Source organism: Macaca fascicularis, chromosome 6 (assembly GCF_037993035.2).
Source record: "Macaca fascicularis isolate 582-1 chromosome 6, T2T-MFA8v1.1".
Lineage (NCBI taxonomy): Eukaryota > Metazoa > Chordata > Mammalia > Primates > Cercopithecidae > Macaca > Macaca fascicularis.
In genome coordinates this window covers 185,017,802-185,593,165 of record NC_088380.1, presented here as the reverse complement: position 1 = coordinate 185,593,165, position 575,364 = coordinate 185,017,802, and the positions used below count along the sequence as shown (strand labels likewise).

The 575,364-nt window shown below is 48.4% G+C and overlaps 4 protein-coding genes, 1 long non-coding RNA gene and 1 pseudogene across 25 annotated transcripts; 4 read left to right on the top strand and 2 right to left on the bottom strand.

Moving 5' to 3' along the window:
• Positions 1-9,233: 9,233 nt before the first annotated feature.
• LOC141407111 (uncharacterized) lies at positions 9,234-14,335 on the bottom strand. Its single transcript, XR_012414465.1, has 2 exons — positions 14,207-14,335; positions 9,234-9,809 (listed from the first exon to the last, which is right to left on the bottom strand). It is a non-coding gene; the product is annotated as an uncharacterized lncRNA (long non-coding RNA).
• A 39,201-nt stretch (positions 14,336-53,536) lies between these two features.
• ZNF354A (zinc finger protein 354A) lies at positions 53,537-73,915 on the top strand. 5 transcript variants are annotated; one of them, XM_005595159.5, is made up of 5 exons: positions 53,537-53,655; positions 55,000-55,082; positions 56,926-57,052; positions 58,591-58,686; positions 71,883-73,915. In XM_005595159.5, the coding sequence occupies exons 2-5, from the start codon at positions 55,050-55,052 to the stop codon at positions 73,442-73,444; spliced, it is 1,818 nt and encodes a 605-aa protein (XP_005595216.3). In that variant the 5' UTR covers positions 53,537-53,655; positions 55,000-55,049; the 3' UTR covers positions 73,445-73,915. The 5 variants fall into 5 exon arrangements, with proteins under 5 accessions (XP_005595216.3, XP_045250565.2, XP_015299865.3 ...); XM_045394630.3 differs by having other exon boundaries at positions 53,537-54,128; XM_015444379.4 differs by having other exon boundaries at positions 53,537-54,156.
• Positions 73,916-86,255: 12,340 nt separating this feature from the next.
• Positions 86,256-91,993, top strand: MSANTD5 (Myb/SANT DNA binding domain containing 5). The gene is made up of 5 exons (XM_045395096.2): positions 86,256-86,492; positions 88,613-88,726; positions 90,377-90,461; positions 90,961-91,272; positions 91,616-91,993. Exons 1-5 carry the CDS (start codon positions 86,256-86,258, stop codon positions 91,852-91,854), a joined length of 987 nt encoding a protein of 328 aa, XP_045251031.2. The 3' UTR covers positions 91,855-91,993.
• Positions 91,994-169,192: 77,199 nt separating this feature from the next.
• On the top strand, positions 169,193-191,013 carry CLK4 (CDC like kinase 4). 13 transcript variants are annotated; one of them, XM_073994915.1, is made up of 15 exons: positions 169,193-169,277; positions 172,797-172,957; positions 173,770-173,836; positions 176,343-176,401; positions 177,462-177,684; positions 178,788-178,878; positions 179,274-179,340; positions 182,347-182,463; positions 182,551-182,717; positions 183,311-183,405; positions 183,661-183,790; positions 185,831-185,913; positions 188,911-188,990; positions 190,347-190,437; positions 190,528-191,013. In XM_073994915.1, the coding sequence occupies exons 4-15, from the start codon at positions 176,349-176,351 to the stop codon at positions 190,666-190,668; spliced, it is 1,338 nt and encodes a 445-aa protein (XP_073851016.1). In that variant the 5' UTR covers positions 169,193-169,277; positions 172,797-172,957; positions 173,770-173,836; positions 176,343-176,348; the 3' UTR covers positions 190,669-191,013. The 13 variants fall into 13 exon arrangements, with proteins under 13 accessions (XP_073851016.1, XP_073851018.1, XP_073851015.1 ...); XM_073994917.1 differs by having other exon boundaries at positions 175,567-176,401; XM_073994914.1 differs by lacking the exon at positions 173,770-173,836.
• A 13,080-nt stretch (positions 191,014-204,093) lies between these two features.
• On the top strand, positions 204,094-572,702 carry COL23A1 (collagen type XXIII alpha 1 chain). 5 transcript variants are annotated; one of them, XM_045394628.2, is made up of 29 exons: positions 204,094-204,591; positions 234,894-234,960; positions 498,034-498,078; positions 519,143-519,150; positions 521,210-521,236; positions 539,496-539,522; positions 541,479-541,505; positions 542,882-542,908; positions 546,875-546,991; positions 547,951-547,986; positions 548,452-548,478; positions 550,488-550,514; positions 552,684-552,746; positions 553,188-553,250; positions 553,697-553,741; positions 555,064-555,141; positions 557,771-557,824; positions 560,520-560,564; positions 561,456-561,545; positions 562,364-562,426; positions 562,724-562,807; positions 563,030-563,056; positions 564,122-564,184; positions 564,268-564,321; positions 564,607-564,633; positions 568,348-568,401; positions 568,614-568,700; positions 571,133-571,171; positions 571,638-572,702. In XM_045394628.2, exons 1-29 carry the CDS (start codon positions 204,292-204,294, stop codon positions 571,638-571,640), a joined length of 1,674 nt encoding a protein of 557 aa, XP_045250563.2. In that variant the 5' UTR covers positions 204,094-204,291; the 3' UTR covers positions 571,641-572,702. The 5 variants fall into 5 exon arrangements, with proteins under 5 accessions (XP_045250563.2, XP_073851013.1, XP_073851014.1 ...); XM_073994910.1 differs by lacking the exons at positions 204,094-204,591; positions 234,894-234,960; positions 498,034-498,078; ... (7 more) ...; positions 548,452-548,478; positions 550,488-550,514 and adding an exon at positions 570,185-570,262 and having other exon boundaries at positions 552,327-552,746; XM_073994912.1 differs by lacking the exons at positions 204,094-204,591; positions 234,894-234,960; positions 498,034-498,078; ... (8 more) ...; positions 550,488-550,514; positions 555,064-555,141 and adding an exon at positions 570,185-570,262 and having other exon boundaries at positions 552,314-552,746.
• LOC135971168 (large ribosomal subunit protein mL50 pseudogene) lies at positions 455,009-455,498 on the bottom strand (annotated as a pseudogene).
• Positions 572,703-575,364: the final 2,662 nt, after the last annotated feature.

Sequence of the window (575,364 nt, the reverse complement as noted above, 5' to 3'; positions counted from 1 at the left end):
ATACCTGTAATCCTAGCTACTCAGGAAGCTGAGGCAGGAGAATTGCTTGAACCCAGGAGGTGGAGGTTGCAGTGAGCCAAGATCCCGCCATTGTACGCCAGCCTGGGCAACAAGAGTGAAACTCCGCCTTGAGAAAAAAAAAAAAGACAAAACATAGTTCTCACAAGGCTACAATATTCTTGATAGGAGAAAGAAGCCAATGTAGACATAAAACTACTATACTCATTGAGAAAGATGAAGAAAAATAAGGCAATCACAACAGTAACTTTCACAAAGTTAGTTTTACAGCTCCGTATTATCATAAATCATTCTTCAAAAACAAGTTGCTCCAATTTCTTACAGATTTCGCAGTGTCCTAATGCATGGTCTCAGGAGTTCTAAATTATTTATTAAACACTTCAAAACATACGTCTGGAAATAGCTATTAGTGAAACAGTGTAAGGGCAACAGTTTCCTCAGCTCCCAGAATTCCCTTTATCACACGGGCACACTCTAGACACATGTATTTCATGTGTGATTATTGTATTTAGTTTTCAAAAGTCCATTGGTATAATTTTCCCTATTACATTTGTTTCTGACAAGTAAAAATGTGAGCTCTCAGGAGGCAGATTCTCAGAATGAAATAAGACTTAGCCAGCGATGTCCCCCACTGTGAGAGTGTCAGCCCATTCTAACGCAATGCTAGAATCACAAATACAAATGCACACAGCGTGCAGAACATTGCAGTACTGGCTCTGCTGAAATCCAAGGCTCCTGAGGATTACACACATTTAGCAAAGACAATGATTTGCCTAAGATCCAGGTGTTCAAAATAATTTCTCCAATCCGCTTTAGTCTATTATTATGTATGTATTCTGTTTTAAATGAGAAACAAGAGTCATTTTCTCCAGAATAATAGAACCATAGTGACACTTGAAGTAAGTCCAGTGATCCTGATATGATTATAATAAGAGTAATTATTATTATTTTGAGACGAGGTCTCCATCTGTTGTCCAGGCTAGAGTGCAGTGGCACAATCAGTGCTCACTGCAGCCTTGACCTCCTGAGCTGAAGTGATCCTCCTGCCTCAGCCTCCCAAGCAACTGGGACTACAGGCATGCACCACCATGCCCAGCTAATTTTTTTTGTATTTTCGGTAGAAACGGGATTTCATCATGTTGTCTTGAACTCCTGGGCTCAAGTGATCCTCCTACCCTGGCCTCCTAAAGTGCTGGGATTACAGGTGTGAGCCACTGTACCTGGCTTATCATTATAACTATTATTAATGATTATAAGACTAAGTTTTCCCTCCAGTTTCCACTTTTTTTTAGTTTTTAAAGAAAACTAATTTAATAGGGTACCTTTTCTATTATCATATTTGAAGTCATCAAGCTAGTTTTCAAATCTTCTACATCACTTCTCATTATTTATTCACAACTCCTCAGTGTCATTTGTGAGTTTCTTGGGCTGAGAATACAGGTGTAAAGGACTGATGGTATCAGTTATTCAGGAGTGTGGAAACTTACCATTCTCGACTTGGTTACCCGCTCCACACTCTAATTTCTTTTTTTTTTCTTTTTTGAGATGGAGTCTCACCCTGTCGCCCAGGCTGGAGTGCAGTGGCATGATCTTGGCTCACTGCAAGCTCCGCCTCCCGGGTTCATGCCATTCTCCTACCTCAGCCTCCCGGGTAGCTGGGACTACAGGCGCCCGCCACCACGTCCGGCTAATCTTTTGTATTTTTAGTACAGACGGGGTTTCACCGTGTTAGCCAGGATGGTCTCGATCTCCTGACCTCATGATCTACCCACCTCGGCCTCCCAAAGTGCTAGAGTTACAGGCGTGAGCCACCGCGCCCGGCCTCTCATTTCTATATGGATAGTAGTAGCACTATTTGAAGTTAACGTAGAGGAAAATGAATTCGGTGAGTAGGATTCCTTCAGAATTTTGTGACAAGCTTTTAAAAAAATCGCATTTACAAAAACATAGTTAACCATTACTTTGCTAATTTATGTGTTAATACCTTCCTGTAACGGTCTGAATTCACATGCTTTGCAAAATGACCAATTTACCAACACTATTATGATTTTCCTGCATTCATATGAAATAGTTTACACTTATTTTAACACACTTATCAGCAACAAGCCAAAAATCCATTAAAATACTTTCAAGGCCGCACTTAAATCCGATTCAATGTTCTTGAGCTAAATAATACAAACCTACTATGGTTTAACAGTCCATCGGGTGTGATTGTCTTTGAGGTTTGGCATGTAATATGATGGATTGAATTTGAACTTTGGTCATGCTGGGGATATGGAAAGTCTGTGAGACGTTTTGTAGACAAGACAGGGAGATTTATCATGAGTGATTTGGCACAGGCTATTATGAGTATATTATGTTTGCAACATGCAGGGAAGTTAAAGGGCCAGCCTTCCTGATTAATATGCGACATTATCTGGAACAATGGAGTCAGTATCAGAGTTCCCTTTAGTCAAGAACATGTAATTGATTTGTGGGCAATTCAGGATAAAAAACAAATAGATTTGATTCATTTAATCCCAAGAAAAAGCTACTATTGTTAGCAATCAAAAATACCCCCAAAAGAGAAGGGAAAAAACTACTTCCAAATATTGGGAGCTTTTAGCCCCAGCTGGAACAAAACTTTTGGTGGTTATAGGAGAGCCAAGCTGTCGTCTATGCTTTATGAGTTTCTTGATACAAAATGTACTCCCTAATGTTGACAAGCAACAATTTCACACTAGTCCACTTTTTATTTCTTATCCCATTTGTTTTTGATTTGATGTGGACAAGTAAGTATGTCCAAGGTCCATGTGCAGTAGTTTTGCCCTTGAAAGGGGGAATTTATGTGATTTCTGGTTTTTTATTGTGTGCCTTTGGCACTGACGTTTCTGCTTTCTCAGGACAAAAAGAAAAATTAATTTAACGTTAAATTGACTGAACACATTCTTATGTCCTGAGATTACTACTAATGCACAAAATACTTAATATTAAGAAATAGAAGCCATGGAATATAAAATTTATAAAATCTATCAACCTTTATAGGACCCCATCAGCCATGGAATAATTATACAGTGTTAATATCAATTGCTATGTTGACTACAACAAGTAAATAATTTAAAAAGTGGGCAAGATAATTCACATAGCTTGATTAAAGATGTCTTGATTATTTTACCCTGGGTCATAACAGAGTCAATTTTCCAAGGTGCTGTATCACCTAAAATAAAACTGAGCTATGTAACAATGACATTTCATTATTTTTCAGAAAGAAATTTTAGTATATGTAATAAGATATATGCATATTCATATACTTTTTTATTTTTATTTTTTTGAGACAGAGTCTGCCTCTTGTCAGCCAGGCTGGAGTGTAGTGGTGCGATCTTAATTCACTGCAACCTCCGCCTTCTGGGTTCAAGAGATTCTCCTGCCTCAGCCTCCCAAGTACCTGGGATTACAGGCATGAGTCACACCACCCAGCTAATTTTTGTATTTTCAGTAGAGATGGATTTTCACCATGTTGGCCCAACTGTTCTCAAACTCCTGACCTCAAGTGATCCACGCGCCTCGGCCTTTGAAAGTGCTGGGATTACAGGCATGAGCCACTGTGCCTAACCACATATGCATATACTTTTAATTTTATCTTCTAAATGGATAAAAAGTATGCTCTGAGTCAACTGGTAGAAGTTTAGGACATTTATATATACGTATGTATATGTGTATGTGTGTATATGTATATGTGTGTACTCCCTAATGTTGACACTCTCTCTCTCTCTCTCTCTCTCTCTCTCTCTCTCTCTCTATATATATATATATATATATATATATTTTTTTTTTTTTTTTTTTTTTTTTTTTTCCAGATTCAGTCTTGCTGTGTCGGCTAGGCAGGGTGTAGTGCGATGATGCAATCTCAGCTCACTATGACCTCCACCTCCTGGGTTCAAGCGATTCTCCTGTCTCAGCCCCCTGAGTAGCTGGGATTATAGGTGCACATCACCACGCCCAGCTAATATCTGTATTTTTAGTAGAGGCAGGATTTCACCATATTGGCCAGACTGGTCTTGAACTCCTGACTTCAAATGATCCACCCACCTTAGTCTCTGAAAGTGCTGGGATTACAGACGTGAGACACCGAGCCTGGCCCATTTTTATGTAATTTTGTAAAAGTAAAAAAACACAAATAGAATAAAGGCTCTGTTTTAGGTTTAGCTCCATTATTGAAATAAAATTATAAAATTAGCTGTAAAACAGAGACCAAATGGTGTAATTGAAAAAATATTTAATTTGTAGACAAATGTTGTTTAAATCTGTGCTCTGCCACTTAAGGATACAACTAACCTGCTTCTTTGAAGTCATCTGTAAAAATTAGAAGATACCTGCCTTGCCAGCTGGTAGTGTTAATAAGAATAACATAAAACTTGGTGCATAGGTATTAAACATGTTTTTTTCTCTCTCTCATTTTCACTCCTCATAGTGAAAATGAGATCTTAGAGTAATGGCTGTTTCTGTCCTGTGTATTGCAGTATCAAGAACATCTTTTGTATTTTTTGATATGGTCCTTTTTTAACAGCTTTATTGAGACATAATTCACATGCTATACAATTCACCCACTTAAAGGGTATGATGCAGTGACCCCAGCAGATTCACAGGCTTGTGCATCCATCACTACAATCAATTGTAGGATATTTTCATTACCCCAAAGAAACCTCCCTCTTATACACCGTCACCTTCCAGTCCTCTATGCTGCCGAGACTCGGACAATCACCTATTTTCGTCTCTAGAGGCTTCCTATTCTGTACATATAATATGTGGTCTTTTGTGACTCACTTCTTCCACTTAACACAAGGGTTTCCAGGTTCATCCACATTGTAGCATGGGTCAGTGCTTCATTCCTCCTTACTGCTGAAGAATACTGCATTGCATGGACACACCACATTTTATTACCCATCCCTCAGTTCGTGGACCTTTGAGTGGTTTCCACTTTTTGGCTGCTAGGAAGAATGCTGTTGTGAAAATTCATGGAGATGTGTTTTTGTGTGTGTGGACATGTTTTCATTTCTTTTAGGTATATACCTATGGGTAGAATTGCTGCCTCACATAATAATTCTTTGTTACTTCTGAACTGTTTTCCTTCTACAATATTTACATTCCTACCAGCAACATATGGGGGTTTTGATTTCTCCAGGTGCTCATCACCTCTTGTTACCATCTGTATTTTTGACTGGAGCCCGGCTAGTGTGTGTGTGAAGGGCTGTCTCGTTGTGGTTTTGATTTGTCTTTCCCAGATGGAAGGTGAGCATCTTTTCATATGCCTATTGGCCTTTTGTATATCATCTCTGGAGGAATGTCTTTTCGGATCCTTTGGCAATTTTTCATTGGGTTATTTGTTTTTTATTTATATATTTTTGAGATGGAGTCTTGCTCTAGTTGCCAGGCTGGAGTGCAGTGCAGTGGTGTGATCTCGGCTCACTGCAACTTCTGCCTCCCAGTTTCAAGCAGTTGTCTGCCTCAGCCTCCCAAGTAGCTGGAATTATAGGTGGGTGCCACCACATCCAGCTAATTTTTGTATTTTTAGTAGAGACAGGGTTTCACCATGTTGGCCAGGATGGTCTCAATCTCTCGATCTCGTGATCCACCTGCCTTGGCGTCCCAAAGTGCTGGGATTACAGGCGTGAGCCACCGTACCCTGCCATGTTTTTATTGAATTATAATAGTTATATATTCTAGATACTAGTTCCTTAACAGATACATCATTCTCTTTTTCCACACCATTTTCCTACTTTTTCTTCCTCTTCAACATTTCCCATCCAACTTAGCACAACACTCTTCACGGCTTCCATTTTCACCAGGACTTTTGGAAATTTGGACAAAAGTTTTTCCCATTCTATATAGTTCATACTTGGCTGGGCGTAGTGGCTCACACCTGTAACCCCAGCACTTTGGGAGGCCGAAGCAAGCAGATCACTTGAGGTCAGGAGTTCGAGATCAGCCTGACCAACATGGTGAAACCCTGTCTCTACTAAAAATACAAAAATTAGCCAGGGATGGTGGCTTATGCCTATAGTTCCAGCTACTGAGGTGGCTGGGGCAGGAGAATGGCTTGAACCCAGGAGGCGGAGCTTGCAGTGAGTCAAGATCACACTACTGCACTCCAGCCTCAGTGATAGAGAGAGACTCCGTCTGAAAAAAAGGTTCATATTCAACTAAATGAGAGGCGTCTCTGAATGAGTTTCTAAGTGAAGTTTTTTTGTTGTTGGATTCCCTTTTTCATGCTGCATAAATACTGTACAGATTTTTGTAAAAATTTTGGCTAAAAGTCTGCTGACTATGTGAGTACTGAAAAACCCCAATTATTTATTCCAATTGCATTTATTTATATTTATTTTTAATTTTTTGAGACAGAGTCTCACTTTGCTGCCCAGGCTGGAGTGCAGTGGCACGATCTCGGCTCACTGAAGCCTCCACCTTCCAGGTTCAAATGATTCTCCTGCCTCAGCCTCCCAAGTGGCTGGGATTACAGACACACGTAACCATGCCCGGCTAATTTTTGTATTTTTAGTAGAGATGGGGTTTCACCATGTTGGCCAGGCTGATCTTAAACTCCTGACCTCAGGTGATCCGTCTGCCTCGGCCTCCCAGAGTGCTGACATTACAGGCGTGAGCCACCTCACTTGGTCCCAGTTGCATTTACATATACACAAATTATTTCTAGAAATATTTCCTTAGACACTGGAGCCATACATTTTTTTACTTTTCACTTTCGTGGGTACATAATAGGGGTACATATTTGTGGGGCACATGAGGTGTTTTGATGCAGGCATGCAATGTGAAATAACCACACCGTGGAGGGTGGGGTACCCATCCCCTCCAGCATTTGTCCTTTGTGTTACAAATAATCCAATTTCACTCATTTAGTTATTTTTAAATGTACAATTAGGTTATTGTTGACTATAGTCACCCCGTTGCGTTGTGCGATCAAATAGTATGTCTTATTCATTCTTTCTTTTTTTTTTTTTTTTTTTTTTTTTTTTTTTTTTGTGAAAGGAGTCTGGCTCTGTCGCCCGGGCTGGAGTGCAGTGGCCGGATCTCAGCTCACTGCAAGCTCCGCCCCCCGGGTTTACGCCATTCTCCTGCCTCAGCCTCCCGAGTAGCTGGGACTACAGGCGCCCGCCGCCTCGCCCGGCTAGTTTTTTGTATTTTTTAGTAGAGACGGGGTTTCACCGTGTTCGCCAGGATGGTCTCGATCTCCTGACCTCGTGATCCGCCCGTCTCGGCCTCCCAAAGTGCTGGGATTACAGGCTTGAGCCACCGTGCCCGGCCTCTATTCTTTCTAACTTTATATTTTTGTCTACCCATCAAGCATCTTCACATCCCCCCACTCCACCCCCCAACTTCCCTTCCCTGACTCTGGTAACCATCCTGCTGCTCTCTGTGTTCATGAGTTCAATTGTTTTGATGTTTAGATCTCACAGATAAGTGAGAACATGTGATGTTTGTCCTTCTGTGCCTGGCTTTTTTCACTTAACACAGTGATCTCCAGTTTCATCGATGTTACTGGGAATGACAGGGTCTTGTCCTTTTTATGTCTGAATAGTACTCCATTGTGCGTATGTCTTACATTTTCTTTTTCATTCATCTGCTGATGGACACTTAGGTTGCTTCCAAATGTTGGCTGTCGTGAACAGCTCTGCAATAAACATGGGAGTGCAGATATCTCTCAGGTATACTGATTTCCTTTCTTTTGAGTATGTACCCAGCAGTGGGATTGCTGGACCATATGGGAGCTCTCTTTTTAATTTTTTCAGCAGCCTCCAAACTGTATGGGAGCCATTTTTGACACAAATTTCCCACTTTTTTTTGTAGCTTCTGTTATTTCTTTGCCTCCTGAAAATACATCATGTCATTTTTGTTTGTGAAAATTTAGCCTTCCCCATAAAACATCTGGAGTGGAAGGCAAAGGCAGATAACACATTTCTTCCTGGTGATGGTAGGTGCATTTCAATTCGGGTACATGAATCTTTGGCACAACACACACAGGCACTCAAGATATTTTTTGATGACATTAATGAATTCTCTTTTCCAGATCACATTTTATAATCCAAGTTTGAAATACTAAGATGTTTCCATTGTAACCATGTCAGGCAATATAATGCATTCCATATTCAAGGTGATAGAAGATATACAAAATCATTTCATATATATGACCTCATTAATAGGACCTAGGGATCTGCAGGTGGTGACAGAGAAAGGATGAAAGGAATTTACAGCATGCTGTAGTGCAGTGTTTCTCAAAGTGTGGCTTAAAGACCAGAAGTCACAGCACCCTCCTGACACCCTGGTGAAAAGATCAACTGCAGGACTCAAGTGCAGCTGAAAAAAGTCAGGATTCAGGAGGTGTGCCTCATGAATCTGCATGTGAAAATAACTGTTCCAGATGACCTCATGCCACTCTAAAATTTGACAACCACTGATACAGTTAAACAAACAAGCAAAATGGCATAACATGCCTCAGAGTGAAATGCACTATGAGCAGATTACTTCACCTCTTTGATCTGGTTTCCTCTTCTCAGGTATATCTCAGGATTATTTAAAAATGAGTAATGAGTAAGTGGTGGCTTACTCCTGTAATCCCAGCACTGTGGGAGGCCAAGGTTAGCGGATCACTTGAGGCCAGGAGTTCGACACCAGCCTGGCCAACATGGTGAAACCCCATCTCTGATTAAAAAAAAAAAAAAAATTACAAAGACTACAAATAATTTAAACATACAAAAAAATTAACCGGATTTGGTGGCACATCCCTGTAGTCCCAGCTACTCGGGAGGCTGAGGCACAAGAATCACTTGAGCCCAGGAGCGGAGGTTGCAGTGAGCTGAGACTGCACTGCTGCACTCCAGCTTGGGTGACAGAGCAAGTCTCTGTCTCAAAAAAAGAATATGAATCATTACCCAGTGCATTCCATTGCCAAGTGTAAACACTCAATAAATGGTAGTTACTATAATCAGTGTTTTTAACCATCTCTCTGGGGCATTCTTTTCAGGATAATGGGTGGAGAGGACCCGTAAGTAGAGGAAACAGTGTAAGCAAAGCAGCGAGGACAGTCATGTTACACAAGTCATTCACGACAGCTGTGCCGTGTAAGCAAAGCATGAGTGACAGCATTCACAGGTAAACCTGGAAAAGTAGGATTGAATTGGATAAGAAGATCCCACAAGGTACGGAGGCTGGATTTTTCACAGTGAGCCATGGAGTCATAGAAAGACTTTATTTTTATTATAGGAAGTTTCAAGCATCCTCAAAAGTACAAAAACAGTATAATGAAGCCCTCTATACCCACCACCCAGATTCAATAATTATCAATGGTTTGTCACATTTATTCATCCATCCTTTTTTGTTTTACTTTTTTCTTCGCCAGAATATCTTAACGCAGTCTCCAGCTTTCCTGTGAGGTCACCCTGCATGCCTCAGTATGCCTCTGTGGAATATATTGCACTTTCTTACATAAACAAAATGCCTTTATCATACCTAAAAAATTAGCGATATTTTCTCGGCATCATCTGTCAACCTGTCCGTAATCGCACCTCAATTTTCTGTGAAAAATCTTTTGACGGTTGGTTTTCTGAATTAGACTTCAAACAGTTCACATGTCATAGTTGGCCGTTAGGTTTCTCAAGTCTCTTGGATCTAAAAAAGTGTTCTCCCTCATCCTTGTTTTTATGTCATTGGCTTATGGCAGAAACCAGGTGCTTTGTTCATACAGAATACTCCATACTCCGGATTTGTCTATGGTCTTCCTTAGGGGCAGCATGATCATTTATCTGTTAGTAAAATTACCAGAATTACAGTTTTGAAACAAATACATTTTATATGGCAAGTCAAATAGTAATTATGTTAGTGTTGTTAGAAACCAAGATTTTTAGCATCAAAGAAAAGAAGTACAAATAGTTAAGTGAAAAATCTATAATCTTAAATCTGAATTGAAAATAACAGTATAAACCCAGGATGTAATTTTATTTTTGAAATAAAACAAAACCATTTCCCAGCTCTGAGCAATGAAAAGGCCTAGAAGTTACGGCCAACGCTGTAGTCAAGACACCTCTGCCTGGGCGGTTTCCTAGAAGCATAGGCCTGTGTGGCTGTTGCTTGGGTGTGTGTGGCTGACAGTGGAAGGAAGATGAAAGGAAAGAAGCTCTGTTTGTCCAGAGGGCAGAATCAGAGCTTTAGGTTTCTGGAAAGGGAGAAACAGCTGAGAGATGGAGAACTGTGTCCAGGGAAGAAGAAAAAGACAAACCCAGTTTCAATGAGAGCAGATTTTGAGTGGCAGAATCTGAACGAGTCCTAGGAAGCTTGTAGAGAAACTAGAAGCAAATCATAGCGTGGAGGACGAGGCAATCATGTCTGTGGGATGGACAGAAAGGTTTGAAAAATGCATGATTAAGTCAAAGACAGGAAGTTAACTACCAAAAATGTTATGAGTTATTCTCCAGAAAACAAGCTTTACTTGATACCGAAAGGGTAAAGGTTAGCTCCAAAGTAGAAGATCTCGTCAACAAAGACTGACATTATACGTCAACAAGGGAGGCTGTGAAATTCACAGCCATTGAAGATAGCCCCAGTGTGGCCCTGCATGAAGTTGAGAAAACAAGAAATAACCCCTTTTAAAGCCTTTCAGCCCTAGGATTCTTTGATTTATGGAAAAATTTAACATCTTTACTTTTTCTCCTACACCTGTCATCCGATGTGCATGCAGCGAAGGTCTGAGTGTGGAGTTTACTGAATAGCCCAGAAACCTGCCAGAGCACACACACAGCGAGGTGACTGTCACCCACGGAGCCACCAAAATGACACCAGTAAATCATAAAATATGCCCAAGAGGGTGTTATAAATCCTTTGGAGTTCTATTAATATTTTAGACATGTTCATTTTTAGCAGTGTGTGAAGTTTTGGTGTTTGCATTCCATTTTAATTTAGCACTTGATAATTGAAAAATGAGGCTGTTAAAAAATGATCTTAGATCTTTTTTTTCTAATTATTTAAGGATTAAATAGAAAAAGGAGACTGGTCACTGCTAGATTATTTCCTCTAAAATTGCTGCCTGGCACTTTGGGTACTTATTCTCTTGCAGCAGGGGAGGGTGATAACCATTGGTCTTCCTTGGTAAGGAAGAAGCATTGTGATCTCCCTTCCAGGCTGGGAAGCTCCTACTTTATGTGGCACTGTAGTGACTGGTGGGGTAAACAGTTTTTCACAGTTTGCCCAGAGCTTTCCTGGTTTAAGCACTCCTAAGAGACGCCTCAGTTCAAGGCCAACTGAAATGGTTGGTTACCCTGGGTAGGCCCAAAGTCCAGAGTACTGGCTCCTGGAAAAATGGTAGATTTGATGACAGTAGTCTTCAACACCCTCTTTCTTTCTTTCTGTGACCTGCCTCTTGTATCTACTTTGGGAAAATCCCATAATTTAGTCTATGGGACTGATTTAAGTCATGTGTTTGTCTCTCAACAATCACCGTGGCCAAGAAAGCGGACTACACTGGTTGTCCAAGCGTGAGAAACATATCCAGACTTAGATGTGGCCATGGAATAAAGTCAGTCTTACCCGAATTATCTGCAAATGGGAGGGAGGGGCCTCATCAAAGGAACATTGAGAGGTCTATTACCAAAAGAAGTAAAGGAATGAATTCCATGCAGGAAAAGGCTAGAAATGAACACTTGAAGTAGCTATTTAAATTGAGTTGGTGCAGGCCGGTCGCAGTGGCTCACACCTGTAATCCCAGCACTTTGGGAGGCCGAGGCAGGCGGATCACGAGGTCAGGAGATCAAGACTATCCTGGCTAACATGGTGAAACCCCGTCTCTACTAAAAATACAAAAAAATTAGCGGGCGTGGTGGCGGGTGCCTATAGTCCCAGCTACTCGGGAGGCTGAGGCAGGAGAATGATGTGAACCCGGGAGGCAGAGCTTGCAGTGAGCTGAGATCAATTTGCACTGCACTCCAGCCTGGGTGACAGAGTGAGACTCCATCTCAAAAAAAAAAAAAAAAAAAAAAAAAAAAAAAAAAAAAAAAAGTTGGTTTGAGGATGAAATAAAATATAAAAGCATTTTATACACTAAAATGTACTGTGCAATTTTTTAAAAGGGTCTCTTTTATTAATTGATGTACTACTCTGCTTGCAGTTTAGAAATGAAAGGTTTTGAAAGCCTGCACTCTGATTTGATTAGTGGAACATTCACTATAAACCCAGGCAAATTAAACCAGCATAGCCTTACTGGGGAAGTATATCTGTGGCATATTATTCTTATTTTCTTTTTTTGTTTTTCTTGTTGACCTTATGGAGGAGAGAATCATGGAGGAAATCATGAGAAGCTGGATAGCATTGCATATCAAGAAAAATCTATGGTCAATTAAACATGCTTTTCCCATTTCAAACATAATGCTTTATTTTAAAAAGTAAATGTTGACTTTCTTAATACGAATGATAATTTAACCTGGGTATAATGATTATATAAGCACTAATTTAAAGCTATTGCTACTTAACCTAATTCCATTTTTTTCCTTTTTATTTCTTGGAGATAATATTTCTTTTTCCTTCAATATTTCTGCTGTTCAGAAACCTATATACAGTAACTGATGTCAGCAAGATTGTGGAATAGGAAGCCCTGGACCATTCTTCCCCTACAAACACATCAATTCAGCAACAACTCATCGTTACCTGTGTGATGGGAATCCTCAGCTTTTGTTTGTCTGGTGAAGACAGTTTTTCCAGGGGTAAACAAGAGCTGAGGAAGTTTATCACCACTAGACATGCCTTACAAGAAATGCTAAAAGGAGTTCTTAAAGTTGAAATGAAAGGATGCCAAATAGCAGTATGATAGCATAAGTATGAAACTCGGCCGGTTGCAGTGACTCACAACTGTAATCCCAGCACTTTGGGAGGCCGAGGCGGGCGGATCATGAGGTCAGGAGATTGAGACCAGCCTGACCAACATGGTGAGACCCTGTCAAATAATTAGCCGGGCATGGGGCAGGTGCCTGTAGTCCCAGCTACTCGGGGCTGAGGCAGGAGAATGGCATGAACCCAGGAGGCGGAGCTTGCAGTGAGGCAAGATCGTGCCACTGCACTCCAGCCTGGGCGACAGAGCAAGACTCCATCTCAAAAAAAAAAAAAAAAAAAAAAGTATGAAACTCATTGGTAGAGGTAAATACATGGATAAATACAAAATACTGCATTACTCTAATGGTGATGGGAAAATCACTTTTCTAGCATAAAAGTTGAAGGCAAAAGTATAAAAAATAAAACTAAAAACATATTAAAATACACAATATGAATAGATATAAAATGGGACAACAATAACATAAAATGAGTGTATAGGGGGAGGAGAAATTAAAGTATGGAGTTTTGGTACATTATTAAATTTAAGTTGTTATTGGCTTAAAACAGACTGTTATATTGTATGTAAAAGATATTTTATGTAAGTCCCAAATTAATCATACACAAAAAATAGAAGTTACCCAAAAGAAGAAAAAAGAAAGGAATCAAAGCCTATCAATACCAAAAAAAAATTTTAAAACACAAAGGAAAGCAGCAAGAAAGGAAAAGACAGGTAGAATAATTACAAGGCTAGCAGAAAACAATTAACAAAATTGTGATAGTAAATCTTCTTTATTAATAATAATGAGTTAAACTCTCTAATCAAAGGACATAAAATAGCCTAATGGATTAAAATTGAGATCAATAATATGCTGTCTACAAGAAACTCATTTTAGATTTAAAGACACACATAGGCTGAAAGTAAGGAGATGGAAAAAGATATTCCATGCAAATGGTAACCAGAAGAGAGTGGGGTTGACAATACTTACATCAGTCAGAATAAACTGTAAGTCAAAACTATCACAAGAGACAAAGAAGGACATTATACAATGATAAAATGTTCAATCCACCAGGAATAAATACATTTGCATCCAGCATCAGAACACCTAAATATATGTGGCAAACATTGTCAGAACTGAAGGGAGAAGTAGACAACAATACAATAATTGTAGAAGACTTCACTACCCAATTTTCAATAATAGAACATCCAGGCAGACTATCAATAAGGAAATGGAGGACATGAACAACATTATAGGCCAAATGGATCTGATAGACAGATATAGAACATTCCACCCAACAACAGCACCTATTCTTCTCAAGAGTACACAGAACATTCTCCAGGTCTTACCTGTCAGGTCATGAAACAGTTTTGGCAAATTTAAGAAGACTGAAATCATTTTCTGACCTTGATGGAATGAAACTTGAAATCAACAGCACAAGTAAAATGGGAAAATTCACAGGAATATGAAAATGAAACAACACGCTCTTGAACAATCACTGGGTCAAAGGAGAAATGGAAAAAAGGAAGTTAGAAATACCGTGAGACAAATGAAAATGAAAGCACAACATACCAAAACTTACAACAAAAGCAATACTACGAGGGAAATTTAAGCAATAAAAACCTGCATTAAAAAAGAAGAAAGTTCTCAAACAACCTACCTTTATACCTCAAGTGACAAAAAAAAAAAACAAAAAAACACACAAAATTAGCAGAAGGAAGGAAATAACAAAGATTAGAGCAGAAATAAATGAAATAGAAAAGTATCAGCAAATGAGTTGGAATTTTGAAAAGATAAACAAAATAGACCACTTTTAGCTAGGCTAAGAACAAAAGAGAGTAGATTCAAATAAAATCAGAAATGAAAACAAGATATTACAACTGATGCCACAGAAATAAGACGAATTATAAGACACTACTATGACCAATTATACACCAAAAAAGCTGAATAACCTAGAAGAAATGGATAAATTCATAGAAACATACAACCTGCCAAGACTAAATCATGACAGAAGTCTGAACAATCTTACAGCTACTATAGAGATTGAATCAGTAATCAAAAACCTCCCAACAAATAAAAGCTCAGGACCAGATGATTTCATTGTTGAATTCTACCAAACATTTAAAGAATTAATGTCAATTCTTCTCAAACTCTTCCAAAAAATTGAAGAGGAAGGAATACTTCCAAACTCATTTCATCAGGCCAGCATTACCCTGATACCAAAGCCAGACAAAAACACTACAAGAAAAGAAAACTACAGGCCAATATTCCTGAAGAATATAGATTAAGAAAACCCCTCGGCCGGGCGCGGTGGCTCAAGCCTGTAATCCCAGCACTTTGGGAGGCCAAGGTGGGCGGATCACAAGGTCAGGAGATCAAGACCACAGTGAAACCCCGTCTCTACTAAAAATACAAAAAATTAGCCGGGCGCGGTGGCGGGTGCCTGTAGTCCCAGCTACTCAGGAGGCTGAGGCAGGAGAATGGTGGGAACCCGGGAGGCGGAGCTTGCAGTGAGCCGAGATCGCGCCACTGCACTCCAGCCTGGGCAACAGCGTGAGACTCCGTCTCAAAAAAAAAAAAAAAAGAAAACCCCTCAACAAAATACCAGCAAACCAAATCCAACAGCACACTAAAAAAATCATACATAATGACCAAGTGTAATTTATCCCTAGTATGCAAGGATGGTTCAACATACAAAAATCAATACACTACATTAACAGAAAAAAGGATAAAAATCACATGATCCTTACAATAGATACAGAAAAAGCATTTGACAAAATTTACTACCCTTTCATGACAAAAAACCTCCAACAAACTAGGAATAGAAAGCACCTCAATATAATGAAGGCTGTATATGAAAAGCCCACAGCTAACATGATACTCAGTGGTCAGAAACCTGAAAGCATTTCCTGTAAGACCAAGAGCACAGCAACATATATATACAATATAGTACTGGAAGTCCTAGTCAGAGCAATTAAGAAAGAAAAAGAGACAAGGCATCCAAATCAGAAAGGAAAAAACAAACAGCTCTGTTTATAGACAACATGAACTTATATACTTACAAAATTTTAAAGATTCAAGGAAAAAAATCTCCAGAACTATTAAACAAATTCAGTAAAATTGCAGGATACAAAGTCAATATATAAAAATCAGTTGTGTTTCTGTATACTATCGACAAACTCTCTGAAAAGGAAATTAGGAAAGCATTTCCGTCTATAATAGCACCAAAAAGAATAAAATACTTAGGAATAAACTGAAGAAGTGAAAGACTTGTATACAGAAAACCACAAAACACTGATGAAAGAAATTTCAAAAAAAGTAAACAAATGGAAAGACAATCTGCATTCGTAGAATGGAAGACTTAATGTTGTTAAGATATCCATACTCAGTGATTTACAGGTTCAATGCAACCCTTATTAAAATCTCAGTGGCATTTTGTATAGAAATAGAAAAAAAATTCTGCAATTCATATGAAACCACAAAAGCCCAAGAATAGCCAAATTGATCCTGAGAAAGCACAAAGCTGCAGGCATCATAATTCCTCATTTCACAATACTTTAGAAAACCACAGTGATGAAAACAGTATGGTACTGACATAAAGACAGATGTACAGATCAGTGGAAGAAAATAAAGAGCCCAGAAATAAATGCATATACCTATCACCAGGTATATGTATACCATATACATATACCCAGAAATAAATTCATATGTACAGTCAACTGATCTTTGACAAGGGTGCCAGAAATACACAATGGGGAAGGAATAGTCTCTTCAATAAATGGTGTTGGGAAAACTGGATGTCCACATGCAGAATAATGAATTAGACCCGACAAAAAATCAACTCAAAATGGCTTAAAGACTTAAAGACAAGACCTGAAACTGAAGAACCCATTGTGGAAAACATAGAGGAAAAGCTTCCTGACATTGGTCTTGATATTGATTTCGTGAATATTTAACACCAAAAGTACGGGCAACAAAACCAAAAATGAGCAAGTGACACTATATCAAATTAAAAGCTTCTGCACAGCAAAGGAAATAATCAACAGAGCGAAGAAATGATCTATAGAATGGGAGAAAATATTTGCAAACCGTGTATCTGATAAGGGGTTAATCTGTAAAATATATAAAGAATGTCTACAGCTCAATAGTGGTAGAACCTAATTTAAAAATGGGCTAAGGCCATGAACAGCTGTTTCTTCAAAGAAGATATACACATGGCCAACAGGTATAGGAAAAAATCCTCAGTGTCACTAATCATCAGGGAAATGCAAATCAAAACCACAGTGAGCTATTACCTCACACCTGTCAGGATAACTATTATCAAAAAACCAAAAGGCAACAAGTATTTTCATGGATATGGAGAGATTGGAACTCTTGCACACTGTTTATGGGAATGCAAAATGATGCAGCCACTATGGAAAACAGTATGGAAGTTCTTTAAAAAATTAAAAATAGAACTGCCTTTGATCCAGCAATCCCACTTCTAGGTATTTACTTTAAAAATATTGAAAAGATATTTTCATTCTCATATTCATTGCTGCAACAGCCAAGATAATGTAAACCTAAACGTGTATGCATAAAGAAAAGGTGGTATATACAAACAGTGAAATATGATTCGGCCTTAAAAAAGAAAGGAAATCCTGCCATATGTGAACAACACGAAAGAACTTTGAGCATATTTCATTATACTAAATGAAATAATCCCATCATGGAAACACAAATGATTCCATTTATATGAGGTATCAAAAATAATAAAATTCATAGAATTGAAGAGTGGAATGATATTTGCTGTGGGGAGAGGGAAATGGTGAGATTACCTCAATGATCCCCTATTGATTATGTCTAATGTTTATTGATTATGTATAATCGATAGGCATAAAGTCTCAGTTAAGCAAGATCAATAAGCTCTAGAGATCTGCTGTAAAACACCGTACCTATAGTCAACAACAGTGTATTGTACGCTTAAAAACTTGAGACTAGATCTCATGTTGTGTTCTTACTACAATAAAGTAAAAACAAAACAAACAAACAAAAAAACAGAAAAGGACCCACACAGCCACTCCTATAACTCAGGAAGCTTCTATTTAAATGTCAAAGCCCAGGAAGGAAATGTCTCAAATTTTGTTACCTTCACGGAACTCCTCAGGAAGAAGGTAAGGTGTGCCCATGTACCCTAAGCATTCCCAGGGCCCTTTTCATTCTACCTGCTCTGAATCTCGTTTGTCCCAGAGAAGAAAGAAATTTTCCTTAGGTCACATGATTCAGTTCTCAAGAAAGAAAGGATCTGTGCCATTCATCCTTCTCCCTTTCAAATCCCAATTATTCATTCTACTTCACATGAAATGCTCTTCTCCATTGCGGATATGCTTTAATTAAACCTAGAAACATACAGAAAAGTACATGAATATATACATATAATTATACATTTTAAGGGTATTTTCTTATAGAAATGTATGTTCATTAAAAATTGAAGCAAAAGAAGTAGATAAAATGAAGATTAAAAAATCACCCATATTCTATTCCTCAGCTATTAGTATTGTAAACATTGTGGAACCTATTCTTCCAGTCTTTTTTTTTTTTTTTTTTTTTTTGAGACAGAGTCTTGCTCTGTCGCCAGGCTGGAGTACAGTGGCGTGATCTCAGCTGACTGCAACCTCTACCTCCCAGGTTCAAGCCATTCTCTTGCCTCAGCTTCCCAAGTAGCTGGGACTACAGGTGCCCACCACCACACCCAGCTAATTTTTGTATTTTTAGTAGAGACAAGAGTTTCACCATGTTAGCCAGGATGGTCTCGATCTCTTGACCTCAGTTGATCCGCCCGCCTCATCCTCCCAAAGTGCTGGGATTACAGGCGTGAGCCACCACACCCGGCCATTCTTCCAGTGTCTTTAAGAGGAAGGAGGGCAGTGTGGTATTTGAGCTTTTTTTTCATTTACAAAAATGGGATTGCTATAAATTCGTTTATAATCTGCCTTTCTCACATAACAGTATATGATTAATACTGTTTTCTAGAACAACCTATTTCTTAAAGGATTTATGTCTTTTTTTCTTTCTTCTTAAACATCTACTTTAAAATATCTTTGAACAGAGTAGCAATTGCTGAATACAAATGTGTAGAGATTTGTCTTCCTGCATTAATGTATTGCTGCCCCTGCCAAAAGAGATATTTGTATTTTAGTATTGCTCTTCTGTAGACAATGGCTTAGTGCAAGGAAATACAGCTAATACTGGGTCCCACAGGGGACGTTTTAAAACAGAGTTCCCTCATTGTTTACATTATGACACACAGACCATTCATCCATTTGCCCATAAGAGTGACCCCATTCTAAAGAGAATCTTCCCCCTAGCTCTCCTATGAGTGTTGATAGAGGGAAGGAGTGGGGGGAACCAGACTCAATATTCATTTTAAAGGCATCGATTAAAGATCTTCCTGCAAATGCTTGGCATATCGCATCAATGTCAACTGCACCGTTGAACACAATGCATGACTGGTACACTATTTAGCCACGGTCACATTTTAAAGTGTGTGGCTTCTCTATTTAACTGTCTGTGGCATGCAGTAATGTTAGGTTTTGGAGAGGGGACAAAGGGACATGCCACTATTATACTTTCGTTACTTCTGTTTGTTTGAATATGCCCTGATGAACAAACGTATATTTGTCCTGTGCCAATATCTTTGCAGGGTGGAAAATGGCATTTCACCAGCTGGACAGTATCATCCTACTTTAGAATTGAGGAAATACAATGTTTAACTTGGGTGAAGTAATGCCAGGGAAGGTGTTTGGAGGAAGGAAATTTGCTGACTGGTGAAACTAGCAATGCCTGGTATTGTCAGATTGAAAGTGGAACCAGAGGACTGACTGTGAAGAACCAGGGAATGTGCCTGGATCACTGATCAGAACAGGGAAGTGGTGTAGTGAAAATCTAAATAAATAAGTCTAACTCTCATGTTGAAACGTAATCCCTAGTGTGGAAGGTGGGGCCTGGTGGGAGGTGACTGGGTCATGGGGGCAGATCCCTTGTGGCTTGGTGCTGTCCTCATGATAGTGAGTTCTCTCAAGATCTGGTTGTTTAAAAGTGTGTGGCACCTCCTACCCTCTCTCTTGCCCCTGCTCTGGCCATGCAACGTGCCTGTTCCCTCTTCACCTTCTGCCATAAGTAAAAGCTCACTGAGGCTCTCAAGAAGCTGAACAGATGCCAGTACCATGCTTGTAGAGCCTGTAGAACCATGACCCAATTAAACTTCTTTTCTTATAAATTACCCAGCTCAGGTATTTCTTTACATCAATGCGGAGAATGGCCTAACACAAGTAGGAACTAGAGTGCCTTCAGGAAACAATTTTTATTTAAGTATTCTTTTTGAATGCCAGGCAATTTGCTTATGGCATCTCATGGGTTAGAGCAACCACAGCAAAGCAGCGTCAGAGGTCCAGGCAAGGTATCAGGAGGTAGATGGCAGGCACAGGTCAGCTCCCACCTCATACAAAAAGCTACAAGTGTGTTTATTGTAGGTGTCTGAGTCTTCCTGGGATCAGCAGGTGGAAACTGCGAGGGGAGCAAGCAGTTAAATATGGCTTCCCTGGAGGGTTCAGGTACAGAACTCAAGGTCAAGCTTAGTATCATTCCTAGCACATCCAGCAAGTTCCAAGAAGGAGTCAAGATAAATGACGCCAAGAGTATGGCAGCACGAGGAAGGCGGCAGCATTTTAGCTGTTGGTTCAGCGCGGGCAGCATGATGAGTGCTTGGTGGGAAGTGGTAGGAGGTGAGGCTAAAAGATGGGCGGCACCAAATGGAGGATTTTTACCTACTGAGGAATTTGGAGGTGTTCTGTGGGTGGTGGGAGAACTGTTGGGTTAAAGTGGGAGTGTGACAAGATCCGTCTCTCTGTGTAAATAGACCCCTCTGGCAGGAATGTGGAAAATTAGAAAGCTGGAGAGGATTAATTTGGAAGACAAGGAGGCCCACTGAAAGGCTATGGTAGGCCAGGCACAGTGGCTCACGCCTGTAATCCCAGCACTTTGGGAGACCGAGGTGAACGGGTCATGAGGTTAGGAGATCAAGACCATCCTGGCTAACACGATGAAACCCCGTCTCTACTAAAAATACAAAAAGTTAGCCGGGCATGGTGGCGGGCGCCCATTGTCCCAGCTACTCGGGAGGCTGAGGCAGGAGAATGGCATGAACCTGGGAGGCAGAGCTTGCAGTGAGCCGAGATCACGCCACTGCACTCCAGCCTGGGTGACGAGCGAGACTCTGTTTCAAAAAAAAAAAAAAAAAAGGCTATGGCAATAAAGACAAAAGGACAATATACACAGTGCAGTGTTACTTGCAGGCCAAAACACTGAAACAAGCTAAATAGCAACCAATAGAAATGAAGCCATGACGTCATGAAAAAGAATCAAGTAAGCTCTATGTACTACTGTTACTAAGTGTTCTCCAGGATATGCTAAGTGAAAACAGTCAGGTGCAGAACAGAGTGTATACGATTTCAAATGTTGAATGGAATAATGAAAAAATAAAAATACACGTTTGCATATGCATACAAACTAGCATGAGGGTTAGCTACGGCCAGGGGGCAGGAACCTGGAATAGGAAAGGGGCTTATACTGTAGCCTTTTGTATTATTTGAATTTTTTTTCCATGTGCAAGAATTACAATTTTTTAAAAAAGTACTTAAAAGTCTTAACAAAGAGCTTATGAGAGAGCAGTTTTGGAGCTCAGTAATTTCAAGATATGGTTTCTCTGAAGTCGAATCTCTTAATTGCAGCTACGAACGTTCCCCATTTAGTGTGCAGCAGCTTGAACCATCGTCTTGTTGGTTGTAGCACTGTGCTCTGTCCCCCAGATATTTTCTGGCAGAGGTGGGTGATGATTCTGAAACAGGAAATTAGAGGAGCAAATTGGGGCAATGGAGCATTCTTGGAAGCCTTCCCTCCTTCGCTGAGAATCTCTCCCATGACATAGAATTATACCATTTCTCTCCCTTAGCCACGCAAGCCAGTTGTATGGAGATGAGACTAGTATTGTAATAATTTTTACGTGGCACCGTGTTCTGGATGCCAATATCTGATGAATAATACACATTTTATTTAAAAACAGTTGCTATGACAGCTGCAGTGAACATTAGGGTCTCATGCTGACATAGGAAAAAGAGTGTTCTCTCACCACCTCCCAGCAGACCCCTTCAAGCCATGATTAGTTCTTTGGTGCTTTTCAGATGTTTAACTTCTGGATACGATGTGTAAATATAAAACCAAGCTGAGATCTCCCTCTCAGTGGGTTGTTCATGAGACTGCTTTTCTCCAAGATACTTCCGTTTTCTCATGTTGCTTTAAGGCTTTGAAAAAAAATCCTAGAACTCTGTGTATGGACTTTCTGGTCTCCCTGAAGCACCCAGAGTTGTTTTTCTCTTTCTCCTTCTGAATCCAGGGAAACAACCCTTTTTTTCTTAATATGGTTTTAGTCACACATCTTTAAGCTGATTTACTATATTATGGACCACTGTAGTCTTAGCAATCATGACTTTCTCTCATCCAGAGAATGAAACAAGTGTTCAGAGCCTACTGTAATGGGATTTTGCCCAATTCTGAAAGTACATACTACTGGGGTTTTGCTAAAATCCCTGATTTTATTAAAGTTCACAAGGGGAGGGTATGGATGGATGGAAATTAAGTAAATTATAAATGCAACAAATGAAATGCTAAACTGTAAAGTAGGAGTGTGTGGCCCTTAGGGCTTGATTGGTGTCTTAGTCTGTTTTTTGTTGCTTCCAACAGAATACCTGAAATTGGGTGATTTTTAAAGATAGTTATGCAGATTTAATCCAAGCTCCAGGGCTGCATCTGATAAGGGCCTTCTTGCTGGTAGAGTCTCAGGATGGTGTCAAGGTGGCACAGGGAATCACATGGTGAGAGGGTTGAATGTGCTGGCTCGGGTCTTTCTTCCTCTTCTTGTAAAGCTACCAGTATCACTCCCATTATAACCTATTATTAATACATCAAGCCATGAATGAATTGATACAATCCATTCACCTCTTAAAGACCCCACCTTTCAATACTTGACACATTGGAGATTCAGTTTCAACATGAATTTTGGAGGGACATTTAAACCATAGCAATTGGCTAATGTAAAACATTTCTGAGGAGCAGTGTTTTTACCTGGGTTTCATCTTGCCTTACTTGACTTTGGAAAATGAATATCGTTGGATTGTTTTGTTCTGTGCTTTGGAACTCCCTGATTCCACATTTGCTCTCTTAAAACACACGCGCACGCACACACACACACGCACACACGATATTTGTTTCTCTCTGTAAATGCTGGACTTTAAATATTCTATGATTCTCTCTGACACAACAAAGAGAAAAAGATCAAAACTGATTCTCCACAATCGTTTGGCACTCAGAGGCAGGATGACGCACAGTGACGAGCCAGGAACACGTGGCAGTTTGGAGATTAGTAAATGAGGCCGTTATTGCCCAGGGTGAACAACCACCTGGAAGTTGAGACAGTGGCTTGTCCTAATCAGAAAAACAAATGACCAGCTGCAAGGTTAAAAGCTCATCATTCAAGCAGTGTCCTTCATATATTTGAAAACCGGCATTGACATTAACTACAAACTCATTTGCCAGACTTGGCACTGTCTCTCCACTTGACACCTCCCTAATCACTCATCCTGTGGGCCCAGAGCGTGCAGGCTATGCTCGTAAAAAGACAAAGGGAAAACTGAAAACCAGCAGGATTTTACTGAATGGATGCTTGCCCAGTGGCTGGAGACGCACACTGGAGGGACTAGAACTTTTAGATAGTCTTTAGGTGCCTTTTTCTTGCTTTTTCAGACCAAGCTATTCTGACTATCCTTGGGCTGGCTTCCTTTGATTTTTTTCTTTGTTAATGAACCAGGTAAGAGGAGTTTTTAAACATTCAAAATGAAAATGCAACATGAATACTTCTGTGAATCAACCCCAAGTTTACTTTAAAAGACTTTGTTAGAAATGGCAATATGTGCGATATGCAATATTTTCCAGAGATACCTGCTTCTGAAATGTCCCTTATGAGGGTGACTTAACCACAAATTAGAAACATATTGGAGAAAACCTTCATTTGTACTGAATAAAAATACCCTGCTGATAAAGATAGGGAACATTCTTCCCTAATGAGGGGAGCGTGTTCAAACAATGGTGTTAACAGTGGGCCTTAAGACTCTCCCCTGTTTAGGTTTCAATGTCCAAACTAGAAGGTGGGAACTTTACAAGTACCATTCTCCTTAGCATTGAGGACAGCGTTTTGCACCAAGCATTGTTCAGCAATTCCAAAAGACAATCAGCTGTAATGATCACCTGTGTTTCAGATTTCTTTGAGACGTGCATTATATGTCATTTCCAAACCCATGAACTCACGTTGGGGTTGTATTTTAGCAAATGTCAAATGGAATTGGTAAATGATATGGACAGTTTATGTGTGAAAAATTGTAAGAGAGAACTCACTAGGAGAAATTACTCCATCAAAAGCCTCCATAGATCACAGAATGAAGCATTCAGCACATGGTAAGGACCCAGTGACTTGAAAGTAAAGGATAACACTCAGCGACTTGGAATATTATCATCACTCTCAGACTGAATAAATTGAATGTGTGGCCAATGAATGCCCACTTGATACTTTAGAATCAGTTTTTTTCTAGCAGAACAATATTGACTCCTTCCAAAATGGTCAAAATAGCCCCATGGTAGCCTGTTTCTGATCATAATGTACATCAGATGAGAATTGCTAAGAGCTGAAGAAAAACCAATTTGCATTTAGGTAAGAACTAGGGAGCCTGGGATAAATATTGTAATTACTTCATAACTTACCAATTGAAATATATCAAAGAAAGGATGAAGCTCAAAGATGGAGAGCTGAGATACCCTTAGAATCTGGAAACCCCTTTAAAATACTTCCTTTTGATCTAATATTACTCTCTTTTTTTGGATTCAGAAATGTACCTACTTTGATTTGGATATCTCCTGGAAAAATGATAAGATTGTTCAAGTTCATAGAAAAGCCAACAGTCTGAGAAGAAAGGATAGATGGATAGTCAGAAAGAAATAGATGTCCATGGGCTGGGTGCAGTGGCTCATGCCTGTAATCCCAGCACTTTGGGAGGCTGAGGTGGGCGGATCATGAGGTCAGGAGATTGAGACCATCCTGGCTAACATGGTGAAACCCCATCTCTACTAAAAAGACAAAAAATTAGCTGGGCGAGGTGGCAGGCGCCTGTAGTCCCAGCTACTTGGGAGGCTGAGGCAGGAGAATGGCCTGAACCCGTGAGGCAGAGCTTGCAGTGAGCCGAGATTGTACCACTGCACTCCAGTCTGGGCGACAGAGCAAGACTCCATCTCAAAAAAAAAAAAGTTAGAGAAGGCACAAGCAAATGGAAAAAACATCCCATGCTCATGGATAGGAAGAATCAATATCATTAAAATGGCCATACTGCCCAAAGCAATTTACAGATTAAATGCTATTCCTATCAAACTACCAAAATATTCATCACAGAACTAGAAAAAAATTATTTTAAAATTTATATGGAACCAAAACAGAGCCCAAATAGCCAAAACAATCCTAAGCAAAAAGAACAAGGCGGAAGCACCACATTGCCCAACTTCAAACTATACTACAAGGCTACAGTAACAAAAACAGCATGGTACTGGTACAAAAACAGGCACATAGACCATTGGAACAGAATAGAGAGCCCAGAAATAAGGCCACATATCTACAACCATCTGATCTTTGACAAAGCTGACAAAAACAAACAATGGGAAACGATTCCCTATTTTGTAAATGGTGCAGGGATAACTGTCTCTCCATATGCAAAAGATTGAAACTGGACCTCTTCCTTACACCATATACAAAAATCAACTCAAGAAGGATTAAAGACTTAAATGTAGAACCCAAAACTATAAAAACCCAGAAGACAACCTAGGCAATACCATTCTGGACCTAGAAACAGGCAAAGATTTCATGACAAAGACACTGAAAGCAATCATGACAAAAGCAAAAATTGACAAATGGGACCTACTTAAACTAAATAGCTTCTGCACAGCAAAAGAAACTATTATCAGAGAGCATAGACAACCTACAGAATGGGAGAAAATATTTGCAAACTATGCATCTGACAAAGGTCTAATATCATATTTAAGGAACTTAAACAAATGTACAAGAGAAAAACAACCTCATTGAAAACTGGGCAAAGGACATGAAGAGACACTTCTCAAAAGACAACATACATGTAGCCAACAAGCATCTTAAAAAAGACTTCAATATCACTGATCATTAGAGAAATGCAAATCAAAACCGTAATGAGATGCCATCTCACACTAGTCAGAATGGCTATTAATAAAAAGTAAACAAAACAAAAACAACAGGTGCTGGCAATAGCAAGGTTGTGGAGAAAGGGGAACCCTTATACACTGTTAGTGGGAGTGTAAATTAGTTCAGCCATTGTGGAAAGCAGTATGGTGATTCCTCAAAAAGCTAAAAGCGGAACTACCATTTGACCCAGCAAATCCTCCAGGTATATATTGCTGATAGTAAAATGGAAGAAAAATAGAGTGAAAGCTTTGTGATTTATGGGCTTCCTTCCCTTCGGAGGTTTTCCGGTTGCATCTTTGTGCTATGCTTGACATTTATGATATAAAGTATTAATATCTGCAAAGAAGAGCTGCTGGTGCTAATTATTCAGACCTGCGCTGACAGTGAGCTGGTGAGCAGCACTCATATGTCAGATCCCGTCTACGCATTAAGCCTTCCACTTAAAATAGATGGGAATTACGAGGCACTATGGGCCTTCGCTGTATAGATTGTGCACAAAGTCTGTAGGATATATTAGTAAATCAACTATGAAAGGGTTGCTGAAAAGCAAGCCAATACCTGTCTGATAAATAGAATCCCCAGGAAAGTCTTTGATTTAGGAAATGTACCAGAGACATAAGATGACATGAGGGAGGGAAAATGCAAATGATGAAACTAACTTTTCCTACTTCAGAAAGGAAAATGTTTGCCTCTCCTGCCAGTCCCTCAGGTTGTCAGATGTGCCTTGTTTCTAGCAGCTATTTGTAATATTAATCGTTTTAACAGTACCAAACAGACTGGGTTTTTACACTTGATAAATTTTTGATGTTGAACCTTTGAAAAATGCGTAATGTGATTTTTTCTTCCTCAGGAGTTTCTCCCCAGAAGCCCATGTTAATTTGCAGATGCCAACACATGACTAATGGTTTTATCTCAAAAGATTAATCCACATTAAATTAACGTAGGACCAAGGCCTCAGGATTGGATAGCCTTTCGTCGTGAGAGATTCCGGGCTTTGTGTTTCTGACAGACAGACTGGCAGTTGTCTCCTCATAAGGGATGGTAGCTGGTTAGTTAATCGGTCAGTCAGTCAACCTGGTATACCCTGTTACTGCCTACCTGACAGTCAGTGCCCGCTTCTTCTTTGTCAAGAACACCAGTTTTGTTCAGGGAGCAACGTGCTCAGTTCCAGGTGATGAGATATATGGATCTGCTTCAGTTCAGGTCAACTAAATTCCCTGTGATTGCTTCAGAGGTGAGGAAGTGACCTAATTCTGGCCAAAGAAATGCAAGAGAAGGATGACAAGGAGCTGAATGAGTTGGAGGAAGAAGGGATGGTGGCTTCTGGAGAAGAAAATAAAAGGTGGTCATCATGTGGAAGTCAGTTCTCTTTGTTTCTGTAATTTCCTTCCTGATATTGGATGTGGCTGTGAGAAACCCAGTTCCTGGAGCCGGCAGCTATGTTGGGCTCTTGAGTGGAGACCATAGCTAGAACTTTGGGTGGCAGAGCAGACGGACGGGAAGAAACGGAGCCCGTGCTGATGTCCTCAAGCCACCAAACCAACTGTGGTCAGTTCCTTCTGCCCACTCTAGATTGCTTTTTAAACAAGTAATAAATGTCATGATGCAAGCCACTGTTAGTAAATGTTTCTGTATATTGCTGCTGGAAGTATTGCTAATGATACAGTCAATTTTGCAAGCCTGGAAATTGTTCTTTCTCTCTTAAAGAAATGCATGTCATACAGGCATATGGTAAAGCAAAGTGTTGACAAATATATCATGGTGTTAAACAGCAAGTGCAAGTATTGTTCCCAGCTCCCTGTACCCTCCTCAAAGGCAACTCCTTTTCATTGCTTCTGTTTCGGTCCTCTGGTGGTTAGACTGTAATTTAAGGTAATTTGCCTATTCTTCTATTCTGAACACATTATTTAGACAGTCTCTATTCCGTCCCTACTCTGAAAGAATTTATCTTCTACCATTCCCCGCATGTATTACGTTTCCTCTACAGCTACATTTATAGCTTTAAATCAGTAAGTGCCAATTTTCACCTTCTTACTACATTATATACAATTAAATGCAGAATTCAGTGGTTTAATCCCCAGAAAACGGAATGTAATCCTATGTCACTAAACTAGTCATAGAAGCGTGTTCTAGGCATTGAGATCAAATGGGTTCTCTTTCTTCACACTCAATTTCTTAAAAATCATGCCACACTTTAGTTGTTCATATTTACACACTGGTTCTTGAAACTGTTTTTTAATCCAGAATTGCTAATTGTCTTCCATTTTTCTTGTTGAGAACAGAAACACACGTGTTCTTCATTATATCACGAAGACATCAGCTTCTTAGTTACACTACTGTTGAATGAAAAACACTTTCTTAGAAGATACTATTTTCCTAGGTGTCTGATTTCCTATCCTAATTTGGTCAATAACATATTCCTACAGAACTGTGAAAAAGGCATTGCTCCATTTTCTTCTGGTGGTATTTCAAATGAGAAGTTTGATGCCAATTTTATTCTAATGTTTCTGTAACTTTTTTCTTGACACTAGCATTTTTCCCTGTCCTTCTTTAGTGTTTGATTCCATAAGAATGCATTTGAGAGTGAGTATCTATATATTTACTCTGCTTCATATGCAACCTTCAGTCTTTTTATTTTGAGTTCCTGGAGATTTTCTTCTACTATTTTTTTTTAGTTAAAAATAAATAATTCACACACCATAAAATTCACCCTTTTAAAGCATATAAGGAAATGGTTTTTGTATATTTACAAAGCTGTGCAACCATCACCACAATCTAGCTTCAGAATATTTTCATCACCCGCAAAAGAAATCCCAGCCCATTAGCAATCACTCACTCATTCCCCCTCTCCCCCAGCCCCAGGCAACCACTAATTTACTTTCTGTCTCTGTGGCTTTGCCTATTCTGGATGTTTCGTATAAATGGAATCATACAATATGTGGTCTTTGTGCCTTTGTGTCTGGTTTCTTTCACTCAGCATAGTGTTGTCAAGGTTCCTCCATGTTGTAGCATGTAGCTCCTTTCCTTTTTGTGACTGGATAGTATTTCCTTGTATGTATGTACCACATTTTGTTTATCCATTCTTCACCTATGATTCATTCAACGATTTTCTCCTGCACATTTTTTTCAGTTTTCTTCTGACAGTTCTGTTAGGTGGGTGTAGGACTTCTGTTGATTCTCTGATTTTAACTTTTCTTTCGTATTTTTGATTTCTTTCTTTTTACTCACCATTTTGGTAGATTTCCTTGATTTCATTTTTCAGTTTGTGTTACAGGTAAAACTTTTTAGCAGCCATATTTTTATGAGACTGAAGCACAACTGACTGAGCTAACGAGGCACCTTAGCCATATTTTTAATTTCCGGTAACCCTTCCTTGTTTTCTGGTTGTTCCTTTTTTATAAGAAGCCTCTTTGGGGCTGGATGCAGTGGCTCATGCCTGTAATCCTAGCACTTCAGGAGGCTGGGGCAGGAGCATGGTTTGAGGCCTGGAGTATAAGACTCGCCTGGGCAACAAAGAAAGGTACCCATCTCTACCAGTATTTAAAAAAAAAAATTAGCCGAGCATGGTGGCACATGCCTGTAGTCTCAGCTACTCCGTAGTGGGCTGAGGTAGGAGGATCCCTTGAGCCCAGGAATTTGAGGCTGCAGTGAGCTATGGTCACACCACTGCACTCCAGCCTGGGCAACAGAATGAGACCTTGTCAAAAAAAGAAAAGAAAAGAAAAGCCTATTGTGTTTATTTTCGTTTTGCATGACATTTAGTTTACATTTATTGAGCGCCTATTTAGGTATCCTAGGCTGATGTAAGACACTCCCGAATGTCCTACCTACAGAGACGAGCGGCATCTCCCTAGGCAGACGTATCCACTGTGTTGTGAATTAAATAAAAGACGGACCTTCAGAATGCCTGGTACCTGGCGTGCATTTGGTTTACATTGGAACTTCCTTCCTGCTGCTTCTGAGTTAGTCAGGTTAGCTTAATGCCTTCGTTAAGATGGAGCTGGGCTTTCTGTTTGTCACTCCTCTGTGCTGTTAGAAAAGCAGACAAACTCCCTAGCACTGCTGCAAACCGAGTCAGATGGCAACAACTTTAGCTTTCTGTCCTTTCGTGGTTTGTGCTGCTTTTTCGAAGTTCAGGTTTATTGAGGCATAATTTATAGAGAGTAAAATTCTCCTGTTTAAGGTGTTCAGTTTGATGAGTTTTGATAAATGTATACAGTCATGTTATTACAGCCACACTCAAGATAGAGAATAGTTTCATCAACCCACCAAGTTCTCTTGGGCCCCTTCTCAAATCTGTCACCTCGGGGGTGGATTTCTTCAGGTGATTAGTGCTCAATCCTATAGATCAGTGTCGTGGGTTTTCCCTGTTGTTGTGTTCTCTTACAAGCTTCTCTACCGATCCTTGAGTCCCACTGTGAACCCCACGAGGGGACGTGCTTTCCTTTAGGGCACATGGGTGTGGAGCAGGAAGCAACCAGGTCTGCAGCATAAATTCTCTGTTCTCTAATTGCTTTGATGCAAGGGGATAGGAGTGAGATGGGAGGGGCTACCTACACCAGGTATTTCATAAACAGTCCTTTTATTAATTACACTGATTACTGCTCTGCTTCCTGCTTCTGCTTTGGTTTCTTGCTATCTACAAACTTAGGGTCTCCTAGGACTCTGACGTAAAGAATGGCTACCGCCTGTGCTGTAGCCGTCTTCCAAACGTGTTCTGGACCTCAGCTTCCTTTGCTGTGGTTTATCCAGTACTATGTTCCTGTCCTCTTTCTTCTTGCCAAGAACGTCACAAAAGCATATTTCTCTCAGATGGTCTTCCTTCTGGTCACAGCAGTGTCATGACTTTATTTCTGCCTTATTTCTTTACCATAAATGTCATGTGGCTTTGCAAGGGGGAAGTGAACTTGTGTGCCCAGCCTGCCATCCTGAAGCGTAAGTCTTCAAGGATCCAATTCATAAGAATCTATGGTATATCTAAGAGGTCAGCAAATAGTCAAATTATCTGGATGTCTTCTTAAGTGAAATAATTCTTCAGAAAAAAGAACAAGTTCCATGACTCACACTCACGTCAGCAGGTACCTTGGCTCTCTTCATTCAAGTTATTTTTTTTTTTTTTCAGTAAAATGAAGTCCTAATTAAAAGAAAAAATGAACAGATTCTCACAGGTAGTTTCAGGAAGTATCCCAAAGACACTTAAGTACTGACATCTTCGATAAGTTTAGCTTAGTTTTTTAGCCATTCTGTAAATATGGCCTGATAGTAGGTTACCTCCCCAGCTTACATATTTGTGACATGGATGGAAGCTACAATTTAATTTTTACCAGTGTGGAACCTGAGAGAGGGCAGCTTGACCTGGGTCATAAAGAAATTCAAAATTCAAAAGGGACTCAAGACATTAAGTTAAAACCTACTAAAGTGGATATAAAAATATAAAACACCTGCCTCACCTCAGCTCCCACTAATTTTTTGAAAGAGATTCTTTAGAAAAGGAAAATTCATTTAAAAACAAAACTAACACCCATCTATCTTTCCAAGGCATAGATGACCACCATCTTTCACTTGGGCCTTTCTTTTCTCTCTTAAAAATCAAGGGGAGTTGGAGGTGCTATAAAAGTCCGTCTTTGGGTTGCAAAGAAAGGGAAGCTTTCTGTAGGCAAAAATCTCCGGCGGGTGGGCTGCAGTCTCCTCTCCATGAGATCTTACAGGTATAATATTCTGGCAAAAATGGCTTTTCATTCCATGAGAGGGAAGGAAGACTGTGAGGACATCACAGCTTTCAAACCTCTTGTGAGAGGCCAGTGTCCACCGTCCTGGAGTGGGAAGGTGGTGAAGCTCTCACATTCGCTTGCCTTTCGTGTCTTCTGGCTCTTCGCTCATCCTCTTCTACTGATCTTGCTAGGGTCCCTCTCTTCCTCCTGCTCCCTGCTGTTGCCATACAGGCTCCTTTCTGTGCCTTGGACATATTGGGGTTGTGATGCTGGAAATACTCTTGGAAACTGGTTAACACCTTCCCATCCATCAGGTATCTGCCTTAATGGCAGAAAAGCCTTCCCTGACAGCTGCACTCCAAGTGACCCTGTACAATTACTCTATCGTATCAACCCCGTTATTTTCTTCATAGCATTTATCACCAGCTATAATCTTCTGTATAATCTGTATACTTTATCCACTAGAATGTAAGCTGGGGATTTTACTACCTTGTTCATGACTCCTTTCCTAGGCTTAGACCAAGTCCTGATATATAGAAAATACTCAAAAATGTTTGTTGATTGAATAAATGACCAAATGAGCTTAGGCTTCTTGATGCCAGGCCAGTGCCCCTTCCTTCACTGGCCCCCTACGATACAGGCATGTGACGTATTTGGAAGATGGAAAACAGAAAGGTTACCTCCAGAGGTTAGTAGAGTCAGGAGAATGGAGAATTTGGAAGCAGAGAGAGAGCCTAAACAGACTAAGAAGCATGGGAAGGGAGAGCAGGGATTAAGTCTGGATTGTGGCCTGTGACAAGATCTCCAGCGAATATTTCTTGATTTATCCACACACACTGTGATGGGGTCTTATTACACATAACAGCAAATTCCAAAGCAGCAGTGGCCACAGAAAACAACGAAGGCAAAGGAAGTAAGCCCGGGAAGAGAAAGAGGTTTTTGGACAACAGTTCCTTCATCTCAGCACTTTTCATGGATTTCAAATAAGCGGTAACAATATTTTTACTTGCACATTTTCTTTGAAAATAAAAGTGATCTTATTTTGATTTTCAAAAAGGAAATGATCAAAGCACACGTTTCCATTTTTCTTGCTATTTTATCTTATTTACAGGTGTAATGGTTACCATTCAGGTGAGTTGGCATATTCTAAAGCACCCAGCAGCTTTCTCTCCAACAAAATTATCTTCCTCATTTTGTTTAAATTTTATATAAGTAGCTGAATGGAGTTTTAAAATGCCGACAGTCAAGGCTGAGAAGTTACTACATACAATCCCATGATCCTTGAGCATGATGCATAGACTTTGAGAACTTTGAGGTTGGGCTCTGTGCTCTGTTCAGTTTAGTGTTCTTTTCTTTTTTCTTTTTTTTTTGTAAGGTCAAGGACATATGGTGTTGTACTAGATACTTGGGAAACAGTCACTATCTTCAGGGTGCATAGTAGATGTTAAATAAATGTTTAAGATATGCGGGGGGAGCAGATAGGAAATTGTAACAAAAAGTAGTACAGGGTAAATGTCCCAAGAGAAGTGCAAAACTTGGAGACCTAAAGCAGAAAATTATGGCTTTTCAGAGGGGTCAGGGAGAACCTTATGAAAGGCAAGTATTTGAAGATAGAAAAGATGGGCTTTTTTTGTTTGTTTGTTTGAGACAGAGTCTTGCTCTGTCGCCCAGGCTGGAGTGCAGTGGCACGATCTCGGCTCACTGCAAGCTCTGCCTCCCGGGTTCACACCATTCTCCTGCCTCAGCCTCCCGAGTATTTGGGACTACAGGTACCCGCCACCACGGCCGGCTAATTTTTTTGTATTTTTAGTAGTCGGGGGTTTCACCATGTTAGCCAGGATGGTCTTGATCTCCTGACCTCGTGATCCACCCGCCTTGGCCTCCCAAATACTGGGATTACAGGCGAGCCACCATGCCCCGTCGGGCACTTACTATTAAATGAATGAATGCATGTATTAAGTTAGCAAAGGACAGAAAATTCCAAGCAAACACAGAGGCAGGAAAGCATCGCAAGTGTAGGATTCAAGCAGGGGAAGAAAAGCCAAATGTCTGGAGCAGCAGGTTGAGGAGACTGTGCTGTTGAGGTCTGGGACCCCAGTAGACGCCAGTAGAGTGTGCTGGATGTTTCTGTGAGCCTTCATCCCACCTTGCTGGAGGTAAATTCAATCTGGCATTTGGGTGTTCTCTCTTCTTCAGCATCTCAGAGACTTTGTGGTTCCTTCACACAAAGGAGAATTGCCCCTAATTTTTGGCTCATTACCGTGGCCCTTTTGTCAGAGTTGTCACGGACCCTTGAATGGCAGTGAGTCTGATTCTCTTGTTGACCTGCAGGCATCTTTCTTCACAGTGGAAGCCCTGTTGCCAAGGGTACAGCCTCGCTAGCTTCACCACACAGTCGGGCCCTGCAGAGGCCGCCTCTTCTTCCCCAGGTTCTGCCAGAAGTAGGACACAGGCCCCTTGATGATCGTAGAAACCACCACACCTTCCTGGTATAGGGCAGTCTCCTCCTCCTCCTTTGTTACTTCTGCTTCTACCTGTGTTCCTCCAGCATAATCCACTTCAGGAACCCAAGCTCTTGAAGACCAGACACAAGCAGGGGTAGCAGGGCATTTGCTTTCAAGCTTCTGCCACAGACTTCCCTGAAGTAAGGCAGCAATTCGCCTGGCTACTTGCTTGGAATAGGCGAGGAAAACACTGGCAATACAAAGCACAGATTAATAGTTCAATAAATTATCCTTCATAAGCTTAACTGGGTGGACAATGAGAAAGCACTGAAGGTGAATGAATAATAGCATTCATACTTTATTATTCACTTTATTCTTCCATTAGATTAAGAATAGAAGGGAAGATGAAAGGTGGAGGATGCTAGAAATTGCAGATTTGGAGGACAAAAGTCTTACCAGGAACTCATTTGTCATGGCCAGCTAAACTCTGGGCTGCCCACTTCCTTTTTCCTTCACTTTGTTTAATCAAGGCTGAAGCAGGTGGCCCTGGTAATAGGGTTGCGAGGTTTCCTGTTGCATCTACCAGGGAAATCAACTCTTCATTTGTTCCTGGACATTACATTCACTTTGAAAGCTATCTATGGGGAGTTTTTAGCTGAGACTATTTTCAAATAGGCCTTCCGTGAAGAGAGACATTCACCAGGCCTCGAGTAACAGAAACCCAGAAAAAAGTGACTTTAAAAAGTAGGGGTCCGGTTATTCTTATTTACATCTGGAAGCAGAGTCAGATTTGAGGATGTGCAAAGCCCCCCGGATCCTCCTGTATTTCAGCTCAGTAATCCTTACCATGCTTTTGGGGCCTGGTGGTCACAGTGCTGTGGCTCCACCTCCAACACGATGTATCTAGGAAGGAAGCAGGTACGCGCAAAGCATCCAGTCACTTGCGTCTATCTGCCTTGTAAAGAGCTTTTGCAGAAGTTTCATCCTTTGACTTTCGCTTGTATTTCGTTGGCCAGAACTGTTACATGGCCATTCATAGGTGTAAAGGGGGCGGGGAAATGAAGTTTTCAGCTAGGCACGTTGCCACTGAGAAAAATTCAGGTTGGTTTGTGAAGAAGAAACGGATGCTGAATAGACAGCTAACAGTGACTGCCACATTCTATACCATTTTGTCTTTTGATCCAAATTAATGTGCCTTCTGGGAGAGCAAGCCAAATTTTAGCAAACGTAAGTAAATCTTCTATCAATGCTTCTCTCCTCTGTGTGTCCACCAAAATGAATATAAGAAGTAATTTTTGTATTGATATCTCATGCATATTATAATTTCCCTCCATTTGCATCTCTGTTTGCATAGATTGTACTGAATTGATTCTATTTAGGGATGCATAAATGTAGTTCCAGTTCCCTGTCATGACCAGTTCTTTGTTAAGTATCTTTTAGTGCTTTCTTCTTCTCTCACTTTTTACTTTTCTGCGTGGGCTAGCATCTCACCTGTATTGGTAGTTCAATAACAACTTATATCCAACTTCCATCTCTTTATTTTTTTTTTTTTTTTGAGACGGAGTCTTGCTCTGTCACCCAGGCTGGAGTGCAATGGCACGATCTCGGCTCACTGCAGCGTCCACCTCCCTGGGTCAAGCAATTCTCCTGCCTCAGCCTCTTGAGTAGCTGGGATTACAGGCACACACCACCACGCCCGGCTAATTTTTTCGTATTTTTAGTAGAGACGGGGTTTTACCATGTTGGCCAGACTGGTCGCGAACTCCTGACCTCACACAATCCACCTGCCTCGGCCTCCCAAAGTGCTGGGATTGCAGGCGTGAGCCACCGCGCCCGGCCTCCAATTCCATATCTTTATGAGCCAGTTATCGCTTATAACTGCATTGTCCTATACAGCCAACTGTATTCAGAATAAGAGCTAGTCTCACAGATGCCTTAAATTCAACATACCTAAGGGAACTTAGCGTCTTTCTCTCCTCGACTTTTACCTGCTCTGTGTTTATTCACCTCGGTGAGCACACATGCCCACGCCAGAAACCTGTGAGTCATTCCTGAATCTTCCCGTATGTTTCTTCCTCCCCACGACCATTTGATGTTTAAAGTTTTGTCCAGACAGAGTACTGAATATTCTTAAATGTGTGCTCTTCTCTCTCATCCATTACTACCCGTTGGGTTCACCTAGTTCGGACTAGTTGTTTTTAGCTATTTGTTGCCATATGAATAGCTGTCTGTTAGATTTCTTCAGTCACTGCATATCATCCAGAAGCTGCAGCTCTCTGTAGTAATTTTTAAATTACCGTGTTTTCATTTGGATGATATTTTAAAACATGAACAATTGTGGATCACCTGAATGGCTGCCTTAGAGCTGAGTACTGACAACTGATGTTGGTGTCTGCACATGCATTTTGTTTTCATTGTACCAATGGGCATTACTGTAATTATTAATAGCTTATGCAAAAAAGACGGGGAATTTGTACCTCAAAATGAGGCATTTGGGATAAAGTTCCATGAAGTCACTGTCTTTTGTTATATTAACAAAAGTTTTACCCTAGTTCAAAGAAGTAAAGCCATCCTGTGGTCTGCGTGGTATAAGCTGCCAAATTCAAAAGTACCTGTGCTGTGACAGTCCAGTGTTCGCGGTGGAAATCTGTCTCCATACAAGTGATGTCACATTGAATCAATACATTAATTTGAATTGTATTGTTTTTGTTTGTTTATACAAATTTTTATAGTTGCAGAAGAGCTATAAGCATAAGATGCTTGCACTTAATTTTAAGTTTGGATATATCTAAATAACAATATACTAACAATATTTAAATAGAGTTTTGGCTCTAGGATAATTTATCCTTTTAAAGAGGGTGCATATATTACTGAAGTGGGTTGGGTCAGGGTCAGCAAACTTTTCTTTTTTTCTCTTTTTTTTTTTTTTTTGAGACGGAATCTCGCTTTGCCTCCAGGCTGGAGTACAGTGGCACAATCTTGGCTCACTGCAACCTCCGCCTCCAGGGTTCAAGCAATTCTCCTGCCTCAGCCTCCTGAGTAGCTGGGACTACAGGCACTCGCCACCATATCCAGCTAATTTTCGTAGTTTTAGTAGAGATGGGGTTTCACCATGTTGGCCAGGATTGTCTCCATCTCTTGACCTCATGATCCACCCGCCTCAGCCTCCCAAAGTCCTGGGATTACAGGCGTAAGCCACCAGGCCCAGCCAGCAAACTTTTAAGGTAAAGAGCTGGATAGTAAATATCCCAAGCTTTGGTGGCCATATAGCCTCTGCCATAACTAGTCAACTCTGAGGTTGAAGCATGAAGGCAGCTGAAGACAGTATGTAGACAAATGAGCATGACTGTATTCGGTACAACTTTGTTTACAAAACCAGGCTAGATTCGGATTCCATGTACAGTTTGCCAAGCCCTGGTCTAGAGAATACAATCCAAATCCTTTGGCTTGATGTACAGTGTATTCATCTCTCTAGAGTCGTCTCCTACCCAGTAAGTATTCTAGCTGGACAGAACTACTTGTATTTCCCAAGCACGTCACCCCCTCCCACTATTCCATGCCCTAGCAAATTCCCCCTGAGGTATCCCTGTCTTAAACTTACTATCTCTGTCTCACTCTTTAAGATAAAACTTAAAAATTGCCTCCTCTTGGAAGCTTCTCTGGCCCCTTGAGCTGAGTTTATGCTTCTTTATACTTGCTCTGTACTCCCAAAACATTTTTGGTAAACTTACCTGTATTACAATTGGGCATTTACTTGATGAGTTGACAGTCTACTGTTCTAGACAGTCTCCTTGAGAGAACTGAGAGGATCTCTTCTTTTCTGCAGCTCAAGCTGCTCTACCTACTGCCCCCAGACTTAGGGAGTGATGGAAAGAACAGAAGGAAATAAGAGAAAGCATGAACTTCATTTTGACTTCCTATTTACCCAAAGAAACTGTGAAACAAATCCCAGAAATGTCTGAGTTTTCCTTGAATTGGCAGCAAGGTATTTTTCATTTGTGGAAGTGAGTCTTGTGATCTAAGTCAGTTTGAAAAAAAATAAAGGGGGTTTAATGTTTGCACATCTGGGTTTTGGGACTGTGAAATTCATGCTTGTTACAGAAGTTATTTAACTTCGGCCAGGCGCAGTGGCTCACGATTGTAATCCCAGCACTTTGGGAGGCCAAGGCAGGTGGATCATGAGGTCAGGAGTCCGAGACCAGCCTGGCCAACACAGTGAAACCCCGTCTCTACTAAAACCTACAAAAATTAGCTGGGTGGTGGTGGGTGCCTGTAATCCCAGCTACTCCGGAGGCTGAGACAGGAGAATCGCTTGAACCCGGGAGGCGGAGGTTGCAGGGAGCCGAGATTGCACCACTGCACTCCAGCCTGGGCGACAGAGGGAGACCCCATCTCAAAAAAATAACAGTTATTTAACTTAAATAAATGATGGGACATCATTGAAAAATAAGAGACGAAGAAGAAAAAGAAAACATGCTGTGTGTGTTTGGGGTATGGGTAGGTAGGCTGAGGTGGGGGAGACAATAATGAAAGCCTGGATTTTTAAATCCTACAGCAGAAAGAAGCCCAGAGGGGGCTGTTTAGGGAAGCAAGCCTGTGAGTGGTGGAAAGGGCAGTAACTCTAAGTCCTGGGGAGGGTGAGATTTGAAGACTCAGGGCCAGGAATGTTGGACTTTCCCTCTTCCTCCACCTCTTTGCCCTTCTCTTGCTTCTCCCTGCTCCTTTCCTCTATTTCTGTCATCTAGATGTTTCTACCCTATGGTATCTTCTACTGAATTTTTGGGAAATGTTAATGCTAGTCATCTAATTGTTAAAATCAAACGCTTTTGCCCTATGTAGTTCTCATTAAATGATGTTGATGATTTTATACAAATGTGTTGACATTTTACCGTATTATGTTTTTAACAGGGTACAAACTTCAGACTCTCTCTCTCTCTCTCTCTCTCTCTCTCTCTCTATATATATATATATATATATATATTATTTTTTTTTTGAGAAGATAAGAGTCTTGCTCTGTCACCCAGGCTGGAGTGCAGTGGCGTGATCTTGGCTCACTGCAACCTCCACCTCCCAGGTTCAAGCAAATTCTCCTGCCTCAGCCTCCCAAGCAGCTGGAACTACAGGCATGCACCACCACGTCTGGCTAATTTCTGTGTTTTTAGTAGAGACGGGGTTTCGCCGCGTTGTCCAGGCTGGTCTCAAACTCCTGACCTCAGGTGGTCTGCCCGCCTCGGCCTCCCAAATTTCTGGGATTACAGGCATGAGCCACCACGCCCAGCCTCAGACAATATTTTTGTATAAATATATATAAAAAAAAATTTAAGGTCTTCCCCAGTGGAACAGAACAGAAGCCTCAGAAATAACGCCACACATCTACAACCATCTGATCTCTGATAAACCTGACAAAAACAAGCAATGGGGAAAGGATTCCCTATGTAATAAATGGTGCTGGGAAAACTGGCTAGCCATACGTAGAAAGCTGAAACTGGGTCCCTTCCTTACACCTTATACAAAAATTAATTCAAGATGGATTAAAAACTTAAATGTTAGACCTAATACCATAAAAACCCTAGAACAAAACCTAGGCAATACCATTCAGGACATAGGCATGGGCAAGGACTTCATGTCTAAAATACCAAAAGCAATTGCAACAAAAACAAAACTTGACAAATGGGATCTCATTAAACTAAAGAGCTTCTGCACAGCAAAAGAAACTACCATCAGAGTAAACAGGCAGCCTACAGAATGGGAGAAAAGCTTTGCAATCTACCCTTCTGACAAAGGGCTAATATCCAGAACCTACAAAGAACTCAAACAAATTTACAGGAAAAAAACAACCTCATCAAAAAAATGGGCAAAGGATATGAGCAGACACTTCTCAAAAGAAGACATCTATGCAGCCAACAGAGATTTGGAAAAATGCTCATCATCACTGGTCATTAGAGAAATGCAAATCAAAACCACAATGAGATACCATCTCATGCTAGTTAGAATGGTGATCATTAAAAAGTCAGGAAACAGATGCTGGAGAGGATGTGGAGAAATAGGAATGCTTCTACACTGTCGGTGGGACTGTAAACTAGTTCAACCATTGTGGAACACAGTGTGGCGATCCCTCAATGATCTAGAAATACCATTTGACCCAGCAATCCCATTACTGGGTATACACCCAAAAGATTATAAATTATGTTACTATTAAGACACATGCACTGGCTGGGCGCAGTGGCTCACGCCTGTAATCTCACCACTTTGGGAGGTGGAGGCGGGCAGATCACTAGGTCAGGAGATGGGGACCATCCTGGCTAACACGGTGAAACCCCGTCTCTACTAAAAATACAAAAAATTAGCCAGGTGTGGTGGTGGGCGCCTGTAGTCCCAGCTACTCAGGAGGCTGAGGCAGGAGAATGGCGTAAACCTGGGAGGCAGAGCTTGCAGTGAGCTAAGATTGCACCACTGCACTCCAGCCTAGGTGACAGAGCGAGACTCCATCTCAAAAAAAAAAAAAGAAATATGCACACGTATGTTTATTGCGGCACTATTCACAATAGCAAAGACTTGGAACCAACCCAAATGTCCATCAGTGATAGGCTAGATTAAGAAAATGTGGCACATATACACCATGGAATACTATGCAGCCAAAAAAAGGATGAGTTCATGCCCTTTGCAGGGACATGGATGAAGCTGGAAACCATCATTCTCAGCAAACTATCACAAGAAAACCAAATACTGCATGTTCTCACTCATAGGTGGGAATTGAACAATGAGGACCCTTGGACACAGGGCGGGGAACATCACACACTGGGGCCTGTCAGGGGATGAGGGGCTGGGGGAGGGATAGCATTAGGAGAAATACCTAATGTAAATTAATTTTACATTATTAATTAATGTTAATTTCATTAATGTAAATGACGAGTCGATGGGTGCCACAAACCAGCATGGCAAATGTATATCTATGTATCAAAACTGCACATTGTGCACATGTGCCCTAGAACTTAAAGTATAAAACACCAAAAAACAAAAAAAAACCTTAGGGTCTTCCTTTAGTCAGCCATGGAAGTTAGTGGTCCTTCTCTAGAAACATTACCATCATCATCATCATCATCCCGTTGACAGCTTGTGGTATGCCAGGCACTGCACATGTAGCATCTCAGTGCTCACACCAACCATATAGGAAGAGTTCTATGATGACTCGTATTACAGATGTGGACACAGAAAGGTTAAGTAACTTGCCCAAAGTCACACAGGTGGGAAGGGGCAGGGCAGTCTGGCTCCTGAGGTGAGGTGCTTCCCCTCCAGACTTTTACTTCCTCTCCGGATTCTAATTCCCAAGCTTGCTGATTTTTTCCAATTTTTAGGATCTTCATACCCCATCCATGTCTATTTATGATCTATATCCATCTTTTGCAAATAATTTGTATAAATGATCCGTGTAAATGTCTCTTGGCGTTAAGATGGCTCATGAGGAAATAGAAATTATATTTTGCAGTCCTTGTCTGGTTTCCTCAGTAATGGATATGTCTATAGGATATGAACTCAATAGGTTAGAAATAGATCAGTAATGGTACGACTGACATCATGTGGTTCCTGAGGTGATACGTTGAGAAGGACAAACATCACCTATGCGATAGTACCGCCAAAATGTTTCACCTCAATCTATTCATGAGTAAACAATCAGACAAACGCACTTTAAAGGACATCCTGCAAAGCCGCCGGCCAGGACCCTTCACCAGCCTCAATATCACAAAAGACACAAACGCTGAGGAACTCTTGAGACTGATGGACTGTGGGATCTGGCCAGCAGCCCACAATGCAATGGGGCTCTCTCTTTGCTCCCAGGCGGATCGGCAGGTCGAGAAATAATAGACACACACAAGATGGTGACAGCTGGGTCCAGGGGGGTCACTGCCTTCTGGTCCCGCAGTGCCAACAATGCACTGGATATGCCAGCATTTATTATTAAGTTTAGTGAGGGCAGGGGTAGGTAAGTGAGGGATTTAAGATCATTTGATTATGAGGTGAGATGGTCACATGGGGATGAAGCAATTCTTTAACATAACATCTGTACGCAGAAGTACAGTATACAGAGATAAGAATTTACAATGTAGTGTGTGCATCTAATTTCTAACAGAGCCTTAAAACGGATGCATGAGGGGCACCTGTCCATATGGATAAGATAGGGCTACAAACGCCCTCATCTTGCCGCAGCTCTTCTAGGCCTCTTTAGGGTTAAGGCATACTCCCTTCTGAGAATTTGTGGTCTAACCAGTTGTCTAACTTCACGTCCTGTTTCTATGAATTTTTTGTAACCAGCTTTTGCTGCAACTGTTACTGCTGATTAATATCTTGCTAATCACAGGTTATGGAAAGACGGTGTTCCTGTTTTAAGGCTCTGTTAGAAATTAAATTTCATGTCCTGTTTCTATGAATTGTTTGTAAGCAGCTTTCTACTGCTGTGTATATACACAGATATATGTATATATACACACAGTATATATATGTGTGTTGCCGTTATGTAACTTATATGTATGTAACTGTTTATGTATATACTGTGTATATATATACATATGTCTGTGTCTGTATATACACATACACACAGTATTACATATATATACTTTCTATATATAAAGACAAAATGTTAACAAAATGTTAACAATGGATCTAGATGAATGTTAAATGGATGATGATTGTGGTACTCTCACAATTTTTCTGAAGGTTTGAAATGTTCATAATTTAAAAATATATCTGAGAGTAGAGAAAGACTGGGAATATAGATCAGGCAAGATTAGTCCAGCATTGATTGTTGTCGATGCTTAAGGTTGAGCATAGAGGGGTTCATTAAATTATTCTATCTACTCTTTTAGATGTTCAAGATTTTTGCCCAATAAAGAGTTGTTAAAAAAGAGAACGATTTAGTCAGAGTTCCTGCTGCTGACTCTCACTGAACGTTTGATGAGGATAAGCTGCCATGACAGATGGCTCCTCTCCCTGTGTCTTACCCTCACCCCTACTTCTGCTCAGCCCCAGCTGTTTCCCTTGCCTGGACCCTGACCCCATCCCCCATTTATCATTCAGCCTGAAGCCAAGGTGATGGTTTTTTAAATGCAAAACTGATGATACGAGCCCTGCCTGAAACCATTCAAAGTCTACCCAGTATTTTAGGAGGAAACTTTCTACCTCTGCTCAGCCCGGACCCTACCTACTCACCGGCTGCTTTCCTTGGGTTCTGGCCTCAGGGCAGTTTTAAGTCTCTGATTCCTGCCCCAGTCTTCCCTACACCTATGTAGAGGCTTGTCCCTCAGACCGGAATGCTGTTTTCCCTCTTTATCAAGTCAGGGCTTATTCATTATTTAAATATCAGTTCAATATCACTTCTTCTTGAAATCCTTCTCTAGTCTCTCTGCTTAGCATGAAGCCCCAGCATAGGCCTGGCCCGTTTCTCTGGTAACATCCCAGTTGGAATGATAATTCTCTGTGATTGGCTAATGCCTTCCTCTAGGTTGAAAACTCTCTGATGTCCCTGTTTTGCTCATCATTGTATCTATAGAAGGTGCTTGATATAGATACATAATTTCACCCATTTTTAACTGATTTTTTTTTCACTAACATTTAGAATGCTTATCTTCATAGAGTTCCTTTGTACTTTAAAAGGACAGGTGATTGTCTCCTGAAGCTTAATTTCAGTTCTTAAATTGATGTGATCCTCTCTGACAATACGGAAACATTACTGTCATAATGCTCCTTGAAAAACTGCTTAAATCACTTGGCTTCTGTTGCCTTTCACAATCAATATGACTTCATGCAAAATGATGCAGCAGTTCACATCTTTCTCTCAGCCCCATCAAGGAAACATTGTTTTCTAAAATTAAAATTGTGAATCCACTCACAGGAGGATGTTGTCAAACAAACAAAGAATCATCACCTATATTACACTGCCAAATTTTCGATAAGCTTAATTCCTCTAAATGCATTTAACTTAATGAAGAGTAATACAATTTAATAACAACATAAAATGGAATAGTTTATCTTTCCAGACCTAGACATTGGGCAGCTGTCTTCTGCTTGATAAATTGTGTCAAAATGCGAAAGTTTTTCCTCCTCCTTCAGATTTATTTCTCCTTATTTTTATATATGTGGCTTTGGGAATGATCTATACGTACATATTTAATTAAATCATCAGGCTATAGTGTTTATGGTTACACATCTCTGGGATTTGTTATTTCAAGTTCCCGAGGCACTGATATTTATATAACCCAATAAAATTTGATTTTTTTTTTTTTTTTGAGACGGAGTCTCGCTCTGTCGCCCAGGCTGGAGTGCAGTGGCGCAATCTCGGCTCACTGCAAGCTCCGCCTCCCAGGTTCACGCCATTCTCCTGCCTCAGCCTCCCCAGTAGCTGGGACTACAGGCGCCCGCCACCTCGCCCGGCTAATTTTTTTGTATTTTTAGTGGAGACGGGGTTTCACCGTGTTAGCCAGGATGGTCTTGATCTCCTGACCTTGTGATCCGCCTGCCTCGGCCTCCCAGAGTGCTGGGGTTACAGGCATGAGCCACAGCCCCCTGCCAAAATTTAATAATTATTAGTGTATTAGTGAAGATTATTTCAGTTGCAAGTGGCATACAACCAAACTCCAGCAACAAAGGGATTTTATTGCCACATGTAACTGTGGAAAACAAAGTTGGAGGTTGGTTTCGGGGGCTCAGATGAGGTTGATGGGGGCGTCTCTTCATCTCCCGGCTTGCTTTGCCCCGTGCTACCGTCGTTCTCAGGTAAACTCTCTTCTTACAGGTAACAAAGGAAGGTTCATGAAGCAACACAGTGAGTTACCAATTGATATAGGGTGAATTTTGGATATTTACAGATGGGGCAAAAGGCCCCAGCTGAGCCTAAACTGGGGTTCTGATTGTGCCCGGGTGTCTACTTACGTGGCAAGATTTTCTGCGGGGAGGCGGGTGCTTAAGGAGAGGATTTGTTACGGGACTGCTGAGAGGGGCCAAATGGGGAGGCATTACGTGGTGCTGTTTGTTTCACCATGGCCCAGGGACTTTAAGCTTGGTACAAAAGTAACTGCGGTGTTAGCCATTAAAAGTAATGGCAAGGCCGGGCGCGGTGGCTCAAGCCTGTAATCCCAGCACTTTGGGAGGTCCAGGCGGGAGGATCACAAGGTCAGGAGATCGACACCATCCTGGCTAACGCGGTGAAACCCCGTCTCTACTAAAAATACAAAAAATGAGCCGGGCGCGGTGGCGGCGCCTGTAATCCCAGCTACTCGGGAGGCTGAGGCAGGAGAATGGCGGGAACCCGGGAGGCGGAGCTTGCAGTGAGCCGAGATCCGGCCACTGCACTCCAGCCTGGGCCACAGAGCGAGACTCCGTCTCAAAAAAAAAAAAAGTGATGGCAAATTACTTTTTTGAGCTGCTGTGGATTGTAGAGAGCTATAACAGAGGGTGAAATAATCACTTTTTATGAAGAATTTCATAAATTCTGAGGGGAATGTGCAGTTTTGGTACATTAGGGTGTGATGCCCTGCAGAGTTTTACAGCCCTGGCCAGGCACCTTTTTTTTCTTTTTCTTTTCTTTTTTTTTTTTTGAGATGGAGTTTTGCTTTGTTGCCCAGGCAGGAGTGCAATGGTAAGATCTTGGCTCACTGCAACCTCCACCTCCAAGGTTCAAGCAGTTCTTCTGTCTTAACCTCCCAAGTAGCTAGGATTACAGGCGCGCACCACCACGCCCAGCAGATTTTTGTATTTTTTAGTAGAGACGAGATTTCACCATGTTGGCCAGGCTGATCTCGAACTCCTGACCTCAGGTGATCCACCCGCCTCGGCCTCCCAAAGTGTTGTGATTACGGGCGTGAAGCCACCAAGCCCGGCGCCAGGCACCGTTTTTAGGGTCCTCTGGGGAGTGGGAGAAGGGCTGTTTGAAGGCGGTAATGGAGAGACCTCTCTTATGCAAGGAGAGTGTAAAAGGAAACTGTGGCCCAGAAATTCACTCCCTTAAAACTATCAATAACTATGTACCCCTGGGGAAGTCTTCATGTATTCCCAGGCATCTGCGAGGAACGCATAAAGAGGTACCAGCATGCACAGAATGTTCGCAGCAACGCGGTTATTTTTTCCTTTTTGTTTTCCCCCAACCCGTTTTCTCCATCCCCGACTTCTTTTCCCACTCCCTCTTCCAAACGTCTTCTCCCACCCCCCTCTCTGTCCACCCTCTTCCCCCCATCTTCTCTCTCCACAGTCCGCTCTCTGTTGCCCTCTCCACCCTCTTCTCCCCATTCCCACGCCCTGAGGTCTCCTTTGATCCCCTTCCCCTCTCCCCAATCCCCCGCCCCCTTTTCCTCACTCGTCTTTTTTTTTTTTTTTTTTTTTTTTTTTGAGACGGAGTCTCGCTCTGTCGCCCAGGCTAGAGTGCTGGCTCGAACTCGGCTCACTGCAAGCTCCGCCTCCTGCGTTCACACCATTCTCCTGCCTCAGCCTCTGGAGTAGCTGGGACTACAGGCGCCCGCCACCTCGCCCAGGTAATTTTTCTATCTTCAGTAGGGACGAGGTTTCACCATGTTGGCCAGGATGGTCTTGATCTCCTGACCTGGTGATCTGTCCGCCTCCGCCTCCCAAAGTGCTGGGATTACAGGCGTGAGCCCTGGCGTCCGGCCTTCCCCCACCCCTCTTCTAAATGTTTTCTCCCCACACCCTCATCCTCTCTCCCCACCCTCTTCTCCCTAGGGTCAGCTTTCCATTCCTTCTCTCCAAGGTCTTTCCCCGTTCCCCTCACCCTCCTTCTCCGCGGCCTTCCACCATCTTCCCATTTCCTGTCCCAGAGGTCTCCTCCCACTGTCTTCTCCCCATTCCCTCTCCCCGAGGTCCCCTCCCCACCATCTACTCTCTAGTGCCTCTACCCACCCTCTTCTCCCCACCATCTTCTTTCCACCCCATTCCCCCCCTTTTCCCTCCCCACCCCCTCTTCTTACCCCCTTTTCCCTCCCCCACTCCTATTCCCAATCCCCTCTTCCAAATCACACCCCCTTTTCTCCACCCCCTCTTCTAATTATCTTCTCCACACCCCTTCCACTATCTTCTCTCCATTCCCTCTCCCCAAAGTCTTCTTTGTCCCACCCCCTCTCCCCACCATCTTCTTCCCATTCTCTCCCGGAGGTCCCCTCCCCACCGTCTGCTCTCCATTGCCTCTCCCTGCCCTCTTCTCTCCACCCTGTTCTCCTCCCCATCTCCTTTTCATTCCCTCTCCCCAAAGTCTTCTTTCCATCCGCTCCCCACCCCCTCTCCCCAGCCTGTCTCCCCACCTCTTCTCCCAGCCCCCTCTCCCCCAACAACATGTTTTTAAAGCTATGGTTGCTCTTAGCTGTAAAAAATTCTTAAACAGTCAAGGCAGGAGGATCACTTGAGCCCGGAAGTTTGAGGCTACAGTAAGCTATGATCACATCACTGCACTCCAGCCTCTGTGACAGAGCAAGGCTGTCTCAAAAAGAAAAAGAAAAAGAAAAAGAAAAAAGGATGTTCAGATAGGGCCGCTCTCTGGCCTATTATAAGCCATTTGATTAACGACAGAGAAAGGATTTTTTGTTTTGTTTTGTTTGTTTCCTCTGTTTCTCATTTTTTCATCTCTTTTCTTGCCTTTCTGTGGGCTACTTGAACAGTTTTTAAAATTTCGTCTGGATGTATTTATAGTATTTTGGGTTTTATACTTTGTATGGCTTTTTAAGTGGTCATCCTAGGAATAACAATATATGTACATGACTTACCACAGTCGGCAAAGTGCAGAAACCTTACTTCCATATAGTTACTCCTGCCTCCCCGCTTTTTAAATAAAATTATCTCAAGTATTTCCTCTATATACATTGAGTCCGCATGAAATGGTATTATACTTTTCGCTTCCCACATAACTATGATTTCAGAAGCTCATAAGCAGGATAGTATATTCTATTTATCCCTGTTTTTACTTACTGCAGTGTTCCTTTCCCTTCCTTGAGTTCCATGCCTCTTTCTGTTATCATGTACTTTAGAGTGCCTCCTTTAGTTAGATGTTAAGGGTAGGTTTGCTAGCAACAAATACTCCTACTTATCTTTTGTCTGAGAATATTTTTGTTTCCCTTTCATTACTGAGTGATACTTTTTGCCAGATACAGAATTCATGGTTCATAATTCTTTTTTTCTTTGTACTTGAGAAAAATGCACCACTTCCTTCTGGTTTTCAGGGGCTCAGATAAGTGGGAAGTATGGTTTTTCTCTTGGTTTCTGGTTGGAGCAGGGTGAATACTACCAAAAAGCTTCTGTGTGTTAGGCCACCCTTATGCTGGTCCTTTGGCTGCAAGGAACAGACTTTTCTTAGAGCTCTTTTTGACTGCGCCAGTCTTAGTCATTGAGGCTCTCATAGACTGGGTGGCTTAAACACCTATTGCTTCCAGCTCTGGAGGGTGGAAAGTCCAGTACCGATGTGCCTAAAGATCCAGTGTCAGGTGAGGGTCCCAGTCCTGGTTTTCGGGTGGCCGTCGTCTCATTGGATCCTCACAGGGTGGAAAGCAGAGAGAGAAAGCAAGTCCTCATGTCTCTTCCTACAAGGACACTAATCCAGTTTATGAGGATGCCACCCTCATAGCCTAATCACCTCCCAAAGGACCCACCTCCTAATAACACCTTGTTGGGGAATAGGATTTTAACACAGAAATTTGGCAGAGGGGGCTGGGCACAGTGGCTCACACCTGTAATCCCAGCACTTTGGGAGGCTGAGGCGGGCGGATCATGACGTCAGGAGATTGAGACCATCCTGGCTAACACGGTGAAACCCCGTCTCTACTAAAAATACAAAAAATTAGCCGGGCGTGGTGGCGGCGCCTGTAGTCCCAGCTACTTGGGAGGCTGAGGCAGGAGAATTGTTTGAACCTGGGAGGCAGAGGTTGCAGTGAGCTGAGATTGCACCACTGCACTCCAGCCTGGGCAACAGAGTAAGACTCCATCTCAAAAAAAAAAAAAAAAAATCTGGCAGAGGGACAGAAATATTCAGTCAATAACTGCCTGTTGCTGGTTCTAGACTGGAAGCTTCTGGAACGAGTTAGCTGGGAGATCTGGGAGGCAATAAGGAAAATGAAGAAATTTACTACCATGTTGTGCCTCAGCCCCAAAATCCCCAGTTTTCCTTCTTCTTTCCACATTTCAGAGACTTCCTATGCTTGTTTTTGTGTTTTGTCCAAGTTTTCCTTGTTGTAAGATGGAAGACTTGGGAGGCATAGGGTTCCTCCATTTTGGCCCAGATGTAGAATTTTTCCAGCATTTTATGTATTTCTTTATTTTTGAGTCTGAGTCTCGCTCTGTCACCAAGGCTGGAGTGCAGTGGTGCAGTCTCGGCTCACTGCAACCTCTGCCTCCCGGGATCAAGCGATTCTGTCTCAGCCTCCTGAGTAGCTGGGATTACAGGTGTGCACCATCACTCCTGGCTAATTTTTGTATTTTTAGTAGAGACAGGGTTTCACCGTGTTGGCCAGGCTGGTCTTGAATTTCCTGAACTCAAGCGATCCTCCCGCCTCAGCCTCCCAAAGTGCTGGGATTACAGGCATGAGCCACAGCACCCAGCCGGATTTTTCCAACATTTTATTATGAAAATTTTCAAACACAAAGCAACATTGAAAAAATTTGACAGTGAACACCCATATACCACCACCTAGATTCCACCACAAACATGTTACTATATTGTTTTAACATGGTTCTTGATACCTAAAACCTGGAAACAACACAAATGACCATCTATAGACTTATGTTTCCAAAATGGCAGCCTAGGCACAATTGGCTTCATTCTCTCCCCCGCCAGCAAACAAATATAGAGCACCAAGATTATCACCAACGATATCTCTGAATTCAAATATGAGGAGGAGACAGTTATCAGGGCCACAGACAAGTGAGAAAGCTCCAAGCAGACAGTCTGCAAATTGAACTCCGTATCTGTAACAGCTCTCCCTCCATCTGCCTGACCAACTGTGTGGAGAATTTCCCCCAACTCATGACTTCGACACTGGAAAAAGTGAGACCGACGTGTACAACCAGCCTCCTCACTCATCCTGGGTTCCTTGACAGGAGATCTGTCCTGCCTCACACAGGAAGCACCAAAAATCCTTGAAGGAAGACGTATCCCTGAGGACAGCCAGAGACAAAGCGGGAGGCAGGACTACCATTCCCAGCTTTGGAAACCCTGCTTGGTAACTTGGCCAAAGGAGATGCCAAATCCAAGTGGCTGTTCATCAACGTTATGCTGTAAGAGGTTCATGCCACAGGTTCCCTGGTCATGAAGCTGTGGCCAGCCTTCCCGCACTACCAGCACATCCCTTTTGGAACCTCCCCCATTTAAGGCAAGCAGCACTGTTGACCAGAACCAAGGCCAACCTGGCCCTGCAGCACCATCTAATGCTAAAAAGAAGGCAGAGACCGAGTTGTGGGGGGACAGAAACTACCAACAGGCTGCTAGGCGCGGTGGCTCACGCCTGTAACCCGAGCAGGCCGGGCGAGGCGGCTCACACCTGTAATCCCAGCACTTTGGGAGGCCAAGGCAGGCAGATCACTTGAGTTCAGGAAATTCAAGACCAGCCTGGCCACCATGGTGAAACCCTTTCTCTACTAAAAATACAAAAATAAATAAATAAATAAATAAAAATTAGCTGGATGTGGTGGCAGGCGCCTGTAGTCCCAGCTACTCAGGAGGCTAAGGCAGAAGAGTCACTTGAACTCGGGAGGTGGAGGTTGCAGCGAGCCGATATCGCACCACTGCACTCCAGCCTGGTGACAGAGTGAGACTCCGTCTCAAAACAAAAACAAAACCAAAAGAAAACTATCAAAACTATCAACAGGTAAATTACAAAGAATCTCTAAGTAAACATATCCAATAAAAATCAAAACAAGCCAGACGGAGAAGACTGGAATAAATAATCCTCCAATGTAACCACATAGCTGTACGTTCACAAGAAACAACAGCAAAGAAAACTACAGCCAATAGCTCTGCTGAACACATGTAAAAACCCTCAACAAAACACAAGCAAGCTGAATTCACCAACATATTACAAATGTCATTCACCATGATCAAGTGAGATCAAGCCCAGGCACAAGGATGGTTCAACATACCCAAATCAATAAAAATGTTACACCGCATTAACAGAACTAAAACCAAAAGGCGTATCCTCATTTCAATAGATGCTGAAAAGCATTCAGTAAGATTCAGCATCCCTTTATGATAAAAACCCTCAACAAACATGGTATGGAAGGAATATACCTCAAAATAATAGAGGCCACATATGATACACTCACAGCTTTACACTGTTAGGTATCATAAGTAATCTAAAGATGATTTGAAGTATGTAGGAGGATACCTATAGGTTATATGCAAATAGCATGCCTTTTTTTTAATAAGGACTTGAGCGTCATCAGGTTTTGGTATCCACGGGTATCCTGGAACCAATCCCCTGTGGATACCTAGGGACAACTGTACTGGCCGTTAGTAAGGGCCTACTTCTCAACTTGGGTGGATGGTTGCAGGGGTATTATCTTTGTAATCATGTGTTCTATGCTTATAACCTATATGTTCTAATTGGGTTTTTGTATGTATATTTCACATTTTAAATAGCATAAGTGCTGGAGTGGTTAAATCAGAAGTTCATTGATTCTGTTCCTTTCTCATTACTTCCTAAGCTGATTTCCAGCTGGCTATTGAGGTCTACTTGTGATATGGTTTGACTCTGTGTCCTCACCCAAATCTTCATCTTGAACGGTAATCCCTACAGGTTGAGGGAGGGGTCTGGGGGACGGCCACCCCCATGCTGTTTTCATCATAGTGAGTGAGTTCTCCTGAGATGTGGTTGTTTGGAATGTGTATGGCCCCTCCCACTTTGCTCTCTCTCGTCAATTTAAAGCGGTTTAAGAAAATAATCTTCAAAGATATACCTGCAAGGATATTAAAGGTGTTAAAAAATTTGAAATATAAACAACTGTATAACTAAAATATAAATTATATAAATAACTAGGAGTTTAAATATATTGAAATAAGCTTAATTTAATGAAACTTTGTTTTGTTTTTTTGAGATGGAGTCTTGCTCTGTCACCCAGGCTGGAGTGCAATGGCGCAATCTCGGCTCACTGCAAGCTCCGCCTCCCGGTTCAAGCAATTCTCTGTCTCAGCCTCCCGAGTAGCTGGGACTACAGGCGCCCCTACCACGCCCGGCTAATTTTTGTATTTTTAGTAGACACGGGGGTTTCACCATCTTGGCCAGGCTGGTCTTGGATTGACCTCGTGATCAACCCGCCTCTGCCTCCCAAAGTGCTGGGATTACAGACATGAGCCACCGCCCCCAGCCAATTAAACATTTTTTAAAAAAATAATAATTAAATGCAATGGAATCCAATGAAGCTATCAAAAATGCCACTGAGGGAGAATATTGACAAATTCAAATGTTCAAGGCATGTTCTTCAGTAGGGAAGCGCCAAACTTTCTAAATAGAGCCGGTGTTCTTTTTGTAACGGAGAAGATTTAGTTGAATATATATATATACACATCCGTTGGCTTCAGAGTAGCTGGAACCTCCGTCCCCTGTGCTTCAGGCACGTCCTGGGAGACCTCGTCCATTCTCACCTCAGCGACGAAACCCTCCACATACCCTTTTTCTCCCCACATTTGTCCCCCAAGATGTTATATAATTACGTGTATGGTTTATTGTCTGCTCCCTACCCCCCCAAAAAATGTTCTCCGCGGCAATGACGTTTGTTTCATTCATTGATGCATTTGAAACCACTTGCAACCGTGCTTGGCACACACCGGGTGCTCAGCGCTCCTCTGGTGAATAACTGAGGGGAAACAGGTCTGTTCTGGGCCGTTGTTTTCCTGCCGCCCACGCCCGTCCTTCCGAAATTCACACCGACCCAGAGTTGCAAGTTACCGCCGTCCGCGAACCTCCCTCCCCTTCTCTTCCCTATAACCAGGAACCTGGGGCCCTCCAGCTCACAGGGGCCCTCTTGTGGCGTGTGGGCGCCTAACAGCTCAGCCTGGACCCCGCCGCAAACGCATGGAACTACACTTCCCCGAAAGCCGGCGTCCTCCCGTGGACTCCATTTCCCAGCGGCCTCCGCGGCTGCCCCGCCCCTCCTGGTCCCCGGCGCGCCGCGGGGTGAGCGGCGCGGGGCCTGAGGTCGCCCAGACGCCGCCGGGGCGGAGCCCGGTCCCGAGGCTGCAGTCCGGCCCGGCGGTTCCGGAGCCTCCCGCCTGCGGAGTGCGGCCGGGGAGGCGCGGCCCGGGAACGCCCGAGCTTAGGGAGGTGAGCGGCGGAGGCGGGCCAGGCCGGGAGTAGGCGGCGCCCGGCGCGGGGACGGCCTGCAGCCGCCGGGGCTCGGAAAGCCTTTGTAGGCGCTGGCGGGCACCCCCGCGTCTGTCACCTGCCTCCGCGCCGGGACCTGGACTCTCGCACCCCCGCGGGGCGCTCCCTCGCCGCTGCCGGTGCACCTGCGTCCGACTCGCCGCAGCCCGCCGTGGACGCGGGGCCTGGCGTTTCCTCCTGGGCCCGCCCTGCCCACTCCGTGTGGGCCTCGTGGAGTCGGGGCACCGGGACCCCGAGGGCAGGGCGGACGCAGCCGGGCCCCGGTTTCCGAGCCCGTCCCCAGGACGGCCACCCCTTCCCTCCCGCCTCGGGACACCCAGTGCTTTCCTCTTCAAAGCCGTTTTCTGGCCGGGCGCGGTGGCTCACGCCTGTAATCCCAGCACTTTGGGAGGCCAAGGCGGGCGGATCACGAGGTCAGGAGATCGAAACCATCCTAACACGGTGAAACCCCGTCTCTACTAAAAATACAAAAATTAGGCGGGTGTGGTGGCGGCACCTGTAGTCCCAGCTACTCGGGAGGCTGAGGCAGGAGAATGGCGTGAACCAGGGAGGCGGAGCTTGCAGTGAGCCGAGATCGCGCCACTGCACTCCAGCCTGGGCAACAGCGCGAGACTCCGTCTCAAAAAAAAAAAAAATGAAGCATTGTGTTAGAAATGGGATACGTGCGGTCGGGCGCGGTGGCTCACACCTGTAATCCTAGCATTTTGGGATGCCAAGGCGGGTAGATCACCCGAGATCAGGAGTTCGAGACCAGCCTGGGCAATACGGTGAAACACCGTCTCTACTAAAAATAGAAAAAACTAGCCGGGCGGGGTGGCGGGCGCCTGTAGTCCCAGCTACTCGGGAGGCTGAGGCAGGAGAATGGCGTGATGAGGCGGAGGGAAGTCGTCCCCGGGGCCGTGGCTGTGGGAGTCCCGGCCGGCCTCGCAGGGCCGTGAACGGAGCAGGTGCCCCGGCGCTGCCTCAGTTTCTCGAGCGGTGCGGCGGGTGCTGGTAGTGCCAGCTGGCGCCGAGGGACTCAGCGGCGCGGGGCAGCCTTGGCCCTGGCGGGCTCGGCGGGTCGTGCTGCCGCTGCGGGTCCGGCGTCCCCTCCGTGAGCCCCAAGCCCGTGAGACCTGGGCCTGGACGGCGGCCGGCGCTGCTCCGGTCCGCGGGCTCCCGGCTCCTCCGACTCCCTGTGCGGGCGCCCGGGGTCTTTCTCGGCGGGAGTCGGGGTGTCAGAGCTGCGGGTTCCGGGGCTGGAAAGCATAAGGGGCTTCTTCCCGGCTCCCTTTTCCTTCTCAGATCTGCCTGCTGGAGACTGCACCGTCCTCAGGGGAGAGCCCGGAGAGGACATGGCTGCGGGGCGGCGGGAAGCGAGGCCCCAGGTGAGCTCATTGTCCTTCCAGATCCTCGTGGGTGGATTTTCCCCGCTGACTGAAGTTCTTCACCGGGACCATCTTCAGCCAGGATGGAGCCCAGGTCCTTTTCCCTTGGAGGCGCTGGTCCGCCCTCATGAGTGGTGGATTCTGTAGGGAGGACCTGCCGCCCTCCCCGTCCATGTCTAGTGGTTCTTTTTTTTTTTTTTTTTTGAGTCTCGCTTTATCGCCCAGGCAGTGGCGGGATCTTGGCTCACTGCAACCTCTGCCTCCTGGGTTCAAGCAATTTTCCTGCCTCAGCCTCTCAAGTAGCTGGGATTACAGGCGCCCGCCATCACGCCCGGCTAAGTTTTTTGTGTGTGTGTTTTTATTAGAGACGGGGTTTCACCACGTTGGCCAGGCTGGTCTCAAACTCCTGACCTCAGGTGATCCACCCGCCTCAGCCTCCCAAAGTGCTGGGATTACAGACGTGCACCACTGCACCCAGCCCGAATAAATCATTTTCTATACACATTTGTGTGTGTGTGTGTCTATGTATGTATGCTACCATGTATGTTACCATTTTAACCTTTTTTTATTATGGCAAAATATATATAACAAAATTTACCGTTTTAACTTAAGTGTGTAATTCAGTGGCATTTTAAGTACTTTCACATTGTTGTGCAACCATCATCACTATCCGTCTTCATTGTGTGGATTACCACATTTATTTCTTAACCCTAAGGGGCAGGCATTAAAAGGCAGTTTTCCAGAGTAGTTAAGAATGGAGGCTCAGTCAAGCATCTGACTGGATTTGAATTACACAAGAAAAAACAAAGTCGCAGGATAAGAAATGTATACAAGTCAGCTGGCCCCAGTGGCTCACACCTGTAATCCCAGCACTTTGGGAGGCTGAGGCAGGCAGATCACCTGAGGTCAGGAGTTCGAGACCAGCCTGGCTAACATGGTGGCCAGGCTGAAAATACAAAATTTAGCTGGGCATGGTGTCCAACGCCTGTAATCCCAGCTACTCAGGAGGCTGAGGCAAGAGAATTTTTTGAAGCTGGGAGGTGGAGGTTACGGTGAGCCAAGATCATGCCGTTGCACTCCAACCTAGGCAGCAAGAGCCAAACTCCATCTCTAGGGAAAAAAAAAATGTGTACAAGTCACACAGCTTGTCAGTGACTGTGTGACCTGGACAAGTATCTTGTCTGTGACTTTGTTTTCTCTTGTGTAAAGTGGTAACAAAAATAGTATCGTCTTCGTAGGATTGTTGTGAATGTTAAATAAAGATTATACACTGCAAATTGACAAAGCTCTGAGAGCAATACTTGGCCCATAGAAAGCCTTCAATAAATTATAGCTATTTTACTTTTCATCATTACTATCCTTAAGCTTGAGTAAACACACAGCGAGTACCTTCAGTTATTTAACCTAACCTCCATCATTAAGTATGTAGATTGTTCCTGGTTTTTTGCTCTTACAAACACCATGAATATGTTCTTGTGTGTACTTTTGTGCACTGTTCATTACAGTACAAATAGAGTAATTGGTACTTTAAGGAGTATACTCTAAGGGTTCTAATATGTATTATCAAATTGCCATCAGAAAGAGTTTTCTAATGAACACTCCCACTAATGGCCGTAATCCCTCTACCCATCTCTTACAGTGGCTGCACAAGGCCTGAATCTCACTGTGTGCTGCTCAGTATATATTTGTTACTGGCCAATTGTTCATTAAAGGAATGATCTGGAACCTTCAGAAGCTTGAATAGTATCAGAACTGTTATCACGGGTAGCCTGTCTTCCCCACTGCCATCCTGTCCACTCTGTGAGGGGGGTCCTGGGTGAGCTGGAACGACTTGTCCTTACAGGTGTCACTGACGTTCGAGGACGTGGCCGTGCTCTTTACCCGGGATGAGTGGAGAAAGCTGGTTCCTTCTCAGAGAAACTTGTACCGGGATGTGATGCTGGAGAACTACAGGAACCTGGTCGCACTGGGTAAGGAAGTTTCCCCTGTAGAAACAGAATTCGAAAATTGGGATAGCTCAGCACCTCCTTCCCTGAATAAAAGCGGTTGATCGCTGAAAAACTTGAGCTGAGTTTGAGGATTATACAAATCAAATCTCTATAAATAAACATTAAAAACATATTCCCCTTATCGGCGTGGAATTGCCCTGCGTCTGGGAATGAAAAAGGTGGTATTGATAATCGTTCTTCTCCCTCCATGTAATTGCACATTCGAAGCTTGTCCATGATTCAGGCATCATTTCCCAACAATTCTGTAGTTTGCTCATCTCCCAGCAGGGGGCTTCGTTCAGCCTCTAGGCCTGCCACTTGCCTTTCCCACTTGTCTTTTCCGGGGATCAGCAAACTTTTACCATAAAAAGCCACGTAGGCCGGGCGCGGTGGCTCACGCCTGTAATCACAGCACTTTGGGAGGCCAGGGCGGACGGATCATGAGGTCAGGAGACAGAGACCATTCTGGCTAACGCAGTGAAACTCAGTCCTCTACTAAAAAATACAAAAAAATCAGCTGGGTGTGATGCCGGGCACCTGTAGTCCCAGCTGCACTGGAGGCTGAGGCAGGAGAATGGTGTGAACCCGGGAGGCGGAGCTTGCAGTGAGCCGAGTTCCCACCACTGCACTCCAGCCTGGGCGACAGCGAGACTCGGTCTCAAAAATAAATAAATAAATAAAGGCACATAGTAAAGATTTTAGGCTTTGTGGGTTGCATAATGGTCTCTGTAACATATTTCTCTTTTTTTTTCCACCATTCTTGGCACAGGGCCATACATAAACAGGCAGTGGTCTGGATTTGGCCCATGACCCATAGTTTGCTGATCACTGCCATCCTTCAAAGGCAGTCAGATAGGCCGGGCGCGGTGGCTCACACCCGTAATCCCAGCACTTTGGGAGACCGAGGCACGTGGATCACAAGGTCAGGAGATCAAGACCATCCTGGCCAACATGGTGAAACGCCATCTCTACTGAAAATACAAAATCTTAGGCGTGGTGGCATGCTCCTGCCGTCCCAGCTACTTGGGAGACTGAGGCAGGAGAATCACTTGAACCCGGGAGGCAGAGGTTGCAGTGAGCCAAGATTGCATCACTGCACTGCAACCTGGCAATAGAGCGAGACTCCTCCTCAAAAAAAAAAGGGGGGGAGTCAGATAGTGTTCTCTCATTTTAGACAAGCTACCTGGTACATCATCCTTTTCATAGATAACCTACTTATAAATTTTAACCAGTCTCTCTGTCTTAACATTTCCTCTTTTATAGAAAGCTTATGGCATCCTATTACCAATACTGCATGTCGGTCATATTTTCCTAACATAGAATTAATTGTACCAAAGTCATGTCCTACAAGTCACTTGTCTTTTCCTTACACTACCCACTTACCTCCTAGGGGCACAACTTAAGCACTACACAGAAGCTCTTTGTATCATCCTGTGAGTTCTGTGTTTAAATTTGGGATAACTGTATCAAAGCAAAACCAAGTCTGATTTGTTTTGTTTTGGTTTTTTGTCTACGTGCAGGACTCCCATTTACCAAACCGAAAGTGATCTCCCTGTTGCAGCAAGGAGAAGATCCCTGGAAGGTGGAGAAAGACAGTTCTGGCGACTCCTCTCTGGGTAAGTGGGTGGCCCAAGGTGCTCGGGAATCGCCGCAGACAGCGGTCTGGTTAATGAGAGGAGGTAGGAGTGTTGGTCGGGAAACTCCTTTGAGGATTCTCAGACCTCAAGAAGGGGTGGGGAAGGGGAAGCCCACTACGATTACTCCCTTGTAATCACTTCCCCATGAATCTCTCAGAATCTCTTTTCTTATTCTTTCCTGTTGTTTTAGAATGGGGCTGTATTTTCATGTATTCATTCAGCAAACATAGTATGTTTCAGGAATTTCAAATAATCACTCTGGCTGAAGCTCAGTGTGTATTTGGGAAAGGAGGAGGTGAAGAAGGAAATAGAAAGCTGGGAAAGGGCCGCATGGTAAGAGCTTTGGCGCAGTTCTAAGAGGTGGAAACTGTCCCATGGAGCACTGGAAATAATTGAAGGATTTGGGCAGGGAATCGTATGGTCCTTGGTATCTTTGAAAAGTTGGTTTGAATCAGAAACAATTGAGTCTCCATCAGTGTAAGAACAGCTAAGGGACCTGCGGCGTGTCCTTACTCTGGCGAGCATCACCACCCTGAAAACAAGAGTCCAGGGACGTGGACAGAGCTCCCAGCAAGTTACAGAGCATTGTTAGGACGCCACCATCTATGTTCAGTGAAAATTATGTGTATGTGTCATGTGCACGTAAGCCCGGAGAGAAAGGTTAGGAGGACACACCTTAATTAACTGGTGACATTAGTTATACTTGGAATAGGATTGAGAATGGGTCCTGTGGAAGGGGACGTTATTTACACGTAGTTTTAATTTTTCACAAAGAGAATATATTCGTGACGTTCTTATGTGATTTGAATTTACGAGAATGGTCATGTTAGAAGTATCGTGATTGAAAGTGAGGCAAAACGCTGGGCATGGTGACTCACACCTGTAATCCCAGCACTTTGGGAGGCCGAGGCAAGCAGATCACCTGAGGTCAGGAGTTTGAGACCAGCCTGGCCAACATGGCAAAACTCTGTCTCTACTTAAAATACAAAAATTAGCCAGGCGTGGCGGTGCATGCCTGTAATCCCGGCTACTCAGGAGGCTGAGGCAGGAGAATTGCTTGAACCTTCGAGGCGGAGGTTACAGTGAGCCGAGATTGTGCCACTTCACTCCAGCCTGGGCGACAGAGCGAGACTCTGTCTCAAAAGAAAAAAACGCAGGAAGCCTTGCAGAGCGATTGCAGTCATGGAGGGAGGCAGGAGGTGGGAGGGCCTGGATGAAGGCACTTGCCGTGAATTTGTGAGGGGGGAGGAGGAGGTGCCCGCGTGATCAGGGCACAGGAGCAGGTGGGTGTGTGGTAGATCTCACGTGAGATGTGAGTGAAGTAGTCGGGTGGAGATCGCTGGTGGGCAGGTGTGTAAGTGACAGGGCCGAGACTCAAGGGAGGTCAGGGAGCCATCAGCATGACAGGGGCATTGGAAGCCTAGAGCTGGCCAAGTGAGGGGGCCGGGTGGAGGCCCGAATCCCAAGAAACCAGCATTTGTGAGGTGCTTAAGCAGGAGGAATCTGTGACAGAGCCTGAGAAGTAATCAGAGGAAACGGGGAGTGGCCATCGTGGCAGTGGGGGACTGAGAGCAGTTGGGGGACTGAGAGCGGTTGAGCTGGGGGGACTCTGGCTCTGGGGGATTGAGCTTGAACCCTCGCCCACAGCTTTGTTGTCCCTTGTATAGCACTGGGCAGAAAGGGATGTAGGTCTCATGCTTCTGGAGTGCACGATCTAGCGGGGGGACAAGGTGAACACACATTGCACACAAGGCACAGAAGGACACGTTCCAGTGAGGACCACGTGGGAAAGACACTCGGTGCAGAGAGAGTGCAGAGCAGGCAGGTGGCATCAGCAAAGGCTTCCCTGAGGAAGGGCCCAGGATCCAAGAATATGGAGAATTGCTCCAGGCCTAAGAAATGGTGTTTGTAGGCCGGGCGCGGTGGCTCACACCTGTAATCCCAGCACGTTGGGAGACCGAGGTAGGCGGATCACGAGGTCAGGAGATCGAGACCACAGTGAAACCCCATCTCTACTAAAAATACAGAAAAGTAGCCGGGCGTGTTGGCGGGCGCCTGTGGTCCCAGCTACTCAGGAGGCTGAGGCAGGAGAATGGCGTGAACCCGGGAGGCGGAGCTTGCAGTGAGCAGAGATCGCACCACTGCACTTCAGCCTGGGCGACAGAGCGCGAGACTCCGTCTCAAAAACAAAAGAAATGGTGTTCTTGAAGATCCGGAGAAGCAAAGGCAGCGAGGAGAAGGCGGAACAGGTGCCCGAGAGAGCTGTGGGCCCTGTCACAGGGTTTGGTTGGTGCTTGAGAGCCAAGCACAGGCTCTGAGGAACCATAAGTAGCACAGGGCAGGCCCAGGCTGCGTTCTGCAGCCACCAGCCCATGTGGAGAACCTGATGGCCACAGTGCAGGGCTTGTCAGGTCCAGAGGGCTCAGTGACGGCCCCTTGTGCCATGGGTCCAGCAAGGAGCTGCAGGGCAGGCATCCTCGGTCCCCACATCCCCTGTGCTGGGGAGAGCTTTCTCCTCCCTGAAGAAAGTTGAGATTTTTTTGATATGGGAACCACACTTGTCTATCTTTTTAACTGTCCTTTGGGAGAAATACACTACATGGTCTGGCCCTGGCTACCTCTTCACCCTCAACTCCTTCTACTCTGCCCTTCATTCAAGGCCTCTGATCACCGTCGGCCGCCCTGCAGTTTGTTAGGGGGCCAAGCAGGCCCCACTCAGGGCCTCTCCCTTGCTTTTTTCTGTCTGGGACTGTTCTTTGTGGTGGTCATGGGCCTGTGTGGCTCACTCACTTCCTTGTGCTGCACAGGCTTCGGCTCACACAGGCACAGCTCATCTGACACATGGCCCTCCAGCCCCCACATTATCTCCTCAGCCTGCTATTTATTTTCCCTCCCTGTGCTTAGTGCTGTGTAATAGTACCTGTTTCTTCGCGATCTGTCTCTGCCTCTGCATTGTAAGCTGCTGTAGCAGGGGCTGCCTGTTTCATTCACTCCTGTTTTCCAAGAACCTAAAACAGCCCCTGGCAAGGGTAGGCGTCCAGTTACATAATGAATGCATGAGTGACTTGGACTAGGTTAGTGGTGTTGGAAACAGAAAGAAGTGAACCAGTCCCAGAGATATCCAGGAGATACACCTGGCAGGACTGTTAGACATGGGAGATAGAGGAGATGGGGTAACAAAGAAAATGAAAACAAACAAAAGGGAGATGGGGTTGTCAGGGATGCTTGCTTGGTTTCTGGTTTGTTCTGTGATGGTCGGTGATATCATTCAGTGACATAGGAACACTAGAAGGAGATCAGATTTGGAGGTGATATAAATTCGGTTTTAGATTAATTAAATTGAGTTGTTTTTGGTTGACCTAGTTATCCCAATGGCGATGCCAAGTAGTGTTGATTTTGGAGTACAGTACCTCAAAATACAGACTGAGCATGAAATGTAAATTTGGAAGAACCTCATCAATATAGGGTAATTGAAATAATGGGGGAGGGTGAGTTGGCCTAGGGATAGCGTTCATATTACAGTAAGTGAGAAAGAGCCTAGGACTGAATCTTGAGGAACTCCAGCATTTCAGGAAGCCAGGCAGAGAGAAATGAACCCGTAGGGAAGACAGGTGACAGCGTACTCTAAGGAAAATCAGGAGAGGCACATGACATTGGAGGCAAGGCTCGTGATGGGACGATGGCAGTAGATGGGGAAAGGTAGACGAATGTGAGGCAGGTTTGGATGGCAGAATAAACAAGTCTTGGTAATTGATTAGATGAGGGGGCTGAGGAAGGGAGAAGTATTAAGGATAACTCTTAAGGTTTTGATTCAGAACTGGCGCCATTTACAGAGACACGGGGTTGACCAGGTTGGAGGGAACAATCGTGGGTTTGGTTTTAGGTGTGTTGACTTTGAGGCATCTAAGCTGCTATCTTGCTTAGAGGATGAGTCTACAATTGAAGTTGCCTGTGGAAAGATGCGGAGTGAGAAGAATTGGGGGCATAGAACTAAAGCTAAGGCACTCCGAGGATGATAAACTGTGGTACATCCACACAGCCGTAAAGTGGAATGAGGAAGACCTCTGCAAATTCTGCTATGGGGTGATCTCCAGAATGTGAGAATAATCACAGAACAGAGCAGTTAGTATTGTTATCTGAGAAAGGTGGGTGGGGGATGCCAAGAACAGTGTGTGTATTTGCCTATACTGTCATGGACCACATAATGTTTCAGTCAGTGATGGCCTACATATGTGATGATGGTCCCTTACATGGTAATACTGCATTTTTCCTGTCCCTTTTCCATGTTTAAATATGTTTAGATGCACAAATACTTACAATTGTGTTATAGTAGCCTACAGTGTTCAGTTAAGTAACATGCTGTATAGGGGTGTAGCCCAGGAGCAACAGGCTATACCGTATAGCCTAGGTGTGTAGTAGCCTGTACCATCTGGATTTGTGTAAGTACACTCTGTGATGACTGCACAATGACAACATTGCTGACAACGCATATCTCAGAACATATCCCAGTCATTAAGCAGTGCAATTATTTTTTTTAGAAAGATAAAAGAAAAAGAATAAAAAGAGATCAATAAAGATGGCTATCTATGAGGTGAAGGAATACAAAGGATGGAACGGGGTAGAATCTAGAACTTTTTGAGGTCTCATAATTTTGACTTCAGAACTATAAAAAAGGTTTATAAAAATTATAAAAGAAAATTAAACAAAAATGAACAAGTACCCCCTCCATATTGAGAGCAGAATGAAACAACCCTAATTGTGGTTCAGATCGGTGGCTTAGCCACAGAAAGAATTACTCGAATTGCCTTTACATTGCAGCAGTTTGACTTATTAGTGGTATGTATTCTAAGGGCAAAAGTAACTGCAAGCAATAGTGTCCATTTTGATGGATGTGATAAGAGCAGTTTCGATGTTTTTGCAGATGAAACAATTGCTGTCTGGGATTTGCTTTAGCATAATCTAGTGGAAGAGATGTAAGGGTTTGTATTAGTTTACTAGGGCTCCATACGGAAGTACCATACACTTCGTGGCTTAAAACAACAGAGACCTACTGTCTCAGTTCTGAAGGTCAAAATCAATATATTCGCAGGGCCCCACTCCCTCTGAGACTCTGCGTAGAATCTTCCTGGCCTCTCGCTAGCTTGTAGTGATGGCCAACTTGGAGATCTCCATGGCCTCAGCTGCGTCAGTCCTATCTGTGCCTCTGTCTTCACACTGTGTTCACCCTGTGTCTTCACATCATCTTTCCTTCTGGATGCCTGTGTCCAGATTTCCCCAGTTTACAGGGACAGCAGTCACGTTGGACTAGGGCTCACCCAATGACTTCATCTTAATTTGATTGAACCTGCAAAGACCATATTTTAAAATAAGGTCACCTTCTGAGGTCCTGGAAGTTAGGACTTCTACATGTCTTCTTTGAGTGATACAATTCAGCCCATAACAAGGTTATAGATAGAATAGTGTTGGTGGTTACTGAAGCTGGCTTGGAGATTCATTGTACAATTCACACTAGTTTTACATATGCTGAAAATTTCTACGTTAAAAGCTTTAAAAATAAGAGTTACCACAACAAAATTTCCAGAACAGCTTTTCTCTTTTCCACCAGCACAAAGATTATGAGGATGTTTACAAATATGCAATACTACCCCCATCACAGTTTATGTATAGTTCCCAGCAGATTGCTCCCTGAGTTCTCTGACTCCAGAAAACCCTGTGTGAGTGCAAATGCAAGTGACATTTCCATAGGTGGAGCTGTTACTCTGACTAGCTGTAGGACAAGGTGATTTCCATAGGTGGAGCTGTTACCCTGACTAGCTGTAGGACAAGGCGATTTCCGTAGGTGGAGCTGTTACTCTGACTAGCTGTAGGACAAGGCGATTTCCGTAGGTGGAGCTGTTACTGACTAGCTGTAGGACAAGGTCATTTCCGTAGGTGGAGCTGTTACTCTGACTAGCTGTAGGACAAGAGGATTTCCGTAGGTGGAGCTGTTACTGACTAGCTGTAGGACAAGGTGATTTCCATAGGTGGAGCTGTTACTCTGACTAGCTGTAGGACAAGGCGATTTCCGTAGGTGGAGCTGTTACTGACTAGCTGTAGGACAAGGTCATTTCCGTAGGTGGAGCTGTTACTCTGACTAGCTGTAGGACAAGAGGATTTCCGTAGGTGGAGCTGTTACTGACTAGCTGTAGGACAAGGTGATTTCCATAGGTGGAGCTGTTACTCTGACTAGCTGTAGGACAAGGTGATTTCCGTAGGTGGAGCTGTTACTCTGACTAGCTGTAGGACAAGGTGATTTCCGTAGGTGGAGCTGTTACTCTGACTAGCTGTAGGACAAGGTGATTTCCGTAGGTGGAGCTGTTACTCTGACTAGCTGTAGGACAAGGCGATTTCCGTAGGTGGAGCTGTTACTGACTAGCTGTAGGACAAGGTGATTTCCGTAGGTGGAGCTGTTACTCTGACTAGCTGTAGGACAAGGCAATTTCCGTAGGTGGAGCTGTTACTGACTAGCTGTAGGACAAGGCGATTTCCGTAGGTGGAGCTGTTACTGACTAGCTGTAGGACAAGGTGATTTCCGTAGGTGGAGCTGTTACTCTGACTAGCTGTAGGACAAGGCGATTTCCATAGGTGGAGCTGTTACTCTGACTAGCTGTAGGACAAGGCAATTTCCGTAGGTGGAGCTGTTACTGACTAGCTGTAGGACAAGGTGATTTCCGTAGGTGGAGCTGTTACTGACTAGCTGTAGGACAAGGTGATTTCCGTAGGTGGAGCTGTTACTGACTAGCTGTAGGACAAGGTGATTTCCGTAGGTGGAGCTGTTACTCTGACTAGCTGTAGGACAAGGTGATTTCCGTAGGTGGAGCTGTTACTCTGACTAGCTGTAGGACAAGGTGATTTCCGTAGGTGGAGCTGTTACTCTGACTAGCTGTAGGACAAGGCGATTTCCGTAGGTGGAACTGTTACTCTGACTAGCTGTAGGACAAGGCGATTTCCGTAGGTGGAGCTGTTACTCTGACTAGCTGTAGGACAAGGTGATTTCCGTAGGTGGAGCTGTTACTGACTAGCTGTAGGACAAGGTGATTTCCGTAGGTGGAGCTGTTACTCTGACTAGCTGTAGGACAAGGTGATTTCCGTAGGTGGAGCTGTTACTGACTAGCTGTAGGACAAGGTGATTTCCGTAGGTGGAGCTGTTACTCTGACTAGCTGTAGGACAAGGTGATTTCCGTAGGTGGAGCTGTTACTGATTAGCTGTAGGACAAGGCGATTTCCGTAGGTGGAGCTGTTACTGACTAGCTGTAGGACAAGGTGATTTCCATAGGTGGAGCTGTTACTCTGACTCCTGTAGGACAAGGTGGGGATGAATACTCCAGCAAATAAGTCTGTAAAACTGACTTGCATTCAAAGACTTGGGTGCTGCCTTCGGCCCTCGTGCTGACCCTTCATCTATCCTGTAACCATTCACATCCCATCTTATATGTCAGTTCTTACAAAACACTCCAGCAACCTCCTGCTGCACCCCTTTTCTATCTGCACCCTCACTGTCTAAGGACAGTTGGATATGATTCTAAGCACATGGTCACGTCCATTTCTAGCTTACGTTTCTATTGTAGAAATTGTCACATTGTATTGTGATTACCTGTTGATGTCTTCATTTCTAATGTCTAACCATAAACTCCTTGAAGAAATCAACTGTTCCTTTTAATTACTGGATCCGTAGGGAACTGTGGATCACCGATGCCTAGGACAGAGCCTAATACGTAGTAGGTGCTTTTTAAATATTTGATAAATTAATAAAGTGAGAAATGACCACTGCTTTTTGAAATAACATGAGCAATTCTGTGTATTAAGAGGGGTAAATCCAGTGGGAAATAATACTGGAAAGGCGAGAAACAGGTCAAGGGAGTAACTTAAGGATCAGGAGCAAGTCACTCTACAGTAAGGAGATCCTGAACTTAGACATATTCACAACGGCTTGTTAGAGACATTTTAGTGATGAGATTTAAGAGAATGTGCAGCCTGGGCAACAAAATGAAACCCTGTCTCTACAAAAGATAAAAATATTAGCCAAGCTTGGCAGTGTGCACCTGTCGTTCCTGCTGCTCAGGAGGCTGAGGTGGGAGAATCGCTTGAGCCCGGGAGTTTGAGGCTGCAATGAGCTATGATGGCACCAGTGTACTTTGGCCTGGGTAACAGAGCAAGACCCTGTCTCTCAAAAAACAAAAAAGAAAAGATTTTGATGAGTGCCTAGGGAAGAGAAAATTCTAAGATAAAGCTAAGAATTTATGGTAAAGTAATTGAAGAGATCATGATGTCATTTTGAACTGGAAAACATATAAAAAAGGTTTGAAAAGGAACGCTCTGGGTTCAGATTTGGGCAGGCTGAATTTAAAAAGAAAGATCCTCAAGTGGAAATTGTAGCCGGCAGTTGGAAAGACCTCAGTAAAGTATTTTTCAGGATAGTCATACACGTAGGAGGTGTGGGAGTGAATGAAATCATCCAGGGAGAGCAGGTTGAAGAAACACTGTCTGGGTGTAGTAGGAGTCCAGGTGGAAGAGTCTAGACCTAGTAACAGGAACTGGTCAGGGCAGTGGCCATCAGCAAGGTCGTTCTGTTTCTCAGCTTCTAACCTAGGCCTTTACCTTGTTCTTCAGGTTGCTGAGGCCTGGGCTTGATTCTGGGAGGGAGCAAAGGTTGAACTGAACCTCAGGAGACCTATTTGTAGGCCTCTGGAAAGTTCTAAACAGATCATAAGAAAGAGTTAGGATAGCCACAATCCAAAACCCATGTCTGCTTCAGTGAAAAACATGATTTCAGGACTAAAATATTGGCACTTTAGAGTTGGGGTGAGTTTTCCAGAATTGATAATGGACTTTTGAGTTGTAATCACATCCATTAAAAAATAAAAGCTCCCCTATGTCCCATTTTCTTACTCTCCTTTGGAAACTGTTGAAAAGGGTTTCTGCTCTTGATGTTTCTATTTTCTCCTCTCCCATTGTTTCCTCCATGCACTCCAGTCAGGCTTGCTTCCCTATGATTCCACTGATAGCTCTGTTATTAAATCCCAAACAACCTCTGTCTTGGCACAATCAGGATTAAGTTTTTAGTCCTCAAATTATTTGCCACAGTTATCATTCACTCCTCCCTGAAGTACTTCTTCCTTTGGCTTCTGAAACACTGTACTCTCCTGATATTATTCTTCTTAACCTCCAGATATTTCAGTGTCCAAGTGATTCCTCTCAGTTCTTCAGCTTTAAATAAAACCCACATGCTGCTGACCCCCAAATGCCTGTCTGTAGCTCTGACCTTCCCCAGATCTCCAGAATCATCAATATAACTAGTATTTCGGTGTCTTCCTGCGACTCTGTTAAGGCATCTCAGCCACCACAAACATACCTGAAGCAGAATGCCCCCCAGACCTGCCCCTTTCCTGGTCTTCCCCTTCTTGGTAATTGGTGGCAGCACTCAGAATTCTGGCTGGAAACCTAGGCATGATCACTAACTTTCCTGTTTCCCTCTCAGCTTCCTGGGACTCCTGAGTCTTGTTATTCTCGGTCCCGCTAGCTCTTCCTTCTCAGTACAGCCTGGTGTAGTCATCTGTGCCTCCAGCCCTTTCTCACCTGAAGAGCTGCAGTAGCTTCTTCAGTAGTCTCTCTCTTCCCTGCTTCCACTGGTGCCCTGGCATAGTCGGTCCACGCAGCAGCCAACTCAGATGAACACATAATTCCCAGCTTCCCATAAGGCTTAAATTCCAGAGTCCTTACCATGACCTGGGCCTTAGAGGATTTGTCCCCCGCCTCCTGCTCCACTCTTTGTTTTCTGTTTTTTGTGTTTTTTTTTTTGAGACGGAGTCTCACTCTGTTGCCCAGGTTGGAGTGCAGTGGTGTAATCTCGGCTCACTGCAGCCTCTGCCTCCCGGGTTCAAGTGATTCTCTGCCTCAGCCTCCCGAGTAGCTGGGATTATGGGTGTGTGCCACCACACCTGGCTGATTTTTGTATTTTTAGTAGAGAATGGGTTTCACCATGTTGGCCAGGCTGGCCTTGAACTCCTGACCTCAGGTGATCCACCTGCCTTGGCCTCCCAAAGTGCGGGGATTCCAGCCCTGAGCTGCCGTGCCCAGCCTGTTCCACTCTTATTTTATCATTTCACCATTTTCCCTCTTCCTGCTTTACTCCAGCCAGTCTCTCTGCTGTTTCTGAGTCAGCCACACTTTTGTGTTTGCTGGTTCGTTTGCCTGGGGAGCTCTTGAGCACTTTACTCAGATAGCCACATGACTTTTATTTATGTACTTGTTATCTGTCCCTTCATCCCCCTCTTTCCCCAGCAGGCATGCATGCACACGCTCCAAAGTATAAGCTCCTTGAAGGCTGGAATCCCTTCTTATTGGATACATTATCTGCATTCCCCAGAACATTACCTGGCCCATAGTAGGCACTTAATGAGTATTTGTGAATGGAAAGGATGCTGCCAGCATATGTAAAGATAAACAAGGAAAAGTCATGGAGTGTCCCTGAAGCTGCATGTAGTTCGGCCTACATGGCAAGAAGCCAGGGGAGAGGGGTGAGGACAGGTGGCTAAAGGTCAGGTCAGATAGTACTGTATTCACCATGTTAAGAGACTTCAGATGTGAATCATTGAAAATCTGTTGGAGGATCTTAAGGGAGTTTGCAACATAGTAAAATAATGAACTTAGAAAGATTGGCTGGGCGCGGTGGCTCACACCTGTAATCCCAGCACTTTGGGGACGCCAAGGCAGGCGGATCATGAGGTCAGGAGTTAGAGACCAGCCTAACCAACATGGTGAAACCCCGTCTCTACTAAAAATACAAAAATTAGCCAGGCCTGGTGGCACACACCTGTAATCCCAGCTACCCAGGAGGCTGAGGCAGGAGAATCACTTGAACCCGGAAGGGGGAGGTTGCAGTGAGCCGAGATCGCGCCATTGCATTCCAGCCTGGGTGACGGGAGACTCCATTTCCAAAAAAAAAAAAAACATTATTCTGGCTGCACTGTGGAGGCTGAATTGACAGAGGGCAAGACTAGTTAGGAGATTATGGTAGAGATAGTAATGCATGGCAAACAAAATACCACTTAAGTACCTGATCCCATTGCTCAGGGCTCTAGGAAAGGTGAGCGGCCTTTCTTAACACTAGGCCTAAGGCAGGTTCTGTATCGTTGCCTTACAAGCTAGAATTCAAGTTGCAGAATCTTGCTGCCTTCTTCCCAGCACATATATTAAGCCTAGAAACAATGATCGATAAACACAAAGAAAAGCACTTCATTTTTGCCACTGCCCCTTCCATATATTTGGCCCAAATAATGTATTAAAATTTGATCACTTAATTTAGCAAGACTGAAATGGAGAAGGAACTAGGAAGGTGTTAAGCATAAAGTTAAGAAACTCTGCTTTCCCTTACAGTAGATAGAGGGCATGTGAAGTTAGTCAGGGAGGGCGTGTGGAGTGAAAAAAACCCTAAACCCTAGGCAGTACCACTGTCAAAGAAGGAATGAAGAAGAGTTATCCATGAAGGGAACTAGTGAGTGAACACTAATAAGGGAAAAGCAAAAGGTATTGTGTTTATTAAGCAGAAGTAATGTGTAGATGTGTGAAAGTAACTGTCAATCCAAATACAGTGAGATACAAATAATCCCTTTAAACACTTACCTCTACCCCAGGAGAAAATGCTAAGATATGTGTATAACCATCCCTGACAGAATTTAGTATTGAATTGTATTCTTATCCAATTTTAATATTTCTTCAATGCTGTTCTTGACTTTTCCATGTTAACCATGCTTTATCTTATATATCCATGCCTGTCTTACTGTTGATCTTTGACTCTTTTCAGCCCTCCCACGTAGCGTCTCTTGCTTGATGCATGAATAGGCTAACTTCCTCTCTTGCAGCTCTTGGCTCTAGGCCTGTCTTGTGGCACCTCTTGTCGATTAATTCAATAACAGGGCCCTCCTGTTTGAACTGGCCCTGAAACCTCTGTAATCACCCATGTGTTGGCCTAGGAGACAACTTCTACAAGGGTCTGAAATGTGTATGTATGTATAATACATATGCATATTTGTATATATGTGAACTACATAAGAATATTTGACATTGTTCAAGTTAGAAATGTATACGTAATTAAGGCAGATTAACAAAACATACAACTTTTGTATATAATTGGAATGCTATCCAGAGGATCTGTAGGAAAATAGGGCACGCTGATCTGCTTGTGAAGAATGGTTATGTTAGAAAAGGAGAGTGAGATATATACAGACATAGATATATAACTATAATATATTGTATATGTGTGTAAATATTATAAAGGTCGGTAATACATATGTTTAATACTCTGGTAAGTGCTATAGTAAGGAGAATGGACTGTGGCTGCTCAGAGTCAGAGGATTGAAAGAGTCCAGTTTTGAACTGAATCTGAAGGAGATGAGGGAATTTGACATAGGGTGGAGGGACTTTCCAGATTAAGAATAATTACACAGAGGCCAGGCCCAGTGGCTCACATCTGTAATCCAAACACTTTGGGAGGCCGAGGTAGGTGAATCACTTGAGGTCAGGTGTTCAAGACCAGCCTGGCCAACATGGTGAAATCCTGTCTCTACTAAAATTACAAAAATTAGCTAGGCATGATGGTGGGTGCCTATAATCCCAGCTACTCAGGAGGCTGAGGCACAAGAGTCGCTTGAAGCTGGGAGACAGAGGTTGCAGTGAGCCGAGATCGCGCCAATGCACTCTATCTAGCCTGGGCAACAGAGTGAAACTGTCTCAAAAAGAAAAAAAAATTACACAAAGAAGATAAATGTCACAAAAAAATAAATTGTAGGATTCCATCATGGGTTTTGGGTCCTGACCCCAGACTTCCTTTTTCAACTCATGCTCCCCTTACAACACTTCTCTCTGTTCTTCATTAGCAAATTCTCCTGGTCACTCTCACCCTCTTTAAATGGTGGGTTTGCTTTATTTTTTTCTTCACCCTAGTACTTAAATTGCTGTCAATTATATTTTATTATACTGTCTAACTGTCCTATTTTTTCTTCTTGCAATTGTTTTCATACAGATATCGGGGCCTTATTTAAATATCACCAATATTTATTCCTTCTACACATTTAGTCTCAGTAGTCAAATGCTATGATATCTCATGAAACATCTTCAATTTCTTTTTTTCCCTCCAGGATCGAAGAGCAGTCATAAAACCACAAAGTCAACGCAAACACAAGACTCTTCATTTCAGGGACTGATACTGAAAAGATCCAACAGGAATGTACCTTGGGATTTGAAATTAGAAAAGCCTTACATATATGAAGGCAGATTAGAGAAAAAGCAGGATAAAAAGGGAAGTTTTCAGATAGTTTCAGCCACCCACAAAAAAATCCCCAGTATAGAAAGAAGCCATAAAAATACTGAATTAAGCCAAAACTTCAGCCCAAAGTCAGTGCTTATTAGGCAACAGATACTTCCCAGAGACAAAACACCACCAAAATGTGAAATACAAGGAAACAGCTTCAAACAGAATTCACATTTACTTAATCAACCAAAAATTACAGCAGATAAACGCTATAAATGTAGTATGTGTGAAAAAACCTTCATTAACACTTCATCCCTTCGTAAACATGAGAAAAACCATAGTGGAGAGAAATTATTTAAGTGTAAAGAATGTTCAAAAGCCTTTAGCCAAAGTTCAGCTCTTATTCAGCATCAAATAACGCATACTGGAGAGAAACCCTACATATGTAAAGAATGTGGGAAAGCCTTTACTCTCAGTACATCCCTTTATAAACATCTAAGAACCCATACTGTGGAGAAATCCTATAGATGTAAAGAATGTGGTAAATCCTTCAGCCGAAGGTCAGGCCTTTTTATACATCAAAAAATCCATGCTGAAGAAAACCCTTGTAAATATAATCCAGGTAGGAAGGCATCTAGTTGCAGCACATCCCTTTCTGGATGTCAAAGAATTCATTCTAGAAAGAAGTCCTACTTATGTAATGAATGTGGCAACACCTTTAAGTCTAGCTCATCCCTTCGTTATCATCAGAGAATTCACACAGGAGAGAAACCTTTCAAATGTAGTGAATGTGGGAGAGCCTTCAGCCAGAGTGCATCTCTTATTCAACATGAAAGAATTCACACTGGAGAAAAGCCCTATCGATGCAATGAATGTGGGAAAGGCTTTACTTCTATTTCACGACTTAATAGACACCGAATAATTCATACTGGAGAGAAGTTTTATAATTGTAATGAATGTGGTAAAGCCTTAAGTTCCCACTCAACACTTATTATTCATGAGCGAATTCATACTGGAGAGAAACCCTGTAAATGTAAAGTATGTGGAAAAGCCTTCAGACAGAGTTCAGCTCTCATTCAACATCAGAGAATGCATACTGGAGAAAGACCCTATAAATGTAATGAGTGTGGGAAAACTTTCAGGTGTAACTCATCGCTTAGTAATCACCAGAGAATTCATACTGGAGAGAAACCATATCGATGTGAGGAATGTGGGATATCTTTTGGCCAAAGTTCAGCTCTTATTCAACATCGAAGGATTCATACAGGAGAAAAACCTTTTAAATGTAATACATGTGGAAAAACTTTTAGACAAAGCTCATCACGTATTGCACATCAGAGAATTCATACTGGAGAGAAACCCTATGAATGTAATACATGCGGGAAACTTTTCAACCATAGGTCATCCCTCACGAATCATTATAAAATTCACATTGAAGAGGACTCCTAGAAAGTAGATTTGTGTGTGTGAAAGCCTTAAACCAAAGCTCATCAAAGAATGCATCCTTGAGAGAGATGTAATAAATGTAATGGATGTGAAACTATGATAATTTAGCCCTCATTAGGTATTTAATTCCATGGATAAACCTCAACTATATAATAGATATGAGGAAAGTGTTTGTGCTTGTCAGACACTTAAAAAAATAACCTGAGATGAAGAATTTACCACTGGAGACACTGACTTCAGCCATTTGTGAAATGGGTTTGCTTTTTCCCTTTTCCTACAGACATACATGCTAGATGTCATGTGATCATCAGAAACAGATCCAAGTGGGTGGGGAGGCGTGCTTTAGATTTCTCATTAGAAGACCACCAAACTGGTAATATTTTTATAGCATTTTAATAGCATACAAATGAATTGATCAAATTGTACCTTTTTAGAGAAAAGGACCAAAATAAAAGAAAAATGAATTATGAACTACCTCTCAGTCTCTGGGGTTCGTCCTTTTCCTACCCTCATGTCAAACTTGTGCATGGATTTCATTAAAAAAGAAAAAGAAAAATCTGGTCTTTTATTCTAGTAGTTGGGAATTTTCTACTCAACTGTGTCTTAACTTTGTTTTGGTTTTTATTTCTCTGAAGTCATTTATTAGGAAGGTGTACCAGTTATTTGCCATAAACTGTATTAGATAGAAAAACAGGCAAATTATTTCAGGTTTAAAGCTACTAAATATGTTTTTGTTTTTTGTTTTTTGAGACAGAGTCTCACTCTGTCGCCCAGGCTGGAGTGCAGTGGTGCGATCTCAGCTCACCACAACCTCTACCTCCCAGGAGCGAGAATCAAGTGATTCTCCTGCCTCAACCTCGTGAGTAGCTGGGATTACAGGCACCTGCCACCATGCCCAGCTAATTTTGTATTTTTAGTAGAGATGGGGTTTCTCCATGTTGGCTAGGCTGGTCTCAAACACCTGACCTTGGTTGATCAGCCCGCCTCAGCATCTCAAAGTGCTGGAATTACAGGCATGAGCCACCATGCCCAGCTGCCCTAAATATGTATTTTTTAAATGTATAATGAACACATCAGAAGAACTTCACAAATCTAACACCTGTGGCAAACTCTTGTAAAGGACATTGCTATGGTCTGAATGTTTATGTCTTCCCCCGAAATCCATATGTCCAAATGCTAACCTCCAAGGTGATCGTATTATGAAGTGGGATGTATGGAGAGGTGATTAGGTCATAAGGGCGGAGCCCTCAGTGCCCTTATCAGAGAGCCCCAAGGGAGCTTGTTCTGCCCTTCAGCCATGTGAGGGCACAGTGATAAGATACCTTCTTTGAATCAAGATGGCCATAACCAGACACCAACCATGCTAGCACCTTAAATGGATTTCCCAGCCTCCAGAACTGTGAGAAATGTTTTATTAGTTACCTAGTATGATGAGGTATTTTGTTACAGCAGCCCAAACAAGACATGTGAATTGTTTCATAAACTCAGTGTAGTGTGACAGATCCTCTACCGGCTTACCTAAGGGTTTATATCCACTGCTTGAGCCCTGAAGGCTGGGAAAGGCCATGGTGCTGAACCAAGGAGCAAGTGTCCCTGTGAACCCAAAAATCCCGGAGTGTCTGGGAACACACTAAGCAAACGGTCCAATCACACACATGAGGCAAAGAGCCAGAAAACTGGCTTAAAAGCAGCTTAGAGGTGCAAGGTGGTACAGATCTCCAGAGCAGTCCTGCTGCCGCCCAGGAGTGCCCTGTATGGAAATCATCATAAAATCTGCTCATCAAGCTGGACTTGTCTGAGTCATTCTTTGGTCTCAGCTCCTTCCCAGTTTGAGGGGGGATATTACAGTCCCAAGTTTTTCTCATAACAGTAAATATTTTTTAACTTTGGAGCAGGCACTATATATGTTTACAAGTATACAAGTCTTAAAACTGTACAAGTTTTAAGACAGACACAGGCTTTTCTTCAAGAAGCCATGAATTGAGGGGAAGGGGATGGAATTGAACTAGCAAATGAGCAAGCAGATTATGTTGCAGTTTTTGTTGTTTCAATAGACAAATAAGTTACGACAATATGTTCCACTATGAGAATATTGTAAAGATTTGCACAGGATGAAGAAAGAGATTCATCAAGAGAGCCTGGAGACATCAAAGCTTTCCAGGGCCAATGATGCCTGAGCTCTATTTGGGGAGAACAATAGGAACTCCGAGGGAGAGAGACGCATTCCGATTAAGAGGAAACTGTATGCGCCAAAGCACAGGTGGGTAATAGGGCACATTTGGGAAACGTAATTTAGAACTAGCGAGCAAGAAAATGACAAACGTTAAAGCTTGAGTAGACTGCAGAAGCCAAATCACAAAAGGCCTTATTTGCCAAGCTAAGGAGTTTGGATTTTATGGTAAAATTGGTGGAGTCAAAGACGGTAGGCAAGGGAAATTGCATAGAAGATAAGTGTATGGGGTTGAAGAGAGCTGATGCCTGATGACTGATGCCCCCCAGGAAATCTGGGCTGTTTAAATTCAAGTAGTAGGTAAATGAGGTCCCAACTCAAACAGGGACAGCACTGACGAAGAACAGAAGACAGATAATTATGTATTAGAATAAATAAGGCACGGTTTTCACAGGCAAGTAGGTGAGAGTGGCGAGTGAGAAGAAACCTGACTCAGGTAGGGTTGCCAAACGCCCTGTATTTAAAGATTTTGTCCTGAATCCTGTATTAACTTGGTTAGGATGCCTTAAATGTATTCAGGGTTTCTCCCCTCATTAATGAAAAATCAGCACTTAAAGCTACGGTTCTGCTTCAGTAATTGGCTCTTAAATTAAGCGCTTAAGTGGCAATACAAGCTGGAAATCATACCTCCACAAATAAAGAGATGAACAATCTCTTTTATGTTCTCTCCTATGTGTTTGAGGGAAGACAAAAGAGGGAAGTGAGAATAAAAGTACTTGTTTTCCATATTAAAGAAAGGAAAAGATTGTTCTTTTGGCCAAATTCCTAAATTGTAAAATAATCTCCAATAATTCGACCTTTGGATCAGTACACATGGTCTGAAAAAATCAGTGATGGCCTCACTGCCAGCAGCCACGCTTCTGAGATCAACTTAATGACAGCCTCCGAATGCCACTTAGTGCTGCTTCTAGACCACGATGGGTCAGCAAGTCCCTCCCTCCAGTGACCGTGCTTCTGGAAGTTAGCCGGTCGACAACCATCTAATTCCAGTGACCACACTAACACACTTAAAAGTGTAACAATCCATAAACAACCCTGCCTCTGAAAATTCGCCAATCCCAGACACAGCTGCTCAAAATTTTGGATAAGGTCAGCTCTGGCTTTCTTCAGGGATACTGTTCCTGCAAACACAGTTCTCCCTTGCAGGCATGCGTAAAGTTTGACTTTTCTGTGTCACATATCAAGTTCAAGTTTATTGTTAGTTTGTAAGTTTCCAACCTTTCAATAGTTCGGCCTCAATTTATTGGTAATTATGCTTCACTCTTGTGAGATGATCAAACTTAGTATTTTCAATTATTGTGATTACTATAATTTATTTTTTATTTTATATTTTGTGTTAAGGATACTTAATATGAAATCTACCCTATTGCCTATTTTCATTTATGTATATTTGAATCAAAATGCAAGTATAAATTTCATGATTAATTTTCAAGGCCGGGTGCCGTGGCTCACACCAATCCCAGCACTTTGGGAGGCCGAGGTGGGTGGATCACAAGGTCAGGAGATCGAGACCATCCTGGCTAACACGGTGAAACCCTGTCTCTACTAAAAATACAAAACATTAGCCTGTAGTCCCAGCTACTCGGGAGACTGAGGCAGGAGAATGGCATGAACCAGGAAGGCGGAGGTTGCAGTGAGCCAAGATTGTGCCACTGCACTCCAGCCAGGGCGACAGAACGAGACTCTCTCAAAAAAAAAAAAAAAAATTGGCCGGGCGCGGTGGCTCACGCCTGTAATCCCAGCACTTTGGGAGGCCGAGGTGGGCGGATCACGAGGTCAGGAGATCGAGACCATCCTGGCAAACACGGTGAAACCCCTTCTCTACTAAAAACGCAAAAAAATTAGCCGGGCATGGTGGCGGGCGCCTGTAGTCCCAGCTTCTCGGGAGGCTGAGGCAGGAGAATGGCGTGAGCCCAGGAGGCAGCAGAGCTTTCAGTGAGCGGAGATCGCGCCACTGCACTCCAGCCTGGGCGACAGAGCGAGACTCCGTCTCAAAAAAAAAAAAAAAATTTTTTTTCCAAAACATTTGGTATCTATTAAATTAGAGAAAAGATGTTCTGAAGCTCTTTCTACAGTACACAATTGTTCATTCAGTATTGAACATATTGGAAAATCAGATATAAGCCAGGATATACTAACAGCTAAGCCTAAGAGATACATGATTTCCTCAAATAGTGCTAAAGAAACGGATAAAGTAACAAATTTTCTGATGAAAGGAAATTCAGATAAAAATAAAACAACCATAGCCGAAATTATAATGACCTTCCACACTGTATATCACCATCATCAATCTTTTCAGCTCAAATGGCCAATTGGACACACCAAAAGTATTCCTGGTTCTAAAATCGCAAACGAATTTTCAAGGGCCAGGATAAAAGCCACAGGAATAAAAATGTAATCTTTCTGTTTACTACTAGAGACTGGAAAAGATCTAAAATGTCTCTTTTTACAGTATAACCCCAGATGCAAATAATAACAATGAGAATTTTTTTTTTCCTGTGCGATGTTTATCTTTTGAAAAACTGTGCTTATAAAGTTATCTTATCCCTTCTAGATGAGACCTGGGAAATTGAAGTTTTTTGCAGAAACTCAATTAAGTCAAATTGTATTCCTTTGGTTGATATAATACAAATACAAATTTATGTAGATGTGTAGAAGTGCAAACAACTTTTTTTTTTTTTTTTGAGACGAAGTCTCGCACTGTTACCCGGACTGGAGTGTAATGGCGCGATCTCGGCTAACTGCAACCTCCACCTCCTGGGTTCAAGCAATTCTTCTGCCTCAGCCTCCCAAGTAGCTGGGATTACAGGCACCTGCCACCATGCCCAGCTAATTTGTGTGTGTGTGTGTGTTTTTCGTAGAGATGGGGTTTCACCATGTTGGCCAGACTGGTCTCGAACTCCTGACCTCATGATCCACTCACCTCGGCCTCCCAAAGTGCTGGGATTACAGGCGTGAGCCACCGCGCCCAGCCAGAAGTGCAAACTTTGCTATTCAAAATTAAAGCAAAGCTTGGAGTACGCTGTAGAAGGTGTCCTGTCCATATTCTGCATTTCTGCATGATGCTACACAGACAACCTCTGATAGCCATTCTATTGACACTGAAGTCATCATGAAATTGTTTCCTGCCTCGGCATTTAAACTGTTTAAACTGAGCAGTTAAAGGATTTTTGTGATTCTGTTGTCATTCGATATTCTTCTATTCTTCAATTCTCTCTTTAATTCTCTTGCAGTCAGAAACTTGTTGGAACTCCCGGTTTCAACTACAACATGCAAACAGCTTGGAAGTCATCACCCCTATCCTTATAAGAAAAAAGCTAGTCAAGCTGAAAATCAGTGACTTTTATTTTTCCGAGAACTGAAGTCACGACCGTGAAATTTGGAGAGACGGGTGTATCCAGAGACAGAGGTCTGTTTACTTGGAGCCTACTGGAGCCATAAACTGGTCGGAAAACCAACAGGTAATTTTGATGAATTGCTGGAGGTTGAATATGGACTAAACTGAGAATGTGGAACTTCTCGGTCCATAGTCATAACGGGTCCCGCATACCGCCACTGCCATTAGCTCCAGGAGTCCCAGCAGATTCACCAGGTGATGATCTGAGAAATATCGCCTGAGGGCTGTGGCAGAAGAAGGGGAATCATTGTGAAATACACCCAGAGTCTTCTCCATAAAAGCCTACACTCCAGGGAAAAGAGTTTGCCAGAGTCTTATGCTAGCTGGAGGAAGGACGTTCCCCCACTCTCTCTGTCCTTCCTGTCTCACCTAAGGGAGAGGAAACTGTCAACATGGCTCAAGACTTTGAGGATTCCAGTAGATTGGAATCCTGCAACCAGGGGAGGGGAGGGAGGACAGGGCAAGCAGGCGAAGTTTTACCACTGGAGAACATTTGAGTAGGTCCAGCCCTTGGATACAGGAGTACTGACAGATTTTACTGGAAGATTATAGCATGCGCCCCGTCTGCCACCATCCCAACAGAGCCACAGTGCAACAGCGCTGGGTTATAGCAGACAGAGCCACAGACTGTCCCTGAGGGGGACCATTTGGGGAAACTCCGTCACAAGTGGAGACCAAAGCAAGGATACTAGAGGAATTTGAAGCCCCTGGCACCTATGAGTAGGTAATTTCTAGCCAAATTCATATAAATAAAGCAGCTAATGAAAATGATTACACATCATGAACTTCTGGGACTTATCCCAGAAGTCCAACGTTTGTTCAACATGTGAAAATCAACCACACCACATTTAATAGAATGGGTAGGGGGGACGTGTTTATCTTGATGCAGAAAAAGCATATCACAAAATGCAGCTAACTCTACACTTACACCAAGGTTGGGATTTCAGCACTTTCTGTTTCACTGGAAGCTCGGTGAAGTCGAAAACAATTCAGAAATCATGGATATTCATTGGTGCAAAATAAGACAACCTCTTTTTTTTTTTTTTTTTTTTTGAGACGGAGTCTCGCTCTGTTGCCCAGGCTGGAGTGCAGTGGCGTGATCTTGGCTCACTGCAAGCTCCGCCTCCCAGGTTCACGCCATTCTCCTGCTTCAGCCTCCCAAGTAGCGGGGACTACAGGCGCCCGCCACCATGCCCGGCTAATTTTTTGTATTTTTAGTGAAGACGGGGTTTCACCATGTTGGCCAGGATGGTCTGGATCTCCTGACCTCGTGATCCACCCGCCTCGGCCTCCCAAAGTGCTGGGTTTACAGGCGTGAGCCACCGCACCTCAGCCAAGACAACCTCCTATTTTGCAGTTGGGGACACAGGGCCCAGAATCCTTCCAAATCCTTGTGCAAGTTGAAGGCAGTCACAACCCCACCCAGGTATCCAATCAAACCCTGGATTAGGTACCACCCTGAAGGGATTTGGCTGATGCCATCAAAGTCCCAAATCCTTAAGCTAATCAACAGGGAGTACATCTGGGGTGGACCTGATTCAATCAGGAGGGTGAGATATAAGTTCTCCTTTTTTGCAGGGGAAGACACCGGCACCCAGTGAGAGCAGAGGATGTGCTGGAGCTCACAGAGCAAGTGAAAGTGCTGAGACTCAGTCTCAGACTGTTTCATTGAAAAGCAAGGTTTTAGGCTGGATGTGGTGGCTCATGCCTGTAATCCCAGCACTCTGGGAGGCCAAGGCGGGCAGATCATGAGGTCAGGAGATCGAGACCATCCTGGCCAACATGGCAAAAGCCCATCTCTACTAAAAATACAGAAAGTAGCCAGTATTGCTGGCGCATGCCTGTAATCCAGCTACTGGGGATGCTGAGAAAGGAGAATTGCTTGAACTCGGGAGGCAGAGGCTGCAGTGAGCCGAGATTGTACCACTGCACTCCAGCCTGGGCGACAGAGAGAGACTCCATCTCAAAAAAAAAAAAAAAAAAGAAAAAGAAAACCAAGGTCTTGATACCCAGCACCCACTGCAAGTCATGGCCTGTTCCCTGACTGGGGCTGGCTTCTGCCCTTTGGGCCTTGTGCTCTGCTCCTACGCAGCGATATCCACTGCCTGGAAACATGCCTGTGGCCCCTCTGTCTCCACTCTCCAGTCTCATCCCCTGTGCCTGCCCCTCCTTCCACAGCCGGGTTAAGAGTGCGTAAATTCTCTCTCTGCTCTCAACTTCTGTCTCATGACACTTTGTTGTTATCCCTAAAATATTATATTCTTTTGTCACTAAAACAATGACTCCTTATCTGCAAAGGCAACTCTTCTGGTTCTCATCCATAGCTCAGCAGACACTTCTGAGATTTCTGTAGACATCCACGATTTCTGACTTGCTTCCCAAATCTCTTCTGTTGACAATGATTTCTGCCCAGGAACCCTGATATCACTACGTACCCATTTGTTTTAGTCCATTTGGGCTACTACAATGTAATTCCACAAACTGGCTATGCTATAAAAACAAAAAGGTATTTCTCGCATTGTGGAGGTTGGGAAGTCCAAGAGGAGGCTGTGGTAGACTCGGTGTCTGATGAGGGCCCACTTTCTGGCTCACAGAAGGCGCCTTCTAGCTCCTTCTTTGGGTGGTGAAGGGGTTGCAAGCTCTCTTTGGACTCCTGTAAGGATCCTAATCCTATGCACGAGGGCTCCCCCTCATGACTCAGCTAGTCTTAATCACCTCCCGAGGGCCTCATGCCCTCACACCATCACATTAGGCTGTGGGGTTTCAACACATGAATGTTGGGGCACACAAGCATTCAGATGTGACACACTTAATTCCCAATTACTTTTCTCCAATGACTTCATTCCTTCCAGATCCCCTTGAATTCCAAAACTGTGGCTGTGTGAATTATTTGGGATTGGTATTGAAACAATTGGTGATTTTCTTTTAAATTTTTTTTGGGGGATATATGTGATAATTTACTACATTCATATAATTGGTAAAAATTAGATCAGTATAGTTGGGATATCATCAATCACCTTAAATATTTGTCTTTTCTTTTTTTTTTTGAGACAGAGTTTTGCTCTGTCACCCAGGTTGGAGTGCAGTGGCGCGACCTCAGCTCACAGCAACCTCCGCCTCCCAGGTTCAAGTGATTCTCCTGCCTCAGCCTCCCGAGTAGCTGGGACTACAGGTACACACCACCACGCCCAACTAATTTTTGTATTTTTAGTAGAGATGGGGTTTCACCATGTTGGCCAGGATGGTCTCCATCTCTTGACCTCATGATCCACCTGCCTTGGCCTCCCAAAGTGCTGGAATTACAGGCATGAGCCACTGTGCCCAGCCAAATATTTTTCTTTTCTTTATGGTCGAGACTGTCAAATTACTCTCTCCTAGCTATTTTGAAATATACAATAGATTATTGTAAACTATGGTCACCCTACTGATGTATCAAACACTAGGTCTTATTTCTTTATCGAACTGTATATTGGGACCCATTAATCAATCTCTCGTCTCTCATAATGTTGAAAATAGAAGCAGCTCTAAACCATGGTGAAATCCACTCCCTTTATAAGGTATATACTGGACCATTAGACTTGAACATTGCAGGCTTTGCCCTAGAGAGGGGCCCTAGAAAGAATCCTGGGCTAGAATGGAGGACCAAGTCTCCTCAGGGTTTTCTCTCCTGTGTTCCAGCTCACGCTTGTGAAGGGAGTGACTTCTGTAAGCCCAGTGCATCACACTGTGGGGCAGGTGAAGCACCCTGACACGGGACCTTGCCTGTGGACGCCCTCTGCACACCTGCCCACAGGGCTTGCCACGCGAGCGTGCCCAGGCCTCACTCCTGCTACTCCTCAGCAACGGGTGGACAAAGCAGCAGCCCTGAGGACCTGTCCTGGCCTCTCCTGTTCTGAGTGGACACGGCCTCTCCCTCAAGGCTGAGATCCAGAGAGGAAGATGATGTCCTCATGGAATCTGTTCTCTCAGGTGCTCTCTCCTGCGTCTTTGGCATGGGGAGGGCTGGGCTCTGTCTGCACAGTGGAATCACCCTGTGTGTTTGTCTCCATGACTTCTCTCTTCTCTGACCTCTCAGCTACTACTTCAGACCCTCTTGATACCATTTAGGTGGAAATTTACATGGGCCGGGCACAGTGGCTCATGTCTGTAATCCCAGCACTTTGGGAGGCTGAGGCGGGCAGATCACGAAGTCAGGAGGTCAAGACCAGCCTGGCCAACATGGTGAAACCCCATCTCTACTAAAAAATACAAAAATTAGCTGGGTATGGTCGCAGGCGCCTGTTATCCCAGCTACTCGGGAGGCCGAGGCAGAAGAATTGCTTGAACCCGGGAGGCGGAGGTTGCAGTGAACCGAGATGGCGCCACTGCACTCCAGTCTGAGCAACAGAGAGAGACTCCGTCTTGAAAACAAAGAAAAATTTCCTGGGTGTGGTGGCTCACACCTGTATTCCCAGCCCTTTGGGAGGCTGAGGCAGGCGGATCATGAGGTCAGGAGTTCAAGACCAGCCTGGCCAATATGGTGAAAGCCCATCTCTACTAAAACTACAAAAATTAGCCGGATGTGGTGGCGTGTGCCTGTAGTCCCAGTTACTTGGGAAGCTGAGGTCGAAAAATCACCTGAATCCAGGAGGCGGAGGTTGCAGTGAGCTGAGATCATTCCACTGCACTCCAGCCTGGGCGACAGAGCGAGACTCCATGTCAAAAAAAAAAAAAAAGAAAGAAAGAAAAGAAAAAGAAAGAAAGAGAGAGAGAGAGAGAGAGAGAGAGAAAGAAAGAAAGAAAGAAAGAAAGAAAGAGAAAGAAAGAAGAAAGAAAGAAAGAAAGAAAGAAAGAAAGAAAGAAAGAAAGAAAGAAAGAAAGAAAGAAAGAAAGAAAGAAAGAAAGAAAGAAAGAAAGAAAGAAAGAGGGAGGGAGGGAGGGAGGGAGGGAGGGAGGGAGGAAGGAGTGCCATGTATTCTCTCCCAACATTTCTTTCAAACTCCCTTGTTGCATGACACTTAATCTCTCTTAGATCAATTTCCCTTTGTCATTAGGGAACCTGAAAAGACTCCATTTTGATTTGCAAATAAAAAACTTCCTTGGTACATCAGAAACTACTACTGGCTCACCCTGTCCTGTTTCTTTTCTTTCTTTCTTTCTTTCTTTTTTTTATTATTATTAATCCAAGGAGGTTCTTTGCAATTTTTATTAGTTTAAAAAATATTTGGCCAGGTGCAGTGGCTCACGCCTGTAATCTCAGGACTTTGGGAGGCTGAGGTGGGCGGATCACCTGAGGTTGGGAGTTCGAGACCAGCCTGACCAACATGGAGAAACCCCGTCTCTACTAAAAATACAAAATTAGTTGGGCATGGTGGTGCATGCCTGTAATCCCAGCGACTCTGGAGGCTGAGGTTGAACCCAGGAGGTGGAGGTTCCGGTGAGCCAAGAACGCACCATCGCACTCCAGCATAGACAACAAGAGCGGAAACTCGGTCTCAAAAAAATATATTTTAATAATAAATATATGTCTATAAATATGTAATACATAAATAGGTATATATATAAATAGATGTATTTATGTATTTAAATAAATAGATATATTTATGTATTTAAATATATATATATTTTTTTGAGATGGAGTTTCAGTCTGTCACCCAGGCTGGAGTACAGTGGCGTGATCTTGTCTCATTGCAACCTCCACCTCCCAGGTTCAAGAGATTCTCCTACCTCAGACTCCCAAGTAGCTGGGATTACCTGCATGTACCACCACACTAATTAAAAATATATATATTTTTTAAAATTACTCCAGGGAAGCCTGTCCAGTGTCTGACCCGTGCAGATCTTCCTTCATGCAGACACACCCCATTACCTTACACTTCCGTTACTTTCAGTCACTCCCCCAGTATTCTACCCTGTTGCTCTTCTAGTTTCCAAAAATCCAGCCAAAATTCATCATATATTAATTTTTTACACTGAAACATTGAAACAGTATCCCCTAAATTAGATGATTTTCCCAAATGTTTAAAACTGAACACCTGGCCGGGCATGGTGGCTCACGCCTGTAATCCCAGCACTTTGGGAGGCCGAGGCAGGTGGATCATGAGGTCAGGAGATCGAGACCATCTGGCTATGAAACCCCATCTCTACTAAAAAAAAATACAAAAAAATTAGCCAGGCGTGATGGTGGGCACCTGCAGTCCCAGTTACTTGGGAGGCTGAGGTAGGAGAATGGTGTGAACCTGGAAGGCAGAGCTTGCAGTGATCACGCCACTGCACTCCAGCCTGGGCGACAGAGCGAGATTCTGTCTCAAAAAAAAAAAAAGCAAAAAACAGAAAACAAAAAAACTGAACACCCATGTTTCCTCACCCTTGAAAAGACAAGCAGCCCTGAAAATGTGTGAAAACCGTTTCTTTTAAATTCACGCCCTCCTGTCTAATACATCTCAAAGCCCAAGAAGGCTTTCCTAAGTCAGGCCCCAATCTCCTGCCCTGGGCCCCAGAACCGCCGTGGCACTTCCATCTGTCGTCGGAAATAAAACGGTCCCTGGCCTTCCAAGTCTCTTCAAGCTCAGCCTCTCAGCCCGGATTGTGCATCAGACCCACCTGGGACTCTCCGAGCTCCTGGTGCTCAGGATCAACCTGGATGGCCACACTGGAATCTCTGAGAAGGGACTCTCAGGGTGGTCACACCCTCTCTTTGGAGTGCTAGCCTGAAGCCTGGGCAGTTCTAATCTAATCTCCCACCTCCCAGGGGCCCAGTGAGGTGGGGCAGGACCAAGGTGGCCCCTGGACTCAGTGTAGTTCATGGCAAAGCCCATGGCACTCCTTTAAGGCAAAGAGCTCATGCTTGACTAGTGTTAGAACCACCAGAGGACTTTTCACCACACAGTGACCAGCCCAGGATAACTGAATTTGTACGACTGGAATTGGCCTTTGAGAAAGTCTTCCAGCGGATTCCATCGTAGAGTCAGGGCTGGGAAGCTGTCCTTTCACGGGATTCACCTGTAGACACGATCCACAATTTCACTGAATGCATAGGCCAGTGGGAGAGCTAGACTTGACCAGGGAGTTGTGTTGAAATGTACTGTGTCCAAGTTGAGGACAGCATGGTGAGGCAGCGCCTGTGAGGAGTGCCAGGGTTGGAGAAGGCCTCCATGCCCAGGGCGACGGGGGCCTGCAGGAGGAGAGGGCCTGCTGGGTGACTGGTGATGGGAGCAGAGCAACAAGCAGAAGCAGCAAAGGCCCAAGGCCACACAGTGCCCAGCGTGTTCAGGAAATGGGAGAAGCCTGGAGCCCGGACAAACAGAGAAAATCAGCTTGATCTGAAGCTGCCCCACGGCCATGGAATGAAGAATGTCTGCCCCGAAAAGTCACAGAAACAGGCTTGGGTGCAGACCGAGGACAAGATAAGCAGGGTCCCCATTAGAATGCAACAGCTGTGGCCCGTGGAAGGAACCTTGACGCCTGCACTATTTTAATTTCAGCATGAATAAAAAGTCAGTTAATGGTACTTATTTAGAAAATAGGGTATCAGGCTGGTTGCGATGGCTCATGCCTGTAATTCCAGCATTTTGGGAGGCCAAGGTGGGTGGATCACCTGAGGCCAGGAGTTCAAGACCAGCCTGACCAACACGGTGAAACCCGTCTCTACTAGAAATACAAGATAAGCCCGGTGTGGAGGCACACGCCTGTAATCCCAGCTACTTGGGCGGCTGAGGCAGGAGAATTGCTTGACACCAGGAGGCAGAGGTTGCAGTGAGCTGAGATTGCACCACTGTACTCCAGCTTGGGTGAGAGAGTGAGACTCTATCAGAAAAAAAAAAAAAAAAGAAGGAATGAAAATCGGCTACCAATCATTTCTGATTGAGAAGAAGCTGTCATTGGGAATAAAGAATTCAGGAATTATTTCTGCACTTCTGTTTTTGAAACAGCCTGGATGCAGTTGCTATTTATACCAAGGCAGAAACCCTGAAGATGAGTTGAATGGGAGGTGATGCTGGGGGTGAATACGCTGAGTGGAGGCTCCTGCTAGATGTAGAGCTGAGATGCCTAAAGTTCCTATTTGCCTCCAACAAGACAGAAGGCTCAAGCCTGGGGAAAAAGATGATGTTCATTAACATTTGGGGGAGAGGAAGGAATAACTTGGTCAGATTTTTGTCTCAGATGGTCCCTGAGGCAGAGTGGGGGTGTATTGGACAGGCCCAAAGTGGGAAGCATAGGGAACAGTTTCCGGGCCATATGGGCATCCGGAAACAGAGGCCTGAAATGTCTGTGGAAATGAAGAAAATGTGATATTTTTAGACAACATGGAAAAGCAGAGATTAGTCTTAAGCCAATACACGTGGAGTTTGTTCTGACTTAACAGGGTACCACTAGGTTGAGCATGGTGGCTCACACCTGCAATCTCAGCACTTTGGGAGGCCGAGGCAGGAGGATTGCTTGAAATGAAGAGTTCACAACCAGCCTGAGCAACGTAGTGAGACCCTGTCTCTTCAAAAAAAAAAAAAAAAAAAAAAAGCCAAGCGTGGTGGCACAAGCACCTGTAGTAATCCTAGCTACTTGAGAGACTGAGGCAGTAGGATCACTTGCCCAGGAGTTTGAGGCTGCAGTGAGCTGTGATCATGCCACTGCACCTCAGACTGGGCAGCAGAGCAAGACCCTGCCCCTAAAAATAAAACATGGGTAGAAATAAAGTACCAATCACTGTAAAGCCCCCTTTCCTGTCTTCTCAGACGCTATCATGAGCTAAAAGCCATGAATCAGGATTGTGTCGAGTAGAGTGGAATCAATCCCAAGAGTTAAGATTTATTCTGAGGGGCATCCCTAATCCTGGACTGCATCTGAGATTCTGAAGCCAAAAAACAACCTAGGAGTTGTTTCCCTCCCATGCTGGGTACTCAGCACCCTCCCTCTTGGTCCCCACCATCACTTACTTTCCCAAACTATTAACCACCCTCCAGTATCCCTCTCTGCTTCCTCACTTCTGTATATGCACATCTCAAGTCTGTCCTCTTGTCAGGAGAAAGCTCTGTTTGCCTCTCTCCTCCCTACCCTAAACTCCTTTTCAATCTAAGCTTCTCAGAGAGGGTCCCACATCCATAACTGCCATCCATGACCATCCATTCACCCTCACCCAGCTGAAGCCCAGTCTCTTCCCCGAATCCTCACATCACAGTTAATCCTCAGAGGCCAAACCCTAAGGACGTCGCTGACCATCAGCGCCAGCTCAGGGGGAAGGGGTGATCTGTGGGAATGTAACAACCCGTCCCTTTGCCTTTGGAGATGCTGGGCTCAGAGACCCTTAGAACCCCTGCCGAGCTGATCTCCAATCTCCCTGTCGCAGTTATTCAATCATATTCTAGTCTGGATGAAGGGATTTTGCAGATGTGATTAAAGTACTAAATTAGTTTATCTTTAGTTAATCCAAAGTCTCAAGGTTGGGTGGGTCTAACCCAATCACATTTAAGATATTTAAACATGGTCGATCTGCACTGGCTTCAGAGACCTCCAGAAGCAGAGAGAAGCACACACGTTTCCACACTCCGGCTCCCCCTGACTCTCCTAGGTTCGGTCAGCGGAGACTAAGTACCAGTGTTCCGCCAACCCAGGAACAGAGCAGGCCCTGCAGGCGCAGCGAGAAGACAGATTCCCCGGAGAGCACTCAGGAGGAAAAATGGAGGTAACTTTAAGGCAGCCCGATGCCTGTTTCGTGGGAGGGTGGCTGGGGTTGTCTTTCATTTCATCTCACAAGAATTTTTGCAGCCATTGAAATGTACGCTGTTCCTTTTTATTTTATTTATTTATTTTTTGAGACGGAGTCTCGCTCTGTCGCCCAGGCTGGAGTGCAGTGGTGCGATCTCAGCTCACTGCAAACTCCCAACTCCCGGGTTCACGCCATTCTCCTGACTCAGCCTCCCGAGCAGCTGGGACTACAGGCGCCGCCACCACGCCCGGCTCATTTTTTTTTGTATTTTCAGTAGAGACAGGGTTTCAAAGTGTGTTAGCCAGGATGGTCTGGATCTCCTAACATGATCCACCCGCCTTGGCCTCCCAAAGTGCTGGGATTACAGGCATGAGCCATCTTACCCTCGCAGGTGCCCGCTTCCTCTGTATGCTCAGCCACAGGCGTTCTCTAGTAGCTGTTTTGAAGTCTAGCTCCACTGATTCCACCATCTGTGTCATTTCTTGGTCTCTTGATGGATTTTCTACCAGTGGTGAATTGTGTTTCTCTGTTTTGTTGTATGCCGGGCCATTGAAGGTAGGAGGCCAGCCCTGTGCATTTTACGTGATTAGGTGCCAAATACTTCGTGTTCTTTTAACTAATGTTGGGCTTTTCTTTGTCATGCAGTTAAATTATTTGGAATTAGACTGATGCTTTGGGGGATCGTTTTGAATCTTTGTTAGTTGGTATGAGAAGAAACTTCAGTCTGTGGGTAATTTGACCCCACTGCTGAGGCCCTGCTCTCCTAGCACTCTCTTCAAAGGCCCTTGGACTAGGCAGACTTTTCACTCCAGCTGTGGAGACTCAGATTCTCCATCGCCCAGAGTGACCCCAGGAATTTTTCAGCCTGGTCCTTTCTCGCGGTGCTTTCCCAGCCCAGGCAGTTTTGTCTCATTCATGCTCTGATCTCTGCTTGGACGGGGGACTTCCCAGTAGATCCACAGAGCTCGCTCTCTTCCCTCTCTCCACCCTCTCCCCAGTACTGCTTCTGTGTCCTACACTTGCCACTGTGAGGTCCAGCAGACTCTCCTGAAGTTCTCAGCTCAGGAGAACACATACGCTCTGCTTGATTTCCCTCTCCCTGCTCTCCAGCCTGGAAACTGGATGCAGGTTTGAGCTGGGTACTTGTAGGAGCCCCAAGTCTTGTTTCCTGCCTTCACTCCATTGCCCCATGCGCCCTTGTCCAGTGTCTAAAACCCCTGGGTTCATGTTGTTCGTCTGGCAGTTTACTTTTTAAATACAAGGGGAGCCAGTCGCAGTGGCTCACGCCTGTAATCCCAGCACTTTGGGAGACCAAGACAGGCCGAGACAGGCGGATCACTTGAGGTCAGGGGTTCGAGACCAGCCTGACTAACATGGTGAAACCCCGTCTCTACTAAAGAAACACAAAACATTAGCCAGGTGTGGTGGTGCGTGCCTGCAATCCCAGCTACTTGGGAGGCTGAAGCAGGAGAAGCACTTGAACCCAGGAGGCAGAAGTTGCAGTGAGCTGAGATTACACCACTGCCCTCCAGCCTGGTGACAGAGCAAGACTCTGTCTCAAAAAAAAAAAAAAAAAAGATATTCTAATATGTAAATATTTATCTTTTTTATTATTATTATTATTAGAAAGTAACACTTCCCACCGAAACTACCAGAAACATCCAGAAAATGAAGCAGAAAAATGCAGCCCAGGAATCAGAAAAGGCCTCAGGTATGGGGTCCTCAGAGTCTTATATGTAGTAGAGAAAATTTTCCAGCCCACCTCCGTCTTCTCGAGTCTGATATGCTCATCCCAGCCCCAAGAGGGGGCATCTCAGGGGATTCCAGGGCTGCCCTCAGCATCCCCCAAGCTCCCTGCCCACAGCTCGGGTGACAGTGAGAGGCCCCGCAGGGGTGGGATGTGAGTCCCACATCAGAGGGGCGCTCCCAGGCAGCAAATACGCCGTCACACCCTGTCAGTATCCTCTGAGACATTTTAAGGAAGTTGAGCAAGACCCAGGCTCTCAGGTGCCTCCTTGCCTGTCCCAGTGACCGGATGTGTCAGGCATCAGGACTTAGGCAGATACCGAATCTCTCACTTCTCCTTTGAGGTCCTATCATCTCCCGTAACTGAATAAAGTCAAGTTCGGACCTGTCCGTGTAGAGGCAGCATCTTGCACGTGTGCAGGTGAGTTATGCCAAAGTACATCCATATTCCTCTTTCCTTCCAGTCCGGTCAATGAAACCTTGGAGTGACCAGGAAATCCAGAGTTTCCTGCAGGAATGGGAATTTCTTGAACGGGAAGTGTACAGGGTGAAGAAGAAGTACCACGTAGTATCAAAAACAATTGCCCAGCGTCTCAAGCAGAGAGGTATGAAGAAGAGCTGGCAGGAATGTCTCCAGATGCTAATAAGCTTGCAGGACTTGTACTTCACTATTCAGGAGGCCAACCAGAGGCCAAGGTGCCTACCCTTGCCATGTCCTTATGGCGAGGCCCTGCACAGGATTCTGGGATACAGATGGAAAATCGGTGTCTTCTCAGGTTTGTGTGTTTTGTATTCATCTTCATAGTCCTTTAGTGACTGCCATTGGCTTCCCCTACCCCACCCCTACCATCCTTGTGCCCTGAGTAGAGCAGAGAATGACGAGACAGGCCCCTGCCCAGAGCCCCTGGCACACAGCACAGGGGACTTGCTGCTCTGATGGGCTGCCTGCCTCTATTTTTCCTTTTTGTTCTTCCCCAAAGTAATAATGCTGAGGACTTTGTTCAGGGACTTGTTCAGAATGGACATGGCCCTGGGGCTGGGTGAGGTCACAGGCAAGGATTCAGGTACAGGGTGGGTGATGCCCTCACGAGCCCTCCATGTGTCTTCTGTCTCTCTCAGGTCCTCCCTGTGCAGATGCGGTTGACCTCGCACCTCCTGAGCACCAGCCCCAGGCCTGTGGCATTCCCATAGCCGTTCAGGAGCTGACGTGGGCCCCGACACCTGTGATCTATGTGGGAAATCCTCCGGTACCCGAATGGGAGCCCTGGAACACGAATAGTCATGCTCCATATATGAATCCTGCTTTTCCCCCAGCAGCCCCAGGCCCCCTACCACAGTGGGCCATCTCTACTGACTGATCCAGATCTTGAAGACAATTAGAATCTGGATCCCGATTCTTCAGAAAGACTGAAAAGTAGCACAATCTGTGTGTGTTAGTGCATGACTCCTTCCCCTCCTCACCTGGTGCAATGAGAATAAATGTGAAATAAATGATCGACCGTGACCTCATCCCTTTCTGGCTCGTGCTTGTGGCTTGGGTTGAACCTCCAATTGTAGAGACCATGGGACAGGGAGGGGGCTCAGCCCCCCGGTGACCTGGGACCCATCCTTTCATTCCTGCATCATGCTTCCTGCATGGAAGCCCCTTTGTAGTAAGGGACAACTTTTACACCAGAGGTAACTGCTCAATCCTGCCTTCATTTCCTGGCTGTGTGAACCGTAGAAACCTTTTTTTTTTTTTTTTTTGAGATGGAGTCTCACTTTGTTGCCCAGGCTGGAGTGCAGTGGTGTAATCTCTGCTCACTGCAACCTCCACCTCCTGGATTCAAGCAATTCGCTGCCTCAGCCTCCCACGTAGCCGGGATTACAGGCGCCCGCTACCATGCCCAGCTAATTTTTGTATTTTTAGTAGAAACGGAGTTTCACCATCTTGGCCAGGCTGCTCTTGAACTCCTGACCTCAGGTGATCCACTCCCCTTGGCCTCACAAAATGCTGGGATTACAGGCGTGAGCCACTGCGCCCAGCCAGAACTTTTATTTCATGTTTCTGAGCCCCCAGATCCTCATATTAAAATTGAAGCTGATATCTTACTTCAGGAGAGAGTTTTTGGGAAAAAACACATACCTGGCATAATCACTCTGTGTTACGTTCATTTTCCCACATTTCTCAGTGGTCTCATTGAGAAGTGAAGCCAGCTGGCTTCTGGGTGGGGTGGGGACTTGTAGAACTTTTCTGTCTAGTGAGAGGAGTGTAAATGCACCAATCAGTGCTCTGTGTCTAGCTAGAGGATTGTAAATGCACCAATCAGCATTCTGTAAAAATGGACTAATCAGCACTCTGTAAAATGGACCAATCAGCAGGACATGGGCGGGGCCAAATAAGGAAATAAAAGCTGGCCGCCCCAGCCAGCAGTGGCAACCTGATCACATCCTCTTCGATGTTGTGGGAGCTTTGTTCTTTCTTTGTTCTCCACATTGGGGTCTGCACCGCCTTTAAGAGCTGTAACACTCGCCGTGAAGGTCCGTGGCTTCATTCTTGAAGTCTGTGAGACCAAGAACCTACCGGAAGGAGAAACTCTGGACATGTCTGAAGGAACAAACTCCGGCCACACCATCTTTAAGAGCTGTGACACTCACCACAAAGGTATGCGGCTTCATTCTTGAAGTCAGCCAGACCAAGAACCCACCAGAAGGAATACATTCCGGACACATTGTTATTATATTTTTTTGAGACGGAGTCTAGCTCTTGTCCCAGGCTGGAGTAGGGTGGCACAATCTCGGCTCACCGCAATCTCTGCCACCTGGGTTCAAGCGATTCTCCTGCCACAGCCTCTCAAGTAGCTGGAATCATGCACCACCACATCTGGCTAACTTTTTGTATTTGTTAATACATGGAGACGGGGTTTCTCCATGTTGGTCAGGCTGGTCTGGAACTCCCGACATCAGGTGATCTGCCGGCCTCCGCCTCCCAAAGGGCTGGGATTACAGACGTGAGCTACGCACCCAGCCCGTGGTCTTATTTTTTTAGGAAACATGATTTTGAGATAATTACAGTTTTACATGCAGTTGTAACAACTAGTAGAGAGGGATTAGAGAGACCCCTTAGGCCCTGTGTCCAGGTTCCCCCAGCGGTAACAGCCAGAAAGCACAATATCATAACCAGGATATTGACATCCATACAGTCAAGAGGGTCAGCAGAAGAAACCGTCTCACTGCCCTTTATGAGGGACATGCACGTCCCTCCTGCCCTCAGCCCCTGCCTAACTCCTGGCAACCCCTGAAATACTCTTCCTTTTAATAAGTTTGTTATTTCAACAGTGTTATATAAATGGGATTGTACGGTATGTAGCTTTTTGGGAATAGTTTTTTTCAGTTACTCATTAGAGATTCCTCCAGGTTGTTGCATGGATCAATGTTCATTCCTTTTTCTTGCCGTGTAGTGTTCCACTGTGTGGATGTACCAGATTAAACCATTTGCCCATTGAATGACATCCAGGCTGTTTCCAGTTTGGACTATTGTGAATAAAGCTGCTATAAACCTCCAGATACAGGTTTTGTGTAAACTGAAGACTTCCTTTGGGATAAACACCCAGGGGTACAATTTCCGGGTGTATAATATTGCATGTGTAATTTTTTTTTTTTTTGAGACGGAGTCTCACTCTGTCACCCAGGCTAGAGTGCAGTGGTGCAATCTCAGCTCACTGCAACCTCTGCCTCTGGGGTTCAAGCGACTCTCCTGCCTCAGCCTTGACAGTAGCTGGGATTATAGGCGCCTGCCACCATACCTAGCTAACTTTTGTATTTTTAGTAGAGACAGGGTTTCTGCATATTGGCCAGGCTGGTCTCGAACTCTTGACCTCAGGTGATCCACACACCTTGGCCTCCCAAAGTGCTGGGATTGCATGCATGAGCCACCGTGCCTGGCCTAATTTGTTTGTTTGTTTGTTTACCGGATGGCTGTGTCATTCTACACCCCCACCAGCAATGTATGAGTGAAACAGTTTCTCCACATCCTCACCAGCATTTTGTTTTGTCACTGTTCATGAAAAGGCGAATAGAATGGCCTTCAGAGTGTCCAGCACAGAGGGCCTGAGCAGAGCTCGGAATGATGGGACTGACCTCTGCCCAGGGCCCCTCTGTAGAGCATCACAAACAGTGATACCTAATTACGGCTTCCATTTTCAGTTCCCTAGCGGCTGGTGATACGGAACATGTTGTATGCTTATTTGCCATCTGTGTATCCTCTGCAGTGACATGGCTCTTCATGGTTTTGACCATTTTCTAATTGGATTTTTGTTTTTATTGTTATTATTTGAGTTTTTTATATATTCTAGTTTTAAGGGATATGGGTTTCACAGATGTTTTCTCCCTGTTTGTAGCTTGTCTTTTCATGCTCTTCTTACGGGCTTTCACAAAGAAAAGACTTTATGAGGTACAATTTATCAAAATTTTAATGGGTAGTGCTTTGGGTGGCAAATCTAAGAACTCTTTCATTAGTCCTAGATCCTGAAGACTTTTTCCTATATTTTTCTAAAAGTGTTACAGTTTTACATTTTGCATTTAAGTCCCTGGTATGTTTGAGTTAAATCGTGATTAAAGTTTGTGAAGTTTAGGTTAAGGTTCATTTTGTGTGTATGTGCCTGTGAATGTCCAGTTGCTCCAGTACTATTTTCTGAAGAGGCTGTCTTTTCTGCATTGAATTGGTTTTGCATTTATGTAACAAACTGGGTGGGCATATTTGTGTGGTTGTTGTCATGGGTTCTGTACCTTGTTCCATTGGTCTACACTCTGCTAATACCACACACCCTTGCTTACTATAGCTGTATAAGTTGTTAAATCCTATAAATTCATTCTTCCTACTTTGTTCTTTGATTGATTTTTCAAACATTGAACCAGTCTGGAGTACTTCAATTGTTCATCATATAATTTTTTCATCTATTATTGACTTATTTTTAGTAATGTTTTATTAATGATTTCTGCATCAGTATTCAAGAAAGATGCTGTTTTACAGTTTTGTTATACTGTCTTTTTCTGGTTTTGGTATCAGGATAACACTAGCTTCATAAAGTAAATTTGCAAGTGAAATAAGCTAGCCACAGGAAGATAAATACTGCATGATCTCACTTTTATGTGGAATCTAAAATAGTCAAACTTATAGAAGACTGGTGGTTGCCAGGGCTGGAGGGAGGGAGAAATGGGGAAATGGGGAGATGCTGGTCATGAGTGTAAAGTTTCCATTACTCAAGATGAATAAGATCTGGAGATGGAATGTACAGCATGGTGACTATAGTTAACACTATTGTATTTTATACCTGAAATGTGTTTAGAGAGTAGATCGTAAGTGTTCTCGTCTTACACACACACACAGAGGTTAACTATGTGAGGCAATAAATATGTTAACTGACTTGACTGTGGTGCCCATTGCACAATATATACATATATTAAAAAATCAAGTTTTAAAATCGATACTTTGTTTGAGACGGAGTCTCGCTCTGTCACCCAGGCTGAAGTGCAGTGGTGTGATCTCAGCTCACTACAACCTCTGCCTCCCGGGTTCAAGCGATTCTCCTGCCTCAGCCTCCCAGGTAGCTGGGACTACAGACACATATCACCATGCCTGGCTAATGTTTTGTATTTTTAGTAGAGATGGGGTTTCACTGTGTTAGCCAAGATGGTCTTGATCTCCTGACCTCGTGATCCACCTGCCTCAGTCTCCCAAAGTGCTGTGGTTACAGGTGTGAGCCACTGTGCCCAGACAATTCATACCATTTTTATCTGTCAATTATACTTGAATAAAGCTGAATAAAAAGACTACAGTCATCATTATGGATGCTGGTAAAAACAAAACAAAATTCTTTTGGTTAAGCTATTTTTTTGCTATGCTCAAAGATAAAATTGGACACAGAAAACCAAGCTAACTAAACTAAATATCTAAAGCTATAGAAAGGCCACTGCACTCCAGCCTGGGTGACAGAGCAAGACTCCATCTAAAGAAAAAAAAAAAAAAAGTGCTTCTGTAAATAGAGAAGAGAGAATAAAGCCTTAGAGATTTAACTATATGCAGAAATCCAAAGACAAAAATCAAACATTGCAGAAGGATACTTCTGCTTGGATTATTTCCTTCAAACTTGGAAACACAGATTCAGAAGACATCCTTCTGTTGATAAAATAGTGCCAATCAACACAGACACTGACAAGGCTGACCTCAATGATCAGGATAAAGAAGATGATGAAATGTTAATTCAACTTGAAGAAACCTGGGGAATTTAAGTATCCAGAAATAAGCCTATTTGTACCTGAAGCTATTGATATCACATACATGTCTAAAAATTGTTCCGCAATTAAAATGAAAAGTTTAAAATATTCGTGTCAAAGTCATACATATTTCTATACTCAAGATCATCTTACAATTTATACCTTCTTGAACAGGCCAACAACCATTTTTGTCCTGAAATAAGCCTTCAGAATTAAATGTTAATTTTAATTTATGGACTTTTTCAGCAAGTACTCATTTATATATATGAAAAATAATATATACCAATACATATATGAAAATGGGAATGAGAATTCTGGAAAACACTTTTTATTCTCTTTACATGAAGAAAATACATTTCCAGTCTAGTGCAATAAGTTACACTGATTTAAAAATAGTCCATGTACAAGTTTGTAGAATTTTGCCTGGAGTTGGAATCTGTAGCATTCAGCAAATGTTCAGAGGGATCCATGACTCCAAAAAGGTTACAAACTGCTGATCTAGAAAAATGGTTACATTAGTTATCCCTAAAGCAGGCAATGAATATTGTTTCTGCTTAAAAAAAAAAAAAAAAAAAAAGTCATTGCCAAATGCCAGGATATCTAGACTTTCTTCTATGTCATCCACTAGGCGTTTTATAGTTTTATATTTTGTATTTAGTTCTGGGATCCATTTTGAGTTAATTTTTGTGAAAGGTATAAGGTGTAAAGTCTCTGTGTAAATTTTTTCTTTCTTTTTTTTTTTTTTTTTTGCATTTGGATGTCCAGGCCAGTTTTCCAGCACCATTTGTTGAAGACTGCCTTTCCTCCTCTGTATTATTGTATTACCTTTGTTCCTTTGTCAAAGAACATTTGACTCTATTTGTATGGATCTGGTTCTGAGCTCTCAACTCTATTCCATTGATATATTTGTCTCTTTTTTGGCCAGTATGATACTGTCTTGATTACTGTAGTTTTATAATGAGTCTTAAAGCCAGGTAGTGTCGGTCATTTTTTTCTTCTTTTCAATGTTGTGTTGCTATTCTGGGTCTTTTGCCTTTCCTTATAAATTTTAGAATCATTTTGAAATCATTTTGAAAGTTATTCACAAAATAACTTGCTGGGATTTCAATTGAGATTACATTGAATCTATAGACTAAGTTGAGAAGAACTGACAGCTTGATAATATTGAGTCTTCCCATCCATGAACATGGAATTTCTCTCCATTTATTTCGTTCTTTGGTTTCTTTCATTAGAGTTTGTTGCTTTACTTATATAGATCTTGTACATGGTTTGTTAGATTTATAACTAAGAATTTTATTTTGGGGGATGCTGGTGTAAATTGTATTGTATTTTTAATTTCACATTCCACTTGTTCATTGCTGATACTAAGAAAAATGATTAACTTTTATATATCCTGAAGTTTGTTGTAATTGCTTATTAATTCTGGGAGATTTTTTATTTACTCTTTTGTGTTTCTACCTTTTCTACGTAGATGATCATGTCATTGGTGAAGAAAGACAGCTTCATTTCTTCCTCCACAGGTGTGTACCTTTTATTTCCTTTTCTTCATATTGCATTAGCTAGGACTTCCATTGTGATATTGAGAAGCAGTGATGTGAGAGGACAGCCTTGCTTTGTTCCTGTTCTTGGTGAGATATAACTGACTTTCTCACTATTAAATATGATGTAAGCAGTAGAGTTTTAGTAGATATTATTTACCAAGTTGAGGAAGTTCCCCTCTATTCCTAGTTTAATGAGAGAGTTTTGTTTTGTTTTTTTTTTTAAATCATGAATGCATGCTGGATTTTGTAAAATGCTTTTTCTTTCTTTCTTTTTTTTTTTTTTTGAGATGGAGTTTTACTCTGTTGCCCAGGCTGGAGTGCAGTGGCCTGATCTCGGCTCACTGCAACCTCCGCCTCCCAGGTTCACCCCATTCTCCTGCCTCTGCCTCCCAAGTAGCTGGAACCCACCACGACGCCCGGCTAATTTTTTTTTCTTTTTTTTTTTTTGTATTTTTAGTAGAGATGGGGTTTCACTGTGTTAGCCAGGATGGTCTCGATCTCCTGACCTTGTCATCTGCCCGCCTCAGTCTCCCAAAGTGCTGGGATTACAGGCGTGAGTCACCACACCCGGCCATAAAATGCTTTTTCTGCTTCTATGAGTTCAACTTTAAAAATTCCACATACAAGTGATATACTTAGTCAGGTTTCCCCAGAGATACAAAATCAATAAGTGAGAGAGAGAGAGACATATAAGAGGGCATTTATTAGGGGGATTGGCTCGTGCAGTGAAAACTAAGTCCCATGGCAAGCCTTCTGCAAGCTGGAGATTGTGAGGTGCTGGTCATGTGATTCAGTCCAAGTCCGAAGGCCTCAGAACCAGGGAAACTGATGATGGAACTCTTAGGTCAGAGGCCAAAGACTTGAGAAACTTGAGGGCTGCTTGTATGAGTCCTGGAGTCCAAAGGCCAGGGAGCCTGGAGTTATCCTGGGATAAGAGAGGATGAGAGTGTCTCAGCTGTAGCTGATAGGTAAACATATTTGCCTTTTCTCTGTTTCTGTTCTCTCCAAACCCCCAGCATTGGACGATGCCAACCCACATTGAGGCTGGATATTTCCCACCTAGTCCACTTAGACTCACATGCTAATCTCCTCTGTAAACACCCCCATAAACACACCCAAAAATAATGCTGTACCAGGTTACTAGGGATTCCTTAATCCAGTAAACTTGATGCCTAAAGTTGGTGTCAAGCTAAAATTAAGTGTCATTGCAAGCCTCTCCCTTGTCACCTTGGCAACAATACACTTTTCCTGAAACCATACCTAATCTCCGAATAAGACAATAACAGGGAAAATCGTTCTGCCTATCATGATGCAAATACCCTGCATACAACCAAAAATGCGTTAATCCCTTCTCCAGAAGAAAAGATAAAGTTTATTCCTCTCCTGATATCCCATGACTTAATACTGTCATGTAAAATTAACAATACTTCAATGGTTATATAAATTCAATAAGTCTAATGTTACATGATAAAGTAATAAGAGAGGAATGGAAACAAAGAGATTTGCTTACTATATGTATCTATACACACAGACCTAGTCTTGACAAAATAAGGAGGAAATACTTATAACAATTACAGTCCTTGTTTCTGTAACGGGTCACGTGGTCATGGCTGGTACTGATAACTACCTTCTACTACCCGTTCTGTGTTCCCTTTGCCTTCAGCAGGCACCTCAGCGGGTTGTTGTTCTTTACCTGGAAGGGTGACCCAAACCTTTATTCCTGGAGAGTCTGGACCATTCATAGTCTTGCCTGGATTGAGTTGTTCTAATTTTCCATTGACTTCATCATGGGGCATGCAAGTACTAAGAGACTCCCTAAGGGATCGTCTCTATTGCAGACATGCACTTTCTTACCTCCACTGTGGAGCAGTAATCCAACCATCCCAGCCAACACTGTAACTTCCTTCTTAGTCTCTTGGCTTAAGAAGTAATAGGCCAGCAGGCGTCTCTCAAAAGAAGAGTGGTTCCGTGCAGGTGGTGGTAGGGGCTTGCTCCAGAATTCCAAGGGCCTCTGCTGTGATTCACTCATAGGAGCCCATCAAAGACTTCACACAACATCCCTGTCTGCCACTGACACATCAAGCACCATTGGATCTCCTGGGTCATAGGGTCCAAGTGGCACAGCAGCCTGCACAGCAGTCTGGACCTGTTGCAGAGCCTTCCCCTGTTCTGGGCACCACTCAAAACTGGCAGCTTTTCAGGCCCCTTGGGAAATGGACTGGAGTAACTCACCCAAATAAGGAATATGCCGCCTGCAAAATTCAAATAGACCCACTAGTCACTGTGCCTTTTCCTTGGTTGCAGGAGGGGCCAGATGCAACAACTTATCCTTCATTTAGAAGAGGTATCTCCACGGGCCCCACACTACTGGGCCCCTAGAAATTTCGCTGAGGTAGAAGGCCCTGAATTTTAGATTTTAGTTGGATTTATTTCCCATCCCCTGACACACACGTTTCACCGATGAGCCCAGAGGAGTCGCTGCTTCACACTCACTAGGTCCCGTCAGCATAATGTCATCAATGTAAAGGATCAGTGTATCGTTTCTTTCTTTCTTTTTGAGATGAAGTCTTATTCTGTCGCCCAGGCTGGAGCGCAATGGCTCTATCCCGGCTCACTGCAGCCTCCACCTCCCGGGTTCAAGCGATTCTCCTGCCTCAGCCTCCCAAGTAGCTGGGACTACAGGCACGCACCACCAAGCCCGGCTAATTTTTTTGCGTTTTTAGTAGAGACGGAGTTTCACTGTGTTAGCCAGGATGGTCTCGATCTCCTGACCTCGTGATCCGCCCACCTCAGCCTCCCAAAGTGCTGGGATTACAGGTGTGAGCCACTGTGCCCGGCCCAGGATCAGTATATCTTATGGCAGAAAGAGGCCATGAAGATCCCTGCAAACTAAACTGTGACGTGGGGCTGGAGAGTTGATCTAACCTGAGGGAGGACAGTGAGGCTGTGTTGCTAGCCTGGCCAGCTGAAGGCAAACTGCTTCCGGTGGGCGTCCTGGACAGGGAGGGAGAAAAAGCTGTGTGCCGGATCCATAGTTACACACCAGGTCCCAGGAGACACGTTAATTTGCTCAAGCCATGAAACCACATCTGGTGCAGCAGCTGCAATGAGAGTCACCACTTGGTTAAGCTTCTGGGAATCCACCGTCATTCTCCAGGATTCATCTGTCTTCTGCGCAGGCCAGGAGAGTTGGACAAGGATGTGGTGGGAAGCACCAGCCCTGCATCCTTCAAGTCTTTGATGACGGCACTCGTCTCTGTAATTCCTCCAGAAAGGCAGTCTTGGTGTGTTTTTTGTTTGTTTTAGTATTTTTCTAGGTAGAGGTGGCTGTAACGCCTTCCATTTGTCCTTTCCCATCACAACTGCCCTCACTTTACAGGCCAGGGAACCAGTGTGGGGTCTCTGCTAGCGGCTGAGCATGTCTATTCCAACTACACATCTGGACCTGGGAAATGACCAGAGAGGGGGTTCTGGCACCCGCTGGGTCCACTGTGAATTGGACCTGAGCTAAAGTTCCTGATACTAAGATATGGAAAAACCTCTTTGTCTTATTTCACTGGAAAACAGTATGGAATTTATTCAAAAAAATTAAAAGTAGAACTACCACATAATTCAACAATCCCACTTCTGGGTGTATATTCAGGATCTTGAAAGATCTGCATCTCATGTTCATTGCAGCACTATTCAGAGTAGCAAAGATATGGAAACAATCTAAGTGTCCATTGACAGGTGAATGGATAAAGAAAACGTGACCACATACACACAATGGAATATTATTCAGCCACTTTAAAAAAGGAAGCCCTGCCTACCAACAACATAGATGAACCTAGAGGACGCTATACTCAGTGAAGTGTGACAGACAGAGAAAGACAAATGCTGTATGGCATCACTTACGTGTGGAATCTAAAAAGAAGAAATGTTTCCAACTCATAGAAGCAGAGAGTAGAGCAACCTGGTGGTTGCCAGGAATGGGGGTAGGGGAGGAAATGGAAAGATCTTGATCAAAGTGTACAAACTTTCAGTTATAAGATGAAGAGAATTCTAAAGATCTAATGTACAGCGTGGTGAACATAATTAATAATACTATATTGTATACTTGAAACTTGCTAAGAGAGTAGATCTGAAGTGTTCTCACCAGAAAAGGGAGGAGGTATCTATGGGAAGTGATGGATAAGTGCTATGGTTTAGATGTTGGCCCCTCCAAATCTCATGTTGAAATGCAATCCCTAGTGTTGAAGGTAAGGGTAGTAGGAGGTGTTTGGGTCATGGGGGTGGATCCCTCATTAATGGCTCGGTGCTGTCCTTGAGGTAATGAGTGAGTTCTTACTCTATTAGTTACCAAGAGATCTGATTGTTTAAAAGAGCCTGGCATCTCCCTTTCTTGCCATGTGACATGCCTGCTCCCGCTTTGCCTTCCACCAAAAGTAAAGCCTTCCTGAGGCCTCCCGACGCCCAGCGGTTGCTGATGCCATGTTTGTGCAGGCTGCAGAACTGTGAGCCAAATAACCTCTTTTCTGTATAAATTACTCACCTTAGGTATTCTTTTACAGCAACGCAAAACAGACTAATGCAGCATGCTAATTACTTTATTGTGGTATAATTTTATTTTATTATTTATTTATTTAGAGACAGAGTCTGGTTTTGTCACGCACACTGGAGTGCAATGGCACGATCTCGGCTAACTGCAACCTCTGCCTCCCAGGTTCAAGCAATTCTCCACCTCGGCCTCCTGAGTAGTAGCTGGGATTAAAGGCACGTGCCACCACACCTGGCTAATTTTTTTTTTTTTTTTTTTTTTTTTTTTTGAGAGCTGGAGTTTCGCCATGTTGCTCAGGCTGATCTCAAACCCCTGGCCTCAAGTAATCCACCTGCCGTGGCCTCCCAAAGTCCCAGGATTACAGGTGTGAGCCACCAGGGCTGGCCAAGGTAATCATTTTAAAGTGTTAACATATGTCAAATCATCAATTGTACATCTTAAATATATACAATTTTCTGTCAATTATGCCTCAATAAATTGAAGAAAATAAATTTTTTTCTAGGTGTAGTTTCTGAAAACTGAAGTGATTTAAGTTACATAAACAGGAAATAGTATCAAACTGAAAATAGACCCAAAATTTTTTTACTAGAAGTGATACTCTTTAGCTTTTCATTTTGTTTTTATATAATCATATATTTCTTTTCTTTCTTTTTTTTTTTTTTTTTTTTTTTGAGATGGAGTCTCGCTCTGTCACCCAGGCTGGAGTGCAGTGGCCGGATCTCAGCTCACTGCAAGCTTCGCCTCCCGGGTTCACACCATTCTCCTGCCTCAGCCTCCCGAGTAGCTGGGACTACAGGCGCCCACCACCACGCCCGGCTAATTTTTTATATTTTCAGTAGAGATGGGGTTTCACCGTGTTAGCCAGGATGGTCTCGATCTCCTGACCTCGTGATCTGCCTGCCTCGGCCTCCCAAAGTGCTGGGATTAGGGGCGTGTGCCACTGCGCCTGGCTAGAAAAAGAAAAAATATAAAAATTATCCTAGAAATTGTCAAATAGCTGATTTCAGACCAATTAGCTTGCTAAAGAAACGTAGAAAAGTCAGTCAAAACAGAAAACGTATTTATTTTTGAAAGAATGAAGGAGCTACTAAGGCAGCCAAGGCGTGAGGGCCTTTATCACAGACAGGAGGGAAGCCCTGAGAAGCGCCCCGGCCTCTGGAGCGGCTTCTCCCCTGTGAATATTTGCCACTTGGAAAGCAGGAGCTGAGAGGCAGGAAATCTGTGCACAGGGGAGACAAAAATTGGAGTTCAGGGAGCAGATGAACACCTCGGGTATGTGGCGGAGAATCTTGTAGGTTTACAACCTAGAAACAGGACTGAACTTGAAATACAATTAAGACCAATTTGGATTCAGCTCAATGAGTGATTGGATTAAGGTGGGCTACCTCTCTCCTATTTAGATAATTAACTAAATGTAAATGGACTGAATATTCTTGGAAAGAGAAACTTACAACTACATGCATATAGTAAAAAATATATATATGTGGTCTCTGTCCCAGTTTCCTGACGCACAACTTCTAAAGCCCTCGGAATCTCTGAAGCAATTTTGTATGCTAATGACATGACTGGTGGCTTGGGGCTCCTGGACAGCCTCAGGACGGGGCCTGATTGCCAAGGGAACCAACCTTGTGATTAGAGATTTGGAACTTTTTGACCCATTCCTCCAATCTCCAGGGAGCAGAGTTAATTACCAGCAATCAATGATTTAATCAATCTTGCCAATATAATGAAGCCTTCATAAAAATCCTAATAGGGCGAGGAGAGCTTCTGCTGTCTCCCCTCCATCACTGACTTGCAGACTCCCAAGGAGGGAGAAGTATGCATCCCTGACCCATTGGCATTGGGTTTGGCCACGAGACTTGGTTTACCCAATCACTAGTAAGCAGATGTTATAGTCACTACTTCCGAAGAGAAGCTTTGAGAGCCATCGCCGTTGCTGCTTGCTCTCTGCCAGAGAATGACAGTTTGCTCATTCAGCCTAGGTACTGGAATACCTCAGATTGGGGTAAAGAAGACATATGTGTTACACAGGAACAGAGCGGCAGCTCACAAGTAGCAGGTAAGAGAAATAAAACCTGTCTAACGTAAGCTGCTTAGACTCGGGGCCCTTTGTGATTGCAGCAAAGCAACTGATAGCACTTGCACGCAGTGGTATGTAAATATGCGGCATTGCCTTTGCGTCCAGACAGCAGGTGGCTGAGAAACTTATTGGATGATATCAAGTTGACAACCCATGTCATGTAGTGGGAAAACTTTTTGTAAAACTGTATCCTGCAATATTATAGAAGGCATGTACCTAAAAAGTTAGCTTTAAGTCAAGAGGCTGAGAAATATATGATTACTGGCGTGGTTGGTTTGTTTGTTTATTTATTTATGAGACGTAGTCTGGCTCAGTTGCCCAGGCTGGAATGCAGTGGCACCATCTAGGGTCACTGCAACCTCCACCTCCCGGGTTCAAGTTCAAGTGATTCTCCTGCCTCAGCCTCCCAATTAGGTGGGGCTACATGTGTGTGTCACCACGCCCGGCTAATTTTTTGTATTTTTAGTAGACACGGGGTTTCACCATGTTGGCCAGGCTGGTCTCAATCTCAACCTGACCTCAGGTTATCCGCCCGCCTCAGCCTCCCAAAGTGCTGTTATGGAATGAGACCACCACTTCTCCCGTTGTCCTTCCCAGCTTCTCCCCCACCTCCCCTTTTCCCTAGTTTATAAAACAGGAGAAAAGGGTGAAAGCAAAAAGTTGGAAAGAAACAGAAGATAAATAGTTAGACGACCTTGGCGCCACCACCTGGCCCTGGTGGTTAAAATAATAATAATAATAATAGTAACCCCTGACCAAAACTACTGGTGTTGTCTGTAAATTCCAGACATTGTAGGAGAAAGCACTGTAAAACGTTTTGTTCTGTTAGCTGATGGATGTAGCCCCCAGTCACGTTCCCCACGCTTGCTCAATCTATCATGACCTTTTCACGTGGACCCCTTAGAGTTGTAAGCCCTTAAAAGGGCTAGGAATTTCTTTTTCGGGGAGCTCGGCTCTTAAGACGCGAGTCTGCTGACGCTCCCGTCCGAATAAAAGACCTCTTCCTTCTTTAATCCGGTGTCTGAGGAGTTTTGTCTGCGGCTCATCCTGCTACACTGGGATTATAGGCGTGAACCACCAAGCCTGGCCTTGTGTGGTTTATTTATTCGTTAGTTCTGCATTTGACAAGGAACTCTGAAGGAAAGATGAATCCAAAAAAATTTAGCAATCAGGATTAAAAAGAAATGAGAAGACCCAAATGATCTAGGACTTGCAAGTGTGAAAGATTCAAATGCTTCTCCTTGTACAATATGTTTCTCAACTATATAAGATAAAACTGAAAATCTTTGCGCAAAAACGGCTAAACCACAATTCTTCAGATGGACAAAATGATTCATTGGAAAGAAGCTAGGTCTGTAATCCCTCAGAAGTCTCGTAACCTCGAAATATAACTAGCTGACATGGAAAATGAGCAATGAATCTTAGCTTTGAGATTTGGGGGGTCTGATAAGCATAGCCTAATAAAGACAGCAAAATGGATGAAATCTTTCAACCATTTACTAATCCAAGAGACGATCTCGATGACTTCTCTCTCTTCAATCCCTCCACACTCCTTTCCTGGATCTCAACTCACTTGGTAACAGTGTTTTCTACTTCAGTGAAAAAGGGAAGAAATGAAAAGAGAACAAAACAGAATTTCTACAGCTCCTGTTACCACATGGACACCAGTACCCACATCCTCATCCTTCCTGTTACCACAGATCTGTGCTCTTCTGGATGGCAACAACTAGCTACAAATTTAAATTAGTTACATTTCATACAATTTAAAATGCATGTATTAAGTTGCACTGGCCACATTTCAACTGCTTCATCGCCACAGCTGGCTAGTGGCTGCCATATCAGGCAGCACATACACAAAATACTTTTATCACCACAGAAAATGTGATGGGACGGAGCTGTCATTCACTCTCTTATCTAAGGCCACATGTGCAATAGTTCCCATCCCTCTACCCTACTCAGATACTCTGACCTAGTGAATTTTACCTCTCTCTTCTACCTTGTCCAACTTTTTCCTATTGATTCATTCCCATTATAAAGGTGTTCTAATTTTTCCAACTTAAAAAATTTCCCCAGACTTTACCCTCCAACTAACACTTCATTTACTCTATCTTGAAAAAAAGAAAAAAAGTCTTTAAAGAATTTTCAGATTATCTTTCTTATATTTATGTGTTCTTACCTTCCCTTAGATGAAATCCAACCTGGTGTTACTCCCCCACTCCCTTACCCTTAACTGAATCACAATGTCAAGGGTAAATTTATTATTTATCCTTTTTCACAATGTCAAGGGTAAATTTAAAAAACTTATTGACATATAAAACAGAAAAACATGACCTATTCTAAAGAAAAAAAATCAAAAATTTTAAAAAATTATCCAAATGATGGAGTAGCAGATAAGAATTTTTAAGTAGGTATGATAACTAGGATTAAGAAAGTAAATAAAAACATGCTTATAAACAAATGAAAAAGTAGAATATCTCAACAGAGAAAAAGAAACCAGTTTAAAAATGAAAAACAATGTTTGACTTTAAAAATATACTATCTGGCCGGGCTTGGTAGCTCATGCCTGTAATCCCAGCACGTTGGGAGGCCAAGGTGGGTGGATCACCTGAGGTAAGGAGTTCGAGACCAGCCTGGCTAACATGGTGAACTCCCTCTCTACTAAAAATGCAAAAATTAGCTGGGCATGGTGGCACTTGCCTGTAATCCTAGCTACTTGGGAGGCTGAGGCAGGAGAATTGCTTGATCCCGGGAGACGGAGCTTGCAGTGAGCCGAGACTGATTGAGCCACTGCACTCCAGCCTGGGCGACAGAGTGAGACTCCATCTCAAAAAAAAAAAAAAAAAAAAAAAAAAAGCACTATCTAAAAGAACAACTTCACTGGATGGGCTTCACTACAGATTGGAGATGACAGAAGAAAGAGTCAGTCAATTTGAAGACAGATCCAAGGACATGCTTGTCTGAAGAATAGTGGGAAAGAAAGGGCTCTGTGGAACAAGTTTAAAAATCTGTGTAACTGGTGGGTTAGGAGGAGAGAAGAAAAAAACAATGAAACAGAAAAAAATACTTTAAGAAATAATGCACTCTTTTTTTTGAGAGAGAGAGAGAGAGAGAATCTCGCCCTGTCACCCAGGCTGTAGTGCAGTGGTGTGATCTTGGCTCACTGCAACCTCCACTTCCCGAGTTCAAGCAATTCTCAGCCTCAGCCACCTGAGTAGTTGGAATTACACGCACCCACCACCATGCCCAGCTAATTTTTGCATTTTTAGTACAGACCGGGTTTCACCATCTAGGCCAGGCTGGTCTTGAACTCCTGACCTCGTGATCCACCCATCTCAGCCTCCCAATGTGCTGGGATTACACGTGTGAGTCGCAGCACCCAGCTGCACTTGTCTTTTTAGAGGCTGAATACTATTCCATTTTATGTAAACACCACATTTTCTTTATCTGTGGATCTGGGATGCCTAGGTTGTTCCATATCTTGGCTGTCATGAGTAATGCTGCAATAAACCTGAGAGTGCAGATATCTCTTCATGATTCTGATTTCGATTCTTTTGCATATACCCAGAAGTAGAATTGTTGGATCATATGGTAGTTCTATTTTTAATTTTCTTGGTAAACTCATACCGTTTTCTAGTGAAATAAGACAGTCAAAGAGTACAACTACTGTGTGATTTATCTAAAATAGTTAAACTCAGCCAGGTGTGGTGGCTCACGCCTGTAATCCCAGCACTTTGGAAGACTGAGGCAGGCAGATCACGAGGTCAGGTGTTTGGGACCAGCCTGGCCAACACAGTGAAACCTCATCTCTTCTAAAAATACAAAAATTAGACTGGGCACAATGGCTAGTGCCTGTAATTGCAGCACTCTGGTAGACCGAGGCAAGTGGATCATTTGAGGTCAGGAGTTCAAGAACAACCTGACCAACATGGTAAAACCCCGTCTCTACTAAAAATACAAAAATTGGCTGGGCGTAATGGCAGGTGCATGTAGTCCCAGCTACTCAGGAGGCTGAGGCAGGAGAATTGCTTGAACCCAGGAGATAGAGGTTGCAGTGGACTGAGATCACGCCACTGCACTACAGCCTGGGTGACAGAGCAGGACTCCGTCTTGGGGAAAAAAAAAAAGTTAAACTCGTAGAAACCGAGGGTAGAATGGCGGTTGTCAGGGGCTGGGGGGCGGAGTAAACGGAGGTGTTACTGCTCAGCAGGTATTCAGTTTCAGTTATGCCAGATGAGGATGCTCTAGACAGCCGCGGCACAACATCGTGCCTGTATTAACGATACTGTATTGTGCGCAGAAACATTGTCAAGAACATGTTAAATGTTCTTACTACTTTTTTTTCTTTTTCTTTCTTTTTTTTTTTTTTTTGAGGAGACAGAGTTTTGCTCTTGTTGCCCAGGCTGAGGTGCAAATGGTGTGATCTCGGCTCACCGAAACCTCCACCTCCCGCCTCCTGGGTTCAAGCGATTCTCCTGCCTCAGCCTCCCACGTAGATGGGATTACAGGCGTCTGCCACCACGCCCGGCTAAATTTTGTATTTTTAGTAGAAACGGGGTTTTGCCATGTTGGCCAGGCTGTTCTCAAATTCCTGACCTCAGGTGATCCACCTGCCTTGGCCTCCCAAAGTGCTAGGCTTACAGGCATGGGCCATGGCACCTGGCCTTTTTATTTTATTTTATTTTATTTTTGAGACGGAGCCTTGTTCTGTCCCGGGCTCAGGTGATCCTCCCACCTCAGCCCTTCGGAGTAGCTGGGACCAAAGGTGCGTGCCACCGGGTCTGGCTAATTTTTTCTTTCTTCTTTTTCTTTTCCTTTTTTTGGGGGGTGGGGTATTTTTGATAGAGACAGAGTTTCGCCATATCGCTCAGGCTGGTCTTGAACTTCTGAGCTCAGGCGATCCACCCGCCTCAGCCTCCCAAAGTGCTGGCATTACAGGCATAAGCCCCGCGCCTGGCCTTCTTGCTACAATTTTTTAGAAAAGAAATGAAACAAAGTCCCTAGATTTTCCAATGAATGAAAGCCATAAATTTGGAGAATCACGTTACAGGATTAAAGGAAACCTCACATAGGCACATAATGGTCAACCTACTACAAACCAAATATAAAGACAAAATGTTGAAATCAGCCAGAGGGAAATGGCACATGTCATACGAGGAAACAATAAATGAAAATTACCACTGACAGTTCTTGATCGGAGAGCAGAAGAGTTGGGTAGACCTCTTTAAGAGAGCAAAACTGTCAATCAGCATTTTATATCTAGTACAGTTATTCTTCCAAACTGAAGAGAAAATAAAAATACTTTCAGGTAACAGAAAACAAAGAGAATTTCTTGCCAGTAGAGCTGCATTGTAATAAATGCTAAAGGAGGCCGGGCACAGTAGCTCACGCCTGTAATCCCAGCACTTTTTGAGGCTGAGGCGGATGGATCACGAGGTCAGGAGATTGAGACCATCCTGGCTAACATGGTGAAACCCCATCTCTACTAAAACTACAAAAAATTAGCCAGGCGTGTTGGCGGCGCCTGTGGTCCCAGCTACTCAGGAGACTGAGGCAAGAGAATGGCGTGAACCTAGGAGGTGGAGCTTCCAGTGAGCTGAGATCCGGCCACTGCACTCCAGCCTGGGCGACAGAGCAAGACTCCGTCTCAATAAAAAAAAAAAAAAAAAAAAAAATGCTAAAGGAAATATTTTAAGGAGAAGGAAAATGAAACTAGATGCAACAAAGTACAACAAAATGGTAAATCTATGAGTAGATATTTTTAAACTATTTATTCTCTTAGTTTATCCAAAATTTATGTAAATAAAAAAGTATGACATTGTACTGTGGGTTATACATGTAACTGTGGTACTTTTTTTTTTAATACTTTAAGTTCTACAGTACATGTGCACAACATGCAGATTTGTTACATATGTATACATGTGATATGTTGGTGCGCTGCACCCATTAACTCGTCATTTACATCAGGTATATCTCCTAATGCTATCCCTCCCACCTCCCCCCACCCCACAACAGGCCCTGGTGTGTGATGTTCCCCTTTCTGTGTCCAAGTGTTCTCATTGTTCAGTTCCCACCTATGAGTGAGAACATGTGGTGTTTGGTTTTCTGTTCTTGTGACCATTTGCTGAGAATGATGGTTTCCAGCTGCATCCAAGTCCCTACAAAGGACATGAACTCATCCTTTTTTATGGCTGCAGAGTATTCCATGGTGTATATGTGCCACATTTTCTTAATCCAGTCTGTCACTGATGGACATTTGGGTTGGTTCCAAGTCTTTACTATTGTGAATAGTACTGCAATAAACATACGTGTGCTTCATAGCAGCATGATTTATAATCCTTTGGGTATATACCCAGTAATGGGATGGCTGGGTCAAATGGTATTTCTAGTTCTAGATCCTTGAGGAATTGCCACACTGTCTTCCACAATGGTTGAACTAGTTTACAGTCCCACCAACAGTGTAAAAGTGTTCCTATTTCTCCACATCCTCTCCAGCACCTGTTGTTTCCTGATTTTTTTAATGATTGCCATTCTAACTGGTGTGAGATGGTATCTCATTGTGGTTTTGATTTGCATTTCTCTGATGATGAGTGATGATGAGCATTTTTTCATGTGTCTGTTGGCTGCATAAATGTCTTCTTTTGAGAAGTGTCTGTTCATATCCTTTGCCCACTTTTTGATGGGGTTGATTGTTTTTTTTCTTGTAAATTTGTTTGAGTTCTTTGTAAGTTCTGGATATTAGCCCTTTGTCAGATGAGTAGATTGCAAAAAATCTTCTCCCAATATGTAGGTTGCCTGTTCACTCTGATGGTAGTTTCTTTTGCTGTGCAGAAGCTCTTTAGTTTAATTAGATCCCATTTGTCAATTTTGGCTTTTGTTGCCATTGCTTTTGGTATTTTAGACATGAAGTCCTTGACCATGCCTATGTCCTGAATGGTATTGCCTAGGTTTTCTTCTAGGGTTTTTATGGTTTTAGGTCTAACATTTAAGTCTCTAATCCATCTTGAATTAATTTTCATATAAGGTGTAAGGAAGGGATCCAGTTTCACCTTTCCACATATGGCTATCCAGTTTTTCCAGCACCATTTATTAAATAGGGAATCCTTGCCCCATTTCTTGTTTTTGTCAGGTTTGTCAAAGATCAGATGGTTGTAGATGTGTGGTATTATTTCTGAGGGCTCTGTTCTGTTCCATTGTTCTATATCGCTGTTTTGGTACAAGTACCATGCTGTTTTGGTTACTGTAGCCTTGTAGTATAGTTTGAAGTCAGGCGGCATGATACCTCCAGCTTTGTTCTTTTGGCTGAGGATTGTCTTGGCAATGCAGACTCTTTTTTGGTTCCATATGGACTTTAAAGTAGTTTTTTTCAGTTCTGTGAAGAAAGTCATTGGTAGCTTGATGAGGATGATATTGAATCTATAAATTACCTTGGGCAGTATGGCCATTTTCATGATATTGATTCTTCCTATCCATGAGCAGGAAATGTTCTTCCATTTGTTTGTGCCTCTTTTATTTCATTGAGCAGTGGTTTGTAGTTCTTCTTGAAGAGGGCCTTCACATCCCTTGTAAGTTGGATTCCTAGGTATTTTATTCTATTCAAAGAAATTGGGAATGGGAGCTCACTCATGATTTGGCTCTCTGTTTGTTATTGGTGTATAAGGATGCTTGTGATTTTTGCACATTGATTTTGTATCCTGAGACTTTGCTGAAGTTGCTTATCAGCTTAAGGAGATAATTTGGGTTGAGACGATGGGGTTTTCTAAATATAAAATCATGTCATCTGCAAACAGGGACAATTTGACTTCCTCTTTTCCTAATTGAATACCCTTTATTTCCTTCTCCTGCCTGATTGCCCTGGCCAGAACTTCCAACACCATGTTGAATAGGAGTGGTAAGAGAGGGCATCCCTGTCTTGTGCCAGTTTTCGAAGGGAATGCTTTCAGTTTTGGCCCATTCAGTATGATATTGGCTGTGGGTTTGTCATAAATAGCTCTTATTATTTTGAGATACGTTCCATCAATACCGAATTTGTTGAGAGTTTTTAGCATTAAGGACTGCTGAATTTTGTCAAAGGCCTTTTCTGCATCTATTGAGATAATCATGTGGTTTTTGTCTTTGGTTCTGTTTATATGCTGGATTACGTTTATTGATTTGCATATGTTGAACCAGCCTTGCAGCCCAGGGATGAAGCCCACTTGATCATGGTGGATAAGCTTTTTGATGTGCTGCTGGATTCGGTTTGCCAGTATTTTATTGAGGATTTTTGCGTTGATGTTCATCAGGGATATTGGTCTAAAAATCTCTTTTTTTGTTGTGTTTCTGCCAGGCTTTGGTATCAGGATGATGTTGGCCTCATAAAATGAGTTAGAGAGGATTCCCTCTTAGGTTTCTATTGATTGGAATAGTTTCAGAACGAATGGTACCAGCTCCTCCTTGTACCTCTGGTAGAATTCGGCTGCGAATCCATCTGGTCCTGGACTTTTTTTGGTTGGTATGCTATTAATTATTGCCTCAATTTCATAGCCTGTTATTGGTCTATTCAGGGATTCAACTTCTTCCTGGTTTAGTCTTGGGAGGGTGTGTGTGTCCAGGAATTTACCCATTTCTTCTAGATTTTCTAGTTTATTTGCATAGAAGTGTTTATAGTATTCTCTGATAGTAGGTTGTATTTCTGTGGGGTCGGTGGTGATATCCTGTTTATCATTTTTTATTGTGTCTGTTTGATTCTTCTCTCTTTTCTTCTTTATTAGTCTGGCTAGCAGTCTGTCAATTTTGTTGATCTTTTCAAAAAACGAACTCCTGAATTCACTGATTTTTTGAAGGGTTTTTTGTGTCTCTATCTCCTTCAGTTCTGCTCTGATCTTAGTTATTTCTTGCCTTCTGCTAGCTTTTGAATGTGTTTGTTCTTGCTTCTCTGGTTATTTTAATTGTGATGTTAGGGTGTCCATTTTAGATCTTTCCTGCTTTCTCTTGTGGGCATTTAGTGCTATAAATTTCCCTCTACACACTGCTTTAAATGTGTCCCAGAGATTCTGGTATGTTGTATCTTTGTTTTCATTGGTTTCAAAGAACATCTTTTTTTCTGCCTTCATTTCGTTGTGTAGCCAGTAGTCATTCAGGAGCAGGTTGTTCAGTTTCCATGTAGTTGAGTGGTTTTGAATGAGTTTCTTAATCCTGAGTTCTAGTTTGATTGCACTGTGATCTGAGAGACAATTTGTTATAATTTCTGTTCTTTTACATTTGCTGAGGAGTGCTTTACTTCCAACTATGTGGTCAATTTTGGAATAAGTGTGATGTGGTGCTGAGAAGAATGTATATTCTGTTGATTTGGGTTGGAGAGTTCTGTAGATGTCTATTAGATCCGCTTGGTGCAGAGCTGAGTTCAATTCCTGGATATCCTTGTTAATTTTCTGTCTCATTGATCTGTCTGATGTTGACAATGGGGTGTTAAAGTCTCCCATTATTATTGTGTGGGAGTCTAAGTCTCTTTGTAAGTCTCTAAGGACTTGCTTTATGAATCTGGGTGCTCCTGTATTAGGTGCATGTATATTTAGGATAGTTAGCTCTTCTTGTTGAATTGATCCCTTTACCATTATGTAATGACCTTCTTTGTCTCTTTTGATCTTTGTTGATTTAAAGTCTGTTTTATCAGAGACTAGGATTGCAACCCCTGCCTTTTTTTGTTTTCCATTTGCTTGGTAGATCTTCCTCCATCCCTTTATTTTGAGCCTATGTGTGTCACTGCACGTGAGATGGGTCTCCTGAATACAGCACACTAATGGGTCTTGACTCTTTATCCAATTTGCCAGTCTGTGTCTTTTAACTGGAGCATTTAGCCCATTTACATTTAAGGTTAATATTGTTATGTGTGAATTTGATCCTGTCATTATGATGTTAGCTGGTTATTTTGCTTGTTAGTTGATGCAGTTTCTTCCTAGCATCAATGATCTTTACATTTTGGCATGTTTTTGCAGTGGCTGGTACTGGTTGTTCTTTTCCATGTTTAGTGCTTCCTTCAGGAGCTCTTGTAGGGCAGGCCTGGTGGTGACAAAATCTCTCAGCATTTGCTTGTCTGTAAAGGATTTTATTTCTCCTTCACTTATGAAACTTAGTTTGGCTGGATATGAAATTCTGGGTTGAAAATTCTTTTCTTTAAGAATGTTGAATATTGGCCCCTACTCTCTTCTGGCTTGTGGAGTTTCTGCTGAGAGATCCGCTGTTAGTCTGATGGGCTTCTCTTTGTGGGTAACCCGACCTTTCTCTCTGGCTGCCCTTAATATTTTTTCCTTCATTTCAACTTTGGTGAATCTGACAATTATGTGTCTTGGAGTTGCTCTTCTTGAGGAGTATCTTTGTGGCATTCTCTGTATTTCCTGAATTTGAATGTTGGCCTCCCTTTCCAGGTTGGGGAAGTTCTGGATGTTATCCTGTAGAGTGTTTTCCAACTTGGTTCCATTCTCCCGTCACTTTCAAGTACACCAATCAGACATAGATTTGGTCTTTTCACATAGTCCCATATTTCTTGGAGGCTTTCTTCATTTCTTTTCACTCTTTTTTCTCTAAACTTCTCTTCTCACTTCATTTCATTCATTTGATCTTCAACACTGATACCCTTTCTTCCAGTTGATTGAGTTGGTTACTGAAGCTTGTGCATTTGTCACGTAGTTCTCATGTCATTGTTTTCATCTCTATCAGGTCATTTAAGGACTTCTCTACATTGGCTATTCTAGTTAGCCATTTGTCTAATCTTTTTTCAAGGTTTTTAGCTTCTTTTTTTTTTTTTTTTTTTTTTTGAGACGGAGTCTCGCTCTGTCACCCAGGCTGGAGTACAGTGGCCGGATCTCAGCTCACTGCAAGCTCCGTCTCCCAGGTTTATGCCATTCTCCTGCCTCAGCCTCCCGAGTAGCTGGGACTACAGGCGCCCACCACCTCGCCCGGCTAGTTTTTTTGTATTTTTAGTAGAGACGGGGTTTCACCGTGTTAGCCAGGATGGTCTCGATCTCCCGACCTCGTGATCCGCCCGTCTCGGCCTCCCAAAGTGCTGGGATTACAGGCTTGAGCCACCGCGCCCGGCCGGTTTTTAGCTTCTTTGCTATGGGTTTGAACTTCCTTCTTTAGCTCGGAGAAGTTTGATCATCTGAAGCCTTCTTCTCTCAACTCGTCAAAGTCATTCTTCATCCAGCTTTGTTCCGTTGCTGGCAAGGGGCTGCGTTCCTTTGGAGGAGGAGAGGCACTCTGATTTTTAGAATTTTCAGCTTTTCTGCTCTGTTTTTTCCCTATCTTTGTGGTTTTATCTACCTTTGGTCTTTGATGATGGTGATGTATAGATGGAGTTTTGATGTGGATGTGCTTTCTGTTTGTTAGTTTTCCTTCTAACAGTCAGGACCCTCAGCTACAGGTCTGTTGGAGTTTGCTCGAGGTCCACTCTGGACCCTGTTTGCCTGGGTATCAGCAGCAGAGGCTGCAGAAGAGTGAATATTGCTGAACAGCAAATGTTGCTGCCTGATTGTTCCTCTGGAAGCTTCATCTCAGAGGGGTGCCTGGTCATGTGAGGTGTCAGTCTGCCCCTACTGGGAGGTGCCTCCTGGTTAGGCTACTCGGAGGTCAGGGATCCAGTTGAGGAGGCAGTCTGTCCGTTCTCAGATCTCAAACTCCATGCTGGGAGAACCACTACTCTCTTCAAAGCTGTCAGACAGGGACACTTAAATCTGCAGAGGTTTCTGCCGCCTTTTGTTGCTATTCCCTGTCCCCAGAGGTGGAGTCTACAGAGGTAGGCAGGCCCCCTTGAGCTGCGGTTTGTTTCACCCAGTTCGAGCTTCCTGGCCGCTTTGTTTACCTACTTAAGCCTCAGCAATGGTGGGCGCCCCTCTCCCAGCCTCTCTGCCACCTTGCAGTTAGATCTCAGACTGCTGTGCTAGCAATGAGGGAGGCCCCGTGGGCATGGGACCCTCCGAGTCAGGCACAGGATACAATCTCCTGGTGTGCCGTTCGCTAAGACCCTTGGAAAAGCTCAGTATTAGGGTGAGAGTGACCCGATTTTCCAGGTGCTGTATGTCATGGTTTCCCTTGGCTAAGAAAGGGAATTCCCTTCCCCCTTGTGCTTCCCCAGTGAGGCAATGCCTCGCCCTGCTTTGGCTCACACTCAGTGGGCTGCACCCACTGTCCTGTACCCACTGTCTGACACACCCCAGTGAGATGAACCCTGTACCTCAGTTGGAAATGCAGAAATCACCTGTCTTCTGTGTCGCTCACACTGGGAGCTGTAGCCTAGAGCTGTTCCTATTCAGCCATCTTGAACCTTTTTTTTTTTTTGAGATGGAGTCTTGCTATGTTGCCCAGGCTGGAGTACAGTGGTGTGATCTCGGCTCACTGCAACCTCTGCCTCCCCAATTCAAGCAATTCTCCTGACTCAGCCTTCTGTTTAGCTGGGACCACAGGTATGCACCACCATGCCCGGCCAATTTTTTGTATTTTTAGTAGAGACGGGGTTTCACCATGTTGGCCAGGCTGGTGGTCTCGAACTCTTGACCTCAGGTGACCCACCCACCTCAGTCTCCCAAAGTGCTGGGATGACAAGCATGAGCCACCACACCCAGCTGACTGTACTACTTATAATAACTATGTTATAAAGGATGGTGGTAAATGGATCTATACCACTGTAGGGTCTCTATGATGGGAAGGTGGCATAATGTCAACAATTATACTAAACATTCTAATCAATAGGCACAGATTGCAGTAATGAGTGAAAAAGGAAAGACTCAACCATTGGCTGGCTGTAAGAAATCTACTTTCAACATAAGTGTAGATATTTGAAAGTAAATGGAAGGAAATCTATAAACCATATAAACATAGCATATAGGCAGGTGTGGTGACTCAGCCTATAGCCTCAGCACTTTAGGAAGTTGAAATGGGAGGACTGCTTGAGCCCAAGAGTTTAAGACCCACCTGGGCAACAAAGTAAGACCCCATCTCTTCAAAAAATTTTAAAACATTGGCTGGGCATGGTGGTGCATGCCTGTGGTCCTAGCTACTCAGGATGCTGAGGTGGGGAGATTGCTTGAGCCGAGGAGTTTGAGGTTGTAGTGTGCAGTAACCACACCTGTAAATAGTCATGGCACTTCAGCCTGGGCAAGGTGGTGAAACCCTGTCTCTACAAAAAAATACCAAAATTAGCTGGGCATGGTGGTGGTGCCTATAATCCCAGCTACTCGGGAGGCTGAAGTGGGAGGATCACTTGAGCATGGGAGGTTGAAGCTGCAGTGAGCTGAGATGGTGCCACTGCACTCCAAATGACAGAGTAAGATCCTGTTTCAAAAAACAAAACATAAACATAATATACCTAATACTAATATCAAATAAAAGTGACATTAAGGGCTGGGCACAGTGGCTCATGCCTGTCATCCCAACACTTTGGGAGGCTGAGGTAGGTGGATCACCTGAGGTCAGGAGTTCGAGACCAGCCTGGCCAATATGGCAAAACACCATCTCTACTAAAAAAACAAAAATTAGCTGGGCGTGCTGACGCCTGCCTATAATCACAGCTATTCAGGAAGCTGAGGCAGGAGAATTGCTTGAACCCGGGAGGCGGAGGTTGCAGTGAGCAGAGATCACAGCACTGCACTCCAGCCTGGGTAAGACAGAGCAAGACCGTGTCAGAAAAAAAGCAACTTTAAAACAAAATTTATTGTTAAAGATGAATATTTTATAATTATAAAAGGATCAATTGACTAGGAAGACGTATCAGTCATAAATATGTATCCATCTAATAACAGAGCCTCAAAACACATGATGAAAATGGAGAAGATCAAGAGGAACTTGTGAAATGGCTGAGTGAGGAGCTCTGCCAATTGTCTCCACAAAAAGCAACAATATAACTAGATAAAATTGACAAAAACAGCTATTTAAATGCTGAAAACGTACCAAAGGCAAACAACAAATTGAGAATCATTTACTCAAAAAAATCCACTGAAGCTTGGTCAGAAGATAGAGCATCTCAGAGTTCTCCAATCGCTACTCCCCTTCCCCTGTGCTATGGACGTTGTCTCCAGCCGAGCAGGCCAGGTCTTCAGGAACAGGAGCCTCCTGTCTGTCCAGATAGGCCTGTGTGTAGCAGAGCATGGAAAATTCAATGCCCAAGGATGTTGTAAAAAACAATAGGGATCTTAATGGCAGACAGTCACATAAAACCAATGTTCCAGCTATCCTGAGGTCAAGATATTGGTTGGGACAAGCATCAAAATGGCAGGCCAACCAGGAATTCAACAGGGATAGCCAGTGGACGAGACAGCCAAGGAGGGACGTTTCAGATCCAACTTACCCCTGGGGGTCTGGAAAGATGGGTACACACAAAGTCATGCTAGTTCAGGGCAAGTGAGGGAAGGCCCCAGGGATGGGTAAGTATGGGGTGTTAAAAGAAAAGCTTCAGCCAAATTCATTTAAAGAAGTTTGATTGAGCAATGAACGATTTGTGAATCAGGCAGCCCCCAGAATCACAGCAGATTCAGAGAGACTCCAGGGGTGCCTCGTGGTCAGAACAAATTTACAGACAAAAAAAAAAAGAGAAGTGACGTACAGAAATCGGCAGTGAGGTACAGAAACAACAGGATTGGTTACAGGTTGACGTTTGCCTTATTTGAACACTTAGCAATCTATGAGTATTTGAAGTATGACCTCTGGGATTGACCAAGACCCTTGATCAAGACCCAGCTACTGTTACAGGAGCATACTCCCAAGTGAGGTTTGCAATCTTGGCTGCCTGTTAAGCTAGGCTACAGCTTGTCCACCAGGACTCAAATATAGAAGTATGGAGTCTCGCTCAGGCTGTATTTAGTTTGCTGTAACAGGGGACTTTCAAAGAAGCAAAAGAATTAAAAAATTAAGTACAGATAGAGAATAAGCACATTAAAATATGTTGAATATCATTGGGCATTTGGGAAATGCAAATGAAAACCACAATGAGATATTACTACACACCTATCACAATACACTAAAATTCAAAAATAAAACACAAAATGCTGGCGAGGATGTGGAAAAGTTGGATCTCTCATACATACCCTGTGGGAACGTAAAATGGTGCCGCCAGGCTGGGCGCGGTGGCTCACGCCTGTAACCCCAGCACTTTGGGAGGCCAAGGCAGGTGGATCGTGAAGTCAGAAGATCGAGACCAGCCTGGCTAACATGGTGAACCCTGTCTCTACTAGAAATACAAAAATTAGCTGGGTGTGGTGGTGCGTGCCTGTAGTCCCAGATACTCGGGAGGCTGATGCAGGAGAATGGCGTGAACCCAGGAGGTGGAGCTTGCAGTGAGCTGAGATCACACCACTGCACTCCAGCCTGGGCAACAGAGCGAGATTCTGTCTCAAAAAAATAAATAAATAAATAAATAAAATTAAAAAAAGAAGAGAACTTCTTTAACTTAAAAGGGGACATATACCCAAAAACCGACAGCTAATATCATACTGAATGATGAAAGACAATTCTTTCCTCTTAAGGAAAAGTATCTGTTCTTACCACTTTTATGCAACATTGTACTAAAGCTTCTAGCCAGTGGAATCAAGTGAGAAAAAAAGATAAAAAGATTTACAAAGAAAAGGAAGAAGTAAAACTACCTTTATTTACAGACAACATGATCATGTATACAGAAATCCTAAGGAACCCACCCAAAAGCAGAACTTTAAATGAGTTTAGCAAGTGTTATGAGTTGAAGTGTGTCCCTACCCGCACCCCCGCCTCCGACTGCCCTGCCACCCCAGTACCTCAGAATGTGAACTTATTTGGAAATCGTGTCATTAAATTAAGACAGGATCATACTGGAGTAGGGCGGGCTCTTAATTCAATATGACTCCTTATAAGAGGAGAAGACATCTCGGCTCACCACAACCTCCGACTCCCGGGTTCAAGCGATTCTCCTGCCTCAGCCTCCGAAGTAGCTGGGATTACAGGCACCCACCATCACGCCTGGCTAATTTTTTGTATTTTTTTTTTTTTTTTTGAGACGGAGTCTCGCTCTGTCACCCAGGCTGCAGTGCAGTGGCTGGATCTCAGCTCACTGCAAGCTCCGCCTCCCGGGTTCACGCCATTCTCCTGCCTCAGCCTCCCGAGTAGCTGGGACTACAGGCGCCTGCCACCTCGCCCGGCTAAGTTTTTGTATTTTTAGTAGAGACGGGGTTTCACTGTGTTAGCCAGGATGGTCTCGATCTCCTGACCTCGTGATCTGCCCGTCTTGGCCTCCCAAAGTGCTGGGATTACAGGCTTGAGCCACCGCGCCTGGCCTGTATTGTTATTACAGACAGAGTTTTACCATGTTGGCCAGGCTGGTCTCGAACTCCTGGCCTCAGGCAATCTGCCCGATTTGGCATCCCAAAGTGCTGGGATTACAGGTGTGAGCCAAGGTGCCCAGCCTTGACAGATTTCAAAAGATTGAAATCCTACAGAATATGCCTCTGACTAGACAGTATTCAATTAAAATAAAAACAAGGTGGTATCTAGGAAAACCCCAAATATTTGAAAATTAAAGAATATTCTTCAAAATATTACATGAGTCAAAGAAAAAAATCACACAGAAAATTAGAAGCATTTTGTAGAATGAAGCTAAGACAGAGCTTGGAGGGGAATTTATAGCCATAAATGCTTTGGTTAGAAAAGAATCTTTAAAATTCCTTTCTCTCTTCCCCTTCTTGTATGTCCATTATTTACATGTTTTCTTGTTGTCCCACAGTTCTTAGATAGGCGCTCTCTTTTCCATTCCTTCTTCCTCTTCACATTTCTCCAAGCGCACTGATTCTTTTCTCAGTCATGTCTAATCTTTTGATAAGCCCATCAAAGGCATTCTCCATTTCAATTATAGTGAGTTTTTAAAATTTCTAGCATTTCCTTTTGATTCTTTCTTGAAGTTTCCATCTCTCTGCTTATATTACATGTGTGTTGGGAAAAAGCTGAGTGTTGGGAGAAGCTCAGGCAGGGCTTGCATGTCTGACATAATGTAAGAGTCTTGGAACATGTCCAGGGTCCAGGGTCTAAAACCCCTCAAGGCCTTTGGAACACCAAGCTCTGTGCTAAAGGGTGGAAGGCTGCCCTGCCGCACCATACTCTAAGCCCAGGGCATAAAATCCCTCATGGCTTGGATAGAGTCCAGGGCTCGTGGCTCTGGAATGAGTCTAGACTTGCTGGCTCCTTGCTCCTTGCTCTCCCAGGATGGATTGTATCTTGAATTAAAAGAGCCTGCTCTCCATTATCTCAAGTAGCAGAGCAAATGCTCAACCATCCCAGCTGTAAATCATGTGCTTAATGCAACATGCCCTTTCGACCTCCACATTCTCACCACCTGTTTCCTTGTTGAATTACCAATAAATAGCGTGGGCTCCCAGAGCTCAGGGCCTTTGCAGCCTCCATACACTCGCGATGGCCCCCTGGTCCCACTTCTCTCTCTCAAACTGTCTTTTTCTCAATCCTTTGACTCTGCTAGACTTCGTCGCCCCCACGACCTGGTATTGAGTCTGATCACCCCAACACATATGCGTTCTTGCATCTTGTCTGCTTTTTCCACTAGAGCTGTTGGCATATTATAGGTTTGTTTTTAGTTTTTTTGTTTTTTTGAGATGGAGTCTGCCTCTGTGGCCCAGGCTGGAGTGCGGTGGTGCAATCTCGGCTCACTGCAAGCTCTGCTTCCTGGGTTCAAGCGATTCTCCTGCCTCAGCCTCCTGAGTCACTGGGATTACAGGCGTCCACCACCACGCCTGGCTAACTCTTTGTATTTTTTAGTAGAGACAGGGTTTCGCCATGTTGGCCAGGCTGATCTTGAACTCCTGACCTCAGGTGATCAACCCGCGTCGGCCTCCCAAAATGCTGGGATTATAGGTGTGAGCCACCGCGCCTGGCCAATTATAGTTTTAAACTGACAATCTAATGACTCCAACATCTCTGCCATATCTGAGTCTGGTCTGATGCTTGCTCTGTCTCTTAAAACTGTGCTTTCGTCTTTTAGTATGCTCTGTAGTTTTTTGTTAACAGCCAGACATTATGTCCTGGGTTAAAGGAACCGAGGTACGTGGGCCTTTGGTGTGAGGTTTTGTGTTTGTCTGGCTAGGGCCTAGGTTGCATTTACTGTCAGGCATCAAAGGCTAACGTTCCTTCTGATGTCCTTGTTTTGCCTCCCCTGTTGTCTTTGGGATTTTCTAGAGACCTCTTCCTACATAATGTCTGAGACACACAGTGTTTTTAGTTGTCCCCTGCTGAGCCCTACTGATGTGATGGTAAACTCTTGGGGTAGGGAAGCCTTCCACAGTCTTATGATTGGGCCTCAGCCTTCTAATGGGCCTGTGGCCCATGGGTTGTGACCTTCACCACACTTCTCTGTTTTGTTTCATTTTTCCCTTTCGGTGAGACAGGAAGGCTAGAGTGGGTGAGCACTGGGTATTTCCCTTCCTATTACTCTAGTTACTGCTACCACCTTTCCCCCATCCTCCTTGTTTTCTGGAGTTCTGATAACATTTATATGGAACCTTTCGATTGTGTCCCACATTTATCTTACACTCTCCTCTTCATTTTAATTTTTTTCTTTTCGTGCATCAGTTTGGACACTTTCTATCATTTTATTTTCTTGTTTGTTGTCCCATATTCTTCTGTTTTCAATCTCCGCCATACCCTGTTCTATTTCCATTAAGTTCTTAGTTATACAAATTGTGTTTTTAGCTTTAAAAATGTCCGTTTGCAGGCGGGGTGCGGTGGCTCAAGCCTGTAATCCCAGCACTTTGGGAGGCTGAGACGGGTGGATCACGAGGTCAGGAGATCGAGACCATCCTGGCTAACACAGTGAAACCCTGTCTCTACTAAAAAATACAAAAAACTAGCTGGGTGAGGTGGCAGGCGCCTGTAGTCCCAGCTACTCGGGAGGCTGAGGCAGGAGAATGGCGTAAACCTGGGAGGCGGAGCTTGCAGTGAACTGAGATCCGGCCACTGCACTCCAGCTGGGTCGACAGAGCGAGACTCCGTCTCAAAAAAAAAAAATGTCCATTTGCCTCATATATGTATATATGAGTCATATATATAAATTCTAATTCTCTGTTGAAATTTACTGCCTTTCCATCTATTTTGTCATTCTTTTCTTCTATTCTTCTAAACCTATGATTATTTTAAAGTCTCTCTATGACCTGTGTGTCTGCTCCTAAGTCTGCTTTTATTCTTCTAGTCTTTATTCACGGGTTCTGTCTCTTTGCATTCCCATAATATTCACTAGTGCACTGGGCATTGTGCATGAAAAACTGTACTAACCCCAGATGTCTTCATCTTCCACCAGAGAGAGTCTGTCTGTCTTCCAGAAGGTAGACTGGGTGAGATCCGATCATCTGAGTTAAACAACAGACTGGGCTGAGTGAAACCTTTGTTGCAGTTCCGACAAGATTCAGTCAGTATCTGCTTCATCCTGTTCTTTAGATTTGGCCCTCCTGAGCCCAGTGTATTTTTGTCTTCTGGGGCTCAGGGAATATGTGAATTTTTGCTTGGCCTCAGAGAGAATTGTGGTTTAGCTCTTTGTCTTTCCACTCATGCAGCTTCGGAATTCTGCAGATCTCCCTACAGGGGGATCACGTTGCAACATCCAAAGCTGGGCCGGGTGTCTGTCTCCTTACAGTGGCCTTCTTCCCAGGCCAGGCTTAGATTCTCAGCCTGTAGCTGACGCTAGATAACAAATGCTTCCAGGGAAAAGGTATTTTTGTGATCAACAGCGTCAATTCCCCGTTCCTTCTAGGGCGCTCCACTCTCTCATTTTGTTCTCGGAGACCCTGCCCTTCACAGGCCTTTCTTACCTAAGCACCAAGAGACAGTGAGAAATTTCCGTCTGCTTTTCTGAGAAGAATGAATTTCTGCTTAGCTCTGAGAATGACACATTTCCTTTCTCCTATGAAAGCACTAATTTTTCTTTTGCCATAGCAACAAGTTACTATATGAACCAGTGGAAAACCCATTCTAATTTATCAGTAACAGGGTTTTTACTTTTTTGTCATTTACCAGTCCACACACTTCTGAAATGCAGCCAATCCACGATGGAAGGGCAGGCACCAGCCACAACCACAGTCTAGGCATCATGCTAAAATTCCAACAGCTCCTAAACACACCTGCCTCTGAAGGTCCACAAATCCCTGAACTCCAAACGAGACAGAAACCATTGTTCATGACAACAGCTTCATCTTCACTGCCCAGAGATCACTTGAGCCAGACTCCTCTCCACATGCCCTGTGGGAGAAAATGTGGGAAGAAGCTGTGTAGTGATTGCGAATATTTTTATCTAAGACAGACTGAACTCCAACTCAGTGGGTGTCCCAGAAGGTAGACGGGGCTATGCTTTAGCCCGGCCTGGGTTCCCAGCTCTGTGGCATGCAGCGGTAGAGATGCTTAACCTGAAGTCTAAGGAATACAGGTGGGTTGAAATTCATAACCCCCTTGAATCTGTCTGCAAATTGTGTGTATATATGTGTAGTTTTCTGGCAAAAGATTTCACAGCTTTTATCACATTTTTAAGAAGTTAGTGCTGCCAATGGCTAAGAATGTCTGCAAACGAATAAATGAATAAACATGTCCTGCTTCTTCTAGGGTGTCACGAACATGGTTACTGAGTGTGGAATGCATTCACCCCTTCCCTTATCCATTCAATGACACCGAGTGGCTCCCGCTGTGAGTTCACAAGGAGAGGAACTTTGGGGTCTGGGTGTGAGTCAGATGCGTGCCCTGCCTCCAGGGAGCATCAGGGAATCTGAGACGGAGGCTGAGCAAGGGAGTGGCTGGAGCAGTCAGAGGAGAGAGGAGAGAGGTGGACGATGCCCACATGAAGAGGAGGCAGCATTTGAAATGGGCTTCGTCAGAAGGAAGTCAGGATGCGAGGCAGATATTCCTGGCAGAGTGGGAAGATACAGCATCTGTTCAGGGAAAGGGGGGCTGTTCTGTTGGATCAAAGAACATCTTACGTGTCAGAAAAAAGCAGGAGATGGATATGGAATCGGAAGAACTGGACTCTAGCCCCAAGTCTGCCCTAGCTTTTTGGGTGAGCTAGAGCCAGCTCTCCCCTCCCTGTGCCTCAGAGTGCTCCTGTGTACACTGGAGATGGTGGAACGTGTCATCATGAGAGCTCTGTGGTCTGTCCACTCAAGACAGCAGACTGGGGCTATTGTTATTGCTATTATTACTGTCATTGTTCTTGTTCTTACTGCTGACCATTATGTTAAGTCTCCGTCAACTCAGCTCAGAAATTCTTGCTGTGACCTCCACTATGGCGTTGAAAAAAAAGAAATTCCTGTGACTCCTCTACTTTGACGTCTAGACGTCTGTCTCAGTCCAGTCCAGAGCAGAACCGAGGGTCTTCCCCTGCAGACCTACTTTTCTTGGCCACAGCCTTTCCTGTCCCAGCTGAAGGCAAATCTGCCTTTTCAGTTGCTCAGGCTGCGAACACTCGTGCCCTCTGATATTCCCACAAGCATCCAGTCTGTGAAACAATGACGGCAGGACCTTCCAGATACTTCTCTTCTCACCACATCCACTGCTCCGCATCTGGTTTAACCCACGTCATTTCTCCCTGGCACTCTGTAACAGCCTCCTTGTAGGTTTTCCTGTGTCTACCTTTGTCCCTTAGTCTACTCCGTGACATGCTCAGAGCTCTGCAGTCTGTCCTCTAAATCAAGCAGAAACCAAAGCCCTAACGTGAATTTGCTCCCAGTTGCCTTTGAATTGCTCCTTGACCACTCTCCCCTTTGTCCACTTTAACCCCGCGGGCTGCAGCTCCAACACACCAGGGAAAGTTCCTCACCAAAGCCTTCGCTCTAACAATTCCTTCAACCTGGAATGTGTGTCCTCCGGACCGTGTCATGGCTGGCTCTGTGGCTCGCTCCATGTCTTCAATTATTGCTCAGCTCTTGTCTTTCCACAGACCTTCTCTGACCACCCATTTTCCTGCTGTCACTGAGCCTGCCCGTCATATTCATAGACCCCGTTTGTCACTCCTCCTCTTCTCTATTTAAGCCCTTATCACCTTTTGGCATCACGCATTTTGTTCACGATTTATTTGCACTGTCTGTGTTGGGTCTCTCTTGCCAGGATATAAGCTAGAAGAAGAAGAGACATTTGTGTCAATCACCAGTGAGTCCCAGGCACCTGCAGGCTGCGTGGAATAAAGTAGATAGTCAGCAAATATTTGTTGGAGGAGTGAATCAGTGAATGAAAAAGAGGAAACTGTTTAACAAGTGAATGAACTGGTGGAATTAGAATTTGACAAATCCCTACCCTTTGTGAAGCTCCCCAGGAACAGCCCAGTTGAGAGCAGAAGTGAGAGGGAAGAAGCGTTTTCATGTTGGGATGATGCTCGACACATTTCTTCCGTTGCTGTGGACTCCGTGAGACAAGGGCACACCTGTTGCTGCAGGAGTGACATTCCCAAAGGCCGGAAGACGGCAGTGCTTGGTGCATTGGGGGATGAGCAAGGAGGTAAGTGTGGCTGTCCTGCAGTGGCGGGGAGAACACTAAGAAACGAGGCCACGGGCTGTCAGGGTTCACATTTTGCGGAGCCACGGTGTTATGTGTTGAACTGTATCTTCCCAAAATCCGTATGTCAGAGTCCTAACCCTCAATACCTCAGAATGGGATCTTATTTGGAGATACGATCTTTACAGGGGTAATAAGATGAAAAGAAGACTATTACAAAACAAACAAACAAAAATGAGGTCATGAGGGTTGGCCCCTCATCCACTATGACTCGTGTCCTCAGAAAAAGGGGACATTTGGAGACAGGGAGAATACCACGTGAAGATGAGGGTGGACATCAGGGTGATGCCTCTAGAAGCTGAGGAATGCCAACGCTTGTCAGCAAACCACCAGAAGCCAGGCGGGAGGTGTGGAGCAGATCCCCTCTCTCAGCCTCAGAAGGAACCGGCCCTGCCATCCCCTTGATCTTGGACTTCCAGCCTCCAGAACCATGAGACAATACATAGCTGTTGTTTAAGCCACACGGTTTGTGGAACTTGGTGACAGCAGCTCTTGGAAACAAACACATATGGCAAGAAGTTTTAGATTTCCTAGGCATGAGAAGGAGCCTCTGGAGGGATTAGGTGTGTGATATTTTATTATGATTACTATTCGTTTGTATTGCGGTAAAAAATGCAGAATACAAGCTTTATCATCTTCACCATTTCTCAGTGTACAGGCAGTGCAGCCGTAAATATATTCACACTGTTGCACAACCATCAGCACCATCCATCTCCAGAACATTTTCTTCTTGCAAAACTGCAACTCCGTACTTATTAAACAACTCCCTGCTACCCCTACCCCCAGCCCCTGGCAACTACCATTCTACTTTCTATAGAATGTTCTAAGTTAGAATGCTCTAGGCATCTCATGTAAGTGGAATCACACAGTATTTGTCCTTTTGTGACTGGTTTACTTCACTTGGCATCATGTCCTCAAGGTTCCTCCATGTTGTAGCATGCATCAGAATTTCCTTCCTTTTGAAGGCTGATTTTTTGAAAGATCGCTCTGACTGCAGTGGGAGAACTGGTGGGAGACAGGCAGAGTGGTTGGGCAGCCTGTCAGAGCAATTGTCACTGTCTCTCCCTCTTCCCAAAGCAGGTTGAATGTGGCAGTGCAGCTCATCACTGTCCCTGCAGCTCCTTCCACCAGCTTCCTCTCTGGCAATGGGGGACATTCACCCAGGGTGAATTCTAACTCCCTCCTCAAACCAGCACCTGCAAGTCCATCTGGAGTTTCCTAACCTGTGCCTGAGCTGCTGCAAGTCTCTGCATTGCTGGCATGTGCCAGCTTTCTTTCTGGGGCTTGAATTGCTCACTGCCTTTAGCCTCTTGTGATGTATGTGGCCACATCCCCACGTGGCAGGTCCTCGTGGCCACATCCCCACATGGCAGGTCCTCGTGGCATGAGTGTCACTGTGTCTGCAGCTCCTTGGTCCCAGTGGGACCTGGAACATGGCACTTTGTCCCCTGAGGCCCAGCTTTCCTCATTCAGGCAGTGGGCCTGTGTCAGCACTGATTCCATGTTAAAGAAGAATTTTTCCTGCTTGAGTGTAATTACGGCTTTGCTGAAACTGGTAGACTTATTAACTAAAAACAGCCTCAAGAAAACAGGACCTTGGGCATAGATGAGAGAGAAATGCGCTAACAATCCTGGGAGCAGGCTGCCTGGCAGTTTTCGACCACCAGATAAGAAGAGTCTGGCTGCACCTGCAAAAGGTCACGATACGCTCACTTAGACAGCAGTGATGAACTGCCTGCCTGGGGCTGCGCATGTAGCTGCTGTTGCAAAGAATGCTTTGATCATCATTTGTGCTTCCCCTAACTTCCCTTAAAAACCACTGATCTAGAGACACAACTCCAAGAGGGGGTCTTTGAACACATGTCACTGCCTCCTCCTGGATCGCCCACTTACCAATTGTGCTAACTTTCTCTGATGGGAGCTTTTGTCTCTTGAGTTTTGGCTTTCAAGTGATATGTAGCCCAGATGTGAGTTCAGCCATGGGTCCCTCCTCCTAGCTGGTGTCTTGTGAAGTTTTTTTTTTTTTTTTTTAAATGGAGTCTTGCTGTGTCACCAAGTTGGAGTGCAGTGGCACGATTTCGGCTCACTGCAACCTCCGCCTCCTGAGTTCAAGTGATTCCCCTGCCTCAGCCTCCCAAGTAGCTGGGGTTACAGGCACACGCCCATCATGTCTGGCTAATTTTTGTATTTTAGTAGAGACAGGAGTTCACCATGTTGGCCAGGATGGTCTTGATCTCCTGACCTCATGATCCGTCTGCTTCAGCCTCCCAAATTGCTGGGATTACAGGCGTGAGCCACCGCTCCCGGCCTTGGAAAGTTTTTATCTAGTGTCTGGCATATTCCAGTCCCTCAATAAAAGCAAACAGTGACTATCGCTGTTAATATTGTTCTCTGTATATTGTGCCTGGATATCAGAAGGTGAGGCCATTATGTGTGTTCCTACAGTGGAGTCACATGGATGGTGAGTAGAGATGACAGTCAAGAGGGATGCCCAGTGAGGGCTTCTCTCTCTCATTCTATGGGGTCAGGAGTCATCGTGGAAGGAGCCCTGGAGGTGCTTGAACTTCCTCATGTTAGTGATCATGGCTGTCACTCAGCTGCTGTCTAAAATGATCAGTAGGATCAGCCTGAAACCTGCAAGGGCTGAGAAGTCATCTTTGAATTTAGAAACGAAGAAGGGTTAGCGATGGTGGAGGACCTCGAAGTCAGGACTGGGGAGAGTGCATGGGGGTAGACGCTGGGGAGGATGAGTGGACTGCCCAGTGACTGCAACAGGAAAAGAGAACATGGGGACCCGGTCGGGGCCAAGAAGAGGACCTTGAATGGAGCAGCGGACTTGAGTGGCAGCTGCGGGAGGCTTCTAGGTGCCAGGGCCTTTCTGGCTCCTGTGCTCAGCTTTCTGCTCAAGTACAGTCAGGACTGCCTGGGGCGCCTGGGCCACTCCCAGCAAAGCTGAACTCCTCGGCCTCTCAGCCCCTCAGCTTAACCCCTGTGGCATCTGAGTGACCCACGTATCTCCAGCCTCCTCCAGTCCTATCCAGGCCCCTCTTTCCCTGTTGACCGGCCACCATCAGCTGAGGGTGACTCCCACACGAGCAGGCACAGGCTAACGCGGTCAGACGTCACAGTAAAGAATAAAGCATTTCACAAATGCGAGGAATGAGGCCGGGTGCGGTGGCTCATGTCTGTAATCCCAGCACTTTGGGAAGTGAGGTGGGTAGATCCCTTGAGCCCAGAAGTTTGAGGCCAGTCTGGGCAACATGGGGAGACTCAGTCTCTACAAAAATATACAAAAATTAGCCAGGTGCAGTGGTGTGTGCCTGTAGTCCCAGCTACTACAGAGGCTGTGGTGGGAAGATCGCTTGAACCCAGGAGGTCAAGGCTGTGGTCAGCCAAGATTGTACCACTGCACTGCTGCCTTGGTGACAGAATGAGACTGTCTCAAGAAAAAAAAATGGGAGAAATGGTTATTGGGATAATATATTTTCAATTCTGTCTACTATCAGTCTGCATCCTAAGACTTCAACCTCATCATGCCCATTTAGATGACACCAGGCAAAGATCATCAACGCTCATCAAATATCAAGGGACTTATTTTGACACGCATGAGCCCATTTCATCTTCGGAACAGTGCTACATGTTGACTATTGTTACCTCCATTTGGCAAATGAGACAAAACGAGGTTCCGAAGTGTTTTGTGAAATGTCCAAGGGCATGGACTAAAGTAAATCAAAGAACGTGTATGTTGGCACCACCATCTGCCCAGCTTCAAAGCGTGGCCTGAATCCACATCACTGTCAGGGTGACCAGCCATCCTGGTTTGCCTGGGAGAGTTCCATCTTCAGCACTGAAAGATCTGTGTCCTGGGAAACCCCTCAGTCCCATGCAGGCTGGGATGGTTGGTCACCCTAACAGTGTGCTGTTTCCAGGCTGATGACGGGAGGTGAAGGGGTGCAGAAGAGTCTATGAAGTTCAATGCACAGTGAAAAGTACTGAGGCTCAGCAGGGTGCGGGGGCTCACCCCTGTAATCCCAGCACTTTGGGAGGCTGAGGCAGGCAGATTATGAGGTCAGGAGTTTGAGACTAGCCTGGCCAACATGATGAAACCTCATCTCTACTAAAAATACAAAAATTAGCTGGGCCTGGTGGTGTGCGCCTGTAATCCCAGCTACTTGAAAGGTTGAGGCAGGATAATTGCTTGAACTCAGGAGGCGGAGGTCGCAGTGAGCCGAGATTGCACCGCTGCACTCCAGCCTGGGCAACAGAGCAAGACTGTCTCAAAAAAAAAAAAAGAAAGAAAAGAAAGAAAAAAAAAAAAGAAAAGTATTGAAGCGCTAAAGGAATACATGGCTCAGGTATTAACAGTGTATTTTCTAGTGGGCTCTAGAGACAACAAGCAGAAGGAATTAGAGAAATGTGTTTCCGGACTCCAGGCAACCAGACTGCTGTCTAAAGATACGGAGGGAAATAAGCAGCTCCCACAAAAGAACGAGGCAAAGAAATGATAAGGCTGTCCATGGCCTGATACTTGGCACACCAACAAGTCTCAAATGTTTTTGTTCTGAGGTGAGTCGCATGAGCGCTGGGGTGCCCTGGATGGTTATGACAGGAGAATTCTCTCATCCTGAGAGAATATAGATACCTCTTAAATAGAAACAGGATGTACAAGTATAGCAATGCTCCTTTTTTCTCCAAGATGCTCACGATTTGTGCATAGTCAAAGCTCCCGAAAATATGCTGTTCCTCAGACCTTCCTTATCTATAACCAAATTTTGGTCTGGTCTCAGCAGGGTTATGTAGCATTTGAGATCAAATACGCATCCCAGCAACCCCAGGCTGGAGGCCAATGTGGAGACCTCCCTGGCCCCCATGGCCTTGCCTCTGGTGCACAGGTTGGTGAGCAGAAAGGATGCCTGGACACTGTGGGACCACGGGCATGCAGAACATGAGGAATCTGGCCTCATAGAAGGTATCAGAGAGGTTTCCAGCTGCAAAAGTGACAGAAAAGCTGACCACAACTGGGAAGCAGCCCGGGACACAGTGGGAGGCAGTGACTGGCCACTCGCTGCACTCCAGGCTGATGTGTCCAGGCTCAGATAAGGACCTCCATCTGGGAAGAGAGGAGAATTCACTAGCCACCCCCATAGAGCATCACATGGACCAGGGAGCAGGTGAAAATGCAGGAGTTAGAAGCTCTAGGTGCTATGAGCTGTCTGATGCTCCTCCCTGGCCTTACGGTTTTACAGGCCATAACCACCGTGATCATCTTCTGGCATAGTGGAAACGGCTCCCGGGAATACGATTCCAAGGGTGGATGGTCTGGAGAGGCAGGTCGCTGTGATAGGACTGTCAGAGGTGTCTGAGCCAGAGCAACTACATATTGAATAGGGGCTGGGTAAAATAAGGCTGAGGCCTACTGGGCTGCATTCCCAGACGGTTAGGTGTTCTAAGCCACAGGATGAGATAGGAGGTCGGCACAAGATACAGGTCAGAAAGACCTTGTTGATAAAACAGGCTGCAGTAAAGAAACCACTAAAACCCACCAAAACCAAGATGGCGATACGAGTGGCCTCTGGGCGTCCTCGCTGCTACACTCCCACCAGCGTCATAATGCCATGGCAACATCAGGAAGTTACCCTATACCCTAGATTGTCTAAAAAGGGGAGGCACGAATAATGCACCCCGTGTTTAGCATATAATCCAGAAATAACCATAAAAATAGGCAACCAACAGCCCTTGGGGCTGCTCTGCCTGTTAGAGTAGCCATTCTTTTAATTCCTTTACTTTCTTTTTTTTTTGAGACAGAGTCTCGCTCTGCCGCCCAGGCTGGAGTGCAGTGGCGCTATCTCGGCTCACTGCAAGCTCCCCCTCCCGAGTTCACGCCATTCTCCTGCCTCAGCCTCCTGAGTAGCTGGGACTACAGGCGCCGCCACCACGCCCGGCTAATTTTTTGTATTTTTAGTAGAGACGAGGTTTCACCGTGTTAGCCAGGATGGTCTCGATCTCCTGACCTCGTGATCCACCCACCTCGGCCTCCCAAAGTGCTGGGATTCCAGGCATGAGCCACCGCTCCTGGCCTAATTCCTTTACTTTCTTAATAACCTTGCTTTCACTTTACTGTGTGGATTCACTTCAAATTCTTTCTTGTGTGAGATCTAAGAACCCTCTCTTCGGGTCTGGATTGGGACCCGTTTCAGGTAACAGGACCGTCAGTGAAGAGCAGGGAGCAGAAGACACAAAGGGAATGAGGTGAGGAGAATGTATTTAGGTTGGTGCAAGTCGTTGCAGTCTTGCCATTAAAAGCAATGGCACCGATCTAATAGCTGAGAGACCAGCTGTGGGCTTTGACAATGGGAGTGTCTCAATGCTTCACGAAGACCCTCTGAACCAGGGCTATGAGGAGAGAGAAGGACAGAGCTGCACAGGCTAGATCTTCCCAAGGGTTCTAAGTCCAGGAAGGCGGTGGCCGTGGGGAGGTGGCAATCCCTTGGCCTGCGGTGCCGGACACTTCTCATATCTCCCCAAACCTGGAAAGGACAACAGGGACGAGTTCAGAAATAGTATCTGGAGTCTGGGCACAGGGGCTCACACCTGTAATCCCAGCACTGTGGGGGGCCGAGGCAGGCAGATCACCTGAGGTCAGAAGTTTGAGACCAGCCTGGCCAACTTGGGGAAACTCCGTCTCTATTAATAATACAAAAATTACCTGGGTGTAGTGGCGGATGCCTGTAATCCCAGCTACTTGGGAGGCTGAGGCAGGAAACTCACTTAATTCTCCACCCACCCAGGAGGCGGAGGTTGCAGTGAGCCAAGATTGTGCCACTGCACTCCAGCCTGAGCAACAGAGTGAGACTCTGTCTCAAAAAAAAAAAAAAGGAAAAAGAAATAGTGTTTGGACCGTAGGTAAAGCAGCCCAACTTACACCGAGTGTCTGCTCAGCTCTTCCTAATGCCTGCTGTTCCCTGTTTCCTCCTCTGGGCCTACAACCCACTTCTGTGGGCTCGTGCCCTTGAATCCTAGTCTGCCTGTAACTCGTCCCTTCAGACCAAAGACATCTATTTCTTTTTATCTTTATTTACAGAAATATGATTTGATTATTTTGGATTTCTCTTCTTTAAACGTCTCGGCCTCTATGTAAAGTTACAGAAATCAATCTGATACAGCCAGTGTGCTGAGCTTTTAGGTTAAGTCTCTTACCAAATACTCGTGGGAAGCCTGTGAAGGAGGCCTCAGGTGTCCCAATTCACAGATAAGAAGGCTGGGGCTCTAAAAAATGAAGGACCTCGCCAGTCCAGCCAATGGCTACCCTTTGCTGTTAGAAGAAAGGTCCCGGTCCCTAAGATGCCCAGAGGATCCAAAATGAACCGGCCTGTCCATCCTCACCCTATGCTTTTTCTCTTCTCCCTCTCTGTCCCAGCCTCGGGGTCTTCTTCCAGTTGCTCAGACAGCAGCGTGTCCTTCCCTCTGCCTGGAATGCTCCACCCCAACCCATCCTTCATCCCATAACCCACGCTCTCCCCATTTTCAATGTGGCTTCTTCCCAGAAGCCTCCTAAAGGGCCTGATCAGGTGCCCTGGGCCAAATCCTCAACACCCACCATCCTACTCTCTTTCTCACCCTTAGCACCAGGTTTTGACTAGATAGGTATTTTATTCATGTTTGCCTCCATGCCCCCGGGAGAAAAAAGTCCACGCAAGCAGGAATTATGCCTTTTTTCCCTCACTGTATTTTCCCTAGCACTGAGCACAACGCCTGGCCTGCTAGTACGTAATAATTATGATGTAAGTAATGAAGGGGTGAATGGATGAATTCTGTAGTCGGAAATGGCTTTTATTTCCAATTTTGACATTTAATGTACAAGTGAACTCACACAAGGGACATTTTGGTTCTAAAGTTCAGTTTTATTATCTGAAATGGGGATCATAATACTGACCGTATAACATCAGCACGAGTAGTGTATGTGACGGTGCATGTGGAAGACCCAGCAGAAGCTTTGGCAGGTATTAAACACGAGCAGCTGGCGGCCACCATCGTTGTACACCCATCATCATCTCCACCGTGACCGTCGTCACAAAGGCTGCCTGCAGATGGGTGCGGTGGCTCCCGCCTGTAATCCTGGCACTTTGGGAGGCCAAGGCAGGTGGATCATGAGGTCAGGAGTTCAAGATCATCCTGACCAACATGGTGAAACCCCATCTCTACTAAAAATACAAAAATTAGCCGGGCGTGGTGTGCATGCCTGTAATCCCAGCTACTCAGGAGGCTGAGGCGGGAGAATTGCTTGAACCCGGGAGGTGGAGGTTGCAGTAAGCCAAGATCGTGCCACTGCACTCCAGCCTGGGTGACAGAGCGAGACTCTGTCTCAAAAACAAACAAACAAACAACAAACAAACAAAATCAAAGGCTTCCCTGTGATTCACCAATCAGGTCCAGCTCTCTCCCTGTCCTGGCTGAATTCCGGATCCAGCGCCTTCCCGAGTCTTCTGCCGAGCAGATCCTTTTCCACCTGAAATTCATCAGTCTCAGTTTGTGTTAATCTGACAACCTCAAATCACCTGTCCTGAAGATCACATTAATTAGGCACCAGCCACATTTTCCCTCTGTGCACACAGAACCAGGAGGATGACACGGACTCCCTAGAGCTTCCCTCCCTTGCCAGGCTGCCCACTGGAGGAGCCGAGAGTCAGGCATAGGCTTGGCCTCATAAAAATGAAACAATAGGGGGAGTTGGTCTTTGATATGCCAGGCTCTGGGGTTGGGTGCGGGGCATTTTCTCAGCATTGCTAGTCATGATCCCACCTTCGGTTCCCAGGTGAATAGTACCCCAAATTCTCTTCCTGTTCCCACATCCAAACCTGCTCTCGAGTCTCCTGTTTCACTTGAAGTCCTCCTGATTCTGTGACAACCTACAGGGACACTTTCACAAGAGTTTTATAAACTCTGTAGTGAACAGATGGACGTTCAGACAGACAGATGCTTGGACCCACTGACATTCATGAAGACAGGCAGGGGGACATTAGGACAGAAGAACATACATTCAGATAGACAAATGTTTGGAGAGATGAACAGACATTTTCATAAACTGATATTCCAACAGATGGGTGTGCCAGCATGAAGATGTTCAGACTTAAGGATGGTCAGACACGTGGATGGGTACTCGTACAAACACATTCAGACAGATGGATGCTATGACAGATGGGAATTCCAACACACAGAAATTCCAACACATGCACATTCAGACACATGGATGCCCAGACGGACAGACAGATGTTCAGACAGACAGGTGTTTAGGTGGATGGACAGAGTTGCAGACAGATAGACATACAGAGAGACAGACACTGGAACATACAGAAAGTCGACTTGTCAGACAGACATTCCCACGTACGAGCATCTGACACGCAGGATATCTTCTGTAGACACGCCTATCTGCTGGAATGGCCTATCTGCCCAAATGTCCATTTTCCTCACTGTCCTGTCACCATGTCCGTCTGTCAGAATGCATATCATCTGTCTGAACCTCAGTCTACAGGAGCAAGCATTTGAACGTTCGTCTGTCAGAACTGCTGTACACTGGCACACCCTTCCCCCAAAACACCTGTTAGTCTGAATATCTGTCCACCTGCGGACCTTCAGATGGATCCAGTCTGTCTATCAGATACTCAGCCTCTCTGCCTGAACAACCATCTTTGTGAATGTCTGTCCCTATGTCCACAAGTCCTTCAGTCTGAATGTCTGTCTGTTCATTTGTCTGAATGTTGTTCCGTCTGAACAGCCATCTGTCTGTCCGGGCATCGGGACATCTGTCCAAATATCTGTCTCTCTGTGCATCTGGCCATGTATCTGAATGTCCAGCCCTCTGACACTCTGTCTGTCTGATGCCCATCATTCTGAACACCCCTCCATCCTCCAATAACGTCTGAATTTCTGTTTGTCAGAACATCCACCTGTGAGAACATGTGTGTGTCTGAACATCTTTGTGACTGAGCAAACATCTGTTTGAGCATCCACCTCTCTGAATGTTTCCTCCTGTCCATCCATCCACCATCTGTTCATTTGAATGTCTTCCCAGAATGCCTGTCTGCCAAAACACCCACCTGCCAGAATGTCTGTTCACGTGTCTGAATGTCCATCAGTCGGTATGCCCATCTGCCACAACGTCTGTGTGTGTGAATCCACCTGTCCAAAGGTCTGTCTGTCCAAATGTCCATCTGTCTGAATGTCTGTCCATCTGTCTGAATGTCTGCCCATCTGTCTGAAAGCGATCTGTCTAAATGTCTGTTGGCCTGCCCAAACGACCTCCTGTCTGAATGTCCATCTGTCCAAATATCTATCTGTTTAAGCATCTATTGGCCAATGTGTCCATCAGTATGAAGATCTAGCCAATCATCTGTGTGTCTGAATTTCTGTGTGTGAAAACACCCATCTGTAGGAACATCTGTCCGTCTGAAAGTCTCTTCTTTGGCAACACCCATTTGCATCTTTCCGAACATGAATCTGTTGGAATATCCGTAAGTTGGAAAGTTCATCTCTGACCAGCTGTGTGTCACAACGCCTGTCTGTCAGAATGCTCATTTGACAGTTTGAATGTCTGTCCATCTGTTTTAATGTCCATCTGTTGGAATGTCCATCTGTATGAACCTCTGTCCATCTGTCTAAATGTCAGTCCATCCAAACATCTGTATGAACATCTTCTGTTAGAACTTCTTGTGTGTCACAATGCCAATCTGCTGGAACGTCTGTCTGTCTAAACTTCTGTCCATCAGTTAGAACATCTGTCTCTGAATGGAACATCTGTCCATGTGTCTAATCATCTGAGTGTCTGAATATGCATATTTCTGATTCATGTGTCTGAACGCCTGTCTGTCAGAATGCCTGTCCATCTGTTGGAACGCACTTGTCTGTTTATTTTTTATTTTTTTGAGACGGAGTCTCACTCTGTCGCCCAGGCTGGAGTGCAATGGCACGATCTCAGGATGCACTTGTGTGAATATCTGTGTGTCTCTCTGAATGTCTATGTGTCTGAACATCCATCTGTCAGTACGCCCATCTGCAGGAAAGTCTGCTGAGGGAGGCATGTCTCAGTGGGGCCGTGTTTGAGGAGCACAGCACTCCTCAGTGCTCCGTGGCCCTGCAGCTCGTTTGTTTACTATTCTGGGACGGAGGGCTATCTCCCTTCTCTCACACCTCTGGCTGCTGCAGGATTTCCATTTTTGCCATAGTGTAGGGGTATATGGCCACAAGGTGGTAATACGTACTTTTTAGATTTAAGACCTGTTTTAATTTTTGTATGAATCGTCAGGATTCTGTTTTACTGGTTTCCTTATATCACTTAAACAAGCTGACCACTGGCCAACAGTTCTGGCTGCCAGATCAGTTTGGAGCGTGTCGTTATTGGAACACAAAGCCATACCTCACACTGGTCTAAAGTAGGCGAAAGCACCCTGAGTTAGTGCAGGAGGGAGCAGGCCTTCCTCAGAATGGAGGGTGCACACACCACGCCCACATGCTGCTCTTATCGAATGTTTCCCGGCAGACACACAAGTGATTAGGCACCAAAAGAGCCAACAAAAATTGCCTCTGTTGGAAGGGCATGGTTTACAGTTCCCAGATTCCTTTTTTTTTCAGAGACAAAGTCTCACTCTGTTGCCCAGGCTGGAGTGCAGGGGTGCTATCTCAGCTCACTGCAACCTCCGCCTCCTGGGTTCAAGCAAGTCTCCTGCCTCAGCCTACCAAGTAGCTGGGACTGCAGGTGCGCACCACCATACTCAGCTAATTTTTGTATTTTCAGTAGAGATAGGGTTTCACCATGTTGGCCAGGCTGGTATTGAGCTCCTGACCTCAGATGATCCACCCACCTCAGCCTCCCAAAGTGCTGGGATTACAGGTGTAAGCCACTGCGCCTGACCAACAGTTCCCAGATTGTTAAACCAACAAGAGTGTGACAGGCTTGTAGCTGTCGTCCGTTTCTTCCTGCTCACCTTTCTCATGGAAGGACTTTCAAAAGAAACTGCGAGGTGTTTGTGTGTGTTTATCTTTTGGAAGAACAGAAGTACAGGAAATATATAAATTGAAATGGTTTCTAAACTAGTTTTTTTTAAAGCTATATTTTAGCATAAGACACAGTATTAGATTGAAGAGATCCTCTACATAACACTTTGTTTAGTATAAACAGAAATTAATCTGTTCATGGTCCTAAATTGGGCTCAGAATTTCTGTTAGTGAGAAACCTATCAGTTTATACTTTCCCATATGCCATTTTTGAAGGATTCTACCCTAGTAAACTAAAATTTTACAGTTCATGAATAATACTTTTAAGCCTCCTTTCAGTGAAGAAAGCTATTACTTTAGCTGTAGTAATCAAAACAGTATGGTACTAGCCTAAAAACAGACACCTAGACCAATGGAGCCAAGTAGAGAAGCCAGGAATAACCCAATTCCCCATACACACGGTCAACTTACCTTCAACAAGGTACCAAGAAAACAAAACAGGGGAAGGATGGTCTCTTCAATAAATGATGTGGAAAATCGGATATCCACAGGCAAAAGAACGAGACTGAACTCCTTTCTTACATCACACACAAAAATCAACTAAACATATATGAAGGATTTAAACCTAAGACCTAAAACTGTGAAACTTCTAGAAGAAAACATAGAGGAAAAGCTCCTTGACATTGGTCTTGGCGATGATTGTTTGGACATAACAACAAAAGCACAGACAACAAAAATAAAAATAAACAAGTGGGATTATATTAAACTAAAAAGTCTGCAGAGCAAAGGAAACCATTGAAAAGACAACCTACAGAATGGGAGAAACTACCTGCAACCCACATTCCTGATGGAAGGTTCACATCCGCAACGTACAAGGAACTCAAACAGCTCAATAGCAAGAAGCCGCCAAAGAACCCAAGTTAAAAAGGGGTACTGGCTGGGTGTGGTGTCTCACATCTGTAATCCAGCACTTTGAGAGGTCGAGGCAGGCAGATCATTTGAGGTCAGGAGTTCAAGACCAGCCTGACCAACATGGTGAAAGCCCATCTCTACTAAAAACACAAAAATAAGCCAGGCGTGGTGGCGCATGCCTGTAACCCCAGCTACTGGGGAGGCTGAGGCAGGAGAATCGCTGGAACCCGGGACGTGGAGGTTGCCGTGAGCTGAGATTGGGTCATTGCACTCCAGCCTGGGTGACAAGAGCAAGACTCCGTCTCAAAAATAATAATAATAATAATAATAATAATAATAATAATGAGAGATCACCTCATTGTGAGGATGGCTATTATATTAAAAACAAAACAGCCAGGCTCGGTGGCTCACCGGCACTTTGGGAGGCTGAGGCGGATGATCACCTGAGGTCAGGAGTTCGAGACCAGCCTGACCAACAATGGAGAAACCCCATCTCTACTGAAAATACAAAATTAGCTGGGTGTGGTAGTGCACGCCTGTAATCCCAGCTACTCGGGAGGCTGAGGCAGGATAATCGCTTGAATCCAGGAGGTGGAGGTTGCGGTGAGCCGAGATCGCACCACTGCACTCCAGCCTGGGCAACAAGAGCAAATCTCTGTCTCAAAAAAAAAAAAGACTGGGTGCAGTGGCTCACGCATGTAATCCTGGCACTTTGGGAGGCCGAGGCGGGTGGATCAGGAGGTCAGGAGATCGAGACGATCCTGGCTAACACGGTGAAACCCCGTTTCTACTAAAAAAAAAAAAAAAATTAGCTGGGCGTGGTGGCGGGCCCCTGTAGTCCCAGCTACTCAGAAGACTGAGGCAGGAGAATGGTGTGAACCCGGGAGGCAGAGCTTGCAGTGAGCCGAGATTGCGCCACTGCACTCCAGCCTGGGCGACAGAGCGAGACTCCGTCTCAAAAAAAAAAAAGATAAGTGTTGGCGAATATGTGGGAAAACAGAAACACTAATACACTATTGCTGTGAATATTGGTGTGACGTAAATTGGTACAGCTATTATGGAAAACGGTGTGGTGGTTACTCAAACAATTAAAAATAGAACTATCATATGATCCAGCAATCCTACTTTTGGGTATTTATCCAAAGGAACGGAAATCAGGATCTCGAAGAGACATCTGCCCTCCTGCGCTCACTGCAGCGTTGTTCACAATAGCCAGGATATGGAAACAACCGACGTGTCCATCGATGGAGGAATGGATGAAGAAACGTGGTATGTACATGCAATGGAATGGGGTTCAGTCATAAAACACAGAAGGACATTCTGCCACTTGTGACAATTTGGCTAAGCCTGGCGGACATCATGCTAACTGAAATAGGCCACATACGGAAAGATGAATACTGCCTGGTTTCAGTGTGATGAGGAATCTAAAATGGTTGAACTCATGGAAGTGGAGAGCAGGATGGTGGTTGCCAAGGGCTGGAGGAGGGGAAATGTAAAGTGATGGTCAAAGGTACAAAATTTTAGTTACGCAAGATAAATAAATTCTAGAGATCTCCTACAGCATAGTGCCTATAGCTAACAATACTGTCTTGGATACTTAAAATTTGCTAAGAGGGCAGATCTTCTGTTAAGTGCTCTTACCACAAAATAATAGTAATAATAATAAAGGGGGTAGGAGGAAGCTTGGAAAAGTGATGGGCATGTATATGGCCTTGGTGGTGGTGATGGTTTCACAGGGGTATACGTATTCCTAAATTCATCCAGCTGGATACATTAAATATGCACGGTTCTTTATATGTCAATCATACCTCAATGAAGTGGTCTTAAAGGAACAAATACTTTTTGTACTGTCTGTACAATAATAAAAGGGAAAGTCTTATTCTTTTCATAATTATGTGGCTCTTGGGAAAGACACAGTAAGCAAGTGTACCCTGCATGGCTGAGAAGCTGAGTGAAGTGTGATTTACTTTTATTTATTTATTTTTTCTAAGATGGAGTCTTACTCTGTTGCCCAGGCTGGAGTGCAGTGGCACAATCTTGGCTCACTGCAACCTCCGCCTTCCGGGTTCAAGCTATTCTTTTGCCTCAGCCTCCTGAGTAGCTAGGATTACAGATGCATGACACCACGCCCAGCTAATTTTTTGTGTTTGTAGTAGAGACGGAGTTTCACCTTGTTGGCCAGGCTGGTCTCGAACTCCTGACCTCAAGTGATCCACCCACCTCAGCCTCCCAAAGTGGTGGGATTACAGGTGTGAGCCACCCACCTCAGCCTCCCAAAGTGCTAGGATTACAGGTGTGAACCACTGCTGGTTAGAAGTGTGATTTATGTGTGTGATTTAGTTCCATTGTTCTGTAACCCATTCATTCACTCATGTCTTGCACCCACTTTCATAAAATGAGTTTAATAATTTGTAACAAGTGTCCTAAGGCTGAGTATCGGCTTCTATAGAACTCATTTCCTTTAAGTACCTTGCAAAAGAATAGATGGAATTTGTAAGGCTTTTATGACTCTAAATTAGAGATGTTCAAGGACTTATTGTATTCCCTAATGGCACATTTTTGAAAAAAAGTTTGTTTTGTTTGCTTGCAAACATTACTCTTATAGTAGCCTCAAATTAATGTGCATTGCTTTGTATATGAAAAACTTCCCATGAAAACACTAAAATGCCATCATGACAATACAGAGGCCCTTACAATTACCTCTTACTTCAATGGTATTCATGCTGATGATTCATTAACATCAGCATTAATGCTATTCTCTCTGTAAAGCTCTTATTTTCATATACTCTGTTCCCAGAGATTCATCACTGTTAGCAAACAACTTTGCCAACAATAATAATAAATAAGACTAGTGGGGCTGCCGAAAAGGGCAGAAGATTTATGAGACTGGGACGCCATGGGACGTATAGCATGATGTCAACAGACACAGAAGATGAACTTTATTTATGACGTACAAATCAAAAGGGATGGTTGTAGAAAGCAGGAATTACGACTGACGTCCCCAGAAGTTTCCCATGTGTACAAAGGGCTTGGATGAAGCCCAGCAAGTGGAGTGAGGACTCTGCCAGGCACCGGACGCTCCCTTTGACTCTTGTTGGAGTTTTGATTTATTTCCTCCCCCACTATCTCCCCTCCATCCACCCCCATGACTGTTCTCAAGGATGACTCTGTGTTCATCCACTCACCGAACGCAACTAAATGGCACAGTCAAAACACCGATTAACAAGATGTTTGAACATATCTCATCTTCAAGCTGACCGATACCAATCAGGGTACCTGGGGAAGAGTAGATGGTCACAAATCTGTTCATCCACTCACCGAACGCAACTAAATGGCACAGTCAAGACACCGATTAACAAGATGTTTGAACATATCTCATCTTTAAGCTGACCGATACCAATAAGGGTACCTGGGGAAGAGTAGATGGTCACAAATCTGTTCATCCACTCACCGAACGCAACTAAATGGCACACAGTCAAAACACCGATTAACAAGATGTTTGAACATATCTCATCTTTAAGCTGACCGATACCAATAAGGGTACCTGGGGAAGAGTAGATGGTCACAAATCTGTTCATCCACTCACCGAATGCAACTAAATGGCACATGTGTGTGGTGGACACATGTACATGAGTATACATATGTGCAAGTCTGTTACATCTGCATGTGTGTATTACTCCAGTGAGATATACTTTTGTCAAAAATGTCATTACCAGGGGCACAGGGATGCCCTCTAGGACCTTGCTACTAAAATTGTGACCCTTGAACCCGGAGCAGCAGCAGCACCACCACCTAGGAGCTTTCCATTTTTTAATTTTTTTGCTTTTTAAAAGTTTTTTGTAGAAACAGAGTCTCAGTATGTTGCTGAGGCCAGTCTCAGACTCCTGGGCCCAAAGTGCTCAGATGATGAGTGTGAGCCACTGCACCCTCTGCCTTTGGAGCTTTTTAGAATGCAGACTCTCAGGCCCCAACCCATACCTACTGAGCCAGAACCTGTATTAACAGGATCCCTTATGATTCATGTGCAGATTAAGTATTGATCTAGAACAATGTCTTTCAAAGAGCTTATTAGTGACTCATGAAAGCATTTAGCCTGTTGTGATCAGCACTTAAAAGAAAGACAGAGAGAAGGAAATGAAAGAGGAGATAGAGAGGAGAATCAAAGCAAATCAAGAGGTGAGTACACGTTGCACACAGAAAGGATCCATAATGCTTCACGGACGTGTGGTTTCCAAGGTCACCATAGCAGAAGAGGAGAAAAGGAGGCCACACACTAGCTCTTTATCGCCCCAACCTGAAAGTGATGCACCCACAGGCCATTGGCCAGAACTAGTCATGTGGTTTCAGCCTCACTGCAAGGAGAGCTGGGAAATAGAGGCACTCATGGACATTTGGTGAATGCTAACGTCTCTTCCACAGCCTGCGTGCTGTTTCACCCCCTTGAACTAGAACGGAAGTTCCATGAAAGTCTGGGCTTTGTCTGTGAGGCCTGCTGTGGGATCATTAGCCAGGAAAGTAGTGCCTGGCACAGTCTGCCCTCATTATATGTTTAGTGAATGAATAAGTGTATATTTCCCATTAATTGAGCTAGATGTGGAGATTACAAAATCAAATCTGATGTGGTTCCTGTTTTCAATGAGCTCTCAGGATTCTTCTCTCTTTCCCTCATGTTTTAGGGGAAAACTGGTCTCTCTCCTCTTCAAAAGCTCCACTTGCCACCTGTGCCTCCCCTGAGAATGTTCTCTGGCCCTGTCTCCATCAACTGTCACTGTCTCCCTGACGACCCCTCTTCCTCTCCACTGACAGGTTACCTCCTCTTGCTCGCCAAGCAGCCTCACATCTTCTCAAACCTGAAATAACCTCTCAGCATTGCTTCCCCTTCATCACTTTGCAACTCCCAATCACCCTCAACATACCATACCCGGGCTCCTGGCCTCATCACTCTGTACTTGATTAAAAATGCTTCCTCAAAGCTACCGGTGACTTCCTAATTTTTTAAACAGCTTCACTGAGCCTTATGTTTCATATACCATACACTTCACTAATGTGAAGTTCACAATTTGATGGTCTCTAGCATGTTTCTATCACCACAAAAAGGAACCCCACACCCTTTAGCTTTCGCTCCCCATACTCCCATCCTCTTCCCCTGGCCCTAAACAACCGCTAATCCACTTCCTTGGATTTGAATGGAATCATACCCTGTATGGCCTTTTGTGACTGCCTTCATTCACTTAGCATAATGTTTTCAGAGTCCGTCCATGCTGTGGCATGTGTCAGCACTTCATTCCTTTTCATGGCTGAATAATATTCCACTGTGTGGAAAGACCACAGTTTGTTTATCCATTCTTCCACTGATGGACATTTGGATTGTTACACTTTTGGACTGTAATGAATAGTGCTGTTATGAACATTCATGTATACGTTTTTTGTGAACACATGTTTTCGATTCTCTTGGGTACATACCCAGGAGTGGAATTGCTGGGTCATATGGTAACAGTTTAATCATTTGAGCAACTGCCAGACTTTTCTAAAGTGGCTGCACCACTTTACATTCTTCTCATCCATGTGTGGAGGGTCTGATTTCGCTCCTTTCCTTTTTTGAGACGGAGTCTCGCTCTGTGGCCCAGGCTGGAGTGCGGTGGCACGATCTTGGCTCACTGCAAGCTCTGCCTCCCAGGTTCACGCCATTCTGCTGTCTCAGCCTCCCGAGTAGCTGGGACTACAGGCGCCGCCACCTCGCCCGGCTAATTTTTTTGTGTATTTTTAGTAGAGACGGGGTTTCACTGTGTTAGCCAGGATAGTCTCCATCTCCCGACCTCGTGATCCGCTCGCCTCGGCCTCCCAAAGTGGTGGGATTACAGGCGTGAGCCACCGCGCCCCGCCTAATTTCACTACATTTTGCCAGTGCTTGATATTATCTAATTTTCATTCTAACTGTTCTAGTAGGGGAGGGAAAATTGTAGCTCATTGTGGTTTAAATTTGCATTTCCCTGATAACTAGGGACTTTCTAAATTTTTTTTTTTTTAAGTAGAGATGGCATCTCACTCTGTCACCCAGACTGGAGTGCAGTGGCACAGTAACAGCTCACTGCAGCCTCGACCTCCTGAGCTCAAGTGATCCTTCCATTTCAGCCTTCTGAGTAGCTGGGACTACAGGCATGCACACCCATACTGAGCTAATGGACTTCCTAATTTTTTAAATCACTCTCTTCTTATTTCCTAGCCAACATGTTCTTTCTTTAGCTTTTCACACCACTCTTGCTGCAATTCAGTTCCCTCCCTTATACAGCTCCTGAGGTCTGCTCCTCTCCAGCATTCCCTTCCTGACTTTCTGGCCTCCTTCACGGGCTCTTATTCCCACCCCACAAGTTCTGTTGCTCCCAGGGCTTCGTCCTCAGCCCTGTTCTTGCTCTACTGTGCCCCTGCTAACCCTGTTCAACCCTGTGCCTCTCACCAGCACCCACATGGAAGACTCTTGAATGTATATACTTCCCAGGTCTCAGTCCCCGTTCCCCTTCACATGATCCTTAATAGAAACCCAATGAAAGGTTCAATCCCATATCAATAAAGTGTCTATGACTAAGATGCCCAGAAAATATTGTATACTATAATTAGTGATAATGATTCCTTCTTTCAAGTATCAGTTAAAAATAGGCCGGGCGCGGTGGCTCACGCCTGTAATCCCAGCACTTTGGGAGGCCGAGGCGGGCGGATCACAAGGTCAGGAGATCGAGACCACGGTGAAACCCCGTCTCTACTAAAAATACAAAACATTAGCCGGGCGCGGTGGCGGGCGCCTGTAGTCCCAGCTACTCAGGAGGCTGAGGCAGGAGAATGGCGTAAACCCAGGAGGCGGAGCTTGCAGTGAGCCGAGATCGCGCCACTGCACTCCAGCCTGGGCGACAGAGCGAGACTCCGTCTCAAAAAACAAAAACAAAAACAAACAAACAAAAAAAATAAGTAGATGGGCCAGGCACGGTGGCTCATGCCTGAAATCCCAGCACTTTGGGAGGCCAAGGCAGGAGGATCACTTGAGGTCAGCAGTTCGAGACCAGCCTGACCAACATGGTGAAACGTCATCTCTACTAAAAATACAAAAATTAGCTGGGCATGGTGGCAGGTGCCTGTAATCCCAGTTACTGGGGAGGCTGAGGCAGAAGAATTGCTTGAACCCAGGAGGCAGAGGGTGCAGTGAGCTGAGACCATTGCACTCCAGCTGGGTGACAAGAGCAAAAACTCCATCTCAATAAATAAATAAATAAATAAATTAAATAAGAAATAAGTAGATGGCTTGAGCCTAGAATCCCAGGTACCTGGTAGACTGGAGCGAGAGGGTTGCTTGAGGACAGAAGTTCAAGATCAGCTTGGTCAACATAGTGAGACCCTGTCTCTACGAAAACTTTTTTTAAAAAAATTAGCCCAGCATGGTGGCACATACCTGTAGTCTCAGCTACACAGGAGGCTGAGGCAGGAGGATTGCTTGAGCCCAGGAATTTGAGACTGTAATGAGCTGTGATCACGCCAATACACTCCACCCTGGGAGACAGAGTGAGATCCCATCTCTGAAAAACATTAAAAGGTGGATGGACACTAGTAAATATTGAAAGAAATTCCCAGGGAAAAAGCATTGTATTACAGCATATTGTTTTCTCAGGTTCTTTATGGTATAAGGAGGCAATTCATATTCTAGGCCAGGAGCGAGTAAATTCATGCTTAAAGAGCCAGAGACTAAATATTTTAGGCTTTGCTGGCCACAAAGTCTCTATCATAACTAATCAATTCCACTTTTGTAATACAAAAGCAACAGACCATGTACAAATGAATATGCATGACTATATATTTTTATCTTTTTTACTTTGTACAAATTTTCAATATAGGTAGGGTTGCCCAGGCTGGTCTCAAACTCCTGGGCCCAAGTAATCCTTCCACTTTGGCCTCCCAAAGTGCTGGGATTACAGATGTGAGCCACTGTGCCCAGCCATCATGACTATATTCTAATAAAACTTTAAAAACATCTTGCCAGCCACTAGGCAGCACGTTATGGATCCCTGATGTAGCCATCACACCTGTGCTATACCCATGGGAGGAGGGCAAAGAACAGAAATGTACACCCTCTCCATTTAGGAACATTTCTACTTACTTGTTATTCCCTGGAACTAATTACAAGGCCTTACCAATCTGCAAGAGTCAGAAACATACAATCTTTAGGCTAAGTGACTAGCAGCAGCTAACTATTGGGTAGGAGAACTACTGCTAAGGAAGAAGGGGAGATTAGACATTAGGACGTTAGAAGTCTCCATACCAGTTAGCTAATTTTACAAGAGTGTGTATAACACCCCCAAACTCAGTTGCCCACAGCAAGCCTTTACTTCTCACTCACGCATCTGCAGTCGGGCTGCGTTTGGCTGATCTCGGAGAGGCCCAGCTTGGTTTGAGTCCAAGCTGGGGTTTGGGTCTACGCTGCCTTCATGAGTCTCTCCTCCTCCCTGGACCAGTATGTATCCAAGGCATATTCTGGTTGAAGTGAAAGGCAGGAGTGTAAGAGGGGCAAGGGAAACACGCAGAACACATTAAGGCTTAGGCAGCGGCCCATCGTCACTCCTACCTACATTTAACTGGCCAAGTGACATGGCTGAGGCCTATACCAACAGAGCAGGGCATTATCCTCTTCCCACAGATGTTGTCAGAGAAGGAGTGAATATTTGGTGAACAATAATGTCATCCACCATACTCTTCCTCAACTAACAAAGGTGATTAAACATACTTACATCCACAGGATAACACTGGTGTTTTCCTGAACCCCTACGGTGTGCATGCACACAACATAAGCGCACATGCACACACACACACACACACAAACAATAACAGAAAGCAGAAGATGACATATTCTAAAATTTAAGAATATTAGATTACCATCACAACACTCCTCTGTAGCTCCTGAATAACTAGTAATACTTTTCCTAGATTCATTTCACATTGAAATAAAGTGAGAATAGGTACCTTTATTAAATAATCAAAGCTGCTTATGTTGATTTAGTTTCTTTTTTTTTCTTTTTTTTTTTTTGAGATGGAGTTTCACTCTTGTTGCCCAAGCTGGAGTGCAGTGGCATAATCTCAGCTCACTGCAACCTCTGCCTCCAGGGTTCAAGTGATTCTCCTGCCTCAGCCTCCTGAGTAGCTGGGATTACAGGCATACGCTACCACACCTGACTAATTCTGTATTTTCAATAGAGATGGGGTTTCTCCATTTTGGTCACACTGGTCTCGAACTCCCGACGTTAGGCGATGCGCCCACCTCGGCCTCCCAAAGCGCTGGGATTACAGGCATGAGCCATCACGCCCAGCCCGATTTAGTTTCTTTTCTTAAGTCTCTCCAGTCACTTTTCCCTAGGCTTGAGGATTGGCATAGCAGGACAGAAGTTACGAGAACAACGCAGGCCCTGAAGAGAGAGCTCCTCGCCTTCAAGCCGTGGGGCATGTAAGGACATGGAGACGAGGACCAGAGGCAACAGAATTCTTGGCTGAATTTCTTAAGTAAAAAGCACTTCTTATTTAGGGAAAACAAGACGAAGGCGCACAATGCCACTTCATATCAAGGGTGGTGATGGAGCAGGGCCCACCCTGCACTAGATCCAGCCACATGTTCTAATTGGAAGCCTGTGCCCCACAGTAGCAGACGTTTCCCAGCTCTTCCAACCACATTCCCCACAAACTACTCTCTACCCTACAGGAAGGAGAACAGAAAGGACGGGAAGTGAGCTATTGGCTATCAGACCACTACGGCAGCTGCAACCTGGTTGAGGAGATCAGAAAGACCTACGTGATCACCATCCAGCTAGAAAATGCTTGGTAGAGCAGGAGCCGCCAAGCTCCCTTTCACTGAGCTTCCTCCACTCTCCCCCTGAAATATCCTCTTCCTACCTCTCAGATTGCCACCCTTTCCCCATATGTGTCTGACAGCCTAAGTTTCCTGTGACTCAGCTCACAACATGACACTACCCCCGCCCTCCTTCTCAGCTACTTAAAAAGGCAAAGATTTTAACAAAGAGGCAGGTGGGAAAATATGCATCAATCCCAGCTGTAAGGATGAAGAAGCAAGCCAATGCTCCCATCACCCTTGCAATATCATGCATTACCACGATCCCTTCCCCTTCACTCACCATCACACACACACACACACACACACACTCTGGGGAGGGGCTGCAGCCACTACCCCCTTGTCGCTCCCCAAAGGACCCACCAACCACCCCTGTCTTAGGCTCTGGCACACTGTCACTCCTACCCACATTTCCGATTTTAGGTACATCATCACAGCTGCTCTCAGTGAACAAGTTCATGTACACACACGTCTCCATCTCCTCCTGTCTGGGAGTAAAGCTCTCTAGGGATCCTTCTGCTCATCTGTGTGCCTTATAACTGACCCCCAGGGTCGCTGTTCCAAATGTACTATGCCCCCAAATAGTAAACATGTTCTCTTCCCTGCTCTCACCTTTTCTCCCAGCAAGTCACCTCTGGTAACCTTCCTGATGTTAAGAGATGTTGTCCCTATTCCATCGTCATGTCTCCAGTGCAGAAAAGGGCTTTCCAGGTCACCTTTGATGACCCCCAGACAGCCACCTGGTGGGCCTCCTTGAACCGAGGAATTCGCCTGCCGCAGCATGAAGGGGAATAAAAGAGTGAGGTGTGATTGGTGGGCTGCAGGTTTCCCAAGTGTGACTCAACTAATCCCCAAACCTAAATTATAGGCTGGTGTGCAGAGCCTTCACCACAAAGGCCCTTGGCAAATATTTAGACTGGTTTTAAATAATCAAAGAACTGTTTATAGGAAGGCATAATAATTATATATATGTTCTCAGGATGAGTGGATAGCTGCTAGATTTTCTTTCTTTTTTTAGATTAAGATATATAATACATATACAAAAGAGAAAATTAAAATATATGGTAGAACGCAGGGCTCAACAAACTTCTTCTGTAACTAGCTAGATAATAAATATTCTCATCTTTGGCGGGCCATACAATGCCATAACTGTTCCATTCTGCCACTGTAGTGGGAAAGCAGCTATAGATGATAGGTAAGTGAATGGGTATGGCTGTTCTCCAGTAAGACTTCATTTACAAAAACAGTCAGCAGGCCAGATTTGGCCTGTGTGGCCATAGCTTTCCCATAGTGTCTTAGTCCATTTGTGATGCTATAAGAAAATACCACAGACTTGGTAATTTACAAACAATAGAAATTTATTTCTCACCATTCTGGAGGTTGGAAAGTCCAAGATCAAAGTACTGGCAGGTTGGGTCTGTATGGTGTGGGCCTGGTCTCTGCTTTCAAGATGGCGGCATGGACACTGTTTTCTCTGGAAGTGAGAAAAGCTGCATCTTCACATGACACAACAGGTAGAAGGGGTGAACTCATCCCCTGAAGCCCTTTTATAAGGCACTAATCTATTCATGAGAGCACAGCCCTCATGGCCTTATCACCTCCTAAAGGTTCCACCTCTTCATACTGTTGTACTGGGGATTAAGTTTCAACACAAACTTTGAAGGAAACAAAAACTTTCAAACCATAGCACATAGAGTTGAAAACTCATAAAGCAAATACGAAATCAATCACTAAGTCAAGAAAGAGAATATGGCAAGTACTCACAGGACTTAGACATAAGAATAGTAGAATTCCAGAGAAGGTTGGATGCTCAACTCCAGTAGGTTTGCTATGCCAAAGTCAGGATCCTAATTGGGAACGAATAGGAGCCTGATACTTGAAATAGGGATATCCGTGTTGATGCGCTAAAAAATTTTGCATTCTCAGATTGCTCTGAACCTCCTGGGTCTGCAGAAGTGGCCCATTCTTCCCTGTTAAAAGTCAGTGCTGCTTCCATGCTTGAAGATGTAAAGAAGATCCGGAGGCTTCTCCTTTAAAGAAAGCATGCACCCTTCTCAAGATCAATCCCTTCTTCCCCAATCCCAAGACCAGTAACTAGGGTCAAGGTACAATGTAATCTGGCCAGGCAAGTGCTGGGCGTCTTAAGGGAAGGAAAGAACCATAGGCAAAGGAACTGCAGGACCTTGGCAACAAATACTTGCCGGACAGTTCTGCAGATGGCCTTGGACCAACCCAGTTCTCTCCTCTTTCTTACTTGCAGTTCTCAAGAAAAACCATAGAATGTGCTGGGAACACAACAACGTGAGATAAGGAGAAACTGGCTGGAAAGGCCTGGGCTCTGTTCCAGTTCCCCCTGCCCCAGAAACAGGATGTCCTTCGTGTCTTATTCCAGTGAGTCACGTTGCCCTGGGGCATAAATCCCAGGATGTACTTTCTTTCATGGCCATTTGGCTGCAGTCCAAGTGGAGCATACACACAGCCAGACTCCAATCCAACCTCAGGCGGCTTTCCTGAGCCCTGGGGATTAGCTTCCAACAAATTCCAGGCTTCCATTGTCCCTTGCTGCCTATGAGTAAGAAATAAACCTTCTTCATGTAATTTATATGTGGGTGTTCTGTCTCACCAGATTCAGAGAGTGCGGTAACTAGAGCACAGTCAACAGTGAACCTGCTTCATAGCACTGGCAGGAGCTGAAAGAGGAAACATGGGCTGGATCGCAAAGGTGCTCATCAAGGGCTGTGCAACAGAAGCCTGGGGAGGGCAAGTTTATTGATACAGGAGCACTCTGCTGTGACACAGGACTAACACCTGGGCAAGGCCCTTGGGAGACAAAGCTAATGTGCTGCTAGAGATGAAGCCTGGGGAAAGTGCCACTTACCCTGCATGAAGTGCAAATGCTGGAAGTGCTGTGGGAAATGGCAGACGAGGGGAACATAAGAACCAGAAGGAGATACACTAGAGGGGATGTGCTCTACAAGGCCAGAAAACTCATCAGCTGACTCTGCCTTGTGAGAGGGCCTAGAGGAGGCTCCATCCTCCAAGGAGATAAGGAAAGTGCTGACGAGAGGGTCACCAGCATCACCGAGAAGCTCAGTGGGGCCCATCCTCTAAGGCCAGCCATGACCATAGGAAAAGCCACTCAGGATTGAGACCCAGAGCAGGAAATGGCAAGAGAGCAGATTTCAGCTTTGGCGTACACAGCCTTGTCACTTGGGCTACAAAGTCTGGAAGACACTGCAGTATTAGAGAGATCTGTGATGGGGCAAAAACACCATGACGAGAATCTGTGCTTTGTTTCCCCACAATTCCACACTCTGTGGGTGGAGAGGTCTTAGGTCTCAGAGGGACAATGCAGAAAGACACAGAAAAAGTCCCACTAAACTTTAAGCTACAGCTGACCTGTTGCCCTTATTTGGGTGCCTTGTGCCAAGAGATTAGAAGGCAAGAAAAAGAGTCAGAATCCTGCTGGAGGTGACCAACCCTGATGATTAGGAGGAGGCGGGACTGCTGTTACATCATGGGGACACCGAAGATAAGCGAGACACTGAGCGACCAATTCAGGTGATCTTGGTACCCTCTTTCCCAGTCTTTTTTTTTTTTTTTTTTTTTGAGACAGAGTCTCGACCTGTCGCCCAGGCTGGAGTGCAGTGGGGCGATTTCAACTCACTGCAACCTCCACCTCCTAAATTCAAGCGATTCTTCTGCCTCAGCCTCCCGAGTAGCTGGGATTACAGGTGCATGCCACAACACCCAGCTAATTTTTTGTATCTTTAGTAAAGACAGGATTTCACCATGTTGGCCAGGCTCGTCTTGAACTCCTGAGCTCATGATCTGCCTGCCCTGGCCTCCCAAAGTGCTGGGATTACAGCCGTGAGCCTCAGTGCCCAGCCTCTTTCCCAGTCTTAACAGTAAATGGACAAGTAAGTAAGCCGTGGCCTGAGAAGGACAGGGTGACTCGGGGCTTAGACCACACAGGGTTGAGGGCCTGGGTTACCTTCCAGCAAAGGAGCTAGCCACAGGTGCAGAGAATCTAAGCTGGAAAGTAGAGGGAGACGGTGGGTACCAGCTGTGGCCTGGAAACCAGCTGTAGCAGAAGGTGCCAAACCTCATCCCATTAACCTATCTCCTCTTCAGGAAAAGAGACCAGCCAGAAACCTGGAAGAGTAGCTCCAGACGGCATGGGCTTACTGCAGTGGAAGGGTGGCCTGCAGTGGACATGGTGCTGTGCCACCCATATGCCACTTCAGGACCAGCACACCCACTGCTCCGGCTGCCGGCTTACAGATGAGTCACTGTCTACAAACTGCCCTCAACCTAGGAAAGCTTCTTTCTCAGAGCTACGTGCCTTCCCTGGGGTCAGCCTATCTCTAATGACTGGTCACCGTTGGAATATAAAGATCGGGACCTCCTAACTCAACTGGGACAACTGTGAAGGGGTGACTTCAGACCCAGATTTCCTGAGAGGACCAGCTGAAGCAACGGGTCACTTCAGACAGAGATTTCCTAACAGGACCAGTTGAAGCAGCACATCTGCTCCTCACCTCAAGGTCCTCTTACTGAGAATGCTCCTCACCTCAAGGTCCTCTTACTGAGAATGCTCCTCACCTCAAGGTCCTCTTACCGAGAATGCTCCTCACCTCAAGGTCCTCTTACTGAGAATGCTCCTTATGAAACTTCTTGCCACAAATATCAGAGTCCGGAATCTTTTTCCAGAGGCACCCAATGTACGGAGATCCGTTCCTGGGTTCTCTATTCTGTTCTGTTGGTTTACTTATCTATCCTTGTACCGACATCATGCTGTCTTAGTCACTACAGATTTACTGTCATATCTGTTAGAGCATGTGCCCCTGCCTTATTCTTCTTCAAGTCACTTGGTGAGTCTTGGCTCTTTGTAGTTTTATTATATTTTTTTTAGAATCAGCTTCTCAGTTTCTACAAAAAGCCCCATTGGGATTTTGTGATTGATCTAATGGATCAGTTTGGAAAGAATGGGCCGTATTTTTAATACTGAGTCTTTTACCCAGTGAATTTGGTATCTTCATGTAGGTCTTCCTCAAGATATCTTAGCAAAGTTTTATCATTTTTACCATAAGGTAAAATGGTAGGAATGATAAATCTTTGCTAAGATATACTGTTGACAGAAACATACTTGATTTTTTTACACTGATTTTATATCCATCAACTTTGCTAATGATTTACAGGTTATGTTGTGCATTTTCTCTTTCTTTCCTTTTTTTTTTTTTTTCTTTCTTTTTTTTTTTTTTGAGATAGGGTCTGGCTCTGTTGCCCAGGCTGAAGTGCAGTGGCACAATCTTGGCTCACTGCAACCTCTGCCTCCTGGGCTCAAGCAATTCTCGCACCTCAGCCTCCTCAGTAGCTGGGACTACAGGCCTGCACCACAAAGCCTGGCTAATTTTTTTGTATTTTTTGTAGTGATGTTGTTTCACCATGTTGTTCAGGCTGATCTCAAATTCCTGAGCTTAAGTGATCTGCCCTCCTCAGCCTCCCAAAGTGCTGGGACTACAGGAGTAAGCCACCATGCTAGGCCTTATTTGGCATTTTCTTTTCTTTTCTTTTTTTTTTTTGAGATGGAGCCTCACTCTGTCGCCCAAGCTGGAATGCAGTGGTGAGATCTCAGCTTACTGTAACCTCCGCCTCCCTGGTTCAAGCAATTCTCCTGTCTCCGCCTCCCGAATAGCTGGAATTACAGGCATGCGCCAACACGCCCAACTAATTTTTGTATTTTTAGTAGAGATGGGGTTTCACGACGTTGGCCAGGCTGGTCTTGAACTCCTGACCTCAGGTGATCCACCCACCTTGGCCTCCCAGAGTGCTGGGATTACAGACGTATTTTCCATTTTCTACACATACAATGATAGCATCCAGAAATAATGACGGGTTTGTTTGTTTGTTTCCTGCAATTCATTTATTTATCTTTCTTGTCTTAATGAACTAGATAAGCTATCCAGTAAAACATTGAGTAGCACTGAAAAAGGCTGAAGGTAAATGGAGAATAGCATAAGATATACTAGATTTTGTAAGGCCTTGTTGGCCAGAATAATAGTTTTAAATTTGTTTTAAATAAACTTAGAAATTTTTGATAGCTTTCTATAGAGAAGTAATGAGTTCAGTATTTCTAAGACTTTTCCAGCTTCTGGGTGAATAATGAATTACAGGAGAATAAAGAGTGGGGGCCAATCTCATTCATGGACATAGACACAAAAAGCCTTTAAAAAATTGCGACAATGACCCAGAAAAGTATAATATATAAAAGGTTTTTCCCCCAATGAAAAAAGTAGCTTAAAGTTAAAGAAACTCTAAATGTAATTTTATATTACTATAGAAACCATGTAATCATCTCAAAAGAAGAATAAAAAGCAAATAAAATGCCTACCAAGAATGTGTGTGTATGAATTTGATATGGAAAGGCACCATCTCAATCTAATGAAAAGTTGCTATCAACACCTGTTACGGACAGCATTCTTAACAGCAAAATGTTAACCGTATTTCTTGTAAGATCTGACAAGACAATGTTGCCCACTATCACTGCTTCCATTTGTAGCTGTACTGGTCACCTTAGGGTAGCACACAGGAACAGAAGAAAAATAAATAAGACGTGTAAAGACCAAGAGGTGAAACAAGCCCATTATTATTTGCAGATGATACAATCTTTTACCTAGAAAGCCCCAAATAATTTAAAGACAGGAAATTAGACATGACAAGAGAATTTAGCAAGGTGACAACACATAAGATTAATATCTGAAAACCAGCAGCATTTCTTTACTCTAGCAACAATTAAAACTGTGTGTCCAATCTTGTAGCCACTAGCCAACGTGGCTATTAGGCACTGAAAATGTAACTAGTTCAAATTGAGATGAGCTGTAAGTGTAAAATATATATCAGTTATAAAATCTTGGTACAAAAAAAAAAAGAAAACAAAATAGTTCATTAATAATACTGCTATAGGCCAGGCACAGTGACTCAAGCCTGTAATCCCAGCACTTTGGGAGGTAGAGGCAGATGGATCACCTGAGCCCAGGAGTTCAAGACCAGCCTGGGCAAAATTGCAAAGCCCCATCTCTACAAAATGATAATAATAACAATACTGATATAAATTACATGTTTAAATGATATTTTTGATATATTAGATTAAATTAAAATAGAAAATTTTGAATTATACCCATGGGGAACTTCCAGAAGAACAGAGAGAGGACCTTGACACATTCTCTCCCAAAAGAAGCAACTAAAAAATAAATAGCAAATTACTAAAAAGAATTACTTCAGAACTCTGGAAACCAACCAAAGGCGTACAACAAGCTGAAAAGCATTTATTCAAGAGAAACTAGTGAACCTTGGTAAGATCAACCAAGTGTGTGACACATCGTCTTAGAACTGCTCCGGTTCTCACTCCCCCTGCCCCCGCCCCAGCTCCATGGTGCAGTATTGGTGGGACTGGCTGCCTTACTGGTACCCAAAGGCGCTGATATGATTTGGAGTTTCAAGGAAAAGCTCTATTCCCTTGGTTTTGTTGAAAACAATAATATTTGGTAGCAATCCGAGGCCAGCAGAGCATGGAATCTCCTAAGGCTGTGATAACACTTAGGGCAGGCAAGCAATCAGCAAGACATTTGAAAGGGAGATCTAGGGAACAAGACAGGCCCCAGTTTATACTTGCATCTGACCGACCTTGAGACCCTATACAAGCAGGAAGTGAAAGCTGAGGCAGATTTGCTAACTCACTGAACTTTGAACACATTCCTCAACCCACACACAGCTTCCCTCGGCAATGGGTGGAAGCCTAGTCAGCTCAAATCGTTTAATCTTGTGTTAAAGAGAGCTGATGAAAAGGTCATCCCTTTAAGTGTCAAGCAATTCTTAAAAGGGACGACCTTGCTTGTGAAAATAAAAAGAAATTCTGGCCCAGGAGCGGTAGCTCATGTCTGTCATCCCAGTAATTTGGGAGGCTGACGTGGGCAAATCACCTGAGGTCAGGGGTTTGAGACCAGCCTGGCCAACATGGCAAAATCCCGTCTCTACTAAAAACGCAAAAATTAGCCAGGTGTAGTGGCGCGTGTCTGTAATCCCAGCTACTCGGGAGGCTAAGGCAGGAGAATTGCTTGAACCCAGGAGGTGAACGTTGCAATGAGCCGAAACCACGCTATTGCACTCCAGCCTGGGCGACAGAGTGAGACTCCATCTCAAAAAAAAAAAAAAAAAAAAAGAAAAAAGAAAAAAGGAAAGAAAATAAAAAGAAATTCTGAATTGTAACGGATAATTTTTATGACACTTGCCACTGCTGTCTTTTGAAGTGGGTTTTGAATAATTTTATTCTTTTATATAGATTTTGATCAAGAGATGTAAAATAATACTGAAGAATGGAAAGTTATTCCTTGAAAGATGGTATTATGTGCTTCAATGGATCAAACTGGAAGATCAGTTTTCAGTTATTAATTTTATGATAATGCATGTTCAATATACATGCAGTATGTATATATAGTTATATATGTGCATATACATATATAGCTCATAATATTAATGTTGAGAGTATTTTCTCATTAATGAGTTAATAGAAGGAGAATGGAATAAGTTGATATGACCACTGTAGAAACTATGTAACAATGTAAATGGAACGTAGATTGTAACTGCAAGGAATTTTATAAGCAAATTCTACAAAACTAGGAACTGTCAAGGAGAGCCAAATCGTCAGGGAAATACAATTAGAGGGAGAGCACATAGATACTTACAATTTATTTCAGATAGAACATGAACTGTTTTCAGTACAAGGATTTTCCCATGCAACTTTTTTTTAATCTTAATGTATGCAGTTGATCTCATTACATGGCATCAGTTAGGCTCGACAGAGTGCCTGTGAAGCCCGAGTCTGTGAATACGGAACCACTACCTCCAGGGTGATACAGGGGGTACAGTTCCTGTGAGCCTCTGCTCGTGACACTTTCATCAACTGTTCAGTATGTGACCTTTTTTGTCTGTGTTTCTGCTTAAAGACATCTTATTTAATATACATGGTTGATTCATTAGTATTCACGTCCTGGCCAAGTGCACTATAACTCATGCTTGAATGACGCTTATGGAACATGTATTTCTTCCGTAAGGCACATCACAGCCTTCTTGCACTTGGGAACACTAGTCAGCCCTTCAGCACGGTGCTTGGGACCACTTTAAACAGTCATCAACAGTGAACACAGATGTGGGGAAAATGTGGCACTGAGTAAACCGTGGAAAGGGCGCTGGTTTTGCATATGACAGCTGAAACAGGATGGCAGAGGTTGCCTTATTTGAACTCGGCTGGGAATCTTTGCATTGAGCAACATTTTTTTTTTTTTTTTGCTGCTCTGCTCATGTCTGTGAATGACCATGTAAGTGACTCAAGTATTGAATTGGGGTTGCAAATAAATTTTAGTGAGTAGGCAACTTTGCAAATACAAATTCCCTAATAATAAGGATTGACTGCCGGGCACGGTGGCTCACGCCTGTAATCCCAGCACTTTGGGAGGCTGAGGTGGGCGGATCATGAGGTCAGGAAATCGAGACCATCCTGGCAAACACAGTGAAACCCTGTCTCTACTAAATAAAAATACAAAAAATTAGCCGGGCATGGTGGCGGGTACCTGCAGTCCCAGCTACCCGGGAGACTGAGGCAGGAGAATGACGTAGCTTGCAGTGAGCTGAGATCGCACCACTGCACTCCAGCCTGGGCGACAGAGCGAGACTCCCTCGCAGAAAATAATAATAATAATAATTATTATTATAATAAGGATTGACTGTGTATAAATATTTATTGGGATGAACATATTTCCACAACATATTGAGAAGAACAGTTGTAACATTAAACTTAACTAACATCTGAAAGTGTTGACCAAAACTAAGGCTGATTTGATAAAGTTGTATTGGAAGCCAAATGTGAGGCTCGACCTGGGAAGACACACCAAAAAGGCTGGCACATTCTAGAGTGTGCTACAAGGTGGAAGGTTGTTATAAGAAAGTTTAGAAGACAGGGGCCTCCTTCCCAGAGGAGTCGTACCCTCTGCACTGGAGGGTACAGTACAGAGGTTATAGTCATTGGCTACAGATGACAACATGCGGGCTACAATATTCTATATGCAGAACAATCAGTAGAACTTCAGGATTCAGAAACAAATCAGTGTCTTGTTCAACGTCAGTGGGTTATGCATTAATCAGTATGTCAACAGTCTGAGGAGCTCACAAGAAGATTCTTTGCTGAGGACAGAAGGTCGTCAGGAACCACAAGACCTCCCCAGGCAGGTTAATTTGGAAGCCTGCCAAACGTGACCTGTAGGTATTAGAAGCATTCCCTTCGCAAATAGTGATAAGGCAAGGATGACCATCATCATTACTTCTAAGGGAGACAAGGTGGTAAAATAGGAAAAAGAAGGTAGTCCTTGGATCTAGAAAAACCCCACTGGTGGGGAACTGGAATGACTTCCAGGTGGAGGTAAAACACTGGCTGATGCAGTAGCTGGAGGCACTTGAATAGCACGGGGGCAATGGCAATTATAAGCATTGTGTAAGAGTTGTCTGCCTTTGATTATGTTTAAAACTTTGAGGCCAGGCTCACGCCTGTAATCCCAACGCTTTGAGAAGCCATGGTGGGCGGATCATTTGAAGTCAGGAGTTCGAGACCAGCCTGACCAATATGGTGAAACTGTCTCTACTAAAAATGCAAAATAATTAACTGGGCATGGTGGTGCATACCTGTAGTCCCAGATACTCAGGAGGCTGAGGCAAGAGAATCGCTTGAACCCAGGAGGCGGAGGTTACAGTGAGCCGAGATCATGCCACTTCACTCCAGCACGGGTGACAGTGTGAAACTCCATCTCAAACAACAACAACAACAACAAACAAACAAACAAACAACTTTGAAGAAGGAAAATGACAAGCTCAGGTCAGTCAATTGTAAGTTAAAGCACACTGTAGAGGCAGAAGGCCTGCTGCAGCCATAGGGAACATCGTGCTGAAAATCAGACCAAGGATTTAATTGTCAGGTGGCAAAGCTGCAGAGGAAACGGAATGCCAAACCTCAGTGGTCTCCTATGCCAAGTTCAGACCTCTGAGAAGCACATCTCCAGTGTGTTTCATATATTGTCCTTCCAATCTTTCCTCAAGTCACTTATTCAGATGTACACGTGGCCTTGAAAATATGTAGGGTAGTTGTGGGTTTTTAAATATCTGCATAAATGGTTTTGTAAATCGTCGAGTTTTTTTCTCCCCTCAACATTAAGTTTTTTAGGTATGTTCATACTGCTGTACATAAATCTAGTTCATAGCTTTTAACTGATATGTAGTATTCATATATATTTTCTACTTATTCATTCCCCTAATGATGGATCTCTACATCGTTTCCAAGTTTTTCTTTCTATGACAAACAAAACTTCCCCGAGCATCCTCACAATTTCCTCATGGAGTTCAATGAGACTTGCAGGAGGTTTTATCCCCTCCTTCACATGTCTGGCTTCCCCTTTTCCTTTAGCTTCAATTAAAACGTTACAGCTGCCAAGAGCCCTTTTCTGACCAGCCCACCTAAAGCAAGCCCTCCTTCAGTCCCTGGCTTGTTTCTTTCATAGCACATGGAAAATGTTGAAGTATTTTATTTATTTCCATTTTTTTCTCTCTTCCACTGCAACCTAACCTCCATGGGGATAGGCACTTTGTCTTATATACTTTTGTATCTTTAGCATCAAGAACAGTATGTGGCATACATAAGTGCCCAATAAATACAGAAGGAAAGAAGGAAGGAAGGAGGGAGTCTGTCGGTCAGCTGGAGTGCAGTGGTGCCATCTCGGTTCACTGCAACCTCTGCCTCCTGGGTTCAAGCAATTCTTGTGCCTCAGCCTCCTGATGTAGCTGGGATTACAGGTGTGCACCACCGTGTCTGGCTAATTTTTCTAATTTTAGTAAAGACGGGGTTTTTCTATGTTGGCCAGGCTGGTCTCGAACTCCTGGCCTCAAGCAATCTGCCTGTCTCGGCCTCCCAAAGTGCTGGAATTACAGGTGTGAGCCACCACGCCCACCCAAAAGGAGAGAGTTCTTGAAAGAAAAGTTGAGAATGATTCAAAGGAACTTGGTTGGTTGGGACCTCAGGAGACAACGGCCAGTAAGAAATGACCCTACTTAATGGGGAATGATTTGGCACCTTCAGAATTGTTAATTCTGATGCTAAATTTTAAGCTGTTTTCACTTCTGTGCTGTACCCACCCTCCAGTATCTCAGTCTCCTCTTATCCTCAGTGATACGTTCCAAGACCCCCAGTGGGTGCCTGAAACCACAGACAGTACTGAACTCAATTGGCATCGATTGGAATACGTTTCTGTTCATGTCTCCCACCCACAAACGTAATCCCTTTTCCATCTTCACTAAGCACTCACTGGGCACTGTGGCTGTAACTTACGCAGTTTGAGGTATGACAGCAAAACTAGCATGAATTTATTTTTTCTTCACAATTTTACAAATAGAAGACTTGCTCTCGTTGTAGATCTTAGCAATCTCAGGATATGATTTTACTTTCTTTCCTTAAGTCGAGAACTTTCACCTTTCCACTTTAAGGAAGCGCTTTGCAACTTCTTTTTGGCATACCCAAATGGCCAGCATCACTGCTGTCATGCATTGGGGCAAGAATTATTATCAATAAGGGTTACTTGAACACAAGCACTGTGATATTGTCCCAGTGGATCTGACAACCCAGATGGCTACTACGTGACTGTCAGGTAGGGGATACAGCGTGGATACACTGGACAAAAGGAGGATTCACCACATGGGGAGGAGGGAGCCAGGCCATGCAAGAGTTCATGAAACTACTCCCGACAGTGTGCAATTTAAAACATATGAGGTTTTATTTCTGGAATTGTCCATTTAATATTTTCTGACTGCAGTTGACTGCGGGTAACTAAAACCATGTGAAGTGAAACCGAGGATAAATGGGATGACATGGTCGGCTCTGTGTCCTCACCCAAATCTCATCTTAAATTGTAATCCCCTAATCCCCACGTGTTGAGAGAGGGACCTGGTGGGAGGTGATTAGATCAGGGAGGTGGTTTCCCCCATGCTGTTCTCCTGATAGCCAGTGAGTTCTCATGAGATCTGATGCTTTTATAAGTATTTGACAATTCCTCTTTCACACACACTTCTCTCCCCTGTTGCCTTGTGAGGAAGGTGCCTGCTTCCCCTTGTGCCATGATTATAAGCTTCCTGCAGCCTTCCCAGCCATGTGGAACTGTGAGTCAATTAAACCTCTCTCCTTTATAAATTACCCAGTTGCCACGAAGTTCTTTATAGCAGTGTGAAAACAGACTAATGCAGGGGGACTCCTGCAGCCTCAACATTTTTTTTTTTTTTTTTTTTGAGACAGAGTCTCACTCTGTCGCCCAGGCTGGAGTGCAGTGGCGTGATCTTGGCTCACTGCAAGCTCCGCCTCCCGGGTTCATGCCATTCTCCCGCCTCAGCCTCCCGAGTAGCTGAGACTACAGGCGCCCGCCCCCAAGCCCCGCTTATTTTTTTGTGTTTTTTAGTAGAGGCGGGGTTTCACCATGTTAGCCAGGATGGTCTCGATCTCCTGACCTCGTGATCTGCCCGCCTCGGCCTCCCAGAGTGCTGGGATTATAGGCATGAGCCACTGCGCCCGGTCCTGCATCCTTAAAGTTTTAAGCCTATTCCTCATTAAAGCTATGTATGAATAGGCTTTGGGAAATAAAGGACAAAGGATCTGTGTCCACAGTTGGCACAAAACTTTATGAAGTAAGGACAGCAATTGCAGATGAGATAATATAGGGGAACTGAGAGACGAAGCCAGGACAGAAATCAGAGTAAGACGTGACAGGGGCTACCAGAAAAGTTAACCTCCTCTCCAGAAGTCATCAGAATACTCTGAAGGATGCTGTACTTCCTATAATTACATGAAATGGGACATTGATATTTATAGATTAAAATAAAGGGTAACCCTAGAAGATTTAGAGACAAATACATGTTACATATTTTCATACTTTTATGTAGGATTCTACAATGTTCCTTAAATATTTAGGATTTAGGTAAATATACTTTCTTTTTAATGTTTCATTGGATGGTTGATAGTTGAGGATATTGGTAGTGAGGGCTGAGAAGCCCTAATTTACTAACCTGGATGAGAAATGGCCTCTACAGAGGGCATTTAGCTCTTGTGAATGCCTCTGTATGCGCAGGCTTTTCCAACACAGACCTGTAGATTGTCCAAGACAACCACAGTCTTAGTCTGATGTCTGATCTACAATGATAACATAGTCAACCAGGATACTTTTATAATCAGGTTTAAATGCTGGGGGAAAATCACTACATAGATTCATTAGAGAAAACACATCTTGGAAATTTTTTTTAATGTGATTTGAATCAGATCAGTGTTGGGGTACAATGGCCTATAGGGTAATGAGTGATAGACATTAGGAAATCAATAAGACATTGTAGGGACTGCTCTGAAACCCAGGGACTCCCTATCAAGCCAATAATTGAAATTGACCAAAAAAAAAATCTCAGTTCAATTCCTGATTTTCTGTATCAATGGAGAGGGATGACATGGCTAATCCACTGCAGGTAAGAATCCATTACTGAGTCTGCTTAAATTATTACTTCCTCTTTCGAGGGCGTTTGGACATGAAATGGCAGGACATATGGTAAATTGTTGATATGCTACAGTTTCCAGAACCAATAGCATGAGAAGTCCTGAAGGTTACTGCAGTCCATATGGCAGGTATATCCAAAGGCACATTCAGCTGTGACTCAGCTCTGAAACCCCTTCATTGGTGGTAGCAGAAACTGACAAGGAGGCTGGAAAGTCCAGCCTATCATATTCCCCTACAGAACCTCTGAGCTAAATCCCTCCCTGGACCCTTCCACTGCCCACCTCACATGTACACTGCAAAGTGTGTTGTGAATCAACGAATGCTTCTAGCACCGCTTGTTGCCACTGAATCTTGCTTTATAGTATCAGGAAACACTGGAGACACCTGGGATGTTTCTCATTTGGGACAGTGTGGGATGCCTGGGAGACCCTTTGTGACTCAGTGTTAAATAGCAAATAAGGCACTGAGACCTTTAGTGACCTTGATGTGCTGAAGATAAACTGACCCATTGTGTCATCGTGAAAAGCCTTCGATGATATATTACCTTGGAAAGTGGTTTTTTAAGACAAACCTTTGATCTTGCTGAAAGATGGACTCAGATGTTTGCTCTAATGACTAAGTGAAGTAAGTTGCTATGTACTTTGCTGTGTAAGTTGAAGCAGTCAGTAGAACGGATTAAACACAAGAGCTTTGGAGCAAGCAAGGTCTGGGTTTGAATCCTGATTCTGGGACTTGATAACTGATCTAGGGCAAATAGCCAATGATCACTTTATAGGATTCAGATGATTAAATGAGATCATGTATATAAAGTGGTTAGCACAGAATGAGTATTTGATAGCTAAAAGCAAGTCTAATTAGTAAATATCAATAACGAGCAGCTAATAACAGAGGTTATAATGGCAAAGGTTTATACCTTTGTAAAGGTTACTCTATAAGATAATAAGCTTTTAATTTACACAATAATTTAGATTTTTACTCTAGAACTTGGCTTTCATATGAGTGTTTTCTGAAGGTAAGTATGTAGTATACATATCCTGGAATGTGTGATGAGAATATTCCTCTGGTTGCTCTTTGAAGCTAAAAATTTCTTTTTTTTTTTTTTTTTTGAGACGGAGTCTCGCTCTGTCATCCAGACTGGAGTGCAGTGGTGCTCTCTTGGCTCACTGCTGCCCCACCTCCTGGGTTCAAGTGATTCTTCTGCCTCAGCCTCCCGAGTAGCTGGGAGCACAGATGCTCACCACCACGCCCAGCTAATTTTTGTATTTTTAGTAGAGATGGGGTTTCACCATATTGGCCAGACTGGTCTTGAACTCCTGACCTCGTGATCCTCCCGCCTTGGCCTCCCGAAGTGTTGGGATTACAGGTGTGAGCCACAGCGCCCGGCCACAAAATGTCTTAAACTAGTTGTTTTTGTTTTTGCTTTTGAGACAGGGTCTGGCTCTGTCACCCAGGCTGGAGTGCAGTTGCACAATCTTGGGTCACTGCAACCTCTGCCTCCTGGGCTCAAACCATCCTCCCACCTCAGCCTCCCAAGTAGCTGGGACTACACGCATGCACCACCATGTCCAGCCAATTTTTTTTCTGTATTTTTTGTAGAGATGGGGTTTCACCATGTTGGCCAGGCTAGTCTTAAACTCCTGGGCTCAAGTGATCCACCCACCTCTGCCTCCAAGCTGAGATTACAGGCGTGAGCCACCATGCCCAGCCTTTGACTAGTTGCTTTTGACACGAGTTAACCTAAGGTTTTTTTGGACATACTTGTTCTTGTGTAGAGATGAAACCACCAGATTAGGCAGTGTTTCTGGTATTGGTAGTAGATTCTCAGAAATTTAGATAAATCTTTTCATTAAGACTTGCAGGTAACTGACTTAATAGGAAGGGTTGAGGCTGCCATGTAAGGGTGGTAAGCTAACTGGTGCAGTGATCCTGGGATGAAATCTCTACCTTTAACTTACTCACTTTGACCTTAAACCAACTGAGCAAAATAGCCCAAAGCAGCTTATGTAAATGACCTGGAAAGATTTACTGGGTTCTAGGTCTGAGATGCCAAAGACAATATAAATCAGGTCCTTGTCTCCAAACTAAGCACAAAGCCACAGAGAGTGACTAGGGGCACCATAGTGCTGCATCACACAGCATAGAAGCGCTAGTCATTCTCAGCTTCCTTCTGATCACTACACACTTTTAAACACTAGACCTTCTGGTGGCATACAAATGAAAACACTAAAGCGAGATAAATGTAATTACAAAGCAGACTCTACTATTGGGTAACAGTGTGTGTGACATCTATAATATAAAGGCCTCTGTAGGTGGCATTTCAAGGTGGCTGCTTTTTAACATAGTGTTGCTTTTTTGAGCAGAATTGTGGGCTGTCCTGACCACACAGTCTTATAACCTCATGAGGCAGGATCTCTCATACTCCATGAAACAGGAGAACATTCTTTAGTGCCAGCTTGAATTTACATTCCCATATGCTGCAATTTGAGCCCCACTCTACCTTGTACTATCGCCCAGACCGGTCGGCTCAACATTCTAATAGATTCCCTGGAGATAGGATGTGTAATCAATTGTAGAACCAATACATTTCACTCTTTGGGCAAAATCTGTTAGCATACCAGGTGGCTCCAGATCCTCCACTATTTGAGGACTTCACATCTCACTGGAGTAGTCAGGGGCAGGGAAATGGGTGGGAACTGATGTCAAAGACAGCACCTTAAAGAAATGGCCCTTCAAGGATGAGTAAGATTTAAATTTGTAGATGCAAAAATGGTGGCTATTCTAGACGAAAATAATATTTGTTTCATTCTGTAGCACAGTTTACCCTTCCAATTTTTCAAGTTTCTTTTTCAACTTCACTTCTTGGAGTGCAATCTCCATGAAAATTCAACTCGTCATGTCAACTTACTTTCTGAAATGCTGTACAATCTCCGAGATTTATCTAAATTTACCCTACTTACCCAAACCAGATGGCATAAGTTTCTATAATGTTAGATCACTAAAGGCATTTCTGTTCCCTCCTTTTACCTAACAGGATAACACGTCTCCCACATGCTATTGGGCTAATACCCACAAGAGTTCAACCCTACCCTCCGAATTTTGATTTCTGACTTTCCCTTTTATCCAGCGAATCCCTGTCAGAATACAGAACCACCGCCCCACCCCCCCACCCTGCCCGCCGTCCCCTCGAAGATCTGCAGTCTAACCTTACCTAGACCCTTTCCCTCACTTAAGCCCTCCCTTGCTTTGACACCCTATTCTTGGTTCTCTTCCTCTCCTGCTCATTCCTTCTCAGGCCCCTTTTCCTCTGGCCATTAAGTGTTTCCCATAGGGCTCCGACTTTGACCCTAAGATTTCTCATGCTCCATACTTACACGGGGGAACTGCCTGGGGGCTCTCAGAACTGCAGAATACCTTATTTGAGGTAAGCAAGCCCCCTTAACGGACCCTCACTAGCTCAGAGACATTTTTCTGCCTTGATTGAATAAAATCAGCCCGCAGGGACAAAAACTAATAAAGGGGAAAACTTCGTTAGGGAAACTTCCAGCTCCCTGCTCTGCTCAGGAGGTAGGGATCCTAACAGGAAAACCTTGTCAGGAGTCTCCATTGAAACCTCCTGGGTTTTGTTTTGTTCTGAATAGGAGCACGTGCCTTGAAAAGATAAGCACCCCGTGAGCTTGTTTTCTGGGACAGCCTCTTTATCCGAATCCACCTTAGACTGGAAGCGCCAAGTGCGCAGGACTACAAGCACCCAGTCCATGGAACAGCCCAGGCACCAGCCAGGCCCCGCCTTGGGCGGTTTGGGGGCCGTGGTCGCGTGCCGGGGACTTCCGGAGTCCAGGTCCCGGGGGAGGGGCAGGCAAAGCGCGATGGCGCGGCCCCCTCGGCTGGGAGAGCAGGAAACCGGGCACCAGCCGGCTCTGCGGAGAGGTGCCGCACTCAGCATAACTCCACCTCAAAGGGCAGACACGCGTTACACACTTAGGGCGGGACACGGGCGTTCCTTCCCGGTTCCACCCAAGCCCGTCGAGACCTTAAACACCTTCTCCGCCCAGAGGCCTCGGGACTGAGTCGGGGCGGGGTCGGTAGGGAGTCGGGGCGGGGTCGGGACGGAGTCGGGGCGGGGTCGGGACGGAGTCGGGGCGGGGTCGGGACGGAGTCGGGGCGGGGCCGGGGGAAGAAATGCTTGGGCCGCGCAGCCGCAGTGCAGAGGCTCGGGTCCTGCTCTTACGTCACGTGGAGCCCCGCCCTTACGTGGAGCGGCGGGAGCGCGCAAGGCTGTGTCACGCAGGCGCGTTCGCGCGGCGTAGGTGGCGCTAGAGGCGACCCGGGGGATTGTAGGGCGACGGCGCTGCCGCCATTTTGTGGGGTGTTTGTCGCAGCGGCCGAGGAAGGAAGACGGCAGTTTGGCGACATTTCTCGCCCGAAGGGCCATTTGCTTTTGCGGAGGTAGGGTTGCCGGTGGTGTGTGCGGGGCCAGGCGGCTGTCGGTCTTTAGGTCCCCGAGCTAGGTGTCGGAGAAACGACCGCGTTAGGGGCCTGGGCTTGTGGAGCTGAGGAGTTCTGCGGGGCACTGCTCGGCTGGTGCGCGCCGGAAGCACCGAAAGTTGCCTGGGCGTCGCGGTTCTGCCGCTGACCCTTCTCTGAGGGCCCTGGCCGCTCGCGTCGCGGCTCCGGAGGCCCTGGGCTGGCCGTGCCCTGCTGGCTGGCGAGCGCGGCTTGTGGTTAAGCCTGTCGGGACCTCTTCCAGCCGGCGGGCGCGAGGACCTGTCGGGAGACTTTTCGAGAGCCGTCTCCGGCGTTCGTGTTGTCGGAGATCAGGTCTTTCCCTGGATTCCTGGCCTGGGCCGTTTGTAGCGTTTGGGGGGTTTTCCCGAGTCAAGCATTTGCCCCTGTGTTGAGTGCGCCAGAGGCACTGGCCGGGTTCCCGGGAGCCGGGAGGTGGGTACCGGGCGTCCGCGCAAATCCAGGTGGTTGAGGGCAGTAGGTGCTTGTGAGAGGTGGAAATTTGCGGAGGCTACTCCTCTGTGCTATACTGAACACAGCATTGTTGCAGCGAACCTGCATTTCTGGTAGTTTTGCATCTTATTATCCCTGGTTGCCTAAATAGCCCAGATGTGCTTATACGAGCCTTAGGAAACCGCCCCGCAAACTGAGCTTGCCAGCCACTTTGTCTTGCTTCATAGCTGTCCTGTGCGATTGTGCTTTTTACACACCCCTACTGGCTTGTAACCCATTAAATGCAGTCCTCTTGGAGCCCTCCAATCCTAAACTTATAACCTATTTCGATGTTTTTAAGCCACGTACATAGCGTTAAGTTGTCAAGAACTACAGGATCTTAAGGGCGGTGGCGCTGGATCTACATATGAGATGCATTGTGTCATTAGTTTTTGAAAGATACCTGGTTATTCTAGCACGCAGGGTCCTTTATTAATTAGAGGCAGTGTCATGATTCTAGATAACTTCTTTTTTGTGTATGCGAAGGAACCTTACCACATAGAACCTGGGTGGGGTGATCTTTATGCCTCCAGATAAAATATTTTTGAACATTGCAGGGTGAGTGGGGGAGGTCAGAGGCTGGGACTAACAGCTGAATTAAATTTGAAGTAGCGAACTTGAGAAAAATGTTGTACTCTCACAAGGGAGCTCGTTCTTATTTTAATGTTTGCATATTAACTCATAATTTGAGAATTCTGTTTTGCTGGAGGTTAGCTGGTTGTGGCAGACTTACAGTAGAAGAAGAAAAAACAAAACTGAGGTAGACACAGAAGTCTTGAAAAAACTTCATAATAATGGAGGTTGATAATAATAACCCTCGGTCATCAGATGTGATTTTGCTTGCTATGATTTAAAAATATTTAACCAAGCTGAGTTCCTGATGTGGTTAAAATACAACTTTGGTATTTGACGGAACGGTTCAGAAGAATTGCACTTGAAATTTATTTATTTATTAATTTTTTTTTTTTTTTTTTTGAGAAAGGGTCTCACTGTCGTCCATACTGGAATGCAATGGCGTGATCATGGCTCACTGAAGCCTTGACTTCCTTGGGCTTCAGTGATTCTCCTCAGTAGCTGGGACTACAGGCTCAAGTCACCATGTGCGATTCATTTTTTGTATTTTTTGTAAAGGCAGGCTTTCACCTTGTTGCCCAGGCTAGTCTCGAATTCCTGGGCTCAAGGGATGAGGCGCCATTGCGCCCAACCGTAAATTTTTCTTGATAGCTCTAATGAAGAAAGTTTGTGTTCTGGCCTTTTGCCTCAAGTAAATTTGTGCTGTTACTCACGTCACGTTCCAATATGGAAGTGACTCCATTTGTATCAAACCGGAATGCTCACTTCCATTGAGACGCTAACAAGAGTTTTAGAATTTCTGTTTGACCTGATCAGTGCCTTCTCTTCCTCTGTAAAGTAAGCTAAGAGCCACATTAGAAGGATGCCTGATGGGTATAGAATTAGAATCAGCAAGAGAATGAATGAAAATATCTGACTGACTGGTGGCAATCAGACTCTGATGGTGTGACACATACTTTCTTGTGGAATACCTCCCAGAAGAATTGAAGCTGCCTCATTTCAAAGCCTTTAATCCATTTAAAATCATTTAAATTTCTACTTGCATTTGTTTGCTTATTAGTCATTTGGGCAAGCTGAATGAGGTTAACTAAGTGGATTTTACTCCATTTTAGCTTTTTTCAGCTCCTTACTGAATTGTGAAATTCTTCTCTTTTTACCATTTAAACTACCCTGTTCAGCAGAGTTTGGACCTGATTGTGCTTTGGAAAATAATTAAGATGGGGAGAGACAGATAGGGGTTATATTGTTTGAGCACAGATGCTGAGCCTGGAAGGAACCAGGTTATGCATTGGAGTTTGTAAATAGAGTCAGATGTCACTGTTATCGTTTGATTTCACTGTGACCATGCTTCAGTGTGCATCCTTGTAGGCTGATTTCTTTTTCAGAGTTACTTCAGATTTACTACAAATAGATTTTAAGTTTAAGAATAACTGCTGGATAAGAAAATGAACTTGTTGGATAGAGAAAATGAGTTCATAAAATCACATAAACATTAAGAAAATTTTTTTTGTAGAGACGGGGTTTCATTATATGTAGCCCAGGCTGGTCTGAAACTCCTGGACTTGGCCTCCCAAAGTTCTGGGATTACAGGCATGAGCCACTGCACCCGGCCTAAAATCACCTTTTTATATGTCTTCAGTTTCTCTGTTGAATATTGTGTTCTATCCACACAGAACTAATATTCCCAAAGCTTAGAGTCATTCTGAGATTTAGAGAAAAGAACTTTGGAGAATTTGAGAAAAAAAAGCTTCATCATTGAATAGCTCTTTACAGTTAAAACAAAGTCACCTCCCATATTTAGTATCCCTAAGTATTTTTGTCTCGCACTAAAGTTATTTGTATTACAGTAATTTGCCAAAGCTCCATGACACTGTGATATTATTTCTCCTTAAATCAGCTCACATTTTAATGTTAACATTTTTAAAAGAAAATATGTCAGTGACTTAATTGGAAAATCACTAATAAGTAGAAAGTAACAAAACAAGATAAAACAAAAAAGTTACTAATTTTTAGCTAAATACTCTTGTCCGCTGGAAACGGTACCCCTGAACCTTTTCATTTGGCCCTTTTTTTTTTTTTTTTTTTTTTAATTTTTAAAAAGTCAGTTTGCAAGTGTTAGTTGAAGACAAGCACCAAGCTGAGAATTTGTCCTGGATGTAATCAGAATTCAAAAAAAATGTCTTAAGGTATCAGTATTACCCACAGTTTAATACTAGATCTCTATGCTTCTTAGCAGTCATCTGACATACCAGTGCCTTGGGAAACATTACCACCTAAAAAGAATTTGGAGCCTCTAAGACCCTGTGTGTTGGGTTTTGATAAATAATATTAATATATAATATTTTACCTATCACACATCTATAACCTCCGCAATTCCCTTTTCATTTCTATCAACAGATGCGGCATTCCAAACGAACTCACTGCCCTGATTGGGATAACAGAGAAAGCTGGGGACATGAAAGCTACCGTGGAAGTCACAAGCGGAAGAGGAGATCTCATAGTAGCACACAAGAGAACAGGCATTGTAAACCATGTCACCAGTTTAAAGAATCTGATTGGTAAATCAACTCTTGAACTAGTAGCATTGTAGCTCTAATAGTTTTAAATGATTTGTCATTTGCTTGTATAGCTTTCATCTGTCAAATTGTTTTATAATTCAGTCAACAAATACTCATTTAGAAAATATTTGAGTACTTATTTTAGACTAGACTATAGGTGCTGAGGCTGCAGCTGTGAATAAAACAAAGTTCTTATCCTTATGTATGTCTGTCTCCCTGGGAGTGGTAGGAGACAGTTGATCAGTAAGTGAATGTAAAATGTATTAAATAACATGGTGCGTCCCAGCTGCCAGTAACGTGACTAGGGAGATGACACACAAAAAGTTAAGTAATAGTGATCGAATGCCCAATGCGTACCTTTAATTTGTATATAAGAGGGAGACGTGTATGTTGTAGCGCTCATTAAGTGTTTCAGAAATCAGATAGGGTTTTATAGGGGAGGAGTTACTCCAACAGAGAAAAGCAACATGTATTATTAGTCACTTAAACACTGTATTGTATTTGTAGATGAGGCCAAGGGATATGTTTGTTTGGGATTTTTAGAAGCTGGCTTTATTTAAGAACTGTTGTTTTCATAGGTCGTAGCTAGTAATTTTGGGAAATGGCCTCAATAAAAAACTTGCAACAGCGTGTGTCCTGTTGTATTGTATTCTTACCAGTGTAAAATTTGGAGGTAATACATTTATATAGAATTAAAGGAATCTTAAAGTTCTAAATGATTAAAGAAAGGCTAGGTAGGTTTCTTTCACTGTTTCATTAATTTCCCTTTTTCGTTTGTTTTGTTGGTTCTGTTTTCTTCTTGTTTTGTGCAGATGTTCCATTGGGACTGTTTACCAGATTGCTTTCTAAATTAGCCAGCTGGGGTTACTTTAAAAAACAGTATGTAATTTCTTTCCTTCTCCACGTTAACAGACTTGTTCTGCCAAACTGAGCTTATTTGTAGTCAGTGCAGACAAATCATGCTTCATACACATTGTTATATAAGGGGAAGTGGGAAGGTTTATGGCAGGATTTCAAAGACCAGAAATAATTAATAATTAATGTACAGTATACTAAAGAAAACTATCTGTACCCCACTATTAATAAATACAAAAAACCCTAAGGCTTAACGTCATAGTACTAGTTACTCATTGGATAATAGGATAATTATACATTATATATGTAGAAAGGAAGTGATACGAGTGATGAATAATTCATTCATGCTCATAGTTAATTACATAAACATGATACTGAGTCCAGTTAACCACCAGGCCAATACCTTCTTTGACATTGGTACCAGATGTGTTTGGTGGTCAACATTCACCATAATCCAGAATGTTCTAATTTTGAAGATCAAAAACTTTGAGTGTTTTTATAAAATAACAAAAAACTGAAAAATGCAGAAAAGTATAAAAATGGTAATCTCTATAGGATATTAGTCCCAATTATTTAGCTGTAAAATTATAATTTAAAAAAAATCTTTGTTTCTAAATCTTTGCTGCTGATTATTTCCTGAAAATACACTCCAAGAAGAAGCATTTTTAAGGTAAAGGATATGAACTCTTAAAGGTTTCTTGCTACAGGTTCATATTTCTTTTTCTAGAAAGTTTGCCAAATTATACAACGTGCCCCTTCATGCTCTCACCAATCTTGGCTGTTTTGAAAGGCCAAGAATAATGTTTTGATTAAACTGAATTTTTAAATTTCTAACAAATTTGTCCACTGTCACATAAGTATTGATCATTTGAACATCTTTTTATTCTTAGCCTGTTTATTAAAGTATATTTTATTGATTTAGAAGAGCTTTTTATGACATATTATTTTAACCATTTGTCATATATATGTTGCATAGTGTCTTGTCTTTATGATTTGTCTTTTGGAGGTAGCCTGTGAATTGGTCTCCCTTTCTACAGGCTTAGTTAATCCATTCTGCATTAGAAAGACTGATGTGGCTGTAAACCCTATCTTTATATTGTGCATAGAAGCCTGTAACATAAAGTATCAAGTCTTAAAGCAGTGATTCTCCAACTTTAGTGTGAATAAGAATCACCTTGGAGGTATGTTGACCAGATTTAGAGTCAGTGAGTATGACTTGAGGCCCAGGGTTACCATTTTTAATAAGAACTCCATATTTGATATTGCTGATAAATAGACCGTCTTTTGAGAAATACTCTTTAGCCTAGCATGCAGGGCTTTTAATGATGCTATTCTCAGCTTACTTATTTGTCTACATTCCCCTGTGTGAAAATTGCTCTTGCCGGGATTGCCTTTTTCCTGAGTAATGCATAGACAAATCCATCTCTAAGCCATTGTGGCTAAAAGTGTCATATGAATTTAAGATGGTAACATGCCATTCTTCTCCACCAGAATTTCTTCTGTATTCTATTTTGTCCAAATCCTGGCTTCCCTTTAAGATGCAACTCTATTTCCATCTTTTTTGTAATTATTCTCTGACCATTTTAAACAGATTTTTTTCCCCATCTCTGACTCTAAGCACTCATGTGTTGTAACTTTTTAGAATTTCCTACATTGTTGGATTTTGTTTCATTTTTATGTGAGTAATCTCAAGTTGTTCATTATTTGTTGGCAGGGACTTTGCCTTATATAATTTTTTTTTTTATCTCCCACAGGACCTGTGGATATATAAAAACGAATGCCCTTACCCTCATCCGTCTTGGCTATTTTAAAGGCTATAGTGAAATATTCACTGGGCATTCAGTGGATATTTTAAAAAATTAAATCAGTCTGTTCATCCTGTCTACCCTTTCCATAGCCTGTGTAATTCTGTAGACTTTGTTTATATAATCTCTCAGCCTTGGTCATTGGCCATTGTCTATTGAAGAGACTCTCATCCTTTTAGTTTGTCCTCATGGTGTTCACTCCATGTTTTGTTACTCTATATTATTGTTTATGGCTTAGCAGCTCTAACTTCATGCAGTATTCCAGCTAAAGATTGTTACTGTTAGTTTTTTCTAGTAGAAGGATTTTGGACTTTTATGGGAAGGATGCCCTTAAGAGTATGGTCACTTCTAGCTTATTGTGTTGGTGGTCTCCCTGACAGTTCCAAGCCAACTGATCAGATCTCTAACCTAGACTGCCCACAGTCTTACCCAAATATCCGGAGTTGTTTCTCCAATAAATACCACTTAAAGCTGACGCTAGGGAGAGAGAACCAGGTTTCTGTATCTCCCCAGCCTGGATTTGATACTAGCCCTATTGGGTAGTAGTTGTAAAGATGCTTCTATTTCTGCCAAAACGAGCCCCCTGGGAAAAAGAATGACATCGTACTCTGGGGAAAGGAAAGGGGTTGGTGAGGGCAATCTAGTCAACATCCGTCACTCCATTGCTTGTTAGGATTATTTTAGCCGATTTGTCTGACTGGGCAGGTGTCCCCTCTCTCCCTCAGTGCTCCATGTGCATCCCTCTTGAAGCTTCGCACTCTGTTGAAGAGGACACTCATCCCAGGTAGAGAGGGGGACGGGAAACTGGGCCAAATGAATCTATGTCCTTTTCTTTCCATCAGATCAAGGCTACTTAACTGGGATCCATTGACATCCTGAGGTCCATGACCTATGAAAATCCTTGCCAAGTTTTGTTTATGTGTTTCTTGGGGAAGAGAGTCCATGGCTTCCAGCAGATTTTCAAAGGGATCTGTAGATTAAAGCACTATGGCACTAGAGGATGGTGGCTTCTGTTGTTTCTTACATACTTCTCAAACAGGAATGACAGGAAATTAGAAATGCAAAGGGAAGTACGGTGGTAGAACTACTGTAATTCTAAACTGCAGGATCCCTTTCGTTCTTTAGGGGGCTATATTTTAGATGCCTTTGGCACATGAGGCAGTCCTCAAAAGCTACGTTGTCTATATCTCAAACAGGAATAACAAGGCTAGAAATGCAAAGAGTAGAGGAGACATGATAGATGATGTGTGTAATAAAATTGGCTTGTATAATAGCGGTTAGAAAATATTTTAGTTTTTGTCACTAATGTGCTATACAACCTTGGCAAATCATTTTTCTTCTAGGGTTCCTAATTTAGTCGTCGGTAAAATGAAAGGGCTGGAATACATTTAAGGCTCCTTATAGCTCTAATGTACCTTTCATGAAAGAATTCTCTGTGTGCCAGGGATATCTAAAATGCTCTTACATTAAAAGACAAAGGAATCCTTTTTGCCTGCCTCTGATTGTACCTCTGTGAGAGATTAAGACAGCTTAGATACAGGTGCAGAAGGTAAAGGAACACTTAAGTAAACACTGGACCTAAATTAATGATGTGACTCAAGCTTTATTCCTCGATGTGAAATGCTTGTCAGCAATCTCTATAATGGGCCCATTTGCTTGTTTGTTGAAGTAAAATTATTTCTTAAGCTTTGTGAGATAAATATAAATGCTAATTCATCTGTTTGAATTTTTTTCTTATATTGAGTTAGCTGTTTAAACCAAGAATTTTTGAGAAAAATGTTTTGTTTGAACCACATTATCGCAGAATGAAGAGAATAATTTGAAATCTTTTAATGTGTTTGCAGTCATTATTTAGAAGCAAGGTCCTTGAATGAGCGAGATTATCGGGACCGGAGATACGTTGACGAATACAGGAATGACTACTGTGAAGGATATGTTCCTAGACATTATCACAGAGACATTGAAAGCGGTTATCGAATCCACTGCAGTAAATCTTCAGTCCGCAGCAGGAGAAGCAGTCCTAAAAGGAAGCGCAATAGACACTGTTCAAGTCATCAGTCACGTTCGGTATGATTGATTTTGTTTTTATTTTGAGTGGAGTTTTATTTGTGTGTACTCTTAATGAGCTGATAAGTTTCTAATTGTTTATATATATATAAAATACTATTTGGATATATTATAATTGTATTTATGTTACTCAAATCCTTAAAGGAAACCTCCAGATTCTTGTAGCTGATCTATATATTTATTAGCCCTCATTTGCCCACATTTCCTCATATTCTGCAGACCAGATCATGAGTTTATTGATTTTAATAATAAAAATATTTTTGTATTTGTAACATATTCTTACAAAAAAATCATGCACCCATCTTTCATCTTAAGCATTTTTTTTCCCCTTAGAAACCCTTTATCTGGTACTTGAAAACAAATGTGAAACATTGCACTGGTGGATACCTAAATGTTACTAACCTACATAGAGCATAGTTCCATAGCACAGTGCGTCATTGTCTGCAGTGAATTCTTTTGAAGTTGTGAAAATGGGTGCTGAATGGGAAACATCCAAATAGTCTGCCCACCCCTTTTTTTTTGTACTCAGACATCTTCACCTGCTTGAACAGTGAACTTTGAATTAGCTTCTCCCCAAGTTTTCTTCAGTAAAACTAGTTTTTATTAGATTGAACATTGAAATTAACTAGCCTTTATTTCCCCTTTTATTTTAATCATGTATATTTTAAAATATTGCTAAATTAGAATAATTTCAAATAGTCTTGACATTTTAAAACATTTTTCTGACAAACTAGACATCTCAATTCACAGCATATGCTATTTATAGCAAGAGATAAGTAAATCATGACATTGCATTCTTTAAATTTCAGACTTCAATTAAATCAGTATTTTAAAGAGACAATTGTGTTGTTTTTTTCTATTGCCACTTTAAGTATCTTATCTGAAAATCTGTTCCTTGCCATGTTTTTCTTCTGTAACATAAACTGTGCCCTGTGAATTTCTGGGGACTGAATTTGAAATTGCTCCTGCCAACTGTTCGTGGCCTGGTGCTTATCTGAATGCCTGAATATCTCCCCGCTGAATGAATTGCGTATTCTGCCCTGAATTCACTCTGATATATTGATTGGCTGGACGATCTTGGTGCTGCCCACTTGCCGTTCCAGAAGAGCCACCGAAGGAAAAGATCCAGGAGTATAGAGGATGATGAGGAGGGTCACCTGATCTGTCAAAGTGGAGACGTTCTAAGAGCAAGATGTATAGAATATTTTTCAACACTTTTTAAACTTTGCAGAAAGAATAATCTTTTTAAGAATAGTTTGTCAGCGGGGGGCTAAAGAACTCTTCATTGCTTTTTTATTTTGTTTTTTGTGGGTTTGTTTGTTCTTTTGTATTTCTTCTTTTCTGTAGAATTTAAATATTTCTATTCTAAAGTTCCAAAATAATCAGTGGAATTTGAGATTAGAGCAAGAAAGATAGCTCTATCTAATTGTTTTTGTAGCAGCTGAAACTAAAATAATTTGAGTGCTGAAACCTTAGTTATGCTTTGATAGAGATCATTTGAAAATATTCCACACTTAAGCATTCATTGTTTGAATAACTAGACAATTTGTACTCAGGTACTTACACCTCTTTTTCCCTCCTCACTTTAGATGAAATCGTGGACACTTTGGGTGAAGGAGCCTTTGGCAAAGTTGTAGAGTGCATTGATCATGGCATGTAAGTTTGTTTTTTCCTTTTTGAACATTCTGATATTTTTGGTGGGGAAAGATTCATAATTTAGATGAAATTTTATTTAATTAATTAATTTATTTATTTATTTGAGATAGGGCCTTTGTTGCCCAGGCTTGGGTTCAGTGGCGCCATCTTGGCTCACTGCAACTTCTGTCTCCTGGCTTCAAGTGATTCTCCTGCTTCAGCCTCTGGAGCAGCTGGGATTACAGGAGTCTGCCACCACACCTAGCTAGTTTTTGTATTTTCAGTAAAGATGGGGTTTCACCATGTTGGCCTGGCTGGTCTCAAACTCCTGACCTCAAGTGATCCACCCGCCTCAGTTTCTCAAAACGTTGGGATTATAAGCCTGAGCCACTGTATCCAGCCAAGATGGAATATATTTTAAATGGTAGCCACGTGTTTTAGGGGTAAATTACTTACCAAAATTTCTTGAACTGTGTATGATTAATTTACCATGAATGTGGATCTTAAGAATGCTGACTGCCAGACACAGTGGCTCACGCCTGTAATCCCAGCACTTCGGGAGGCCAAGGCAGGAAGATCACCTGAGGTTGGGAGTTCGAGACTAGCCCGACCAACATGGAGAAACTTTGTCTCTACTAAAAATACAGAATTATCCAGGTGTGGTGGCACGTGCCTGTAATCCCAGCTACTTGGGAGACTGAGGCAAGAGAATCACTTGAACCCGGGAGGGGAGGGAGGCGGAGGTTCGCCATTGCACTCCAGCCTGGACGACAAGAGTGAAAATCCGTCTCAAAAAAAAAAATGACCAATTTCAGCGGGGAAATCATTGAAATTAAAGTGGATGTTCAAGTGAAGGAATTTCCCAGAACTCTAGAACTGAGGGCCTTGACCCTGTATACAAGATTTGGCAATTTCAGATTACAGAGGCAATAAAGCATGTCTAATCTTAAATGTTAAGAGTTAGCTTCCTAAACTATAAAGAAATTTTATCATCTAGAGCCTAGAGAATAAAGTTTGTGATTTGACCCTTTCTGCCTCATTTTACTGTTTTCCTCTAGGACCTCTATTTTGTGGCTTGCAAACTTTTTTGTAAGTGAAGCTCTTAGAACTTTAGTGAAACTACACATTTCTAAAATGACTTAAAATTTTTTATCATAAATTATTTGGGAAGGGTGTAATTTCCAACTGGATGTAAATATTAATATTAAGAAATAAAGCTTACCTCTCTTTAAATGCATTTGAGGGAATCTAAATACCATAGCAGCGTGGCACCTACCATCATCCATAAACTCTTCTTGAATACTTAGAAATGTTTTATTATTGAATTTATTTTCATTTCACTTTCCATAAATATTTTCCTAAATTATCCCCACATTTTGCTTTTCTGTAACAAATATGTGAAGGTAAATTGAACTTTAAAGTATTTTGAAATATTTTCAGACTTACAGAAAAGTTAATAAAATAGTTCAAAGAATTCCCATGTATTCTTCACCCAGATTTTCCAAATGTTAACATTTTATAAGATTTACTTTATCATTATACATATATATGTTTTCAAATTTCGCCAACTAATCTGCAGACTATATTCAGATTTCACTAGTCATCCCATTAATGTCCTTTTAGAATTTATTGAAAGTCTAAGTCTTGGTGTATTTAATGAAATGTATCTTTAAAAAAATTTTTTTTAATGCGATGGGGTCTCACTATGTTGCTCAGGCTGGTGTGGAACCCCTGGCCTCAAGTGATCCTCCTGCCTCAGCCTCCCATAGTGCTGGGATTACAGGTGTGAGCCTGTAGTCACGTGTGGCACACCCCTGCACCATATCTGGCCTGGAATGTTTCCTTTCTTGGGGTGGTTGAGGCCTCTAAAAAAATGAGGACATGTAGCCATAGATAAATATCTGACTGTTTAGCATTGTTTGTTTTCTTTTTTCGTTTTTATGGATACAAGCACTGAGAAAACTTTTTGGTCATATAATTAAATAGATAGGAGTAGAAGCTTTGTCACAGTAATCTTACTAGAGTTCTTTTAAGTCTTGAGGTGTATGCCAAACATCAAAAAATTTGTTTAGTGACTTATCAGTTCACATTCATTGGGGCCTTGTTGAAAGCAATGAATAGGAAACCACTGGATGCGGAAAAAGATTTCCTATCCAGCCATTAGAATACGTGTTTGTTTGCCCCAAATGTTTTTTATAGCCTAGGGCATACATCTTGTTATACTAGTAAGAGATGGGTATGGTTTTGTAAAGTGGAAGGGCCATAGTGAAAAAGAAGGCTTGAATGCTGGCTCATCTGTAGGTAGATTAGGTTTAAAAAGGAAGACAAAGAGAAGTAGAAGATTTGAAACATTCATGGCTCTATGCTTTTTAGGAAGCATTCTTACAGATGCCCCAGTCTTAAAGCCCAGTGCCCTCCCCTGCAGCTGTTTCTGTATACTTGCATCAGTGCATCTGCTAAGGTTTTTCTGGGCTTCATTACTTAGAGTTGGTGTCTCTTTTACCTGGATGTTTCCCTCCCAGTCTGACAAACTCCCAGCTATCTTTCAGGACTCAGTTCTGTGCTGCCTCTTCTGTGAAGAAGTCTAAGTTGTTTATGTGTCTGTCTTTTCCATTAGACTTCAAAGTACGTAGGGACACACCATGTCTTTTAATCACTAATACCTATGCATTGCCTGGCACAGAGTAGGCCTAGCCTGGTAAATGAATGAATACTTTCAACAGTAGCATATTCTATTTTTGGTTTACAATTGTATATATATTTTAAAACTGTTGTTGTATAAAATGTAATTAAATTTAAAATTCTGGGAGCAAATGTTAAAACTCATAAGTATTAAGGGAATTATCACTTCATGTATTTTATCAAAATGTTTTGAGAAGATGTTATATGGAATCTGCTATAATGTGTTCTGAAAGATTATTTTAAAAGGCATAGAGGAACTGGTAATTAAGATTATGCTTTAGAGCATAACATGGCTTCAACTCACTCCTGTACATTTATCATTTTTATCTTAATTTTATTTTTAAGGGATGGCATGCATGTAGCAGTGAAAATCGTAAAAAACGTAGGCCGTTACCGTGAAGCAGCTCGTTCAGAAATCCAAGTATTAGAGCACTTAAATAGTACTGATCCCAATAGTGTCTTGTAAGTATAAATTTAACCTAGAAGCCATCTTATTACATGAAATATTCAGATTTGCGTAAACTGAATTATTATTTTGCTCTCTTTTAGCCGATGTGTCCAGATGCTGGAATGGTTTGATCATCATGGTCATGTTTGTATTGTGTTTGAACTGCTGGGGCTTAGTACTTACGATTTCATTAAAGAAAACAGCTTTCTGCCATTTCAAATTGACCACATCAGGCAGATGGCATATCAGATCTGCCAGTCAATAAATTGTAAGTACACTTCATAAATCTTTATTTTTATGTATGTATGTATGTATGTATGTATGTATTTATTTTGAGATGGAGTCTTGCTCTGTCGCCCAGGCTGGAGTGCAGTGGCACTATCTTGGCTCACTGCAAGCTCCACCTCCTGGGTTCACGCCATTCTCCTGCCTCAGCCTCCTGAGTAGCTAGGACTACAGGCGACCGCCACCATGCCCGGCTAATTTTTTGTATTTTTAGTAGAGTCAGGATTTCACAGTGTTAGCCAGGATGGTCTAGGTCTCCTGACCTGGTGATCTGCTCCCCTCGGCCTCCTAAAGTGCTGGGATTACAGGCATGAGCCACCATGGCCGGTGATAAATCTCTATTTTTAAATATTTTTTGTATTTTTACCTCCTTAACAATTAAGATAAATCTTTAAGCACCAGGAAACTTGTTTTTATTATAAAAGCTATATATCCAAATGTCACTAAAAAAATAGACATTTTACAAGTAAAGGTGAAACGTCTCTTAACCACCGTATCCTTTGCCAGTCCTCCTTTCCTGGTAGTACAAATTAAGTTTGTAAGTGAAACTAATAATGTGTTTTTGTTCTCTTGTAGTTTTACATCATAATAAATTAACCCATACAGATCTGAAGCCTGAAAATATTTTATTTGTGAAGTCTGACTATGTAGTCAAATATAATTCTAAAATGGTAAGTTAAAGACTTGTTTTACTTTTGGTGGTTGTCTTTAAAATTAATTTAACTTGATGATCTTTGGATGAGGAATTTCACTCCTGAGCTTCATTATATCCTGATGTTTAACTGAAAAGAAGTAATCCTTCTTTGCCTTTCTCATGAGCTTATTTTGACAATCAAGAAGATAATTCATGTGCTGGCCTTTTGAGTAGTGCTATAAAATATTTCATATCTGTTGAATTTCATATTTACTCAACTGTATCTCTCTAGAAACGTGATGAACGCACACTGAAAAACACAGATATCAAAGTTGTTGACTTTGGAAGTGCAACGTATGATGATGAACATCACAGTACTTTGGTGTCTACCCGGCACTACAGAGCTCCCGAGGTCATTTTGGGTCAGTAGACAAGACACCAGTCTTTCTGATATTATAATTGAATAAGAGATTTTTGTTCTTTACAGCTTTACTGGTGGTGTGGGGAAGTATGATCTTAGCAGGATTCAGAAAACGTTTTCTGTTTTCATAAAAAATGTGTGGACATTGCTATACTTTTCCTGAGTGGTAAACATGTGATACTGCCTGTGAAAGATATTTCAGGTGGTGGTTATTTTTGAACAAGTAAATCTTAAATGATCATAAGAAAACAGGCTCTGTTAGCTAAATGCATCAAAGAAATGTGATTTTGTGGCGCGATCTCGGCTCACTGCAACTTCTGCCTTCTGGGTTCAGGTGATTCTCCTGCCTCAGCCTTCCAAGTTGCTGGGCTTATAGGCCCCCTTCACCACGCCCAGCTAATTTTTTGTATTTTTAGTAGAGATGGGGTTTCACCGTGTTGGCCAGGTTGGTCTCCAACTCCTGATCTCGTGATTTGCCTGCTTTGGCCTCCCAAAATGCTGGGATTACAGGTGTGAGCCACGGTGCCTGATCTAAAAAGAAAACTTTTATGAGGTCCAAGCTCTATCATTTACAGACTTTATATGTGTTAATAGGTAGAAACCATGCTCCATTATTTATTTATTTTTTTGAGACAGAGTCTCACTCTGTCACCTAGGCTGGAGTGCAGTAGTGCAGTCTCACCTCACTGCAACCTCTGTCCCCGGGTTCAAGCGATTCTCCTGCCTCGGCCTCCTAAGTAGCTGGGATTGTAGGTGCATACCACCACGCCCAGCTCATTTATATATTTTATTTATTTATTTTTTTGAGATGGAGTTTTGCTTTTATTGCCTAGGCTGGAGTGCAGTGGAGCAATCTCGGCTTACTGCAACCTCTGCCTTCCGGTTTCAAGCTATTCTCCTGCCTCAGCCTCCTAAGGCGCTGGGATTACAGGCACCTGCCACCATGCCCAGCTAATTTTTTTGTATTTATAGTAGAGATGGGGTTTCACCATGTTGGTCAGGCTGGTATCGAACTGCCGACCTCGTGATCCACCCTCCTTGGCCTCCCAAAGTGCTGGGATTATAGGCATGAGCCACCGCACCTGGCCCATGCTCCATTATTATCCATTTGTTCAAATGATAGACACTGGGGTGGGGGAGTTAACAAAAATGACTTAAGTCACAGTCAATATATATTGACTTGAATATATTTCTTCCTTTATCTTTAACCTCAGTGATACTGAAAGTAATTGAAATGTCTTTGAATGTAGGTTTTATTTGTACATTTGTTTTTTTTACTAAATATTTGATCTTTGAAAGATTAAAATATCAATGTGGTTGGTTCTTTCTCCTTCCCAGTTAAGTATAGATTTAAGGCGACTAGATGTTTTATTCTGATCTGAATAATACTGTCATTGAGAATTCTGAAGGAGAAAGTATATAAAATCATGTATAGACAGCCCTGATGTTTATATATAGATCCCTCTCTGAGCTCCAGTGGGTCTGTAATTTCTGCTTATAGGTGACACTGCTTATAATTCCCATTACATTTTTTATATAATTTGTGCAAAACAGTAGTATTTCTCTTAATGGAAGAAGTAACTCATGCATCAAGCTAATAATTGATAAGGGATTAGTAATTTCATTCTGAGGATAATTATAAACCTACATTTGTGCTAATAAAACATAAAAATTCTTGGACTAACCATGAACTGAGCATAATAATGGTTTCAACAGCAATGCACTCCCATCATATAAACAGTTCAGAGACTATGGAATATTTGCACAAATTGGTTGTATACTTGGAAAATGGTAGTCCCCCTTTTATTTTACATAACATGCACCCCTCCCTAGTTAGAATACTGTGTCTTGATGTGAGCATATGGACCATGAGAGTGTGTTGAATAGCATTTGCTGTAAAACTAAAAATATAAACCCTGAATTTGGTGTCATATTCTCCCAAATGGGTTCTGTAAAGGGAGTACCCATATAGGGAAGGATTTAATGTACTGTCAATTAAAAGTTGTTTCATAGTAAAATGTTTCTATTTGTTTTAAAATAGCTTTAGGTTGGTCTCAGCCTTGTGATGTTTGGAGCATAGGTTGCATTCTTATTGAATATTACCTTGGTTTCACAGTCTTTCAGGTACGTGGCTAGTAAATTCCATTTAATAATTCATAACAAATTGTAAATGTTAAAGGCATGCTAAAGTTTTGACTTCCATATTGGAAAATTGCCATACATCATTATTCTTAAGACTAAAACTTACATTTGCAAAATGGTCATTCTTTAAAACCACAGTTGAATGAAATATTACTATGAGTGAGTGATCATGGTTAATTTTGCATGTGATTGGTGTTTGTAACACATGGTTCATGTATGGTTCATACTGTCTCCTTTTTTACGTTGTGGAGCTCCTTCATAAGTTTGCAGCAGTGTTAATGTGGTCAGTTTTCAGTTCTGGTTATGTTGACTGTCGATGGGCCATTACGGGTCACTTACTCCTTTTTATAAAAGAATTCAGGAACAACAAGGGATTGTATTTTACTCTAAAGTATTAAGCATCTATAATGTCCTAGGCATTTCTAAGTATAAGTACATAAGGGTGAAGAGACAACATCTTCCTCAAGTCATGCAAAAGACATTGGAAAACTATTGCAGTATAGTGTAGCATTTGCTGTGATGGAACAATGTAGAAAGTGTAGATAGGGAGGGCCGGGCATGGTGGCTCACGCCTGTAATCCCAGCACTTTGGGAGGCCGAGGCAGGTGGATCACGAGGTCAGGAGATCGAGACCATCCTGGGCAACATGGTGAAACCCCATCTCTACTAAAAATACAAAAAATTAGCCAGACGTCATGGCGGATGCCTGTAGTCCCAACTACTCGGGAGGCTGAGGCAGGAGAATGGCATGAACCCAGGAGGCGGAGCTTGCATGAGCGGAGATCGCGCCACTGCATTCCAGCCTGGGTGACAGGGTGAGACTCTGTCTCAAAAAAAATTAAAAAATAAAAAAAAGTGTAGGTGGGGAGAACCCAGGAAAGGTTAATAATTACTTTCTTTAGAGAAGGCATCACTGAGAACATAGGAAGAAGAGGAGGAGTTGGAAAACTGGAGTGCAGTGGGCATATAAGGAAGAGGAAATAGTATCTGTAAATGCACAGAGGAGTGAATGAACATATTCTACTCGGGGTAGAATAGCGTTGTCAGTGTCCTGTATAAATGGGAAAATTAGAACAATAGGCAAGGATCAATTCATAAAGGACTTCAAAGACTTTGCAGGGTATTGGTTTGATCCTAGAAGTCAGTGGTTTCCAAAAGTAGACTGGTCCAAAATGAAAATGGTTGTCTAGGATTGCCATTCTGACCATTATTTAGAGATTAGATTATCCCTCCTGCTTTTTTTTTTTTTTAATGTCTCTTTTATGTAATTATAGTCATAGTTGTTGGTAGTTTGCTTTTAAAATAAAAAGTCCTCAATTGGTAAAACAAAAAGTAGGAAACTACTTTCTTTTCCATTCTGTCCTTAAGTTGTACCTACATCTGAAATCTAATTTTTTTTTTTCTCCCTGAGATAGAGTCTCACTCTGTCGCCCAGGCTGGAGTGCAGTGGCGCAACGTTGGCTCACTGCAACCTCTGCCTCCCAGGTTCAAGTAATTATCATGTCTCAGCCTCCCAAATAACTGGGACTACAGGCACGAACCACCACACCACAATACTTTTTTGTATTTTTAGTAGAGACAGGGTTTTGTTGTGTTGACCAGGCTGGTCTCGAACTCCTGACCTCAAGTGATCTGCCCTCCTCGGCCTCCCAAGGTGCTGGGAATCACAGGTGTGAGCCCCCGCACCCAGCCTGAAATGTAAATTCTTGAAAGCTTTAGGTGATGCAACCATTGAAGAACTTTAAGTAGGGTTGTGGTATGATGAAGGTGTTGTGTTGTCTTGTTTGGGGAAGAGGGGCTGGAGGTCCCAGCTCAGCACTGTTGAGGCTGGTTTGAAGTTAGAGCGGGGCGGGGGTGTGCGGCTGTGATGAGCTGAGAGTCACTTGGCAGCAGTGCACAGCGATGGATTCACTGTGGGGCACCTCACCAGGTTTCTGTTTCTGTCTCATCCGTAGAGATCCTGTTGAACAGTGCTCCGAGTTTATAGATAAGTTTGATGTCTTAGAATCACGGTTATCAGTCAGTTCTGGGAGGTGTTGTCTGGTTTTGCAGTGGTGAGCTGTAGGGTCAAGAAAAAGTTAAGCAAAGTGAATGCTTCCATCTGACTTATATAAAATGGATGCTTCAGGTGATTTTGTGATTATAAATCACTTTGAGTTTTAAATGAAGTACACATTATTGGAGAGGTGAGTTATATTTTAACTCCACCCTGCAAAATACTCTTAAACTAAGGAATTTCTTTAAAATGTGAAGCTTGTATTATTTCTTCCTGTCATGTATCACGATTTGGAAGCAATATGCAAGGTGCACTAGTTGATAGACTCCTTCTAAAAGTATTGCATAAAGCCTCTGCTCTCCAGAACAAGGGTTAGCACACTTTGGCCCATGGTGAAATCCTGCCTGGTGCCTGTTCTTACAAAAAGAAGAAGAATGTGCAATAGGGACCATTCATGACCAGCCAAGCCTGAAATATTTACTGTCCGGCCGTTTATAGAAGTTTGCCACCCTCTGCTCTAGAAGCATACCATTCCAGCTATAAGTCTTTGACAGTCTTCTGTATTACACTTTACCCAGGGCTCTGTTACTGTCTAATTTAAGGATATGTGCTTTGACATGGGTTGATAGCTTAACTTTCCTCATATATGAGCTATATGACTTTGAGGTAGTATCTTAACGTCTTTGAAATTCATGTTCCCACATACCTCACTCAGAATTGTTTAGAGAATTATTGGGACTGTGTGTCTGTTGCCTGGGAGTAGTAAGTGTTAACAAGTGAACTATTCATTGAGTACTGGTTGTTAATTTTCATTAAGCAGCTGATTAAATGAGGAGACAGTTTTTCTGGTAATCTTGCCCAGTTATTCTTTAAACAGTATAAGAAATGCAAATAAAGAAGGAAACTGAAATTTTAGATTGAACAAGTTAATGTGTTTGTAGGGAAATGCAGAGTGCTAAATTTCTTTTTCTTGTATTTTTTAGACTCATGATAGTAAAGAGCACCTGGCAATGATGGAACGAATATTAGGACCCATACCACAACACATGATTCAGAAAACAAGGTATGTTTTTAAAATTAAAGCCTTTTGTTGGATACGTGCAGTAGCATATATTCAGAGTACAGAAAACCCAACGTTGTTGTAATGCTCATTCCAAGGACTATAGATTTTGACTTTTTTTTTTTCCCCCCTGTACTGGAGGTAAATTGTAACTGCATCTTACTCCTTTTTTTTTTTTTTTTTTATGGAGACAGAGTCTCACTGTTTCACCCAGGCTGGAGTACAGTGGTGCAATCTCAGCTCACTGCAACCTCCGCCTCCTGTGTTCAAGTGATTCTCCTGCCTCAGCCTCCCGAGTCGCTGGGATTACAGGCACCCACCACTATGCCTGGCTAATTTTTGTATTTTTAGTAGAGATGGGGTTTCACCACGTTAGTCATGCTGGTCTTGAACTCCTGACCTCAGGTGATCCGCCTGCGTCGGCCTCCCGAAGTGCTGGAATTACAGGCGTGAGTCACCACACTCGGCCGTGTTTTTAAAACCTAATATAATAAAAAATATTTACCTTGTGATCTAGTGCAGGGGTCCCCAAACCCTAGGAACCAGGCTGTACAACAGGAGATGAGTGGCAGGTGAGTGAGCATTATTACTGCCTGAGCTGCACCTCCTGTCAGATCAGCAGTGGCATTAGATTCTCATAGGAATGTGAACCCTATTGTGAACTGTGCATCCAAGGGATCTAGGTTGCATGCAGGTTCCTTATGAGAATCTAATGCCTGATGATCTGAGGTGGAAGTTTCATCCCAAACCATCATCCCTCCTCCCCAGATCTGCTTCCATGAAACCGGTTCCTGGTTCCAAAAAGGTTGAGGACCACTGATCTAGTAAACAAAATGGCTTTTGGGGTAAACTCAAGTTTACGTTTGCATAAATGTTTTCTTAAGGTGATGTAAAAGTAATACATAGAATATGAAAAAGCTTGTGTTTTGGAATCATATCACTCTAAGTGTGAAATGTATTCTGTCCTTAACCAGCTGTATATTCTTAGACAAGGTAGTATTTCCAAACACAGCTTCACCACAGAAGCCACCTAGCGAGTTTAAAGATTTCTAGCCCCATTCTAGATCTAGTGAAAACAGAATTTACAGGACTGAATCCAGGGGGCCCCTAGTTTTAAGCTGACATTGTTCCATGTATGATAGTTAGGAACAACTTAGTTGAGACACTAAAACCTCACAGAGTGGAGGATATAAGGTATCTGATATATAATTGTTGCTGAGGTTTTTAAAAATTGTATGCATATATATAATATAAGTCTATACACCTAGAGAGAGCTGCTTACCATGTCTCCCCTCATGGGTGCAGAGTAAAGATGTGACTCTTGTTATTTTACTAATCCAGATTTTTTGTTTTCTGTAGAAAACGCAAGTATTTTCACCATAACCAGCTAGATTGGGATGAACACAGTTCTGCTGGTAGATATGTTAGGAGACGCTGCAGACCATTAAAGGTAAAAGAAAAAAGATTAAAGATTAAAAAAATAAACCACATGTTTGCACTATTACTAATTTTTTTTAAAACAAAAACATTTCTCCCCCAGGAATTTATGCTTTGTCATGATGATGAACATGAGAAACTGTTTGACCTGGTTCGAAGAATGTTAGAATATGATCCAACTCAAAGAATTACCTTGGATGAAGCATTGCAGCATCCTTTCTTTGACTTATTAAAAAAGAAATGAAATGGGAATCAGTGGTCTTACTATGTACTTCTCTAGAAGAGATTACTTAAGACTGTGTCAGTCAACTAAACATTCTAATATTTTTGTAAACATTAAATTATTTTGTACAGTTGTGTAAATACTGTATGTTTTGTATCAATAGCATAATTAACTTGTTAAGCAACTGTGGTCTTGATAATGCAATAGAAAAATTAAAATTAATTTTTCTTTTTGAGATTACCATTTTTAAATACCTTTGAAATATCCTTTGTGTCCAGTGATAAATGTGATTGATCTTGCCTTTTGTACATGGAGGTCACCTCTGAAGTGATTTTTTTTGAGTAAAAGGAAATCTTGACTACCTTATATTCTTAAAGGAATATTCTTTATATACTTCAAATTTAGAACTTTAGTTTTTTTTCTGTAATTGTTGAACGGGTGATTATTATTAACTCTAGATAAGCAGGTACTAGAAACCAAAACTCAGAAAATGTTTACTGGTAGAATTCTATTAAAGTGTAAGTGTTGTATTCTTTTTCATTGGGTGATATTAGGGTGGTAAGTAGACATTCATGGAAAGGCATCCAGTTTGTCCATTGTGACAGTTTGTTTAAGAAAACCACATACACACTTTATTTAAGATTAAAATCTAACTGGAAAGTCAGCTTGGAAAATGGACATTTCCAAGTATGTTTGGTGAGTCACAGATATAAAAATAGAAATTCTGATGAGAGGTTTCAGTTTTTAATACCAAGTCCTTAGGAGTCTTAACATTGGCCAGCATCTGTTTATCAGATGACATAAATATGTAAACTTGTAAGAATTAAGGTTATTAATTAGGCAATTTATGATAATTCTTACTGGAGAAGGAGGATTTGATTGGAAAGTATTTTGGGAAGAACGTGCTGCTGAAATTTCCAGAATTTAATTGATTGGTTAACATAAACTTTGTGACTTTAGGGTTTGTTGTTGTTCTTTTACTGTCCTTGTTTTCACATAAAAACTCTATGGAGCCGGGCGCGGTGGCTCACGCTGTAATCCCAGCACTTTGGGAGGCCGAGGCAGGTGGATCACCTGAGGCCAGGAGTTTGAGACCAGCCTGGCCAACATGGTGAAACCTTGTCTCTACTAAAGATACAAAGAATTTGCTGGGTGTGGTGGCACGCGCCTGTAATCCCAGCTACTCGGGAGGCTGAAGCATGAGAATTGCTTGAATCCAGGAAGCGGAGGTTGCAGTGAGCCGAGATTGTGCCACTGCACTCCAGCCTGGGCGACAGAGCCAGACTCCATCTCAAAAAAAGAAAAAACGAAACAAAAGAAAAACCCACTATGTGGTAAATGTTACTTAATTGGGTAAAAGAAAAAAAAGTCTGTTGCTATGGTTCAGTCAGCCAGGTAGGAATATTTTTTGTCGTAGAATTCCTAAGTGCTTATTTCCAGATATAGGTTATTTTTTGTTAAAAGTATCCCTGTTTCGTAAGTGCATTACACAAATATTGGAGTTTTATCTGTTTATGTTTTGGTTTATTTTAGACTGAGTCTTGCTCTTTTGCCCAAGTTGGAGTACAGTGGCATGATCTCAGCTCACTGCAACCTTCTGCCTCCTGGGTTCAAGCAATTCTCTTGCCTCAGCTTCCCGAGTGGCTGGGATTATAGACATGCGCCACCAGGCCCTGCTAATTTTTGTATTTTTAGCAGAGGCAGGGTTTCACTGTGTTGACCAGGCTGGTCTCAAACTCCTGACCTCAAGTGATCCTCCTGCCTTGGCCTCTCAGTGTGCTGGGATTACAGGCATGACCCACTGTGCCTGGCTAATCTGTTTATATATTTTAAACATAAAATGCATGGGATTTTCTTGTAGGACAAATAATGAAACCAAGTTTGGTTTCCCATGTTACTTAGGGGCAACATTTGTCAATACAGTAAGACTGTGTTCCTAAAGTAGATTAGGAGTTTAAGAAAGCTGAAACAAAAAGTTTATTGTAGAATGACTGGCATACATTATGTTTAGGCCTCTGATGTAGTCCAAATACAGTGACTGTATTCCAGAATAGTTGAACTATATGTGATAATTTTTTTAAAGAAGCATTTGCTGTTTAAAAAAAGTTTTTCCTGAGTCTACCAGTGTAGCTCTATAGATTAAGGTGTTTGCTATCCTTTATTTTCCCTTTCATTCCTTTTCATTTTCCAGTGCCATTGTACTATCTAAGCCGCCTATCCTTTTCCCCCAGTAAGTGCTTCAAGTTCCCAAATTAGTGTTTACTTTCCATCAGAAACTCATTCTCAGAGTAGCTGATCTCAGGATATAGGAGGAAAGAAAAATATTCCCATTATTTCTTACTAAGAAGTTATTGATTGCTAACCCTGTCTCTTCTGAAAATTTACATTCTTCCCAAAGGGTATTTGCTAATTTCTAGGCCTAATTCGTGGAATTTCAGGCATTAAAACGAAACTTAAAAAAATTAGGATAGATGAAATGTTTAGAGGTTAGGGCTGTACCTCTGGGATCATTGAGTGTCTTTTGCCAACCTTCCTTCCCCTCTTCTTTGAGCTTTAAAGTTCCTAGTCTTAATTGCCTTTTTTCCTTGTATTTCTTAACTCATTTTCTGCAAGTTCCAAGAATTTTTTTTTTTGGACCGTGCCTTGAGCTTCAACACTAAAAGGGAAAAAGATTTAGAATGGCCAATGTACATGAATCCTTTGTAATTTAGGTATTTTTCTTAATAATTTGATACCTCATAGTTTACTGTTTCTAGAAATTCCATTGAAGTCAAGCTTGGTTTTCTTATGAGGCATTTATAAAGTGCAGCTAAATAGATTATTTACAGTTTGCTGCTGCTACTCATTTTCTTGAGGTTTTTTATTCATCCATGCATTCATGAAAATTTTCAGAGTAGTTGAATTAAATTGACTCCTGCTGACAGCAAGGGGACAAACTACTAACAGTTTTATCATAGAAGTGAAAACTCCTCCTCTGAGCAGTCTAGAAGGACTACATACTAGAGAAACTGGAAGTGACTTGGCCAAATCTCCCGGTAATTATGACTTACATTCAGGTTTGCCAGATTCTAGCATTGTGCTTTCCTGTAATAATACATTGTGTCAGAACAATCAGTTTGATTCTTATTCACAGCTCTACTCTGAAGTGACTTGGAATGAAATGGAATAATAAAACCCAGGATTTTGCTGGGCGCAGTGGCTCACGCCTGTAATCCCAGCACTTTGGGAGGCCCAGGTGGGCAGAACATGAGGTCAGGAGATTGAGACCATCCTGGCTAACGTGGTGAAACCCTGTCTCTACTAAAAATATAAAAAATTAGCTCAGTGTGGTGATATGCGCCTGTAGTCCCAACTACTCGGGAGGCTGAGGCAGGAGAATCTCTTGAACCCCAGGAGACCAAGGTTGCAGTGAGCCGAGACCGTGCCACTGCACTGCAGCCTAGGCGACAGAGTGAGACTCCGTCTCAACAACAACAACAACAAAAAACCCCAGGTTTTTATTACTTGTATTTCATTTATTCAAAATTTTCTTTACTAAGTGAGTTAAACATTGCATGGTCATTTGAAACCTTCTGTTTTAAATGGTAGGCAGAGACCAATATTTAAGTCTGTCTTTTGACATCCTGGAATGAAGAAACACTTTGGGAGTAGGTGACCTGGGTTTTTAACTCTCTCTTCCAGTTTCAAAATTCTGATTCCCACAAAATTTGGTGCAAATGAAATACTTTACGCATCTAGTACTTGATTAACAAAAGCTACATTTTCAAATATTGTAGTCAGAAGAATTCATTGTCAATAATAGCCGACAATCGTAGTCTTGGTAGAGCTCATATTTGCAAACAATTCTAATTCTTAAAGGTTTTTTTTTTAATCATTTGATCACTGTTTTTAAGAATTTGATCTCTCCACTCAAATCCCTAAAAGGTCTTAATATAATTTTTTGAATGTGGTTGGTTGATTGGTTTTGTTGGAGTTCATTTTGTCTGTTTTTAGAGATGGGGATCTTGCTTTGTCACCCAGGCTGGAGTGCATTGGTGCGATCACAGCTCACTGCAGCTTCAGACTCCTGGGCCCAAGCAATCCTTTCACCTTTGCCTCCCGAAGTTGCTGGGATTACAGGTGTGAGCCACTGTGCAGGGCTCACAAGTAAAGGGAATGTAACATTCAAAAGTCAGGTTAGTTTTATAACTGGCAATCCAGCCTTTTGGGATATAGTTAAAAGAGTAAATTCCCCTAATATGAATATACTCTGTTTAAGTCATTTGAGAGAGTTGACCAGTTCTATTTTAGGGATTAATTTTTAAAAAATAGAATGCAAAAGTCAATAATGACTTTCTATATACATATAGCCCAGCTTCAAAAATTAAAAACATTTTGCAAATTTTGTTCCTTTCCCCCTACTTAATTTCCCTGTTGTATTTAAATACAAATGCTGGATACCATATTATGTCACTCATGAGTTTTAATTATTTTTATTAAAATAGTTTGATAAATTATTTTTATTTTAATTATGAAATAGTGACATAATATGGTATTAATTTAATTCCTAAAATATTTTTAACAAGTTTTTTCTCATGTCACTATCATATCTAACAAAATAATTATCTGATATTCAGTTCATATTTAAAGTTTCATGAATGTCTGAAGAAAATGCCATTTATAGTTGATTGGTTTGAATCAGGATCCAGTCAAAATAGGGGACTAGAGGAATGAATGTCACTATGGTGAAATATTGAATATGGGAAATGCTTTAAGACAAATGACCCAGTTTTATTACCAAAAAAGTAGAATGAGGTTGGAGGTGGAGACTATATATACAATGATTAAGAGCCCTGAGACATACTAGCATGTGTGGACTGTGGTTCTGATTCAGACAAATTGACTATGAAATGATATTTTTAAGCAGAATTTATTCTAATAAATACAGTAGAGAAATATACAATATTGCAACTTTTAATCAAATAGTGGATCCAGGCACCTAATCATCATCAGATGCTGAATCATTGGGTAAAAACTGGAGGACATATTAGTCCGTTTTTACACTGCTATAAAGATACTACTTGAGACCTCGTAATTTATAAAGGAAGGAGGTTTAATTGACTCACAGTTTTGCATGACTGGAGAGGCCTCAGGAACCTTACAATCATGGCAGAAGAGAAAGCAGGCACATCTTACATGGCGGCAGGAGAAACAAAAGTGAAGGGGAAGGAGACCCTTGTAAAACCATCACATCTTGTGAAACTCACTATCATGAGAGGAGCATGGGGGAAACTACCCCCATGATCCAGTCACCTCCCTCCCTTGACACATGGGGAGTATATTTCGAGATGAGATTTGGGTGGGGACGGGGAGCCAAACCATATCAGGGGACTTTATCAGGAGGATTGGGCTGGCAATACCTGAACTCCGTTATCAGTCACGACCTAAGATTGATAACCCGATGGTGTGCTTTCTGAGGTGATGAAATGAGAAGTACGCAGCACCTGTGACATACCATTTTCTTAAAAAGTTGAACCTAGGATGAAGCCTCTAGGTTGAAGCTATAATATAAAGGTTTTAGCTCTTTTTGCCTTTCATTTCTTACCTATCATCTAATTCCTTGAGGTAGTAGTTTAGCGTATTGAAAGGACTTGGAGTTTTTGCACCATGGTTAGAACCTTAGCCCCAGATCCTCTCTGACAACACTCAACCAAGTAATTTTACTTTGTTACTTGGGGTTACTTAGAAGTAATATCCATGTTACAGTGTGATTAAAATCATCTAGCAGATTACCTGGCATTTGGTAGTTCCACTAGGAAGTAGCAGTTACTTTTTCTATAAATGTTTTAAACCCAGACTTTTTTTTTTTTAATTGTTTGTTTTATCTTCAGAGTTTTGCTCTTGTTGCCCAGGCTGGAGTGCAATGGTGCAATCTCGGCTCACTGCAACCTCCGCTTCCTGGGTTCAAGCGATTCTCTTGCCTCAGCCTCCCGAGTAGCTGGGATTACAGGTGTGTGCCACCACCTCCAGCTAATTTCTGTATTTTTAGTAGAGACAGGGTTTCAACATGTTGGCCAGTCTGGTCTCGAACTCCGGACCTCAGGCAATCTTACCTGCTTTGGTCTACCAAAGTGCTGGGATTACAGGCGTGAGCCACTGCACATTGTTCTTGATGGCACCAGAAATTACTGTCAAGAATTCTGTTTTTGATCCATTAACAACCTAGTTTTTATTACAGCATTTGACTGAAATTGGAAGAAGCAGAACTTTCAGAGAAATTTGTATTTAATAAGTATGTTCACTATTCAGATTTTTTTTTTTTAACATTCCTTCCTTTTTTGGTTTTAATGGTTACAATTCTGGAGAGAAATCATATATAATTAAAAGACTGAGGAGGCTAGGCATGGTGGCTCACGCCTGTAATCCCTGCACTTTGGGAGGCCAAGGTGGGTGCATCACTTGAGGTCAAGATTTTGAGACCAGCTTAGCCAACATGGCAAAACTCCATCTCTACTAAAACTACAAAAATTAGCCGGGTATGGTGGCGGTTGCTTGTAATCCCAGCTACTTGGGAGACTGAGGCAGGAGAATCGTTTGAACCTGGGAGGTGGAGGTTGCAATGAGCTGAGATTGCACCCGTTGCACCCAGACTGGGTGACAAGAGCAAAACTCCATCTCAAAAAAAAAAAAAAAGGCATAGATTTCATAGGGAACACCTGAATTAAATACCCTTTGAGGCTGGAATGCCATAGGCCAGCAGTCAGTGTAACAAAATGAAGTAAAGATTAATAGATTTTTGGAAGATCCCCCTGCCCTGGCCACCCAGGTGACTTAAAATTTTTTCCTTTATAAATAGAGTTTTTAAAACAAAAAAAATAATTTTCAAAAGCTTCTTGGTTTACTTCTAGCTAAAGACAACATGAGCAAGCACGGTCTTGAGAATGACAAAAGTAAGGCTTTATGATGTTTAGAGTATCTCATTGATAGGGGAGTTTACTTTTAAAAGATCTCGCTATTTACACTTTTCAGATTACTCTAGAAACATTTAAATATTTAGAGTGTCCTCACAACAACCGCATAACATGAGAACAATGTGGTTTGCTTGTCAGCAGAGTTTGTTGGATTCAGACTCTGTTGTCACCTGTATTATGTAGACAAGTTACATAATCTCTAGTCTCCTCATCTTTGAACTGACACCTAACTTCCTGAGGGTTGTGAAGATTAATTGAAATTTACATAAAGTGCTAGTGAATAGTAACTATTATTTTCACCATTTCTTGATCTATTCCCCGTAGGTTTATACACTATTCTATAGCCTACAAATTATTTTCCTGTTATTTTGCTTTTTACCCTACAGGAATTATATAAATGGGTGAGTGCAAATATTAGCACAATAACTTTTTCTATGTGTGTACTTTTAATTTTTTGTGTCTTTAAAATGTTTCTTATAGGCAGTATACAGTTGGATTTGCTTTTTTATCATATTTAACAATCTGCCTTTTAGTTATGTTTGGACCACTTACATTTAGTGTAATTATTGATGTGGTTTGGTTTAGATCTGCCATCTTGATATTTTCTGTTCCATTTGTTCTTTATTAGTATTTTCCTCTTTCTCTGCCTTATTTTGGACTATTTTTCTCCAAAATAACTCCATTTATCTCCTTTGCTGGCTTATTAGCTATAACTATTGTGTGTTTAGCAGTTGCTTTAGAGTTTATAGTGTACATCCTTGTTAAAAACCATCCATGTTAAAAACCCTCTATCTATCTATCTATCTATCTATCTATCTATCTATCTATCTATCTATCTATCTGTCTATCTATCTATTGCTTTAAACCGTTGATTATCTTTAAAAGACATTTAAATAATAAGAAAAGAAGCCTATATTTACCCACAGAGTTAGTATTTTCTATGCTGTTCAGTCCTTGTATAAGTTCATATTTCCATCTGGCATGGTTTTCCTTCTGCCTGAATTACTTCCATTAATATTTTTTAAATTATGGGTCTGATGGTGAATGAATTTTTTCAGCTTTTGTATGTCTAGGAGTCTCTCTTTAGCCTTTGTTTTTTGAAAGGTAATTTTGCTGGGTATAAAATTCTAGGTTGACAAAAGATGTTGCTTACCTATTTTCTGGGTTGCATTATTTCCAACAAAGAAATCTGCTGTTATCCTTGTTACTGTATTTATGTCTCTTTTTCTGGTTACATTGTTTTCTTTCACTCATTTCAAGCATTTTTATTATAATGTGGCTTGTGTGGTTGTCTTCATGTTTCTTGTGTATGGGTTTCTTGAAATTATTGGATATGTGTGTGGGTTTATAGTTCTTACCAAATTTGGAAAATTCTTTCAGCCATTATTCAAACATTTTTTCCTACCCTCTTCCCTAGGGACTCCAGTTATACATACATTAGGCCACTTGAAGTGACTGCACAGATCACTGACACTCTTCATTTTTTTCAGTCTTTTTCTCACTGTCTCATTTTGCTTATATTGATATATTTTTAAGTTCTTTGATGTTTTGCCCCAAAGTGTCCAATTTGCCTTTAATGTCATCCAATGTATTTTTCATCTCAAACATTACCATTTTATCTCTAGAATTTTAAGTCTTTTTAAAAGATATCTTTCTTTTTTTTTTTTTTTTTTGAGATGGAGTCTTGCTCTGTCACCCAGGCTGGAGTGCAGTGGCCGGATCTCAGCTCACTGCAAGCTCCGCCTCCCAGGTTTACGCCATTCTCCTGCCTCAGCCTCCCGAGTAGCTGGGACTGCAGGCGCCTGCCACCTTGCCCGGCTAGTTTATATTTTTTAGTAGAGACGGGGTTTCACGGGGTTAGCCAGGATGGTCTCCATCTCCTGACCTCATGATCCGCCCGTCTCGGCCTCCCAAAGTGCTGGGATTACAGGCTTGAGCCACCGCACCCGGCCTAAAAAATATCTTTCATGTCTCTGCTTAACATGTTAAATCTTCCCTCTAGTTCCTTGAACATATGGAATACAGTTACAGCTTTTAATAGCTTTGCTTACTGCTAATTCTGTTGTCTCTGTCATTTCTGGGTTGGTTTTGATTGCATTTTCTTCTATTATGGGTCACATTTTCTTGCTGCTTTGCATGACTGGTAATTTTACCTTTTGTTTTACCTTATTGGGTAAAATTCTGTATGCTTCATTGTGGGACATGATTAAGTATCTGAATCAGTTTGATCTCTTCAGGTTTGGGTTTTAAGCTTTGTTAGACAGGACCAGGGCAGCAATTAGTCTAGGGCTAGTTTTTTCCCCACTACCGAGGCAAAAACCTTTTGAGTACTCTACCCAATGTTCTCTGAGTTAGATTTTCCACATTGGTTGGTAGGAAGAACTATGCCTGGCGTTGTGTGAGCTGTGGGGTTTGTGTTTGCCAATTATTAGAGTCTAATCCTTTTGGGTTATTCCATCCTGGCCTCTGGTAGTTTCCTCACGTGGATGCTGATGAGTCCTCAGGTGAAAGCTTCAGGGGGACCAGTTGCAGATCTCTAATTCTCTGTGCAGCTGTCCAATTCTCTGTGCAGCTCTCCCTCTCCTGTCCTCTCTGCAAATTCTAACTGCTTTGGCCTCCCTGGACTCAGCTTTCTCTCTTCACCGTCGGCTGGCTCTACCTGCACTATGTCCTGGAAAACCTCTCCAGAGTAGGAACCCAGGGCAATCCTTGGGTTCACTTTGTTTCCCATCTCCCAAGGATCACTGGCCTTTGATGCCTGATGTCTGGTGTCTCGAAAACTGCTTTTTTTTACAGGTTTTTTTGTTTTTGTTTTTGTTTTTTTTTGGCTTTTTAGTTGTTTTAAATAGTAAGATAGTAAATCTGGTCCATGTCAATATCTCTGTTTTAAAAACAAAAAGGTGGCCAGGCATGGTGGCTCACACCTGTAATCCCAGCATTTGGGAGGCCGAGGCAGAAGGATTGCTCGACCCCAGGAGTTCAAGAGCAGCCTGGGCAATATAGTGAGACCCCCACCTCTAAAAAAAGAAAAGAAAAGAAATTAAAATAAATAAAAAGTGAGGGTCTGTAGCTTGTTTCAGTTTATACGGTGAGGTATTAGTGGAGCCAGAACTAGAATCTAGGCATCGAATCAAAACCTGGTGCCTTTTTTGACATTGCCTTCTTAAAAAAAATTTTTTTAAATAACATTGCCAAAACAAACAAACAAAAACCACTTTGCTATCCCTTTAAACCTTGTGGTTTAATTTTAAACAATTTTCTGCTGAAAATTTTTGTAAACTGGATTACATATCCATGCCTTCTTGAACAGTAGTTTGAACATATTTGAACCTTTTCATTATTAACATTACTTCTTCAGGGGTTGTCAACCCTATCTGACCCAAATAATCCCAATTTTATAAAATAGTTTGATATGCTCCTTTTATCTCCAAGAGTCTGAGCGTTTGTGGATGATCAGGTCAGAGTTGCTACACATTTTTGTTCAGTTGCAATGGGGTAAAGGTGTATCATGAGGTGCCCGCCCTATTCTTTCCTGCCCCCATTGTATAAAAGCAGCCCTACCTCTTCCTCCTCATTAGGGTCAACTGCCTCTGCCAAATGGTGCCTTCTTGATTTCAGGTCCCTATATACAGAGTTCACAATGCCCTGGGTGGCAGCCATAGCTTATAGTTTAATGGAACTCCTACTGTGTGCCCTGGCAAGAATGTAACCCCTTTGAGAACTAGGACCTCCAACCCTCTAACAGCAAGCACAACATCCCCCATGGGGTCATGGGGAGGGAGGGCTAGTGCTTCTACCCCTGGGTTCGTGGACCCATGTATTCTTACTGGGAGCACAGCATCATACAGAGGTTCCTGATTTAACGTGTGCACTACATCCTGAGAGATGACACTAAATCCTTCAGGGAGTGGCCTCTGCGCTGGTGCTTCATCTGTGCTTTCAGAAGGCACTTCCAGTATTCTGTGAGGCTGGTTGCTCCTGACCAGTGTAGGATGCAATACAACCAGTGGATTCCTTGGTCCATGGGTTCACCCCCAGACCTTAACTGTAAAGTTGGTGCCCTGGTTGGGTGTGGTGGTGTGTGAGATCCCGTACCTGTGGGTTGGGCATTCTGTAAGGATAGCAATGCTGGCTGAGGCTCTGCAGGCAGGAAAGACAAGCCCACACCTGGTGCTATCCCTGTGAGGAGCAAACCACCGGCCCTTCCAGGAAGGAGGGAATCCGAAGTAGTTGGTTTGCCACCAGGTGGCCAGTTAGTCTCCCTGAGGAGTACCTTGTTTAGTCTTGCTGACAGGTTAGCCATTCATAGGCATTCGGTAGTGGGATTGATGTAAGTGCTATCCACCTGTTAGGTGATGCTTCACACGATAGGTTAGCGGAAATTCTTTTATTCCCCCTCAAGATCTGCCCTTCACCCTTCTGCCTCTGCTCTCTGCCCTTTAGGAGGCTGGCCCTGGGCCCTGGAGGTTTGGTCATTGGAAGGCCCCAGTAGATCAGAGAGCAGGAGAGAGCAGTTCAGTATTTATTCCATGAGCTCCCTCCCTTCCAAGCCATGGCTTTGCAGAGGCTGCGCCCTTAACCAAGGGCCACAGGTGCTGTGGAGCAGCCCTCTTCTATAGCTCCCAGTTCCCCAGGATTCCCAGTTAGGGATGCTAATGGCCTCCCACTGTCAATACCCATAGAGTGCTGCTTCGGCCTCCCCTGCTGGCCCCTCTGATCTCCACTTTGTGAAGTGGCTTTACATCCAGGCTGTCTTGAGTCACCCTCTCTGAGGATGCCATCTATTCTTCCAGGACCTCAATAGACACAAGTAAGTCATTTTCTTTTTTGCCTTTTAGAATGAGTTGTAGACAGCATTTCCATCTTAATTCAGCTGCCCCAATTCCCTGATTAATCCTGTGGGCCACCTTAAATTGGGCAGTCTGGGAAAGTCTTTTAGAAGCAGTGAGGTTGAGGACCTTAACCTGGAGGATGAGGAGGGGCTTGCTGTTCAACGATCTGAGAACAGAAATGCAGGTAGTGAGGTGGTAGGCAAGGGCAGAGGCCCAAGGGGCCAGTGAGCTTGGCTTTTTCAATACCCAGAAGCTTCTGGAACATGGCAAACAATACACGCAGTAATATTAACATAGGTGGTGTGCAGTTTACCTATATGTCTGTAAGAAATGTAGTGCTGACTTGCAAGAGGGTGTTGACCTCTTTTCAGAATAGAGTGTCAAGTTTGCTTAGCACAAGTACTTTTAATTCTATTGAGTATACACTAGACTTTAGCACAGAGCCAAGACTATCGCTGTATAACCATAACCCCCGGCCATCTCAGGGGTTCCCCTCTGAATTAAGGGAAGGAGAAGGAACATGTTAGCCAGAGACTCTCAACAGTTCTAAACGGTGAGTATCCACAGAAATTAGACAACCGGAAGATATCCACAGAGTGACAGGGAAGATGGATATAACGTATTTTTCCAAAAAAAAAAAAAAAAAAAAAAAATGGTTGTGGAGTTATCAAATCACAAAGATCTGAGCTACTGGTTTGTTGTTTTTATTTAGATATTACAGGAGTTAGCGGAAGAGTTACCTGGGACCCATTTAGGACATGAATATGCCTGGTAGGAATCTGAACCCAGCCTGACTTCCAGCAGTTCTTCCCTTTCCTGCCAAGACTTGTTAGTGCCTCTCATTCTGTTCTCTGGACCCAGGCTGTGCGCCAGAGCCTTCTTGCCTCAGCCCTGTGATTTAAATTTTCAGCAGAATCGCAGTGCAGGTTAAGGGTGGCGCATACTAGATCATAATTTTTGGCCAAGTTGTGCGTCTAATACAGAATTAAGTCATCAGTTCAACAAGACTTGGAGTTCATTTTCTCAATCTTTCCCATTCGTTATAGTCTCAGTTTTCTCAAAAGCCCTCTGTAGGCCAGAAACAGTCTTACCATTTTTGTTTCCCGCACCTAAGTCCGGCAGGTAAGAACCCGTGAGAAGATTCTAAGAGGCGTAATTCTTCCATTTGGCGCAATCTCGACCCTGCCTCTCCGAATGTGAGTGCGCAGAGGTCGCTTTCCGCCACCAAGCGGCGCTAATCCACCGCCTAGGACAGACCCACTAAGTTTTCCCACAGGATTTGAAGTTTTGAACTTTTACAAGTGTCAGAAAGGTTAATTCACAAGTTTAGAGTAATGCGCTAAGGCACGAGTGGTGGGTGCTCCAGCCTCGGGTGGGCTGCAGAAGGCGCGCGGTGTCGCTGAGCGCCCCTCCGACCTCTGGGGGCCACAGTGCGGACTTGCGCTGGGGAAGCTTCAGAGGTGCGCGCGGGGGCGGGTGCCGGCGCCCCGGGCAGGTGAGGGCAGAGGGGCGCGCTGCGCGTGGGATCAGCCTGGCGCAGACCGGTGGCTCGGAGGAGCTAGCGCCTTCCTCGCCCCCTCCCCCTCGCCGCGCGGGGCCAGCCCGGCCGCTCCTCCCCTGGGTGGGTCCCCGCTCCTTTTCTGGCAGGGTCTATTTGCATAGAGGAAACTGCCCAAAGTGGCCGCTGCGGAGGAGCTGGCGGCGGCGAAGGGGGCGTGCGCGGCGATCCGCTGCTACCAGGCGGCTAAGCCCCGCGCCCGCGGACCTCGTGCCTTGGGCTGTCCCGCCTGCTTCTCTTGCACTCAGCCTCTACCCCAGCTCAGCACCGCCCCCTCGGAGAGTCCACGCGCGACAAACGCGCCATGGGCCCAGGCGAGCGCGCCGGTGGCGGCGGCGACGCGGGGAAGGGCAATGCTTCGGGCGGCGGCGGCGGCGGCGGAGGGCGCTCGGCAACGCCGGCCGGGTCCCGGGCGGTGAGCGCGCTGTGCCTGCTGCTCTCCGTGGGCTCGGCGGCTGCCTGCCTGCTGCTGGGTGTCCAGGCAGCCGCGCTGCAGGGCCGGGTGGCGGCGCTCGAGGAGGAGCGGGAGCTGCTGCGGCGCGCGGGGCCGCCCGGCGCCCTGGACGCCTGGGCCGAGCCGCACCTGGAGCGCCTGCTGCGGGAGGTGAGCGTCGGGGCGCGAGGCCGGGGCGGACCCGGGTCTGTCGGGCTGAGGGTGGAGGAACGCTGGGGGCCGGGGCAGCGTGCGGGTCGCTGGGAGGAGGGTTGCCCGCCGGCTGCGTGTGCTCGGGGCCATCCCAGAGACGGGCGCGTCTGCGCCAAGGCGGAGGCGGGGGGTGCCGGCCCCAGGGGGTTTTGCGGTCTCCGCTCCGGCCTCAGGGTCCCGTGCCAGGCAGGCGGCCGCGGGAAAACGGAAGGAGAGACCAGGGACTTTGGAATAACAGACCTAGGGTCAGTTTCCACGGGGTGTGCGCTCGGACACGCCGCTTCCCGCCGGCGTCCGGCGTCGGGGATAAAGATGAGGCTCGTGGGAAGTGTCTGGTGACTGTGACCAGTAGCACCTACTATTCCTAACCAACGCGGATACACCTGGGGGGGGCGGTGGTCACAGCAGAGGAAAGCCTCAGACAGGCTCAAGGGCTGGGCCCCGCCGTGCTCCGGTGTGTCTCCAGCAGCTCAGGCCCCAAGGCTGAGCCATCACCGGCGCTCTGAGGCCTCGGGGATGGGGGTGGGGACACCACATGAGCTAGTAGGATGAGAGGAAGGAGAAACAGTCGGGGGTAGAGGACCTGCATCAGGCGGTGCCATCTGGGGTATGGGCTCTCAGGACATCCCGAGTTTCCCGTCCCTTACCTGGAATCGCGACTTCCACAGCTTACTTGAAGGCTCATATGAAGCTCTGTGACACTTCTAAGGGTTAAGATTGCTGCTGTGTGTCTTCAAAGAAAGGGCCACATTGGGTCCTCAAAGCCCTCACCCAACGTGTTGGTCAAAGCCTCCATTTTTTGTGCGGCAGTTCCCCTCCCCACAAAACTGGACAGGCCCTGGTGGGCTGGCCAGAGCCTCCCCTGCCAAGCCTTCCTCCTCCTCCTGGGATAGATGGCTGCCCCAGACCCCAAAGTCACTGCCCAAGGGGGCGTCCTCAATTGCTGTGTGAAAGCAGGCAGGGTTTCAAGGTGGGAGAGGGAGGACAGGCCTGTTCACCCCCAATTCCCTAGACTCTGCCCAGCTGGGATCTTTATTAGTATGTCCAGCTGTGTTTCCAATGTTGCGTTCCTTTGGACTCTGAAGGAGAGTGGAAGAAGGTGTGCCACACCTCCTTGTTCACCCCACCTGTTTCCTAGTCACTTTAATTTCAGCTAGGATCACATCTCTTCTAGGTGGGTTCTGGGTAAAATTGCTGCTTCATGAAATGATTTCCTCTTTTCCGCTTGCAAGGGCCTGCAGGCTTCAGAACTCTCTCTCAGCCCTGCTGGCAGCTCCTGGCGATGGTTTCATAACTGCCGCCCATTAGCTTTTGGCAAATCCCTGGAGACCAGGGTGTTGAACTGATTTATGGAGGGCCAGTCAAGTTTCTACCTGTTAGCGCTATAAGTGCGGCTGCTTCTTCTCATAGGAGGCCTCTCTTATTTGCTAAAAATAAACCGCAAGCCCTGATTGAGTAAATCAGAAGTCCTGATACAACCATTTTACAAGGAACTACAAATTGTGTCTATTTTAGGAGGGAGGGGCATCCTGGGCCAGCAGCCGCTGCTGGGAAATGTTGATTCTGAAGTCCTGAACTTCAGCTGGCAGAGGCTGTGCAGTTGCTCTCCCAGGCTGCCCCCAGCAGCACTGAATTTTACCTGGGTGAACTATACTGCGTGAACAACGAGTTATTGGATCGGGTGTGTTTCTCTCTCTCTCTCTCTGTCTCGCTCGCTCTCTCTGTCTCTCTCTCTCTCTCTTTTCTTGATTAGAAAGGCAAAAGAAAAATTTAGAATCTAGGGAACCCTGGATTCTGGAGAACTTGCTGTGCCATTCACACATGGTCCTACTCCCTAATCCCAGCTGGGTAGCTGAGGCACATGCTATGCTAGGAGTGTAAACTGGTTGGGTTTTCCCGCCAGTGGAGAGTCAGACATGGTGCAGTATGAATGCAGTTGGGGTCGAACTTCTGGTTGTTTGGGTGCCCCCTGTGAGACAGCTTCTCTCTCGTAGGGGTACCAGTCTGTTTCTGCTAGGAGCTATTCTTCTTGTAAATGTTACTGGATGGGAAATGTCCACAGCCTGGCCGGTGACAATGAGTTCCTTGGCTCGGAGGAGACCACCGTGGGAGGCACATACGGGGAGTGAGTAATTGACTCTAATTAGATGTATAGATACTTTTTCAAGCCGTTAGATATGAAGGCCAAATGTTGAACTGAAAATCTCAGAAGAAAAGAACATTTGTACTTGAAGCGGTTTTTCAGTTCTGATTTGTTCTCAGTGAAGCCCCTTTTAAGCCTGCGCTGAAGTAGTTGTGTATGTGAGTGTGCGAGCAGCTTGTCCTCTACTAACAAACTTGTTTCCAGAGAACCAGAGGCAGAAACCATTTCCAAATTAAAAGAAAAGACATCCTTGCCAACCATACATGGCTTTAATGTCAGGGGGAAAAAAGCCAACAAAAGCCACTGTTAATGTGGGACCCACCGTCGTCGTTCCCTTGGGAACAGAACTGTGAAATAACTTTTTCTGGGCCTGGCTGATGTGCCTGATAATGAAGATACAGAAGCTACAAGAAATGAATATTCATGTCAACTCATAATCATTAAAGACCCTTCCTATGGCACACAAAGGAAGAGATAAACAAGATTTCTGAGTAAGAGCCATGAACGATCGTATCTTCAGTATGATGTGAAAATATTCATGCAAAAAAAAATCTAATATTTTCCTCTTAAAGTGCTTTAAATAGGTTGCCTAAGTAATCAGTCCTCCCATCTCATACCTATAGTTACAATGTTATAAAAGCTTAAAACTTTAGAATACATGGCTTTCATAATACAGTAAAAAATGTAATGCAAGGATTAAAGAAATATTTAGTTGTATTCAGAGGAGACCATGCCAGCTTACAATGGATTTATTGTTGGCTGTTGGCCTTCCATTGTCCAGACCAATCAGTTTGAAAACAAGAAAAGCCCGGAGACTGGGAGTAAAGTTTACACACTTTCCTTCTCTCTTATCAACTCTATGTATTGGTTAAATACTGTCAACCCAGAGTCAAATGGAGATTTTTCAGCCTCTTTGGTGGTTTGTCTACTTGTCAGAGCTGCTCTCTGCTGTCAGTTTTAATTAAGATGCCTATTTTTGAATCCCATGGCACAACTGGAGATGCAGTGTAAATCATAGCTACATTTGTTTCCTTGACATTTCCTGGCTCCCAAAACAACAAAAAAAACTTTCCTTTCAATGACTTCCTGGCATGCTCACTTTCTCTCTCTTTTCTTGTTTTTTTTTTTTTTTCTTGCAACAGTTTGGGAGAGCTTTATAATAATAGCAGCATATTTAGAATGAGCCAAGGATTGGGGCATTCCTTTCACAGATCTATTTTGTCATTTTGGATTGGACTTTTCCACATTGGCTTTGAAGGTTTGAGGCCTGGCCCTGAGATGGGGAATCTGTAGGCTGAAGGAATTTTTCCTCGGGGGCAGAGCAGAGCAGACGGTACCTGAGGCTTCCTATCAGCAGAAGAGAGTTTGAGGCCTGGTCCCACCATTTACCAGCTCTGTCATCCAACCTCTTCCACTGCCTCTCCTCTGATGGTGTGCTCACAACTCCTCTGTATGCAAATATGATAACATATAGGAAAAGTACAGGATGGTAAATATGCTTTTGATGGCGAGTAACAGAATACCCGAGTGTCCTTACTTACCATACACTACAAGAGAAGCCTGGAAGATGGTCGGCACATCCTGGGTTTGTCAGCAACTTGGCCACAACTGGGTACCACTCAGTGTCTGCCATTCTCTTGTCCTTTCCTCGTGGTCACAAGATGGCTGCTGCAGTTGCGAACCTGTGTCTTCACCCAGGAGTAGCCTGGGTAGAAGGGAAGGGGCAGGGAAAAGAGCGATCTTCTTGAGAGGTTGTCTCTTTAGTTTCAATTCAGGGGAGAACTTTCCCAGCTTTCGGCAGTCTTATAGCCACGAGCCAGAGCTGGGTCACAGGGTCACCATCCCCCTGTCGCTGGCAAGGGTAATGCGATTGCCATAGGAGGCTTTGGCTAATCTTGACTCATCCCCTGAGGCTGGGCATATTGCCACTGGAACAGAATTGAGGCTTTGGTAGGAAGACTGGGCATGGCTACTGGGTAGCAACCAACAGAGTCAGCCAGTGCTGTAGAGCATTACCCCAGCGTCAACCAGGGACGTGGAATGTGACTCCAGTGTCATCCAGGGCTGTGGGGTGTTACCCCCACATAATCAGGCCACGGAGTGTTACCCTAGAGTCAGCCGGGGCCACGAGTGTTACCCCAGGGTCAGTCGTGGAGTGTTACCCCAGTGTCTGCTGAGGCCATGGAATGTTTCTGCTGTCACCCCGGAGGAGGATGGGGCAGAGTGGGGGTTCAGTCATCCACTGGCCCGCCTCAGTTTTCATAACTGGACCTTCCTTCCACTTTGGTGTTTCCCAAGCCCCACACTTTGGGAACATTCTTCAACCACAAAATTTCTGTCTCCTTTGGGGCTCTGCTGTCCAGCTGTGCTCCCAGCCACTGCTGAAGGAAGGGAAGGTTGATGGGTTTGGGATTCTCTCTGGCACAGTCCCATTCTTTGCAGTCTTTGGCCTTTAACCCTTGAGCGGATGCTGTTCCGCCCCCGAAGTGAGTGACTGAGAGTGGCACTCTAGGACGTTGCTTGCCAGCTTTCCCAGATCACAGCACAAGCAAAGAATAGTAGCACTTCCCCTCACTGCAAGAAGGGAAGAGGACACTAGGCTGGAGGTGACCAGCCACTCCCCAGCCCCCAAGCACCAAGGCAGTCAGTCTACCCAGAGACCACATACGGTGCACCTGCACCCACTCGGTGTGTCTGGGAAGCTCTGTTACCCACTCCTGTCCTGCCTTTCCCCCAGCTCCTTGGCTTTCTTAGCAGCCATATCTGACTGTGGCCTCCAAATCCCCTTCCAGAGCGGGTGCAGTTAGAGTTAGAGTCATGGTTGCCAGAGCAGGCTGTCCCTCCTTCCCTCACCAAGGAGCATCCCATTAACTTCAACCTTTCTTGATGCCTTTGGATGCTTTTACCCTCAAATAGCAATGTGACACAACTCCAAGATGGTGCAGCTTCAATTTAAAAGAATTCAGGCTGGGGCGCGGTGGCTCACACCTGTAATCTCAGTGCTTTGGGGGACCAGGGTGGGTGGGTAACTTGAGCCCAGGAGTTCAAGATCAGCTTGGATGATATAGCAAGACCTCGTCTCTATTAAAAAAAAAAAACAACACCCATATATATATATATATATATATATATTTGTATGTATTTATTTGTAGGTGTGTGTGTGGCCAAACGCAGTGGCTCACACCTGTAATCCCAGCACTTTGGGAGGCCAAGGTGGGTGGATCATTTGAGGTCAGGAGTTTGAGACCAGCCTGGACAACATGGTGAAACCCTGTCTCTACTAAAAATACAAAATTTAGCCGGGCATGGTGACACGTGTCTGTAATCCCCGCTACTTGGGAGGCTGAGGCATGAGAATCGCTTGAATCCAGCAGGCGGAGGTTGTAGTGAGCCAAGATCATGGCACTGTATTCTAACCTGGGTGAGTACATCTCAAATAATAACAATAATTAGCTGTGCGTGGTAGTGCAAGCCTGTAGTTCCAGCTATTCAAGACACTGAGGGGTGAGGATTGCTCGAGCCCAGGTGTTTGAGGTTGCAGTGAGCCATGATTGTGCCACTGCACTCCAGCCTGGGTGACAGACTGAGGCTGTTTCAACAACAAATAAAAATAGGGTGAAAAAGCGGGGACGGGGGGGGGGATTAATTAGCTTGAGTAACAGAGAAGTCCAGGCTAGTATCTGTGTAGGCACGGCTCCAGGTGCCTGGATTTTGTTTCTTCCTCTTGGCTCCGTATTTCTCAAGGATGCCCCCGCTTTCCCCGTAAAGTGCCAGGGATGCTTCCGGCAGCTCCAGATTCACATCCTTAGTGTTAGTTTCTGTTTTCCAACAGTCCCAGCAGAAATTCCCTAATTCCGTCTGATGGACCCATGTGGATTGCCTGCATGTATCAATACAGACGGCTGCGTCTAACGATGCGGATTACCTGTCCTGGTCACTGAGACCTGCAGGGTAGCCTCTCCGATGGGCCAGGCTCTGTTGTGTCTCTGTGTGTGTGTTCGTGTGTGTGCACGATCAACCCCACTGGAGCTCTAGGGACCAAGAAGCGAAAGCTGATCCCAAAGGACAGTTTGGAGTGTTGTTACTAGAAGAAGGGGGAGAGGACATGGGGCCGGTGAAACCAGTAGGTGGCCATCCAAGGAATAGGGTGAGAAGCTTGGGCTGTAAGCTGGAGCTGTGTTCTAGAGAAATTCCACCTCCATGGCATGAAACTCAATGAAAGGATTTTTGATTCAGTGGGTGGCCAGTGGGTGCTTGTTCTGTAGAGGTTTATGTATATTGATAAATTTGGGTTTATCTGTGCCAGTATTGAAATCTGTGTTTCTCTGTATATACTGTGCTTACAAAATGTGAGCTTTACAAGTTACTTCAGATCCTAAAAATTGTCCACAACAGCCTCATGAGATGTACAGACAGAGGTTACTGCCGTTGTTTTACAGGGGGAGAAATGTCACAGAGGTGGAAGAGCACGCAGGGCCAGGCCTGGGCTCCCTTAGGTTTGCAGGCTGGCTTGGAAGAAGGGAGTGAAGAGGACTAATGTCCGCGAACCCTGTGTGCGGGTTTGGCACTCAGTCTGGGACGGTGTGGGTGTGCCCAGGTCAGGCCACCTGCTCCCAGGTCCCTGTTCCTCTGCCCACTTTCATCAGCTTCCTGGGGAATGTTCTCATGGGGAGTGTTCTCAGAGGATGTCTCTGGCCTGGTTGGGGAGTCTGGGGAGTGCCCCAAGTCCTCAGGACCTGGAGTGGTGAGGTGCGTGTAGCTTGGGGGTTGTCACGCCTTGCTTGGTGCTTTTGGAGGGCTGAGTCTAGAAGAGGAAAATGCTGAGGGCTGGAGGGGAAGGCTCTAGACAAGGAGCCTGGGGGCCTCTCCGAGCCTCAGTTCTCTGGCTGTAAGGTGGGGCTGGCGCAGCCAGGGGTGCACTGTGAGCCCTGTGCCCCGCCGTCCTGTGCTTTCAGGGCCTCGCGAAGTGTGGATGTGATCCTGCGTCTTCAGAGGAGCCCTCTCTGCCCCACAGATTTCTAGGTTGCTCCCCTCTCTGGAAATAATTCTGAGCCCCTCCCTGGGGCAGTGGAGGGTGTTGGGAGGTGGAGATCTTCCCCAGAGCCCTCCTCCAGGCAGCTGCACATTGTGTTCTTGCCCCTTGACATGCCCATCAGTGCTCCGGCTCCTGCTGCCGCGGAGCTGTGGCTGCCTCCTTTACCTAGACTCTCAGGTCGGGAAATGGCATGATGGCTTGCCCATCCTTCCATCCTTCCATCCTTCTCTCTCCTCCCTGTTTTTTTTTTTTTTTGAGACAGAGTCTCATCCTGTCTCCCAGGCTGGAGTGCAGTGCTGTAATCATAGCTCACGGCAGTCTTGGACTCCTGGCCACAAACAATCTTCCTGCCTCAGCCTCCCAAAATGCTGGGATTATAGATCTGAGCTACTGCACTTGTTCCCCCGCCCCCGCTTTTAAAAAAAATAACCAAGCTATATCTTGATTTAGCATGAAGAATGTTACTGAATAATCTTACCATCCTAAACCAAGGGCTATTTAACTTCCGGCATAATCCTTTCTCATGCATCCTGTGGACAGATATTTGCTCACCGAATTTTAACCACAGTAAACTGTACATCATCTTTAGGGTCATGTTTGATGACTGTATCGTATAGCCCATCAAGAAAATCTTGTCTATCCCATCAACAAAATCTGCATCCTACTATCAACATGGCATACAGCCTCCCCCTATTTTTGTTAGTGCAGATAATGGTACAATCGGTGGTTTTGAGGGGAAAGTTTCTTTCTTCTGTTATTCTTTGGGATGTGGAGTAACTGGATACAGAAGGATGTCTTTCAGGCTTTTTCGTTTTTTTTTTTTTTTTTTTTGAGATGGAATCTCACTCTGTCACCCAGGCTGGAGTGCAGTGGCATGATCGTGGCTCACTGCAACCTCTGTCTCCTGGGTTCCAGCGATTCTCCTGCCTCAGCCTCCCAAGTAGCTGGAATTACAGGCGCCTACAACCATGCCCAGCTGATTTTTGTATTTTTAGTAGAGTTGGGGTTTCACCATGTTGGCCAGGCTTGTCTCGAACTCCTGACCTCAGGTGATTTGCCTGCCTTGGCCTCCCAAAGTGCTGGGATTACAGGCATGAGCCACCTCGCCCGGCCTTGTTTTAATTTTAGAACAACTGAGTTTGAGACAGACAGGTTTCTCCTGTGGTATTCAGAACCTGTGGGACCATTATGAAATTGTGCTTCAAGTTTTACAATGAGCAACATGGATTCAATATATCTTTTAGTTGAATTTTTAATTTCAGTTGGATTTATCATTGTTGTCGAAAGCATAAAGCAATTGATAACAAAGAAAGCCTTAAAATAAGTTATGGAAAAAGTTTGAAGGTTCATTTCAGAGTTAGGCCCCTGTATCGGTTTGGTGCGGAAACTTTCTTTCTTTCTTTTTGAGATAGAGTCTCGCTCTGTCACAGGCAGGTGTGCAGTGGTGTGATGATGGCTCACTGCAGCCTCGGCTGCTCCTGGACTCAGGTGATCCTTCCACCTCAGCCTCCCGAGTAGCTGGGACTACAGGTGAGCACCACCACAGCTGGCTAATTTGTAAAGTTTTTGTCTTACTATGCTGACCAGGCTGGTCTTTAACTGCTGGCCTCAAGCAGCCCTCCCACCTTGGCCTTCCAAAGTGTTGAGATTACAGGCATGAGCCACCACACCCAGCCAGAAACCTTTCTTGAGCAGCATTTAGTGGTGCCAGGCACTGCGCTTGGTCCTCACTGTGACTTCTCATTATGTGAACGAATGTAATTCAGTTTGGGAAAATTCTCCAAAGACCACACACCACCTCCAGCTTTCTCCCTCATGCAGTTTTCATCATGAGTTGAATCAGGATTAATCTTTAAGTGTTGACATAGGCATTCAGAGAACATCCCTTCATCATGTCCAGAAACATATTTCAGGACTAAGCACAAACCTTTGGGAGAAAAAAATAAGTTTGCAGATGGCCTCTGAAAGTCACGGGTCGGCATACTCCTAGAGGCTATAGGACAAACAGCTGTGTGCGTCCCATGTGCGTCCCATGTGCGCCCTGGGCAGAGGATTCACATGTCCTCTAGTTAGTTTTTTTGTTTGTTTGTTTGTTTTTTGAGATGGAGTCTCAGTCTGTCACCCAGGCTGGAGTACAATGGCACGATCTCGGCTCACTGTAGCCTCCGCCTCCCAAGTTCAAGTGATTCTACTGCCTCAGCCTCTGGAGCACCTGGGATTACAGGCATGCACCATCACACACGGCTAATTTTTGTATTTTTAGTAGAGATGGAGTTTCACCATGTTGGCCAGACTGTTCTCTAACTCCTGATCTCAAATGATCCACCCGCCTTGGCCTCCCAAAGTGCTGGGATTACAGGCGTGAGCCACCATGCCCGGCCTCATGTCCTTTAAGTTTCTTAACAGCCTCCTCTCTCTACAGCTGCTCTGCCGTGGGTAAGATGGGATCCAGCCTTCCAGAGAGGGGCAGCGATTGGCCCCTGGTGGCAGTGGGCACCTGAACCTAGGTGACCCAGTAACCTCACTCCTAATCCCCAGCCCTTTCCACAGCCTCATGGCAGATCTGGTGGAAACAATGATTTCGCTTTGAGCAGCAGCTTTTTCTGCGAGTGTGGACATCCTGGCAGACATCTGTAAGTGATGGATGTGTGGAGTGGCAGGGAACACTTCAGTCTTGGCCAGGCGCGGTGGCTCACACCTGTAATCCCAGCACTTTGGGAGGCTGAGGCCGGTGATCACAAGGTCAAGAGTTTCAGACCAGCCTGGCAAACATGGTGTCTCTCCTAAAAGTACAAAAATTAGCCGTGCGCGGTAGTGGCTGTCTGTAATACCAGCTACTCGGGAAGCTGAGGCAGGAGAATCTCTTGAACCCGGGAGGCAGAGGTTGCAGTGAGCTGAGATCTCGTCACCACACTCTAGCCTGGGCAACAAAGCAAGACTCGGTCTGAAACAAACAAACAAGACTTCAGCCTTGAGGACACCCAGGTTCGCATCCCAGCACTGCTATTTTCCAGCTGTGTGACCTCGGGTAAATGAGTGTTTTTCCAAAGCTCAGTTTGCCCATCTATTAAACAGGGATTATAGTACTTGTCTCACAAAGTTTCTGTGAGAATTAAGGGGATGTATCCCAAGCGCTCAGCCTATCGTGCACACCCTGAACGTGGCTGCTGCTGTTAGAACTTTTTCTTTGACTGAATCTGGAAGGAACGTCTACATCTGTTTGCTAATCACAGGCAGTCCCATGGTGACATGGCTGACCTTAAGATTCTTTTAACACCGGGATTCTGCCATCCCGTTAAGGACATACAGAGGCAAAAAAGCTGTTAGCACATGTCCAGCCTCTGAGGCAAGGAGCAGAGAAATGTGAGTTGGTTGTTGAAGAAATGCAAAGACTGAATTAACCTCATGACCCCATTTTTTGGTTTACCATTTGAGCAGACTGAGACTTTCCATTAATTTAAAAAAGTCATAATGATGACCAAAATAAAAATAAAATTATTCATGAAAATAAGTTTATGGATTTGTCATTGTGAAAGGGCACACAAACACCTCATCAATTTGCTTTAATTAAGAGAGTCTTCTGTCTCAAAAAAAAAAAAAAAAGATAGTCTGTTTTTGTAATCATGCAGTATGGCAGCAACACGGCGGAATGCTCATGGTTAACCTGTGAGCTAGAGGCTTCAACACATCTGCTTCGCTTCACATTGGTAAATGAGAAAATCTATTCTCCTGATGTAGCCACGGAATTTGGGGGCGGGGAGGAAAGGCGGTGCTTGCAGATGGGTAATGGCAACTTCTGAAATGGAATTTGTTTCCAACTCTGAGTTGTGAAACAAAGCATAAAGCAATTAGAATGTATTTGAAAAAGTATGTATTTGAAAAAGTTTAAATCTACTCAACTTTGGGCCTCCTGGGAAGAACATCACACAAAAAATGCAGGATCTGTTCGTTGATTTCACTGTGCTTTAACTGCGCCTTTTTGTGTGATGCTTGGGCTGTTACCTCCTACAGCATCTTGTTTGCAGACCAGGGTTGTGATGCAGTCAAGAAGGGAAGATTCCTGTGATGTCAAGGGGACTAGAGTGTGTGTGAGCGTAAGCTAGTGTGAGGGTGGAAGTGTGTATGTGTGCCCAGAGTATGCATGTGTGTCTGTGTACATGGGTGTGTGTGCACGTGCCAGGCGTATGCATGTGTGCATATGTGTATACATGGGTGTATGTGTGCACGTGTGCATGTATGCATATGCATATAAATATGCCTGTGTGTGCATGCATGTGGGTGTGTGCATGTGCATGTGTGTGCGTGCATGTGGGTGTGTGCATGTGCATGCGTGTGCATGTGTGTATGTGCATGTGTGCATGTGTGTATGTGCATGTGTGTGCATTGCATGCGTGTGCGTGTGCACGTGCGTGTATGCATGTGCATGTGCGTGCATGTGCATGTGTGTGTATGTGCATGTGTGTGTATGTGTGTGTGTGTGCATGTGCATGCGTGTGCATGTGTGTGTATGTGCATGTGTGTGCATGTGCATGCGTGTGCATGTGTGTATGTGCATGTGTGTGCATGTGCATGCGTGTGCATGTGTGTATGTGCATGTGTGTGTATGTGCGTGTGTGTGCGTGTGCATGCGTGTGCATGTGTGTGTATGTGCATGTGCGTGCATGTGCATGTGTGTGCATGTGCATGCGTGTGCATGTGTGTATGTGCGTGTGTGTGCATGTGCATGCGTGTGCATGTGTGTGTATGTGCATGTGTGTGCATGTGCATGCGTGTGCATGTGTGTATGTGCATGTGTGTGTATGTGCGTGTGTGTGCGTGTGCATGCGTGTGCATGTGTGTGTATGTGCATGTGTGTGCATGCTGTGTGGGCGCTGTACAGGCTTCTCACTTGTAAAGTGAGAGACTTTATGAGGTACCCAGATGGGACCAGCCTGACCTTATCGCCTCACCGTGGAAGTTACCCCTTCCAAGTTTCCCCAAAAGATCCTGTAGCTGGGCCCTGACGGCTCATGCAGTGGGCTTTAGAATTGGGAGACCTGGGTCTGAGTCCAGAGCTGCCTCTGAACCCGCCAGCGTCCTGGGACAACTTGGTTGACTTTTCCGAACCTCGGGCTTCCTCTTCTGGAAAGGGGCTGGCGGAATCCACCTCGCTCGTCTAAGTGAGGACGGAGCAATGGCCCTTCCGGGGCTGCCCCGCGGGGTCGCAGCGCGGCCGGAGGCGCCCCCTTGGCACTCACTGGGGTCTGGGCTGGCACAGAGACCCCACCCAGGCTGGGGGCTGAGCGGGGGGTGCGGGCGCGGGTTCGGGGAGGGCCCTGGTCTGTTCCCAGGTCTCCTCCAGGCCCCGCGTACCAGGCCCTGCTGAAAGCCCTAGCGGGTCCCCGGGCCCTGCCCTCGGTGGGCGCCTGAGCTTCCCCTACAGCTCCGCGCCGAGGGGGCGGTGTCAAGGCCTAACCGTGCGCCCCCTTCACGTGGCGAAGTCCTCGGCCCTGGGCCTCCGGATGCGGCCGCCCGCGGAAACGGGGCCTGTAAGGAGGGGCGGGTCGTTGGGGGGGGGGGTGCCCTAATCCGACAGGGCGGGTGTCCCCGCGCCCCCGGAGGAGCAGACGCGGCCAGCGCGCTGGGACCACCTGCCGCAGGGAGGGCTCGGGAAGAACCAGGCCCCGCCAGGACGAGGGCCCCGGGACGGCAGAGCAGGGACCCGCCGGGCCTTGGGAGCGGGGCTGAGCGGGGGGCGCCGGGGCCTCGGCCCACAGGGCGGGGAGGCGCCGACGGCGACAGGAAGACCCCGGCGGGGAGTCCGCGGGCGGAAGCGGGACGGCTCCGGGGCCGCTGCGGGAAGGGCCGCTCCCTCGGCTGCGCGGAGCCCGGGGGCCGCGGGGCACAAATCCCCGCGGGGCTGACCCTGCAGAGCGGCCGGCGCCACGCTGCTCGCCCAGCCCGAGGCCGCACCCAGGCCGCCTGCGGTGCCCACGCGGGGAGGGCGGCGCTGCCCAGAGGCCCGGCGCCTCCGAGGACGGGACCCAGAGGCCGGTGCGGCGGTAGCGGGGGACCCGCTGGGGTTTTAGCAGGGCCTGGCGCGCGGGGCCCGGGGAGGGGACGGCGGCTGCGGTGAGGAGAGGGTTCGAGGATCAGGAACAGCCCAGGGCCCTCCCGACCCCGCGCCTGGATGGGTCTCTGTGCCAGCCCAGGGTGGCGAACCCTGGAGGGCGGGTTCTGAGCGGCCGTGTGTGTCTTTGAAAACTAATGAGGCCGGGCGCGGTGGCTCACGCCTGTAATCCCAGCACTTTGGGAGGCCGAGGCGGGTGGAGTCAGGAGTTTGAGACCAGCCTGGCCAGTATGGCGAAACCCCGTGTCTACCAAAAATACAAAAATTAGCCAGGCGTGGTGGCGGGCGCGTGTAATCCCAGCTACTTGGGAGGCTGAGGCAGGAGAATAGGTTGAACCTGGGAGGCGGAGGTTGCAGTGAGACAGCATCACGCCTCTGGACTCCCGTCTGGGGTGACAGAGTGAGACTCCGTCTCAAAAAAAAAAAAAAAGTAAAGAAAGAAAAATAATGAATGGGAACGCCAGTGGGCTATTGGGCAGGAGGGCAAGACTTTTTCAGCCAGTATGCTTTAGGGAACTGAACTTCGCTTGAAAAAACTACCTTCGCAAAATCACCCCCAACGGCTGTAAGTTGGAGCTCCCAGCATCGACTTGCTGCACTAGGAGAAACGCGGTCCGAGGGGGTATTGAGGGACTGCCAAAAGCACTGTGGCTTCGTGACCTTCAAGCCCCTGTGGACACCACTGTTCAGGCCAGTTCGAGTTGGGTTTTTGTCCATTGCTGCTAGAGGAATCAATGAATTGACTGGCTGGCTTGGAAGACTTGTGAAGTAGTTGTGGCTACAGTCATATTCTGAACACCCGGTGTATGTGAGTTTCTCTGAGGACAGATATGCCTGGCAAAACTTCGAGCAAGTGAAGGTGGGCCTGGTCCCCGCTTCCTTCCTGTCCTGAGCCCCTTCTCCTCAACCCCAACACAATGGCTCATGCACTCTTCTTGCCTTTCCCAGGAACTGTCCTGCATTCTGTTTCTGCTCTCACAGCAATCAATCTCCTGAATAGGGAGGACCAGGTGGCAGGTGCCTTGTCTATGGGAAGAGCACGGGACCTGCTGTGGGAAGACTTGCTTTTTAGTTCCAGCTTTGCCACTGCCCATTGAGGTGGTCTAGGTGAGCCATGGAACTGCTTGAGATTTATCTTCCAAAAAGATAGGTGGAAATATTAATAATCAGTTATCTTCTGCAGGAGCTCCTAGTGAGGTAGTCGAAGGAGGTAACATATGGGAGTGTGTTGTGAACGGCAAATTAACATGAAAAACAAGATGTTGTTGCTGATAAGCAGCTGAATATGTGACTTTCCTTGGGAGATGCTGCACTTTCAAGAGGGGTCTTTGAAGAGGGAAGCTTCTTCATTCCCTCCACGAATGAAGCTGGAATGGTGAAAAGACAGCCTCAGAAGGGTTGATATTTGGAGGTTAAGAGGTCCTTCCTAACTGTCCGATTATCCCTTAGTTTTGTGGCTGACTTCATTCCCAGGATAGTAGTTAAGACCTGGAGGTTCCTGTTTGCTAAAGCAGGACGCTTTTCTTTTCATTGGCGGATATTTCTGCAGCATTCATAAGGCAAGAAGTGGTGTTGAGAAAGGATGGATCGAATGAACAGCCTGGCTCCCCTTGACCCTAAGAATACAGGTGGGGAGCTGTGTGGAGCTGTCGTTTCCTTCTTCTGAAGGTAAAAAAGCGACTGACACGTGAAAGATATCAGGATGCAGATTGCTAGTTAATGGCTGCTAAGAACTTGAAAGCAAATGAAGAGTTGTCCCAAAAGAACGGGCTGGGAAGTGTTGATCTCACGCGTCAAATCAGGTAAGTGCCTGGATTCCTATTGAGCAGGAGTGCTGGGGAAGGGACTCTGGTTTTAAGAGATGTCAGGTGGATGGTGTCCTCGTTCTCTCCAACTCGGAGATGCTAGGCTCCTGGATACCTTCCGCGTTTAACATTCATGCAGTGGGAAAGACAACGTAGATTGTCTTATGTTTCTTCACACTTCAAACCAGTTGCCGCAAGAAACAGAATGCTGTAGTTTTGACCCACCCTTTTGGAGTAAGCTGCTCTTTCAGAGTGTGTATATTTCTGGGGAAACAACTTATATTATCTGAATGTCTCCCTGCAAGGAGCATTTAAACGGCTGCCAAATATTTCATGGAATTCCGCAGCCTTTTCATTGGCATCTTTGCAGCAAACAGCAGTATTTGTGGAGTCATCCAACCCCATGGCAAGTAGAATGCTTGGATAAATTGAGGGGCTGGCATGGTTTGCTTGTGGGATTCCACTGAGAATTTCCCTCCACATCCTGCAACTTACTTTTTTTTGTTGTTCTAACTCTTTAAAGAAAAGGGGGTGGCCGGGCGCGGTGGCTCAAGCCTGTAATCCCAGCACTTTGGGAGGCCGAGACGGGCAGATCACGAGGTCAGGAGATCAAGACCATCCTGGCTAACACGGTCAAACCCCGCCTCTACTAAAAAATACAAATAAACTAGCTGGGCGTGGTGGCGGGCGCCTGTAGTCCCAGCTACTCGGGAGGCTGAGGCGGGAGAATGGTGTGAACCCGGGAGGCGGAGCTTGCAGTGAGCTGAGATCGCGCCACTGCACTCCAGCCTGGGTGACAGAGCGAGACTCTGTCTCAAAAAAAAAGAGGGGGGGATATAATTTACACACAATAAAATCACGGATTTTAAGTGTAGAGTTAGATGGATGTTGACAAATATATGCACCCATGACTGACATCTCCAATAAATACAGAATATTTTTAACACCTCAGAAAATTCCCTATGCCCCTTTCTTGTCTCCACCCAGAGGTAACCACCATCTTGCTTTCTATCACCAATAGCTCGATTTTGCCTGTTCTAGAACCTCATATAAATAGAACTCTTGGGGGCCAGGTGGGTGACTCATGCCTGGAATCCCAGCACTTTAGGAGGGCGAGGTGGGTGGATCACTTGAGGTCAGGAGTTCAAGACCAGCCTGACCAAAATGGTGAAACCCTGTCTCTACTAAAAATACAAAAATTAGCTGGGCGTGGTGGCGGGTGCCTGTACCCCCAGCTACTTGGGGGAGGCTGAGACAGGAGAATTGCTTGAACCCAGGAGGCTGAAGTTGCAGTGAGCAGAGATTGCACCACTGCACTCCAGCCTGGGTGACAGAGCGAGACTCTGTCTCAAAAAAGAAAAAAAAAGAACCCTATGGTATGGTATGTCTTCTTTACGTGTGGTTGTTTTGTTTAAAATAGTGCTTTTGAGATGTATTCATGTATTTGCATGTATCAGTAACTCTGTGTTATAGAGTAGTATTTCATTGTATGACTGTATCACTATTCACTCTCCTGGTAATGAGCATTTGAGTTGTTTCCAGTATTGAGTTATTATTAATAAAGCTGCTGTGAATATTTTGTACAAAAATAATTTTAAACAATAATGAATGTGAATGTGCATGAAGGATTACTGAGGAATCCCATTTGTTTGTAGACCAACCCTTTCCAAACATGTTAATGTATTTCAGGACCTATCAGGGACCCTAGAGGAAATGCGTTTGCTGACGTGGTTTGAAAGAGAGTCACTCAGTGTGCCAATGGGAGTCGCTGATTAAACCCACATTCCTTAGAGAAAAGCCAGGCGGCTCCTGCCAAGTGCGGTGGCTGGGCCAGATGCTCTCACAATTGGCCTTTGCTGTGACTCTGCCGGGGGCTTTACCTGGCACCGAACCCAAGCAGAACCTGAGGCTGTGTGATGCCTTCTGTCCCCAGGACACATACTCCACCACCCCACCAATGCTATGGAAGCCACGGCCAGGAATTTTTGTTGCTTGCCTGTTTTTTTTTTTTTTTTTTTTTTAAGTATAATTGACATACAGTCAACTCCACAAATTTAAAATGCACAACTTAATAAATTGTTTTTTCTTTTCTTTTTTTTTTTTTTTTTTTGAGATGGAGTCTTGCTCTGTCGCCCGGGCTGGAGTGCAGTGGCGCCATCTCAGCTCACTGCAAGCTCCGCCTCCCGGGTTCACACCATTCTCCTGCCTCAGCCTCCCGAGTAGCTGGAACTACAGGCGCCTGCCACCTCGCCCGGCTAGTTTTTTGTATCTGTTTAGTAGAGACGGGGTTTCACCGTGTTAGCCAGGATGGTCTCGATCTCCTGATCTCATGATCCGCCCGCCTCGGCCTCCCAAAGTGCTGGGATTACAGGTGTGAGCCACTGTGTCTGGCTAATAAATTTTGACATCTGTGCACAACTATGAAACCCTCTCCACAATCTCGATAGGAAATGCATCCCTCACCCTCCAGAGTTTCCTCCTGCCGCGTTTAATTCTCTCCCTTCCACCCCTCCCTGCCTGCCACCAACGTGCCACTGATTTTTCTGTTACTATTGATTCATTTTCATTTTCCAGGACTTTTCTCTGGGTGGAATAACACTCTCTTTGTTAGTCTCGTTCCTTTCACTCAGAGTAGTTATTGAGAGATGCTTTAGTATGTTTATGTAGTGGTTATACAAAGAACTGCTTTTGCACAGTAGTTAATTCATTCTTTTTCATTACCGAGTATTAGTTCACTATATGGATATGCCACGATTTGTTTATCCATTCAGCTATTGATGGATGTTTCGATTGTTTCCAGTTTTTGTCTATTATAAATAAAGCTGCTATGGGTATTCATGTGCCAGTCCTTGTACGGATTTATTCTTTCATTTCTCTTGAATGTAAACACCTTGGAGTGGGATGGCCGAGCATATGATATGTTTGTGATTAACTTTTTAAGAAACTGTTGCTGAAGGCCATTGCATCATTTCAGATTCCACCAGCAGTGTAGGACAATTCCAGTTTGCTCATGTATATGTCATTTTTCTCTGACTGCTTTTAAGATTTTCTCTTTATCACTGGTTTTAAGCGGTCAGATTATGATATATATTGGTGTCGTTTTCTTGATTTTTTTTTTTGTGCTTGGGTTTCATGGTGATTCTTGGATCTGTGGATTTATAATTTTCGCCAAATTTGAAAACAGTTTTTGACTATTCTTCAAAAATTTTTTTTCTATTTTGCTGTTTCTCGCTCCTCTTCTTTGGTGACTCCAGTTACACATATTCTGGCCGCTCGAAGTCCCGCAGTTCACTAGCCCTCTTCTTTGTCTTTTCCTTTTAAAAATAATTCTTCCTCTGTGTGTTCATTTTAGGTAGTTTCTCTTGCTGTCTTCAAGTTTATAATCTTTTCTTTGGCAACGTCTCATCTGCCATTAATCCCTTCCACCATATTTTTCATCTCAGACCTGATGAAATTTCATCTCTGGAATTTCAGTTTCAGTCTTTTAAATACTTTGTTGTCTCTGCTTAGCTTTTTGCACATAGGCAGTGCGGTTATAATACTTTTTTTAAATGTCTTTGTGTGCTAATTCTAACGTCTGTGACGGTTTTGGGCCAGTTTCAATTGATTAATTTTTTTTTCATTATAGGGCCTATTTTCCTGCAGGAAACTTCTTTTTTTTTTTTTTTTTTTTTGAGACAGAGTCTCGCTTAGTCGCCCAGGCTGGAGTGCGGTGGCGCGATCTAGGCTCACTGCAAGCTCCGCCTCCCGGGTTCACGCCATTCTCCTGCCTCAGCCTCCCGAGTAGCTGGGACTACAGGCGCCCGCCGCCTCGCCCGGCTAATTTTTTGCATTTTTTTAGTAGAGACGGGGTTTCACAGTGTTAGCCAGGATGGTCTCGATCTCCTGACCTTGTGATCCGCCCGCCTCGGCCTCCCAAAGTGCTGGGATTACAGGCGTGAGCCACCGCGCCCGGCCGAAACTTCTTATTCCTCTGCCAGACATGATGAATTTTACCTCACGAGATGCTGAATATTTTTGCATTTGTATATCTATTCCTGGGCTGTGTGATGCCACAATTAAGTTACTTGGAAATAGTTTGGTCCTTTAGGGTCTCGTTGGGATCTGTTAGGTGGGACTAGAGCAGTGTTTCACTGAGGCCCTAGGGTTAACTCTTCCCTACTGGCAAGGCAGGGCCCTTCCTGGTATTCCCCTCAGTATTTATTTATTTATTTATTTATTTATTTATTGAGATGGAGTCTCACTCTGATCACTCTGTCACCCAGGCTGGAGTGCAGCGGTACGATCTCGGCTCACTGCAACCTCTGCCTCCCGGGTTCAAGTGATTCTCCTGCCTCAGCCTCCCAAGTAGCTGGGATTACAAGCACCCGCCACTCTGCCTGGCTAATTTTTGTATTTTTAGTAGAGACCGGATGTCATCATGTTGGCCAGGCTGGTCTTGAACTCCTGACCTCGGGTAATCCACTTGCCTCGGCCTCCGAAAGTGCTGGGATTACAGGTGTGAAACACCATGCCAGGCCTCTCCTCAGTACTTTCTGACAGTGGATTGTGAGGTTTCCTGGGCTGGCTGGTGGGAACGAGCGTTCTCCTGGCCCCTGTGTGAGTGCTGTCTGTGGTGCCCTGGAATCCTTTTGGGCGGTTCTTTCCCTGACCTCAGTCATTTCCTCGCCTCCAGGGGCCGATTAGGCCCTCTGCCTCCTGCTCGAAGGGGATCCTCAGCAGATCTTGGTGGCTTTCATCTCTCTGGTCCTCTGTTCTGTGCACTCTGACTGCCTCGGCCAACCTTGGCTCCCAGCCCCATGTCTTCAATTCGGGAGGCTGCCAGGCACCACCCGTGTCCCCCCTCCATGTGCGTAGCCTGGCCACTCCCCAGGTGGGAAGCTGGAGCAGTTGTGCCTGTCTCAGAGATCACTGTCCTTGCCTGCCTGGCCCTAGCATCTTCAAAATTATTGTTTTATATGCAGGAATACATTTGTGGGTTTTGTTGTTGATGTTGTTTAGGCAGAAGGGCAAATCTAGTCATTGCCACTCTGTCTTGCCTGTAAGTGTAAATTCACGATGTGGTCTTTTTAAAATGTGGGGGTGATTTTAGATTTGTAGAAAAACGAATGTACTAATGTAGAAAAACATACGTACAAACTGTACATATGTACATAACCATAGTATATTTGTCAAAAGTAAGAAATTAGGCCAGGCACAGTGGCTCACACCTGTAATCCCAGCACTTTGGGAGGCCGAGGCGGGCGGATCACTTGAGCTCAGGAGTTTGAGATCATCCTGGGCAACGTGATGAAACCTGGTCTCTACAAAAGATAGAAAAATTAACCTGACTTGGTGGCTCTTGTAGTCCCAACTACTTGGGAGGCTGAGGCGGGAGGATGAGCCCAGGAGGTCGAGGCTGCAGTGAGCCATGGTGGTGCCACTACACTCCAGCCTGGGTGACAGAGCAAGACTCTGTTTCAAAAGAAAAAAAGAAAAGAAAAAGAAAAAGGAATGAATTGTGATACTGTGACAGGCAGAGTTCTAAGATGGTCTCCAAGATTCCTGCTCCCTGGTGGATAGACTTTGTACAGTTCCCTCCTCTCCAGTGCAGGCAGAGCCCGTGGGTATGATGGGCTGTCCTCCTATGATTCAGTTACTAATGAATCACTCGACTTTGAGTTAGTGAAAAAGGAGATTATTCAGTGGCCTTGACTTAAGCAAGTGAGCGCTTCAAAGGGATGAGGCCCCTCCTGAGGTCAGGGATGTGCAGCATGAAGGGGTGTGGAGGAGCTGCATGGCAGGAAACCGTGAGCTGCCTCTGGGAACTGAGAGCCCCCAGCCAACAGCCAGCAAGAGGATGAGGCCTTCCTGCTAAACCACGAAGAACCACAGGAACTTGAGAGAGGAGGACTCGGAGCTCCAGGAAGAAACCCCCCAGCTGACTCATTGATTTCAGCCTGTGAGAACCTGAGCAGAGACCAACTGCAGTTATGCCCAGCCTCTGACCACACAAACTGTAATATAGTCAATGTGTATTTAAACTGCTAACTTTGTGGCATTTGTTATAGAACAATAGAAAACAAATACTGTTAACTAAAGAGGATCAGATCAAATATATTCGTAACAATATCCCACTTATATTGTAGCGAGATCTCAATAAGGACTAATGTGAAGACCAGCACGAAACGGTTGGAAAACTTCCACCAACATTCAAGATGATGTTAACACACTCATATTGCATCTTGGTTGCAGGTGGTTAGAATCCTGATCAAGAATTGATCTGTTATGTGAGAAAATATTCACAAGTCCTATATCTGATTAGGGTCTAGTATACAGAATCTATAAAGAGCTCCTACAGTTCAACAACAAAACTACACACAACCCAATTTTAGCATGGGCAAAGGACTTGAACAGACGTTTCTTCAAACAGGATATACAGATGACCAACAAAGACATGAAAAGCATCTCGACATCATTTGTCATTAGGGAAATGTAAATCGAAACCACAATGATACACCGTATCACATCCACTAGGATCTTTTGGCAAGAATGTGGAGAAATTGGAACTGCCATACGTTGCTGGTGGCAATGTAAAATGACTCAGCCACTATGGAAAAGAGTTTGGTGGGATCCTCAAAAAATTAAATGTGAAATTACCATATGATGTAGCAATTCCACTCCCAGGTTTATACCCCAAAGAGTTGAAAACAGATACTCAAATAAAAGTAGACTTATGTTCACAGCAGCACTATACACAAGAGCCAAAAGCTGGAAAGTGCCCAGATATTCATCAGTGAATGGATAAGCAAATGGTAGTGTAGACACAATGCAATATTATTCAGTCATAAAAAGAATGAATGATCCATGCCAGTGTGGATGAGTCTCAAACACATCATGCTGAGTGAAAGGAACCAGACAAAGGGCAAGGAAATCACAAGTGGTGTTGACTCTGCTTATGTGAAATATACAGAATAGGTAAATCCCATAGAAACAAAGCAGACTGGTGGGGGCTGGGGCTGGGGCTGGGGAGGAAAGGATATAGGAGTTCCTTTTGGGGTGACGACTGTTTTGAAAGTAGATAGAGGGCGTGATTGTACAACATTATGAATCTACTTAATGCCACTGAATTGTTCACTTTAAAATGGTTAATTTTATGTTAATAGTTATGTGAATTTCACCTCCCAGTTAAAAAATAGATCTTTCTTAAAAAGAACAAGGCTATATCTTAGTTAGTGGTAAGTGACTTTGTGATTGTGCTTTTTTTTTTTTTTTTTTAAAACTAAACTACACCTTATTTAGATTTCACCCATTTCTTCTCTCTAATGTCCTTCTCCTATTCCAGGGTCCATCTAGGACACACACTGCATTTAGTTGTGCTGTCTTCTTAGTCTCTTCCGATCTATGACCATTTCTCAGTCTTCCCTTGCTTTGCATGGCCTTGACAGTTTTGAGACATTGAGCAGGTGTTTTATAGAATGTCCCACAATTTGGGATAGTCTAATACTCCTCATGAGCAGCGTTTGGAAAGAATCCCACTGAGGTGGATTGCCACGTTCATGGCATCCTATCGGGGGCCCATGGGGCCAGAATGAGGTATTCCTGTGACATTAACCTTGATCACTTGGTTAAGGGAAGGGAAATCTGCCAGCTTTCTTGTTTAACTCGAGCCCATGGGTTAGAGCCCAAGCAGAGAGGGGAAGTTAGCTTCACCTCCAGGAAGGGGGAAGTATTTACATATATGTTTGGAATTCTGTAAGGAAGTTTTATCTCTTCTCTCCATTTATTTATTTAATCATTAATATCACTATAGACTCAAGGATATTTAATTTATTCTTTGCGTTATAAGACCACACTGCATTATTTATTTTGTTGCTTAAATTGTTTCAACTTTGGCCATTCTAAGCTCATTCAGGTTGGTTTTCAGGCTGGAGTGCAGTGGCACAATCTCTGCTCACTGCAACCTCCGTCTCCTAGGTTCAAGCAATTCTTGTGCCTCAGCCTCCCAAGTAGCTGGGATTACAGGCGTGCTCCACCATGCCTGGCTAATTTTTGTATTTTTAATAGAGACAGGGTTTCACCATGTTGGCAAGGCTGGTCTTGAACTCCTTCCCTCAAGTAATCTGCCGGTCCCGGCATCCCACATTGCTGGGATTCCAGGCGTGAGCCACCGCGCCCAGCCTTTCAGGTTGGTTCTTATATTTCTTTGATGAGTGCCCCGACCCCAACCCCTCTTAAGCACTTCCTTACTTTCTGGCTCTGTCAGACTCCAGGCTCATCTTGTGGTTTTTCTGCCTTGGCCCTAGAATTTCTCATTTCTCATCTCTCCAAGAAGCCCTGGTTCCTTTTATTGGAGAATGATATTAGAGACCAAGATCTGGGTACTGTGTGTGCTTGTTACTACCAGGGTATGACTGTTTGTAGAAGTTCTCTGCAGACAGAGGGAGGGCATAGAAACATGTATATTGACTCCTCTATATGCACGTATCTGTGATTATTTCTGTTATCTATCTATCTGTATACAGAACATGAACATGACCTCATAGTTTTGTCTTTGATTCTGATTCAGCACCACAGGGTTCACTGTAGCTTTCCTCCTTTGCTTATTTGTAACTTCTTTCTTGGACAGTGAGAAACCTGGCTCTCATTACTCATAGTTTGTTTACTTATCTGTTCAACCCTAATGTGTATAGAAAGTAGTTTCAAAATTGCTAACCTGAATCCCTGTGAGAAACATCGTTACCTCCTAGCTAGAGTACAGTGTTGACATCAGATTCCTTTTGTCTTCAGCCTTAGAGTTTTCTTTTCTCTCTCTCTCTCTCTTTTTTTTTTTTTTTGAGACAGAGTCTCACTCTGTTGCCCAGGCTGGAGTGCAGTGGCACGATCTTGGCTCACAGCAAACTGCCTCCTGGGTTCAAGTGATTCTCTTGCCTCCGCCTCCCAAGTAGTTGGGAATACAGATGTGTGCCACCACATCAGGCTGATTTTTCTATTTTTAGTAGAGAGGGGGTTTCACCACGTTGCCCAGACTGGTCTTGAACTCCTGACCTCAGGTGATCCTCCCACCTCTGCCTCCCAAAGTGCTGGGATTACAGGCATGAGCCACCACACCTGGCCAGCCTTAGAGTTTTCAATGAAAACACCATTTTGCAACGTTACTTAGGTCAGCTACACTTTTCCCCAACCTTCAGTGAGGTGATGTCATGCAACTTTAATATAGTCAGATTTGTTACTCTAGCGTGGGTTTCTCCAGCATCCTGACTTTTGGTTTGTAATTGGTATTCATTACAGGTCACTCTTTGGGATGGACAGTCCTATGGTTTTTGACAAATGCATAATCATGTGTCCGCCACCCCAGGACAACACACAACAGTTCTGTCACCCTTAATCTCCTCCATGCTGCCCTTGTAGTTAATTCCTGCCACTCTCCCAACCTTTTGCAGACATTGTGCTGGTTTCTGTCTGAGTTATGTATGGCTTGGCTTCTGATAGCAACTTTATTTTTATTATTTATTTTTTGAGATGGAGCCTTGCTCTTGTTGCCCAGGCTAGAGTGCAATGACACAATCTCACTCACTGCAACCTCTGCCTCCCGGGTTCAAATGATTCTCCTGCCTCAGCCTCTTGAGTGTCTGGGACTACAGGTGTGTGCCACTACGCCCAGCTAATTTTTTTTTTTTTTTGTATTTTTTAGTAGAGATGGGGTGTCACCATTTTGGCCAGGCTAGTCACGAACTCTCCAGACCTCAGGTGATCTGCCTGCCTCGGCCTCCCAAAGTGCTGGGATTATAGGTGTGAGCCACCGCGCCCAACCCTGATCGCTTTAAAGAATGTTTGTAGATAGGAACGTTACTTGGGAGCAGAGGTTGTCATGCCTTGTGATCCGTGTCACTTGCTACCAGGATTTAAATCCAGCCCTGACACTTCTCTTTCTGTCTCAATTTTCCCATCTGTAAATGGGGGTAATAAGAATCCCAGCCTCATGGGGGTTATCGGGAGGAATAGATAAGATAATAGCAATTGGCGCAGTGTCTGGCCCGTAATAAGTAATCCAGTCTTTTTTTTTTTTTTTTGAGACGGAGTCTCGCTGTGTCTCCCAGGCTGGAGTGCAGTGGCGTGATCTCGGCTCACTGCAAGCTCCGTCTCCCGGGTTCACGCCATTCTCCTGCCTCAGCCTCCCAAGTAGCTGAGACTACAGGCGCCCGCCACCTCGCCCGGCTAGTTTTTTGTATTTTTAGTAGAGACGGGGTTTCACCATGTTAGCCAGGATGGTCTCGATCTCCTGACCTCGTGATCCGCCCGCCTCGGCCTCCCAAAGTGCTGGGATTACAGGCTTGAGCCACCGCGCCCGGCCAAGTAATCCAGTCTTGATAATAATACTTCGGTTGTATTTGTCATCATCATCATCGTGGTGGGGTATCAAAAGAGAACGTTTAAAGGGGTTCGGAAAGGAAGTCCCCGCGGGTTGCTCGTGGTGGTGAGAAGGCTTGAACTGGCTCTTCATAAGCGGGTAGACCGAGAGCAGAGAAGCTGTGCTTGTGGTCAGCATTTGGTTCTTGACAAGCGCTTCCTCTGGTGTTTGTGGTGTGCGTGTATTCACAGGATGGGTCCTGGAGCTGGGGCTCCCTGGGGAGACGGAGTCCATTGCTCTGAAATTGCCCTCAGCAGGAAGATTTCAAGGGTTTACATTGTCTCTTCTACTTTCAGGCTTTTTTGTTTTTCACTGAGAAGATGATATTACAACAACCCAGAAAGAAGTAAATCACCATCATTCCAACACCCACCTGGGTTGTTTTGTTAGTTGCTGTTCCCCCATGCCTGTGTTTCTACGTCAATGTAGACATGTTATTTATTGTAGCATAAGCATTTTTCCTTGTTGCTATACAGTTTTCATAATGCTATTTCCTGATGTCACAGCTGCATCAAGGGGATTCCACATCTTTCACTAAACCATTCCCACTGTTTTACAGTGCAACTTCTTCATAAATATCATGTTTTGCTTCTGCTGATTTATTTCCTTAGGATATATTCCCCAGAGTAGGAATTTTTAGTCAAAGGATAGAAATGTCTTAATTATTTACAGCACTTTACAGGAATAAATCATTGCATCTTTCTTTTGCTTGTCAGTCTATATTTCCTCAGAACAAAAAACCACTTGAGGATGTGATCGAACATCTGGTGAAGTGTTCAAGACTAGTGCCCCAACAGATCATTCATAAACGTATCCTCTTGACTATGTCACGAATGCTGTTTTAAAAACCAGATTTCCCTGATTCCCTGAGCTCTTGCCACCCCTCCCCCAGACTTCAAGTTCTCCTTCCCAGTTCTTCTAGAAGGGAACTCACCCAAAGTCTCTTGTCTTTTCTCAGAAACTCATCCTTTATTTACTTTTAGAGTCAGGACTTGTTTGCATATGTAAAACCAGGACCATATTGTTTGCAGATGATGGGGGTGCTGCCAGATAATTGAATATAAAATGTTGAGGCTTGTAAGTCATTTTTACAAACCTGGACACAAAGGAATATTTTCTTAGGATTAAAAAAAAAAAAAGAGCATGAAGTAAAGATTGTGAGATTGGGTTTCTAATTCAAACATTTCGCTTTGTATTCTTAGTCAGGACACAGAAAGTGAGGGACCTGGAGGTGGGGGAGGTGAGGGATCCAGGAGAGAAAACTTTACAGATTCACCATCTAATCTAGAGAAACAAAAGCACAAAGGGAGTTAGGATAAATGACAAGTGCAATCCCAGTAACCTATGATCCCGCCACTAGCATTAACAGTACCTAGCTTTTTATTTTAAGGTAAGAGTAGCTTAAAAGTAATTGTGTTTCCTATCAGTAGTTGATAAAATCCTTCTCCCCCTTCAGGAGAGAGGTTCAGATGTGATAGCAGTAGCCCAAGTGTGACAGCAGTTGTTAGAAGTGAATTGTTTTTGGCATGAAATGCTTTTGTTTAAAAAATGAAATTAGTGTGGAAGTCCTTTCTGTCCTGTCTAGCACTGATAAAAACAGATGAGAGCTTCTCACACAGATTGACTGGCTTAAACTAAAACGTTGGGTTTCTTCTCCAAGTATATTTTGAAATCTGCTTTAATATCTGCAAATGCAATGGGGAAAAAAGTGAGTTCTGGCTGGGCGCGGTGACTCAATGCCTGTAATCCCAGCACTCTGAGAGGCAGGAGGATTGCTTGAGCCCAGGAATTTGGGACCAGCCTGGGCAACATAGTGAAACCCTGTCTCTACAAAAAATTTAAAAATTAGCCGAGTGTAGTGGTACATGCCTGTATATCCAGCTACTCAGGAGGCTGAAGTGGGAGGATTGCTTGAGCCTGAGCGGTTGAGGCTGCAGTAAGTGGAGATTGTGCCACTGCACTCCAGCCTGGATGACAGAGTGAGACCTCGTCTCAAAAAAACAAAACAAAACCGAGTGAGTTCTGAGGTCCGGCTCAAGGCTGCAGCTTTTGCATGGGCCCGCCATTCAACTGGGACAGGTGTGGCCACTGTGCTCCATTCTGTGCAAAAGCCTCAGCCCCTCATGGACTCCACCCTAGGCAGCCCTGCTGGGAGTGGGGATGAGTAGGGGTAGTGTCTGCCGCGCTAGGGTGGAGCAGCTCTCACCCACAGGCTGCAGGGGGCCTCTGGAGGCTGGGGGCTGGCCCAGGCTGCTCACAAGGTCCCTGTGGGACAGCTGGGCAGCTCCATCCAGAACAGTAGTGAGTGGCAGGTCCAGTCCCTGCGAGCACCTGGGAGCCTGGCATCCAGAGGCCTAGCCAGATTCCGATTTACAGGGCAAGCCAAGGGCTTGCAGAGTCAGGGCTGGGGAGTGCAGTGATGATGGAAGAGTGAGTGTGCCTAAAGGTACCCCCTGGAGTAACCCTCCGGCTGCCCTGATATTGCTTTTGAGAGGTGAAGTCAGCTGGACTTTCTGGGTCAAGTGGGAACTTGGAGAACTTTTCCTAGAAGAGGTTTGTAAAATGCACCAATCAGTGCTTTGTAAAAACGCACCAATCAGTGCTCTGTAGCTAGCTAGAGGTTTGTAAAATGGACCAATCAGCACTCTGCAAAATGGACCAATCAGCACTCTGTAAAATGGACCAATCAGCAGGACATGGGCGGGGACAAATAACGGAATAAAAGCTGCTCCCCTGGCCAACACACTCTGCAGCAGTGTGAACGGGTCCTTAAGGTTGTGGGATCTTTGTTAAAGAACAAAGTAACTCTTCACAGTAACTCTCCCTGCTGCTCACTCTTTGTGTCAATGCCCTCTTTAAGAGCTGTAACACTCACTGCGAAAGTCCACAACTCCATCCTTTTTTATTTGAGGGAGTCTCGCTCTGTCGCCCAGGCTGGAGTGCAGTGGCGCTATCTCGGCTCACTGCAAGCTCCGCCTCCCGGGTTCCCGCCCTTCTCCTGCCTCAGCCTCCCGAGTAGCCGGGACTACAGGCGCCGCCACCGCGCCCGGCTATAATTTTTTGTATTTTTAGTAGAGACGGGGTTTCACCGTCTTAGCCAGGATGGTCTCGATCTCCTGACATTGGTAATCCGCTCGCCTCCGCCTCCCCAAGTGTTGGGATTACAGGCGTGAGCCACAGCGTCTGGCGTGCGGCTCCATTCTTTTTTTTTTTGTTTTTTGTTTTTTGTTTTTTTTTTGAGGTGAAGTCTCGCTCTGGCACCCAGTCTTGAGTGCAGTGGGCGCGACCTCGGCTCACTGCAACCTCTGCCTCTTGGGTTAAAGCAGTTCTCCAGCCTCAGTCTCCGGAGTAGCTGGGATTATAGGCACCTGCCACCACGCTGCGGCTCCATTCTTGAAGTCAGCGAGGCCACGAACCCACCAGCAGGACCCAACCCCGACACACTTACACCATGGTAACTTCCTCTGTTATAGGAGCTGCTTGGCTCTCTGTGCCTCTTGCTGCCCGTCTGTAAAATGAGGATGAAATGGGAGGTGAAATGGAACTGCCTTTCCGGTGGCTGGAGGTGCCCTGGTGAAGTCTCCTGGTCCTGGGATGTTCCAGTCAGAGGCAGGCAGGGCCTGGCTGGGGTCTTGTCCTCTATGCAAATTCCAGGCTTGGTGGTCAAGAGTTCAAGACCAAGGGGTGCCCTTCTCTCCTCCTCTAAAGCAGTGCTTAAAAATTACTGTTCAGCGTTTGAACATGAAGCCCTCTGCTCTTATGGTAGCACTGTACTCTTCACTTAGGTCTGCACGGATTTGTGCTCTGCTTTGTTTTGCTTTTAGGGGGATTTTTTCCCTCCTAGAGAAAGGTTAAGACTGTGTATCTTCATTGGGACTCAAGTTCTGGCTAGTTTTGGGATTTGGGCCAATTGCTTCATTCCTCTAAACCTAGATTTGGGATGCAGGACAAATTTCTTTTTTCCAAGCTTGCGTTCCTCGTCTGTGAGGCAGGGACCATTTGTTCTGGCCTCAGAGGTGCCCATAGGGTTTCACTGGGCCAGGAGCCTGCCAGAGCAATCCCTGCATTGTAGGGGAGCTGTGCCTTTTGACCCTCTTTCTGTGGTGATTCTTTTCCTTTCACCCAAATCTGGCACAGGGCTGGGCATGTGTAGGGATTCTTGTTAAATTTTACTGAACCAAATTTTCTAGGCCAAGGATCCCCACTGGTAAGTAAGGAAAATGGAAAACAGAAAACAACAAAGGAAAATGTTTTCATCAGGGTGATTTAGCCCGGGCCATCAGGTGCCGGGCCCGTGGGCTGGGAGGGGCTGCAGCCATGGGGTTTGGGGACTTCCCGGGTGTGAACGGGGTGGCCTTGTGAGTGCAGAAAGCCGCCTGGAGGACTAGCTTTGATCTGCCCTCCCCAGGCCTCCCTCAGCCCCAGCCTCGCTCCCTTCAGGAGTGGTGGTCGCTGTGGCTTTTCTTGACTTGCAGGAAGCTATTTCTGTTGTTCGTAACTCTTGGTATTCTATTTGAAAATGCTGTAACAAAGCAGAAACCTGCCACCTTTTCAGGGACTCACCAGTAACTGTTTAGTGTTTGTGTTTGTTTTTTCTCATTCTAAAATTCCCTGTAGAATTTTAATGATCTTTTGAGAGATGGTCTCAAAGACACCCCCAGCACTGTAGATGGTTTAGATACATTTGTTTTTGCTGATGTTTCCACTCTTACCCCTCTCTGTTCTGAAACTCATTCTTTCTTTGTTTTTTTTTTTCTTTTTTTTTTTTTCCGACTCAGAAGTTGGACGGACTAGTGAAGCTCCGGACTGTTCGGGAAGCCCCATCCGAATGTGTCTGCCCCCCAGGTAAGTGAAGGTTGAGCTCCCTTCTGCCTCCTGCCTGCCGCCGCCATTTGCTTGGGATTGCTGGGAACAGCATGGTCTAGAAGGTGGACTGGGGTGTCAGGCCGTCGTCTTCGTGCACTGTTCTGGGGCCTTTTCTTCCCACGTTGACCCTGGTAGGCTCTCTGGTCAGTTTCCAGCAAAGTAAACTGACTCGGTTTGCTGGGTGGTATTGGTGGAGGAGCTAAGACATCGTCAGAGATGACTTAGCTGCCTAAAGACTTAGATGGTAAGGGAGTAGCAGCTGGCGCATTTCAAAGATGGAGAAAGGGGTGTGAACTGATGGGAGGTGACAGCCTGGAACACCAGTCGCCCCCACTGCACCAACATTGCGACCAGAGCTCTATGTCAGATGTGCAGAAGGTGGATAAATAATCTAGTGGACGTAGGCTTCTTGTTTTCATTTCTTGCGATGGAGGCAGAGGAAGGAAACAGGAAACGAGGTCTGAATTATTCAGATTATCATGGACTTTCTCTGGTTTTGCTGGTGTAGATCCGCATGGCTGTGAATGAAACCAGGAATTGTTGACTCCTAATCTACATGGCTTAAATCTAGGCTCATAACAGGTCTCCTGGCTGTCCTCAGGGGAGCTTTGTGTGGTCTCTAACGCTGGTGTTTTCAGAGTTAGAATGAGCCTCCTTTAGAATGATGTCTAATACCAGTGAATGAGTGGAAAATCGTGATGTATCTCAGACTTCTCGACATGCAGGGAAAGGTGACTTTTGTTATTGGTCCAGAGAACACAGGAACTGTGCAGTGTCCCTTGTCCTCACTGTCATTCCTTCCATTAGCCAAGTGGTCCAGAAACCGAACTCACTAACATCCCAGGGTTGGGAGATGCCCCGAGATTTCTGCAAAGGTGAGTCTCATGGTGTGAAACTTCTGTCTGTGAGGGCTGGGTGGGAGATGATTTTTGTGGTTGAGCTTGAGCTAGCCTTATAGGACTTCTGAGGTTTTAATAAGAGAAAGAGGATTTGACAAGGGAATGACTCTATTCACAGATCAAGAAGTCATAAATTGTGGCTGGGTGCAGTGGCTCATGCCTGCAATCCCAGCACTTTGGGAGGCCGAGGCGGGCGGATCACCTGAGGTCAGGAGTTCGAGAGCAGTCTGGCCAACGTGGTGAAACCCCGTCTCTACTAAAAATATAAAAAATTAGCCAGGCGTGGTGGCACGTGCCTGTAGTCCCAGCTACTCAGGAGGCTGAGGTAGGAGAATTGCTTCAACCCGGGAGGCGAAGGTTGCAGTGAGCTAAGATTGCGCCATTGCACTCCAGCCTGGGTGACAGAGTGAGACTCCATAAAAAAAAAGAAAAAAAAGAAAAAAGAGTCAGAAATTGCAATTAAATGGGAGGAAAAATTCACATCCACAAATGGATTTTTAGATGATCTGCAAAATGTGTAAAATGCCAACAATCCTTCTTTTTGGTCCCCCTCTTTCTGAGTGTTATTTGGATGCATACCTATGTGTGTGTTTTTTGAACTGGGAGTCACACCCCATTTGTGAGATACCACATCAGTTTAGTTGGGTGCCGCCAGCAACCACTAGCATGAAACTCTGAACTCGCATAGAAGTCTGGAATGAAAAACGCCCAAGTGAGATTTTGGTTTTGGCTATTAGTATTTGTGGATTGGACGTGGGTGGCGTGAGACCGGTTTCTTGCTGTGGGTTACCGACAGAAGGCTTGAAAGTCCCCAGGACAGATGATGGATGGAGAGTGGGAGAAGGGGGATGCCGACTGGCATGGAGCTCCCGGATCAGTCCGAACTGGGGCCACATCTTGGGTCTGCCCCTTACTAGCACGGAGGGTCTTTATCAGTAAATGATAACACCTTGAAGCAGGCTCTGGGGGGCTTTCTGAGGTTATGGAGAAGGTATAAGTTAAAGCCAGTGACTACAGATGGACCTGTGTCCTGCCTTCCATCAGAAGTAGGGAGCAGGGAACAGGGGACCTGAACTCCTCTAGAAAGAGGCTCCCAAGAAGGTCTGGGGAAGACCATGGGAGACTGAAGGGATGGTCAGAGCCTCCAGTCCCACTGAGAGGAAGGCATGGTGGACTTCCCTGCTCCCTGGGAAGCCCCTGCTGGCCATCAGCACCGTGCTCATGCTGTCCCAGGAACTCCAGGCTCTGATGGAGGCCGTCCTGGCAGGTGTGGTCAGTGTGGACCTGGGGTGCAGCACGACAACCCTAGCCAGACCCCTCAGCACACCCATGTCCATGCCTGCACTTTCTCTCCCATCACCTCGCGAGCCCTTTAGACTGGAGCCTTCATGAATGCTATTCCCCAGCAGGCTAGCACATGAGCCCCTTGTCTTATAAAGAACAGAGGCCCTTGCCTCCAACACCAGAAGTCCTCACTCATTCCTCTTCTGCCCGGCTCCAAGGCTGCAAGGCTCCAGCGTGTCCTGCGGGCGTTTGGGGTGTGGAGACACAGACCGTGTTCTGCAGCGGGGCTCCCCGTCTGATTAGAGCTGGCCGCAGCTCCCCATGCAGCAGCCCGGGAGTCAGCGGAATCTTTTGTTGGATCCTGGCCTGCAGCAGGCAGATAAGCAAGGCCAGAGGAGGGGTGGCTTTTCTGGATGTGCCCCCCATTGTGAGGCTGAGCGTGGTGGCAGGGGCTTCTCTCTTGCCCCAGCCAGTGGATATCGCTGGCAGGAGGACTGGCAGGGGGGCCTGAGCTGGCTCTGGTGAGCCTTACTCTCCTCAATAAAATAGTGTAGTGGGGTGAATCCTGTTGCCCTCAAAAAATATGTCCAAGTCCTAACCCCCAGTAGCTGTGAATATGACCTTGGAAAATAGGGTCTTTGCAGGGGTAATCAGGGATCTCAGAATAGGTCATTCAGCATTTAGGGTGTGTCTACATACAATGCCAATTGTCCTTAGAAGAGGCAAGGAGAGATTGGAGACAGAGAAGCACAAACCAGGGGGCTAGATGACTGCAGAGTGGGGATTGGTGAGTGGGGACTGGCATGCTGCATGTGCCAACCGAGAAACACCACAATGCCGGCAGCCTCCAGAGCTACGGAGGGGTGTGGGAGGGACTCTCCCTGAGGAGCCCACCCGCAGGCACCTTGGACTTCTTGCCCCCAGAACTGGGAGAGCTTGTGGTAATTTGTTGCCGCGGCAGCCCTATGTCTTATTTTATTTTACTTTTTATTTTGTTTTATTTATTTTTGAGATGGAGTTTCACTCTTGTTGCCCAGGCTGGCGGGCAATGACGCAATCTCAGCTCACTGCAGCCTCTGCCTCCCATGTTCAAGCGATTCTCCTGCCTCAGCCTCCCAAGTAGCTGAGATTACAGGCTCCCATCACCGTGCCCAGCTAATTTTTTAGTAGAGACGGGGTTTCGTCATGTGGGCCAGGCTGGTCTTGAACTCCTGACCTCAGTTGATCCACCTGCCTCAGCCTCCCAAAGTGCTGGACTACAGGCATGAGCCACCACACTCAGCTTTTAAATTTTCTTTTATATTATTTGACAGAGTTTCGCTCTTGTCACCCAGGCTGGAGTGCAGTTGTGCGATCTCGGCTCACTGCAACCTCCACCTCCCAGGTTCAAGCAATTCTTCTGCCTCAGCCTCCCAACTAGCTGGGACTACAGACGCCCGCCACCACGCCCAGCTAATTTTTGTATTTTTAGTAGAGATGGGGTTTCACCATGTTGGTCAGGCTGGTCTCAAACTCCTGACCTCAGGCGATCCACCCACCTCAACCTCCCAAAGTGCTGGGATTATAGGCGTGAGCCATCACGCCTGGCCCATTTCAGCTAATTTTAAAGTAGTAACTCCTCCTCCTCCTCCTCCTCCTCCAACAGGTGTCCCGCATTGTTTTTCATGGGCTCTTTTTCATGGGCTTGCCGTGTCTCTTTGAGGTGGTCTGTGCCCGTCTGTGTATCAGAGACAGCTGCTGCCTTGTTTTGGTCCAGGAAAGAATCTGGCCGTGCCGTTGGGATGCCCTGTAATGCACTTGGCCAGCCCCGCCAAGGACATTTGGGTCATTTCCGACGCTGTGTTGTTCAGACAGGGCTGCATGCGTCCTGCAGTGGAGGGAAGAAGGCCTGCTGTGTAGCCTGTTGTCTGACTTCCTTGTGCTTTGTTCTGCCAGGCACGCTGCAGGCCTGAGGGTGTTGACTGAAGGACTGGAGCCCTCGGTCTATGGGGAGAAGCTGGGCTTAGGGCAGCAAACACAGGCTGCTGCAGGGAGGGCTGTGGCCAGGTGGGTCCTGAAGCCTACCCCTGGGGGCTGCCCTGTGGCCCGGCCTCCACCCGTGCTGTGAACAGTAGTGACTCGGGGGCATCCCAGAGAACAGGTGAGGGCCAGCATCTTGGATCCTGGGAACCTGGGCTTGAATCTTGACTCTGCCTTGTAAATAACTGCCTTGTGGTCCCACCCTGCGTGTCCTGAAGCCATGGGTCACTCTGGCCCTTGCATTCGCTCACTCTTTGGGTTACAAGCATCAGAACATTAATTAGTATTTGATCATCCTGCACTAATAAAGCAAAAAAGGAAATTTTTAGTGCACAAAACTAGAAATGGAAAGGTCCAAGATACAGCTGGCTTCAGGCCCATCTGGGCTCAGGGCTCGCTCTCCTCTGTCAGCTCTTCTCAGCTTGTCTTCAGACAGTCTCTTCTGGAGTGACCTGTGCTTGGGAAGGTGGCCGCCAGTGTAGCTCTAGGTGTGTATAACATGTGCTCAGCAACCCCAGCAGATACAGCACTGTTCTTTCCCAAAAGTCTCAGAACTGGGGCATGGGGAGTGTTACGGGTTGAACTGTGTCCTCCCATGTTCACATCTGGAAGTCCTAACCCTCAGGGCCTCAGAATGGGACTGTATTTGGAGAGAACAGTGTTACCTTGGAGATTAGGTCACATGAGGCCTTAGGGTGGGCCCTCATGACTGTTGTCCCTGTAATAAAAGGAGATTTGGACATGTAGACCCGTGCAGAGGGCAGGCCATGCGAAGACACGTGGAGAAGACCCCTTTTCTGAGCCCTGAGCTCAGAAGGAAATCAGCCTGCCAGCACCTTAACACATTTCTGCTGTTGAAGCCGCACAGCCTGTGTACCTTTTTATGGCCACACCCAGACAACTAATGCAGGGAGTTATTGGTTAAGGGGCGTAGAGTTTCTGTTGGGAAAGATGAAAAGTCCAGGAAGTGGAGAGAGGGGATGGTTGTTGTGCATCACAGTGAACGTGTTAATCTCGGAACTTCGTGCTTTAAAATGCTCAGGTTTATGTTATGCGTATTTTACCATGATTTTTTTTTAATGCCCCAGAATGAACCCTAATTTGCTTGGCTTGGGGCAGGTGCCTCTCCTTGAAAAATTGCGCTGACCTGGAGCGTGGGGCACGTTATTGGACCAGGTCGTTGGTGGGTCATGTGACCATTCTTGGACCCAGGGGTTGACAATACCAGAAGCGTGTGGTGTTGGGGAGGGTGGTTCCTTCCTGAAAAATTAGGATCTTTTCCCGGAAGAGAGAACAAATATAGCTGGGCGCAAATAGTAGGTGACCACTGGCCTTCCAGTGATGGCTGGCCAGTCACCGCCAGGTGGTCCACAAAGGTGTAACCAAAGGGTTGACTCCACTTAAAGCACACCAAGAGGGCCAGGCGCAGTGGCTCACACCTGTAATCCCAGCACTTAGGGAGGCCAAAGCCAGTGGATCACCTTAGGTCAGGAGTTCAAGACCAGCCTGGCCAACATGGCGAAACCTCATCTCTACTAAAAACGCAAAAATTAACTGGGCATAGTGGCACATGCCTGTAATCCCAGTTACTCGGGAGGCTGAGGCAGGAGGATTGCTTGAACCCAGGTGGCAAAGGTTGCAGTGAGCCAACATTGAGCCATTGCACCCCAGCCTGGGCGACAGAGCAAGACTCCATCTCAAAAAAAAGAAAAAGAGAAAACACACCAAGAGGCAGCGTGGCCTAAGGGAAAGCATGTTGACTTCCCATCTAGGCTGCGTGGCCCAATTCTCTGTCGCTCACCGGCTCCATGACCTCACACGTGGACTTATCCTCCATGCGCCTCGGTTTTCCACCTGTCAAGTGAAGTGGGGATTCTGAGAGTAGCTGTGTCAGGGGATTGTTTTCAGGATCAAATGGGTTCACACATGCAGACAGCTTAGAACGAGGCCTGGCCCTGCGTCCTCAGAGCGAGTCTGTTGTTAGGTCCGTCGTCATCAGTTGGGAGCTGCCGGAGAGGAAAGGAGAAGAGACACAGAGTGGGAGGCCACTGGGAATCTTCAGGAGAGGAAGAGCAAGGACTTGGCAGACTTTACTGGCACGTTCTCCTGGGACGTGGGTGTGAAGATGCTGGTGATGCAGGAGTGAAACAGAAAGGGAAAGTGTGAGGCCGTGAACCCTCATCAGCCACCCACGTGCCCAGAAGGCCTCAAGCACGGCTGGGCTTCTGCCCCTCACGCTGTTTCCACTTGTTACTAACCAGGCTCAAACTGCCCGGACATTGTCAGGAACATTCTAGAATGTTGTCATCCTTGTCGTTTTCTTTTTGTGTCTTTTTGGATCCTTGCAGAGTATTCCGGAGACATGGTTTCCAAGGATGGGCACTGTGCTTGCAGCATGGGGTGATTTTCCAGAAATTAATAATAATCCAGAGTGTAATACGAGTCAGAAATCCTCTGCTCCATAAAAACATTTGGCAGTTTGCGTACAGGAGTGAAACTCCACTTAGGACCATATAAAGCACAATGTGGAAGTTACACAGAATCTGATACATTTCATTGATAGTTTATGGAAAACGTCACAGAGCGGAACGGAAGTTGTAAAAGTTGCTGGTATTCAGCCTGTGTACTGCCTTACTGCCTTTGCTGACTGGAAAAGAGCATAGCGAAGGGTACATGCTCTCTTAGGACTCTTTTTTTTTTTTTTTTTTTAAGATGGGATCTTACTCTGTCGGCCAGGCAGAAGTGCAGTGGTGCGGTCATGGTTCATTGCAGCCTTGACCTCCTGGCTCAAGTGATCCTCCTACCTCGGCTGGGATAATAGCTGGGAACACAGGCGTGTGCCACCATGATTAATTAAAACAATTTTTCCTGGCCGGTGCAATTGCTCATGCCTGTAATCCCAGCACTGTGGGAGGCCAAGGGTGGGGGATCACAAAGTCAGGAGATCGAGACCGTCCTGGCCAACATGGCGAAATCCCATCTCTACTAAAAATACAAAAATTAGCCAGGTGTGGTGGCGGGCGCCCACTACTCAGGAGACTGAGGCAGGAGGATCACTTGAACCCGGGAGGTAGAGGTTGCAGTGAGCCGAGATCACACCACTGCACCCCAGCCTGGTGACAGAATGAGACTCCTTCTGAAAAAAAAGTTAAAAAAAAAATTTTTTTTTGACGAGTTGGGGGCTCACTTTTTTTTGCCCAGGCTGGTCTTGAACTCCTGTTTTCAAAAGATCCCCTCCCAAAGTGCTGGGATTACAGGGGTGAGCCACCTTGCCCAGCCTCTCTCAGGACTTCAAAGCAAGAAATTGTTACCCTCTTTGGGATTATTTCTTATAGAATTTTAAAAAATGATACATATATATTTATAAGAGTTAAATCTCAGTTGACTTGAGTTTATGGCAAAATTGAGTGGCTTATAAGGCAGCTATCTTGGTATGTCAGACTCTACCAAGTAAAAGGAGGTCATTTGTGTTTCTGATTTTTGGGCGGGGGGCACCAGAATACTCTGGAGGCTGGTTGCAATTCCCTCGCTTCACTATGCATAGGTATTTGTGCATGCATTCATTCATTCATTCATTTATTCATTTGTCTCTCCTGCCCTATTTTGTGCTGGTCCTGGGGGAGCTATTGACTAAGATTCCTAGAGGTAATTGCAGACCCAGTTGTTAGAGGAAGGAAGGACAGACACAAGACCCAGAATAGATGCGGAGAATAGGATGAGTCCTACGGAAAAACCAGTCCTACAGAAATTACGAGGGAGAGGTCACTCCAGGTCAGGAGGATCTGGGTTGGAGGAGGCTCCTTCCTGGGGAAGACAATAGTTGGGCAAGGTGTTGAAGACTGGTTGTTAGGTTAGCCGCCTGGGATGGGGGGCGCATTCTGAGAAACTGACATCCTGAGCGGAGGCAGAGCGGATCTCCAAGCACTGGCGGGAACTCTGTTTGTTTGGAAGGTGGCAGTGGGAGGGGAGGGTGAGTCCAGGGTCTGGAGAGAGATTCAGGCTTTATTCCGTGAGTCGCAGTTGATGGTGTCTGAGTGGAATTTACCTTTAAGAAGGGGGCTCTGGAAACAGCGTGAAGGACAGACTGGATCATACTCCGTTCCAACAGAGTCCCCGGAGGGGGTGCTCAGGGCAGGAGACAGCTTGCCTGGTTCACTGCAGCATCCCCTGAGCCTAGCACGGTGCCAGGCACGGGGAGGAGGGTTGATAACACTCTGTTGAATGGCCATGAGAATTTGAATGAGGGCCGTGAGAGTTGATAGCCGGGAACAGCTGTGAGAGGCACCGGGTCATGTGGTGGACAGAACTCACAAACAGGGTGGATGGGCATGGGAGAAGACAAGAGAAGCCTGAAGCTCCGTGCCTTTGGGGAGGGGAAGGTGCGCAGAAACAGGAAATCCTCAAAGAGGGATCCATTTGGAAGAGAAGATGATAAACATGGTTTTGGGCAGTGGACCTTAAGAACCAATTTGTAAGACCCACTGATGAAAGGAAAAAAATAATTAGAAATCTTCTCTTAAAGCACAGTCTAGCCACCTGAATCTATCAGTTATAAAATGTAGCATGTCCTGTAAGTAAAGATGTTGAAGTTTATGTGCTGACCGTTGGAATTTGGAGATGTTCTTGTGACCACTAGATGGAGCTCATTATACTCATTAAATTCTATAGAAATTGAACAGGAATGTAAAAGGAAAATAATTTATGTATATATTTAAATATATATTAATATATTTTATATTATATATATTTTAAAATTACTAGAAAGCACACAAAAGTTCAGACCAAGAGCAGTGACACACAGAGTTCACCACCTGCTCTGGTGTGTCTCTCCAAAAATGGAAGACCCTCGGAATTTTCCAGATGGTTCCGGAACCGAGCGGTTTGCTGTTGGTTTGGGGAGGTGATGAAGATTCTGTGAAAGGTAGACTATCTGTTAAAAAACAGATTTCTAGAGCATTTGCCACTCACCCGGTACTTACAGAGCACCCTCAGGTTTAGCTGTAGCAGAGAATCCCTAAACTCTGGGGAGACAAGACCGGAGCTGTCTTTTTTTTTTTTTTTTTTTGAGACGGAGTCTCGCTCTGTCACCCAGGCTGCAAGCTCCGCCTCCCGGGTTCACGCCATTCTCCTGCCTCAGCCTCCCGAGGAGCTGGGACTACAGGCACCTGCCACCACGCCCGACTAGTTTTTTGTATTTTTTAGTAGAGACGGGGTTTCACCGGGTTAGCCAGGATGGTCTCGATCTCCTGACTTCGTGATCCACCCGTCTCGGCCTCCCAAAGTGCTGGGATTACAGGCTTGAGCCACCGCGCCCGGCCAGACCGGAGCTGTCTTGACGCCAGCTTGGCCAACTCCGTGCCAACTGTTGGTGACAGGTGCAACCTTTTCCTCTGTGGGGTGTCGTTATCACACGCCCCCTGTGCCAGGAGCTCACCCATGTGCTATAGTGGCCTTTCCCGGGGGATAGGTTCAGCGCAGTCACAATATCTGGCTTCTTGCCTCAGTTCTTATGCTGGAGTATATTCCACATGGATTGAAGATCTAAAGGTAAAACATAAAACCATGGCTGGCTCGACAAAACTACAATACATCACTTTTTAAAATTATGCGGTAGGCCGGGCCCGGTGGCTCAAGCCTGTAATCCCAGCATTTTGGGAGGCCGAGGCGGGCGGATCACGAGGTCAGGAGATCGAGACCATCCTGGCTAACACGGTGAAACCCCGTCTCTACTAAAAAGTACAAAAAAACTAGCTGGGCGAGGTGGCGGGCGCCTGTAGTCCCAGCTACTCAGGAGGCTGAGGCAGGAGAATGGCGTAAACCCGGGAGGCGGAGCTTGCAGTGAGCTGAGATCCGGCCACTGCACTCCAGCCTGGGCGACAGAGCGAGACTCTGTCTCAAAAAAAAAAAAAAAAAAAATTATGTGGTAGATGTAGATTTTATAAGCCTGCCACTGAAGTCAGAAACCACAAAGCCGTGCTTCTCAACGGGGACTGTTTTGCCCCCGGGAGGTCACATGGAATATTTGGAGACATTTGTAGTTGGTCATACGTTGTGGGTGCTACTGGCATATGGACTGGGTAGAGGCAGGGATGCTGTTGGGTGTCCTTAAAGCCCAGGACAGCCGTCACCACAAAGAGTTATCCGGCCCCAAATGTTAGTAGTGCCCAGATTGAAAAACCTTGCCATAGAAGAAAACATTTTCTTGAATATTTTAAGCTTAAAAGGTTAAATTTTCTGTATAGACAGAAGAATCTTTAGTTTACATATTTGGGCAAAAACTAAGTGAAGTTACATGAACTCAGATCAGCTCACACAGATAAAACAACTTGCTAGGTTTCTTAATTTCCTGGGAGTAGAACACTTAAGATTCCAGAAATGATATATTTGCACATTATGATAATTTACTAAAAGCAAGAATAGAGTCTCATGGAGGTATCTGATCGTTCTTTTACCCAACCGGATCCTTTCTTTACTTAAAAAATAATTTTAATTTTCGTTACATAATGTTTCAAATATATAAAAAAGTACAGAGAAGAATATAATACTGATGTCCATTTCATCTAGATTTAGTGAATAACATAATTTTCTCATGTTTGTTATTTTGTTATTAAAGAAATGGTTTTTTTTTGTGGTGGTTTTGTTTTTTGAGACAGGGTTTTGCTCTTGTTGCCCAGGCTGGAGCGCAGTGGTGCAATCTCGGCTCACTGCAACCTCTGCCTCCCAGATTCAAGCGATTCTCCTGCTTCAGCTTTTCACGTAACTGGGGATTACAGGAGCACGTCACCATGCCTGGCTGATTTTTTGTATTTAGTAGAGACAGGGTTTCACCATGTTTGTCAGGCTGGTCTCAAACTCCTGACCTCAGGTGACCTGCCTGCCTCAGCCTCCCAAAGTGCTGGGATTAAGGTGTGAACCTCTGTGCCTGGCCAAGAAATGAAATGTTTTAGACAGAGCCAAGGTACCAGTTCCTCTCCCATTCCTCTAGTCTCTGCCAGGCAACAAATGTCTTGAGTTGGTAGCTATACTTTTTCTGCATGTTTTCTGTATATTATATTTTATTAAATATGTGTACCATGGCAATGTATTTTATTGTCCCTAATACTTACCTGTTGTTTGTGTGTCTTTTCGTCTGTTTTATCCCTTCAGTTTTTTTTTTTTCGAGAAGTATTTGTATGGGGCCGGGTGTGGTGGTTCGTGCCTGTAATCCCAGCACTTTGGGAGGCCGAGGTGGGTGGATCACCTGAGGTCAGGAGTTCGAGACCAGCCTGACCAACATGGTGAAACCCTGTCTCTACTAAAAATACAAAAATTAGCTGGGCGTGGTGATGTGCGCCTGTAATCCCAGCTACTCGGGGCTGAGGCAGGAGAATTGCTTGAACCCGGGAGGTGGAGGTTGCAGTGAACTGAGATTGCGCCATTGCACTCCAGCCTGGGCAACAGAGCAAGACTCCATCTCAAAAGAAAAAAAAAGAAGTATTTGTATGGATGCTTGCGGGTCTAGTCATTTACTGTGACTGTCATTTCTGCAATGGAGCACTGCAGTGTGCCGTTGCAGTGTGTAAACATACTACTATTCAGCTCTCCTGCTGGTGGACATTTATTTTTATTTCAGTTTTTGTTGTTTTTGCTATTACAAAGGCTTGATGAACATTTAAAAAAATTCTGTGTAGAAAGCAAATACCACCTTAACAAAGTTTGAAAATAAATGACAAACTGATAAAACAATTTAAACACATACAACAAATACATAGTTAATATGCATGAGATGTAAAGTGCTCTTACACAAGAATAAGGACAAGCCAAAGACTCTAGTGAAGAATGGGCAAAGATGGGAAACGGAGGTTGCGGGGAGCCGAGATTGCGCCGCTGCTCTCCAGCCTGGCGACAGAACAAGACTCCGTCTCAAACAAACAAAAAAACCCCACAAAGAATGGGCAAACAATGTGGATAGGGATTCCCACAGGACGTTGGCAGGACGCGGAGGTGGACTGAGTGAGGGAGCGAGGGAGCAGGAAGATCGGGTGACTCCCAGTTTTTGGAAGATTTTTGAGTTGGGCAACTCACTTGTGCCCGTTGCCATGATGAGAGCAGGACCAGGATGGGGACGATTAAGAGTTTGTTGAGATCTGTTAATTTTGGCACGACTATGGGACATATGAGAGGAGATACACAATCAGCTCTTGGATTAAGTGGCCCCACAAAGGTGGAGGCAGCAGTGCAGGGCCTGGCCAGAGTGGCCATTTGTCACTGTGATTCTGACTACCTGTATCCACACGGTGCCGGGGGTGATGCTGCTGTGCTGACTGCCTTCCTTAGCCGGGAGCCCAGCAGGCCTCTTTCTTCCTTACAGTATTTGCCAGGGTTTCCCAGAGAAACAGAAGCAGTAGGGTGTGTGTGTGTGTGTGTGTGTGTGTGTGTGTGTGTGTGTGCGCGCGCGCGCCCACGTGTGCATGCATAAAGAAATTTATTTGAAGGAATTGGCTCACATGATTATGGAGACTGGAAAGTCCAAAATCTGGCCCAGGAGAGCCAATATTCTTACCCGTGTTCTCTCCCGTGTTCTTGCCACTCACCTTTTTTCTCACTGCTGGTCATAGACTTAACTCAGGCCAGGGCTCGGCTCTGCTGAGTTCCGAGTTTGCCCCACCCAGGGGCTGGTGATTGAAAGTCATTTGCATTTAGCTCGGTGCTGGCGGGAATCAGATACCCTTGGGGTACTTGCCACTCAGTGTCGTGGAAATGTATTCCCTGCAGGGAAATAGTTCAGAAATAACTTTCCTGAAAAGCCTTCTCTACCTTTTGCAGCTGACATTTCCTGTTTGACTTCCCAAATTGCCTGAATTGAGCAGAGTTTGGGAGCTCTGTGGACCCAGACACTCCCAGAGGGATGCCTCCCAAGCTTTAACACTCAGCCTGCCGATAACCTACAGGGCAGCAAAAGGAACCTCAAGTTCAAGGGCTCCCCCAAAAGCCAGGAGTTGCTTTCTCTCCATGGTTGAGCAGAAGGTCTGCATGCGAGCGGCTTCCCTCCGGCTTCTCTGCCCTTGAGTCTCCAGGCTCCCCTGTGTTCCTCCAGGGGCCTCACACAGGCCCCTTGTGCTGCCCCACAGCTCGGGTGCTCCTGGCCTTGCAGAGATGGTGCCCACAGTCCCTGCTGTGAGCCCGCCGAGCCCTCACCCTTGGCACAGGGTCGCCTCAGCCTGCCGTCTGTGCTTGTGGGGCTGATGGAAGCGGTGTCGTGGACAGAAATACTTGCCCTTCCTACACGGTACAAACAGGATTGACTGTGGCAGAAACCCGGACAGTTTTCTGTTTTGCCTTCATCCCTGCATTTGGCTCTCTCATCCCAGTCCCACTCTGCCCTCGTGAACCCTCAGTCCTTTCACCTCATCATCCAGTAAGTGTTAGTGGCGCGTCACCACAGCCAGGCCCTGGAACGGCCCCCAGTGTCAGGACGAGGCAGCTCTGGGGGGCAGGTGGCCAGCTTTGCAGGGTCTGCACCCTCATCCTGGGAGCAGAGAGGAGGGAGGGGATCCAGGGAGGGTCCTGGGAGAAGAGCTGAGATGGCTGGTGAACAAGTTAGCATCCTGTGGTTGCTAGCAACAGAAACCAACTCCTTTGCCTATCTAGACAAAAATGCCAAGCAGTGGAAGAAATGCATGAGGATTGAGGCTTGGGAAGGATGGCGTGCAGGGTGGTTCCGGAATCTAGGCAGGAACAGGATCTAGGAACGGAGGGGCAGTCCCCGCACCTTGGGAACAGAAGGCCTCTTAGACATATTTGCTCCCCCTCTGCTTTTTTCCTGTGTGCGTGGCTTTGCTTGAGGTGGAGGGGAGAGAGTCTTACTGGCCAGATGGAGACCCTGTGGCCACCCCTCAGCCCGAGGCTTCCAGGGCGGGGCTGAGAGGCAGGGTGAGCACCTTCCGGGCAGCCTCCCAGCTCCTTGGAAGCCAGGGTGCCTCATTGGGGAGGGGTGTCAGGGTTTGGATGCAGGTGGGCCCCCCGTCTGGGAACTCGAGCCGGTTACCTAATTCCTAAAACTCTCCAACTCCTTGTGCATAAAATGGGATAATATGATATACCCTACTGGTTTGTTTTGAGGGTAAGCTGAGACAAGTGTATGCGGAAATGCTCGGCATGCAGTAGGCATCAACTATGTCTGTTCATGTATCCCTGAGGGAATCGACCTGTGGACCTCAGGCAGTGGGGTGTGGGGGTGATAGGAGGGAGCTGTGCCTGCAGCTTGGGCCAGGGTGCATGTTCCTTCTGTGGCTGCCCTTTGGAAACGCACATCGTTCCAGCTTAGACCCTCGGTTCACTTGGAGCCAGAATCCTTCAGCAGACCTTCTGCTCAACCGTGGAGAGAAAGCAACTCCTGGCTTTTGGGGGAGCCCTTGAACTTGAGGTTCCTTTTGCTGCCCTGTAGGTTATCGGCAGGCCGAGTGTTAAAGTCCTTTTCTTCTGTGTCCCCTTGTGGTTTCCCAAAGGCTCTTGTTCCTACCTGCCCCTGGCACCCACTGTTCTTTTCATTCTTCCCAGTTCTGCCTTCAGAAACAGGACTGAATGCTAGGAGAGCTGCCTTCCCTGTGAGGTCATGAGTTTCATGACACTAATGGGCTTGAAGTGGCCTGTTGTCCAGTCATGTCTTGAGAAGGAGCCCCGTGTGGAGCCTGAGCCCACTCTTGGGCCAGCACAAGGAGAGACTCAAAGTGCTGGAGCCTGAGGCTGTGAGGGGCATGGGGGCTCAAGAGGAGGGCATAGCCCAGGGAACAAAGGATGCCTCGACCACCCATGGGGGGCACCTGCCTCCCCCTTAAGGAACTAGAACACCTGCCACCCCCTGTATGGCCCTCATGCTGTGGGGAATGTACTACTTCATTTATTTTTATTTATTACTGTTGTTTCTTTAGAGTCAGGATCTTCCTTGGTTGCCCAGGCTGGAGTGCAGTGGTATGATCACAGCTTACTGCAGCCTTGAATTCCCAGGTTCAATGATCCTCCTACCTCAGCCTCTCCCAAATAGCTGGGACTACAGGCATATGCCACCATACCTGGCTAAATTTTATGAAATTTTTGTTCTTGCTGTTGTTGAGATGGGGTTTGCTGTGTTAACTCAGTCTGGTCTCCATGGTCTCAAACTTCTGGGCTCCACCAATCTACCCGCTTTGGCCTCCCAAAGTGCTGGGATTACAACTCTGAGCCACCACATCTGGCCTTCATGAACGTACTACCCCAGCGGCACAGGGGCAGCAGGTGACCTGGAGGTTGAGCCCACAGTGCCTCTGAGCTCTGCCGCTTACAGGACTGGATGGTGACCGCCCCTGAGCATCACCTCCCATTCGTGGCACTGCCCGTCTCACAGTGGAGGATAGAGGCCAGCTGTGCTCACCGAAGTGCTGGCTCAAATGTCAGCTGTGCCCAGGAGGGACATGCTTCCTAGCTGTACCCCCTGGCCTCGGAGTACAAACAGCGGGAGTGGCCACTGGTCTTGCTATTTTCTGGGGCAGGTGGAGAGGACAGAGGACCCCTCCTGAGAGGGACTGCTCCCCACCCCCGGGGTAAGTCTTGGGCTTCATTTGCGGGAGGACGAAGTGGTGCCTCGCAGCTCCCCTGCCCCGCGCCCGCCCGTGTGCTCCCTGAAGTACGCATTCTCCCACCTGCCTCCCCCCACCTTGGGATCCAGGAGCTCCAGCAGGGGCTGGGGTGGGGGCTCTGTAAGGGGCCAGCCTGTTCCCTGGGCTCTAGTCCCTTTACTTCGGGCGTGGTGGGGTGGGAAGGGGAAGGAAGGGTTGCATGGGAGGGGACTGTGGGGGGTGATAGACTCAGGTGGGAAGAGTACTTGCTGGAGGAAGAGTATAAGGAGGGAAATGCCTCGGAGATTATGCTGTGGACTCAATCTTGTGTCCCAAATTCATATGTTGAAATCCTAACCCCCAAGGTGTAAGGAGGTGATTAGGTCATGAGAGTGAAGCCCTTGTGATGGGATTAGTGCCTTTTTTTTTTTTTTTTTTTTTGAGACGGAGTCTCGCTCTGTGGCCCAGGCTGGAGTGCAGTGGCGCGATCTCGGCTCACTGAAAGCTCCGCCTCCCGGGTTCACGCCATTCTCCTGCCTCAGCCTCCTGAGTAGCTGGACTACAGGCGCCCGCCACTGTGCCCGGCTAATTTTTTGTATTTTTAGTAGAGATGGGGTTTCACCGTGTTAGCCAGGATGGTCTCGATCTCCTGACCTTGTGATCCGCCCGCCTCGGCCTCCCAAAGTGCTGGGATTACAGGCGTGAGCCACCGCGCCCGGCGGGATTAGTGCCCTTCGAAAAGGGACTCCAGAGAGCTCTTTCCCCGCTACGACCATGTGAGGTTGTAGGGAGAAGGCGTCATCCGTGAACCAGGAAACGGCCTCACCAGACACTGAGTCTGCAGGCACCTCACAGCCTCCAGGACTGTGAGCAATATGTTGTCCTTGTTTGTAGGCCACCCAGTCTTTTCACAAGCCACTGGTAGTTTTTCCTAGAGCAGCCCACACAGACTAAATCTGTAAACTGTGCAAGTCATAGTATTTTGTTATAGCAGCATGAACAGGCTAAGACAGGCCATTATGGTGAAAGAAGGTGGAGGCGATGGAGAAGCGACTGAGGGATGCAGGCCCAGATGTACTGGTATCTGCCCTCCCCCACCCACAACACCAAAGGTGGAGACTCAGACCCTGCAGCCGCCTGTGGAAGGGTCAGAATCCCCCCAGGCTCACTCAGTGGGCTCCAGGCATCGTTTAAGACTATTAGGGATGGTTTATTTCCTAACTGAACACACCTTTTTCTTCTCCCTGAAGATCCCCTGTGTCCCTAGTCTTTTGAGCAGGCCGTCATCCTTTTATTTTATTTTTTTAAATTACTGTTATAAAAGCCAACTATAGGCCAGGCGCGGTGGCTCATGCCTGTAATCCCAGCACTTTGGGAGGCTGAGGCAGGCGGATCACCTGAGGTTGGGAGTTGGCGACCAGCCTGGCCAACATAGAGAAACCTTGTCTCTACTGAAAATACAAAATTAGCTGGGCGTGGTGGTACATGCCTGTAGTCCCAGCTACTCGGGAGGCTGAGGCAGGAGAATCGGTTGAATCTGAGAGGCGGATGTTGCAGTGAGCCGAGATCGCGCCATTGCACTCCAGCCTGGGCAACAAGAGCGAAACTCCGGCTCAAAAAAAAAAAAAAAAATGTCAACTATGCTCTTAAAAGGATCTCACTCTCCAACCCTCGAACACACATAGCTCCACAGTTAAAAGAAAGTCTCCCTGTGCTCGCATCTCACCACCCCATCTAATCCCGTGCCCTAGGATGCAAATATTTTATCATCGTAGTCTGCATTCTGTCAGAGCTATTGCTATGCTTTAACATATAATACACATTTTAATTTTTGCAGAAATAAAATAATGCACGGTATACACACACTTTTAAAAATTGTTTTGACTTCGCAATATAGGAGCACTATTCTCTGGCAGCCCAACCTAAATGAACCCCAGAGGCCCAGCCGTTCTTACTCAGAGACCGTTCAGATTTACACCAAAACGTCATCAAAGGAGTCAGAGAGGGAACTCTCCCCAGAGCGCCTAGCTCTCCCCGCCCCCTTCCTCTCTACCTACCTTCCCGGTTTTCTATCCGGAGCTCTGGTGTTTTTTCTTCCTTGCCTTCCTGGACCTCTTCCACATTTCTTTCCACACCAGTGGTTTCCAGCCTTTCCAGTGTAAGAGCCTTCTGGTTTGTGTCCAGCACTTTCTCACTCGGGTCTTTCTGTTCTTTCTCCCGGTCGGCCAGAGGGATGGCTGCAGTGACCAGGACATGTCCTTCGTTCGGGGGCAGAAAGGCAGTGGGTCCTCACACACTTAATATTCTGTGACTCTGTCACCCATTATAGCTTTTGTCACTTTAATAAACTTATCAGTACCTCCGATGTCTGCCGAATTTTTACAAACTTTTTATTAAAATGTAACCAGCTACAGGGCTGGGGCACGGTGGCTCATTTTTGTAATCCCAGCACTTTGGGAGGCTGAGGTGGGCGAGACCAGCCTGGCCAACGTGGCAAAACCATGTTTCTAATAAAAATACAAAAATTAGCTGGTTGTGGTGGCACGTGCCTGTAATCCCAGCTGCTCGGGAGACTGAGGCTTGAGAACTGCTTGAACCCGGGGGGCAGAGGTTGCAGTGAGCCAAGATCATACACCACTGCACTTTAGCCTGCTTCGTCTCAAAAGTACAACCAAAATCCATGTAACCTGCTATAAGCAATAGCACATATCGTAAGTTTGCAGCTTGATGATTTTCCACAAACAGAGCTCACCTGTGTCCAGGTCAAGAAACAGCACCTGAGCAAACCCCCACAGACTCCCCTAGTGCCCCAAGGGCACATAATCCCTATTTCTCACCTGGTAGACTGGTTCTGCCTGCATTTGAACTTCATATAGAAGCACGTGGTATGGATTCTTGTGTCTGCAATTCAGCATTGTTTGTGAGGTTCGTCTGTGTTGCTGCGTGCAGTCGAGGGCCGTTCATTTATGTATTTACTGCTCTGTTGTTGGGCATTTGGGTGGTATTTAGTTTTTGTCATGAAGAGAGCTGCTGTGAACAATCTAGTATATGTCTTTCAGTGAGCACATGTACGCATTTCTGTTGTGTATAAACCTTACAGCAGAGTTGCTGGGCGTAAGGTATACGTATGTTATGTTTAATAAATAGTTCCAAATCTTCTGAGACAGAGTCTCACTCTGTCACACAGGCTGGAGTGCAGTGGTGAGTTCTCAGATCACTGCAACCTCCACCTCCTGGGTTCCAGCGATTCTTGTGCCTCAGCCTCCCAAGTAGCTAGGACTTACCACACCTGGCTAATTTTTGTGTTTTTGGTAGAGACGGTGTTTCACCATGTTGCCCAGGCTGGTCTTGAACTCCTCCTGGCCTTGAGTGATCCACCCACCTTGGCCTTCCAAAGTGCTGGGATTACAGGCACGAGCCACTGTGCCCGGCCCCGAATCATTTTTGAAAGAGGGTGATAGTCCCACCAAGTGTGTTTGACAGTTCCAATTGCTCTACATCCTCACCAACACGTGGATTTTCTGTCTTTTTTCTTTCAGTTATTCTGGTGGCTTTGTAGGTCTGTTTCTGGATCTTTTTGCTGTTCTGTTCTATTTGTGTATCCACGTGTCGATACTGTTATTTTAATTCCCAAAACTTGATAGTTAGCGTTGATAATAGAATAGCAGTTACATCTTCAGGATTGCCTTGCCTATTCTCAGTCATTTGCATTTCCATAGAAATTTAAAAATATTTGACAATTTCCTTAAAAATAAAAAAGATAACCCTGCTGAGATTTTTAAAAATTATTTATTTGTTTCATTTTTTGAGACAGGGTCTTGTTCTGTCACCTAGGCTGGAGTTCAGAGATGTGAACATGGCTCGCTGTAGCCTGGACCTCCCAAGCTCAGGCGATCCTCCCACCTCAGCCCCCTGAGTAGCTGAGACCACAGGCACTCACTAACATACGTGGCTAATTTTTTAAAAAGATTTTTTGTAGCGATGGAGTCTCACTGTGTTGCCCAGGCTGGTCTTAAACTCCTAGGCTCAAGCCATCCTCCCACATCAGCCTCCCAAAGTGCTGGAACTTCAGGTATGAGCCACCAGGTGCAGCCACCCTGCTGAGATTTGGAATGAGATTCATTGAATATATATTAATTTAGGTTAATATATATTAGAGTGACATCTTTACAGTCTTCAGGCCTCCGATTCATGAACATGGTATATCTCTCCCTATATTTGAGTCTTCTTTAATTTTGTTTGATAATGTTTTATAGTTTTGAGAGTAGAGGTCTGACACATCTTTTATTAGATTTATTCCCAGGAATTACATTGTTTGTGTGAACTTGTGTAGAGAAGTAAGAATTTAAATGTTGTGTGAATATTAAATGATACTATTTTAAAAATTTGCTTTCTGTTGGTGATGACTTTTCATGTTGGTCTTGTATCTAGTTACCACAAGTACTTGTTAATTCTAATATTTTTAGATTTTCCATGTATTGTCTACCATACCACCTATCAATAATTAGAGTTGTGTTTATTCTTTTCTAATTCTTATGCTTTTTATTTCTTTCACTTGATTCATTGCTTGGCAAAGACCTTCAGTGGTGCTGAATAGAATTGGAAGTAGCAGGTTTCCTGGTTTCATAACTGAGCTCAGAGGAAGCATTAGAGGGCTTTTTAAAAAAGTGATGATTAGGTGTTAAAATTTGTCAAATAATGTTTCTGCATTTATGAGATGATCATATGACTTTTCTCCCTTTTTTCTGTCAAAACAGTGCATTACATTGATTGATTTTTAGGATCATAACCACCCTTGCATTCCTGGAATAAACACCAATTGGATGGGATTTATTATTTTAATATGTTGCTGGATTCAATTTGCTAATGTTTTGTTTAGGGATTTGCATCGGTCTTTATAGAGAGATGGTCTAATATGTGTTCTTCTGTGGTCCAGTTTTGGTATAAGGTTATACTGGTCTCAGAACGAGTTAGGAAATGTTACTCCATTTCTGTTCTCTGGAAAAAATTGTGTAAGGTTTAGTGTTGCTTTTTTCCGAAGTGTTTGGAAGAATTCACTGGTGAAAATATCCAGGCCGAGGATTGTCTTTAGATTTTAAGTAATTACATCACATGTTTTAATAGAGAACTGTGTTTCATTATTTCTTTTTTTTTTTTTTGAGACAGGGTTTCTCACTCTGTTATCCGGGCTGGAGTGCAATGGCGCAATCTTGGCTCACTGCAACCTCTGCCTCCCAGTTTCAAGTGATTCTCCTGCCTCAGCCTCCCAAGAAGCTGGGATTACAGGTGCCCGCCACCACACCCAGCTAATTTTCAGATTTTTAGTAGAGACGGGGTTTCACCAGGTTGGCCAGGCTGGTCTCGAACTCCTGACCTCAGGTGATCCACCCACCTCGAACTCCCAAAGTGCTAGGATTGCAGGCGTGAGCCACCACTCTCAGCCTCGTTTCTTATAACAGCTTTATTAAGATACAAGTCAGATACCATACAGTTAATCTGTTTAAAGTATACAATTCAGTGGTTCTTAGAATATACACAGAGTTATGCAACCACTTCCACAACTATTTTCAGAACATTTTCTTTGCCCCACAGAGAAACCCTGTACCCTTAGCCGTCAACCCTCTAAGCCCTTTCCTACAGGCCCTGGCAACCACAAATCTATTTTATTTCTCTGAAACCTTGCCTTTTCCACACATCTCATATAAATAGAGTCACACAACGGATGGCCTTTTTCATCCGGCTTCTTTTACTTAGCATAATGTTGTCAAGGTTCATCCATGCTGTACTATGTATCAGTACTGGGTTCCTTTTTTATGGCTGAGTAATGTTCTGTTGTACGACTGCTCCACAGTATGTTTATCCTTTCATCAGTTGATGGACGTTTGGGTTTCCACGGTTCGGCTATTATGAATAGTACTGCCATGAACATTCTTGTAGAAGTGTGTGTGGGAACATATGTTTTCATTTCTCTTGGGTGGATACCTAGGATTGGAATTGCTAACTCACGTGCTTCATTATTTTTTATTGCTAAATAATAATAGGGATATACCAAAGTGTATTTAACAGCTACCTTATTGATGGGCATTTAGTTAAGTTTGCTGTGAAACAGTGCTCCAGGCTGTGCTACTCAAAATGTGGTTTGCAAATGGATGCCAGCCCTTGAACTGTTTGTTATGGTTCTCTAACAAGATTAGAATAGAAATGGAGAATGTGTAGAAACTTTTATAAAAGCAATTTAAACAGTAATTTTACGTCTGCTGAATCCAATTTTTTAATAAAATGGGCAAGTACTTTTACGTTTTTGGTTGTTTACATTTTCATTTTTCTACTCCATCATTTTAGTGTATTTTGCAAAAGTGTGGGTCCCTGACGAACTGGAAGTTAAAAAAAAACAAAAAACAAAAAACAAAAACAAGGAGCTTTTCACTCCAGTTCGGCAGAGAGGCGTTAAGTTCCTTCTAGCGTGAGTTTCTGTGGGAATCTTCCTAGGGGTGGAATGCCCAGCTCTGAGCGTTAAACCCTCGAGCCCTCGGGGCTCCTGCGTGAGAAGGAGGGAGGAGCGACTCCCGTTCAGCTCCGCTGCGCTCAGGAGGATGATCAGCTGCAGTACAGATGAATGGACAGGCAGAATGCAGCATATCCGTGCAATAGCGTACGATCCAGCCTCAGAAAGGAAGGAAATTCTGGCACAGGCTGCAAACGTGGATGAGTTTGGAGGACGTTATGCTCGGTGAATAAGCCAGTCACAACAGGACAAACACTGTGTGTTTCCGCTCATAGGAGGTACCTGGGGTGAGTCCCAGGGGCTGGCCAGGGAGAATGGGGACAGCTTCTGTTTGGGAAGATGAAGAGTTCTGGAGGCGGACATGGTGATGGTGGCACGACAGTGTGAATGTACTTACTGCCACTGACTGTGCACTTCTGGCTACGATGGGAAATGTCATGCCATGTGTATTTTACCACTTGCACACACAGTTTTAGTAAAGAAGGGGCCTGTCATGGCCTTGCCCTGTGGCTGGATGCTGCCCCACAGGTGCCTTCGGCAGATCGTGGTGTGCATTTTACAGAATCGCTACCCAGACAAGAGAGGGACGGGCCCGGCCCTCACACCCGCTGAATGGGGAGCCCGTGCCAGCACCCCCTGCCACAGACTCCCTCTGAGGACATCCTTTGTCCTCCGTCTGCTCCGGGCGTCTGTGGACACCGTTCTCCTCTCCTTGGTACTAATTCTATGTGTGTGACTCAGGAAATACCACTTGCCCTTCACCCAGCCCCACCTGGCCTCAGTTTCCCCATCTGTGAACTGCTGAGGCCAGTGGTTTCTGACTCCGAGTGCTGGAGCTCCTTCTTCTGGCAGAATCTGAATATGGCCCTGGGCCTCAAGCCCACATTAGCGGACCCCGAGGATGGGGCGGGGAGGGGGCCTCACAGGAACCTGATGGCATGTCTACAAGCCCCAGAGCCCGTAAGAAAAGTCTAGAGATGGGGACACGGGTGGTCAGGGGTGCTCCTCTCCCTGTCACCCCCGGCCTGTATGTGGGAACCCCTCCCTCCACTCCTTCCATGGAAATCATGTCACCTGCTGTGTTCCACAGCTCAGAGCTGTGAGGAGTCTGGCCCAGGCCAGTGCCGTGTGTGTCTCTGAAAGGTAAGCGGGAGTGGACTGGAGGAGCAGAGAAGCAGCCGTCGGCGGTGAGATGGGCCTGTGTGGCTCTGCAGGGTCAGACCCTAATGGCTGCTCCCAGTGCAGGCCCCGAGGTAGAACCATAAACCAGCCCAGGTGTCACCAGGGCCTGGGGCAGAGGGCTCAGGAGAGCTGTGGCTGCCAAAAGCTCACATCTGGCTCTCCAGCCCTGACCCAAATGTGTATCCTCCGCCCCCTCAGCACATGCCCACCTCCCCAGGAAACCTTTGAGCCATCCCAGCCCCTTCCAGAGCCTCTGCAGGGTCATCATCGCTTTCAAGAACGGAACTGAGCTGCATAGGGACGCCCTCATCGCGCCGTGAATGGGCCTGTGCAGCAGGTAGCGGAGCTCAGGGCCTGGGACTGAGTGCTGTGGGCCCAGAAGTGTGAGGCCATCAGGCTTTGGAGGCTCCCAGCAGGCCTCGGACCTTGCAGGGGACTGAGGGTAACTGACTGCACCTGTCCGTGGTCTGGACGATGCATCCGGTGATTGGTCCTTATTATACGACCTGTAGGCAGTGTGGATCCTGGAGCAGAGTAACAGCCGCACCTGGGACCCTGACATCAGATTCAGGCCACGTGGGTTTTGTCAGCATAGTGAGAAACTGTGCTAGAGTTTCCCGGTGATGTGGTTGGGATGTAAGAGGCTCTCTAAGCCCCACTTGGGGCTCTCCACACCGGTCCATCCCCTGGACTGGCAGGGCGCCGTTGTCCCCATCTCTTCATGGTCCTCCCGTGAGGTGGCAGGCAGACCGTGGAAGCCACACTCCCCGAACGCCCCTGCGGCATGAGCCGCATCCCCAGCCGAGGGTGACGACAGCCTTGTGGGAATGGCAGTGAATTGTTCCTCAAGGGAGATTTCCGTATCAAAGGCCCATCCTTCTCAGCGGCTGCCTGGCTGATGGCCTCAGAGCCAGGGACAGCCTCTGGCAGAGCAGATCCCTGGAGACAGTTTTCACCTCAGAGGACTGTCAGCATTTTCCCTGGAGGAACAGGAAGGCCCGGGGCCCGGCCCTTCTTGCCCTGGTAGGTCATCACCCTCTCGAGTCCTGGGAATCCAGTGGTCAGAACAGACAGTGGCAAAAGGTGGCTGGAATCCCCTGACTAGGACCCTCACACTGGCCAGGCACCCCCCTTCCACCACAGATACGGCCTGACCTAAGGCCCACATGATGGGATGCCCACCCTCTCAGTGCCCTCTGCACGATGGGGTGGGGACTGTGGCTTGGGTGAGCACTTGGGACCTCCTTTCTGGGCTCCGTGAACTTCGTGCTGAGCACACGGCCCCCTTCAGACAGGATGCGGGGTGACGGGTCTGCCTCCAGCTCCTGGAGCCACATCCCACCTCTGGTTCTTTCCCAGTGTTTGCATGTTCCTGGGACCACGCCTTGTGTTTCTGTAGCCCAGGCTTCTGACCCTGGCCTGGAGGGGCTGAGGCCCCAGGGTTCCCTGTGAGCCACCAGCTGAGCCTCTGGGCTGCACGCTGCCTGGCACGCGGTACACAGAGCGCCCTTGGAGTCCTCATCTTGTCTGGTGCTCACAGGAGCATGCTCAGCTGGTGGCCTTGCCCAGACCCACAGAGTGCTGGAGCCAGAAGGGACCTGTGTGTAAGCTGGGCTTGGCAGCCTGTTGGAGTAGATGAGGAAGCCGCGGGACTCTGAGAACCTCAGGGGCTTCAGCATGAGTTCTGGAGGCAGAAGGAAGCTGTGGGCCGGGCACGGTGGCTCACACCTGTCATCCCAGCACTTTGGGAAGCTGAGGCAGGCAGAGCACTTGAGGTCAGGAGTTCGAGACCAACCTGGTCAACATGGTAAAACCCCGTCTCTGCTAAAAATACAAAAAATTAGCCAGCTGTGGTGGCGCATGCCTGTAATCCCAGCTACTGGGGAGGCTGAGGCAGGAGAACCCCAGAGGCATAGGTTGCAGTGAGCCGAAATCACGCCCCTGCACTCCAGCCTGGGCAACGAAAGTGAAACTCTGCCTCAAAAAAAAAAAAAAAAAAAAAAAAGAAAGAAAATAAAAAAGAAGGAATCTGGATTTTAAGCACAATTATGTAAAGTAACCTCTTTTAGTCAATAGGAAACGTGCTACGTACCTGGTAGAGTTTTTATGGGGATTTAATAAGAGAGTGTTGGGGGGGGGGGCCTGGACTGTAGTCTGGTCGTGCTCATGTGCTCTGTGCGCCCTTTTCTTTTCTGTTCTTTTCTTCTCTTTTCTTTAATTTTCTTTTCTTTTCTTTATTTTTTTCTTTGAGAGGGAGTCTTGCTCTGTCGCCCAGGCTGGAGTGCAATAGTGCAATCTTGGCTGACTGCAACCTCTGCCTCCCGGGTTCAAGCGATTCTCCTGCCTCAGCCTCCCGAGTAGCTAGGATTACAGGCGTGCGCCACTATGCCTGGCTAATTTTTATATTTTTAGTAGAGATGGGATTTCACCATGTTGGTCAGGCTGGTCTTGAACTCCTGACCTTGTGATCCGCCTGCCTCGGCCTACAGGCGTGAGCCACCGTGCCTGGCCTCTGTGGGCTATTTCTGACTTGGCCAGTGAGGGATGGGGCCGAGCCCAGTGCCCCTTCCCTTACGCCATGCAGTGGACAGAGATTTATGTCCCTGCGAATTCATACAGCAAAATCCTCACCCTGAAGGCGGGGGTGTTGGGAGGCGGGGCCTTTGGAAGGTGAGTAAGTCATGAGGGTGGAGCCCTCGTGAGTGGCATTATTGCGCTTATGAAATGGACCCCAGAAAGGCCTGTTGTTCCTTCCGCTGTGTGAAGGTGCAGTGAGAAGATGGTTGTCTGTGAGGACTCAGGCCCTCACTGGTCTCTGAGCCTGTGGCACCTTTGATCTCGGACTTCCCAGCTTTCAGAACTACAAGAAATAAATGTTGTTTATGAGCCACCCAGTCTGTGGTATTTTGTTATCACAGCCGCAGTGACCTGAGGCATGCAGAATTCGGGGCCATTCAGCATTAATGGGGAGACTGTCAGGTTGTTTGTAGCCTCTGGGAGGCGGGGCCTGCGAGTGATTTGAAGGAAGGAGAGAGTTTGCTGATACTGGACCAGACTGCAGGGTGGGAGGAAGTCTTTGTGTGGGGGTCACACTGGGTGTCCACTGAAGCTGCCCTAAGGAATGAGCTTCCTTTTCGATAGATGAATGATACAAAATATTTTTATATATTCATTCAGTGGAACATTATTCAACCTTAAAAAGCAAGGAGACGGCTGGGTGTGGTGGCTCACGCCTGTAATCCCAGCACTTTGGGAGGCTGAGGCAGGTGGATCACGAGGTCAGGAGTTCACGACCAGCTTGTCCAATATGGTGAAACCCCATCTCTACTAACACATACAAAAATTAGCCGGTCATGGTGGTGCACGCCTGTAGTCCCAGCTACTTGGGAGGCTGAGGCAGGAGAATCACTTGAACCCAGGAGTTGGAGCTTGCAGTGAGCTGAGATCGCACCACTGCACTCCAGCCTGGGGTACAGAGCGAGACACCATCTCAGAAAAAAAAAAAAAGAAACTCTGACACATGCTACAACATGGATGAAGCTTGAGGATGTTATGCTGAGTAAAATAAGCCCGTCACAAAAGACACATACTGTAGGATTCGACTTCATGAAGTAGTTAGAATAGTCCCGGAGGAGAAGTGGAGTCCCGGTTGCCAGGGGCTGGGGGAGTTACCACACTTCATGGGCACAGAGTTTCAGTGTGGATGATGAAAACGTTCTAGAAACGGATGGTGGTGATGGTTGCACAACATCGTGAATGTGCTTAATGCCAGTGAATTGTGCACTTAAAAATAGCTAAAGTGGTAACTTTTAGGCTACATACACTTTACCAAAATAGAAAAAATTGTTTCATCTGTACAGCCTCAGAGCTTCCTAGTTCTCAGATCACCAAAGTAGTCACAATCTTGTTTTTCCTTAGAATCCCCTGTAAGGCAAGCATTTCCCCATCTTACAGGCAGGGAAAGTGACTCTTAGAGGGGCTAAGTGATGCTCCGGCAAGGCGGGGGTTAAGTGAGAGAGCAGAGGAGCTTCCAGCCAGGGACCCCACAGCTCAGGGGCTTAACCGACAGTCCTTGATTCCACACAGTTCTGAAGGCTGGAGCTCTGTGATCAGGGCGCCACATGGTCAGGTTCTGGCGAGGCCTCTACTCCTGGCTTGTAGGCAGCTGCCGTCTTGCCACATCCTCACGTGTCAGAAAGAGAAGGCGCTCATGTGTTTCCCACCTCTGCTTATAATGACCCAAATCCCATCCCCGGGGCCCTGTCCTCATCACTGCAGGTACGCCTGATTACGTCCCAAAGCCCCGTCTCCAAATACCATCTTCACAGTTGGGATTAGGGGTTCAACATGTGCATTTTTCTGGGGAACACAACACCCAGTCCACGGTGCCCATTCACTTGCATGTGTCCTTGGAAAAGTTTCTTAAATGCCTCAAGACTCAGCTTCCCCTCCTGTAAAATGGGAACAGTAATAGCCCCTCGCCTGTGTGGGGTTTCTGTTTGACTCGCGTGGAGTGACAGCTGCAGATGGCTCTGTGAGCTGCGTCTTGTCGGGGCTCGGCTGAGTCTGTGTCTCTGGACTGTTTTTTCCGGGGCACCTTGGGGGCCCTTTTAGCTGCATATGGGCAGCATTTGGTCCGAGGGCAGTTCTGCTGCTCCCTTTCTTAAGGCTGCTCCTAAAAAGGCCACTTCCATCCCCAGGTTTTCAGTCACAAAATGAGCCTCTCCCAAGGGCCTTGCCCAAGATACAGTTACTAAAGGTTCCTCTTAATGATGTGATTGTTTTTAAAGGGATAACCTGATTAAGTCAAGGGGCTGGCAGACAACGTGCCTGGAGCACATCGCTCAGTTGGAGGCTCAGCTTTTCGGATGGAGGCCACTCAGGTCTTGGCCGGAACAGGACCAGAAAAGGGAGTCTCCGAGTGAGCTCTGCCCATGTCGGCAGATGGCACACCCCAGCCGGCCTGCACTCATGGGATGTGGCTGGCTGCACCTTTCCACTGGGGGCCACCCTGCATCTGGTTGTCAGCTGGGGGCTGTGTCACCCATCATGTCTCACCCTTCTGAGGGCTCAGGCAGCCCACCTTGAGTTTGGTGGTGTAGCTCGGTGACTCCAGGACTCAGAGGAGAACTAGGCACCTTTCATGCTGCACCAGCCAGAGGGAGCATGCAGGAGGCCAGGGCAGGATCGCCTAGAAGGCTGAGGACGGGCAAGGATGTACTTGCTGGCAACAAGGGCAGCCTAGCAGGGCAGTGGGAAGCTCTCTCAGCTTGGCTCCTGGTAGTTACATCTCAGTTACATGGTTTTTGGCAACAATAACAAAATAAGCTTGGGAAGACCACAGTAGGAACTTTGAAGCCAGCCTATCCGTTAGGCTTGCATTTGGCTGCCGATAACAGAATCCCTGACTTAAACATATGGGGATTATCTTCTTACAGGATGATAATTCCAGAGGCAGAAAGTCCGGGGCTGGTGTGTCTGCTCAGGGGTGTTTCAGGATCCCAGCCTCTTTTAATCTTTCCATCTCTCCATCCTTAACAGGCAGATCTTCATCTTGACAGAGCTCGGTCAGGCCACAGGGGTTTGGAATGAGATTGTGTCAGCCCCAGGCAGGTCATGCAGAGAGCACTAGACATGCAATCGAGAGGCCTGGGTTCCCACTCCATACCGGGTCACCTTGGGGCAAGTCATTGCCATCTTCTGGACCTTTCCCAGGTTTCAAATTCAGCATTCCTGTTCTTTCATGCTGATTTTCAGTATTCCAGAATTCAACAGAGGCTAGACTTCTTGGGGCAAGAAAAGTGGTCCCTTCCATCTTGTTCCCATTATCTATTGCTGTGGTACAAATGATCCCAAAAGTTTGTAGCTTAAAATGCTTATTTCGGCCGGGCACGGTGGCTCATACCTGTAATCCCAGCACTTTGGGAGGCCGAGGCAAGTGGATTACCTGAGGTCGGGAATTTGAGATCAGCCTGACCAACATGGAGAAACCCCGTCTCTACTAAAAAACAAAATTAGTCGGGTGTGGTGGCGCTTGCCTGTAATCCCAGCTGAGGCAGGAGAATCGCGTGAACCCAGGAGACGGAGGTTGCAATGAGCCGAGATCTCACCATTGCACTCCAGCCTGGGCGACAAGAGCAAAACTCTGCCTCAAAGAAATAATGCTTATTTCATTCATGAATCTTCAATTTCATTAGGGCTCAGTGAAGACAGCTGGTCTCTGCTGTACTCGGTGTCAGCTGGGAGGAAGGCTAGAACAAGGCTGGGGCTGGGATCCTCTGAAGGCTTGCTCACTCACCTGTCTGGCAGGTTATGCTGGATGGTGGCAGGGACCTCAGCTGGAGGGAGCTGTGGCTGCAACATCTACACCGGTCTTTGGTCTGGCTGCTTGGCCTCCTCACAACGTAGCCACTGGGTTCTACGGATGAGAGAGCTGGGAAGAAGCTGCATCGCCTTTCCTAAGTGGCCCAGGAAGCCATGCAGTATCACTCTGTCACTTTCTCTTCATTAGAAGCAAGTGATTTAGTCTGGTTCATATTCAAAGGGGACAGAAGTTAGATTCTGCCTTTTTTTTTTCTTTGAAACAGGTCTCTCTCTGTCACCCAGACTTGAGTGCAGTGGCATAAACTTGGCCCACTGCAGTCTCCATTTCCCAGGGTCAAGTGATCCTCCCACCTCAGCCTCCTGAGTAGCTGGGACTACAGGCATGCGCCACCGCACCTGGCTAATCTTTTTTATTTTTAGCAGAGACGGAGTCTTGCCATATTGCTCAGGCTGGCCTTGAACTCCTGGGCTCAAATGATCCTTCCACCCCAGCTTCCCAAAGTGCTGGGATTATAGGTTGAGCCACCACACCTGGCCCACACTCTGCCTTTTTTGATGGGAAGAATCTCAAAAAATGTGTGGACCTGCTTAAAACCCCTGTGCATCTGTAGGTTTCAAATTCAGCATTCCTGTTCTTTCATGCTGATTTTCAGTATTCTGGATTCAACAGAGGCTAGACTTCTCGGGGCAAGACGGTAGAAAAACTGTTATGGAACAGGTTTTTATCAGACGTGGACTTCTTTGGAAAGCCCAGGCCTGGCTGCTAGAGCGGGATCTTCCTTCGTCTTAAAAGTTAAGCAATACCTGGTTGATTTTGAGACTTGCTACCTTCCAACACAAGGCTTGAGAGGTGGTGTACAGCAGTGTTTGAAGTGTGCACTATGATCACAGTTCATCCACGCGCTTCTGCTGGCCCTTTCTTGTGTGCCTGGCGCCGTGCTAGACATGAGGAGTTTAAATCAGGCCTGAGGTCTGGCCCCATTCACGGGAGATGTGTAGTTTGGCTGGGGAGACAGAGGCCTGAGAGCGCTTCTGCCTGTGATGTCAGCGGTGTCTGCTGCTTTCAGTCTGTGTCCCTCGTGTCCACCCTGGGCTTGGCACGGAGGGAGCATCCGTCCCTCTATTGGTCAGTGATAGAAACTTAACTCTGAGTGGTGTGACTAAATAAAAAACATGAATTTTGTTTGTTTGATTTTGGTTTATGTAACTAGAAAGGCCACGGGTGGATTTCTCACTTCAGGCATCACTGGGTGCCAGGACTGAAGGGACGACCCCTCCCCGCACCTCTGTGTTACACAGTCACACTGTGGCCCCCGAGAAACCAGGTCTGTGACGGTCACGCCACGTGCAGTTCCCTCCCACACTGACTCTGGGCTTCACTGTGATTTGTTTGGCCAACTGGACGCTCGCAAGTGTGATACAAGTAGAGGCTTGATGAGCCACTTGCGCATTAGGGTTGTCCTCTTGCAACACATCCTCACGGAATCCAGACGCAAAGGAGCCCAGGGCTAGACTGTCCCCGAAGACACGCCACATGGAGAGAGTCCGTGGAGAACAAGGCGTGTCAGACATTCCAGACATCTTAGATAAGCTTCCTAAGGAGGGCGGCAGCGAGGGACCTCAGCCGTAGCTCTGCAGAGCAGAACCGCCCAGCCCGGCCCTGCGAGGCCATAGAACCCTGAGAAACAATAAGTTGATGCTTTAGGTCACTGCATTTTAGGTCACTTTAGGTCATGTTGTTTTGAGGTGATAGGTAACTGATACACCGTCTCTAAGCAGTGGCAAGACAGCTGCCAAGAACTCTGGGATCAGAAATCCCAGTGGACACAAAGCGCCTCTTCCCTTCATTTTGGGAGAAGAGTCCAAGCATTGAGGGATGGACTCAGTTTTTTTATTGAGATAGAGTTTCGCTCTTGTTGCCCAGGCTGGAGTGCAGTGACGTGATCTCAGCTCATCGGCACCTCCGCCTCCCGGGTTTAGGCAATTCTCCTGCCTCCGTCTCCCGAGTGGCTGGGATTACAGGCATGTGCCACCATACCGGCTAATTTTGTATTTTTAATAGAGAGAGGGTTTCTCCATGTTGGTCAGGCTGGTCTCCAACTCTGACCTCGTGATCCACCTGCCTCGGCCTCCCAAAGTGCTGGGATTACAGGCGTGAGCCACTGTGCCTGGCCTTGACTCACATTTATCGAGTGCAAGTCACTTGCTCATCTTGGAACTCATCACCGTGGCCAGGGAGTGAAGACCAGCCCAAAGATGTGTGCCCATCCCTGAAGCGAGTGGGGAGTGGGGTCAGTCCCACTCAACCCCATGACCTGGGATGGGGAAGGCAGGGAGAAAAATGAGGCCGTCATTGCAGAAAAGGGGGCCGCAGAGACAGCAGAAACCACCACAGGTCTCCCCGTAGGGAGTGTGCGAGGCGGTGAAAGGGTGAATGGGTAATCGTGAGTGGGCTTAGGTGAGGAAGAGCTTTAATGAGGGCTAACATTTAAGCCAGGACTTGTCCCAGGTGAGGTGCAAGGGTTTCCAGGGGGTGAGCAAGCTGAGGGGTAGAACAGGCGACAGAAGGCCAGAGGCGGGGACTGGTGCAGTCCCAGTGCCGGGAGCAGGAACCGCGTCTGAGGTGCACGGATGTTGCCGCCAAAAGCCCTGGTGTTTGCCAAAACGCCACGTGTGTTTTAGGCCTTCCCCTTGAATGTGAAATTTGGTTTTATTTTCAGAAAAGTGTCCAGGTGTTTCTGATTCATTTACGCTTAAGTCGTCCTTTTGTGTGTGTGAGTGTGGGGAGCTATGTCATGCCAAGAAATCCTGGAAACATTTTATCTTGGCATTTTCCATTTCGGGCTGTATCTGGGGAACAAGGTGCTGCATTTGCCTGAGGTCAAGCCCATCAGCCTTCGGCCAGGTTTCCCGTATCCAGGCTGCAGGGAGCCGGGCAGGGGCGTCTGAGTGGCAGCTTCTAGTGGAAGGCCGTGGGGTCCCCGGGACCACACGGAGCATGCACTAAGGGCTGACTGAGGTTGTGCTCCACTGGGGATGTGCAGTTGTCTCCAGCTCTTTGCAGAGGCCACCCCTCCCCGGCCCCTCGTTGGTAACCGAGTCATGAGGACAGTTTGTACGTGGTGCTGTGCCCATGCAAGCTCGGGACACACTGTCCACCTGGGCCAGCCGCCTCCTGGAAATAGAACCTGAGCAGGAGACATTCTCTTGGAAGGCTGCGGGGTACCCAGAGGCCCCTTGGAGCTGACAGAGGCCCAGGGAAGAGAGATGAGGGGGTCAACCGCTGATCTCAGGACAGACAGATGGAAAAGGCCAAGGTTCTTCACACAGGAAGTCAGGAGGCTGGAGGGACGGTGTGGAAACATCTAGACCCCGGCTCTTTCACCCGAGAACAGAAGGGAGAGCTCTCAGGGCGAGGGTGGATGTCAGCCAGCTCAGACCAGCCGCAGGTCCAGCACTTTTGCTACCAGCATGCCCGGAGCTGCCCCTGACTCTCCTCGCCGAGGGCCCCTCGCCTGGCTGCCTCCCCGAGCCCTGCTTGTCCACGTCCATCTGGGCTGCACTTCTGGGGCCCAACTCCCCCCTTTTTTGACTTGGCCTTGACTCCCTTCAACACCAAGTGCCCTGCAGGATGTGGCTTGGGTTCTGGACTCAGCTTCCTTTCCCCGTCCTGGCTGTAATTGGCCTGGGCCCTCTCCTGCCCACCACGGCTCCCTGGGGTGCTAGGATGAAGGAGGCCGTCTCTTTGGAAGGCAGCGGTTTGAATGAGTAAGGATAGGAACAGTTGCATACAGCAGTTAATGGAATAAACAGGAGTGCAGGAGCGTGCAACGGACTCACTCTTTCACCCTCTTCCAGCTGCCATTTATGGAGCCTCATGTCTGGATAGCAGAGGAGTGAGGCTGAGAGAACACTGGGGGCTGCCATCTGAGTTTGAATCCACATTTCGGGGCTCAGGTCCTTTATGGCTTGCCTGAACCCCCTCTGTCCTTGGCCCCTGGACCCAGCAATGGAAACACCCCATTGTAGACTCACTCCCTGGCCGCTCTCTTCCCCCGGGAAGCTCCACGGCAGCATGAGGACTCTTTCTATTGCGGGTGACAGAAACATGACTCAAACTGGCTTCAGCATCAAAGGGAACTTACTGGGCTCTGGAGTTTGCTGGTTTCAGGAGCCGCAGATGTCCTCCTGGTGGGCTTGCTCACCTCTGGGCTCTGCAGTCCTCTGTGTTGGCCTCATTCTCAGGCAGACACTTCCCCACCAGGCCTATGTCCTTCCCGCTCAGCATGCCAGCAGAGTCCCATAGAGGATGTTCCCTGCTCCAGCCACAGCCACATGTCCTGTGAGCCTGTCACTGTAACTGAGAGGGTGTGGGGCTTTTCTTGGCCCCTCAGGTCGGGGGATAGAGTCAGCTCCTGCAGACCCACATGGGCTGATCCAGGCAAAGGGGCGGTTCCCCAGGGCAGCCAGAAGGGTACTATTGGAAGTATAGGAAGGATGTTGGAAAGGCAAAACCCACAGGAGTTGACCCCAGGGCCTACTCTCTCCCGCATGCTTTTCTTGCTCATTCCCTGGCCCTCTGCCCTCTCTCCTCGAGGACCCCAAGCCTCACCACCTCCAGGAAGCCCTCTTGGATTACTCCAGCCCTTGTGCTTTCTTCCTTCCCAGCTCTCCCAGGACACTCGCCTCCACTGAGCCTGCCTGTGCAGTGCTGACTACCTCAAGCGGTTGCCATCTTCAAGTTGGTATGAGTTTGCTTTCCCTCTAGAGGTATATGGAGGTCTTGAGGGCAGGCCTGTGTTCCTAAGGTGGCTGATGAGGTATAAAGAGCTTTGGGCTCTTCTCCAGTGCTTCTGGCATAGGCCATGCTTCGCCTGTGGATACATTATACTTGATCTTCATTTTTCTATGTCGATGAAGTTTTTCCTATGGGCCTTGGACACATTACCTTTTTCCATTTTGCACTGATTTTTTTAGGTAAAGCCTTTGGGTCCTGAGGTCTGCACACTGTGTCGCCATTTCTTACCAGTCGTGTGAGCTTAGCTGAGTTATTTAACCTCTCGTTGACCTAGTTTCTTTCTTCATCTTAGAATGAAAACACGTAGCATAAAGAGTTTAGCAGTTTAAACGGGTGGTGTGCAGATAAATGGAGTACCACAGAGTGCCGGGCTCCCAGACAGCTGTTGAATGAATGAATGACTGCATTGCTGTGTGAGTGAGTCAGTGAATGCATCTGTGGGTCTGTTGTGGAGCCCATGGCCTGTTAGGACTCTAGACACGGGCCCTTATGAAAAAAGAAGGCCCTGCTTCATGGGCGTAGGAGGCATCAGGCAGGCAGCAGGGCAAGAGCCAGCCCTGCCTCGGGTCAGCGTGGCCTGGAAGTCGGCCAGGTCTGCAGGAGAATGGGCAGGTGTGGCCAGGTGGTCCATGGGGGAGGAGGCTGGTACGGGCCAGAGCTGGTCAGGTCAAGGCCCGACCATTTCCAGGACCTTTGCCTGTGCTGAGCATAAGTTATTTTTCCTGGATGCATCTATCCCCCATCCTTTCTGTGACAGTTCCCTGATTTCCCTTCGGGTAAAGCCCTTACCCCATTCCCAAGCTATGTATCTTGGGGTGGGCTGACCCCACCACCAGGCTCTGGTGATACCCACGTGACCCAGTTATTCTCATAAGAGACAGATTCTAGGATTTTCCTGGAACTTCTGAACTAGAGAGGGTGTCTTTCCACTGCGGAGAGCTGGCAGGATGTGCTCTGGAGCTGTGGGGGGCCACAATGTGAAGAGGGCTCCCCTGGCAACGAAGCCAACATGGAGGAAACAGAGCTGATAGATGGGGAAGGAGAGAGCCCTGGTGATGTCATTGGCATGCCTGGATCCAGCCAGACCTGAATCTTCCTGGATTTTTCAGTCAAGAGAGGTAGTACGTTCTCTTTGTTCTTTAAGCTAGCGTGACCCAGGTTCTCACCCTTGGAGATAAAGGTCCTGGCTGATACACTGCCCTACTGAAAGCAGTTGTGCCCCAGAGACCCTCACTGTATGACAAAGAACCAGTATCCCCGCGGATGACACAGAACCAGTATCCCCGCGGATGACACAGAACCAGTATCCCCGCGGACGCTCATTCCTGTGGAGGTTTGTATTTTTGAAGTCCTTGTCAGAGATCATGAAAAAGAAGGGTGGTTGATAGGAGAGGTCTCAGGAAACAGTGGTTGCAGTGAGTGGCAGCCGTGTTCAGAGGGCAGGTAGCGGAACTTGCCTGTCCCGGGTAACAGCTCAGGCGGTGTTGCGGCTCCATCCCACAGTGATCCTTGGGAGAACAAGGATGTCAGAGTCTGGAATGTGTGTTGCCTACATTGCGCAGAGCCTCCTTCCGATTGTTCATCATTCAAGATCTCTGAATTTTTTTCAGGGTGTGCTGGTTTACATATGCTGTTGGTTTGGTGATGGAAACAATTACGGGCGCTGATAAAGCATGGCAATAAATGAAAGGAAATGACAGGAAAGCACCCGTCCTCGAGCTTCCATGGACACAGAGATGAAGATTTCCATCTGTGGCTAAACGGGAGCAGAGCTTTGGAGGTGCTCCTGGTTGGTCGGTTCCCAGTGACATGTTCAACTCCAGGCCGTGTAGATTGCTCAGAACTTGTGCACATCATAGAGGTTTCTTTTTCTTTTTCTTTTCCGGTTTTTTTTTTTTTTTTTTGAAACAGTTTCATTCTTATTGCCCAGGCTGGAGTGCAATGGCGTGGTCTCAGCTTGTGCAACCTCCGCCTCCCAGGTTCAAGTGATTCTCCTGCCTCAGCCTCCCAAGTAGCTAGGATTACAGGCGCTCGTCACCACGCCCAGCTATTTATTTTATTTTATTTTTTTAAGTAGAGACGGAGTTTCATCATGTTGGCCAAGCTGGTCTTGAACTCCTGACCTCAGGTGGTCTGCCTGCCTCAGCCTGCCAAAGTGCTGGGATTACAGGCGTGAGCACCACGCCCAGCCGGAGCTTTTTTACATTCAGTTCTGGACGTAGATGAGAGGCTGGGCCAGGGAAATAAGAGTGTAGGGCAGGGGGAGCCCGACTCATTACTGAAATGATCTCTGTGTTAAAATGGAACCATAAAGCCACGCTTGGGGTCCAGAGCGTCAAGGTGGATCTTCTTGTCAGAGACTGGGGGGAGACTTGAATGGGAAGGATGCCCTTCGGCAGAGCTCACTGGCAGTCCCCGAAGGCCACCTCTGGTCCTGGGCAGTGCCCTTGCATGGGTGCTTAGCACTTGCTTGGATCACGTCTTTTGGTGTCGGTCCTGTCATCAGACTGGGAGGGTCACAGACAGCGCCCCTGTCCTGCCCTCCACCACTGCCCCATTGTCCTCAGATACAAGCACATCACCTGCCCTTGGGTACATTCTTTCTCCAGTGACCCCCTTGCCTCGTTACATGTGCTGACCACCGGCTCGTCACGATCCCAGGCAGCCACAGCGGTGGGCTGAGGGCTGCTGTGAATGGATGACTGGGGTTAGCATTTGTGCAGCTTTTGAACAATCTCTTGGCTGAATGGGGAAGTGTGGTGAGTTCTTCCCTGGTCCCGGGTGTGGTCAATGACTGCTGCTGTTACTGTGCTGTCTGCGCGCACTGGAACTCACGTGGGCTGAATGTGTGTGTCTTCGTCTGAGAGGACCAAAAGTCTGTTCTGTGGCTGGTTGTTTTCCAAAGGCAGTAACTCGCCTGGTTAGTTTTTCTCTTTTTCTCTCTCCTGCCCCCAAATTACATAAAGCAAAACATCCAGGTCATGTTTCCAAATTTCATTTCATAGACTGAAAACACATTTTAGATCTCAGAGGGCAAAAGACACCATCCAGTTAACTCTGAATGTTTTTAATATTTATATGGCACAAAGTTCTTTCTTTGTTTAGACAGACTAGAAGAATCCTTTCTTTGCTAAGACCTTATTCTTTTTCTGGTTTGTTTGAAATTTTTTGCTGTTGTTGTGGTACAACATAAAGATTGCCATGCTGGCCATTTTAAGGGTACAAATCAGTGGCATGAATTACATCCCCAATATATTGTGCTACCATCACCACTACCTATTGCCAAAATTTCCATAACCCCAAACAGAAACTCTGTAGTCATTAATAAATAACTCCCTTTATACCCCAGTTCCCAGCCGCTGGTAACTTCTTAACTACTTTGTCTCTATGACTGTGCCTAGACTAGATATTTCATATACATTCAATCATAAAATGAGTAGCCATTTGTTGCTGACTTTCACTTGGCGTAAGGACTTTAGAGTTCATCTATGTTGTAGCATTCATCAGTGCTTCATTCCTTTTCATGGCTGAATAATATTTCATCGTGTGGATAGACCACATTTTGTTTATCCATTCATCAATTGATGCACAGTTGACCTTATTCCTAAATGTTGGCTTTAAATAGTTTCAGTGAGTAAATATAATAAAGTCATATACCGTGTAACGACATTTCAGTCAATGATGTACCACATATATGATGGTGGTCCCGTAAGATTATAATACCATATTTATATGTTTAGATATGTTTAGATATATCAATACTTTCACCACTGTGTTACAATCATCTATGGTATTCAGTGCAGTGACATGCTGTGCTGGTTTGTAGCCTGGGGCAATAGGCTCCACCACACAGCCTAGAGTAGGCTCTGCCATCTAGGTTTGTGTAAGTACGCACTATGAAGTTCACACAATGACAAAATCACCTAAGGACACATTTGTCAGAATATATCCCTGTTGTTAAGTGACACAGGACTGTGAATTTCTGTAAATTATTCCTATAAATTCTTCGTTTCCTAATACTATCTGGACAACTGAATGGAATGAAATTGAACTAACAGTGATTGATTGTTTACTATTAACCAGTCTATATGCTGGGGTCGTGCACAGAATGTTATCTCATTGAATCCTCACCAGCATGGTAGGAAGTGGAATGCCTGACCTCATTTTACAGATGAAAACGCTTAAGCTTCACTTAAGGAGAAGGGATTTGCTCAAGATCACACAGTTAATATGTAGCTGGGCTGAAATTGGAACTCTGGTCCACCTCACTCCTGAATACATGTGCTCCCCTCCTGTCTGTTCTGTCTCATTGATCATGGACAGGGCAACCTGGTTCCTGTGGCTTTGTCACATTTAGAGATGTTTCACAGGTGCTTTCTTCCCAAACACATCGACAGAACCTTGAGCTCTGGTCCAAAATGGCCTAGCTTTTGTCCTTTGGCCTTAGTAGCTTCCATATCAGTTCTTCAGTGATGAGGAGAATATGAGGTGTCACATGAGGTGTTGGTGCAGTTCGGAAGAGGTCTCGGAGTAACTGACAGATCTGTCTGCACTACAGTTGGGGAACCAATGACTGGCTACCTCCACTGAGCCTCTGCTCTGGCAGCAAAGTCAAGGACTGTCCAATCTTACTAGTCACACATTGATTCCTTCCCAGTCCTCCCTCCTTCCTTAGCAGCCATCCATCCATCCTTCGATCCATTCACCCATCTGACCATCCAACATCCATCTGTCCAACCATTCATGGATCCATGCATACATCCATCCATTTATCACACCATCTAACCATCCTCCATCTGTCCATCCATCCATCCACTCATGCATCTGTCCATCATCTGACCATCCATTCACCCAACTCTCTATCCATCTGACCATCCTCCATCTGTGCTTCATCTCTCCACCCATGCATCTGTCCATCTATCCATCCTTTCATCCAACCATCTATCCATCTGACCATCCATCCATCCACCCATGCATTTGTCCATCATCTGACCATCTGTCAACTGTCTGTCCATTTGACCATCCTCCATATATGTATCCATCCATCCACCCATGCATCCATCTATACACCATTCATTCATCCAGCCAACCAATAACCACTACACCAGACAGTATTTATCGCAGGCCTGGAGGCTGCTATGTTCTGTGCTAGGCTCTTAGATACAGTGATGGGCAGCACCAGTGACCAGTGAGACAAATATCCTTTAACACAGGCAGACCAGGGTTTGCAAACGGACACCTATGAGATGCATCCAGCTACGAAAATGTGTCAAAAATCAGGAAAATTCATTTTAAAATCATGATTTCTGGCTTCTCTTGGAAAAACTGGGCGATCAGACCACACAGGGCCCAGTTTTCCACATGGCAGTCCCTGTCAGAATTGTGTGGCATTGTGCAGGGCGCTGCCCCTTGTTCCCTACAGCCTGATACTCCCTGTTGTATTGCTCCTGGACCCTTCATGGATGTACATTGCCTGGTCAAGGGAGACTTGTGAGTCTACACACCCCACACCAGCTGGGTTTGCAGCAGCCATTGGCTTTATGGCCTGTGAGGGCGGACAGGGCACTGGCCTTGAAGTCGGAGGCCTGGGCTCAGTGCTGACAGGGTTCTGCCCCTGAGCTCACAGTTTCCTCGTCTACAAACTGGGGGTGCGGGCAGAAAATCAAGATGATAAAAGAGGTGAAAAGGACTGCAGACTACATCATGCTGTTCAGCAAAAAGAACTGCTGTCGCCAGCCAGGCACAGTGGCTCATGCCTGTAATCACAGCACTTTGGGAGGCTGAGGCAGGCAGATCACAAGGTCAGGAGATTCAGATCATCCTGGCTAACATGGTGAAACCCCATCTCTACTAAAAATATAAAAATTAGCTGGGCATGGTGGCATGTGCCTGTAATCCCAGCTATTTGGGAGGCTGAGGCAGGAGAATCACTTGAACCAGGGAGGTGGAGGTTGCAAGAAAAAAAACTGCTGTCACCGAGAGTCTGAGCCCTAAGAGAGAACTGAGAGAGAGAAGGGAACCTGTCGTGAGGCTAAGGTGTCGTTCGGTTGGATTTAGCTGACTCTCCTGTTAGCGTGTTTCCTGCACACTGCCTATCACTGTTCGTGACAGGGACGTGGGCCCTCTCTCTCCACAGTGCCCGTGTCTAGACAGATCTCAGGGGAGCATTCTAAGGCCTTCCACTGTGCCTTTGGTGTGGGGCTGTTGCTTTTTTCATTTCTCACCCACCAGTTAGGGATACAGGTTTGCTTTTATCCACTTACCCATCCCTTTAACAAATCTTTGTTAAGCCACATGTTTGCCAGGCACTGTTCTAGACATTGGGAATCCAGTAGTGGAATAAGACTGACAGCTGTTGGGGGCTTGCATTTCCTTGGTATGGCTCACCATGCCTTGCTGGGCACTTCTGCCTGTTTCTTGGCTGTGGGCAGGTGGTGGATGGATGGAAGGATGGTTGTGGCAGCACCCCGCAACCTGGGGGCCCCGTCCCCACTGAGTCCTGGCCCAGCGTGTTGATGTGGAGGCAGGCCTGCCTCAGTGACAGGCGCTTTCCACACACAAAGCCACAGATGTTGCAGCTTTGTGCGCAGGAAGCCTACTCCCAACAGCTACTCGTCACACACACAGCCCGTAATGTGCCCTCCTCCTCTTATTTAACTACTGATTATTTTGCTTCAGGATAGGTGTGAGGTGCAGGGATCACAGGGTGGACACGGTGGGCACGTTCCGTCAAGGAGCATCTGGGGAGCCTGGGGGAGACTAGGAGGGGCACCCGCCAGGCCTGAGGAGGCAGAAAGCTTCCAAAGGGAAGCAACACCTGAATTAAGAAAGGAAAGCAGGAATTGGCAAGTGGATAAATGCACGTCTTCTCTAGTCAGATCAAACAGTACGTGGAAAGAGAGAGAGCCTGGCGCATTCCAGGAAGTAAGAGTTCAGCACGGTGAGAAAGTCGAGTTTTTGCTGGTGGCCAGGGGCTGGGGAAGAGACAGGTCAGGGATGCTTGCAGGGAATGCCAGAGAGGAGGGGAAGAGGCGCACTGGTGCTCAGAGCATCTGTCCTTTCACACCGTGGTCAGGAGAGGTGAACTGAAAACCAGAGAGATCTGGCAGAGAGCTGTCATCGGGCAGTGCCTTTGGACACGTTGGCATCTGAGTTGGTGCGGGTGGGATGTTAGGAGGCCAGGCCTCGGTGGGGCTGTGAGCGAGGGCCAGTCTGCTCAGCCTCTGGGGACCAGAGGTACAGGAGGTGGGCGATTCTTCTGCAGCTGTTTGGATGTTGTTAGATAAAAGAGGGGAGAGGGGCAAACAGTGAGGGAGGCTTCTCGTGACCTGGGCTGGGAGGCCCTGAGGCGTGGGAGGGAGGGGTAGGGTGGTGGAAGTGAGGACGAGGACGGGGCAGGTGGAGCACCGGGGTGCTGCGGAGTATTTGGTTCTGAAGCTCAGGATCTGGCAGAGAGGCGAGGCCTCCAGACGGCTCTGCAGAGAGAGAAAGAGACACAAAAAGAGAAGAGGCTCTGGAACTGAGCCTGAGGAACCAGCCAAGACAAAGGAGGGGCGTGCAGAGGCAGCTGGCAGGGTGGTGAAGGCCCAGGTGACCCCCAGCACTGGACCGGGTCCACTCCATCCAGCAGCTGAGACCTCCTTTGAACGCTGGGTGCGTTACTGGGGGAGTGGGTTCAGTGTGGGTGGGAGGTGTGGAAGGGAAGGAGAGCAGGCGAGTGGGCCGCGGAGGGAAGGGGCACCGTGCAGGTGGCAGGTTCAAGAGGGAGAAGCCCTGAGTGTGCAGGAAGCTGAGGGCCCTGCAGCCGTAGAGCCGGGGCAGATGTAGTCCTAGGGTCCAGCAGAGGCAGGGAGTGGGGATCCGAGCTGAAGGAAAGGTAGGTGTTGGAGGGTGAGAGGTTGCCCCAAGGCCTTCTGTTTCCTGGGTGAAGAAGGAGGGGTGCTGAGTGCACCAGGATGGGCAGGTAGGTCAGAGGCCTGAGGAGCCTGGAGTGGGATGGATGAAAGCAGGAATGATTTCAGGCACTCGGGGGCCAGGGAAGTTTGTGGACCTGACATGTCCCTACTGTGGCTAGTTAGTGGCCTCCACCCCATGGAAACCTCTGCAGTGATTCTGTTCTGGTGCTGCCCCTGGACGGACCCTGCCCAGAATAAGGACAGGCTCACACCCAGCGCTCACCCCTTGCTGGGAAGGCGGACTGCAGAAAGAAAGTGTCTGGGCATGGAGGCTGCAGGGAGGGAGGCTGGAGGCTGCTGCACGTGGGGCAGTACAGAGGAGCAGAGGAGGCCCGGGCAGGGGGGATCCCAGGGGGAAAGTCCCCTGTGGCAGATGTCTGCAGGAGGGCTGGGTGGGATCTGAGCCTGGCACAGCGCCGTCCTCCCCATCTGCCACTCAGCTGCCTCCCAGAAGCGTGCACAGCACATGGCTCTTGGGTGGGATCCGTTCCAACATGGGGCAGCTTCCTTCAGCATGGAAAAGTTTGCTTCGAAGAGAGTGCCTTGTCTTTCATTGGACTCTGGGGAGAAATAGCTCTAAATATAAGTTGGAATCTCAGCGGAAAACACAAACGAGACTTGGTCCCTTTACTGAGCTTTGTTCTGAATTTTAAGACAAGCTCTGAACATGCCACATCATAATTTCTCTTTCTTGCCGGTGCTTTGTATTTGTGGATAAGAGTAACTTGGGCCCTATGAAGAACTGGGATTCTGGGGCTGGGAAAATGCGACTAGTTCCTGGAATGTGGTATTTTTCCTCCCGTACATGTCAGTTACAAATGTAGATTTTTCTGTGCTGCCCACACCCCTGAAGTCCCAAAGTGGCCCCTTTGTGCACTGTCAGGGCAGCAGGCTGCTGTGTCAGCTTCCCCCCAGGCTCTGAGCCCCAGTTCCCTTCATCTTTGTGGCCCCAGGCCCTGTGGTTCCAGGATGTGGACCGAGTATGGTGAATTTTAGGGCACAGGTTATGGATTCAGATTGCTGGGGTTCCGAATATAAAATGGTGCAGCCACTATGGAAGACGGTATAGAGGATCCTCAAACAATGATAAATGGAACTGTCATATGATCCAGCAATCCACTGTTGGGGATATACTCCAAACGATTGAAAGCAGGGCTTGGAAAGAGATTCGCATATTCACAGTAGCACTGTTCAGTCGCCAGGATGCAGGAGCAGCCCATGTCCGTTGATGGAAGAAGGGATAAGTGGTCTGTGTTACGGGATATTCAGACAGTGAAATAGTATCAGCCTTAAAAAGGAAGGAGATTCTGACACATGTTCCAGCATGGGTGGACCTTGAGGACATCATGCTGAGTGAAATAAGCCAGACACAGAAGGACAAATACAGCCTGAGTCCATTTGTATGAGGTACTCAGAGCCATCAAATTCATTGAGACAAAGTGGAATGGTGGGTGCCAGGGGCTGGGGGAGGAGAAAGTGGGGAGTTACTGCTTAATGGGGACAAGGTTTCAGTTTTGCAATATGAAGAAGTTCTGTGGATGAATGGATGGATGGATGGTGGTGATGGTGGCACAACAACGTGAATGTGCTTAATGCTATTGACCTGTACAATTATAAGTGGGTAAGATGGCAAAATTTTAACCTTACGTATATGTTACTGCAATTAAAAAAATAATTTTTTTAAAAAAGCAGAAGATGATGGAAAAAGGTAGGCAGGAGACACACCCTGAGAAGGACTCTATCTGCCTGTGCTGACTGTGAAGGTGGAGGGAGGGGCCTTAAGCAGTGGCCTCTAGGAGCTGGGATCCACCCTTAATTACAGCAGTGCAAACCTGGGGACCTCAGTCCTACACCCACAGGAACTGACTTTTGCTAACCACCCAGATGAGCAGGAAAGAGATGCTCCCTGAGCCTCCGGGAAGAAACGCAGCCTGCCCACACCTTGATTTTAGTCTGGTGAGACCTATACTGGACTTCTGACCTACAGAACTCTAAGATAATACGTCTGTGTTGTTTTAAGCCACTAAAAAACTGGGGCTGGGTTCGGATCCTCTCTGCTGCTTTCCAGCTGTGTGGTCTTGGGCTAGCTACTTAAGTGCTGTGCCTCAGTGTCATCATTTGTAAACTGAGTCCCTAAGCGTACACACCTCGTAGGTTGCAGGGGGGATGTAAGTGAGTTAAGAAGGGGCAGCACTTGGCACAATGCGTGGTAGCACAGTAAAGCCTCAACACGTGTTATCGCCACCCGCTCTGTGGCCATCATGTCCTCCAGGGCCCAGCTGAAGCCGTCTTGTCCCAGGTCTGTGCCCTCTGGAATGAGGTGGCCAGGTGCTCCGGAACATCCAGCCTTCATCCTCTCCATCTGCTCTCTCGCGCATGCTGTTCCCTGAGCTTGAGCCTGCCTCTGGAATGTGTCCTCTTTCTCTAGCTTCCTTTGCCACTGGGCACGGGTTAACGCCTGTGGGTGTGGTGTGGTGGGCACACACCTCTAAATTCAAAGCCCAGCTCTGCCTCTTACTAGCTGCATGACCCTGGGAACTTCCATGACCTGGAAAATGGGAGGCGTGGATGCAAAGATGCATGTGCTTGTGGCAGGAGCTGAACAGGCATGGAGTGGATGCCAGTCCTGTCAGATTGGGTCACGGGTGCTCAGTGAGTGCTCAGTTGTCCCGAGGAAGCCTGCTCAGGGCTGCGTGGAAGGGGGCGTGAGAATGTCTCTTTTTGTACTTGCAGGTTACAGAGAATGGAAGTCATTATCTTCTGTGCCCGTCCAGCCTCATGCAAAGCTCTGTGCCCTCTCTGAGCTGGGACACAGCGTGAGGGTGCTGCTCAGGCCACCCTCAAGGTTCATTTTAGAATCTGAGTAGGGCTGCTGACATCCTGGCACACAGTGGCACACCTGACACCTTTCTGTTGCCCCTTTCTCCCTGGCACTCTCTGTATCTATCTCTCTCCCTTGCTGGACTGGGACCATGTTAACAACTCACATCTGACCTGCCACAGGGTGGACAGCTGGGATATATCTGGTTCAGGAAAGTCCATAAAGGATTTACTGTTTCTCAAATTGGACACCACAGATATCTGGTACATTTGTATCTTTGTCTCAATGTATAGGTAAAGTCCTCACAAAACAGAGTTACACAGTTAACATGATTGCACAAAATATCTCAACATTCCATGACCGTATTTTGTATAATCAATTACAATTCTACCATACCACTAATGCTAAGAGACCGTTGCAAGCGTGTGTGAAAATGCATTTAACCAGTCTTCTACAAGCGGACGCTTAGGCTGTTTCCAGTTTTCTGCTTACAGATAATTACTATAGTGAATAGCCATGTTCATACAAATTTGTTCATATATCCCTTTTCCTTATAACATATTCCCAGGAATTGTTGGATCAGATGACACTCAGGTTTCTGAAGCTTCAGTTACACTTAGTATTTCCAAATGGCCCTCCAAAAGCATCATTATGAAATATGTACTCCCAATAGGAATGTACAAGAGTGCTCATCTTCGTCTGGCAATGAGTGGTACCAGTTAAAATGTTTTTTTGCCAAATTGGTAGGTGGTATCTGAGATGCTAACACATATTAATCACTGCAGTGTTCCAGGATGATGAAAATCACTACCTCATTTAACTTGTGGGGAAAGCATCAATGTCCCCAGTTTACAGATGGATGAATGGTCTCAGGGAGGAGGAGGCTCAGGAGCTGCTTGGGGGTCCTGTGTGGTTTGGTGGGAGGGCTGGCAGCTGTCCCCTACAGGTCACTGTGTCTCAGGGGACCCAAGGTGACCAGTAAAGTGGGCCTGAGCCCATGCCTTCCTTCCAGAGTGTGACCTCCCCCAGGACTTACTCCAGGAACTAGGATTGAACTAGGGATTCCCTACAAGCAAAGTGCTGTGGAAAGCAGAGTAAGGATATTTTGAAAGGTTTTCCTTCTTTTAACAAGCATGCATCCCATTGCATTCTGCAGAGTCTTACCTTAGCAGGGACTGGGGTAGGAAGGAATGACAACTCACAGCCAGAGGTTAAGAATGAAGGTCTTCTCTTTCAAGGGGGTCGTTTCCAGCCTGGAGACCTCCTTTGCTCTGTAGCTGCTGAGAATTTCTCGATGCTGAGGCCTGGGCTCTTAATTCAAATGTCACAGAGCTGTCAGGTCCCATATACTGAAATTATGAATGAACCTGCAAAGAAAACGGGCTTTGATCTGTTCCTCGGTGGATGTCCCACGGTGATCTTTGAATCTTCTTTTGGTGTCACTAAAGAAAGTTTTTAGGCCGGGTGCGGTGGCTCACGCCTGTAATCCCAGCACTTTGGAAGACCAAGGCGGGCGGATCACGAGGTCAGGAGATGGAGACGATTCTGGCTAGCACAGTGAAACCCCATCTCTACTAAAAATACAAAAAAATTAGCCGAGCGTGGTGGCGGGTGCCTGTAGTCCCAGCTACTCGGGAGGCTGAGGCCAGAGAATGGCATGAACCCAGGAGGCAGAGCTTGTAGTGAGCCGAGATTGTGCCACTGCACTCCAGCCTGGGTGACAGAGTGAGACTCCATCTCAAAAAAAAAAAAAAAAAAAAGAAAGTTTTTTAAAATTTGATGAAAATTTAGCAAAATGAAAAAGTTGGGGGAAAAAAATAAGAACAGGAAATTCAACCCAGCCTCACCACCTTAAAATATAGTTTTAGTAAAATATAATTTCTAGTTCCTTTTTAGCTCTTGTTTGCTTATATGAGTTATAATCATAGCATATATTTATTCTATATCCTGATTTTCTCACCTGGTATGAAATGAGCATTTTCCTCCATTTGAACACAGCTTTTGTAATGACTTTAAATGGCCCCATGGGTGTCCGTCAAATGCACGTGCCACAGTTCAGCATTTGGCATTTACATTATATCCAGGCTTTTGCTTGTACAAATATGACTCTTCATATGCGTAAACTTTAGCCTTTGTTTAATTAAGATATAAAGTTTCAGAAGTGCACTTCCTGGAGGCATCTTTGTCCCATCCGATGCATTGCCAATGTGTTTTCTTTTCTTTTCTCTTTTTTTTTTTTTTTTTTTTGAGACAGAGTCTCATTCTGTTGCCCAGGCTGGAGCACAATGGCAAGATCTCAACTCACTGCAACCTCCGCCTCCTGGGTTCAAGCGATTCTCCTCCCTCAACCTCCTGAGTAGCTGGGATTACAGGCATGCACTACCATATCTGGCTAATTTTGCATTTTTAGTAGAGACGGGGTTTTGCCATGTTGGCCAGGCTGGTCTCAAACTCCTGACCTCAAGTGATCCGCCCGCCTCCGCCTCCCAAAGTGATAGGATTACAGGCGTGAGCCACCATGCCCAGGTGCCAATGGGTTTTCTAATTCTGTCAACTTAACTGCAACGTGTGAGTTTCGGGTCACTCTCTCCAGCACTGGGTATTGCCATTAAGAAGAAAACTGTTTTCTTTTAAAAGGTAACAGAAAAAAAAATAGATTCATTTATCCTTCTTTTTAAGATCAGTTATCATAGCATTTTCTCATGATTAACTGTAGAGACACAAGGAAGCTGTGTGCAGAGCACTTTCTTGGTGTAAATGATGAAGCCTTTGTGTACTTCTTGCGTGCAGGGACCGGATGGTGAGCACTAAGGACAGAAATGTTTATCTCAGCTCCCTGTGAGCTTCACAGGAGTTATCACATCCTGGATTTCAGAGAAGATATAAAACTTAATAACACATGATTTATGGTTTAAATAGTGGCTGAAGAGAAAGCAGACAAGCTGTCAGTAGACAGCATGTGATGAATGGCTAACTAATGATCCAGTGTACAGTTGTTTAAGGAGTCCAGAGGCTCCCTCCAGGTTGGGGGCTCAGACGAAGCTTCATGCTTGGGGTGGGGCGGGGGTGGGATTGTGCTGTGCTTAGGTGGTGGTTAGTGCTGTGTAGCCAGAGCGGGAAGGTCAGGGCGTTTTGGCAGGGGTACGGAGGGAGAGCCCAGCATAGTTAAGGTCAGAGCTGGAAGTGGCCTTAGAGGTCACCGGGAGCTTTGTTTCTTCCATTTCAGTGTGCAGAACTCAGCTGGGGTCTTGTTAGAATGTAGGTTCTGGCCGGGCACGGTGGCTCATGCCTGTAATCCCAGCACTTTGGGAGGCCGAGGTGGGTGGATCACAAGGTCAGGAGTTCAAAACCAGCCTGGCCAAGATGGTGAAACCCCGTCTCTACTAAAAATACAAAAAAATTAGCCGGGCATGGTGATGGGCACCTGTAATCCCAGCTCCCAGGCAGGCCGAGGCAGAGAATTGCTTGAACCCAGGAGGCAGAGGTTGCAGTGAGCTGAGATTGCGCCACTGCACTCCAGCCTGGGCAACGAGTGAGACTCCATCTATTGAAAAAAAAAAAATGCAGGTTCTGATTCAGGAGGTCCAATGCGGCAGCGGGGCAGGGGAAGGTGCCTGAGGGTCTGCATTTCTGACAAGCTCTCAGGGGCTACTGTAAACCATCCATGAAGAAGCTGGAATCTACACCAAGTTTTAAAGATGGGCAAAACTGAATCCCGGAGAGGGAAAGGTACTCTGACCTTGTGTTAGTTTTGTTTCACTTTGGCATCTGAAACATATTTTTAAAGGCTTCAAGTAACTTCCAGTTCTGGAAAAAAGAGAGGAGAAATATCTTCTCTATTCCTCCTAAGTGCGACTGAAAGCCCTGGACATTATGTATAAAACAAACATAAGAAGCCTGTTATGATGGGGAGAAGAAGGTGGGCAGCTAGGGACTCTGGGACACCAGGAATGACACGGTGGTGACCTCACAACAAAAGCCTGCTCTCTAGCCAGAGGACCCGGAGAGGGCTAGCCTAGCGAGATGCACTTGTTTAGATAAGAACTGCTCTGCCCTAACCAAACACCAGCCCTCCTCCATGGTGTCGGTGGAGTGGCCTCTCCCAGTCATGATGATATCAGCAGTGAGGAGATAGAACTCCCGGGAACTCCCCACAGCAGCACCAAAGAGCTTCTTTCTTCTTTGGATACCAACAGAGACCAAGTGGGGAACCTGGGTGTCCACCCCCACCTGACAGCAATGCAGTGGCACCCCCATCTTTTCCTGCCAGAGTGGTGTCATGGGAGCTGGCTAAGATAGAAGATTAAATAAGATCCAGACTGTGAATATTATATAATACTCAAAATGTCTAGGTTTCAATGAACAACCACTTGTCATAACAAGAACCAGGAAAATTTCACCTTGGATTAAAAGAAAAACAGTGCACACCAACACTGAGATGGCAGAGATGTTAGAATTATCTGGAAAGGACCATAAAGCAGCCATTATAAAAATGCTTCGGTGAGCAATTGCAGATATGTTTGGAACAAATGAGAAATTAAGAATAGAGTCTTAACATACAGAAATGGAAAAGATAAAAACAAAATGAACTGAACTGAAAATGCAAAAACCAAAATAAAAAACCCAGTAGATGGTATCAACAGCAGGACAGAGATGACAGAGAAAAGAATCAGTAAACTGGAAGATAGGATATAACAGAAATTTCCCAATCTGAATGACAGAGAGAAAATAGACCAAAGGAAGAAGAAGAAGAAAAAAAAGAATGGAGCCTCAGGAACCCATGGGATTATCATAGATGATCTAACATTTGTGTCATCAGAATGCTAGAAGAAGAGGTGAAAGGGATGAGCTGAAAAGAATTGAAGAAATAATAGCTGAAATGTTCCAAACTTGGCAAAAAACACAAACCTACAGTTCTTAAGAAGCTGAGCAAATCCAAAATACGATAAACCCAAAGAAATCCACATCAACACAAATCCACTTTCTGAAATCTAATGATAAAGAAACAATCTTGAAAGCAGCCAAGGAGAAGCAACACTTTACTTATGGGGAGAAAACAATGTCAGTGACAGCAGATTGCTCATCAGGAACTATGGAGGTCAGTGACAGCAGATTGCTCATCAGGAACTATGGAGGTCAGTGACAGCAGATTGCTCATCAGGAACTATGGAGGCCAGAAGGAAGTGGCATAAGAGGTTTTCAAGGGCTGAAAGAAAAGAAATATCAACCTAGAATTCTAAACTAATGAGAAATCAAGATTCTCAGATGAAGGAAAACAGCAAACATTTATTGACTATCTACTGTGCCCCAGGCCCTTTTGAACTATGAGCTGGAAACTATTATCATCAGCGTCTTAGAGGAGAGACCTGAGGCTTTGCACGGAAAGTGGCCAGCGAAGGTTTCACAGTGCGACAGGGAGGATTCAACATGGAGTCTTCTCAAAAGCAGGAACTCACACGTGAACAGGACTGTGACTTGCAGCACTCTTTGTAAAGCTAAAGGCCGGAAGTTTCTCAAGGATGCATCCAGTGGACTGCCTGGACAAGCGATGTCCGCCCACTGTGTGCTGTTGTGTAGGGCTGTAAGAGGCAACAAGGGAGGACTCTGTGTATCACCACAAAGTGACTGTCAGGATATTGCTGACTGGAGGAGCCCAGGTGCAGAACTGTGTAGAGAATATGCTGCCTTTTATGTGAGAGAAAGGAAACAGGAGTGCGTCTACATATTTGCTTTTATTTTGAAACAGAGACAATGGAAGAATAAACCACAAGGCTACAAACAAAAATGTACCCTGTTTTATAAGCTGGCTTTGCAATCCTGCAAGTATTTTTTAACTAGAAAACAAAATTAAACCAAAAAGAATAAAAACCATCTCTTAATATTGAAAACAAACGGTCCTGTATACAAAATTGATGGCTTAACCTCACAGAATTGTTTTGAGTGACTTTGAAATACAGTAATTTGTACATTCCAAGTGGGACAAAGAGATAAAAAGAACCACAAATAAAACATAAACTGTGTTCAGTAGTCTTATTGTTGGTAATAAAAATGGTATTGTTTTGAAACTGTGATATATTCAGATTTACATATGTAACCCTAAGTAATTGTATTAATATCTTTGAGAAGGTTTTCATTGTGAGGGAAGAAGTATAAATTAAGTAAAAGCTTGTCGTCATTAGTGAGAATTAGAAACAGCAGTGTTAAATCCTAGCTTTATTCCACACATAATTGCGTTAATATGATCAGGAATGACCACAGCCCGACACCAGTTCTGCTCCCATCCAGATCCTACTTCCCACCTCCCACTGAGTTCCTTGTTGGCCCAGGCACTGCTCACAGCTCATGCCTGCCCAGGGGGGTGTTCCTTGGATGGATGGGGATGAATGGGCTATATCCATGGCTTCTGCTGCCCCTGAAGTCTGCCTGCAGATGTGCCCCAGGGTCCCCTGGTTTCTGATCAAGTCCCTGGAGTGCACACACCAGCTGCTGCCCTTGTGTGCAGGCTGCAGTGGTGTGGGGCACCCAGGAAGCCTGAGGCCTAAAGAACTGTCAGTCCTTTGGTAGGCCGGAAAGCACCCTCACCCAGGACTGGAAAATATCCTCCAGGCTGAGACCTGACTTACCAGGACAGGCTGCAGCCCAGGGGGAAGGCGGGACGTGATCATTCAGTCCTGGCCCGGAGCAGGCCTTTGATGTTTTTTGTTTTTCTCTGTTTAACCCTCGTCCTCCCGGCCCTCAGCAGACGCAGCCTACCATGTGCTTCCCTGGCTCTGCTGCAGTGCGGTGTGGGTGGGTCCTGTGGGAAACCTCCTTCACAGTCTGAAGGCCCCAACAGCCATGGACCTGGGGGGTCGGTTTACCTGTAGGTCTGCTTGGACTCGGCGTGGGTCCTGGCCCTTTGTGTCCTTCTCCTTGGGGTCTGCTGTCTCAGAAGGTGTTTGCACCCTCACTGACAGGCTCTGTCTGACACAGGTCCTTTGCTCTGTCCAGTTCCAATGATTGGACACCCTGTCCCTGGGTCTGGGCCCACTCTGAATGACCTCAAGCCCCCCTGCATGGTCCTCCTGGACCTCCGTCACTGCTTTGTCTGCAGATTACCTTCCTATTGTGGGTTCCACCATGGTCCTCCTGGGCCTCCACCACTGCTTTGTCTGTCTGCACATTACCTTCCTGTTATGGGTTCCACCGTGGTCCTCCTGGGCCTCCACCACTGCTTTGTCTGTCTGCACATTACCTTCCTCTTATGGGTTCCACCATGGTCCTCCTGGGCCTCTGTCACTGCTTTGTCTGTCTGTAGATTACCTTCCTGTTATGGGTTCCACTGTGGTCCTCCTGGGTCTCCATCACTGCTTTGTCTGCACATTACCTTCCTGTTACGGGTTGAATTGTGCCCCTCCAAAAAGATGCTGAAGTTGCAACTTCTGGTACCTGCAAATGTGACCTTATTTGGAAATAGAGTCTTTGCACATGATCATGTTAACATGAGGTGATTAACGTGTGCCCTAATCCAGTATAACCGTGGCCTCATGAAAGAGGGAAATTTAGGCAGGGCGCAGTGGCTCACACCTGTAATCCCAGCACTTTGGGAGGCTGAGGTGGGCGGATCACCTGAGGTCAGGAGTTTAAGACCAGCCTGGCCAACATGGTGAAACCCCATCTACCAAAAAATATAAAGAAATTAGCTGAGCATGATGGTGGGCGCCTGTAATCCCAGGTACTCAGAAGGCTAAGGCAGGAAAATTGCTTGAACCTTGTGGGGCGGAGGTTGTGGTGAGCTGAGATTGTGCCACTGCAGTCTAGCCTGGATGACAGAGCAAGACTCTGTCTCAAAAAAAGAAAAAAGTAAAGAAGAACAAAAAAAAGAAATAGGAAGATCCATGACACACATGTGAGGCAGGTGGAATGGGGACATTAAAAGGAGGACTTCCACGTTTAATTCTGAATGGTTTGACTGTTTTATTTTGTGCAATTAAAAAAAAAATCAAAGCAATAAATCCCTGTAAAAGAAAAAAAAAAAAAAAGAAAAGAAAAGAAAGAGGAAACTTCAGACACAGACACACACCGGGAGAACACCGAGTGAAGATGAAGGTAGAGATGGGATGAGGTATTTACAAGTCAAGGAACGCCACGAAGCGAGGCATGGACCAGATCCCTCCCTCAGCCACGAGGAGGAATTAACCCTTACTCTGACGCCTTGATCCTGCACGTCCAGCCTCCAGAAGTACCAGACAATCAGCTTGTGTTGTGTTGCTTTAAGCCAGTCTGTGGAACTTTGTTATGGCCGCCCCAGGAAACTGATGGGCTCAGTAGGGAGGTCCCTACTGGCGCCATCTTGCAGTTGTCAGGCCTGCCTCTCATTTTAAGGTACTTTGAGCCACCACTTCAGAATCCTCATGATCTCATGTAAAACTCGGATTTCTGGTTTCCCTTGAAGAATCAGAACATCTGCCAACACAGGGCCATTCCTACTTGGCTGCAGGTGACTGGAGCAGTGCTGGCCACCCCCTTGTTTGCCAGATTCTCTCACCTGCGCAGGGCATGTCAAGGCACACACACTGTTGGCCAGGGCACTTCGCCTCACATGTGCCTGACTTCTCTCAGCGGGGACCAGCTTCTGAGCTTCTGACTTTTGCTCTAGGACCTGCACAGGGGCTGCACCTCCCCTTTCCCCACACACACGTCCAGTCCACATCGCAGCAGCTGTCACCATCACCCACGGAGAGCCCAGCCTGTGCCTGAGCCCACACCTCGAACCTTGCTCTCTGGCTAGGAGGCAGCCCCTTCCTGGGCAGGGACCTCGCGGGTCCCACCTATTGCCTGTCCCCATCCTCTCGTTTTCATCTTCTGCTGTTCCCAGGGTCTGCCCCCTCCATGGGCAGCTTCTTGACCCCAGGCCAGGCCTCCTGGGTCCCAGAGCCGGCAACTGAGCCTCTCACCAAGGGAAGGCAGTTTTGTTTTTTTTTTTAATTGGCATTTTAAAACTCAGAGCAGTTAACTGGTCTGTCTGCCCAACTTAGCAGTTTCTCTTCTACTTCAGTGCCTCCTGTCCCTGCCCGAAAATATCTGAAGTCGGGGGTTGGGGATGTGGTTGTATGGGAAATTGTAGGGGATGAAAAACGAAGAAGATATGTGACTCATTTTATGCTTCAACTGAAAAGATGACAGGAACTCAGGCCACAGCAGTTCAGAGCCCACCTGGTACAGCCTGGAACGTCTTTCCTGAGATGAGGTCAACTCTTTGTTTTTTATCTTTTCTAACGTATTACTTGATAACATACAAAAGATAGTGTCCAGGTCACAAAGCAAACTACCATCGTGAACACCTGAGGACCTGTTTCCTAAGGGGAGAAGCACAGCAGGGAAGCCCGCCCCCTCCCCTCTGGACCTAGCCCAGGGCTCTGCCCGCTCCGCCTTGGGGAATCCTTATCTGGAGTTTTTTTTTTTGAGACGGAGTCTCGCTCTGTCGCCCGGGCTGGAGTGCAGTGGCCGGATCTCAGCTCACTGCAAGCTCCGCCTCCGGGGTTTACGCCATTCTCCTGCCTCAGCCTCCCGAGTAGCTGGGACTACAGGCGCCCGCCATCTCGCCCGGCTAGTTTTTTGTATTTTTTAGTAGAGACGGGGTTTCACTGTGTTCGCCAGGATGGTCTCGATCTCCTGACCTCGTGATCCACCCATCTCGGCCTCCCAAAGTGCTGGGATTACAGGCTTGAGCCACCGCGCCCGGCCGCCTTATCTGGAGTTTTAATTTGTATGCCCCTTCCCCTTCTTTCCCTTCTTTCCCTTCTTTTTTTGAATGTTTTATTTAAAATAATTTCAAACTTACAGAATTTGCAGAAAAGTTGCAAAGGTTAAAAAAAGTACAAAGAGCACCCATACACCCTATACCCAAATTCACCTTTTAAAATTTTACCCCATTCTTAAAATTACTTCTCTCTCTCCCTCCCTCCCTTCCTTTGCACACACACAAGCACACACATGCATGTACATACGTGCACGTAATTTTATCAGAACCATTTGACATGGTCACATTATGTGCAGCCCCTCACTCCTCAATACTTCAGTGTGACGAAAGGAATATTCTCTTAACCACATAAACGTTACCAACTTTAGTAAATTGACCTAATTATGCCATTTTATAGCATTTTCCCCCTACAATACAGGATCTAGTGATGTGTCCTCAGCATTGTCTAAATCTGGAGGAGCATTTCTACAGACTCTCTTTCTCTTTTACAACATTGACTTTGGGTTTTTTTTTTTTTTTTTTTTTTGGAGACAGGGTCTCTTCGCTGCCCAGGCTGGAGTGCAGTGGTGCAGTCTCGGCTCACTTGAACCTCTGCCTCCCAAGTTCAAGTGGTTCTCCTATCTCAGCCACCACGCTTGGCTAATTTTTGTTTTTTTAGTAGACATGGAGTTTCACCACATTGGCCAGGATGGTCTTGAACTCTGACCTCAGGTGATCTACCCACCTCGGCCTCCCAAAGTGCTGGGATGACAGGCGTGAGCCACTGTGTCTGGTCAGCGTTGACATTTTTAAAGAATTTATCTTTCCCCCACTGTCCCTCCTTTTTGTAAAATAGAAAGCTCATTGTTTCGGGTTTTTCCTAACGTTCCTGACTGTGCTCTTCTGTGACTGGCATTGTGTGTGGGGTTGGCCCGTGCTGGTGGGGGTCAGGAGCTGTCACCCGTTCACTCTTGGTGCCGTGCTGTCACATTGCGGGCGTGTGGGGATGGCCCGTGCTGGCGGGGGTTGGGAGCTGTCACCCGTTCACTCTTGGTGCCGTGCTGTCACACTGCGGGCAGCGTGTACTGCAGTTGAGGACGTATTAGCGTGATGATGGACTTCGGGTATTTACAGCTTTTTGTTACTGTGAACAGTAAACAGTGCTGCTGGGAACATTTGTGCACATCTATTGATGTGTGTGAGGGTTTCATTAGGGGTTTATGCCCAGAAGTGGCATTGCTGGATCATCAACTGTGTGAATGTTCAACTTTTCAATATAATTCCAAAATGTTCTCCACATGTCCTAACTCACACTCCCACTTGCAATGAAAAGACTTCCTGTTGCTCCACATCCTCTCCAGCACTTGATGTGGTGAACTTCTTACTCTCATGACCATCTAGTGTGTAAATAGCCTATGAATGATTGTCTCTTTGTGGTCAATCCAAACCACGAGAGTTTCTCTGCTTACTAACGACACTGAGGATCTTTCCATGTGTTTAGAGCATATGTGTGTCACATCCTGTGAAGCAGTAGTAAGAATCCCACCTCTTGCTTGCTATTTACCATAGGTGAAAATGATTTTAGGTACAGATCATTGATCATGGAAGCAGCTTAAGAAGGTAGCACGATTCTTATCCTCTTTTCTATGCTTGTATTTTGCCCATTCCCTATCAGATTGTCAGTCTTTGTCCTCTTGACATCTTCTTAGTGCCCTTCTGTTTTAGCCGTCCTTCCCTGACATGGCCCTGCAGGGGAAGGGTGGGTGCCGCCCATTGTGGGTGGAGGTGGAAGCCCAGGCTCCCTGCAAGGCCTCTGCTGACACCCGAGGCAGGGCCCCGATTAGTGCTGGGCTGGGTGGGAGTTCCTGGTCTCCAGTGGTGCCCCAGGTGGGGCCTTGTCACTGGCCTGCTCACATGGAGGCCCAGCTCCCTACTTAACCTCTTCTGAGGCTACCCCAGCAGGGGTGTTGGCGTACTTTTTGGCGTACCTCAGCACAGCCTCTTGAGGGAATAGAGTGGCAGTTGCCTAATGCCTTCTATCATACCAGGATGCCCCTTCCCGGCTGCTTTGGCTAGAAAGCAGGCTTTTGCTGGGACTTTTTTTGTTTTGTTTTGTTTTTTGAGACAGAGCCTTGCTCTGTCACCCAGGCGGGAGGGCAGTGGTTACTCAGTGGCTCACCGCAACCTCCTGGGCTCTAAGCGATTCTCCTGCCTCAGCCTCCCGAGTCGCTGGGACTACAGACGCCCGCCACCACACCCGGCTAATTTTTGTATTTTTAGTAGACACAGGGTTTCATCATGTTGGCCAGGCTGGTCTTGAACTCCTGACCTCAGGTGATTCGCCCACCTCGGTCTCCCAAAGCGCTGGGATTACAAGCTTGAGCCACAGCGCCTGGCCTGTTTTTTTGGTCTGTGCCTTTTAGTGTTTCCAGGTTACTCATTTCCTCAGCTCCAAGTCTGGGAAATATGAGGTAAAAAGAAAAGCCAGAAAACTGACTGCTATATCATTCCTTGGGTCCTGAGGTCCCTAGCTGGCCTGTCTTCTCTCCATGGTAACAGTCTTCTTACATTTTTATATGCATATTTTATATATAATGCCCTGGGCTTTTATTTGTGCATAGTGGGAGAGACAGGGAAAAGTATATCTACTCCATCTACCTAGAAACTGGGCCCTATTGACTTGTAAGAGTTCTTTATGTATTATGAGTACTAATCCTTAGTCAAGAAGTCATATTATACTTATTGAAAATATTTCCCAGTTTGTGACTTTTTTGTATTTTTGACATCTGTTTTGACAGATGTTCTTGATTTTAATGCAGTTGTACTTATCGGTCTCTTATTTCTTTTTTCATTCTCGGGTTAGTGCTTTTTGTTTCTTGTGTAAGGAACATTTTCTTATTCCAAGTTTAGAGAGCTCATCTCTCATAATTTCTTCTAAAAAATTTAATGTTTTTGATTTTCACGTTTAAGTTATTTATCTATCTGGAATTGATTTTGGTGTATGTTTTGGGGTAGGGATCCAATTTCTTTTTCTTTTTTTTTTTTCTTTTTTCAGTTTTTGTCGTTGTTTTTTGTTTTGTTTTGTTTTTTGAGACAGGTTCTTGCTCTTCCTCCCAGCCTGGAGTGCAGTGGTACAGTCATGGCTCACTGCCACCTCGAACTGCTGGGCTCAAGTGATTCTCCCACCTCAGCCTCTCAAGTAGCTGGGACTAGAGGCAGGCACTGCACTATCCGGCTAATTAAAACAATTTTTTTGTGTGTGTGGAGATGGGGTCTTGCTTTGTTGCCTTGCCTGGTCTCAAACTCCTGGCCTTAAGTGACCTTCCTGCCTCAGCTTCCCAAAATGTTGGGATTATAGGCCCGAGCTACCCTGCTCAGCCTCAATTTCATATTTTTAAACAGCCTCATTGAAATATAATGGAAAATTAACATATTTAAAGTGTACAGTTTGGTAAGTTTGACATTTATGTATACACTCATGCAACCATCACTACAATAAAGAAAATAAACATATATATCACCCTAAAAGTTCCCTCCTGCCTCTTTGTTTTATTTTTTGCTTCTCCACAGAGTGAGCTCTGCCTCCTGCCTCTTTGTAATCCTTCCTCCCTGTACCTCCCCACCCTCTCTCCATTCCCAGATGGCCATTTATCAACTTTCTGTTACTCTTAACTCATTACGGGCTTCCAAGAAGTCTGTGTGACTGTAACCACACAGCATGGACCATTTTGCTTGATACGGTTTCTTTCATTCTGCGTCATTATATCAAGATTCACCCATGGTGTGGCATTTCTAAATAATTTGTTCTTTTTTATTGTCAAGTACTATTCTATTGCCTGTCTCTAACACAATTTGTTTATCCTTTCACGAATGGATAGATATTTGGATTGTTGCCAGTTCTTGTCTATTACAAAGAAGGCTGCTAGGAATATTCTTAGACCAGTCTTTGTATGCACATATGCTTTCATTTCCTTGGGTGTGTATACCTTGGAGTGGAATGGTTGATCATTTATTAGGTACATGATTAACTTTTTGAGTGACTGACGTGACAGTTTGTGTGATGCCACGTTACATTAGTGGGCATATCTTCCTGGGTTCCTCTCAGCTGTGATAAATTCTCAGACTTTGTTTTTGATGACCTTGACAGTTTTGAGGAATACTGGTCAGGTATTGTGTAGAATGTTCCTCAATCTGGGTTTGTTTGATGTTTTTCTCATGGTTGGACTGGGCTGACGGAGATGTAAGAGGAGGGTCACAGAGGCAAAGTACCATTCTCGTCGCATTATATCAAGGCACATAAAATCAACGTGACATCACTGGTGATGTTACTCTTGAGTCATCTGGTGAGGCAACGTGTGTCTGATTTTTCCACTGTAAAATTATCCCTCCTTTCTCCTGCTTTTCAGGCAACAAGATCTCTTCTGTCCTCTAATATTTAAAATAGCACCATGTCCCGGTTTCATCGGTGTGTTTAAAAAAATCTCTGAGAGTGTTGGTGTTTTTGTCGGGTTTTTGTGTGTGTGTGTGTGTGTGTGTGTGTGTGTGTGTGTGTGTGTGTGTGTGTTTTCTGTTTTCTTTCCTTTTTTGGCTGATGTATATTTTTAAATGTATGTTTTTCAAAATTTTTGCTTTTATGTTATTTATACTTTTGAGATCAAATCTCACTCTGTCACCGAGGCTGGAGTGCAGTGGTGTGATCTCAGCTCACTGCAACCTCTGCCTCCCAGGTTCAAACAATGCTCCTGCCTCAGCCTCCTGAGTAGCTGGGATTATAGGCAAGGACCACCCGGCCTGATTATATATATATATATTTTTTTTTTGGAGAGATGGGGTTTCACCGTTGGCCAGGATAGTCTTGAACTCCTGACCTCAGGTGATCCACTCGCCTCAGCCTCCCAAAGTGCTGGGATTACAGGTGTGAGCCACCGTGCCCAGCCACTTTTTGCTTTTAATATGTCTATGTCCTTTATGCATTAGGTATGTCTCCTGTAAACAGTACATCGCTGGATTTTTTAATCATGCAACTGTCAATCTGTTTCTTTTACCTAATAACTTTAGTCTACTTATGTATGTAGTATTTATTGATTTATTTGGACTTAAAAATCTTTTTAAAATATTTCCAATTGTCTCACTTTTTCTAGGCTTATCTAGTTCTCACCTTTATAATGATCTTATTTTGTTGTTCACATTCCCTTCTTTTCATTTGTTTCTATCAGTTGTAATATACACACTCTGCTACTATTTTTCTCATTTTTTATTGAAGTAAACTTAATAAATAGTAAGACGTGCAAAGCCTAATTGTTAGTTTTACTGGACACACAATTTTAGGCTTTCAGATACTTTTTTTCCAACACTTTGAGGATATTCTACCTTTTGCTGGCTTCTAGTGTTTGTGTTGGTAAGTCTATTGTCATTCTAATGGTTATACCTTTAAAGGTAAAATGTGTTTCTTTAATTTTTTATTTTTACTTCTTTATTTTTAAGTTCCTTTATTAAAAATATATATATATTTTAATAAAGATGGGGTCTCTCCATGTTGCCAGGCTGATCTCGAACTCCTGAGCTCAAGTGATCTCTCACTTTGACCTCCCAAAGTGCTGGGATTATAGGTGTGAGCCACCGTGCCTGGACTCTATAAATACTTTTAAGATCTTTTCTTTGTCTTGATGTTGGGTACTGTTGTTGTACGTAGGTGTTGATTTCTTTTTATTTATCCTGTTTCAGATGTTTGGCTTCCTAGAGTTGTGAATTTATTCTTTTTCTTCCACTTGGTCATAGGAAATTTATATATATTATCTTTTAAATATGCCTCTTCTCCATTTTTTTTATTATTTCTTTTTGGGACTCATTCTGTTCTCATGTGTCATTTTTATTTTCTGCATCATGTCTTAATAAAATTGCATTCTTGGTAATGTATTTGATATATGTTCCAGTTCATTAATTCTTCAGCTTTATCTAATCTCCTATTTAACTCACCCATTAAATGTTTTTATTTCAGCCATTATACTTTTTGTGTATAGATGCTGTATTTCCCCAAAAACAACGAATTCCATCATCGTAGTCTGTTCTTCGTTCCTTCTCTTTGTGATCACATGTCTCTGTAAACATTTTACATGTAGCTGTTCTGTAATTCCGTTTCTGTCATTTCGGAATGGGGAAGAGACGCCTTTGTGGCTTCTTGTTGACTCTCATCCACAGGGCCTTGCCTTCTTCCACATTCATCTTTGATTATGAGCTCATTGCTTGATCATCATTTGTGGGACTCCTTACTCTAAATTGGAGAATTCTTCCTCCAGGTCAGATTTGCTTCTCCCAACAGCCAGCAGTCGTGGGGATACACTGCCGTGGAACTGTATCGGCCATTTCTGAGGATCTGGATGCAGCAAAGCTGGAAATTCCAGCCCAGAGTTTCCTTTGCTGTTGACTCAGGGCTTTGTGTCCTGATAGCCATGGCTCTGTTGCCACTGGGACAGTGTGGCTCCTCAGGTTCCTCGCTGCTCTGGCACTAGACAGCTCATGGTTTTGTTTTCTATTTACTGGGTGGGATCCTTGACAGACCATTTGCTTCTTTTGGTAGCAGTACTGCCTCAAAAAGTGTTTCCTGTCCACAGAACACCTTGGCAGCCATTATACCAGACGTAGAGTTCTGAGATGAGATTTTTAAGTCCTCAACCAGGAAACCAAACAGAATTCTAGGAGCTTAAGACAATGTGTCTCAGGAGGTCAAGGATCCTCTCAGAGAGGCCCAGTGAAGACATTGGGCCTTAAAAATCAGGTCTCATGCTCCGATGTTTCAGAAGGCTATTACGCGCTGTGTTTTTTGTATGAGATTTCACATGAGAAATTTCTTTCAGAATTGAGTGCCAGGAAAAGCTGTGTTTTGCCAGAGGGATTAGCCTACTTCCTCTGTCTATGGCAACAGCTTTGTAATACATCGTATTTCCCTTTTTGCCCAAGCTGCCAGGAAGCATTCATTGATGAAAAACAGATGCCAAATCATATTGTCTTGTTCAGTCCTTAGAATTGGCTTCCTCCTCTTTGTCATAGTCATTATTTCTACTTGTATGTCTATAGTAACACATTTATAGCATATCTACCTAAATAGCTCTTTTATGGGACGAGGCAAGTTACAGGTAAAATAAGTTTATAAATATTTTACATTTACATTTTCTTCCCATATATTCTTAAAATATCAAAAAAGATTAATCTGAAATATTTATGCAAATTTATCTGGCTACAACTTCTGAAGCTTCATACCTAAGACATGAGTAAGTGGAGCACGACTTCCCGCAGAACAAGAAGGCATTCCCTTCTCTGCCCTTCTTTGTCATGGGCAGCTGTGTCCAGACTGTACTGAACTGGAGTCTCCATTTACATCCCTTTCCCTTCGTTGTGGACCGGGGCACAGTGAATGGCTTCGAGGCCTCATCTTGTTTGAGATTAAAAACTACACCTTGTATATACTAAGACATTTCCCCAGAGTGTTGAGAGTATAATAACGCACGTTCTGTTCCCAGCAGGTGAAAGGGGGTAGGTATTTTAACCCCCCATGTTATGGATGGCAGCCCCGAGGTACCCTGGACAAGCTCTTTCAGCGAGAGTCCTGCCTCCTACCCTGTCCCATGCATTGATTCAGTTATTGGCTATCCCTTCTGACCAAAGGGGTGAAATGAAGTGCTTAAGAACGTGGGTTTGGAGCTAGACTGCCTGGTTCATATCTCTCTGCCACTTACCGTAGGCACTTATTTCAGCAAAGTTACTTTCTTTCCCTGGGCTGTAGTTTCCTCATCTGCAAAATAAGAAAAGTAATAGTGTCTATTTTCCAAAGTTGTTATGAGCACTAAAAGACTTAATATAGGAAAGGTGCTTGGAACATCTAGAAAGCATTCACAGATGTGAACCATTGTCAATCCTACTATTTTTAAATGATCGTTACCATTATTATGATTGCTGCAGGGACTACACTGGACAGAGGTGTGACCACTGGAACCTCCCAATTGTCACATTCTGGAGATTCCTTCCCATCTTTTATTTAACTTGTCTCATGAACCTCTCTAGCTCAGCCCCTACTACTTTCATATTTTCTCGGCCCCCATGCCCTCTCTCCTTCCTTCCCCTTCCCACTCTCCTTGACCAGCTTCTTCCATCCCTGTGGTTCTAGCCTCCCTCATAATTTGGTGCTTGCAAATTCCTTCCCAACCTGTCTTCCATGCATTGGTGCCCTACAGTCAACTCCCCACCCTTCTCCCCCATCTCAGAGTGGCATCTAGCATCTCTCCAGAGGATTCAGGCTGTTAAGTTTAAATGTTCTTGCATTAATTAACTAATTAATTCAGTCATTCATTCAGTAGTGCCTCTGGGTCTTCCCTCACTGAAGTTCACGATTGGCCCCAGGTCTGGGGCTAAGTCAGACCATCCTCTATGACCTTGACTTTGATCACTTATGATTCTCTCCATGAGCAGAATATTAACCTGTGTAACCCGATTCATCCTCTCTGAATTACAGTTCATCGTGGCCTCACCAGTCCTATCTCAGGCTGTGCAGAGGGTGCCTCTGACATCTCAGCCACACTGGGAGTCCTGCTGCTGATGGACGGGGTGCAGGGAGCCTGCAGTGCAGGCAGCACAGCTTCATGCCTGGCAGCAGGCTGACGTCTAACAGCTGCCCACACGGAGACCGAGTGCCAGGGTCTTGAGCAAACGTCAACCTGCAGGCCCAGGAGGAGACCGCTCCCAGACACTGGCGGTATCTCTAGTGACCCCAGCTTTGCGAGACCCACATCTGACTATGGGCACGTCATTATTGGGGCTGAAAACTCTGTACCCTCACCTACCATTCGATGCCATCCACATGTGTCTCTGGGCATTCTGGGACCCAGAGGCAAATGTGCGCGTGCAGGTGCCGGTGGGGAAAGGTCATTGCTCCTGGTGGCCCACCTTGATGTCAGGGGTCTTCCAAAGCCTGGCTCAAGAGGGAGCTGCTGTGACTAACCGAGGAGGGCTGCTAAATACTGGATGAGCTGGAAAGGGGAATTATGCTGTTTGAAGGTGTTGGGGATGTGCCGGCGAGCAGAGCCCTCTTGTTTGGGGAATCAGGCCGCAAGTCATCAATCACCCAGCACTCTTTTTTTTGAGATGGATGTGGCCCAGGCTGGAATGCAATGGTGCAATCTCGGCTCACTGCAACCCCCACCTCCTGGGTTCCAGTGATTCTTCTGCCTCAGCCTCCCAGGTAGCTGGGATTACAGGCACACGCCACCACACCAGGCTATTTTTGCATTTTTAGTAGACACAGGGTTTCACCATGTTGGCCAGGCTGGTCTTGAACTCCTGACCTCAGGTGATCTGCCCACCTCGGCCTCCCAAATTACCCAGCGCTTTTGATGCAGAGGTGTCCCCTGTGGGGAGCGACCCCATCCTCCCAACACATCACGTTCATGGCACGTGACCTGCTGCTATTGGACCAGTCCCTGCTCACCTCCTCACCTCTCCTAGGAAGGGCCGTGTGCTGTCTGGCTTAGTCGTCTCTCCAACTGTCTCCTGAATCAAAATCTCACATGTCCTTGTCGGAGAATGAAAGCTCATTTTTCAGAGGAGTGTTGTAAGATTTTCACAGCCTCCTCTTAATATAAGTGAGACACTGTGGGGTATTGCAAAACAAGACGTGATCCACACTCCCGTATAATGTTCACCCCTGCCCTGCTGTGATTTTTCTAACAGTTGGATTGGAAACAGATCCGATTGCCAAAACAAACCTTCATGTTCCCACACGCAGGAAAGAGGGGCTTAAGTTCCAATTTCTTAAGTAGTGGCAGCTACATTTACACTAGCGACTCATACCTAATAAAAGTCTGTTCTGGGATTTGTGAAAGAATAGGTTTTGGATTGGCAGCGACTTGTGGCCTGCCACGATTGCATACATTGACATTTGCTGGTGGGATTCAGTTTCCCCTGCACAAGACTCTGCCAAGGGCCAGGGGCCCTCAGTCCATCAGCCCAGGAAGATGGTCCCCGAGGGGCGAGGCAGCTCTGCTTTCGAAAGGCCTGTAATCTTTTGCAGGCAGCCGCTGTATTTTCAGATGTCGGGTCTGCTGGCCACCTCTGGCCCACCCAGGCCTGAATGGACCGACAGAGAAAATTCTTTCCTTGAACTCTCCTCTCGGGAACCTTGGAGGTGTAGAGGTGGCCAGAGCAGCCAGCAGGGCCTTGAAACCTGAGGGCTGGTCTTCAGAGGTTACTCCTGCAAAAATGAGTTAATCCTGATGTGAGTGTCATGTGCAGAGCAGGGCAGGCGGCTGACCTGGAGAACTCTGTGAATGAGGCTAGGTGGCCCGTGTGGATGGAGGCACCACAGGGTAGGTCCTGCTTGCCAGCAGCACCCTTAACCTGACCTGTTTCCTGCACTGGAATAGCCCTGAGGCCGCTACAAAGCATGGGTGCTTTGCAGGGCAAGTTGGAGGCCTGGTGAACTCCGTGCCTTGCAGAGTGGGGTTCAGTGTGGACTAAGGCTCAGTGTGGGCTGGGCCCACAGATAGATAAGGAATGGCGTATGGCCTGGGGAAGGGATTTCTGCGTGTCCTGGGCTCCCAGATCCACAGAAGATGGGAGCCAAGGGTGCCTGGGGATCACCTCCTCTCCCTCATAGCGAGGACCAGAGCCTCACTCATTCAGTGCCTATGCAATGCTGGAGAACAGGAATTGCTAGTCAGAGTCTCTGTGCTCAAGGAGTTTCTGTTTAAAAGGTAAGAGACCAGCAGTCAACCAACAACTAAAGCTTTCCTTAATGGATTACACTTAAGAGCAGCTTACCAAGGGCCAGGCACTTTCTAGGAATGAAGTCATTTAATCCCTGTGAGGTAAGTGCTGTCATTACCCCCATTTCACAGATGAGGAACTGAGGCACAGAGAAGTTCAGCCACTTAACCAACGTCCCAGGATTAGAAACTATGGAGCTGGAATTCTACTGCAGAGAGCCTGGCTCTGGATCTGTGCTCCCAGCACCCACGCCGGACACCTCTCAGGAGCCCCTGTTGTGAGGTGGGGCCTCTGTGGGAACGGGTGGTGGACGGACACTGGCCCGTTCTGGACATTTCATGTACATGGAGTCATACGAGATGTGGCCTTCGTGGCTGGCCTCCTCCACTTCGTGTAACGTCCTCGAGGTGCATCCATGTTGTGGCATGGATCAGCGCAGCGCTTCATTCCTTTGTGTGGCCTGGATTTCTTTGCTTGAGCTGCCGTAACAAATACCACAGACTGCACAGCTCAAACAACAGAAATGTGTTGTCTCATAGTCTCAAGGCTGGAAGTCCAGGGTCAAGGTGTTGGCAGGGTTGGTTTCATTTTGAGGCCTCTCTCCTGGCTCGTAGACGGCCGCCTTCCCCGTGTCCTCACACGGCCTTCCCTCTGCATGTGTCTGAGTCCCAATGTTCTCTTCTCAGGAGGACACCGGTCCTGTTGGGTTAGGGGCCGCCCATACCACCTCCTTTGACCTGAACTCCCTCTTTAAACAGAGGTACTGGGGATTAAGACTTCAACGTATAAATTTTGGGGGGACACAATACAGTTCATAACATAGCCAAATAATAGTTATTTCTAATGATTCAAGTATTTTTATTCAAAAATAATAATATTGAGCGCTTTTCTCTAGTAATATTGAATACAATTTCAGTGCTTCTTCAATACAAAATTATTTGAGTAGAATATTGAATTCAATTTGAATTAATTGAATTGAATATTTAAAAATTGAATAATTGGCCTGGCATGGTGGCTCATGCCTGTAATCCCAGTACTTTGGGAGGCCGAGGCAGGTGGATCACCTGAGGTCAAGAGTTTGAGACCAGCCTGGCTGACATGGTAAAACCCCATCTCTACTAAAAATACAAAAATGAGCTGGACGTGGTGGCCCGAGCCTATGATCCCAGCTACTCAGGAGGCTGAGGCAGGAGAATAGATTGAACCCGGGAGGCAGAGGTTGCTATGAGCCAAGATTGCACCACTGCACTCCAGCCTGGGTGACAGAGTGAGACTCTGTTTCAAAATAATTAATTAATTAAAACTAAAATGAATAAAAAAATTGAAAAAAAATCAAGATGTTTCTTTTTCACCAGAACGCCTTTCGAGGGGACGTGGAATCCCCCTTGCCCCGGGCTCTGTGTTCCGCTGTCTGGTCATGCTCCTGTCCCAGGCCACACCCTGAAATGACCCGCCCACACTTCAGTTTTCATCCTTGGTTTACACAGAAGCTTTTGGGCCAGATTTCGAGGATCCTTAAACATAGTTCTGAGGTAGTTTAGCCATTGTCTGTAGGCAGCGGGTGGCTCCACCATGCACAATTCCCCTCCTCTGCAGAAAGTCGTGTCTGTGCCTCTGACTGCCGCCGGCCAAGGCTAATTGTCCTGGGAGCCACTCACGTGGGAGGGGCCGCCCTTCCCGGGCAGTTCGTAAGGGAGGACAGGAGAAGGAGGACTATCGTCCTCTTGGGGTTACCACCTTAGACCATGTGATTGGGAGAGACTGGAGAAGAGAGGAGATGGCCACGAGGATAAGGGGCAGGTCCTGAGTCCTGGGAGCATCACACTGTCCTTTAGTAATCTCCCCTCTCTTCGTTCTCCTGTCTCTCTTTCCTTTTCTCTCTTCTCTTCCTCTCTTCTTTCTCTCCTCCCTGTCTCCTCTCTCTTTCCTCCCCTCCTCTCCTCTCTTCTCCGTCTTTCCTCTCTTTTTCTCTCTCTCTCTTTCTCCTCTCTTCTCTTTCTTTCTCTCTCTCTGTCTCTCCCCACTCCCCTCAAGCAGACAAGCCTAGTAGAATAGAATAAAGAATGAATTATAACCTTTCCCTGAAGATAGAGGTTGTTTTTTTTTTTTTTTTTTTTTTTTTGAGACAGAGTCTCGCTCTGTCGCCCAGGCTGGAGTGCAGTGGCCAGATCTCAGCTCACTGCAAGCTCCGCCTCCCGGGTTCCCGCCATTCTCCTGCCTCAGCCTCCCGAGTAGCTGGGACCACAGGCGCCGCCACCTCGCCCGGCTAATTTTTTGTGTTTTTAGTAGAGACGGGGTTTCGCCGTGTTAGCCAGGATGGTCTCAATCTCCTGACCTTGTGATCCGCCCGTCTCGGCCTCCCAAAGTGCTGGGATTACAGGCTTGAGCCACCGCGCCCGGCCAGAGGTTGTTTTAAAGTCAAGCTCCTTGAGGGATAATTTACATGCAGTAAAATGCACTCTTTTTAGGTATCCAGTTCTGTCCGTTTTTTATATACAATTTTACTGTGGTAAAACATACGTAACATAAAATTTACCATTTAAATATTTTTTTTCCTTTGAGACAGGGTCTCACTGTGTCACCCAGGCTGGAGTGCAGTGGTGCAGTGACAGCTCACTGCAGTCTCAAACTCCCAGGCTGAAGCAGTTCTCCTGCCTCAGCCTCCGTAGCAGCTGGGACTACAGGCGCACACCACCACACCTGGCTAATTTTTTTAAAGATTTTTTGTAGAGACTATGTTTTTATTTTTTCCACTATGTTGCCCAAGTTTAAACCACTTTTATGTGTACAGCTCAGTGGCATTAAGTACAGTCACGGTGTTGTGCAGCCATCACCACCATCCTTCTCCAGAACATTTTCATCTTCCCCAACTGAAACTCCATACCCATTAAACACAACTTCCCGTGTGTCCTCCCTTCAGCACCAGTAACCTCTGTTCTACTTCTGCCTCTGTAAATCTGTCCATTCTAAATACCTCTTCTCAGTGGAATTCTACAGTATTTGTCCTTTTTGTGTGGCTTGTTTCACTTGGCACAATATCCTCACAGTTTCTCCGTCCTGTAGCATACGTGAGAATCCCCTTTCTTTTTTTTCCTCTTTTTTTTTTTTGAGATGGAATTTCACTCTTGTTTCCCAGGCTGGAGTGCAGTGGTGTGATCTTGGCTCACTGCAACCTCTGCCTCCCAGGTTCAAGCGATTCTCCTGCATCAGCCTCCTGAGTAGTTGGGAGTACAGGCACCCACCACCACATCCAGCTAACTTTTTTGTATTTTTAGTAGAGACAGGGTTTCACCATTTTGGCCAGGCTGGTCTCAAACTCCTGACCTCATGTGATCGGCCTCCCAAAGTGCTGGGATTACGGGAGTGAACCACCGTGCCTGGCCCCCCTACCTTTTTTAAGGCTAAGTGATCTTCCCTTGTCTGGATATGTCACAAACTGCTTATCCATTTATCTGTTGATGGATATTTGGGTCCTTTCTACCTTTTGGGTATTATAAATAGTGCTGTCAGGAACATGAGTATGCAAATATCTGTTCAAGTCCCAGCTTTCATGGCCTCTGGGTCTGTATCGAGGAGCGGAATTGCTGCATCCTATGGTGAGGTGAGAGAAGCCAGGGTCAGAGACCTTGATGCAATTTGGTGCCGGGTGGCTGCGTCTGCTGCACCTCCCACCCTCCCCACTTCCCAGCCCCTTTCTGGGTGTCTTTGACAGTTCACAGCCTTTATTCTTGCCTCTCCCTCAGCCCCAGTCTCTGGTGAAGCCCTGCTTCCCATGCTGTAGTTGTCTGGGTGCTCCAAAGGGACCGAGCCAACAGGATACGTGTGGAAGAGAATTTACTGGGAAGAATTGACTCACATGATTGCGAAGGCAAAGTCGCATGACAGGCTGTTTACAAGCTGCAGAGCCAGAGGAGCTGGTAACATGGCTCCATCCAAGTCGGAAAGCCTCAGAACCAGGGGAGCCAACAGTGCGGCCTCTAGTCTGAGGCCGAAGGCCTGAGAGCCCCCAGGAGATTGCAGAGTCCAAAGGCGTTAGGACCTGAAGCCTGATGTCCAAGGGCAGAAGGAGAAAAAGCGTCTCCCTCCGGAAGGGAGGGGAAGCAAGCGGGAGCTGAATGTTCCCCTTCTGCCTGCTTTGTCCCTACTGGGCCCCCAGCCGTTGGGTGGTGCCCACCCACATTGAGGGCAGGTCTTCCCCTCTCAGCCCACTGACCCCCACACCATCTCCCCTGGAAGCACCCTCACAGACACACCAGCCATCCAGGGACCCCTCTATCCAGTCAGGTTGACAACAATAGGCCATGAGGATCAGGGGCAGGTCCTGGGGGGCAGAACCTTCCCAGGTGCTGAGTTTGGTTTAGAATGGTCTCTGCAGGGAAATGCAGCGAAGCACCCCGTGGAGAGCTGGGCGTGTTTGCCCCGCTGCTCAGCGACTGCTTCTGTGTTTGCTGACCTTGCAGAAGTCCCGGTGAGTGCTCAGACACCACTTCTTCATTCCCAGGCCTGGCAGAGCCAGTCCATAGTCCCGGTGAGTGCTCAGACACCACTTCTTCATTCCCGAGCCTGGCAGAGCCCATCCCATTTGCTTCCTTAGCTACCCTCACGGAGCTCCAGAACTCTCGTCTGGTGCCTCCTTGAATTTACATTCATGTAATGTACACATTAAATGTGTACAGTTGTTCATGTCAGTCATACTTCAAAGTGTGTGTGCGTTTTTTTGTTTTTTGTTTTAAAAGAGTCACAGGCATATATGTGTGCTTCGAACTCCAGGCACTGTTCTGTCTATACAGTGGCAGTCTGCTATACAAATCTGAGTTTGGGGATAAGAAGAGAAAATTGGTGCAAGACTTCAACGATAGGTCTCATGCTGCGTTTTAAGGAAAACATTGAGTATAGTTGGCGTCTGACGGCGGTGGTGGTGAGGGAAAGGAAGGAATACCATATTCTGCCTGGAGGGATCACTAGGAATCTTCATGTGCCACAAAGGGAAAGGAGGTCACACGCGAATTTAGAGATTCTGGCTCTGGGGTCAGGGATTCTCCTCTGATCTGTGAGAGCCTTGAGGATGATGCTGTGAAAATTCAGCGACTCCCCATCAGGCAGGTGGCAGGGGAGAGGGCTCTTCCTGGGCAAATCTGTAGCAGGCTTTTCTTGGGTTTGTGTCATCTTCCTTAATTAAATTCTGACTTTTCTTATAAATTGAGAGGCCTAAGTGCACCAGATCACCCAGACCTTGCCAAATAAGAGCTTTGTCTCAGGTTTATCCCTCCTAATGAGGAGTGAGAACAATAGCTCCCCGGAGTGCTCTGTGTGTGCCAGGCACCCTGCCGTGGGCTTAATGCATTATTCTCATCATGCTCACAGTAGCCCAATGAAATCATGCCTTCATATCCTTGTTCTGCAGTTTCAAGGAGGTTAAATAGCCCAGCCAGGGTCTCACGGCTGGCGCTGTCTTATTAGTTCTTAACCCCCAGCCACAATGTGGTCTTCTGCGCAGAGCTGATGGGGCAGGGACACTAAATTAGAGAAAGTTGATGACCTAGAGCAGAGGCAGTTTCAAATGTGGCTCTCGTCTTTCTGTCCCAGGGATCCAGGGTTTTCAGTGGGACCTGGCACCCTGTTCCATGTTAGTATGGAACTAGTTATCATGAGTGAGTTAGAGAAAATGCTGACCAGCTAAACTAGTTTCTCTGCCTCCACGGTCACTTATCCATCCCACCAGTTTTCCCAGGAGAGATAGGAGACCCTCTGGCAGTTGGGTCCCAGGACTCTCCGGAGTCATTCCCAGGGCAGGCATCACATTGGGAACCTTACAGCCCCATAAATGTCTGACCATCCTGGGGAGTGCCTCATTTCACCCCATTTTAAAGTTTACCCCATTTTAAGTTCCTTTAAAATAATACTGAGGCTTGTACAAAAATTAGCTGAGCGTGGTGGTGCACGGCTACTCAGGAGGCTGAGGCAGGAGAATCGCTTGAACCCAAGAGGTGGAAGTTGCAGTGAGCCGAGATCGCGCCATTGAACTCCAGCCTGGGCAACAAGAGCGAAATTCCTTCTCAAAATACATACATACATACATACATACATACATACATACACACACACACACACACACATACATAATACTGAGGCTGGCACCATGACTGCCTTCAGAGATTGATTTACCAGGGAAGCCCTGGCCTGGGCTGGAGATAGTGTGTCAGTTGGGAATTAGACCTGGCCCCACCCTGGAGCCTCTGGATTCCGAGGGCGTCCTGTGCAGAACGCTCAGGCACTGAGGGAGGAGCATGTTCTGTGTAGGTTGATTCTAGAATGCATAGCCAGCAGTGGGTATGGAGCGTCCAGTTTTAAGTCCTGTGACATTGATGTGGCTGAGGGTGGGGTGCAGCCTGGAGGTCCAGAGAGGGGAATGTTTAATTTCAGCACCCCATCCGTTTCCTTACTTTCCCTACTCAGGGTGTGAACAGCCGTCTTAGTATCACCTTGAAGGCCAAGGCGAGACATATTAGGTTCCTGAGAATCTTCCTTACATTCCTAAGTGTGCCTTCCAACTGGTCCTACTCACTTTGGCTCATTTTTAGATACAGAGCCTCTTGACCTTGGCGTGTTTGAAGTACGCTTTGGGTTTTCTTTGACTGTTTAGCTTCTGTCCTTCATTTTTCACCCTGGCCCTCTCTGTGGGCTTCATATTTGTGATCCAAGAGTTACCTCTGCTTTCACAAAACCACCCAACTGCCTCTTCGTGAAAGAACCTCTTTGAATTTGCCAATTATTCATTTCTTTTTTTCAACTCTCCCAGTTTCCTTTTCTTGTTTAGTGTAGTAACCGTTTGGTTTTTTGCTGACGGCTGTGTCTTGTCAACTTTTTGCTTTCTAAACATGGTGATTGCACAGTGCGCTCTGAGACTTCTCATCACAGTTCACCTTCGGCTGTTTCTGCACTGCATCTTGCCTGTGGTGCCGGATTTCTTTTCCTCAAGAGTGCTAAGCCTCCTTGGGCTAAGAAAATGCTGACCTTTCTGCTCATCCCGGTGAGGGGCCTGAGCAACCTGAACATGTCACCCACTGACAACCGTCTTCATTTTGCAGCTGCCTGAATCTTGTCGAACACTCCCACATCTTCAGAACATTCAAGGTTGTTCACTTCTAGGGGGTTTTCAAAATTACCTGGTTGAAGTTCACAAGCGTCAAATCTGGTACCTGGCTTTACATGTGTGTTGTGCATCCACATCAGAAAGTGACCGGGTCATTTCAAACAGTTTTAACTGCCTGGCTGAGTGATTTTAACACAGGACATCATGATTTGAGGGCAGAAGTCTTTGTTATCGTTCAAAGGTCTAGGAGTTTGCAATTTATATTTGCAGCTGGGATTCTTTTTTCTGCAAAGCACCCCTGCACCCCTCCCACCACTGCTGCCCAACACAGTGAACAGCTGGAGCTGAGGTTCCCCCGTAGCCACTCGGCTGCGACAGATTTTCTTCTTAATGACAAGTTTTACTCTGTACTCAGCTTACTCATCCTGGCATTTCTGTGTTGTGTGTGTGTTTTTGTTTTTTGTTTTTTGTTTTGAGATGGAGTCACTCTGTCACGCAGGCTGGAGTGCAGTGGTATGATCTCAGCTCGCTGCAACCTCCACCTCCCAGATTCAAGTGACTCTCCTGCCTCTCAGCTTCCCGAGTAGCTGGGATTACAGGCTCCTGCCGACACACCTGGCTCGTTTTATTTTTTTGTATTTTTAGTAGAGACAGAGTTTCACCATGTTGCTCAGGCTGGTCTCGAACTCCCAACATCAGATGGTCTGCCCACCCTGATCTCCCAAATGCTGGAATTACAGGCATGAGCCACCACACCCGGACTTTTTTCTTTTTTTTTTGAGACAGGGTCTTACTTTTGTCACCCAGGCTGGAGTGCAGTGGTGTAATCCCAGGTCACTGTAGCCTCGACCTCATGGGCTCAAACAATCCTCCCACCTCAGCCTCCCAAGTAGCTGGGACTGCAGGCACACCACCACGCCCGGCTAAATTTTATGGTACTTTTTGTAGAGACAGGGTTTCGCCATGTTGGCCAGGCTGGTCTTGAACTCCTGAGCTGAAATGATCCGCCCGCCTAGCCTCCCAGAGTGCCGGGATTACAGCCGTGAGCCACCGCTTCTGGCCTGTCCTGACATTTCCTTACAAACAAAATTATACCAATTTCATATTGTTGGAATGAGGTGGGGAATAAAGGCATAAACTAACAAATATCATATTGCTGGAATTTTAGAAGTACATTTTTACACATTTCATTAATTTTTTAGGTCAGATTGCCAGAGCCATAAGCAAAGTCCTCTAAATTTATTCGTCTGTTCAACCTACATTTATCGGATGCCCACATTGCTAGGCACTGGGAGTCCTCGGCCAGAACCTAACATCTAAAGGACGCTTCCGATATGCTGGACTCTTTACAAATATGGGCTCTTATTTATCAGAAAGAAAAACCATTTTGTCTGGCCTCACTGTTCTTACAGTTTCGGGAGCCAGACACACCAGTCACATAAACAGTCATAATGTCCCGTGGTCACTGCTAATCGTCTCTTGCATGAGGTTCGTAGGATAAGGGGACAAGTAACTCTGCGGGGTACATCAAGAAGGGCTTCCCAGAGGGGACCTCAGAGCCATCCTTGAGGGACACCCAATCTTTGTTCTTTCAACAAACTGCTGTTAGTTTTGTTTGGGGTGTCGTGCCTTGCTTAATTTTTAATAGATGTAATGTAGACCCCATTTTTTTCTTTCAGCAAAGTGCTGTTAGTTTTCTTTGGGGCATTGTGCCTTGCTTAATTTTTAATAGATTTAACATTAGAATAATCCCCAAAACAGAAAGAATGAAAATAAACTTCTGTTGAAAATCTTGGCTGGGCATGGTGGCTCACGCCTGTAATCCCAGCACTTTGGGAGGCCGAGGCGGGCAGATCTCAAGGCAGTTGAGTTTGAGACCAGCCTGACCAACGTGGTGAAACCTTGTCTCTACTAAAAGTAAAAAATTAGCCGGGTATGGTGGCATGGCCCTGTAATCCCAGCTACTCGGGAGACTAAGGCAGGAGAATCGCTTGAACCTGGGAGGTGGAGGTTGCAGTGAGCTGAGATCATGCCATTGTACTCCAGCCTGGGCAACAAGAGCAAAACTCTTGTCTCAAAAAAAAAAAAAAAAAAAAAAATCTTGCCTAGCACAGAGCTGGTACCCAGTAAAACGTGCTCTGTAGTGAAAGGAAGCAAGTGGGCATTGCTGAATATGTATTCCTATTCCTTTTCTTTTGTACACTTCCTGATGACAGTATCACAGTTTTCTTTGAAGAGGACGCCGGCTGCACAGGCTGCACGCGCTTGGTGGGTAAAGATGGCCACATTGGAGATGGACCCCATAACCTCATATTAGAGAGAGAAACTCAAATAAACTCCAAAGAAAAGGAAAGGAAACAAGCATGGGAAGAGGGCTCTATGCCTAGGAATAGAAGTGAAGCTTTTCTGAACATGCCTTGTGGTTTTTAGGTTTGACTTGGGAAATGTAAATATTTTTATGTAGTTATTTAAAACTGTAATAGTTTTTAAAGGCTGAAACTCCTAATTTTTTCACATTTGTCTTTCCACTTCTGAGTTGTAGTCAGCTGGGGTGCTGGAAAGCCAGGAGAAGGGGAAGATGTGAGCAGAGAGAATCTAGAAATGCTGTATCTTGAGGGTGAGTGGATTCCCGGAGGCCTTTTGTTCCTTGGAGCTGAATTCTGACAGTGTCTCTCTGGGGATGCCTCTAGCACCAAAATTCCTATGCATTCAAGATTTTTTTTTTTTTAATTTCTCAGTTTTATGTGGCATGTAATGCCTTCTCCGTATACTTAACTCCCCAGTAATTCAAAAGAGACTCATTCGAAGGAGAATTATGTGAAATTACACGCAAATATTTATCTCTAGGTATCTACATATCATTGCCTTAAAATGGTCATCAATGACCTGCTTATTTATCCTCTTCACATTTTTAAATTTTGGCACAATATACATAACATAAAATTTGCCATTTTAGTTTTTTTTTTCTTTTTCTTTTTCTTTTCTTTCTTTCTTTCTTTTTTTTTTTTTTTTTTTTTTTTGAGACAGGGTCTTACTCTGTTGCCCAGGCTGGAGTGCCGTGGTGTGATCATAACGCACTGCAGCCTCAACCTCCTGGGCTCAAGCAATCTTCCTGCCTTAGTCTCCGAAGTAGCTGGACTACAGGCAGGCACCATTAAGCCTAAGTCTATTGTAACCATTTTTAAGTGTACAAGTCAGTGGCATTAACTGCATTCACATTGTTGTGCAGCCATCACCACCATCCATCTCCAGAACCTTTTTCTTCATCTTCCCCAACTGAAACTCCATACCCATTAAATGATAATTCCCCAATCCCCTCTTTCCCCAGCCTCCATTCTACTTTCTGTCTATATGAGCTTGCCTACTCTAGATACTTCATATAAAAGGAATCATAAAATATCTGTCCTTTTGTGTCCGGCTTCTTTCAAAAGCACATTAGCAAAATACCTTCAGGGTTCATCCGTCTCTCTAGTAGCAAGTATCAGAACTTCATTCCTGTTTAAGGCTGAATAATATTCCACTGTGTGTATATACCACAATTTGTTATCCATCTGTTGATGGACGTTTGGGTTGTTAACCTTTTTGGCTGTTGTAAACAGTGCTGCTGTGAACATTGGTATAAAACTATCTGTTTCTTTTGGGAATGTACCTAGGAGTGGAACTTCCGGATCATGTAGTAATTCTGTGTCTGACTTTTTGAGAAACTGCCAAATTGTTTTCCACAGCAGCTGCACCATTTTTAATGCCCACCAGTCACGCACCAGCTTCCCCAAAGTCTCATCCACACTGTTACTTTCCCTCTTTTTAATCATGGCTTTACTAATGGGTGTGAAGTGGTATCTTGTGGTTTTGATTTACATTTCCCTAATGACTAATAATATAGAGCGTCTTTTCACATGTTTAGTGGGCATTCGTATACCTTGACCAGGTATAAATGTCTGTTTAAGCTCTTTGCCCATGTTTTCATTGGGTTGTTTTGTTTTTTTGGTTATTGAGTTGTCAGAGTTCTTTATATGTTTTGGTTATTAATCACTTATCAGATTTTTGACTTGCAAATTCTCTAGGTTGTCTTTTTACTCTCTCAGTAGTGTCCTTTGATGCACAAAAGTTTTTAATTTTGATGATGTTCAGCGTATCTGTTTTTTCTTTTGCTGCATGTGTCATATCCAAGAAATTATTTACCAAATCCAATGTCATGAAAATGTTCCCCTATGTTTTCTTCTAAGAGTTTTATAGTTTTTGCTCTTAAGTTTAGGTCATTGATCTCTATTGAGTAATTTTTGTTATGGTCACATTTTTTTTTTCTTCACAACTCTGAAGGAAAGCTTGTAAGTCACATTTTCTTTCTTCTTTTTTTTAAGAGGCAATCTCTGGAGTGCAGTGGTGCGATCTCGGCTCACTGCATCCTCTGCCTCCCGGGTTCAAGCAGTGTTCGTGCCTTAGCCTCCTGAGTAGCTTGGATTACAGGTGTGTGCTACCAGGCCCAGCTAATTTTTTTTGTATTTTTAATAGAGACAAGGTTTCACCACATTGACCAGGCTGGTCTCGAACTCCTGGTCTCAAGTGATCCTCCTGCCTCAGCCTCCCAAAGTGCTGGGATTACAGCCATGAGCCACCACGCCAGCCCAGCCCACATTTATTTTCGATGTTAACAATGCCTATGGATATCCCTGACATATTATGCAAAGATGGATTCACACAGTCCAACCACTTAAACCTGTGAAAAGCAGGCTTTTTGCATGCTTGTTGACTAGATATCTAGAGTAGGTGTTATCCGTGACGATTACATTTTTATTTACTTTGTTCATTTTCCCTGTGGAGTTTCCTTTTGGGTTTGAGCTGTTGAATGCAGCATAAGGGAGACACCACTGCTGACTGTATTTGAGACAACACAGAGACATGCCATTCAAAGCAGGAGGCTGAACAAATCTCTGGGGTCATTTTCAATTGTTAATGATGAAAGAATGCTCACAGGCCTGGTGCTTTCAAACTGGGTTGCAATGGTGTTAGTGGGATCTTGGGAGGGGCTTGGGGGTGGGAGGTGCACCAGGTTCAGGAGCTCTGGGAGACTAGGCCCTGCACCAGCGTTTCACTGTTTGAGAACTTCTTCTGGCTCCTGCAGAGGGAAACTGTGAAACCTCCGAGGTGACCGGTGGACCCAGAGCAGCAGGATTAGGACCTCCAGAGTCCAGGACTGGAGCCTGACCTGTCTGAGGGAGGCAGAGTTTTAGTTTGGTTTGGGTTGGAGAATAATCTTTGGATTCCTCCCCTATTTTCAACAATTATCATCAACTTTCTGATCAGGCTTCATCTATCTCCTCCACCTATTTAAAAATTTTTCTGTTTCTTTTCTGGAGTACAATCATGCACCACAGAGCTACGTGTTGGTCAACAGTGGGCCACATATACGACCTGTGGACCTTTACAATTACAATCCCATCGTTTCACTGTGTCTTTTCTGTGTTTCCATATGCACATACCTACTGTTTTGTCTCAGTTGCCTGTGGTACTCAGCACAGTAACAGGCTGTACAGGTTTGTAGCCAGGAGGAGTAGGCTGTGCCACACAGCCTCGGTGTGCAGTAGGCTGCCCCATCTAGGTTTGTGTAAGTTCATTCCCTCTATGGTGTTCACACAGTGACACAATCGCCTAAGGACACGTTTCTCAGAAGGCATCCCCGTCATAGAGAGGCATGACTATATTTTAAAGCAAATCTCAGACACCTTATATTTCACTTACGAGTATTTTGTTGTTCATCTCTCAAGGATTAGGGCTTTTTTGTCCTTCCTGCATAACGACAATGTCATGATTACACCTAAGATTAACATGAATCCTGAATATTACAGAATTTCAACCCCAATTCAGCGTTCTCCACTTGTCTCTAACATGTGTCATCTCATTCTAGCAGTTCCCAGACTCCCTCTGGCCACTTCCTGGGAACGGTCCCGTGTCCTCTGATCTGAAGCAGCCATGTGTGTTTCCGGGGTGTATTAAAGAGCCGTAGACACCTGGAGGGGAGAGAAAGCGCCGTAGACACCTGGAAGGGAGAGAGAGAGCTATAGACACCCGGAGGGGAGAGCAACCTCGCCGGCCGCTGTGGCACATGGGTGAGCCGGCATCTCCATGGCAGGTGATAAGAGGAGCTGCCCAGTAGAGGAGGCAGGAGGGATATCGGGGCAGCAGCTCAGGGTTTTTTGTGTCGCCGTGGTTAGGAGCACAGGTGTGGGCGTGAGAGCCTGTGTTCAGGTCCTGGCTCCCAACCTCCATAGCTGTGTGATTTGGGGCAGGGGGCTTTACCCCTATGAACCTCCATTTCTTCAGCTGCAAAATGGGTATGAATAAGGGTACTTGCTTTCTAGGAAATCCTGCACATAAAGCACCCAGTGGTGTTAAGTATCTGTGAGTGTTGGCTGTTGTCATCACCGCAGTCGTCATCATCATCATTGTCGCCTTCATCATGAGGGTGATCCTTGTGTCCTGATGAAGGTGGGCCACTGAGATGGCTGCCCTGGCATGTGGCTGTCCCCCTGGGCCTGACATGGCCCGGGAAGCCAGAGTGACAAGAAAACTCAGTGTTTTTTGGAGTAGCTCCTCTTCTCACACTGATGGCATTTTGGAGCCCAGAATGGCACCCAAATCCAGAAATTCTGGCAGAGTTTGTGCCGCGTGCTTTTCTGGAACCAGGATCTCTGTGCCTTTGTCCTCGTGGGGAAGTCTTCCTGTGGAGTCTTCTCTGAAGCAGGGGGGCACCCAGAAGGCTCCGGTACCCTCAAAAGGCCCATGAATGTCTTTCCTGGCCACTTTGCTTTAAACCCAAGAATATCTGGCATCGAAGATAAAACAGCTGGCCTCGGGTATTTTTCCCAAATATTAATTGAAAACATTAATTTGATTTCTCCAGACACTGTCTCTGTGGACACAGGAAGGGAGCGGGCTGGCAGGCACAGGAAATGTTTGCCGCCCAGCTGGGACCCATTTTAGGGGAGCCCACCCAGATGTTTCCCGGGCTATGGGCCTCAGTGCTGGTATGGAGGATACTGGAAGGAAAGCACAACTTCCAAGTAAAAGGGAACAGAGCCAGGAAAATATGCAGGATCTGGGCAATGAAGAAGTGACATGTAGGTTATATAAGAAATGACACTATTGTTTTCATCTGGAGACCAGTTCCTCTGCAGTGGACTCCTCGTAGCCCAGGGGAACAGCTGTTCCAGTTAGTCCAGGATAACCCTAGTTTGCTTCCGTGGTGTCTCAACTCCTCACTGCCTTCTCCTGACCCTCCAGACATCTTGGCAACCCTGGTGAAGATGGTATCTTCCCATCTCACACATCAATCTCCTGTTCAGGGCTCAGAAGGAGCTTTCATCTCTAATGCTCCAGTGAGGTTCAGGGAGGCCTATCATGGGCCCGCAGGCATCGTCTGGCTCAACTGTTTGAGGCCCTGCAGGACCTGCCCTGCCCCCAGGCCCAGCCTCTTCCCTGCCTGTTCTCTGTGCGACTGGAATCCCATGCTCCCTCCTCCCACACCCTGGGACCTCCCTCAGGTGGCATGAAGGGCTTAGGAGGAGGCTGCCTTTCTGATAACTGGCACCTGTCTTCTCATATCTAGTTTTCTCTAAGCCTTGATTTTCCCATCTGTGAAATGGGGACAATCACTCCTATCTCCCGGGGCTCTCACAAGCATCAGAGTGGCAGACTTCACCCATTAGCACCAGCATCCGAAAGAGTCCCAGCCTGTGAAGCAAATGACTCAGGCTGTATTTCAGCAAGGCTTTCCTCTCCCTGTTCTACGTTCTCCAGGGAAGAGCGGGAAGGAAGGAGGGTACGTTGACAGTTGTACACGTACATGTTTTCACTTGCAGAGGGCTCAGGCTGTTTTGCATTTCTAACACAAACCTTCGGGTATCCTTCAAGGTTTTTGCTTCCTGATTAGGCAACACGCACGTTTGTTCTCTCTGTGGGTACGAACTGTCTAAAAGAGCCACTGGCGCCTAATAAGGAGACATGAAAGACACTCTTTTGAGGGCATTCTGCTTCTGCTGTCTGCTTTTCATTTAAACAAGCCATTTGTTTTCAGGCAAGATGGATTGCTGGGTTACACTGGTGACTCAGGACCCTGCAGAAATATGGGTAAAACTAGAAGATTCTGTGACTCTGGCGGGGCAGGGAAGAGCTATGCCTGACAAGCCCCTCTGCCTCTGCCACAGCCTGAGTCGATGCCTTCCCCAAACCCCAGTCCCTGTTTCTCCTGCGCAGAGCTTTGTGAACCCCAAGATGACTTAGTGGTTTGGTTGTTTTCTGAATCCTTGAGTTGCCCTGAAGACAACCTCTTCCAGTAAACAGAAATAAAAGTGCTTAAAAGTAATGTCAACAGCCACTATCTCTCAGCCTTTTATGGCTCTTTACTGTTTAGATGATGCAGATCCAGCCATCGTTGCTTACGGAACCCATACGGTAGCCCCTGAGACTATCTGAGCCCCTGAGAATATCTGAAGCCACGTATTCTGTTAACCCTACTACAGGGATGGGCAGAGTGAGGCCAGAGGAGTTGGGTAACACAGGTAGAAAATCACAAAGCTAAGATTGGAAACCTGACTTTCTGACACTTTGGGTTCAAACCCTGGCTCTACCACTTTATATTTGGAATCTCAGAGAAGTAGTTTAAGTCATGTGAGCCTTAGTTTTCTCATCTGCAAAACAGAGAAGTTAACAATGTCTGCACCAAAGGGAGGATGAGGTGAAATTGCTCCTGGGAGGTCCCTGGCATGGTGGCTGGCACAGAGCCCATGGGCCCTGGCACTGCCTCTGTTCTTGCCAAAGTGGCCCCGCCCATGTTGACAGGCACCCACCAGGCACATCCGGGGCCTCATGGAGTTCACAGAATGTTGCTGGTTACAGCACCCCAGTGGAAGAGGAGCGTGGCAGGCAGAATCTAAGATAGCCCCGAGATTTCTGCCTCCAGAGTGCACGCTTTGTATTCTCTTCCCTTAAGTGTAGGCAGGTCCTGTGGATATGATGGGGTATTACTCTCATGATTATGTTACATTATATAGATAAGGGATTTTGCCATTTGTTCTGTGAAAGGGCAGAGTGGCCACCAAATACCAAAGGAGTCAAAAAAAAAAAAAACAAAGAAGGAGGCACACAAATCCAGATTGTCAGTAAAGGGTGATTTATTGGGGAACTTATGGACAAAAGCGTGGTCTTGGGTGGCTGCAGGACAGGTAGATCTCCACTCTGTTACTCACCAAACCAAGGGCTCTTACACCACTGGGAAAGGGGTACGTGCTCCAGGGAGACAATGGGAGGCAGCCCTCCAGAACAGCAGGCACACTGTATGTGCCATTTCCTATGATGACCCCTATTATTTGTGGAGGGGCATCAAGGTTGACATGTTCTCACACTAGGGACAGTAAACAAAGTAGAAATCAGGGGGCATTCACAGGACTGGGGCTAATCAGAGTTCAACATGGCAGATTAGTGTCCAAGGTGGAGTCACTGTTGTGTCCACACCAATTGTAATTAAGGTTACTAAAGAGTTGACTTCAAGTTTGCCAAAAGGGGGATTATTCTGAGTGGGCCAGACCTAATCACATGAGTCCTTTGATTCTGGGTCTAAAGATCAGAGGCAGAGGATGTCCACGGAATTCGAAGCGTGAGAGGCCTTTGGAGGGGTCCTCCCAGCCAGGAGCTGTGGGCAGCCTCCAGGAGGTATGAGTGACCCCCAGCCAAGCAAGAAAAGGGGGCATCTGTGCAACAACTGCAAAGAACTGAATTCTGCCAACAGTCACAAAAGCTTGAAAGAGGCCTCTGAGCTCCAACAAAGGAGCACAGCCCTGCCAGCACCAAGATTTCAGCCTCGTGTGACCCTGAGCATAGACTTGTGACCTATAGAAACTGGGAGTTAAGCTTTAAGCTGTTGAGTTTATGGCAATTTGTTATGCAGCTATAGGAAACTTAACACAACAGACAAGGCCACTATTGGATAATTGTATACATTTTATATTGCCGCAAACAAATTACTGTAAAACATAATGGCTTACATAGCAAGCGTTTATTGTCTTGTGGTTTCTGAGAGTCAGGAGTATAGGCACAGGGGTTCAGCACCTCCGCCTCGGGGTCTCTGCCTGCACCTCTTCACCAAATGTCCCCATGGCTCATTCCTTCATTACGTTTCTGCTCCAATGGCATCTTCTCCAAGAGGCCCTCCTGGACACGCCAGCACCCATCACTCTCTGTCTCCCGTGTGGCTACTTAATTTTGTTTTCAAAGCACGTGTTGCGGGTTAAATTGTGTCGCCTCAAAAGATATGTTAAAGTCCTAACTTCCATTACATGTGACTATGACCTTCTTTGGAAAGAATGTCTTTGCAGAGGTAATCAAGGTCAGATGAGGCTGTACTGGATTAGGGTGGGCCCTAATCCAATGACTGGTGTCCATTTAACACAAGGGAAATTCAGACACAGAGACAGATACACAGGAAGAATGCTGCCGCGTGACAGTGAAGGCAGGAATTGCAGTGATGCATCTACAAAGCCAAGGAATGGCGGGGATTGCTGGCAGCCACAAGAAGGGAGAAGGGGCAAGGAAGGACTCTGCCGCAGAGCCTTCAGAGGGAGCGGGGCCCTGCCCACACCTTGGTTTTGGACTTCTGTCCTCCAGAACGATGAGACAGTAAATTTCTGTTGCTTTAAGCCAGAAAACGAATACAGTCTTTATTACTATCCACTCCCCATCTCCTGTTCTGTCTAGTTTATGGTTTCTAATCTGTGTCCCCCGCTGGATTATGGTTTATCATCTGTGTCCCCCGCTGGAGTGCAAGTTTCTTGGAGGCAATTGATTTTCTTTTGTTTGCTTTGGAACCCCCTGTACCTGAACTGCTGCCTAGAAAAGAACTCAATAACAAGGTGCTGAGTGAATTGATGAATATTTATTTAGTAAAAACGTGTCCGAAGGTAAATCCTCTGTATGCCACATTCCTCTACAGTTAGAAAGGTTAAGAAAGAAATATGACAAATTCACTGATTTGTTTCAGTACAAACTTTTTTTGACATCTCACAAGGAGAGAGAAGATACTGAGTTTTAGGAAGAAATATTTTCAATAAAAACCTCAGAAATGAAATTCAATAAATTAATTGTTTAATTATGAATAAGACCAAGGAATAGGACCTTTTACAATTTATTTTATGTGTAGCCCACTGCTATGTAATCATAAAATATTTGGGAACTAAATTTCACTGACTGCGTGGTTTTGGAGCAGGTCATAGTTTCACTGAAAACAAGGAAAGAAGAACTAGGCAGGAGAACCCTTAAAATCAATTATGAGAGAAACTGAGACAAAATTCTGGCTTTCTGAGGCTCCTTTGAGAATCTGATGGAAGCCAAGGACTTAGAAGTGCTCCTTGGTGCAAAGCCACACACGTAATTTAAGGGTTGTGAAGATTTCCCGTAGCCCAGGTTAAGAACTCTCGTTCTGGAGAATGTTTCAAAGTAACTCCAGGTTCTTCGCTGCGAACACCCTCAGTTCTCTAGCCGAAGTCAGCTTCCCTGTGGCCGGGGGTGAGGCGGGTAAAGTGTGTCTACATTCAAGCTCGGTGCAGTGTCTTTAGGGGTGAGGAGTGAGGTGGGGTGGGTAAAGCGTGTCTACATTCAGGCTCAGTGCAGTGTCTTCAGGTTGCAGGGAAATAAAAATGATTTGACCCTTATTAAGGGAAGTTAACTCATTTGAACACAAAATTAATAATCTGATCTGGTTGTTCGGCATCTTTCTTTCAAAGCTTTCATAGTGCTTCTTTTTAAAGCAGCCATAAATAAAACCCCACGGGAGTGCTGGACGACTGTGTAAGCGTTCGTGAGAGGCCCACTCGGCGAGGTTCTGGGAGTGCAGGGGTGTCGCTAGGGTGAGGCTGATCATAGGTGAATGCCGGAAGAGTAGAAACAGTGTCGTCAGTCTTCCCCTTGGTATCTTCAGGGCGTTGGTTCCAGGACCCCCTATAGGTACCCAAATCCACAGACGCTCAAATCCCTTGTATAAAATGGCATAGTATAATCCCAGCACTCAGGGAGGCTGTAGTGGATGGATCGCTTGAGCCCAGGAGTTCAAGACCAGCCTGGGCAACATGGCAAAACCCTATCTTTACAAAAAATACACACAAAAAATAGCCGGGTGTGGTGGCTCATGCCTATAGTCCCAGCTACTCTGGAGGCTGAGGTGGGAGGGTCGCTTGGGCCTGGCAGGTCAAGGCTGCAGTAAGCTGTGATTTTGCCACTGCACTCCAGCCTGGGTGACACAGTGAGACCCTGTCTCTAAAAAAATAAAGTAAAATGGCATGTACTTGCATATAACCTAAGTACGTCCTCCCTCATATTTTAAGTCTCTAGATTACTTATAATACCTGATACAATGTGAAAGCTGTGTAAATATTGTTCTACTGTATTTTTATTTGTAGGATTTTTTATTGTATTGTGATTTTTATTATGATTTTTTTGGGGGATGGGGAACAGAATCTTGCTCTGTCACCCAGGCTGGAGTGCAGTGGCACAATCACAGCTCACTGCAGCCTTGACCTCCTGGGCTCAAGCGATCCCTCACCTCAGCTTCCTGAGTAGTTTGGATCACAGGCACGTGTGACCACGTCCAGCGAATTTTTAAATTTTTGTAGAGATAGAGTCTCACTCTGTTGCCCAGGCTCCTGGTCTTGACCTCCTGGGCTCAAGCGACCCTTCTGCCTCAGCCTCCCAAAGTGTTGGGATTACAGACATGAGCCACTGTGTCCTGCCTCTGTGTGTGTGTGTGTGTGTGTGTGTATGTGTGTTTTAAATATTTTCAACCTGCGGTTGGTTGAGACCATGGATATGGAATCCATGGATATGGAGGGGCTAACTATTTACTGGCTTTTGGATCAAACTCAAAATCCCAACTCTTCCACTGACAAGCTACATGATGCTGAGCAAGTTCCTTAACCAGCCAGAGCCTCAGATTTCCCATCTACAAAATGGGAATAATAACTCTTACCTTTTAGGGGTGGAAATTAGCACTGATGCATTAAGAGCACCCGGCACCCGTGGATGCTGGTAGCTATTGCTGCTGCAGCCATTGTTAATATTATTAATATTGACAATACCTTACATTTCATAATGTCTAACCCATATCTGTGCGTCAGAAGTAGCTGGGAAGCATTTAAGAAAAATGATTGGGCCCCATCCAAGAACTCCAGAATCAGACTTTCTTGGAGTAGAACCCAAGTATGCTGGCACCTCACTTGCTCCTCCAGATGCGCCCCACACTCTTATCCACCTGCTCTGGGCCCCGGGAGGCTGACTTGGATAGGCTGTGGCTCCCCGTTGGGTCTCAGTTGATTCCACTGAGAGTCAGGATGGACCAGCAAAGGGATGTTCCTTGAAGCCCCTTCCCACAGCTTTTCTACGCAGCTTCCTCTCTTCAGCCCCTGCAGTCCTTGGGGTTGTTTTAAACAGTACCCGGGACTTTTTTTTTTAAGACAGGGTCTCACTCTGTTGCCCTGGCAGGATCATAGCTCACTGAAGCCTAGCTGTGAGCTACCTGGCCCGTGGGTGATTAGGGCAGGGGTGTGAGAGTTACATAAAGCGGGTGGTTGGGGCACAGCTTTGGATTGGTTGGTTTGCACAGGGAGAGGCAGGTCTGAAGGCAAGGTGCTTGCTGTCTCTAGGAAGTAGCTAGCCCTGGGAAGGGAGTCTCTCCCTGGCCAGCAAGGCCCAGAGGTGTTTCACAGCATCAGAAAATAGAAAAAGCAGGCCGAGTGCAGTGGCTCACACCTGTAATTCCAGCACTTTGGGAGGCCTAGGTGGGTGGATCACCCGAGGTCAGGAGTTCAAGAGCAACCTGGCCAACATGGTGAAACCCTATCTCTACTAAAAATACAAAAATTAACCAGGTGTGGTGGATGCCTGTGATCCCAGCTACTCAGGAGGGTGAGGCAAGAGAATGACTTGAACCCAGGAGGCAGAGGTTGCAGTGAGCTGAGATCGCACCATTGCACTCCAGCCTAGGCGACGAGAGCAAGACTCTGTCTCAAAAAAAAGAAAGAAAGAAAACATAAAATGCATGATTACTCAGGGGTGATAAATGCACCCACTGTTCCAGCCTCTGGCAACTGCGCTGTCCCTTGTGCACAGCTTCCTGAGTAACTCTCTCTTCACTGCTCTGCAAATGAGCCATTGGGGTGCCCTCTGTTTCCTGCAGGGACCTGACCAATACCTGAGGAATCCCCAGGTGATCCCGAGGCAGCTGGGCACTGGAGCAGACGCTTTTTCAGAACCACCTCATGCACTGCACAGAGCTGAGAGTTTGCTAAGCCTGCTCAGAGGGTCTGGTTGGATCTTCACAGTAACTCTGTGGAAGGAATATTTAGGAATGGACAAAAGTGCACGCTCTGGGGCTCCTGAGGGTTCCCAGGTGACCACAGCAGCCTTCATACAGGCTGCTGCAGCGCAGCCCTCAGCATGAACAGCCGCTCACTGGGGCCCCGGAGGCGGTGGGCTCCTTGAGACAGGAGGTGTCTGGGTCCAGTGTCTTATGGGAAATGCCACTGTATTCTGTGAGAGCCTCGATGCTTCCAGGAGTCCTGGGGAAATTTCAGGATTTCCAGCCGAGTGGGCAGGATGCTTGTGTGGTTTGAGCAGGCGTTTCCCCCATGGCCTTGTCTGTGACCCACGTGCTGGCTTCCATTCCCTCCCTGTCTTGCACCTCGGTGTTCTGTCTCACCCTCTGGCCTATTAATGAGCTTAGATTTAGACCTTCCCGGTCTTCCTCAGGGGTCCCCTGGCGGCTTGCCATGGCGTCCGACTGGGGTCTGGGTGGGGAGCTGGGAGTCCTCACGTCCTGAGTTTTAGGTGGTTCGTCTAGGCAGTCTTTCCAGCAAGGAACAGTTCTAATTGGCGGGTGGGTTTCCAGGGGTCTGCTTGGCTTATGGGCACTGTGCTTGCCCAAGGACTCTGGCTCCTGGCTAAGGGAGGACATGGGGCAGGGAACGTGGAGCCAGATGGAGTCAAGAGCTCGTGGTAGCTGACCAAGAGGGACAAACCCTGGATGGCCAGCTCAGAGCAAGCTTCATCCCCAAGAAGTGCCTTGAGAAGAGCTGCACCAGATGTTGATCAACCAGGACTTTGCACTAATCTATGTGTTTAGCCCGCCAGCTACTCTGTTTGTCAGGCAGATGTCTGCAGGCCGAGCCTCCCAGTGTCTGGATATAGAGTCGGTGAAGTACTTGGAATTAGCAAGATAAAGTTTTAAAGGGACTGATTTAGCTGGCTAGAGTGACTGCTTGCACCGGTAGACAAATGGGGCGGAAATATTTTTAAATGAATGAACTATGTTATGATGACTGCCATAAGCAAGACCAGTGAGCGGAGATGCCTGGGAAAATAAAAATCAAACCCAGTCAGCGTGATGAAAGCTCCCTTTTGGCCTCTGCACAGGGGATGAGTGGTTGGAGACGTTTCCGTGGCCCGTCCTTGCGAGGCCATTAGGATTTTCAGGGGGAATAGCCACCTTCTCCCCATGACCAATTCTGGTTATTACCAGCTGCAGGCAGCTTGGCCCAGCGATGGTCCGCTTGATGGCTCTGCAGACAGGACAGGGGCTCTCTGAAGAGGGAAGGTGCTGGCGGAAGTACCCTGGGCTCCCTCGGAAATGTGGTTGGACATGAAGGCAGGTCCCAGCTGCTTGCCTTGTGCTCGGTTCCCCTGACAGTGCTCAGCTGTGGTCTTTCCCTGGGGCCCCAGCTGCAGACTGCCCTTCGCTCCCTCACCATCGAACATCTACTCTTGGAACTGATGCACCTGCAGAATTGGAGTTTTAGCCTTCAGCATGTGTGTGTCATGGAGCTTTGTAGAATGTGGTGGGGCTTAAAACAACAGTATCTCAGAGGAAGGACGTACATCTCCCAGGCCAGGCTGCGACCGGGAAGGGATGGGCGGGAGTTGAGCCCAGGAGCCTGCTCACTGCGCAGTGTCCCAGGGGTAACAAGCTCCTGCCTCATCATGTTCAAAGTTGGGAATTCGTCCACTCCTAGGTATACACCCAAAAGGAAGAACATGGAGACCCTGACAGGTATTTGTACACCCACGTTCAGAGCAGCATAGTTCACAATAGCCAAAGGGTAGGAGCAACCCACATGTTTATCCAAATGGATAGACACTATGTGGCCTATCCATACAACAGCATACGGTTCAGCTTTCAAATGGGAGGAGATTCTGACACGTGCTGCAACATGGATGGACCTTGAGGACGTGATGCTGAGTGAAATAAGCCACACACAAAAGGACAAATGCAGGATGATTCCACTTACGTGAGGCACCCAGTCAAATTCATAGAGACGGAAACTAGGATGGTGGGTGCCAGGGGCTGGGGGGAGTGGGGAGTTGGTGTTTCAGTGGGTACAGAGCTTCAGCGGGGCGGATGGAAGCGTCCAGGAGGTGGACAGTGCTGCTGGCTGCACAGCAGCGTGAATGCACCTGATGCGCAGAGCTGTACACCAGAAAATGGTTAAGATGGGAAATTGTATGTTATGCATATTTTACCACAATACATGTTTTTAATTTGAAAAGTTGGGAATTTATACATTAAATGTGGGGTCCTCTTCCCCAGAACACAGTTGAGGAGAACTGCAGGCTCAGTGACCCCAGACCCGGCCCTTCCCTCCAAGTTGCCTCAGAAGCAGCGAGGACGGAGTCTGCTCTGGCTGCAGCCGTGTTCGGGGACTCGAGGGAGGGGAAGCTGCTCTGCGTGTGGCCTGCAGCCTGAGGTCAGCTCAGAGGGACGGGGCTGGGTGAGGCCTGGGTGTGAGCAAATGAGGGAGGCAGGGTGAGGATGAAAGGAAATAATCATCTCGTGCCCTGCAGGCAGTGTCTAGCCCGCAGGAGATGGAGCCGTGGCTGTTGATGTTCTTGCATTCACCATCATCGCACAGTTCCCCCTCAGACCCCGAGCTCAGTCCATCGCCCTTTGACCCATGTGCTGGCTTCCATCCCCTGCCTGTCTTGCACCTCTGTGTTCTCTCTCACCCTCTGGCCTATTAATGAGCTTAGATTAGACCTTCCCAGTCTTCCTGCAGGGGTCCTCTGCTCGACACTGGTGGCTTGCCATGGCTTCTGACTGGGGTCTGGGTGGGGTCTGGGTGGTGTGTTCCTCCTCCATGAACACACAAGCACACCCCAAAGCCCGCGCTCTCTTTCTGGCACTCAGATTTCTCACCATCTTTTCCAGCTGTGGAAACCACTCCCAGCATAAGGAACACACCCCCAGAAAGGCTGTTAGGTGATGCATGGGTGGGATATTAAATACGCCTGTCCAGTCCGGAGAACACCACCAACTTCCAGTTCCTTCTCAGTAGTGTCAGGGAGCAAGGGTCCTATTGGTGTCCGTGTGTCTGCCTCTCCAGGCCTGTCCACTCCGGAGAACACCACCGCCATCCAGGTCCTTCTCAGTGGTGTCAGGGAGCAAGGGTCCTGTTGGTGTCTGTGTGTCCGCCTCTCCAGCACTTGGAATTTCCCTTTTTCACTAACACAGAAGCAGGCCTCAGACTCCAACATGCTGCAATATCTGCTTATAGTTTAATAACTTCCCTTCTTTGTATTTATTTTTAGAATTTCTTTCTATTTTTGGCAAGTGGAACTGGTGTTTTGTTTACCGTAGTGTATAATGTTTACTTTAAAAATAACTTTTAAAAATGAGTCAATTAAAAAGAATTAAATCAGCACTAGGAGAAGAGGTCTGTGGCTCTGGCAGAAATCACGAGGCGGGTGTACAGTGGGGTGGGGATTTGGCAACACCCAGCTGCAAGCTTGAGAGACCCAGAGAATTTCCACACATCCTTCAAACCCTCGCGCAATGGTGACCTCCTCTCTCTGGTTCCCTCCGACTGCTGCCCCCAAAACAAGACAACACAAGTAGCTATTAGAGCACGGATCACGCTCTACACAAACTGCCTCGGTGCAGTCCGGCAAAGAACACACTTCCTAAGGCAGGGAGTGGGGCCAGGGCCACCCTGCATCACCAGCCCCCAGCTTAGCATGGCCCAGAGCAGAATCAGGGAGTGTTTGTCACTTAGAGGCTGCTGGCCGAGGGGGTGGAAGGGTCTCCACCGGGGCAGGGAAGGGCAAGACCCACACATTTCTACAAGGAGAGGTCAGCGTCCCAGACCTTCCCAAAGGCCTCAATGGTTCAGGCAGCAGAAGTTCCTGTTCCCATCCCTAAAGACATCAGGTCAGAACAAGAGTACTGAGCTAGCTCCCTGTGCAAGTGAGGGGAAATAAAAGAAGGACCCCAGCTCAGGGTTCAGTCCATGTGTCTCAACTCACCTTTTCCAAGTTTCTCCAACTTAACCTTGTCATAACAACAGTTGTATGTGCTGCCATGGCATTTTACACTTTAAAAATATATATATGTGTGTGTGTGTGTGTGTATATGTATATATATAAAATGTCACTTATTCTTCAAAATAAATCAACAACACAGGGACTATTATCCCCATTTTACTGCTGGGGAAACTGAGGCTATGGCTTCCCCTGCAGTCACACAGCTAGGCTAGGGACACAAACCGACATCTCCTAACTCCTGTATCCATTCCACTGCCTTCCTCGGACTTCCATGTGCCCAGCTGACCCCCAGACATGGCTGTCCTTCTACCTGGCCAGCCTGGCACAGCCAGAGCTGCTCCAACATTCCTTCTCAGCTGGGCTGGAAATGTTGTGGATCCCATACAGACAACCGTTCGGCTCCAGATGAACGGTAATCATGGCTCAGGTGTTTTCCAGCATGGCCAAGGGGCTGCAGGCTGCAGGGCCATCCCCCTCAGCAGCAGGGACACAGGAAACAGCAATACGTGGGTCCCTGGACTGACAAGACCCAGAACCTGGGGCCTCTGACATCGGGGCTCGAGGTGAGGGTGCTGCCTCATCCTGTTCCTCTGGCCCCTGGAAAGTAGTAAGGCCAGGGGTGCCCAGACCTGTCTCAGTTTCCCGTAGCTAAGTTTGAGAGCTGGAACCTTCCAGCTTAGGAAGCCTTAGAATCAACACAGGACGAAAGGTCCGGGCTTGCTTTTGTGATGGCTTTAAGAAAAAAAGAACTTGACTTTTTGAAAACAAGCTACTGTGTCAATAGCAGTGGTGACAACTACTACCGCCACCCCCAGTGGCTAGCAAGCACTGCTCTGAGCTCTGCAGACGTATCAGATCCTCACCACCGCATAGGTCCTGTCAGTGCCCCCATTTTGAAGATGTAGAAGTGGAGGCCGAGAGGAGGGAGGAGGCTGGAGAGGTATTTAGAAGGCCTCCAGCACCTACGGTGATGGGAGTGAGTTTGCGTTGCTCGCCTCTGAGGCCCATGGCTTGGAGGCTGATGTGTGTCTCCCAAGATGATTCCTGGGGGTCGTTCACCAGGATGGGATTCAGGAAAGAGGTGGTGCGGAGGGGAGACTGAGGGACCAGGGTGATGTGGACACAATGGCCTTGAGGTACACTCACCCCCTGAGGCTCTGCTGTGTTTTGTGTCCTGAAGGGTGTGCTGAGTTAGACGCGCCATCTGGAGCAGGCAGGAAGCCAGACAAGCGGCGAGTCCACACCACCGCTGGTTGGTACTGACCACCCCACATCTGCCTGCCCCTGCCCGCCAGCCCCTCAGAGGACTCACTGCCGTTGAATCTCCGGAACAATCTACTTATTTACCGCGTGTAGGGCAATCACTCCGCCTCCCTCTCCCGTGAGAACGTGACAGCCACCCGGCGGGGACTTTGCGCTTCTGTTCAGTGCTGTGTTCCCTGCGCCAAAGGGCTCAGAGCCTGAGGAATATTCTAGAGAGGGCCAGAAAGCACGCTGAGGCCAGAGTGGGTCGCTTCCTATTTCAGGCTCTGAAAGTGGCCCAGCCTTGCCCTGGGTGCTGTGGGCCGGTCCACCAGGAGGAGTTCGTCGAGGCTGCACAGCAGGCTTGCTCGGAGGCCCGTGTCAGAGGGGTTATCTGCCTCTGTGTGAAGAATGCTTTTAAACCCGTGCCTGGGTTGCTGACCTTCTGAGAGAGAAAACAGATGCACCATTTAACCCTCCTTGCTCCAGGGGAGCCCAGCATCTCCGGTTTTAGGGAGTCCAGTCAAGCTAAAGAATGTCAGACTTTTGCACCCTAGGGGTTAATGAGAGCCTGATGTTCTCAGTCCCAGAGCTCACTGCAGGATCTCCGAACCCCCAACCTCTGAAGCTATCACCTGTCAGCGTTCTGATTAACAACTGGAAGGCCGACCCCTGTTTTCGGTGGGTTCGGTGCGCATGCTGTGCAAGGCTTGAAGGTGGAAGTGCTATTTTCTTTAGCCACTGGGAGGTCAGGAGCACTTAATGAGGCCCCTACCCCCACCTGGCTGGGCTTTGGATATGATTTTTAAATCAAAGGAACTATTTTTAGGGCCCTACTCAAAGCTACCTCTTGTTCATGTTAACGATCATGTATTAAAACCGTGTTGTCATTTACGAGGCATTGTTCCGTAGGCAGCAGGGGCATTTTGGAAGGAGACTGAGCTTAGAGCTGAAGACTTCCATTCAAGCACAGAGCCACTGTGTAACCTTGGGCAACTCACTTAACCTCTCTGAGCGCTGCCTCCTCATCTGCAGAACTCTGTCATGTGGAATTGTGGTCAGGCTGAGGCCTCACGGGATCTGAGAGCAACACCAACATCTGGGGCAGTTTTGTTTGGCTTGCAGCGTCTTAAAGCATTTGAATCATTAACCATTTAAAAATGTAGGTGTCCTTTAAAAATCCAGCTTTCCCTCTTGTTTAATGGTGAAGTGAGAAGCTCTAGCAGCATGGAGCCGGCTTTCCTACACTTCCACGTCAAGGCTGAGTGATGGCTGCAGCCTTCACAGGTAACCTGGGGCTGGACCTTAAGAATAACAATGTGCTTGTAATCATGTGTGTTACACCAGGAAGAAGCTATTTACTGTGTCTAAGTGGGGTACGTGCACATTGAAGCCACCCAAGCGACCATCAGTGGCTGAATGGATACACAAAACGTGGTATACACATATGATGGAATAGTATCGAGCCCCTAAAAGGAAGAAAATTCTGACGCATGCTCCAACTGGGATGAACTTTGAGGATATCATGCTAAGTGAAATAAGCCAGACACAAAAGGGTAAATACTGCACGCTTTTACTCATAGGAGGTCCCTAGAGTAGTGAAATTCATCGAGAAAGTAGAGTGGTGGGTGTGGGGCTGCGGGAGTGGGGAATCGGGAGTCCGTGTTTCATGGGGATAGGGTCTCAGTTTGGGAAGATGAAAGAGCTCTGGCAATAGACGGTGGTGATGGTCGCACAGTATCGCGAACGTACCCAATGCCCTTGAGCTGTACACTTAAACGTAGTTAAGATGGCACCTTTTGTGTTACGTGTGTGTTACTGCAGTAAAAAGGGGTAGGTGAACAGCTTCTGCCAGCTGGTGCTGGGGAGGCGTCACATTTCTCCCCATGAGCCTGGGCTTGTGTTCATGCCCGGCCGGGAGGCCCACAACAAGAGGCTCGTGCCTCAGCCCGAGGTCTCTGCACGCCCAGGCTGGTTTCCGAAGGGCAGCAGGCCTCCTGGTATTTACGCTACATGGACCAGGCAGGCCAAAGGGCTCGTACCTGCATAGTGTCCGCAGCCACAAACGGAGGACCAGATGTTTGAGCTCTTCCTTGTTTATAAACGAAACGTCCGTTCCCATCCAGACCCCTGTGTTTACACCACGGCAGGGCTGGAGGCCGCTGTGCACACTGGGAAAGCATCCCTGGGGAAGCCTCTGTCCCACTCGCCTCTCAGCTGTGACTGAGTGAGTTCATCCACTTCTCCCCCGGCTTCCTCATCGGCAAAGCAGAGACACTGACAATACCTGCCTCATAGGCTGAGGTCCCAGTGGCTGTTGCCAAGGTGCCGGGGACAAGGTGTGGCATGCACGAAGTGCTCCTGTTATCATGATTATCGTGATTATTCCTGCATCTTTTTCTGCCCTTTCCTCCCATCCTACTCCCACACCTTTCCAGACCCAATAACGGTTTCACTCCACCTCACAGCCTCAGCCCAGGAAGAGAATACCAAATCCACACACATCTTGACCTTTCTCAGAAAAGAAACTGATTTCCATACATCTGATGACAAGCAGTTTTCTAAAACAGTTAAAATTCAGAAATGCTGATTTGTTCTCTGGAAAGAATAGAAAGAAATCCTTCATTTGCTTGCGTCTTACGTAGCCTGATGTGAAAACGGTGCTTGTAGCTTACGGGTGTGCAGCTCTCAAGATAACTGGAACCTTTGGAGCAGAAAGCCCATCCACGCTGCCGAAGTTCAGTTACACGTAAAAAAACACTTCCCTTTGTGTCGCGTGCGGCGAGGCGTGAAATGGCACCTAACCGTCCGCTGACTTGGCCTTTGCACATTCAGCTCTTGCAACCTTTGGGTAAGGTACGTGGTGCCAGCCTTCAGCTGGTTCTGCTTCGCTAATTATTCCGAACAAAGAGCAAACGCTGCCTTCCTGTTTCTCTCCTCCATGTTCCGCAGTCATCTGCTCTCCGTCAATTTTCACTGAGTTTCACACCGATTTCCATTTTGGCTCCAGCTCTGAAGACGGAACCATGGGGACATCGGTTAATGAAAAATCTGGGAAATTTGATTTGAGAAACATTCTTTTGCCACAGGCATCTAATTGTTAAGAGGATCTGACTCGTAATTTGTATTAAATTTGTTAAATCTCAGAAGGTTTTGATGTTTTTGTTTTTGTTGTTTCAGTAATGCAGAGTCAAAATTAAGTTTAAAAATGGTTCTAACTTTGTATTTGGCCTGGATGTGCATTTTCATCAGCTGTTATGGATGCAGAATATTGAACAGCACAACAATAGTAATTGGGGATTACTCAATGGGGGTGATTTATAGAAACTTGAAGCTCTTAACATAATCTTTTATTAAAAATGCTTCCTCTTATTGTGCCTGATTTAATACAGATTCTTCTCTTTTGTTCTTTATTCCTTTAAATGACTGAAATAAGTTAAATGCATGCAGGCTTATCTTAGCCTCAAATGCAAAGATAAAAGGAATCAATATGAAAAGCACCCTATAAGTTACATCAGTGACAGAAGAATGTTGAATTTTCATTACTGACCAGAGTAAATGCCTCAGCTGCTTTTGTTTAAAAGCTGTGTTGCAGATTGGGCGATTGTTGGGGGTCGGGGTGGGGGCGGGGTGGGGCGGGGGGGGAACCTCTTGGAGACTCCATGTCATCTGTGAAATGACAGTAATAAAACCAGAGTTAAATTATGTGGAAATGTTTACCATGCATGGCACAGAGGAAATGTTGAGTAGATGGCTACTTATATCACAATCCCCTCCTCCCATCCTTCCAAAATACTTAACAAGCTCCTACTATGAGCCAGCAGCTGTGCTGGGTGCCAAGCACACAGTGCTGTGCAAACTCACCAACTCAGAACCAGTTTGCAGCGCGCTGTCTGATTGCCTGGGCAGGAACTTTCGCGGCAGCTCCTTTCAGTACCACAGCTCGTCCGCCTCTTCCCTAACATTTCCTGCTGTTGAACTTGTGTAGAATTCATTGTCCGTGTTCTCCAGTTTGCACCCCTATTTTTTCCTCCAACGTGCCATTGCTGTCTTCAACCCTTGTTATTTTGAATAGGATAAAAAACACTACCAACGCCCTTAATGTGTACAGAGAACATGTTGTGTGCTTGCCAAGACTTCGTTTTATCCTCCCACAAACTCCCTGTCAGGTGAATATGGTTCTCTACCTTGTATTACAGGTGAGGAAACTGAGGCAAATTGCCCAAGGCTGCGAGCCAGCAGGAGCTTCTGTTTGTAAGAACGGTTGCATGCTGGCTACTCCGGTCTCTCCAAGTAGATAAATCATTTAAAATACCCTCACAGCATTCCCACAGCTATCTAAGCTATTAACAAATGGTTTTGTATTTTCAGAGGGCAGTGCCTGCTCACCATGATGCCAAACAGGCCCTCCTTGGGTGGAATCTCCCTGTGGCCAACCAGGCCCAGCAACTGCTAGAGCCCAGTTTGGGGAAGCGAAAGGCACTGGGGGTGGCGGGTCCCTTGGCCTGGCTCTGCTCAGCTCCTCTTCCAGGCCTGTGGGTGATGGGACTGTCTTTGCCGCGTCTGCCCCTGGTGGTGGAAACAGCCATTACAGCTAGGAGAGGTCACCGGGACATGGCCAGGCTGGACTCGAGGTGGTGACCAGCCTGGGCACACACGGATGCTTCTCTGGAGAGTCCTTGTGGCCACAAGGTTGGGAGAAGCGACTTGTTCTTGAGGGGCGAAGCGGCACGAGGAATTTGGCGCCTGGGCAGCAGCCAGTTCCCATCTCTGCACAATTTCGTGGAAGTCCCCTGGTCCTGCTGCCAAAAATGTAAAGTGGCTTGTTTCTGCTCCCCGGCCTGCCTTAGGGGGCAGCTGTCTTAAAGGGATGCCATCCGACTTTCCCATGGGAGCTTATGCTATTTATTGCCTTACATTTAAAAAAAAAAATGTGGGCATGAACTGAGACCGCCACAGCTTACATGTTTATAGAATAGGGGAAGGGGCAATCTTGGGCATCTGTCTTCCCTCCCCCACTGACTGAAGACTACAGGGCAGCAAGGTCTGGGGCTTGCTTTTTTTTTGTCCATATGTCCTAGCAACGTACGGCTGCTAGGCCAAAAAATGCCCGTGTGTGCCAGGGAAACAGGCATAAGATAAGAAAAGCAGGGCAAAGGGATTCTGTGGATTTTCATGGGAAGCAAAAGGCAGCCAGCTAGGGTGGGATACTTGTCAGACTGCATGGAAAGCGTTTGGGAAGCCGAGGCTGCTCAACACTGGGAACCGTAAAGGTGTTCGCCTGTCTAGAAGGGAGAGCCACACCAGGATTCGGACACCTTTTACTATTTCGCCCTCTCATGGAACCTCTTCTGAGAGCCCAAATGACGTTTCCCAGTTTGGATGAACAGGTTATTAGGATTATTTCCTCCACTTGACAGAGCTTTCCTTACAGATCCGACCAGCCCACCTGGCACTGCCCTGTCTCGGTGGCTAGATGGCCGGTCCATCCTACTGGGACGGGCAGTGCCATGCTCATCTTTGCCAAGGGCTTTTTTTCTTTGTGGTTATTTTCCTCTTGGGGTAAAGAAGTGTGGGTGCCCTCTGTCTGTGCCTGGGGGAGGTGCTTCTGTAGTAGGTCTGCTGTGAATTGTTTAGTTGATAAAATCTGGGCGTTCTGCATGGCAAAAGCCTCTGAGTTCTTGGCCGTTCAGGAAACTGTTGGAAGTGATTAGGAAAAGCAGAAATAAACACACGATGAACATCACAGCTGGGCTTTCCCTAACAAATCCCAGGTTCGATGCTTTCCCTAACAAATCCCAGGTTCGATGCTTTCTAAAATCTATTTCTATCATTGTAAGGCATACACATAATAGAAAACAGAAAATACAAAGGAGGAGATTTTAAAAACACCCATTATACCACCATAAAGAGATAACAGTTGTTATTAACATCGTGTTGAATTTTCTTCTTTTGACTTCGGAATTGTTTGTGTGTATATAACAAGACAGAGAGAATACTCTCTATTAGTTTGGTAGCTTTTTTCCATCCTGGCCATATTGTGAACATTTCTCTCTGTCATTAAATTGTTTAGAGAAGAAAATCTCATTTGGAATGTCTTCTAACCCTTTTTATTTTATTTTTTTTGAGACAGAATCTTGCTCTGTCACCCAGGCTGTAATGCAGTAGCACAATCTCAGCTCACTGCAACCTCCACCTCCTGGGTTCAAGTGATTCGCCTACCTCAGCCTCCCAAGTAGCTGGGATTATAGGTGCACGCCACCACACCCGACTAAGTTTTGTATTTTTAGTAGAAATGAGGTTTTACTGTGTTGTCCAGGCTGGTCTCAAACTCCTGACCTCAGGTGATCCACACGCCTCAGCCTCCCAAAGTGCTGGTATTACAGGTGGGAGCCACCACCCCCGGGCCCCCTTTTTGTTATGGAAAAATTTCAAACACTGTACAAAAGTAGGAAGATGTGAGCCCCACATACCAGTCATCTGGTTTCTGCAATTACTAAATCACAGTCCTTCTTGTTTCATATGTAAACATCTGTTTCCCACCTATTAGCCACCTGGGTAATTTGGAAGCAAATTATAGACATAATCTGTTTATTGTTTTGGCAGATATTTAGTATAAATATTTAAAAGTCAAAGGCATTTTTAAAAAATCACCAAAATACCATTTATTACACGTAAACAAATTAAAAATTAACAAATACTTAATTTCCAGTAGCAGTCAGGTTGATGTTCAAGTTCTCCAGTTGTTTCCTGGTGCTTGGGTGGTTTGAACCAGGATCCAGTCAGGGTTCCCACGTTGTGATTGGTTGTTGAGTCTGTGAAGTCTCATTTAGCCCACAGGTTTTGCCTCCTTCCCTTTAATTTTTTTCTTACCATTTATTTGTTGAGAAAACTCAGTCCCTTGTCCTGGAGTTTCCCACCATCTGGATTTTGATGATTGTCTCCCTGTGGTGTCATTTAATAGATTCCTGTGCCCCTGTATTTCCTGTACACTGGTGGGTAGATCTCCAGGCTGCATGAGCTTCAGGTTTGGTTTTGGGGGTAAGAATATGAAGTGGTGGGGTGCACGCCCTGCGGGAGGCACAGAATGAAGGTGTTCCTTTCGGTGAGGTTCACAGGTGTTGATCATGCTTGCCCAGATCCATTATGTGAGGATTTGTAAAATAATGATAGTTGGATCCTGTTACTCTTCTTGGTTGTCTTGTTTGTTTTTTGTTTGTTTGTTTTGTTTCATTTTTTTGGAGACAGAGTCTTGCTGTGTCGCCCAGGCTGGAGTGCAGTGATGCAATCTCAGCTCACTGCAACCTCTACCTCCTGGGTTCAAGTGATTCTCATGACTCAGCCTCCTGAGTAGCTGGGATTATAGGCGTGCATCACCACGCCCAGCTACTTTTTGTATTTTTAGTAGAGATGGAGTTTCACCATGTTGGCCAGGGCCAGTCTTGAACTCCTGACCTCAAGTGATCTGCCCGGCTTCCCAAAGTACTGGGATTACAGGCGTGAGCCACGGTGCCTGGCCCTGTTACTCTTCTTTCTTTATTATTTGGAATACTTCTACAAGGAGAACTGCACCCCCGCCCCCTGCACCCACTGTTCAGTACCCTGTGGTACACTTCACTTAGGAACAGCAGGATGGATGTTTCATCCACTGTTCAGTACTCTGTGGTACACTTCACTTAGGAACAGCAGGATGGATGTTTTTATTTTTTCTCCCTTGTTTACCAGTTTTCTGAATAATGAGTTTGTTCCCAGGCACCGTCCAAAAGTGACCACTGAGTTCTGTTTTTAGTACCATTACAACCTCACGTACTTAAACCTATTTAATGTATTTCAATCAATTGCAGTTATTTCTATTGACGACTAAGGGCTCTCATCTTTGGACAGTGGGAGCCTCAGGGTGGCGTGTGAGTCCTTTGGACATGACCCTAATTGTCCCCGGTAGTTCTTTGCTTCCACTATGACAAGATGGTCCAGACTGACCTTATCTATTCCTTTAAAGAGGAAATGTGTAGAGACCATGAGGAATATGGGTGCTGTGGATACTCATTGAAACTCATTAGGCCTTTTCAGCACAGAACTAGAACATGTTTGCCTATTTGTTTTTAAGATAAAATGCATCCTAAGTACATGCTACTATTTTCAATCTAAATTCAAGGCTACCTAGTTTTACTTAACATGATCTTTTACTGTTGCTGAAAATCCTGTCTCTCACCAGCTAATTCACTTGCTTTATTCCGTGGTACACATGCAGCAGCCTCAGAATAATGATAGCAACACTGCATTCAACAATATGTGAAATATACGAAGTTGTGTCACCAAATGCAATTTAAGTAGCTTTCGGTTTTGTTTGGGCACTTCTTTTTGTCATTAAGGAAAACCTTTTTAATGGGGGCATAATATTCCATATTTGATGTAAATTTTTTTTTCTACTTTTCAACATTAAGATTACATTCAAAGTTTTGCTATTATAAAGAATTCTGCGGCCGGGTGCAGTGTGGCTCATGCCTGTAATCCTAGCATTTTGGGAGGCCAAGATGGGCAGATCACTTGAGGTCAGGAGTTCGAAACCAGACTGGCCAATATGGTGAAACCCCGTCTCTACTAAAAATACAAAAAATTAGCCAGGCGTGGTGGTGGGCACCTGTAATCCCAGCTACTCAGGAGGCTGAGGCAGGAGAATTGCTTGAACCTGGGAGGCAGTGGCTGCAGTGAGCCAAGATTGCATCACTGCACTCCAGCCTGGACGACAGAGTAAAACTGTGTCTCAAAAAAAAAAGAAAAAAGAAAAAAAGAATGATGTGATAAACAACTTCACCTTTGACTTTTATTTCTGTTCAATCTTTTAGTCCAGACTTTTAGACTGAAGTGAGATAGTGAAAGAGAGTAGATATGTTTAAGTGCCACAGACACGTGGCCCGCACCTTTTTCGGAGCAAGGCACGCATGGAAGGGCCTGTATCCCTGCACCATGATTAACATTTTTCATTAACTTTAATAGTAATGAATGGTTCTTTACCAAACAAACCCCAAAACAGGGTGTTTTTTTTTTTTTTGAGACGGAGTCTCACTCTGTCGCCCAGGCTGGAGTGCAGTGGCATGATCTCAGCTCACTGCAAGCTCCGCCTCCCGGGTTCACGCCATTCTCCTGCCTCAGCCTCCCGAGTAGCTGGGACTACAGGCGCCGCCACAATGCCCGGCTAATTTTTTGTATTTTTTAGTAGAGACGGGGTTTCACCGTGTTAGCCAGGATGGTCTTGATCTCCTGACCTTGTGATCCGCCCGTCTTGGCCTCCCAAAGTGCTGGGATTACAGGCGTGAGCCACCGCGCCCGGCCAGGGTGTGTTGTTTTATCTCTGCATTTTTACATTATCAGCCATAGGCTTATTGGACAGTTATAGTTTCATTTTGAATTGTCTGTGAAGGGGGAAATCAGAGAATTTACATGCTTTTCTTACTGATTTGCAAGACATTTTTAATATCTTAAGAACAATAATCCCTTGTTACGTTTGTTGCAAAAATTTTTCTCACTTTGTCACTTGGCTTTCAATTTTTATTGTTTTTTTCCTAGTACAATTTGAAGACTTCTGGAGTTTTTTTGTTTGTTTTGAGATGGAGTTTCGCTCTTGTTACCCAGGCTGGAGCACAATGGCATGATCTTGGCTCACTGCAACTTCCACCTCCCAGGTTCAAGTGATTCTCTTGCCTCAGCCTCCTGAGTAGCTTTGATTACAGGCATTCGCCACCACGCCCAGCTAATTTTGTATTTTTAGTAGAGACGGGCTTTCGCATGTTGTTCATGCTGGTCTTGAACTCCCGACCTCAGGTGATCCACCCGGCTCAGCCTCTCAAAGTTCTGGGATTACAGGCGTGAGCCATTACACCTGGCCAAACTCTCGAGTTTTTTGACTGTTTCTCTCATTGTCCAGTCCCATCTGATATCAGTTACATGTTGCCCTGTATTTCCTTCTGGTTTAGATAAAGCTTCATTTTTTTTCCCACTTTTATTGTTTATTCCCTCACTACAAAAGTAATCCCTGTTTGCCATGGAATTATAAAAGCCTAGGGGAGTATAGAAGACTTCATTTATTTTTATGTAGAACTATTTGAGAATCTGTAACTTATTATGGTGGAAAGGTTGAGGGAACGATGTGACTTGAGGATCTTCCATATAACTGGTTGTTCTAATACCATCTGCGGAACCGTCTGTTTTTCTTTTCTATTGTACCCAAAATTGTTTTGTAACATGACAGTCTTTTCAAAATCTGCTACAAGTGCTCATTTGTTTCAGTTCATGTGGTTATGTCATCCACCTTAACAAGTCAAGATCCACCTTAACAACTCAAGATCCACCTTAACAACTCAGGATCCACCTTAACAACTCAAGATCCACCTTAACAACTCAGGATCCACCTTAACAAGTCAGGATCCACCTTAACAACTCAAGATCCACCTTAACAACTCAGGATCCACCTTAACAAGTCAAGATCCACCTTAACAACTCAAGATCCACCTTAACAACTCAGATCCCTTTCTTGTTATTTTTCCTTTTTCAAAAATGTCTTAGCTACTCTTGCCTGTTTATTCTTCTAAATACACCTGAGAATTATTCATCAAGTTAAACCATCTCAGTGGTCTATTGATTGGAATGGCCTTAGATGGAGTCTGGCTTCCTCCTGATGGGCGGGTGAGCTGATGGAGCCAGTGTCAGTCATAGGGCCACTGTGGAGGGCTGGGTCCTCTGCTCTGACCTCCTCGTGGAGCCTGGTGGGATGGGTGGGCAGGGGATGGGCGCCAGCTCTCAGCCTCACGGTGGGGTCCGGCCGCGTGGCAGAGAGGAAACACGCAGAAGCGATGGCGGAGATGCCAGGGAGGGCCGGTGGCATGCCTGGATATGGAGGCTGATGCAGGGAGACTCCTGCACTCCCGCTTGGCCAGCTGGGTGGATGGTGCTTCCTGGGCTGAGATTCTGGGGTTCTGTGGCCAGAGAGCTGCCTTATTTATGCAGGTGGCCAGGTGTTGTTCTCACTCTCTTTACACAGGAGGACCTAGGCTTGCTTAGTTGAGTGACTCGTCCTGGCTGCTGCCCCCCTGGGGTTCCACCCTGCTGTGTCATCCAGTGCCTGGGTCAGGCGGGCAGCCCTCCCATGCTGGTGCCTGTGGCCTGGCCCCCAGCTGTCACTCTGCACCAGGACTCCTCCCAAACAGGGGTTGGAAATGTTCAGCCCGTGCATGACTTTTTGTGCCTTCACTGGTGACCCAGTTAGCGACTGCTCAGTGGTACGGGGTGAATTGCGTCCCCCCAGAAAGATCGCAGGAGCTCCTCTGAATGTGACCTTATTTGGAAATAAGGTCTTTTGCAGATGTACTGAGTTAAATGAAGTCAGACTAGAGTGAGCAGGTCCTTAATCCAACCTGACAAGACCATGTGGCCACCATTGTGTGCACGTCACGTGCATGGGGAGAAGCAGAGAGGAGCGGCGCAGCTGCTGGCCGAGGACACCAAGGATGGCAGCTGCCTCCACAGGCTGGGAAGGAGATGGGGCAGTCTTAGCCAGCGGCTCAGAGGGAGCAGGCCCAGCCAACACCTTGACTTCAACACCTTGACTTCGGCTTCCAGCCTCCAGAACTGACAGATAATGAGTTCCTGTCGTTTAACCCACACCATTTGTGGTATTTTTTAACAGCCACAGGAAACTAATACACTCAGTAAAGGATTAGTGAACACACCTGTAAACCGGCCTGGAATTCACTCTTCACCCACTCTGGCAGGCCTTCCTGGTTGCATAGGAGTGAGGATGTGGTCTCCAGGGGCCTGTGGTTATCTTGTGTGTTGGGAGATAGGGAAGGGAATCCCGGGAGCCACTGCTGGGAGCCAGGCCCCTTCCTGATCCTTAGCAGGCTTGCCCTTCTGAGCCTCATAGCTCTGCCCAAAGGTTGTGACTATGCCCATTTCACAAGCGAGGCAACTGAGGCCCACAGATGTTAAATGCCTTGCCAGGAGACCGCAGGCTTTTCCTCCTTTCTAGTCACCCCAAGCCAAGCCAGGCTTGCCCCCACCCACCTGGCATCACATCTCTGGGGGGCGATGCACATCCTGTTCCTAGAGGCACGGTTTTAGCTGACAGCGTGCCGCCTGTGGGTCTAGGTTATCTGCATTCTTTGATAACATTAAAGAAAGTGACCATTTGTTCACTTTTTTGATCTGAGTTGCTTTTCATAGGCTTTTAAATTTCAAAGCGTTTGAATGAAGTACTCATTGAGCTTTTTCATTTCATGTCAGCAGTTCTCAAACATTGCCTGGCTTTATTAACCTGGTCCTTGAGGTAAGATTGAGGGTGGGTGGGCAGTGTATTTTAGAAAACAGTCCTTTTAACTTCATCTGTGATCACTTTTCAGGGCTGTTGCTTAACTGTCCACATGTTGTGTTTGTGTGTAATTGTTTCTATGCTCTACCCTGTGAAGAGGAGCAGGGGGTTTGCAAAGACAAAAATAAATAAATCTCTTTTTAAGAGTGTGATCTTTAAACTTTTTCTATAAAATGGTTTTATCTTATAAACTTGGCCACAATATCTATAGCCCTGCTCCTAGACCAAAGGTCCTAAAAAACTAGGAGCTAATTGTTTCTTTTATGTTAATATCTCTGGTCTGGCACAGGCATGGCATAGAGTAGGTTTTGAGTCAGTGTGGAATCGTGGTGAGAAGTGAGACAGACTGCCCGCGTTTGAACTCCTCCTCTGCTTCTGAAACAGTGTGTGACTCTGAACGAGTCATTTCACCTCTCTGTGAAATGGGGAGAAGATCATCCTCATCTTTGCCCTCGTCTTCATTGTGGAGAGCTGGTTGACTGAAGGAACAAATGAATTGAATCCACAGAAGTCTCCTGTGGGCCAGTCTTAAGAACTCTCCTAGCTCTGTGCTTTGGGAGTCTGTGAAAGTGCAGACTTCTAAATTAAGAGGCAGATTCCATGGTCCACTGAAGCGTGGGTGCTGCAGAATGAATCCTGCAGTTAACAGAATCGAGCGAAATTCCAAACCCGTGTGGCCAGTCTCCTCCCAGCATTGACAATAGCACTGCAGGCCCAGGAATGACCCAGAAGGTGAGTGGTTAGTGCGACAAGAAGAAGGGTGCTCCATCATGCTCTTTCTTTTAATAGCTGGAAGAACGTGATACCCCTAGGTCATCTCTTCGCAGGGTTAGAGTAGGCTGCACTGTGTGTACTGGTTTCCAGATGTCCCGTTCTCTTCCCCACTGAACACCAGAGCTTTGGTTTCATGCAGTGTCCCTCCACAGATAATGTTGTGTGTGTGTCTTTTGTTCTCCTTTTTGACAGCACACGACATACAGCACTTACCGTTCTGCACCTTGTTTCTTTCACTTAACAACATGCCGTGGAGATCTCTTCCCTCTGTCTCTGAAGAGCCCGCGTTCATTTTTCTTGCTGTGTGGGATTCCTTGGCGTGGATGTGCCCCGGCTTCGTTAACCAGACCTCTACTCATGGGCATTCCAGTTGTGTCCACTCTTTGCCATCACAGACAGTATCATGGAATAAATACATATATCCATTCTTTCCTCTACATATAAGTACACATATCTGATTAGGTCCTAGTGGAAATCGTGGGTCAATTAGCAGTTCTGATTTTGATGGACATCGACAGATTGTTTATTATCAAGGTTCTATTTAATGCTCCTGGTGCACCATCCCCTCACCTCCATGTATTAACAGGTATTGGATCTGGGCCATTCTTTTGGGTAGAAAATAGTATCTTGGAGTTTTCATTTGCAGTGCACTTATTATGAGTGTGGTTGAACCTCTTTCCCTTTTCTGTAAATTGTTTGATCATGGCTTTTGTTTCTGTTGTTGGTTTTTTTTTGTTTTGTTTTGTTTTTTTGAGACGGAGTCTCGCTCTGTCACCCAGGCTGGAGTGCAGTGGCCGGATCTCAGCTCACTGCAAGCTCCGCCTCCCGGGTTTACGCCATTCTCCTGCCTCAGCCTCCCGAGTAGCTGGGACTACAGGCGCCTGCCACCTCGCCCGGCTAAGTTTTTGTATTTTTAGTAGAGACGGGGTTTCACCGTGTTAGCCAGGATGGTCTCGATCTCCTGACCTCGTGATCCGCCCGTCTCGGCCTCCCAAAGTGCTGGGATTACAGGCTTGAGCCACCGCGCCCGGCCTCTGTTGTTGGTTTTTAAAGCAATTTGTAGGAGCTCCTTTTATATTACAGAAATAAGCTCTGTTTTGAATGAATTGAGTATATTTTTTCCCAGGGTGTCATTAGTCTTTTGATTTTGCTTATGGTAGTTTCTAGAGATACACATGTTCTTAATTTTTATCTAGTCCATTTTATCAGTCTTTTATGGTTCCTGGATTAGAAAGATTCTCACCACTGCAAGCTTCCAAAAGCTTTTCTCCTGGTTTCTCTTCGATCATTTATGGTCTCAGGTTTGTCTTTAAACTTTGATCTTCTTGGAGTTTGTCTGTGTAAAGTATGAGATGTGAATCCAGTTTCATTGCTTCAAGTGGCTTCTCAGATGTTTCAACTGGTAATTGAATATTCCATGTATTTTCCCTATTAGTTTGCGGTATCACCTTTCTCTTAAATTAAATTCTTGTACACAGTTTTGTCTACTTTTGGACATTTCATTTTGTTTCATTGATCTGCCTATTCATGTGTCAATACCACCCTTTTAATTACCTAGACTATTTAAAATACCTCATAATATCTGATAGGACTAATCCTGCCTTGTTACTTATTTTTCTTTTTGGAATTTTTCTAGCTACTTTTGCATTTTTAGCTTTCCACATGAACTTTAGAATAAGTTTGCCCACAAACTTAATTGGTATTTTTTGTGTGAATTATATTAAATTTATAGGTTGACATAAGAATTATTATTTCTGGCCGGGTGCGGTGGCTCACGCCTGTAATCCCAGCACTTTGGGAGGCCGAGACGGGCGGATCACGAGGTCAGGAGATCGAGACCATCCTGGCTAACACAGTGAAACCCCGTCTCTACTAAAAATACAAAAAACTAGCCGGGCGAGGTGGTGGGCGCCTGTAGTCCCAGCTACTCCGGAGGCTGAGGCAGGAGAATTGCTTGAACCCAGGAGGCGGAGCTTGCAGTGAGCTGAGATCCGGCCACTGCACTCCAGCCTGGGTGACAGAGGGAGACTCCATCTCAAAAAAAAAAAAAAGTTATTATTTCTGTGATGTTTCCTACTAAAGAACGTGAACGTGAAATGCATCTCCACTGTTTCAAATCTTATTTTTCATCTCTTAGGGGATTGAAACTTTTCTTTCATGTAGATATTATAAATCTTAAATTTATTTCTAGGTATCTTGTATTTTAGAATAAAATAGGTTAGACTATAAAAGAAGTAGGATGTTTTCTTTAGATCTAATCACTGGCTATTGTCTTTACCATAGAAAAACTATTGATTACTGTATTATTATTATTTTTTCTTTTTTTGCCATGGAGTTTCGCTCTGTCGCCCAGGCTCTAGTGCAGCGATGAGATCTCGGCTCACTGCAACCTCTGCTTCCCGGGTTCAAGCAATTCTCCTGCCTCAGCCTCCCAAGTAGCTGAGATTATAGGTGCCTACCACACACCCAGCTAATTTTTATATTTTTAGTAGAGACAGGGTTTCACCATGTTGGCCAGGCTGATCTTAAACTCCTGACCTCAAGTAATCTGCCTGCCTTGGCCTCCCAAAGTGCTGGGACTACAGGTGTGACCCACCGTGCCCAGCCTGTATTAATTTTTTTATGTGACTGTATTACCAGATTCTTTCATTGCTTCTTATTCTCTTAGGATTTCTGGAGATCAGAGTGTTTGGGGTAAAATTCAAATAGTAAAGGAATATGGGTAATAATTGTACGGATTAAGAAAATTAGAAGTTAAATGATCTTATGTTTGTCCTATAGGAGGTTTTGTCTTGAAAATACCAGTTCTTAAAATGTAAATAATTGTTCAATAGTTTTAAAGTTTTCCCTGTTTTCCATATTTTTAATAGGAAAGCTTGCTTTGAAAACAAAGTCCTTTTTAATAGAAATTGATAATTGAGTTCTGAAATGGTTGTTTTAATAACATAGAGACCTATAATTCTTTGTGCTGAGAATTAACCTTGACTTAAGTAATATGTTCTTAGAAATAATTTAGAGATAGAAAGAAAAAATCGCTAACTTAGGGCTCGTACCCAGCACAGGGTAAGGGGAGGAGCCCTGAACTGGGTGTTCTTACCCTGGTTCTGTCCGCAGTTCGTGATAACGTTACCCACTTTCCTGGGCCTTGGTTTTTCCATCTGTAAAATAGGACAAATGGTCCCTACCTCCCAGGCTGTCATGAGAAATTAAATGAGATAATGCATGGAGAGAGCACCTAGTCTACTGCATGGCACAAGTTTGATATTCAACAGAAGCTGGCTCTCATTGCTATTAATATGTCTGTGAATTTCAGCCACCCATGGTGTGTTAGGATTCAGGGTGGGCTGCTATGACAGAGACCCCCAGATAGTGAAGCAAGGTAGATCTGTGTTTTCCTCCTGTGTAACCGCACAGGCACCGGTGTGGCGGCTCAGAGGCCGTGGACACCCAGCTTACTACTGTTCTGTGACTCCGTGTGATGTCCTCTCCTGGTCCCCGCTGGCTGCTGCAGCTCCTACTCCTGGGTCATCACTCAGCCTACAGGAAGCGAGAAAGGAAAGGGCGGGGTGGCGCGCACCTTCTCTCAAGAGTGAGCCCGAGAAGGAAGCTGCTCCCATCGCTTCCGCTAACTGCAGGGAAATCTGGGACCAGGAGGGCTTACGCCATCCTAACATTTTTCTTACCGTAGAAGAAGGGGAAGACGATCACTGGGGACAACCAGCAGTTGGAGCCCTGCTTAGTACCTGGAAACAACACTTTTCACCTTCACCAGGTGGCCACATACCTAGGCGAGGATGGGAGGGCTCAGGGTCTGGCTTTATGTTTATTTCACCGTAGGGCCATGAGGGTATGTAATTCCCATGTCTAAATCAGCCTCGTTCATCCTCCGGGGCTGCCTTTGGAACGCTGCCGTTTCATAGTAAGCAGGTCCTACAGTGACAAGGTGTCACCTGGAATGTGGTAGCTGAACGTGCTGAGATGTGGCAGACACTGTTAACGGAGGTCAGGTGTTGATCTTCTGTGCCGGGTATACGGTCAGCAGAGGGCTGCTAGACCAGCGTGGGTGAAGGGAGCGTTTGGACACAACCCGTAAAGTCCAGTTCCTGTCACTTACTAACCAGTGCTGGATGCCACTCAGTGCCCATGCCTTGTCTCTAATGCCACAAGGGTGCTTTATGTATAGTTTTCTCAGAAACATACGAGACCAGACAACAAAAGCTCCGCTGTCTCTCAGGCCACTTCTCTAATTAGGAAAAACAGTAAGTAAAAAGGTGGGGTGGGGTGGGGGAGGTGCGGCATCTTTCCAGGATAAAAGCTGTGTTTAGTCCGGGACAGTTCTGCCTTTAATTATCCTGTCTGAGGTGACTTTAATGAGCATTATTTTTAATGCCTTCATTTCAGGGGGGTGGGGGGAATGCTTTTTGCATCCAACCATATAAAACAGCTTTATTCATGAGGCTTGAAAGACAGCATCGTTGCTGTCGGGTTTGTAGCGGTTGTGAGCCAGAAACCTCTTGATTTGTAGCGGCTCTGAGCCAGAAACCTCTTATCAGAGTCGTGGCCAGAAGGCGAATGGCCAGTTACTATCAGGGAACCACAGGGTTCAGACTGGCCAGGGTGCCCGCTTCCCATGACCATTTCCCAATGGCAGATGTGTGGGAAAACAGGGCCAGACACAAGGCAGGCAGGGTTGGCCTCCCAGGGGCCTCCCAGTTCCTCAGATAGCATCTCAGTCCACTTGGGCTGCCATAACAAAGATAACTTAGACTGAGTAATTTATATACAATAGAAATATATTTCTCATAATTCTAGCCTGTAGCCCCAGCTACTTGGGAAGCTGAGGTGAGAGGATTGCTTGAGCCTAAGAGTTGGAGGCTGCAGTGAACTCTGATCATACCACTGCACTCCAGCCTGGGTGACAGAGGGAGACCCATCTCTAATCCATTATTTTATTATATATATATATATATTTAATTATTTTAAAAAGAAAAAAGAAATGAACCTAAGTGACAAAAAAGAATGGTTTATTTAAAAAACAACAACAACAAAAAAAACCCTGTATTTCTTACAGTTCTGAAGGCTGGGAAGTCCAAGATCAAGGTGCCGTCAGAGTTGGTATTGCTGAGGGCTGGTCCTCGTGGGTGGTGCCTTCTGTGTGTCCTTGCGTGGCAGAAGGAGAAGAGAGCAGGCTGTTCCCTCAGGCCTCTTTTATGAGGGCGCTGCTAGGGTTTGAATGTGTTCCCCAGACTTCCTGTGTGGGAAACTTGATCCCCAGTGCAGCAGTATTTGGAGGTGGAGCCTAATGGGATGTATTTGGGTCTTGGAGGCACCGCCCTCATGAATGGGTTAATGCCATTATCGCTGGAGTGGGTTCATTATAAAAAGATGAGTTTGGCCCCTTCTTGCTCTCTCTCTCACCTTGTAATGCCTTCCACCAGCTTATGACGCTGCAAGAAGGCCCTTGCCAGATGCTAGGTCCTCGATCTTAAAATTCCAAGCCTCCAGAACAAATACATTTATATTCCTTATAAATGACCCAGGCTCGGGTATTCTGTTATGGCAAAACAAAACAGACTAAGACTAGCACTAATCCCATTCATGAGGGGAGAGCCCTCATGACCTAATCTAAACGCTCCCACCTCTTAATACTGTTGCACTGGGGGTTAGGTAACAGTATGAATTTTGGGGGAGCACCAACACTCAGACCCTGGAAGGTGGGTTCCTCTTGACATGCCATGAAATCTCTGTTCATGCTCCAAGTTAAGGCATCATTATCAGCTCATTGCCCCAACCAGAAACGGGAGTCAGCCCCTTTAAACCTGCCAACCCCCACATTCCAGAGGTCCCTGCCAGCCCAGCCAGTCGTCTACCAGCCTTACTTCACACCCTTCATATTCTCCTCCTTCCAACATACTCTCCATCTTGCCGTCTAATTTACCTTTTCTTCTTTTTCTCTTCCATATTTGGTCACATGTAGCTTAACAACTGGGATGCATCGTGACTCATGCATCAGTCGGCAATTTTGACATTGTGTGAACATCAGCAAGTGTACTCACAAGCCTAGATGTTAGAACCTACTGCACACCTAGGCTGTGTGGTATAGCCTGTTACTCCTAGGTTACCAACCTTTACAGTATGTTACTGTACTGAACACTGCAGGCAGTTGTAACACAGTGGTTAGCATGTGTATATCTAAACACACCTAAACACAGAAAAAGTGCAGGAAAAATGTGGTATTATAATCTTAAGGGACCACCGTCGTATATGCGTCATTGACCCAAATGTTATGTGGCACATGACTGTATAGTGTTTCTAAAGAATAAAGGTGGTTGCGCACAGTGGCTCACACCTGTAATCACAGTGCTTTGGGAGGCCGAGGTGTGTGGATCACTTGAGGTCAGGAGTTCAAGACCAGCCTGGCCAACATGGTGAAACCCCATCTCTACTAAAAATATGAAAATTAGCCTGGTGTGGTGGTGCACACCTGTAGTACCAGCTACTCAGGAGGCTGAGGCAGGAGAATTGCGTGAGCCCGGGAGGTGGACGTTGCAGTAAGCCAAGATCATGTCACTGCACTCCAGCCTGGGCGACAGAGCAAGACTCCATCTCAAAAAAAAAAAAAAAAAAAAAAAAAGAATAAAGGTAATATAGCTGCATTTGGAAGACAGAAATAAGGAAGACATAATAATGTGTAATTCTGTGTCCTAACAGCCATCATTAATTTTTATGTTTCCTTTTGGTGTTTCTTAATTATGAGCATAATTATTCTCATAATTAGAGTTTATAAACAATCATTTTCTCTTGGTTTTCTCTCAACCTGTTAAGCCTTTTCCTAAAAATTATCTTGAGTCATTCAGTAGGTGTGTACTATTTAACCACTCTTCTGGTATACCATGGTTAGCTTCTAATTTTTCACCTTTACAAGCAATATTGCAATGAACATTTTCATGTGCATAAATGTTTCAGTATTTTGAACTATATTTCTTTGGGATAGATTCACGAGGTCATTAAACATGGAGTTTTGTTGCAAAATTGGTTATCAGATGTTTAGGCCATTTGTTAGTGCTGTCAGCAATGTTTAAAAATGTCAGGCTTCACCACATCACACTTATTCCAAAATTGACCACATAATTGGAAGTAAAGCACTCCTCAGCAAATGTACAAGAACAGAAATTATAACAAACTATCTCTCAGACCACAGTGCAATCAAACTAGAACTCAGGACTAAGAAACTCAATCAAAACCACTCAACTACATGGAAACTGAATAACCTGCTCCTGAATGACTACTGGGTACATAACAAAATAAAGGCAGAAATAAAGATGTTCTTTGAAACCAATGAGAACAAAGATACAACATACCAGAATCTCTGGGACACATTTAAAGCAGTGTGTAGAGGGAAATTTATAGCACTAAATGCCCACAAGAGAAAGCTGGAAAGATCTAAAATTGACACTCTAACATCACAATTAAAAGAACTAGAGAAGCAAGAGCAAACACATTCAAAAGCTAGCAGAAGGCAAGAAATAACTAAGATCAGAGCAGAACTGAAGGGGATAGAGACACAAAAAACTCTCCAAAAAAATCAATGAATCCAGGAGTTGGTTTTTTGAAAAGATCAACAAAATTGATAGACCGCTAGCAAGACTAATAAAGAAGAAAAGAGAGAAGAATCAAATAGACGCAATAAAAAATGATAAAGGGGATATCACCACCGACCCCACAGAAATACAAACTACCATCAGAGAATACTATAAACACCTCTATGCAAATAAACTAGAAAATGTAGAAGAAATGGATAATTTCCTAGACACTTACACTCTCCCAAGACTAAACCAGGAAGAAGCTGAATCCCTGAATAGACCAATCGCAGGCTCTGAAATTGAGGCAATAATTAATAGCCTACCAACCAAAAAAAGTCCAGGACCAGATGGATTCACAGCTGAATTCTACCAGAGGTACAAGGAGGAGCTGGTACCATTCCTTCTGAAACTATTCCAATCAATAGAAAAAGAGGGAATCCTCCCTAACTCATTTTATGAGGTCAACATCATCCTGATACCAAAGCCTGGCAGAGACACAACAAAAAAAGAGAATTTTAGACCAGTATCCCTGAGGAACATCGATGCAAAAATCCTCAATAAAATACTGCCAAACCGGATCCAGCAGCACATCAAAAAGCTTATCCACCATGATCAAGTGGGCTTCATCCCTGGGCTGCAAGGCTGGTTCAACATATGCAAACCAATAAACGTAATCCAGCATATAAACAGAACCAAAGACAAAAACCACATGATTATCTCAATAGATGCAGAAAAGGCCTTTGACAAAATTCAACAGCCCTTAATGCTAAAAACTCTCAATAAATTTGGTATTGATGGAACGTATCTCAAAATAATAAGAGCTATTTATGACAAACCCACAGCCACTATCATACTGAATGGGCAAAAACTGGAAAAATTCCCTTTGAAAACTGGCACAAGACAGGGATGCCCTCTCTCACCACTCCTATTCAACATAGTGTTGGAAGTTCTGGCCAGGGCAATCAGGCAAGAGAAAGAAATAAAGAGTATTCAGTTAGGAAAAGAAGAAGTCAAATTGTCCCTCTTTGCAGATGACATGATTGTATATTTAGAAAACCCCATTGTCTCAGCCCAAAATCTTAAGCTGATAAGCAACTTCAACAAAGTCTCAGGATACAAAATTAATGTGCAAAACTCACAAGCATTCTTTTTTTTTTTTTTTTTTTTTGAGACGGAGTCTCGCTCTGTCACCCAGGCTGGAGTGCAGTGGCCGGATCTCAGCTCGCTGCAAGCTCCGCCTCCCGGGTTCACGCCATTCTCCTGCCTCAGCCTCCCGAGTAGCTGGGACTACAGGCGCCCGCCACCTCGCCCGGCTAGTTTTTTGTATTTTTTAGTAGAGACGGGGTTTCACCGTGTTAACCAGGATAGTCTCGATCTCCTGACCTCGTGATCCGCCCGTCTCGGCCTCCCAAAGTGCTGGGATTACAGGCTTGAGCCACCGCGCCCGGCCAACACAAGCATTCTTATACACCAGTAACAGACAAACAGAGAGCCAAATCATGAATGAACTTCCATTCACAATCGCTTCAAAGAGAATAAAATACCTAGGAATCCAACTTACAAGGGATGTAAAGGACCTTTTCAAGGAGAACTACAAACCACTGCTCAGTGAAAAAAAAGAGGACACAAACAAATGGAAGAACATACCATGCTCATGGATAGGAAGAATCAATATCATGAAAATGGCTATACTGCCCAAGGTAATTTATAGATTCAATGCCATCCCCATCAAGCTACCAATGAGTTTCTTCACAGAATTGGAAAAAACTGCTTTAAAGTTCATATGGAACCAAAAAAGAGCCCGCATTGCCAAGACAATCCTAAGTCAAAAGAACAAAGCTGGAGGCATCACGCTACCTGACTTCAAACTATACTACAAGGCTACAGTAACCAAAACAGCATGGTACTGGTACCAAAACAGAGATACAGACCAATGGAACAGAACAGAGTCCTCAGAAATAATGCCACACATCTACAGCCATCTGATCTTTGACAAACCTGAGAAAAACAAGAAATGGGGAAAGGATTCCCTATTTAATAAATGGTGCTGGGAAAATTGGCTAGCCATAAGTAGAAAACGGAAACTGGATCCTTTCCTTACTCCTTAAACGAAAATTAATTCAAGATGGATTAGAGACTTAAATGTTAGACCTAATACCATAAAAACCCTAGAAGAAAACCTAGGTAATATCATTCAGGACATAGGCATGGGCAAGGACTTCATGTCTAAAACACCAAAAGCAACGGCAACAAAAGCCAAAATTGACAAATGGGATCTAATTAAACTAAAGAGCTTCTGCACAGCAAAAGAAACTACCATCAGAGTGAACAGGCAACCTACAGAATGGGAGAAAATTTTTGCAATCTACTCATCTGACAAAGGGCTAATATCCAGAACCTACAAAGAACTCAAACAAATTTACAAGAAAAAAACAAACAACCCCATCAAAAAGTGGGCAAAGGATATGAACAGACATTTCTCAAAAGAAGACATTCATACAGCCAACAGACGCATGAAAAAATGCTCATCATCACTGGCCATCAGAGAAATGCAAATCAAAACCACAATGAGATACCATCTCACACCAGTTAGAATGGCAATCATTAAAAAGTCAGGAAACAACAGGTGCCGGAGAGGATGTGGAGAAATAGGAACACTTTTACACTGTTGGTGGGATTGTAAACTAGTTCAACCATTATGGAAAACAGTATGGCGATTCCTCAAGGATCTAGAACTAGAAGTACCATATGACCCAGCCATCCCATTACTGGGTATATACCCAAAGGATTATAAATCATGCTGCTATAAAGACACATGCACAGGTATGTTTATTGCGGCACTATTCACAATAGCAAAGACTTGGAATCAACCCAAATGTCCATCAGTGACAGACTGGATTAAGAAAATGTGGCACGTATACACCATGGAATACTATGCAGCCATAAAAAAGGATGAGTTTGTGTCCTTTGTAGGGACATGGATGCAGCTGGAAACCATCATTCTCAGCAGACTATCGCAAGAACAGAAAACCAAACACCAGATGTTCTGACTCATAGGTGGGAACTGAACAATTAGATCACTTGGACTTGGGAAGGGGAACATCACACACCGGGGCCTATCGTGGGGAGGGTGGAGGGGGTAGGGATTGCACTGGGAGTTATACCTGATGTAAATGACGAGTTGATGGGTGCTGACGAGTTGATGGGTGCAGCACACCAACATGGCACAAGTATACATATGTAACAAACCTGCACGTTATGCACATGTACCCTAGAACTTAAAGTATAATAATAATAATTTTTAAAAAAATGTCAGGCTTCATAGTATCTATGACAGCAGTGGCTATCATTTTCCTGATTTTTCTCTCCTGTTTTGAAAATGTATATAGAAAAAAAATGTTTTCTCCTAATGAAAGAATACAAGCTTGTTGTATAAAATTTAGAGTAGCCAAAAGAAAATTAAAATCAACTATATAATCTTGCTTTTACTACATGATAAAAACTGGTAATATTATGGGCTGTATCCTGTCTGAATTTTTAAAAATATGTATATATAATTTCTTTTCCTTTTATTCTTTATTTCCTTTTTCTGTTTATTTCTTTTGTTAAATTGAATAAAATTATTTTTCATGTAGTTTTATGCTTGTGTGAATATCTTTTTAGGATATTAAATATTTTTCACAAAATTCCCCGTTTGTGTACAAATTTAGATTATTTTCAATTTTTGCTATTTTAATTAATATTGCATGGCATGTGTATAACTAAACCTTTGCACGTTTTAAAGCTCTTCTATTTAAGAACGCCCCCTGTACTGGGTGTTATAATGTGTTTAAAAATATATATATTTGGAAATTTTTTGAATAAGAAAACTATCTTGTTTAATTTGAATTAATGTAATTAAAGAAGTGGAAGACTTTTCTGTATGCTACTAGACTGTCATCATTCTTTTGCTTGTGTAACTTTTTTTCTCTTTTACATCAGACATTTCAGCCCCTTCCGGGTGATAAGGAAAAGATTTTGACACATAGAAGATCTTAATCTTTTGTCTTGAATACATATTGAAAAATGGTTTTCAGTTTCTCAGTTGCCTTTCAATTTTACTTAATCTTTTTTTAATTTTTTAATTCTAAACATGTTTTTTTCATGGCATCTGCCTTTGGTGTCATATCCTGGAAAGATTTTTTTGCCCTCCTAATAGCATAAATATTTTATTCTAGTGCTTCTCAGGTTTAATTTTCTGTAGTTAAATATTTAAACTCTCTGTTCTTCGTCTTTTTGATGTAGTTTCTAATCTACTTTTCCTCTCCAAACAGGTAGCAAGTAGTTCACAGTGGTGATGTCCTAGAAATGGCTGGTGGGCTCCTTTAGATGTCAACTCTTTTCAGATTCGTATATAAATTTAGTACAGTTTCCATCAGAATCTTAATGGGACACTTTGGGAATTTGACTACATAATTCTAAATTTCATCTAGGAGAATAAATATGTACAAATGGCCAAGAAAATTTCAGGAGGGAAAAATCCAAAGGGGAGAGACACTTCGGGCATCTGATATTAAAATATATTATAGGCCGGGCGCGGTGGCTCAAGCCTGTAATCCCAGCACTTTGGGAGGCCGAGACGGGCGGATCACTAGGTCAGGAGATCGAGACCATCCTGGCTAACATGGTGAAACCTCGTCTCTACTAAAAAATACAAAAAACTAGCCGGGCGAGGTGGCGGGCGCCTGTAGTCCCAGCTACTCAGGAGGCTGAGACAGGAGAATGGCGTAAACCCGGGAGGCGGAGCTTGCAGTGAGCTGAGTTCCGGCCACTGCACTCCAGCCTGGGCTACAGAGCGAGACTCCGTCTCAAAAAAAAAAAAAAATATATATATATATATATTATAAAGCTATAGTAATGAGAGCAAAAACAGATGTTAGCAGTATAGGAACAAACAAATCAATGAAACAAAGAAATGCCTGAAAGAGAGCCAAGTATAAAAAATAATTTAGTATGATGTATCATTATAGTTAAATATTTCAAATCACTGGGAAAAGGAAGGATTCTTAAATGCATGATTTTGACTAATTAATGTCATAAGTTATATTAACAAATTTTATAATATAGAGCCATCCTCGTAATCCTAGAATAAATACTACTTGGATCACATGTATTATTCTTCTAGTCTGTATTTAAATCAAATTTGCTAATGTTTTGTTTAGGATATTAGGTACTAGCACTAGCCAGGCAATGTTTTTTCTCAGAAATAAATAGCAAGTAACATTTATTGAACACACAATGATATACCAGAGACTTTGCTAAGTGCTGTGTGTACATTGTATAGCTTAATCCTCACATGAGGTAGGCTGCTGTATTGTATTTTACATTTCGCCATTTTACGTATGGGGAAACTAAAGCAGAAAGGGCTTAAAGAACTTGTACTGTGGGTTGGTTTGTTTGTTGTTTTTTGTTTTTTGACAGAAAGTCTCACTCTGTCGCCCAGGCTGGAGTGTAGTGGCGCCATCTTAGCTCACTGCAGCCTCCACCTCTCAGATTCAAGCAATTCTCCTGCCTCAGCCTCCTGAGTAGCCGGGATTACAGATGCACACCACCACACTGGCCAATTTTTTGCATTTTTAGTAGAGACGGCTTTTTGCCATCTTGGCCAGGCTGGTTTCGAACTCCTGATCTCAGGTGATCTGCCCGCCTTGGCTTCCCAAAGTGCTGGGATTACAGATGTGAGCCACCACACCGTTCTTGTCCTGTGTTTTGCCACTAAAGTGCACTGTCTTACCATCTCATGTCATTTGCCTCTCATTTTGAAAATAAGAGACACATAGGAAAACTAATACACAACTACACATATCCAGAGTAGAAACTTTAGAAGGAAAGCACAGAGAAAAACAATTATGAAAGAAATAATCAACAGAGTTCCCTGAGTCTTAAGATCAAAAGGCCTCACTGAATATTTGGCAGGATTAATAAAACAGAACTACCTAGATATTTGCGGGGGATGGGATTTATGGACATTTTCTTTATATCTTGTTTGTTTACTTTTTTTATTTTTTATTGAGGCAGAATCTTGCTCTATCACCCCGGCCGTGGTGCAATCAATCACTGCAGCCTTGACCTCTCGTGGGCCCAGGGGATCCTCCCACCTCAACCTCCCAAGTAGCTGGGACTGCAGACAGGAATGTGCCACCACACCCGGCTAATTTTTTTATTTTTTGTAGAGGCAGGGTTTCACCATGTTGCCTGGGTTGGTCTCAATCTCCTGGGCTCAAGCAATCCACTTGTCTCAGCCTCCCAAAGTGTTAGGATTATAGGCATGAGCCTCTGTGCCCAGCCCATTTTCTTTATATCTTAACATAATATATTTTTGTAAGTGGCCATATGTTAGATGACAGCATAGTTCCAAAATCAGAAATGACATAGGTCCCATTATTTACCATTAGGGTATACAGTCAGAAATAACTAATTTAAAAAAATGCTTAGAAATTCAAAAACAGGCCGGGCGCGGTGGCTCAAGCCTGTAATCCCAGCACTTTGGGAGGCCGAGACGGGTGGATCACAAGGTCAGGAGATCGAGACCATCCTGGCTAACCCGGTGAAACCCCGTCTCTACTAAAAAATACAAAAAACTAGCCGGGCGAGGTGGCGGGCGCCTGTAGTCCCAGCTACTCGGGAGGCGGAGGCAGGAGAATGGCGTGAACCCAGGAGGCGGAGCTTGCAGTGAGCTGAGATCCGGCCACTGCACTCCAGCCTGGGTGACAGAGCGAGACCCCGTCTCAAAAAAAAAAAAAAAAGAAAAAGAAAAAGAAATTCAAAAACAAGGCCAGGCTCGGTGGCTCATGCCTGTAATCCCAGCAATTTGGGAGGCTGAGGTGGGTGGATCACTTGAGGTCAGGAGTTTGAAACCAGTCTGGCCAACATGGTGAAACCCCGTCTCTACGGGAAAAAAAAAAAAAAAAAATAGCTGGGCATGGTGGTGGGCGCCTGTAATCCCAGCTGCTCGGGAGGCTGAGGCACAAGAATCACTCGAACCCGGGAGGCAGAGGTTGCAGTGAGCCGAGATCGTGCCTCTGCACTCCAGCCTGGGTGACAGAGCAAGAGTCCGTCTCAAAAAACAAACAAAAAACAACAAAAAATTTATAGAGCTGGATGCCCCAAAAAGAAGATTTTTATTGTTCTTAACTTTTGAAAACTGGCCAGAATCTGAACAAAGAGGAGGCAAGTGGCAGGAAGACATTTGGCCTTTGTGTGTCTGGCCCTGAATCACCTTCCAAAGTAGAAGTAGTTCGGATCCGGTTAGGAAGAGCACTGGAGGCTCTCAGGTTTCTACTCTCTGAGAAAGGAGTGTTCGTTTGCTGCCTTGAACCGAAATGGCACATGGTAAGTGTCTTCACGTGGGTGCTGCTTCCGTGCCTTCAGTGGGTTTCGGGGAAACGCTGTAGGTGGGTGGGGTGAGGACGTGCAGGCACTTCCTCCCACTGAGGACTGCAGGCCACAGAGCCCAAATGAAGGCAGTGGGACAGCGAGACCCCACTGGGACCACACAGATGTACAAGCTGCTTCAAATCTTTCAGGGCCCTAAAATTCCCGGTAACTAAAAGGAAACAGGCCGCCTGGGTGCTGGAATGGAAACCTCGGCCTGGAGTCAGCCGAAGGCTGGGTGAGACTGTGGGAGGCCACTCTTTGGTGGCTCATCCTCCCCTGCTTGTGAAATAGGGATATGGGAGGGGGCAGAACAGACCACGGGTTCCCAAGCTGGGCTCTGGAGAGTTCTAAGGGTGGCAGAGGCCCCTCCCCAGCAGGGGTGGCGAGGGGGAGTGCAGCAGGTCAGGCCTTGTCGCCTGTGTTCCTTCCAGCCAGAGCTCTTCCACTCCAGTTCTTCTCTGTCTGGCCTCTGCGAGATGCCTTCTATGTAGAAAAGAGCAGCTTCTGCTGCTTTCAAGTAAGATTTAATCATTAGGGAACCGAACGCTTTGTGAGGCCCCTTTGGAGCCCTGGGTTTCCCTGAGTCAGCAGGAAGCACGCTGGTGCTCCCCGAGTGGCAGCCTGGGACCCCATCTATCAGGGAGGGAGACGCTCGGGCCTATCACGTTAGGTTCATAAAGCCTGCACTCGGGGAAATTGCTTTTGACATGCTTAGGGGTAAAATGTTTCTCAAAAGAAGCTCCACATAATTTAAATGATGACATTTTAAATCATGTGGAGAGGAGGGTGATCTTTAAAAAATGTTCCCATCTCAATTTGCAAACCTGTTTGGACAAATCAGTCAAAGGCAATTTTCTTCATGGAATTACCAGCAAACAGAACCTTGCATAAGACTTTAGTGCCTCAGACATGCCTCTCCCTCTTTCCCGGCCACCCACCCATCCCAGCTTTCCTAAGACAGAGAGGAGGAGTTCAGACTCTTTTTTTATCATCTGGGGACCTTGGCAAGGGGAAGAGGAGAAAGCAGGGGCCAGGCTTGGGGTCTGGCCAGGCTGCAGGACTGGGCATGCATGGTTTCTCAGTTGGACGCCCCAGAGGGCCAGGCCAGTGGGTGGAGGCTCAGGTTGAAAATCAAAGCCGTGGCCAAACAGATGAGGATTTGGGGCAGGGAAACTGAGGCATGAGCCAGTGGACCCTCTGCCTGGTCATGCTTAGGCTGTGAAGTACAGTTTCTTCCACAGAACCCCACTCCTCCTGTTAGTGATGACTCGGGGCCCCTCTCAGACTTTCCACAGGTTTCCTTCCTCGCTGGCCTCAGGTTGGAGTTGGTGGGCTTCAGAGATCTGGGCAAATGGAGCAGAATGTTGGGCCCAAAGACAAGCAAACGAGGGTTGTGGTAGAGCCGAATGCTGCTCCTGCCCGCCCGTGTCGTCACCCCCTGTCGTCAGTTACGGGTTCCGTGACTATTTTGTTTGTTTCAAAAGCATGTTTGTGTTTGTCTTTCTCCAAACATCAGACTGAAATGAGATCTTCTATATTCCCCCATTAAGAACCATTAAGGCAGCCCTTTGAAACTCTAGCCCTGCACCCCCCATCTCTGTCTTTATAATTTGGGGTTAGGGCCAGCTTCACGGGCAAGTCCCTGTGGCCCTGTGCCCAGAAGGCCTTGAATTTGATTTCCGGCTCTGCAGTTGCCATCTTAACATTCTTAATAGTTTGTGAACAGGGTCCCACATTTTCATTTTGCATTGGACCCCGCAAATTATGCAGCCTGTCCCATCTGGAGTTTTAGATTTGAATTGTTATTTTATTCGTATTTTTAGGCTATATATCTTAATTCTAAAAAATGCATGTGTATAATTAGTTTTATAAGTGAGATTTACAGGAGTCATTGAACTTCTTGCAGAGCTTTGCTGCCAGTCTGACTGTAGGGTGTGGTCTGTCAGCCAACAAACAGCTTATTAAAGAATGCTTGCACGTGGTGTGAGAGGGAAAAAATATGACACAAAGGGACTTACAATTGACATGCTTGCAAAGCCACTGTCACAGAGTAGATATCTTATTGGGTAATCTCTGGGTCCCAAGCCCCGTGCTGACCACAAGGATACAGAGAGAAACAGAGCACAGCCCCTGCCCTCAAGGAGTGCCTTGTCTAGTTGAAATCTTTTTCATAACTTTTTAAACCTCAAGCCACCCTAAGAAATGTGCAACCCAGAATCGAGTACACATACAGATAATACACACATAGAAGGATGAAACAGTAGGCCGGGCGCGGTGGCTTACGCCTGTAATGCCTACATTTTGGGAGGCCAAGTCAGGCAGATCACCTGAGGTCAGGAGTTCGAGACCAGCCTGGCCAACATGATGAAGCCCTGCCTCTACTAAAAATACAAAAAATTAGCTGGGCATGGTGGCGGGTGCCTGTAGTCTTAGCTACTCAGGAAACTGAGGCAGGAGAATCGCTTGAACCTGGGAGGCAGAGTTTGCAGTGAGCTGAGATTGCACCACTGCACTCCAGCCTAGCCAACAATAGTAAAACTCCATCTCAGAAAAAAAAAAAGAAAGATGAAACAGTCATCTCATGAAATAATGTACTTACTGTATATACTGCATTCTTTTTTCTATTCTATTGTATTCCATTTTTTAAAATACTGGTTAGAGCACGTTGATTTCACAATCCATTAGTGTGAGTTTTAAAAGCACTGCTCGAATGAGATTGATGTGTCAGCAAACACTGATGTTTTGCTAAGCATTATCGTAGCAGTGGTGCAGACTTCCAGGGGAAGCGGCGTTTGCCCAGAGTGTTGAAGGATGAGATGCAGCTTGTGGTGGAGAAGCTGGCGGTGGAGAAGCCGGCGGTGGTTATGAGGTGAATTCCAGAGGGGGTCATGAGCTTGGAGAGAGTTCCGTGGGGCTTGGTCCTGGGGAGATGGTCCCAGAAAGACAGAACTGCAGAGGGTGGAGCACATTAGTTGCCCAGCGAGACGCTGTGCCCTCTCCTGTGTGAGCCATGGGAAGTGGGTTTTTTTTTTTTTGAACAGCTTTATTTGAAATGTACCATAAAATTCACGCATTGTAAGTGGACAGGGCCATGAATTTTTAGTAAATGTATGGAGTTGTACAACCACCATCCAGTTTTAGAACATCTCCACCCCACAGAGCTCCCTGGCGCCCATTTCCGTCAATCCCCGTTCCTTCTCCCAGCCCCAGGCAACCACTGATCTGTTTTCCGTCTCTGCAGATTTGTCCTTTCTAGAAGGACACCTGGACTCCTACAATCCAGTCTTTTGTGTCTGGCTTCTCTCACTCAGCGTCACATTTCTGGGGCTCGTCCGTGTTGTGGCATGTAGTGGTATCCCATCGACTGGCTACACTGCAGTGTATCCGTTTGCCAGATGATGGATGCTTGGATTGTTTCCAGTTTGGGGCTATTTTGAAGAACACTTCTATGAGCATTTGCATGTGAGTTTTGTGTGGACATATGTTTTCATTTCTGCGGGGGAGATCCTAAGAGCGGAGTTGCTGCGCTGTACGGTGAACGTATGTTTAACTCTTTAAGAAACTGCCTCACTGACTTCTGAAGCAGCTACACCGTGGTGAGTTCCCACCAGCGGCTTATCTCAGGTCTTCACATCTGCTGGAGGGTTGGGGCAGAGGAGAGATGTGATGAGATTTGCTCTTCAGAAGATTCCTCCAGCTGCCGGGTGAGGGCCACCGACAGGGAAAGGAAGAGGCAGGAGGGAGAAGGCTGGGTCCTAGGCTAAAGCTCTGGCCCTGGGTGGACCAGAGACAAGGAGCTGGAGTCCGGGGATATGTTCAGCAGGGTCTGGTGTGGAAGGAGCAGGAGCCACAGAGACTGATAACTGGCTCAGCCTCAATCAGCAAGTGGCCGAGAGAGAAAAGACGGAGGTGACTTGGGACCAAAACTTACATCTGGACTGTCATGATGGTGCCGAGGCCTCTGGCTCTTGCCTGTCCTGTCCTCGGCCGCATCATGCATGGCCGGATCGGCAGTCACGTCCCTTAGGAAGGTTCCCACATCCTTTAAGGGAAGTGGTTCCCAGCCCTGGCTGCCCTTTTGAATCACTTGGAAAACTTTAAAATCTGCTGTCTGGGTCCTGATGTAACTCATCTGAGCACAGCCTGGGCATGGAGGGGTTAAAGCTCCCATGAGCTTGGAGAGAGTTCCGTGGGGCTTGGCTCCTGGGGAGATGGTCCCGGAAAGACAGAACTGCAGAGGGTGGAGCACGTTGGTTGCCCAGCAAGACGCTGTGCCCTCTCCTGTGTGAGCCATGGAAGTGGGTTTTTTCCACTGGGCTGAGTCAAGCTTTCAGGCTCAGGTGCACACTGGGAACTCCAGGGGAGTTTTACAAACTACTGAAGTGCTGAGTGCCACCCGGAGCGTTTGGTGCCGTTGGGAAGGGGAAGCCTGTGCACCAACAGTTGTACCGTTTCCCCAGGTGATGATAATGCACATCCACGTTTGGGGACCGCTGCCCGAAGGTGACTTGTCTGGACCCCAGAGTTACTTCTGAGCGGATGCTTCTAATGCCAGCGTTTCCTAAAAGAGTGTTCTTGATTCTCTTGCTCTTTCAGAAGTAGACCCAGAAATCTTTTTTTTTTCCTTCCCAATGTACAGATTATTTTTCTGAAGCATTTTATAGTACATGTTGTTAAAAAATAAAACCAGATTCCACCGCACATGTTCTATAAACCCATCTGGTTTACATAAAATATTTACAAATACAGATACAGAGGAATTTCAAGATATTGATAGATACTGATGGGTAAGGAACCAGTGTGTTAGCTGTGCGTTGCCTGCTCTGTGGTCTCCATGGCATGTGTCAGATGCAGGGATGAACTGCGTTCCTACAGGTGAAGCGGTTTATTTCACCAGGACCCCGGGTCTGGCTGGAAAGCTCACTTACGTTTACTTTTCTTGCCTAGATATTTTCAGATAGTAAATTAAATAAACAATGTGATGGCTCCTACATACCTTTTTTCCCCCTCCAGGTGTTTAGCATTCCTGCCCATAAAACCCAAGTCTCTTTTAACTCTTAAAGCAGTAACTTGAGGAGGGGCCAGAGCTGTGCTTTCAGCTTGATTTTGTAAAGTAAAGTTGGACTGTGTTACCAAGTGCCCTGGTGCCTTAAGTTCTCTAGGGACTGTCTGCGTTCTTCACACTTAATCCCTTAATTCTTTGGTTTGGACCACAGCAGAGGGTCTGAGGATGGGGACAGGTCCCACAGAGGAGCTGCGCCCCTGCATGTCTCTGGCCCCAGGTCCTCTTCCAGGGAATTAAGACACATTAGCTGAGATTTTCTTGAGGCCTAAGCAGCAGCCCTGCCTAAACCTCAAGTTTAATCACTGTGGTGGTCAGGGGCCTCTGAGCCCGTAGTGGGCACTTGGACCAGGCGTGAGCACCTCAGCTCAGCTGGGGCTGACCCCACGTCCCACCTCCCCCCAGGCCTCTTGCTGGTTGGAGTCCTGGGTCCAGTCCCACGAGCGCCCTCCAGGACTGGGTCAGCTTCTTGACCCCGCATCTTGGTTGATGAACATTGGGAAGGAGCTGGCCTGGGACTGATGGAGACACAGGGCTGGCCGCAGAGGGGCCAGGTGAGCAGCAGGGGAGTAGGGGAGTACAGGGCCATGGCTGTGCGATCCGGGTGGGACAGGGGGTACCCTCAGGGCCTGGGCCCTGAGAACTCAGTGGGACCAGGGCCATATGCTCAGAGGCTGGACTGACCCCTGGGCAGGCCACATGCCATACTGGGCAGGTGGCGGATGGGCCCAGCTCATACATCCTTCTACCCTCCTCCCCACCACACATCCACTCACCCACTGGGAACCGTGGCATGTGAGGCTCATGCGGGGCCTGGGGATTCCATAGAAGTGGACCAGATCCTGGCGACCTCCTGCTCCCTGAACTCGGCTCCGTTCTGCCCCTCCAACTTCTGCTGGCACCTTGTTTCATCCCAGGTAGGTCCTAAAGAGCCAGAGGTTGGGGAAGTTACTTTAGGGTCACAGCGAAATTTCTGTGACAGCTAATAAAGTAAGCTTTCTTTTTTTTTTTTTCTTTCTTTTTTTTTTTTTTTTTTTTTTTGAGACTGAGTCTTGCTCTGTCGCCCAGGCTGGAGTGCGGTGGCGCGATCTCGGCTCACTGCAAGCTCTGCCTCCCGGGTTCATGCCATTCTCCTGCCTCAGCCTCCCGAGTAGCTGGGACTACACGCGCCCGCCACCTCGCCCGGCTAATTTTTTTTTTTTTACTTTTAGTAGAGACAGGGTTTCACTGTGTTAGCCAAGATGGTCTCGATCTCCTAACCTCGTGATCCGCCTGCCTCGGCCTCCCAAAGTGCTGGGATTACAGGCGTGAGCCACCGCGCCCGGCCATAAAGTAAGCTTTCTGTTTCTGGAACCAGATCCTGGAGCCTAGGACCCCTGTGGGCTGTGTATTGTATGTTTTTCTCCTCTTTTAATCACCAGATGAGGTGAAGGACGGGAATAGGAGTGTGGCTCACTCCCAGCTGAATGACCTCCTGGCCGAGGCTTGCTCCCACCAGGAATTAGATAAAAGAGCACTGAGGTGGAGAGCAGGGTATTAAGAATATATGTCTTGGCAATAGAGAGTCCCAGGTTCAAATCCCTGTTCTACACAGCCTTGTGATCTTAAGGAAGGGAATCACCAGGAAACATGCAAGTCAAGAGATGAGGGTCTGAATGCATTCTGTCCGTCATGCAGGCCAGGTCGACCCCGGCTCCACCCTCCACCACTGTGCAACTTTAACTGAGAAGTGAAACCTCTCTAATCCCCCGTCTCTTCTTTTGCAAAATGGGGGTAACACCTCTCAAGAGTTTTTACCAGGATTAGATGAACTGAAGCCTGCCAGGGACTTGACACTGTGTCTTCACATGGTAAGTACCCAATAAATGTTAGCTGTGAGCTCTGTGGCCCGGACAGGTCATGAGGAATGAGCAGAGTTCATCTGTGAGTTCCCACCCTCTTTGTTGAGGAAGGAGGGCTTAGCTGGTCACCACCGCTGCACGGGGCTGCGGTACTCAGCACTCTGGAGGCAGCCCTAAGGCATCCTTGACAATGGCACATTTCGTGAAAACCACACAGGTGTTTCCAGGTGGTTTGGACCGTAGTTGGTGTTCTGTGCCTTCTCCCTTTGAAACATACCCCACCCCACCCTCTGCACCTGCTCTTCCTGCCCTCCCCTTCCAGCCACCCTGACCCTACCCCCCAGTGCAGCCTTGCAGAGTCCTGAGGTTCTTGCCCTCTCCCCATGCTCGCCACAACCTCTGACCCAGACACCGGCCGCCTGGGATGGGGGCAGCCTCCTGTCTGGTCTTTCTGCCTCGGTCTCTCTCACTTCCCACAGTGTCAACAGCACTAAACACCAGACACCTGCGTTTGGGACTTAGCCTCTCCTCCTAGGATGGCTTTCAGGGCTCTGGGCTACCTCACCCCCAACTTTTCCGGGAGGGTCCTTGCTATGCCCCCGTTTTGCTCATGTTGACCTCCCTCTCCCCTCCCACTCAGCCTGGTGAGGCCAGACGCATCCTTTGTGCCCAGTTAAAATGTCACCAGCTCCGTGAAGTCGGCCTTCAGTGCCCAGGCAGAATTAAGCATGCTTGCTGTGCGTGCCCACGATGCCCAGCACATGTGGCGCTGTTTGTAATGACCGCTGTGTGGCTGCCTCCCTCTTGTTCTGTAAAACTCATCCCGGACAAGAGTCAAACAGTCCTAAAATGAGGGCAGTCAGCGTTTTCCACGCTAACTATGTGGCAAGCTTCGTGTTAGACAATTCTGTGTGTGATCTGACTCAGTCCTCAGTGTCAGGTCCAGGAAGTTGAGGGGGATGGGGGTGCCCTCTCCAAGGCCACCTCCAAAACATACCATCTAAGGTGAACAGGGCCCTGCATGCAGCTGCAGCTTCAAAAGCAGCTTTCCCTCTCACCACCCTGAAACCAGATCACCTCCCTCCCCTGTGCTTTTCCTCATCAGAAATGTTGCAGCTGCCCGGGAAGCCCACGAGATGCATCCTGTAGTTACCTAGTTTTATAGGTGAAGTAACTGAGTCTGAGAGAGCCCAGTAACTTGCCTGAGGTCAGGTGGCAGAGCTGGGACGGGACGCCACCCTGGCAGCTGCTATGAGCCAGGCGTGGTCTGCACCCCAGGGCCGAGCTCTTTCTGTGCCCAGCTCAGGGCTCCACACCCAGGTTTTCCAAGTGGAGAGTTGAAGTTGGGACTCCTGAATCACCCCACATATAGGTGAAGATCACTTGGGGCTCCACGTTTGCAAATGTCGTTGCCAGCCTGGGCCAGGAGGTCCCGTTCAGCTGGGAATGAGCCGCACTCCCATTCCCTTCTTTCCCCTCATCCGGAGATTAAAAGGAGAAAAAAATACAATACACAGCCCACAGGGGTCCCGGACTCTGGGATCTGGTTCCAGAAACAGAAAGGTTACTTTATTAGCTGTCACAGAAATTTCACTGTGACCCCAAAGTAATTTCCCCAGAGAGAGGCAAATCTCCAGGAGCCAGGAATAGACGAAAAGATTATTGCTCACCCCGCTGGGCACACAGCGCCTGCATCCGGTGCTGGTTGGAGATTGAGCGAGCGGTTCTGGACGGGTGCCGACCCCCTCCCTTGCAGCAGAGGCCCCTGGAAAACACAGGCTTGACCGGCAGCAGGGTCGGGGCTGGGCTGCCCTGCAAGGGCCGAGACCAAGGCTTCAGAAGTGGATGCGTGCTTTCTGCAGCGGGCAGAGGCTTTGAAACCAGCCCTGAGCGGGGATCCCACCTCCACTAAGCTCCAGCACTGGAGCCCTGAGAAAGTGATACCCCGCAGCCCTCCACCATCCCAGGCCTGTGTCCTCGGCGGTGAAGTGGAGATGTTGGGGAGGCACCGGCCTCTGGAGGGGCACAGGTGGGGTCAGAGTGTTCCCTCCCTCAGCAGCACCAGGGCCAGAGTCCCCCGCTCTCTCCAGATTACCCACCTGGGGTGCAAGGCCAGATCCCTGGCGGGGTCCCAGGGAGAGCTCCAGTGTAAGGCCCCAGGGAACTGTCGCCAGAGGGGACTCTTTCTCCGGACCGGGGCTCAGCTGCTCCTCTTCTCCTTTGATCTTCACCCAACCTCACCATTTTACAGATGAGGAATGAGGTTCAGACATGTGAGAGTCCATGCCTGTCACACAGCTGCCCAATGTCCAACCCAGGAAGGCTGCAGAGCCCAGCAAAAAAGCCCAGCCTGCCACCGACCCACAGTGTGACCTGGGGCATCAGTGTGTGACCTGGGGCACCCCACTTCTCTAAGCCCTGATCTCCCTATCTGGAAAGTGGAGAAGATGACAGTCCCTGCTTCCTGAGGCATTGGGAGGGTGTGTGAGTGTGTGCGTTGCCATAACAAAGTACCAGTTGGGGTGGTACCAACCATGGACATTTATTTTCTTAGGCCTGGAGGCTGGAGCTGTGAGATCCAGGTGTGGGCAGGGCTGGTTTCTCCTGAGGCCTCTCTTGGCTTGCAGGTAGCTGCCTCTCCCTGTGTCCTCACATGGCCGTCCTTCTGTGTGTGTCTGTGTCCTCATCTCCTCTTCTTGTAAGGACACCAGTCCTTACAATCCTGTTGGATTAGGACACACGACCTCATTTTAACTTCATCACATCTTTGAAGATTCCATCTCCAAAAACAGTAATCTCCTAAGGTACTGGGGGTTAAGACTTCAACATATGAATTTAAGGGGGGCACCGTTCAGCCATAACAGAGGGTTAAATGAATGAGAGTGTGGTAAAAATAAATATTTGGTCTTTATCCCTGGTTCTGACACAGAACTCTAAAATCCTTGGAATATCCAGAGTGACAAGAGTGTCTTTGTATGTAATGACGTGACTGGTGGCTCAGGGCCCCTGGAGAGCTGCGGGTCAGAGACTGGAACTTTCAGCCCCACCCTCCACTTCTGGGGCTGGGAGAGGGGCTGGAGGTTGAGTTTAATCACCAACTGCCAAGAGTTTGATCAACTGTGCCCCGTGTAGTAAAACCCTCAGCAGTGAGGTTCTGAGAGCTTCCATGTGTGAGAAGGGTGGTGGCCCCACCCTGACTCCACAGGGACAGAAGCTCCTGCCACAGGACCCCCCTAGACCCTGCCCTGTGGACCCCCTCATCTGGCTGTTCATTTGGATTCTTTCTTTTTTTTTTTTTTTTGAGACGGAGTCTCGCTCTGTCACCCAGGCTGGAGTGCAGTGACCGGATCTCAGCTCACTGCAAGCTCCGCCTCCCGGGTTTACACCATTCTCCTGCCTCAGCCTCCCTAGTAGCTGGGACTACAGGCGCCCGCCACTTCACCTGGCTAGTTTTTTGTATTTTTTTAGTAGAGACGGGGTTTCACCGTGTTAGCCAGACTGTTCTCGATCTCCTGACCTTGTGATCCGCCCGTCTTGGCCTCCCAAAGTCGTTTGGATTCTTTCTAAACTGGTAAATGTAAGTAGGATGTGTTCCTGAGTTCTGTGAAACACTCTAGCTAATCACCGAGCCTGAGGAGGCGGTCATGGGAGCCCCTGATTTATTGGCAGTTGGTGACCCAGAGCTTACAGCTGCGGTCTGCGGTGGGAGCAGTCTTGGGGGACTGGGCCTTAAACCTGCGGAGTCCGCACCAACTTCCAGTAGTGTCAGGATGGAACTGAACTGTGGGACTTCTGACTCGTGCTGGAGAAAGGAGGATGGAAAAGACACCATGCGTTTGGTGTCAGGAGGGAAGCAAACTTCCTGGTGTTGGAAACCGAGGGAACTCCAGCTACGATGGTCCTAGCAGTCCAGGGCTACCAGTGGTAAGGGCTGTGATGCATCTGAGTTGCCAGAATTGATCGGTGGGGGAAGGGAGCTCTGGGGAGTCCTAGTGACCACTGCAAGGCGGATAAGGACCAAACAGGTCAGCAGAGCAGCTGAAAGGGAGCCTGCACCAAGGACCTCAAGGAGGAGCAGGGGAGGGCTCTGGGGCAGTTGGCCCAGGCAGGCGCTCGGCACGACTGTCCCGGGGCTGGGCCCTTACCGGCCCCAGGACGTTGGCTTAGGGGTCCTTTGCCTTCTACTTCCTTTGGCTTCTGCCCAGCATCCTCTGCCTCCTTCCTGGCTTGAGTCTCTTCAGTTGGAGGGTGACTGAGGCCTCCCTCAATCTGCAAGCCCAGCTCTGGGTGTTTCCTGCCTTCTTGTTCTCTGCTTCTTTCCTGCTCTGCTCCACGTGGGAGGCCCTGAGCCCTGCAGCTCCTGGGTCTTCTGACTTCCTGCCGGGGGCGTAGCAGGCAGGTGAGAGGGTGGGACAGAGAGAAATGGGGTATTTCTCCCGTATTGCCTGCCGGGGTCCCCACAACCTCCTGCCGCTTATCACTCCAGCTGAGGGGTGGTAGTCACTATCTGCTCTTGCAAACCTGTGGGTCATTTAAGATTTCCTCTGTTTGGCTTTTCAGTCCCTCCAACAGCTGTGTAACAAGTCCTCTGCATTAAATTCCCTCTGTTGTCATTCCTTGGAGTGCTTTCTCTTTTTAGTTGGACCTCGTCCACATGAATAAATGTGAGGACTTTTTCCTGAAGCCTTTGAAATGAAAGGAAAGGGTTCTATAAGTTGCCTTGAAGAATGCCGCAATGATTCTTTGCAGCCAGAGTCCTAAAACACTCAAGGGATGTGCCAATTTTTATTCCAAGACTTTAAAAGCAGGTTGCAAAAGCCCGTTTCTTTTTCAGCAGGTCTTTTAACTTCTTAGATTTCTCATCAGAATGGGTAAATCATTTCTCATGGATTTCTGTTCTTTGCCTAGGAAAGTCTGAGTCAGAGATTTTCCCCCATCCCATGTTTAGTCTACTTAGCCAAAGTAACCACAGACAACTTTGATGTGACTCTTCTCCAAGTGAGATATTTCCTGACTGACAATATATGACAATTCAAGAAGGTGGTGGCTGTATTAGTTTCTTGTGGATGCTGTAACAAATTATCACAAACTTGGTGGCTTAACACAACACAGATCTATTCTCTTAATGTTCCTGAGGCCAGAAGTTTGAAATGAGTCTCTTCAAAGGCTGAAATCGGGATGGTGGCAGGGCAGGTTCCTTCCGGAGGCCCTGGGGATCCTTTCAAAGGCTGAAATCAAGATAGTGGCAGGGCAGGCTCCTTCCGGAGGCTCCAGCGGAGAATCCGTTCTTTGCCTCTTAGCTCCTGGCAGCTGCCAGCGTTCCTTGGCTTGTGGCTGCATCACTCCAGTCTCTGCTTCATGGTCACATCACCTACTTCTCTTCTGTATCTGATCTTCCACTTTGACATTTGTGATTACATTTGGGGACAAACTGGATAATCTAGAATAATCTCCCCATCTCGATATCCATAACTTAATCACATCTGCAGTTTCTGTTCCCACAGAAGGAACCATTCACAGGTTCTGGAGATTAGGGAAGGGATATCTCTGGGGAGCCACTATTCTGTCAACCGTAGTGTCTTTGGGAACTTCACCATGGCAGCTGTGTCCCAGGACAGTCTCTGTGTGAAGAGGTGTCTGCCCCCAGAACGAGCTTTCCAAAACCAGCTCTGACCAGGACACACCCTGTGTGTGACAGGAGGGCAGTTCCTGAGTTTTGCAACCCCAAGTCCAGCTCCCCAATGGTGGCCTGGGCCCACTGGCCTTCCTGGGATCCTTCTCATGCCTCTGTCACTGTCATTCAGCATCCTCAGCCCACCCACTTGCCATCCCATAAGCTGGCGGTGCCCCCTCTGTGTCTTTGCTCACACCACACTTGCTGCCTGGGGCTCTGGTCTCCCTCCTCTGCCTGGAGAACTCTGCTCTTCCTTCCCAGCCCATCTCCCTCCAGCATCCCTTCCTGCACCGTTTGCCTGCTCTGTGTTCCTGCAGCGGGCCCCTCGTGTCTTCACGTCGGTATGAACTCACACGTGAGGGCTGTGGGATGCTGCCTGACTCCCAGGTAGGGACTCAACCACTTCTCTACCCACCACACCTGGCAACCACAAGGCGCCACCACAAGGCGCCACCTCTGCATGGCTGGGAGAGAATATCACAGACCCAGATCCCAGGGTCTGGGACACGGCACTCAGAAAATATGACTAGTGTTGAACCAAGCAAATGGATTATTTTGTTCTCATTTTATCAGAATGCTCTATTTCCCAAGTTGCCATTGAGAGAAACCATCCAACTTTGTTAGTTTCCTTTCTCAATCTCCTACTTGGACATCAGGCAGGAGTCCAGCATTTTCTGCACGTTCACACTCGTGTGCACGCGTCACACGTGCAGACACATGGATCTTTCCCGCGGAGGTGAGAGCCAGGGTATCGGCAGCCCCTAGGAAGAGAGAAGCTCGCCTCTTACGAACGCAGAACTACTGTTCTTTCTTTGTCTTCCCACGTTCCATTGTGTCCTTTCCAGGGGACTGTGAGCCCCAGGATGGAATTGTGCACCTGGTGCCATTATGTCCTTAGGAAATCGGAACCGGTCTCTGGAATTCTTGGCAGCGAGTGGCAGAATTCCAGCGGGCAGACACCTAAGAACCTGGGGCCCCGGTGAAGTCACCTGTGTGTCTCTGTTAATTGCTTGCCTGGAAGAAATTCCTCATGGGGTGTGAATGTTCTCGGGAGACAGGAAATGAATGTCCAATCAAGATAATGCAGCACATTCTGGACTAAGTGCCTACATTCAGGCATAAGGTCTCAAAGTGACAGTTCCACCCGGAAGTATCTGGTGCTCTTAAAAGTTCAGCGTGACAGGCTGAGGCATGTGGGTCTTTCCAGGCGCACCTCAGGGGACAGGGTACCTGGCTGACCTCCCTGGCTGAACATACCTCCTGGGGACAGGTTGTGAAAGCTGACTCCAGCGCCTGCCTAGACAAGGAACGTGAAAGGGTGACCCTGCAGAGGGAACGGCGCAGTCAGTGGGGACAGAACTGTACCAGAGTTCTAGCCATGCCTGGGGAGTGGTGCAGAGGGAGGTGGGGTTAGACCCAGGCCACAGGTCAGTGAAAGGAAGTAGGGCCACACTGTAGACCTTCTGAGCAGAGGCTCAGACACTTGGACAGTACCCAGTAGGCCATGGGGAGCCATAGAGGGTGGTGCAGGGAGTGAGGGACACAGGGCCATGTGCTCAGAAGATTCCTCTGGCATCAATGCGGAAAATGAGCTGGGGGAGGCAGTGGGGAGTTTGCAGTGTCCAGGCGAGAGCCCACTGCAGCCTCCCAGGAAGACCAGGGAGTGGCACTCAGTGAATTTACATTTTACACATGAAAAGAAGGGAGTGGGGGGAGCCAAAATTCTGCATTCATCTCCTACTCACTAAATCTACATTTTACATAAGCTAAAGTAAGCATGTGAAACTGCGGCTAGCTGTTTGGGAAAAAAAAGGAAGGCAGTTTTTGCATGACTCAGTTTCTGAGCTTAACTTGCCCTTTGGCATAGTGAGTTGGAGGTCCTGACATTCTGTTTTTCTTTCACACCATGAGGCTCAGGCCAGGGAAGGAGGGCAGCTTTCTCCAGAGGAAGGCAGAGAAGGGGCCCTTTGCTCGTGGGGTGTGGAAGGGAGGCCTGTGGTGTGGTGTGGGGTTCTGGGCTTGAGGCAGACAGGCCTGGTGGCGCCCCAGCTCTGCCCTGTGACCTTGGATGAGTCCCGGCCGTTCCCGAGGCTCGTGCCCCATCCTCTGTGGGATGAGGTAATACCCACGTCCCCAGGCTGTGAGGAGCGTTAAAGCCACTGAACTGCCCTGGTTGCTGGCATGGGGCCCAGCATCCCTGAGTGTGTGCCGGCCCTTCCTACACCTGGTTTGCAGAGCAGTCGCGTGCTCCAGCCAATCACACGCAGAAAAGAAGGTACGCCTGCACCTCTGGCGCTGGTCCTGGGCAGCACTAGGGTGTGGTAGGGCCTCCCTGTCTGTGTGCGGGAAGGGAGCTGGCTTGGAAACAACAGGGAGGCAAAGGCAGCCCTGCCGCAGCCTCCACGAGGCACCACTCCGGGGCCAGAGGGCCTGCGGACTCAGCTTGCACAGCCCCCGTCTGGGCAGATGAACGGTTAAATCCTGACACGGAGCCCAGTTCAGGAACAAAATGAGGCCCTGAAATGAATGATCACAGGCCAAGAGAGTGACAGTGTCCTGGAGAAACAGAAAACATCCTGTCCGTCCCCAGCCCAGCCCCAGCACACAATCCGGGCGCTGACATAATGAGGTCAGGGGAAGAGGCTGCCGTCCTGGCTCGGGGGCTAAAAAGGCCTGGGCTGGGCCGGGGCTGCCAGGCAGGAGGAGCATCCAAGAGGCCCCACTGGGCACCCTGCCGCGGCTCCTGGACACAGAGCACAGGCCCGGCTGGCAGTCACTCCGGACACTTACTCAGCCCTTGTCACAAGGAGTTCCCAGCAGCAGGATGAGGAGGGGGCCCTGGAAACTGCCCCTGGTTCCCTGTGATCTTGGTGGATTTTGATCCAGGAAGGCTCCTCCTTGTGCAAAGAGCTGGCTGCAGCCCTCACGTGTGAGTTCACACCGACGTGAAGACACGAGGGGCCCGCTGGTCCTGCAGGTTCCAGAGGGGATGGCCGGCCTTGGGGGCTGCCCAGGGCACCTTCTTGGCTGGAGAGATGTCATCTTGGGAAGCCAGAGCCCCTTGTCCCAGGAAATGCCTTGAGGAGCCCACAGCAGAAGTCTCGGTCACCTAAAAGGGGACCCTTGCTCAGGACTTTGGATTCCTCGTTCTCTTTTCCCTGTGATATCTGAGCCAGTGAGAAGAGACATGGGATTTTGATGATACCTTCATTGCTGGAAAGGCTAGGCTGGAGGAAAGGGCTTGGACCAGAGCCAAATTGGCTTCCTGATACTCCTTCCTCCCTGGATCAGGGGTCAACACCCCCCCACCAGAGGGTACATTCATTACAGTTATGAGCCAATGACATGCCATCCCCCAAACTCCACAGTTAACATTAGGGGACCACTCCTGGTGCTGGACATTCTGTGGGTTTGATAAATACACAGTGACATGTATCCACCATTATAGTATCATACAGAATTGGGCGGTTTCACTGCCCCCCAAATCCCCTGTGCTCCAACTATTCACCCCAACCCCTGGCGATGAGATATCTTTTCACCATCTCCATAGTTTTGCCTTTCCCAGAATGTCATCTAGCTGGAATCACAGTGTGTGACCTTCTCAGATCAGCTTCTTTCACCTAGTAATATGCACTTAAGCTTTCTCCATGTCTTTTCAGGGCTTGAGAGCTCCTTTCTTTTCAGTGTTGAATAATGGAGTATTATCCATTGCTAAATATTATTTAGCTAAATAATATTCCCAACTGTGGCTGTACCACAACTTGCCTACCCACTCACCTACTGAAAAGCATCGTGGCTGCTTGCAAGCTTGGCAATTAAGTATAAAGCTGCTATAATCATCTGTGTGCAGGCTTTTGTATGGACAGGCGTTTTCAGCTGCTCTGGGTAAATACCAAGGCGCATGATAGCTGGAGCATATGGCAAGAGTATGTTTAGTTCTGTCAGAAACTGCTGAGCTGTATTGCAAAGGGCCTGCACCCTTCTGCTTTCCCACCAGCAATGGACGAGGCTTCCTGCTGCTCCACGTCCCTGCCAGCATCTGGTGGTTCGGTGTTCTGGATTTTGGCTATTCTCATAGGTGCGTAGTGGTATCTCATCATAATTATTATTATTTTTTGAGACAGAGTGTTCCTCTTGTCGCCCAGGCTGGAGTGCAATGGTGCGATCACGGCTCACTGCAACCTCTGCCTCCCAGGTTCAAACAATTCTCCTGCCTCAGCCTCCCCAGTTCCTGGGATCACAGGTGCCCACCACCATGCCCGGCTAATTTTTTTTTTTTTTTTTTTTGTATTTTTAGTAGGGACGGGGTTTCGCCATAATGGCCAGGCTGTTCTCAATCTCCTGACCTCAAGTGATCCACCTGCCTCGGCCTCCCAAAGTGCTAGGATGGCAGACATGAGCCACCACGCTGGCCTCATCATTATTTTGATCTGCACTTCCCTGATGGCATGTGATGTGCAGCATCTTTCATATGCTTATTTGCCATCTTCTGTCTTCTTTGATGAGGAATCTGTTAAGGCCTTTGGCCCATTTTTAATGGGGCTGTTTGTGTTCTTATTGTTGAGTTTTAAGAGTTCTTTGTATATTTTGGATAGCAGTCCTTTATCAGATGTGCCTTTTGCAAATATTTTCTCTCTCTTTGTGGCTTGTCTTATAGTCTGGTCTTCAAATGGCTGATTTGAATCCTGCAGCAGTAGGGAAGCTGGTGGGGTTGCAGGCTGCAGGGGGTGGTGTGCAGCGTCCACCACTTCTGACAGCTCATCTGCGGGCATGGACCGCAGCCAGAGCAGGACCTATGCCCGGATGGCAGCACTGAGCACGATAGCGGGTGGAAGCAGGTCTGTGTCCGGCAATGGGGGGTGCGCGGGGGTGTGCACGAAAACAGGGTGGCCCAGGCATTCCCAGTGGGGCAGCCACTAGACATGGTAAATATAAAGATGAAGAAGCAACACGGGGAAACATGAGTTATCTAACGCGGAAGGGGAGAATGCACGATGAACAGTGATGAGCTGAGACGGAAACGCAGAGGGCATTCGCACAGGGCTGCGGACTAGGTAGGAATCCACAGAGATACCGAGAATTCTCTTGAGTTGATGGGCTTGAGGGTGGGCTTTTCTCTTTTTCATTTTTCAAACAGTGGATAGTGGTCTTAAAGATCTTTGTTTGTAAAATAATTATTTATATACAGAATGCCTGATGTCTAACATCTCTGCTGCCTTTCCTGACCACACTAAATCGAGACTTCTGCAAAGACGCTGAAGGAAGCGGCGGGAATGTGAGCCCCTTTGGTTGCCCGCCCCATGCTGTGGAGAGAACAGAGAAGGGAGTTCCCACCGCAGATCTGAACTCAGGGCCCCACAGCGGCACCTTTCTGGGTGTGCGTTCACCCGAGCACAGGTCCCCTGGGAGCGGCTGGCCCCAGCCCTCCGAGCCCCGTGGGCAGGCGGGAGCAGAAGATACCCCTGGCACCACACTCTCAAGACACAGATTCATCAAGCTCTCCCGGGTAGTCAACATCAAAGCCTCTTTCCAAGTAGAAGCCGAGAGCAGATAGCAAGCAAGACAGTCATTGGAGGCAGAGGCTGGTGGTGCAAAGCAGCCATCTTTGAAGCTGCAGATGGGCGGCCTGCCATTCACCGCAGCCTCTCCCAGCCCCCCCAGTTACCGACAGACCCGAACTCTACATTCATTGAGTACCAGACATGTGTTGCCAGACGTGTTGGCCGGTTGCACCACTGATATCTCATTTGATTTCCATGCATCTCAAAACTGCCCTGTGGTGTCAACGTTCAGATCTGCGTTTTTGCAGGTGAGGAAACTGAAACACAGGTGAGCGCGGGAAACAGCAACCCTTTGATTTATTTTATTTTAATTTAATTTAATTTTATTTTATTTATTTTGAGACAGAGTCTTGCTCTGTTGCCCAGGCTGGAGTGCAGTGGCGTGATCTTGGCTCACTGCAAGCTCCGCCTCCTGGGTTCGAGCGATTCTCCTGCCTCAGCCTCCCGAATAGCTGGGATTACGGGCATGAGCTACCACGCCCAGCTAATTTTGTATTTTTAGTAGAGACAGGTTTCCCCATGTTGGTCAGGCTGGTCTCAAACTCCTGACCTCAGGTGATCTGCCTGCCTCGGCCTCCCAAAAGTGCTAAGATTACAGGCGTGAGCCACCGCGCCCGAAGGCAACCCTTTACCCTTTGCTTTAGGTTTTACAGGCAGCTTTGCATTTTTCTTGCTGGTTTTCTCAATAGTCCTGCCAGGCATTCATTGTCCCCATCTTACAGAGGAAGAAATCCTATGCCCCAAGGCGTGTCAGTGGTCAGTGGTCAGTGGTCAGTGGAGACCACTGAAGCCTCCAGAACTGGGTGGCAGCCTGGGTGCTGGCTTCCCTGACACTCCATCTTCTGGGGAGGGGGCGAGGCCAGGACCCCTCTTGGGTTTTCTGCAGTGAGTGGGGTGCCCCAGATCACTTCCTGACCCCCCTCTGTGTGGTATTTTTACACCCGTGATAACACTGAATCCTCCAGAAGGCCTGGGGGAGTTGGGAGGAGCGATTATCATCTGCATTTTATGGATTCAGCGTCTGTAACTCAGAGGATAAATTACTTGCCAGGGTGGCCCAGCTAGTGGTGTCAGAACCTGAGCCGTCACTGCCACGGTTCAGGTTTAATTGGGGGATTTTTATTTCAAGGAAGAAAGTCTAGGACCATTAGTCCTGACCTGCAGAATGACAAATGACTGCAACCGCCCTTATATTCCAGTTCTGCGCGTTGCCGGCGTGGCTTGTCCTGGCCCTAGCACTGCCTCCCTCTGTTCAGCTCCAGAGAAGAGCGTGAAGCGTTCTCTCTGCAATTGATGTGCACATTTTACTGTCTCTCCCGGGGCAGCGGCAGAGCACAGGACATGACTGGGCCCTGGATCAAAGGGTTTTCCCTGAACCCTGGCTGTTCTGTGTCTGCGTCCCACAGAGCACAGTGCTTGCCCTAGAATGCTGGGCAGGCAGGCAGGCCAGATTTCAGATTCACACGACATTCCATGCCCAATGCAGCGAAGATGTTTTAACAAGCACCTCCATGGCCCATAGCCTTCATCCTGGAGGGGACTGGAGAGTTGCTTTGGCACCTAATGCATGGCAGGGCAGTGTGAATGAAGGAATGCAGGATGCATGAATGAATAGCTGCTGGCCTGCAAGGGAGGCGGCTCGATTTTCTTCCTGTCCGCTGTCTTGGAGCAGGGAGCAAGCCTGGACTTCCCCTAAGGCCAAGCAGCTGAGGAAAGGCCCTAGGTAGGAAGGAAGAGGGCCTTAGCTTCTGATATTTAGTTGTGTGACAATGAGAAAGTCACTTAACTCTTCCAAGTGTCAGTTTCCTCATCTGTGAAATGGGCGTTTTCCTCCTCTTGGTCCTCAGTCCTCCTGGATTATCCGCTGGATCAGGAGGGTGAGGGGCCACAGCTGCCATGTCTGCAGACGCACAGACATCTCTATCTGGAGCACCCCGACGTTAAAGTGAGCGTTATTGTGAGGCACAGCGTGATGGGCGGGCCAGGATCCAGGGAGGGCTCCCAGCTCTAGGTCCTTGGTCTGCGATAGCCTTCACCAGGCCTCAGTTTCCTCATGGGTAACCTGAGGATGATGAATGTGACTACAGGACTGCCACGCTAGAGTAAAATCAAACAAGGAGAGGGGACGTACCGGGGCTGTGTATGTGTGTACATGCTTGCATCTGTATGCACAGATGCTCCATGACTTACCATGAGATCACATCCCCATACACCCATCCGAAGTGGAAAATGCATTTACTACACCTCACCTATCGAGCGTCATGGCTCAGCCCAGCCTACCCTCACAGGAGCCTCCAGCTGGGCAAACTCATCTGGCACAAAGCCTATCTTATAATAATGTGTGGAATGTCTCCTGTAATGTATTGATTACAGTGCACTGTAGATCACTGGTTCGTTCTCATGATCGCATGGCTGACTGGGAGCTGCCGGTCCTCCTGATGCCCAGGATTACAAGATAGTTTGTGCTAAATATCACCAGCCCAGTGAAAGTTCAAAATGCAGAATTCAGGCTGGACCTCCAGTGCTTTGGGAGGCTGAGACTGGAGGATCACTTGAGGCCAGGAGCTCGGGTCCAGCCTGGGCAACATAGTGAGACCCTGTCTCTACAAAAAAAAATAATAATAAAACTGAAAAAGTAAGTCAGGCGTGGTGATGTGTGCCTTTAGTCCCAGCTACTGGGAAGGCTAAAGTGAGAGGATTGCTTGAGCCCAGTAGTTCCAGGCTGCAGCGAGCCATGATTATGCCACTGGGTAACAGAGTGAGCCTGTCTCTAAAAAATTAAAAAAATAAATACACTTCAAAATTCCAATTACACTTTCTATTGAATGTGATTCGCTTTTGCACAGTCACAAAGTCAAAAAGTCAAATCATCATTAAGTCAGGGACTATCTATAATCATGATTTATAAGTATTTATAATTATAATCAATAATTACACTACAATTATAATGATGTAGTCTGGTAATTTATTCTAACTGTGTTGCCAGAGGGCAAGGGATAGTTTGGGGTCTTCAGTGACAGCCCCCCGGCATTACGTGGAAATGCAGAATGTTTTTATTCCCCGCATCTTCCGTAAACAAGGGGAGGATGATGGATGGTGACCACGTGGGGGTGGGTGAGTGGGTGGGTGGTGACAGATCCCGTCCCTCCCAGCTGCTGGCCTGCTGGGTTGCTGTGACTCTGGGACGTGCTGACAGCGGGGATGATGTGCCTCTGAATGAGCCACCCTTGGGCATGCTTGCTTGTCTGAGCTGCCCACGTAGCTGCTACCTGCTGGCCCTCTGGCCCTCAGTCCCCAGAACCAAATGTCTTCTCTGACTTGGTTTTTGCTCTCAGTTGCCCAGCAACTCTGTTACTATCAAGGCTGACATTGTGTCTAACATTAAACAGAAGAGCCAGTCAGAGTGGCTTTTGGGCCAGTGCAGCTGCCTGTGGGCAGTGTCAGGATTCAGGCAAGTACATGGGGGAGCTTTGTACCTAGAAGGTGCTGAGTGCTGGGTGAGTCCCTTCAGACGGCATGTTCCTTGTGCAGAGCTTGGGAACGATCCTTCTTGGAGCCCCAGGGGCTCACCTGTTATCCAGATACTGTGTGATCTTCAAAATCTTGCGTGAAGAAGTGGGCATAAGGATTGGCTAAGTTTTTACACAACCTTAGGACTGGGGAAAGTGAAGGGCCCTGAGATAAAGCCCTCATTTTACTGGAGAAGCTGAGGCCAAAGAGGAAAAGGCATGTCCGAGATTACCCATCAGGGAGCTGAGAGGGCTGGGATGGCCCCTTGGGCAGCCTCAGCCCCACCGATATTCACTCTACCCCCTGCATTCTTCACCTCACAAGCACCTTTTGCCTGTTTGGTATGTGCGTGCATGTGTGCGTGCCTATGTGTGCTGAGACACAGTTTCACTCTTGTTACCCAGGCTCAGAGTGCAATGGCGCCATCTTGGCTCACTGCAACTTTTGCCTCCCGGGTTCAAGCCATTCTCGTGCCTCAGCCTCCTGAGTAGCTGGGATTACAGGGGCCTGCCACTATGCCCGGCTAATTTTTGCTATTTTTTGTAGAGACGGGGTTTCACCATGTTGGCCAGGCTGGTCTCGAACTTCTGACCTCAGGTGATCTGTCTGCCTCGGCCTCCCAAAGTGCTGGGATTATAGGCGTGTGCCGCCGTGCCAGGCCCTGTCTGCTCTGTCGAGGGAGTGAATTTCTGTTTCTGACAAATGGCAGTGGGCAGGACCTTTGGAAAACATCTACATGTGAGGAGAAGCAGACTTTCAGGGTGTGGAGAGGGTACCGTGTTTATCTTGTGCTGAGACTTTAATCCATGACCAAATTCAGTTTCCCTACACAGATCTAATTACTCCCACCCTATGGATAAAGAAAATGAGCTCCGAGAGGCTGATTCGAGAAACATCACACAGCTAGTAGGGGCGGGTTCTGGTTGGAAATCCAGGTTCCTCCAGCTCCAAGTCCAGTGTCTGCCCAGTTACATGTTTGCTCTTCTCCTATAGAAAAATATTTTTCTTATTGAGCACACACATTAGGTCAACCTATATCTCCAGAAATCCAGATCATGGCTGTTTTTACTGATACTGCACTTCAAAAACAGTTCGGGTTACACTGTGGGAACTTTTCACAGTTCCAGAACCTTTTTTCCCAGACCAATCTATTTATTAAGAGAAAATGAAACAAGGGAGCAGAGAGTGTTTTAAGCCTCCTGGTCAACAAAGAACACTAGTGACCCCTCCTGGGCTGGGGCCCTGCGGCTCCCTGGGGTTGGGATCCTGTGACCCCCACGCTGGGGATGGAGACATTCTGTTTTTATTTCTGCTGCCATGAGGGTTTTCTTTGGGAATGGAACTCTGTTTCAGGTTCTACAGATAAAATGAAAATAACCAAGGCCCCCATGAGGTCAGCCCGCTCCCCGGGATGGGCATGAAGACCACCCCAAAGTGGAGTGAGTTTCTCATTGTTTGGGAGATTCTTTGCCCTTTCAAGGCCCAAAGCCCACATTCCCCTTGTGCTGTAACCTGAAGGGCAGTCACATCTCAGGGAGGGGAGGGGGAAGGGCGGGAGGGGAGGAGGAAAGGGGGGTGGGGAGGAGGGAGGGGGAAGGGAGGCAGGGAAGGAAAAAAGGGGGAGCAGAGGAGGAAATGGGGGAAGGGAGGAGGAAAGAGGGGAAGAGGGGAGGAGGAAGGGGGAGGGGAGGAGGAAAGAGGGGGAGGGGAGGAGGAAGGGGGAGGGGAGAGGGAGTGGAGATGTCACTGACCGCCTGTGCCACACGGCCTGCGCTGGCAGGAGCGCTGCCCACAGGCGCTGTTGTTTGATCTGCGTGGCAGCCCCACAGGAGTGCGTCTGTCCCCTCCATTTCGCAGAAGAGGAAAGTGAGGAGGTGGTATATGCTTTTCCTACGCCACATGGCTGATAAGTGACAGGACTGCGGTGGAAACTCAGACTTGCTGAAAACAGTTCTTGGTTCAGCTTTTCCCTGAGACTGAAAACGAGTGTTAAAACTTCAGGCAAGTTAAATTTGATGGAGTTTAATTGAGAGGAAAAAAAAAAAAGAAACGATGTGTGAATCCAGCAGCTTCCAGAATCAGCAGATTCCGAGAGACTCCAGGGGTGCCTCTGGTCAGAACGAATTTATAGACAGAAAGGGTGAAGTGACATACAGGAATCAGAGGTGCAGTACAGAAAGAGTGAGCCTGGTTACAGCTCGGCGTTTGCCTTATTTGAACGCAGTTTGGACACTCAGCAGTCTATGAGGGGTTGAAGGATGGCCACGGGGATTGGCCAAGACTCAGCTATCGTTACAGGTGCATACTACTAAGTTAGGTTTTCAATTTTGTCTGCCTGTTAAACTAGGTTATGGTTCATTCACAAGGGCTCAAATATAGAAGTACTGAGTCCTTCTCAGGCCCTATTTAGTCTGCTTTAACACGGGGTGGGGAGAAGAGGAGGAAACCCCACACCCTGACATTAGGGACTGGGCCAGCACATGGGGAGGCACAGGGATGGCCGGTCTGCAGCCCACTGCCCCCCAGCGCTTTCTCATCTACAAAACGGGCTGATGCTAATTATAGCGGCCCCAGGGCTTGCTGTGCAGATTAGAGGAGATAACTCAGGTCGTGGTGCCCAGCCCAGTGCCTGGCACAGAACAGGTTTTCAGTCAGTGTTTAGTGTTGTTATTGGTGACTTTGGCCCTGCATGGGAGACAAGGGTGGAGGCTCGCCTTGGCTCTGCTGTTCTCCCTGTGTCCTGGGCTGCTGGCTCTTCGGCTTCACATTAGACCAATGTCAACCTTGACGAGAACGGAGTTCCTCAGCAACTGAGAGCAAAACCCCAGGCAGAGAAGACATTCGGCTCTAGGGACTGAGGGACGGAGGCCCAGCAGGTAGTAGCCACTGACTTCGGCATGGCCACAGCCGTGTTAGACACGGGGTGATGCCCCTCACCTTAAAAGCGACTGCCGATGCCTGGGTGGAGGAGGACAGGGAGCAGATAGGATGGGGCAACTGTGTTTGCTGCGTTCATTCCACGGGTGTTTCTCGAGCATCTGCTATAGGTCAGACATCATTCCAAGCGCTATGAAGTGAAGGAGGCAGGCAAGTCCTTGCTCTCCTGGGGCTTCCATTCTAGAGCTGTGGGGTGGGCTGGGGGTGGTGACAGGAAACCTGTAATTACACGATCCTAGTCTTTGTATGATACTGGGATCTCTGCAGTCCTGTCGAAATCAGGGCCACGTGGTTCACTATGCCTGACCGAGGATTTAGGCCAGGGCTGCCTCCCAATGCCAACAAGCAGAGGATGCCACAAGGACTGGAGGCTTGTTTCTGATCTTTTCTCTAATCCTCTCCGTCTCCATCCTGCCGCCTGCAAAGGACTTGGTGTGGCAGAGCTCAGGCCCCACAGCGTGCACCACTGTGGGGCGAGAGGCTGGTGAAAGGGCTGGCCAGCCGCCTGGCACCCAAGCACCGGTGGGTTTGAGTGGGGGTTGAGGTAAGTGGCTCCACCTGAGGGCAGCAGGTCAATGCCAGGCAGCTGGGGCAAGTGGCACTCATGCTAAAGTGAGACCCCATGGCTGAGATAGGTGCCCAGGGGCTGGTTCCAGTTTCTTGCTAAGGGGACGGCAGAATCAGGATCTGACCAGGAAGGCTGGAGTGTCGGGGAAGGGCTCCACTGCATGGAGGAACTTCAAGTCTTAAGTCTAACAGGGCAAGAAAACTGAGGGTGGAGCCCTCATGAGAGGGCTGAGCTAGCCCGATAGTTATCCTGATGTTAGTAATAAGAAGAGCCAACCTTCAATGAATACATACGGTCTCATATTCTGTGTGTATTATCTCATTCAGTCCTCACCGCCCTGAGGTAGGTGCCATCATTATCACATTTTACACATGATGAAACCAAGACACAGAGAAATTAAGTAACTTATCCAAGATCACACAGTAACCAAGTGGCAGACCTAGGGTTTGAATCGGGGGCACATGGGTGCCAAGTCCTCCAGACTCTGGGTCCTCCACAGGCCTGACTTCCCACAGCTCCACCGGCTGGCAGCCCAGGGCTCCTTCCTCAGCGCCCATCCTGAAGTGAGGAGAAAGCCTTGACAGAGAGGCCCAGGACTGAAAAATGAAGCTGAATCAATAATAGGCTCTGAATAAATGTTTATTAATTGAACTTGACAGAAAAAATGCAATTTTCTTTGGGCCCAAGTCAGATGTTGTTGCAGCCCAGGTTCAGCATGTCCTCGTTTCTGCGGGTGTTTTGTGATCTTTATCCTAATGGTGGAGACAAGCCACATCTGTTCTCCTAATGAACTCCGTCTCCTTGGCCTGCATGAAGCGGGCAGCAAGGTGGGGGAGGCCTAACTCCCTACAGAAATGAGTATCCCCCGTCTAATCAGACGGGGGTGTTCTTGAGCATTCTTTCAAATGTCCCTTTATCGTTGAGGGTTGGATTTCTGTCTGGTGCGGACCCCGTGGTTTTCTGCTGTATAATGATATCTCGCTGGGGGAATGGGGGATGGAATAGGGAGGCAGGGCCGTGATTTTTCTGGCAGAGGGAGAATCCAGAATGTGGCGTGCGTGATTTCCCCCTTTGGGCAGTGATCGGAAGTACAGCTCTGCTACTGAAGGAGGTCAGATTCTTTACCTGGAAAAATACTGGCGAGGTACACTTGGCGAGGTACGCTTGGCGAGGTACGCTTGGCGAGGAAGGCAGGACTGCTTGGCGTCAGTCCCAAGGCAGTAATCAGCAGGGTCAAGCCTCTGAGCTTAGATTGGCGTATGTGTGCACACATGTATGCATGTCTGTGTATGTTTTGTGTGGGTGCATCTGTTTACATTCTTCTGTTGTACAGATGCAGATGTGTTGTATGTGTTGTGTGTGCTGTGTGTGTTGTGTGTGCTGTGTGTGTTGTGTGTGTTGTGTGTGCTGTGTGTGTTGTGTGCTGTGTGTATTGTGTGTGCTGTGGGTGTTGTGTGCTGTGTGTGTTGTGTGCTGTGTGTGTTGTGTGTGCTGTGTGTTGTGTGTGCTGTGTGTGCTGTGTGTGCTGTGTGTGTTGTGTGTGCTGTGTGTGCTGTGTGTGCTGTGTGTGCTGTGTGCTGTGTGTGTTGTGTGTGCTGTGTGCTGTGTGTGCTGTGTGCTGTGTGCGCTGTGTGCGCTGTGTGTGTTGTGTGCTGTGTGTGCTGTGTGTGCTGTGTGTGCTGTGTGCAGTGTGTGTTGTGTGTTGTGTGCTGTGTGTGTTGTGTGTGCTGTGTGTTGTGTGTGTTGTGTGTGTTGTGTGTGCTGTGTGTGCTGTGTGTGCTGTGTGTGTTGTGTGTGTTGTGTGTGTTGTGTGTGCTGTGTGTGCTGTGTGTGTTGTGTGTGCTGTGTGTGCTGTGTGTGTTGTGTGCTGTGTGTGCTGTGTGCTGTGTGTGTTGTGTGTGCTGTGTGTGCTGTGTGTGCTGTGTGTGTGTGCTGTGTGTGCTGTGTGTGTTGTGTGTGCTGTGTGTGCTGTGTGTGCTGTGTGCTGTGTGTGTTGTGTGTGTTGTGTGTGGTGTGTGTTGTGTGTGCTGTGTGTGCTGTGTGTTGTATGTGTTGTGTGTGCTGTGTGTGTTGTATGTGTTGTGTGTGTTGTGTGCTGTGTGTGTTGTGTGCTGTGTGTGCTGTGTGTGTTGTGTGTGTTGTATGTGCTGTGTGTGTTGTGTGTGCTGTGTGTGTTGTGTGTGTTGTGTGTGCTGTGTGTGTTGTGTGTGCTGTGTGTGCTGTGTGTGCTGTGTGTGTTGTGTGTGCTGTGTGTGTTGTGTGTGTTGTATGTGTTGTGTGTACATCCAGAAGAGCCGTCCATCAGGAAAGACTGGTGCTGCCTCGCCCAGCTTTCCGGTAAGCACAAGCCTCCTTTCAAGAGCAAACGCTGCTGACAGCGGCGTTGGATGTTTTTATCAGATCGTGATTCATTCAACAAGCACTGTTTGGTGGCGGGTCCTATGCTCGTGCTGAACTGCACAAGGCCCCTAAGTCTCAGGAAGCTCCAGGTCTCTTGGGGAAGACTCACACCTGGGGAGGGCTGGGAGAGGAGAGGAGGCCAGTTCTCGGGCTGTGATCAGGTTGTGATGAGCCTGAACCAGAGGCTTTGCCATCATCCTGTGTGTTGTCAGCCTGCCCTTACCCTCAGCTCCTCCCTGCTGTGCTCTCCATCTCAGGATGCAGCCCCTGCCCCAGGGGCTGTGTGCTTAAACCGGATTCCAGGGTCATCCTTAGCAACTCCCACTCCAGATCTCATCAGTTACCTACTTAACTGTGTGACCTTGAACAAGCTATTTAATCTCTGAACCTCAGTTTCCTCATCTGTGAAATGGGAAGGCTACTACTACCAGCTGTAACGATTAAGTGAGATAATGTTCACAAAGCACTCGGCACATACAAATGATTTTAAAATAGGCATGGATATGGTAAATCCTGTCTGCTGAATACCTGTGGAAACTGCTCCTCTCTCTAACCCTCCACATCATCCTGGTCCAACTATAGCTCCTCCTGGGCCCCACCCCGCCGGACTCACTCGCAGCAGCCAGACCAGCAGCACTGCCTCCCTCCGGGTTTTCCCCAAGGCCGAGCTGATCCAGGCACCACGGAGAAGACAAGTGCCGAGCTCCGGTCAGCCACGAGGGAAGCGCAGGGAGCCCCCTGAGGGAGGCAGGCTGGCCGTAGGGCTGTTTCTTTGTGCATCTCTAAGACTGTGAACCTCTCAACAACCCGGGTGTTCGTCTCTTGTCTATATTGGGTCCCTGGCAACTAGTAGGTCATCAGTGTCTCGTCAATGAGCAAATGAATGAATGAATGGGAGGGTTTGGACTAAGCGAGAATGGCACTGGGGCAGCTGATGGTTGGGAATCTCATGACTTGGCCTACTGTTTCTGGATCTCTGGCTGTGCCCCAGCTTTGTCTGCCCTCCCTGGTCCCATCCTTCAGGGCCCAGCTCTGACCTCACCTCCCTGAAAGCTCTCTCCGGCCCCACCCGGCCTGGCATCACCTCCCTCGGAAGCCCTCCCTGGCCCCACCCACTACCTCCTCTCCCTTATCCTGCCCCTGGTGTCTGCGGTTGTGCCCTCGAGGAGTTTGCAGTCTTTCTGGTTTGCCTCTCTACCTCCTGCTAGGCTGGGAGCTCTCTGTGGGCAAGAACTGTGCGCTCACTCTTCCGCGTGCCCATGTGCACCAGGGCTCAGGCACAGATGTGGCGTGGGGCAGTCTGCTGACTGCCCACCTCCCCGCTGCCCGCACGGTCTCCTTACCCTCATGGGAGCAGCGCGGGGTGGGGGCGGCACTGTCCTCGGGCGCCGGCGGTCAGCACATTGGAAGTACCTGTAAGGGGTGTCCCTGTGTCCTCTGGCTGTGGAGAGATCGGGAGACGGTAGAAGGGCTCGTGGAGGCCGGCTGGAAACAGCAAGCCTGTGCCGAGAGGCCGCAGGCTGAGCCGTGCGCCAGGGCCCGGGGCTGGGAGAAAGAGGCCTCGGCCTGTGCACTGAGGGTGGGGGCAGGGCCATTTGTAGACATGCAAGTAATTTGGAGCCCAGCATTTGCTCAGCCTGGTGGCACAGTGTCCGCAGCGCTCCCACTGCGGCACAGACCCTTGTCTCTCACCCAGCAAGGCGGGCTCGTCCCCACAGAGCGCTGCAACTGGCTCCACGTGGACCCCACTGGAGAAAAGAGTGTCATTGCACCGAGCAAGATGCCAGGATCCTTGACTGGAACTCCTTCCTGGGAGGGTCAGAGGCTGAATCCAAGCAGCCCAGCTCACTGGGGCAGAGAGAGCCAGCGCTCACCCAGCGCTCACGTGGTCCAGGTCTCCCGCTGAGAAACTGAGGCACAAACTGTTCAAAAACCTGCCCTCATCTTATTGTGGAAGCGACGAGGCAGATCAGCAGCAGCTGCATTTTGGGTGCCAGAAACCTGGCTGTCCTTTCACCCCACTCCACCTCATTCCCCCTTGTTACCCCCCACCTCCTCCCACTCCCACCCCATCCACGCCTTCATACATCATCAGCCAGGTGGGCTCGATGGCCTTGCTTTGCCTTCAGGCAGGGTTGTGGGTCATGGCTGCCTTAGCTGGGTTGGGTTTCTGAGAAGCAGCCCCAGGGACTACTTGCTTTCCTGGTTGCCTTTTTTTTTTTTTAGATGGAGTCTTACTCTGTTGCTCATGCTGGAGTGCAGTAGCACCATCTTGGCTCACTGTAACCTCCGCCTCCCGGGTTCAAGTGATTCTCCTGACTCAGCCTCGCAAGTAGCTGGGATTACAGGTGCCCGCCACAATGCCTGGCTGATTTTTGTATTTTTAGTAGAGACGGGGTTTCACCATGTTGGCCAGGCTGGTCTCGATCTCCTGACCTCAGTTGATCTGCCTACCTTGGCCTCCCGAAGTGCTGGGATTACAGGCGTGAGCCACGGCGCCATCCCTGGTTGCCTTTTTTTTACACAGACATTTACCTGCCTTTGGGGAAGTGGTACATGGGAGGGAAAACAAGTCTGTTTTGTTTTTTTGTTTTGTTTTGTTTTGTTTTTAAGAATATTTAAGTTAATGCCAGAGCCACGGCACTCTCCTAGACCCTCTGCTAGGTGGTGGTGGTGACACAAGGTACATACAATTCCTGCCCTCTGAGAGCTTGCAATCAAGTAGATAAATCATCTGCCAGCAGGGGGTAGACGTTCATTTACAGCACTGCTGTTGCTGTGGGAATAACAAAGTCACCTGATGCTGGTGCTGATGCTGGCCCAGGACAGGGCAGAGTTGTTTCTCCCGTGAGATCAGCAGAGGCGAGTGTGACAGCAGAGGGCCAGGGTCCCCCACGTGAGATCAGCAGAGGCCCAGGGTCCCCCACGTGAGATCAGCAGAGGGCCAGGGTCCCCCACGTGAGATCAGCAGAGGCCCAGGGTCCCCCACGTGAGATCAGCAGAGGGCCAGGGTCCCCCACGTGAGATCAGCAGAGGCGAGTGTGACAGCAGAGGGCCAGGGTCCCCCACGTGAGATCGACAGAGGCGAGTGTGACAGCAGAGGGCCAGGGTCCCCCACGTGAGATCAGAGGCGAGTGTGACAGCAGAGGGCCAGGGTCCCCCACGTGAGATCGACAGAGGCGAGTGTGACAGCAGAGGGCCAGGGTCCCCCACGTGAGATCAGAGGCGAGTGTGACAGCAGAGGGCCAGGGTCCCCCACGTGAGATCGACAGAGGTGAGTGTGACAGCAGAGGGCCGGGGTCCCCCACGTGAGATCAGCAGAGGAGAGTGTGACAGCAGAGGGCCGGGGTCCCCCACGTGAGATCAGAGGCGAGTGTGACAGCAGAGGGCCGGGGTCCCCCACGTGAGATCAGCAGAGGAGAGTGTGACAGCAGAGGGCCGGGGTCCCCCACGTGAGATCAGCAGAGGAGAGTGTGACAGCAGAGGGCCGGGGTCCCCCACGTGAGATCCACAGAGGAGAGTGTGACAGCAGAGGGCCAGGGTCCCCCACGTGAGATCAGCAGAGAGTGTGACAGCAGAGGGCCGGGGTCCCCCACGTGAGATCAGCAGAGGAGAGTGTGACAGCAGAGGGCCATGGTCCCCCACGTGAGATCAGAGGCGAGTGTGACAGCAGAGGGCCAGGGTCCCCCACGTGAGATCGACAGAGGTGAGTGTGACAGCAGAGGGCCGGGGTCCCCCACGTGAGATCAGCAGAGGAGAGTGTGACAGCAGAGGGCCAGGGTCCCCCACATGAGATCGACAGAGGCGAGTGTGACAGCAGAGGGCCAGGGTCCCCCACGTGAGATCAGAGGCGAGTGTGACAGCAGAGGGCCAGGGTCCCCCACGTGAGATCGACAGAGGTGAGTGTGACAGCAGAGGGCCGGGGTCCCCCACGTGAGATCCACAGAGGAGAGTGTGACAGCAGAGGGCCGGGGTCCCCCACGTGAGATCAGAGGAGAGTGTGACAGCAGAGGGCCAGGGTCCCCCACGTGAGATCGACAGAGGTGAATGTGACAGCAGAGGGCCGGGGTCCCCCACGTGAGATCAGCAGAGGAGAGTGTGACAGCAGAGGGCCGGGGTCCCCCACGTGAGATCAGCAGAGGAGAGTGTGACAGCAGAGGGCCGGGGTCCCCCACGTGAGATCAGCAGAGAGTGTGACAGCAGAGGGCCAGGGTCCCCCACGTGAGATCAGAGGCGAGTGTGACAGCAGAGGGCCGGGGTCCCCCACGTGAGATCAGCAGAGGAGAGTGTGACAGCAGAGGGCCGGGGTCCCCCACGTGAGATCCACAGAGGAGAGTGTGACAGCAGAGGGCCAGGGTCCCCCACGTGAGATCAGCAGAGAGTGTGACAGCAGAGGGCCGGGGTCCCCCACATTAGATCAGCAGAGAGTGTGACAGCAGAGGGCTGGGGTCCCCCACGTGAGATCAGCAGAGGAGAGTGTGACAGCAGAGGGCCAGGGTCCCCCACGTGAGATCAGCAGAGAGTGTGACAGCAGAGGGCCGGGGTCCCCCACATTAGATCAGCAGAGGAGAGTGTGACAGCAGAGGGCCATGGTCCCCCACGTGAGATCAGAGGAGAGTGTGACAGCAGAGGGCCATGGTCCCTCACGTGAGATCAGCAGAGGCGAGTGTGACAGCAGAGGCCAGGGTCCCCCACGTGAGATCCACAGAGGAGAGTGTGACAGCACAGGCCACGGTCCCCCACGTGAGATCAGCAGAGGGCCAGGGTCCCTCTTCTGGGCAGCTCGCTCTGTAAAGCTGGGAGTCTTCCCACTGTAGGACCGGAGCACACAACAGCATATGTCGTGTGCCCTCCTGCTGTCCTAGCTCCAGCTGCAGGCTGGTTACATCAGCTTGGACTTCATGCTTGGGGCACAGAGAAGCAGCTGAAAATGCAGATTGGACTCAGATCTAAGGAGCTCCCGAGACCTTATCTGCAGATGGAAACAGACACTGGATAGACTAAAGAGGAAACTGCCACCCACCCACCTCCCCAATAAAACAATGATACTGAGCTTGTACAGCAGTACTGCACTTCCTCTAAGGTTCAGGCATTCCCAGCTTCTTAATGAATGTTATTTCCTTTGCCTGGAACCCTCTGCTAACCTCGTCCGATTCCCCATCCCCACACAGGCTAATGAGACCTTCCCAGTTACCCCAAGCGAAGAGCCATCACGCAGCCTGTGATCCATCTCATCTGGAACCTCTCTCTTGTAACTGTCATCAGTCTTCATTATAATTACTTGATCTGCTGTCTGTCTTTCCCATTGAACTAAAGTTTGGTGAGATCAGAAACCATGTCTTACTAACGCCTGCATTCTCAGCGCCTGGCACAATTCCAAGCACTTAAGTAGAATAGGAAAGAACCTTGAGGGTAATTGAATATATGATGTAAGAAAAGTTTTCTCTGCTGGAGAAAGTTCTTTCTATCAAAGGACTCATTGAGTTCAAGATAAATTGAAAAACTCCAGCTAAATTTCATGTGGCAAGTTATTTTAAAGGGTAAAAATCTGTATATTCTACAAGCATTCAAGGGGGGAAAATGTACCGTAAACAGTCATGTGACAATATCTGAAAATTATCCAAAAGCAAAATAGCCTCAAATTTCTCTATGGTTCTAAGCATCAGAAGACAGTGGAACTGTACCTACAGAATTTCTTTTGTTTTGTTTTTTAGATAGGTCTTGCTCTGTTTCCAGGCTGCGGTGCTATGAGCCAGTCATAGCTCTCTGTAACTTTGAGCTTTTGGGCTAAAGTGATCCTCCTGCCTCAGCCTCCCAAGTAGCTGAAACCACAGGCAGACACCACTATGCCCAGCTATTTTTTTTTTTTTTTTGTAGAGGTGGCTCTTGCTAGGTTGCCCAGGCTCGGAATTGGAATAGAAAAGGTTTTACTTCACAGTTCAGTGTATGGCTCTGCTGTCAATCTTGGGTGAAGACCGGAAGCAACATTTTCAGATGATGTGCAGTGTCTCAGGCTCTATATTACTGAGCATTTCTAAGAAAGCTGCTTAGCATATATGATCAATAAAGGAAAAGAGGAATCAAAGTCAGAATCCAGAGAGGAAAGTCTATGTGAGCACCAAGATCAGTGAAATATATTGAGACACTGGAAATTTAAAATTATCACAAAATCAAATACAAAAATCCAGAAATTATTTTTCAAAAAGAATAAGATGTTAAAAATGTCATATCACTTGTGATATGTGTACCTTTGTATATATTATACTTCACCAAAAATAAAGAACTATGCAAAAGTATGAGCTCTGTAATCCCAGATTGCATTAAGACTGGAAAATTAAGGGGTAGAGAAGTAAAGATCTACAGAATGCCAAAATCTCTGTGTGTAGAGCAGACTTTAGAAGTTATTTTCTTCTTGACTTCGGGAATTGGAGAACTGTAAACTTGTTTATATTTAATGGTAAAAAGAAAATTAGCCAGTACAGAAAAATGTAAAATGAAAACTAGGTTTTCTTTCCCTTCCTTTACCTCTAGTTCTTTTTGAGGAAAGTAGCCACAATTAACAGATTATTATATATCCTTACACACACAAAAAAATGTATCCTTGCTTCCACAGTTTCACACAAATGAGGTCACACTATTCATACCTTATATTTTCGAAGAATAATATATCGAAGAGATCATATTGTCACATGCAGCTCTTTCTCGTTCTTTTTAGAATAGTATTTCATTGTATGAATGTACCATGATTTATTTCAACCACTCCTCAATTGATGGATACTTTATGCTGCTTCCCTTTTTACCATTATATACAATGTTACAGTCATGCATACATTCATGAGTGTTTTTATAAGGAAAAATTCTGCCAATGGGCTTGGCTAGTCAAACATAAAAACTTTCCTTTAAATAGCTGATAGTTTTGCCACATTGCCCTTAAAATGATGCCAACTTACTCTCTGAGTAACATTACACACAAGTTTCTATTTCCACACATCTTCATCAGCACTGAGTATTGTTAAACTTTAAATGTTCTACCAATGCTATAGGCAAAAATAGTATCTTGCTTGGATTTTAAATGTCTTTAATTATGTATGAGGTTGAATATTGAGGTGAAATTCATATAGCACAAAATTAACCATTTTAAATTGAACAACTCGGTAGCATTTACTAAATTCACAGTGTTGTGCAACCACCACCTTTATCCAGCTACAGAACTTTCATCACCACAAAGGAACTCATCCCCATTGAGCAGTCATTCATTCCCTGTTTCCCCTCCTCGTAGCTCCTGGCAACCACCAATCTGCTTTCTGTCTCTATGGCTTCTTATACTCCGTATGTTTCATGTAAGTTATACAACACCTTTTGTGTCTGGATTACTTTATTTAGCATATTTTTTGCAGTTCATCCACATTGTAATCTGTATCAGTACTTCATTTCCTTTTATGGATAAATAATTTCATTCCATGTGTATATCATAATTTGTTTACCTATTCCTCTTTTGATGGGCATTTGGGTTGTTTTCGCCTTTGGCTATTGTGATTAGTGTTGTTATAAACATACATGTATGTATTTGAGTTCCTGTTTTCACTTCTTTGGGGTATATAACAGGGAGCGAATTTGCTGGGTCATATGGTAATTATCTGTTTAAGATTTTGAGGAACCACCAAACATTTACGCAGGAGCTGAACAATTTTACATTCCTACCAGCAATGTACAAAGGTTCCAGTTTTTCCACATCCTCATCAACACTTGTTATTTTCCGGGCTGTTCTCGTTGTGGTATAACCTTCCTGGTGGGTGTGAAGTGGCATTCCATTGTGGTTTAGGTTTGTGCGTCGCCTGATTAATAACGCTGGGCATCTTTTCCTATCCTTGTTGGCTGTTTGTGTATCTTCTTCAGAGAAATGTCTATTCAAGTCCTTTGCTTAGTTTTGAATAGGGTTGTTTGTATTTTTATTGTTGAGTTGTCAGAGTTTGTTTTTTTTTATTTAATAATATATTCTAGATATATTCTGAATTACTATTAGTATTGTCAGATATATGATTTGAAAATGTATTCTTGCATTCTGTATGTTGTAATATTACTTTTTTGATAATGTCCTTTAATACAAAAAAGTTTTGATGAAATTGTACTGCATTTTGTTGAAGTTTTTTCTTTTGTTGCATGTATTTTGGGTGTCATATCTAATAATCCACTTCTAAGTCCGTTGTCATGAAGATTTATCCCATGGTTTTTTCTAAGAATTTTGTAGTTGCAGATGTTATATTTAAGCCACTGTTTCACATTAATTTTTGTATTTGGTGTGAGGTAGAGGTTCAGTTTCATTCTTTTGCCTGTAGATATTGAGTTTGACTCTCAATTCTCAATTTATCCATTGGTCTATATCTATCCTTATGCCAGTGCCCCACTGTTTTGATTACCATAGCTTTGTAGTAAGTTTAAAAATTGGTAAGTGTGAGTCTTCCAACTTTGTTCTTCTTTTTCAAGATTATTTTGGCTATTCAAGCCCCCTTGCTATTCCATATGAATTTGAGGATTGGCTTTGCCATTTTTGCAGAAAAAGTGGCTAGAATTTTGATAGGAAGGCGTTGAATCTGTAGATTGCTTTGGGAAGTGATGCCATCTTAACAATATTAAGTATTCCTATTCGTAAACACAAAATATGAGGTTGGATATTTTTTCACAAATTTATTCTCATTTTGCTCCATGTAAACTGCCTATTCATATCATTTGTCCTATGTTCTAATAACTTGTGTTTTCATACTGTATTATATAAGCATTTCTAATGTAGAAACTAATCTTTCATCATAGATAGTATAACTATTTGTCTCAGTTTGATGTTAATTGCATGACCCTGTTTATGATGGTTTTTGCTAGGTACAAGTTTTTGTTGTTTTTTTTAAATAGTCAAATGTATCAGTATTTTCTTTCATGAAATCCAGATTTTTATACCCTCCTAGAAAGGTCTCCTCAATCTAATGTTGTAAATAAATTCACAAAAGTCTCATTCTAACAAATTTATTTTATATTTACATTTATATCATTGATAAATTTGGAATGTATTTTGGTAAAGTGACTGAGATAGGCATCCAATTTTATCTGTTCTGAACAATCTATCTTTTAGCACTGATCAAAATGCCATCTTTATGCCATTCTAATTTCTCCACTGTATTTGGATCCATTTCTGGGTTCTGTATACTTCGTGATTATATTGTCAGTTTATTCTTCACTGCCAAATGGCTTTTTAAAATTTTGCCTTTCATTTTGAAATAACTATGGATTCACAGAATGTCTCAAAAAACACGACAGAGGAAGTCCCTTGTACTCTTCACCTAGTGTTCCTCAATAGTTGCATCTGATGTAACTGTGGTACACTATCAAAACCAGGAAACTGACATCGTTGCAGTGTGCATGTATAGTTCCGTGCCTTTTTATCACACACACAGACTAGTGTAAATATCACCGCAGTCACTACCCAGCACTGTTATACCATGACAGCCTTCCTAACATCTCTAACCTCTCACCACTCTGAACCTCTCGCAATCACTAATCTGTCATTTGAAGCATGAATGCTTTACATTTGTCATTTTAAGAATGTTTCAGAACTGGAATTATACCATGGGTGACATTCGAAGACTGGCTTTTCTCACTCAGCATGATGCCCTTGAGATCCACCCAAGTTGGATGTATCAATAGTTCATTCATTTTTGTTTGTGAGTAGTATTTTATGGTATGGCTGTACCACAGTTGGCTTAGCCACCTACTTGTTGTTGGATATTTTGGTTGTTTCCAATTTGAGACTACTACAGATAACCCAAATACAAATGTTATGAACATCCCTGTACAGGTTTCTGTGTGGGCATAAAAATTTCCTATCTCTGAGATAAATACCTAGGAGTGCAATTGTTGGGCCACATGAGAGTGTGTGTGTATGTGTATATATATTATATAATATATAGTATAATTATATATATAATATATATTATACACACATATATAATATACACACACATATATACACACATATATACATACATACCTACACATACACATACATATATACACACACAAATATATATTTTTTTTATATATATATATTTTTTTTTAGATGGAGTTTCACTCTTGTCGCCCAGGCTGGCACGGTCTTGGCTCACTGCAACCTGTGCCTCCCAAGTTCAAGTGATTCTCCTGCCTCAACCTCCCAAGTATCTGGGATTACAGGCTCCTGTCACCACACCCAGCTAATTTTTGTATTTTTAATAGAGACAGGGTTTCTCCATGTTGGTCAGGCTGGTCTCGAACTCCTGACCTCAGGTGATCCACCTGCCTCCGCCTCCCAAAGTGCTGGCATTACAGTCGTGAGCCACGGTGCCCGGCCTGATAAGTGTATATTTAGTTTTTTGTTTTTTGGGTTTTTTTAAGAAACTCCCAAACTATTTTTCAGTGTGACTATACCAGTTTAGTTGAAGTGTAGAACCCTTTCCTTTCATTACATTCCTTTACACCCCCCCCACTTGTTACATAATTATCTTAAATGTTTTCTGTACATACATTGAGAACCACACTAGATGGTATTCTAATTTTTGCTTCAACCATCAAATGTAATTTAGAAAACTAAAGTAAAAGAAGACCTATTATATTTACCCATATTTTGCCTACTGTGTTCTTTCTCCCTCCCTGATGTTCCAATATTTCTTCTTTAATTATTTCCTTCCAGTTTTGAATTTGCTTTAGGCATTCTTTTAGGGTAGGTCTGCTGGCCACAACTTATCTTAATTTAACCTCACCTGGAAATGTCTTAATTTCTCCTTTATTCCTGAAGGATATTTTCACTAGATACAGAATTTTGTGTTTTCTTTGAGCACTTGAAAAAATGTTTGCCACTTCCTTCTGGTCTCCGTGGTTTGAGAAGAAATCCACTGTCACTTGAATTGCTTTTCTCCAGTAAGTGAGGTGTCATTTCTCTCTGAAATATTTTTATTTGCCTTGAGTTTTCAGAAGTTGACTATGATATTTCTTGGTGTAGAAATATTTGGTTTCTTTCCTGTTTGATGTTTGCTCAGCATCTTAAATTGGTAGGCTCAGGTCTTTGGGCATGTCTGGAAATTCCCCAGCCATTATTTCTTTGAATACGTTTTTCAGTCTCACTCTATTTCTCCTCTCCTCTTGGGACTCTTGATGACACTAATGTCAGATCTTTTGTTTCAGTCCCACAGGTCCCCACGGTTCTGTTCATCTTTTTTTTTTTTTTCCTGGTCTTTTTTCTCTCTGTTGTTCAGTTTGGATGATTTCTGTTGGTTCTAGCTCACAGATTCCACTGTCCTCTTCATTCTTCTGTTGAGCCCTCCATTGAAATTTTCTTTTCTTTTCTTGTGTTTTTCACTTGTAACATTTCCAGTTGGTTTTTCTTCATATCTTGTTTATTTGCTGAGACTTTGTTTTTTCATTTGTTTCAGGTGTGTTCGTAATTGCTCACTGAAGCATTTTTATAATGGCTGTTTTCAAATCTGTGTCAGATAGTGGAACATTTCTGTCATATCAGTGTCCATATCTGTTGTCTTTGAGAAAACACAACAGATGAGAATTGAAGTTGAGGTTTACCTGGTTCTCAGTATGATGAATGATTTTTTATTAAACCCTGGACATTTTGTATATTGTGCTCTGAGACTCTGGATTTTGTTAAATCCTGTGCTTCAGCTGGCCCCCTCAGACACCATGCTGATGAGAGGCAGCACCACTTCATTACTTTCCAGTGGAGGGTAAAAGTCCAGGTTTTCTTTCTTTTTTTTTTTTTTTTTTTGAGATGGAGTCTCGCTCTGTCGCCCAGGCTGGAGTGCAGTGGCTGGATCTCAGCTCACTGCAAGCTCCGCCTCCCGGGTTCACGCCATTCTCCTGCCTCAGCCTCCCAAGTAGCTGGGACTACAGGTGCCCGCCACCTCGCCTGGCTAGTTTTTTGTATTTTTTAGTAGAGACGGGGTTTCACCGGGTTAGCCAGGATGGTCCCGATCTCCTGACTTCGTGATCCGCCCGTCTCGGCCTCCCAAAGTGCTGGGATTACAGGCTTGAGCCACTGCGCCCGGCCCAGGTTCTCAACTGAACTGCCATTGACACTTAAGGTGGTGAGGGGCTCCTTGTTACTATTGGGAATGGGTGAGAGTTCCAGCTCCCCACTAGGCCTCCACTGATGCCACCCTCGCTGGGTGGGGCAGGAGCACCTCATTACTGCTCTCCATGGGGTTCCCACTGACACTGTCGGTGTTTCTGAGTTACCCGCTTATTTAGCACCCAGTTCTGCGTATATGAGACCGAAACAAACAAGTAAATTCACCTCTCTGTCCTTTCTCAGGCCCCAGGGTACCTAGCTGATCTGTTTCTCTCCATCTTTCAGGGTCTTCTTGATATATGTGTGTGAGTGTGTGTGTGTGTGTGTGTGTGTGTGTGTGTGTGTATAATGTCTAGGGGTTTTAGCTGTACTTAGCAAGAGGAGTAGGGAAAATATGTCTACTGTATCTTTCTGCCAAGTTGTTTTAATTATTTTAGCTTTATAACGTTTTAAATTCTTAATCTGGCTAGTCTTTACTCATTACACTAATTTTTCAAAGTTATCGAAGCTATCATATGTGTTTTCTCCACGGGAATCCCGATATTATTTTGAGTTTTCAAGTAAAGAGTGTAGGTGGCCAGGCGCGATGGCTCATGCCTGTAATCCCAGCACTTTGGGAGGCTGAGGTGGGCGGATCACAGGTCAGGAGTTACAGACCAGCCTGACCAACATGGTAAAATCTTCTCTCTACTAAAAATACAAAAATTAGTCAGGCGTGGTGGTGCATGCCTGTAATCCCAGCGACTCGGGAGGCTGAGGCAAGAGAATGGCTTCAACCCAGGAGGCAGAGCTTACAGTAAGCCAAGATCTCGCCATTTCACTCCAGCCTGGGTGACAGAGTGAGACTCCGTCTCAAGAAAAAAAAAAAAAAAAAGTGTAGGTATGGTTATTGGTATCTCATCAATTTTGGAGATTAATGTAAGGAACATGAGCATATTTTCAGTGCTGAACGCGTCTACTTCTCCAAGAACTAGGGTGTCTTCCAGTGTGCTTGCCTCTCCTGAGGGAGAGTTACAGTAAGTTTTTTTCATATACATCTTTTGATTTCTTACTGAATTTACTCTTAGGATTTTTTTTTATCTTGTTCTTTTAGTTATTGAAAAATGAGACACGTCTCCACTGTACCTTCTAACTGGTTATTATTTGTATATGGGAGTGCCGTTAGTTAGTTAGTTTGTTTGTTTGTTTTGAGACAGAGTCTCACTCTGTTACCCAGGCTGGAGTGCAGTGGCGTAGTCTCAGCTCACTGCAACCTCTGCCTCCTGGGTTCAAGGGATTCTCCTGCTTCAGCCTCCCAAGTAGCTGGGACTACAGTCGCATGCCACCACGCCTGGCTAATTTTTGTATTTTCAGTAGAGATGAGGTTTCACTGTGTTGGCCAGGCTAGTCTCTAACTCCTGACCTCAAGTGATCCACGCACCTCGACCTCCCAAAGCGCTAGGATTACAGGCGTGAGCTACTGCGCCCAGCCTAGTTTTTGAATATTAAATCTTCATCTGTTCTCTTTACTATATTCTTCCATGACTCCTAGTGGTTTTTAGTTTGTGCTCATGGATTTGGGGTATCAAATCATACAATGTGTAAGTAATTGTATTTTTCATCCTCTTTCTTTCCTTTCTCTTGGCCTTCTGGAGGACTGTTCAGTAGTGGAGGTCATGGTGCATCCTCATCTTGTTCCTGACTTTAATGAGGATGCTTTCAGTGTTTCAACAGTAGGTGCAATTGCATGTCAGATTTGGGTATGTGATATTTTTTTAAACAATGCAAAGGAAAGGAGTCACCTCTTTCAATTCTCCCTCTTATCACAATGTAATACATGAGGCATTAATAATGAAAGTGTTTAAACATACAAAAACTTTGCCATCTGGAGATTTACACTCTCCTAAAACTACTGGGTCAGAAAGAAAATACAAAGATTGAATCATAGTTTGTTTAAAGAATAATGTAAACAAGGACAGAGCTATATTAATCAGAAGTGTTGAAACATGTAACAACTTAAACTAGCTTAAACAAAAGAGAGCTTATTGACTCACGAAACCAAGGCAGAAACATCAGGGTGGAGGTGGCCTCAGAGCAGAGCCATGGTTTATCCCTCACTTCCCAGAGCAAACACAGAACCAGACGCTCTGCAGGCATGCAAGCCCGTCTGGCCCTTGGGCTGCCAGTGTTTGTGGCCTGTGGTGCCAATGCGGGAGGTAGAGACGGGCTCCAAGGGATGCTCAGGGGGTCACCTGGGCAAGCCTGGGGAGGAACCACGGCGGCAGAGGCACCTGGTATGGGGATGCCATTGGTTATGTGTTATCAACAATAGCAAAAACACCAGGGTTTGGAGATGACTTCCTTTTCCATTACAAGTTAAAGCACAATCAAGGTTAGCTGCATAGTGAGCTCATTCTTGTCCTGGTGTGCTGGTCCTAGGTGTGTCTTCCTGACTGGGAGAGGGAGAGAGGGAAAGGGAGAGTTGCGGCCGGCACACCCCAGGGAATGCCAAGAGGTGTGGGCCCAGGTCTCTGTCCACCCTCAAGGCCTCCATCCTCAATATCACTTGAGCCTCTGCATCTCTGAGGGGATGGAGGACATGAGGGGTCTGGTTATCATACATGGTCTTCGTGCCCCTTGCAGGACCGTTGGTCTCTGGCCAGCAGCATAGATTTATGGAGTGGCTACTGTGTGCAGTGGGGATCAGGGTCCCAGGGATGGAGGGCCGGGTTCATCTCGAGCCCCTCCCTCACCCCACACTTTCACCATAGGGAATCAGCTGTGATTTCCCCAAACGTCTCATGTTATTTCAATGTCATGCCTTGGTGCCTTTGTCTGTGTTGTTTTTTCTGCCTGGGGTGTCCTTCTCTTCCTGGCAAACTCCTCAGAGGACACTGCTCAAGAATCTCCTGCATGAAGTGTGCCCTGCCCGGCAGCGCTGCTTTCTCCCTCCTGGTGTTGCTGACAACCGGGTGCCGGCCCCTCCTGCTGCATCCACACCTGTGGCTTCTATTGGACTGTGGCCCTTCATTGTTCAATTGGACTGTGGCCCTTCATTGTTCAGTGAATGAATGATGGTGGCAGTGATTACGGTTGAGCACATTACGAAGGTGTGGCCACTCCTTGTGACGGGCGTGGTACCCCACAGGGGATCTGAGGAGGGAACCCCGGAACTGGAGGCGGACGCTGCCCGCACACAGTAGGAGCTCCGCGAATGGCTGCCGTCTTCCGGTTCTAACTGTTCACGACATGAATGGAGGCAGGGTGTGTGCAAGGCCGTGGGGAGACATGGGGTGCAGGAGACCCCACGTGCCTCTGTCTTCCTTGCCTCTCTGTTCCCAGGAATCTTACCGAAGGCCAGAAAAGATCCTTTGAACTTCTCTTTAGAAAAATCCCTCATGCTTCAGAGACGTTCGTTGTAAGGAGCGGGACGAGCCTGTGCTTTTGAGGCCGTGATGGGGACCTCCCAGGTCTCCCCAGCCGGGCCACCCCAAAAGGCTCACACGGGCCTTCAGATCAGCGGGTGTCCGCACAAAAGCATTCGCTCTTTTCTTTCCTTTGGCCTCACATTGTCTTTCTTGGAAAGCGCTGCAGATGTTGGTCACAGTTGCACACAGGGAAGTGGCTTCAAACCATGGTTACACATGTGTGAGGCATCTCGGCCAGGAACTATGAGGACTCCGTGGGGCTCTGAAAGGTACCTGAAGATCTTGGCCTTTATTTCACGCTCAGGCCTTTTGCCGGGAAGTGGTGTTACACATTGTGAGCCCTGGATGTGGTGGAGGCCGGGACTCAGGACAGGTGGGCCAGGCACCAGGGCCTCTGCATCTCACTGGCTGAGTGGACACCATCAATGAAATGGGAAGAACAATCCCACCTTCAAAGGGCTGTTGCAGTAATGGAGATAACGCATTTGAAACTCTCCAAGGGGAGGAGGGGCGAGTAGCATTTCAGCGCCATATTGAGGGAGGCATGAGGTGTGTTGGATTCAGAACTCCTGGGTCAGTTCTGGCTCAGCTGTTGCTGGGTGCATGACCTCGGGCAGGTTATTCCTCCACTGAGTCTAAGTCTTGTTCTTAGTAAATTGGGGCTAATGTAAGGATTAAATGAGATAAAACGCTATAAACTATATCTACCACATTTGGCGTGCAGTAACAGTTTGATATGTGTCTGACTTGTAGAAGATTTCGGTAAATGGTATTTTCTTTTTCGAGACAGAGTCTTGCTCTCTGGAGTGCAGTGGTATAATCTCAGCTCACTGTAACCTCCGCCTCCCAGGTTCAAGCAATTCTCCTGCCTCAGCCTCCTGAGTAGCCGGGACTGCAGGTGCACACTGCCATGCCTGGCTAACTTTTTGAGTAAATGGTATTTTCATGCATTCACTTACTTTTTTTGTGTGTGCTCAGAATTCATGGAACATTTCTCCTTTTTTGGATTTTTAATTCTACTTCTGAAGTTTGCAAATTAATGCATAACAGATATACATATTGGGGGAAACATGATATTTTGATAAATTCATATAATGTGTAAAGAGCAAATCAGGTTATATCCATCACCTTAAATATATATGTTTTTTCTTTCTTTTTTTAAGAGAGAGCATTTTGCTATGTCCCAGGCTGTATTTGAACTCCTGGGCTCAAGTGATCCTCCTGCCTCTGCCTCCCAAGTAGCTATAACTACAGGCATGTGCCACCACACAACAGCCAATTGCCTTAAATGTTTATCTTTTCTTTTTGCTAGAAACATTTGAATTATTCTTTTCTAGCTATTTCGAAATGTGCAATTGGTTATTGTTAACTGTAGTCACCCTACCGATCTATCAAATACTAGATCTTATTTATTGGGTCTCTTTGTGCCCATTAATCAACCTCTCCTCATCCCATTCCTGCTTCCTAGACTCTGGGAGCCACCAGTCCACTCTCTGTCTTCATGAGAGCTACTTTTTTTGGCTCCAAATATGTTTTTCTGTTTCTCTGTTTAGAGACAGGGTCTCACCACATTGCCCAGGCTGGCCTCCACCTCCTCAAGCAATTCTCCCTGCTCAGCCTCCCTAGGAACTAGGACTACAGATGTGAGCCACCACGCCTGGCCGATTCACTCATTCACTCACTTCTTATTGCTATCATTATTCTATTATTTAGATCTGACAACTAATGGATATGAACTATGAAATAAAGGCCAAGACCTTCAGGTACTTCAAAAGACAAAGGCAGCCGGATGTGGTGGCTTATGCCTGTAATTCCAGCACTTTGGGAGGCTGAGGTGGGCAGATCACCTGAGGTCAGGAGTTCGAGACCAGCCTGGCCAACCTGATGAAACCCCATCTCTACTAAAAATATAAAAATTAGCTGAGCTTGGTGGCAGGCGCCTGTAATCCCAGCTACTTGGGAGGCTGAGGCAGGAGAATCACTTGAACCTGGGAGGTGGAGGTTGCAGTGAGCCAAGATCGCACCGTTGCACTCCAGCCTGGGCAACAAGAGCAAGACTCCATCTCAAAAGAAAAAAAGACAAAGGCAATTAGCAATACCAAGTGTTGGTGAGATTGCGGAGCAGCCAGAACTCTCATACACTGCTAGGGCAATGTCAGACGGCATAGGCAGTTTGGAAAACATTTGGGCAGTGTATCTTACCAAGTTTAAACATCTACTTCTATGACTCTGCAATTTACCTAAAAGAAAGCTATGTTCACACAAAAACCTGTATGCAAATGTTTATAGTGGCATTATTCATAATTACCCAAATTGGAAATAACCCAAATATCCCTCAAATGGAGAAAAGTAACTGTGGTACATTTTTTTTTCTGAAACTGTGGTACATTTGTGTAGTAGAATACTGTGCAGCAGCACACACACCACAATACACAGGAACAGACTATGGACACACACCACAATACACAGGAACAGACTATGGACACGCACCACAATACACAGGAACAGACTATGGACACGCACCACAATACACAGGAACAGACTATGGACACGCACCACAATACACAGGAACAGACTATGGACACGCACCACAATACACAGGAACAGACTATGGACACGCACCACAATACACAGGAACAGACTATGGACACGCACCACAATACACAGGAACAGACTATGGACACGCACCACAATACACAGGAACAGACTATGGACACGCACCACAATACACAGGAACAGACTATGGACACGCACCACAATACACAGGAACAGACTATGGACACGCACCACAATACACAGGAACAGACTATGGACACACACCACATGGGTGGATCTCAAATGCACTATGCCAAGATAAAGAAGCCAGGCTCAAAACTAAAAATCATACTACATGCCTTATGCTTCATTTCTATGATATTCTTACGAGGCAGAACTACAGGGATGATCACTGAAAGCAGGGACTCAAACTGATGCTTGTACCCCAGTGTTCATAACCGCACTATTCACAATAGCCAGAGGATACAAATGACCCAATCAATGTCCATCAATGGATGAACTGGATAAACCAGCTATGATCTATCCATACGAAGGAGTATTTGCTCAGCCTTAAAAGGCAGGGTATGCTGACACATGTTACAAATTGGATGAATTTTGAGGACATTATGCTAAGTGAAATAAGCCAGGCCCGAAAGGAGTTGGATGATACTGATTGATTTCACTGATGTGAGGTACCTAGAATAAACAAATTCATGGAGACAGAAAGTAGAGTGGAGGTTACCAGGCACTGGGGGAAATGGGAAATGGAGAGTTAGTGTTTCATGGGTACAGTTTTTGTTTGGGATGATTTAAAAGTTCTGGAGATGGCCAGGCACGGTGGCTCACACCTGTAATCCCAGCACTTTGGGAGGCCGAGGCCGGTGGATCACCTGAGGTCAGGAGTTTGAGACCAACCTGGCTAATATGATGAAACCCTGTCTCTACTAAAAATACAAAAATTAGCCAGGCATGGTGGCAGGTGCCTGTAATCCCAGGTACTTGGAAGGCTGAGGCAGGAGAATCACTTGAACACAGGAGGTAGAGGTTACAGTGAGCCGAGATCGTGCTCCAGCCTGGGTGATAGAGCGAGACTTCGTCTCAAAAAAAAAAAAAAAGTTCTGGAGATGGATGGTGGCGATGGTTGCACACCATTGTGAATGTACTTAATGTCATTGAATTGTACACTTAAAAATGGTTAAAATGGTAACTTTTTTGTTATGTGTATCTTACCACAATTTTTAGAAAACTGTAGGAACAGAGAACAGATCCTCCTACAGAGGACAAGGGAGTTTTGGGGCTGACGGAGCCTTTCTGTGTCTCGACTGTCAAAACACAGAGAACTGTGCACCAAAAAGAATGCATTTTATTCCATGTAGATTTAAAAACAAAAATTTAAAAGATAGAGGTGTTCCAATTGGGCTCCAACTGTTCTTGCTGGTTCATTCATTTAGCCAACAAATGTCGATCAACTCCACTGTGCCCCAGCACAGTGCCAGGAGCCCTGTCCCCGGGCCCCTAGGAATAGACGTGGGTGGATCTCAAGACAGATGAGCCGAAGGGAACGCCATGGGGCCCGTCATTCTAACTGAGAGAACAACCATGTCAGTACGTTTTTCTCTGGAGACCAAGTCTGAAGCCTGGCGGTTCTGGGTACTTTAGTATCTCCTCCAGTGAGGTTTTAGTTGGAGATGTTTACTCCTCTCGCCTCCTTTGGTCAGCCTCCTTTTGATGCTCTGTTTTTAAAAACCATCTTTGGTTTTGGCTTGCTTGTTTGTTTTGTTACCCTCCTCCCAATCCTTGAGTAGGATTGTTTTAAAACTAGGTAAACAGCCCATGTTTGCAGAGACTCACTAAGAGTCTCCTCTGCTTTCCCCCGTGCAGGGGCGGGGGTCTTGTGCTCAGCCTGCTGTCAGCTGCTCCCTCCCATGTTCCCAGCAATCAGCTCAACAAGGTGGCCCAGTCACAAACAAGATTCACTGGCTTCCACAAAAAGGAGAAGACACTTAAAAGTGTTGGACTGGGCTAGCTTCAGCCATGGCTGGATCCAGCAGCTAGTGAGTGCTAGCAGGATCCTCTGTCTCTGTCTATCTTTATCTTTTCCTCCCTCTACCTCCCAGGGACCCTCCCTTTGACTCCTGACTCTCTCTTCTCTGTGCTGGCTGCTCACAGCTGCAGCTCCCCAGCACGTGAGGGAGGGAGGGGCAGCAGAAGCCAGATCCTGGGGCTGCTGACCTCCTGCTCAGAAACGCGACCCTCCACGCGCTCAGAAACGCCACCCTCCACGCGCTCAGAAACCCCACACTCCACGCGCTCAGAAACGCCACGCGCTCAGAAACGCCACCCTCCACGTGCTCAGAAACGCCACCCTCCACGCGCTCAGAAATGCCACCCTCCACGCACTCAGAAACGCCACACTCCACAGCTCAGAAACGCCACCCTCCACGCACTCAGAAACGCCACGCGCTCAGAAACACCACCCTCCACGCGCTCAGAAACGCCACCCTCCACGCGCTCAGAAACGCCACCCTCCACGTGCTCAGAGACGCCACACGCCACGGCTCAGAAACGCCGCCCTCCACGTGCTCAGAAACGCCACACGCCACGCGCTCAGAAACGCCACCCTCCACGCACTCAGAAACGCCACCCTCCAGGGCTCAGAAACGCCACCCTCCACGTGCTCAGAAACGCCACCCTCCACGCGCTCAGAAACGCCACCCTCCACGCGCTCAGAAACGCCACCCTCTACGTGCTCAGAAACCCCACACTCCACGCGCTCAGAAACGCCACGCGCTCAGAAACGCCACCCTCCACGGGCTCAGAAACGCCACACGCCACGCGCTCAGAAACGCCACACGCCACGCGCTCAGAAACGCCACACGCCACGCGCTCAGAAACGCCACACTCCACGGGCTCAGAAACGCCACCCTCCACGCGCTCAGAAACGCCACCCTCCACGGGCTCAGAAACGCCACCCTCCACGCGCTCAGAAACGCCACCCTCCATGCGCTCAGAAACGCCACACTCCACGGGCTCAGAAACGCCACACTCCACGGGCTCAGAAACGCCACCCTCCACGGCTCAGAAACGCCACGGCTCAGAAACGCCACACTCCACGGGCTCAGAAACGCCACACTCCACGCGCTTAGAAACGCCACACTCCACGGGCTCAGAAACGCCACACTCCACGCGCTCAGAAACGCCACCCTCCACGGCTCAGAAACGCCACGGCTCAGAAACGCCACACTCCACGCGCTCAGAAACGCCACACTCCACGCGCTCAGAAACGCCACACTCCACGCGCTCAGAAACGCCACCCTCCACGCTCTCAGAAACGCCACCCTCCAGGCTCTCAGAAATGCCACACGCCACGGCTCAGAAACGCCACACGCCACGCGCTCAGAAACGCCACACTCCACGCGCTCAGAAACGCCACACTCCACGCGCTCAGAAACGCCACCCTCCACGGGCTCAGAAATGCCACCCTCCACGCGCTCAGAAACGCCACCCTCCACGTGCTCAGAAACGCCACACTCCACGCGCTCAGAAACGCCACACTCCACGTGCTCAGAAACGCCACCCTCCACGCGCTCAGAAACGCCACACGCCACGGCTCAGAAACGCCACCCTCCACGGCTCAGAAACGCCACCCTCCACGGCTCAGAAACGCCACACGCCACGCGCTCAGAAACGCCACACGCCACGGCTCAGAAACGCCACCCTCCACGGCTCAGAAACGCCACCCTCCACGCGCTCAGAAACGCCACACGCCAGGGCTCAGAAACGCCACACTCCACGCGCTCAGAAACGCCACCCTCCACGCTCTCAGAAACGCCACCCTCCACGCTCTCAGAAACGCCACACGCCACGGCTCAGAAACGCCACACGCCACGCGCTCAGAAACGCCACACGCCACGGCTCAGAAACGCCACCCTCCACGGCTCAGAAACGCCACCCTCCATGGCTCAGAAACGCCACACGCCACGCGCTCAGAAACGCCACACGCCACGGCTCAGAAACGCCACCCTCCACGCGCTCAGAAACGCCACACGCCAGGGCTCAGAAACGCCACACTCCACGCGCTCAGAAACGCCACCCTCCACGCGCTCAGAAACGCCACCCTCCACGCTCTCAGAAACGCCACACGCCACGGCTCAGAAACGCCACCCTCCACGCGCTCAGAAACGCCACACGCCACGGCTCAGAAACGCCACCCTCCACCGCTCAGAAACGCCACCCTCCATGGCTCAGAAACGCCACATGCCACGCGCTCAGAAACGCCACACGCCACGGCTCAGAAACGCCACCCTCCACGGCTCAGAAACGCCACCCTCCACGCGCTCAGAAACGCCACACGCCAGGGCTCAGAAACGCCACACTCCACGCGCTCAGAAACGCCACACTCCACGCGCTCAGAAACGCCACACTCCACGCGCTCAGAAACGCCACTCTCCACGCGCTCAGAAACGCCACCCTCCACGGCTCAGAAACGCCACCCTCCATGCGCTCAGAAACGCCACCCTCCACGGCTCAGAAACGCCACACTCCACGCGCTCAGAAACGCCACCCTCCACGGCTCAGAAACACCACACGCCACGCGCTCAGAAATGCCACACGCCACGGCTCAGAAACGCCACACTCCATGTCAGTCATTTTCTCTTCATGATTTTCCTTTGTGAGGAGCCATATGACCAGGATGTATTTCAGTGCCAGCGTCAGTGTGCATGACCTTGGACCAGGTGCCCCTTCCAGCCCCAGCAGCTGAAGCCGACAAGCCTGGTGCCCGCTGCCTGTGCACAGGGACCCTGCGAGGGCACTGCTGTGCACTGTCACTGAGCAGCCATCCTGGCGTGACGCAGAATGCAGTCTCTCCACCCGTGTGTTTACCACGCCTGGTGGGGCAGCTCGTCAGTGCCAGACTGTTGGGGTGCTGGGATGCAAAGAAGAAAATGCTAAGACCTGCCCTGAGCACTCACAGCCTAACAAGAGACATATTAGCAAAAGTCGTGCCTAGGGGATCCCTTTCCTGTGAGAACAACGGGTCCCTGAAAGAGGGCTTTTAATTTCATGGTAAATAGTGACCAAAGGTTTCCTTGGGACTAAATCTTGAAAATAGAAACCAAAAAATGAATTAATTTTACATTTAACAATATTTAAGCTATAACTCTGGAAGAAATTCTTTTGGTGGGGAAACAGAGTCTCATTCTGTCACCCAGGCTGGAGTGCAACGGCTCAGTCTCAGCTCACTGCAGCCTCCACCTCCCAGGTTCAAGCAATCCTCCCACCTTAGCCTCCCAAGTAGCTGGAACTACAGGCATGTGCCACCACACCCGGCTAATTTTTATATTTTTAGTAGGGACGGAGTTTTGCCATGTTGCCCAGGCTGGTCTTGAACTCCTGACCCAGAGTGATCCACCTGCGTCAGCCTCTCAAAATGCTGGGATTACAGGCATGAGCCACCATGTCCAGCCGAGAATTTTTTTAATAAAAAAAAGAATAATTTTTTCTCTTTGGAGTTATTTTACAAATAAATGTGTGTGAAAGCACATGAAGGCTGTTCACATTTGAACGTCACAGCATGTTGATAAAGGGAGTTATTCGTGCACAAATATGCAACGTCGCCATCATTTTTCCTATAAGGCTTTCCTGATCTTTTTTACCCAAATTGCTCTCTTTTGACATGGCCAACATGTCCTTATCATCTTTGGTTTAACTGGGTTCACTCTGCCAAGACCCGGCCCCATTTGTTGATGTCTTGGCATCAGACCCAAGCAGTGCTCCAGCATCCCTCACATCAACTTCATGAAATTCTGCAACAGTTTTTTTTGTTGTTGTTGTTGACATGGAGTCTCGCTCTGTCACCAGACTGGAGTGCAGTGGCGTGATCTCTGCTCACAACCTCTGCCTCCTAGGTTCAAGCTATTCTCCTGCCTCAGCCTCCTGAGTTGCTGGAACTGCAGGCACGTGTCATCACACCCAGCTAATTTTTGTATTTTTAGTACAGACGGGGTTTCACCATGTTGGCCAGGATGTCTCGATCTCTTGACCTAGTGATCTGCCCTCCTTGGCCTCCCAAAGTGCTGGGATTACAGGCATGAGCCACCGTGCCCAGCCAAAATTCTGCAACTTTTTACAAGATCTGCAGCTTCACTTACAGTGGATTTGCATCACATTATTACAGGCACAGATAACCTCCTCAAACAGCACATGCGTTTATAGCATGTAACGGTTATCCAGGCGCTGCCTAACCAAGACAGCGGCATGAGTGCAGACGGATTCCTGTGAACAGGCAGGTGTGTCTGGGGGCACTGATGTTAGAAGGGGCAGTATAGTTGTGAGTTCTGTGTCCTCATGACTTTGGCTTCTTTGTTAAGCCTCATACCAAATCCTTGCTGTACTTTTAAGTTTTCTCCCCCAAAACATATGTCTGATCCGTTGCAGCTGTGGGTCCTTAAATCCTTGCCCCGCCTCACCCCTGCGAGAGCCAAACCAGAGCACCCCCTCCTTGCGTCTTGCTAACGCAGCATCCCTGCCGTTTTATTTTGCTTTGTCTCCCCCCCTCAGCTCTGACCCTCGTGTATCCGAAGTGCTGAGTGGATGTTGGTGGCGGCAGGAAGGAGAGAATTAATGACCAGGCCAGCCTGACCCCAAGGTGGTCCTTGAGTAGGTCCTGCCAGCCCAGCCATGCTGCCACTGAGGCCCAGCACAGCCCCTCCTGGAGGCTGGGTGCACAGCCAGGCTTGGGGCAAGCCGAGTCCCAGAAAGCCTCTGCCCGTGTGACAGGTGGCCCCTCGGTGCCAGATCTTTGACGTTTGTTCACTGGACACCAGGGAAGCCCCAGATGCTCAGCTGTTCTGCTCTTTGAAATCCATGCCAAATGGTCCTGGGCAGGAGCCCAGAGCGCCTTCCCGCCGGGGAGAGACTCTCAGAGGACAGCCGGGGCCAGAACCACAGCCTGGACGTTTGGAGCTGAGAGCCGAACGCTGCTTAGCATGACTTCAGCTCAACTAATTCCCCTCAGCCCTTGCCCGAGACCCAGGGCCTTGTAATTCTAGCCCTGCTATGTCCCACTTATGACCTTGGGGAGTCATACCATCTCTCCGGGCCTCAGTTTCTCCATGTGTAGCAGATGGGAGTCAGACCCTCAGCAGTCCCCTCTGCGTGTCAGGATGGACTCAGGAACCAGGGGGCTGGACTTGGAGCCAAATGCTAGTGGAGGATGACTTTCAGTTTACCCAGCGATGGGAACCTTCAGGCCACACGGTTTAGCCGTGAACACCATGTTGAGGCCAGAACATCGTGGCTTTGGAAAGGAGTTAATTTCTTGGAGCAGGAAAAGTACCCCGTGCTGTCAGTGCAGTTGTCTTCCTTGGAGATCTTCGGGGAGTGAGCTGAGAACGGGCTGGCGGGGCTGCCTCTGCATTCCCGGGGTGGGGCTGCAGACCCTGTGCAGCCTAGCAGGTGTTCTACAGCTGGGAGTGGTTCTGAGTTGAGGGCTCAGGGTTGACTCACCCAGGGTGTGGCAGACACTGTTCTGTGCCAGCCTCTGGGCTGAGCATCAGGGCATGGGTTAAACCTGTGCCGGACCTGCCCTCAGGAGGCTCCAGGCCTGCAGGGCAGGACAGGTGCAGATCGTGACCGTATTCTCTGCCTGTGCCAGAACCCTGGGCCTCCTCCTGGCCTGTCCTGCCTCTGCTTCATCCCTGAAGCTTCCCTTCATCCTGCCCTCCCAGGTCTTTTGCTCCAGGTTTGATAGTCTGTGGCCTTGGGACCAAGGGGTTATGTCCCATCCTTCTGTCAGGGCGCCTGGTATGCAGGGTTGGAATGGGTCCTCCCCACTCCTTGGCACCCTTGGAATATGAGTTGAAAGGAGGGAAGAGGCCAGACTTGGTAGCTCACGCCTGTCCCAGCACTTTGGGAGGCCGAAGCAGGTGGATTCCTTGAGGTTAGGAGTTTGAAACCAGCCTGGACAACATGGTGAAACCCCATCTCTACAAAAATTAGCCAGGCGTGGTGGTGCACACCTGTAGTCCCAGTTACTTGGGAGGCTGAGGCAGAAAAATCGCTTGAGCCCAGGAGGTGGAAGTTGCAGTGAGCAGAGATTGCACCTGAATGACAGAGTAAGACCCTGTCTGGGGGGGAAAAAAAAAAAAAAGAGGGAAGAGAGTCTTGATTGATGATTTTTATCGATTTACTTCCACATGCATTTGAACTGGTCTCACGTGATCTGAATGGTGCCAGGGGAATTTTTTTTATTGTGGTAAAACATACGTAACATAAAATGTACCATCTTAACCATTTTTAAGTGTACAGTTCAGTGGCATTAAGTATATTCACACTGTTGTGCAACCATCATCAGGACTGTTTTCATCTCACAAAACTAAAACTCTGCACCCATTAAGCCATAACTCCCCACTCCCCCTCCCCACAGCCCTGGCACCCACCATTTACTTCCCATCTTTGTGACTTGGAGTACCCTGGGTTGGCTCATCCAGCATTTGTCCTTCCGTGACTTCTCTGTGACTTCTTTCATTTAGCATAATGTCCTCAAGGTCCATCCATGTTGTAGCATGTGTCAGAATTTCTTTGCTTTTTAAGGCTGAAAAATATTCCATTTAAGACTGACTATTATTCCATGCCAGGGCCATCTTTCGAGCCAGATGTTTTATGCACATGCAACAAATCGTTGACTTAGGCAACAATACACGGTTGGGAGTTCGAAGACCTGAGCTTGAGCTGCTTTTGTCTCGAGTACCCGCTGTGGGTCCTCGGGCTTTTGTCCTGCCTGAGCCTCTCTGCCAAATGCAGATGGCTCAGCGGGTGGTTTTGAGCACCCAGTGAGGTGCTGTGCTGGTGAGGAATTGCACTAACAGTGGTACTGCTCTCAGACGCCTCCAAAGGGTTTCTCTTTAGCGCTGGCACACTCTCAGGTCTTCTTTCTCCCTTTCTAGCATGGCCACGTTGGGTCTTGTTCTTCCTGGGGCCTCCTCGTCTAATGTGGTATTTTCTGTCGAACTGTCAAATCTTCAGGTAACAATGTGGCTATTGGTAGGAGGGGTCTCACTATTACATTTGCAAGTGGTGAAAAGCTGAGCCGGCCATTGGGTAGCGTGATACATTCGGGAGCCGAGTTTAGGCTGAGGGTGGCAGCCGGACCATTGTCCGCCGGCCCCCTCCATCCTGAGTGGACTTCCTGTGGCCTTGTGTCTCAGTAAGAAGGCAGAGAACACAGTTTCTGTCCCTTTGTGCTTCTGTGTGGATAAAACATTGCTGATGTCCTGACAGTTGACCAGGGCAGTTCTGGAGGTGGCCTTCTGTGCAGTCCTGTTTCGTTGTAAGATTTTTGTGTTTCTGTTTGAAGATGTGTCTTGTAGATGCAATTTCTTTAACATTTTGGAAGAAAGATGGGAATGTAGTAGGTGCATTGTCTGAAAAATATAAATAAGGCGAGTGTGCTCTGAGGACCCCCAGGGCAGATTGCGATGCTGCGTCCGTGCGGGCTCAGCCATTCGGATTGCTTTTGCTTTATAACAGTCTTAGGAGATAACTCATATATAGTTTACCCATGTAAAGTGCACAAGTCAGTGGTTTTTATTATACTCACAGAGTAGTGCAACCAACACCACAGTAAATTTTAGAACAATTCATCAACCAAAAAAAAAAAAAAAAGTCACTCCCATTACTAGCCACCCATCATTTCCCCTCAAACCCCCCAGCCCCCAGCAACCACTAATCTACTTTCTGTCTCTGCAGATTTCCCTATTCCAGACATTTCATATAAATAGGATCATATAATACGTGACTTTCTGTGTCTGGCTTCTTTCACTTAGCATGATGTTTTCAAGATTCCTGCGTGTTCATCCTGGTGTCAGTACTTCATTCCTTTTTACTCTCAAATAATGTTTGATTGTATGAATATACCACATTTTATTTATCCATTGATCAGCTGATGGGCATTTGGTTACTTGGACTTTTGGGCCTTTTGAATAATGTTACTGTGAACATTGGCGTACAAGTGTTTGTACGGACAGATGTTTCATTTATCTTGGGTAAATAGGAGCAGAATTATTAGATCGAATGGCAGTCTGTTTAAAGCCATCTGAGCACCTGCCAGACTGTCTTCCAAAGCTGCTCCAGCATTTTTTACATTCCTACCAGCTGTGGATGAGGATTCCAGTTTCCCTCGATCCTCACCAACATTTTTTATTGTCTGACTCTTTTATTCTGGCCATCCTAGTGGGAGTGAAGTGGCCCTTTATTGTGGCTTTAACTTGCATTTCCCTGATGTCAAATACATTCTCTATGTCTTCATGTGCTTAGTAACTATTTGTTTATCTTCTTCGGAGAAAGGTCTGTTGACATCCTCTGCCTATTTGTCTTTTTATTGTTGACTTGTAAGAATCCTTTACATATTAGAGTTACAGGTCCCTTATCGGATATATGATTTGCAAATATTTTCTTCCATTCCGTGGCTTGTCTTTTTCCTTTTCTTCATGGTATCTTTTAAAGCAGTGGTCCCCAACATTTTTGGCGCCACGGACTAGTTTCGTGGAAAACAGTTTTTCAACAGACAAGGGTGGAAGGATGATGGTTTTGGAGGCATTAGATTCTCATAAGGAGTGTACAACCTAGATCCCTTGCATGCATAGTTCACAATCGGGTTCATGCTCCTGTGAGAATCAAATGCCGCTGCTGATCTGACAGAAGGTGGAACTCAGGCAGTAACATTCACTGGCCCGCCACTCACCTCCTGCTGTGAGGCCCAGTTCCTAACAGGCCACAAACTGGTCCACAGCCCAGGGGTTGGGCCCCCCCTGTTTTAAGGCACAAAAGTTTATTTGTTTTGAAGTCCAGTTTATCTGTTTCTCCTTTAGTTGCTTCTGCTTTTGGGGTCATATTAACACACCACTGCCTAATACCAAGATCATGAAGATTTACACCTATGTTTTCTTCTAAGAGTTTAATAGTTTTAAGTCTTACATGGAAGTCTGATCCACCTTGAGTTAATTTCTACGTATGGTGTGAGGCAGGGGTCCACTTTCTTTCTTTCGCATGTGAATATCCAGTTGTGCCAGCACCGTGTGTTGAAAAGACTGTTTTTCCCCATTGAATGGTCTTGGCACCCTTGTTAGAACAGACAGGTTTTAAAAACCTTATTGATTGCAGGACAGCACCTCCATGATAGGTGCTTGGTAACTCAGGTGCCCATAGATGGCATTGGGAGGCCTTGCAGGGGGGTCTCTATTATGCTGTCTGTGCCCTTCACTGTCCTATGCACTTTGGGGTGAGAACATGAGGGGGCTCTGTGCCAGAGGACCCTCGGGAGAGCAGCTGGTCAGAGGGGCTTGGTTAGCTCTTCCTTTATGTGGCCATACGTTTCTGACACACTGAGCCTGGAGTGCACAAGCAGGTGACCTGCCTCATGGCCATGTGCCTCCTTGCTCCCTGCTGTCCACCTCCAGCCGATCGTAGCTATAATGACCGTACATCCCACATGATCCAGACAGTCTCAATGTATGCCTGTTCTTCCTGCAAGTTAGCTGGCCTCTCCCTCTCTTAAAATACCTTGGTTTGGATAACAAATGATACATTCACCCTGATCCTGGAGCAAGGACTGGGGTGAGAATGTCCATGGGGTTCAAACCAGGTACCCTGAATCCAAGGCCAGCCTTCTTAGGCCCTGGTAGCTTTGAGAGGGAGAACAGAACTCTCTCAAAACCTCAGCAGATGTGGCTGGGATCCCACAGATCCGTCCTGAGCACAGTGTTGGCAGGACACATAGTCTCTGAGCACCCCGCTGCTAGCTCCTGTCGCTGAGCGTCCTCCCTGTAAGCCTGTGAGATTAGTGGCAAGGGGGAGCTTACCAGTGTCTTGGCAGGGGCAGCCAGTGCCACTTCAGAACAGGTCAGGAGGGCTGGAAACGGCCGTTTCTCCCCATGCTGCCTGCATGTGCCCACCTGTCATGCGAGCAGTCAGCTTTGTGTGTTCACACCCACCTTGGGCTCACCAAGGCCACAGGGAGAAGCCATTTGGCGTGGAGCTCCCTGTCACTCCACTGTCACTAAATGAAGAACAAAACACCTCTGGAGGAGACCACAGACAGAAGGGAAGATACTTTACACATGGGAATCACGTTATACACATTAACCAATGCAGATCCACTTCTACGACTTGGTGGTTGGGAGAAGTTCAGCAAAACGAGAGATAAGTCATTGAATTAGTGCCAGCGGGGCACCCTCTGTGAGGAGGGATGAGCATGTGCAGCTCCCCCAGCGGGCATCAGCTCCTACAGACCCTGTGTGCAGAATGTCTCGCCATCTGGGTGAGGCCTGAAGCTTTTGTGCAGCTTAGTCTTTAAATGCAAACTGAAGCATCACTTTGACCAAATGCAAATGTTGCTGTGGGCTGTGACTCTCTGTGTAACCGTCACACAGGGGAGAGTGTAGCCAAACCCACCTTTGGAAAGGGAATGGGAGAGGGCTTCCTGGAGGAGGTGGCCAGGAAGCTGTGTTGGAAGGGGCATTGGGACTTTGCTGGGTGGAGGGAAAGGAAAGCTGCCTCCAGGCAGCAGAAATTTTGTCAAGCAACATACTGAGGCCATGAGAGCATGGCAGCCGGGTTTGGGGAATAAGTCTAGGCTGGGTTATGAAGGCTTTAGTTGCCTTGGTAAGGAGTGTGAATTTTGGCCTTTAGTTAGTGATCCCCAAATCAGTGTCCCTGGAGCACCTGACTCATGAGATGTCCCCGAGGAAAGGGTTCCACAGTCACAGAAGTTTGGGAAATGTTATCATATAATCCCTTCCAGTCTCCACCTTAGAGAGTCGCAAGGGACGTTAGCATACTAAAGGCCCTGAGAAGTCCTGCAGTAAACTCCCTTTTGACTGATTACTCAGGGCTTTGTGTTCTGAGGGAATATGCAATAGAGAGCCACTGCAGGTTTCAGTGCAAGGGAGTGACAGCATCAGATGCCAGTGATGGGAGATAGAGTGGCTGGGCTGGGCTGGAGGCAGGGAGGCCACTGGGCGGCCTGGTCACTGGGTAAGTCAGAAGGCCCATCTCCACAGCTCCTGGATGTCTGGGAGGGGCCCAGCAAAATCACCAGGGGAAGAAGAAGTTGATGACAGAGAGTGGGAGAGACAAGCAAGAAGGTGGCCACTGATGCTGCAACTCAGAGCCTCCTTCCTCTCCCAGCTGGGATCCCCTGGGCTTCTTCCAGGACTTGGGAGGAGCTGCCGAAGAACCAGCATTGCTTACATTCGGTAAGTGTAAGCTGCCTCCTGAGCTGCCCCCCTGCAGGTTTCAGGGATACCTGCTTCCAACAGGCACATCTGGCCTTTCTTCACCTTCGCGAAGAGGGAACATAAGATTAAATCCAATTCGTCCCCACGCCACCCAGCCCTAAATTCTTCAGCAGAGTGGAGAACTGGCTCCGCTGTGGGATTATCAGGACTAGCGCTAAAGTCCCGTCTTGCATCTTAGACCTGCTTGCTGGAGGGAGGCTTACATTTCAGGACTCTCTGAAAAATTATCTGTTAAAAGTATTTCAGGGCAGGGAGCAGCTGAGACTCTGAGGCTGGGAACTTTGCATCCGGCAATAACGGAAGGGCTCTGGCAGACGAGCCTACTAGAAGAATGGAGAGCGTGCGCAGGGCAGACACACCCTGAGGAGCGGTGTCGGTAGGGGGTGGCCATGGTGGTGGGGGACTTTCTGCATCACTCTCCTCCCTCTTGCCCGTTTCTGTCCTTCACTGGCAGTTCTTGTCGGTGCCACCACAGCTGCCACATCTTGGGAGGAAGCCTTGCAGGCAGGTTGCTTATGGCTCCTTATTTTCTCCCTGGGCCCTCTTCCTTCCTGAGTATAAAAGCCGGGGGACGGAGGAGTGGGAAACTCCACGGGCACAGCGCAGGGGGAAAATGGCCCCACACTGTCCTTAGGGAGAACTCAGACCCACTGCCTCATTCAGTCATTCGTTCATTAGCTCAGCGTATGTTTACTGAGTGTGTTCTTTGACCTCATCTTTGCATTTGTGTTGGGGATAAAAGGTAAATGGTCGTGAGCCTCTAGGAGTTACTGGTCCAGGAGGGGAGGCTCAGGCAAACCCCAAATACAGTCCGCTGTGAAGGCAGCCGCTGGAGTGGTGTGCAGAGCGTGCCCAGATGCAGCAGGCGGTTCCTAGCCCTGCTGGGAGAGCTCATGGGTAGGGGCTGCTCTGAGCTGCGGGAGAGCAGCAGGAGCATGTCCGGCGGGCGGGTTTCGGGAGGAGCGGCCCTGTGGAGGGACCCACCTGGGCAAACATACTGACGCTTGACTCGGCAGTGTCTTAGAGACTTGTGAGTGGGTCAGTTTGACCGGGGCTGGACGTTTGAAGGGCACGTGGAAAGAGACAAGGAAGAGAAGTGGGGGGTCTGGGCCCAGGCATAAGGGTTGATCACCAGGCTACAGAACGTGGCTTTCCTCGGTGAGGCTGTGTCGGGGGGCCATTGAAGACTCTTGGGCAGGGTCGCTGTGAGCTGTGAACACCAGGATGGGTAAAATGAAAGAGAAAAGAGGGTGGTGGTGTTGGTTCCAGACGGGGTGATGAGAAGCTGCCATGGGAGAGAAGTGAGGTGGGGGTGCAGAGTGCCAGGAAGTCGGACAGCAGGAAGCCTGGAGCAAGGGACAAAACCTGGAGCTGCAGTCCAAGGGCAAAGCCGAGGTCAGCCTGTGGGTATGTATTGCACCCATCCTAATAGGGCAATATTGGAAGCCACTCAAATGTCTGATCACCCTGGGCAATGGCCGAGGAAGTTACCAGGCATCCGATGAGTGGCACAGCATAGAGCCAGTGAACATCAGGGCAAACGAAGGTCACCTCCCCATGGCCATAGGAGTGTGTGTCCTGTTCTCTCCCAGGCTTTTGCTCCCCAGTAACCGAGGCTTAGTCCTTTCTGCTCCTGGAGCCCATGGTGTCTGCTCAGACTCCTGACGGGGTGGGGGTAGGCGGTGGGGACCCTTCTGCGCTGATAATGCTTCCCTCCCACCGGGTCTCAGTGAGCTGCGGGGGCGGGGAGTTCACGGAGGAAAACAGACCCCCGCTTTAGCAAACACTCACCCACCCCCAACCCCCCTCCAGCGACACACATACTCACGTCCTCATCTCAACAGGCTGAAGCAAATGGCCAAAAATGGAAATATTTGTGCTAGGTTGGTGGGGTTGTGAGTGAGTCTTATTCCTAAAATTTCCTAGAATCGTGTATTGTGAGTTTTTTTTTTTTTTTTTTTTTGGAGGTGGAGTTTCGCTCTCTCCCCCAAGCTGGAGTGCGATGGTGTGATCTCAGCTCACTGCAACCTCCGTCCCCCGGGTTCAAGTGATTCTCCTGCCTCAGCCTCCCGAGCAGCTGGGATTACAGGCGCATGCTTCCATGCCTGGCTAATTTTTGGTATTTTAGTAGAGATGGGGTTTCAACATGCTGACCACTTTGGTCTCAAACTCATGAGCTCAGGCAGTCTGCCCGCCTTGGCCTCCCAAAGTGCTAGGATTACAGGTGTGAACCACTGCGCCCGGCCTGTATTGTATTTTTAATAATAATATTGGAAAAACATACCCACATACACGAAGCCGTGGTTGGAAACCAGCATCGTATTATAGCAACGCAAGCTTTCATTTCTCCAGCTGCTTATTAATGTCACTGCGAACCTGCAAATTCTATGCACTCGGCTTTCTTCTGCTTTGATACTAGATGGTTAGGACACATGGATTTTCATTTCCCGAGAAATGTCAGCTGTATTATGAGTGGAGGGAAAATCAGTAAAATATCGTATGAAATCCCAGGCTACAATGGATTGAATACATCTTTTGAAAATGCTGGCAGCCGACACGGGAGCTTTCTGATCCCAGAGGTCCTGGTTTTATTATCAGGTGCGTTTGAAGGTGGGTGAGCTTAGCTCTGGCTTCTGTGGAGCATCGTCGTTGGATTGAGTGTTTCCTACGTCAGTTTGCTCTGTGAACCCAGGTGTGAGTCACCATCAAGCCAAGATGTGTGGCAGATGATTCGCTTAATGTCCTCCAACAGCAGATCCCCAGTCTGCGGCAAGCTTCAGGGGAAAGGCATGAGAGTAACTTCCTTCCTAATGTTCTCACAGCGAGGGTCACAGGGAGAGCAGGGCCACCCTGGCTCGGTGCCCATCACCCTCCAGGAGGAGACCGGCCAGGCTCCAGGGGCTCCAAGAGTCTGGAGCCTGGCTGCACTCACATCCTGAAAGGAATAAGGGGCAAAGAAACTGAGTCAGGCACCAGCACAAACATTTCCATTTTTGGCCATTTGCTTCCAGCCTGCTGACGTGCAGACGTGTGGGCCTGTGGGGGGGTGTTTGATAGAGCGGGGGTGTTTCCCTCTGTGACTCCCCCGTATCCGCAGCTCACTGAGATGCCGGGGGGAGGGAAGCATTAACAGCGCGGAGGAGACCCCGCCACCCACCCTGCCAGAGCTGAAGGCCCAGTCAGGAGAAGACTCTGAGAGGCTCCAGGAGCAGAAAGGACTGAGCCCCAGTTCCTGGGGAGTGAGAACCTGGGAGACAGCAGGTCCCACACTCCTATAGCTGTGGGTAATACCCCCACCCCAGTGCTTGTTCCCCAGCTGTGACAGCATCCGTCCAGCCACCAGGGGCTGCCACAGAAGACTGCCCTTGGATGGGGCAGGCAGGGAGGCTGGGCACAGGGAAGGAGCGGGAGCCTCGCCACCCATCTGACCTCTCACCGCGCTCTTCCTCCTTGCAGGCTCTTACCTGCTTTTCTGTGAGGGACTTTTTAATGCTTTAGGAAAAGGCACAGCTATTTCCCTCAGGGGAGCTCCAAGCCCCAGGCTGTTCTGGGCCATCTCCTGGTGGTGCCAGGGTCATGGTGGCTGTTAGATGTGTACCCCGTGAGCAGCTACTGTGACTCAGTGGCTGATTCCCCCGGGAGGCTTCTGGCTCTGAAACTAGACACACCTGAGTCCACGTCCCGGCCCTGCCTCCTCTGAGCCTTGGTTTCTCACGTCAAACCCTGACCTCCGAGGCAGGAGCAGAATCAGCGCAGGAGCAGGGAGGGAAGTACGGCACACTGGTCCCTGCGCGGTGCCCGGTGAGCCGCTGGGGAGGAATGCACTCAGCGCCGTCCATGTGGCCTCCAAAAAGCCGAGGGGGGGTGGGCAGGGAGGAGAGGCCTGCCTTGAAGAGCCGCAGCCTGATTTACCACCCGGATGAACAGCCCCGGGATTTCCTGAGGCTTCACCTCATGTCAAGACTGAGCAGCCAACACCTCGTGAAAGCTGGTTTATGAGAAAACAGCCAGACAGTGACCAGGCCGGGCCTCCGCTGCTGGATCCTGGTTTTGAGAACTGCCCTGGTCGGGGAGCTCCGTGCATTTGCGATCGCAGCTCAGCTTGTGGTTGTGTCTGGCTCCGTGCTACTCTTATTGACACTTTCTTAAAAGGGCTGCCCCCGACCCTGCCTCTCAGTCTTCTCAATGGCCAGCCTTATTTTACAATCACCCCTTTCTAGAGAAGAGGGGTCTTTGCAGAGAGGTGGGACCTGCCTGGCCATGGCAGGAGGTGCAGCCCAGGCTTGCACAGAAGCTGCCTGGTGAAGTCCTGGGCCTATGTGTCACACAGCATGGCCTCGTTTGCTAACAGGATGGATGATAGGTTTCCATTTTGATCTTCTCTTAACTCTCTAGCCATTCTTGCCTGTCTTTTTCTAAGATTCTTTTTGTCTCTGGCTTTTTTTTTTTTTCCCCTAGTTCTCTCATAAGGTTTGCTTTTACCATGTCCAGCGTGAGGCCACGGGGAGGTGACCACACAAAGGAGTTCCTGAAGTCACGCATGGTTTTCCCAGAGGCTCTGCAGGCCATTTAAGGATGCCTCGAAACCTTACCCCAGGGGGTTCCCGCTAACACTTTTAAGGACTGTGATTGTGCATGCAGACTTGGAGAAGGATGTTCCAGCTCCAGGCTGAAGGCCCAGGTTCCCACGAGAAGTCCTGGGACACAAGTCCTGGGACACAAGCGACAGCTGATGGGGAGCTTCTCCAACCCCAAGCTCACCTCCCCAAGAAACAATGGGACAGTCTTCTGGGGCTGAGTCCCTGGAGAACGGGGTAACCAGCATCCCAATTTGGGTGATGGGCCTGCAGGTGGCAGAGACCCCAGAGCTAACTTCCCTGGGAGCCGGGAAGGGGCTGGCTAGGCTATGACTGGGGAACAAGCTGGACCAAGGGAGCTGCCCTTGACCCCTTAAGGGGACTTGTCCTGGTTTCTTGACTATGGGTTGGGTCAGGGCTGGGCCTTTGTCTGTAGATTTCTGGTCAGGTGGGACAGGGGTAAGGAGACCGTCTCTGCGGGAAGCTGGTTCCAACAGGAGCTGAGCATCTGGCCTAGAACGTGGTTCTCAAAGTGCAGTTCCCAGACCAGCAGCTGCAGCACCGGGGAAAGTTCCAGATAGTGGAAATGCAAATGACTGGGCCCCACCCAGAGCTGGGTGAGAGGGAAGGAGAGGCAGCACCCTGCGTCCCAACAAGTCTGCCAGCGAGTTCCTATGCATCTCAAGTCTGAGAACCACACACCAGCAGCCCCCAGCCCTGATCACAGACACCCCCTGACTCCTGTCAGCTTTTCAGGAGCCCGGCCAGCCCGGACAGGTGGAGGTCACAGGCGGAGTCTCTCACCTCCCCAGGTCCGCGCTGGAGTGGGCCCCGTCCCTCCTTTCCTCAGCTCCTCCCCACCCCTGGTTGCCACCTGGTTTCACTTTACTTCCAGGCCAGCCGAGGAGCCAGGCCTCCCTGAGTCTCAGCTTACGCTCAGCCTTCTGACTCCTGTCAAGGTGGTGGGGAGGGGTGTGTGGGCCCAGAGCCAGGGCGCTTCTGAACCCGTCTCCCTGTGCCGCGCTTCTCCCTCTTCGGCGCCCCTGAGTCCTGGGCCGGGGGCTCTCTTTTCCATGTCACAGCCCTCTGGGGGTAAGGCCCCATCTCCCAACTCCTGGGACTGGAGGAGCTTGAGAATGTAATGAGACCTTGCGGGAGGGGACACAGTTTCTCCCCCCACCTTTGGTGCTGGGCTGCCCTCTTCACCCCTCACTCTGACCACAGTGGGGTATCGGTTCACCCCACTCTTCCCCATCGCCCACCCTCAGCTCCTGCCTCCTCCAGGTCTCTCCCTGTGCCTGTGCCCTGCCCCAGCCTGGCGGTAGGTGATTCCCATCCTCTAGCCCAGCCTGTGCCCTGCCCCAGCCTGGCGGTAGGTGGTTCCCATCCTCTAGCCCAGCCTGTGCCCTGCCCCAGCCTGGCGGTAGGTGGTTCCCATCCTCTAGCCCAGCCTGTGCCCTGCCCCAGCCTGGCGGTAGGTGGTTCCCATCCTCTAGCCCAGCCTGTGCCCTGCCCCAGCCTGGCGGTAGGTGATTCCCATCCTCTAGCCCAGCCTGTGCCCTGCCCCAGCCTGGCGGTAGGTGATTCCCATCTTCTAGTCCAGCCTCCACAGGAGGAAGAGGCGGAGGGGCATTTCCAACATGATTCTCAACCTTTCTATCCATGTATATTAACACCAGGCCTGCCGGCGCTCACAGAAAGAACCTGATTTGGAAACAAACACACAAGCCCTGGAGGCTGACCAGTTTGTGAGCTTTTCAGTCCCACCCTTAGCACCCTGACGCTCACTCCAGGCAATGTGGGTGATTATCAGGAGCAGCAGCTGCAGCTGGGACTCTGTGCCCACCACTCTCGTGTGAACCTCAGCAGACACCCAACCTCTCTGAGCATCGGCCTCTCAGCTGGGAAACCTCAGCCTCCCAGGGACTGTGCCAGACCCCCCACCCATTCCCCCGAAGACTCCAGTGTGGACCGAGAACCGCAAGGACCCCCCACCCATTCCCCTGAAGACTCCAGTGTGGACCGAGAACCGCAAGGACCCCCCACCCATTCCCCCAAAGACTCCAGTGTGGACCGAGAACCACAAGGACCCCCCCCCACCCATTCCCCCGGAGACTCCAGTGTGGACCGAGAACCGCAGGACCCCCAGCCATTCCCCCAAAGATTCCAGTGTGGACCGAGAACTGCAACCCAGAAATAGGCATCTCTGTTGATCAGACTGTCTCACATGGAGACTCGAGGGCAAGACTGACCTGCCCTCAGGATGCCTAGGATTCCCACCGCAGGGGAACAGGCCAGTTTGATCCAGAAATTCCAGGCAAGGCTGGGTGTGATGGTTCATGCCTGTAATCCCAGCACTTCGGGAAGCTGAGGCGGAAGGATGGTTTGAGCTCAGGAGTTGAAGACCAGTGAGGGCAATATAGGGAAATGCCATCTCAACAAAAAATTTACAACTCAGCCAGGCATGGTGGCACCCACCTCTAGTCCCAGCTACTCAGGAGGCCGAAGCGGTAGGATTGCCTGAGCCGGGGAGTTCAAGGCTGCAGTGAGCCGTGATCTCGCCACTGCCCTCCAGCGTGGGTGACACAGCAAGACCCTGTCTCAAAAAAAAAAAAAGCACTGCAGGTTAGATCACCCTCTGTGTGGCTGGGCCTGGGCCCGGAGACACAGAATTCCCATGGCATCACAGCCTGCTGCTCTGTACGTCATTTCATCCTCACTAACATGAGTGCATGGAGAGATGGTAACAGCACAGCTCAGCTGGGACCACCCACAGACCAGCGGCAGGCAGGACCCTCTCCCGGTGGTGCTGGTGTCCCAAGCAGCTGGCCCTGCTGGCAGGGACACACCTTGTGCTCTGAGTGGCACTTCTCAGCCTTCTCGCCATCCCCATGGCCATTGTACTTGCTGGGCAATGTCAAGGACTTCTGCAGTGATTTAACCCAAGAATCCCGTTCGTGCGGCCCCTGGGTCCTAACCTCCCAGGAAGAGGGCCTTTGCTGTGTCTGTCCGGGCCCCTGCTGTGTGCTCTCCACCTTCCCCTGTGGAAGGTGTGAGTAGGGGAGCTGGCAGGGTCCCCCGGGCTGCTGCAGCCTCCACACTTCCCTACATCCTGAGGGCGGCCAGCTGCTGGCTTAACTGTTCTTCTTTCCCAAGTCCAAAGGGACCTTTATAATTATTTCTTGAAGGCAGTGTCACCAGTCCTCACAGGTTGAGTGGATGAGTGAGGGGCAGGGAGTGGCAGAACCCGGCTCTACTTCAGTGACTATGGCCGTGGGAGACCAGGGCCCCTTGATTTTCCAGGTGAAAACTTGCAAAATTAGGACTTGACTGTGAAATCTGCCTAGTCGCACTGGCCATGGATTGGAATGGGCCTAGCCAGATGTGCCTGCTGGCTGGGTGGGCTCCCACATCCCCAGGGTGCGTCTTTGCCCCGCGCTCCCCACTCCCCTGCCCTGCTCTGCCGTGGTCTCAGCTGTCCCCACACCCACTGCCCTGGAAGGCTGTGCTGGCAGAAAGCACTCATACTGTGGCCCAGCTCAGCAGGACGCTGGGGCCAGGTGACGCTTCTCTCCTCCCTCTCACTGCGGCTGGTCCCCACATGGGCCCCAGACGTGATCTTCTGTCCCAGCCGTCCTCTTAGCCAGGGCCGTGCTGTCCATACCACCTCCTTCATTGGCTCAAATGCCACTTCCCATTCACTCATTCTCATTTTAAAACGTTGAAAAACATTTCTGTGTAGAAATGTATACATTCCGTTAAAAATAATGAATAATGAATGAAATCAACTGCAACTGAAAAATCAAAACTTGGAAACTCCTGCTCAGCAGCTGCGGGGACAGTGCCTTTTCCCCTTCAGCAGAAAAAGAAAATATGAGAGAAGTACAAAAACAGGAAAAAAAAAACACACACACACACACAACGCATGCTCTAGAAATCCAAGGATAAGTTTCAAGTGGCTGCACCGGAGCATCCACGTCCTGCTGCTGGGCCCACCTCGGTGTGCCACATTGGACCCCTCACCTATGTCACCTGTGTCCCAGGGTTGCAGTCCCCCCAGCAGGTTCTGGTCTTCGTCCTGCTCCGACTCTAGGCAGCAGCTGACCCATTGACTTTCCACAGCCTGCTGTCTGTGGCTTCTGCAGATAAATAAAACCATTCCTCGGTGATAAAAAGGGCTTCAGCAAAACAAGCCAAATGTAGAATTTTGTGTATAGATCACCACGGTTCACAAAGCACAGGTCGTGTTGGAAGCAGCGTGGGTTCAGGAACTAGCCCTGAAAGAGAGTCTGTGGAACCTGGTTCCAATTCCAACCTGAGGCTGTGGGGCCTCCCTGACCTTCAGTTTCCTCATCTATAAAATAAGGTTGAACTAAATGGGTGGTTTATTTTTCCTTGTTTTTGTTTTCATTTTTATAGTTCTAGTTTTTTTCTCTATTAATGACAGGGGTAATACATGAATTCTTGCTTATTGTAAACAAAAGTAATACAACAAGTACCAAAATATAGAGAATAACGTGTCAAAGGCTACCTTCATCCCTACCAGACCCCTCTGCCCAGAGGTCCCGCTATTACCAGATTCATGTGTGGCCATCCAGGCCTCTTTCTCCGCATGTACACACAGGTGCACAGTGCACGTGCAGCGTTTTGTTTAGTAATTTTCTGCTTGTTTCACTTTTCCAATCCCAGCATCTACGATCAACAGTGCTGACTCATTAGATACCTTTCAAGTTTTCATTAAATGAATAAGGTTTTTTTTTTTAGTTGATCACTATGTCTTTGGGGAGCTTTCTGTTTTTGTTTTTGTTTTGTTTTTTTTTTTTTTTTAGCTGTCTCGTAAGTACACAATAATTTAATCAAATTTCTGTAGTGCAGGTTCACAATCTGTTAGCCAAACCCTTTGAGCTTGATGTGTGCAGAGTTCAGAATCCTTCTGGGGCAGCTCCCATAACCAGACAGGCTCATGTTTCTCCAGTGAAATGTGTAAACACACCCCCTAAGTGGGATAAATAAAGTCTAGAAACAGCCTCACAGGAGTCTGGCTTGCCTCCAGCTTAGAACTACTCCAGTTTAACACAAACTCTTGGCTCTTGGAGCTTTTGGGATTCCAGAGAAGAGAAGGATGGGGTCCCTGTGTGAAGCCTGACACTCAGACCTGTTGGGCAAGCTTGGCCAAGCCTGGGTCTCCCTCAGTGTCCTCCGTCCTGCGGCCACTGCCACCTGCCAGCAGTCACCCTGTCCTTGAGTCTTGGTGATGAGGGTCCTTCCTCACCGTGGGGCGGGTGACCTTTCCCAGGAGGCACCAAACCTCTCTGGGCACTCGAAGCTGCTCCACCCCTGCCTATCCTGCAAGCTCCCTGGCCCTGCCCCACATCCCATCGGCTCTGCTCTTGTCGCCTCCCGGGGAACTTTTCCCATCTCCATGCCGTTCCCTCCAGGCAGCGGCAGAAGTGCAGGACCCACACCAGCGTCTTCCTGCTTGAGGAGGCCCACTTGCTGTGGGGCATGGACTGAGGTCCTCAGGGGGTGCAGGAAAACCCTGAAGTGGGGGGCAGACTGAGTGTGCACATGTGCATTTTCCCAGGGCTCTGTGGGGCCTGTTATCCCCTTGGAGGGCTACCATTGTGGCTCTTTTTACTTTTTAAGAGATGGGGTCTCACTGTGTTGTCCAGGCTAGAGTGCAGTGGCTGTTCCCAGACACAGTCCCACTACTGATCAGCACGGGATTTTAACCTCTGTTTCTGACCTGGGCCAGATCACCCCTCCTTCAGCAACCTGGTGGTCCTCTTCTCCTGGGAGGTCACCATATTGACGCCAAACTTAGTGTGCACACTCGGTCAGCGTTGTGCACTTCAGCCCGGTGCTCCTGGGCTCCCCGATCCTCCTGCCTCAGCCTCCGGAGTGGCTGGGACCACAGACACGTGCCACCACGCCTGGCACATTGTGGCTCTTGAGTAAATCCCTTCTCCCGGTGACCCCCGCCTGCTTCTCCAGTGTCTTCTCCACCATGTATCGTGGGCCGCAGCTCCTGCCACATACACAGGATGGCTCATCAGCCCCTAAAGAGCACTCCACTGGAGGTGGGGTTCCCTCACCTCTACGCAGGAGTTCCCTCAGCCTACCCGGCCCCTGCTGTCTCGCCCTCCTGGTGCCGGACTGTGACCATGGCTCACGCACTTGTCCACACCACCTCCATGTCACTCCCATGGCTTCCCACACCCCTGAAGATCGAAGGTCCTCGGGGTGGGATCTGCAGGATACCTGGCCCAGGGGAGGATGGGGCCGCCTTGGAGGTGGGGTTGGGATGGGGAATTGCACCCCGGGAAGTTAGACTCGAGAATCCTAGGACACATGGCTGGTGGCAGAGGGTGAAGAAAAGGCAGAAGGCCCAGGATGACACGTCTGGCTGTGTGGAGACTTCACTAGCGAGTTTGGGTAGACACATGTCGGGACCGACTGCTGAATGCCTTGGGCTCATTCTCCAGAAGCAGTGGGGCGGCCTAGACCCCTGGAGATGAGGGCCAGAATTTCCCTTCTTAAACACCAGGCAGTTCATCCCTTCCCTCAGAAAAGGAAGGAGGAATGCACTCCCTTTGCACGGCCAGGAAGGAAAGACATGGTATGTTCAAGGGAGGCAGCTCTGTGTCTGACAGACGTCAAACACCAGCCCATCACGGGAGAAGATCTGTTGGAATTACGTTCATCGTAGCTCTGCTGGGCGGATGCTGGTTCCTGCCCGCTGCCCACTGCTGACTCACACACTTCCCTGCGCCGCGGGGCATCGCGTTTGCCCTTGAGACGTCCTCCAGCCGGTGACCCCATCCGAGAGGCGATGCGTGGTCCAGTTACTGTGGTTCCTGGTGTGCGAGGGTTCAAGAGGCGATGCGTGGTCCAGTTACTGTGGTTCCTGGTGTGCGAGGGTCCCAGAGGCGATGCGTGGTCCAGTTACTGTGGTTCCTGGTGTGCGAGGGTCCCAGAGGCCATGCGTGGTCCAGTTACTGTGGTTCCTGGTGTGCGAGGGGAGGGAGGGCTTTTGTGCCACGGATCAGCCTTTTCGGGGGACGATGAAAGTGGCCAGGGCTCACTTTGATGAAGTCACGGGAGGCGACCTTTTGCTATTTCCCTTTCCCTCCTGTCCTGCTAAGCCCTAATTTAGCCTCCTGGGCACTTTTGTCCCCAGCAGTGCTTATGTCGGCAGTAAACAGGGTGTGACTTTCGCCTTGTAGATGGCGGGGGGTCTCAGCTGCATCTAGGAGCTTGCACCCCTTACACAGAGAAGCATCTGGCTCCACTGTCTCCTAGCTGTGTGGCCTTGGGCATGTTCCCTCACCTTTCACAGCTTCCGATTTCTCTTCTGTTAAATGGAAATAAGAGGCCTAACTTGCAGGATTGCTTGAGAATTAGAGGTGGTGTGTCTAAAGCAGCTAACTCAGTGCCTGATTCCTGAAGAGCAGCTGTGGTCATCCACTGCCCTGTGTCTAGAAGACCAGGGGCACCGGTGCAGTGCAGGGGGCCTCCCCGGCACCAGGCAGTGGTGGGCCTCACTCCCTGTCCCAGCTGTGGTCCCTGGGGTAGGTCACCTAACCTCTCTGAGCCATCATGTCACATCTGAGAAACGGAAACAATAATACCTACTTCTCAGAGATGTGAAGACAGAGTTCCTTCTCACATGTTCACCGAGCACCAACCAATAGCAGAGGATCCCTAAATAACAGAGAGAAACTTGGATCCGATGGCGTGCCTGTTTAGCAAGGGGACAGACAAATCATGAATATAATAAGCACGCCCTGAAGTGCTTTAGAAGATGACAGGTGCTATGGAGAAGAGAAAGCACAGATGAAGACTCATCACTGGGATGTGGCGTGTGCAGAGTGGAATATTAAATAGAGTAGGGAGGCAGGGCCAGGGGTCCCCCGGGAAGAAGACATTTGAGCCGCAACTTACAGCCATAGCAAAGGGAATGGGAGCTGGGCGTGGTGCTTATGCCTGTAATCCCAGCACCTGGGGAGGCTGAGGCAAGCAGATCACCTGAGGCCAGGAGTTCAAGACCAGGCTGGCCAACATGGTGAAACCCCATCTCTACTAAAAGTAAAAAAATTAGCCGGGTGTGATGGCGGGAACCTATAATCCCAGCTACTCGGGAGGCTGAGGCCAGAGAGTTGCTTGAACCTGGGAGGCAGAGGTTTCAGTGAGCCGAGATTGCACCACTGCACTCCAGCCTGGGCCACAGAGGGAGAGTGTCTCAAAAAATAAAAATAAAAATAAAAAGTAAAGCGTGGGGCAGGACACCTGGAGGGTGGCGCCTGGGCTGGGCTGAGAATGGCATTCAGTTCTGCGGAACCCACACGACGGCCCTGCCCCTGTCCTGTGTCCGTCTCACACCCATGGCAATCCTGTGTTATTACTGCTGCTGTGCCCATTTTATAGCTGAGAAAACCAAGGCCAGGAGAGGCACCAAACCCAGTGGGGGTCCGAGGGCACAAGGCTGGGTGGTGAGTGGCACTCAGACCCACGTCAGAGTTTTGGGGTCTTGATAAGCCTGTGCTTTTTGCCAAGGGTTTGATTTCTGACTCTGGCAGTACTGACAGTATTAGTTTCTCCTCAGAAATCTGCAGCCGTACTCGGGAGGCTGAGGCAGGAGAATGGCTTGAACCTGGAAGACAGAGGTTGCAGTGAGCCAGGACTGCACACTGCACTCCAGCCTGGGTGACAGAGCAAGGCTCTGTCTCAGAAAAGAAAGAAAGAGAAATCTCTGAAACGGGGGACTGGACGCGGTGACTCACGCCTGTGATCTCAGCACTTTGGGAGGCTGAGACGGACAGATCACTTAAGCCTAGGAGTTTGAGACCAGCCTGGGCAACATGGTGAAACCCTGTCTCTATTAAAAATGCAAAAAAAAAAAAATTAGCCAAGCATGGTGGTGGGTGCCTGTGGTCCCAGCTACATGGGAGGCTGAGACGGGAGGATGGCTTGAGGCTGGGAGGTCGAGGCTGCAGTGAGCTGTGACCTCACCACTGCACTCCAGCCTGGGCAATAGAGAGAGACTGTGTCTGGAGAAAGGAAAAAAGAAATCGGGGGCTGAGCTGTCACTCTCCACCTCAGCCTCTCCCCTTGCAGGGACCGCAGCCCCCACCCCCCAGGATTTTGCTCCTGTAGACGCTGCTCTGGTTCTCCAGCCCTGATTTTTCCCTTTGGCATCGTCTGTCCTTCCTTCTTCATTTCCTCTTGGTTGTATGTTTCTATTTAATAAGGCCAGGGCTAACGCCAACACCAGAGTCAGCAACTAAGCCCTCCGACTAAAAGCTTTAATAAGAAACAGAAAACCTGGAGAAAACGGGACTCCTGCCGAGTGTGTAAACTGTGCTAGCACTCCCAGCCGCATGGGAGCCCAGGACTACTCTCTTGGGCAACACTCTCGAAATGCCTGCCAGCACGCCCCACTGTCCTCTAGCCCCCAGCGTCAGCCCCATCTTTGGAGGGTCAGCCTCTGCTGCCCCATCACCTTATTTCTTCCAGAGGAACCAGAAGTCTGGAATTGTGTGTGAAATCGCCTGATTTTTAACTCTGGACCATGAGTTCCCATGTTTTAAAAACACTCTGTAGACCAGACAAAACACATGTATGGGTCACGGCTGTCATCGTGCAACCTCTAATCTAAAAAGGATACTGGATTTCCTATCGCAGACTTGGTCAGGCTCGGTTTTTCTTTTCTAAAATCCTTCTTAACTAACTTGTTAGATTTCAGAGCTGTAGTTGGAGTTCAAGCTGAGTCGGGAGGATTTCACTCTAGTTGGCAACGGCTGGAAAATAAATGCTTAGAAACATTTCCACCCTCAGATGCACTTCGTGGAGCCCCCTGGGGTGGTGGGGGCTCAGCTGGTGGCTGAGAGTAGATGACAGGAAGGGAAGGCGCTCAGGCATTGGCGGGAAGCTCACCATGAGGAAGGGACCGCGGACAGAGCTGCCCCGTCAGGGGAAGGAGAACTGTGCAATCCCCGGGACGTGGGGGGTGGGTGGGCTGTGAGCCAGGCAGGGCGTCACCAAGGTCGGTTGGCCCAGGGGTTGGTGACAGTGCCCCTGAGGGAGGCTCAGGTCCGTCGCCGCGTGTCCAGTGTTCAAGGCTGATTCCAAGGTCAGCCAAGGTGTAGGGGCGAATTGAGGCAGGACTGGCGGAGTCTCAGCTGGAGCCAAGCCCCCGACACCCGTCCAGCCCAAGAGCCGCGCTGGCCCTGTTTCCGTCTTCGTCCCCGCTGGGGCATGCCTGCGTATGAGGATTTTAGAGTCAACTAGGGCCGCAGTCCGAGTGTGCACACAGCCTCTCACCCTCTCTGCCTGGGGTGCTGCGTGGTGACGCAGGTTGAACCCATGTAGAATAGGGAAGTGGAGATATTTGGATGTGCGTTTCAGGGTCTGACTCCTCATCAGTTCTGCACAGAACATTTTTCCTTTGGCACTTTATATGTATTTATTATTTATTTATTTTTAATTGGTAAACATTGTCTATATGGTGTGCGGCATATATGTTTTGATCCATGTCTACATGGCAGAGACAGACATCAGCCTCATGAACATCCATTAGCTCATGGACTTAGCTTTTTTTGTAATGAGAACACTTAAAATCTATTCTTAGCAATTTCCAAGAATACAAAACCTTGTATTAACTGTAGTCATCATGTCGTACAATAGATCTTTTCTTTGTGAGACAGGGTCACACTGTCACACAGGCTGGAGTACAGTGGTGCGATCATGGCTCACTGCAACCTTGACCTCCTGGGCTCAAGGGATCCTCCTGCCTCAGCCTCCCAGGTAGCTGGGACTGCAGGTGCACACCACCACGCTGGGCTAATATTTATTTATTTATTTATTTTAATATTTTCCTTTTAAGCAAGTTCAAGATTGACTAGATTGAATAATTTTATTTTTCAACATTTTATTTTTAAAAAGAGGTAGGATGTCACTATGTTACCCAGGCTGATCTCCTGGGCGCAACCCGTCTTCCTGCCTGGACCTCCCGAAGTGCTGGGATTACAAAGGTGAGCCACCTTGCCCTGTGGACAGTAGCTCTCTTGAATTTCTTCCCCTGTCTAATGAAACTCTATATCCATTGGCCAATGTCCCCCAGTCCCCTGCCGCCAAGTTTCTGAAGCCTCCCTGCTTCCGTGAGCTCTATTTTCTTTTTAGATTCCACATCAGTGAGGTCATGTGGTATTTGTCTTTCTGTGCCTGGCTTATTTTACTTAGCATCATGTCTTCCAGGTTCACACATGTTGTCTCAAATGACAGGATTTCCTCCTTTTGTAAGGCTGGATAGTATTCCACTGTGTGTACACCACATCTTTTTATTCCTTTGACATTTTAAACACAAGGGTGAAGAAGCATGCCCAGGGCCTGCGGGCCAGCAGCCTGGCTTCGCACTCTCCCTGGCATGCTCTTTTCAAAACCTTCCGTGAGTCCTTTGATTCCATCCAGACTGCACATCTCAAGAGGGTCATGCGTAAGTGACATTGATTATGGGATCCTACCGTGAGGGTCATGCGTAAGTGACACTGATTATGGGATCCTACCATGAGGGTCATGCATAAGTGACACTGATTATGGGATCCTACCGTGAGGGTCATGCATAAATGACTTTGATTATGGGATCCTACCATGAGAGTCATGTGTAAGTGACACTGATGGGATCCTACTGTGAGGGTCATGCATAAGTGACACTGATTATGGGATCCTACCATGAGGGTCATGCATAAGTGACATTGATTATGGGATCCTACCATGAGGGTCATGCATAAGTGACACTGATTATGGGATCCTACCGTGAGGGTCATGCATAAGTGACACTGATTATGGGAAATTACCGTGAGGGTCATGCATAAATGACATTGATTATGGGATCCTGCCGTGAGGGTCATGCGTAAGTGACATTGATTATGGGATCCTACCGTGCAGACACGTGGCATGAATTTGGTGCTGGCCTTAGTTCTGGAACTGGCTGCACTTCTCCTAGGTGCTGGTTGGGTGCTATTCTGCATGTGCCCTGAGTGGTTCCTCCGTCTGGGTTCCACATTGACGTGACTCAGTACTTTGGGCCACCTCTAGAAGGGCCTGGAACCTAAGGTCTTGCCTCTTAAATCCTGGCCCCTGGCACGGTCATTTGTTTCAACCCTTGTGTTTGTGCCTCCTTTTCATTCTACCCTGCTGAACTGTATTAGTCTGTTCTCATGCTGATGATAAAGACATACCTGAGACTGGGCAGTTTACAAAAGAAAGAGATTTAATGGACTTATAGTTCCACATGGCTGGGGGCGCCTCACAATCATGGCAGAAGGCAAGGAGGAGCAAGTCACATCTTACATGGATGGCAGCAGGCAAAGAGAGAGGAACTTGTGCAGGAAAACTCCCCTCATAAAACCATCAGATCTCATGAGACTTACTCACTGTCACAAGAACAGCACAGGAAAGACCTGCCCCCATGATTCAGTTACCTCCTGCCAGGTCCCTTCCACAATACATGGGAATTCAAGATGAGATTTGGGTGGGGATGCAGCCAAACCATATAACAGACTGAATTTATTATTGTAATTTCTCTGAATGCTTTCTGGACAGAAGAAAAGACATGAAGATGAAGCATCTCTTGTTATCTTCCATGGGGTGGGTGTTCGCTTCCAGTTTCTGGAAGACCATCACCCTTAACCCAGGTCACATCCTCTCAAGGTGTGAAGTTTTCTGGGAGCTGGACTTGGAGCTAGAGGAGTCTGAACAAGAATAGGAGGGTGGTATGGGGGGGAACGCTTCATCTCTCCAGGGGTCAAGGTGTTTAGGGCCCCGAGACCTGTTCGTCTCCCCTGGACAGGACAAGATACATACCTACCAAGCCAGCCTTCCTGAGGCCTGCCTAGCTGTGCTCACATGACTGATGCTGTCCCTCCCGACCTGCGCTGAATAGCTTCAGCCTCGCACCCCGCAGCAGAAGGGGCCAACAGATGCAGGTCCTCACCTCTGGCTGGGTCGAGAAGGTGGGTGTGCTGGGAGCTTGCTAAACCTTGAAGGGTCACACGCACTGAGCAGACATTCATTTCCTTCTCTCCCCCAACCCCGTCTCAGGCTGCCCTGGCTGGGCTTTGCTGCCATGAGGAGCAGCCCTTGGGGTGCAGGGACGTGGGCATGTCTGCCCTGGAGCCAGCAGGAATCAGTCAGGAGGGGGAAAGCGAGTTTGTGACCTGATAGCCCAGGAACAATAAAGAGAGGTTGGTGTCCTACTTGGCTTGGAGTAGTGCCAGCTGCACCTGGTCCTCCTGGAAGAAAGTCGCTGTGAAGCTTGCAGCTATACCACTCTGGACTGGGGGCTGACGGCTTCTGGGGACCTGGCTTGGCCCCACTATTCCCCTGCTCAGGTCACTGTAGTGTGCGGAGGGAGGGGTATATGGATGGAGCTTAGACTACTTTGACGGCAGTGGAACTACTCAGTGTGATACGATAGCTCTGGCTACATGTCATTACACAGTTGTCCAACCCACAGGATGTATATGCCACCAAGAGTGAACCCTAATGTACACTGTGGAATGTGGGTGGTGGTTCGTCAGTGTGGGTTCATCAGCCGACAGATGCACCCTCTGGCGGGGATGCTGATCATGGGGGAGGCTGTGCGCTTGTGGGCGGAGGGGATATGGGAGCCCTGGGCACCTTCCACTCTATTTTGCTGTGAACCTAAAACTGCTCTGAAACCGTAAAGTCTTCTTTAGAAACACTATGGTAGCTCCTCCCTGCTCAGCCCCTGGTATTCCTCCCCCTTAACCCACGCCCTAGCCACGAGGAATTTATTTCCCATGTTGCCTTTCACACATGGAAAGTTCTAGACAAAACAAGTCGATCCAGACCGACTGAGCTCTTCCCACCGCTGTTCCTTTCCTGCCCTTTCGACACATCGAAATCCTCTCTCCCTTTAAGGCTCTGCTCCAACACAGCCTTTCTGATCAGTCCTTCCTTGCCCCTCCATGCGCCACTGGCCCCATGCATTTCCATAGTGCGCACAGCGTCTCCCTTAGAGCAGCTCTCCTGGGTGCCTCCCAGGTCCTGCCACCTGGTCCAGCCCTGAGCCCCTCCAGGACAGCAGCTGGTCTCATCCGGCTCCACTCTCCACAGTGCCCGACCCAGGCTGCGGCCTGAAGGGTGGCAGCTGTATCCCTGGGAAGCCTGGACTCGTGTGTACCTCGCACCCACCTGCTGGCGCCCCAGGACAGTTTCTGAATCTGGGAGCGAGAAGTTCCCAGAAGTGGGAAGTGGGCGTTTGGATGATATGCTAGAAAGAAAAGAGCCACATTGTACGATGGCAGCCTGCATGTGTTCAGCAGCAGAACCCGACGGGCCCTCTGCAGCCTGCTCATCCGACGGGCCCTCCGCGGCCTGCTCATCCGACGGGCGCTCCGCGGCCTGCTCATCCGACGGGCCCTCCGCGGCCTGCTCATCCGACGGGCCCTCCGCGGCCTGCTCATCCGACGGGCCCTCCGCGGCCCGCTCATCCTTGGTGTGACCCCCCAGCCTCCCTAACATGTCAGGGCTCCCGACTCATACAGTGGGACCTCGTGTTCACCTAGGGTCTCCTTCATTCAACACGGTGGTGAGGCCAGATTTCGCAGCCACCAGGGGAACCCCCAGTGTACTACAGTGGGCTTGGAGCTCTGTATAAATGTGCAGGACACTGATTTCCAAGGGTGCTCTGCATCAGCAAAATGGAGATCACGCCACCTTCCGTAGGACCTTGCTGATACACTGGCTGGTGCTTCTTGCTGCTCCAGAGGAGAAACGGGCACACAGAGAGGCGTGACCCACCCAAGGCCAAATGCCCCTCTCAGACGTGGAGCCCCCGTCAGCTTAATGATGGAAAGTGCGCTCACCGCAGAGCTCCCATCTGGGCACCATCCGAAGACTCGGAGCGGATGACACTGGTGGTTTCCAAGCAGATCAAGCTAGTGCTGATGAGTATTCCAGTGATACCCTCAGATAACGATTTGGCCAAGGGAAATGTCTGACGTGACCACAACTGAATTTTGTCTGATAGCAAATGGACTGATTAGCAGTCAGGCCAAAACCCAACCAGAGAGGAGTCTGTGAAACCCCTGCCGTGTAAAATTCAGTTTCGACAAACACTCACCAAATGACCACCCCGTTCCAGGCCCACAGGAGACGCCTGGAATGCAGAGGTGAAGCAATCACAGCCCATCTGGTGTGGCCAGGAAGGCCAGCGAGCCAGCCACTCATGCCAAGTGGACCACGTGGGGCTGCGGAGGAGGGCAGGACCCTGCTTCCTGGGTGAAGGAGTCAGAAAAGCTTTTGTGGAAGAGGTGACGTCTGCTGTGAGCCTCAGCAATGGATAATGGTTTGGACCAGCAGACGCACAGGCACGGAGGAGGAATGTGCTTCCGGAGAGGTTTGGGGCGCTCAATGTGGCTGCAGCACCGTGGCACCGGCCGGATGCTGTTTTGGTTCTAGGGGTAGCTGGAGAGTGGGTTGGGGGGTCACAGAGAGAGACACGAGGACTTGTTCTAGTCACAGTGATCAGTGATGCATCTTCGCAGAGCTGGGGATCTGAAAGCACTCTGCTGGGGCAGGTGGAAGTTGGTCTGGAAAGGTCAGATGGGAGTGCAGGTGCAGAAGATACTGTGAGCAGGCGGGGCGCGGTGGTTCACGCCTGTAATCCCAGCACTTTGGGAGGCCGATCACCTGAGGTCAGGAGTTCGAGACCAGCCTGGCCATCCTGGTGAAACCCCGTCTCTACTAAAAATACAAAAATTAGCTGGGCATGGTGGCAGGCGCCTGTAATCCCAGCTACTCAGGAGGCTAAGGCAGGAGAATTGCTTGAACCCAGGAGGCGGAGGTTGCAGTGAGCCAAGATCGTGCCACTGCACTCCAGCCTGGGGGACCAGAATGAGACTCTGTCTCAAAAAAAAAAAAAAAAGACACTGTGAGCAAAGATGCACAAGAGATGATGGCCCCAAACCGGAACCAGCCCAGGAGGCTGCGGGGAAGGGCGGATGGGAGCTGGGAAGTCAGACTCCAGCAACCAGGTGGAGCCAGACCAGCAGGGCACCTGGAGTCAAGCTAACCTGGTGCACCAGAGGATGGAGGAGGCAACTCCCATGGCGGGGTGCAGAGGGAACCTCAGGCAAGGCAGGGGTGCTCCTCCCCTCCGGAAAGCCAAGCTGGGCTGGGAGCAGGCCCTTCAGCCAGCAGAGAGCTGCAGAGTGAACCCTGGGCTCCGGGGAGGAAGAGGTGAATCAGACCCAGCCCCGCCCTTGGGGACTCGCCTCCTCATAGGGTAGATGGAGCTTTACCGGTGCAGTACCAGCTCCCATGGGGGCTGGGCCAGGTGCTGAGGACACAGCAGCAGATCATCACCTGGCACTGGGGGCGTCATCTAAACTGAGCTCAGATGAAGAAGGGAACTCGCAGGCCGTGAGGGGTGACCCAGCTGGGGAGGGCTGGAGTGGGGCTTGAACTGGGCACGTCTGCTTCCAGGCCGCTCATGTGCTTGACCCTCTCCCCTTCCTGCTGTGCTCACTGACTCCAGATGTGCCCAGGCCCTGCCCTCAAGGAGCTACCAGTGTGCCCTGGAGACCATCACAAGCCAGTGCCCATCACTAAGGGTAGAGGGAGTGGGCCCCCTCCCAGGTCATAGAGGACTCCTGGGTGTGAGAAAGGTGACATCAGAACTGGACTTGGAGAACAAGATATGGCTTTCCAGGCAGAGAACAGGAAACAAGGGTCTGCAGGAAACAGCAAACAGCATGCAGCTGTCAGGGAGAAGAGAGGGACCACTGCGTGCCTGGCGGGTGTTGGGTGGGCTGTGGGGTGGGGCTGGGGCATGTGGTAGAGACCGGGAAGCAGCCGGGTAGGCCCAGCCAGACCTGAGGACCCTCCATCCCTGCCAGAGGCTTGTGCTTGATCCTGTCAACATCGAAAGAAAAAGGGGTTGGGTGGCGGGTACCCATCAGACCTAAAATGTGTGAGCATGGAGGAGGCAGGAGGCCAGTGGGAAGCTAGCCTTGAGCTGCCTGAGGCCGTATGCAGAGAAGACAGAGCCTGGGACAGCCACGGAGGTCTCAGTGCCCCCTAGGGCTCCTCTGCTCCACAATCAAAGCACAACCTCGCTCTCCCACACCATCTGCCTGAGCAGGGTTTCCTGTGAGCTGGGGCTGGACTGCATATCTAATGTTCCTGGATGGAATCCCAGGAAAACAATTTTGCTTATTTTTAAAACACACACAAACACACATACACACACACAGCAACGTCATAAAGCCCACCCCAAAGAGAAATTACAAAGAGATCATTATTGCCCCTACAGTTTATTCTTTACTGATTTATCTGCTTGTGCATCTGTTTATTTGCCTGACAGGATGAACCCATTGCTTAATAAATTCAGGCTGTATTGGCGAGGGTTGTGAGTGAGCAGCTCAGACCCCAGGCTTCCAAGCCAGTTCAGCCCCAGGCACTGGAAATGCTGGGTGCGCATGCTGGAGGCTGGGACCTGGGCAGGTCCCCTGCAGCGCGCTCTGAAACCTGCAAGGTGCCAGCATCCCCCTAGGTGAGGGGGAGCCCCTCTGCAGTTCATCAGCGGAGTCATGGGGAATGGGGGCACTTTTGTAGATCCAGGTGCCTTAGGCCCACCCAAGACCTCGTGACTCAGAACTTCTGGAGTGGGGACAGGAAAAGATGTCCGGGTGATTCTGCTAATCAAAGGTGCAACTGCTAGGCCAGGTGATTTCCCAGGTGCCTCCCCAACCATACTTCTAGAACTATAATTCGGTGTCTCCCGATGTTGGAGATGGGAGAGGTAGGATCAGATAGCATTAGGGAGACGGCCCATGAGGGATGATCGCAGCCCCGACTGCACCAGGTGAACTAGCTCCTACATTTCAGGGGACCAAGGCTGAGTACTCTGCACAGGCGGGCCCCACCTGTGGGCCTGCTCCACCCTCAGCTCACCCTCCTGGGGACCTGGAGCTGCCATTCCCAAACCAAGAGATTCAAAACGTAGAAATGAGGAAAGCAGACATGAGGAGGAAGAAGGAAGAAGATGGACTTCCCATAAGGGGTGGGGGCCAGGCACTTCTGGCCGCATGTGGCGCTCTCTTCTCAGACTTACGAGGGATGTAGGCTTAGGTGAGAGGGAGGGAAACAAAGCCAGGGAGGGGCCCAAAACCAACAGGCAGAAATGTGCAGGAGAGCACACGCGGCTTTAAATGTCTGTGTGGCACAAAGTCAAAGGAGAGCCCCCCACGTGACTGGGGCGGGCCCGAGGCGGTAGCCAGACCGAGGGTGCCTCGAGTCCTGGATGGCCACTTATACCTCAGGTGGAGGGGTCTGTCGGGGAACAATCAGGAGGGCTGCAAAGCAAAAGGTGTGGGGGGAGGTTCTAGGAGGCTCTCCCACAAAGCAGGTGCTGCCCACATGTGACAAATCTCATTACATGAACCTACGTGTCCACACCCAGATGGGTCATGCCAGAGTGTGGAAAGGACTTGCTAATGTGATCATAGAAATATGGCTGTGTCTTTGAGGAAGAACAGAGGGTGATGGATAAGCCATCAGAACCATGCCAGTTTCCAGAGGGGTGGATTCTGGAAACTCTAGCAGGTGAGCCAGTGTCGGACCTGCAGCCGCCACCCACAGCTGATGGGGAAGTGAAGCGGCCATAGGCTCTGTGGCCGAGTGACGGGGCGCTCCTATGGGACTGTGTGTCAAGGGAGTGTTTAATTCCAGTGTATTTGGACTTCATGTGGGTGCTGACCAAAATGTCCTAGTGTTTTTGTCTGAAAAGGAGACATTTGGGACCAGAATCTGGCTGGGAGTGTAGCCGGTTAGTTAATAGTCACACAAGACTAATTAGAACTATGACTGAGCCTTAGTAGGACTCAGTTGATAGTGAATGAATGAATGAATGAGCGAGTCAGTCAGTGAATGAGTGAGTGCACTGTGTCAGCCAGGAGGCGTTTCTTCTTCTGAACTATAGGTTCTGTACTTAGGCTATCCGATACTTCAGTGTTTTCAACAGCTTGGAGATACAAAATGTATACAGTGATCAATGAGCAGATAACAAGAGGATGATAGGCCCTTTAGGAGAGGCCAGAATTAACATGCCATAAAATCTTGATACACTGTAACTCTAGGGCATGGGCTGATGCTTAGTGCCCTGCAGTTGTGTTGTCGGACTCCCTAAAAATACTGCTTACACCTGTTAGGACACTGTTTGTTGCTAGTCACAAAAACACCTAACTTGAACTGACTTAAACCCAAAAAACAAAACAAAACAAAAAATGTGGGGTTGCTGTGGGAGCGGGTGTGTTGTAGATTCGGCTTCCGGAGGGTGGGTCTGGCTGCTGGTCTGTGCCATCGGGCAGCCTCTCCCAGTGCTTGGGATGCTTTGCTCTGCGCTGGCTTCACCTTCAGGAAGTGGAGCCTTTGAAGTTCTAGCCTTACTCCTTTCTTGTAGCTGCAGGGAGAAAGCCTCTCTTTTCTAATAGTTCCAACAGCAGTCCCATGGCGGAGGCTCCTGGGTGACATGTTACACTCTGAGCCAATCATTGCAGCCAGAAAAGTGAGGGTAGGCCCATGAGCCAGGCCACAGTCACCTGCTGGTGGCACGAGTGGGTGGGAGAGGCTAAGACTTAACAAATCCAGGTGGACTGAGAGTGGGGAAGGGTGGCTCTCCACAGGAAAATGGGGGTGCTGATGGCAAAAAAAAAAAAAAGAGAGAGAATGACTGCTTGGTAGGCCACAGACACCCCTTGGTGAAGTGAGCAGTGGCTTAGCCTGGATTCGGTATCAGCCCAGAGGTTGGTGTCGTGCTGTGGGCCCACTGAGATGCAGCGCTGTCCATGATTCAGTGGGACATGCCCCCACCAACCCTGGGGCCTGTGGTCGAGCCGTTATTCGGACCCACAGCTGCCTGGCTCCAAACTCAGCCCCTCTCCATTCACTTGGGCTCTGGGTGGACAATGGGAATGGTGTCTGTCTCACAGCTCACAGGCAGGGACAGGAGGAGCCACCCTGCACACCATCTTTCACCAGCTGACTGTGTTCCCACCTCAATGCCCCCCACACCTGCAGCAATGTCCATTAAAAGTTGGACCTCGAAAGCCTCCTTGTTGCCTGTAACAATGACCCCATATCTGCAGGAGGGGAGGAGGGAAGCTTTGCATAAACATCACAACTCCTTTATCTCCCACTCAGCATTTCCTAGGGAGCGCCCAGTGACTCCCTGTGTGATGTCAGCTTGTGGTTTGGAGAGAGAGTTCCAGAGTAGGATGGTGGAAAATCCCTGGAGGGGAGGCAGGAATGTCAGGATGTGGAGCCTGCCCAGCTGCTGACCGGTCTTGCTGGACCTTACCTTGCTCATCCGCAGCAGGAGACAGGGAGAGCCGGTGCGTGGCTCGAGCACACAAAGGGAAAGCACCTGTCTGGGACGTGACCGCGGTTCCCAAGGGGACAGAGGTCCAGCATGGAGTCAGCGATCCCAGGAGAGGAATTGGGAGCCGTCAGGGTTGGGGACGTAGTGATGGTGGGAACACGCTGTGCAGAGGTTCTGGTGGAGGCTGTGGGAAAACGTGAGTCCTACAAGCGCGTGTATGATGGAGAGAGACAAGGCCAGGGAACCAGGGGTTGGGTTGAGGGTGGAGGTGGGGAAAAGGGCCCTGTAGGAGGGAGGTGGAGCCCGTGGAGGAATGGTGAGGAGACATGAGGAGAGCAAGACTCTAAGCATCGGCTTCTACCCTCCTCAGGCCACATGTGCCGATGTTCACACCAAGATCATTCCTCAGAGCAAGGGCTCAAAAGCATTAACCCAATATTCACTCAAAGACAAGTGACTCCATGGGAGAAAGGCCTTCAAATCTCTCCCAGTCCTTCCAACTGACTCAAGAGATAGTCTCTCAGTGTCCCTAGTGCATCTTTAATACTCCTTTAATACGTGTCAATTTCCTTTTAGACAAAGAGAACAGACCTTAGACTGAGATTGCAGGCGATTTTGCTGGAGAGAGCCTCATTGCAGTGTGTAGCTTTCATCGCATATGATTTTAACAGCAACCAACTTATGGCAGGGAAGACTGGTTTTCCTTTTGTGGTCGTAACTTAAGTTTCATTTTCAAATTTATTTAAGTAAGAAAGGTTAATTTAAAGAAAAACGGTTTTTAAAAACCTGGTGCGAGTGGCACAAGAATGACTAGAGGCCCAGCAAAGACCCTGACAGCAGCACCAGGCAGCCTCTGCTTGGATGTAGCGAGGACGTGGCCAGAGTGTGTCCCTGAGGTGTGGTCAGTCCAGCCCTGTTTGCCGAGTCCAAAGCCGAATGTCAAAAACGTCTCCTGTTGTTCTTCAGCATCATGTTGGCCTGATAAAGGCCGCAGAACTGCTCTTGTTTAAGCCCCGGGTGCATAGCATTTCTCTCCCGTCACATTGGCTCTGTTGGCCAGCCCAGGGATGTGGAGCTCTTTGGGTCCCCTGGTTCCCTGAAGGATGTCACAGCAGAAGCATAGCAGCAGCCGGTGCACCTGCTCCATGCGGGACAAGGACAGCACCTCCTGAACACTCCGTGGCCGGGTGTGGCATGCAAGTTTCCAGCATGTTTCTCATCTGAAACATATTATGTTTCTGTGACCCAAATAGGGGGGTATAATTCTCATTTTTAAGGTGGGGACACCGAAGCTCAGAAAGGTGTTTGCCAACAGTTCTGCGTCTGGCAGTCTAGTGAGGGATTTGAACACAGATCTGTGTGCGGCCAGTTCTCCTGCCCTTTGCCGGGCAGGCCACTCGGCACGACTCCAGCCCTCCATCCCCTCCCACACGAGGCCCAGTCTGGGTCCCCAGGAGCATGCGGGTCACATGGCAGCTTCTCCCTGGATGTGTGTGTCATCCTTGCAGAGCTGCTGCCCCTTTAAATTGACCTGTCTGCACTGGGAAAAGATTGTGCAATCTAATAAAGAAACAGACTTCCCTTGAAAAAAAAGCTTCGCAGTTTCTATTCTTTTTTTTTTTTTTTTTTGAGACAGAGTCTCGCTCTGTCGCCGGGGCTGGAGCACAGTGGCCGGATCTCAGCTCACTGCAAGCTCCGCCTCCCGGGTTTATGCCATTCTCCTGCCTCAGCCTCCTGTGTAGCTGGGACTACAGGCGCCCGCCACCACGCCCGGCTAGTTTTTTGTATTTTTTTAGTAGAGACGGGGTTTCACCGTGTTCGCCAGGATGGTCTCGATCTCCTGACCTCGTGATCCGCCCGTCTCGGCCTCCCAAAGTGCTGGGATTACAGGCTTGAGCCACCGCGCCTGGCCAGTTTCTATTCTTATTCTACTTTCTGTGAAATTCAGTGACTAGGTTTTCCCAACTGAGAAATCCCTACGCTTGATCTGACAAAGAATTTGGGGCCAACCGAGAAGTCTCTACGCTTGGTCTGACAAAGAATTCGGGACCACTTCTGGGCAGGGAGGCTGTCCCTGGGAGATGCTGTTCGCGTGTCAGCAGGCTGGCATCCCAGGTCGTTTGGGAAGTTTACGGGACCACCGAAGAGAACTGTGGGGTTGGAGCTGCCCCCCAAAGACCTATGATGCCAGTGGCTGTGTGTCTCGCCCCAGGCTCTGGCCTCAGGAAAAACTTTTCCACTTCCATAAGCTCACCCTTAACCCCACCCCTGCTCCACAGACCTCCTCTGCAGCCCCCCTCGTTCTCCACTGGGCTCCTCTGCTCGTCTCCCTTCACCCTTGAGGAAGATGCTTAGTTTCTGGGAGCCATCCCAGTCCTGTTCCATCTTCTCCCTAGAAATAGGCTGATTTCTGAGTTTCTCTCTGTCCTCCTTTCCCTTCAGAGAAGTGGCCTGGTCCCCTCCCAGCTTGGGCTTTGCACACAAGATCTGAGCTCCGTGATTTACTAAGTGAACATTTGCTGGACATACAGAGCCAGCGTGCAGCAAGAATACATAGACGGGTTTTCACTCCACACCTCTCTCCGGAATCTTTTTATTAAACCAAACAAGGAAAATGAACACTTATGAGCAGCCTACACTCTGACAGGGGCCACGACAGTCCCTTCATGATCTTTTTTTTTTTTTTAAGACAGAGTTTTGCTGTCATGCAGGCTGGAGTGCAGTGATGTGATCTCGGCTCACTGCAACCTCCACCTCCTGGGTTCAAGCAATTCTCCTGCCTCAACTTCCCAAGTAGCTGGGATTACAGGCACCCACCACCACATCCAGCTAATTTTTTGTGTGTTTTTAGTAGAGACAGGGTTTCACCATATTGGCCAGGCTGGTCTCAAACTCCTGACGTCAAGTGATTTACCTGCCTCGGCCTCCCAAAGTGCTGGGATTACAGGCGTGAGCCACCGCACCCAGCCCCCTTCACTATCTTATTTCATCTTGGCAACAACCCAGAAGTGGGTGTTGGTGGAAACCGAGGCTGAGGGAGGTTGAATGACTTGCCTGGGGTTACACGAGTATTTACTGCAGTGCCGGAGTCAAAGCCGAGCCAGACCTCCAGGCCCCTTTCAGCCTGTAGAGCTGCCATCCTGTGACCTCTGTGCTTTCTGTCCTTATAGATCACCCTTTCCTCTTCCAAACCAAATCAGAAGCCTTTTATTAGACAGTTGGATTTGACATCTGGCCTGGAACGTAACTTTAAACCAAATATTAACTGCAGTCATGTAAAGATGAAATATGGATCATTTTCCCCCTTTATTTTTAAATTTTTTTCACAGGAACTTTTATAAAGAAACAGACATTTAATATATGGGTTCATATTTTATGAGTGGGGGCTTATATACACATATTAAATCACATATGGGTATATCATGTTTATACACACAGACATACAAACAATTTAAATCTTAATCAACATTAAGCGAAATAACAACTGGAAATTTCAGCTGATGAGTAAATTCCTTTATATTTGGGACGAACACGTGAAAGCAAGGGTGACACCCATGAGCCTAGAGTCAAAGGCTGGCCTCTGGAGGCCGCCTGCCCCTTGGTGTTATTCAGACCAGATTCCAAAATATGTTTTCCTTTAAAGAACTCACTTGTTTCCCCAGTGGACAGTTAAAACCTCAAAGGCACACAATTCTACAGTGTGCTGTTCCCAGCAAGACCCTGCACGCCCAGCCTCATTTCATTGTGAGTTCTCTGAGATGAGGCCCCAGCCCTGCAGCCAAGCTGACCCCCCCTACCCTGGGGGCAGAGGCTCACTTCCGCCGGCTCCCTCCTGGCTGAGCAGTCCTGTATAAAGCACAGAAAAGGCATTCTCCTGAGGCCGGGACAGACCAGAAGCCTCTGAGAAGGGAAAGAGGTCACCATCTGAGGGGATGCACTACCCGGCACTTCAGAAAGCAGGTCACTGGGCAGGCGCCCTCAAGGTCACTTCCTGCTGGGAAGCCCCGGATCACCAGGGAGGGAACCCGTGCTTAATGCAATTAGATACTGAAAGAACAGAGGGGAACAGGAAAACAGCCTCGAGTAAAGGGAAGTACATCTTTAGCTTCGTTCATTGTCCCTTTCTTCTGCAGATTTTAGACAATACTTACATTTGATTCAAAGCATTTTTTTAAAAAGCCAGCCTAACTTTTGTGGAGCATTGACTAGTGTCGGACTTTATGTCAGACTTTTTTTACGCAGTGCCTCTGATTATCTGGAGAGGTGGGCACAGGTGTGCTGGGTTGGAGAGGCTCAGTGGGCAGATCCCAGGGGGTTGCAGCTGGGACCAGCACCGGGGTTCCTGAGGCTCGGAGCCCTGGCGTCTCCTCGTGCTGCATAGCCAATCTCGGTGCCAGGTGGCCGGGGGAGGGTGCGTAACTCCTGCCCAGGCATCACTCTACGGGGTTTGACGCCTGTCTGCCTTCTCAGGCAGCCAAGCCAGCTCTGCTCCGGCAGCAATGGCTGCTTTAATATGGGGACTGGGGAGGCGCTGACCTTCTTTGCTTTCCTTTGCCTTTTTTTTTTCTGTGTCTCCCCTTCTCTCCCTTAACCCTTTGCGCCCTGCCTTTCTCTTTGTGGGAAGAAGGAATGCACAAGTGAGGCAGAATGTCTCCTCCCGCCCCTGCCTCCAGGGCTCAGGCCCCTCTCCTGAGGCAGTCGATCCTGGTGGCTTCTGGATCTCCCCAGATAGACCACAAAAAAATGCCCCCTCTTTTTTTATTTTGTTTTATTTATTTATTTATTTTGTATTTTTAGTAGAGATGGGGTTTTACCGTGTTAACCAGGATGGTCTCGATCTCCTGACCTCGTGATCCTCTGGCCTCGGCCTCCCAAAGTGCTGGGATTACAGGCGTGAGCCACCGCGCCCGGCCCACCCCCTCTTTTAAACAAACTATGGAATGCTTTACACCCTGTGCTGTACCTCGCCTTTTTTTAATAACAGCTTTATTGATACACAATTCACAGACCATAGACTCCAACTGTCAAAAGCACAACTCAGTGGTTTTCAGTATATTCAGAACTGTGCAGCCGTCATCACAGTCAACTTTAGACGGTGATCGTCACCCTGAAAGAAGTCCTACACCCGTTGGCTGTCCTCCTCTGCTCCGCAACCCCAGGCAGCCACTCCTCTGCTCCCCGTCTCTGGCTTTGCCTATTCTGGACGTTTCTTAGAGTGGGGCCCTCAGCCTGGGGTCTTCTGTGCCTGCTTCTGTCGCTGAGCGACCACTTCAAGCTTCTTCCGTGCTACAGCGTGCTGAGCACCTTGCGTTTTATACTTGAAGACGTCTCAGAAATCATCCCATATCAGGAAATAGAAATCTGCCTCATTCTTTTTATTTTACTGTATCAATTATAATAGGTAAGATATTTGCTCACTCAACATTCAAATGGTGTAGTAACTGCGCAAGTCAGTGAACCTGTTCGTTAGCTCAGTGCCGTCCATCATTTCGCAATACGCAGTCAGCCCTCTGAACCTGCGGCTCTGCATCTGTGGATTCAGCTAAACAAAGGTCGAAAACAATTCAGAAAAAACACAAACACGCCTGTAGTCCCAGCACTCTGGGAGGCCGAGGGGGGCGGATCACGAGGTCAGGAGATCGAAACCATCCTGGCTAACATCCTTGGCGGCATGAGCCTATGGTCCCAGCTACTCAGGCGGCTGAGGCAGGAGAATTGTTTGAACCCAGGAGGCGGAGGTTGCAGTGAGCCGAGATCACACCACTGCACTCCAGCCTGAGCAACAGAGAGAGTCTCTGTCTCCAAAAAAATAAAAATAAAAAAGTAAAACTAAACCTCTTTTCTTTATAAATTACCCAGCCTCCGGTAGTTCTTTATAGCAGTGCGAGAACAGACCAATACACTGTGTAACCCAGGCTGGAAAACCGCATCTATTTAAGGTGTGTGACTTAATGTTACCATAGCTGTATAGCGTTGTGTCTTCATATCCATGGGGGATTGGTGCCAGGACCCCCCTGCAGATACCCAAATGTGGAATGCTCAAGTCCTTGATATAAAATCCTTGTTTATTTTATTTTATTTATCTTATTTTATTTGAGGGTCTTTGTGGCCCAGGCTGGAGTGCAGTGGTGTGATCCTAGCTCACTGCAGCCTTGAATTCCTGGAAAAATGTGTAGTATTTGCACATAACCAATACACATCTTCCCATATGCTTTAAATCATCTCTAGATTACTTATAATGCCTAATGTGATATAAATGCTATGTAAACAGTTACTATTCTTCATTTTTAAAATCCACTTTTTTGTTGTGTGTTTTCTCTTTTTTCTTTTTTTTTTTTTTGAGACAGAGTCTCGCACTGTCTCCCAGGCTGGAGTCAGTGACGTGATCTCCACTCACTGCAACCTCTGCCTCCCGGTTTCAAGCGATTCCCCTGCCTCAGCCTCCCAAATAGCTGGGACCACAGGCTCACACCACCATGCCCAACTAATTTTTTGTATTTTTACTTGAGACGGTGTTTCACCGTGTTGCCCAGGCTGGTTTCTAACTCCTGAGCTCAGGCAATCCATCTGCCTTGGCCTACCAAAATGCTAGGTTACAGGCATGAGCCACCACACCCAACCTAAAGGAAAGAGGTTTAATTGGCTCACGTTTTCTTTTTTTGTTTTGTTTTGTTTTTTTGAGACGGAGTCTCGCTCTGTCGCCCAGGCTGGAGTGCAGTGGTGCAATCCCGGCTCACTGCAAGCTCCGCCTCCCGGGTTCACGCCATTCTCCTGCCTCAGCCTCCCGAGTAGCTGGGACTACAGGTGCCCGCCACCTAGCCCGGCTAGTTTTTTGTATTTTTTTTTAGTAGAGACGGGGTTTCATCGTGTTAGCCAGGATAGTCTTGATCTCCTGACCTTGTGACTCACCCACCTCGGCCTCCCAAAGTGTTGGGATTACAGGCTTGAGCCACCGCGCCCGGCCGACTCACGTTTTCACAGTCTGTACGGGAACATAGTGGCTCCTGCTTCTGGGGAGGCCTCAGGAAACTTACAGTCATGGTGGATGGTGAAGGGGAAGCAGGCACATCTCCACATGGCTGAGCAGGAGAGAGGGAGCACGAAGGGTGAAGTGCTACACATGTCTAAACAGCCAGTCTCGCGAGAACTCTCTCACTGTCATGAGAACAGCACCCAGGGGATGGTGTTAAACCATTAAGCCACTCCCGTGATCCAGTCACCTCCCACCAAGCCCCACCTCCAACACTGAGGATTACAGTTGAACATGAGACTTGAGTCTGGACACAGATCCAAACCATACCACATAAGAAAACCCTGTCTCTACAAAAAGGAAAACAAATAGCAGAGCATGGTGGCATGTGCCTATAGCCCCAGCTACTTTCCAGGCTGAGGCAGAAAGATCACTTGAGCCCAGGAGTTGGAGGCTGCTGTGAGCTATGATCACCGCTGCACTCCAGCCTGGGCAACATAGAAAGACCCTATCCCAGCAAGCAATACAATTTTTATTTGTCAATTATACTTCAATAAAAACAGGGGAAAAGAATTATAAAACTGGAAAATAAAAAAGTCAGATGATATAAAACAGTATCCAGTGGGAAAAGTCCCAACCACCCGTGTCCCTCAGCAACCAAGCTGCCTTGCCTGGGAGTTACCAGTCACCCTGCATCCTGGGCAGGGTGTTTTAGGCTCTTGCAAACAAACACATATGTAAATACAGTCTTTTCTCCCTGTTTTTTTTTTAAACTCAGTGGTAGCACAACACACACAGTTTTGTCTCCTGTTTCTACATCATGGACTATCCGAGATGTTTTGTCTCCCGGATGGAATGTCTTTGTGTTTTTGAATGGCCGCATTAAATGACATTCGGGTGAGTCCGTGGGAGGGATAAATTCCTAGATGTAGGGCCGGGCGCGGTGGCTCACGCCTGTAATCCTAGCACTTTGGGAGGCCGAGACGGGCGGATCACGAGGTCAGGAGATCGAGACCATCCTGGCCTACACGGTGAAACCCCGTCTCTACTAAAAAATACAAAAAACTAGCCGGGCGACATGGCGGGCGCCTGTAGTCCCAGCTACTCGGGAGGCTGAGGCAGGAGAATGGCATGAACCCGGGAGGTGGAGCTTGCAGTGAGCTGAGATCTGGCCACTGCACTCCAACCTGGGCGACAGAGTGAGACTCCGTCTCAAAAAAAAAAAAAAAAAATTCCTAGATGTAGACCTGCTGGGTCCCCGCGTCTGTGATGACATAGCTCTGACTCCCATCCAGGGAGAGATATCACCCATACCCTGGCCTCCTCCATGCCGCGGAGGACGTGCTTCCCAGGGCCCTGCTAAGCCTCATGTGACTATTTCATTGCAAGTGGGTACTATTTCATGTTACCGCTTTATCCTAAGAGATGCGAAGCCATGTCCTGGGGAGAGGTCATTTGCGATTCTCTGTGACTAAAGGTGAGTTGGGTACGTTTCAGAGAAACTTGCATTTCCTTTTCGGCAAATGGCCCAGTCCTGTCCTTGGGTCACTCTTCTGTTGGCTATTCACCTCTTCCTCACCGTTTGTAGGAATGTTTTAAGGAAGTTTTCATATGGGTTGGAAATATTTTCTCATGGTTTTATACTTTTAACTACTTTGGGGGGTTTTGTTTTGTGTTTGCATCATGAAAAAAAATTTCAATGTATTCCCATTTATCAGTCTTTTATGGCCTCTGAGGTTTGTGTCAGATATAAAGGGGCTTTCTCAAATCAGACATAAAAGAAATTTATAGTTTTTTTTTTTTTTTTACTACTTTTATAGCTTCATTTTGCTCCATTCTTTTTAAAGGCTGCATAGAGTTTCATTGCACCAGTACGCCGTAATTCACTTCACCGATCTCCCGTTATTGGTCTTTGGAGCTGTTTCCAGTCTTTTTCTATTAAACGTGACGCTGCAGTGCTTCCCCTCGTACATCAGGCTTTTGTGCATGTGTGGAAGTATATCTGAGGATGAATTCCTCAATGTGGAGTTGCTAGATCAAAGAGTGTGTGCATTTGAGATTGTGAAGTGTGTGTTGCCGGTTACCTTCTGAAGACGTTCTCATATATTTGCCCCTTTCAATGGTACGTGAGAGCAGCTTGCCAACTCTCCTTTTCTCAAGTGGGAAATACTTCCATTATTTTCTTCCCAAAATATTCAGTGTGAGGAGGATGGACAAACAGACGTGCTGGGCCTCGTTCTGCACAAGTGTGAGAGATGGAGACCCCCCTGTCAGCAGCCCTCGGGAGCGATTATGTTTATCTCATCTTATACCTGGTGAGCAGGCAGACCACTGCGCTCAGAGGGGCAGCCTTAGAAGGAGAATGCATCTTCCGGAGTTTTTAGCCTACGTTGTCTATTAGGCCCCGAGAAACAGATCACCCGTGTCTCTTAGCTGGGTGCAGCATTCGTCTCTGGAGAGAAGGTAAAGAGGTTTGCCTTTGCTGTGTATTGAAAAGAGGTCAAGAGGAGCTGTGCTTCTGTATTTTATGCATTAATTCAAACTCCGTCTTTACAGTGAACTGTTGCTCCTTATGAGAACTGTAAGCGCAGTTGCTCTGAACACCCAAGGTCACGGGGGTTTGTCTCATCTCCCTCCTCCTTCCCCGTTTTCATTCTTCAGCAGAAGTTCTCACCTCATTGGCTGAACTCGGTTTTTGTTTGTTAAATTTCTTTAATAGCATTTCCATCTTGGTCATTTCAATAGTGGTCGTTTTATCTGTCTCTTCTTTTAAGAGAGAAAAGATCCGAAGTGCTAAGGTGTGTGACAACTGCTCCATAGCTCTGCCCACTTGATCCAGCCACAGAACTGCCTGCGGCTTCTTGGTGAGACCGGGACAGCGAGGACGATGCCCACCCCACAGGGCCGCCCGAGAGCTGAGCAGAGAAGCCGGGATGAAAGTATCTCGCTTAGGGCCTGTGCCTCAGTCCGCCAGGGCTGACATAAAGTCCCACAGACTGGGCGGTTTCAACAACAGGAAGTTATTTTCTCGAAGTTCTGGAGGTTGAACATCCAAGACCAAGGTGTCGTTAGAGTTGATTTCCAGCGAGGCCTCTTCCCGGCTTGTAGGCAGCTGCTGTGTTCTCACCTGGCCAGGAGACGGAGAGCTCTGCCCTCCCCTGTTCTTACAAGAGCACCAGTCCTTTCGGGTTAGGGCCCTACCTTATGACCGCATTTTACTTTAATTGCCTCCTTAAAGGCCTCGACTCCAAATATAGTCACAGTGGGGACCAGGGGCTTCCACATACAAACTGGAGGAGATGGGGGCACAGTTAGTCCAAAACAGCCTGGAACACGGAATGCAGCCCAGAGGCTGTGCGCCAAGAAATCAGCGCTGTCCCCGGCAGTATCAAATCTGAGATCCCCAGATGACCCCAAACCTTGCCCCAGCCTGCGCTGCCACCTCGTGTCTCCCTCACACTCCAGACGCCGTTTTCTGTCTCATCCTTCCTGTTAAAGAAATAGTGGGGCGAGTGCAGCCTCCCTGGCCCCTGGGGGTCCTATGGCAGCTCAGCAGCCCTGCGGGTCATTTCTGTGCTGGTTGTTTTCACCGAGCGCCCAGTTCCCTGGGCAGAGGCTGCTGAGACAGGTCCCCATCAAGGCTTGCCGAGGCTCCAGTCCACAGTGCACACGCGTTATTGCCCATCCAAAGGTTTGCTTCCTGCTCCCCGCCCTAACCCGCCGGGTAACTGTCAGCATGGGAGGCTGAGCCTGCTCTCCCTCACTCCTCCTCTGGCTGCCTTTCTCCCCACCTAGATCTTTCTCTAGAGCCAGAATCCCCCTGCTCACCTCCAGAGCCAGCTGCAGCTGCACCTCATTCATCGTGAGCGTCCTCGCACTCAGAGGCCCGTCTCCGTGTCTCTGTTGCTGGGCGTGAGTGCTGTGCCACGCCGCAGGGACAGTCAGTGGAGCTGCGGAGCACGGCTTTCCTGCCTGAGCAGCCCCGGGGCTTTGGCCGTCTCCGGGTTGGCAACCCCCAGGAGACCACCCCCGCTGGCCCTGTCCTTGATAACAGGCAGGAAGTGGTCCCTCCCTGGATGGGAGGATTCCGGCCTGGGACATGGTTGTTGGATAGATAGCTGCTGTCGGGCCGTTCTGCCCCTCAGTTTGTTAAAAGTGAGGATCAACACAGCTGGCCCAGAGTCGGGAAGAGAGGCTTGCGTGCTGCAGGGAAAGGCCCTTGGACAAGGAAAGTGACCCAGCTTCAGTCAAGGCCAGGGGAGTGGAGCAGGCAGGCCACACACAGGGCCTAACAGGCTGGCGTGGCAGCAGGGCTGCTCAGGGTCTCGGGCAGCCTTGTCCCATTAACAGATGTCCCCCAGCAGAATTAATCACTCCGTCTTCAGTGCTGTCATCGCAACATATCCATACTTCCTCTGTGGCTCTTGGAACCCCGGGTTATAATTATCTGGTGAGGAATCCCTGGGGCAGCCACAAGCTACCTGTGCCTGCTTCCTCCCCACATTGTGAGTCCTGACATTGCGCTGGGCCCCCCACCCCTCTGTTCATCCAGCCTTGCTTCCTGACTGCTCTGCCCTAGACGTCGTGCTGGGTGCTGGAGTACCATGCCGGTGACTCCCCAACTTCCCACAGCTAACTTGCTGTGCACCAGGCACTGTGGTGGCTGCTGGGACCCTAAACCAGCTGTCAGAGGGTGAGCGGATGATACCCAAGCGCAAAGGACTGAGATGGAGAAATAGAAGCATGCTTCAGAGCCAGGCAGGGCTGGGAGCAAGAAGGAGCAGAGGGGCATGACCAGGACGGCGTCCTGGAGGAGGTGGCGTGGGTGCTCGGCCTGAGGACTGAGTGGAAGCTGACTGTGTGGGAAAGTGATCAATGTAATTGTAGGCAGGGGAACAGCGTGGCACAGACTTGATGTCCCTGGGCACAGCCAGCTTGCATTGTGACCTGATTTTAGGGTGCCTGGAGAGGGGGCACAGAGAGCCTGAGGACCATGAAGGCCGGGAGACTTGATAGGAGCCGAGACCCTGGGTGCACATGCACTGGTACCTCACTGGGGGTGGGAGCTTTTCCCGAGTCCTGCCCTCCCTCTGCAGGCCTGGGAGGGAGAGAAGACCCTGGGGAGGTGCCAGAGGTCCCCGGCCAGTCAGGGGCCACCACAGGGGGCGGCCTCCTCTAGATCACACCCACCAGTGGAGCTGAAGCCACACAGACCTCCCCCCGCCCCACCCCTGCAAGGAGGAGCCTGGGGCCCAGGTGAGGGTTGGGGGAGCCCGGTAGGACTTGGCGCATCATTAATTCATGCAGTCAACAGTCCGGTGTTGAGTCCATCTTCTTGGGGCTCCCATGCTAGCACAGGGAGACAGAAGACAAAAAAATAAAAACAAAAAACTTCCCATTACGTAGGATGGTGATAGTGCCATGGAAAGATGAGGCAGGAAGCGGGAGGCACGGGAGGCCAGGCATGGGGCGTGGGGGGTGACTCCGCCTAGAGAGGGCCAGGTGTGGGGCGTGGGGGATGGTCCCGCCTAGGGAGGGCCAGGTGTGGGGCGTGGGGGATGGTCCTGCCTAGCGGAGGGCGGGAGAGGACCAGCCACTTTTTTCTGCTGCCAAATCTATTGTGACTTTAATAAAGTGAGAAAGGAAACTAGTCACAGCATCACCCGGGTTATCAGCACCAGTGTGATTATCCTGGGCACCCGCCACAGTGGGCCTCTGCCTCCTGCCAGTCCTCAGTGGGGAGGGGCTTTCTCCTCCCACCTCTGTCACATCTTTCAGCTCGGGTTCCCCTCACCCAGCTGCCTGTGCCCCTGCTATTTCTCTGGTCCCAACTCATTGGTGGTTTTTACCTTGGGGAAAAAAAAAAAAATCCAAGTATGGAAACCTCTTAATACAAACCAGATGAGGGGCTGGTAAAAATGTTTTTCTCCGCATCAATCACCCAAGTTCTTGCTGTGCTGAGAATTTGGTAAACCCTCATCGGCTCTACCAAGCATCCCTTCCAGACTGCCTAGCAAGACGCAGGAAAACAATGCTGCCTTCTGTGTGTTCAGCAGAGCACCTCTTCACATGCGTGCACCCCACTCCTGCTTGGGCTCAGGTGGGATTTGGGGGTCGGCCTGTGCTGCTGATGCGGCGGGGGAGGCTGACGCTCTGCAGTGGGGCGAGTTGCAGCTCTGAGTTGGGTCCCCCTCCCTGCTGGAGGGTTGGCCTGGGCCATGTGCAGAGAGTGACTGGGCCTCAGATGGAAGGGCTGAGGAAGGGCTGGATTCGGAGCAGGTGGAGTGGCAGGACCCAGGACCTCTTGGAAGTCCCTCCCTAAATCAGACTTAAGAAGGTGGAAGCCATCGGGCACCCATGGGGGCCTGGTCCTGGGAAGGGGCTCTGCAGACCCCTTTGCCGTCCTGAGGCGGGATGCTCTACAGCCAGGCGGGGAACTCGGCCCAGAAGCTGGGTAGTAAGTGGGCATGAGGCTCTTTGTTAGCGGAGAAACCTCTGTTCTGGTATGCCTGCTGGCCCAGCCCTGTTCGGAGCCCTGAGGCCACACACCCAGCCCTGACTGCCAAGGGAGGTAGCCATGAACATGGAAAAGGACCAGAATGTAGCATGACAGGGCTGTGGTGGGGGTGGGGGACACAGGACGGGGCCTTGACCCTGCCAGGGGCAGTTTAGGTTAGCCTTCTGCCTAAGGTGTCCCCTCCTCAGTAGGAAAAAATAGCCATTAGCAATGGGGTAGAGGAGGAGTTCTTTTCAGCAAAATAAGAAGAAAGCAGGTGATCATAGCTGAGAGTCGTCCCAGGTGTGTGGGAACACAGAGGTCCCTGCAGGCGGCAGAGCTGCTGGGAAGAGCCCCCACCAAGCCCTGGGCGGCAGGTGGGGAGGCCAAGGCAAGGCCAGTGTAGCAGGTGGCGTCAGTGCAGCTGGAGCTGGATGGGAACAGGGGTGGGGTGAGGTGGCAGGGCAGCAGGAAGCACATGGAGGCACGGGAGACCCCTGAGGTGCACGGCTGGGGCTGGGAGGCATGAATTCAGGACAGGGGAAGATGATCAAAGTTCCAGACCACTCCTCTAAGTTTCTAGAACTGTGCTGGCCTATATGGTAGTCACTAGCCCACGTGGCTATTTAAATTTGTTCGGGTTTTTTTCTTTTCTTTTCTTTTTTTTGAGATGGAGTCTCGCTCTGTCACCAGGCTGGAGTGCAGTGGCGCAATCTGGGCTCACTGCAACCTCCGCCTCCTGGGTTCAAGTGATTCTCCTGCCTCAGCCTCCCAAGTAGCTGGGACTACAGGCGCCTGCCAGCATGCTGGGCTAATTTTTGTACTTTTAGTAGAGATGGGGTTTCACCATGTTGAACAGGATGGTCTCGATCTCTTGATCTCATGATCTGCCCGCCTCAGCTCCCAAAGTCCTGGGATTACAGGCCTGAGCCACCGCGCCTGGCCCTGTGTTTTATTTATTTTTTTAATAGAGATATAACTCAACATAAAATTCACCATTTAAAGTGTGTGACTCCGTGGTTTTTAGTATATTCACAGACTGTGCAGCCGTCACCGCTGTCTGATTCCAGAAAGTATCCATCACCCCAAAGAGAAGCTCTAGCAGTCCCTTCCCATGCCCCTCCCCCAGGCTCTGGCAACCCCGCGTCTGCTGCTTTCAGTCCCTCTGGATGTGCCTGTTCGGGACATTTCCTGTGAGTGGAACCGCACACAGTGTGGCTTTTTCACCTAGCATGTGTTCAAGGTTCATTCATGGCTATTTAAATATAAAAAGTTAAATATAAAGTCTAGTCCTTTGGTCACACTGGTCATATTTCAGGTGCTCCACGGCCACCTGGGCTCTTAGTTTCCATATGGATGGCTCAGCGGACGTTTCCATCCTTGCAGGAAGGTCTCAGGTCTGTGAGGCTCCCAGTGCCTTGGTGCACGGTGAGGACAGGGAGGAGGGGGAGGCGGCCTCAAGCAGGGCCACTAGACCCTACTGGGCCTCACCCTGCTCACCTGATGGGCATGGACTCATGGTCCCCTTTTCAGGTCCCTGGAGGCCGGAAGGAGACCCATCAAGGATTTTTGCTATTTCACAAGCTCTGAGGAAAATCATGCCTTGTTGAGGAATCAGCCTCCCAGACCAACCCAACGCTGGGGCACTTGGATTTCCGCTCGAGCTTTATCAGCCCAGTGTGAGGCTGGTGTCTATCTGCAGCCTTCAGAGGCTCCGACGGGCTGCTGCGTATGACTCTGATTAATCACGATGGGAAAATGAGTTAGCTGTTGCTGCGTAAACGCAGCTTGGGACACGTGATCTTTTCGGTGGGAAGGAAAAGAATGAACAGGGCCCTTGTGTGATTGATTGCAACATCTACAGGCAAAACCGTTATTCGCATTCTTGTTGATAGCCTTCAAGAGTCAGATTTTGGGGAAGTACGTGAAGGGGCATACATAGAAACATGCGTATATGTATATTAAGACATATGTACATATGTGTGTTTAACTTTAAAAGATCAATTTGTGGCCGGGCATGGTGGCTTACACCTGTAATCCCAGCACTTTGGGAGGCCGAGGCAGGTGGATCACCTGGCCCTGAGTTCATCAAATTTAGATCTATCTTGAATAGGGACATTACAGAGATCAAGACCATTTCTAACCCTGCACGTCTGGTGGAGTCTGGAGTTAGAGACCACATGACCCAAGTCATCAGCTACATGTACCAAGGGATTGAACTTTAGAGGACCATCTTCCTGGCAGATGTCTTGCCGATTACCAGGAAGAGATGAACCAAAAACTTCTTTAATGTAAGATTCCAAACGGCCCTGGAGATCTCCAGGTGGTGAGTATCCTCAGCTTCGTGAGGGTGCAACACCAGGATAGGTTCCTCTTTCACCTCTTCTCCTGCCTCAGCAACCTCTGGCACTTTCTCTTTTCTGGATCAAGACCAAAATTCTCTACGTGTTGCCCCTGAGACTGTCCACATGAAGACTCCTCTGGTAATGCCAGACACAGATCGCTCCGCCATCTGTGATGAGATCCACGGGCCTGGGCTACCGCGATCTTAATAAAGAGAAAGTTGGGAACTTTCTGGAGGCAGTGGGCCTACAGTCGGCCCTCTGTTTCAGTAGGTTCTGTGTCCCTGGTTTCAGCCAACTGTAGATCAAACATATTAGGAAAAAATGGGTAGTTGTATCTGTATTAAACACAGACCTTTCTTTTTTTTTTTTTCGAGACAGTCTCGCTCTGTCGCCCAGGCTGGAGTGCAGCGACATGATGTCGGCTCACTGCAACCTCTGCCTCCCAGGTTCAAACAATTCTCCTGCCTCAGCGTCCTGTGTAGCTGGGACTACAGGGGTATGCCACCAGACCTGGCTAATTTTTGTAATTTTAGTAGAGACGGGGTTTCACCATATTGGTCAGGCTGGTCTCGAACTCCTAACCTCAGGTGATCGACCTGCCTTGGCCTCCCAAAGTGCTGGGATTACAGGCGTGAGCCACCACGCCCAGCCACAGACCTTTCTTCTTGCCATCATTCCCTAAACAGCTGTGTAAAATACAGTGTAACAGCTGTTTACATAGCATTTGCATTGATTAGGTATCAAAATCTAGAGACAATTTGAAGATGTGTGTAGGTTATGTGCAAATACAACATCATCTTCTGTAAGGGACTTGAGCACCCATGGATTTTGGTATCTTTTGGGGGTGTTGGAACCAATCCCCCACAGATACCAAGGGATGACCATACTTACAGTACTGCATAATAAAACCAGTTTCTACATGTTCATTTCTTTTCTAAACGTTCAAGTGATGGGCACAATGTAAAAATTAGGAATAGACAGCTGTCTTGGACTTTTGGAGAAGAGAGAAATTTAGGTTGAGAATGGTCTTTTAAAAAACATTTTAGGCTGGGTGCAGTGGCTCACGCCTGTAATCCCAGCACTTTGGGAGGCCAAGGTGGGCAGATCACAAGGTCAGGAGATCAAGACCATTATGGCCAACATGGTGAAACCCCATCTCTACTAAAAATACAAAAATTAGCCGGGTGTGGTTGCGTGCTACTGTAGTCCCAGCTACTCAGGAGGCTGAGACAGAAGAACTGCTTGAACCCAGGAGACAGAGGTTGCAGTGAGCCAAGATCACGCCACTGCACTCCAGCCTGGGTGACAAGAGCAAGACTCTGTCTCAAAAAAAATTATAATGGAAAAATTCAGATGTTTGCACAAGCAAAATAGTGTAATGAACTCCCATGCATGGACCCTACATCCAGCTTCAAGAAATTTCAGCTGTATCCCATCCACACCCCCTTCCCCTTCATTCCTCTGATTGATGACTCAGTCCTCTTTCTTCTAAAAAGCCTGTAGCTGGATTTTGGCTTCTATCCAATCAACAGTCTTTGTCTTTTTACCGACAAGTTTGTGGTTTCAGCTTGTGCCCTGCCTTTTCTAGGTTTCTTGGTTAATCCTTTCTTTTTATAAATAAAAATGTTATCCATATGTTCCTCGGTCACATGACTGCTCCCTCGCGTCCCTGGATCTCCCCTCCACCCAGTCCCCATCCTATCACTCTTTCTCTTCTGGATCTTAGCTAATTGATGGGGTGGAGGTGGGGAACAGTCTTCACTTCGGAATCTGATCACCCTTTGATCTTCTCGTGTCTTGAACCACGTGCTGATCCCGAGTGTTTCCCACATGGGTCTTTATGTGGCCAATCTCTAGGGCCTCCTGTGTTTGAGAATGTGTTGGTCCTGCCCTCACACTTGGATGACAGTTGGCTGGATGTAAAGTTCGGGGTGCAAAGTTCAGTACTCAAAACCTCAGTGCTCACTTCAGTACTCACAACTGTTACTCCTCCCCTGTGGCCTTACAGTCCGCATGGCTGTCGGAAAGTGTGGTTCTGTCTGAGTCTTGCTCCTTCGTCAGGTTCTCTGCTCTCTGGGGACTTTTAGGCGTCTCTCTATCTCTGATAGTCTGAAATTTCACTCGAATGTGTTGCAGTATGGACTTTTTCTTCCTTCTGTTTGCAATTCTGTGGGCCTTTTCTTTTTTTCTTTTTTGACAAGAATGAGACTTTAATCAGTTTGAAGTGGAGTTTATAACACCAAGAGATAAACGGTTGTTAACAAACACAGTAACAAACGGACATCTGATGGGGATGAGGCATTATCCTGTACACATCGTATTGGTATTTTTGTGTATCCGCCATGCATAGCATGTACACACAGAGCCACTGCTGCACAGCACACGGGTATCTGAAGAGGCTGAATCAGAGTTAACAGACTGAAATTGTTTAGTATAGATATTCTAGTTGAAAACAGGTTGAACTTTTGAACTGGCAGGTAGAAGGCAACTCTGCCAAACACTGCAGCTAAAGCCCCCACTTGAGTGCACGATTCCATCCCTACCATCTGGATGCAGGACACAGTAACCGTACTTAAAGGTAAACGAGGCACTCTGTGGCAACCACAGCCATCGTTATGAACATATTGCACACAATTTCTAGAACTAAACATTTAACTTGTGCCCTGCTTTTATTTTTTAAAGCTGAAACATTCGATGGTGCCGGTAAACCCCACTTAAGTTTATAACCTGTGCCACAGCAAAGAATGGTGATGCTACTTATTCAGCTACCCTGTTAAAAGTATGGCAGGCACGTTCAAGAGGAACTACAAAGGACTTGGGATGGTAGAGGGCCCAGTTGTAAGCTTTCTCAAAAGTGATGCTTTCAAGTAACTTCAGACATGTAAGCTGCTGCGCATCCAAAAGGTCTAAGGAAACATTCCAGAAACTCAGAGATTACCTACGGAATGCATTTTAGGCTAATTATGAATACTGCCATAAATACAGTTTTAATTAGGTCTTGAAAACTTTTCAGTCATAGCGATTCTTGTCAAATTCTATGGGGATGGTAACTGAACTAAAGTAAGGAGAGTATGTAAAATGTATATTTATATATATATATAATATATATAATGCCATTTTTCCATTTCCAGTGACTACACCATAAAATGTAATCAGGGCTTCTCAAAACCATTGACACATTCAAAATCAAAACTCTTATTCAAACCTTCACATTCCAAAGGAAAAATAATAACAGCGCACAAGCCTCTCTGGGCCTTTTCAGTCTGAGATCCTTCATCTTTCTTTAATTCTAGAAATCGACCTCTATCGTTTCCCGCCATCATTATCATGTTCTCATAGGTACTACTGTCAGTCTGTGTACTACATTGTAATACAGCCTGGTTTCTTGTTTAGTAAAAATAATAGAAAAATAGGGACCCTCAAGGAGGAGAGGGCTGAGAATCGTTGGCACATCACAAGCCATCTTCCTTTTTTAAAATACATTAATGTTCTGAAAGCCTGCCCTGTCCGAGCTTGGAGTATGGATTTTCTCTTCTCTGCTCACTCTGCCCCGCATGGAGGTTTTGCTTTGCACATCAGGGTTTTCCGGCGTAGGAGGACAAGGCCTGTCCAGGTCGCACGGCTAGATGTGGGGCAGTGATGGGGTTTGCACCTCAGTCCTCCTGACTCCACTGTTAAGGCTTATTTATTGATTGATTGATTGATTGAGACAGAGTCCCACTCTGTTGCCCAGACTGGAGTTCAGTGACATGATCTCAGGTCACTGCAGCCTCTGCCTCCCAGGTTCGAGCAATTCTCATGCCTCAGCCTCCTGAGTAACTGGGATTACCAGCACACCACCAAGCCCAGCTAATTTTTTTTATTTGTAATTTTAGTAGAGATGGGGTCTCACTGCGTTGGCCAGGCTGGTTTCAAACTCCTGGCCTCAAGTGATCCGCCCGCCTCGGCCTCCCAAAGCGCTGGGATTACAGGTGTGAGCCACCGCGCCCGGCCTCAAGCCTCTTTAATTGTCAGGGGACTCCTGGGGTGGAAGTGCTTTGATTCCTTTGCTGAACCCCTTCTGCGGAGGGCTGCTGAGCGTGGCTGCAGTTCCCACATGGCCCGTGATGGAGGAATATTTGCACTTAGGGCAGAGTCTCCCACCTGGCACTCCAGCAGGTCTGGGATGGGGACTGCCCTCTGGCCGGGTGACAGCTGGTTACAGTTCACTATGTGGAATCGCTGGCACCAAGATGGTTTCCTGGCATCCTTTTTCTCAGGCCACAACACCCCTCCTGCATTGATGATCCCGAGTCTCTTTGCTCCGTGTCTTCACCCACCTGGCCTTCACTCATCCGAAGGTAGCCTCCGAGGCTGGCAGGGGCAGTCTGGGCCGTGGCTCAAAGGCTCCCTCGATACCTGCAGGTTTCCTGGGTGGAGACACAGCCTGCTGCTCTGGGTTGAGCTTCTCTGGGTTGAGTGATGTCCCATTTCCCAGGTCCCACCGGCCGGAGCATCTGAGGCTCCCTGCGGGTTTGGCAGCTTCACTGTATCCAGAGCGAGACGCAAATGCAGTGAGACCAGAAGTTTAATTTTTTGGATGTGGCAGCTCCCATGCCGCCCCCAGACCTGTGCTGTGCCAGGTGTGGCTAGTTATGCAGGACGTGCCCGTAACTGCGCCCGCAGGGTATGGGGCATGGCACATGTGCCACACCTTGTCCCGTAAACGGATGTGAGACCCCCGAACAGCCCCAGGATGCCACAAGGCAGGTGTTGTTAACAAATATTGACAGGGCACCTACTGTGTGCCCGGCTCAGAGCTGGGCACTGAGGAGATGATAACACAGCAAACAGCGGTTCCCCTGCCATGGAGCTTCCCTTGTGGTTAGGGGAGACAGGCAGTAAATGAGGGTTTCACAGGTCCAAAGGTCCTTTTTTACGAAAAAAGGGAGGCAGGTGAGGGCAGTCTCGAGTGCCGGGCGAGAGTGAGGGTGGCAGTTTTCCATGAGAAGGTGGCATGTGAGCAAAGATGTGAAGGAAGTGAGGGGCTCGCCAGGTGGCTGTCTGGAGGAAGACAGTCTCCAGAAACAGGAACCGCCAGTGGTCAGGTCCTGAGGTGGGCGGACTGCCGGCTGCTGCAGGAGCAGCTGAGACGACTGTGGCTGAAACGGGGATGAGGGAGAGAGGTGAGTGGGAGACCAGGTCAGGGACCAGGGGCCCAGGTCTGCCAGCAGATCGGGGGCAGCCTGGGGGCAGGTAGGCAGGCCACACCTGAGACCGTGTGCTGGCTCCCCAGCCTCTTCCAGCCTCACCCACCCGGGGCCCAGGGCAAAGCCCAAGGCAGAGCCGTCTGTGGAAAACATCTGCCTCCCCACCCTTGTCATGTTTAGTTGTAGATTTTGAAAGCGAAACCTTCACTGGGGTCCCCTTTGCTCAGGTCAGAAGAGCCAGGCTAGCCGGGCCCTTCCTTCTGTGCTCTGGGGTACCCGATTGGAGCAGGAGTCTGGGAGAGCGGCCACTGAAGTGTGCCCTGCATGGGAGGCCTCAGCTCAGGGAGGCTGAAGGAAGTGACCGACCTGTCTCGGGTTCCTCAGCCGAGGTTCTTATTCTCCTTGTAAAGACCGGATGGGGGTCAGGCGTGGTGGCACGCACCTGTGGTCCCAGCTAGTCCAGAAGCTGAGGCGGGAGAATGGCTTGAGCCCGGAAGTTCAAGGCTGAAGTGAGCTCATCACACTACTGTGATCAGTCTGAGTGACAGAGACCCTGTCTCATTAAACTTTTTAAAAAAGAAGAGCTAGTGGGGCAGGCCCTGGACAGGGAGTGAGGGACGCAGCCAGGCTCTGCTCCACCATCAGGAGCCATGTGGCCCTGAAAAGGTCAGCCCAGTTGTCTCAGCTCAAGGGACTCAGTTTCTCCATCGTCATAATGGGGGAAATAGAGCTGGCGAGTATGGTCAGTATGCGGTCTAAACCAGTTGGTCTCTGCCTGGCGGGACAGCCACCCCTCCGGGGTACGACCTTGAGCCCCAAGCCCGTGCACATCAGCCATGCTGCCTGGCCTCACACTTCATGTAAAGAGAACAACAGCATGGGTTTCTGGATGGAAAGTGGGAGCACCGTTTCAGAAAAGCCAGGCCTTGCTCCTGCCTACCTCCATTCCGGTGCCCAGACTCCCTCACTGCCCCTGGGAGGGCTGAGGACCGGAAGCCCCGGTGTCCAGACTCCCTCACTGCCCCTGGGAGGGCCGAGGACCGGAAGCCCCGGTGTCCAGACTCCCTCACTGCCCCTGGGAGGGCCGAGGACCAGAAGCCCCGGTGTCCAGTCCCTCACTGCCCCTGGGAGGGCCGAGGACCGGAAGCCCCGGTGACCAGACTCCCTCACTGCCCCTGGGAGGGCCGAGGACCGGAAGCCCCCGTGTCCAGTCCCTCACTGCCCCTGGGAGGGCTGAGGACCGGAAGCCCCGGTGACCAGACTCCCTCACTGCCCCTGGGAGGGCCGAGGACCGGAAGCCCCCGTGTCCAGTCCCTCACTGCCCCTGGGAGGGCTGAGGACCGGAAGCCCCGGTGACCAGACTCCCTCACTGCCCCTGGGAGGGCTGAGGACCGGAAGCCCCGGTGACCAGACTCCCTCACTGCCCCTGGGAGGGCCGAGGACCGGAAGCCCCGGTGTCCAGACTCCCTCACTGCCCCTGGGAGGGCTGAGGACCGGAAGCCCTGGTGTCCAGACTCCCTCACTGCCCCTGGAAGAGCCGAGGACCAGAAGCCCCGGTGTCTAGTCCCTCACTGCCCCTGGGAGGGCTGAGGACCGGAAGCCCCGGTGACCAGACTCCCTCACTGCCCCTGGGAGGGCCGAGGACCGGAAGCCCCGGTGTCTAGTCTGCCGTCAGCCAAACATATGCAGAGCCTTGATGGGTATTCCCCGTGTGCCCTGTGACCATCAGCTTCTGCAGAGAGAACTTCAGGCCACTCCCGACCTCTGCATCAGCCCCTGGATTTCGGCAAGATTCCTAGACGATTTGCATGCACCAAGGATCTGAGAAGCTCTGACGCAACGGAGCAGCCAACACTGGGGGCCTCAGATCCTTCAAGACCAGAGTGTAGCTGGAGTCGTGGTGTGGGGCTGGGCTCCTCAGTCTCTAAGGTAAAAGCAGAAGTGAACGTTAATTGCCAAGGAGACCAGCTTTTTTTTTGCCTTTCTACCCCTCCTGCCCCGGAGCCACCAGCAAAGCTGTTCTGACACATGCTTCCTGGAAGATGGCTTTTCTTACCTGAGCACATTTTTTGGTGAGGCTTATTGCTGGTCAGAGAGGTGTCCTTGTCTCAGCCAGGCCTATCCCTGCGGCAGGCTCCCTGCCTAGGAACTTTCATCGGTGCATTCCTCATAAGAACGCTGTAAGGAGGGAGTATGATGCCCATCCCATGGCTAAACATGTGAGATGCCCAAGGTGAAACAGCTAGGGACAGGCAACACCAGAATTCATCTCCCTAACCCATCCATTCATTCATCCACCCCTCATCCCTCTACTCATCTCTTCATCCCCCAACAGCCACCCACCACCCACCCATCCTGCCACCTAATCATAAGTCATTGTTGCAGAATCCCATTTTAGGTGGGATTTTTATTCTTGCGTAAGGCAAAAATTTTACATGTTCCAAATCATTCCTGAAAATCCCTCAGGTTACCCATCAAACCCAGGAATGCTTCGTCTCTCTGCCAGCCCCACAGAGCCAGTGTTTGCTCCAGCACAGGGGAAAAGCAGCGAGAGCTGACATTCAGGAGCCCTTGAGTTCAAGAACATCCTTATCACCAAACTCCAGAACTCAGCCGGAGGCTCCCACTCCATACAAGGCTGTGGGAACTGAGGCCCACTGAGGGGCCGGCAGATTCACGTCCCCCCACTCATGTCTACTCCAGTGCATAAAGGAACAGATCCTCGGTGCTTACATCATTTTTCTCTTATTTTCGCGCACACATGCCAGCTGGCTGTGGGATCAGTGAGAATGCCTCTATACCGCACAACCAAGGGCGGGCTCACTCCCACGCCGTCCCCTCACGGCCTCAGCGGCCTGCTTGTCGGTGCAGGATCTGAGGCTGTAATAACAGGAGCACAATGCCTCGACCAAGGGAGGTATTTTTCCTGCTCTGCTCTGCTCTGAGGTTTAAGGATCTCATTTCGGGAGTCTTAGCGCAGAGGGGCAGAACGTATTGGATGGCGCAGGGCCAGAGAAGGCTTTCAGGATGGCAGAGGCTTGAGGAACACACACCCTGTAGAGATAATTCTGGAAACTGTGGCCGTGGCTTTGCCTGTCCGTCTCTTAGGAGGTTTTGTGAGGAGTGGTTGGGTTTGTTCTGTATGGTCCCAAGGATCCAGATGAGTGCTGAGTGGACCTTAGGCGATGGGTTTTAGCTCAGTGGAGGAAGAGCTTTCTAGTAGGCAGAGCTATCCAAAGACGGTGTGAACCTCTCTTTGAGGCAGTGAGCTCCCAGTCAGGGGAAGTGTTCAAGGGGAGGACGCATGAGCACTTCTCTGGAGGCTGGGAAGATGTTCCTAAAGCAGGAGCAGTGAATTCGTGACCCACAGGCTCACGCAGCCCTGAGCTTCTGTTTCCAAGCCCTAAGATGTGTTGTTGATAGAGACAAAGCTCAGCCCGGCTCTGGCCTTCATTCAGCTGTCATAGTCTCATCAGGTATAAACGTAATTTAGACAGATTCCTGTTAAGCCAGAAGGAAAAAGAGGCAGAGGATCCCCCTTGTGTGGGCACTTGGTCCCCCTCTCTTCTGACGCCTTGGATCTGCATATCCTCAGCTGCTCTCTGTTCCCCAGGAGCCCCGTTAACCAAATCATCTGGAGTTTAAGTACATGGTTCCCACCAAACACAAGCCGACTTCTCTACCTGGTGTTGGCCAGTGACCCAGGAGCAGCCCCAGTTCTTGGGGGAGCAGCCTGCTGCACTGCTGTCATTAAAGGGCTTCCAGAATGACGGCAGCGGGCCCCAGCTTGCACCCGCGCCACAGCACCACGCTCTTTGCGGGAAGGCAGTCCTTGCTGCGAGTCCTGTGGGCTGCGGGAGAGGAATTAGCACCTGCTGTCCCTGGGGCATCGCTCTGGGGGCTTCACCAGCCTTTGCTATCTCACTAGGCCCTCTGGACTGTGCCCTCTGGACTTCCTGGAGATCAGGCCCTGAGACTGACACTGTCCCTCTCTGGCCAGCCTGGTTTTTAGGTGGGTCTGTCTGACTGTGCCATCTGTGCTCTCTGCCTGGGTCCCTGGCAGGGCGCAAGGGACTTTCAGAAGCACCGTCAGGTGCTGATACCAAAAAGTCATGGCTAACAGCGTGGACCCTGGAGTCAGACTGCCTAGGTCAGTTCCCCTGCCCATACTCCCAAGATGTGTGGCCCGAAGTACAGCACGCCGGTTTCTCAGCTTGCTCTAACGTGGGGATACCAGTGGCTGCCCCTTCACGGAGCTGTCGGGAGCCTGGGTGAAATGATACATGCAAAACACAGCGCCTGGCATGAGGTCACTGCTCCATAAATGTCAGGCATTATAATTTTAACAAGAATAATAAAAATGTATAAACAGATTGTATAATATAGTCATAAAATATAATAATGATTAAAATTATTATCATCATTTTTTTGACTCCTCCATGACCCCATGAGCCTGTTTCCATCACCAGACGCTAATGGTGGACAGTGAGTGATGCTTTTGTGCCAAGAAGACAGTGGGGTCTGTGGAGCAGCCTCAGTCTGTGGGCACAGAGGAAGCCTGCCATCCTGGATGGCGGGAGAACAGCGGCTCCTGAGTGTCCACCTCCTACCCGCTCTACAGCGCCTCCCCGAGCCCGGCAGAGCCCACCTACCACCAGGGCGGGGAGTCTGGCCCTGGAAGGACGCGCTCCCTAACCCTGCACCCCACTCCCTCTCTCTGTCTTTCCACCCACCCTGGATGTGTGGAGAGCCTGGCAGTCAGCCCAGTTTCTGAAAGGTCTCATGTGTTTGAATTCACTCCAATTTATGGAACCGATTTTAAAACGAAGGAGCGGTGACGTCTGGACTGTGCCATTAGGGCCTGCCTCCAGAGCGGAAAGGTGGCTGAAATCTGTCGGTTTACAAAACGCGCCAACTCCCACGGGAACCTCTGCCCCTTCCCGGGGCTGGCCGGGGATCACCGGGACAGGAACACGCATGCTCTCCTCACCCTCGCACACGGGTCTCTGCGCTCCGGCGAGTGCCCGCAGCCCGTGGGGCGGATGGCTCCACACTCAGAACCCTCTCAGATGGGCGAGGCCGGCCTGGCGCGACGTGTCGCGGTCCACACGTGCTACTTCCACGCTGCACATCCCTGATGTCCTCTGCAGGCCTCCCCCGCGTGGGAAATCGAATTCCAATAGGGCGCAGGAACAGACTGGGCAGATCCGCGTGATTCCTGTTTCTGCCGCTCTGCGCGGCTCGCTGGCTCTGCGGGAGAAGTGTATTTATTCGACGCAAGTGCAAACCACGCCTCGGCATAACAGAGGCCTTGGAAAACCAGCTGCACGAAAGCTGCACTTGTTTCAGCTCTGCCTTTTTTTTTTTTTTTCTTTTCCTTCTACCGTCTTAGGAGAGCCAGTTTTCCCTCCTTTTAATTTTTGTTGTTAAAAGCACCATTAAGTCCGAGCTGAAGCAGATTGTTCTGCCAAAAGGAAGATGAACTATTAGCTGGATTCTTTTTTTAAATTATTGAAGTGAAATTCACATCGCACAAAATTAACCAGTTTAATGGAACGTTTCAGTGGGGTTGAGTCCATTCACAGTGTCGCACCACCATCACCTGTATCTAGTTCCAAAACATTTCAGCACCCAAAAGGATACTCCTCCCCACCAAGCAGTGGCTCTCCCTGTCCTCTGCGTGGCAACCACCAGTCTGTGCTGTCTCTGATTGACCTATTCTGCACCTTTCATATAAATGGAATCACACAATCTGAGGCCTTCTGTGCCCGGCTTCATTCACTTAGCACAGTGCTCTCAGGGTTTATCCATGTCATAGCTTGTATCTGTACTCCATTCCTTTTGATGGCTGAATAATATTCCATTGTATGGATATACCATGTTTTGTTTACCCATTCATCGGGTGATGGCCATCTGGGTTGTTTCTACCTTTCGGCTACTGTGAATAATGCTGCTGGGAACATTCATGTACAAGTACTTGTTTGAATACTTGTTTTCAGTTATTTTGAGTATATACCTAGCAGCGGAATTGCTGGGTCATATGGTAACTCTGTGTTTAGCTTTTTGAGAAACATCCGAATTCTTTTAGATGTTATTGAACACCTAGTGTGTGTGCCAGCCTGTGCCAGGTTCTGACTTCACCCTCCTCAGAGCCCCAAAACTCTAGGCTTCCCTTGGGCAAACCTGGCTTATTCCACTCATGCTAAAGAGGGCTTCTTCATCCCCATTACCTGCCACTTGGATAAGTCAAAATAAACCTCGGAAACAGACACCGAACACAGCCACCTGAAAGCTGGCCAGAGAGCAGGGCTGTTTGCATTTCCCCAATCCTTTGGAATTCTTTGCAAAGACATGGTAGATCAATTCTAGCTCAAATATAGCGAGCAAACTGGCATTTTGCAAGAACTTTGCCAATGATCGCAGTGTCCAAATGGTAGTTCCTAGACCTAGGAGCTTGCTGTAGATCTTCCTCCTTGATTTGTCCGTCTATGCTGAAAGCAGGCAAGGTGGAAACTCTTTTTTAATCTCTCCTCTCCATAGGGAGATACCGGAACTGCAGTCTCTATATGGCTGGAAGGACTGGCATGTTCTAGCACAAGGGTCTCCAGATACACATGGACCAGGCCACCTGCCCTGGCTCAGTTTCAAGAAGGAATATCTGGTACATGCCCAGATACTGCATATTCAGCTCATGAAATAAGCAGGCAGTCATGTGATCTAAGCAGCTGACATCTTTTTGTCTTCCTTATTCCTTCTCCCTGCGCAGGGGGAACGCTCTTCCTATGGGACTGGATTAAAATTCAGTTATGCCTCTTGAAATTGCTGGTTACCAGGAGGTAACAGAAAGCCCTTCCATCACTTTAAATCCCAGAACCCACTTGTGATTTGTAAATTATGTTATCTACTGCAAAATTATTTTGAACACATAATTTGCCTTCAAAGATCTGAGTGGCTAAAGGGTTTAAAATGCAGCATTCCTGTGAAATCCCACCTTTCATTTTAATTAGGAAACATTGCTTCTGAACACACCCCCTTGGCTGGTGCACCAGGGCAGGCCCACCTCAGCTTCCGGTTGCTGTGTTCAGTCTGTGGCCCTGAGCCGCTCTGAGACTTCCCACTTGCCAGGTCCCCAGCCTTCGGGCTGCTCTTAGGGATGCCTGTGGTCTCCACCTCTGGAGGAAACCCTTCATGCCTTGAACAGAATGTTGGAACATGCTCAGCCCCATCCAAGTCTGGGATGTGGGGGAGGAACAGGCTATGTGGTCAGCTGCCTGGATCTGAGGCTCTCACCTCATTACCTACTAAGTGTGTGACACTAAGAAGGCCACCTCTTTGGGCCCTGTCATCTTACCTGTAAAATTACTAATAATATTCCCACTTCCTGAGACTTGGCAGAAACACGTGTGTCAACATATGTGAACATACCCAGACTACACCAGATGCTTGGTACGTGTCATCTAGTGGGACTTCATGTTGCTGTCTTTAAGTGCAGATGGCAGGTAGGTGACAAGACCCACATAGGTAATTTTCTTGGGAAGTGTCTCTCCCTTGAGATTTCCCATGTGTAAGAGAACACACAACTTGGGGAAATCAAACCATGGGTGCCGCTAGGTAACGCTCCCAGCAGGACGCCTTCGCGTGTGCATGCAGTAATCACCGAGTTATGGTCCTCTTTGAAATGCTAATGTGGACTTGTTCCCTTGAGCTCATTTCATCTGGGGAGCCAGAGGCACCAAGAGGTTGGCCGGTGCCTCCTGGTGGCTCCCTTCCTGCCCCACAAACGGAAATCATTTCTTTTGGCAAAAGGACAGGATTGACTTCAGGGCCGTGGGCTCGATTCAGGCACGTGCCTTGAGTGTGTCGTGAGACTGATCTCAGAGAATCGTCACGGGTCTTCTTGCTGACGTGGACACACCCAGCACTGTGCCAGGCACACAGTGGGAGTTTAATAAATGTGCGGTAAGGCTGCTTAGAGTCTGAGGAACTGAAATGCTTCATGGCTGCACTCCAGAGAGCAGGGGGGAGGCAAGTCTGCAGTGGAGGGCAGAGAAGACCCGGGGTACCCTTAGCCCACAGCCTGAGGGCCCGGACATCCCCAGGGCATGGGGTGGAGAACAAGGAACTTGGCCACAACCTCTCCAGCTGCTCCCCTAAGGAGAAAGGCACAGGCATTTCCAAGATCGGGAAGGGGGACTGACCAGGGGCTCACGCATTGGACAGTGAGTCCAGCTGCCCCTTGGCTACCCTCATGGGCCCTGTCCAGGTTTGGGGACCCCATATCACTGAGACAGGAAGAATCCCTCTGCTGGGTTCCCTAAACTCACCCCCACACCCTGTTCTACCAGGATGGATGCTCTCAAGACCCTGGGAGCAGCCCACTTCCTCAGAGGGCCAGCCCACAGGCCAGGCTGTTCTGCAGATGGACGTCCTCCCAGCCCTGGGCTGGGGGCACAGAGGCCCCGATGATCACCGCCCAGGGTGAGGAACACTAGGATGGAAGGGTGTGCAGGGGACTGTGGGTGCCTCAAGACTGAAGCCTCAGGTGCAGGAGGTGGGGATGCATTTCACAAAGGGCCTGATCACCGGGACCAGGTCGCACAGGCATGTTGCCAGACAGAGGAGTGAGGACATGAAAGGGCGTGGCTGGGTGGGGAGGCAGCCTGGATAAGGGACAGAGAGAAGAACTGTGGGTCCCTGCATGCAGGGATGGCGAGGGAGGACGCTGGATTCGTGCCAAGGGCCCTAAGTGCCATCTTCAAGAGCTGGAACTTAACCCTGCAGGCCATGGCTACAAAGGCAGCCACAGGCCGAACCCAGACTTGAGGGTGCTGGCCGTCCAGGGCTTTTTTGGCCTGCATGGTGTTTTTAAAATATGAGTCAAAAATGAAAAATAAGAGATATTTCGCATCAAAATCCCAATGTCTGGCTTCTCTTGAAAAATGGAAAAATCTGGAAACAGTCAGTTTTAACTATCTAGGAGCCGCTCCCTCTAAATAAGATATCCAGGGCACCACGGTTGCCCTACTCCTAGTGTCTCTCTGGCCTGGAAATTGAGCGTCAATCACCATTTACCATGGGGCTTGCATGCTTTTTTTTCTTTTTTTTCTTTTTTTTCTTTTTTTTTTTTTGAGACGGAGTCTCACGCTGTTGCCCAGGCTGGAGTGCAGTGGCGCGATCTCGGCTCACTGCAAGCTCCGCCTCCCGGGTTCCCGCCATTCTCCTGCCTCAGCCTCCTGAGTAGCTGGGACTACAGGCGCCCGCCACCGCGCCCGGCTAATTTTTTGTATTTTTAGTAGAGACGGGGTTTCACTGTGGTCTCGATCTCCTGACCTTGTGATCCGCCCGCCTCGGCCTCCCAAAGTGCTGGGATTACAGGCTTGAGCCACCGCACCCGGCCGCATGCTTTTTTTTCTAATAAAGGCAACTTGGAACCACATGTCTGTTAAAATCAAATATAGACCAAGTGGGCTGCTTTGTGATTTCTGCGAAACGAGTCTGCTTCTTGTGTCTGTGGAACCTGTGTGTCTCTGTAGGCAGCGGAGTTTGAAGCCCTGCCAGGGAGTCATTAAGGAGTTTGTCAGGATTTATAGTTGTAGACGGCAGAATCCACTCCAGCCAGTTTAAGCCAAAAGAAAAAAAGGGTAGTGGGAGGTTATTCAGGGGTCCAGAGACCTCAGAGAACAGCGCTTCCAGGAATGGTTCCCAAGCTCTCCTGCCAGATCTGGAAGCTGCCCCCCAGCTGCTGGCTCAGGATCATGCTCTGTCCCCACCCAGTTCTGCCGAATCTGAATCTCCCTGGGACACCTCGGAGAGGTGGACTGTGAATCCCACCTGCATCCTAGCAGCCAAGGCAGCAGGGAAATGTGCAGTCAGGGCTGGAAGGTGGGGCTTGTGCTGTGGAAAGCGTCCACATGTGGAGAGGGTGACCAAAAGCTGCAAATGGCCACTCCAGGCTCTGGAAAGGGAGGTAGCTTTGGTGTCTGGGGGTGTCACCAGCGGAGATCTAGCCACGCCACTCACTTTGCACCCTGGAGTAGTCCCGGAACAGGACCTTCACACCTCCAGAAGGCTCTGAGTACACAATATCAGGCCCCGCTCAGAGAAGGTGACCCCCAGTCTCCCAGCAGCCCCAGAGCCTGGGATGGTCCTGGCTGGCCGGTCAGCCAGGCCTCCAGCAGCCTCCCGCAGCTGTGCCCACCCTCTAGCCAAGTGGCTTTGCTTGGCTTTTGCGTGCCTTCCTCCTGGCCTGGCCCCGCCGGCTGACTGCCCAGGCTGCCGGTCAGGACAGCTGTGTCGCTATTTCGGAACTCTTTGTTCTGTTTGTGGAATTCAGAGGAAGCCTGTGCCAGCTAGGAGACTGGGCTCAGCTATTTCCCAGCAGCTGATAACAGCTGGGATTAAAAGATGAAAAACCCTGCACATGGCCCAGCCCTGCCTGTGACACAGAAGCCAGGCACACGTGTCCAAACTCAGATGCTCTGTGGTGTCTGCTCCTGCCCCACCCTCTTGTCGGTGGCTGCCTCTGTCCAGAGCCTCGCCCTGCTCCGCACCCTGCCCCGAGGGCCGCAGATTCCTCGGGGACCATTTGCAGGGCTCTGAGGCACCTGGCCAGGTGCTTGCTACAGGCAGGGTATTGTATGAGCCTCACAACAATCCAGAAGGCAAGTGCCATGTTATGACCAGTTTACAGATGGGGAAACTGAGCCTCACAGAGTGTAGGTGGCTTGCCCAGGGCCATGCAGCAGGTGACTGGAGAGCTGGGATCCACCCAGGTGTGTTTGGCCTCAAAGCCTCCACTCTCCGTGACCTCACTTTCCTCTCTGATTTGCAGGTGCTGCAACTGCCTCTGCCAGATACACCCAGAAGGGTCATTTCTGCCTTCCAGGAGGTTCCTTTGATACAGAGCCTCCCCCCAGCCTCCCAAGCCAGTACCCCAGTAGGGAGCACAGCATGACAGCGGAGGCAGTGCCTCTGCCAGCTTGCAACTTGGGGCCAGTCACTCCTTTTCTACTGGGCATTCGTGTTCTCACTTCATTTATTCGACCGATACTTATGAAGCTCCTACTATATGCCAGGCACTAGGAGATAAGAGAGACGAGGTTTATCCCACTAAGAAGTCTGCGTTCTAGCAGGATGGAAACGTGCAGTGAGCCAGGACAGGATGTGACCGAGTGAAGGCGGGGCTTGTCTGGTAGGACTGCCGGTGAGGGCCTCTCTGATGAAGTGACATTGAGCTGAGACCTGCGTGACAAGAAGTAGCCAGGCTGGGGGGTGAGCAGGGCTTCCCAGGCACATCCGAAGGAGGATTGTGGCGCTGGGATGAAAAAGCAGAGAGGAGGTCCTAGTGGTTCACCGGATAGGGAGACCTGAAATGAGACCAGAGATGTAGTCAAGGGACAGACCAGACAGGGTCAGGCAGGCCAAGGTGAGGTGGCTGGATCTTTTTTTTTTTTTTTTTCTTGAGACAGGGTCTCACTCTGTCACCCAGGCTGGAGGGCAGTGGTGCAATCTTGCCTCACTGCAACCTCAAACTCCTCGGCTCCAGCTCTCCTTCTGCCTCAGCCTCCAAAGTAGCTGAGACTACAGGTGCACACCACCTGTGTGTGTGTGGGAGGGGGTATATATAAATACCATATATATATGGTATTTTTTGTAGAGATCAGGTGTCACCATGTTGCCCAAGTTGGTCTTGAGCTCCTGGCCTCAAGTCAGCCTCCCGCCTCGGCCTGTAAACTACTGGGATTACAGGCATGGGCCACCGCACCCAACCATGGCTCGATCTTTACCTGTGTGCAGAGGACGGCTTCAGATGGCTTGAACCAGTCAGGAAGGAGTAACACCACACAGGGTTGCTGTGAGGACTGAGCACCAAATAAGCTAAAAGAGCCAAAGCCGACAGGATACAGTGTGTGTGTGAGTTGAGCCTTCATAAATGGGCAGGAGACCCTAGGCCCTTCTCCTGCAGGGAAGGCAGCAGTCCCAGGGTCCCAGGGGCCCAGACTTTTCAGGGGAGAGGACTGCAGGGAGCACCTCTCCACCCTGAATACACTCCCCCCTGGGACCTTCCAGCCAGGGGATGCCACGCAGGCCTTCGCCTTCTGGATCTTTCCGCTGATGGCTCCATGGTCACAGGGGATGCCACGCAGGCCTTCGCCTTCTGGATCTTTCCACTGATGGCTCCATGGTCACAGGGGATGAGGGCACCAGCGAGCAGGCCACTGGTAGCTTCCATGTGAGTCTTTTTTTTTTTTTTTGAGACAGAATCTTGCTCTGTCACTCAGGCTGGAGTGCAATGGCGCGGTCTCGGCTCACTGCAACCTCCGCCTCCCAGGTTCAAGTAGTTCTGCCTCGGCCTCCCTAGTAGCTGGGACTACAGGCTCCCGCCAGCACACCCAGCTAATTTTTGTATTTTTAGTAGAGATGGGAGTTCTCCATGTTAGCCAGGCTGGTCTCGAACTCCTGACTTCATGATCCGCCTGCCTTGGCCTCCTAATGTGCTGGGATTACAGGAGTGAGCCACTGCACCCGGCCACGTGTGAGCCTTTCATCCTGCATCCAAATGTAGGTGGACTGCAATGGCCCAGAGAGAATCTCGAGGGGACAGGTATGACTGAGGGTCCACAAGGGCCTGGTGGGTGCGGGGCCTTTTTGGGCTTCTCCTGGCCCTACTTCTGGCAGAGAAACAGCTGCCATTCCTGGTAGGGGTGGGTAGGCATGGGTGCTTTTTGGGGTCTGTGGACTGTCTGCCTCCTGGCTGGCAGGCGGAGCCTGGGGCCTGGCTTGTGGAGAGTCTAGGGCTGGCTGACGGACTCAGGGCCCCACTCTCTTCATCTGGCTGGGTCGCAGTGGGAACTGGGGCTCCGTCTAGTTGTCTGAGCAATGGAAGTTGACTCTGGTGAATTCAAAAGTCAGACAAAGCAGATTTCCATGTTGGCTGGGTCATCTGCAGAAGAAATCGGATACAGTAGTTTTCACCTGGGAATACATTTGTTTCACGAAATTTGGAAATCAATTTGGCAGTGAACTTTCTAGCAGGTTATGGGGGACAGTGAGCAGAAAATCTAGCTGACACTTGAAACCTGAAATTGGCCACCTGGAGGGGGCCTTTCTGCCTGACAAAGGGGCTATGAGCTGCCAGAGCTGACAGTGCTCGTTGGCTGGGGACCCTGAGGTCTGGTCCAGGACCTCCAAGGCTAGAGTCTCCAGGGGGTGGCTGTGTTCCTACACACCCTTCAGTTGTCAGTGCCCTCAAGCCATCTTCAGACCTGTTCAGTTGCTTCTCAAATCCATCCTGCCTTTCCCACCACTAGGCCCTTGCCTCGATTGGTGAGGCCCCCACCATCTCCCTCCTGCATTACCAAGATGCCTGCCCAGTGCCCCTACTCCCAGCCCTCCAGCGCCCTCCCAGTCCAGACACATTGTCAGGTTGCGCCCAGCCCGAAGCATCAGCATCTCTGGGGGTGGCCTGTTAATTGCTTGCTTAACAAGCTCCCAAATGACTCTCCTGTTTGAGGAGCTCTGGCCTGAAGGATAAAATACAAATTTGTTAGGTTTGGACTTTGCAGACGCTGAGGCCAGTGTTTCTCAAGCTGTGGTTCTGCAGCCGGCAGCACCAACATCACCTGGGAATTGTTAGAGCTGCAAATTCTTAAGCCTCAGGAAGCCTCAAAAACTCTGGGAGTGAGGCCCAGCTATCTGTTCTAATACCCCTTCAGGTGGTGTGCACCTTTGCACCTGCTGTTCCTCCTGCCCAGAACACCTTTGCATCTCTTCTCACAGCCAGCTCCGGTCATGTATCTGGCCTCCTCATGTCAAGCATAAGTTTCTCAGGGAAACCCTGACCCTCAGACCAGGTCGTGTTCATGTACCACGTAGTGGAATAGGTCTTCGAACCTTTCCTTCATAGCACCTGGCAGTTTGTAACTCAGTACATCACTGGGTCGAGGCCTTTCTCCCTGCTAGTCTGCAGTGATGGTGAGGGGCTCATTACACCGTATCCCATGGTATCCCCGGTCGCTGGCACAGCACCTGATGAATAGCAGAGGGGGGATCAGTTAATAACTATCACCTTCCTCCAAATAGCAGTGAATATCCTGCAACTTCTTGATTTTCCAGTTCTAGATATTACCAAATAGAAGTCCAAAGCCTTCCTTTTCTTTCAGTCCTTTACATGAAATCTGCTGCTTTCTCTGTGGAAGTTTTTGGATCTTCTCTTAAACGCTAGTGTTCTGAAATTTTAAGATGAAGTATTTTTTCAGAGTTTGTTTTCTTTCGCTGCTCTAGCTGGACTCTCAGAAGATCAAATTTCTTGAATTATTTCTTTAATGATTTCCCCTCCAGATTTCTCTGTTCTCTCTTTCTGAAGCTGCTATTTTGTGGGGAAAGGGCACAGTCCCTGGAATGATCCTGATTCTCTGGACGGATTTTCTTAACTCTTCATTCCTATCGTCTGCATCTGTATGTCTTGTTCTACTTGCTTGGAGGCTTCCCCAACCTTTCTCTCATCATCTATTTCTTTTCTTTTTTCTTTTTTTTTTTTTTATTTTGAGATGGAGCCTCACTCTGTCACCCAGGCTGAAGTACAGTGGCACCATCTCAGCTCACTGCAACCTCTGCCTCCCATGTTCAAGAGATTCTCCTGCTTCAGCCTCCCTAGCAGCTGGGACTACAGGCATGTGCCACCACGCCCAGCTGGTTTTTATATTTTTAGTAGAGATGGGGTTTCACGGTGTTGGTCAGACTCGTCTCAAACACCTGACCACCTGCCTTGCCCTCCCAAAGTGCTGGGATTATAGGCGTGAGCCACCATACCTGGCCTCATCATCTATTGGTAATTAAATTATAATCTTTCCTATCATGTATTTGATTTGTAAGGAATTTTGTGCAAATGTTTCTGAATATTCCTTTTTAATAGGATCCTTGTCTTATTTTATGAATATAATATCCATCATTATCTCTGAGCATGTTACTTTTTTTTTTTAGGTTTTCTCTTTTCAGAAAGGCTTTGTCTGCTCCAGGTGACGTTTCCCCATGTGTTTCACCCTCTGTGTCTCACATTAGAGGCTTCCTCGTATGTCTGGCAAGTTTGGCTCGTTTTTCGGAGTGGAAGCCTAGAAAGCCAGCAGGCAGCTCCAGGCACTTGGGTGGGGCTCCTTGACTGTGGTGGGTACCCAGGAGTGTGGTCTGACAGGGGCTTTTCTCTTGGCCTCACAGAGTCCCCAAGAAGAGCCTGCTCATCTCCCACCTGGAAGCAAAGGTCTGACTGCCCACATCCTGCGAGCTACGTTGAGGAAAGAGAGATGCGGGGGCCTCCATATTCCATGTGTACTTTCACTTAATGGTACCCCTCCTCGGCTCTGCCTGGCGTCCTGCAAACTACAGACTCTGTCTTCCCCTCTCCATCGAATAAACCCTCACACAAGCTTCTGCCCAGCTTGCAGAAGGGCAGCTGTCCCGATTGAGTCCACATAGTAAATAGTTAAGCTTCTGCATGCCATAGAATTTTCCTCACAACTACTCAACTTGCCATTACAGAGCAACAATGGGCATAGACACACATAAATGAATGGGCTTGGCTGTGTCCTGATAAAACTTGATGGACAAAAATAGGCGGTGGGTCAGATTTAGTTCATGGGCCATGGTTGGAGATGCTTGGTCGAGATTCCAGCTCATCAGGTAACCAGTGCTGGCGACTCGCGAGCTTTGGGACACTCCTCAATGCGTACCATGATTCTCTTCAGTATTCTCCACACTCCTCATTGCGTACCTCAATTCTCTTGAGTATTCGCAAACTTTGGGACGTTCCTCATTGCGTACCGCAATTCTCTTGGCGATTTGTGAGCTTTGGGACATTCCTCATTGCGTACCGCGATTCTCTTGGCGATTTGTGAGCTTTGGGACATTCCTCATTGCGTACCGCGATTCTCTTGGCGACTCATGAGCTTTGGGACGTTCCTCATTGCGTACCGCGATTCTATTGGCGACTCACGAGCTTTGGGACACTCCTCATTGCATACCATGATTCTCTTCAGTATTCTCCATTGCTGGGTTAAAATTTTGGCTGTCCCATTTCTGCATCAGCAGGTAGCCCTCATTGTCTACTTCTCAGCATTCTTATTGTTGCTGGTGTTTCCTTTCCTGACCTCTCTGCCCTTTACTACCTACGTAGTAAAAATAAATCTGTCCATGCAGTCTCCCACCCTTAACTACCAGGCTCCTCTTATTTTTCTGATAGACCCCTTGCGTTACCTCTATAACCATCTACAACTCACGTTGATTGGAGTTGCTCTGGGTTGTGTGTCGGCACCAAACAGTACATTGTCGTCTTTTTTTTCGAGTAATTAGTTGAGCATGCACCCCCTAAAACGAAAGACTTCTGTAAAGACTTGAACCCAAAATGACTCCTTCCTTTCTGAGGCATAGTTTCGAGGGAAAGCCTTACTTTATATTCAGCCATAATGCTAACAGCTGCTCCATAAGAAAGCCATGAATATACCCATTTCACAGATGGGAAAACTAAGGCCCAGAGCTGTTGAGTTACCCAAGTTCATGGGAATAGCCTGTGGGAGAGTCAGGATTTGTACCATGGTAGAGTTCTCTCTTTACCATGCTGCTCTGTGCTGAGAAGGTGGCAGTGGACTTTGTTCCTTTGGAGAGTGGCCTGACCAGTGTTAGAAAGAACCCTTGGATGAGGATCAGGGAGAGGTTAGATGGAAAGAGCAGAGCCTGGGGGAAGGGAGGCCCAGAGGAGGCTGCAGCAGATGGTGAAACGCAGTGGGGCGTGTGACAAGGACTGGGGGGATGATGAACAGGTAATTCAGTGGGGACATATGGGAGTGGATGGCAGGAACGATGGCCCCAGACATTTGCTGTGGCAGAGGAGGAACCCTTGGCCAAAGGGCAGAGGGGCCACCCTGCCATCCCGGGGCAGGCTGGGTCTGCCAGCTCCGACCGTTCTTGGTTGGACCATGCCACTCTCCATAGGATCCAGAGCCCAGGGCCTAGCCAGAGCCTGGAATTGGGCACGCACAGTCCCTGCTCTGCAGGCAAAGTCCTGGTTCTCAGTCCTTCAGCCCTCGGCTGGGGAAAGGGAGGTGCTGAGACACAGCAGGGCTTGCTGGGGTCCTTTGAGCAGTCAGCTTCTCACACAGGGAGAGCGGCTTGTCTGCCAGGAGTGTTCAGGTAGCTCTGAGCTGTGTGGGGTGCAGGGAGAGTCCTGACCCCAAATAGTTGGGCCTAGGTCCTGAACACCCAGGAGGCCTTCAGAGGGGAGCAGGTAGCCCAGTGGTTGCTGCTGTCTTGAGGGTCACTCCATGGACAGAGGCTGCAGAGGGCCACACGCACTGTCTGCCAGTGTTTGGAGTCCAGCATGTGGGCTCTGCTGCGCCCCACCCCTCCAATCGCCTGAGCCCCAGTCTCCTCCACTGCAGAGTGGACCTGGTAACACAGGCCCCACAGGACTGCTCTAGGAATCACTAAGGGAGTGGCGAGTCTGAACCAGCCCAGTCCAGAAGACCATTCCTGGCAGATAAGGTCTCCAAGGCCCTGGAGTGGCCGTGAAGTTTGCTCTGCCCCAGTTGGCTGCCTCATGGTTCTGGGAGACAGAGAGAGGTGGGCAGGTTTTCCACAGGTGTTTTCCGTAGCCCCTTCTGTACCCAGAATTGTTCCCAGGCATCAGTGCCCCTTTCCCGACACCCACGGCACCTGCACATGTCTCTAATAGCGTCTCCCACACTGTGCTGTAATGGACTGTTTGCATCTTATCTCCCAGATTATTGTGAGCTACTCAAGGGCAGGGACTGGGATGCATTCACTCTAGTACCCCAGTGCCTTGCACAGAGTGTGTCATTACTACATCTTTCCTGGATGGATGGTCAGAAAGACGAATGAACAAAGATTGCTAATTTCATGGATGGATGAATGGATGAACCAATATGCAAATGGGTACTTGATTGTCTAGATGAATAAAGTCATTCATTCACCCCCGAATAAGAATTGGGTCATTTTTGGCGGAGTGCGGTGGCTCACGCCTGTAATCTCAGCACTTTGGGAGGCCAAGGTGGGCGGATCATGAAGTCAGGAGTTCGAGACCAGCCTGACCAACATGGTGAAACCCCGTCTCTACTAAAAATACAAAAATTAGCCAGGCGTGGTGGCAGGTGCCTGTAGTCCCAGCTACCCAGGAGGCTGAGGCAGGAGAATCACTTGAACCAGGGAGGTGGAGGTTGCAGTGAGCCGAGATCATGCCACTGTACTCTAGCCTGGGCGACAGAGCGAGACCCTGTCTCAAAAACAATAAATAAATAAAAAGAATTGAGTCATTTTTCTAGGGCTGGAGAAATGGATGAATGATGAGGTGGGGGAACATGAGGGAAAAGAAAAAGAAGGTCTGAGGGAGGGAGAAGCAGATAGAATAACAGGTGAATAAATAGAGAGAGGACGAACTGGAGAGAGGCCTGCGTGGACAGACGGCCAGGGCTCACGTGTTCACGGTCTTTTCTCAGGGTGTCGTGTCTGTGAGCCGAAGGAATTATTCCCAAGGTCCCAGTGAGCCGGGACTGGGAGTAAGAACCCACAAGCACTCTCATTCCGTCTTTTTTTTTTTTTTTTTTTTTTTAATGTTCTTTCTAAATAAACTTTGAATCCACTTCCAAGTATGTTTGGAAAGAGCAGCGACGGCTTTCAGGGAGGGTAAATTATAAGTGCTTCACTCAGAGCTGTGTTTAGGGACGTTCCGAAATACACGCATTCCCCAGAGCCAGTGCTCAAACGCGTAGGAGACACGAAACACATGCTGGGCATGGGGCCGTCAGGCAGGCTTGCGGCGAGCATATGTGCTTCCCTGTTGATGGAGTGTTCCAGAAAGAGGCCTTTCGTGAAACGGAGGTCAGTGAGAATACTCCCCTGCTCATAAATCCTTGGGAAAAAAGGGGGCCTGTCTCCCACACACATGCAGCTTATTATCTGGGGTCTCGGGCACTCCCCGGGGAGTGGTTAAGAGCAGTTACTAGGGCTCGATTCACTCAAGTGGTTTCCAACAGCCCTGGCTAGAAGGACCACGGCAGCTCACCCTTGGTTCATAAACTGCCTTTTCCCACCCCGGTAGACAGACCAGGCAGGCACAAGTGCAGGCACAACAGTTAAAAAGGAAAAACAGGCCACATGGTCTCCATTCCCAGGGCACAAGCATCAGACCAGGCACAAGCTGCTGTGGACACCCTGGAATCGAGAGCCTGTTTGCATGGTCATTGGTGAATGTCCACCTTGGTCCTGTTTAGCGGGATTCTGCCTGGGCTTGGGCCACTCAGAGGACCTAGACTGAGCCAACATGGGCCCTGCTTTGGGGGAGCTCATGATCTGGCAATGGGACCAACGGGCAGACGGCTCCATCCCAGTATGCTAAGCTCTGTAGCAAGTAGATGCCCTGGCCCAAGAGTAAGCACCTGGGAAGGCTGAGACATAAGTCCATGTCCTAGCTGGGTCAATGTAGGATGAGTAGGAGTTTTCCTGGCCAAAAAAAAAAAAAAAAAAGGGGGTGGGGAGAAAGGATGTTGGAGACTTAAGTAGCACGGCTGAGGGGGTGTGGCATGTCCAGGCCAGACGTCTGGCTAAAGGTGGGCCAAGAGTAACTCATGGAAGACAAGTGGAGCTGGGTGGAGTGGGCTGGAGAGGGAAGCCCGGGCTGGCCAGGAAGGGCCTTGGCCAGGTAGCGCTGTCCCAAGGACAGCGGGGAACCTGTGGATGCCTTTAAAGGGAAGTGGCATGATCCGATCTCTGGTCTGGAAGGATGGCCCTGACTGACGGGTAGGGAATGAGAGGAAGGAGGCAAGAGAGGAAATGGGGCAGACAGCGGGGAGGCGGTGACCCTGGGGCCTGGAGCCTGGGGAGACTCTGGTATTGGACCTGGAGGGGACAGAAGGTCAGCGTCTGGTTCTTTCTCTTCCTGACTGCATGACCTCGAGCTGGTCACTGAGCCTCTGGGTGCCGCAGTGCACATCTGTAAAGCTGGGAGTAGTGCTAGTACCTGCTTCGCGAGGTGCTTGTGAGGTCCGTGGTCACTATGCCTGAAATGCCCTGCAGGGCCAGCATGCAGACAGTGATGTAGAACCTCAGCTTTGCTGCCACTCGGATCTGGAGGGGTGGGCGGGAACCGTGGATGTGATGGGGCCACCCACAACCCCTGCTGAGCTCGGGGGTAGGTGGCCGTGCTGCTCACGGAGCCTGGGAACTCAGTCAGAGAGATTAGCGGGTGCGGAGAGGACCTTGATTCTGGCCATTCGACCCATTTCCATTAGAACTGGTGAGTCACTTCTGTCCCAGCTCATCAAATCCTGAGGCTGGGTGCACGCTTGTGGCACAGACCACCCGGGGCTGAACCCCAGCCTTGCGGCGTGTGTGTGTGTGTGTGTGTGTGTGTGTGTGTGGCCTCGGGCCAGTGACTCACCCTCCCTGGTAGAGTGAAAAGGTGGTGGCTTCTGCCTGGGAGGTGGCTGTGAAAAGCAACAGAGCGATTTGCGTGACAGTGCTCAGCACAGCACCGGGCACTGCTCCGGAAGTGCCCCCCACACTGTAGCAGCCGTGGTCATCTCGGTAGAAGTCATTGCCAGCAGTTGATAAACCCAGAATGGGTCTTCCTGGGTTTTGCAAACTCACAACTTGACTCCAGCCATCCTGAGCGCCTAAAAGACAACATGGCACGGTGAAAAGTACATGAGGCTTGCAATATTTTTGTAAAAGACAAAGCAATATTTAAAGACACAGAAAAGGAAGCCAACTGGTTTTCAGAGTGTGTTTACCAGACCAGCAGCGGCATAGCGTGGGAACTTGTTGAAAATGCAAATTCTCCAGCCCCACTGAATCTGAAACTGGGGGTGGGGCCAAGCACCCCCGGCACCTTCCAGAGTAACCCCAGCCCTCCCGCCCCCAAAGGGCTTCAGCCCACCCACACCCCCACAGCACAGGACCTCGAGAGGAAAAGGAGCTGCTTGTGTCCGGGGCCACCCTGGGATCTCTGACTGGACAGTGGCATCTGAATAGATGGAGAGACCCCAGGTCGTCACGTGTCTTTTTCTTTAAACAGAAAGTGCTTTGGAATTGAACACAGCCGGGTTTTCATCCCAGCTCTGCCACGCACCAGCTGTGCCAGCCGTGTGACTTGGGACATACCACTTCTCTGTGAGCCTCTTTTGCTTCATCTGCAAAGGAGGGTTGATGCTAGCCTCCTGGTGGGGCTGCATGGACTAGATGAGCAGACATCTGGACAGCCCAGCGTGGCGCATGGCTCATGGTAGGTGCACACGTGGGAGTCGCCCTCCCTGCTTCCTGCAGCGTTCCAGTGCCCTGCTCCAGGGGGAAAAGTCTTCCAAGGAGCTCTAGAGGCAGCCAAGGTGACGGTGGCATCTCCCTAGTGCAGAAGCCGGGGCTTGCACTGGATGCAGGACCTGGGACCTGCAGGATGGGGCCGCCGCTCCCAGCAGTGGGCTCCCAGCTTCCCAGCAGATCCCCCTCTGCCTCTTCCCGGGAAGGACCCTCTGCAGTTAGCCCAACCCCACTCAAAGCAGCACAGGACCTAGGGAGGAAACGAAAGGGACTGCTTATGTCTGGGGAAACCGAGAATCCTCTGGCCACGCTGTAGCCTCTGAATGGATGGGAAGTAGCCCCACGCAGTCCCCAGGGTCCCCACAGAGTAGGGACCTTGGGGACTGGGGATCGGAGCAGGGAGATTAGTTACCACAGGACCGTTTGTGGGCAATGAAATCGGTCTGGGAAGGGCGAGAGCTCAGGACCATGGATATTCCCTGTGCATCCACCGTTTGCCAAGCCCCAGAGACAGGCCAGCAAGGGCCCTGCTCTCCAGGACCACAGAGCCTGGTGGGGGCCATTTGGGTCTGATGACCACACACAGCTGGGCTGCCCTCACCCCCAGGCTCAGGAGCCCCTTCTACTGCCCCAGATCCAGGCCCCTGCCCACTTGGGCCCCCCTATGCCTACAGCGCCACATGCCACCCCACATCCTCCACCCCATCCTGCTTAGCCTCCCTCCGGAAGAGGCAAGTTTCCAGGCACCAGGAAGGGCCCTGCAGGTGGAGAGTGGCTCTGAAAGGGCATGAGCACCCCTGAGCTGCCGGGGACAGCATGTCCTCAGGTGAACCCACTGGGGGCACAGCCCACCAAGCTATTTGCCTGTCCCCAGCCTGCCTCCCCACGCTGCGGTGTGGTGAGTGCCTATGTGGGGAGTGGTGCTGCCTATGGAACCTGGGGACAGGGCTGACCCAACTCCCAGTCCCTAGTGCCTGCAGGGCCTCCCGTGGGTGTCCCTGGAATGACCACATGAGTGACAGGCCCTGGGATTGGGTACAAATGCCCATTTTGAGGCAGAAGAACCTGAGGTGTGAGAAGTTGAATGTCTGAGGTTATCTTAGCTCATCCTCACACGACCTGGAGAGGGATCAGGACCTCAGCTCGGCAGCCCCGAGGCAGGAGCCGGCTTGTTCCAGGCGGCACTCACAGAAGCACCACACAAATCCAGGTCTTTCCCCTTTGGGAAATGGCCTTTGTGACAGTAGGGATTCGGACTCTCTTGTTCACAAGGGAACAGATGAACATGATCTTTTGAGGCCACATGCAGTAGCTCACACCACCAGCACTTTGGGAGACCAAGGCAGGTGGATCTCTTGAGGCCAGGAGTTCAAGACTAGCCTGGCCAACATGGCAAAACCCCGTCTCTACTAAAATACAAAAAAATAGGCATGGGTCAGTCGCAGTGGCTCATGCTTGTAATCCCAGCACTTTGGGAGGCTGAGGCGGGCGGATCATGAGGTCAGAAGTTCAAGAACAACCTGGCCAACACAGTGAAATCCCATCTCTACTAAAAATACAAAAATTAACTGGGCATGCTGGCGGGCGCCTGTAGTCCCAGCTACTCGGGAGGCTGAGGCAGGAGAATCGCTTGAACCCAGGAGGTGGAGGTTGCAGTGAGCCGAGATAGTGCCACTGCACTCCAACCTGGGCAACAGAATGAGACTCCGTCTCAAAAAAAAAATTAAAAATTAAAAAATAGTCAGGCGTGGTGGTGCACACCTGTAATCCCAGCTACTTGGGAGGCTGAGGCAGAAGAATCACTTGAACCTAAGAGGTAGAGGCTGCAGTGAGCCAAGATCGTGCCACTGCACTCCAGCCTGGGTGACAGAGTGAGACTCTGTCTAAAAAAGAAAAGAAATGGTATTTTGAGCTTTATGCCCTTCCATAGCAGCTCTGAAGGAATGGCCCTGCTAGATGGGGTCCCTGATCCCAGAAACAGAGACAGAGGGAAGGAGGGTCAGCTCCTTCCAAGGGGCACCAGGGATGAAGAGAGAGCCCAGGCACATGAAGAGCCTCCTTTCTTCTAGAAATAAAAAGTGCTGCCCTGCTAAACATAGGGTTACCATGTGGCCTAGCGAGGTATATATCCCAAGGAGCTGAAAGCAGAGCTCAGAGACTGGTCCACCAGTGTTCTGGCAACATTAGCAAAAGGTAGAGAGAGAGCAAGTGTCCACCACCAGAGGAATGGATGAGCCAAATGTAGCCTACCCATACAATGGAATACTACTCAGCCATGAAAAGGAATGAGGTGTGGACACATGCCACAACACAGAGAACCCTGGAGGCGTTGTGCTTAGAGAAATAAACTGGTTGGAAAGAACAGTTACTACAGGATCCCACCTCTGTGCAATATCAGGATGTCTAGAGTAGGCAGATACGTGAATGTAGGCAGATGCATGGACGTAGGCAGATACGTGGGCGTGGGCAGATGCATGGATCTGGGCCCATGCGTGGAGCTAGGCAGATGCGTGGACGTGGGCAGGTGTGTGGACATGGGCAGGTGCGTGGACGTGGGCAGGTGCGTGGACGTGGGCAGATGTGTGGACGTGGGCAGATGTGTGGACCTGGGCCCATGCATGGACCTAGGCAGATGCGTGGACGTGGGCAGATGCGTGGACCTAGGCAGATGCGTGGACGTGGGCAAGTGTGTGGACGTGGGCAGATGCGTGGACGTGGGCAGATGCGTGGACGTGGGCAGATGCGTGGACGTGGGCAGATGCGTGGACGTGGGCAGATGCGTGGACGTGGGCAGATGCGTGGACAGGAGACAGATGAGATGCTACCAGGGACGGGGGGTGGGGAGTTATTGCTTAATAGATACATTAATAACAGTTTCTGTTTGGGGCAATGAGAAACTTCTGGAAGTAGGCACTTGTGATTGCTGCACTTTTACTTGTTGTGCATGTTCTTATTTTTATTTTATTTTATTGTATTGTATTTTTGTTGCTTTTGAGATGGAGTCTCACTCTGTTGCCCAGCAGGCTGGAGTGCAATGGTGCAGTCTCAGCTCACTGAAACCTCAGTCTCCTGAGTTCAAGCGATTCTCCTGCCTCGGCTTTCTGAGTAGCTGGGATTACAGGCACGTGCACCACACCTGGCTAATTTTCCTATTTTTTTTAGAGACAGGGTTTCACCATGTTGGCCAGGCTGGTCTTGAACTCCTGACCTCAGGTGATCCACCCGCCTCGGCCTCCCAAAGTGCTGGGATTACAGGCATGAGCCACTGCGCCCGGCCTGTGTATGTTCTTAACGCCACTGGACTGTGCACTAAAAAATGGTTAAAATGACAAATTTAAGTTATATATATATGTGTGTGTGTGTGTGTGTCTGTGTGTGTGTGTGTATATATATAACCACCATTTTTTTAAAATTATGTAATAACAAAATATAGTCTATCGATGCAACAGAGTATGATTCAGCCTTTTAAAAAGGGAGGCCACCTCGTCATCCCCGGTTATAACACGATGGACCTTGAGGACACCATGCTCAGGGAAGTAAGACGGTCACAGGACAAATAGTGCTGAGCTCCGCTTGTGTGAGGTACCCAGAGTCATCCGAGTCACAGAGGCAGAAGATAGGATGTGGTTGCCAGCAGCCGTGGGGAGAGAGGATAAGGAGGCAGAGTTTAGTGGGTAGAGAATGAGGATAAGGAGGCAGAGTTTAGTGGGTAAAGAATTTCAGTTTTGCAAGATGAGAAAGGCTCTGGAGAGGGATGGCACTGGTGGCTGCACAGCCATGCGACTGTGCTTGACGCCGCTCAACTGTCCACTTCGGAATGGTTACGATGGGAGCTTTTATGCTATGTATTCTACCTCAGCTTTTACAGAACAGTTTAGAAATTTACAAAGACAATGTAATCTTCCAGAGACCACGGGATGAGCTGTATGGTATGTGAGTCATATCCTAATAAAGCTGTTTTAAAACCCTGCTGCCCTAAACACAGCTGGACACGCCGTGGCCGCCCTCTCAGGGCAAGGACAAAGCGCTGCCGACGGCCGAGAGCACGGCCTGCCCACACCCCACCCCTGGAGTGTGCGGGAGGCAGGGTCCAGCGCGCTGGGCCCACGCGGCCTCCAGGCCCACGGAAGGCCCCCACAGCGGGGAAAGGAGGGTGTGAGACACCGAGGAGCCCCCTCTGCTGACAAGGGCCAGGCACATCAGACCCGGCCTAACAGCTGAAACTTTTAGCGGAAGCCGGACCTCAGCCCTGGCCCTGGGGGTCAAAAACAAGTCGTGAATCGCCCCAAGGCCCCTGGGGTGCGAGTCAAGGATGCGTGGGAACTGGGCGGGCCTTGTAGCCTCATGGGCCAGGATCTGGGAGCAGCTCCTCAGGCCCCCAATGTTTCCTCTCAGCCTCGGGCTCCTCTGAAGCTGTGGTCTGCAAGCTGCACAGCTGGTGCGGCTTCCTCAGACCTCAGCATCCTGCAGAGCTGGGCAGCTGAGGGGCCAGGCGTGGGGGCCACGTGGGACCTGCTCTGAGATGATGTGAGGGGACGCAGGGCTGTGTCTGCCTGTGCATAACCTGGGTACACACTGCCCGGGGCCACGGGGGCCTCATCAGTGCCCACTTCTTCCCGATGCAGGTGGCTCTGTGCCAGCGAGGCCGACCATTGTTCCGGCCTGGGGACCCAGCACCTTGGGTCCCCATTAATGGCCCTACTCAGGAGATGCAGCCATGAGCCAGCGTACAGGAGCCCTGCCCTCAGGGAGCTGATGTTCCAGCAAGAAGAGAGAAACCATAAACTCCGAAAAGCACATAGAATAAGCTATGCAATTTTCATAGAAATAAGTGCCTGGAAGAAGCTAAAACAGGAAAATGTGACAATGAATGCATGAGGAGACACTTGAAAACTGAGGCTGGTGGTCACGGAAGGCATCCCAAGGAGGCGGCAGGCATTCAGCCATGCAGGGATGGGCAGAGGAGAGCCCCGGGCAGAGGGAAGCTGGTGCAGAGGCCCCAAGGCAGGGCAAGCCTTGCAGGCCTGAGGAGTGATGGCGGGGCATGTGGCCGGCTGTGGGGAAGCAGTGGGTAGATAGGGCAGGGGAGGCCTCCTTTCTTACAGATGCCCTCGGAGTGACCCACAGTTCCAGTTTGCCTGAGACTGACCTGATTTCAGCACTGAGAGCCTAGGGAAACCCCTCAGTCCCCAGCAAACCATGACAGTCGGTCACCCCAGTGCCCACTCAAGCTCCAGGGGATGCGGAAGTTAAAACTGGGCTATGCCAGGCTGCTGCGCCCTTCCCTCAGGAGGGCGCTGGTCCACGGTTCCCAGGAACCCCAAGAGTTCCCTGTTCAAGGCTGGCAAGGGTCAGCTCAGCTGGGAGCAGATGGTGCGTGTTGCGTGGCCAGCTTCTCCTGGCAAGTGCCTGCCAAAGGCCGTGCCCACCCCTGCCGGCCATGCCCCAGGCCTCACCTGCCCACCTAGAACCTCTGAGTAGAGTAGGGTGAGACCTTTAGCAGGCAGGTTATAAGGAATTCTCATGAAAATAAAAGCTCACAGGAATGACCTTTTAAGTTTAAAAAAAAAAAAAAAAAAACAGAGCTTTTCATTCTCTGAAAGCAATAAATCCTGGCCTTCGTTAAGTTCAGAGGAGTACATGTGTCAGTGATTAAGGCTTGGGGTGAATGGAGAGTTGAGGAATTTGTGATCTTTGGGGTGTGCTGGTTTACGTGCGCCTTTCCGGAGCCTGTTTTCCAACAGGAAACAAGATCTCAGGAGATGACAGGCTCTGGGGCGAAGCTCACTTGCGTTGCACAGATCTGGGACTGACCAAACCTAAAGCCACAGGCCACCAGCCCGTGTAGCAAGAGCCATGTCCTCAGCCCCCATCCACCGCTGGCCGCCCAGCACTGACACAGCCTGCACCATGGCTGTACCTGCTGCCTGTGCGGGTACCAGTAGTCCCGCTGCCAGCATCGGCAACATGCTTCTTTGTAGCCAGCACCTCCCTTCACCTGGGTACAGGCTCTTTAAATATTCTGGTTCACCTGACCTCCACCCTTGAGAGTCCCTTTCTTTCTTTTCTTTTTTTCTTTTTGGAGATGAAGTCTTGCTCCATTGCCCAGGCTAGAGTGCAGTGGCACGATCTCGGCTCACTGCAACCTCCACCTCCCAGATTCAAGCAATTCTCCTGCCTCAGCCTCCCAAGTTGCTGGGGTTACTGGCATCCACCACCACACCCAGCTAATGTTTTGTATTTTTATTAGAGACTGGGTTTCACTATTTGGGCAGACTGGTCTCGAACTTCTGACTTCAGGTGATCCGCCCGCCTCGGCCTCCCAAAGTGCTGGAATTACAGGTGTGAGCCACCGCGCCCAGCCAAAATCACCTTTCTGGAGTTCCTGCACCCCTCCCCTTCCTGTCCAGGCCTGCTGGCTAGTCTGGCCCCTCCAGGGATGTTCTCATGGCTCTGAGCCCCTGTGGGCAGGAAGGGTCGTAGTCTCAGGCACCCTGAGGGGCTTTTCCTTCTTCCCATCGGTTTTGTTCAGTCCTCCCTTCAGCTGCCTGGCCTGAAGGGCCTGGGGAGGGGCTCTGCCAGGCCTGAGAAATGACCTGTGGCTTGGCTCCCCATCATGGCACCCACGTGCCTTACGTCTGCCAATCAAAAGGGCTCCCAAGCAGCCCCTCTCCCTTTAAGTCTCTGCTGGAAGGCACCGAGGGCTGGGGGCTTTCAAAAGGCAGTGCTTCTACTAGAAATCGCTGATGCTCTGCCTCCCCGGGCACCCTCAGTCCCTTGACTGGAGGCACTTACAAGAGCCCTGACAGTCTGATCCGGAGACCGTGACCAGCCCTTGTCCCCTTCCCGTTCCCTGCCCCTTCCCATCCTTCTTGCTGCACCCTCTGGGTGGGACATGCCATGTTTAGCTCTGGTGCCAAAACCACGGTCATTTCCCTGAAGAGGAGGAACTTAGGAGAGCATCATTTGTGCAGGCAAACGCCCTGGCCTGACCAGCTGTGAGCCTCAGATGGTCACTTCTCCTGTGGGCCTCAGGGTTTTTTTAATCTGTAAATGGGCCCAATCTTGTACATCTCAGAATTTTTTTTTTTTTTTTGAGACGGAGTCTTGCTCTGTCGCCCAGGCTGGAGTGCAGTGGCCGGATCTCAGCTCACTGCAAGCTCCGCCTCCCAGGTTCACGCCATTCTCCTGCCTCAGCCTCCCGAGTAGATGGGACTACAGGTGCCCACCACCTCGCCCGGCTAGTTTTTTGTACTTTTTAGTAGAGACGGGGTTTCACCGTGTTAGCCAGGGTGGTCTCGATCTCCTGACCTCGTGATCCGCCCGTCTCGGCCTCCCAAAGTGCTGGGATTACAGGCTTGAGCCACCGCGCCCGGCCCATCTCAGAATTACTCAGAGGATTGAAGAGATGGTAAAAGCCCCCAGCACATGGCCCGCCGGGCTCAGCACGTCAGCAGATTCTACCATCCCCAGCCCACCAGGCACCCTCTCGCCTGAGCCCCTGGGGAGATGTCTTGGGACTCCAGAAAACACAGTGTGGTGGAGTGCAGCCTGGCTGGTGTGCAACCAGCGTGCGTCATGGGTCTGGACTCCTTAATCCCATTGGAAAAGTTTAACTAAAGCCGCTCCTAACTCAGGGAGAGGAACCAACCTGGAAACTGCAGGCATTTTGGACGGCACAAGGAGGGCGTGCTGTGCCTAAACGGGGCTGGAGTCATCTCGGGTCTCCAGGGCTGCCGACCACACTGGCCTTGTAATTAGACGTTTAACTCACAGACCTCTGAGAGCCATCCTGGGCAGCGTCTATTTTGTGAGGTTCCCGGTATTTCAAATAATAAATAAATAACAAATGCCAAGAAGAGGTTATGAAAACCGTGGACTATTTAACCACTCTCCTTTAATAAGTATCTTCTTTAATGAGAGAGAGTCAGGCAGTGTTAAAGGACACGGCTCTCAATCTGAACTGTGTGACTCTACCCGCTACCAGCGCACGGCCTCAGAAAGCCCATTAACCTCCCTGTGCCTCGGTTCCTTCATCTATAAAATGGAGATAACAACAACAGCCTTCCTCATGGGTTTGATGTCAGGAATATGTGAGTTAATACCATAGACTCGAGACTGGTGCCAAGCGCAAAGTTGATACTCGATAAATGGTGCCGGCGGCTCTTGCTTTTATTAAACGCTGTTGGAGGCCGCTGTGGCTGTCTGGTATCTGGTGCTGTCAGCTCCTTTGTAGAGCACATGATTGTCCACATTGGAGGCCCCCCATGAATGTGAGATTGGGGCCACCCACCACCCCCGCCCCTCCTGACAGGGCCCTATTCATTCATCCACCAAATGGCACCATGTCCAAGCCAGCTTACCAGGGCTGGTCACTGGGTTCATCGGGGTCTGTCACCAGCCTGGACAATAACCATTGTTCCAAACAAACATGACGAAGACCATGGCGATGCCTTAAAACCCCAGCAGCCTGTGGTGTTGGCTTTCCAGACTGCTTCAGGACCTTCCAACAAGCAGCAGGACCCAGTGCTGTTCGGCTCCCGGTTCAGCATGGCAGATGGTGGAAGATGACTCTGGGGGGACATAAGCAGCTTCAGAATGAACTGTATTTGTTGAGAAAGAGGCTGTGATTTCAACTCCTGGGGGACCACAGTGCCCATAGCCCTGGCTGAGCCAGAGTAAGCTGGCCAGCCTCTCCGGGTCTCAGTGTCCCCTCCAGGAGCACTAAGGTCCCCAGGCCCACCTTAGAGACACCCACCAGGACACACCTACTCCTGCACTCCTCCAAGGGACAGAGGACTTTGTGAGGCCAAGCTGGGAATGTGCAGAGAGAACGCTCCCTCGTCTGGGCCGTTTTCAGCTCTGAGGTTGGTCTGAGACTCGTAAAACAAATGAAATGGTCTGGGGAGATGTTTTAATGATCTGGTCTTGGAAGCGCATATCCAGGGATCTCGACTGCCTTCTCTGCTCAAGGCGCACTCCCTGATGGCCCCGCAGCCCCGGCAATCTCAGAGAGCTCCAGACTGAAGGTCTGGGAGGATTCAGGCCATCTCACCCCACTTCCTCCCAAAGTTCTGGGAAGAGGATCATAGAAAGGGGCTTCCAGTGGTGCTGAGAAGGACCAGGTCTGAAGGGACACTCGACACGTAGTGGGATGAGAAAAACTTGGCCATGGTCACGGTGGAAATCACACACACATGTTCAGGGGACAGACTCTGAAGTCAGGTTCCAATCCCAGTTCTGCCATTTCCCCACTGTGTGACCTTGGGGACGCCACCCTCTGTGACTCCACAGTGCCAGGCCCCTCACATGGGACACTCTGCTGTGGCTGTCTGCATGGCTGCCAGCAGCATCCCCACAGCCTCCATCAGGCCAGCCGGGCTCACAGCCTCGCTCAGGAGTAGTTTGTTTTGTTTTCTTTAATTGCGATAAAATACACATACCAGCCGGGCACGGTGGCTCACGCCTGTAATCCCAGCACTGTGGGAGGCCAAGGTGGGCGGATCACCAAGTCAGGAGTTCAAGACCAGCCTAGCCAACATGGTGAAACCCCGTCTCTACTAAAAATACAAAAAATTATCTGGTGTGGTTGCAGGCACCTGTAATCCCAGCTACTCGGGAGGCTGAGGCAGGAGATTCGCTTAAACCCGGGAGGCGGAGCTTGCAGTGAGCCGAGATCGCGCCACTGCACTCCAGCCTGGGCAACAGTGTGAGACTCTGTCTCTGAAAAAAAAAGAAAAAAAAAATACACATACCATAAAATTTCCCATCTTAACCATTCTTAAGTGTACAGTTCAGCGGCATTAAGTATGTTCACGTTGTCACGCAACCATCACCACCACCATCCCTCTCCAGAACTCTTTTCAGGTTGCGAAACAGAGTCTCTGGACCCACCAAACACCGAGCTCCCAGCCTCGCCTCCCCTCGCCCAGCCCGCCGATGGCACCCACCATTCCACCTTCTGCCCCTGTGAATCTGACGGCTGCAGGAGCCTCCAGAAGTGGAGACATTCCGTATTTATCTTTCTGTGTCTGGCTTACTTCACGTTGCGTGGCGTCCTCCAGGCCCATCCGTGCTGCACCTTGCGCCAGGAACTCCTTCCCCTCTGGGGCTGACTCACATCCCGCTATATCGGTGCGTGTCTTGTTCGCTCATTCTTCTGTCCACCGACGCTTGTGTTGCTTCCACCTTTTGGCTATCGCGCCTGGTAGTAATTCTTGACTTCTCTGGGCCTCAGTTCTCCTGGTCTATAGGAAGAAAAGAGTAGAGAGAAACAAAAGCACTTTACAGAGGGTTGTATGGATTCCATGAACCCCCTGTCCTCAGGTGCTGGCCGAAGGGGAGGACCAGGGTCGGGGCTGAGGGTGGAGCAACCGGTCAGGAGCCCACAGGAAGCAGCCAGGCCAGTAGGGGGAGAGGGAGAGGCCTGAGCAGGCTGTCCCCAGTGCGGCTGAGGTGGGGGGCTGCAGGCTTGTGAAGGGACCTTGATAAGACAGGCGTTGCTGGAGGGGACGTCCTCGGGGAAGGAGGTTCCTGGAGGGCTGGGTGGGGGGAACCACTCAGCCAAATCCCTGTTGCTTGGGCCTCAGAGGAAGCCTGTTGGGGTTTGAGGGCCCCCTTTGGAGTTGATCAATGGCGCGAGTTCTCCATCCCAACCAGAGATGAGATTTGTATGAGTTAGAAATGGTTTCATTTTGTCTGGCCTCGAACAGCGCTGAGAAAGCCGTGGGCCTCCCTGGAGTTATCTACTGTGCTGATGCTGCTCTCAGACTTCCAGAGTCATTGGGCAGCGAGCTGGAGGCCTCACTGGCTTGTGCTGGACCGGGCACCTTGAAATGTCATTGAGAAACCTCATGTCCAGAGAGCTCAGCCTCTGCATTCTCATCCCGAGGTTCACAGCCGGGCAGCGATTAGGGACACGGAAAAGCTCCCGGCTTCCCATGGGGCTGCCCTTGCCCTTCGCTCAGGGTGCAGCCAACGGCTCCATTGGCCTCAGCACCTCGAACTTGCCTACAGAGTTCCTGAGGTGGAATCACTGTGTCTCCAGCTTCACCCACCTGGGGACTCGTAAGAACCAGTTATGCGGTGGCTCAGGCCTCTAATCCCAACACTATGGGAGGCCGTGGCGAGATAATCACTTGAGCCCAGAAGTTTGAAGCTGTAGTGAGCTGTCATCACGCCACTACAGCCTGGGCAACAGAGTGAGAGCCCAACACACACACACACACAAAGAAAAGAACCCACTTACATTAAAGCCCTGCATTTTAATGACCCAGAGGCCTCTGCAGCTTGGGGTCCCAAAGAAGCACCCCGTTTGTACCCCGGGCTGGTGCGTCTGCTGCCAGCTCGTCTGGTTCATGATTCCACAAGGCAGGTGTAGTTACCACCACTCGCAAACCTCTGTCCTCCTGAGTCGGAAACTCTAAGGTTCAATGAGGTTGAGTCAGTTGCTCAGAAGACACAGCTTCCCCACCAGTGAGGTTCTTCCCCTCCTGCTCTGGCACACCCCTCGCCCCAGCCTCTGAAAGGAAGTTTTGCAAATGCCACTGTGGTGGCACCCACGGTGAAATACCGTCGTTCCCCAGCGGCCAGCCCCTAGCTCAGAGCTGTGTGGGTCCCATGCAGAGTGGGGGACAATGGCCTTCTCCCAGCCCAGGGTGGTCTTCGGCGCTAGACCCTCCAGCTGGGGCAAGTTTTCCAGCAGCATCCTTAGGCAAGACCCGTCCTATCCCTTGCAGCCTCAGTTCCCCTTCTCCACATGAGCAGATCAATCAAGACAGACTCCCAGTGCCTTCCTGAGCGTCTGAGTCTCAGGCAGCAGGAGGGAAGTTTCTTCTACTTGTAGAAAAGAAGGAAAACAAGAAACAAGGGAAAACTCTGGGGCCAATCACCTGGCCACAGGCGTGGTTTTGCTTGTTGGAGCCAGGTCTGAGCTGCAGCCAAGCTGGCCCTGCTCTTCCAGGGGGTGGGGCAATCTCCTGCACACCAGGCCCAGATGCCCTGGGGCACAGCCAGTCCCGGCAAAGGGACCACAGCCCCAGGGGAACGGCCTCCCTCATCACCAAGGCCACCTGCCCGGTGGCTCAGCATGTGGGGCACAACTGTCCTTGCACTTGGGAGCCACAGACTATGAAGGCATCCAGGAAGCTCCAGCAACGCAGCGTTAGGCAGGTCCCTTCACCTGGCTTAGCCCCAGGGTTCTCATCTGTGCAGGGAACACTAGCCCCTTCCTCAGAGAACTGGCAAGGCAGAGGTAAGCCTGCTGGGTGGGCACAGGGGGTCCTGGAGGAAAAGGGTCCCAAGTTCATGCTAACTGGGTGAGCAGCCGGCTTGGCACCCCGTAGATGCTGAACCCAGGTCATTGCCCGTGGTGGGCTCTCAGCACCTGATAGTCCAGAGACTCAGGAACGACTGTCCGTCCTGCCCCCACTCCTGCGGCTCCTGCAGTCCAGTCTCCAAACCCGCCTGGCCTCTCTGTTGGTGAAAGCAGCAGCGTGGGAGCCCACGGTCAGCAGGAAGCCCAGCTCCAGCACACGCGCCCTCTCCCAGGGCCTCACCGCCTGTCTTCTCGCAGTAGGGGAAAGGAAGGGTGGAAGGCACTGCCTATCTCACTGGCACATGCACGTCAGACCAGGCGGCCCTGTGTCTCTCCTAAGCCCTGGAGCTTGCTGGACTTGCCGTCTTTTCCGGAAAATCCCAGAAGCAGTGAGGAGACCTGAGGCCTCCCTGCCTGTCCCCTCCCTCCCTCCCTCCCTGTCTCTCTCCTTCCTCCCCTGAACACACATCACTTGGTCCTGTCCTGTGGTGGGAGTTGGGGACACAGAGCTGCCTGAGATGCAGAGTGCTTACTGCAGGAGCTCCTTTGTGCCAGGAGGGAGAACCGAGCACGGCAGAAAGGGCGAGTGACAGAGTAGGGGACCAAGTGCATGGGGCAGCGTTTGCCTGATGCCGAGAAGGAAGGGGTCCAGGTTGGGGGCTGGGGCAGGATGATGCCCAGGGGGGTCTCTGGCTTGGCTGCTTGGGTGCTGCTGGGACCTGCACTTAAGTAACAAGGGAGGCGGGGGGCGCGTGGGAAGTCGGGAGGTGAGTTTGGATTTGGAAGTGGTGCCTCCCCGTGGAGTTGGACATTCAGGTCCAGAGCTCAGAATGAAGGGTAGACCGCTTGTTCACCTGCAGGTTGGCCACATGGTGCCCCCAGCACTGTGCCTGGTTAGGATCAGCCCTCAGGAGTGTGCACGACCAGCTTCATTCTCTCCCTGCACGAGGACCGTTTCAGTCAGGGTCACATCCAGCCTGCCTGGCCAGTGGCTCATAGGCCTGGCATGCCCAGCAATGCCCCAGTCCTGCCCAGCTCCAGGCCTGCAGGGAGCACCGCCCAGTGACACTGGGAGGCAGGCCCTCTACTCTGCCTGGGCAGCTGCCCACCCTGCCAGCATCCCTCCCCATCGGGCTCTGCCTAACCGTGCCACCCAGGAGAGCCACCAGACAAATCCATTAGTTCAACCACCCCAACGCAGGCAAACGTCCTCATCTGGCTTCAGTTACCCAGACAGAGAACTTCCTGGTCGTACCAGTGGTGCCCATCAGGAAAGCACAGTGCTGCTTTGCCTTGGATCTAGCAGAGTCTGGCTTCTTCCCCCACTCATGGCCCGTTTCCTGCTGTGCCCCACATTCTGCCTGTGGCCCGGGGCCCGCAGCTTCGCTGAGCTGAGCACAACCTGAGGCCTGGCAAGAGCCCCGAAGCTTTGTGGGTGGCCACTGGGCCTTCTTCCTCCTACAGCCAGAGGAACACGGTGCTGCGTGTTCTGGGGGGTTCCCATTCCCACACATCGCTCTCATTGAAAACAGGCCCAGAGAGGAGGAAAGGCACCCCCCGGGGGTGCTGACCTGCCCCCCAAACCTGGAGCTTAGTTAATACCCAGGGCCAGTCATCCAGTGTGACTGGCTCTGGAAGTTCCCAGGCACCATCAGCCCCGCACAGGCCACTCACTGGGGAGGAGATCAAGGCAGGTGTTTCGGCCACAACGGGTCTGAGATGCTGGTGGGACAAGCACGTGGAGATAGGAAGGTAATTGCGTCCAGTGTGGGTGTCGCAGGCCTCGGCCGAGAGCGTGGGCCTGGAGATGCCTCCTAAACTATAAACCCACACAGTATAAGGAGCTGTTGTCTGTTCTGGGGGTCCCGGAATCCTGGCCTTGCCAGCTCCACACAGCCCCTGGCAATTCCAGCGTAAACCCCAAATTCAGGGTCTGTGTCCAGGATGGGAGAAACCAAGGGCTACGTCCCTGGCATGCGTTTTTGCCCTTAAAACACAGGGAAGCAAGAAGTAGCATGTTTTTCATTTTTAAATTTTGTTTAACCATCCTCACCTCAAGTCTCCAGTCCATGAAGATGGCAAGAAATTCAGTCTCGCCTGACCCCTGGGCCTGCAAAGCTTTTGGTGTGTAGCGTAGTACGGAGGGCCCCTCTCCACCTGAAGGGATCTCTTCTCTCTCACTGTTTCTCAGAGACTGGCCCTCCCTCCTCCCCTTCTCTTAACAAAAGTCGGGAAACACCTCCCACAAGACACACAGACACAAACCTGCATACACAGACACACACACAGAAACAGACACACACACAGACACATGCACACAGACACACACAGAAACACAGACACACACACAGACACTCCCATGCACACAGACACAAACCTGCATACACAGACACACACACAGAAACACAGACACACACACAGATACATGCACACAGACACACACAGAAACACAGACACACACACAGACACTCCCATGCACACAGACACAAACCTACATACACAGACACACAGAAACAGAGACACACACAGCCACATGCACAGACACACACAGAAACACAGACACACACACAGACACTCCCATGCACACGGACACAAACCTACATACACAGACACACAGAAACAGAGACACACACAGACACATGCACAGACACACACAGAAACACAGACACACACACAGACACTCCCATGCACACAGACACAAACCTACATACACAGACACATACACAGAAACACAGAGACACACACTCACATGCACACAGACACTCATAGACACACACAGACACACATGCACAGACACACACACTTATTTTTCCATCCTGCCACAGGCGCGATCGGGGCCAGTCTCCTGCATGTCCTTCATGGTTGTTCTGGAAACTCGAGGGGGTTTGACGTTGGCTTTTGCAGGAAAGGGCAGTGCCTTGTCATAGGGTCACAGCCTGTCCCACTGTTGCCTCCAGGCCCAGCCCAGAGCCTGGCATGCAGTGGCTGAGCAAGACGTATCAAATGCCATTTACACATTGCAATCTTGTACCTGCACCCAACTTCGCTGAAACAGGGGCGAGAAGGGGCGCCGGGAAGGATGGCAGTGAGCGCCACAGAGGTGAGGGGAGGGAGAGGGAGGCCTCAGACCTCTGCTGCCACGGCCAGAGCCAAAGCACCTCCTTCAGCGTTGAGGTCACTCTGGTCTCGGGGCCTGACGTGGGCAAAGGGCTAGAGGCGGAGGTCGCGGGGTCTGCACCGTAAATTCAGAAGGGCTTACGGTGCGCGGATGGAGGACGGATGTGGACGGGAAGCCCCAAAGGCAACTGAGCAGCTCCCTGGCTCTGGGCAAGGAGGAGCTGGAGGCCCCAGCGAGTGGCGAGGACTGCGGGCGGATCGCGTAGCGCCTGTCGTGACTGAATTTCAGCGCTGCGCAGCCGTGACGGCCTCTTCGTTGTGTTGGCTTTGTTGTTTTACTTTAGTGAATGTTCAGAAGCATTTCTCGGGGCTTTCCTAAGATAACCTGCCCTTACTTTCCTCCTAAGTCTGAAGTTTCTCAGCTGCAAATGCATCTGCCTCAGGAGCATCTCGTGGGAATCTTTGTGATTGAGGGAGGGCTTAGGAATGACCAAGTGAACCAATGATTAAATAACAGAATGGGTGCGTGGGGCATGAGGGATGCGGCCAGCTCGGGAGGGGGGTTGGCGGAACAGGTGAGGTAGTGGCAGAAGGAAGGGATTTCTCCCCACGCATCTCCCCTCCGCAGCCAGCAGACCCCCTCGGGCAGGCCACTCGCAGAAAGCTGTTGCGAGCAGACCAGTGGATGGGCGGGGCATGCCCCACGCAGCCAAGTCCCCTGGCTTCCCTTCTCAGTGAATGCATTCTTGTTTTCCTGTCTAGGGCCCCCTGGACGGCGCGGCAAGCCTGGGAGAAGAGGCGACCCTGGTGAGTCCCAGCTTTTCTCAGCACCTGAGTGGAGGCTTGGAAGCCACCATGGCCCCAGGCTCTGGCTGCACGGCCTGCCCACCTGCTTCCCCACCCTGATTCATGCCTTGGCCCTGGGCAGGTGCTCCTCCCCCTTCCAAGTCCAGCCGCTGTTTCCTGAGGCCACAGCACCCACTACTGCCTTTCCCGGGCTTCTTGGCATTCACAGTTCCAGGACTGTCCCCTCTCCTCCAGACATCCCCTGAATCTCATTGTTGGCCTTGAGCACTTCGGCCCCTAGTCTCGCACTCCAGAGCAGCCCCCCTCTCTGAGGCAGAAGGTGATGACTCCGCCAGCCACGACCTCCCCCATGGGTCCTTCAGCACAACCCGGTTCTTCTGTGGGTTTCATCCCTCCCCAGATGTGGCCTGTCCTTCCTTGGCGGAGCCACCAGGAGGAGACTCCCCCCCCTCCCTTCCCTGCAGTCTGCAGAGGCACCTGTGTTCTCCACCCTTCCTTCCTGCTGCCTCTGCTTCACCCAGAACACCCCCTGCTCATCCCCATCACCCAGAACCCCCCCGCCCGTCCCCATCACCCAGAACTCCCCTGCCCGTCCCCATCACCCAGAACACCCCCTGCTCATCCCCATCACCCAGAACCCCCCCGCCCGTCCCCATCACCCAGAACACCCCCTGCCTGTCCCCATCGCCCAGAACTCCCCTGCCCCGTCCCCATCACCCAGAACCCCCCCCGCCCATCCCCATCACCCAGAACCCCCCCCGCCCGTCCCCATCACCCAGAACTCCCCTGCCCGTCCCCATCACCCAGAACCCCCCTGCCTGTCCCCATCACCCAGAACCCACCTGCCCGTCCCCATCACCCAGAACCCCCCTGCCCATCCCCATCACCCAGAACTCCCCCAGCTCATCCCCATCACCCAGAACCCCCCTGCCCATCCCCATCACCCAGAACTCCCCTACCCCCATCACCCAGAACCCCCCCGCCCGTCCCCATCACCCAGAACCCCCCCACCCCGTCCCCATCACCCAGAACCCCCCCCGCCCAGTCCTCATCACCCAGAACTCCCCCCGCCCAGTCCTCATCACCCAGAACCCCCCCCCGCTCGTCCCCATCACCCAGAACCCCCCCTCGCTCGTCCCCATCACCCAGAACCCCCCCGCCCGTCCCCATCACCCAGAACCCCCCCGCCCCGGCCCCATCACCCAGAACTCCCCCCGCCCAGTCCTCATCACCCAGAACCCCCCCGTCCCCATCACCCAGAACCCCCCCCGCCCCGTCCCCATCACCCAGAACTCCCCCCGCCCGTCCCCATCACCCAGAACCCCCCCCGCCCATCCCCATCACCCAGAACCCCCCCCTGCCCGTCCCCATCACCCAGAACCCCCCCCGCCCGTCCCCATCACCCAGAACCCCCCCCGCCCGTCCCCATCACCCAGAACTCCCCTGCCCGTCCCCATCACCCAGAACTCCCCCCGCCCGTCCCCATCACCCAGAAGCCCCCCCGCCCGTCCCCATCACCCAGAACCCCCCCGCCCGTCCCCATCACCCAGAACCCCCCCCGCCCATCCCCATCACCCAGAACCCCCCCCGCCCGTCCCCATCACCCAGAACCCCCCCCGCCCATCCCCATCACCCAGAACTCCCCCCGCCCAGTCCTCATCACCCAGAACTCCCCCCTGCTCGTCCCCATCACCCAGAACCCCCCCCGCCCGTCCCCATCACCCAGAACCCCCCCCCCGCCCAGTCCTCATCACCCAGAACTCCCCCCGCCCAGTGCTCATCACCCAGAACCCCCCCCGCTCATCCCCATCACCCAGAACCCCCCCGCCCCGTCCCCATCACCCAGAACTCCCCTGCCCGTCCCCATCACCCAGAACCCCCCTGCCTGTCCCCATCACCCAGAACCCACCTGCCCGTCCCCATCACCCAGAACCCCCCTGCCCATCCCCATCACCCAGAACTCCCCCAGCTCATCCCCATCACCCAGAACCCCCCTGCCCATCCCCATCACCCAGAACTCCCCTACCCCCATCACCCAGAACCCCCCCGCCCGTCCCCATCACCCAGAACCCCCCCACCCCGTCCCCATCACCCAGAACCCCCCCCGCCCAGTCCTCATCACCCAGAACTCCCCCCGCCCAGTCCTCATCACCCAGAACCCCCCCCCGCTCGTCCCCATCACCCAGAACCCCCCCTCGCTCGTCCCCATCACCCAGAACCCCCCCGCCCGTCCCCATCACCCAGAACCCCCCCGCCCCGGCCCCATCACCCAGAACTCCCCCCGCCCAGTCCTCATCACCCAGAACCCCCCCGTCCCCATCACCCAGAACCCCCCCCTGCCCGTCCCCATCACCCAGAACCCCCCCCGCCCATCCCCATCACCCAGAACCCCCCCCGCCCGTCCCCATCACCCAGAACTCCCCTGCCCGTCCCCATCACCCAGAACTCCCCCCGCCCGTCCCCATCACCCAGAAGCCCCCCCGCCCGTCCCCATCACCCAGAACCCCCCCGCCCGTCCCCATCACCCAGAACCCCCCCCGCCCATCCCCATCACCCAGAACCCCCCCCGCCCGTCCCCATCACCCAGAACCCCCCCCGCCCATCCCCATCACCCAGAACTCCCCCCGCCCAGTCCTCATCACCCAGAACTCCCCCCTGCTCGTCCCCATCACCCAGAACCCCCCCCGCCCGTCCCCATCACCCAGAACCCCCCCCCGCCCAGTCCTCATCACCCAGAACTCCCCCCGCCCAGTGCTCATCACCCAGAACCCCCCCCGCTCATCCCCATCACCCAGAACCCCCCCGCCCCGTCCCCATCACCCAGAACTCCCCCCGCCCAGTCCTCATTACCCAGAACCCCCCCGTCCCCATCACCCAGAACCCCCCCGCCCCGTCCCCATCACCCAGAACTCCCCCCGCCCGTCCCCATCACCCAGAACCCCCCCCTGCCCGTCCCCATCACCCAGAACCCCCCCCTGCCCGTCCCCATCACCCAGAACCCCCCCTGCCCGTCCCCATCACCCAGAACCCCCCCCGCCCATCCCCATCACCCAGAACCCCCCCCGCCCGTCCCCATCACCCAGAACCCCCCCCGCCCGTCCCCATCACCCAGAACTCCCCCTGCCCGTCCCCATCACCCAGAACCCCCCCCCCCGTCCCCATCACCCAGAACCCCCCCGCCCCGTCCCCATCACCCAGAACTCCCCCCGCCCGTCCCCATCACCCAGAACCCCCCCCTGCCCGTCCCCATCACCCAGAACCCCCCCCTGCCCGTCCCCATCACCCAGAACCCCCCCGCCCGTCCCCATCACCCAGAACCCCCCCCGCCCATCCCCATCACCCAGAACCCCCCCCGCCCGTCCCCATCACCCAGAACCCCCCCCGCCCATCCCCATCACCCAGAACTCCCCCCGCCCAGTCCTCATCACCCAGAACTCCCCCCTGCTCGTCCCCATCACCCAGAACCCCCCCCGCCCGTCCCCATCACCCAGAACCCCCCCCCCGCCCAGTCCTCATCACCCAGAACTCCCCCCGCCCAGTGCTCATCACCCAGAACCCCCCCCGCTCATCCCCATCACCCAGAACCCCCCCGCCCCGTCCCCATCACCCAGAACTCCCCTGCCCGTCCCCATCACCCAGAACCCCCCTGCCTGTCCCCATCACCCAGAACCCACCTGCCCGTCCCCATCACCCAGAACCCCCCTGCCCATCCCCATCACCCAGAACTCCCCCAGCTCATCCCCATCACCCAGAACCCCCCTGCCCATCCCCATCACCCAGAACTCCCCTACCCCCATCACCCAGAACCCCCCCGCCCGTCCCCATCACCCAGAACCCCCCCACCCCGTCCCCATCACCCAGAACCCCCCCCGCCCAGTCCTCATCACCCAGAACTCCCCCCGCCCAGTCCTCATCACCCAGAACCCCCCCCCGCTCGTCCCCATCACCCAGAACCCCCCCTCGCTCGTCCCCATCACCCAGAACCCCCCCGCCCGTCCCCATCACCCAGAACCCCCCCGCCCCGGCCCCATCACCCAGAACTCCCCCCGCCCAGTCCTCATCACCCAGAACCCCCCCGTCCCCATCACCCAGAACCCCCCCCTGCCCGTCCCCATCACCCAGAACCCCCCCCGCCCATCCCCATCACCCAGAACCCCCCCCGCCCGTCCCCATCACCCAGAACTCCCCTGCCCGTCCCCATCACCCAGAACTCCCCCCGCCCGTCCCCATCACCCAGAAGCCCCCCCGCCCGTCCCCATCACCCAGAACCCCCCCGCCCGTCCCCATCACCCAGAACCCCCCCCGCCCATCCCCATCACCCAGAACCCCCCCCGCCCGTCCCCATCACCCAGAACCCCCCCCGCCCATCCCCATCACCCAGAACTCCCCCCGCCCAGTCCTCATCACCCAGAACTCCCCCCTGCTCGTCCCCATCACCCAGAACCCCCCCCGCCCGTCCCCATCACCCAGAACCCCCCCCCCGCCCAGTCCTCATCACCCAGAACTCCCCCCGCCCAGTGCTCATCACCCAGAACCCCCCCCGCTCATCCCCATCACCCAGAACCCCCCCGCCCCGTCCCCATCACCCAGAACTCCCCCCGCCCAGTCCTCATTACCCAGAACCCCCCCGTCCCCATCACCCAGAACCCCCCCGCCCCGTCCCCATCACCCAGAACTCCCCCCGCCCGTCCCCATCACCCAGAACCCCCCCCTGCCCGTCCCCATCACCCAGAACCCCCCCCTGCCCGTCCCCATCACCCAGAACCCCCCCTGCCCGTCCCCATCACCCAGAACCCCCCCCGCCCGTCCCCATCACCCAGAACCCCCCCCGCCCGTCCCCATCACCCAGAACTCCCCCTGCCCGTCCCCATCACCCAGAACCCCCCCGCCCGTCCCCATCACCCAGAACCCCCCCCGCCCATCCCCATCACCCAGAACTCCCCCCGCCCCGTCCCCATTACCCAGAACCCCCCTGCCCATCCCCATCACCCAGAACCCCCCGCCCCATCCCCATCACCCAGAACCCCCCCCTGCCCGTCCCCATCACCCAGAACCCCCCCGCCCCGTCCCCATCACCCAGAACCCCCCCCGCCCCGTCCCCATCACCCAGAACCCCCCCGCCCCGTCCCCATCACCCAGAACCCCCCCCGCCCCGTCCCCATCACCCAGAACCCCCCCACCCCGTCCCCATCACCCAGAACCCCCCCCGCCCATCCCCATCACCCAGAACCCCCCCGCCCCGTCCCCATCACCCAGAACCCCCCCGCCCCATCCCCATCACCCAGAAACCCCCCGCCCGTCCCCCTCACCCAGAACCCCCCCGCCCCGTCCCCATCACCCAGAACCTCCCCGCCCCGTCCCCATCACCCAGAACCCCCCCCGCCCCGTCCCCATCACCCAGAAACCCCCCCGCCCCGTCCCCATCACCCAGAACCCCCCCGCCCCGTCCCCATCACCCAGAACCCCCCCGCCCCGTCCCCATCACCCAGAACCCCCCCACCCGTCCCCATCACCCAGAACCCCCCCGCCCCGTCCCCATCACCCAGAACCCCCCTGCCCAGTCCCCAGCAGTTTGCCCCCTTCACCCAGGGACTCGTCCCTAAGCCCCTCTGACATCATCTTCACTACAGTCATGCTCAGCTCTGATGGCCACCTCTGATGGCCACTCCGGAGGCTTTGCTCTCTTTCTCTTTCTTGACCCCCACCGTTGGCCACTCCCCCATGCCGGGCAGTCCCGGGTGTCTCGGCTACGCTTCCCACCTCATCTGTGACCTTGGCTCCTTTGCCATTCTCACAGGACCCACCTGCCCTGTGAATGAATCTTCCCTGGCCCTCTCCTCTCCTCTCTCCCACAGTCTCCCACTCCTGTGATGCTGACCATGTCCTCTCCCTGCCTCCAGCCACATCCTCCCCACTGGGTCCCCGAGGTTGGACATTGCCCTGCTAAAGCCAGCATCTCCCCCAGCTTTCTTCCCTGGGCTTCCCCATCGCAGGGAGGTGGCATCTAGCCACATGCTTCCCTGTGTAGACACCTGGCTCCATCCTCGATCCCTTCCCTGCCCACGCCAAGTCCTCGTGAGCCTTCTCCGCCATGGCTTGGATCCGTGTCCTCTTCTCTGTTCTCACCGCCGTGGCCTCCTGCAGCTCTCATCGCCCCCAACGCCATGCCCCCACCTCCAGCCTCACCGTGGATGTCCAGGGCCCTCCAGCTTCTGAGCCTTCACTCTTACGTCTTCCTGCACCCAGAACATCTCCTCTACCTGGACTCCCACCCCAAGATCATTACCCTTTGTCCTTTAAGCCCAGCTCAAGCATCTCCTCCAAAAACACCTCTAACCGTTTTGTCCAAGAGGTGTCGCCCAGCACTTAGCAGAGGCAGCCCCCAGGCATGTAAATGCAGGGAACAGCGAATGAATGAATGCCCCGCCCCTAAGCAACGTCACAAGGTGGCCGTGGGGACGAAGCCAGGCCAGCTCACCACCAGGAGGACCCCAGGCTAACTGGACCCAAGAGGAGGCAGTGGCAGGTTTTCTCCAGGCCTCAGACTCTTCTCCCTGGAGCTGGGCACAGGCTTTCTGCCTCCTCGTTCCACTGGGTTTGCCCTCCAGATACACTCCTTAGCACTCCCTGGCAGGAAGCACCCTTCGTGTCTCTTTCTGCCTTGACTTCTGGAAGCTGAAGCCTGTTTTGCGTTCAGTAGCTGGAGCTTCCTTTAGCTTCTGTGTGTAATCACCCCAGACCCTGCCAAATACACACTTTATTACTCCGTTCTTATTTTCACCCTTGTAAAAGGTTTTATTGCCTTTTATTATAAGTTCCTGACATGATTTTTGGAAGGAGATGAGGAACACAGAGTCACTTTTTTAGGGCAAAGTATGATATCATTCAGCTTGCTTCAAACTCCGTTTAACTTATGACTCGACTTTAAAACAACCTCAAAGTCAAGGAAAGACAGACCCAGTGGGTCCCTGGCCCTGTGCTGGGCTCTTTCAAGTCCTTTATCTCGTGTGATCCTCAGAGCACTGCAGGATAAGAATATGTTATTATACCCACTTGCTGATGAGGAAACTGAGGCTCCAAGGGGTACAGTACCTTGCCAGAGGCCAGCTGCTGGCCAAGGGGTGGGCGGGATCCCACCCCCTCGTTGTTTTTCTTGTGCGGTGTCCCGATCGTCTGCCTATCCAAAAACAGTGAGCTGCACAGAACAGATGTGCCTCTCTGATTGGCTTGGCTGGGCCTTGAGTTTCTTTCTAGATAGTTACACACATACGCACATCCCGGCTTTTTCCCTTCCCTCCTTGTATAAAGAGGCCTTTTTCCTGTGTCCCTTGGGAGAAAGGCTTTTTTTTTTTTTTTTTTTTTTTTGGAGACAGAGTCGCTTGGTCACTCAGGCTGGAGTGCAGTGGCACAATCTCAGCTCACAGCAGCCTCTGCTTCCCAGATCCAAGTGATTCTCGTGCCTCAGCCACCTGAGTAGCTGGATTACAGGCATGCGTCACCATGCCCGGCTAATTTTTGTATTTTTAGTAGAGATGGCGGGATTTCACCATGTTGGCCAGGCGGGTCTCGAACTCCTGGCCTCAGGTGATCCGCCCGCCTTGGCCTTCCAAAGTGCCGGGATTGTAGGCATGAGCCACCGCACCAGCAGAAAAAGGCTGTTTTTGCCAGGTAGGGCAGTGCCTGGCTGGGATGCCTTCCTGAGGCTGCTGCAGACCTGCAGATAGGGTGATTCTGCCTTCAGGGCAGGGGCCTCCCTAGCTCCGAGTAGGAGCTCCACAGTCCTGCAGTGTTTCTATGTCTCTATCTGAAATGGAATGGATTTCCCACCTTCCCCTGGCTGGCTTCTTAGCTGGAGAATCCCAGAACTGCGCCTGCACTCTGGGGTCCCCTTTCTTTCTAAGGGCCTTGGGCAGGATCCTCTCTCCTCCCAGACCCTCCTATCCTCAAGAGTGTCCGTCACTCTCCCCTGCTCCCACAGCACTAGATACCTCCCTCCATCTCAGCGCTTCCCACACCTGGGGCGGTGGCCTGGTCTGCGGAGTTGTCCTGCTTCTCCACCAAAGCATGGGCTCCTCAGGGCAGGGCCTGGGCTAGGCCCCCACTCAGGAGATGGTCCATAAATGCTTATTGATGGGAAGGAGGAGAGAAGGGAGAAAGAAAGAGGGCCTTGCGGACAAAAGAGGAACACAGTTCGGAGACTGCTTGGCCAGTGCCTACACAAACCTACAGAGACAAACGGAGGCACTGCCAGCTCTCCACAGCTGCTAGCCTTGCATCGGCGCTTTCCATGCTAGGGTCTTTTACTTGCCCTGTCCCCAAGAAACTCTTTCTAAAAAGCCAGTGGAAGAAGCACTTCTGGAATGGTGGAGCGAGGAACTCTGAAGATCTCCTCCATAAAGGAGCAAAAACAATGGAGAAGACTGACCTTTTCAGAACTCTGGAAACGAACAAAAGTTTTGCAGCAGCCCAAGAAATGTTTATTCAGGAAATATCTGAATCTTGCTATTAATAAGAACAGTGAGATTTGTAGCATTTTAATGTTCTCTCTCAAGCTCCATGGTAGCCTTCAAAAACAGCTTTAAAAACCGTGCATGGTGCACCCCTGTAATCCCAGCACTTTGGGAGGCCAAGGCAGGTGGATTGCTTGAGGCCAGGAGTTTGAGACCAGCCTGGCCAACATGATGAAACCCCATCCCTACTAAAAATACAAAAATTAGCCAGGCATGGTGGTACATACCTGTAGTCCCAGCTACTCAGAGGCTGAGGCACAAGAATCGCTTGAACCCAGGAGGCAGAGGTTGCAGTGAGCTGAGGTTGTGCCACTGCACTCCAGCCTGGGCAACAGAGCTAGACTCTGTCTCAAAAAACAAACAAGCAAAAAAAAAAAAAAAAAAACACACACACACACGCACAACCCAGCAATGTCACAACCACGTACTTGTTTGTGAAAACTAGCAACCGCTGGAGGAAGCAGAACAGGTTGGAAGCTTGCAAATGCCCATCCCCAGAGAGCTGCCACTATTTGACTTGTCAGGCAGCTCCGTGGAAAAGTACCATGCTCAAGGCTTGTCTCTAGGTGGCCTATGCACAGCACGCTCAGAAGGAAGAGCCCTGTCCCCAGGTTGCTTAACAAAAATAATCAGCAGCAGTTGTTGACCATTGAAGCTGCTCGAGGTGATAACACCAGTGGATGACTTGAAAACTTAAAATAGGCCAGGCGCAGTGGCTCACACCTGTAATCCCAGCACTTTGGGAGGCCGAGACGGGCGGATCACGAGGTCAGGAGATCGAGACCATCCTGGCTAACACGGTGAAACCCCATCTCTACTAAAAATACAAAAAATTAGCCGGGCGTGGTGGCGGCACCTGTAGTCCCAGCTACTCGGAGGCTGAGGCAGGAGGATTGCTTGAGCCCAGGAGGTGGAGCTTGCAGTGAGCCAAGATCATGCCACTGCACTCCAGCCTGGGCGACAGAGCGAGACTCCGTCTCAAAAAAAAAAAAAAAAAGAAAAGAAAACTTAAAATAAAAATATAGGGAATGAGATGTTCAGAGGAGCTTTGAAAAGCTCCAGCTTATTCTTGGGTATGTGGAAGGCACATGCATGTGCAGGGCTCTGTACATGTCCATTAAAAACCTGTCTTAGAGCCCCACTCTCACAAAGTACCATAACTGAAATGAAAATTCAGTAGAGGGCTTCAACAGTAGATTTGGGCCAACAGAAGAAAGAATCAGAACTTGCACATAGGTCAGTTGATATCATCCAGCCTAAGGAACAGAAGGAAAAAAGAATGAAGGAAAATGAACAGAGCCTCAAAGACACTATCAAGTGTCCCAACATACACATAATGGTAGTCCCAGAAGGAGAGAAGAGAGAGAAAGAAACAAAGGAATATTTGAAAAAAATGGCCAAATCTTCTTAATTTTAAAGAAAACCATGAATCTACTCATCTAAGCTCAACAAACTCCAAGGATGATAAACTCAAAGAGATACATACCTAAGCGCATCATAGTTGCACTGCTAAAAGCCAAAAAAAAAAAAAAAAGTGAATCTTGGCCAGGTATGGTGGCTCACACCTGTAATCCCAGCACTTTGGGAGGCCAACACAGGAGGATCACATGAGGTCAGGAGTTCAAGACCAGCCTGGCCAAGGTGGTGAAATCCCGTCTCTACTAAAAAAAAAAGAAAAAATATATATAAAAGTTAGCCAGGCATGGTGGCACGTGCCTGTAGTCCCAGCTACTCAGGAGGCTGAGGCACGAGAATCTCTTGAACCTGGGAGGCGGAGGTCACAGTTACCCAAGATCATGCCACTGCACTCCAGCCTGGACAACACAGTGAGACTCTGTCTCAAAAAAAAAAAAATATTGAAAGCATCATCAGAGAAATAGCATATCACTGTACAAAAAAAAAAAAGAAAGAAAGAAAAAAAGAAATAGCATATCACAGAAAAGGGATGCTCAATAATACTAATAGCTGGTGTCTCATCAGAAACCATGAAAGCCAAAAGGCGGCAGTAGGATGACATTTTCAATAAGTGACAAAAGGAAAAAAAACTATCAACAAAGAAATCTATACCTGGCAAAACTATCTTTGAAAATTGAGGCCAGGCGCAGTGGTTCACGCCTGTAATCCCAGCACTTTGGGAGGCCGAGGCGGGTGGATCACGAGGTCAGGAGTTCAAGACCAGCCTGGCCAAGATGGTGAAACCCCATCTCTACTAAAAAAAAAAAAAAGAAAAAATACAAAAAATTAGCCAGGCATGGTGGCACGCACGCGCCTGTAATCCCAGCTACTGTGGAGTCTGAGGCAGAGAATTGCTTAAACCTGGAGGGGCGGAGGTTGCAGTGAGCCGAGATCATGCCGCTGCATTCCAGCCTGGGCGACAGAGCAAGATTCTGTCTCAGAAAAGAAAAGAAAATTGAAGGAGAGTAGCCAGGTGCGGTGGCTCATGCCTGCAATCCCAGCACTTTGGGAGACCGAGGCGGGCGGATCACCTGAGGTCAGGAGTTCTAGACCAACCTGGTCAACATAGTGAAGCCCCCTCTCTACTAATAATACAAAAATTAGCTTGGTGTGGTAGTGCGTGCCTGTAATCTCAGCTACTCGAGAGGCTGAGGCAGGAGAATCGCTTGAACCCAGGAGGCAGAGGTTGCAGTAAACTGAGATCGTGCCACTGCACTCCAGCCTGGGCGACAAAGCCAGTCTTGGCTTCAAATAAAAATAAACTAGAAAAATAAGAGCAAAGTTAACCCAAAGCAAGCAAAAGAAAGAAAATCATAAAATCAGGGTGAAAAGAAATGAAATGGAAAATAGAAAAACAGTAGAGAAAATCAGCATAACCAGAAGTTGATTCTTTGAGAAGATCAACAAAACTGACAAACCTTTAACTAGACTGACTAAGAAAAACAGTGGAGTCTCAAATTACCAAGCTCAGGGCTGAAAGAAGGTACATAACTAGCAACCTTAAAAAAATGAAAAGGATTAAAAGGAAACACTTCTAACGATTGTATGCCTACAAATTAGATAACATAGGCGAAATGGACACATTCCTGGAAAGACACAACTGCCAAAACTGACTCAAGAAGAAGTCAAAAATCTGAATAGACCTGTAACAAAGAGAAAGATTCAATCAGTGATCAAAAAACGTTTACAAAGAAAAGCCCAGAATCAGATGGCTTCACTGATGAATTCTAACAAACACTTGAAGAATTAATAACAATCTTTCGCAAACCCTTTAAAAAATAGAAAGGGAGAGAACACTTCTCAACTCATTCTGAAGCAAGATTAACTCTGATACCAAAACTAGACAAAGACATCACAAAAAAAGAAACTATAGGCCAATGTCTTTTATGAACACAGACATAAAAATCCTCAACAATACAAGCAAAGGAATCCAGCAAAAGGGTTATAAACCGAGTGGGATTTGACACAAAAATGCAATGTTGGTTTAACATCCAAAATCAATCAATGCAGTACATCATATTATTGAATAAGAGATAAAAACCACATGATCGTCTCAGTAACTGCAGATAAAGCATTTGATGAAATCCACAACTTGTCATTATTTTAAAAAACCGACTCAGGCTAGGCACAATGGCTCACTTTGTAATCCCAGCACTTTGGGAGGCCAAGGCGGGCAAATCACTTGAGGTCAAGAGTTCGAGACCAGCCTGGCCAACGTGGTGAAACCCCATCTGTACTAAAAATACAAAAATTAGCTGGGTGTGATGGTGCATGCCTGTAGTCACAGCTACTCGGGAGGACAAAGCAGGAGAATTGCTTGAACCTGGGAGGCAAAGGTTGCGGTGAACTAAGATCGCACCTTTGTACTCCAGCCTGGGTGACAGAGCGAGACTCCATCATTAAATAAATAAATAAATAAATATCTACTCAACAAATCAAGAATTTAAAAACAAACTTCCTCAACTTGATAAAGGGCATCTATGAAAAACCCACAGCTAACTAATAGCATACTTAATGGTGAAAGACTGAACAATTTACCCCTGATATTAGGAACATGACAAGGATGTTCACTCCTCTGCTACTACTATTTAACTTTGTGTTGAAGGTTTTAGCAAGGACAATTAAGCAAAAAGGAGACATTAAAGACATTCATAAGGGAAAAGAAGTAAAATGATCTCTATTTGCAGATGACGTGATCTCATGCATAGAACATTCTAAAGAATCCACATCTGGCACATGTACCCCTGGACTTAAAAGTTAAAGAAAAAATAAATGTTCCCAACCTCGAGTGAAAAAAGATATTCTTTCATATTTTTTCTGAATGTTTACTTTTTACATGAATCCTTAATCTATATGGAATTGATTTTTTATATTCGGTTTGAGATACATGTATAATTTCATTTTTCCCCAGTTTAATTTTGGTGAAGTCCAATCTATCAGTTTTTTCTTTTGTACTTTGTGCTTTTGGTGTTATATCTAAGAATCAATTACCTAACTCAAGACCGTGAAGATTTATTCCTATGTTTTATTGTAAGAATTTTATAGTCAAATCAATAGGCTAACTTCCCATCTTAACAACTAGAAAATGAGGCCAGGCATGGTGGCTCACACCTGTAATCCTAGCACTTTGGAAGGCCAAGGCAGGTGAATCACTTGAGGTCAGGAGTTCGAGACTAGCCTGGCCCACTCTGCTCCTTTGGGGAAAAGTCCCTAAAGGTTGTTGTCTTTATTCTGGGAATGGGTTCAGGCTTTTGAGAGCTGGGAGCCAGGGTGCGGCATCTTACCTGAGCTGGCTGAATGGGAGAGGAAGAGAGGCTCAATCAGGACCAGGGAGAGCAGGTCACAGGCAGAGGGGAGGTTAGGAGTCCAGGGGCAACAGAGAGGAGCAGGTGTGGGACTGTGAGCAGGGACAGTGACCCTGGCAGCCTCAGGCCACTGAAGCCAGCCCTCACCTCCTGGTGTGTAGGCCTGGCCCCTGCCAGGCTGTGGGAAATACTCCTCTTGGTTTGCGTTTCAGGAAGGCTGGACACGCCCTTTGGGAAACACTGGAGACATGATTGTTCCCAGAGGGGCTGAGAGCTGAAGGTGGGCGTCGGGGGCTCCCAAGACCACCACGCACCTCTGCTTACCTGGTAACACAGCAAGCAGCTTGCCCACCTGCTCCTAACCCCAGGGGGTGAGTGGGCAAGTTTCCCAGTTTGAGGAATTCTCTTGGGCCACATCCATTCAGCCCAAGAGGCCCCAGAGTCATCAAACCCTCTACTTCATCAGGTGCATTCACCTATTTCCCAGGTCATCTGGCTCTTACTGAATGGCTGCCACATTCCTGACAGCAAAGTCAGTGGAACCATCCTATGCTTGGAACATGCGTTTGAAGGCCGTGCATGGAAGGGCTGGGCCTCGGGGCACCACCTGTGGTCACCTGGAAGCCCTGCAGCCAGCTCACTTTCTAAGCAGGAACCCCTGGCTGGCCTGGACCAGCCCCTCTGTCTCATCCATTGCTCTTGGATGCCCAGCTTGCTTCAGGCCGTACAGTCCATCTCCAGAGGCTGTGGCAGCCACAGCACAGACCTAGTACATGAGGTCAAGTGCAGAAGGCTCCGAAAATGCGATGGCGTCCAGGCGTTCTTGCCGTCATCCATTCAGCAGGTGCTGGCTAAGTGTTTGTGCCTGCCCAGCTCCCATCTGGGCAGCAAGGAGACAGCAGGAACTGGGCAGATGTGGTCCCTCTCAGGGAAGTGCCTTGCCGGAGACTGACAGAAACAGTCCCCGCCCCACAAGTAAATCATCACTACCGATTGCAACAAACGCGTGGAAGGAAGTAACCAGGGAAAGATGACAGAAACCAGTGCGGGGAGGGTGGGAGGCATCTTTGTCTTTGACATCTCTGTTTTTTGTTTTTGAGATGGAGTCTCACTCTGTTGCCCAGACTGGAATGCAGTGGCCTGATCTTGGCTCACTGCAACATCTGCCTCCCAGGTTCAAGCGATTCTCCTGCCTCAGCCTCCTGAGTAGCTGGGATTACAGGTGCCCACCAACACACCCAGCTAATATTTGTAGTTTTAGTATAGATGGGTTTTCACCATGTTGGCCAGGCTGGTCTCAAACTCCTGACCTCAGGTGATGCACCCTCCTCGGCCTCCCAAAGTGCTGGGATTACAGACATGAGCCACTGCGCCCGACCTTGTCTTTGACATCTTTGGATGTCACCGTTGTAGAAGGTTTGTCCGAGGGAGTGGCAATGGAGCCATGCCATGCCGGCTGCAGGAACATAGCCGCTGTGAATGTCTAAGGCTGAAGGGAGCTGGCAGCTTGGGGAACTGAGAGGGAAGGGTGGAGCAGAGCACTGTGCCCAAGGGCACTGGAGACTGGCAAGGACTGGGCCATGCAGGAAGGCTGGGCCAGGAGTTTTCGTTCCATGTGCCGCGGGAAGCCCTGGAAAGGGGTTGGGCATTTTTTAAATGCCCCTCTGGCTGGTGGGGTTGGGTACCCAGGAGAAGGAGTCAGGTTAGGAGGCTGTGATGATGGTGCTGGCATGAAGCAATGGTAGCCTGGTGACATGGTGCCAGTAGGGCCCAAGAGAAGTGGTGGGCAGTGTGTTTTAAAGTCCTGTAGATGAGCTTGATGTGGCCTGTCCCACTAGCAAGGAGATCAGTCTCCGGAATGCCACCATTCCCACTCTGCCACCCCCTCTGGAGACCATGGATGGTGCCATGGGTTTAGGGTCCTGCGGGACTGCCTCTGGCTGGACTACCGCCTCACCAGCCGGGTGACTCAGACACACCACACACCCTCCCGGGGACCTCAGGGGAAGCTCAGTACACGTTAGAGCTCTTTCTGCCAGAACAGTTTCTCTCTGTTCTGACCTGGGGAAGGTCAGAAGAGGACGTGACCCTGGGCATGGCAGCCTTTCTGGGCCTCAGTTTCCTCATCTGTAAAATGCACCTAGTGAGGTTGAAGCAGGGGTTACATGATGGTCTGGGGAACGCATTCATGGAGCCACCAGTGCATGATGAGTGCTCAGCGAGGGAGCGATGGTTACTCTTACAGCCCCTCGTTCGTCTCGTCTGGGCTGCACCTCACGCCAGTCCCCAGGGCTCTGCTCTCAGGACCTCAGGCTCTCGGAATAATCATCCCAGCCTGAGCTTCCCTGGAGGCAGCTTGGACATGAGTGTGAGGAAAGGCAGCAAAAGCTGGGAGGAGCAGACAAAGACACAGAGCTTTCTCCTGCCACTGTCAAGTTCAAGTGTGTTGACGCTTTTGACTCCGTGAGCCATACACAAATATCCAGTGGTGTGAAGGAGCCCAGGGTGAGAGGTCAGTCTCTCTGCCACTCCTGCCCTCTGGCCATTCAGCCCCCCTACTCAGAAGCAACCCCGATGACCACTTCCTTGCACCCACACCTAGAGATGTCCTGTTTATACAAACAAAGGTCTACAGATCATTTTTACTACATGCCATTCTATACCCTTTTAAAATGCAGAAATACACCCTGGAGATCGTTCCATCTCAGAACTTACAGAACATTACCTTTTTCACGGCTGCATAGTATTCCATTTGCAGCTGTACCATTCTCTATTTAATCAGTTCCATCTGTGCCATTTCTAATACTTTTACTATCTCGACACTTCTGTGATGAGGACTGTTTTTATACCCCTCTCCTTTTACATATGTGATGACATAGCTGCAGAATACATTTCTAGGAGGATAATTGCTGTGGCAATCGGCACATACAGTTTAAATCTTATTAAGTATTGCCAGATCACTCCCTAGAGAGAAAGCTCCAGTTTATCCTCTCACCAGTGTGTAAGGTGACTGTCCTCATTGCCCTTCACACAGTAGGTCATGAGACTTTTTTCATTTCTTTAATCTGATATGATCATAATTCTAACCTTCGCTTCTTTTACTATGAAGATTAGCACTTGTAGCTACAAAAGTTAATCCTCGTTCATAATCCAGATATTTCAAGGCTATTTGTATTTTCTGTTCTGTGACTTCTTCATTCATATCTTTGGGTATATTGTTTCTACTGAGTTGCTGGTGTTTTGAGAGATGTCTTGTAGGAATGTTTTTATGTCAAGGTATCTAGCCTTTGTGACCTGAGTTAGATATATGTCTCCTAGGTTGGCTTTGTTTTTGAGCCAGAGTCTCACGCTGTCACTGAGGCCAGGGTGCAGTGATGTGATCTCAGCTCACTGCAACCTCTGCCTCCCAGGTTCAAGCAATTGCCCTGCCTCAGCCTCCCGAGTAACTGGGATCACAAGCACACGCCAGCACAGCCGGCTAATTGGTTTTTTGGTTTTTTGTTTTGTTTGGTTTGGGTTTTTTTGTATTTTTAATAAAGACAGGGTTTCACCATGTTGTCCAGCCTGATCTTGAACTCCTGACCTCAAGTGATCTGCCTGCCTCGGCCTCCCAAAGTGCTGGGATTATAGGCGCGAGTCACCGCGCCTGGCCTAGCTTGGCCTTCGACTTTGCTTCCAAGACTTTCTGCCTTGTGGACATTTTTTGGGTTTATATGGTTGGATCAGGCCTGTCTTTTGTGGCTTCTGGATTACGAACCATAGGTGGAAAAGCCTGCCCTCTCCAACGCTAGAAAGGAATATTCCCACGTTTTCTTCTAGGATTTTTATAGTTTTCTTAACCTGTAAAATCGTTGATCCTTTTGGAATTCATCCTGGTCAACGCTGAGGCAGGGATCCAATTTCATTTTCTCGTGGCAGCTAGTGGTTATAACACATCTCCCCCTGCTGTTCCCAGAGGTCCAGGTGTGGAGGCCCTGGGGAGGGAGCTAGGCAGCGGGCGATTTGGGGAGGCAGATCACCACGTGGAAGGCACCACGGGGTTCGGGCCTTTGTCTTAGGAACAAGACGGTGAGGAGGGAAGTGTCAGGATCAGATCTGCGTTTTGAGAAACGTGACCCTGGCCCCAGAATGGGAGACGGGGGCGGTGATGGGGCGTCATTCTTGAAGCCATCTCTGGTCCCAGGTGCACCCATCTCATTGCTAGTCGGTGCCAGCCCCCGGGTCACCAGCCCTCTCTCCCACAGTGCTTCTGGGTGAATTCTTATGAATCTTGATAGCCACATAGAAGCCCCTTACACAGCCTGGCGTCTGGACTCCGTGGCCTCCTCTCCCCTGATAGGCTTGGCCTCCTCTGACCACAACCTCTCCCTCCCGAGGTCTCTCCCGATATACATGCAGCATCCACAAATTCTCAGTTCACAAATTCCAGCCCACTCCCTCTCCCTGACCCCTACAACCCTTCCGTCTCCAGCCTTCGGATCCATGGATCCCAGCCCCTGGCCCCTCACCCCTCCAGCTGGAATCCTGCCAGCTGCCCCATGCCAGACCTCCCTGCTCCTCCCTCCTCCCTCGGTCCCACTCAGCAAAAGCCCCACCCCGGACTGAACCCAGCCCCCTCCACATGCTCCACTCCAGTGTGTACCGATTACCCAGCTGGAGAGGAACGCCCCCGCCCCCCGTGGCTCGCTCTGCCGCCTGGCTGAGGCCACGTTGTCCAACCCATTCAACCTCTCCTGCTCAGTCCCCCAACGCCTCCTGCACCGTCATCACCTGAGGCTGACGGCCTTGCTTCCTGCTTCACTGGGAGAGTTGGCACGATCAGAAGAGAACTTGCCTGAACTCCCACCTCCATGGCACGTGCCTGGCAGCACCAGGCACTCTTCCTCCTGCCATCTCCACAGATGGACTGTCCAGGCCCCCATCTGTGCCAGCGCCAGGAGCCAGCCCTTCTCACCTCCTCAAGAACGTTGCTCCAGGAATCTCCCCTTCTCCCCCCACGCCGAATCCTCTCTCTCTGCTGGACCACTCACATCCTACAAACGTGTGGCCATGTCACTCATCCTAAAGAAATACCCATCGCCAGGCCCCAGCCCCACAAAGCCACTGTTCATTTCCTCCCCTTTGCTGCAGAGCTCCTCAAAAGCACCCACTGTCCGCATCCCTCACCCTCCTTCTCTCTGAAACCCTCTCCCATCAGACCCCACTCCTGTCACTCCCTAGACATGCCTCTGCATTGCTGCGTCCAGTTCCTGGTCTTCTTACCCGGCCCATCTGCAGGGCGGTTCCTTTGCCCCGTGCACAGCGATCGCTCCCTCCTGGGACACTTTCTCTACTTGGCTTCCAGGACTTCCTGATCTTCTCTCTATGTCCAGCCGTGCCACGTGTGCCAAGCTTCTGACCCCTTCAGCCGGGCCTGTCCCACCACTGTCTCCCCACCTCTATTGATGGCAGCCCCATCTTTTCAGTTGCTCAAGCCAAAACTAGGGAAATCCTTTGGCTGTGCTGTCAGAATCAATCCAGAACCCAACCACGTCCAGCACTTCCACTGCCACCACCAGCTGTGGGCCACCGTCCTCTCTCCTCTGCACCATGCGGCAGCCTCTGCGTTCTACCCCTGCCACCCCGCACCGGGGGATCTTTAAAATGTGAGCCAGGTCACATCCTCTCTCTGTTCAAGGCCCTACCCAATTGCCCTACCTCATTGCCTCTCTGAAGCCGCCTCCCACTGTTTCTTGCTGTGAGGGAGAGAGCGGAGAAAGGGCAGAAATAGAAGGGGATGTGCGACCAAGGGATGGCTTTGCCATCTGAGGAATTAGAGCGTGTTTCAGAGCTGTTGGGCAGGACTTGTGTGAGAGGGCAAGTGTGACTGAGATCCAGAGGGACTGTGGATGGCGCCAGGCTCTGGGCAATACAGAGGGGACAGTGGCCTAATTGAAGGTGGGTCAGTTCCTCTGAGTTAACCTGAAGGCATGGAGAGGAGGGCAGGTGCAGGAGCAGTTGTGGGTGCAGGTGCAGGAACAGATCGAGGGGGAGAGGCAGGTGAAAAGGCAGGTACAGGTATAGGCATAGTTGCAGATGCAGGTGCAGGCACAGGGGAGGTACAGATGCAGGCGCAGGCTGAGGTGCAGGTACAGGCACAGATGTGTACAACCGGTGTTGGAAAGACGATGGTGAACCTATCCAGCAGCTTTTGTTTGCTTTGGAAAATAGGAATCAAGGTCATTTTGAGGAGTCAGCTCAATGGGATGTCCAGGTTGCCAGCATCTTGCTCTGCTCTGCCTCTGATCTAGACTTGGGGAAACCACTGTCCCCCATGTCATCATTCTTGGGTATGAGTACATCAGTGTTTCAAGCCAAAAATCCTTGTCATCTCTCTCCTTCCTCTCTGTACCGCTACCGTGCGAGCCCCACTCTCCTCTGACCAACATCTCCTGAGTCTCCGTTCCCCCCTTCACCCACCAGCACCTGCACAGGGACACCTCGGCGCATCTCCAGGTGCACTCTTGTCCCTCCCCATCACTCCTCCATGCAGAACCCTTCACTGACTCCCCTTCACCCTTAGAACCAAGCCCCTCAGACCATGCCATGGAAACAAACCCCCAGGCTTGGCCGGCCCTGCCTTCTCTGGCCCTCCCTCGCTGCAGCAGCCTTCACTTCTCCTGGCTCCTCAAAAGCCCATGATCTTGGCATGTTCTGAGCTTGTCCATCTCTGCAACACTCCTCCCTCCTCTTTTCTCACCCTCTGGACTCGGCCCAGCCTGGGTCAGGGCCCTTGTGCTGTGCTTGGAGCTTCCTGGCCTTCTCCCTGTGTAGATGTCCTCTTCGGGATCTGTCTGCTTCATCAACGTTCATGAGTCAGGGCTCTTGCCTCTTGCACTCACTACTGGTCCCGTTAGTTACCCCCATGGCTCCTAGCTCATAGTTGGGACGTATAAATCATGCTGGTCACTGACTGCCAGGTGCTGCCTCCCCGTGTAACCTCGAGTGAGGTTTGGGGTCTGGTTTGCCAGCGGCGTGGCTCAGTGCACAGCGCCTAGGGCTGGTAGAGTTGGGAGACCTCCTTCCATCCAGCATGCGCTGACTCCACCCCTAATCAACGATGTGGCCCCACACAAGTCGCGGCTCTGTGAGCCTCTGCGTTATCCGCTGTCCAGTGGAGATGTTCATCAGACCTCTCACGAAAGATGGTTGGGAAGGTCAAATACAATAATGGGTATGCTACATGCCTTGCAAGCTGTGAGGTGAAGCCCCCGTGGGCCTCATCAGGGTTCTCTGTGAGCCCTCATCTGGTAGCCAAGTCTCAGCCACAGCCCCAGCCCCTGCTACTCCTCATGCATTTCTAACCCTGGGGCTGGGCAGCAGGAACCCCTCCCCCAAAAAGCCTGTTCAGCCACACCCATCTGCTGTTCCTCCCAGTATTCTCTCTGTCCAAAACGTTTGCTCCCCCTGTCTCCCCTCAGTAGAAGCAAACCATCCCCTCAGGAGAACCAGAGCTTGTTCTTTAAGTAGGAACAAGTTCCGATTCCTACTCAGCGCGAGAACCCGAAGCTGCCTGGTGACATGAGTGCCTGCACCCACGCCTGTGGGAATTGTCACCACCAAGCCCGGGACCACCCCGGGCTCTCCAAGAGCAAAGGTGCTCCTTCTGCTCTGCCCCCAGCTCCAGGCCAAGCAGGAAACAGCCATGGCAGCATCAAAGCCTTCCAGGGAGGGGCGGCCAGGAGCCGCGCTGAGGACAGGCGAGGGGACTCTGCCTTCCACGCTGACTGTGGCTTCTCTGCTTGTGTTTTGCAGGTCCTCCAGTAAGTGTCCTGGACTGTGCTGTCTACTTCTGAAAGATAAGATGTTCAGTTTTCTCTCTGTTGCAATTCCATGAACATAATTTTGGTTAGGGAGGTGTGTCCTTAAAAAAAAATCAGTCCTATTAAAAAGTGGCCAGGCATAGTAGCGCACGCCTGTAATACCAGCACTTTGGGAGGCCAAAGTGGACAGATCACTTGAGGTCAGGAGTTCGAGACCAGCCTGGCCAACATAGTAAGACCTCGTCTCTCCTAAAAATACAAAAATTAGCCCGGCGTGGTGGCAGATGCCTGTAATCCCAGCTACTCGGGAAATCGAGGCATGAAAATTGCTTGAACCCAGGAGGCAGAGGTTGCAGTGAGTCGAGATGGTACCACTGCACTCCAACCTGGGCAACAGACAGAGCGAGACTGTGTCTCGGAAACAAAAACAAAAAAATCGTGTGTTTGGGGGGAAAAAATCAGTCCTATAGAGGAGTCATGTTGTTTTTTAATTTGTAGATGAATGCAGGCACAGAATTCCACAGGCCTGACCTGCTCACTGAAACGTTCTGTGACCATTTTCCTAGCAAGAGAGCCAGCGCACAAGCCTGGCTGTTCCTTGCCAAATCTTGGGCTCCCCTTGGTACACAGAGATGCTAGCGCCATGCCCATAGTTTTAAAATGCTCTGTGGCAGTTGATGTTTCTAAATGCTTCAGTGCCCCGTGCTTTGGCAGAAAGGGCTGTAGAGTCGGGCAGTTGTCCCAGGAATGAGTCGGGCTTGACCACTAGACCCTGGGGTTCATTTTTCTTCTTTGCCAGAATGTGGATCAGACAGCTGAGACCTCACGAGCACAGCTGGCTGGTGAGGGCGTTGCATGGGAGCAGGAGGGAAATGTCACTGCATTTGTGAGGGGTGTGAAGGGTATGAGGGAAGCACTGGGCGGCTCCCTTGAACTTCTGGCCGGCCAGAGGCAGCTTTGAATGCAGGGATTGCACGTGGCCCTAGAAATCCCATTCATTCTCCAGGGCAAAGGATGCGCCTGCCTTTGATTCACGCTGTCAGTTTTTCAGAGCCCGATAAATCCCAGCTAATCCATTCAAGAAGCACACTGACAGTCAGCCAGAGCCAAAACCAACCTTCTCAAGGAATTCCTTTCAGATGAACCATTTTATTTTTTACTTCCACATACCGTGATTCGTTTCCTGGTTGGTGCCCTTCGGAATCTGGGCTTCTCGGTGCATGTAGCCCCACCGTGAGCCAAGCAAACCAACAGGATTGTGTTGGTTTATTGGCCTCAAGCGATGTTTGGCAGCAGAGCCCCTCCTGGCTGTCTCAGGGAGGCTGGCGTGCGTGAACTTGCGGAAGTACCTAACACCGGGGGCTATGGAGTGGTTTTTTTTTTTTTTTTTTTTTGTTTTTTGTTTTTTGTTTTTTGTTTTTCTTTTAACTTGGCAGTGAAAATATTAAATGGATTAAACAAATGCAGAAATTCTCGAGCTGCAAAACCTGCAAGGGTCTGACCGGGGAGATGGTGCCACACTTTGGCACCCAGGCAGGGTGGTCACTGCTCCAGGGACCAGAACTAGGGAGCAGAGAAGCCTCCAGCCACAGTGAACACCCCCCATAGTCCTGGCTTCTAAGGCTCACTTTCCTGGTTCACCCCATCCCAGTGGCAGCTGAGAGGAAGCAGGCTGACTTCCAGGCCTCTCGCAGGCCCAGTTTAAGGAGCATTTGCAGTTCCTGGTTGGGTCATGTGGCTGTGGCTCCACCCTCCAGAACCCCACGTCCCCACGTGACATTTACCCTATGCCCGGCCAGCATGGGGAGGACATTCATGTGACTATGCCTGGGGACCCTGATGAAGCCCCGAGGCTCCTGGTCCCACCCGCCTGGCCCTCCGAGGCAGGAAAGGGCTGCTCTGCCCCCAAGACTGCTGGAGCCCTTGAGTCCTCCCCTCAGAGCAGGTCACCAGCCAGCTGTCGGGGGGTGGTGTGGGACTGGGCCCTGATTGAGCTCTAAGTGCTGCCATATGGTTTCTGCCGAAAGTCTGATTATTAATGACATATTAATTACCACAGGGGCAATCAGGACGCGATGGCTACCCGGTAATTTGTCATTTATTTTTTGCTCTCTTTGCCCTTTTCTCTTAAACCAATATTCTTTCCCTGAGCCTTGATTTAACTCTGTCTGCGCTGCTGTCTCCTCCTCTGCTCCTCAGCAGTAGTGGCCTTTCTGTGGAGGGGGTTAGCGTGAGCTCCAGGGCTGCACAGATCTCCGGGGCTGCCCTGGAGGCAAAGCAGAGCACCTCGCTCAGGTGTCTGGGTGGCACTGAGTCCACCTAGCACTGCTTCTTCAGTAAGTCCAGCCCCCGCACTGTGGCGTGCTCCACTGGACAGGCTGGGCCTCTTCCCAGTGGGTGGAGGACCTGTCCCAGCCACCGCTCCTCGTCGTCACTCGATAACAGGAGACTGGCTGGTTCCAGTTTGGCCTTGTGGTGTCATCCTTTGGCAGATCTCTTAAAATGAACCCAAAAGTTAGCGCATTCTTGGAATAGATGTCCCAGCCCAGGCCAAGTGAGTGCCACATCAGCAGCAAGGCACAGTGTGGCTGTGCCACCGCCAGGTCCTGCGCGGGGGTTGAGGGTCGTGGCAGCAGCATCCGGAGGTCCTGGGACATCGGAAAGAGCAGGGGGAGCCCAGCAGAAGAGATTGGCAGGGCCAGCAAGGGAGGGGCAGATTCATTCTGTGCCTCCGGGGCAGGAAGACGCAAGGAGGGAAATGCTGGCTGATTCAGGGGCCAGATCTGTGCAGTCGGGACGGCTGGCAATGAAGAGGGGTGGTCCCTGGTCCTGCAGTGGAGGAGAGGAGTCCAGACCCAGCACCAGGGAGACTTGGCATAGGGGGTCCACTCTGCTTCCTCCTGGCTGAGTGACCTTAGAGAAGGTGCTCACCTTCTCTGAGCTTTAATTTTCTGCTCTGTGAATGCAGAGATGAAGGCACAAAATGTGTCACAAACGCAGCCCTCCAGGACTTGGTGGTAACTCTGGGGAACATTGACTTCATGCCAGAGTGGCCCCGTGCTGGGCTGAGTCAAGTTTGGGATCTCCCAAGCAGTCAGGGCAGCTCCCCCAGCAGCAAACAGCCTGGCCTCTCAGACTCCGCGGGAGTAAGAATGCCATGTGAAAAGCAGCCGTGACCACCCTCATCCCACGGCACACACTGGGGTTAGGGCCCTGCCACCGTCCCCAGCTGCTCTTCTGTCTGGGCAGGGGTCAGGCTTCCGTCTCCTGGGCACGGCAGCCCGGACCTTTGGGTGTCCAGCGTCTTGAGGAAGCACAGGCTTTTGCTGCAAAGTTCAGCCCCGTGTCTTGGCATTATTTGCTGTACCAGCACCAGCCCGGGAGGACCGGAGACTAACAGAACCACTCCTGGCACGACCCAGTTCCCTTCGCCCCGGTTACTCTGTATTCACAGGTCCAGAGGGGAGAGGGTAGGGAGTGGGCGAGCAGTTTCCATCCCCTCTTGTCCATTGTTTCCTCGGAGCAAACAGTGACCCAGCGGTCCACAGCCTCGGAGAAGATGCTGCCTGCGTACCCGGGGGAGGGGCGGGGGCTTGTTCTCAGCCACACCAGAGCAGCTGCCAGGGGCTTGTTCTCAGCCACACCAGAGCAGCTGCCAGGGTCTGCGTCCCACAGAGGTCTCTTCTCCCTCACTCCTTCCTCCCGGGACCCAGCTGGGTGGGGTGGGCAGCTGGCCCTGCGGCCGACAGGCGGGAGGCTGGGTGTGGGTTAAGTAGCTGGTCATGGTTCTCATCTCTGCAGCTTACTCGCTGTGAAGCCTTGGGAAAGGAAAGCCCCTTGGCTTAGAGCACCCAGAACGTGAGTCAGGGCAAACCCGGGGCTGCTGTCCCTGGGGCTGTGACAGGACTGTCGGGAATTAAAGATGAAGTTGAGTGTGGAGGTGGTATCGGGCTCCCTCACACCTGGGCCTGGCCTGGAGAAAGAGCGCTGTCACTGTCGGGGCTGGGAACGGACAGATGGATGTGTGTGGAGTCCTGCGGGTGTCCCTCAGGCTTGACACTGGGAGTTTTCTTGGAAGGAAGAGAGCTGGGGTCCAGCAAGCCCCCCCACTTCCTGTGTGTAGGCAGCTCTGGCAGCCGTGCCCCTGGTCCTATCAGCAGCTCCCCAATCACTGGGAAGCCTGAGCAGGCTGGGCCTGGTGAGGGGTGAGGGGACCCTGTCAAAGTCTCTAGGAAGCTGGTATCACAGCCCATGATGGCCTTCTCCCTGAGGTCACCCAGCCCCAGCTTACACGCGGACCCCCATTTCCACACGGAGGTAGGCGTCTTCCCTGGGTGGGCTGGATTCAGGGCATTCATGTGGCCAGCACCAGGAGCAAGCCCAGCTGTGCGCCTCCAAGCCCCTTGTTCTCGCACCGCCACCCGGGCCATTCCTTCTGCAAGACCCACAGGGTGGGGCAGACACCCCACTCAGCTTCCCCTGCAGGAGGAAAAGCAGCCGCATTCGAGGAAGGGGGGGATCTTTTGCAGGCTCCCGGGGCCCAGGTCCTGAGCAGAAATTCCTATCTCTTGGCCTGTGGAGGACAGGAGGGCTCTGCCCAGCTCTCAGCCTGAGGTATATTTGCAGATGGCTCCATGTGGTCATCCCAGAGGCTATGGGGACTGCCTCCTGCCGAAGGGCCTGGGCAGCCTCCGAGGCCCGTCATGTGCAGAGGACACCGTGGCTTTGAGTCAGTCACCTGCGTGGACTTGAGCCGGCTACTTGACCTCTGGGGCCTGGGGAGATGACACCTGCAGAGCTGGGGTTAAATGAGTGTCAGGCACAGAGGCCACGTCCAGTCCTGTGTGTGGCAGCCCTTCCGTAAATACCGCCGTCTTTCCTCATCGTTGACAGTCTCAAGAGAAGAAAAGATGGGTTTCAGAAAGCGTTCTAATCTACTCAGTATAAAATTGCAATATTTGGAAAAACAACTTAGAGAATGGTCAGTTTTAGAAAAAGGTTTTGTTTGTTTGTTTTCGTAGCTTAGTAAACTTCTGGACCGGCCTCAGAGAGAACTTCTTTTTCTTTCTCTTTGTGCCAGTATCTTATCCCTTTGTAAGAGCGAGAATAGAGTCCGGCCCGGGGCGGTGGTGGAGACTGTCAGTGCTTTTCCGGATTAACTCAGGCCAGTCCCCTCAGCTGAAGCCAGGTCCATATGTGGACCTGATGGGAGTGGCTGGAGGACACGGGCATAGAGGCCACCCACATCTGTGGGGCAGGTTGTGGACTTGAGGAAGTCAGAGCCGACAAGGGCCCGGCTCGCCCTGTCCATGCCCTCCTTGTACAGAGGCTGGCCTGTCCTCTCTGCTCCGAAGGATTCATTAACAGCCTCTTTTGATTACTACAAAAAGCATGTTTATTGTAAAACATTTGGACAGTAGAGAAAAACACAAGGAAAAAGCATCTCGAATTCTGCCACTCACAGATAAGTCCTCTTATCTTGGTGATTGTTCTAGTATTTTTTATATGCAAGTTTGCTTTTATATTTATTGCTTTTAAAATAGAATTACAAGTGCCTTCTTAGCACAGTAGGCAGCACGTCAGTCTCATAATCTGAAATACAATTACATTGGACTTTTTTTGTACTATTTTTTTCACTAAATATAGCATGAGACTTTTCCACATCATTAAAAATCCTTAGAGAATGTAATGGCTACATTGTATTTGTTCCGATATATCATTTATTTAACTAGTCTCAAAGTTAAATTATTTATATTGACAATTTTTCACCCTTACATTCAACATCCTGGGAATAAATATAGCTTATTTCCATGATTATCTCCTTAGAATAAATAACTAAAAGTGGAATTGCTACACCAAAGGGTTTGCACATGTTTAAGGCTTTTGATGTGTATTGCCAAATTGCCCTCCAGGAGACTGTACTAATTTACATTCCCACCAACAATGAATAAATGCTGCATATTTCCCCAAATGCTGGCCAACTGTGGGTATTATACTTTTAAAACTACGCCAATATAAGTTTTAAAATATATGCATATATGTATGAATATTGTTTTAATTTAGGGCGTATTTTAATTAGAAGTAGTCAGAGATTAAACTAGTTTTGATAAGGTTTGTGTAATCCTGTCACCTCGTGGTAAAGGTTGGAATTGCAGGCATAGAGTTTAAAGAGGAAATCACCCGTGTTTAAGACCTTTTGGATCCCAACTGGTCCAGAGACAGAAGACATCATGGAATCAACAGCATAGGGATAATGCTTTACTCAGAACATTGTGAATCAAAGGTTGGGCCTTCAGAGGAGCCCTAGGCGCAGCACGCTTGCATTTTGGGGCAGTAATCAGTATTTATGTTGATAAAGTGATTTTGCCTCTCAGAAATAGGAGGCTTGGCTGTGTTCAACAAATCTGATGGGTGTCATACCCTGGCCTGGGCACTGGGATGGCACAAAGATGGATCAGGCCCAGTCACAGTCTTTGGAGAACCATATGGGAATGGGAGGTTGCCCTGGGAGAGAGAGAAATGAATAATTAGAAGCTCAATGTCATCTTCCTGGAGGTATCTTGTTTATTACAAGCCCTTTTTTCTTCTCTAACCTGACTTCTGACTAAGATGAAAGCACCTGTCACTCATGCAGGGCTTAATCTTGCCTAAACTTTGACTTTTACACAGAAAACATTAGACCTTCTCATCTCCTATTTACAATGTCACAATGTTGGCTTTTCCTCTTCTTTGGTAGTTTGATTGTCTTAACTCTTAACATTAGGCTTTAGTGACCTTCTGGTTTGTTTTACACATTCAGAAACCTATTTAAACGTTTCTTAGATATCATTTAATGTGCTTTAAAGAGAGTAAAACAAGGATATGATGAGAGTGTTGGCTGGGTGAATGGACAGGTACAATTTGGATTAAATAATCAGAAGGCTTGAAGTGAGATTTAAATGATGAAAAAGCTGCAGAGATCTTGGGGGAGATCCCGGCAGAGGAAAAAGCAAGTGCGCAGGTCATGAAGTTGGAGCAAGCTTTGTGTGTTCAGGTACACGCAAGGTCAGTGTGGCAGAGTGAGTGGAGCAAGCTTTGTGTGTTCAGGTACACGCAAGGTCAGTGTGGCAGAGTGAGTGAGCAGGTGACAGGGAAACAACAGAAGGTGAAGCCAAAGAGGTCTCCCAGAGCTGCACCAAGTAGAACCAAGACGGAGGCAAGGGCTGGGGGATGGGACTTGACTCTGTGTTTATAGAAATCACTTGTCCTGGCTGGGCGCGGTGGCTCACACCTGTAATCCCAGCACTTTTGGAGGCTGAGACGGATGGATCACTTGAGGTCAGAAATTTGAGATCAGCCTGGCCAACATGGTGAAACCCCATCTCTACCAAAAAAAAAAAAAAAAAAAGCAAAAACTAGCCGGGTGTAGTGGCACATGCCTGTAGTCCCAGCTACTTGGGAGGCTGAGGCAGGAGAACCACTTGAACCCAGGAGGCAGGTTGCAGTGAGCCGAGATCACACCACTGCACTCCAACCTGGGTGACAGAGCAGAGCAAGACCATGTCTCGAAAAAGAAAAAAGAAAGAAATGAAATCACTTGTCCCCAGAGACAAACTACCAAAGAGCCAGAGATCCCCCCCTTGCGATGCTTCCTTTGGGAACAGAGAAGAAAAACTGTCACCCTTCATCTCCCAAAGCCCTTCCAGTGTGCCAGGGAAGCAGGTGCAAGTATTAAGTGCTTGCTGGGTGCACACTCATGCATGCCATCCCACCATGGGAGGCTAGTGGTTTCAGCCCTACCTGACGGATGAGAAATCTGAGCTCAGAGGGTGACAGGACTTAGCTGAGACATGGCCTGCTTGCATGCCAAAGGCTGGATTAGCACCGAGGCTATGTGACCCACTCCCTCACACCAATCAGCCGGCCTCTCAAGCTGTCTACGTGAGCAGGGCCGGGGCCAGGATGGTCTGCGTGTTGGCAAGAGAGTGCTTCTCAGACCACCCCGAGAAACGGATGCTTGGAGTGGATGTTTGGTTTCTCCTCCTCATACCTATCTGTATCCAGCCCAGCTGCTCCCTTCCCAACTACTGTATTCCACCCCTGGGATCAAATTGTTAGGATGCTTTCCTGCTTTCCAAAAAAAGAAAAACAAAAACTAAGTCTAACTTAAACTTAAAAGTCTATTTATTCATTTCACCGCCTCTCCTATTCCTCATTCGTACCTCTATTCGCACCTCCGTGTCATAGCCATTATTAGAAATTAGGGGGTGTGGCTGGGCGCGGTGGCTCATGCCTGTAATCCCAGCACTTTGGGAGGCCGAGGCGGGCGGATCACGAGGTCAGGAGATCGAGACCATCCTGGCTAACACGGTGAAACCCTATCTCTATTAAAAATACAAAAAATTAGTCGGGTGCGGTGGCAGGCGCCTGTAGTCCCAGCTACTTGGGAGGCTGAGGCAGGAGAATGGTGTGAACCCGAGAGGTGGAGCTTGCAGTGAGCCGAGATCGCGCCACTGCACTCCAGCCTGGGCGACAGAGCGAGACTGTCTCAAAAAAAAAGGAAGAATTTCTGAATCTTCCCCTGGTGATGAAACACCCAGCTCTGTCTCACTGTCCAGGGTGTCTCTGCAGAGGCGCAGCTGAGGGCAGGGCATGCTCAGCCTGGGCAATATGGCCAAACCCATCTCTTTTTTTTTTTTTTTTTTTTGGAGACAGTGCCTTCCTCTGTCGCCCAGGCTGGAGTACAGTGGCATGATCTTGGCTCACTGCAACCTTCGCCTCCTGGGTTCAAGTGATTCTCGTGCCTCAGCCTCCCAAGTAGCTGGGATGACAGGCACGTGCCACCACTCCTGGCTAATTTTTTGTGTTTTTAATAGAGATGGGGTTTTGCCATGTTGCACAGGCTGGTCTCAAACTCCTGAGCTCAGGCAGTCTGACCACCTCGGCCTCCCAAAGTGCTAGGATTATAGGCATGAGCTGCCGGTCCTGGCTGAAACCCCATATGTTTTTTTAAAAAAATTTTAATCTATCAATTAATTATTAAAAAGTAGAAAAGGCCTCCCTGCCTACAGGCAGAAACTGGAGGAAGGGGTGCGGTTAGGAGGCGGTTGCACTAATTTGCTGGTGAAGCCTGAATGACTGAGAAACGAGGGCTGGCAGGTGCTGCAGGTCAGCTCTGAGCAGGTCTGGAACCACACACACTGCACCTCCTGGGCCCCGCAGCGCCGTGCCCAAGCCCCTCTGCAGTCGAGGGAGCGGTAGCTGCACTTCATCTCCAGCCTCAGTCCTGGGAGCAGCGACAGCCAAGGCCCCAGAGGACTGAGAGCTCTGGGCTGAAATGTGGTCTGTGAGACGGGGCCTCGGCCTGGGACCAGTTTTGAAATGAAGAACTCAGATGGACAGTTTGTAATTAATCAAGTGAACAAAAAAGGCCCACAGAGCACCGCACGTTCACACGCTGTCTTGCACTCTTGTAGTTCAAAAACAGCTTTGATTGTAAAAATGTTATCAGTTAAACAATTTATCTGAAATATCCCAGATTCATCTGTTTTTAGATTTCAGCATCCTCCATCTCATTTTCGTCTGTCCCCTGCAGTGCTGCCCCGCAACACCCAGATTCTAGTGGAGCTGGGACGGGATAAAAGCAGACTCCGGAGTCCCGATAATGACACCCAGACTGGAACCTCAGGGAGATGCAACCAGGGCCACCATGCTGGCCATTCTCCCCAGGGCCCTGAGCCAGCACAGGGCAGGTGTCTCCTGAGTCCAGCCCTTTGTCTTGGTCCAGCACTCTGTCCCCAGTCTCCCCATGAGTGTCCCATGTGAGGCAGCCCAGTCATGGGAGGCAGCCACCCCAGGTCATCGGGGCCTGAGCTGCTGCTCCGCCCTCGGCTCCCAGATGCCTCCTGTATCTGCTGCAGTTTTTTGCATCCTCCTGGCAGCAACCCAGGTACCTCCTGTCCACACCTAGCTCTGGGAGGTGACTTAGCAGGGACAGTAGTGTAGGGGGCCCAGCAGAGGGGGTTGGTCCTATGCTTTGCTGGTTTGTCTGTGATATGTTTGCAGTGTGGTCACTGGCTGGAACCCACTCCCGCTTCCCCAGGCAACAGACCAGCCCCACAGCATCCTCGCCCCATCGCATGGAAAAACATGTTCACAGACCTGCACAAGGTCACCGAGCCAAGCCCAGATCTTCGAAGCAAATAGACTAAAGAGAAAGCAGTGATTTGGGTACGAAGCTGCCCTGCTTAGGACCAGGGCTGGCACCGTGTCCAGCCCATGCAGTGGAGACAGAATGGGCCCAGGGGTCTATAGTCCATGTGTCCTCAGGCGCCTCCCTAGCCCGCCAAGCCTCAGCCCCTTCAGCTGTTGCAGGAGCCAAGGAGTTGACCCCAGGAGAGCTTCAGAGTTGGGCACACAGACTGGGTTCAGGGACCATTCCTGCTGCCCTGTGACCGACTCCAGCTGGGGGGGTGCCTGTGAGGCTGAAGGCACCCCTTTTGGGCCTGAGTCCTCAATGGCAGCGTCCTGGCTGATCTCCCAGGCTGTGGCCCGAGGGCAGGAGTCCAGCGCAGGAGTCCGCCCGGGCTGGAGGCAGCCTTCGGCAGGTCAAGAGCGCCCTCTAGTGTTCCGGCCGGGCACCAGAGCCCGCAGGATGGAGGGTCATTCAATCGTTCCCTTCGCCGTTGATCCATTCAGCAGGCATTTACCGTGTTCTCATTCTGTACGAGGCACTTCGGCATTTGGGATACAGTAGCAGGAAACACATCCAGGGGTCCCTCCCCACTTGGAGCCTGTGGTTGAGTGGGAGAGAGAACAAAAAACTTCCACAAATTCCAGCTTCACTATGCCTCGTGGCCAGGGCTAGGAAGCAGAGCTCCTATAACCCAGACCTGGCCTGGTGGGGGTAAGGGGCACTGCCTTGAGGAAGGGAGGTGTGAGTTGAAGTCAGAAGGTGAAGAGGATGCTGATAAGTGGGGAGTTTCAGGGGGAACACCCAGAGAGAGGGTGCACCCAAGATGGGCCGGGCTGGTAAGGGTGTAGGGGGAAGTGAGAAGCCCATGGCCCTGGAGCACCCAGCCTTGAGGAATTGGCCATCTCTTGTCCACTCTGGGGTTCCACTCCGAGTGGCTGGAAAAGGGGCCTACAGCCCTACCCAGCCAAGCTGAGAGCCCTCCCCGGGCTGGAGCCTGAGGCCTCATCTTCCCAGCCACGTGGAGGTCCTGGGCACAGTTGAGCCAGGCGCTGCAAGGTGGAGGGTCTAGCCTGAGAAGGACCAGGCTTAAACAAAATCTTTGCAAACCCATCTGTCTGCCCGGGGAGCAGTGAGTTCCACATCACGGGGGGTGTGCAAGCCAAGGCTGCTCATCCACCGGTGAGGAAGAGCATCTGTGGTGGGCACTGGAGCCTTGTGGCTGGTCACTGTGGGAGGAGAGGTGGCAGAAGACAGAGCAATGAGTCCATAAGTGAGAAACTGGAGGGGGCGGGAGCTGAGGAAGGCTCCTCAGAGGAGGTGACACGTGAATCTGGAAGGAGCCGCTTGGAAGGAAGAGGTTGTCCTTCAATGCCAGCTTTGCCCTGAAGGCAGTGGGTGAGGGTGTGCCAGGTGCTACAGCAGCCAGAGGAGGGGCAGTCAGCAGGAAGGGCACATGGCTGGTATCCTGGCCTCTCCGAGCTGCAGATCTTCATCTGTGAAATGGGGATGATGAAGCTCCTGCCTGGCCAGCCTGTGCTCAGGGCCAGTGACATCTAGATAGGGAGGGAAGGGCCCACATCGCTTCAGCTCCACGCCGTCCCCTGGCTTCATTTGTCCCAGGGCTGGCCCAGCGCGTCGCAGCTACTCTCATCAACCCAGCCTCCCTCTGCTGCCCGCCGTGAGCCCAGGTCCAGGGAGCCATTCCCTCCACAGCACACTCCGTTTCCAGAGGAGGACACGGGCTCCAGGGAAATTCAGCAGCTCACTCCAGGGTCTACGGGGCAGGACATCATCGTCAGCCCTCCTCCTTCACTGTGCAGGAAGGATGGGTATGTGGGGCAGGAGGCAGGGAGGCTGGCGGAGGCTGGCCCAGCGGGGTGGGAGGACTGGAGAGACGGACCTGAGCTAAAATTGCAGGCTCATGGGCTCATAGACACTTGCAGCGGCCGGCAAGTGAGAAAATAGGTGAGGCTGGTTGGGTGCAGGAGAGCAGAGAAAATGGCAGGGCCTGGATCAGGGGCACCTGCCCCATCGGGGTGCAGTTCCGCCCACACAGTCACCATCAGGGTGCGGTTCCGCCCACGCAGTCACCATCGGGGTGCGGTTCCGCCCACGCAGTCACCATCGGGGTGCGGTTCCGCCCACGCAGTCACCATCGGGGTGCGGTTCCGCCCACGCAGTCACCATCGGGGTGCGGTTCCGCCCATGCAGTCACCACTACCACATCTTCCAGCATTTCCAGAGAAGCTGGAAATCCAAATTCTATAAAAACCTTTGCATTTTTAAGGGTTTCAACCAGTTCTTTACCAGTGGGTGACAATTGTCTGTGGAAACCAAGGAAGGCCCACCCCACAGCCTAGGGGGCGGCTCTCAAGGAGGCTGGGAAACCACCCATGAGAGAGGCCCCGGCAGGCAAGGGTGGGGCAGGAGGGCAGAGCTCGGCCTGGGCGTGGTCCAGGGCCACAGGCGAGGCAGAGTGACTGCAGCCTCGGTGTGTGCTGCGAGCTGTCCTGGTCACGCTGGCTCCCTCTAGACTGCCTCACAGAGTTCGGCCACGCAGTAGCGGTCACCCTTCTGTGACGGTCATGCTTCCAGTCAGCTGCTGCTCCCTACTCCAGATTTCCACCCCATCCATAGCTGGCACCAAAATGGGTTGATGGTGTGTCCCCCAGACTTCCTTCCACCAGAACAGCCCACTGTACCTGAGCTGGTGGCCCGGGCAGCTCAGTCAGACACATCCGTGCCCGCCGGTCCCATCCTCCATCCTCCCTCACCCTATGGGAGCCAAGCTTTTTCCTCGCTGCCAGCCTGATGAGGAACAGTATTTTCTGATACCTGACGGGGTAATCATGTCTCTCCCCACCAGTCACGGGCAAATGTGTCATTTCAGCAGGTATTTTGGGATCGGTTCATTTCAGCAGGTATTTTGGGATCGGTTCAAGGGCACAGTGCTGTAAACACCGCCTCTGCTAGCCATGGTGTGTGACATGGACATACGTGTAATTACTTCCAGCACACTCGGACATCACCGAGCAGCCCCTCTCCCCAAAACAGAAGCCAGCTGCTTTCACAGTCTCACAGCATCGTAGAGGTGAGAGGGCCCTGGGAGACTTTCTAGGCCAAGGGTTACAGATCAGATGCCCTGCAGAGCTGGCGAGTCACCTCGCCATGGGCAGCCGGGTAGGTGTGAGACCACAGGGAAGGGTGGAGCCTGTGGGCCAGGGTCTACGAGATCTCCCAGCTTTTCAAGAAAAGCCCAAACTCTGGACGTTTATGTAAAAGGTTGCAAGTTTTAAATGTTGTGACTAATTCATTTGGTTTGGGGTTCTTTGTTTTTTTGTTTGAGACAAAGTCTCGCTCTGTCACCCAGGCTGGAGTGTAGTGGTGCCATCATAGCTCACTGCAGCCTCAACCTCCAGGGTTTAAGCAATCCTCCTGCCTCAGCCTCCTGAGTAGCTGGAACTACAGGCATGTGCCACCACACCCAACTTCTTTTTCTTTTTTCTTTTCTTTTTTTTTTTTTTTTTAGAGATGGGGTCTCACTATGTTGCCCAGGCTGGTCTTAAACTCCTGAACCCAAGCAATTCTCCTACCTTGACCTTCCAAAGTGCAGGGATTACAGGCCTGAGCCATTATGCCCAGTCTGGGTTCTTTTAACTGCACGGATCAAATAAAACCTGGTTCCAGCAAAGACATTGCCCAGTTCCAGCCCCTCACGTCACAGATGAGCAGCACAGAGGGAGGCAGCCCCAGCAGGGCCAAGGAGCACATGAGGGGCAAGTCTCTGACCTTGGTGCAAGCTCTTGGGACCCCACCCAGCTGAAGCTCCTACAGTTTGCTGACTTGAGGTGCAGAGGTCACTACAGAGCCCACTCTACAAAATGCCCTAGGTCCCAGGAAGAAGCGCTCCAGGAGGAACATTGTGCCGCCCTCGGGGCACCAGCAACGGCTGAACCTAACTGTGAGGGTCTTTCCTTGCTTTCCCTAGCACAAAGAATTTGAGTTTGGGAAATTGCTAAGCCCCGGACAGTCTTGCTGCAGCTCATATGTGTACAAAGAGCCTAGGCTGAGAAATCAGGACCATATGGTGCTGACCCGCCCTGAGGGGGGCTGCCCACCCACCCCTCATCCACCAGCCGGCTCTAATGAGAGCTGGGAGGAGGCTCAGGGAACCTTCACGTAGGAATGTGCACTTCCCAAGCTGGGACCTCAGGCCCCACCAGCCTTGTAATTTGATGAATTGTCAACATCTGGGGCATAATTACTAGGCCCTGGCCTGATAATCCTGGTAAGCCCTTCTTCCAGGGGCCTCGTCCTGGTGCATTTTGAGGGCTCCATTCCCTGACAGGAGCCGTCAGCATTAATTACAGCCAGAAAGCAAGACAGGCACCCAGCTCTGGCCGATTTGATCGTTTACTCCTGTCTGCATCTGAACGCCGCCAGTTTATTCATTTGGTTCAGTTCAGCAGATGCTGGAGCCGATCTTGGTGGGGGCTGGGCCAGAGTCAGGAGGACAGGGCCAGTGCTGGACCTTTCCCTGACATAGAGCAAGAGGGTCAGCGCAGGCTTTTCCAAGACACTCCAGGGATGGAGCCACCATCCCCACATCCCAAATGTACTTCACCAGGAAACCTCCCCTCTTCAGCCACACGGTTGTAGGACCACCAGGTTCAAATGCCCGCTGCGTTAGTACCAGGCCAATTATACTGAGACAGCAGGGTTTGCTGCAGAGGCAGGGTTTAATGATTGCAGGGCACCCAGCAAGGAGATGGAGGAGACCCCAGGGCAGGGGGCTGAAATCAGCAGGATGTAGAGACTGCACTCCTCGGTGAATCAGCTCCCATGGGATCCTTCAGACCGGCTGACTTTGTAGTTTCACTGGTGTGCAGGCTCTGAAAGAATATCTCAAAGGGAAAGGGTCGTTTTTCACATTCAAATTGCCATCTACAGAGCGGTTCAGGGGAACCATGACCCTGTAAGAGAACCTGCGATTCTGAGGCAGCCGGAAACCAGTTCCGAGGAAGGGGTCGGGAGCGTGCTGATCTCATGATGATGCTGAATGGCCCGCCAAGCGTGGTTTATTTTTGTTCCTCCCCCTCCCTTCTTCCCTAATTAATTGTATAAAGTTTATAGGGATGGTTTCAACACTTGTTAATATGCCTCAAAAGATGGCTCTGTGAACCCGGCTCAGGAAATACTCAACAGGCCAAGGGAGGGAGAGAGCAAAGCCTCAAATTCACAGATGGCAGAGCCGGCGGCACCATCCAGGGTCCTGCTGCCAGCCTCTTGGAAGGCCACACACGGGTCATTCCCAGCACTGCCCCCCAGGGCCAGGGCAAACCCTAATCCAGTGTCTGCTTGCCTGTGGGGCCTCGCGTCTTGCATTGGTCTGGGAAACAGAGGCCACTGACCTGGGACCCAACTTGAACTTGTTGTTTGAGAGGAGAATGGCATGACCTGCATTTCACAAATGAGGAAACTGAGGATCGGGGACATTCCGGTCCCTGAGCAAGGCAAGGGACCGAGGCAGCACCAGGGCCGGGGGAGGGCTGCCCACCCGGGGTCCCAGGCCAGCTGGCCGCCTGGCCTCCTGCTCACGTGCAGCCCAGAGCTTTGTTTGTTTCTCACACATCCGGAAACATCCCGGAGCCCAGCTGATCTCCACGGGGAAAGAGTGATTTAAAGCAGAACCAAGGCTTGTGAACAGCTGTGGGGTTTCTCGGAGGGCAGAAGGCGTTGAAAACCTCTGGTGGATTCAAGGGCTTTGATCAGGCAGGGGAGCGAGCTGGACGGTCATGAGCATCTCCAGGCACAGTGTGGTGACATCCATAGATGAGGAACCTGAGGCTCGGAAGAGGGATTTGAACCGGGCCCTGCAAGGCTGAGCCCTGGCCTTTGCTCCGTGAGCTGCTGGTAAACCTCCCCAAGCTACTTTCTTTCCCCACTCCTTCTGTAAGAGATGCTGGGAGAGGAACAGGGCAGCTGATGACTGGTGCCCTATTGTCTGGGGCAGGGGAGGGCTGCCTGGATAGGAGAGACCCCCCCCCCCACCACCCAAGGCACGCCCCTGCCCAGTCTGGGGCTCTGCCCTTCCAGACTACCCAGCTGCTCAGAAATGCCCTCATTCTGCTCAGAAGGACTTGCCTTGGGCTTGGATACTTGCACACTTGCCCTGCCATGCCTTTGTCCAGCCTGACCACGCCCCCCACCCCACGCGTTCCGTGGCTCCATTCAGACCAGCCCAGGCCCTTCCCTGAGGCGCTTGTCCTCCTCTCTAGAGCACCCAGAGCCGGGCTCGGCCCCCGCTGCACCAGTAGAAACACCTGGTTTGTGGATGGTCTGCACAGCCTCACGCCTCAGTTGCTTTGCTGTGGCTCAGCCAGGCACTGAGTCCATTAAGGCTGAGTCCACTGAGCCCATTTCGGGGGTGGAAGGAGCACTGAAAGACCAGCAAAGTAAAATGACGGCTCCGACAGCCCTTCGGGAAAGAAACCTGTTCCGCAGAGTGTAACCCAGTGTTTCTCAAACTTACTCAGCCATGGAATCCCTGTCTCCAGGCAAGCCTGCAGGGCAGTGTGCTGTGGGGCACCAGTTTGGGAAAGGCATTCTGTAGGGTAACTGCGGACAGGGTCCATCCCCTGGAGGTTCACAGCCCAGGGTCCCCCGGCCCAGAGGGCAGGCCCCACTTCCCCAGGACGGGAGGGAAGGTGAGAATCACATCCCCAAGCCAGGCAGGTGCATCTGACTCCAAAGCCAGGCTGCTCCTTCCCTGCCTACCTCAGAGTCCCTTCTTCAGTGACCGCACCCACCCAGCAGCTTCTCCAAGGTCAGCCACTGCCCCTCACAGAGAGCTCGGGGGCCTGGGGGCGGCTTTGTTGCCCACGTGTCATCCTGGCTGTGGGTCGGCTCTGTCCCGGGGGCTGGCCCAGCCCGGTCTGCTCTGTCAGTTCTCACACAGGGAGCTTTGGTGCCGCTGCAGGCACTGGCTCGGCTTCCGGGAATTGGAATTGGCTTCCCTTCAGTCCTCGGTGGGGGCTCCCAAGAGCACTGCGAACACCCATCGCTCTGCCTCTATTGGGAAGCTAGAAACTGAATTCACCCATAAAAACTCCCAGGGCTCTGATCACACATACAGGCAGGGCCTTTGATGTGAAAATTGGTTTTCTGTCACAGACGGGGCTTCTCACACATCAGAAAGAAGCCTTGGGGACCAAGGCTGCACCATCAGTGACCCCCAGGAACAGTCCTAGGTTGGCAGAGGGCAGCGTCCAGCTCAGGAGGCAGGAGGCCTGCGGCCATAATAAGGTCCAGTCGGTGGACACTTCCAGAAACAGCTGGCAGCACTGAGATGCTCCCTCTGGGGTTGAGGCCAAGGGGACAGCCTGGGCTCCCTTCCACGGGCACTTCTAGAAAGGCAGAGCCCTGTGGTTGTGCGTGCTTCACATCCAGGGGACCGTGGGAGCAGGGAGGATTTCACAGAGGTATGCAAGGCCTGGAGCAGGAGAGAGTGGCCGGGAGGCCAGACAGGACCGCGGCAGGGGCCTGCAGTGCAGACAGGATGGAGACCCAGGGCCCAGACCCTTTCTAGCTGCATGGCCCTAGGCAAGGTCTTCCCCTCACTGGGCCTCAGTTTCCTTCTCTGTAAGAGGGGGATGAGGACACCTACCTTACCGGGTTGCTGTGTGATTGAGACCGAGTGGGGGCCATGAAGAGCTCCTTGAAGAGACCCAGGAAGGACTGGCGCCCACGTGTGTGGGGTCGGGCCCAGGGGAGAAGTCCAGGGTGGGGATGCGTAGTGGGACGTGACCCTGAGGATACCCGGCAGGGCCTGGGTCAGGGGATAGGGGGACAAGGGGCAGGGCCCAATTTAGTGTACTACCGAGGGCAGAAGGCCTGGGGGTGTGGACCCCGGGATCAGGACAGCTGGAAACTGGCAAGAGGACACTGTCCAGGTAGGGCAGCTCCTGGGAGGCTCATGGCAAGGAGTAGAACTACGCCTGTGATGGGGGCTGAGGCCCTGACCTGGGGCCCCCAGGGCCTGAGCCCCCAAGACTTTGGAATGCCCCCACTCCCTCTCCCCTGGGACTCCCCTGGGACTCCAGGCCATCACTCTGATGGCCAAACCCTCGGTGACCATGAGACTGGTGGCCAGAAGCACTTAGACACCAATTTTTAAGAACTGCCTAGTTTCCTACTGCCAGCAAGGCCCTGGCCGCGAGCCCCACATGGAGTGGCCACTCACACCATCTGGGAATGGGCAGATGGGCCATCTCCACACGAGGCTGTCTGGAGGTTGAGCCAGAGAAGCCAGCAGCTTACCTCCTACCTGGCAGGCACGGGGCCAGCTCCCAGCTGTGTCCAGAACCAGAGACCAGGAAAGTCTTCCCAGAGCAGGAGGCTGTCCCGGGGGATGAGCTGCCTGCTGCCAGGTGCAGACGCGGGGAAGGCACTCCAGGCAAAGGGAACAGAGAGCCGAGGGATAAAGACAGAAAGGAAGCCAGAGAGCTCGGGGACGGACAGGAGCACAGAGTGACCAGATGGCTGAAGCTGGCCTTAGCCACAGAGGACCCTGATGCTGGGCCCGGGAGTCCGTCCTCAGCCAGTGGAAGTCCAGAGAGGCAGGGACAAACTGAGCAGGGGCCACAGGTCAGGGGCCGACGAGAGCCCCTCTGCTCCTCCACCGCCTACAGGGTCCCCCATCCCGCTTTGGCCAGGCTGCTCTCTTGCCTACGGTGCCCTCCCCCTCACACACGCACTTGTTAGGTCCAAATACCCCAACGTTACTGTCCCCACAATGCGTCTTCCCGGCTAGGGGTTGGCAGAGCCTCCACCTCTCCTCCCCTTTCTACTACGCAGTGCATGCATTTGCGGCATTATCATTCTTGCCGTACTTCCTTGGTTTGACTTTGCACGTTTTCCCGGGCACATGCTGCCTGCCAGGCCCCATCCAATAACAGAGGCACAGGGATTAGACCCTTTTCCTGACTGTACAGAGGAAGAATTGTGTAGACCCCACATTAACAATAGGTCATGTCACATGTGACAGAATATATGTGGTGGGAACAGGGACAGATGGCCTGACTCTGGGAAGGAGAAAACCCTAGAAGCCTTCCTGGAAGAGGAGGTAACTGAGCTGAAGATGGACAAAGAAGGGAAGGATGGCAGTGTGTGCAAAGGTTCAGAAGTGTGGAGCTGTGTGCGTCGTTGCCGCAGCCAACAGTGAAGTGTATGTGGGGGTGAGGGGACTGTGGTGAGGAGGAAGAGGGGGCTGACAGAGACCAGGCATCCCTGGTCCCAGAGTCCCTGCCAGCTGGATTCCTCCCCACTCCCACACAAAAGGGAGCTGGGCGAGGCTTTGTTAAGTGGGTGGTAGGTGGACAGGGGCAGGGGTGTCCGGCACGGGCTGCTGTGCAGCTGGTCCTCTGCAGACTCTGCAGGGGGCCTGGAGGTCACTGAGTGCCCCCACTGTCTGGACCCACCCTGGTGATTTGGCTTTTCTCTGGCTTTATTTTGTCTGCAAAGGCTGCAGCAATGTGGGAAGTTCAAAGAGCCTTCAAGACTGCCAGTCACAAATGACAGGAACTCAATTCAAGCTGAATTAACGAAGGCAAAACAAAAGTATTGATTAGCTCTCAAACTGGTGTGTACAGGGGCAGTTTCAGCTTCAGGCCCTCGACCCTGTCTTTCTCTCTGTCTCTCAGCTCTGCCTTCCTCCCTGTTGGCTTATTCTCAAGCCGTGTGGTGGTCCCTGGGAGCTCCAGGCTTAGCCCCATCAGAAGAAAAGAGCCCTTTTCCCCTAAAGCCCCACCATTAAGTCCCAGGCAGGATGCTCATGGCTCGCCTTGGATCCCAGGCTCGTCACTGACCCCGTCACCCTGGCGGAGGGAATGTGGTCACGTGCCCACCCCAGCAGCCCACCCAGACCCCATGGGTTGAGATGGGGGGTGGTCTTTAGAGAAGAACTGGGCTCTCTTGTCAGAGGAGGGATTTCGGGCAGCAGACCACACACAGATGCCTTCCCCTCCCTCGGCCCCAGGCCGCATGGACTGAACCCAGACCTGGGGCTCCCATAGGCTTTGTTTTTTCATCGCTGAATAATGCACCTGGGTCATAAGACGTGGAGGAAGTGCCATCCCCGTGTGTAACCTGTGTTCTCTCTCTTGTTTTCCAGGGACCCCTGGGTTTGGATGGCAAGCCCGTAAGTGATGACAGGGCAATTCCAGGGTGTCCTGGGCTGGGGCTGCCACTGTGGGGCTGGGAGTGACCACCAGGCACTGGAGGGAAGCAGCCACTGGAACTTGGTTCAGCAGTGAGAGAAGCCTTTGGGTGTCAGACTTGAGTTCAAATCTAGCTCCACTACCTGCTGACGGTGACCAGGGGAGGCCTCCTCACCTCCCAAGCCTGAGGTTTCTTGTCTGTCAAGTGGGCACACGTACCCCTCCTCTCCTAGGGATGCTGCAGACCTATGGAGAACTGTGGGCAGCACAGTCCCTGGGGTCTAGTCAGCCCTCAAAGCATGCGAGCCCCTCGCAGCAGACACAGGCACAGTGTCCTCGCTACATTCTCAAGACTGCCCTGGTGGGCATCAAGCTGAGTTCTCAACATCTGGGCCAGGAGCCTGTGGTCACAGGCAGTCCTCAGCAGAAACATGCAGGGAGACATGAGCACAATAAATAAGTAATTTGAGGTGGATGGATGGATGGGCGGGTGGGTAGATGTATAGATAGATGCATAGATGGATGGATGATGACTGGATAGATGGATGGATGGATTGGTGGGTGGTTGGATGGATAGTGGATGAATGGGTGGATGGGTAGGTGGGTGGGTGGATGGGTACGTGGGTGGGTGGGTGGATGGGTGGATGGATGGATGGATGGATTGGTGGGTGGATGGATGGATGGATGGATGGATTGGTGGGTGGTTGAATGGATAGTGGATGAATGGGTGGGTGGGTGGGTGGATGGATGGATGGATGGATTGGTGGGTGGTTGGATGGATAGTGGATAAATGGGTGGATGGGTAGGTGGGTGGGTGAATGGGTGGATGGATGGATGGGTGGATGGATGAATGGATTGGTGAGTGGATGGGTGGATGGATGGGTGGATGGATGAATAGATTGGTGAGTGGATGGGTGGATGGATGGATGGGTGGATGGATGAATGGATTGGTGAGTGGATGGGTGGATGGGTGGGTGGATAGATGGATGGGTGGATGGATGGATGGATGGGTGAGTGGATGGGTGGATGGGTGGGTGGATGGGTAGATGGGTGGATGGATGGATGGATGGGTGAGTGGATGGGTGGGTGGATGGGTGGATGGATGGATTGGTGGGGGAATGGGTGGATGGATGGATGAATGGATTGGTGGGTGGATGGGTGGATGGATAGATGGGTGGATGGATGAATGGATTGGTGAGTGGATGGGTGGATGGGTGGGTGGATGGATGGATGGGTGGATGGATGGATGGGTGGGTGGGTGGGTGGGTGGATGGATGGATGGATGGATGGATGGATGGATGGATGGATGGATGGGTGGATGGAGGGATGGAGGGATGGAGGGATGGATGGATGGATGGATGGATGGATGGGTGGATGGATGGATGGATGGATGGATGACTCATACAGGGATGGACAGATGGAGCCCATACTCCAAGGAGCTGCTACCATTAAAGAAGAGAATGCTTTTTTTTTGTGTGTGTGTGTGTGAAGAAATAAGAAAGAAAAAAGAAGAAAATGCCTCTGGAGAGAGCATCTCTCTACTGCCTGCTTCTCAGATTCCAGAAAGATGGCTTGGGGGCAGTGGCCTCCCACTGACAGCAACAGGAGCTGAGCAGTGGGGGACTGTGTGTGCTCTCTGGGAGGAGTGACCAGTGCATGTGCCCCTTTCTCTGCTATGAGGATGCCAGTGGGCCCTTGCTGGTCACCCCCAAGTCCCCCATATCCCTCATGCTGAGGACCGAGGTGTGGAGCTTCCTTGGGCCAGCCAGGGCAGCTGTCACTGATGCTGACAGCTCGTGTGTAATTTTCCACTCAGCCGCCCAAAGTTCTGCTCAGCATCACGGGCCCTTCTGCCCTCAGAGGTACAGGGAAGCCAGAAGGGGAGCCAGCCTAGGCCCCTCACTCAGGCCTGTTCTTTCTCCACTTTCCTTCTCCAGGGACTTCCAGGCCCGAAAGGGGAAAAGGTAAGTGAAACCGGAGGCTGTGCAGATGCGAAGAATCCCAGAAACCTCCCTCCGAACCCCGTTCCAGGGTGCCCTCGAGCACCTCACAGCCCCTCCTAGAGCCTCAGTTTCCCCATCTGTAGAGTGGGAATCACCGTGCCTACCTTCTAAAAGGGTTACAAGGCTTACACTTGACAATACGGAGAGTTGAGTCTGAGTTCTCCTGGGACCAAAGCATAACCAAACTCGGAGGCCCAGTGTTCCCAGAATGACGAGTGTCCAAAGGACTTCTTGGTGAAGGGGCGGTGCCAGGAGGGCTGGGGGATTGAACCATGACTGTTAATGGTATTCTCTGTGGGGAGGGCACCCCTCAGGAAGACATGGCGGAGAGCTCTCTCTGCGGCCCCCTGGGAGGAAGGCTTCCCTGGCATCAGGCACTAAAGCCCCCTAGAAACCAGGGACCAAGTGCTTCAGAAGGGGACAGAAGAGATCTGTGTTACCCACGGTAAAATCAGGGGAGGGGTCAGAGCAGGCCTAGATGTGCCAGGGCCAGCTGGGTGCTCCCACAGCTGGACCACGTCCACCCCCGACACGGAGTTTGGAAATGGGAGGTGAGAGCTGCAGATGAGCCCTGCTGCGTGTGACTCGGCGGCTCAGGCCAGGGCAGGCAGGGTTCCCACCCAACCACCAGGGCTGAGGGAGCCGTGGGGAGGCCTGGGAGCTGGTGTTCAGAACCTCGGCTTTGCATTCCAGCTCCACCACCAACTGTGTGGCTTTGGCCAAGTTGCCGGGCTCTGTGGGCCTCAGTTTCCCCATCTGTAAATGAAGACCAATCTCACCGAGTCACAGGAGGGATTGCATGAGGTCATGGTCTCAATGTTCTTGCCAATGATGAGAGACTAGTGCGGTTGGTGGGTGGCCTGATTACCTTCCCGCTGGCCTTGGCTGATGCCACCACGTCATAGAAGTGATTCCATCGGGGCTGTGAAACCAGAGAGAACTGGTGTCTTGGTGTCTATTGCTGCTTAATGCACTGCCCCAAAACTTGGTGGTGTAAAGCAGCATTTACTCATTAGCATCCCTTCCAGAGGACACAGTGGGAGGGGCTGTCTCTGCTCCACAATATCCGGGGCCTCGAATGGCTGGGGCTGCCCTGAGATAAGGGAACACCTGCCTTCAAGCCCTGGATCCGCTAGCTGTGTGACCTTGAGCAGGTTAAGTGGCCTCACTGTGTTTGCTTCCTCATTGGAAATGGAAATAAAAATAGAGCCTGCCTGCTATTTTTGTTAGAATTAAGTCATACCATGTCTATGAAGCACTGGGCACAGATGCTGGATGGGAAATGGGAAGAAATGATGAAAGCAATGGTGATACCTCTCCATGTCTTTTGTTCCTAGGGTGCACCAGGAGACTTTGGCCCCCGGGTAAGAACCAGGCATGACCTCCCTCACTGCCCATATGGTTTGTTTGACTTAATAATTAGGCATAACTGGCGCTGCTTCTGGGTCCTGGCTCCCTGCAGCTCATCACAGAAAGGCCAAGAGGCCCCTTCCCCACCCATAGCACCGGTGGAAGCCCCCAGGGACCTGGGTTGTGGGGCTGCCACCTCTTGCACAGGTGGGTGTCTCTGGAAGATGTCCAGGTCTCCATACTTACCACTGTGGATGCCGGACAGTGGGGCTGGCACGTGACCCAGACTGGAGACTGAGGACAGCTGGCACCCCAAAAAGAGGGAAGGCTCTGGGGTCAGCAGAACTGAGCTCAAAGCTCAGCTCTGCCACCTGCCAGCTGAGTGACCCTGATCAAGTCACTTTGCTCCCTGAGACTCCGTTTCTTCAACTGTGAACGGGAGGACAGCCCCCACCCCAAGAGGTTGTCGTGGCAGTTAAAAGGTAGTGGGAGCGGCAGTGTAGAGCGGGGCTGCAGCTTGTGGTCAGGGCTGGCCCGGCGCCTGCGCCGTACCTCTGCGGCCCTGAGCTGTGAGCAGGAGCAAGGAAGGGGGCTGGCCAGGCCAAGCCCCACAGACACAGCTGCTCTGTGCCAGCCACATAAAGCTGGTGAGATTGCTCTGCAGTCAAAGAAAGGGTCTCGTGCTGAGTTTTAGCTGCTGAGAAAAATCCTTCTGCTTGCTTCCTGATGGGTGTGTGGAGCTGATAATCCAAAGCGGATGCCCTCTCTTCAACAGACTAGAAGTCCTGAGGCCCAGAGGTCATGGAAGAGGGGATCTCCTCCCAAGCCCCCAGCCCTCTTCATGGATACCTTCCCTATGTTCCCAGTGTCCCAGTCATCGGGAACATCACCCCCCAACACACACACACACACACACACACACACACACACACACACACACACACAGTTTAGTGGCTTAATGGCCGGGCACAGTGGCTCGTGCCTGTAATCCTAGCACTTTGGGAGGTCGAGGCAGGTGGATCACTTGAGGTCAGGAGTTCGGGACCAGCCTAACCAACATGGTGAAACCCTGTCTCTAGTAAAAATACAAAAATTAGCAGGGTGTGGAGGTAGGCGCCTGTGGTCCCAGCTACTCGGGAGGCTGAGGCAAGGGAATGGTTTGAACCTGGGAGGCAGAGGTTGCAGTGAGACGAGGTGGCACCAGAGCGCTCCAGCCTGGGCAACAGAGCGAGACTGTCTCCAAAAAAAATTTTTAAATAGTGGCTTAAGACTCCAATTGCCATTCTCTCTCATGGCCCCTGAGTTAGGGTTAGGCTGTCTTGGGAGGTTGTCGGCAGCCAGGCCGGGAGCCCGTCCCGTGGCCGCGGGTGACGTGGATGCTGGTGGGCATTCCACTGGTGAGCGGCCCTCCCTGGAGAAGGAGTCTGCACACTGATCACCTACTCGCCTTTCTCTGGGCTTGGTGAAGTGGCTTTGCCTCCAGGTTTCAAAAAGCCTTGTGGTTTTTCAAATCACCTTCCTGCCTTTCTGACCACACGACCTGTCTGCTGACTAGATGGTTTTCCCACGGCTCAATCCGGGCTTTATGAGTAGAGACCATCACCTGTACAATCGCCGGATCCTCAAGGTAGACTGCCTGAGTGGGGGCCTGGGCCTGATGACTTGCTGTGTTACCCCCAACTCACCCCACGTTTGCAGGGTTAGACCTCAGCCATCCTACCCTGAGGGAGGAGCAGGCGGGCTGGCCGGGAAAGAGCCTAAGAATCTCTCCCAGGACCGGCTCCAGTGTCAGGCCCATTTTCTGTCTTAATAAGTAGAGTCCAGGCCAGTAGTTCCCAGCCTGAGGGCCTTTATAAAAGGAACAGCAGGGAGCTAAAGGGGTATCTTCAAATTCTTCCTGATTCAGTGCAAATTAAAACAGGAATTACCTGTCACCATCACCACCCATGCCTGGTGACCTAACCAAGCTGTCAGTTTTCTTCCCTTTTGTCTGGAGCTGTAACATTTTGATCAGGACCCTGGCCATGCCAGACCAAGAAGAAGACCTGAGTGGCGGGTGTTGAGAACTTCTGCTGATTTTTTTAATTGGGAAAGCAAGTGAATTTGTGTTAAGTGCAGTTTGCTAGAGAGGTGAACTATTTCAGATCAGGGAACATCTGTGGATGAAAAGAAGTGTCTCAAAGGGACCTCTTGCCTTGGCAGTGAGAGGAGGTTCTACCTTCCCTAGCTCTGTAACCCTGGGCAACTGACCCTCTGACCCCCAACCCCAGCCATTCCATCTGTAAAGTGGGACAATAACAGTGCCCTGGCCAACTCATCGCAAAGGTTGAATAAGATCATGTTCGACCAGGTGTGGTGGCTCATGCCTGTAATCCCAGCACTTTGGGAGGCCAAGGCGGGCAGATCACTTCAGGTCAGGAGTTCGAAACCAGCCTGGCCAACATGGTGAAACTCCGTCTGAACTAAAAATACAAATAATAATAATAATAGTAATCCCACCTACTCGGGAAGCTGAGGCAGGAGAATCGCTTGAACCTGGGAGGTGGAGGTTGCAGTGAGCCAAGATTGTGCCACTGCACTCCAGCCTGGGCAACAGAGCTAGAGACTCTGTCTCAAAAAAAAAAAAAATCATCTTCAGGATATCCTTGCTAGCTCAGTGCTATGTCTTCCTTTCTTTGTTACAAGAAGGTTGAGGGCCACTGGCACCATGACATGGGTGTACTCCATTCCTGTGGCTCCACCCTGTGCCAGTGCAGGGTGGGCCCTGCTGGGGCAGTGGGTAGGTGCCAGTCACAGTGGTCTTCCTTCCTCTCGGGTTGGGCTGTGAGGTGGGGCTCTGGCTGCCTGAGGTCTGACCCAGTGCTAACATCAAGTTCTAAAGTTGGGGATTTAGTGCTGCATGAGAGAAACTGTGTGGCCCTTCATCATCCTTTTTTTTTAACTTTTATTTTGAGATAATTGTAGATTTACATGTAATTGTAGTAAATAACATCTGTGTACCCTTCATCCAGTCTCCCCCAGTGGTGACATCTTGCATCTCTGAGTACAATCTCACAACAGGAAATTGGCATTGATACAATCCACCAACCTTATTCAGATGCCCCCAGCTGTACACACACTTGTTTGCGTGTTTAGTTCTGTGCAGTTTTAACACACTTGTAGATCTGTGTAAAGCACACAAAGGTCCCTCATGCTGTTCTTTTGTAGTTACAATCACCTTCATCCCCCCATCCCTAATGCCTGGCAACCAGTATGGGTTCTCCATCTCTATAACGTTGCCATTTCAAGAGTGTTACATAGATACAACCACACCGTATTAAGCTTTTGAGATGGACTGTTTCACTCAGCGTAATTCTCCTGAGATGCATCTGAGGTGTTGCATGTGTCATGGCCTGTTCCTCTGGGTTGATTGCTGAGTTGTGTTCCATGACGTGGATGTACCCCAGCTCCTTAACCTTCCACCTACTGAAGGACTTTTGGATTGGTTTCCAGTTTGGGGCTGTTACTAACCAAGCAGCTGTGAACAAGGATAAATGCCCAAGAGTGCACCTCCGTACTTCAAATGAAGCGAGAGTTGACCAGAAAAAAAAAAAAAAAAAGGTCCTCCAGGAAAGTCCTTCAGGAGATACTCAGGCCCCACTCTAGAGAGAGGAAGGGGCAGCTGGACACACGTGTTTCCCCCCACATGCAGCATGTGCCATCTCTCTCCTAAACACTGGATCTGGGCTTCAGGTGCTGAAGAGCTGGCACATTCCTTGGCATGTAAAAGGTCCCGTAGGGCCTCTGACACCAAAGTATGGGGATCTGTTCGGTCGTGCAGTCCCCAGTAAGTGGCAAGAGGCCCAGTCACAAAGCCCTCCCCTTTGAGCCTGCCCCAAGGGCTGGGAAAGGGGATGGCATGGGGCTGCCCATCTGAGGGTTTCTCTCTGGAGGCTGGACCCCCTCCCGCTCAGAGTCATGCCAAGCCCCATCTCTTTCAGGGAGACCAAGGACAAGATGGAGCTGCTGGGCCTCCGGGGCCCCCTGGACCTCCTGGGGCCCGGGGCCCTCCTGGCGACACCGGGAAAGATGGCCCCAGGGGAGCACAAGGCCCAGTGGTAAGAGAGGGCCTGGAGTTTGGCCACCCAGAACTTGACCAAAACCCCAAATCCGGATTCCAGAGCCAGCCCCATCCCCATCCCCGTCTCTAGTGCAGACCCCACGCCAGCCTTAACCCCAATCCACACACTGAACCTGGGCCCAAACTTAACTCCAACCAAGATCCAACCCCAATTCAGATCCTGACCCTGACCCTGACCCCAGACCCAAACCCAACCCTAACCTCAACCCAGACCCTTATCCCATTCGAACCTTAAATCTAACACTAACTGGGTCTCTGATCCCAATCAAGACCTTGACCTCAAACTCATTCCCAAATCCTGGTCTACACCCCCAATTCAGACCCTAACTCTGACCCTTCCAGACTCTGACGCTGACCAAACCAACTCTAACCTCAGATAGACCCAGACACCCTAAGTTGACCTTAGTTGCAATACCAGTCCCAATCCTGACTCAACCCTGAGCCTAAGACCCTCCTGGGGGCACTGTCTCTGCAGACCTTTATCAGCCCCTCCCCTCGCGCTCCCCAATATAATATCTCAGCCTCAGCTTTCCTCCCAAGCGTCTCCAAAGCCTGGAGGCCAGGCCCCATCCTACTACCCTTTCCCTAACCCAGAAACCCCAGGCTGTCCTTCCCTCCAGTGTGGAGGCCACACCACCACCAGACTGCCACCAGGGTCCCCCCCAGTCAGATGGATCCCCCACCAAACTGCCACCAGTTTCCCCCAGGACAGCTGCTCAGTTGGCTCATCCATTACTTGTCACGCCAGGCCAGTGGCTTCCCCAGCCTAACGTTCTCTTCTGTGGAGTGGGGACAGTGATACTCGCTCTTCAGGTTTGGCGAGGATGAAATGAGACAATGTACTTAGAGCCCCAGCCCAGGGTCTGGCCTGAGATTTGGGCTCAGTTCAGTGTGACGACCTGCATCCCTCACTGCTGTCCCCTCACACTTCCGCAGGGCCCCAAAGGAGAGCCTGGACAAGACGGCGAGATGGTCAGTATCCAGGGCATTCCAGAGGCCTGGGCTGGCAGGACTGTGGTTCCCAGACCTGGAAGCCCTTTTCCCACACACGCTGACAGCAGGGTCACGCGCCCGTGTGTGTGTGTGCACGCCTCTGCATGTACATGTCTGCATGTGTGTGCACCCCTGTGCACCTGCCCCTCCACCCACCCTGGGGAAACGGCCAGGCGAGACACCAGTCGGAGGGAATTCCAGCAGCTCCACATTCCTGTGTGGAGGCTGTGGTCCACTTGCCACCGCCTGAGCCCTAATGCAGAAGCTGTCCCAGGCTTGAGGAATCAGGCCTCGGGTGGGCAGCTCCAGCCTGCTTCCGACGGCAGCCCTGCCTCCTGGTCTCTGGGATGGGTGTCACCTTTTATAAAGCCAGGATGCTAAGAAGGACAGGCCCAGGATCAGCCTCCAGTATGACATTTAACACCTTCTCTTCTCTTGTTCCAGGGCCCGCAGGGACCCCCAGGGCCCAAGGTGAGTGTTCCTCATTCCCCATGCCCCTCCCCGGATCTGGCGGGATGGACTCACCCACCGCCACCTCCTTTCTCTTCCCCCCACCCCCAGCGAAGCCAAGGCAGTAGGGTCAGGAGACCAAACTCCCAGACCACGGAGAGTTACTGCACCTCTCTGGGCCTCAGTTTCCTCATCCATTAACTGGAGGCACAGTAACCCTTTCCTGCCTTTTTCACGCTGAGTTGCGAGAGTTGAATCATAAAACACATTAGCTTTCTGGTTTCAAATAAATTTCCCCTTTTTTTAAATTTTTTTATTATTTTGAGGCAGAGCCTCACTGTCATCCAGGCTGGAGTGCAGTGGCACGATCACAGCTCACTGCAACCTCCACCTTCTGGGTTCAAACAATTCTCCTGCCTCAGCCTCCTGAGTAGCTAGCTGGGTCTACAGGTGTGCGCCACCACACCATGATTATTTTTTATATTTTTAGGAGTGGCGGGGTTTCACCATGTTGGCCAGGCTAGTCTCGAACTCCTGACCTCAGGTTATCCGCCCACCTTGGCCTCCCAAAGTGCTGGGATCACAGGTGTGAGCTACCGCACCTGGCCCAAATAGATTTTGTTTTTACAACAGTTTTTGTTTCACAACAGAACTAAACAAAGTACAGAGTTTCCATATCCCCCTGCCCTGGCCCATGCCCCCGCTCCCCAGCTATGAGTACCCCCACTTGTTAGAGATGATTTGCCTGCATGGACAGATCAACATCACCCAGATGCCATTGTTCACATTAGGGTTCACTCTTGCTGGGGTACTCTCCGGATTTGGACAAATGTGTGTTGACAAGTGTCCACCACTGTGGTGTCATGGAGTATTTACCCTGCCCTAAACATTCTCTGTTCTCTGCCTGTTCATCCCTCATTCTCCCTAGCCCCAGCACCACTGATCCTTTTATTTTATTTTTTTATTTTATTTTATTTTTTATTTTTTTTGAGTTGAAGTCTCACTCTTGTTGCCCAGGCCGGAGTGCAATGGCACAATCTCGGCTCACTGCAACCTCTGCCTCCTGGTTTCAAGCAGTTCTCCTGCCTCAGCCTCTCAAGTAGCTGGGATTACAGGCGCGCCCCTCCACACCTGGCTAATTTTGTATTTTCAGCAGAGATGGGGTTCCACCATGTTGGTCAGGCTGGCCTTGAACTTCTGACCTCAGGTGATCCACCCACCTCAGCCTCCCAAAGTGCTGGGATTACAGGTGTGAGCCACCGTGCTCGGCCACTGATCTCTTTTCACTGTCTCCATAGTTTTGCCTTTCCCAGAGTGTCATCTAGCTAGAATCAGACTGTGTGTGGCCTTTTTGATTGGCCTGTTTTACTTAGTAATACACATTGACCTTTCATCCATGTCTTCTCATGGCTTGACAGCTCATTCCTTTTTAGCACTGACTGATAGTCCATGTCTGGGTTTATTATTTATTTAATGATAAGCCACAGTTTATTTATTTATGCACTCACCTACTGAAGGACATGTTGGCTACTTCCAGGTTTTGGCAATTTGGAGTAAAGCTGATGTCAGCATCCATGTGCAGGTTTTCATGTGGACATAGTTTTCCACGTGTTAGCGTGTCCAGCCCTCTGCAGATGTCAGCTCTTTCATTTTTGCCCTCTTTGGGGAGGATGTGAGTGGGGAGGAGGGCTCTGGTCCTCCCTGATGGAGACGGAGCCTCTGGCCTGAGGAGGAAGGATGGGAAAGCTGCTCAGCCAGTGCCTCGTCCTCCAAAACCCTCTGAGACGGCAGGAGTCACCTCCCCACTTTGAAGAACAGTGCCTTGCCAGGGTCGCTGAGCTTGGGAGTGAGTGGCTCAGAAGTGGAATTCAAGACTGTCCGCCCCAGCTCTCTGAAGCACTCAGGGGTCTCTGGGCTGGGCCGGGGCACGGGTCATCAGTGCCACTTCTACCTGAGGAACAAGAGGCCTGGGGTCTGGGCCACACTCCTGCGGCTCTCACCTTGCTCTTGACCCCCATTGCCTCCCCCAGGGTGAGCCTGGAGTACCCGGAAAGAAGGTGAGAGGGGCCGATGGAGGAGCATCCGGGTCAGTGTTGGGAAGTGGCTGGAGAGAAGGGCAAGGGCTGGGATGGAATGGGGATGGGGATGGGGACAGGATGGGGTGGGGTGGGAGCCAACCCACGGGGAAAGTGGCCCTGTCTTCCCCAGACCTGAGCCCTCACTGCGGGTGGCTGCCCTGTCCTCGCTCTCCGTGAGGCCAGAATTTATTTTATTCATTCATTTATTCACTCACTCATTCTTTCCCTTCCTCAAACACATCAAATTCATGCCCACTTCAGGGCCGAGCACACTAGTTCTCAAAGTGTGGCCCTGGGACCCACCCCAGACCCACTGAATCAGAGACTCTGGGATGGGGCCAGAGTCGGTTTGACCAGCCCCTGGTGCCACTGATGTGAGCTCAAGCTTAAAACCACTGAATGAGTGTTATCCTCTCCAGCCTCTTCTCCTGGGCCAGCCTCCTCCTTCACCTCATTCAGGTCTCAGCAAAACCCTCCCCCAAGGCCAGCAGGCGCACTGGCTCATACCTGCAATCCCAGCACTTTAGGGGGCCAAGACAGAAGGATCACTTGAGATCAGGACTTCAAGACCAGCCTGGCCAACATGGCAAAACTCCATCTCTACTAAAAATCCAAAAATAAATCAGCCAGGCGTGGTCACAGGCGGCTGTAGTCCCAGCTACTCTGGTGGCTAAGGCTGGAGAATCAGTTGAACCCAGGAAGCGAAGGTTGCAGTGACCCAAGATTGTACCACCGCACTCCAACCTGCTGGGTGACAGAGTGAGACTCGTCTCAAAAAAACAAAAAAAGACCACCCTGGACAATACACCAAGACCTCATCTCTACTAAAAATCAGAAAAACTAGTCAGGTGCAGTGGCATGCATCTGTTGTCCCAGCTACTTCGAAGGCTGAGGTGGGAGGATTGCTTAAGCCTGGTAGGTCGAGGCTGTAGTAAGCTATGGATTGTGCCACTGCACTCCAGCCTGGATAACAGAGCAAGACCCTGTCTCAAAAACCAAAAAATCAGGCCAGGCGCGGTGGCTCATGCCTATAATCCCAGCACTTTGGGAGGCCGAGCCGGGCAGATCACGAGGTCAGGAGATCGAGACCATCCTGGCTAACATGGTGAAACCCCATCTCTACTAAAAATACAAAAAACTAGCCGGGCGTGGTGGCCAGTGCCGGTAGTCCCAGCTACTCGGGAGGCCGAGACAGGAGAATGGCGTGAACCCAGGAGGCAGAGCTCGCAGTGAGCCGAGATTGTGCCACTGTACTCCAGCCTGGGCAACAGAGCGAGACTCCATCTTACAAAAAAAAAAAAAACTCTCCCATCTTCTAGGAGACCTTCCCTGGCCACCTGCTGCAACAAGCTCCCCCTGCAGTCCCTCTCCGCCTTGCCATCCTCCTCTCTTCTCAACACTACTCCACTTCCTGACATGGTGCCTAGAATTTATTTGCATGTGTGTGTGTGTGTGTGTGTGTGTGTGTGTGTGTGTATATGATAGGATTTCACTCTGTCACCCAAGCTGTGATGCAATGGCATGATCACAGCTCCCTGCAGCCTCAGGCAATTGTCCCACCTCAGCCTCTCAAATAGTTGGGACTACAGGCGTGTGCCACCATGCCTGGCTAATTTTTTATTTTCTGGTTTTTGTAGAGATGGAGTCTTGCTCTGTTGCCCGGGCTGGAGTGCAGTGGCTATTCACAGGTGCCATGATGGGGCACTACAGCCACAAACTCCTGGGCTCAAGCAGTCTTCCCGCCTTGACCCGCCAGAGTGCTGGAGTTAAGGCGTGAGCCACCGTGCCAGCCAACCTTGTATTTATTTGAACGTTTCTTTTCCCTTGGCCTCCTCTGACTCCACCTGAGCAGGGACCTCAGCTGCCTGGCCCACAGGGGGAATGAATGGATGAATGTACCCTCATCATCTGCCTATCCGTTCTCTCTGCAAATGCCAGCCCTGGGCTGGTGGGGTCAGGCGACACAGAGAGATGGATCTGACCCCACCTCTGCCCTGGAGGGGCAAGGAGGGTGGGGAGGAGCTGCCTGGTACCGTGTGCCAGTGCAGGTGGCAGGAGCAGACTGGTATACTGGGAAGCCCAGAGGAGGGAGGGGCCCACTGGCCACCCGAGGGTCTGACCGGCAAGCCCCAGGTGTCCTCTCCTCAGGGCGACGATGGGACACCAAGCCAGCCTGGACCACCAGGGCTCCCTGGACCACCAGGGCCCAAGGTGAGTATCGGCCCTGGCCCCACCACACAACAGGCCTAGCGTCTCACCCAGTCCATGTGTCTCCCTGACTCCCTCACGCCCTCGTTTCCATCTCAGGGGCCTCACTTCCTGCCGTGTCCCCAAGCCAAGAACTGGGTGTCATCCTCACGCCTCACTCCCCCAACCCCTCACAACAGCCACCAAATCCTGGCCAGCCAGTCTCCAAAGTGCCCCTTGAGCCCCTGAGCTGCCCCAAGTAAGTGCCAAGGCCCACACCAGAAGGTGGCAGCCGTGGTCCTGTGTCCCCTGGGCTAGCGAGAGCCCTGAGGTCCATCCACGCACACACCCCATGGACTCAGTAACAATTTGCCAGGAGGCCTAATCGCAAGGCTTGGGGCAGCCCCAAGGCACCTGCCACGTGCCCGCTCACACTTGCTTTCACTGCAACTGTTTCTATTTCAGGGCGAGCCAGGGAGCGAGGGGCCTCAGGGCGAGAGTGGCGTGGGTGGTGCCCCAGGACCAAAGGTGACGTGAGAACTTGCTGCTCTGGCACCTGTGGGCCCTGCTCAGACCTTCCCCCAGTCGAGAGTGGGAGACATGGTCTCAGCTCTCATTTGCCCTTTTAAGTGAGGAGTCCCAGGAGGACCTGGCCCAGGGGTCTCCTTCAGCACTGTTGGAGCTGGTGTGGGGGCAGCAGTGGTGAATCTGGACAAGTGGCAAGGCCTCCACTGGTGCCCAGCTCTGTGGCCAACTCACCATGCAGCCTCCAGCTCCGGGACAGCAGCGTCCCCACCTGTATACAAAGTGATGTCAGAGGAGGGTCTCGCAGGCCCCTCCGGGAGCCCCATTCCTGGAGTGCTCTCTCATACATTCGGCTGCGAAGGCTCCAGCACTTGGGACCTGGGCCCTCCTGGGAAGAGGGGACTGGGAGGCGTGGTTTGGCTTCACACCTGCACCGTGTGTCTCCACAGGGGGAGCCTGGCCACCGAGGCACGGACGGAGCTGCAGGGCCCCGGGTAAGCTGCCGCCTCTCAGGCAAGGCCTCAGGGATGAGATCTAGGGGCCCCATAGCTTCAGAAGCCCCTGTCCCCACAGAGACCCCAGAGGAGCAGTGGAGCTACAGGAACTGGGAGGATTTTACTTTTTAAACCAATGTATTTGTGATTTTTGAAAATTCATAGTACGTGCCTTTTTTGGGTAAAATGTTCAAATATGGAAGTATAAGAATAAGAGGCCCGACCCGTTATTATGAAGCCAGATCTCTCTCAGTCCCCTCCAGCGCGTGCCCATCTAAATTCCTTTCTCTATATATTCAGACACAGGTCCTCCGTTTGTCCTATGCCTGATCCTGCCGCAGCGGGCTGGGCCTTGCCTTTTCCCCACCCCACAGGGAGGTTTGTCCCTGCCACCAGGAGCACAGCGCCCCAGCCCGCCCCAGATCTTTTGTGACCAGCCCCTATCAACATACCTTACCTTTAGGGTGACGTCCAGGATCCTGGCCTCGGCTCTGCCTCCTCGTGCTCCGGGAGGCTGGTTTCTTCCTCCAAAAAAAATGATCTGAGCCCCTGCCTGGCTGTGCAGGTGGTGGGGAGCGGGAGAGGGTTGGATTAGGCAGCCAGTGAGCCAGGCTGTTCTGGGCAGGCTGTGACGGGACGGGGGAGGGCTGGCAAATGAGGCCCAGGCAGGGGTCTCCAGCCTGCACAAGGGATCGGCTCGGGCCTGAACCAAAGTGCTCCCCACCCTTCACCGTACCCCAAGCAAAGAGCAGCCTGGGTGGGGAGTGAGGCTCACGAGGGGAGGGCTGGCCAGCAGCCTTGCGTGCACGTTGAGTGTGCACGTTGGGTGTGCAGCATGGGCATGGGCACGCTTACGTGCACGTGTAACCAGGCGGGAATAGGCGTGTGGGTGCGCGGTGTGTGCAGCCTCTGCCAGAGGCTGGGAAATGGAGGCACAGGGGCCCGATCCGGCCTGCTCATGTTTTTGTGTTTTGGAGGGTTTGGGGCTTTTCTGTGTGTTGCGAACATTTAAAAATCTGAAGCGCGTCACATCAAAATCAGGCTTTCCATTTTCCCCCGAGGACTCGGGTCAGGCCTGAACGCCCACACGAAGGCAATTCCAGCCGCCCCTCAGACCAGGTGGAAGCAGGTCCCTCAGCAGGCCCCAGGGCCCGCCTCCCCTGCCCTCCCACGCTGGGATCCACACTGGGGAGGGGCATGCGTGTGGCCTGGGTGACAAGGCTCTTCCATTGCTTTGTCTCTGAGTGTGACGCAGGGACAGCTGCCACTTCACCCCCCGGCGTAGCTCTTCCCTGAAAGTCTTACTCTTCTTCCTGCCTCAGGGTGCCCCAGGCCTCAAGGGCGAGCAGGGAGACACAGTGGTGATCGACTATGATGGCAGGATCTTGGATGCCCTCAAGGTAGTGTTCCTGGCGGGACCAGGATGTGCCTTAGATATGATTTTCCTTAGGGAATAATCACTTCCTTTGTGATTAATGCTGCACTTTTTTACACAAGGGACTCGAGGCAGCTTAGCACAAAGACCCCAACCGTTCCTAGGTGTCCGATGTGGAAATCAGGGCTATGTCGAGACCCGCCTCAGAGAGCCCCTGTGAATGTGGCCCATGTGGACCGAGCTCCCCAGAGGCCAAGTCAAAAAGGGAAGCTCCTCGCTCAGGGGCAGGAGCCAGAGCATTTCCTGGGGTCTGTTCCCACCGGTGTCTCCTGGGACCTTCCCAGAGGACACTGGGTGGAAGGGACACTGGGTAGAGGGCCAGGTCTTCTAATGATGTCATGGAGAGGATGAGAGTGGCAAGCCCGGCCCCCGGAGTCTTGGGAGATGTGTGACCTCCGAGTCCAGTGGCTGGTAAACTTGGGACTTACCACCAGTGGAGAGAGGCACTGGGTGCCAGCAGCTCATGGGCACCCCAGAAGGGAAGTGGGTGAGGAAGGAGTGGTCGCCAGAGACCAGACCGGGAAGGGGGCCCTGGCCCCACCTGAGCATCATTTCCAGTTATGTCCCACAGGCTTTGGGGAAGTACAAGTTGGCAGTAGCTGTGGCACCCACCCCCAGGCATACGTGGTGTGGCATGGCGTGGTGTGGCATGGCGTGGCATGGCATGGCGTGGCAGGCAGGCACATGCATGGTGTGTCCCAGGCTGACCGAGCCTATGAGTGCAGGGAGTTGGGAGGTAGACTTTGTTTTGTTTTTATTTTTGTTTTTGTTTTTGTTTTTGTTTTTTTGTTTTTTTTTGTTTTGTTTTTTTTTTGAGGCGGAGTCTCGCTCTGCCGCCCAGGCTGGAGTGCAGTGGCGCGATCTCGGCTCACTGCAAGCTCCGCCTCCCGGGTTCCCGCCATTCTCCTGCCTCAGCCTCCCGAGTAGCTGGGACTACAGGCGCCGCCACCACGCCCGGCTAATTTTTTTGTATTTTTAGTGGAGACGGGGTTTCATTGTGTTAGCCAGGATGGTCTCGATCTCCTGACCTCGTGATCCGCCCGTCTCGGCCTCCCAAAGTGCTGGGATTACAGGCTTGATGTTTTTGTTTTTGAGATGGAGTTTCACTCTTGTTGCCCAGGCTGGGTGTGATCTCAGCTCACTGCAGCCTCCCCCTCCCAGGTTCAAGCAATTCTCCTGCCTCAGCCTCCCAAGTAGCTGAGACTACAGGTATGCGCCACCACACCTGGCTAATTTTTGTATTTTTAATAGAGGCGGGGTTTCACCATGTTGGCCAGGCTGGTCTCAAACTCCTGATCTCAAGTGATCATCCCGCCTCGGCCGCCCAAAGTGCTGGGATTATAGGTATGAGCCACCATGCCTGGCCAGAGATGGACTTTGGATGCCAGACTGAGATGCTGACTCAATTTGATGGGCAGCAGGCAGCCATAGTCCACATAGTCCATGCAGGGGATGGTGTTAAAAAAATAAAAACACGCCGGGTGGGTGGCTCACGCCTATAATCCCAACACTTTGGGAGCCTGAGGCAGGCGGATCACAAGGTGAGGAGTTCGAGACCAGCCTGGCCAACATAGTGAAACCCCATCTCTACTAAAAATACAAAAATTAACTGAGTGTGGTGGTGCGCACCTGTAGTCTCAGCTACATGGGAGGCTGAGGCAGGAGAATCACTTGAACCCGGGAGGCGGAGGTTGTGGTGAGCTGAGATCGCACCTCTGCACTCCAGCCTGGGCAGCAGAGGGAGACTCCATCTCAAAAAAATAAAATAAAAAATAAAAACATATTGGGGGAAGGCTAGCTAGGGAATGGTAAGGACAGTGAACGAAAGCGGGTGTTGGAGCAGGCAGCAGGGGGACCCCAGGCAGGGAGGTCCTAGGCCTGGGCCTAGAGGAGGGTGGATAAGATGGAGGCCACGGGCATCTCAGTGGGACACCAACAAGAAGGGCACAGGATAGGGAGGCAGGAGGCGGGAGGGGAGAGACCTAGAGCTTGTGGGACAGGGGCTGGGCAGGGTGCAGTTTTACAGAAGGGAGGGGAGGGGAGTGTGGAGGCCGAGCAGGAGGCCTGCAAAAAGTCTGGGTCAGGACAGGAGCTTGAGAGTGGGGTCGGACCTGGACACACTGGAGACCCCACCCCTACCTTCGAGACAGGAACTCCCTAGGTCCAGCAGATAGCAGCCAGTGGAGCCAGAGGGTCAGAGAGCTCATAGGACAGTCAGAGAGCGTGGTGCTGGGCCACTGTTGGGGATGTCATTCTTGGCAGGCCTTGAATGCCAGCAGGGGATTTAAGCTTGCTTCAAGAGGCAATAGGGAGCCAAAGCAAGATCTTGAGCAGGGGAACATCGTGACGAAATCTGGATTGGGGCAGAGGGCCGTTCATGGCAGCAGACACCTCCTGGCCTCCCCCAAATCTGGGTAGCCAGATAAAGCCATGCACAGTGTGGCCTGACCTGACGGGAAGAAGCAGTCCCCGAGGACCCTGCCCCTGCTCAGCTCAGCTGGACGGGGACTTTGTTCCAGGTGGGGAGCTGGGCGGGCAGCGAAGGGAGGCCCTGCCTAACCAATGACACTGACTGGCTTCACTTTCACACACAGGGGCCTCCCGGGCCACAGGGGCCCCCAGGGCCACCAGGGATCCCTGGAACCAAGGTCAGTGCCGACAGAGCTATGTGGTCCCCCAAGCGTTTGTCTCCAGCGCTCACCTCCCACTTCCTGTCTGCTCTGTGATCCTCTTCCACTTCCCTCCTGGTGTCCTGGCCCGGCTTCTGGGAGCTCAGAGAAAGGGCCTCGGCTTCCAGGCTGAGTGCCTTCTCCCTGGGCTCTGTCTAATCTGGGAGATTTCCCTGGGAAGCCTCGTTCATACGTTTAAACTGAAAAATCATGCAGCTATAAAAAGGAATGAAATCCTGTCATTTGCAGCCACATGGATGCAGCTGGAGGCCATTATCCTAAGTAAATTAATACAGAAAAGAAAATGGGCTGAGTGTGGTGGCTCACACCTGTGAATCTCAGCACTTTGGGAGGCCGAGGCAGGTGGATCACCTGAGGTCAGGAATTTGAGACCAGCCTGACCAACACGGTGAAACTCTGTCTCTACTGAAAATACAAAAAATTAGCTGGGCATGGGGGTGTGTGCCTGTAATCCCAGCTACTTGTGAGGCTGAGGCAGGAGAATCGCTTGAACCTGAGAGGTGGAGCTTGCAATGAGCCAAGATTGTGCCATTGCACTCCAGCCTGGGCAACAAGAGCAAAACTCCATCTGAAAGAAAGAAGGAAAGAGGAAGGAAGGAAGGGAGGGAGGGAGGGGAAAGGAGAAAGGAGAGAAAAGAAAACCAAATACTGCATGTTCTTACTTAAAAGTGGAAGCTGAGCCAGGCGCGGTGGCTCACGCCTGTAATCCCAGCACTTTGGGAGGCTGAGGCGGGCGGATCACCTGAGGTTGGGAGTTCGAGACCAGCCTGACCAACATGGTGACACCCCATCTCTACTAAAAATACAAAAATTAGCCATGTGTGGTGGTGACCGGCACCTGTAGTCCCAGCTACACAGGAGGCTGAGGCAGGAGAATTGCTTGAACCCGGGAGGCGGAGGTTGCAGTGAGCCGAGATCACGCCACTGCACTCCAGCCTGGGAGACAGAGCAAGAGTCCATCTCAAAAATAAATAAATAAAAGTAGAAGCTGAACATTGGGTACATGCAGACACAAAGATGGGAATAATAAATACTGGAGATTCCAAAAGGGAGGAGGTGGGAGGACAGGGATTGAAAAACTACCTGTTGGGTGCTATGTTCACCACTTGGATGACAGAATCATTAGCAGCCCAAACCTCAGCATCATGCAGTACACCCATGTGGCAGCCCTACCCATGTACCCCCGAATCTAAAACCTTTCTAAAAGCTATGAATTTTCCCATAAGCACTGCTTTAGCTGCATCCTACAAACCTTAATATGTTGAATTTTATTTTTATTCAATTCAACCTAATTTCTAAGCTCTCTTTTGATTTATTTGTGGATTATTTAGAAATACTTGGGGATTTAGAAATACTTGGGAGATTTTTTTCCAGATATCTTGCTTTTTTGTTTGGTTTTAGTTTTTTTCATATTTAATGTATCCAGCTGACCATATATTTTATTAATTTCTTATTTAATTATCATGCAGCCAGGCATGGTGGCTCACGCCTGTAATCTCAGCACTTTGGGAGGTGGAGGTGGGTGGATCATAAGGTCAGGAGTTCAAGACCAGCCTGGCCAATATGGTAAAACCCTGTCTCTAATAAAAATGCAAAAATTAGCTGCGCGTGGTTGTGCACACTTGTAATCCCAGCTACATGGGAGGCTGAGGCAGAAGAATTGCTTGAACCCAGTAGGCGGAGCTTGTAGTGAGCTGAGGTTGTGCCACTGCACTCTAGCCTGGGAGACATGGCGAGACTCTGTCTCAAAAAAAAAATTATCTTGCGGTTAGAGAACATATTCTTTTTTTTTTTTTTTTTTTTGAGACAGTCTTGCTCTTTTGCCCAGGCTGAAGTACAGTGGCGCCATCTCAGCTCACTGCAACCTCTGTCTCACGGGTTCAAGCAATTCTCCTGCCTCTGCCTCCTAAGTAGCTGGGATTACAGGCCTGTGTCACCAAGCCCAGCTAATTTTTGTATTTTTAGTAGAGAGGGGGGTTTCACCATGTTGGCCAGGCTGTCTCAAACTCCTGACCTCAGGTGATCCACCCACCTCAGCCTCCCAAAGTGCTGGGATTACAGGCGTGAACCACTATGCCCAGCCAGAACATATTCTTTTTAATACAACATTGATCTTTTTAATGTATTAAAACTTGTTTTAGAGTCAAAGTGTTCTTTCTTGTTGAATGTTTTATATGCACACAAATTAAATGTATATTTAGCTGCTATTGGGTATAGTGTTTTATAAGTATCCACTAAATAAAAATAAAGAACTGAAAACCCAGCCCCTGTGGCCGCATACCAGTCCGGTGGATGGACAGCTATGCACACCCTGTGGCCTGTACCATTCGTTCGCATCCTGCCCGTTTGTCTCAAGAGAAAGAGCCAACAGCTTTGAAGTCAGGCAGATCTGGTCCTGGCATCGTCGTTCCTGGGCTCTGTGGCCTGAAGCCAGTCACTTAACCCTCCAAGCCTCAGCACCCGAATCTGTGACATCACAACTTACCGCTGATAGCCATGGGCTACATCTGCTCGTGATGGACTGAGGAAACAGAGGAGGTGGTGGGTACTGACCCACCCTGGGCCGGGTACACAGTGTGTCTTGGCCCTCTGGCTGCTGACACCTCTCTAGGAAAGGAAGGCATAACCCCTCTTGCCATCTGTTTCCTTCCAGGGCGAGCTTGGATTGCCTGGTGCCCCAGGAATCGATGGAGAGAAGGTCTCTGGGCCTTTCATTTCCTTGGTGATGCCAGTGCCTGGTATTGGGCTCTGTGTGTGTGTGTGTGTGTGTGTGTGTGTGTGTGTGTGTGTGTACAGAGTTCAAGACCATGTGTGAGAGAGGCAAAAATCATGGATTCTGGCGCCAGGCTGCCTGTGTGCAAACCCTGGTCTGCCCTCAGGCCCCGGGCAAGTTGCCTGCTCTGGGGCAGGGCTGAGTAACTGTGTATGGAGAACACTCAACACAAGCCTGGCACATGGTGAAAAGCCATAAAAGCTAAGAGCATCAGTGCCATCGTAGGTATTGCCCCAGTTCTAGTGTGTGTGTGTGTGTGTGTGTGTGTATCTGTGTGTGTATCTGTGTGTATGTGTGTATCTGTGTGTGTGTGTGTGTGTATCTGTGTGTGATATCCTATACAGACGTAAGCATATTCATGGGGTCACTGGCTATTCGAGGGTAAGTCTTTCCCACTGGGTCCGCAGTGTGTGTCTCATCCTGGACGTTATGTGATTGGTTGAATGGAGGGATTCGGTGGCTGGAAGAGGTTGTGGGGGTGGGGAGTCCCACCACTAGCTTCTGAGGTGTGGGCACAGAGAGATGTGGCCCCATGAGTGCCCCCAGAGGGGCAGCTCCAGGCTTACATGCTTCACCCGTCTGCCCCTGGCCCCTGCTCTGAGGTGCCCGCACCCGGATGCAGTGAGCCAGGAATGGCATTGCCCCCATCCCCACCCACTGCACTCAGCTAAGGCTCCCAGCCACTGTGGCTGGAGGTGAGGCTCCACAAAGATAAAGTGGGGACCTGCCATGAACTAAGCTCTGGGGACCTGCTGGGGTGGGGAAAGGGAGAGGACCTCCTGAGCCCTACTAATCCCTTGTTCTTGTGGCTTTCAGGGTCCCAAAGGACAGAAAGGAGACCCAGGAGAGCCTGGGCCAACTGGACTCAAAGGGGAAGCAGGCGAGATGGGCTTGTCCGGCCTCCCGGTATGTGACTGGGCTGGGCCACACATTGCGCCTCCTGTGTGGAAGCCCCGTGCTGTGGGGAGGCCAGGGCGTGCCTCTGACGGCCCCTGCAGTCTCAGTGCCCAGCCGGCTGGGGACACTCTAGGCTCTGGGCCAGCACTGCCCTCTTCTCTCCCGGCCTCCACTCCTCATCTGGAAGAGGCCTTCCGCCTGCCTTGGATGGCAGCTAAAATCAGGAGGTGTGGCCATGGAAGCGCGTTGGCCAGATGGTTATGCCACGTGCTCTGACTTAAGCTGCCCAAGTTTGCATCCAGCTCCAGGCAAGCAACCTAACCTCCTGGGGCCTTGGCGTCCTCACTTCCAAAGTGGAGTGATCATCCCCCTCCCTCAAGGGCATGCGTGGCTGGGCTGACGGTGGCTGGCACACAGCAAATACCCACTGTTGTCGTCCTCATCATTTCTGTTGTTGCTTTTGTGGCCCGATTGGGAAGAGCCACCAGGTGTTACGCCACCACTGGGACATCCACTATCCATCCCTGATGATCACTGGGCTAGAGGGGGCACTGGAGTTTGACCCCGGGGTCTTTGCTTCAGAGCCCCTGGTTGTTCCCTGCACCCCAAGAAAACAATCTGCGCAGCTGCTCCTGTGCTCTCTGAAGCCCATGCTGCTCACCACCCAGGGCATGGCCCACGGATCCAGGGAAAACTTCTCAGTTGCAACAGCTAACTGAGGACTGCTCCCCGAAGCCACATGGGGGAAGGAAGGGAGGTCACTAAGCACCGTGGGTGGTGATGTAGGTGCTGGACACAAAGGACTCACAGGCCATGCCGTCCTGCAGGGCGCTGATGGCCTCAAGGGGGAGAAGGGGGAGTCGGCGTCTGACAGCCTACAGGAGAGCCTGGTAAGGGGGTGTAGGGGGTCAGGGCTTCCCCCAACACCCAGTCCAGGCTGGGTGGGGACCCTGCGCCTTGGGACAAAAAGGCCACCTGGCCTGAGCAAACCCAGGGCAGTAGGGGAGGGAGAGCAAGGGGAGCGAGGCCCCTCTGAGAACCCACAGGCCAGCTGCCCCCCGCTCACCAGACTCTGCCCTCTGGGCACGGGAAGGAGACTGTGGATCCAGCAGTATGTGATGAGCTGGGGTGCGGGTGGGTGAGGGCGACAGGCGGGGGGTGATTAACTTGTCTCTCATCCTCCCTAGGCTCAGCTCATAGTGGAGCGGGGGCCCCCAGGACCCCCAGGCCCCCCAGGACCCCCAGGACCCCCAGGACCCCCAGGCCCAATGGTAAGGACAGTTTGCTTTGGTTTGGTTTGAAGCAGCCAGGAAACCAAGAGGCGGGATGGGGGCTAGGTCCCAGAGCCGTGACCCAGGAGAGAGCGAGCGTCGTCATTCAGGGAGGGGCACATGGGCAGAGGGCAGAGCCCAGGACAGGGCCCCAGGGGCCAGTGAGTGGCCCCTGCAAGAGGGTCCGGAGCCAGCCTTCTTATCTGCTTCTTCCTCCTGCAGGGCCTCCAGGGAATCCAGGGTCCCAAGGTGAGTGGGCATAGCCCCCTCTACTGACCTCAGACTCACAGCCCAGACAGTTTCTAACAGCCTTGCCAATGGGCAAAGCAAAGGACCTGATGCTCCGCCCTGGCCCATCCCTGAGTCTTCCTAGCCCTGAACGTCCCAACTCCCCAGGGCATAACCTCCCTGATGTCATCGGGGCCAGTGCCCCCTCTCCACACTTGGGGCTCTCTTCTCCACTTTCTCCCTCTGCCCGGAACCCCAGTCTGTACCTCTCTCCTCCTCGGGTCCACCACCCACGGTTCCTACTGCTTGTCCCCTTCTCCTTTCTCTGTGCCTCTCAGTTCCTTGCACTGTCCCCACCTCTCCCCATCCCAGCCCGCCCCACACACATCTGTCTCTCAGCTGCCACAGCCAGAGCACAAAGTCTTGGGCTTGGTGTGTATTACATAATGGAGTGTTGCCTGCTCTTACATTAAATCCTCGAGTGTGGCCTGCCTGCATGCCCTGCTCCAGGGAGGCAGACACAGACGGGGAGGCCATCTGGCCTCACTCTTTGTCACACCACCCTCCTGGCACAAGCACATCTCTGCTTCCCCAGCTCAGAGGCCAGATGTGGGATTAAGAGTCATGGAACCCCAGGCCTGAGCCCGCAGCCCCACCAGATGCACTGCTTCTGGTTCTGTTTTCTCTTAAGGCCGCCACAGTTCATGTTTCAAAGAGGCAGCTGCTATCAGGGACAGGGTCCAAGGCTTGCCACAGAAGCCTGATGGGGACCCAGCTCTGCTGCCTCCCACTGTGTGGCTGGGCCCGTCCCCGCCCCTGTCTGCACCTGCTTTCCTCATCTTTGAAACAGGTGTGACCGTAATCACCTTCCATGGGGTTGAGGGATCCTGTCCGGGAAAAGGCACAATGTGCATGGCCAGACCTCCTCCTGGTCACCCTCACCAGGGAGTAAGCTGGGGTCAGGTCTGGTGGAGCCTGGATCTGTTCCTCTGTCCACTTCCCAGCTCCCTTGCAGTCTCCAAGCTTGCCTGTCCTCCTCTCTGTCTAACCCCTTCCCCTTGACTGATTTCCCTCCTTTGCCTCCAGGGCTTGGATGGAGCAAAGGGAGAGAAAGGCGCGTCTGGTGAGAGAGGCCCCAGCGGCCTGCCTGTGAGTCTCACAAGCCTTGTTTGGCCCACAGGTGTTAATTCCTGTAACTAGCATGCCTCTTGACTCACTCCTTTTCTATCCAGGGGCCAGTTGGCCCACCGGGCCTTATTGGGCTGCCAGGAACCAAAGGAGAGAAGGTAACCGCTTCATTCGGAACTCCCTCTCCAACTATGGCCGCATGGTCACGGTGGCGCTCAGCCCGGGGACCCCAACCCTGTACCTCACTGGGTCCCTGCACTTCACAGGGCCAGAGTTCAGGCTCTGTGGATGCCAGGTCTGTCGTGGCCTCCATCTATGCCTGCGTGGTTGGTGGGTCTCCTCGCCTCCATGTCTGTGCCCAACCCATGGGGCTGGACTTCCCAGCAGCTGCGTTCCCAGCCCCCCTCCCCAACCCCTCTCACCCGCTCTATGTCTCTCCTCAGGGCAGACCCGGGGAGCCAGGACTAGATGTAAGTGTCTCATCATCACTTTGAGTAATCGGGTGCCTCTTGTGTGTATCTTCTGCCTTCATGCAGTAACCTGATCTGGCTACTCAAGTGTGACCCCCTTCCCCGGGGCTGGGACCGCAACTGACTGGTTCCCCCTGTGTCCCCATTGCCAAGTCCAGTGCACAGCCCAGAGTAGGTCCTTTGTGGATAGATGAATGGATGGATAAAGGATGGATACATTGGTAGATGGATGATGGATGGACAATGGAAGATGAATCGATGGGTTGGTAAATGCATAATGGCTGCAGGATGGATGGATGGATGGATGGATGGATGGATGGATAAATGGATGGATCGGTGAATGGATGGATGGATGATGGATGAGTGGATGATGGGTGGGTGGATGATGAATGGATGATGGATGGATGGATGGATGGATAAATGGATGGATGGGTGAATGGCTGGATGGATGATGGATGAGTGGATGATGGGTGGGTGGATGATGAATGGATGATGGATGGATGGATGGATAAATGGATGGATGGGTGAATGGATGGATGGATGATGGATGAGTGGATGATGGGTGGGTGGATGATGAATGGATGATGGATGGATGGATGGATGGATGGATGGATGGATGGATGGATGGATAGATGGATGGATAATGGATGAATGATGGATGGATGGAGGGGATGATAGATGATGAGTGGATAGATGGATAGATGGATGGATGATGCATTGTAGCAAGAAAGTGAAGAGAACAGTGAAGAACCTGTTGCAATATCCTGGTGACAGATAATAAGGCTTTACCTAGAGCAGTAATTTGAGAAGAGGAGGAAGGGAAGTATTAGCCCAGGCTGATTATATCAAGTCTCTCTGGTAGCATACATAGAAAACATAGTTTAAGGCCGGGCGTGGTGGCTCAAGCCTGTAATCCCAGCACTTTGGGAGGCCGAGACGGGCGGATCACGAGGTCAGGAGATCGAGACCATCCTGGCTACCACAGTGAAACCCCGTCTCTACTAAGAAATACAAAAAACTAGCCGGGCGAGGTGGCGGGCGCCTGTAGTCCCAGCTACTCGGGAGGCTGAGGCCGGAGAATGGCGTGAACCCGGGAGGCGGAGCTTGCAGTGAGCTGAGATCCGGCCACTGCACTCCAGTCTGGGCTACAGAGCGAGACTCCGTCTCAAAAAAAAAAAAAGAAAACATAGTTTAAACTGGCTTAAAATGACCCATAATTGAAAAGTATGGAGGTTCAACACATGGATCCAGGGCTCAACTGTGTCAACACAGCTCAGCCTTTCACCCTCCCTTGTCCGCTTTCCCTGTGGAAATCAAGTTCCGCGTGGTGGTGAGGTAAAGCCAGCAGCTCGAGACCATCATCCTCCCAGGCCCAAACTAAGAAGAAAGAAAATTTGACTCACTCCAGTGTTCTACAGGAAGTCTCACGGGCTCTCCCTGGTCCCAGTTAGGTCAACACTGAACTGTCACTTGACCGTAGGAATGCAGTGCCCTGACCAGTCAGACCATGGACTGGGGCGGAATCAATGGGTTGTGAGAAGGGAGGTTTTTCTCAGGAAAATCAGGTAGCTATTTTGAGGGACATGGGACCAGATGCAGGGCTGCAAGGACTCTGGTGTCCACCCTAGACTTTAAAAAGAGAACATTACCGGCCGGGCACGGTGGCTCATGCCTGTAATCCCAGCACTTTGGGAGGCCAAGGCGGGCGGATCATGAGGTCAGGAGATCTAGACCATCCTGGATAACATGGTGAAACCTCGTCTCTACTAAAAATACAAAAAATTTGCCAGGCGTGGTGGCGGGTGCCTGTAATTCCAGCTACTGGGGAGGCTGAGACAGGAGAATGGCATGAACACAGGAGGCAGACGTTGCAGTGAGCCAAGTTTGCGCCACTGCACTCCAGCATGGGCGACAGAGCGAGACTCCATCTCAAAAAAAAAAAAGAGAGAACATTACCTGGGAGAGCAACTGGAGGAGGGAAAGGAAGAGCTGTAGCTTGTGTTTCTGACTGGGAGGGCTGGGATCCATTGATGGGAAGGGACGGGAGAGGACAATGCTGAACCAACTGCAGGCTCTGGGCCCAGTTGGGGATGGAGCTAAAGAGACTCCATACCACCATGAATGTGACTACAGCTGCCTTCTAGGAGGCCTGGTGCTCAGGGTGGCATCTCAAAGCCATGCCCACCCTGCTCTACCTGGCAAATGCCAGGCCCCTTCTCAACCCCTGGAAACCATGGAAGTCACGTCGCTGTCTGATGGGATGAGAAATGGTGACCTCTGTTCTGTGCCCTTGTTTCAACAGCCATCTGTCCATTCATCTATCTGTCCATCCATCTATCTGTCCATCCATCTATCTGTCCATCCACTACAGCAGGCCCAGCTGTAATAAGAAACTCCCTTTGACCCCCTACCTGTGATAGAACAGCCCTTCCCCCCAGAGTCCCACCACCCGTTTCAACCTCTGTCACTGAGCGTTGACTGTCATCAGCACTCTCTTGCCTGCCCCGTTACACATGAACAAGGGAGCATGTCGAATCCAATTCTCTTTTTTAAATTGTTTTCTTTTTCTTTTTTTCTTTTTCTTTTTTTTTTTTTTGGAGATGGAGTCTCACTCTGTCACCCAGGCTGGAGTGCAGTGGTATGATCTTGGCTCACTGCAACTTCTACCTCCCGGGTTCAAGCGATTCTCCTGCCTCAACCTCCCAAGTAGCTGGGACTACAGGTACACGCTGCCAGGCCGCTAATTCTTTGTATTTTAGTAGAGATGGGATTTCACTGTGTTGCCCAGGCCAGTCTCGAACTCCTGAGCTCAGGCAATCTGCCCGCCTCGGCTTCCCAAAGTGCTGGGATTATAGGCAGGAGCCACCATGCCTGGCCTCTTTGTTTTTTGAGACGGAGTCCTGCTCTGTCGCCCAGGCCAGAGTACAGTAGCATGATCTTGGCTCACTGCAACCTCCCCCTCTCAGGTTCAGGCAATTCTCCTGCCTCAGTCTCCCAAGTAGCTGGGATTACAGGCACACACCACCACACTCAGCTAATTTTTGTATTTTTTAGTAGAGATGGGGGTTTGCCATGTTGGCCAGGATGGGTCTCAAACTCCTGACCTCAGGTGATCTGCCCACCTCGACCTCCCAAAGTGCTGGGATTACAGGTGTGAGCCACCGCGCCCGGCCATGATGAATCCAATTCTCTGCCCCTAGTGTCCAACCAACAGCCCAGTTCCTAGTGGATGTTTAGCCACCTTGGTTGGGTGGATGGACAGATAGATGGATGGACAGATAGATGGATGGACAGATAGATGAATGGACAGATGGCTGTTGAACCAAGGGCACAGAACAGAGGTCACCATTTCTCATCCCATCAGACAGCGACGTGACTTCCATGGTTTCCAGGGTCTCTGTCCCCAGCCAAGCCTAGACCAGCACCAGCTGCCTCTGTGATGTGAGAGAAAGCCCCTCGCCAGCAGCTCTGCCTGAGTGTTGGTGTCCAGGGACTACTTTGGAGCAAGCCCAGCTGGCATCCTAAATGCATGCTCTTCCTACCTCAGCCTTGTGCCCAGCAGTGCATCACTACAGCTGGGGCTGGGCCGGCGTGTGTCACGAATATGCAGGGGGGAAGTGGGCGTGTGGATGGGAGACGAACGGAGATGAGCCGGTAACAGAGGTGCAAACCTCCAGCCTCATTTTCGGGTTTAGCCTCTAATCCTTTTGTCAGGGTTTTCCTGGACCCCGAGGAGAGAAAGGTGATCGGAGCGAGCGTGGAGAGAAGGTGAGGGCAGCTGGACGGGGACTGGGGCAGGAGGAAGGGGGGAAGGAGGCAGGTGGGAGTGGAGGCTCAGGTGAAGCAGGCAGAGAACCCGGGCTGGGCAGGTGGGCGGGAGGCAGGGGGAGGCTGACCCCAGGCGCGTCTCTCGGAGAGGTGTTGGAGGTTCCTGAGCCTGGCAGCAGATGGCCAATACCACCATCTCCCCTCCTGCACAGGGAGAGCGAGGGGTCCCCGGCCGGAAAGGAGTGAAGGGCCAGAAGGGCGAGCCGGGACCACCGGGCCTGGACCAGCCGTGTCCTGTGGTAGGTGTCGGAGGAGGGCCCTGCCCCCAGGTCTTTTTGGCCTCCAACCATGGTCAGACCAACACGTTCCCTGTCCTCAGAGCTCAGCTGCAAGTCCCAGAGGCCCCATTGGTCACGCACCGGCCTTGCTCACTGTCAGGGCCACTGCTGCTGCTACTGCCATCACCAGGTTTCCCCTTGCTCTGGTCCTAACCACCCCCAAACATGGGCGTGGCTCAGGGAACCCAGCCCCTCATTGTTCAGCCCCAGGACAGGCCTGGCTTGAGTAGGAGCCCATTGTGGGCCATCTTGGGCTAGAGATGAACAGGGTCTAGACAAGGAGTGGAGGGGCTTTACCTGGAGTCGTCAGCACCATCAGCGGTGCCCTGGGAGGGGCTGGGCCCTGAGGAGGGAACCAAAGTCAGCACAGGCACACTGCTGCTGGGGACGGAGGCAGTGAGTTCCCAGCCCCCCGCTCTGGCTGCCTGGGGTCAGAGTCGGGGTCTGACTCACACTGGGCTTGAGGCCAAGTTGGGCTGAAACTCAGCTTCCCCAAGCATAGACGGTGGGACCCCTCTGACCTCTCTTGCTGGCTGTCCCTCCCCTTCCTTCATCCTTCCCAGAAGAGTCTCTCTGGGCTGGGGCAGCACCTCCCTCTTCCCCGCATCCCCTCTGCCTGCCCCCACACCCTTCCTTTACCTCCTTCCCTGCTCTCTCAGTGGCCCGTGGTAGCCCACCAGCCCCAGTGTCCAGTGCCTGAAACAACCACAATTCAAAAGTCAGTTCCCTTTATTTCTTTCCGGAGACAGAGTCTCACTCCGTCGCCCAGGCTGGAGTGCAGTGGTGCGATCATGGCTCACTGCAGCCTCAATCTCCCACGCTCAAGTGATCCTCCTGCCTCAGCTTCCCGAGTAGCCAAAACTACAGGCATGCAGCACCATGCCCAGCTAATTTTTAATTTTTGTAGAACTGGGGTCTTGCAATGTTGTCCAGGCTGGTCTTGAACTCCTGGGCTCAAGCGATTGCCCCACCTTGGCCTCCCAGAGTGCTGGGACGATAGGTGTGAGCCACTGTGCCCTGCCTAGTTCCCTTTTTCTAGAAAGTAGGGAGGGTTTACATGTCACACTCTTCCAGTGGCGCTCAGAAAAGACAGGAAAAACAAACCAGCTGGGTTTTCATACTAAAAGTGGACAGATACTCATACCTGGCCACTCCAGCCACGGGAATGGGGAGGGGGCCTTCCGCGGGGATGTGTGCAGGCCAGCCTCAACCTCCAGTGGTGCCAGAGTTAGTGACCCCCTCCCAGACCTCTGGCCTCTGTTCCTCAGTGTCCTCATCCCTGCAGTGGGGGGTACCCCTCCCCTTGGACAGTTCTGAGAAGTCAGAAAAGGACTTGAAGAGGAAAATGCAGGGACAGCAGGGGCAGGGTGGCCCAGCCCTGCAGCTCCAGCCCCTGGCCCAGGACTCCCCTCCAAGTCAGTAAGCCCCTGTCTCCTTTGAAACAGGAGAATCCCACCTGCGGAGGCCGGAGAGGGGCACCAGGCTGGCGGGGCCCTGTGAGGGGCAATGGGCCATGCCCTGCGGTAGGCGGTCTGGCCTGCTGTGTGCCGTGTGCCGTGTGCTGTGTGGGCCTTTGGGGCAGCCAGGGCCCCGGCCTTCCTCGCTTCTGCCTTCCTTTCCATTCTTCCCTCCTCCTCACCTTCCCTTTGGTCCTCAGCCTGGTCCCCTGGTGTACACATGGGAATATTCCAGGGTATGGCCAGGGTCTAAGGCTCATGCCTGTGCTTTGGAACAGAATGACATGTTTTGTGCCTTGGTGTCCCTGATGAGTTAGCCTTTATTCCTCTCCAGTTTCCCCACCCTTCAGGCTGCCTGAGGAAACCCAGACCCTGCTTATGTCTGGCTGCTAAGTGGGCACCACAGGTGCCACTAGACAGCCCCACCCCCTGCCCAGCCCCAACCCCCAACAGCCTGAGCTTGCCCTGTGCAGGGCCAGCACAGGCTGAAGCAGGATGCCAACTCCTGGGCCATCCTTAAAACCTTCCAGGGGCCACTCCTGCCCAAGGCCTGAAAGCTCGCAGGCCCCAGGGTGAGGAGCCAGAGTCACTGTCACATCAGGCAGGAAGCCACACAGCTCTTGGCAGGACCCAGGCCAGCCTGTGCATGCCTGGCACAATGCCCATCCCTTCCTAGTGCCCTCCTGTTCCTGCCCACTGCACAGCAGTCCCCACAGAGCACAGAGGGAACACAGGACAAGCTCAGAGGCCGTCATGTCCTCAGGACCCCACTACCTGGGTGGACAGAGGAGGCATTGTGGCCCTGCCTCAGTGGGGCCCAGCAGCCTCACATGGCAGCTCCCTGACCTTACCTCCCTACAGACCAGGGGAGGGTACGTGGGGTGTAGAGGAGCTCCCCAGGCCCCATCCCCATCACTGAAACCTTCTCCTTTCCAGGGCCCCGACGGGCTGCCTGTGCCTGGCTGCTGGCATAAGGTACCTTGCAGGGAAGAGTCTCCAGGGCAGGCTCAGGGGAGGCAGGGGAGGGTGGCGGAATGGGGAGGGCCCTGGAGCCTGGGTGCTGTCACTCAAACCTCTGGGTGCCTGTGGCTTCCCGCACAGTGACTGAAGAGCCAAGTTCCCCATCGTGACCCTGGTTTTGACTCTCCCGTCTTGCAGCTGAGGCGTGGGACTGTGGTCCTGGGTGATGGTGTACAGCCCACCCTGTGGGTCACATGGACTCAACTGACACCTGGCCCAGGCAGAGCAAAGCCATCAGTGCCTCCTGGGACATTGTCCAAATAGGCCCACGGAGAGGGAGTGGTGGGGAGGGAAGAGAGGAGGGGTCTGCACCTGTTCCCGAGGAAATGAGCAGGATGGGGGATGCCAGAGCAAGGTGGCCTGGATGGGGGCGGGGCCTCTCGGGCTCCTCATCACCTTCAGTCTCTTCCTCCTCTTCCAGTGACCCACAGGCCCAGCTCACACCTGTACAGATCTGTGTGGACATTTTTAATTTTTGTAAAAACAAAACAGTAATATATTGATCTTTTTTCACGGAATGCGCTACCTGTGGCCTTTTAACATTCGAGAGTGTGCCCACCCAGCCCCAGAGCCACTGGCGTGTGAAGCTGCTGGAAAGTGGACAGGCCAGCCCCGGGAGATGTATACCTGAGGGGCACCCTCGGGCCTGGGCTTTCCCAGGAAGGAGATGACGGTAGAAGCATCTGGCTCGGGCAAGGCTAGAAAGATGCTATATTGGGCCTTCAGTCACCTGATCAGCAGAGAGACTCTGAGCTGTGTAAGAACCTGCCCCCAAACACTCTGGAGTCCCTGGGACACCCCCTATCCAAGAAGACCCAGGGGTGGAACAGCGGCTGCTGCTCCCGGCCTCACCAGCCTCCAAACTCAACCACAACCAGCTGCCTCTACAGTTGGACAAGACTTGGCCCCTGGACAAGACTCGCCCGGCACTTGCAGCTGGGCCCGGGGAGCAGTGAGTGAAAATCCCCCAAGAGGGTCTAGCTCCTACTGCATTCAGTCGGCCCCGGGAGGCCAGCCTGCCCTGAGAACACATGTCCTCTGGCCCGAAGTAGTGGCTGAGCTGTGATCGCTGTGATGTGGACCCAGCTCCAGGGGGCAGAGTGTCGGGGAGGGAGGGGCCCAGGCTGGACTGACTGCTCCTTCCTGTGTCTATTTCCATATCACCCAGAGAGAGACAAGATGGGACATGGCCTGGCCCAGGGAGGCAGGCCTCCCACTCAGAGTCTGGGTCTCACTGGCCCCAGGTCTGTCACCCAGAACTCTGGCCAAAAATGGCTCTCTAGGTGGGCTGTGCAGGCAAAGCAAACCTCAGGCTGGTTCGCAGCTGTCCTGAGCAAAGGGCCTGCCACCAGACCCACCCACGCTCTGACGAGAGGCGTTTCCACCTCCAGCAAGTGTTCCCAGCAACCAGCTCCATCCTGGCTGCTTGCCTTCCATTTCTGTGTAGATGGAGATCACTGTGTGTAATAAACCACAAGTGTGTGTCTGGGTGTGCCTGTCCTTGCGGACTGTCCCTGGGGCACCTCTGGCTGTGGTTTCATCCTGGCCACTGATGGGTGGGGAGGGAAAAGGGGACTCTCCCTAAGAACGATCCCAGAAACCAAAGGAGGAAGTTCAGGGTGAGGGCAAAGATGGGATTTGGAGTTCGGAAGACAGATTCATCGCCTGGTCCTGCCACACATCAGCTGAGTCTTCTAGCAAGTCACTACCTGTCAAACTGAGCCCCTGTGTGCTCCTCTATTGTGGTTACCAGACTGCTGCATAACAAATCTCTTCAAAGCTTATTGCCTTAAAACAATGGTCATTTTGGCCAGATACAGCAGCTCATGCTTTTAATCTCAATACTTTGGGAGGGCAAGATGGGAGAATCACTTGAGCCCAGGAGTTCGAGACCGGGCTGGCAGCATAGTGAAACCCCATCTCTACCAAAAGTAAAGAATTAACGCTGGTAGGCTGGGTTAATGTATGCCTGTGGTCCTAGCTGCTGGGCAGGCTGAAGCGAGAGAACTGCCTGAGCCCAGAAGTTAAAGATCAGCCTGAGCAACGTAGAGAAATTCCTCTCTTTAAAAAAAAAAAAAAAAAAATTCAATTTCTCTTGTACAGTCTGTGGTTAATGAGCTCAGTGTGGGTGCTTCTCACTCAAACTCTCACATGGTGGTTGCTGCTGGCTATAGCAGGGACCTCAGATGGCAAATACTTATTTGTGGCCTCTCCATGTGACCCAGGCTGCCTCCCACATGGTGGCTGGATTCCAAAAGTGACTGTCCCAGGTCAGCCAGTTGGAAGCTGTGTCACCTTTTAGGGCCAAGTCTCAGAAGTCACGTGGTGTCATTTTCTGAAAGAGTGGAGGGAGGAGAATTAGACCCCACCTCTCCACGGGAAAGTGTCAACATCATATTTCAAGGAGAAAATGTGGAATTGTAGATCTTGTTGCAGCCCCCTCTGAAAAAATGCAAAGTGCCACCTCAGCTGTGAAATGACAGGGCACTGCTTAGCACTCAGATTGTGGTTCTGTGAGGATCCAGTGCAGAGTATGCGAAGAATGTAGGGTGTGTCCCTCACCCAGAAGCACACTTGGTTCTGATTTTCATCTCTCCTGACTCCAAGGCTGCTGAGCAAGGGCCACAGTCCTGCAAAGTGTTCCCACTTCTCACCACAGCTGGTCCCTATAACAACCCTAAGAGAGAGACCCTCTTACAGATGACAAAACCAAGCAAACCGAGGGTGGCCTAGACCAGAAGGGCCATGGGCTGGGTGTGGTGGCTCACGCCTGTAATCCCAACACTTCAGGAGGCTGAGGCGGGCGGATCACCTGAGGTCGGGAGTTCGAGACCAGCCTGACCAACATGGAGAAACCCCGTCTCTACTAAAAACACGAAATTAGGCGGGCGTGGTGGCTCACACCTGTAATCCCAGCTACTCGGGAGGCTGAGGCAGAAGAATCGCTTGAAACCGGGAGGCAGAGGTTGCGGTGAGCTGAGATCGCACCATTGCCCTCCAGCCTGGGCAACAAGAGCGAAACTCCATCTCAAAAAAAAAAAAAAAAAGAAGGGCCTGCAGTGATGGTGTCTCTGACAGTGCTGGTGCATTGCACTGACGGTGTCTGAGTCTCCAAGGACTGAGGCCTAGGGCAGGCCACAGTATGGGCGGTCCCCCTCAGACTTCTGTGACATGGCCTTGCTAAGCAGAAGAGGCCCGGCCACACACTGGCTAAGGAGGGAGGGATATATCCAGTCCCCTCCTCTGTCTCCCTAAGGAACTGGCAATAAGTGGCAGGCCACATCACTCAGCCAGTTGTCTGAGTCAACAGGGAAGCCAGTAGTAGGAGAAGGAAGAGAAACACAGTGGGGCTGTGATGATGGATGGAGGTCACTGGGTGTCCACACCTCCTCTGGAGTTCCAGCGTAACCTCACCATCTGCATGCTACACTTCACAGTTCCCTCCTCCCTCCATCCAGGAACCTCACTTGATCCCCTCGCCAGCCCTGCGAAGCCCAGGGCTTGTGTGATAGGTGTCGCTATTTCCATTTTACATAGGGAAAAACTGAGGCTCAGAGAGGGTAATCACCTGGCCAAGGATGCACAGCCAGGACATAGTGGCAGGCTTGGGACTGCACCTAGGCTCTTGGGTTTGTCCTCTAATTCGTCCTCCCGAAGCTTGTCTGGCAGAGCATAGAATCTGATAGGCAGCTCCATGAGGCTGGGTGGTTGGCAGGTAGATCCTTGTGGGGGTAGAAGCCATGTGTTCCCCTACTTCCCCAGTCTTCTGAGGGCGTGTCTCCTGCTCCTTTGGGCAGGATGGGGCATTTTTGGCTCACTGCTGCCCCCTTGCGGTCTCATACCTTGTATCCTAATGCCTGTAAACTTGTCAGCTGCAAGCTTCAACATTTAGAGTCTGCTGAGTCCTCAAAGCTCGCAGGATGAGCACAGAGGCAGTAGAGGAATCAATGATTTATTCGAGGTTCCAGCTGAGACACTGAGGAGCACCCTGCTTCACAGCTGAGCCTCAAGGGCTGGGGGGCCTCAGGCCTCCTGCCAAGAAAGGCAGTAGAGCCTCAAAGTACCCCTTTCTGGAAGAGAGAGAAGTACATTTACTGAGTCCTGCTGTGTCCCATGACAGCTAAACTAACCACAAGGATAACTATCCC

Bases quoted from the DNA above. Each gene is read 5' to 3' on its own strand.
- ZNF354A (XM_005595159.5), top strand. From the start codon at position 55,050: ATGGCTGCGGGGCGGCGGGAAGCGAGGCCCCAG. The intron at 57,053-58,590 runs GTAAGGAAGTTT...GTCTACGTGCAG, and splicing joins CAGGAACCTGGTCGCACTGG to GACTCCCATTTACCAAACCG. The intron at 58,687-71,882 runs GTAAGTGGGTGG...TTTTCCCTCCAG, and splicing joins TTCTGGCGACTCCTCTCTGG to GATCGAAGAGCAGTCATAAA.
- MSANTD5 (XM_045395096.2), top strand. From the start codon at position 86,256: ATGGGAGCAGAGCAACAAGCAGAAGCAGCAAAGGCCCAAGGCCACACA. The intron at 90,462-90,960 runs GTATGGGGTCCT...CTTTCCTTCCAG, and splicing joins GGAATCAGAAAAGGCCTCAG to TCCGGTCAATGAAACCTTGG. The intron at 91,273-91,615 runs GTTTGTGTGTTT...TGTCTCTCTCAG, and splicing joins GAAAATCGGTGTCTTCTCAG to GTCCTCCCTGTGCAGATGCG.
- COL23A1 (XM_045394628.2), top strand. From the start codon at position 204,292: ATGGGCCCAGGCGAGCGCGCCGGTGGCGGCGGCGACGCGGGGAAGGGC. The intron at 555,142-557,770 runs GTAGTGTTCCTG...TTTCACACACAG, and splicing joins GGATCTTGGATGCCCTCAAG to GGGCCTCCCGGGCCACAGGG. The intron at 562,427-562,723 runs GTAAGGGGGTGT...CATCCTCCCTAG, and splicing joins ACAGCCTACAGGAGAGCCTG to GCTCAGCTCATAGTGGAGCG.
- CLK4 (XM_005558713.4), top strand. From the start codon at position 172,855: ATGAAAGCTACCGTGGAAGTCACAAGCGGAAGAGGAGATCTCATAGTA. The intron at 182,464-182,550 runs GTAAGTATAAAT...GCTCTCTTTTAG, and splicing joins ACTGATCCCAATAGTGTCTT to CCGATGTGTCCAGATGCTGG. The intron at 190,438-190,527 runs GTAAAAGAAAAA...TTTCTCCCCCAG, and splicing joins GACGCTGCAGACCATTAAAG to GAATTTATGCTTTGTCATGA.